Source organism: Melozone crissalis, unplaced genomic scaffold (assembly GCF_028551555.1).
Source record: "Melozone crissalis strain CALT ecotype California unplaced genomic scaffold, PUWL_Pcris_2 ptg000018l_1, whole genome shotgun sequence".
Classification (NCBI taxonomy): domain Eukaryota; kingdom Metazoa; phylum Chordata; class Aves; order Passeriformes; family Passerellidae; genus Melozone; species Melozone crissalis.
Genome location: NW_026535796.1, coordinates 4,991,521 through 5,536,463, shown reverse-complemented (window position 1 = coordinate 5,536,463; position 544,943 = coordinate 4,991,521). Strand labels below are relative to the sequence as shown.

Sequence of the window (544,943 nt, the reverse complement as noted above, 5' to 3'; positions counted from 1 at the left end):
AGAACTGTGTGAACCAGAACCAACAAAATGTTAACCCAAATTTTTGCTGTTTTGTCAGATAAATTCTCTGCATTCCAGGACAACTTGCAGGGTAGTCCCTCTCAAATCTGTACCTCCAGCAGATGAACCTGAAAAGTTCGAGCTTTTTCCTCCCATTTTGTCAATTATTCTCTTTTCCACTGTATCTTTTTCCTCCTCAATTATTTCATTTCTGAAATACTCTTGCCTAGTCAGCACACCAAAGAACATCTGTGACATCTACTTCAAAGGCCAGTAGCTTTAATCTGTCAGTCATCCTGACCAATGTTCCCATCATAGGAAACACCCAAAATATGGCAATTCTGTCAGCAGACTTTGCAAATGGCTTACGTGTCCTTGGGTAAAACAACAACACTCTAGACAACATTATGAATTCTTGAAAGGGACCTTTATGATGTTGAGAAAATCTGTGGAATTGTGAATTCTGTGGAAACTAGGATTCTTTAGCCAGAGAATCAGAAACACATATTAGTAAATAGGAAGATATTTAAAAGATTCATTGTCTTTGGCAAGACCATCAATGTTGATTCAGCTGAGGTTTTCTATGGCAAAGACTTGTATTTTCAAGCTCAGACCTTTAAAATAGTCTTTGAAATAGTGAAGAACAGAACTTGATACAAAGATATCTTGAGTATTCTTTATACTACCTAATTCAGATTTACTTTGCCAACAATCCCAGTCATGATTTTTGGAAGAGTTTATTTACTAAGCAATAGGAAAACACAACAGCAAATTACAGTTCCATTCAACATTGCTCAGAGAATTGAAGAAGTCTGCAATGGGGTATTTCTCTTTTTTCTGGGCAGCTGTTTCCCAAGATAAGCTAAGCTTTGAAAAGTAACAGAGCTCAGGGCACAAACAAATTGCTCCAGTTGTCAGGGTGCTGATTGTATGTGATGTCTTCTAATGACTCTGATTAAGACATTTACCCTGGATTCTTTAAGAAAACAAAAATCCAATCAGTGACTCTTATAATTAAAGCAATCCTCTCCAGTCTGCAAAACCAGACACTTGAATCTGGCTGCAACTCATTGACCATGTATCTGGTGTGACATCTTCATGGCAGACTTGTGGAATAGAGCCTGCACACGGGATCAGCTAACACACAGATCCTCACACATCAGGGCACAGCTCAGAGCAGAACTGGCACTTCAGGGGGTGGAACATTTCCTGAACTCCCATGCAGCACTGTCCCTCTTCTCCCCAGCTCCAGGAGCCCACACTATGGACTGAAGCTCAATTTACCAACATCTACAACCCCCAGCTCCCATTCCACGGTGCTGCTCTGCAGCATCTCATCGCCCAGTCTGTCCATACATCCAGGGTTGCTCCATACCCAAGGGCTGGAGCACTTGTTTTTACTAAACTTCATCTGGTTGGTGATTGCCCAGCCCTTGCCATGGTCTCTGCAGGGCCCTCCCTCCTTCCCTCGAGGGAGTCTGCAGCTCCTCCCAATGTAGTACAGTCAGTACAGCAGGCTTACTTGGTGCTGCTTCCAGTCCTTACCTAGCATTCCTTCCAGTCCTGTGTCCAGGTCATTAAAGAAGATATTGAAGAGAATATTGAAGCAGTGAAGTCCCACGGCTGCACAAGAGCAGAATGAAGATGTTGAGAATGGAGCTGAGGACAGAACCCTGCAGAACCCCATTAGTGACAGGGCCCACAGGGGATGTCACCCCATTCACTACAGCCCTGTGAGCCAGTCACTCACCTGTCACACAATGTGCTTACCCAGCAGAGTGCTGGGCATTTTCTCCAGAGGGATACTGTGAGAGATGGTATCAAAAGCTTTACTAACTCTTCTCCATGATTTTATTGGGCATGGAAGTGATATTGACAGGCCTGTTGTTTGCATGGTCATCCTTCTTGCCCTTCTTGAAAACTGGGGCAATATTTGCCAGCTTCCACTAGACTGGGACCTCTCCAGATTCCCAAGATGCCGAAAACATTGAGAGAGGTCTTGTGATGTCACCATCCAGGTCTCTGAGCACTCTTGGATGAATCCCATCAGGCCCCATAGACTTAGAGAGATCCAGCTGAAGAAGCAAATCCTGCACAAGTTCAGGGTTGACTGGGAGTTTATCTTTCTTACAGACATGAGGAATCAGTTTAACACAGAACAAAGAGTCAAACACAGAATGATTTAGTGATCTGCTCAAAATACTTCTCCATGACATGGAATTCTTCCAAGTACAGTTAACACTGCAAATTCCAGGTTTTACATACAACTCCTCAGGGCAAGGTTGTAAAAGAAAAATCAGGAGTTATGAGTGTAACATTAGATCTCAATTCTGAAGCAGAATTTTAAAAGCTATTTCCCACTGAAGCATTCCCAGCCCTCTTGAGAGTCTAGGAACCTCTAAATTCCCACAGCTGCACAGGAGCAGGATCCTCTGTGTTTGCAAGACCATCTACAGAAAGGAGCTTTTATGAGCTTCTCACATATACACCAGTCACTAACTGAGCTCTCATCATCCAGACCCAGATTCTTCCTTGTGCACTATAAAACAAGGAAATGGGAATTACCACACTAGGTGGAGCATTTTTAAGAACTGGAAGGGGAGTTATGGTATGTTAGTGAATGTATGATGCCATTATTTATATTAATTGCCAGTACTAAAAGGCTGTAACTTCTTTCAGTTTGGGTGACCTGGAGCTATAAAGCCACCAGCTGAGAGTTATAGATTCTGTCATTGAAAGACATCAATTGGTCATAAAATAGTCAAGAGTATTTACTGCTCTTTGTTGGAAATTTGAAAAAGTTGTTCTGGATCCTGCTTTCCCATCAAAACCCTTTTCCATTTCCCCCTTAGCACTGCCATACTCAACTACAGGGCTCCCAAACTCCACATGACAGAAATTCTCAGAAATACACAAAATCTTCAGCTGCCTAAAAACAAAAGATATCTTTTGACTTTGCATAACAGCATCAGTCACTAACAAAAGCTTCTAATTTTTGACTTTTACTTCTTTTGTCTTACCTTTCAGCAAGTTTACTATACAAAGAAGAAAAAGCATTCCATTAAGTGGCCTTGACAGAATATTAAGGGAAGGTGAATGAAGCTGCAGTAACTTTGGCACCAGGGTTTTCCACAAGGGATTAATGAAAAAAAAGGGCACTTTGTGAAAATAGATGTATTTGAAGAGACAGAAGTTAGACCCAGTTGCCTTCCAGTACAAATCAGAAAAACTTTTAAAAATTACTGCTGTATGTGAGAAATTAATTTCAGAAATAAAAGGAAGTCAAATTTACCTATTTATTTTGAAATAAAGGTAGAAACAGAATTAGTCTCATCTACAGAAGTAATCAGCTCAGTTTAATTTTTAATCAATCATTAAAAATCCCATTTAAGAAGAACTCAGCCCTTTAAAACAGGTTAATAAAAAATTCAGCTTAGTGGGAAGTTCAGAATGCTTCATTATAATAAAAAATACAGTGCTTCAGATTTTATATAACAGCTTTATTATCAAATGGCAAGAGACACTTAGTAATGATGTCATGCAGGTATCACAAAAAAGCTTCCAAAAGATAACCAGGTCACCTAACAGCTCAAAAATCCCTTGCAATTAAAAAACAAAGCTACATCTTTCTGATGTCCTGGTTTGTTTCATGGTAGCCACTGTTTTTGTGTCAAAATGTTATGGCTATCTCTTGGATCACTTGCTGGATTCCCTAAAGGAAAGAGTAGGCTAGAACAGTACCCACAGCACAGTGCTCTTTTTGCTTTCCACAAGGCCTGCCTTACTCTGCACAATGCTCACAAGTCCTCATGGGATAGGGAAGCACCTCAGGCTGCTGGCAGCTGAAGATAAACACAGAAGGGATGGGTTAAAAAAATCTTGAAGTTTTGCAAAAGTAAAGAACCCTATTTTGAACCTTTTTAAGGTCTTAAGGCTTTTAGTTATTGTGATGGGAGGCTGGTCTTGTGGCTGAAATACAGCAGTAACCAAGCCTGATCCCATCTCCATAGTGACACAGAACCCAGTGAAAATGTCAAGTGATAGCACAAGTCACATCAGATTGAAAGAGAGTTCAGCTCCTGCTTTAGCAACAAGGTTCCACCAAAACACTGGCATGGGAGGGATGTTACAGCAGCTTCTGTAACTGACCAGGAATTGAGACAGACTTTGAGAAAAGCCACTGTAAAATAAGTGGTAGGTAATTTATTCTGAGAGTTCATCTGCATGAGATGTTACCTCTGCAGAAAAGGAGCTGTAAATCCACAGCAGCTTCACACTCAGTAATCCAGGGGACACTTGCTCACATGGTTCAATTCACATCCAGGTTTACTATGGAGCAAATCTCCTGGGTGGAGGAGCTCTGGAGATTAGAATGGCAGCAATAAAAGTAATCATTGATCAGTTTTCAATGCCAAAGTACACTTTTAGAGTAAATTCTAAATAACAAAAGAATTGCTGGAGCTGAATGATCTTACAATAAACTTGCAAACAGAACTGATATAAATTCCTTTATATACTTATGTAAAAAATAGCATTTACTGTGCAGCCTGGATTTAAATAAAAGACAAATGGTGTATCAATAATATTTACTATATATTTACAAGTAATACTGTGATGAGACGAAGCAGTCAATGAACATTATGTTACAAAAATGAACCAGTCAGTACCTTTTACATTATCACATTCATGAACTGTTCTCTTACATGTCAAAGATCTATGATATGATCACGAGTTAACAGAGGACACAGACAAAAACCCTGGAACTGGAGACCATGCTGATGTGCTGAGTGCCTGCCAGCAAGGCACTGCAGGGGCATCAGCTCCAAGCACGTGAGCAGCACTGGTTTTATCCTGGTTTCAGCAGGATAAAACAGCCACGTGCTGCCCAGCTCCTCACTGCCCAGGGCCTTGGCTGGTGGGGCTCCACTGGCAACACAACCAACAAGCACAGCTGGAAGCACAGGGGGAGGTACCTGTACCTTACTGACAGCACACACACACTGCTACTGGAGGTGAGGCATGGCTGCTCACTGCCTTGGCAGACAGTGGAACCCCCATTTATATACACTGACACAAGAGCCTGCTGTTCCGTGGTGCTCTGAACATTATTTGGGATCAGCTGTCTGAATAGGAACTGCACCACTTTGTGTACCTGACATTTCTTGTAGCTAATCAAGCTGCAATGAGAAATTTTATACTCTTTACATATTGCTTGAGAAATGGTAACATTACACTGCTTAAGTGGTTTTAAATCACTTGAAAACTGCAAGTTTTATATAATCATACCATCACTTCCTTAAGTTGGCAGGATAAATCTATGCAAGTGAAATATTGGCAAAACAATCAATATTAAAAAATGAAAATTAGAGCTTAAAAATCATCAGCTAGCCAAGATATGAATTCTAAGCTGCTCCCTCCCTTCCTGTATCTGCTCCCAGAATAAAACTTTACAGGGACCAAGAGGGAATGAAGTGACACTTTGCCTTTGTTAATCCAGTAAGTAAAGCAGATGTAGGTTCAAGTATTTAATTGCATACAGCACTAATAAATAGAAGTAAACAACCAGGACGAGAATAACATTGTAGTTAAAGTACTGCAGAGAACCCTTGTTTCTGAGTGAGCACCGTTACATTATTTGGAAACTCCCCAAGGCTAAAAAGAAGGGGAATATTGTTAGTGAGAAATGCTCTCAGAGCAGATGACATGCAAGCCTACAGAGGATGTTACCAAGTTGGGCTGAATTGTTCAGGGGGTTTTCCTGCAAGTGTTAGAGAGCATCACCTGTAGTTTATGTCTACATCACAGTTTTTGCTCTGCATATAACCAGAGCAAAATGTTTCATCTATGTTCTCAGTTCCCTCACCCTGAGGGCCACACACACACCATCCCAAAGTAAAACACTGGTGTTTGGTTACAAAACTATATGCAGTACATTTCTGAACACATCTCCTTCACTCTAAGGCCATGTGTTCATTTAAAGACATTCTTATCAATCACAAGCCTCCCCTAGAATTGCTTAAGATCCAATAGAAAAGCAAATATACAAATATCAGAAGTGCTGATCCTGAGATGAAGTATGGGAAATTCTGGTCCAGTTTGATCCTTATTGAAACTTCTGTTTCAGCTTCTTCTGGAACAGAGCTGGTAGGATGGAGAGGATGGCTAGAATCATGAGGACAAAAACAGAGTTCCAGGAAACAGCTTCCCCTGCTGTTGTAAGCTGGTACAGCGTTGTTCCTGCCTTAATGGCTACAAAAGATGGTGGTGCTACACCTGGAGCAAGGAAAGGATGAAAAAATAGCTTGTTAGGGTAAAAAACACTTCCAAATTAGTCATCCCAATTTTAATACCAGAACGTTGAGATTTTGTTGTCTTGTACTTTTTTATTAAAAGGGGGCTGCAAATACAGAATTCAAAGACAAAAAACCTTTATCCAAAAAATTTGTTTTAAGCCATTCTTAGTATTTTTAATGCAAACTCAAATACAGGAGACTAAGGAAATAATCTCTGCTCTTTAGATTCTCCAGATTTCAAGCTGTCTCTTTACAAACTGACTTTTCATAAAGGAAAAATAATAAACTTTTTCATAAAGTTCATAAAGGAAAAATACTGGATTGTTTCCTAATCAGATTAAAAAGTATGTGCAAAAACATACCAAAAAGCACGATAAAATTAAAAATTAAAACAGCTATAGTGTATGCCTCTTCTTCTGGCCACCCCAAACTGTGGCTCACTAGCCACAATTCTTACCTAGGAAAGTGCCAATGAAAAACACTTTCAATGGCACGTTGATTACAGGAGATGTGATATTGATAAACCAGTTGGGGAGGAAAGGTGTTATTCTCAAAAATATTATGTAGTTAATCAGATGTTCTCTATGTCGTTCAACCTGCCAAAACAAAACCAAACAAACAAAACTTTGGTTAAAAAAATCTCTGCCTTGAAAATACACAACCATAGAGGTTTCAAGAGTTTTTTCCCCTATATTTGGTAGACATTTACATGTTGCAAACATAAAAATCAGTTAAAAATGTGTGATGTGGGGAAGAGAGCCCAGTGAGTCACCTGTTAAACACACTGAGATCAGCCTGTTAAATACATCAGATCATGGGAATAGCAGTGTGTGGCAGAGCAGCGATGTGTCTGACTGACTCAGCCAGCTCAGGCAGCAAAGCAGTCACAGGCAGGGCCACAGCCCAGCCAGCACTGCCAGCCTGCCACCCCACTCCTCAAGCAATGAAGTTTGTTCCTCAAGCCGTTCTGTCCTAACTTGCGATCGAGCCTGAAACACAGCGACATTCCTCAGCTGGAAACTCAGCCAGTCACAGCTCTGAACTCCATGAGGTGGCTGCTCCAGCACAGCTCCAAAGCCAGAGGTCACAGTGCCCAGCATGAATCCTCACCCAGGAGCAACAACAGCCCCAACTTCATTTACAGTCCTAACGATGTGCTCAGGTCTAGCCCAGCTCCTCACACCAATGCTACAACAAAGCAAGCCCCTCTCCTTCAGCCCATCTCAGCCCTTTCAGACAGCAAGTGCAACTGCAGCCAAGCTGCAAGGACAGCTGAGCATCCACAATTCTGGCCTAGCCTGGCACACCTGCACTCAGCTTAAGCCTCAGCCAGTTGAAAACAAACCTGGTCTGATTGCAATTCCACCTGAACTCTCACATGGCAGCTCATCCCAGTCACAACCCCGTTTTTCAGCTTTAGTCAAATTTAGATTTTACCGTAACATCAAAATCAGGAGCACCGTGGGTTTTTTAAACCTTAATAAAGGACAATATTTACATGTTGACTAATGCTGTATATAAAATGCCTTAACCTCAATATGCCAGCATGATAAGCATGACACAGTCCAATTAACCTGGAAACACTGAGATATGAGCTGCACATGCAATTTTAAATCACATATTCAGTTCCACTAACAGCAACAGTAACCATGTGCTACTCAGAATAGCCTCAAGATTATAGTGCAATGTTAAGATTTACTAGGGTCAAGAGTCAAAGTGCTGCTGTAAAATCTAACAAGGTCAATTGTGCCAGACACACCTCCATATCTTATTCAATGAGGAACAAGCTTGAAGCATTTTTATGTGATTAAAAAAAAATCTTGAACAGAGTACATGTGCTTCATACTTGCAATAAAAAAATTTGTTCAAATGTTTCAGAGTATCAATTAAAGACAGATAAGGTCAAGTACAGCTCACACTGTATTTCTGTACTGCAAGACCTTTAGGTTCACCTCAACTCACAATCAAGATCTGCTGAAACTAATGTAACCAGATACTCTAAGAAAAATTTCTAAATGCTCCAACTACAATAACATGTTCAAATTAAGGTTTTTCAAGCAGACATCCAGCTACAGGTTCCTCCAACACAAAAACACAAACCCAGCTTTCATTAGTGCTAATGCTTAGAGAGCAATTACTTGAAATGACCTGAAACTGGAGAGATTTCCTGTTGACACTAGATAAACCAGGGGGGTGATCAGCTGCAAACACTTTCTAGGTAAGAACAACTTTCTCATGGGAAATACCCTAAAATCAGGAATGCTCCAGAATCCCTTCTGTATAACTGCATACACGAGCACAAGACCTCCCAGTTTTCCACACTACTCCATGGCACATTTTGTACAATAAGTTCCAGCACCTCTAGAAACCTTACCTGTTCTGACCATTTGACTGCTTTTTCTGTTAAATATCTGTACACAACGGGACGCCCCACTAGGTATGACAGCATGTAGCAGAATGAAGCCCCAAGTCCTGAGCACTGGAAAAAAAAAAAAAAAAACAGACAAAAAATGAGCAGAAACTCTACTCAATGTCAGCCTTGTGTCTGTATTAACTACCCTGCCTGCCTAGAGCAGGTGCCCATGCAGCCCTCCATTAGGGCTCTCCAGCAGTATGGACTCACTCCCTAAGAATGCTGTTGACCCAAGACAGTTTATTTCCAAGGCATTTCAATCAATCTCAACACTCAAAGCAGACAACATTGATTACTTATCAGTTAATACTGAGTGCTTCTGCAGTTTTAAGACTTTGAACAGTGAAAGCTTTGCAAATAAGAAGCACAATGCCATTAAACACATTCAAACATGAAAACTGAACAGGGTCCTCCCTACCTTCTCAATACTTAAGGCTCGCTATCATTGCATCCTTTGCCCATGACATATTTTAAAGCTTGTTGATAACATACATTTCAAATCTTAAACTAAGCTTCTTGCATATTTAATCCAGTTAAAAAACAGATGTATTTTGCAGTGTGACAAGAAAACCACAGTAATTGTGTAGTGAAATTACAACTGGGTTTTGGCAGATGCTAAACAAATTTCGAGTATGGGAAACTCTGCGTGATTGACACTCCAATGTCTTCATTATAAAGCAAACCTGGAGGAACAGCTCAGTGGTGTGGATCACCACCCAGTGCTACAGTGAATTTTTGTGTAATGCCACCCCTGCAGCAGAGCTGAGTAAGAACTCAATAGTTATCAAAAACTGAAGTGTATGCCAGTCTCAGACTGATCATTTCCAGCAGCAAACTGCTCAGGTGCATGGCTGTATTCCAAACAGATAGAAATACATGCCCTCATGAACTACTTGCCATACTTACCAAACAAACAAGAAATAAGGCCAGTGGGAAGGGATAAAGAAACCCTGACAGGATACTGAGGAATATAGACCCAGGAATAGCAAATGTTTGCAAGCTGGATGTATCTTAGTTAAGGAAAAACACATTTCTAAAAAGCTACATGCTGCTTAGTTTTGTAAGCAGTCAGGATACATTCTACAATCAGAAAAAGCATAAACAGGCAGGGCCTCTCAAGATCCTTACTTCAACAAACCTCTTGTAGAGTAGCACAAGAACTCAAGCAAGAGCAGCAAGGTGCAGATCCATCACTACACATACAAAGAATAAGTGACCAAGTAACAAAAGCTGACTGCATTTTTCTTTGTCTGGGCTACAACTGCCCCAGAGGATTTACTGTGACCTCCAGGAAACACTTACTCTGATTTTACCCTGTTGACTGGAGATGTGCAGTTCCAGACACTCTCCCTGGGAAGCTCACAGGCCTGTCTGAGCCCATAGGCACAGGTTTCATGGAAGACTGAAATGGATGAAGGCAGCTATTCCTTCCTTACAAACAGGCTTGGGGGAGTCACCAACTACAATAGCTGATCACTAATTTCAGTCAGAAATGTTTTAAAAGGCAAAAATTAGGTTTCTGCAGCATAAGCAAGCAGGTTGTTGGACTTAAGGCTTGCTAGGCATACTTGAGACTGTGATGTATTGCCCACTTTGGATAGAAACGTTATAAAGCAAGAAAACCCTGTACGCTATTTTACGCAAGGTGAACTGACTGAAATATTAAAAAGCCCAATGATTTTCCTGAGTGCATTCCAGCCAGAACAGCTTTTGCTAAGCTGTGTCAAGGTTCAGTTACCCATGCCTGGAAACTGAGCACAGCCTGCTGCTGAGACAGTAAAGGTCACCACAGCTAGAACTGCTAGAGCAGCTCAATACAGAGCCACTGTATTCTACTCCTTGTTAATATATAAACTAACATTTTCATTTTCTTCCTAGATCTATAATTTGGGAAATATTAAATACTTTTTGTGGAATACTCTGAAAGAATGAGCTGAAGGATAATTACTAATGGCACATTCAGTGCTGACTCTCCTGAGTTACAAAAGGCTCCTGCATTAAAACTGTGACACAAACCTCTTGTACAGCTTTAAAGTTCTTAACCTTTAGTTAAGTGTTCCAGTTCAGAGTGTGCTTAATGATTAATTAATATATTCAGCACTCAGGAAAAAGAAGTCAACACAATTGTGTCTCCTTGGTCAGAAAGTACTTCAGAAATTTGCTTCTCTAAAAGAAAACAGATTTGGTTTTGTGAATTTGGGCAGTGGAGGGATGAAAGATGGCTCAAAATATTTTCCTTCAGAAATATTGCTAAATACTCTATACATTACCCTTTTGTGGAAATGCCTTTGAATGTCTTAAGGAAGAGTAAAGCAGTAGTCTCAGTTTTCTTTTAGAGCAAACAGTAATTTCTATCTCAAAATTTACTTTATTTTAAAGGTTATAGTAACATTAAAGTAAGACCAAGCCTAATGCACAGAGAAAAGTTTATAAATTTCCAAGAGTTTAAAATATTTTTGTCTCTTTGTAGACACACTCCTAGGTATGTTAAACTTCATCCATGACCAATAATTTATCAAGTTGTATTTTTCATTTTCAAAGCAGCATGACTCCATCAGAACTGCCCTTTACACCAGAAAAAGGATACAAAACATATGTGGCAAAATAAGCCACTAACACTTGAACATAAAATGTGTCCTTGTATTTGGACAAGACTTTTCCCAAGGCCTTTGCATCATCCATATCTCTGGGAACCTTTATACATTCTCTTTCTTCTCTGAGGAGGAAAAAAAAAAAGCAGGAATGATGGAAATATAATCAAACAGTGTATTACAATTACTTACTGAACACAGAGATAATTAGATACACTACAACACTGAATTACAGCTTCAGCAAACAAACCATGATTATTGTTGTAATAATGTTCTCAGATGAACACCTAATATTTACAGTGTGGTTTATATTAGAAAATCCCCAATTTTAGGTATTTGCAAGCTGGGTTTTTTATTCAGTACAGTAATGTGCTTCTTTTCTAGGTTTTTTTTTTCTTACCAGGTACTGATGAAGAAGAAAAAATTGCGCAAGGCAACCCTTGGCACGTGAAAGCAGCAAAACTTCAGCCAAAACCAACTGCAGCTGCCTCAGAACAGCTGAAGTGCAGCAGGAGTGGCAGAACTTCACCTCACAAACAAATAAACGTTCTAAGGGCAAAATCTCATGTCACACCTTAATCTGGTGCAACCTGGGCAGCACACTTGAGTGTCTTTGCTCCCTCTGTATCAGCCTTAGGGATGGGCCCTTGCAAACTGACCTTGCTGAGCAAGTTCATCAGACAGAAATTTAACTAGTGAAAGTGGAAAAGAAAGCTGTCAGACAAGCAGGCTGAACCTGCCATCCCAACACAAGCACTGGCTGCAACAAGGAGAAAAAGAGAAGGCAAAGTTCAGCTAGGAGGGAAGGATTTCCCCTTTTGGTGACAGCCTCCAGTTTCACCAAGGCACAAGGAAGTTTCAGGTGAACTCAGCCCGAACCAAACACACTCTGCTCTCAGCTGAAGGTGGCCAAGAAGAGTCAATCCCCACTGATAATGTACCAGGGGTAACACCTCAGAACATGGGATCTCCACTGTGCAACAGAAACCTCAGATCAAGAACAATTCTCTGAGTTTATGTCAATTCCCCATGCAGGCTCCTCTACAGTCTGACACTGAAAATCAAATAAACTGATGAATTAAACTTTCATAACATACTTACTCACTAAGTTGTGGGAAATTTTTATATACCAGGAACATAAGGAAAGCAGCTGATAAGAAGATGGACACTAAAATAAGAAGTGATGTCCGAGCTGAACCACCTTCTGCAAGGGCTTTCCCTGAAATTAAACATGAAACAAAGTTAGAAAAAACCCCAGCAACAGCAAAGCAATGTCTCACAACTTACAACAGATTTCAAACTTATCCTTTAAGGGAATATTACAGTAAACTCTCTGTAGACATCTCTCAACCAATGCTTTCATAACACACATTGCTCACATTCCCTGAAAGCTTTCAAACAACTTTGAAGTTTTTATGCTGGCAAACATTCCACAGAAGTCACCTTCTATGATCCATAATAATTTAACCCTCAATTAATAAATACATTTGTAAAGAGAAAAAACAGAGTTGAACAACGTAAGCCATACAAATGTTTTCCTTTTTGCCAGAAATCTTCTGCCAGTCTAATTAACTAGAGATTCAACTTGAAGTTAAATTTCCAGGATGTACAATGTAACTTTAAAACCTGCTCATTAACAAGTTTTGGGGTTTTTTTTTCCCCTGTAATGAAAGACTACCAGATACAGCCAGTTGGGTGAGACACACTCATTAGGAGGAAACCTACATAAACACACACATGCTAGCCTATGATATAAAGTGCTAGCTTGGGAATTACACATATTTTACACTCATGTGTATATATATACATAAGTGCTTATTAGCCTTTAAGTTCTAGTGTAGTGGAAGCAATGGGAGTACAGTAAGTGACACAATGACATTTTAGGCCTCTTCTGTATTTTAGATTTTTATCAAAATGACGTCATAAGTGCAAGACATTCATTAACACAAATGCAACTACACACACAAAGAATACGAACTGAAATGAACACCATGCTAAATACTCTCTGTATCCATACTGGGCTGTGTTCTGTACTAAACCACTCTCTCCTCAGGCACTTGGAGGCTCACCCAGCTTCACACCCAGGGTCACCTGGGGAACACTCCAAGAGCCGAGGCTGTGTTTTCCCTCGCAGATGCCGCTGGCACAACTACAATGCCAACACACAGCCCTCAAGTGGGTCACGCTGACTCCTCACTGTTGTGAAATGCAGCGACTGGATGACGAAACCCACGGAGCCCGCTGGGCGAGCTGGCAATTTTATCGGCTGGGAGGTTTTTTAAGCTTAAGGTCAGTGCGACCCCACAGGTGTGCGCCGGGTCAGCCGAGGCCAAAAGCAGCATCCACAAAGCAATTGCAAGCACGGAATCACAGGGCTGTCAGGCTGGAAGGGACCACAGTGGTCAGCGAGTGCAACCTCCCAGCTCAGGGTCATCCCAAGGAACAGGAGACTTCCACACAGAGGCAACCTGTTCCACTGCACTGTCACCGGGCTTATTCTCGCAACCCCTCCTCCAAGGAGCAAAATCAATTACAGATAAATAAACAAATAAGCAATTCATAGGGCAAGAAAGGAAAACTCAGCCCACTGCGCTTTCTGCCACTTCCACTCTCTGTACTCCAGGCGTGCCGGTAGTGGAATAACACCAACACACACACACAAATATATACATACAGACATGGAAGCACGCGTCTTCCCTCACGCAAGGAAAAGGGAAAGGGCTCGCTGCCCCGTTTCGGCCGCCGAGGGGCGGGAGCCGCCTCACCCCACACGCACCGTGAGGGCCCGGCCCGGCCCGGCCGCCCCAGTGCCCGCGCGGGACGGGGCCGGTGCCCGAGGCGCCGAGAGGCACCGACAGCCGCACCGGGCACCGGCCCGGGCACCGACACCCGTACCGGGCACCGTCCGATGCCAGGGCGAGGTCACCCCCGCTCCCGCCGCCCCGAGCCCCCGGCACCTTCCAGAAGCTGCCGCTGGTGCCTGGCGCTCTCCGCCGCCGCCGCCGCCTGGCAAGGCCCGCGCTCCGCCACCCTTCGCTGCGCCATGGCTCTGCGGCGCCCCGCGGCCCGGCGAGTCAGGGCCGGGGCAGGCCTCGGCGGCACCGGGAGCCGCGGGGAGCAGGAGGCGGGACCGACAGCACCGGGAGCCGCGGGCAGGAGGAGGAGAAGGAGGAGGCGGGACCGGCCGCTCCTCCTCTCCTCACCCCACCGGGTCGCGGCCGCGCGCCCGCCCCCGGCGCCTCACGGCGCATGCGCTTTTCTCGGGGCATTATGGCTTTGCTGTGGTGTGCGGGAGCACGTGTGGGGCTCCACGTCCTTGAAATGCGGCAGCGGGTTAGTGGCGGTAAATACGGTAACGCCGGGTTTTGGGCGTACCCGTGTGGGTATGTACGGTAACGGGAGTGCGCTCACTAGTGGTAAATACGGTGCGAGGCGGCGGGAGATTTCTCCCGGCTGCAGAGAAATCACATAAAGCCCAGGAATTTGGTTGGGAAAGGCCTCTGAGATCATCGTGTCCGCCCTGTGACCGAGCACCGCCGTGTTAACTAGACCATGGCACTGAGTGCCACGTCCAGTGGTTCCTTGAACACCTGCAGGGATGGTGACTCCACCACGTCCCTGGGCAGTTGTTCCAGTGTCTAATCACCTCTTCTGTGGAGAAATTCCTCCCGATGTCCAACCTGAACCTCCCCTGGCACACGAGGAGAAGTTCTACAGGCTGTGTTCTCTTGTCCTGTCGCTGGTTGCCGGGAAGAAGAACCCCACCCTCCTTTCCCGGGAATTGCAGAGCCATAGGTCCCGCCTGAGCCTCCTTTTTCCAGGCTCCCACCTCCCTCAGCCGCTCCCCACAGGACTTGCGCTCTAGACCCTTCCCCAGCTTCGTTTCCCTTCCCTGGACACACTGCAGCGCCGATCGTGCCACAGGGCAGCGGGAGACAGCCCGTCTGCGAGCCCCTTTTCCCTCGATAATGGCTTTACACCAGCCAAGGGAGCGGGATGTCCCCTCACGGAGCGGGATCTCTCCTCACGGAGCGGGATCTCTCCTCACGGAGCGGGATGTCCCCTCAGGGAGCGGGATGTCCCCTCACGGAGCGGGATGTCCCCTCAGGGAGCGGGATCTCTCCTCAGGGAGCGGGATCGCCCCTCACGGAGCGGGATCGCCCCTCAGGGAGCGGGATCTCCCCTCAGGGAGCGGGAGGCAGGAGCCCCTCGGCGCCTCTGGCGCTGGAGCAGTGCTGGGCTTCCAGGAAAAGGGGAGCCTTGTTGCGTTTGTTCTCTCGTTCGAAAAGAAAGCCTATTTGCCGGGAAGAAGGAAAATTCCTCTATCAGCCCCGGAATTTTCCTCACGTCCGTTCCTGTCAGTAAGAGCGCTTGAAATCCCGCAGAAAAGCCAGAGGGGCACGGCCCAGCGTTCCCAGATTCCGTGGCCTTCGAGCCCAATGGGACCTAGGAGCGCCTTTTCCTCTGAGACCTTCTGGCAGCGGCAGATCCCGGAGCCTTCCAAGCGCCCGGGCTGCACAGAGTGTTTGTTACAGGGACAGTTCTCCAGGGAGGACGCTGAGCCCTGCAGACAGCACATTGCACAACTTTCTGGGCTGATGGAGCTACTGTAGCTCCCCCTCGTCTCTTTCCCAGCTGTGTCTGCTTATAAATGTCCAACCTTTCTACAGGGTCTTCTGGAAAGGAAGCTCTCCTGGGAGAGCTGGACACTCGGATTTAACTTCAGCCCCGTTTCTCTGATTACTCCACCTTTACACCATGACTAAAGAGCTCTTAAATTGCTGACACAGGACCCAGCAGATCAGTTGTTTCACAGCAATGGTATTTACAGGTCGTGTTTCCCGAGATCACAGATGTTCCCAAAGCCACGAGGGAGATGCAGACCAGCACACAGCAGAGCTCTCCAAAGCGTGCCTTTATTGCTACGTGTACAAAACTCACTGATGTTACAGGAAGTTGATGATTCATTTAAGATGTAAATAGTCTAATATGCTATTACACAAGTGCAGTCCCTGCCAAATCTAGTGGCAGGAAATGATCCAAGCTATAAATTGTGGTCAGATTCCACATAAAGCTTCAAATCATGAGCAGATTCCATGGGAAGCTATAATTTACTCAGAATTTATTTCTTTTAGAATTAAATTAGTTAAAGTTATTTCATTAAATCATGTAATTAGCTCTTTTAATATTTGCAATTGATAATTCAGGAATTTAGTGCCCTGAGAAGCCAGTTAGGTCTGTGAACTTGCTGCTCTGGGCATTGATGCCAGATGAGGGAGTCCTTTGTTTTTTCAAACCCTTTCACTAGAAAATTGTACATACTAGCAAGATGGGAGTTGCTGACACTGTAGAAAATGGCACTTTCCCTCCTATTGTAAATGCACATCATGTTTGTAATCTCTTTTTGGTTGTTACTTCTGAAACTCCAGGTAAAATTATTCAAACACTGGGACTTCTTTCCTCTCTAACTAACTTCTGACAAATAGATACTAAACTGAAGAATGTTGGAAGCAAAATCAGAAACCAGATTATTATGCAGAGGAATCTTCACCAAGTCATCCTGAAACAGAAGAGGAAAGATTCAGACTGAAAGATATAAATAAAATAAGTACCACGGTTTAAAACTGTAGATGCTAAATGCTGCAAGGGCCATGTCTCATTTTGGTGAGGTGGATTGTTCATTCAGGGGGGTATCAATCCAGTTTGGTGTTGTTCAGGAGGCACTCAGAGCCAAGGAGCTGGGCAGAGCCTGCTCCAGGGGATGTCTGATTTCTAATTAACCTGCTCTGTGTTGTGTAGCCCTGTGTGTAACCCAGCTGCAGGGGAACTGACACACAGCCAAGCAACTTCTGATTCTTGCTGAACTCTCTGCAGTTCCCCTGCCCAAGACACCACTGTGAAATGCCCAACAAGCAATTTCAACAATATAGATTTGCTCTGTGTTTCCCCTTCCATTTAGTAGAAAGCACATGGCCTGCAGATGATTCCCAGGATGCTGATTCTGCAGGAAGCTCACAGTGTTAGGATATGTCTCATTAAAAATAGAGAAGATAACTCTAATAATCTCACTTTTAGGGAGCCCCAGCTCTCTGAATTGCTGCCAGAGTGAAATTTAAGGATTCATTAGCTAGATCACTTTGCAGTTGAGATGTACTGCACAAATTATATTTGTTAGACTGAACTAGCAGCAGACTTTTAAACTGTTCTTCCCTGTTCTTGGTTCCCCTTGCTGGGGGATACTGCTGTGTGAATGAGTTGTCTATTCCACCAAAGTTTGAAATTGCCAGCAGTGTTTAGTGTCTGCTGATAATTTGAACAGTCCCCTACAAAGATGTCCACACCTAACAAATGTCAGCAGAGCCTCTGCACTCACTCAGGAAAAAAGAAAGGACACGTCTGGGCAATGTTCTTTAGGGCTCACTCTGTAAATAAAATAATTCAGGAACTCTGTTTAGAAGATTAACTTCGATTTATTTACTGGAAAGAAGGCAAAGAATGAAAAATACTGCCATAGGTTATATCCTGTATGTGTTCAGAGGATAAAGAGTTTTGGTAGCTGGAACTCAATGAGTACCAAGGAAATTTTGGACACATGGTTGAGATCAGCACTGCCAGGAACAGCTTCACTCCACAGCACACCAGGAACCACAGCTAGGGACTGAAAACAGATTTACTCTCATTGTGTATAAAGCATCCCCTGTATATAATGTATAACTGAAGAAACAGCACAAAACCTGCCCTGTCTTTGGGGCATCCCCACCTGGCAGGGAACACACCCTGCAGAATGCTTTGTCCAGCACAGAAATGAGAGGAGGACCCCAGTCTCAGCTGGAGCTTGCTCAGTGACTTTACCAGTGGCAGCAGCACTCTCTGTACTTAGAGGCGAGAGACTGAATGGGCCAAAAGCTTTACATGAAATGGATTTTGGAATATACACCTTAGAGTATCTGTGAACCAAAAAGAAGAATGTTTTTCTGACCTGCTGGAAAGTAATGAAATAGATTGCCATCTGTCAGGGCAGCAGCTAAGTGGTCAGCTCCATGAAGTCCCTTCCTTCTGGTGGCTGGATGAAATGCTTTATTTCTGTCAGTCTGAAAGAGTTGTCTTCCCTCAGCACAGAAACTTGTGTTTGCCTCTTTTCTAAATCACTCCTAGATGCACTGACAGAGCCCATGGCACACAGCTGAGGCACTGACACTGCTGGTGCTTTGGGGACTGTCATGCTAATTGTCAGCAGGAGAAGGAGGATGAGACTGAGAGTGATCCTGCTCCTGAGAGCTTCTAGCTGGAAATGATACAAACCAGAAACATCAATCAACAATCAATCAAAACAACATCAATCAATCAAACATCAATCAAGCAAATCATATGTATAATTTCTTGAGAAGTGCAGATTCAGAACCCTTTTTCTCCTCTATTACTGCCTTATTTTTGACCACCACAAAGCAAACTGCATTGTTTTAACATTTTTATTTTGTATAAATATGGCAAGAAATTAAACCACAAACATTTATTGTCATTCTATCTAAATTCTCATTCAAACCAAATAAACCAGTGTGCTTGGAAGAGGGCTGGTGTGTTTTACTGAGCTCATACTTTGATCAGTTACAGTGAGGAGTCTGAGGATGGAACTGGAGAATAACCAGCTGCACAGGAGACAACTCGGGGTAGAATGCAAATGCACTGATCAAAATTAATAACAAATGTCACCAACAAGTGAGATAAACAGAAATGGGCACTTATTTGTAGCTGTTTGTGTGAATGAAGGATTAAAAATTTCTTGGAGACCGAAGGAGAGTTAATGAAAGCTTTTATTTATAAAAGTCAGTGCTCAAGGACAGAAGCTGAAAAAATTACTAAACAGCAAGTGAGAACAGATCTTGTATGCATTAAAGTGAGTTGAATCTGAGCTCAGGGATCATAAGTATTCAGATTTGTTTCTCTCCTGGTATTTTTTTATAGCAGGTATGTTTCTTAAGTCCTATTGTCCATTTTATGTACATTTTGGCTACCTACTGCACATATGTACAGACAATACACTGTACACAGATTAATGTACAAATGTACAAAGTGTAGATTTTTAACAGGGTGCACCTATTTTCACTCCTGCTTAATTACTTAGGAACACAGGAAACAGATAGCTATGATGTTTCTATTCCAAGTGGTAAAAATAAGAGCCAGATTCTTAATTCTGATGCACCTAATTAACAGTTAATAAATCCTCTTTAACAGCCAGCTTGTTTTTTTTTTTCCTATTGCATGTGTCAGTGGAGTACATGACATGGGGAAAGAAACTTTTCTGGTCAGTCTGCTCATATCCTCTATTTGAATGCAAAAACCAGGAATTAAAGGTTCTTTTGTCTTCCTGCAAATTAAGAGTGAAACATACCCTGTCATAATCTTATGCCACCCCAACTGAGGAACATGAAAGCTCTGTCAGGTTCCTTAAATGTAGTTCCAACTTTCAGAGACCTTACTTCTAATTTTATTATTTTTCCCAGCCTTAGAAAGCACTTTCTCTAAACAGTCAAATCTCTTACTAAAAACACCAATAAAAGAGGGAGTTTTCATCACAGCACAAGGAATCTCAGGTGTCCTCCTGGCAATAATAACCAACTTAGTCTTTGTAACCAATTTACAGCATCTGACTTCTGGGAATGCTTTCAAGCGGTAAATATGTTGAAGAACTCAGACAATGTCAACTCTTTAAGATAGGTAGGAAGGGAAGCAAAAATATTTGCAAAGCAACAAAATATTCCTGGCACCTTATTGTAGCTCAAAGTCTCCTTCAAAGCTCTTGGGGGTACCTGTGGAGCACAGCAGAGCCCACACAGAGCATAGCAGGGCAGAGCGTGGTCGGGGGAGGCCTAAAGGGAGGCAGCAGGAGAGGAGAGTGGGATGAGGAGCTGCAGGGAGAGTCCTTGCCTGACTCAAAAGCAGCTGCACAAGGCTTCAGCCACGCAGCTCTGCTCTGCAGCTGAGGTATTTATAAGCTGGTGTTTATTGCTTGTGATAACGATCACAGTTGTAAATTTCTGTGTAGGGAAGGCACAGGCCCTCATCCCATGATACACCCATTAGTCATGATTCATATTTAAGACTAGGGTAGGATTCAATGTAATGATCAGATTTATACCCTGTCTGAAGCTGAGTTTATACTAACATAGCTGAAAATTCAAATATTCCTGTTAAGAGGAGGATGTTCCTTCGAGGGCTCCTAATCTACAGCAGTGATGTAGCTGGACATGTCTGTCTGGAGGGCAGAAGTTATTCCATGCTGATAAAAACACCATCTTTAATATGAACAAAGACCCACTTTAACTTTTCTTTAGATGCCATTACAGATTCTGCTCCTACAAATGTGGAATTGAAGTCTCAGCTCAGTTTAACCAAAGACTGTTGGTCTGGAGAATCAGCTCCAGGCCACCTCCCAGAGTTGAACACATGCTGGGGGTGTGTAGCTCTGACCATGTCTGATCTGCTGGAGTAATGACAGAAATGAATGCTGCAGAGTGCAACCAAGTGGTTTCTAAGCTGCTTTTTCTACTGTCCTCAAAAGGCCCAAGTGGAACCTCCTGCTGGAGCTCATCAGGACCTGAATGATCTCCTCTTGCTCCTAGGGTCTTAAAAATATCATTGCAACTGTCTATTGACATTTCCTTTCTGCATTTTGTTTGTTGACTGTCAGTTGGCTGCACTGTGCTAAAGAAAGCTTCCTTTTATTTTAATTTGCCCTGATTTGAGGGCCTAATTCTGTCCCCTAATTTTAAGAAATAAGCTAGATGAGGAAACATCAGGGGCACTGGTTTAAACAACCTTCCTCCCACACTGACAGTCTGAAGTGTTGCTGCTTTTTGTGTTGCTTCTGAATCTCTCCTTATCACAAATAAACCCAAAATTATAGCAGTTGGCCAATCCAAGCTGTTCCCTGCTTGTGCTCACAAACACAATTGCTTTTGTTGCTGAAGAGGATCCTTGCTTTTGATAGAAAAATTCTTCTATCTTAAAGGAGTCAGAAAAGAAAAAATTTTGACCTTTGGAAGTGCAGACCAGCAAATATTTGGGAAAAAAAGTGATATGATAGACACTTGATTCAGGGAGAAAATGTGGAACAACGAGTCTGATGGGGAAGTGTGAAACAGGTTGTAGAAGAAACCAGAATAAAGAAAAAGGAAAGTAGGAAAATTCAGCATTACTTCTAAAAAAAAGCAAAACTTCCAGAGAAAAAGTTTAGAACTTCTAAATATTTCCCATATTGTAAGGATTTCTTGCAAGCTTCAGATAAATTGCAGGAATTGAATTTGAAACTAAAAGGGAAGAAGTTCTTTTTTCCTGTACCAATGCATTTCACAATTGACAATTTAAGAATGCATGGTCTAATCATAATATGTACAAATGTCACGCTGTATTTTCATCTAGGCTGCTTTTCCTGTGAGGTACAAAATGTCTGCAGTGAGAGTGCTCAGTGCTGTCCTGATCTGACCTCCAAGGTCTAAGTGCTTGCAGAAAACAGCCATAAAGAGTGGGCAATAACCAGTCCACAAGGAACAAACCCTTGCTGTATTGCAGCCACACCCAGAGCTAGTTTTTAAGAAATATATTCAGGTCATCGTTAAACCAGTAGTCTGCAATGGAAAATAATTAAAATTCAGAGCAATATCAGAAGGGAGAAAACGTGATTTAATTGAAATATTTTAGAAAAGCCGCCAACATTCACAGAAACTATTTGCTGTATGTGTATTCCTAAGGGAAATTATCAAATTAATTGAAAAAGCTATAATATGACTGATAGCACTTACTATCATACTAAATGAGCATCACAAAATCAGTTGTTAATCAGGATTAGAGATTAACTGGGGATGGTCTGATAAGAATTGACTCTTTTCACCTAAGGCAGTTCTGTGAGGGAAACCATTTCAATTTTGAACATTATGCACCCAGTCCTAGACAGGTTTCCTGTCAGATACCTTGGCTGAATGCAGAAATCCAGATCTACAAATATCAATAAAGAAATTTGCATGTTTTCTACTGCATGAAATAGGAGTTCCCTTTTGCCTATGGATAACCCACAGGATCAGCTTTTTGGCCTGTTCCCTGCAACAAAATTGGCTAAAACCAGTGACAGCAGAAAAGAAGTGTCAGGTGCTTCAGTGAGACATTATTAACTAATATGATGTAATCATTGCTGAATGAGCAAGATTAACATGGAGAATATAAAAGGAGCCCACAGAAAGACTGATAGTTGGGGTTATAATAACCACAAGAAGCTGGTGTGCCATTATTCTGCAGAAATCCTTACTGCAGCTGAACCAGCATCTTTGATTTTTGTGTGGAATTACTTGTACTGGCAATACAATAGCATCCAAATGCTTTAATAAACTCTAACCTTGATTTAGTATAGCAATGAATGATTTTACCTTGTCAACCCAACAGAAACATGAATGAAAATCCATTTCACATTCTGAAGTGAGGAATCCCTTCAGCTCAGGAAAGGCCAGGAGTGGGACAGAGGGACGCTGGCAAGCAGAGGCCAAAGATTACAAGGAGTGCCCAGAGAAGCTGACACAGCTCCCTGCTCTCCTGAGAACATGATGTTGTCCTGCATGCATCACTCATGTGCCTGCCAAAGGTGAAACCAGGGGCAAGCATTCTCCCCCTTGTCACTTCACAAAACACCTGGAAAAGACACAGAGGCTTGTTCACACAAAGACATGAGCACTGGCAATATGTATTTCATGTTTCCTGCCCTGCCTTGCTGCTGCAGATGCTGGAATTTCAATCCAGCTGTTGGATACCTGTGGCCTGGGAGGCACAGGAGTGGGGACTGTGAGCAGCTGCTCCTGCTGTTCCACCTGCTGCTCTACAGAAACAATGAGTGGTGCACCCACAGCCACCAGGAAACACACACCTGTGCACAGCTGGAGTAGCATCAATTTCATTGCTTGTTTCCACATCTGTATTTCTTTAGCAATTTACACAAAGCGCAGCATAAGTCCTATGTTTGCACATTCCAGCATTATGATTCCAGCCTTTTGATCACATTAAATACCAGTATTTAATGGTATTTAATGTGATACTGGTATTTAAAACAGTATAACCAAATTGAAAGCATATTAAACCCTTTTGGACAGCAATAATGAATTGTATAGCTTTGCAAGGAATAAAAGCTATGAGAGTCCCAGTAAAAGTGCTAATCTGGTAACCTCTTAAATACAAGTAAAAGAAAACTAAGATAATTTTGTTCTATAAAAATGTATTTTTATTACACTCAAATTCTGTTATTTGTCTTTGTTTTATGTAGGATATCTCCATGTTTGCCAATCCTAATTTTGTTATTTTTGACTCCTTTAACATAAGCAGCTATCCAAGACTTATGATTTGTAGAAATATTTCTAATAGCAAAGTAATTTCATAAAAAAGTACAGTAGTTTTATGAAATGTTATTTATTTAAAAATGTATCAAAAGCTATGATTCACTTAATGAATCAGGAATCAAACAGGAAAGCATAGTTATTTTAGTACTTTTACATAAACTTGCTGGCTTACTTGCTGCTCACAAACTCTGTATCTCATGTCAGTTTTGCTCCCAGTGAGCTGTGAGCACTTCCTTGTGTGCCCCTGGGTCTTTCTTTTATGTCTGCCTTTACTGAGCTTCCTCTGGAGCACACAGAGAATTCACCCTGCCTCAGTCAAGAAACACACTTGGCTCTGTAGCTCCAGTTCTCCATCTCTGCTGCTAACACAGCTGTGATTACCTCAGCTGTATATTCTGCAAAACCTTTTACACTTTTCCTCCATAAATTACTCCTTTTCTATCTCCCTGCTCCCCCTGTGCTATGCAGAAGTCCAGAAACTTTACTCTCTGAGTACTTTGTTTTGTCTCCTCAAGATCAGAAAGGACAGAGGGAAAGGCAGATGGGAAAAGATGAAAAAGTAAGAAAAAGGAGTAATGTACCATGCCAGCACAACCAAAATGTGCTTTCACTTTTATAACAAATCCCAAGGGTGCAGTTAAGGCTGTGGCCATCACCAGAGGTCAATCATTTTCACTGATCTGAAATGGCTCACAGGCTCCTGAGGAGCCAGGCTGGCACACTTCCCACACACAGGTGTGTCCTGAGGGCACTGCCTGCAGTTGTGTGGCTGGAAGAGTTCACACACTGAACGCTGTGCTGCTGGATTATTGAAATTCTTAATGTGTGTTTGTAGCTCCTTGCATGTGAAAAGCTCTCCCTAGGTGCTGGGAATTAATTCTGAGTGAATTTTTAATAGAATAAAATCCTGTTCTACTGTACTCGTTATTGAATCAATCTAAATTGAAAGAGGATAGGATTATAAATACTAAAATTATTCTAAACAGAACTCTCTGTCTTATTAAATTGAATGAAATATAGCTTGATAAATTACATATAGCTTGCATAAGCCTCGCACATACATTTAATTATACAATTAAAGTTATAGCTTAAATATTCTTTTTTACTCTTCAGAAGTTCTGGAAATTTTTGCCTGTTCCACAGCTTGATTATTTTCACAATTCTTTCTGAACAATTCCAGTTTATTGTTGCATCTTGGCTGTAAAAACTGCATTAGAAAACTTGTGTTTTAAAAATCAACATCTGCTTGAACCCTAATTCATAGATATACACCCCTTATACTTAAATTTTCTTTCCATTTGCTTCCTCAAAATGTAAAGTCAACATTATATTGGATTCACAGCTGTCCATCTGAGCAATCAGAAAAAAATAAATAAGCTTGCAGTCCTATTTAAGGAACAGTAAGGAAAGGACATACTTGTTTCCTTGCAAAAACAAAATAAACCAACTCCCATCATGCATTTAAAGAGACATTCTTGGAAAACACCATGATCACAGGCATTATTCTGAGGTCACACTGTAATTCTGTGATCCTCAGCACAGAGTTTTCATTGAGTTTCATTTCAATACAGTATAACCAATTCCACTGATGCCTTTGTAACTTCTGTGCCTGTGCAACTGTATCAAAAGTGTGAAAAAAGGCATGAAGTGTGAGTGTCATCTTAATGCCACCAATACCAGTTGCTGTCTGCTGCTTTTCTCCCCAGGGTGTCACCATGCTCCATTCTGCAGCTCTCAAGTGGCATTTTCCCTCAGGGCTGTGAAATAGAAACAAACAGGCTGGAAAACAGAGCAGGAGGGAGGAGGAGGAACTGCCGTAGGTTCAGACACTCCTGCTCCTCTGTCTGTCACCAGGGCCTGGAGCAGGCTGTGGGCTGGATCACCTGCACCTCCGCAAGTGCAAACCTTCAGGAGCAGACAGACCCAACCTGACAGCAAACAGCAAAACCCAAAATACTGTGCACCTCATCATCACATTATCTACTCCAACATCCTGATCAAGGTTTATGCACATGTTTTTTATTAAAGCCCTAATCCTGTTGGTTTGACTGAAGCACAGACTGTGTTTTCACAAAAACTTATCTTCCAGAACTGCACCCAGGCTCACTTGGAGAAAAGAAAGCACCAATTAGTGCCACTGGGAATTTTCTTCAGTGACCCTCTAGTTTCACCTGGTAGGCATTTGTTCCTCTTACAACTTTATTCACTGAAGAGATGTTCAGTACCCACTATTGTCCTCCTGATCTTTCCCTTTTCTCTCACCTTGCTGTCCAGTGTTAACTGATAAAAGTAAGAATTGATGAGGGACTCCTGCATCTTTGAGAGAGATTTATTAACAAGATGTCCAGTTTTTCTGATCTCAGAATCACACATCAGAGATTTTTGTATTTCCTGGTTTTGGTAGTTTGTTGGGGTGTTTTTATTTTATTATTTTTAAGTAAACTATTGATCTAAAGCTCTAAGACAGCTCTAACTCCTTGACATTTCCTCAGGACCTTAATAACCCTGGCTGAATTACAGCAACTGATTCTTTGCTGCTCCATCTCAGCCTCGCTGCTCCTGCTGTTCCACTTGCAGGCCCTTCCACCAGCTAATGGCTGAATCTTGTTTTCAGCATCTGTCCCCTGGGAAACCTGTTTGGATGCAGGGTTTAGCATCTGCTCCAGCCTTGCCATCTGGCTGGGGGGTGGGGATGGCTCCTGGGGGTTTTGGTGGGGTGAAGCAAGGAGACTAGTGCCTTCCTCACTAAAAAAATGCTGCAGAAATTTCAGCAAAGTTCTCCTTAGGGGTAAAGCCAACTCCCAGCTGACTAAAGGAGATTAAAGGGACTGTGAAACCATGAGCTGGGCATGCAATGGCATCCCATTTTGGTAAAGCTAGCCCCAGACCAGGGACTCTGCAAGGAACCACCCTTACTCCGCCTGCTAAATCTCTGTTTCACCTCAGCACAACTGTAGTGACAAACAGCAACCAAGACCCCTCAGATCTTTTGTCTCAAACCTAACTGAACATTTCAAGTAGGTCTCAGACAGATGAGGAGAATAAACTCTTCATCTCAAACAACTTTTGGGGGTATTTCATGCATTGCAATTTGTAAATATTTTTTAAAAACTTGGTGTTTTTCTCTGGCAATGAACATCCATCTCTCCCCACCGGAGGGAGGGACAAACCACTTCCCCACTCCCCCTCTTCAGACAGTTATTTTAAACTCAAAAATGGTGATTTTGCCACAACATCCTGCTGGGAGCTCATGCCAACCTGCTCATGCCAACCTGCATGCCCATGGTATCACTGATCCTTCCAATCTTTCATTTTCTGTTCTTCTATGTGTAACTTCACATTTGGTTGTGTTAAAGTGCATTTCTGTTTCTTTTCAAGTTACACCCCTGTCCCATGCACATAGGATTGTTTTGCTAATCTTACATCACTCTCACAATGATCTGCAGTGATTTTTGTATTTATTTCAAAACTGCCTAAAGTACCAAATAGTCTGCTAGTGTATCAGTAGAAATTGGCCCTTTAAATAATCACTCTTCACTTATCACCTTTGAACTGAAAATTGTAATTTAGCCAGTTCTCAATCCCTTCAGTGTGTGCTCAGGGTCACTTATTTTGTACTGTTTCCCTAGCCAAACTGAGAACTTCTCAAACAATCACCTTTGTTTGACAATTTTACACCAAAATATGTTGGCTAGCATGTTTCATTTTGTAGTTTCATATTTTAATCCCATTTCAGCTTTTAAAAAAAGATTAATAGAAATAGTTCTTTCCAAACTTTGCACATCAGCACAGTATTTCTGTGCATAACTTTTTCTTCCTGTTGCCATCTTTGATTTATCAAAAATAGTTTCACAATAACTTTGGTTGCTGGTGATTCATCCACTCATTGCTGTATAAACTCCCTTTGGATCTGTAGGATTGGTTAAGTACCTTCATGTACAAGTATTTTTTCTAAATCCTAGGTTGACATTTGGAATGCTGTTGATGCAGGAATATGCTCTGCATGGCTGGAGTTAATTTGGCTGCTGTCAAGTCTGTTCCAGCACAGAACAGCTGATAGCAGCATTTATCAGTTACTGTCTTTGGGGTTTGGTTTTATTTTTTTGAATAAGTAGAAGGCATAAAAAATGTATGCACAATTCTTTAGCAACATCTGGTAAATGCACCCAAAAGTGGTGATCTTGGGTAGCTGTGCTGTCTTTATATCTGATTTCTGGCTTTTCACTGTCAGTAGAGAGAATGGAACCCCAGAAAGGCACACAGGCCAAGCAGTGCTGCACAGCCAGCTCCAAGGAGCACATTACTTTATTAAAGCTGACAAACACTGTCTTTGTCATTGCTCCAGCTTTCCAGGGAAAGTACACATGGCTGCAAACCCCAAGACAGACAGGCTAGGAGAGCAGTTTATCTTCAGGAGTAATTGAGACTGATTTGCATCCAATATTTGAGGCCTGTGCAATACCACATTGCCCTTTCTGAGATAATTTGAGAGGCTCTGCTCTCCCACAGCAGCCTGAGGTTGTCTGTGAGCATTCCTACACAACAGAGAGCTGCTCTGGGCAGCTAATCCCTGCTGCAGCACGTACACTTCTTTTTGTTCTCTTCTGAGACCAAGAATTTGATGAGGCTTATCTGCCTAAAGGACATCTTTCTTTCCAATGTTAACTCTTGTGATTTGAAATTTGACTTCAAAATTAAATTTTTCTATCAACTCATCTTGTTGAATCTTGCAAGATATTGATTCATGTCCCCTTTGTTTGCTAAACAGGTTTGGCCAAAGTCCTCACCAATTGCTGCACTGTGATGGGTGGGCCTAAAGTCTCTTTTGTCCTGCTAATACTGCTCAAAGGAAGTGTCTGATGGAAGTGGGTATATTTATCTAATCAAAACTTCAGTGTTAAGGATGCCACAGCTCACCAGTCCCTTGAAGTCATTTGCCACCTCTTAGGCTGCTCCACTCAAACTGCTGCTGTGTCAGTTTTCTATTTCATCTCTCTCTAACACTAAAATGCCCACAGCAAATGTGATCTGCTGACAAATTTTTCAGATTTGTGAGAAATTCTATTTTAACCTCATAGATGTCTCCTCTTAAATTTGGCTTCCTGTGGACATGAAATGTCCATCTTGACTGAATCCTGCATTTATTTTTTTCTGAGAGTCATTTATGCAATTAATCCTGCTATGAAGTTAGCTAATGTTATTACTTCTGGGCAAGCAAAGTGCAAGTACAAACGCCCTGGACAATGCCAACATTCCTGCACATACAAGGTTTTCTTTTTCAGATTACTCAGGGTGGACAGCTGCTTACACATTCTTTTGCACAACTTTGTTTTGTCCTCCTCACTTTTGTATCCAAACAGGAGCAGCTCTGGCACAGCTTCCAGAGGCACAGCAGCTCTGCTGGTGATGGCTCCCACCCCATTGTGCTTGTCTTTGCAGCATTTCACATCTGTACCTCTGACACAGAGCGTTAGGCACAACCAGCACCTCAGGAGCCCTCTGCCCTTTGAAGCACTTACTTTTATTTTTAGAGAAGATACATTCTGTTTCATAAGTTGTTGGATCAGCTTAGCACCCTGGCTGGGGGCATGATTGCTTTGCTCCTTTGATACAAAGAGATTTGCTCTCGTTATCTGTGCTGTGACACAAAAGCAGGGAAAAGACTTTGTTGCAGCATTTTGTAATGGTATTGAACCCACAGTATTTCACTTTTTTTTTTTTTTATTTTTAAACATTTTGTGCAACATCTAGAATTGGAGTATGACTGCAGATCTGGGCAACTCATAAAAGAACAGCATATGACATCATGTCCCAAAATTATGCCACATTGCTACTTGGGTCATCTGGGCCCATATGTCTCCTGTGCTTAGAAAAGCAGACATTCACTGCTGCTTCACAGTTTAGTTTCATACATTAGTTGCTTATTTTTAGTTTCATAAATTAGTTGCTCATTTTTAGTTTCATACGTTAGTTGCTCATTTTCACACTTGTAAAAAGAAAAAGCTACATAGTGTAAATAATAATTTTTAGCATTATGTTAAAAAAAAAAACCCAAACAACAAACAGTAGCATGAGAAACTGACAAACCCAGATTTTAGTCCAGTGACAATCATAGAAAAATCACTAATTTGGGGAAATTATACACAAAAGCAAGTCTGATATGCTGTTCCATATATGCAAAGACAGTCTAGATAAGCCTGGATTTTCTGACACTGTTTAACTCAACTGTAAAGGGATAGTGTACTTTATCAACTTTCTAAATTGTATCACTTTTAAATTTTCTTACTTTCTGAATTTGCATTTCTGCTTTTCTCTTGGATATGTGCCTAAATTTCAGAGTCATTCCAGGATGACTCCCAAAATTTCAAGTACATCTCTGCATGCCATCCCCCGAATGAAGGCATGACAGTGAATGACTGTACAGTGCCAATTAAATTCTACAACTCACTGACTCAAATACAGCATTGCTCATTTTATCGTGACTACTCATGGAAGTGAAAATACTTCAGTGCTCAAATGCTCGTGGGATGAAGTGACTTACAGAAGTGACTTACAGAGGACGAAGTTAAGCAGCTCAGTTATGACTCTGTGACTGAGCCAAGGCCTCCAGAATCAGTGAATCATGGAATTGTCATGGTTGGAAGAGACCTTCAGGATCATCCAGTCCAACCACCAACCCAGCACTGCCTCTGTAACCTTCTAACCCAGTAACCTACATCACCCAGTACTAGTTTGATGGGTGCCTCTTGATGCTTCTTGAACCTGGGCAAGAACCCATTCCATTGACTGCCCACCCTGTCGGTGAAATTTTTTCTAACATCTAATCTGAATTTCCCCTGTCCCATCTTTCTTCGGCTCCTGTGCCGGCAGAGCAGCACAGAGGGGCCTGCCCTGGCTGGGCAGGGAGTCAGGCCCCGCCTGAGGCTCCATTTCTCCAGCCTGAACAGCCCCAACTCCCTCAGCCGCTCCTCACAACACATTTCCTGGACCTTTCACGAGCGGCAGCTCCGTTCATACTGATTTTTGGACACATCTTCAGGATTTTTGTTCTCCTCTTTCCCCCCACCACCCCAAAGCCAGCACGGCAGCACCCCATGTCCATGACAAAGCAAACCCAGTCCCCACGCACCCCTCCTTCCTCGCTGAGCCACACGAGCCTCTCCGAGAACGGGGCGCGGATGCGGGAGGGATTTTCGCTAAAACAACGGATCCCTCACAACGCTGGCGCGGCCGAAGAGTTCGGTTCGGTTCGGTTCGGTTCGGAGCGGCCGGTGTCGGACCGCAGCTCCCGGGACGGGGCCGTTCGAGCCGGGCCGCGGCTCCTGAGGCGGCTGCTGCGGGCCGAGACCGCCTGTCCCGCGTCTCCCCGGTGCCGGTGCCCAGCCAAGTCCCGGCGCTGGCGCGGCCGCCGGACTGCAGATCCCGGGGCGCCCCGCGGCGGAGCGGGGCGGGCCATGCGGCGGAAGGGCTGTCGCTCCCGTCGGCGGCGGAAGGGGCGTCGCTCCTGTCGGCGGCGGGGGCAGCTCTATCCGGGCTCTTGGCGCTCTCCCTTCCTTTCGCGCCGGCGGCCGCTGGAGGCGGCGGGTCCATGTGCGCTCGGCGCGGCCCCGGCCCCTGCCCTCCGCGCTGCTCCCGCCATGGACCCCAGCGGCATCATCGAGGCCCTGCGGGGCACCATGGACCCGGCGCTGCGCGAAGCCGCCGAGCGACAGCTCAACGAGGTGAGGGCGCCGCCGGGCCTGGGCCGGGGCCGCGGCGCTGGGGAGCGGGGTCGAGGCCGGCCCGTGGGAGGGTGAGCGGGGCGGGGGCGGAGAGGGTCCCCCCGGCCCCTCGGCCCGCCCGCCCGCCGCCGCGGCCCCTTCCCGCCGGCCGCGTCCCGCCGGCCGCAGGCCGGGCCCGGCGTGCATTGTCCCCGCACATGGCAGCGGGGCCGCGCCGGGCCGGGCGGGGCTGCTCGGGCGGGGGGCAGCGGCACAGAGCGGCCGAGGCCCCCGTGCCTCTCTCGGCGGGAACAAATTGCCTCCATTGTCTCCGTGCTCAGCCGGGAAAAGGGCGATCGCGGAGGGGGGTGTAAACCCGCCCTTGTGCAGGCCCTCGGTGGCTCCGCTGGACACAGCCCTGCCCGGGACCGTTTAAGCGACAGCGGTCTTTGGGTGCTGAAAGCACTGACCGGGCAGCGGGGAAGGAGGCAGCGAGAGCCCCAGCGCTTCGCCAGCAGTGCCGCCTGTACGAGTGGCCTGGACTGAGTGCAGAAGCAAATCTGATGGCCTGGGCTGAGCTGGGAATCAGATGTGGCAGCCTGGCGGTGTTCGGTGTGCCGTGGGCCCCGGGTTCAGCGGGGCTGCCGGGGTAGGTGTGCTGCTGGGTGGATGCGCACACGTGTCCCAGGGACGGGGGCAGACGGGGATCCCAGCCCAGGTGTGTCATCCTTGCACTGCGCTCACCTGCCTCACTCGCCTGTAACATCCCAGCAGCTCCCAGCTCCAGCGACTTCTCTTTTGGAAGATTATATCTTTGTTCTGCTTAACCTCACCTGGTAGATGAAAACTTTATTGATGAGACACAGCCACGGGGCTTGTAGACATTTGGAGAACAAAAGTGTTTTAGTGTTTGAAAAGAGGATGTCTTGGTGCAGGAGGTGAAGCATAAGCCTGCATGGCAGCTCTCGTGGTGCCTTTAGTTGCCTTTTTCACAAACATTTTTCCTTGTTGCTCTTAAGCAGACTTCAGGCCTGACAATACTCATATAATGCAACAGATGTTCAGCAGAGCTTAGATAAAGGTGGGCCAAATGTTCTGCTGGCAGCGGAGAAAATTTAAAAAACAAAAGGTGGAGCTTCTCAGAAAATTAAAAAGTGACTCTTGCATGTTATTAAATAAGTGATTGGCAAATAAATATTAGGTACCTTTGAAATAGATAGGTCTATAAAACTATTCAATGACTAATTGAGACTTGCATGAAGGTAATTGCCTGTCTTTTCCATGTACTCTGTTAAAGAGTGTGTTAGTGTTTGTTATTTAAATCAAAAATGCAAAAAATATGATGGCCTATAAAGGCAGTAATATCTATGAAATCTTAAACTGGCCCCAAAATGTGGGTTTTTTCATATTCAATGGATGTCAATATTTATACATAGTAACTTGCTTGAAATCTATTCTAGTTCTTTTCTGCAGGTATTGAGTTGCGGAAGGTGCAGGAAATTAACATTCACTGCCGGCTGGGGTCTTCAGTAAATGGCAAACTCCTGCAGGAAGGATCGTGCTTGCTGGCCACTGGCTTTTGTTCTCACTTTGCAATCAAAACCCCATGGCCCATCGTGTACTACACAAGTGCTAAATTGGCATAAAATCTGAATAGTTGTGCCCCTTTAAAACACCAAATATTACTGAACCAGTGTGCAAGAATTCTTTGTTGTGGGAAATGGAGCATCACTAATCTCTCACAGATATTTTGTGATAAAAGTATGTGCTAAACCAGAGTCTGCAAGCACTTACACACACATTCAGCTTTATTCACATGTGTGGTCTTGGTTTGGCTTAGGTTTATTGAAGTCAGCTATGCATTTTCTTGCAGGATGCTGGTCTGAATTTGTTGAATGTTAGAGCAATTCTGTTACCAGTTAATACCTAACTACAGGTATGGGGGTCTCTTTCTCTGTAAAGATGAGATCACAGCAGCAGTGAACACTGTTCTTGCATATGGCCAAGCTGCACAGGTGTTTTTATAGCTTAATGGTTGTCCTTGGCTGACCTTTCAGTTTACTTAATTTTGTCAGAAGTGCCTCTGTTGAGCTGATGAGACTGGCTTTCAGCAGAATGGTCATTTTACCTTAGCGGGAAAGACTGTGCATCAGTCAGTAATTGATATTCCTGATTAGTGCAAGAGATATCTGAGTAGGTAAGAGTTAATCAAGTATTTGTATCTGTCTTCACCATATCCTGTCAGTCAACAAAGTTCTTCTGACTGGAGGAGGGGACTGGAGAGAATGATTCTTGATTTGTCCAGGCTCTTGTTATTTTTCCTTTGACCTTGGCTAAGTGATGAATTATTCTATGCTTTATTTCTCCTTTCACTAAGTTTTATCAGTTTATGTTGCCTGCACATAAAAGGCTGTCAGAACTTTCAGAGTTGAGATAATGTTTAAAAGCAAGTATTTCAGTCTCCTTGTCTTTACTTTTCTCACTGTGAAAAGAAGTTCCAGGGAATGAGATCACTGGCTCTTGTGTCTCAGCATTTTCAGCTGATGGGGTACCCTGGGGTGTTCACCCATCTCTGTCCCTGTCTCCTGTGTTTTACCAGGACTTAGAACCAGACTCTTCAATTAAGCTACTGGAGAGCAGCAGGAAGACATTGCTGCCTTTTGAAATAGTCTTTGTGCTTCATGTATAAAGAGTTTCTCAGAACTTATGATGAAAATAGATATTTTTAACTATGCAGTTATGGAATGACACTCTGAAAACAATATAGAGTGTTGTTTCATCTTCTAATATCAACATATTTATAAAGGTGCAGTTGCTAGATAATACTTTCCTTGCAGGTTTTTAATTTGTAATTCCAAGGAATTTATAACTTCACTGTGAGATGTCTTGTAAGTCTCTGAGATTCACCTCAGTGTGTGAGCAAGTAAGACATCTTTTTAGATGTCATGAAAAAATTTTTAGAATTTTTGTGTATGATAATGTTTGGGGGGGAAAAGGGTAACCCCCTATAACTCATCAGTTTTTGTAAGTCAGAGCTCAACGGAGTTTGTTTAGGAAGAGATCCTGATGCCCTACTGGGAAGTGACTTTCAGAAGTTATATTTAAAGTTTTGTGTCCTAATGTGAGCGACAGGGAAAGGATAAAGAGGGGTTCCTGTTGGCTGGCCACCGTCACCAGTGATTTCACAGTGCAGCAGGGCCTGGTTCAGTGCCTTTCTCTGCCTCCTCAATAGCTGCAATTGTCACAAGGATGGAGTGGTTGCATGAAATGATTGGACTCTTAGCTGCTGAGGGTTTAGGAGTGGAAGGTTGTCTAAGGGAGAGGCAAGCTTCTTCTTACATGGAGTCTTTCAGACAGGATTTTTCAAATGCTGAATGCTGTGGATACTTTGAGGTTTTTATAGTGTTACATCCAGCTTGAATTTTTTTTAACCTTTTCTAACATGGTCTGCATGTGTAACATCTACAGCTCTGTATTGTAGTGTAAGAAAAAGAACAGAGCATGAGTTTCTTGGCTTCGGTTATCAGATCATGGGGTCTCTTTTGAAGTTGTTGGTGTGACATTTTACCCAAAGTACTTTGTTACTTTCACTTCCCCCATGTTCCATCTGTACATTCTGGTGCTGCTAGGTTGGGGTGCTTTGGGTGTTTGAAGCTGCATTTGCCGGGGCTGGTCCAACACCGGGAATCCCCCTGGGGGCAGTAAGGAACCGGGGGAGCCTTGGCTCCGCTGGGAAGCAGTTTCCCTCTGGGTGCGAGTTGCCCAGCCCGAGGCAGAACCCGAGCAGAAAGGGCCGCTTGTCACCTTCTCATGACTTAGCACATCGCTCCTGTGTGCCTGGGCAGCCTCTGCTGGGAGCGCAGCGCTCTTTCCTCAGCCGGGAGAGCAAATAGTGCTGCGAACTTGCAGACAGCGTGAAAGGAGCGGGCAGGGCTGTTTGCAGGAGTTGCTAAGTGTGTGTGTATCTTTTGTGGCTGTTCCACTCGGTTTGCATATACATTGTAGCTGCGGGAGAGGTGGCAAAACTGGCTTGCAAAAAAACCCGAGGTCAGAACGACTTCCACACCTGCCGAGTTCCTGAAAAAGAATGAAAAGAGTGCTACAGGGCAGTTTGCTGATTCAGCGTGGCCTTACAGCTCCTGACCTTACCTTTCTGTAAGAAAACAGTTTCATCTCAGTGTAATAGTTACATGCACCCTGTCCTGCCATGGCCCAGATCAAAAATTGCATGTAGGTTTCTTTCCCCAAAACATGAATGGAGGAGAAGCATTGAATTCTTTTCCTTTTTTTTTTTCATCTACTTTATTTTTAATATGTTAGTCTTTATTCACATGTGTGCTATATAAATAACCTGGGGTTCCAGTTCAGCAGCATTTAGTAAGTGTTGCTCATCTGTTCTGCTTTTTTTGGGCAGCAGTAAAGGAGGTGCCTATTGTAGTGTGTTTGTTATGGCATGGCAGCTTCCTGATGCCTGAAAAGAATGCATGGAGGTCTTTTTACCCAAGATGAAACTTGGTTTTAAGATTTTGTGTGAGAGATGAATATTCCAGCATTAAAGGTTAGTTTAAGTTACTGCAGCGAGTGTCATTAGTGGAGAGAAAGTGCTTTTCCACGTTGTAATTACCTGTTCATAGTTCACATGCCATGAACTGGTCTCTTCAGTGTTAACTTTGAACTTCTTTCCTCGTTTGGACTCTGCAGCTCTGGTGTGACACTTTTCTCAAAAGTCTTTTAGCACATGTCTAACAAAGCAAGCCTGCTAGGAGAAACTGCAGTGTGCAAAAGGATTGTGTGTTCTGGGGCAGTGATTGGTGTTAACAGACAGTGGTGCAAGGCTTGTGGTCTGATAGAACACATTCCTCAGCTGGCCAGGCTGCATAGCAAAGATTGCTCTTGGGAAAAGTCCCCGAATTCTTTGGCTCTTAGACAGCAAAGTCGTACCAGTGACATGGCATGTTGGACCTTTTGTAAGGGGGCAGGATTTGAGATGGGTTTTGGTTTTGTTTTTCTTGAAATGCTGAGTTAAGTGCTGGAAAACTGACTGGTGTGACAGAACTATTTTTGAAATAATACTGTAGTTCTCTAAATGTAATGTTTACTTCTAAATGGTACATGTTAACAAGGAGCAAGAGAATAAAAGTAAAAAAATTATCAATGTCAGAACTTTAAAGTCTTGAATTTTCTGTTCTTCATGCAGTTTAGCGTATGTGACAGTGACCATTGTGAAATCCTGATTTTAGTTCAAAACTGAACCTAAAATAGGTGTGGTTTTTAGTCTGGTTGTTTTTTTTAGCAGTGCAGTCAGTGAAGAGGAGCATGTTGTCCTGAGAGGCAGCCCTCTTGGGGCAATAAAATTATTAAGGATGGAAATAGCTGAAAGAGATGTGGGTTCAGTATTTTTTAATGCTGTGGATACAAAAGGCACCTATGGTGGTGTCTTTAGGTTCAGTTGTTTTTCTCCAAGTGCCAGTAAAACACCGGATGCTCTTTTGAAGAGTGAAGCAGAGCAATGAGAGGTGATTGTAGTACCTGGTGTTTTATTTGAGCACTCAGTACACCTTTGTCTTCATGGGACTGTCCCTGCTCATCCCTGCAGCTCAGTTCCTCTGCAATCACCTTCCTCTCAGTGCCTGGGGAAGGAGCTTGGGAGTCCTTTACATTCCACAGAGAATGCACTAACGGAGAGGATTAAGAGCAGGCTTTGATTGGCAAGTACAAGGTATTTTACTTGTATTAAAAGCACCGATTATATCTTGGCTGAATCTGCTTTGAGCCACTAAAGGTGATAAAGCAGCTCATCCTCCTGGTTGGTTGGAGTCTGATGCTTCACATGCTAATAAGGATGGTACTTGTAAGATTTTTAAAAAACCAAACAGATAATGGTGTAGATGTTTCAGTTTTGTCCCCTAAAGTTTCCTATGGTTCAAAGAACCCAGTGAAAATATATTAATCCCACATACTAATAGAATTGGTATTTCTGGGGAGCTTCTGTAGCCTGCTATGGGCACAGGCTCAGTGCTATCTTTGTAAATAAAAAAGCATTCTTTGGTATTTTATTAAATTTCAGTGTGTGGCATTTTTGTTCATTGCTGTCTATTTTTTCTTTTATGACATAAGATTTTTAAAATTTCATTTCTTTTGGTTTTCCCATTGGTTCCTTAGTAGCTCTTAAGCATTATTTCCATATTTGTTGCTGAAATGGATGGTTTTTACTCCAAGAATAGTGGTCATTTATCATGGCAAAGGGAAAGTAATCCCTCATTTTTTAAATTATAGGATTAAATGCTTCTGAGTTTGCAAACATTGCAAATTTTCATTATGGAAAAGGTATCTGTTAAGCTTATAGCCCTTGTGGAAAGACATTAGTTTGCACTTTTAAGTCCATTTTATGCAGACTAATATGACCTTATTGTAGGTGAGTTAAAGGTTATGGAAACTGAAAGCTTTCCTCAGGTTCAGGCCACGTTAAACACAGGAGCACTTCCGCTGCCATGAATGTTGAGCGTGTAATTGAGTGCTGTGCTGAATTAGGGGCTGATGTCATTGGGAATGTGCTGCAGGACTCTGCCTGTCTATTAATGTTCCTTAAGGAAAGCAGCAACCTAACGGGCCTGCAGCTGTGGGGAAATCAACCCAACTAGTACATTTTATTTTAAATTCATTTATTCAACCATTACTTGGCAGTTGAAGACAGTTGCTTTTCTTTTTTTTTCTTTTAGTTTGAAAATGGTTTTGCTTCTTGAGGACTTGAGGAATATCAGAGGGACATGGGTCAGCAGGACGTGTGCTCATATTGCAGTATCACTTACTCTCAGTTCATCAAACCACACTCTGTAAATAAACATTTCAGTGGGACCAGGTGCTTCTGGAGCCTGGAGAGTTTTAGTGCACAGGATCAATGTGTACAACAGTGTTTTAACATTGTGGGCAGATTCTTAAGTGAAGTTTGTCCTTCATTTAAAATCTGTTTTAAAGAACAGGGTGTAGACAACAAGCTGCACTAACCAAATCTGAGTACCAATGTCATGTCCCAGGCTGTCCCTTCCACACTTATTTATACTGGAACCTGTTGGAGATACTTGCTTGGGAAAATAAAGGTTGAAGAGAACATTCTAGTACTGTAGGAGTGAGCTGAGCAGCATGACACACTTAGGAGGCATCCTGTCATCATTTCGTTCTGTCGGAAGAGTTTTTGGTCATACTAAAGGATTGGAAGGATATGAAGTTGCTGCAGTGTCTGAGGCAGCCATTTGGTTTTCATAAATAGTGTGTGTAGTTTCAATGGGTTTGGAAGTAACAAGTGGGTAAGAAGTGTTTTCCTAAGAGTTCAGCAGGTTAAAATATATGTGTCTATGCAGTTGTCTTTGATTGGGGAACTGCAGAGAACATAGGAAACAACACTGACATGTCAGTGAAGGTAAAGCAGAAAAGCAAAGCTGTTTGGAAGTGGGATGAGGCAGATCAGGACTTGTCCAACAGAGTATCTCCAAGGATGAGGTCCCACAGCCTTTGTGGATAAGTGTCCCAGGCCTTGGCCTCCCTTGTGAGTTTTTTTTCCGTGCATAAAAGAGGGATTTCCCACTGTAACTCATGCCCATGGACTCTTGACCTCAAGGAAAATTACGTTGGGTTTCAGTTAAGAAAAGCAGAGGTGATTTTTAAGGATTCCAACTCACTTTCCCCAGCAAAATTAATTTATTGTCTGGAGTTCTGGATGCTTGGGAAAGATGGGTAAAGGGTGTTACAGTAATGCTAAAGTTTGTTTTCTCATTGAAAATACAATCCATCCCTAAGGTATCAGTGACAGTTCTCATTATAGTAAGAAAAAGCATTTTTTGTTTTCTTTCTAAGTGAAACTCCTGCACATCCTTGGGAAGTTGTTCCTGTGCAGATGTGTCTCCGTTTGGATCTCCCTGCTGCTCTTTGCTGTGGTGTGGCTCTCTGGACAGCTGCTGCAGTAGTGCATCAGTGGTCCCTTGAAACTGATTTTTCAGAAGGATGAAGTAGGACTTGGACTTAGTTTTAAAACATAGTTCCCATCTGTTTCTTAGCTTATTATCTCATTATCTCATACCTTGCTAAAGGTCACTGTGAACTTGCTGTGCTTGAGTTTTTTGGGCTGTTCAGGTGCTCTTGCTTCAAGTGTTTGTTCTGAATGGGGAACATATTTGGTGACTGTGGAAGGCTGATTCCTGTTCAGTGATTTCTTCAGCTGTTACCTTCAACAGTAGGGTTTTTCCTCACCCTTGCTGTCTTCAAAATACAGTGAGCACAAAACTTTGGAATGCTCTGGCTGATTAGCTGACTCCTGTGCAACTGGCTGAATTGCTGCTATTCTGTTGATTGCATTACATCATTTTAAAGATATTGTAAAACGTAATGGAAGTATTCTAAAACTTAACTCTTTTTTTCCCCTTCTCTATAGGCTCATAAGTCAGTGAACTTTGTTTCAACTCTGCTTCAGATCACTATGTCCGAGCAACTGGATTTACCAGTGAGACAGGCAGGCAAGTTTTCAAATATTTTTGTCATTGTATGTGAAATGGTGCATACACACAAGTACACATGCAGATAATATTAAAGAATTCTAATGGCTTTAAGGTCAAGCACTCAGAAGTTGGGAGTTGCTCACATTACAGTCATCACAAGCTTTTATCTGGCACCATTCACTGAATAAGGAAGACAGAAAGAAAAGGTGTGTCTGGCTCTTGAATGATTCTTCCCCTTTATCTCTAGTGAACATTGCTGGGAGAAGCAGAATGGTTTATGATGCTGGTGCACTTGGTCCAAGGAGGTCATTTAAACTTGTACTGGGAGCACTTATGTTTCTAAACATACTAGGTGGAAGAAAACAGATTATGTCTTTTGGAACCCTGCATATTTGCACATGAGCCATCAGTAAAATTGGATGTTGATTATTGACAGCTCCAAACATCACCTTAAAGCTGCTCTAAGTACTTGATAGAGGTTTTTAGTGCAATACTGCAGTGGGTTTTCTGACTGGTCAGGAGGGTGTGGTCTGGACTGCTTATATGGACCTTCTGCGTAGTAAACTGCTCTAAGCTGTAGCCTTAACTTAGCTTGCATTTTATTCTACTGCTTGGGGGTACCGTTCAAATGATGACTCAAAAACACTTACACTGCCCTACAAGTGTCACATGCAGAAAGAAGTTTGAAGGAAACCTGTGAAGTTTCACCCTCCTCCGTGTAAGCCAGTTAAACCCAAAGCATCCCATGGAGAGTGAGGATGGCTCATTCAAGGCCCAGCTCACAAACAGGGTGTGTTTGCAAAGCAATTGTTGATAAATCTCTCTGAGGGCTGGCTCAAGTCTCATTACTTCAGTCCTGTAATAATCTGCTGAGTGTTTCTTGACCTCTGCAGACACTTTCACCTCTGAATCTTCAAAAGGTGCATATGAAATTTAGGAAGAGAAGGTGCTTTATGGACTTTCATGTAGAATTAGATTAACAGTAACTTTGTAACCAGTTTGCCATTTTAGATTTCCTGTTGCATGTTGTAAGTACTTTTCCAAGAGCTGTGATTTATATTCTGCCACACAGCATCTTGGATTTGGTTGTCAAATGGTAAATGCAGTTTGTTCCAGGAGCCTGATTGCTACAAATTGCTGTAGCCCATAACCTGGGTATAAAGGAGCTCTGTTTCTCTAGCATTCATTCCTGGATCACTAACTTAGATTTCTTTTTTTTAGGTTGTCATTAGTATTGATCAGCTTTTTTTTTTTTTTTTCAGTTTTAATGAAAATATTGAGAAAATCATTATAATGGATTTTTCAGAAGGGTGTTGCTAAATAGTTCCACAACTACTTACGTGAATCACAGCTAAAAGCAATACCTGTAGTATTTTTATAGTAAGTGGGTGAAAGAGTATCAGTTTAGTAAATTATTGGGTTAATACCTTGCATGGTTTATGTATTTTGATTCTCCTACTTACGAAGGGACAATGATTTTGTAATTTTGATCAGTTTTGTTCTAAAAAATATTTGTTTGCAAGATGTGTTTGTTTTGTGCTTTGAATGGCTGCCAGCTGACTTGGCACTCTTGTTTCACAGGGGTTATCTACTTGAAAAATATGATAACCCAGTATTGGCCGGACCGTGAAAGTGCTCCTGGGGAGATCCCTCCGTACTCCATCCCAGAGGAGGACAGGCACTGCATCCGTGAGAACATTGTAGAAGCCATCATCCACTCTCCTGAGCTGATCAGGTGCACACTTGCAGCCTCTGTGTCAATTGCCTCTGGATTCTGACTCTTGGCTTGCTTTCTTTTTATATTTTTCCCCCTGCCAAGATCACCCACGTGCTAAGCATCATTGTCACACACTGTGTATCCTAAACATAGGATTGATCTGGATGGAAAAACAGTTTTCAGCTTGTGTAGCATGTAGAAATTTGTAGAATATTAAGCAGAAACTACAGAACCTAAACCTTCTAAACTAAAAGGAAGTCTAAGTATGGACAGTATCTGTTGCCTCAACACTACAAGAATATTATTAAAATAATAGTAGTGACTTTTTAAATTGTTGTGCTTTTGATTTCCAGAGTGCAACTTACAACTTGCATTCACCACATTATCAAGTATGATTATCCAAGTCGCTGGACTGCAGTTGTGGAGAAAATTGGATTTTATCTCCAGTCTGACAATAGTGCTTGTTGGCTTGGAATTCTTCTCTGTCTTTATCAACTTGTGAAAAACTATGAGTAAGTTCTTTCTCCATCTAAACCAACAACATTAATATATTGGTGTCTATTTTTTGTACTGTGTATGTTGTAACCATGTAGAATTGTTTATGGGACAAGGTGATGGAAATGTAATCTTATAAAGTATTCTTGGTTACTTGCTGTGCAGATGCTGGCTCATGTATCTTCTCAACTAAAAATGACAAAAACTGCCTTCATTAAAGGTTTGAATTCAGAAAAACGGGGTGTTTTAAAACCTTAGTGTGGTAGTTTTTTATGGATTGATAGCAGTAAGAAAGTCTGCTCAAAATCATGACTTTTGCAGGAATATATTATTTAAATCAGGTTTAAACTTTTAAACAATTGGTACTGTAGTACTTGGTGACAGTAACCATAGAAAGGTTTCAAAATGTGAAATCTGGAATGTTGGGAGCTCAGAATTAGTTGACTTGAGTTTGGTATGATCACTTGGGTGATGAGAGAAAAGGACAGTCCTAGAGTCAGGGAATTGTAGTAGGAGCTGATGGGATCCACAACTTACTCTCTCAAAGCATTGGAATGCATAACATTTCTGTTTCAGGTTCTTGATTTAAAATGTTGCTTGGAAAAAATTCCATCTAATTCAATGATTTTTACGTCAGTCAGTGTAAAACAGTGAATGTCAGTTTCTCAAAAATACTTTTACAGGAATGCCATAAAAATCTTTGTAATCCCAAGTGGGAGTTTTCTTAGTGGCTGAAAATTGTAAGTCCTGGTAGGAAAGGAAAACAAAAAATTTCTCACTTGATTTTCAGTTTAAAGATCTTTACCCAGATATGCTGCAGAGATCTGGGAGCTGTAAATGAAGAAGTGAATTCTGATGATAGAAATAAATGCATGTTTAGGGATCTGAGTGCACTGTGTGACAAGGCACCAGGTGTGTGTGTAGTCTCAGCTGATCAAACACTTCAGCTGAGGCCAGGAGCTGCTCCTGCTTGCTCAGCTTTCTGGTGGAGTCAGCAAGGGTGAGTTTCATGTCACCAGTCATGTAGGAATGTGCACATTTCAGTGTTGCAGTCAGTTTAGTAGGACACAAATCTGTGTGATGTTATGACTTTGATCAGTTTTTTACTGCCTGAGATGGAGGAATATTTAAGTTTTGAAATTTTTTTCCTTGACATGGGACATAAATACCTTGGAGCTTTTCACTTTTTTTTCCTTCCAATTCAAACAGCAAGATCAAATGGCTGCTCTTTGCATAGTAATTATTTTCTAGCATTTTTCCTGTGAAAATTAGAAACAAGATTTTCCTGAGCAGCATTTTATTTTAATGTTTGGGTTTCTGGTTCAGAAAATGCATGAAGTCTGTATTATTGAACAGGATTTTGGAGCTCAGTATTTTGTAGTTGTTCTTACAGAACATGCCATCTGGCAGCAGACTGAGTAGTCTTTTTTTGGTTATATTTTGAAAATTTCCACTGTTCAGGAAGCTGAGTATTGATATTTAATATTAGTGAAAAATACAAAAATGTGTTTGAAAAACAAACCAAACCAAAGCTGTAACCCAGAAATCTCCCACAGGAGTCCAGGAGTCTGACAAGTATTGATTGCTGAATCAAGAAACAAATGTACAATCACAAAATGGTATTTTACCTTGTTATTGTCATCACCAGTATAGAAAAGATCCTGCTCTGCTGTGATAACTCTTGAATCAGTTAGGAGTTTCTTGTGTATAAGTTAAAATCTGGGGCAAAAATTTCAAAATATGGCTTCATTTCCTTTCAGGAATTGACAAGTGTTGGAGAAGGGAAGTGGAGCCTTGTTTTCAGCATGGGCAAGCTGGTGGGCTGTCCCTAGCACAGAAGGTGTGAGGTTTTACTTCAGGGGTGGTTGCCTGCTCAGTCTGTCCCACCCTCCAGGGCAGGAGGGAATCCAGAGCCTGGAATGCCACCCTCTCCATCAGATCGGGTTCTTTGGGCAAATGAAGTGGGGAGATGTGAGAGCCATCAGTGCCAGGCTGTGAGAGGCTCCCCAGTTTGCTTTATCCAGTGTCAGTGAAGCAATGTAGCTTCTGCAAATGTTTTGAGAAACTGTGCACTCTGGTTAATGTATTTATTATCTGTAACACCATCTGGCCATGGCTTTCTTTCCCATTCTGTCCCAGGAACTGGCTGGGGGTTCTTTTTAAGTGACAGGTTGTTATGAGCTGTCATATAACCTACTTGTGCCTACACTGGGGCAAGGTGAGCTTTTTTTCAATTTAAAGGCACCTGCAACAACTACAAAACTGGTTTTGTTCTTCTCTAAAGATACAAGAAACCAGAGGAGCGGAGTCCCTTGATAGCAGCAATGCAACATTTTCTGCCAGTCCTGAAGGACAGCTTCATTCAGCTCCTGAATGATCCATCAGACCAGTCTGTCCTCATCCAGAAACAGATCTTCAAAATATTTTATGCCCTTGTCCAGGTAAAAAAAACATTGTATATATTTGAACAATAATTTAAAGCATTATGCTTTTCCTTAAAATAGTGAATGACAGAAATATTACAGTATTAGATTACAGCTGAATCATTTTCTCTACTACTCAGCTCCATGAATCACAAGTTTCTGATTGTCTTGTGCTTTTACTTTTGAGCAGTGCTATTCTTGTTTGCATTAGATAGAAGTTACACATGCCATCCTCTAAGGTGGGGTGTTTGCTGAAAACCAGTTAGAAAATGAGTTTTCTGAGGACAGATTGTGGAGGCCAGCCTACAGAGAATTACCAGTGTAAATATAGCAGTTTGGAATGGAACTGCTGCTAAATGCTTCAGAAAGTGGAGTAACATCCATTTAAGAAGCATTTTAGCACTGCACAAGCACAATGAATTGGAGCAAAGACCTTTAGCACCTTTGAGGATATTTAGGATATAGGTTAGATGGTGTTGAGTTCTTTAGCCTGGTTTTTGTGGTAAATTTCTGTCTTTTGTGGTATCAGGAAAGATTTGAAAGCTAAAATTTGAACTGTAAAAGTAACATAAATTTATTATAAAGCAGTTAAAAATAATTTCTTTTTTTGTTTTTGTTTTTTTTTAACCAGTACACATTACCTCTGGAGTTGATAAATCAGCAAAACCTGGCTGAGTGGATAGAAATCCTGAAGACTGTTGTTGATAGGGATGTACCAGCTGTAAGTGGCTTTTGGCTATTTATGTCTTTAAGTTTAAGTACTTTTCATTCACTAGAATGTAATTTCTGCATTCTTTTTTCTCAATAGATGCCAAGAAAATAATAAATAAAAAAGATTAGGCTATATGGGGAGTTTCAAACAGACTAAACAAATTTTAAAAATATGTAGCTTGTATGCAAGTTCTATTTTTAAATTATTGCAAAACTTATTTTGGCTTCTTGTTTTAAAAATTTAATTATCATTTAGGCATATTTCATGGGATTTATTTTTAGATATGCTCTGCTTCATACTTCTATTAAGCTAGAAGTTCAAATGGCAGGTTAAAAATAAGATATACTGTGTACTTGTTCTAAATACATATAATTTGAACTCTTTGTGAATAATTGGTAAATAATGTCTTTTTTTTTTCCTAAAGGAAACCCTTCAGGTTGATGAAGATGATAGACCTGAGTTGCCTTGGTGGAAATGCAAGAAGTGGGCTTTGCATATCTTAGCTAGGCTCTTTGAGAGGTATTTTCTCTACCATTATTATTTTAAAAAAACCTCCAAGCAAACATTCGAGTCAGTAATATTGCTGCAGCCTTGAGTTTACATACTTGCTTCTAATTGTAGGTATGGAAGCCCTGGGAATGTTTCCAAGGAGTACAATGAGTTTGCTGAAGTTTTCTTGAAGGCCTTCGCTGTTGGTGTTCAGCAAGTAAGAAACACTGAGTGTGGGGGGAGTGCTAGGATCAGTTTAGAGTTAGTACTGGTTGCTTATTTCATTATCTGCTGAAAAGGCTTCTTGCTCCTATTCACATTGGTATGGAAAGCAGTGCTGTCTGTGGGCTAAAAAAAAAGACTGATAAAGAAATTTTCCATTAGCCACATATCACAATCCACTTTCCACTTACAAGCCCTCAGATGAGCTTCAGACAAATGCTACCAATTTTTTTCCTTTCTGAAAGAGATGGGTGTATGTGGTGTAGTTGATCTTCAGAACTACCTTTTAAACTCTGATACAGGTTATTTTTACTTAAAGTCTGTAAATGCTAAATTTTCAGCCTTCTGCAAAAGCCTGATCAAGCAGAGGCTCTTACAGACAGGTAATTCTGATGTTCCCTTTCCACTCATCTCCCTGTTTTGGGGTTCCACTTGTGCTGTGTTTTACAGTCTGCTGTATGCAAATATTCTTTAGATTAATTAAAAACTTCAGGTATGTTTTTATAAAATTATCTCCTATTTGGTTTAGAAATACCTTTATTCTAAGGTGATTAAAATATAAATATATATAAAATATAGATAGACTATTGATTTATGAAAATCTCACAGTGCAGAATGTTTTCTTCAAAACCTTTGAGTCAGACAAACAGTTCTTGGTTCAGTTTCAGTTCTCTTAATTTCTAATGAAATTATAATGAATTACAGGACTTTTAAAGAGGAAATGTAGAGAAAGTGTCTCATAAATCCATGCATTTTGAAGGTTGGCCAAGGTATGGAAAGCACTTTTCACATGGAGTGTGAGGCAATATATCCCAACCTTCTGCTCAGGGAAGCGGTGTCAGCTTTGCTTGCTGAGGTGCTCACTTGTCACCTCTAGGTGACATTAGACAGACAATTATTGCATGTCCTTTAGGGCCTTACTGGTTGCTTTGCACTTCCAAGATAAAATCAAGTTCTGACAAAGGGCTATGGCCAGTAGTCTTTGAAAAGATAATTTAACAGTTTGACAAAATGCTTGTTTTTCTTTGCATTCTCTTTGAATCAATTTTGATCCTTATTGTTATTGCAGCTAGGAAGCTCCTAAGAATTCAGGTATTTAAAGAAAACTGCTAAAAAAATCAATATTTGGCAGGCTTAGTTTGTTCCTAAACAATAATGTAACTTGTTTAGGTAGACAGACTATGTTAAGGTCCTGCCCTCCATTCTTCTGCAGAAGATAGATCTTGGGCCTCTGCTCAGGACATGGAATCTGCCAAACAAATGTTGTGGAAGATTGTTGAGCAGGATAAGTTTCTTTACAGAAATTGTAAATCTTTGAATTACTGAACAATATAAATTAGGATAATGTTTCATGGAGTTCTCTCTACTCTGCAAAGTGTTTGCATCCTTTTAATAAAGGAGTAATAGATAAATATAAGGCATAAGACTACAGGTGGTTCAAGTATAAACTTGAAATATACTGCTAATATTATTGCCATAATTACTTCTCATTGATTAGCTCCCTCCAAAAAAAAATCCTGTACATTCAGCATTCACTTTAGCTGAACTTTCTTAGTTTGTCCAAACCAGGCTGAGCTGCCTAGCTGGAATACCCTGAATTTATCCCTTGTGTTAGCAGCTGTTTTGACCAAGACACTTCTCAGGAGCCAGAACTAAGGCCTGGTTGGACACTGCTGCCTTGTAGTTCCTTGGCACTGTTACAGAATTTTATTTTATTTGCCCCAGAGTGTCATGCTGTTTTTCCTCACTGCAGTTCTTAAAAATCTTCTTAATTTTTTAATATCTTTACCTACTACATCTGAATAATGAAAATACATGCATCTTCTTGGGTAGTCCTAAAAAACCCTGCAAGTTTGATCTTTTGCTCTCTTCTTTTCTATCCTAACTCAATGCCTAATGCCACAAAACCTTGTACTCAGGTGTTGGTACCAAGTAATTTCTCTCTAAATCCTGAAGGTTTTTAAACATGAGCAGTTCAAACTTTGATAAAGCGTCTAGAGCATACAACTGTTTGTAAAGCTGTGAATATTTTGATGAACAAGTGCATCCTCCTTAAACTGAAGTACAAGGCAATTCCTTTGGGAAAAACACTTCAGTCTTTGTGTAATCAATGGTATGAACAGCATTCATTTTCAAAATAATGAATCTTGTTCTCCCTAGATTTTTGTTTTGGTAGTATTACAGATTGATCAATATCTTTCCAGCTCCTTTGGGTTGGGATTTTTTAAAAAATACTTCTTTTGTGTGAAGACTGAAATGAAATCCTGGCAATGGAATTTGCCATTTCTCTCCAGTTAGTCATGCTGCTTCTGAAGGTGCAGTGTTTCCACTGACCTGGACTGGGCTCCAGGGAATTCCCTTTGCATTACCCGTGCAAAGCTCTCCTGTAAGCTGTAATTTAATTACTAGTCATGGTCCCATGTCCTTTTCATGACCTTATTTGTGGAGAGCCATGGACTTGAACACAGGTGGATCCCTGTGAAGGAGTTCTGGATGCCACTGCAGAAGAGTTGAGGCCAGGAAGCCAAAGGGAGGGGCTGGAGTGTGTGGATCACTCCACACACACATTGCTCACAGCTCTGTGAGGCAGCACAGGCACAGATCAGACTGTGAGTGTGGAATGTTCTGATCCAGTGGCTGGGTGGCAATTTCTGCCCCCAAAGAGTGAAGATGGAAAAACAAACCTCAGAGGCAGAGGGCAAAGCCCCCTGGGGTGTGTTGGTGGTGAATTAGCATGTATGGTTGATGTTATTAAAGGATGGTATTTTTAAAAGATGTGCAAGCACCCAGTATGAGCTGCAAATTGTCTTATAAAATTAACAATGACATTTGGTAGAAGGCTTAGTCAGTACCCATTTTAGCCTAATGAATAAATGGGGGTTTTGTTCAGTTTTGAGGGGTTCTTATGTAGGCTGGTGAGGGAGGGTAGAATTGTGGTGAAAATGGGCTGTGCTCAGTATAAGACACTGATGAGATCTGATTTCTCTAGGTGTTGCTGAAGGTGCTGTATCAATACAAGGAAAAGCAGTACATGGCTCCTAGAGTTCTGCAGCAAACACTAAATTACATCAATCAAGGAGTGTCTCATGCAGTCACCTGGAGGAATCTGAAACCTCATATTCAAGTAAGCCATTTTTGGGGTTTAATACTTACATGACTCAGGAGTACATTGGTCAGTCTACTGTAGAGTGTTTCCAGCCTTGCTACAATTCACATTTTAGGCCCTTTTCTTATAAATTGCTGGTGGAAAGAGTTTAAGCCAGTTTAATGAAAGTTACCTTGAAACATGAGCAAAGCCACTAATTTATTGCTGTCTCTCCTTTGTGCTTTAATTTATTAAAGATTACAGTCTAACACAGCATATTTGGAGATGGTGTTAGCTGCTGAATTTATGACATTAAATCATCTCCACATGCCATTATCCAAAGCCAGTCTAGTATCTTGTGTTGTATTGTAACTCTGCCTAAACACAAAAGATGTGCTTTTTTGTAAAGTGCCACATAAATCCACTCTAAATCCAAATAGCTTTAGAATTTTATCGACAGGATGGAGAAAATCTATAAAATACAGGTCAGAATACAGAGATTGATTTAGTAGTGCTAACCTGCTTTCAATCTCTTTTGTTACTCCAGGGAATCATCCAAGATGTTATTTTCCCATTGATGTGCTATACAGATGCTGATGAAGAGCTTTGGCAAGAAGATCCATATGAATATATCCGCATGAAATTTGGTGAGCCTTTGAAATCTACTCATGTTAAAAAATGGTTTCACACAAAGATGGGATTTTATGGAGTGTTTTTGTGAAAACAGGTGGATTTAGTCTTAAAAAAAAAAAGAGAGAAACACAGTGTATTAACCAAATAGAAGTTGGACATATTGGTGGAAAGGAGAGAGGATACAACAGTCAGCAGTGGCACAGGAATGAAAGTATTTCATTTACAGTTACAAAGTTTTTATTGCAAATCAAACAGTCCTGGTCTTGCTAGCAATAACCACATAAATTTAATGTCATTTAGAGGTTGTGCCATAAACAGCTAATGTTTCAGGCCCTGGATTTCTTAGGGAATTTCACCCATGGCACAGTTCAGAGCAGATTTACCCCAGTAGTAAATGACACATTATGGAGTAAGCCTGGCATTCCAGACTTGTCCCATTTCACCTCCTGTGCTCCGCTACTTCATGTTGGGGTTTACTCTTAGTCTGTGCAGTCCTCTGAGGCTGGGAGCAAACAAAAATACTTCAGACTCCCTGAACAAATTCTTCCCTTCACTAGCAATGTTTATGTTTAGAACAAGGAATCTTGAGGGGTTTGGGAGTTTTTATCCCTCAGGTCAGAGGCATACCTGTAAACACTACAGGTATTGCACAAGGCTCTGATAATCCTCTTCTGTAGAGAAATGAGAAACAGAACATTTTTTAACCCAATTAATTCTGTGTGCTGGCCTGTAGATCGAATAACATCCATGTCCAAACTTGACTGTTGTGTCTGCTTCTACTTTTGAAAAAGATTTATCTTAAAAATAAGAGACATAGAACTTCAAATTAGACATGTAGAGGCAGTCATCACGAAAAACATAACCCATATGTATCCAACCACATGTTACTCTTTGGTCTTGGAATATCTTGGAATATAACCACCTGAAGGGTGCTCTTTTTTCATATTAAATACATTGAGAGCATGAACTGTAGTCAAGGACTGGTATTTAAAACTGTTACAATGTTATTTAACAGATGTATTTGAAGACTTCATTTCTCCAACAACTGCTGCTCAGACATTATTGTTTACATCGTGTAGTAAAAGGAAAGAGGTAAGTTGTTCAAGGATTATACTGAAATACCACCAGCTAAATTCAGTTTATTTGCTGAAAGAGCTGTTAATAAAAGTTTTACTTTTCTGCTCTCATATCATAGTATGCTAAAATTTGAAATTTCAGATTTATTTTGTACTGGTCTATTTATGGTTTTTTGTGTTTGTAAATTCCCTTAGGACCCATTCTTGACAGAATATTGTGTGTTTATTACAAAGGCATAAAACATTGCCCACATTCCAGGCTTGGAGCAGGCTGTTAGATATTGTAGCATTTCAGAGCACAGAGAATGGTACCTGGGTGATTGACTGGAATTCTGTGACTGACCTTACATGTCATCTAGGTCCTGCAGAAGACAATGGGCTTTTGTTATCAAATCCTCACAGAGCCAAATGCTGATCCTCGCAAGAAGGATGGTGCTTTACATATGATTGGTTCTTTGGCTGAAATTCTCCTAAAAGTAAGCAGAACAAATCTAGTGGTTCTTTTCATGCTTTTTTTTTTGCCCCTCCTATGGTATTTCTAACATATAGTGCCTTAGAAGAAATGCAAATAGCTCAGAGTTCACAAGTTTATGAATTGCTGCCAGTTTTTTTTAAGCTGTTGAACTTCATTGTTTTGGGTTTAATGTCAGCTTAATTACTTAATTACCGAAGTTTTATAGGTCATGTTCAAGTTCAGTTATTAAGTTCCTTTAAGTTCTGTGCTTCTGGTGAGAATTACTACACCATTTCTGTGCTTCACTTAATTACATTCCCTTTTTTGTGGAAGAAAGGAAAAAAAGTGCATCCAGTGAGAGGCTGTTTATTTAATGACTGGTTTTTGTGTCTAGAAGAGAGGAAATTAAATGAAATTAAAGATGTTACTTGGTTAAAATGGTAGCAAAATACATGCATGGCATGGACTTGTATTTGGACCACAGCTCTAAGCATTTTCCCTGACCACTTTTACTTTTGGTGCCAATGTGCTGCCAACAAAAAGGTGCCATCAAAAAAATGGCTGGGGAGAAGTGTCACTATTATGACTGAAAATTTTAAAAATCCATGTAGGACCCAAGTTTAATTACTAATATAGGAGATCATTGTTGCATAATTGACTTAAAAAGGGATAAGTGAAAAGTCTGAGGGTTTGTTACATTCTTCACTCTTCATCATGTGTGACTTTTTTACTTGGATAGAAATACATGTTTATATGAAGTTTAAAACTGATGTGCTTCCTTTCATATTTTGACAGAAAAAGATCTATAAGGATCAGATGGAATATATGTTGCAGAATCATGTGTTCCCTCTCTTCAGCAGTGAGCTGGGTTACATGAGAGCTCGGGTAAGAAAGTGTGGCATTTACTGTGATACACTGTTCCAACTGAGGAATTCAGAAATCTGCAACTTCTTCTCTCTCACAGATGCTCTCCTTTCTGCACCTTTTCCATAATAAATTGTACACCTTTTCCAGGGATGGGTACTAGTTTTTGCATGTGTAGTTCTGGAATGGCTGCAGCGCTGTGTGCACAGTTTCCCATCTGTGGCTGGTGGTAGGGTCTGTGTGTGTTTTGCACACAGACTGTACTGCTCACACAAAACCTGTGGCCAAAGATGAACCTGAGATCATAGTACTGGTTTAGTGATGTCTGCAAGACAGCCTCCCACTGACCAGCCTCCACACTCTCAGACATCTTCATCACTGACAACTCTTGCAGTATCTTTATTCATCAGGAGCTGCACCTCAGATTCAATTTGTGTAGGTTATGGGTATACAAACAGTTGGTAATCCTCTTTGTAGCTTTTGCAGCTGTGAATTTCTTCAATGTCTTTTTTTCAGGCTTGCTGGGTTCTTCATTATTTCTGTGAAGTTAAATTTAAAAGTGACCAGAATCTCCAGACAGCCTTAGAACTCACGAGAAGGTGTCTGATAGATGATAGGGAAATGCCTGTGAAAGTGGAAGCTGCAATAGCTCTTCAAGTTCTCATCAGTAATCAAGAGAAAGGTAGGAGCCTTTCCTTACAGCCACAAGAAGCTTTAATGGAATAGGTGTTAACTTTGTGGTGTTCAGGTAGACTTGTTCTCTGCTTCCCTGATGTTAACTTCCCTCTTTCAATTGTAACTTGTAATCATTTACTCTAATTCAGCTAGAAAAGTTTAATTTTTTAAAATAAATTGCATTTTAATTATAAGACATGATTATTAAAACGTGGTAAACAAGAGCTTCATGGTACAGTAAATCCAGTTTTATAGCACCTAATAATTGAATCAGATACAGTGGCAATATCTGTCTCAGCAGATATTCATTCATGTTAAGATTTAAAGAAAAAAAACTATCCTGATCCAGGCAGGTTTTACTTGGCTTAGTGTTCCTGAAGCTGGCATAAAAGCCACAAAGCAAACATAAACTAAATATTTAATACTTCAGGTAATTTGACAAAAAATTTGTATATGTACCCATTCCCATTCAATTTGCATTGATCAGTGATCTTGCATTTTATTAATTCAGACCACAGTGCTCTGGTTTCCATACTTTAATTTCAATCCTCTTGTTATATATTATTAAAATTTGTTCTGAATGGTAGTATTGCTATAATGATTTATTCTACTCATGGTTTTGGTGTGTTAATGCTGAAGCAGTAAATAAAGTTATTTGAGATGTAGGTTCTTAAACTGATCTGTGGTTTTCTAAGAATGTTAATTCAAACATTCCACCTGTTTTACAGCTAAAGAATATATTACTCCATTCATTAGACCTGTAATGCAAGCTTTGCTTCATATTATAAGAGAGACTGAAAATGATGATCTTACTAATGTGATTCAGAAGATGATCTGTGAATATAGTGAAGAAGTTACCCCAATTGCAGTAGAAATGACACAGCATTTGGTGAGACTTTACAGTGGCTTGGGAAGATCTTTAATATGGGAAAGATTGATATTTAAAATTGATAGTTGAGTATGACCATCAATTAATGGCTGTTGTTACTCCAGTCTAAGTGCATTGATACAAGTAATTTTCTTTACATTTAGACAGTGTTTCATCAGAAGTGGCTTCATAACTTACACTGAGCAGACACTTCTCTAAGAACAATTCTAGAAATGTTTGTGAAATCTTTGCATATTTTCTCCTGATAGTGGTGATAATGAAATTGGTAGCACATTTTAGGTAGTCTCTAAAATGTCACTTAGGTTGTCTGCTTTAAAATATTAAATGAAAGAGTAAATTTTAAATTAAAAGTTTGGTGCGAAAATAAAGTTGAATCTGCAGGAGAAATTCAGAGCTTGAATGGCCATATCTAGCAAGTTATATTAATGTTTGCAAAAGCAGAGGTCAGCTCAGTGCTTCCCTATTAAAGGCCTTGGAGTTCAAATGGAATTGTTAGTGTGTCAGTGTGTCCTCTGGGAATGCCTGCCAAGTGTTCTGGTCTGGTTCAGCTACTGAGGAAACCTTGTGTCAGAAGAACTTACCAAGGGGAAATGTATTCTTTTGCATGGGACATAATGTCATTTACATATTTTTATTCAGGAGTAGATAAAGGGTAAAGACAGCTCCAATGGTTTAACATCCAAATTTTATTATCCTGAGAAGAAATTCTGGAGCAGAGCAGTCACCTCCAATTACTTGTACACATTTTCTCAGTAGAAGTCCTTCTGAAATTGTGTAGGGTGCCAGACTTTCACAAATCAATGACATATTTATGGGTTGTTCTGCTATTACTTGCAGGCAATGACATTTAACCAGGTAATCCAGACTGGTCCCGATGAAGAGGGCAGTGATGACAAAGCAGTGACAGCAATGGGAATCTTGAATACTATCGATACACTTCTTAGTGTAGTTGAAGATCACAAGGAAGTAAGTAAAAATGACTTTAAAGCTGATATGTATGGTGTAAGAACACTGTAAGTCTTTTATAGTCTCTAGCATTGTTACATGAAAGACTGTCCTTTTGGCCAAAAAGATATTAAAACAGAAAATAGTGAAGTACTTACCATGTAGCCAAGTTGTAGCAGAGTGGGTCACTTTTTTAATGCAATGCATGCAGTAATAGAACATAAATGTTGCCACAGCATTTCCCATAAGAATCCAGCTTCTTGTTCACACAGTAGAAGCAATGTGTCTGTGGCAGGTGGAGCTCTGTCAGCTCAGCTGGGAACACACGAAGGATTTGATGAGGTCTGCCCTTCAAACAAAGCACATAAAGCTTGACATAGCTGCAAACATTGACTCTGCTGACTGGGTTTGCTCTCTGGGACACAATCAATGTGGGTAAATACAGCTCTTGTGGCTGTGCTCGGAAATGGGGATTTCACCTGCCTCATCTGCCCTGGAGAATTTTCCTCTGGGATTAAAACTTCTGTCATTTGGTTTTGATGTACTGAATGGAGTCACTTCTGTCCAGAGTACAGCCAGTTCCAAAGATGCTATTTCTGATTAAAGTCTTTATTGACAAAGTCAGCTACAGGCTTTTAACAAATACATTATAGTTTTTTAGTGACTAAAAAGTTCAGTAATAAGCTGTAGAGCTCTGAAGGCTTCACTAAAGAAGCAGCATCAGATTCCCAAGGGAATTCCCAAGAATTCAGTGCTGCCACACTAAGGACCAGCTCAGTTGCTAGAGCTGCTTGTACTTGTTTCTGTCAGCAAATCTTTGCCTTCTGAATTAAAAGTCTGTGTAATGATATGCTAGTCCTGAGGAACTCAGTTTGAAAATGTTGACCAGTAAACATTAATATTTAGAGACATCTCCCACAGGATCACCAGTGTTCCAAGAGATATGGTATTTAGCAGGTTAGGTTCAAATCCTGTTCTGCATAGCTAAACCAGAAACTCAGCCTTTACTTGTCCCTGTGCAAGGTGAGTGCCCTCAACAGGTTAATGACTGTTTTGTTAGCTCTTCCACGGACTAATAGGTACTAATTGGGAACATTGACTGAATCTGTAGGACCAGCATTTACACTGGTGGTCTCCATACCATATGAACATCCTAAGCTAGGTTTGGGGAGTGGTTTGGTATTTAGGATTTTTTTTGGAGGTTTTTTTTTTGTGTGTTTAATTTCTTTTCTGAGATAGGAAATACCTCCTGTGATTTCAATTGTTTTTTCCATATATATATATATATATATATATATATTTGCTTACAGTGTTTAAATGGGACTGAGCTGGTGCAGAGGGCTAGTCAGGCTTTTCTTTTTAAAGGATTCCCTATAATGAGATTCTTGCAGTACTCAAAAACCACCTTGTATTGAAAGCTCTCTTGCAAGTCCTTAGCTGAGTGCTGAGCACAGCTGAGCTGTGCTCTTACACATTCAATGCTCTAAAATGTGAGGCATTTCTAATAGTTCTTTAAAACTATATTGTATATGTAGAAGCTGCTTTGGCAAATTTTAAAATCTGTTTCATTTCAGCTCCAAAGTATTGAAAATAGTCATTACCTGTTCTTTTTGATTTTATTTTATTTTTCAGATTACCCAGCAGCTGGAAGGGATCTGTTTGCAAGTGATTGGAACAGTTTTGCAGCAGCATGTATTAGGTATCTGTGCTTCTGCTGGCTTACTTTCAGAAGTGCAGGGCATTGGCATGCTATTTACCTAGATTCTGTTTGTTTTAGAGTTCTACGAGGAGATCTTTTCCTTGGCTCATAGTCTGACCTGCCAACAGGTTTCTGCACAAATGTGGCAGCTTCTTCCTCTTGTGTTTGAAGTCTTCCAGCAGGATGGTTTTGATTATTTTACTGGTAAGTAACGTAAATAAATCAGGGAGCCAGAGTGTTTCATGGATGCCATTTCAGCCATACAATGAATTGCATCATGACTGAAATCTTAGGAAAACACTCAAGTGAGGTTACACTTAAAATATTTTTATTTTGCTGTTGATGCTACCAAACTTGTTTTGCTAAGGCACCTATGACTTGCAGGCTTATCTTGGCAAGCATTAAGCAAGAACTGTCATTAATACACAATTTCAACCTGATTTCAATAGCACACAGATGATACCTAACTGTGATCATCCTTCTTTTTAACACAGATATGATGCCTCTCTTGCATAATTATGTGACTGTTGATACAGATACACTTCTGTCAGACACAAAATATCTTGAAATGATCTACAGTATGTGCAAGAAGGTGAGTAGATTGCTGTGTGGTAACAAAACCTGCCACCTCTGAAGAAATAACCATGTTAAACTGGATACTTTTTCCACAGCAGCTTTTGACTTCTGCTCTTTAAAGCATTTTGCTGTCTAACATCCTCTAAGATTTCTGAAATTAACTAAGTTATTGCAGAGAAATTTAAAGAGATTGCATCAAAATTTCAGATACATGCTTTTGGCAGAAGGGAAAAAGAAATCCTACACCACAAAAGCAGAATAAACAAAGCAGGTTTGGTGCAATACACTTAGTGCATATGGGCATGCAAGACAGATTGCAAAAGGTAGGTGGATTCTTCCATCTGGGATTTGTAGCCTCACCATGGCCAGGATACACGTGCTGCATGTGTGCTGAAGGTCTGACACCTGTGTGCTAAAGAAGTGTGCAGGGATGGAAGGTAAAGGCACAGAATGGGAAGTTGTTTTCCCAAGTTTGTGCCATGTCAGTGGTGAAAGCTGGGAGCAGAATGCAGTAGGTCTGATTCTGTCCAGGCACTTTTGGGCAGGGTTTCTGTCTTTTAATTTGTAATACTGGGCTTTCTTTGTCCAGTCAAATTCTAGAATATGCAGCTTTCCAGAGTGTTAGCACCATGTGAGGAAAGGAATACTTTTTTATAAGATATGTGTTAATGCTTTACCATCTCTAATAGTAATATGTGGGGATTTCAGATTTCCACTCCTGGATATGGGGTGTGGTGTCTATGTAAGAGCTTTGGTGAACTGTCAGCTGTGCTGCCCGTGGTATTTCCTGAGTAATTCTTTTGAAGATGTTTAAATATTACAGGGAATAACTATTTTAGTATTCTATAAGTACTAGTGAATAACTCTTGCCAGTCTTTGTTTGAAAATAAGTTGCAACCAGGCCAATTGGGGTATTTGTATTTTCTTGGAATCTTATATATAAAATTAGCCTGTCATGACTACTTAGTGATTGGTGTTAGCTGAGCAGAGTGGATTTTTAACACAGGTTTTAGGTATTCCATGGCCTTCCACTGGATAGCCCATTTTTGTAAATAAAACTTACACAAAATTCAGTACATTGATGGATAAGTAAAGTTTTTCTTTCGTTTCTGGAAATAATCCTTGGCAAAATGGCAGCTGATGCTTTTACAGTAACTGTGGTAGGCTCAGCATCCATAGAGCTCATGAATATTTGTACATTTGGTTTGTTTTGCCCAATTCCAGCAGTTTCCAGTCCCTGGTTGTCACACTGAGCCATTGCTGTAGATCTGGCTGCTTCACTGATGGCTGTTAATGCTGGCATTGTTAGTGGGGGTATTTCATAGCAGCTTTTCAAAGCAAAGCAGTGCATAGAGAATACTCCTTGAGGGGATACACCACCAGTAATGGCTGTGCTTCAGGTCCTTACAGGAGTTGCTGGAGAAGATGCAGAATGTCATGCAGCAAAGCTGTTAGAAGTAATTATTCTTCAGTGTAAAGGGCGTGGCATTGATCAGGTTGGTAATGACTTTGGTTGCTAAAACTAATACTTTTAAAATATTTATTGTGTAGTATGAATTGATTATGTATTAAGATGAGTTTTGTTACGAGCACTTCATGTGGTGCAACTGATAATCCTGTCAGTGTTACTGACAGCACTGCAGAGAGTTCCTGCATGCTTTGGCTCCAGAGTTTAGGACACTGCAAAACTGGTGTTTTTATGAGTCTGGAAGAGTGCCACCTCAGGAGCATCTTGGTTCTAAAAAGTCAATTAATTTCATTCTAAGTTAATTCTAGTGAATATTTAATGAAAATTACTCTGTCAACCTCATAGCTTTGAAATGATGGATGAAAATGAAGTTCCTAGAATCCAAATCAATATAATAGAGGGACCAGGGACTTCATTATGTACATATGGCAGTTGGAATGTGAGAGATAAATAAGTTGATTTTTCTGGACTTTGTAGTGTACACATTTTCTCTATTTTCCATTTTTAAGAAAAATGGAAAAAAAAATTTATACAATATTATAGAACCAGAAGTTACATTTGCTGTGCAGGATGTCACAAAATCCATGTGATTAAATATTTTCACATTTTCATTTCATCTTTGTATCTGACTTTTGCTGGCAATTCCAAATGACTCAGTTTTATGCCATCTGTGTTTATGTGCCACACTGCTGAAGTACAGAACGACAAGTTTTATTTTTGATCACTGAGTGTGAATGTTCTCACTGTCCAGTGCATCCCCTTGTTTGTGGAAGCTGCCTTGGAGAGACTGACCAGAGAAGTGAAAACCAGTGAGCTGCGAACCATGTGCCTCCAGGTTGCCATAGCTGCTTTGTACTACAATCCTCATTTGCTATTAAACACCTTGGAAAATCTTCGTTTCCCCAATAACGTGGAGCCTGTCACCAATCACTTCATAACTCAGTGGCTTAATGATGTGGACTGTTTCCTGGGGTAAGTGCTTGTACTTCTGGAGATGATTCTCTGTGGTACACCTGTGTATGACCTGCTTGGAAATCCTGACAAAACTTGAGACTGTTCTACTCTTCTGTTTTGTAGACTCCATGACAGAAAGATGTGTGTCCTTGGCTTGTGTGCTCTTATTAATCTGGAGCAAATACCACAGGTTTTAAATCAAGTTGCTGGGCAGATCCTGCCAGCTTTTATCCTTTTATTTAATGGATTGAAAAGAGCATATGCCTGTCATGCAGAGCATGAAAATGACAGTGATGATGATGATGAAGCTGAAGAAGATGAGGAAACAGGTATGGAGAGAGAACATTTGATGTTATTTTGTATGTTTCATTTTTTTCTGATGGAGATACTGAGTTCCTTTGTGAAATTATTCTGAGTACTCTAATTCCAAAAATGAAGGACTGCAGTAGAACACTGGACATCTTTTGACAACTTTTAGGTAAATCTGTACAGTATATATTGTGCAAAGTATATATTACTTTCCACTCCCTCTTCCACTGTATAGTAGAAAGTATATATTACTTTCTGCTCTCTCTTAAAATCTGACTTCATCCAGGGCAGAGTTAGAAGAGCTCCCCCCTTTCCAGTCTGCACAGTATTGTTACCACTTCCACTGCCTGTTTTACCTAATTAGCCACATTTCTAAAGAATTGTTCTTGACATTTTCAATATAAACTTTTGTTTGTTTCTAATTAACTCAGATGAGCTGGGGAGTGATGAAGATGACATTGATGAAGATGGTCAAGAATATCTTGAAATTCTAGCAAAACAGGCAGGTGAAGATGGAGATGATGAAGACTGGGAAGAAGATGATGCTGAAGAGACTGCTTTGGAAGGTTATTCCACAATTATTGATGATGAAGATAACCCTGTTGATGAATATCAAATATTTAAAACAATTTTTCAGAGTAAGTAACTGTATTTCTTTTCCCAGCCAACAAGTTACATTTCAGCTTTAGTGTACATACACTGTTGTTAACTAGAACCTGTTCAAAACTTCCAAACAGGCTTTCCAATATGGGCTTGAACCATTTCTTTCTTTGCAAAGGAGATGCCATTGTTAAACCTCTCTAGCAGAGGGAGTTGCTTAAATGCATTTATAGTGGTAGGGAAGAGGTCAGAAGCTGTACTAGTGTTTAAGTGTCTTGAATTATGTAACCATAACAGAATATGACTCTGATGAAAAGGGCAGTGAGTGAGTAAGGTTGGAGCTCTAGAACATTTAATCAGCACTTTCCTTTTGCTTGTGTTTTGTGTGTGCTGCAGCAATTCAGAACCGTAACCCTGCGTGGTACCAGGCTTTGACCCAGGGCCTGAGCGAGGAGCAGAGGAAGCAGCTGCAGGACATCGCCACCCTGGCGGACCAGCGGCGGGCAGCACACGGTACTCACACCTCACACACACTGACTGCCTCCTGGGCCTGCCCTGTACTCACACCTCACACACACTGACTGCCTCCTGGGCCTGCCCTGCCCTGGGGGGCTCAGGGAGCATGAAAGTGACACTGAGGATGATGATGATGGTGTGCTCAAGGAGCACAGCACAGAACAGGCCTTGCAGTCAAGCCTGACAATGGCTCCACCAGAACAGGGTTGTTAGGAAGCTCTTAGAATTGCCGGCCTCCATGCACAAACTGGGTGGCAAAACCACAGGTGAGAGGAGTGCTAGAAACACCTGGGAGGCAGCCAAGGAAATAAAAGCATATTTGTCCTAATTTCTTAGACTTGAAAACAATTTATTTCATTACCTGAAGACAGCTGAACTCCAGGTACGTTAATAAACACATCAAGTGGCTGATGAATGATTTCCTGAGATGTCACATAGTCCAGCTGGGATAGACAAGGATTCTGTGGGTCGGAGAATACTAAATTATCAAAGTAGTACCATCTGTAAAGCCAAGTCATTAAGCCTATTAAATATTACATAGAATAGAGATTTTTAAATCTTTATTCAGTTTATATTTTTTTTCTTTTTTCCTAGGTTTTCACTTTGGAGCATAAGCCAATATATATAACACTCTTAAGTCAAGACTGCATGTTGAGGGATCAGTCCAGCCTCATATCCTGTGTCTTAGTCAGCAGCAGTTGCTACAGCTGTTTCAAAACAGAAATTCATAATTTTTTAAATAAAAATATTGGTAGTAAGAAAATACCAGCCTCACATTATCTGTCTTAGGGAGCATTTGCTACAGATGTTTCAAAACAGAAATTCATAAGTTTTTCAGTGAAAATATTGGTAGTAAGAATACACATTTAATAAGTGCTTTTTATGAGAGAGCAGCCTAAATCACCTCACAAAGCTTGTTTGGGTCCAGAATGATCCAGTTTTAATGATTATAAATTAGTTTCACTGTGACTCCTGTCAAGCAGTAGACATTTTTGATGTAATTTTATACTACTGCATTTTATGGAGACAAAAGAGTTTTGAGGTGTGTGTTTGTTTGTTTGGACTTTTTGTACTGTTTTTTCAGAGAAGTTGTCAAGTTTCACTTAAGCAACCAGATCCCTATGGGAAATTCTTGCCTACTATGACAGCACACTGATACTACATTTAGGCTACTTAGCACACATGGGGACATCCTGCTAGAAGGATTTGAAATACAGTTCTCCCTTATTAATATACTTTAGAAGAATTTCCATATGCTGAGAGATTTGTCTTCTGTGGAGCTGTGAGGGATTCTCCCCCCATGCTCCATTAGCCATGGCAACATCTTTGTGGCTTGTTTCCAAAGAAACAGAGCCAAAATGCACATTTGCCAGATAATATAGCTGACCTGCATTCCCAGAGAGATTGCAACTGTTTTGATTTAGGAGAAAGCTCTAAGACCAGCATAAGGCATTAATAAGTTGTTGTTATCTTGGGGATAATACAAGCCACCTTCTGCATTATCTAGATTGTAGTAAAGGTACAACCTAAATTACCAACCTGATTTTCAGTTGTCCATGTATTAGAGCTTGTTAAAACCAGTTTACAGTAATCTCTGTCCTACAGCAGTGTTTGAAGGATGGTAAAACCAGACACCATAACAATCACTGGTAGTTACAGTGATGGATTTGTGCACCTCACATGTCTAAAGATCTTAAGTTCTGGTTGAAAATGAAAAGTGATCAACTTGGTAGTTTTCTCTCAGAATTATGTTTTGTGGTCTAGTAACCCAAAGTCCAAATTACCTGCTTGAGTAGCAGCATGTGTAAAAAGGCTTTTTCTAGTGCTTCAGTGGTGGTTTCTGCTTATATTGTTGAATTGAGATAGGAACACCAAAAATTTAGCAAATATCTGTGTACTGCTTTGTTGCATGTGTTCTGTTACTGATTAGACTGCAGAGTCTGTTGATGTTAACCAGAAAGAATTGTGTGCCTGTTAGGAAGTTTATAAGTGCAGTATTCTTTCTGGTCCTGTTTCTACAGTACAGTCATGTCCAGAAGCTAAAGTGTGGGCTTTTTAAGGTACAAATTCATGAAAGCATGGTGGTAACAATACTGAGAAGTTAAAATAAGTGAAGAGTCAGTCCATCTGTTCTGTGGTGCCTGGCACATGTCCACTTGTGGCTGCTGGTTCCTTGGTTGGGTATCCCCAGGTTAAACCTGTATCTCTGAGAGACTCAAAGGGGTCAGACACAGAATCTTGGTCTGTCTTCCCCCCTACACACACTAAAACTTCTTCTCTTTTTTTGTTTTGTTTTAGAATCCAAAATGATCGAAAAGCATGGAGGATACAAATTCAATGCTCCAGTTGTGCCAACTTCATTTAATTTTGGAGGCCCTGCCCCAGGAATGAATTGAATTATCACTTTTCCTGCTACTGTGTGATTGTAGTGAAGAGCTTGTGTTCCTCCCAATAGTGGTTCCAGAACTGGTTCATGTTATCTACAACTCACTCTAAACTAATTTATAAATAGATTGGACAAAGCCCCAGAAGTGGGACCTGATCATTCAACCTGATACTGGAAAGCAAACCAGAGGTTTTTTTGAAGATAGGAAGAATCTGAATTTAAAGCTTCAAATGACACACGTTGGAGATCAGAAATCAAGAGGGGATGTCGTGAAGGCAGCTTTTCTTTTTCTGAGGAAAAAAAACTAGACATGGGCTGCAGGACTATTTAAAATGTCTCATTTACAGTACAAGCTAGAAGGCAGACTTTAATTTTTACACCTGTGGCAGTATGAGTATTTGCCCAGTTTCTTTCCCTTTTATCCCTACTGGGTGTCTATTCTTTTAATGTAAATAAGATAAGGTAATCAGATAGCCTTACTTAATCTTCATCATTTCCATTTATCAAGATTGTTCATATGTAGAATATTGGACACTTAATGTAGCACTACATAACTGATAAATCTGTAAATGAATTAGCACTTTCATATTGAAACAAGCCTGCTAGCCTATGTACAAAAATAGCAAAATGTTTGCTGTTTATAAAAATAAAAAATAAGGGATGTATTGGGGAAAATAATTTCAAGTTATTAATTTAAAATGAACTAGCAGTTTTGTACCTGGTGACTTGGTGGTGCAGTCACCTCCGGTTGTGACTTGAATTCGGATATGTAAAAAGGGGTTAGTGATATTTCACTGCTGCTAAAGAAAAAATAGCAACACCCTCCATGTCCTTTGTTTTTTTTAAAGATCTCACTGTACGAGCTAGAAAATGGAACAAATATGTACTGTAAGCACAAAGAGAAGTTATCCTCTCTAAGGCAGGTAAACGAGACATGAAGTTCTTAAGGTCACTTGAAGTGTGTGGGTGAAACACCTCCATATGCAATCTATTAAAAACCAGTGTCATTGGCTGATCTGGGCTATGGTACAGAAATGCAGTTTTTTTCCCCAGGTGTGCAGAATATTCTTTTTCCAGATCATGGTAGTGCAGGTGCACTACTCCTGCATTTCATTCCCCCTCTTTTTGCACTTGCAGCATTAGTGTGTGCTGTTGTCTGCCTGATCCAGACAGTGTATTTGAAGTTTTGCCAATCTTTCAGTTTTGAAGCCACAATTTTCTTCCTTCAAAGTTGCTATAGTAACTAGTATTTTAGCTAGAGGCAAAATACAGTTCCCTCTGGGACCACTATGAAAACCACTGTATGAAGAAGCCAGCAGGGAGAGGCTGTGAATGGGTTGGCTTAAATGCCCCCTTTTTCTTTTCTAAAAGCAAATCCATTGGCGTTTGATCTTGCCTTGAGATCATTGGTGTCAGGTCTTTTAAATCAAATGTTTGGGTTGTTTTTTTTTTTTCTTTAGGCTGTTTTTATATAAAAATGTCACCTGCTGTTACAATTGATATTAAACAAGCTACCTTAATTTAATGTAAGCCTCCAAAATTTAAATACAGGTTAAAAATAAACTGAGTTTTTATCTGTAAAAAGGAAATGCACATATATATATATTATGATACTCAAAATGCAGTCTTCAGAAAATTGGTCTGTGTGGTGTGGTTTTTTGCATCAGCAGAGTAGCAGCATTTGGTGGTGCTTTGGGGTTTCCCTGCTGAGCTGCCCAGCCCCAGGCCCTGCCTGGCTGCAGCAAAGGGGGACAAGGTGGGACACGGAGCCCTGGCCCAAAGGGACATTTGGACAGCAAAGCAGCTGAGGTGGAAAAGCCTGACTGCAGCAGCCTTGGATGGGAACATCCATCCTCTGGTGGTGTGACACCTGGGGTGGTTGCTGTGCATCCTCAGGGGCTGCACAGAGCAGAACTCACCGGGGCTTTGTGACTGTAACTCATGGACACTCCCAGATGTGCCCCAGCCCCCAGGCAAGCTCTAGACAGGGTTTTATTTTTGTAGAAAAAGCTGACAGATGTGCTTCCAGCATGCCTTCTTGCATTGCTTGGGAACACCCAGTTTGACAAATCATTTCTGAACATCTGCTGGTTGGGTATCTGCTTACCTTCACATGCATCCTAAAAATGCTTGAGAGGCTTTGAGGGCAGAGGAGCCATTCTGGGCCTCATGGCAGAAGATGTGACAGCAGCAGTGAGAAGGCTTCATGTATAAAGCAGATGACAAAACAGGGGGAAATCACCAATTTTAGTGCAGTTGTCAGTTCTGGAACAGTTCTATTTTACAAGTCAAGGGAAGAATTTTACCTTGGTGTGAGGAATACAGTCTTACTTCAAGGGTGCTTTTATGTGTCACTAGACTGGCTAGCAAGGAGCATCTTTTTTAAGAATGGATCTAGAACTTTGCTTTCCTTTGCTCCAAGAAATGTATTTATATAAATTGCAAAACAATTTTGCATTGTTGTCGGTGGTGATAGCGCATTTTGTGATGCAATATATCAATTTCAGTGATACACATATGTCAAATTAAAAGCTGATCTTCCTCCTAGAACTTGCACTTATCCATTCCATTTTCAAGGATAATGCAACTCTAAAGGAAGAGCTGGGAAATTTGAAATGTTTTTTTTCTATTATGGAAGATCTCCTTGGATTAATAAACATCTAAAGCAAATCCTTATCTTCACTTATTTCAGTGTGGTGTTTTGAATGTAGCTGTATCCTTAGAGTCCAGCTCAAATTGCACAGCTCTCAGGTTTGTATTTCCCTCCAAAATATTCCTCCAAACAAATGTAAGGCATAACCAGAGTTCTCTTCAACTGTGTTAAATATAAAAAAAACAGGTAGTTTTTTAAAATACTGACATACTGGGTTAATATTTTTCCCTTAATCACTGTCTTCAAAGAATTATTAATATGTATCAGCCTAGCACCACAAAGCTCTATTCCAATCTCCTATAGCCTAGGACTGTTACTGTAAGATTTGTCAAGTCTGCAGTGGAATAATTACTGACTACCTGCCAATAAACATGCAGGTTTGCATGGATTCCTTATAATGGATTCCTTATAAGTTTTAATGGTTATTTTTTCTGTGGAACCTTCTACATAGCCAGAATGAGCCAGGTGGAAAAGCTTTGCTGCTGATTTTCAGTTACTTTTCAGTCAGTATGTAACTTTATTTTAAATGGTGTGTCACTGGTTTATGTATTTCTGCTTTGCATAGCAAACTGCTGATGGTGGAAAGACAGCACTTGAGAATGGGTAGCAGAGACTGCAGTATTTTGCAGAGATTATAATAATCTATTATTGGGAGTTGGCAAATCAGAAACAGGATTTTATCTTGGGTATTTCACTGCTGCTGTACCTCGAAACAATCTGATGCCTGCAGCTTAAATTTGGCTTAAAATTCACAATTAGGAAATGGTACATTAAAGAAGAAAAAATGTTGGCCATTAGGCCTGTTAAGGAATAAGTATTTTTTGGCTTTTTGTACAACTGCAACAATTTTGGACTGCAAGAATTTCAATCTATTATTCTGGAGCAAAACGTAAATTTTTTTTTACATCTCTCACGTTCAGGAAGATGCATTAAGTCTCAGAGCTGGGCTTACTGTCCCATCAATGGGAATAATTCACGTCAACTTCACAACAGGATTTTATGATAAATCACCTACGGAATTAACCGTGACACGCTTTGCTTGCCTTACACTGGGAGTTCTTGGGCTATTTATTACACGTTTCCATACCTAAAAATCTCCTAAGGACAACACTCCCAAGCACAGCTTTAAGCACAGTGTCCTTGTCCCTCAGAGCCGGCTGGGATGGCAGCCGGAGATACCGCGGCAGGAGGCCGGCAAGGGAAGGGCAGAGCGCTCGCTGGCCCCGGCCCGGCCGTGCGGCCCCGCGGGGCCCACGCACGGCTCAGGGAAGAGCGGATGGCCCCGGCGGTGCCGGCTCCGCTCTCCGGAGGCCCGGGGGCCGCTGTCGGTGCCCTCCCCGTGCCCTGCCCGTCCCCGCCGCCTCAGGCGCTGCCGGGGCGCGCCGGGGGAGGGCAGGAAATGGCGCCGCTCCCCGCTGGCGCGCGGGCGCCTCGCTGCCCGCTGCACAAAATGGCGGCGGCCCCGCGCCCGCCACAGCCGCGTCGCCATGAAGCCGCGGGGCGGGGCCGCGAGCGCGCGGCCAATGGGCACCGGCGCGCGGCCCGCAGGCGGCCAATGGCGGGCGGCGGCGGCGGCGGCGCGCGCGGTGCGGCCAATGGGAGCTGCGGAGCCCGGGCGGCCGGGCCCCGCCCGCGGGGCGCGGGGCGGTGCCGGGCGGGCGGGCGGTGCCGAGCGGCCGTTTCCTGTCCTGGTGCATGGTGGTCGGACGGAGGAATTGTTGGAAAATTTCTCGGCGAGGTTCGTATATAAATGTGCTTTTACCCAGTGTGCCTTATGTTCCCTCCGCCATCTCCGGACGGGGCCGCCGCGCCGCGCCCGCCGCGCCCGCCGGCGGTGCTCGGGGAGGCGGGCAGGGGCAGCGGGGCGCGGGCGGCACCGAGGCGAGCGGCAGAGCCGCGGCGATAAAGCCGCTCCGCTCCGCGGGGCCCGCCCGGCCCCTCCCCGCCCGCCGGGCCCGCGGGGGTCCCCCGGGCCGCCCCCCCGGGCCCGCTCGGCGCTGCGTCACGGGCTGGGGGCCAGGGGGCCGCGGGCCGGGGCGCTCCAGGCCCCCCGCCCGCCGTGCCTCAATCGGGGGGGGCTCATCAATTTTTGCATTTTCCCCGTTGTTTGGTTTTTTGGGGTTTTTTTCCCCGTATTTTTCCAATACACATTTTTTGTTGCTATTGTTTTCCGAAGGTGGTATTTCCCTGCCGTCGGCCGCCGAGCGGCCTTAGCAGCCCTGGCCGGGCCCGTGCAGGCTCCGGCCGCGAATCCGCTGTGCCCGCCCGAGCCGCGGGGCTGCGGCGCGGCCTGGCCGCGCTCTCACGGGAGGTCTCCTGGCGCCGCCGGCCTCCTCAAACCCTGCTGCTCTACTGCATCACCTCGCCACAATGCAAAAGCATCTCAGCCTTTTTCTTTCCTTTTTTTTTTTTTTTTTTTTTAATTGCTCTCGTTCCCGTCATGTTTTTTTTTTTCCCTCTAGAACTTCTAATAGAACGGGATAACGAGAAGCTGCTCCTCTATAATAATGGCCTGCAATAACGCGAAGATTTTTATTTTGTTTTCTGATAAGGCCTTATTTGTGGTGCTTTTTCACGAGGAAAAAATAACGTGTCTCCAGTGCAAGTTTAATTTTGCTGTTTAAACAAGGCTAGGTTGAGCAGCTCTGTTAAGGTTTTAAATTTTTTGAGGTTTCATTTTGAACTATTAGGGAATTGCATTTGCCATCATATGCAGAGTGATATCAGTATTTGTAAGGAATGTTATTTCTAGTCCAGTGACATAGAAACTGCAACCTTCCAGTCATTCAGACATTTCTTCTTGTTTTATCGACAATGTGCATCAAATATTGTCTATCAGCTGTCTTTGCCGACTACATACCAGATATTTCTGTTGTAACTTCTAGGTACCTGGAAAATGAAATTAGATTATCCTTAACTAGCAGGTTTTTAACATACACATGATAGATAGTTAGCTTTGTGCGTTTGCCATACGGCTTTAGAATGGCAGAGTACGGTGTAGCCGTGTTTCCATGGCTCGTTTCTTTGTATTTTGCATTCATGCCTTGAGCTTTCAAGCTGTGTTTGTGTCAAAAGCGATTTGTCCGTATCACTGTAGAAAAGGAACCTCAGGAATATGTGGTCAAATAATAGATGATTGCTTTGGTGATGGATTGCAGCTTAAATGAGATGTAAAAATAAACATTTTGGAAGAGTTTTGAGAAGTGTATTTCAAATTGATTTAATAATTTATTTAAACTATTCTCGTTGTAATTAATATTTCATTTGTACTACCCTATCTGAGGAAGAGTAATTTTGTTTTATATTAGTGTAAAAGAACTTGAGGTAGGAAGTCACACTGACTTCACTCTGTCTTCATTCTCGTGTAGCTTTTAATGCTTTTCTCAGGAGACAGGCACAGATAGTCAGTGATGAATAGTCCCTGGTAATAGGTGCCAAAATTAGGCTGTAAATTAGTTTTTTCTTTAGAGTATCTCCAGTCGTGTGCTGCTTCAGCTCGGTGGACGTTTTGCTGATCTGTGCCATCCAGGAGAAGGGACTTGCCAGGAGTTTGAGCAGTGCCAGCTCCAAGCGCTGGCTGTTCCCCTGCAGCTCTGTGGGATGGGCACAGGGATAATAAAAATGACGAGGGTTCCTCGGCTTTAGTTTGGTCAGGATGGCTTCATTTGCCCTACGGGATGTTGCTCTTCCCTTGCTATTGCTCACGATCTTCACCTGAAGAGTTTGGCGTTCACACATGCTCAGCGTAGGCGGAGTCCTTGAGAAGCGCTGTTGCGCTTGGGGAGTCGTTAGCAGGCACCTGTGAGGCCAATTGTCTTCCAAAGGGCTTGGATTGGTTTGGATGGGTTTCTACACACACAGATAATCAGGGCTATTCTTCCAGTTCCAGGCCTTACAATGGCCAGAATGCAAATATTCATGAGGAGGGTGGGACCCATCTCGGTGCTCTTGTAGTTACTCTTCCCGTCTGCGTTTTGGCTTGTGCCTGCTTCCCTGGCCATCCCGTGATGTGTCCTGTAACTCTTCTGCCGTGTGTGTGTTCATAGCCCAGCACCCGGGCCAGGCTTGCCTGGATGCTCACTGCCTTTTCCCCTGGGTTGCTGCCGCATCTCTGCAGCTCCCCAGCGGTGCTTTTTGCTCAGCATTAATTGAGGACAGCTTGGGGTTTTATCTCCTCTGTGCGGGAGATCAGCGCACCTGGTAACGGCAGTGAATTGGGCAGTCTGTTCCTGTGGCTTGTATCACAAACGATCCCAAGAGATGGGGGGAAGGTTTCTGCTTAGCTTATGAATCCCTAAGATACACAACGATCCGAACCTATGGATCCTCTTGAACCCAGGGGCTGAGCTCTGAAGTGCAAATTCCTGTAACCCGAGGTGTGCACAGCTCTCGTCCTGAGCCTGGAGAGAGCGTCGGAGCCACGTGTCTCCCCATGGACACCATTGCTAGGCAGGAGGAAAAGGAAGCCTGGGGACCCATCTCGGCACTCTGGGGTTTATGGGGTTTTGCTTGTACCTAAGTGTAGCTTCATCTTAGTTGTATTTACTGAAGGGATTGTGATTTTGCTTCTCCTCCTCTGTGCCCCAGGGATCATTGATCAGTTACTCCAAACCAAATTGGGCTAAATTAGTAGATGCTTCCAGTGACTTAAATGTTCTAGGCTACATGGCTGGTTTTTAATTGTATAGTGGGACTGTACTTTGCTCCACCAAGATAACACTTGTTAAATAAATGAAATTTTCAGTTTCAAAGGGAATTTACAGTTCCAGCAGGTTTTGCAATTTTCAAGGTTGACATCAGAGTTACACTTAAAACTACATAAGGCTTACCTCGATCTGTATTTAATGTCTGCAGAATGTTTCCCTCTGTACACACTTGAGCAGTAAATTGTGTTATTACCTGCTTAATACTCTTGGTCTTCATTTCTGATGACAGATTAGAATTGGAAGATGGGTCTGTATTTGCAAGTTAGTTGGTTTGATCATATTTTAAGTGTATTCGTACATAGTTAACGTGGTGCTGCACAGAGTTTTGTAGGATGTATTTCAATGTACTGTGTTCCAATTTCTGTTTGTAATCTGGCTTTGGCAATCCAGCAGGCTGTCCCTTTAGCTCCTGAAATACAAGCCTGTGCTAAAGCACTGCCATTAACTGTCATGGCTAATGCTGATACATCTGTAATGCACTTACCAGATTGCTAATTAACTCATAGCCACACAAAACAACCCACTCAAAATTCCTTTCTTTGTTGGTAGTCTCAGTGGATTTGCAGGATTTGAAAGGGCATGGCCGGTATTCATTTGTTTTGGTGATGTAATTAAGAGACTTTTGTGGTTGCTTGACAGTTAAAAAGTTAGGAGTCTGTTTGGCATGAAAGTAAAACAACAATAGAAATAGTAGGTCTCAGTTTCTTTCAGATTTTTAGCCCTTAACTGTACATCTAATCACCAGATGTTCCCAGTTTTATTTAAAACACCGATATAACTGGACGTTTTATGATTTAAGGGATAAGTAGCCCTATGAAGTGTTTCAGAAGTTAACTTTATATATTTTTTTGTGTAAATAGGCATCACTGCTCATTTCTAGGAGTGACTGAGATGCAGTTGTGACATGCATTAGCTGGATGCCTTCTGCATATGTATTTTAGCTATATATACACTTGATGGTAAAAACAAACCAAAAGCCTGTAGTTTTAGAAACACACCAATTCATCTATTAGGGGCATTAAATCTGTTTCCATTTATACTTTCAGGGTGAAAATCAATTTGGAATTAAACGCTTTATCTCACTAACATGTGCTGTAAAATTATTTAGGATTGGGGTTTTTTCATCTTTGTTAATCATGTTCTGAGTTTGTTCAGAAAACCAGCTCACCTACCATTCAGCTTTTTTTCTGAGTGTGCATATTATGATTAGTTACCCAAACCTTTTTTGCCTATTAAAACACACACAAGTAATTTATTACCAGTCAGTCTGCAATAAAGAAATGGGATTGAGGTCCTTTAGAAAGGAAGGTATGTCTGAGCACTGATAATACAAGTTTGGCCAGGAGAGAAGAAATGAACAAGAAATACCACCTGCATGGAGAGAAACTTGATGGGCAGTTTGGGTAGGTGAGTTCTGCAGTTGCATTTGCAGTAGGTCTGCAAGGCATTCCATGCACACAGCTCAGCATTCCTAATGATACAGGGGTGTTTTACAGGCATTTTGGAATCTGGTGTTTGGGACAGATTATATGGGTGGCTCTTCCTCAAGCCAAACTGCTGCTGCTGTGTACTACTACAGCTAATAATAATAATAATAACCGAGTCATTAGCATGTTGCTCATTGACCAGCTGCATTAATATGGTTTTTGATACTTAATTAATATAAAAGGTTGGGAACCCTGGTATCTGTACCTCTGCAAACAGTGCTGCCTGGCTCTCAATTGCTTGTCAGCTTCCATGCAGGATTTTTGGAATTGGCTCTGTTGGGAACTCCCAGATCTGTTTCAGACCTCTGGCTCAGGAAGCCATGCTGCTGGAATGGGGCACCAAGGGCAGATGTGGTCATGGAACTGGGGGTTTGCTGTGAGCTGCTTGTCCCAGAGCTGCAGAAGGAATTCAGCTTCTGTCAGCACTGCTGACAGCTCAGTGCTGATGGAACTACTCTGGCCTCCTTTCATTAACCAGTAATTTCTTCTCTGATATATTCAAGAAATGTGTGAAGTTCAAAGTCATATTTGGGATCAGCCTGAGTGTTCTCACATGTGTGGGACTTGTTGGTGGGTGACTTTCTAAATCTTCCTGTGTTTAAATGCCATACCTTCAAAAATAATAGCAACCTTCACATTCCCACCGAGTGAAAATACACACACATAATCTCATTAGTTAGAGTAAGGATTTGTAAATATTCTTTGTTTGCACTGGTTAATAAAATTTTCTTTTTATATCTATAAAATGCAAGCATTGATATCAGACCACACTTTTAACAGTCACAATTTGTAGGTAGCATTTGCTCTATAAACTGTATGGAAATGGCTTTTGGGGGAAAAAGACTGCTGGAACGTGAGGTAATTTTGTCAGGCTAAATGTGGTTTCCACTGCTCACACTTAAGTCAGACTGAGGTGTGGTTAAGGCGATGATAAATTTGGTCCTGCGTTTATTTTTTGTTTCTGAAGAAATACCAAACACTGTGGCAGTGAATTAGTCTTGAACTGCATTATTATTGGGATGTATCTCTTGTGGAACAGAAACATTGAAATACTGTAAAAGAATAAAAAGGAGCCTTGAGTTTGACTGCTTCAGGGTGTGTTGTGCTTGTGCAGTTGACGGTGCTCTCACTCTTGGTCAGGTTTTTCTGCAGGACCAGACTTAGGGACTGTTATTTATTATTCACAACACTTCTTTACCATTTAGGAAATTAGAAAGTGATTGTGTGATTTGCTATGAAATTATCTGAATCCAGCTGATGTTACCAGATTCTGTAGTAGAGGTTTATATTCTGTATTTCAGCCTTGTTTCCATTTTATACTGGGGATGATTAATGTGGTGGAAATTGCTATTTAATTATGTTTTGCCTTTACAAGAGACTGGAGAAAATACAGTAAAAGAAATTGAGATTATGTGAGAAAGCACATAGCAATTAAGAAGTTGTTGTGTTTACTGAAAGTCAGTCTGACTTACAACAGCACAAACCCCAATTTTTCAGTGCAGTAAAATCCTGGAAAAGGTAAGGGCTGTTGATGAAGAAGGAAATCCAAGTCTCCTGAAGTGTTTGCTCAAAGCACCCACAGGACCTAGATCAAATTTCTGACCCTGTTACAGATTTCTGCTTGGAAAAGATTATCATGCAGCTATATAGGGGAGGTAAGACTGTAAAAAGAGTCTTAGTTCTCCTGTGTCTATTTCTGAGCTTAAAGATGACAAGTGACTTTATGTAATTAGTGGAGGAAGAAATGCTAGAAGTCTTCTTGGGTTGCCTGAAAAAACTTTGTGTGGAATAGTCAGTTTTTCAGTCTGTCAGACTTTCTTTTGCACTGAGACTCAGGAGGCTGTAACACATATGAATTATCAATTGAATTGTATTTAACCAGATTGTTAATTATAGGTACTATTTTTCCATTTTCACACATTTGTTGCTCATACTAGTTTTGTGAAATTACTGCTATTTGCAATCATATCAGTTGACAAGGACCCTAAGGTAGGCAGTATTTAATTCAGAAAAATCTTCATAATGTTACACTGCGGACATACTTGAATTGATTTTGGGATCCAGTTTTGTCAAACATAGGAATACACTTTTCTTAAATTCCTTAATAAAAGTTTCACTATTATGAGGCTATGTACTATTTGCCATATTATCCTTCTTGATTGTTTTTTTTTTGCTGTTTTTATAAGTTTTATAAAATTACAATGGTTTTGTACATTATTTAGAAGTGTATTAAAATAAAAGTGATGTTTCCTTTCAAATGAAATAAATGCATATTATTTCAAACTTCTCAGTGCTGTCTGCATGAGGGGAGTGAACAATCACAAGGTTGGTGAATGTCTAGAGCAGCTTTTTTCCTGTCATTCTTTCTCAGTTTGCACATTCTAAGTTTCTATTTGTAACAGTAAATTTTCTTCCATGCCTGCTATTACAAACTTTATTCTATTTCCCATTAATCATCCTCTTCCCATTAAGCATCATCTTTGTCTCTCTAAGGAGTTTCTGCTACTGTCTCTGCAGGATTTTTCCTTTGTCCAGCAGTCCAGTGGTGCAGTTATTCTTTAAATTGCTGATTTTTGCTTTTTTCCAGCCACACTGGGCTCTTCTCTCACCTGCTGGAGCTCCCAAGTGCCCCAAACCCCCTTTCTGCTGCAGAGCAGCCATGCCCTCTGCCAGCTCTCTCCTTGTTTTTCAGTTGCCTGAATCCCACCTGCTGTTTTTTAGTTGCTGATTCCTAGTTTTTAGTGGAGATTCCTGTTTCCAACTGCTACATTGAGTTTACATAAAAACCTTTCTTCTAACACTGCATCTTTTCTCCAAAACAAGTGATAGCTCCCAGAAAATTCTATTTGTTTGAGTGTTGGTGGAGGAAAAATTACAGGAGGTGCTCTGGTAGATAGGCAACTTCTTGAAAAACATTATTTGTTTTTAACCATCCCCCCTCACATTCCTTTGATTTCCAAGTGTTGAGAATTTAATGTGTGCCTATTTTTTTTCTGTTCAGATAATTTGCAGGGAGTGGTGGCTTGTTTTTGGTTTGTTGTGGTTTTTTTATTATTTAATAAGAGCTTGCACCTCTGTGTTGTGCTGGATGCTGTTGAAGGGATGGATCAGTGCTAGAGAGGGGGTGGCTGCCTGTGCTTGGACACACTCTTCAGTTCAGAGATTTTCTGCCAGATTTTTTTGCCTCAGGCTGATTTTTTGAGAAGTGTTTGAACCATCTAAAAGAATGGTAAGGTTTTCTCTGCATGGATACCAGAGACATGTTTTGGTGACTAATCTTGTCAGGAATGCAGGATACGTTAGTGTCCTTGTGAAAGTGTGCCCAGATATCGTCATTGATGCGCCTTTGCAAATTGACAGTTGCAGCTTGCCTGGGATCTGTGAAGATTTGCAAGAGTTCACAAAGTCAGCTCACAAGTTTTCACTTCAGTGAGTGCTTGGTGACTGAGCCTGGACTTGTCTGTTCTGTAAGACAGCTCTCGAGATGGAGCAGACTCCACGTGCGTCAATCTTGCCAAGCTGCTGTGTAGGCTCCACCCCAGGGATCCTGGCTTTTCCTAAAAATGGTTACTTTAGCTGCCTTTGACTAATGAGCTGCAGTATTTGAAGTGGGTAAAGGAAATCTGTCTTAGATTTTTATTGACAGAACTCCTGGCAGACAGGAGATTGAAAGAAAAAAGCTAACTGATGTAAATGCAGAGGAATAAAAGCAATGATGAATTAGGGAAAGAAGCTGGTGAGATTCAGATTGAAAAAATGATGGAGACAAATTTGATGGAAACTGAAGAGAGTGACTGAAGTGGAGGCAAGAAAGAGATTTGAGTTTGGTGAAAACCGACTGGTTTTGAAAAAGCAAATTATAAAATTTTAAGAGAGTAGATTTTGCAGGATAGATGATACATGAACAGCAAGGTGATGCTGTTGTAGATGTATGCATTATTGAAATGATTACCAGAGAGCAGGTGAAGTTAGAAGGACTTTCAGAAATTTATTTGGCTCAGGCTTGATCAGAGCAGGTCTCATTTGCCCAGGTTGCTCAGGGCTGTGTCAAGGTGCTTTGAACCTCTACAAGGATGGAGAGTCCATACCTGGCTTGGCAATTTGTTCCTGTATTTGACTACCCTCAGCAAGTGATACTGTGACATCATTACTTCTGACAGATTGACCCTTTTCTCTGCAGCACAGGCAGCTCTGCATCTGTCCTTCCTTCCTGCATCTGTCCTTCCTTCCTGCATCTGTCTTTCCTTCCTGCATCTGTCCTTCCTGCCCTGTCTGGCTAGTCAGTGTTCTCCAGTGGGGAGGAAGAGGAGAGCCTGGAAGAGCAGCACATCTCAGCCACTTTGGCAGAGGGCTCTCCTCCCTGCCCAGCAGTGTCAGAGCACAGCTGCTGTGTCCCTGCAGAGGGAGTCACAGCTGGGGATGGTGTTTGGGGGGACCCCAGTGCTCCAGTCTCTTGTGGGGGATGCAGTTCCAAGGTGGGTCTGAGCATGAGCTGGTGACACAGAGAGGAAGGGAGGGGATAGACAGGGGTGTGAGGGGGTCATAGGGCAGACTAGCACCAAGAGAAGACTTGGAGACTGCTTGCAGAAGGAGCTGGTGTGGGCATGGAAGTATTTTATATTGTTCTGACGAGAAGGATGGGATTAGAGGCATGTCCTGGAAATTTGGTATCTAGGACGGAAGGAGAAAATTGGTACAAGGAGAAGGAATGGAGCAGGGGATAAGGAACTTAGTGGAAGGACAGAGGATTGAGGAAAGGGTATGTTGGAAGTGACCATTGAAAGGAGCTGGAATTGGGAGAAACAGGCTGCATTGCTGCTGAGTTCTTGTGTGAGGTTGTGTGATTGTCCAGATCCCCTGGAACAGAGGGAAGTTGTAGCCATGGTTCTGTGTGCAGCAGTTCCTTCAGCTGTTTTCAGTGCGGGTGAGTTGATAACCATGCTACAGTAACAAACACTGTGAAACAATTTAAACAAAAACTATTGCTCCTGCAGCCCTTGAATGTATCTGGCATTAGATTTATTTTCCTTCCAAAGCAGCTACTCACCCCTTAAGCCATTAGTTCTGCTCAGACTCAGAACTCTGCAGCTGTCTGCATGGACTGCCTCCCTCACTGCTGCACTGGATAAAAGTCCTTTTGCTGCTAGATTGTTGTTGAGGATTTGTTGTTTGTTTTTGTTTGTTTTTTTGTTTTTGTTTTGGGTTTTTTTGGGGGGAGTGGTTCTTTCTCTCTCTCTCTTTTTTTTTTTTTTTTAACTGCAACAGTTTTCTGATCTTATTTGCTGCATAGTCCATGAATGCTGGGCTGCTTTGCTTCTGTGCTGCTCAGGCTGACTCTGTAGCTACATCATGATTGATTTTTGGTTTTTGAGCTAACTGCTTCCTAGGTAAAAGTTTTCTGCCTATTTTGAGATGGGGGATGATAAATGAGTAGAAAGGAAAAGAAGTTACTTTTCCAAACTCAGTCATGGACAAGGAAAAGGTTGAACTCAGAATCTCCTATATCCTCATATATTTCCTTGCCATAGATTATAATATCCAAACAAATTTTCCTATTTCAATTTCTACAGAGACATCTCTATAAATGCAATTTAGTCTGGATGGCTTCTCCTTTTTATATGTATTACATCTCTTTTAGAGGCCTCATTTTCTGTAAAAGCTTCTTTTCCTGAAAAGGTTGTTGGGAGGAATTACCCATCTTCTCTTGGATCCCAAAAAATCACCTCACACCCATTTTGGATTATATTTTGGTATCTTTTTGATGCCAGTTGTTCAAGGTTCAAATTCCTTATTGCCAGCCAGTATTTTCATTTCCTTAATGTTCCAGGGAGAAGTTATGAGGACATGAATCTTGGAAGGCTTATTTCTTACAGAATTATGTAGTGATCATTAGTAATGTTATAGGGTTTTTTGTATGATTTTCAATGTAACATATGAAAAAGACAGGAGGGCTTAAAACTTTCCCAAAGGTACCCTTGCTTTCCACTTCCTTTGTTCACCTGTATCTGTTCCATTAACTGGAAATAAGAAAGTGAGCCTGTAGCTCGAGGAAGAAGTCTGGCTCACTTTATACACTTGGATGTATTTGGAAAATACTGCTTGGGTGTAGTTTTCAACTACTAAATTATTGTGGCAACCTTTTTAAATACTGTAGGCACACTAGAGTACCTGCATGGTCTAATCTTGTGCTCCTTATTTCTTAACTTTGAGAAAAGTACAATTTTCTCAGTGGTCTTTGAGACTGTTGATGAATTGCTCGTTCAAGAGCAGATATCTGGACTGTAGAGGTAACAATAGCTAAATATATTTGTAAAGGTAAAAATAAATAAATTTAACACCCTAGATTATTCTTCTCAGCCTTGAATTATAAACCAGCAGGTCATAGAACCACACTAGGATTAAAAGCTGTGGTGTGATCTCCCAAAGTAAAACATGCCTGGGTAAAAATGTGAGTATGCAAAGGGATGGCTCTGTCTGGTTCTGTGAGGTACAGCAGTCGCTCCCTGATCACTGGCCCTTTGTCTAATTAACAAATTTTATCATGGGATACTTCATTATGTTAAAGGACAGATTGTTTTGTTTTTGTTTAAACAGAAACCTTTCTGGAAAAATCTAGGGAAATAGTTGAATTGTTCAGTTAGACTTTTGCGGTGTGTCATTGTTTTTAAACCTCTTACTGGCATGGAGAGATCTTTGATTTATACAGATAAAGCCCTGCTGTTGTCATGGGTGACTATGGGTGAATTGTCAGCTTTATTTTAATTCTAGGGACAAATAGGTATCATTATCTGTACTGTCATTACCACCATTAGTCTTTGTACATTGGTTAAATCATTTATATTTAACTGAAATTTAAATGTGGTTGATGCACTTTATATAAATAAGTGCTACCTGAAGTCCTTAACATCTAAGTTAATTGTTAAATAAAGTAAAATACTTATCTATTTCAGATAACTCTTATTCTTTCAAAGTATTTTCCAGATAAATCAATAACTTTTTGCAGCTGTTCTATGCAAAACATAACATAAAATATTTGTAGCAGCTGTATGAAAATCACAATTAACTGAGATTATGGCTCTGTATTTCAGTGTTCTGATTTTTGAATCCTTTCTTTTAGGTAGACAATGTTATTAGCTCAGATCAATCGAGACTCTCAGGGAATGACGGAGTTTTCTGGAGGAGGAATGGAGGCCCAGCACGTGACTCTGTGTCTGACAGAAGCTGTAGCTGTGCAAGGTGACCCTTCAGGTTAAAATACCTCTACATTATTATGTCTTTTCTCTATGAAACTCAGATAAAACACTGACATTCATGTTGTTTATTCCAAATTAAAAATCCATCAGAAAACAGTTAACTGAGATTGATTAAAATCACTAATTTAATTCAGGATGGAAATTATCTTTTAATTAAGATAATAGAAGTGTAAATGTGCCAAAAATATATGAAATATAAAATCTGACTTTATTCTCTGTATAGTCTTATTGTTTTATACTTTGTAAATTCAGTTGATATGTAAGTATGTATTAAGCAAATTGAGTTTTAAAATAGATTAATGACTTGAAATTGGCTTAAACTTGATGTTTCGTGACAGCTTTGTTATGATTTTATGTGATTACAAACTCTCTCCTAAATCTGCATTTTAATCTAAATAGTTTTGTATTAATGACAAGTAGTTTGTACAAAACAAAATTATCGATACAGTATGTGTGTCATTATTTCACTGTTGGCTCTGATGATTTAATTCATAGTTGTCCTAAAACCTCAGCTTTGTAGTTATTTATTCAGTGACATTGTATTTTTTTTAGTTAAGGAAAATAACATTTAGCTGTCATGTTTACAGAGCAAAATCTAGAATCTATGACCCTAGTACATGTCTCAGGCTTAGAAATCAGAAAGCAAGTAAGAATTACAAATAAGAATTCTTCTTATTTGTCAAATCAATGTGCCTTGAGAAGATGTCATAATTTATGGAGGTCTCTCAGCTGAGATTTCTAGAGTTCCATGCTGGTTGTAGTGAAGGTGAACTTTTTTCCCTGCTAGATGGTGACAACTTGGAAAACATGGAAGGTGTAAGTTTGCAAGCAGTCACTCTGGCTGATGGCTCCACTGCTTACATCCAGCACAATTCTAAAGGTAGGCAGAGCACTGCCAGCTGATGGCTGCTGAAGTGGTATTCCCCTTTCTAACCCTCTCTTTGCATTGTAAAGTCAGGCAAAATCTCTACAATGTTTCTGAAGCTCCAATTCCAGTGGGGAATTATGGTAATGCTATAAAATAAATGTTTTTGTTTTGCCACTAATAAGATGCAAAAATGAAATTCAGAACATGAGTCAAACAAAAGTGAAGAGATCTTTATGGTTCAAACCCAGATATCAATATTCTGCCTAACAGATAGGACAGCAGACCTTTTCTGCTTTTTTAATCCCAGAATTTTAAAAGCTCTGTAGAGTCACGCTGTGCTTTCTATTTACCAAACATTATTTCTTGTTGATATTTTATTTATATGTTAATCTAGAAACTATCTACTGTGTATTAAAACTGTGATGTGTTACACAATTAGAATTCTTAACAATATTCTGTGTATTTCAGATGGCAAATTAATGGATGGCCAAGTGATTCAATTAGAAGATGGTTCTGCTGCTTATGTTCAACATGTACCTATGCCTAAAAGCAGTGAGTGCAATAATACAAGAAATATGTTCTAAAATAATGTATTACTGATAAATATTGCTGTTAAGTAATTAACATTCATGATAATAGCTTGATTTCTTATTTTAATGGAACTAATCATGAAGAGATCTTGGGTATTTTGTAGTCCTGGGTATTGAATGTTTCATCTTTCCATCTAAGGAATCTCTGAAGTCTTGCTGTAATTGTTCTTCTGAGCAGGGGAGAGCCTGCGCCTGGAGGATGGACAGGCAGTTCAGCTGGAGGATGGCACCACAGCATTTATCCATCACACCTCAAAAGGTAACTGCTCTGCCAAGTGCCATTTGTCACCTCAGTGTCCAACAGACCTTCAGCAGTGTTTAACTCAGTGTTTTACTCTCTAAAAACTATCATCTTAATGGGATTCCCAGTGTGAATTACTTGTTGCTTTAACTTTGACAGCCGAAAATTGTTGAAATGACTGTTTCAGTTCTTGACTTGGGCCTCATATAACAGTTATAAATGAAATCAAACCCAGTGTGTTTCACTGTTTATTTATCCCAGGATCACATTAAAGTGAGTTTATACCTTTAGGTAGTAGGGCAGAAAATGTGACAGCTGACAGTCAAGAATGCAAATGTAGTTATTCCAGATAACATGTGTTTCTGCAGAAGATGATTACACTAGTCTTGGAAATGGTACTGCTTCTCTAGAAAAAGTGATCAAGTATATATTTTAAGTCTGTTTAAACCAGAATGATAATTACATTTTACAACCAACAATAGTAAGAGGAAAGAATGTAATATAGAATTTTTTTTGTTAAAAGTTGTTTGATATTTTGTGCTTCTTTTTGCATGTTTGATTGATTCTCTTCTTAAAATGTGAGATCTGTGAGTTCTAAAATCTAAAGTAATGATATAAATAGATGTGGTATATTATTTTCATTTTATTATAGGTGGATTTGAAATGGAAAGTATATTTGTGTTCCTGATTTCCTTTATAAATAAAACTAGATCAATATCTTTTTTTTTTAACTTTTTGAAGTGTAGAAATAAAACTGTAGGAGGTGTTGTCTTGAAAACAAATTCCTGTGTTATTCACAGTATTATTTTAAGTGTTTATGTATCTCATGTACTAGTGGTTCTATTTCCCATATATTTGATATGTGTCTATGATTTCAGGAGACACCTCCTGGAGAGCAGTAGTTTCCCATGTAACACTCTGCTGCTCCTTTCAGAACCCTAACACTGTGCAATATCATTCCTCAGACAGTTATGACCAGAGTGCCCTGCAGGCTGTGCAGCTGGAGGATGGAACCACTGCCTACATCCACCACACAGTGCAGATGCCCCAGTCTGACACCATTCTGGCCATCCAGGCTGATGGCACAGTGGCAGGACTGCACACAGGAGATGCTGCCATCGACCCTGACACCATCAGTGCTTTGGAGCAGTATGCAGCCAAGGTACTCTGCAAGGCATTTTCTCTAGCCATCATGTCTTAAAAAATACACAGCACAACATACCTGGCAGCACAGCACAAGCCAACTATTGTTTAAGAAATGAAATTGTAACTGGGAGAGTTTCAGACTCCTAGAAAACACCAAATTGTCATGACAGTGCTTCACTGTCCTGAGCAGCTCTGGTGCATAGTGTTCCATAAAAAGGAGAAAAGATTGAACACTGAACTGGAGTAGGATTTAGAAAGCCATTTAGACATTTAAATGATAATCTTCTCTATTCTATAAGCATTGTAAAGGAGTCTCTTGGAAGGACACTGTTTGCAAAGAAGGACAAAGTTGAATTATTCTTGTTCAGGCACTGTTGCTGGATTAATTTTTTTTCCTGAATGGGAAGAGAATGGCCTGGTGTACTGAGCAAGGGCAACACATGGTATGAAGTGTAGAAAAGACAATCAGACAGTTCAGAAAAAAACTTCTTTGATCTATATTTTCAATAGTAAAAATGCAGTAGGGTGCACAAAATTCATGTTGTTCACTTTCCTGGGCTCTCTAAAGCATGATGTAAGTATGGTAATGGGTGATGCAACTTCCATGACTCTGTAGTTAAGCTGTGTCCCAGTTGCTGGGTAATTGCCATCAGTGCTTGTATTGCTCTGCAAAAAGAGCAGAATATATTTTAAAGTCTGTCCTCTTAATGTCACAGAGAGTTGTCAAAATTTGGGAGGCCAGTTAGGATAATTAAATAGCTTATTCACTATTCTTTTCATTATGCTTCTCTCTGCTAGAATTGAGAAATCTTAAGGCAGACAGTCAAATTGTGTTGTGATTTAACATTTAATGAAATTAAAGGTAATTCAATGTTAGTTGAGCTGTAATCACAAGCTTTTATACATTCCACAGGTACTATTTCATTTTGATTAAATCAATCACAACTTTGCCCTTCTTAACTGGTGGCTATATTAATCATAATTTCTGATATATATATATGTTTTGAGAAGGTGAAAAAGAAACAGAAGAAATGCAAATAAATTTGCATTTTCATCCTATTTAACTCAATATGGGTTTTTTTAATTCTGTAATGTGAATTTGTTTCCTGTAGTGCACTTCTGTGTTTGTTGAGGAAGAAATGTTTTCTTTAAGCTTTCATCTCAGAACCTTATTCTGAGTGGTACTGCTGGAACCTTTAGGGGACAGTCAGTAGAAGTGAGTTTCCAAGCACTACACCTACAAAACCAAATATCAGCTCAATGGTCAGAACCCTGGCTCTCTCTTAAAAGAGGAAGTGTGGTTTTGTGATTCTTCTCCATGTCCATGCACTCTTCATAGTGAGGCAAGGTACACTTTTCATAGCTGGTGTTTCAGACACTTTGAGAAGGATACAGGAAGAAATAAAATACACATGGTAAGTATATGATAGGTTTTTATAAAATTTTAGGTAGCCCAAAAAAGAGTAGTGCCTTGTCATTGGCTGCACCAGTTTCAGAACTGGGAAACATCAGGTGAAGCTCTCATGTGATGGGTTCAACGAGAATGAAGATGCTTTTTCAAACAGCTCCAAGTTAAGCACTGCTTGTAGGATATTGTGAACACTAATATGTCCTTGGATTCAAGGAGTAATTAGATAAAGTCATGGAAGAAAAATGTGTCCATGGCTATTAGGTAGAAACTCGTTCAGGAAGCTCATAAACCACAAATTGCTTGGAAGTTGGCAGAATATTATGGGGAATGCATCACTACATGCTTGGCCTGTTTGTTTAGTGTTCTCCAGCTTCTGCTGCTGGCTGCTGGTGGGAGTGAAATGGTGCAGTGGTATGGCCTTTACTTTGACTCAATGTAGGTGCCCTTGTGTTTTTATTTGAAGGCAGACTAAATCTTTCTTTAGCATAAAGGAGATTATTTTAGGAGGAGCTCAAAGATCTGCCCTGGAATCCCTCCAGAATTCTTACAGTACTGCAAAAGAGAAGTTTAAAGTTGGGTGTCTTTTTTTGTTTGGTTCTTTTAAGGCTTTCTTTTTGAAATTTAAAGGGCAAAGAAAAGAAAGGTGAATTTGGAGAGTGGTGGTTCTTTTTTGTTTCCCTGTCCTATGCAACAGGCAGAAACAGAAAGATCAGTGGGGTGCCCAAGATCAGTGTAGAATATAAGAGAGTTCATACCAAGAGGCCCAAGCAGACTCCGCAGAAGCTCACTGGAAGTGGTGGAACATGGACATTTTTCATTGTCCTCACTTCTCCTTGAGGCAGGAAAGTGCCACTTTCCACAACATGCAAAGCACATGCAGACTTAACTTGAGCCCTCTAATTTTGGGCTGAGTCAATGGCACCATCCTCCCAGAGCAAGCCAGGAGAAAAGGTCATTGCTCTCAGTGATGGAATGGTGAAGAGGTTACAGCACATCCTTGCCTCCCAAAATCTGCTCTCCTGTGCCATCCCAGCTGCTGGCAGAGTGCAGGAACTGGGATTTGTGCCTGCCTCAACACGTGCACACACGTTCTCTTGGCATCATTTGTTTCCAATAGTTGATCAAGTTCTAATGTCATGTCAGCAGTTCTTCTCTCTACCAACAGCAGGGAGTTCAGGATGAAGTAATTCAGGTCTCCTTTCTGTGCAGGTTCTCGCCTCTTCCTTTAAAAATTCTGAGGGAGAAGGTCCCAAAATAGATGTTGTTTCCCTCTGAAAAAAAGGCCCCAAAATCCCCTGCTTTCTGACACTCTTTTCAATCTTTTTGTAATGTAAATTTACCTCTGTTTAGGCACTTGCCTTATTACTGTTGTAGCTCAAAGTTCCCAAAAGTAAATGGTCTAATTTAGAGAGGGAGTGTGAAAACCTCTCCTGGGATGAGTTCTGCCAGCCTCCAGGCAAACTGCTGGGGCTGCTGCTGTGGGCAAGGTGCTGCACACAACCCCAGTGATCTCAGGGGCCTGCTGTGCTCTTGGGAGGGAGGGGTGCTGCCAAACTGCTCTAGAGAAGAATAAAATCACTCAGACTAGGCTTAGGTGCATCAGTCTTAGCCTTGAATATAATGGAGGCAGAGAGTATTGTGAATGCCTGTGGTTAGTACAGAGACAACTTAAGGATGGGAAACAATGCAAAGTATACTTTAATTTTTGTATAGTGACCAGTAACATGCTGTTCTTTGAGCTGCTGCTCAAAGAGTTTGGGGTGTTTTTTTAAACTGGGTAATTACATCTTTATTTAAATAAAAATTTCACATTAACATCCAACAGTCTTTCAAATATTTTTATGAGCTCCTTGGAAACAGCAATACCTTTCTCCTCCTGGAGACTGTCTTTAAAAACAAACCTATGTAGCAATACCCAAGTCTTTGCTTAGCTGTAATTTGACTTGTTCAAATTGAGATGTAACACATTGTCTTAGGTATTTTGATTCAAAAAGCAGTTGTGCTGTTTGAACAAGTACATTCTGCTTAATGGAGTGAGAGAGATATCTTCATTATAAAATAAGTAAATGTTTGGGGTTTTTTGTCAGTACTCAGTATTGTTAAATTTATTGATTTATTGTAATGGTTTTTGCAGTCTATTAATTTAACATCCTTAGTTCTTGCAGTCTTTCCTAGCCTGTTATAAAACAACTTTGCTGTTGTGTAATGCAGGTGCTGCAAGTGGTGATTTTTGTGTAAGTTGATGTACTATGGGATAACCATGTTCCAAGAGGGAGCTAGAGAGCTATGAAATAATAAACCCAGGAACTGTCTGTAACCCTCTGTTTCTCAGATGAATAAAAGTAACTGGTGTAAATGTTTTTCCTATTTCAACTTTGTTTTTCAGGTGTCTATTGATGGAAATGACAGTGTTAGTAGCACAGGAATTATAGGTGAAAATGAACAAGATAAAAAAATGCAGGTATGTTCTTAATACAAAATAATTAAATATATTTATTTCTTTTGTCTTTTCTGCCCAGCAAGGTGCATGACAGGGAGTCCTGTAGCCATGAACTATGGTTTGCTTCTACCCTTCAGAAGTTGTAGATTTCAAATAATACAGATGGATTATAATATCTCAAACTATACAGATAGATTATATTAGCTCACTCTGTACAAGATCCTGTCACAAGAGTTGTAAAAGATCTTCTAATACTTACTGTTGTCTAGGGGGTTTTCCTGTTAAAAGGTAATTAAAAATTAGGTTGGCTTTCTAAGATTTTTCAAGCTGACTTGAGTATTTCTTCAATAACAGTGTAAGTATTTCAGAAGTTCTTTCCAGAGAAGGAGCTGACTTTTGATAGTATTTAAAGCAGAACAATGCTGTCTCAGTTATTAGATTTGTGCTAGGAGAGACCATTCCAGGCACAGGTCTGGAGCTGTTCTCTCTTTAATGACTTATTTTGATTCCACTTGCCCTGTTAGGGTCCCTGACCTTTAGAGCAGGTTTTATAAGGAATCAGTAGTTAAGAGTGTTGCTCCTAGAGAATGCTTAAAGAACAGAAAAAGACTTCAACTTCTTCTTCTGGATCCATATTGTTTGTACACAGCAATGTAAAAACCTTTAAATGTTAAAAGATTAATGTAAAAGTTCAAAGGGTAATGGAAAATAGAGGTGCAGCTTACTAAGTCTCAAGTTTTTTTCCCTAGGATCCATAAAATTATGTAAGGAGAATGGTATTTGGCATTATAATGTATTTTATTAAAGGAAAACACAAAGAAAAATGTATCCTGGGCTTCAAATATAAAACTAAAACAATACTAAAAACTCTATATCCTCACATGTTCAGATGACAAAATCAAAAAGGGAAAAGTCATTGCATTGAGAATGGGGCTGCTCTGGGCAAACCTTTTCTCCTTTTTGCTTAATTTAAGAAATAATGAAGTAGTCAAGGAGGAAAAATGTCTTCTTCCAAGTTCAAAATACATAATCTGTGAAAGGAATAATTATAGACTCACCTCTCACAGCTCAGATTTTCTATTTTTATTTTCTACAAGTTAGATCCCACAATATTTAAAGCTGCAGACACTTCACTTTTGCCTGTGTGGCATGACTGTGGAAGGAGAGAATAACTAATACATTATTTACTGTATTGGACCACGTTTCAGAAAATGAAATCAAGAAATTTAGAGGGTTTGCACTTGTAGGTTGGAATAGAGGTACAACTCCAATGAAAGGCAAAATTCAAGGAGGAGTAAGATAAAAGCTTTGTTGGTTTTACCTGGAGTAAGAGCCAATTAAGCAGAATTACTTGTAATCAGTATCCACCTAAATATTGATTTTGGCTTCAGCCCCAAAGCAAACTGAATGTGGTTTTATCTTATACATATATGGCAACATATGAGCAATATGGAAATGTGCCAATCTGTGGAGCACTGCATGTTCCAAACAAAACAAGATCTGATATTTCCAAAAGGTAATGAGGCTTAGGCTCAAATTCTGACCCTTATAAGGTGACTACAGCTGGCCTTCAGTTGAAGGGGCCCACAGCTATCAGTTCTGTATAAAAATAGAAATCATTCTTATATCTTGATTTAAGTAGATACCTACTTGGAGCTCATTCTGTATTCGTATGTATTAATCTATAATTTATAAAATAGTCTCACACTTAGATGCAGAATTAAATAGGTGTATATTTATAAACTTTTTAATTCCACAGGGAACAGCATAGAACAGATGTCACACTGCTAAGCAGTCACTCAGACTTGCATGTGGTTAGTTAGGTGTTTCAGCAAAGAAAAAAAAGCATAAAACCTCTTTGTGATTTCTACATGGGAAAACAAAAGACTCTGTGTGCCCAAATGGATATCTCACTATTTCCTTTCAAACCTGTCATACCCATCTGCTCATAATACACATTTTGGTTATATGATTCTGCTTTTATGTGTGCAGTAGAAAAATCTGATCCAAGGAAAAATCTGATCCAAGATCTTTGTTTTTCTCCTGTGTTACCTTTCTGAGATCAGGATGCATTTGTGATCTCCTAAAAATACAGGGTGTTAAATTCTATTTATTTATTCATTCTATTTAAAAGTATTTGAAGCACACAGTTCCTCTCAGTAAGTTCCACATTATTAGAAAGGTGCTTCCTTCCCAGTTTTTGTATCCATCTTAATATTGGTAGGATTATGGCTGGTTATTTCCTTGCAGATATCAGCACATTGCAGAATTGTTTTCATTTTCTTTTCAACTTTGGCATATTTGAGCTTTATGACAGAACTTAGCAAGTATACACATATTTTTAGATAAATATTTTCATATTAATATTTTTATAAGCTGGAACAACAAAGAAATAGTAGTAAAGATATAGATAGGAAAAAAATTATTAGTGCCTCAGTGCAAATGTTCAACCAAGTGTGTTCTTTGTGATCCTTATGTATTGAAGTGATTTCTGTGATTCATGCTGTCATAGGTTAAACAATATTAGCAGTAATGGGTTCTGGATCCAGATTATTTTTCTCTGTGGTTTCCAGAGGAGACTTTCTGAAGTGATGGAGTTGAACATTTCAGCTGATTAAAAGTTTTGTATTAAACTTTGCTCCTTTAGTCTTACAAATATTCTGAAGATAACGGGTTATTCCATCCTCTCTGAAGGATCTGTAGGAAAGGTGTTAGCAGTGAAATCTGTGATTCTCTGGAAGACGAAATAAAGGTGTGTGCTGCTGCAGTCTCCCTGGTGCAGGGAGCTGTGCTGGGAGGGCTCAGGTGGCTGAAGTGCTGTGATGATGGATCCAGGCTCTTAAAAGGGCCAGCTGGGAAGGAGAGCAGCAGGAGCTGCCCTTCCACTGGGAACAGCACAGGGTTGTGGGATGGGAGGTGGCTCAGCCCAGAGTGGGTGCTGAGCTGGTGACTGTGCACAAGGTCATGGTCAGGAGGAAGATGAAGCCTTCTCCAGACAAGTGGAGCAAGCCTGGTGTGCGCAGGCCCTCATGGGGAATTTTAACCTCCTCGGTATCTGCAGAAGGGCATCACAGCCGGGCACAGGAGGAGCAGAATGGAGCTCAGGGATGGCAAGGGGCAGTCTGAGCAGGCTACTGAGCAAAGGGAGCCACTTTGCAGAGCCTCAGTTGCCAAAAGAATTAGTTGGGAATGTGAACGTTGGGAGCAGACTTCAGGAGTGTCCATCCTTAGGGATACTCAGAACCTGTTTGGATATGGCTGTGAGCAATCTGACACTGTTTTCTGCTGCGAGTATTGTCTCCTCATCCAGCCTGTGAAATCTTCTTTTGACAGTTTGGAATAGAATTGGATCTGTAACAGAAGGGAGGTGATTTGAAAGGACAGACTGTATAAAACAGTCTCAACTGCTTTGCACAGAGTTGTGTGCACGTGCTGATGTTTGGGCTGCTGCTTTTGTGTTCTGTCTGTATGAATGTTGGGTTTTTTCATGTTTCTTGGCATGTCAGTGTAGAAAGGAGCCTGTACAAAGGTTTCAGGTGCCTCCTGAAGCTGTGCTGTTTATTTTCTTCTTGACATGCCACAAGGGAGAGTAGAACCTGGCTCACAACGCTCCAGTTAGCTTGATCAAAGTGCATGCATGGCAGACCAAGTTCAAAATGCTTTACTTCATTTTCAAAAATGCTCATTCTAAGGATATTTAATTATTGTTTGCCCTTTCCATGAACTTATATTTGAAGGTAGTCTGATTTATAACTAATTTCCCTTAGGAACAAATCTAGCACCTATGACTTGTCTGTCTACTAATTTGGTCATTTTAGCACTGTGCTTATATTTAAAATAATTTGTCTTTGTTATTGGACTAATTAACACAAGCTTTTAAATTTGCTAGGTTCAAGTAAATGGTTTACAGTTTCCATCATGGTTTTCAGTTATTTATTTTTAGTTTATTGAGGGCTCAGAAATACATGGCATAGTAAAGCAAAGAGAAACAAAAGAAACCTGTCAAAATCAGCTCTGGCTTGATAGCAAAATAAAGTGTGTAACTTCTCTGATCCCTTTTGGTTGGTTTTTTTTTTTAAGGATGTGGTTGGGGTTTTTAAATTTTTTTTTTCCTTTCACTTCAGATTGTCTTGCAAGGACATGGAACAAGAGTGACTGCAAAATCTCAACAGACTGGAGAGAAAGCCTTTCGCTGTGATTATGATGGCTGTGGAAAGCTGTACACAACAGCTCACCATCTTAAGGTGAGGAGATGTAAAATGTGCATTGCTACTCTGTAAATATGATATTTTTGGAAAGGTTATGTGGTTAAAAGTAATAGAAATTGAGAGGGAGCCAGTTGCAATGAGGCTGTTTTGTCAGATGTTTATTGGATTGATTTTACAGTAATTGGTGGTGCTCAGCTGAGTTTACTTTGTGTTCTGGGATCATGTTCAGCTGCTCATTGCCAGCATGGTGAGGTTTTTCCTACCAGCAGTGTCACAGAAATCCTGGAATCCAGCATTTGTTTTATCAACTTTACATGTATGCATGATCATGAAAAAATTCCAGGTTTTGAAATATTTCACCATCGTAGTACAAAGTGACACTCTTCAAAATTAATATTCAGAGTGAAAAGATGGCACATCTTTTCACAGATGGTCACTTCTTAATTCTGTTCCTTATTTTAAATTAAGTAAAGGAGTTACTGAAATGGTGAATGGTCTAGGGCTGCTGACATTCCAGCTGAGGCTGGCACAGTCCCTTGCTGATGAGGTAACCTGCTCACAGTGCTGCTTTGTGTCTGACCACAGGAGCCGGTGAGTGGCTGGCTTTGGGAGTCATTGCTAAAATGATGTCCTTGCTGTAGAGGTTTCATGCAATATTACAGCATCACTGGAAGCATTCTGTGGAGTCAAAAATCAGATAGAGAGTGGGCTCTGAGGCATATTTACCTCCTGTCTTTAGTGTAGTGCATGATGGCAACTGTGCATGTATTTACAGAAGTGTTTTGTGCCAAACTGACTGGCAGGATCAGGTCAGACCTTGCAAAGAGACCTCTTTAGTTTTAGGGACAATGTTGTTTGCATATTTTGTTATTTTTTTCATCACTGACATAAACAGACACTTCAATGTGAATCTTAGTGAGATAAATAAAATATGTGGGCTTTGAGAATGAACTGTTTCTGTGCTGAAGTAACCAGATACAGCATTTCATTAAGTCACTGTATTGGATGTCCACAGGTGCATGAAAGGTCTCACACAGGAGACAGACCATACCAGTGTGAGCATCCTGGATGTGGCAAAGCCTTTGCAACAGGTAATCTTGTGCAGACTAGCTCCTCCTGCTTGTTAGTGTTTGTGAATAAAGTACATTTTTAATATTGTCTTTTTTAACTGCTGAGTTGGTTGGGACAACTGGAAAAAAAAAAGCTACATTTTTATCTAGTGTAGCAATAGAAAGGACAGAGGATTTAAGTCTTACTGAAGGGGGAAGGAGGTGAAGCACTCAACACTTCCCTCACTCTTCTCCTGTCATCTACAGTCAGATAATGTTAAAAATAGGCCTTTCTTACCATTAAACTAATAGCAAAAGTTAAATGAGGTGATAATAGAAAGATGAACCTGTAGGCTAGGGGCAGATTCCTGATCTTCTGGTCTAAATTTGAAAGGAACTGTGAGAGAAGATGCTGGTTTAAGTGTTCTTTATTGAATTTGTATCAGAGTGACATCTGTCATGAAGGGAACTCTCCATTTGTACAGATTACTCTGCTCATAAATGATGCTCTCCCTGAGATGGAATTTGATTGTACAAAATGCAGTTATGAGGAAAGAAACATGGAAGAAAGTAGAAGAGCAAAACTTGTTTCAAATTTTATTCTTTTACTTGGAATGTAAATTAGTATTATGCTTAGAGAAGTTAGGCTCTGGTTTTTTAATAAGGTAATTTTCAGATAACTTAATCTGATCTAATACATTTGCTACAATTGCTCTGAACAGAAACAAGCAAAATAAATACTGATGCAAAGAGTCAAAAGGGAAACAAGCACACTTTTAAAGGGCTGCACCTAAGTTTAATTGCATAGTGTTTGTAAAGGGATTTCAAAACTATGTCATTAAATACTCTCTTCCTTTGCAACACGCTGGTGTATGGCTATAAACAGTTGTTAGTTTATAAACACTGTATTTTTGATCAGAGCCATTGTACTGTTGTAGTTCTGCAATCCTTGCCTTGGACAAATTCACTTTAAGTACTGCGTAGTCTTTGGTTTAAATGTAAAGAACTCTCCTGGGTTGGGTCATGAAATTGAGTTTATTTTAGATATAAATGTGAATTAATGCTCAGCTTGGTTAAAATGCTTAATGCTTTTAAAAACATGAAGAACAGGAGTTTCAGCTGTTTTGGGGAGAACTCACTGAAATTAAAGCAGATATCATTTTCTTACAGATTTTATTTTGTACAAATTTATACATCACTTGTGGATACAAGTGACATTCAGGTTTATTTTCTAAAATGGCTATTTCAGGCTTCTTTGGTCATTATCTTTTCAGTGAAGTGCTGAAAGGAAAATTTTGCTTAAATGCTCATTGTAAAATAATTTATAGAGGGTCTGATCCAAAATTCACTTCAGACTGGTAGAGCTTTTGATGATGATGAGTTCCTAAAAGCAATCTTAAAGAGAATGAGTGTCTATGACTGCTCTTGGTTGGCACCAGTATATGTGATTTTACTGCTGACTTCTTTTGTGGCTATTGCTTTTCCTGTGAGCAAATAATTAGATGTCATTTGATGGCAGTAGTGGGAAGAGGTAAAAACTCGATGGAATGCACAGCACATGGCTTCTTCAGAAGGCAGACTAAATATTTGTCCACATAATTGCAGTTTATCCTTCTGAAAGGAAAGAGAAGAATCATGGAAATAAATAAAATAATAAAAAATAAAGAATTAAGAATTTCTAAACTGTTACCTAGAGATCTGCTGCTCTGTCGGGTAGAATGAAGAGCTTGCAAAGAATGAAAGAGTAAATTTTACTCATCAACATTGCTGAGTGGAATAGCAAGCCCAGCTTTTGCTGGTGATGTTTGATGAGTGCTGTGACTGTGTGTTGGTTTCTGAGTATCCTGGCTGTGTGCTGGTGCCCTGCTGGCACCCTTTGTGTCACCCTTTGATGAGTGCAGTGATTCTGTGTTGGTTGCTGAGTGCCTGGCTGTGTGCTGGTGCCCTGCTGACACCCTTGTGTCACCTTTGCTGACTGCTCTGATTCTGGTTGGTTGCTGAGTGCCTGGTTGTGTGCTGGTGCCCTGCTGACACCCTTTGTGTCACCCTTTGATGAGTGCAGTGATTCTGGTTGGTTGCTGAGTGCCTGTGTGCTGGTGTCCTGCTGTCACCCTTTGATGCTGTGCTGTGGTTGTGTGTTGGTTGCTGAGTGCCTGGCTGTGTGCTGGTGCCCTGCTGACACCCTTGAGTGTCCTGGCTGTGTGCTGTGCCCTGCTGACACCCTTGTGTCCCCAGGGTACGGGCTGAAGAGCCACGTGCGCACGCACACCGGGGAGAAGCCCTATCGCTGCACCGAGGAGAACTGCACCAAGTCCTTCAAGACTTCTGGAGACCTGCAGAAGCACATTAGGACACACACAGGTACCCTCAGCACACATCTTTGTTCATTCACCTCGGTGCATCTTTAGTTCTTTCTCTTTCCTCATTCTGTGACTTTATACTGACAAAATCAGCCTGTGTATATTCTCTTTCTGAAGCCCAGTGAGCTCAGCAGCATTTCAGCATGGTAAGCATTAAATCCAGCATGCTTTTCTTGGAAAAAGTGCTAAAGCATTCACACTGCTATGGCAAATGCACTAACTTCTAGCAGTGCCTCACTTACATTGTCACTGAGTCACTCATTGCTTTTACAGTTTCATCTGCAGCTGTAACAGAACAAGGAACTTTTCCTCATTAATCTGTCTTGCCTTTTAGAAATGGCTTCAGTGTTCCTCAGTTTTGGTGCTTTAATATAACTCGCATGCCAGCTCCATGAAAGTTGATATTCTGAGCTTGTTATCCTCATTTCCCATCTCTTCTTCCAGCAGAAAAACCAAAATGTCATAGAAAACCAACAGCTACTAACACTTGCAAAGGCACAAAAAAGAAAATCTTACATTTTGTCTAAAAACATTCAATTGAAAGCCAAACCACAAATTCTAGACAGCACACTACACTCTGCAAAACTGTGGCTGCACACACGTGTAAACAAGATTGCACAATGTCTCCTTTGTGCCTGTGATCTTCAAGAAAAACAACCCCTGAATGTAGGAAGGACAATCTATCACTTGCTAACCCATTCCATTAAATATATTGATGTCTGGGCTGGAGCACTGACAAGCTTTTCCACTGATCTGTCTGAATCTGTGAGTCAAGAAGAAACAATAAAAAAAGTAGGGGTTTAGATTTTTTTCAAGTTAAAAATACTTATAATATGGGGGATGGGATGTAAATATAGGCCATAAAAATTGTTAAAACTCAGGATTATATTAAGATATTTCTGCTTTTTTGGACTTCCATACACAAAAAGATGCTGTTGGGATTAGTTCTATTTTCATTTTTAAACATCAGTTTGAACACATATAATCTCAGCTCTAGAAGAGGACTGTTGATATGCACTGCATCAAGTATGGACTATGAACTGAAAGGTTTCCTATCTGTGGACTGTTTTCTTTCCTTTTTTATGGCCACAGAAGGCGTGAGGTAATTTAATCTGTTTAGCAGTTGAGATAAAAGATTTGAGCCAGCCCTATGTAACCTACCCACCTGAACAGTATGAGTAATAGAATCATACTCTCCCAGCAGAGCAGGGGGCAGAGGTGTCTCATTTTACATTTATGAGTTTCCAGGAAGCTAAAGAGTGAGAGGAAAAGTGCAGCACCAGCTCTGTGCAGGTGGATGGAGCAGCGTGTGCTCACGCCTTGTGCAAGCTGCAGCAGGGCAGGGGGCAGCCCTGGGCTCTCCCCCTCCCTCCCACGGCTCAGAAACCTTTCCCTTCTTTAGGAGGTACTTCAGGGTCAGCACTTGCTTCACTTTCTGCCTGTTTGAACCAGAAGTGACTTCTCCCCCTGTTTGAGTAGAGTCAAGTCCTGCTTTCAGTGCCATCAAACGCCTGCCTTGGCTTCCCCCATGAGCTCCCCAGACACGCGGCTCTGGCATCGGGAGAGCTGCTGTGGATGCTGCCCTGTGCTGCAGAGGGGTACAGCCTCAAGGCTTTGCATTTCTAGAGCTGGAATTCGCTGCCACCTGGAAACAGGTCGCTTAGCTAGGAAGTACATTAGAATTTGAAAAGGCCCCTCCAGGGACCGGTCTGGTGACATTCCTGCGGGCATTGTTTTGGAGGATCTGGCCTGGTTTCTGGCGCAGGGTCTGTTGCTGGGTGGGGCTGGCCTTGCTGCTTTGGGACTGTTTGGGGTCCCGGCTGCAGCGAGGATTAGGGGAGCCATGGAAACACAACACTGAGGTGTTCGGGGAATACACACTGCCTTGGCAGGAAGCTGCAAAACCTTCCCAAACAGCCACCCGAAGGAGTGAATTGTAGTTTCCTCTGCCAAGGAGCGATCTGCTTTGGAGTTTTGTGGTATTACTGTCTATCAGGACTTGTTCTTTTATTTCTAATTACCTACAATTCTATCTGTAGTGCTATTCTGCTCTTGCTCTCAGATTCTGCTCTTTGGTAAGCAGCTCAGTGTGTGGAATGTACTCAGCTCTAGAAATGGGAAATTACCCCAGGACATCCTGTCAGTGGCTCCAATGTCTCCAAATTTAACGCCCCTTGCTCTCCTTCTCTGTGTGCTTTGATAGATCTGAAAGGTCGGGGTTATTGCAGTATTATTGGTTGGCCTTGTCTGCTATTCATGCTGAAATGCTGTGGTGCAGCGATGTAAGTTACTGTGCTTAAAATTATATTGCACGAAGAGACTTTAAAAGAACCTGTATTTGTGATTTGCTTTGGTCTGGGGTTAGAAAGTTGAGTTTCATGACTGCTTCTCTTTAAAAGTTTGTTCTTTTTTAAGGTTAAGTGCTTTCTATAATAAGTTTTACTAATCCATGTTTATCCTGGTTATATGTTAAACCATGAAGATTTTTTTTTCATTTGAAGAATTAACAATTGTTAAATGTCAGTGGTATGATACACTTGGTTTGGAGAATATATGCATGAATTGGGGAGGTTCTTAAACAGTTGCTAGATTATGGGCAGTGTGCAAGCTAATCCAAGCAACTGATTCTATGCATGAATCAGTTCTGGTTTATGCTGTTAAAGTAGAAAACAGTCTGTTCTGTACATGTTAAAGTATTAATCTAAAGGCTTCATAATTTAGCTTACAGACTGTATGATTTTCCTGAATTTTGTCCATTTTGGCGAAACTAGAACACTCCACAGTGGCATGTTCATGGTATTTCTGACTGAGGATTTCACATTTAAAATTAGGTAGCTTTAGGTTCCTACATTCAAGTCTAAGTGTAACTTGGGATTTTCATTCTTTTGTAACCTTTGCTGTGCACCTTTTCTTGTCCTCTTTTTCAGGTGAAAGGCCTTTTAAGTGTCCCTTTGAAGGATGTGGCAGGTCATTCACAACATCTAATATTAGAAAGGTTCACATCAGGACACACACGGGCGAGAGGCCTTATTACTGTACAGAGCCAGGATGTGGGAGAGCTTTTGCCAGTGCAACTAATTATAAGAATCATGTGAGAATACACACAGGTACATGAGTGATTTATTGTACTTTGAAGTGGAATCTGCTTGGGAGAGGCTGTGTCATTCTCCTTGTGAACAATGTTTTGGTGTGCTGTAATTGGGTATAGTCATGTTTTATGACTTGGCTTGGTAATTCTGTTTGGGTGTCCTCTCCGCACAGCTCAGGATATTTAAGCAGTTAGATTTCCCACCTTGCTGTCAAGGCAGAATAATTTTGGTTTGGATACAAAGTTTTTTAAACTGGGCATTGGGCTGAATCCTTAATATGATTCTGGGGCTTGCCTCCCTTGTGAGCTGTTTCTTAAATAAATAGCAGTAAAGGACAAGTCTGAGCTCAACTTTGGCTCACTGTTATGAGTCACCCTTTCATCCCAGCTGTATTTTCCTTGCTGCTGGAACTGTGGTCAAAACTTCCTTTTTTATAGACTAGATGTGAAAATACTTATCTAGTGAGCAGAATACTTATTTGGTGAGCAAAAATAATAAGCACAAATTTGAAGATTCTAAAATGTAAAAGCCAGTGATAGCCAAATCAGCTTGGCAGCATCATGTATGTTATAGAAACACAGACAAGCTTCGTAGAGCAACATTTTATAGCTTAGTTTATATTTTTAGTTTACAATGTAATTGGGACACTCATTCCATTGATTTTTAAATGGAAGGGTTTTTTATATGAAACCATAATTGTTTATACACATGCTTCCTATGGATTTCGTCAGAGCTTTCAATACTCAAAAATGATACTAGTCAATCAGTATATCTGATCATTGAGGAAAACTATGGGCTTCCAGTAATAAAAGAACAAAATTCTCAGTACAATGACAAACAATAATTGCAGCTTTCAGCCTGTATCATTGAGCCTTCATCAGAAGGATGTTTTAGATGGAATGATATGGAGAAAAATGGGCCAAATTTACTGGCAGTAATTCTTAAAGACAGTAAGATGTTGTATTGATAAACTTTCTGTGGTTGAGCTTCTCTGTTGCCTTTGAAATTAAAGTATGGTTGGCAATGAAAGTTTATCCTCAAATATCATTTGCTGGCAATTTTTCCTGTGCATCCTTTAATAAAATTCTCTTTATCCCTTTTGTTTTCCTGTGCAGGGGAGAAGCCCTATGTGTGTACAGTTCCTGGCTGTGACAAACGTTTCACAGAGTATTCCAGTTTATACAAACATCATGTTGTACATACTCATTCCAAACCCTACAACTGCAATCACTGTGGGAAGACCTACAAGCAGATCTCTACCCTTGCTATGCACAAACGGACAGCACACAACGACACAGAGCCCATTGAGGAAGAACAAGAGGCTTTCTTTGAGCCACCTCCAGGTTAGAATTGCAGCCTTTGAATCTCTAGTTGGGGGATGGTATTTTGCTGGGGGATTTTGGTAGCCAAGGAAATGAAAACATAGATAAAAAGTTAAAGTACTTAATAAAGATATCTTAATTTCTCTGTAAGACTTTTTAGGGTGGTAGGTAACTTGTAAACAGAAATTGCATGGTAATTGGCCAGATAATAAACTAATTTATAGCACTCATGGGGTTAAGAGAGAAATTTGAGTTGAAATCTCAGCAAACCTGCTAAAAACATGAATGTGGCTAAGGGACCAGAGAGACTCTAAGCTGATTACAACTTATTGGACTTTTGTTAGGGATTTTTCAAAGAGTGTGTATATATGTAACACCATGGCTGGTGACAATCTTTTGTGTGGGAGTAAAGGCTCTGCCTTGAGAAAAAAAATCTGTTTTTGCAGTACAGTGATAGGGGCTGGCTTTGCTGTGGTTTAGAGCAGTTTCTGTAAACTGTCCTAGAGGCAGAGATGGAAAGGAGCTGCTGGGCTGCAGTACTCCTCAGAGTTTGCTGCTCATGGTATCATGAGTATTGAATCCTGTGAGTATAAAGGATCAGACTGAAGGAAATACTGTGAAAGGACAAACACCACTTGTCCAATTGTGATTTTTGGATGTGCCTGAAGATCAGAAATATCCCCACAAACTGTTTTGGTTAGCAAAGTTGTTTTGCTCCATGTTCGTGGGAAACTGCACTGAACACCTCAAGCAGACTTGCTATAGCTTAATTCCTTCCTTTAAAGGAATGATAACATTTATTTGCTGAGGTTAAACATTTATAAAGATAAGGAATTTACTTAAATCTTCACACAAAGGCATGTCACTAGATTCTTCTGTATGTTGGTTAATTAATAACTTAAAAAAAAAAAATCCAGTTGTGTTTGCATGGAGTCCCTTGCATGGAGACGTTAACGTTTAATGAATAAATTAGAAATGTTTATCACATTTTGATATTTGCTTACAAACTGAATGTATATGTAGTATTTATGTGTCTTTAAACTGATTGCTAGAAGATTACACCCCATGTTCCCAAAATAAGACTTTCTGACTTGCTTCTGGTATCTTTCCTTCTTTCATTTTTCTCATCTTTCCACTAATTTTTTATGTTGGAGTGTTTAAAACCTTCAGACAAGACGGGGACTTGTCATTGGCTTTCCTGGGAGCATTTAGAGTATGGAAAGTAACCTCTTGCCTCTTTGTGTCCAATAGGTCAAGGTGAAGATGTGCTCAAAGGCTCCCAGATCACCTATGTGACAGGTGTAGAGGGAGAAGATGTCATTTCTGCACAGGTTGCTACAGTCACTCAGTCAGGATTAGGCCAACAAGTAGCACTCATATCCCAGGATGGAACCCAACATGTAAGTGTCACCTGGAACCCAACCACTCAGTGTCACCTGCTGACAAAACCAGGCTGAGAACTGAGGCACAGGTTGTAGCTTCTCCATGGGCTCTCTGGAATCACACAGGATTCTGGATAAATGTTGGTGGAAAGAAGCTTCTTTGGAGCTGTGTCAGGATCTCTTTAGGGTTGTGCTCCTGTGGAGTACCTAAGTGAAACCACATATTTTGACACATTAAACTGTAAAGTTTTCCAGAGTTAGGGGATTGGTCTGTCCTTGTTATCTTTGTCACTCTGAAAAGAACTTTCTAAACAACTACTATATATACAGCCTGTTTCTGAGGCTTCTCACAATTCCCAGATTATGCTGTTAATGTCTGATGGGCATCTTCACTGTCTTGTCTGCACACACTTTGGGGGGTTGAGGGGTGGGGGAAGTCTTTGCAGTCCAGGTGCTTCCTTCACAAGCAGTTTGGTTGGTAGTGTGCAGTTTCTAACATAAACTAAAGGATAAGGAATCCTTTGATACTATTTTCCACTTGAATATTCCTATGGCTGTCTTTTTTTAAGGTTTTCCATGAATACATGTTTTTAGGGATTTCATATGAAATTTCTTTTGAAGGGGATTTCAACACAAATCTTTTGATTCACTGTGCAGTATATTGAAGGCTTTTGGGAAAAAAATTTCTGTATCAGCTGGCAGGGCAACTGAAGTACCAGTAATATATGAAAGATATATTCTGAATTCAGACTGAAATAAAATATCCAAGAGGCCTGTTACATTGCCAGGACATTGGAAATTCAGCAATACTAAGTAACTGGCATTTTTACCCTCTAAAATGAAGGCCTGCAGAAGCCTTGACACAGAATTCTTATATTTAAATTATCGTTCAGCTTGACTTCAGTTCTGGGATTTATTAACTTGTAAATCAGACATCAAATTATATATCTGATACCTTAATGCATTTATACTGGAGACATCAGTAATTTATATCATTAATTAGTTATGGATTGTTTATTTGTGGCTTCAATTCTAAGCCCTCATAGGGCTCTTTAGTATTTACATCAAGATCAAAGTATGTCAGGTGGTACAACCTTAAATCCCATTGACCCATAGATAATCTGTTATGCTGTTATTTGGGATAACATGGAGTCGTGGGCTCTGGGATTAGGCTTGCAGCCCCTCCTCCTCCTGAGGGCCATATTGCGTTCTGTGAGCAGGTCAGTGTGTCTGAAAGGTCAGAGCTGTTGGATCACAGCCAGTGGGGCAGAGGGAATGAGGCTGGAGCGGCTCTGAGCCCTTCCCTGCCTCAGGAGCTGCTGTGTGTTGCAGGTGAACATTTCCCAGGCAGACATGCAGGCCATCGGCAACACCATCACCATGGTGACACAAGATGGCACCACCATCACCGTCCCTGCCCACGACGCCGTCATCTCCTCGGCCGGCACGCACTCGGTGGCCATGGTCACTGCAGAGGGCACCGAGGGACAGCAGGTGAGGACACTGCCCTGCACTCCTGCTCCTGTCCCCTCAGGGCTGGTGGCAAAGGGGCCCTGAGCCACCACACTGCTGGCACTGATGCAGATTTAGCTCAGCAGTTCCCAGCACCTGGCCCACACATCCCCTCCTAAGTGCCTGATGTGTCCTACCCAGGGCTGTACATCTGCAGGTTTTAATGTTTTAAAATGTTTTAAAAACAAGGAGGCACCAAGAAAAAAAAAAATCTGAGGTACCAGTCCAATGATTCATTTAGGTGTCTGTAAAATAACACCTAGAAATGCCAAGCTTTTCCCCCAAAGTCACACAGTAAATGTGTGACAGAACTAAGTATAGAATCCAGTATGAACTATAATTTCATTGGTTAATATTATGAGACTGTAATTTATTTGGCAGATGGGAAACATTTGTGTAAGTCTATATCTTTGGGTTAGTTTTTAATGTACAGATAAAACAGCTAACTTTTTTTACAAATATGATGTTATCTTTAAGTTAAAATTCATTCTACTGTTCTAAAATTGCACCACATAAAAATAAAGATAGTTATTAATCTCTGTGTAGCTAATCACAGGTCTGTAGGTGCATTTATTGAATTGCTGCAGTCCTGAGGATATTTATATTTTAAGACCTAGTAATAATTTAGAGAACACAATTATGGCAACTTTTGTTTTGCACAATACAGTTATGCTGATGAGTGATCCCAGCTTTGAAGGCAGTGGTGGTAGGAGGTGAGGGGCAGAACAGATGTGCCAGGCAGGTGACTGTGTCCCTTTGTCCTGAAGGTTGCAATTGTGGCCCAGGACCTAGCAGCGTTTCACAGTGCCTCCTCAGAAATGGGACACCAGCAGCACGGACACCACCTAGTGACTACAGAAACCAGACCTGTCACATTGTTGGCCACATCCAATGGGACACAAATTGCAGTACAGGTAAGATGGGGAGAAATGTTTTTTTTTTGGAGTGTTTGTTACTTCTAGAGCTAGAAGCTACCTAGTCAGGTAACAAAATTATTTGAATAAGCTTGGCTTCCTGAAAAAAAAAATAGCCCACAACTAAATTATCACGTATTTAAAACAATATATAGGGTTAGGAAGAGGAATAAACAGCATCTGATTTTCCAAATCTACTTATAGAACTGTGCAATAAGGGGAAGGCTGGGGGAGGTCTAAACTTCAAGTCCACCAAGTAATTCATGGGCTCACAGGTTTTCAGTGAAAAAGTGCTTTTGTTCATCCTTCAGCTTTACATATAGGATTGACACATACAAATCCAAACCCTCAAGGATAAATTGCTATGAACTTATAAAATTAGCAGATTTGTTATTTGAACCTTGAAATGCTAATAGCAAAATAGGGCAAACAGTTATAAAGAAAGATTAATAATCAGAAATCTCTGGAAATAGTGACCTTCTGTAATGTGCCAAACCAGCACAGTACAAACAGTCTCTGTAAATAGTTCCTCACATTGTTCAAACACTGTCAGGAAAAGGTAATTTCTAGGTATGAAAGAGCTCTTAAGAGCTCAGATTGAAAGGAATAGTATTAATATCCTCAAGCAGAAACAAGAGATTGTTATTTTACCCTTTGTTAAATGGAAAGTAGCAAGTGAGATGCTGGTGAAAGTTGAGAAGCCCTGAATTCTGAACTCCTCTCTTTTGAGCTAAGTTGGCACTAATCAAAACTGCCTGTAAGAGAAACCATGTCAGAAGGCAATTTTTGCATGAGGGAAAGAAAAAAAGTAGCTAAAAGGGTCCTTTGAATGAAAGGAAGACAGGCACTCTCTGCACAAGCCCCTCTTCTGTTACCAGCAATGGGGCATTAACTTAAGTCTCTTTACATTAATTAAACTTAAAATACACAAATAGAAGAGAGAGATTTTAAAGTTAAAATACTGTTGATTATTCCTGAGGGTTTGATTGGCTTTTCTCTTGTACTTCAATACTAACAAATTAATCCATTTGGTTTCTAAGTCCTGGTAAAGCCAGTAGCCTGATAGTCCTATTGAAATCCTAACGAGGTGCAAACAGAGCTCTTGATTTGAGTAGATCCTGAATGTGATATGCAGTGACTGTAAAATAACAAGTGATATTTAAAATTGTCCCATTAGGTCAAGCAATTTGGTTTTACCTTTCACACTCTCATATGTGTTTTTTTCTGAGCCAATAGGTAGTGGCCAGCTTTACGTTTTTTTGTGAGGCTGAGGTTGTCCTCAGTGTTCCCATAAACACAGTATAAAACTCCATGGATTCCTTCCCAAAATTGTGTCAAGTTGTATTTATTCAGGGTTGCTTATCTTACTTCTGGTAGTACCAGATAGTTAAGAGAGGAAATTAACTGTAGAATCAAACAGTGTCATCACAACAGCTTTTTTATGCAGTTGGGATTCTGCAATAAATAATAATAAATAAAAACACTTTTTTAATAAATTAATGTCACATGGTGTTCCAAAGAGCTGACTTTCTGTTAAGAGAGTTAGGAAAAATGAAGATGTTTGCTTGCTTTACCAGTGATAAAATCAAATGCAACAGCCACTGGGACTTCTGTGCCTGGTCTGAACTTTGTAATATCTGCCAAGTAAAATATCACCTACTTTGTGGGTCATGAAGTGTGTTTATCATGCAGCAGTTCTTTGAAGCACATGTATTTGGTGGTTACACATAAACTCAGTGTAATCTCCTAGCAGCAGCTATCTTAATTGTCAAGCTGATTAGATAGCTGCTGGTATATATTATCATCCAGGAGAGGTGTGACAGTACTGATCACACTTATTTGGGCTGAAGTACTGTTTGGTATCTAGATCTTTGCTTTCAGAACTTTTTGGATGCATTTATTATCTAAGTGTAACGTTCTGGATTTTTTTCTGTTTGAATGTGTTTGTTTCAGCTTGGAGAACAACAGTCTCTGGAAGAAGCCATTAGAATAGCCTCCAGAATACAACAGGGGGAAACACCAGGGATTGATGATTAACTTGTAAAACTGCTACCAGAACAATAGAGTGAAAGGTATTTTATTTTCAACCAACAAAGGTCCATGCCAGCAACAGCCCGTAAAAACTTTGAAGTCCCCCACTCACTGATACTGTGTACACATTTTATGCAAGAGTGAAGAACATTTTCTAAGTTTTGTGTACATAACCCTTGGAATGGACTGACATCATCTACTTCCAACCGTTGCATTCAGGAATATGGAATTAGGATTATATAGTAAACTTCCTTGTTATCCTTTCATCAGATTTCAGACTGGTCTACAAGCAAGTAAAAAATAGAAGTATTGGAATTAATTTTTAATGTCATGTACAAATAATGAAGGCATTACTGAAGATTTCAGCTGTTTAAATAACCATTTCAGGAACCCTTACAAGTAATAAAGGCAACAAAGCCTTTTTAAATTGCATTCCATTAATGGAAAAGTCTTGGATTTTGAGCCTACTACTGTAAATCTTCGTATTTTGATTTGTTTCATACAGATTTGAATACTCTTTAGATTATCTACCCCATCTCATTCATTGTAAATACAGACTGTTAATGCTGGAAGTGCTAATTATATTATCTTTAAATTGGATTATGTACAAAGAACTGGTTGTTGAATATTAAAGAAAGTAAATCTAATGATTTTGTTTCTTTACATATTTTACTTAAGATGTTACTCTTGAATTATTATGCAATAAAATATAGCAAGATTGTATTGTTTAGATAGGATGATATTGTCATGTGACATACTGTTTTACTTCTTACTGAGACTGAAGTTCAAATTATTTATTTACGGCCTTGTATAAATTTTTCAAAGGTTTATTTATCATAAACTGAATTTTTTGGCATTAATTTTGATCGTAATCCACTATAGTGTATTAAGCAAATATTGGTAATAGTTATTTCAGACATTCTAAAACACTACAAGAGTGATTTTTCACTAAAAGGTGAAGTTCCCCATTTTCAAGTGAACTATTTTCAAATGGTGCATTTGCAGCAAAAGTCCAAGTACTAATAGTTGTTTTCAACAGTTCTGAGTGCCTGCTGCTACCATTCAGTACCTAGGATGTGCTTGATAATCAGTGCTTTTGAAAATCAGGACACAAGTTACTAGGAAAAAGGGATTAATGATGATGTAAGTACAATGCTCCTCTCCAACTGTCGTTCTGTAAAGGAAAAAATCCGTTGTAGATATGTCTAAAATATACAGCAAAATGTAACTTTCAATTTTTTTTATATGAAGAAGTGTTTTTACTCTTGTCTTGTTAGCAAGCTGGTTAAGCAAGTTAAACATTTCTGGCTTCCTGTAAGATTCAGTGCTTATTTTAGATTAGTGTCAAGAGCACTTCTGAAACTGAAGCCTCACCTTTAGCTTTCTCAAGGGAAGGATTGAACAGCCTCTGGACAAAGTCTTTATTAAGGAATCCCAAGTACTGTGAGGTGCACATCCTACATGAAAAAATAAAGTCCATAACTAAGTACCCTGAGGTGTTTGACCTCAGAAAGGCCAAGTTTGAATAGAATGAGCCAATTTATTGTGAATTACTGTATCAGTGTGGGCTGTAGCCTTTTATGTTTTCTACACAGAAGCAGCGAGAGAAAACAGTACTGTAGGATAGATGGGGACAAAGGAAAGGCCATTCTCTGCATAAATTACAAAGTGAAACTTGAAAACATATAGGTTGTCTGTAACTTTTGTATAGGATTGAGGTTGCTTGCTCACTTAGGTGCCAGTTTTCCTGAAATGTTGTAAATCTTGATATCCCATGGAGATAAATGTACTATGCAAGGAGGATTAATTGCCTGTCAACTAGATCAGTTTCTTAGTACTTATCACCTTTTAGAAATTAAAGTTGTATCATTTGATGTGAATGTTCAAGGTTTTTTTTTTCCTTAAATTTCCTTGCTAATAGTTTCTGAAAACGGTGGCTGGAATGGTGACTTTGACTTAGCAAAGAAATAACTTCAGTTCTTATTTCTTTTCATTTCCCAGGACATTTCCTGACCACTGTACAAATGTGAGTATTCCTTTTCTTTCATACAAGTTGGTTTGCTGCAAGGTGTTCATTCACAACCAGCTCAGTCAGGAAACCTGTAGTATTTTAAAAATTATTTCTGTGACTGTTACCTTATCAGTTACTCTTGCAAAACTCCCAAGTCAAAGGTGGTGCTCCCATGTTTTGCTAGCTCCCTCGACACAAATAAGGTAAAATGCTTAGTGTTTAAAGAGCTGAGGTGATTATGTGTGCCTTAGCTGCAAGGCCTGCCTTCATAACAGACCTTGGTGGTTCTCCCCTGCTGCTTCCATGCAGTGGAAGGAGCTGTTCTGGTAGCTGAGGCTGCACGTTGGCATTGGAAGGTCCTGTAGCAAAGTTTAGACAGGACAAGATTGGGTTAGATAGACAGAAAAATTTGGCAAAAAGGGTTTCAGGAGGAGGAAGCAGAGATTATGACAGCACTGGGTGTTTGGCAGTGGAAATCTCTGTACTTTACCCACAGATTCTACTCCTCTTTTGAAAACTGTCTCAGAGGGAATGCTGTGGCACACACAAAGAAGTAGCTTGTAGAAGATAAGCCCTGTAAAGCAAATGAGCTCGGTGTATCACCACTGCCTCTTGCAGACTGATTCCCACATTTCCCGTAGGATTTTTCTCTTGTGTGTCAATTCCGGGTCTATACCAATTCTCCCCATGAAGGAACGAGCCCCAAGTCTTTCCAGACCTCGCAGTCAACTTTTCCCTTTTAAGTATCTCTCCAGATTTTCCCTCTGGTGGCCTTTGCTTTACGGTCGTTTAGTGTCTCTCCTGATAGTGAAAGAGGTGATTATTTTCGGTGCTGCAGGCTGGTGACCTATTGTGCCAGACACACTCTGCATAACAACAGGACGGCTTTTACCCCGAAGGGCTAATGGTTTTCATAGGAGTAAATCCTGCTGTGAACAGCCCTCATCCTGCTGCTGCTGTGACTGAGGCCGGCTCAGCTGACCGATACCGCAGGGCCGGTGTGAGACGGGTACGTGTTTGCTCAGCACAGGGCAGGACGGGCTCAGCAGTGATAAACAAACACAGGCTGAGCTCTGCTCTGCTTCCCGACCCTCCTCAGCCCTCCAGTACCGCCCCAGTTTGTCCCGCTGCCCGCTCTGGGTTCTGCGAGGGTTCTGCTGCAGCAGGGAAATCCCTGTGCCTTGCTCGCGCAGTGCACTCAGGGAGCCTTCCCCAGGGAAGCATGGTGTGGAGTAAGGATCTCATCGAAAATGCTTCTGATTCTGGCAACTCCAGCTCTACAGCTGCTGAGATTTGTCACTCTGCACCTTAAGCTGACCAAGATGCAGAAGTGCCCCATAACAAACCTGTTCTGTTCACTCTGAGTTTGTCATTGAAAGAAAACAAAATTTCTGTGAAAAATTTTCAAACAACACTAATATCTGCGTGACATGCAAACTGATTTTCTTAAGCAGTAAGGTTTTGAGAGACTGGAAATGACAGGTAACTTGTGTCCTGTTCAGCTATTAACTTAGAGTTGTTTGAAGCTTTTAAAAATGTATTTATTCAGCATGCATCATTTTTGTCTTGAAAAAGTGGAAATTGCCTTGTCTTTGCAGGTGCATAAAATCAAACTCCAGCCCCTTGTTTATAAAAACGTACTCCTACTTTTTTATTTGCAAAGTATGTATTTGAACACCATTTTCCCAAAAGTATCCTGTGTTCTATGGATAAAACCCTTCTGAAGCATAGACACCTATGACGACAAAACAAAAAGCAAGAGCCATTTTCAGTTCCTTTGTTGGAGGTAGTAAACTGCACTCAAGCTGAGGCAGAGAAGCAAGCATTTTTCCTTGTTATGTGTATTGTAAAATGTCCCATCAGTTTGGCATTCCTTTGATTCTGTTTTTCATTCTGCTGGTGGAGTTCACTTGGCCAGAGGAAAATGTAACAATCTCATTAGGCCATCACCATTAGTACTAAGTTGTTGACACCTCAGCCTATCAGGAAGGGGTGACATCAGACTTTCTAACCGAGGGTTATATTCAAAGCAGACTTTAATTATCCCAGTAAACATAAAAGCTTATACAATTATCCTAATAAACATAGAAGCCTATATCAACAAGTGAGCACTTGGTCCTATGCAGTCTGTGTATTTATCTCTGCTGGAAATGTGAGCCCCTTAAATCCAATCCATCTCAGTTTCTGAAACAATAAGAGTTTTCTTTGGATTATTACTGTTCTGTTTAATTATTTGCAGCACTTTGCTCAAAGGAATGACAAACCATTTACACTTTCAGGGCACCAGTAACTGCCTGGAACTTTTCCTGTAAGTAAAAAGTATCTTATGTGGTAGTCAAAACCCCCGGTGTTTTACCCTTTCTTTTGTTTAAATCCATCATCAACCTTTAAGTTGATTTGCTGCTGCTTTTTGCTTATTTTTCAAGAGCTTTTGGACTCTCCATCGTGTTACTGCTTGGTTCTGTAGGATTTGCTGAGAGGTTCCTGAACAGGTATCTTAGTGAGGCAGGACAAGGGCAAGAGGCTGACTTTCCAACACCTGGCAGGTCTGCTGGCATAACAAAAACTATCCACAAGGATGTAAAAAGCTCCTGGGGACACAACAATGGTCCAAAGCTACATCTCCAGTGGGGTTTTTTCCCTGGTGTGCAATAACTCAGGGCTAATTCAGATTTGAATATCGGTTGTAATGACTGAAAAATCAGAAAGTGCAAGAATGGTTTGTGGGACAGATGGGATTAGCTGCTTTTTGTTTTTTAACAGATACATTCAAGAGACAGATTTTTAAAAAATCTTTTTATCTGCACACTAAAAATGTTTGTAGAATGTCTTACTTTAAATGATGTACTTAAGAGATTATTAGAAGAGTAGTAGATTTGGAAAAAGGCACAATACCTCTCTTATGGTTTTGCATGTTCCCTGAAGGGGAAAAAGGAAGCAGGCAGGTTAGTGATAGAGGTAAATTAGTAGTGTAGTGACTACTTAGTTTCTGTGCATTAGACATTGTGACTTTTCAATTGCTGGTACAAAATCTTTCCATTTTGATCATTTTTACTTGGCTTCAACAGAGGAATGGGACATTCTAATTGTACCTGTTCCAGTCATGGCAATCTTCCACTCTTCAGATGTTTTGGAGATTTCTTACCTGAATACAACTCTCAGGAACAGATTGTTTTGCCATTTTCTGGTTAAGCAGATTTCAAGTGTTAAGAGGTAAACTTAAAAGCAAAAAAGGGAGTCACTAAAAACTGTCATGAGTGTGTGCTCTCATAGTCATAGAGAATTACTGAATTGTATGTGACTGCTTGGCACAACCTATACTTTTTTTAATGCACTTTGTACATTTTAACTTCTGAGCACCTTTGGATTTTCCCTGAAATTCCTAGATTTTGGATCCAGAAGCTGTTCTTTACTTTGTGGAAACCTTGGTGCTGTCAAAATCACTGTTCTGTTCTCTACTTTGTTCTCTTGCTGTTATTATTTAGAGTTCCTGGGTGAATAAATCCCTGAGCAATGTTCTCTCTGCCTCAGACTATAGACTAAAAAGAGAACAAGGACTGGCAGCACCAGCTATTAGCATGTCTTTGGATATACAAAGTCCATTTTTGATGGGAAACACATTTAACTCTGGACCTTGTAATTGAAGAGAAAGAGGCTGCCAGCTAACAGCAGCTGTTAGCAGCACAACCCCAGATAAAATAATCTTTAAACTGCTCACCTTTAGGCTGTCAGTGGCCCAGACACAACATCTCCCAGTTGGCACACTCCCACTGGGACTGTTGTCCCTGAACATGCCAAGTCCTGTGTGAGCACTGGAATGCCATTGCTGGCACTGGTGATAAGCACACTGCTCCCTGGGTACCTGCTGAAAACCAAGATAAAAGCTGGGAAAACAGCAAAGATCTCTCTCTGCTCTCAGTTCTCCACCAACAGCCTTGGCACAGCTGCCTGTTGTGTTTCTGTTCTTCATAGAAGCAGCTTTACCTTCTTCCTCTTCTGCTCTCTCACTCCATTCGCACCTGCCCTGATGAGGTGAATTATGCTGGCTGATGTAAATGGGTTTCAGCCAGATTTTAGCAGAACTCTTCCTATTTGATGGAAGTGGTTTTGGAGAATTCCAGATGAGCTTGCAAGTGTAGGAACCCTGACAAGATGGCAATGCCACTTCTCTGGCCGTTCTGACAGCCAGACAAATTGGCCATTGTTCTATTTCTTCCTCATTTTTGACTTCCCCTGTTACCCACAAAAGCTGGAAACAATGGTTTCCTTGAGCTTGAAAACTCCTAGTTAAAAGCAGCTGTTTGTGAATGTGTGCAGCTCCAGATAAATATTTCTAGTAGCAAAATCTTCAGTGCACCTTAGGAACAAGTACTATAAAAAGAACAAATTTTGTAAATATATATCCTGAAAACTGTTAAACCACTGAAATTTGTAGGAGTATCAGCCAGGCACTGCCTAGCCATCAGTCTGTGTGCTGTTACATCTGTGGGGAGAATCAGGGCTTGAGTCTGCAAGGTCTGTAGCAGTTCAAAGGTGCAATTTAACCAGCTTCAGAGAATTTGGGATGATTTGGCACAGTGTGGAAAGCTGCAGAGCTCCTCCTCACTGAGCTGCTTCCTCCTCTGGTCACGTCCATTGCTCAGGTGCTCTCTGGGAGGGAGTTGGCTCTGTGGGGCTCCTCATGCTCATCACAGGTGTCTCAGAGGGAGCAGAATTTCCCTCAGTCTGGCAAAAGTCACCTCTTCAATACCACTGCTCATGGTCCTGTCAGACTACAGCAAAACAATGGGTGTGAGTTCAGAGCAGCACATACACAGAGCCTGTGAACTCTTACACAACAGCTGTGCATTTTGTTGGCTACATATTTATTCACTGCTTCCCTTTCTTAATTGCTTTCAGATTGCAAATAAACTTGCTTTTAAAATCACTGTGTTACTGCTGTCTCCTTATTTCTCTATTCCTTTTTTCATTTCCTCTCCTGTCTTCTCCTCAGAAATACTTTCTTCTCTGTACAATTCTGAATTGTAGCACTTGATTTTGTCCCACTAAACTGTTCCAGTGATTAGTAATTCATTCAATTACAACAGGGCTTCTGAACTTCAGTTTGTCACTTGCTGTCACCAAATACTGTGTCTGTAGGCTCCAGAAACCATGAGGTATATTAGGTTGAGTTTGGGAAGGAAACTGCAGGCTTTGACATTACAGGGGGAGGGATTTATTGAAAGCTTACAGTCTTTAAACTTTTTCAAAGAAAAGGAAACTTCATTTATGACTGAAGCAAGCCACAGATAGTGGCTGGAAAGTTTTGAGTCAGTTATAAGAATTGCTTTGCATCTCCCTCTGTGAGCTCTGATTGGAGAAAGAGGTGATGGAGATTCTATTTTTACATAACCTTCTCTTACATCATCTGTTCTAAAACTTGAATGCTTCAGTTAGTGCTTGCTGCACAGGGGACTTAATTTTTTAAAATGAATATTTTAAATGGAATGTTAGTGTGGTTCTACAACAAGTGGGTTTATGCTTGACTTGATGTAACCCTATCTCTGTCCCATTTTCATAGGTTATGCTGGCTACTTTCAGTTTTCTCCAAAATGCAAATCTCAAAACTTGTGTTCCTGTGGCTCATCACTGCTTGTCCTAAAACCAGGACAGGTCTCTGCAGAGAAATGGGTATTTTCAGGCAGAAGACGTTAAAGAATTTGGCATTGCCAGCAGTGGAATAGGGGACACTGCCATCCATCCCTGTGGGTGCGAGGTTCTGCTCTCCAGGCGTGTGCCAGGGGCAGCACATGAGGATTGTGTGCCGGGCGAGGAGGGGAGCTCTGGTGAGGCAGGAGAGGGGCTGTGCTGCAGCATCCGAGCATCCCAGCTTGGCTCCGAGCCATGAATGGATCCCGGCACTGCCTGCGTGCCCGGGGAGCAGCGCTACAGGTGTACCCAGCTGGGGTTTGGGTTCCCCGGGGCTCCCGTGGCTGGAAAAATTCCTATTTTTTCATGTGCCTTGTTACCCAGGGGGCTCGTTTTAAGTGATTTGCTTCAGAAGAGAGGGGCAGGTTTATCTGTTGGGTGTAACCAGACAGAAAACGGAGCCAAGAGGCAGAGTGATGGCACGCGTAGGGAGGCACGTCTGATGACAGCATCCAGCATCCGCGGCCTTGCTGTGCTGGGGCTGGGTCCGTCTGGAAGTGTCCCACGGGAGCGAGCGGCGCGGGCAGCGCCTGGCCCTTTAAACCACGTGCGTGCCGCTCCTGCAGATACAGCAATGGGAAAGGAAAAAGGCGCCTTTAACTGGCGCAGAAGGTGCTGTTGTTATATTTATTATTAATTTATTAAATACTGTATTATTATTATTATTATTGTTGTTGTCATTTTTGCGCGCTCAGTTCCAGCAACTCTACGGGAGGCAGACCACGTTGCAGAGGAGCGGGGAGCGGCAGTCCCGCAGGGCGGCGCGCTGTCTCCGCGGTGTCCCGGGAGTTGCCCGGCGGGGCGGGCGCTGTCCCCGCGGCGCTCCCGGCGCTCCCCGGACGCCGTCTCCAGGCGGTTCCCGCTGCCCGGGCGGGGCCGCCCCGGGGCTAAAATGGCGCCGGGCGCGCGCCTCACGGGCGGACACGTCCGCGCGGCCGCCTCGGGGCGGGGCCCCGGCCTCGCCCCGCCCCCCCGCTCGCGCCAAAGCGGCCCGTGACGCGGCCTCGCGCGGCCCCGCCCCCGCGCGCCGTGTTTTCAAACCCGGTGGGCGGGCGCGATTGGCCGGCGTGCGCGGCACGTGACCAACGGTCGCGGGAAAGCCGCGGAGTCCGAACGGCGCGCGGCGGGACCGTTCGTGGGCAGCGCGAGCCGAACCGGCACCGCACGCGGACGGAGCGCGGGCAGCGCAGCGGGAGCGGCACGGGCGGAGCGGCCGCCATGAGCTTCCTCAGCCTGCAGCGGGCGGCGCCGCCGCGGCGCGTCTCGGCCCGGCGGGCGGCGGCCCCGATCCGGCAGAAGCTGCTGTTCCTGAGCGGCCACAGCGACTGCGAGGAGGAGGAGGAAGAGGAGGAGGAGGAAGGCTGCGGCAGCAGCAGCGCCAACAGCACCGGCGAGGACTCGGCGTTCCAGGAGGCGGACTCGCCGCTCTCGGCCGCGCGCACCCCGGCGCGGAGCGACCCGCCCCTGCTGGAGGAGGAGGAGGAGGAGATGGAGCCGGCGGCGGCGCCGCTGCCGGACGAAGGGGACTCGTGGGAGGAGGAAGGCTTCGGCTCGTCGCCGGTCAAGTCGCCCGGAGCCTATTTCCTGCTCGACTCGCCCTCGCCGCTGGCCTCGCACAAGGGCCGGCGCTGCTGCGAGCGCTCCCCGCCGCACCCGGCGGCCGGCGGGTACCGGGGGGCGCGGGGCGAGGAGCCCGGCTCGCCGCTGCCCGACTACCCGGGCACGCCGCCGCACAAGACCCTGCGCAAGCTGCGCCTGTTCGACACGCCGCACACGCCCAAGGTGAGCCGGGCTAGTCCGTTAGGTAACGGCGGGGGCGCCGCTCGGGACCGCGCCGGGGGCTCCGGCCGGGACGGGGCGGGGCGGAGCCGGGCGGCGCCGCCTCCCGACGGGACACGGGGCGAGCCGCTTACTTCGGTGTTAGTCATATAGAAACACTAATGTTTCCCGAGTTTGGCAGTGTTTTGTGGAAGGCATGTTTTAAAAGTGCGAGCGTGGAGTGTTAAAGCTCCTGGAGTGCGTGCTGGAGCGGGCGTTGGTTGGTAGGGGTGTAGCCCGAAAGTTAAAGCGCGGCTTGGGGTGTGATCCTGAGCGTGTCTCGGTGAGCTGGCGTGTCCTAGGAGGAATTTCTTCACAGGAAGGGTGACTGGACATGGGAGTGGAATGCCCTGGGAGGTGGTGAGGTCACCGTCCCTGGAGGTGCTTAAGGAAGGATGGACCGATGGCTCTCGGTGCCGTGGGCTGGGTGACACGGCGGGGTTGGGTCATGGGCTGGGCCCGATGATCTCAGAGGCTGCTCCGTTCCGATGGGCGCTGCTGCCGTGTGCCAGCGCTGCTTCAGCCTCTGCGCTCCTCCTGCATCGAACGTGAAACACTTCGGTGCTCGGAAACTGGGGGAGTCCGAAGTTTAGAGGGGGATATGGGTAGCAGCTCTTAACTCTGTCAATAGCAGACTTTTGGAAGGCATTTCAACTTTTGAACTCGACGCTGTGTAAAATCCCGTATAGTGAATTTAAATCTAGTGATAATTGGCTTCCTTTCTTCATTACTTTTCATATAGCCCTTTAGAAGTAATCCTGGGATAATCCCCGGGGATAATCTCCCAGGGGTCTATAGGCTATAGATGGAAAACAACTGACTTAAGGTGTGAGGAAGGCTTCCTTCTTAATTGGTTTTCTACAGCTTCCATCTCCAGTGAGGGTTCACTGGTGAAAATCAGTGGTACCAGTTTGTAGAAGGTGAAATTGGTGGTGATTTTACACCTTGTCAGTGGCAGACGCTTCAGAGCTGCAAAAGTTTTGTGGAATATGATACTAGAAACAAGTTCTTAACGCAGCACTTCAGTGGGGTTCTTAAATTAGGTGGCCAAATTCTACATAGGTCATCTTTGGAAGAATCAGGTGGTTCAGGTATCCAGTGGAAGTACAGAAATGTGTCCTGAGAAGCACAGGTCTTCATCTAGGGCAGATCTCAGGATTGCAGTTGAGATTCCCATGTACTGAGTGTTCTTCCCTGTGGTGGTTTAGGCTTTAGTCCTGTCAAATCTTTATTTTGTTGTTAGGATAAGATGATGCTCCTGCTTGTGATCCAGTCATCCCTGCATCCTCACCAGGATGGAGGAGACTGGGGTGCAGGGGAGAGGTTTTGTTATGTGCCTGGAGGATGCCTGGTCTGGCAAGTTACCACCCAGAAGATGAGTTTTGGATATTTAACTGGCAGTGCAGCCATGCTGCCAATTCTTGAAACGATTTTTGTAGGCTCAGAATTTGCTATTTAAGATTGTCACTTAAATTTGTAGAAAGCAAAGATCATTTCATGTCTGATCTAGCTTCCACATTGTACACATGCAAATCACAGTGATACAGTACAGGATTGTCCTCGGGTTTCATCTGTGTTCATTTAATGGACAAGGATTTGTCCAAGAAGTTTAGGTGATGAAATTATTAAAGACAGAAAAAGGTTACTCTCATCATCAGCTTTGCTGTCTTTTAATTTTAATATTTATTTGCTTGAACTGTTTCTGTGTAGAGTAGAAAGCATTATGGTTTCTTAGAAAGGCTTTTTGATGGAAATGCAGATATTTAAACAACTGATGCTAACTTTAATTAGACAATACTGTAATGATGGCTTCAGGCATGACCCGACTGTTTAATGTCTAAGGCAATGTCAAGGTTATGAATGACTAAAAATATTTTGGTTTTGTTTCTTTTTTTTTAAATACAGAGTTTGCTTTCTAAAGCACAAGGTTTAGGCTCCAGCTCAGTCAAACTTCGAGGGGGCTCGCTGTTTATGAATGTTGGGAAATCAGAGAAGCAAGAAGAAGATTTTAGACAAACACCTCATGTGAACATCAATCCCTTCACTCCCGACTCCCTGTTCCTTCACAACTCTGATGGCAAATGTCGGAGGAGGAAGAGGATACACTGGAATGAGTGAGTGACTTGTAGCTTCCTTTGTTAAACTTGTATTTAGAGCTACTTTTGGCTGCAAAGATTTTGCTACAAATTGCTTCTAAGAATGTATTTTTGCTTGCAGGTTGTTAGTAATGTATAATACAGCTCTAAAAGTATGTGCTTCAAGAGGCATGATAGCATGAAATAATCATTTAGCATTAGATCTTTTGATTACTGTACAGAGAGGATAGACTAGGCTCTGTGCTGGTCTTTTTCCCCTCACACAATGGGCCATGCACAGTCTTTTATTCAGGAGGGAAAAAAATGCATTAAATACAAGTGTGAAACATGAAGAAAGAAATTAAAAAGATATTAGCATGGCGATTTTATGAGTTTGTGTTTATAATGTTTAGTGTTCAATTAGTTAACTAAAATTAGATAGAATAAGGGAACTAGATCTCAGAAAAATTCAACAGCTTCTGGGCTTCAGTTCTAAGTTTACTTAAACCATGTTATTTCTGGTGTGAATTTCAGCTCTTGTGGGGAGGACATGGAACCAAGTGATGGAGAGCCTGAAGAGGAAACCATGAGACCTGCTAAGGTATTTCATCTTTAAACCTTGATACTAATTTCAGCAGTTTGTGTATCTGCAGACCTAAATACTTTCCTTGGTAATCTTTGCAGAGGATAACAATAACAGAAAGTAACATGAAGTCACGGTATGCGACCGAATTCCATGAACTGGAGAAGATTGGGTCTGGTGAATTTGGCTCTGTGTTTAAGTGTGTGAAGAGGCTGGATGGCTGCATCTATGCAATCAAACGATCCAAGAAACCCCTGGCTGGCTCAGTGGATGAGTGAGTACTTCCTGCTCTTATAACTTAGAAGTCTTCTCTTGGTGTTTCTTCTTGGCTCTTTGTGTTGGTGTCTAGAGAAGGCATTTAAGAGGAAAGTATAAAACAAATATAAATTAAATGTAAATTAGATACAATTTTAAAGCCACTTGATTTTTTTTTTTTCTTCCCCACCCATTCCCCAGGTACTGTGCAGTACTGGGGAGAAAAGGCTGATTGGCCTCTCTCCTGCCAGATGTTTGTCCCAGTGTTCTGTGTGGAAACAGACTGCTCTCAAAGTGAGAATAACCCTTCCTTGCAAAGGTCATCTTTGAGAGACGGAAGGAGGGCACTATTTCCAACTGAGTCCTCATCCTTGTCAGCTTGAGTGGCATGTAGATGAGTTAAGTCAGTTTGAGGGTATTTTTTGGCATTTGTGAATGAGCCTGTGATTCAGGACTTTCCCCCACACTTCAGTGTGGGGAATAGTTGTTCGAATAGTTATAAGTATTTGAACACACAGTAGTGTGTTCAGATAGTTTTAATATAAACCTCCCAAGTCTGAGTTGCACAAAATTGCATACCAGACTTACAATCTGGGGAATGTTGAGTTCAGTCAAACCCTTGGCTTACGAGCACTTTTATTTTTTGCCTACAACTTCAGTCATGCATCTTAAAGTTTGCTATTGCTTCTGGTTGGCAAGTATGTAATGGAAGTGTGGCTCCCACACCAAACTCTTATTTTTTTGATGTTCCATAGATTAAGTCTTTTAATATAATGTAAATCATTTTAGCTGCTTGGACATAAGTACAAATCCAGCTTAGGGTGCCACAGAATTGAATAGGAAGATTTTAATTAGAAATACCTACTGTAATAAGAAATGGTACTAATTTCATCTCACAATACTCACATGTGCTGTTTTTTGTGACTAACAGGCAGAATGCTTTAAGAGAGGTCTATGCACATGCAGTTCTGGGACAGCATTCCCATGTAGTGAGGTACTACTCTGCATGGGCAGAAGATGATCACATGCTTATACAGAATGAATATTGCAATGGTAAGTAAAGAAGACATACAGGTATCTACAAGCTGTTAACAATAGTTAGGAACTGGTTACCCTACTCATAGCCCGTGCTGGCTTTCTCTAAAGTGACTGATATTCCTTTCTGGAAAAGGCTTAGCAGATGGATGAAGCAAAAACTGTACAAAGTTTCAGACCAAGTCATGCATGTTCAAGCATACTGGAAGTACTGTGAGGTGTTTGTGAGCAGAAGAACTGTTCTTTCTTCTGTACGGTAGTACAAGCTGGAATAGAGAAAATTGCTAGAGTTTCCATTAAAAAGGAGATTAAACGTGATTTGGAAGCATTTTGCTATTGTTGACAGAGATTTGGAATAGAGAGAGCCCTTTCCCTTGTGTTGATGTCCTGTTAGTCTGACAACTACAGGAGGAAAGAATTTTATTATATTGTTATATCGCTGAAAAGAGGATACAGCATCATATTTTACACTTACTGTATATTGCCAGCAAGTTCTCTGTGATATATTCACTTAGTTTTGGGAGCTAGTTGTTGTTGCATTGTCAGCTGTTTGATGCAAAAGTATAACTTGTTTTTTTTAATGGTTTTCCAGGTGGCAGTTTAGCAGATGCCATAAGTGAAAATTACAGGAATATGCGTTACTTTACTGAACCAGAACTGAAGGACTTGCTGCTTCAAGTGGCTCGAGGTTTAAAGTACATTCATTCAATGTCCCTGGTACACATGGACATCAAACCTAGTAAGTTTGTAACTGCCTTACTCTATGTTGACAACTTGCTCAGTTCATTTAATGTGCTGTAGAAAAATGAACAGTTAGCCACACCTTACTAACTGTAAATTCTTCCCTGAAGCTCTGAATAGGAGCACAAAGATGTCAGTTATAAAATTGGCCAGCAGACCTAAACTGTTGAGTTTATCTTGGGTCCTTTTTGTGTAATTGACTTTACTTGCATAACACTTGGCTGCCTTCCCAGCAGAGGGGCCACAGCGAATCAGTTATAGCTTCTCACTCTTTGAACAGGGTTTATAACAAATAAAACTTCTGCATGGCTAAAGGAAACTGTAGTGAAACTAGGTCAAGTACAAATGGTACAGGAATGTTTGTTTTAACAGTTCTGCTCTTTTTCAGGTAACATTTTCATATCTAGAACATCAGTCCCGAGTATAACTCTAGAGGAAGGCGATGATGATGACTGGTCATCTGACAGAGTAATTTTTAAAATAGGTGAGAAAAAACACGCTTGTGTGCAAAAGAATTGCATCATCTCGTTGTCTTCTGAAAATTAACTTTCTTTCCTCCTTGCAGGTGACCTGGGCCATGTAACTCGAGTCTCTAGTCCTCAAGTGGAAGAAGGTGACAGCCGTTTCCTTGCAAATGAAGTCCTACAAGAGGTAACTGTTCTGTTTGTCATTGGGAAGCAATGATGTGAGGCCTGCATGCTGTTTCCTTTAGGGAAAAAATGGTGAATTTATTTTTCCTTTTTTCTTTTGAAGAACTACACTCACTTGCCAAAGGCGGATATCTTTGCTCTCGCTCTGACTGTTGTCTGTGCTGCTGGTGCTGAGCCTCTTCCAACCAACGGGGACCAGTGGCATGAAATCCGGCAAGGAAAGCTGCCCAGGCTGCCACAAGTGCTTTCTCAAGAATTACTAGACTTACTAAAAGTAAGAACTCCTGTAGTAGTGGCTCGTTGATAAGTGTGATTTATTGTCTTGCTGGCCTTGACAAGGATGCCTTGTGTTGTTTTTCCCCAAGGTTATGATTAATCCTGATCCTGAGAAAAGGCCTTCGGCCGTGGCCCTGGTGAAGCATTCGGTGCTTCTCTCTGCCGCAAAAAAGAGCGCGGAGCAGCTGCGGATAGAGCTGAACGCTGAAAAATTCAAGAACTCCCTCTTGCAAAAGTAAGTAGGGCCTTGGGGTCCTTAACAGAACTTCATTTCTAACAGGTTCTCACCTGAGAGTGAAGTGATGTTAAAACAGGGGTGTCCTTGTTTGTGGGTGAGATCCACAAATCTGTATGCATGTGCGTACCTGAGAGTGCAAAGTGGGTCATGGAACTTTAAAAGGAACTTTCTCCACTGAAAGAACTCTTGAACACTCGAAGGGAATCTCAAAAGCACTGTTAGTATTCAAGGCATACAAAACATTATGGCTTTAAACAGATGTTTCAGGACAGTGCACGCTTCTGTGACAGGTATAGCCTAGCTTACATCTGTATGATTTGAGTCTGTGTTTTCCTAGGTCATTTGTACATTGAAATGTTGGAAAATGACTTAAATTGCCTGTTTTGAACCTAAATGGAATGGCACATCAGGAATGTCATTGGACTAATTGAATTGTACACAGCAGTGTTACTGGGTCACCAGAGAATCATTTGTATCTAGAGGTCATCTTGTCCTACCCCTTGCTCAAACACTCACTCTGAATTAAAGTTTGGAAAAAGAGATTCCCTTTAGGAAAGTCTGATTTCTGCTTGAATTTCAGGGAAAGAGTTAGTAAATCAATAAGCAGCCATCTGTCACTTTCACTTCAGTTATCTTTACATGTGTTATACATAATGGGCAGGCTTTTAAGAGGGAATATAGATCACTGATTTATTTTGGAGTGGTATGTCTTGAATGAAGATGTTGATTTCACATTCAGGTTCACTCCATTGTTACCTGCTTATCTTGCCATTGCTAGTCTGACCACAGGCAGATGTACTAGATTAGGTGGTTATCTTCATAATATTATGAATTACATTGAAAGAATAATCAGGCAATTTGTGCAGGTTGCTAAAGGGCAGATTTGCTGAGGTAAGTTGCTTGTGTAGATGAGGACAACATCTTTTTGCACCACTTGAAAAAGAAAAATGGCAAAGCTAGTGTTTTGTGAAGATTCCTTCTAGCCTGGCAACAAGGATGCATCCTTGCAAATCTAAGAACGATTTAAAAACAACACTTAGCTGCAGTAATTTTTACTTTTGTGTGGCATAGTGCTCCATAAAATACTTCAGGTAGTTTTGGGGGACAGGGTTTTTTCTGTTGAGTTTGTTTTTTCTTAAATTTCTGCATTTGAACCATTTAAAATACCACTTTAGTGTGTAAGTCATCTTCAGTGAAAAAAATCCTTTTAAGGCAACTCAGCTTTTCTACTGTGTTGTCCTCTTCGGAGGAAGGAAGAATTCAAGATTTCTAGGCAAGAACTCAAGACTTCTAGGGAAGAGTGGAAGCATATTGTAAAACAAAATTTCCTGGTAATGTGGTGTGGTGGTTGGGCAAGCACACAAGTGTGTATTTGTTCACAAGGAAGAGGACTGAAAATTGGTTGCATTCTCTTCCAGTGAACTGGCACAGTGATAAATGTGGGGGTGATTAGATGGGGCACGGGTGTTAATGAATAATACTCTGGCTTACAAGAATGGGAATTGCTTATTAAACTAAAACATGTAGCTTCAAACTGAATACACCTGCACCAATGTGCAGCAAGCTTGTAAAATTTGATTTTGCTTTGCAGCCAGGTGTGAAATGAGATTGCAAATACTCATAGTAGAGAAAGCTTTTTAATGGATAGTTGGAGATTGTTGGAAGGGAGAGAGTATGGGGGAAGGCTGAGCTTTAGCCATATGTCATAATTTGAAGAAAGGAGAAAAGCAGTGTATGGTGGAAATGTTTATAAAGATAGTTGTGCTCTTTCGTTGGACTACTTTATGATTTTATCCTGAGTTAGATTTAACTTTGTCCTCAGGCTGGGTATTGGTAATTCTCTGAAACAAAGCAGTTGGCAGAATATGCTGCCTTCAGTGACTCTGCCTTGCAGGCTCCCATTTTTGTTAGGCAAAAAATGTGGAGATGGTGATCAGCTTTTGATGTGGGTATGCAAAAGGAAAAGGATGCTTCCTGAGCTGTGTGTTGTCAGTTACACACATCTGTGTTCATCTAAGTGTCTGACTCCCACAGAAGTTCAGGTGTGGCTGAATTTGCTTCCTTTGGGCAAGCCTTGGTAATGAACTCTGACTTAACTCATGCCTTGTGCCAGGAGGTAAAAGTGTGACGGTGTTCACAGGGGTCTGAGGATGAGGGAAGAGACGAGGATCTGACTCCATATTTCAGAAGGCTTGATTTATTATTTTATGATATATACTATATTGAAACTATACTAAAAGATTAGAAGAAAGGATTTCATCAGAAGGCTAGCTAAGAATAGAAAAAGAAGATATGAATAACAAAGGATTGTGTCTCAGACAGAGTCTGAGCCAGCTGAGTGTGATTGGCCATTAATCAGAAACAATTCTGAGACCAATCACAGATCTACCTGTTGCATTCCACAGCAGCAGATAATCATTGTTTACATTTTGTTCCTGAAGCTTCTCAGGAGAAAAAAATCTTTAAAAAAAGATTTTTCATAAAAGATGTCTGTGACAAAAGCACCCTCCTGTGTCCTGGTAATTGAAGTGCTCAGCTGCTTGCAGCAGGCTAGATTTCAGAATCTGAGTTGTGTGAATTTTTCATTTCCTTCCCTTGCTTTTCAAAAGAAAGAACATCTGTACAAGTAATGAGCATGCCACCTCTGCCCTCTGGCTGTTAACAGGGGCATGTGAATCATAATGCTGTCAGTATGACCTAAACCTGACCCAGAGTTTGGATGGTGACTGCTGTATGTGTGTTGCTGTGTGTGGCTGTGCTGAGCCGTGTCCCTGTGTTGCAGGGAGCTGAAGAAGGCGCAGCTGGCCAAGGCGGCGGCCGAGGAGCGCGCGCTGTTCACGGACAGGATGGCCACGCGCTCGGCGACGCAGAGCCGCCCGTCGCGCCTCATCGGCAAGAAGATGAACCGCTCGCTGAGCCTCACCATCTACTGACCCACCTCAGCCAGGAACTGGGGGAGCCTTCAGCTCCTCTTCCTTGTCCTGTAGGCAGTATCACCAGTTCGACAGCTATTGCTTCTGGTTTTTACTCGTTACCCTATGGCTGGTTCTGCATTCACCATTGGGGCTGATGGACTCGGTTACTCTCCTGGATGTTACTCCAAAAGCCTTCGGTTACACTGTTAGATGTTATGTTGTCCCAGGGTTAACCACTATAGTGGTGTGCTGCTTTGTAGTGTTACAGCGTTGTAATAAGAAGCAATATCCCTAATCTTTTAAGAAGGAGGGAGGGGGCCTTACTTTGATAGTTAATTTTTTTTTTTTGGAGCAGAGGGGGAATAAATTTTAAAAGACAGGCTTTAAGGCCACCTACAGTCAATGTACCTGATGTCAGGTAGACTTCTTTTGTGAATTTTATTTGTATATTCAACTGGGAGCACTTTGTAGGCATTGCATAAACCACAGCTTAGGAACCTGTGGAATTAAGTGCCATGTGGAACTGCTGCTATTTTTAGTTCAATGTCCTTGCTGTAAACTGTAGCATTAAAACAATCATTCTTGTGTTAATAGGCTTCTTGTTAAAGCAATTACGTGAAACAAATGTAAGCTGCATTTTAGTGAAGGCAGCATTTTTCTCTCAAAGCTAGTGCATTGTGAAAAAATGCACCAATTTAATATTTGGACTCTGTATTAGTGTAGTGCAATTGTTAATGTCTTTGCCATTGATGTTTTGTTCTACTTTCTAATAAGGTTCTCTGAATGTTCATATTTTCTTCAGTTGCCCATTCCTGGGCTATTGTATGTTTGGTTTTTTTATGTTGGAATACTTGTAAATAGTTGTTTAGTGTGTTCAGGTTGTTTTTCATTGTTAATGTACATAAGTTTGATCATGCTTATAGTGTACTATACAGAAGCTGCAGTCTGGGATGCCAGCAGACACAGCTTAACAATTCAGTTTGAAGTTCCAATATGTGGAACAGAATGTGGCCATGGAACCAATGCTGATGTTGAACTTAGGCTGACAGAAGAACTGTTCTGATTACTGGCTTGTCTCTTCATTCATTTTACTTAAAACAATGTTTCCCTTTTGTGCTCTATTTGTTCTTACTAGTGTTGAATTTGAATATTAAAGTTTAAAGTTCTGTTCGTTTAATATTGTGTAACACTTATTTAACTTTGTAGTTACAGAAATACTGAGTTGGGAATATACTATGGCAAGTCCTGATGAGATCTGCTTCCCACTCATGCCTGATGCTTGTGACTCCCTCTCCTGAGAGTGAGACTGAGATAAGAGACTTGCTGATAATTAGGAGAGGGATCCTATTCCATGTGTTAGTGCCCATAGCAGTCTGTCTGTGCAGCCTCAGGACTGGTATCGCATTGGCAAAGATGAAACCCCTGGAAGAAGTGGAACCCATGACTGATGGTGGAGGAATAGAAACTATGTAAAGAAATAGCTGGGTCTGAGGTAAGGGAAAAATGCAGGAACTGATGAGAATAGGAAGATAGCTGCTGATTTAGAAGTTGGGGGAAGAAAACAGTGGGAGGAGTTGGACTATTTCAGGAACACAGTGATGGCATGTTCTGTGGCATGGAGGCAAGTGTAAAGAAGAGAGACACAGTAAACAAAGGCTTGACAGATCAGTCTGTTGTGGAAGTTTTTACCTTGTGTTAGAGCCACAGGTGACTCACAGAAGCTGTTCCTGGATTCTATGGACTCAGAAAATTCAGCTTTGCAGTTAGCAGAAAATAACTTCAGTTCTAGTCATACGACAGTGAAATTCAGAGTATTGGTTTAAGGTATTTGAATACTGATATTTTACTGATAACTAAAAAATTGATACATTTAAATACCTTTAGGTTTTTACTTTATAAGATAGCCCTGTCTTGTTTGTGAGAGAACTTAAAATATATGAGTTTGTTGCAGTGTTTTAATGTTCATCTACATTAAGTGAGACCTTTAAGCATACTTCTAAACAGTCAGAAATTCCAGTTGGTGGGTGATCAGTGAACTTAAGCCTTTCTGCCTCTACACTAAAAAATCTGTTATATCTAATATAGTTCTGTGCTCCTTATCACTAATTTTCATAGACCTGTAACATCAGTAGAGGCATTGCTGTGCAAACAAGCTGTGCTCGTGGCTGGGTGAAGAATGGCCTGGATTGCTGGGCCCAGGGAGGTGGTGGATGGAGCTCTGTCCTGCTGGAGGCCAGCCACCAGTGGTGCTCCTCAGGGTCACTGTGGGGCCCAGTCCTGTTTAATGTCCTTATCAATGATCTGGGTGAGAGGACTGAAAGCTCCCTCAGTTTGTAGATGACACCAAGTTGAGCAGGAGTGATGATGTGCTGGAGGGCAGGAAGGCTCAGCAGAGGGATCTGGACAGGCTGGATCAATGGGCTGAGGACAGCTGCAGGAGGTTCAGCAAGGCCAAGTGCTGGGTCCTGTCCTGGGGTCACAACAACCCCAGGCAGTGCTGCAGGTGGGGGAGGAGTGGCTGGAAAACTGCGCGGTGCAAAAGGACCTGGGGGTGCTCTTTAACAGCAATGAGCACTAGATCAGAGTGTGCCCAGGTGGCCAAGGCAGCCAGTGGCATCATGGCCTGGATCAGCAATGGTGTGCCCAGCAGGAGCAGGGCAGGGATTGTCCCCTGTGCTGGGCCCTGGTGAGGGCACACCTCGAGTGCTGTGTCCAATTCTGGGCCCCTCACTGCAAGACAGACATTGAGGGGCTGGAGAGAGTCCAGAGAAGGGAAACAGAGCTGGGGAAGGGTCTGGAGCACAAGTCCTGTGAGGAGCAGCTGAGGGAGCTGGGGGTGTTCAGCCTGGAGAAAAGGAGGATCAGGAGAGACCTTACCACTCTCTATAACTGCCTGAGAGAGATAATAGCCAGGTAGGGGTCGGCTTCTTTTCCCAAGTAACAAGAGATAGGACAAGAGGAAACAGTCTCAGGTTGTGCCAGGGAGGGCTTAGATGGGATGTTAGGAACCATTTCTTCACTGAAACAGTTGTCAAGCATTGGAACAGGCTGCCCAGGGAAGTGGTGGTGTCACCATCCCTGGGGTTATTTAAAGCTGTGTGGATGTGGCACTTAGGAATGTAGTTGAGTGGTGGGCTCAGCAGTGCTGGGTTAATGTTGGATTCCATGATCTTAAAGGTATTTTTCACCTAAAAAATTCTGTGGGTCTATTCTAGTGCTGGTCACAGGTTTTGTGTGCCATTGAAGGGGTGCCTTGCTTAAACCATAGGGCTGACATGACTTTAGACATTTAAACTTTTTCCTGTGTGCCAAGGACAGTATTTAAAAAGGCATTTCAGAGTTCTAAGGTAATTTAGGGGAGCAGTAAGAATCGTGAAATGTTATCTCAAGTTTTCATAAGCCTTTCTGATGCAGGTGGTGAGGCAGTGAATCCTGGCTGCAACAATGGCTGGTGGGAAGGAGCAGAGAATTTGGGAAGTGTGTATTAAAGCTTCCCATGAATATTCCCCAGCATGCAGTGATTCATGATTCAGATGTTTACTGAGGAAGAAGTGGTATCTGTTTTTACTGACATTGAAGGGGGTTTCTTTTTTAAATAAGAACAATCTTACAGTAAATTTGGCAGCTTACAAATTATTGCAGAAAGAAGACTTGGGCCAAACTTACCTGTAGTTGAGCAGAACTTATCTGTAGTTGTCTTTGCAGGTGGAAGAAGGAACTTCTCACCTCTCACAAAAATGTAGAGTTGGGTATTAGTTGAGATTCCACCAGGCATGGTGTAACAGGATGAGCTTCAGCACTTGGAGAGGAAAGCTTTAGCTGAATTTAAGAAGCAAGCATTAGAGCTGGGTGGCAAATGTGTTCTTCAAAATAGCAATATTTAATGTTTAACCAATTTCTCCTGAATTCATCTAGCTTAAATTTCCCAAGATTAACCTTTTTGATCAGATGACATGACTTCATGAAGAACTCAAAGTAAATGTAAAAATACTTGAAAGCAGGTATTTCATACCCCTACCTCCTCTAGACATTTGTCTGCTCTCTCTGTCTTCTCCATCTTCTAATGATGCACTACTGGACAACACCTCCTGCTTGGTCTTGCTCAGTCTTTCTACATCTTCTGACCAAAAAGTGGGTGGTGTGAAGGACTAAAGCTCCTACTGACCCAGTTTCCTGTAAAGACACAACACCATTTAACACAGAAGAATTAATTTCAAGTATCAAGGACTGATTCACTGTTTGGATAACTCATCTTGCAATTCAAACCTTTCCACTGTCTATAGAAACACTGATGGGTTTGCAGACAAAACCATTGAATTGAATCATAAATGTTATACTTAAAATATTGAATCACATCTGGTGTTCAAATACTACATGAAATTCTGTTTATGCCATTACTGTCAAAATACAATTGGAGGTCATTTTTGTATGTTGTTTTGTTTTGGTTTTGGTAAGGTATCCCCACACAGCAGTTGTCTAGGTTTTTTTATAGTTTTTGTTGGGTTCTTTTCAGTTTCCAAGTATCCTGTTGCCCTATTAGCTGGAATGGATCTGAATCACTAAAATGTAGAACCTGAAATCTTCCTGTCAAGTTGGCTTATTTTGGAAGTCACAGACACGTTTTACCTGCACTTAGAAATGGAGTTAGGCACTGCTTGTATATTGCAAAGTTCGATTTCAGTGTCACAGCTTGCATTACTTTATAACACTGAAAAGTTTCAAGAATAGAAGTGTACTTAGGCACCCTGTCCTTGGCACCATGTGTTTGACACCCTCCCAAAAGCTGCCCAGCTGGACCTTGCCTGAATGTCTTTCGTAGTCTCCAGCAACACCTGCTGGACAGAATTGTTAACTGAGCACTGAATTTTGTCTTTGAAGTGTTTGTGTGCTGGTGTGACACTCGACCCTGATTGTTAGAAGGCATTGTCTTGTTCTGCAGCAGTGACTGAGCATTGTTGCCAGCAGTAGCTCAGGTAAGAGCGTTTTCATTTGTCCATCCCAGTCACCCCTTTGGCCGTGTAGGCTTGGAAAGGGCACCCTCACCATGTCTGTATTTGTGGTTCGGTGTGTAATGTGTGCATGTGCTTAATAAACCCCTGTGTGTGCTACCTCCAAATATCCCTGCTGTAACTGGGCTTGGGGACCTGGCTCTAAACATGGCCAGCAGAGTGAAACCAGGCTGAGCCCTCCCGTCCTCCAGGGAAGCCTGGAACCCTCGGAGGGAGCTGCTGAGCACAGCGAAGGCTCTCAGCTCCAGAAACGCGGCACAGAGAAAGCAGGAGGAAACTGGGCAGGACAGCACTCAGGAAACGGCTCCTGGCTGAGAGCTGGAACTGGATGGAGATTCTGTCTTCCCAAAGTATAATGGGATTGGGCTGGGGAAAGGGAGGTGCCCCGAGGAGAGAATATTGCTGGGCCTAATTAAACAGGAAGCAATTTATTATTGTTTAACATGTTGCCCAGAGATCTGAGGTTGTGCACGCCTAAAAATGAACTTGAGATTCTGGACAGTCTTGAAAAAGCTGCAGCATTGGCTTCAAAGATCTTCCTTTTGCCTGTCATTTGACTCCCTTACAATACACAATAAGAGCATTTAGCATGACATCTGAATTATCATGCTGGTCTAAACTGATTTCTCTTTGAGTGAAGATGAAAGCAGACTAAGTGGCCTGACTGTGATTAATGATCTCCTGTGTATCCCTCAGATTGCTGCCAGACAAGGGAGCTGATGGACATAAAACCTGCTGCTGTTGCTGAATTTATACACAGGAAGATTCTACGTGTTCAGCCTGCATCCTGATGGAGGAGATCTTGTTCATCTCTTGATTTACAGACAGCAGAAGGCACCACTAATGGAAGTATTTTAGGCAAGGTGTTTCACAGGATAGGGATGGGGGGACAGGAGAAACACCTGCTATTCCCAACCTTTAGCAGTGTCACCAACCCTAGGTGATGTTTCTGCCTCTGCAGCTCTTTCCTCTGGCCTCTTTCCATTCTCATCTACTTAGATTCAGGGCAGAATCTCCTCATATATTTGATCCATGTCTTTGCACATGGGATTTTAAACTCCTTTTGATCCTGTAGATATTGGGTAAGGCTGGATTGATGGGCCAAGGCCATTGTATGAGGTTCAACAAGGTGAAGTGACAGTCCTGCCCTTGGGTCGCAACAACCCTGGGCAGTGCTGCAGGCTGTGGGCAGAGTGGATAGAGAGCTGCTCAGGGAACAGGATTGGGGTGCTGTCCACAGGGGCTGGACACGAGCCAGAGTGGGCCCAGGTGGCCAAGAAAGCCATAAATAGGTGGGCAGCAGAGCCAGGGCAGGTATTGTCCCCCTGTGCTGCATCCAGTCCTGTGAGGAGCAGCTGAGGGAGCTGGGGGTGTTTAGCCTGGAGAAAAAGAGGCTCAGAGGAGACCTGGTTGCTCTCTGCAACTGCTTAAAAGGAGGCTGTAACCAGGTGGGGATCAGGCTCTTCCTCCAGGTAACAGCAACAGGACAACAGGGAACGGCCTCAAGCCGCTCCAGGAGAGGTTTAGATGGGACATCAGGAAAAATTTCTTCACTGAAAAGGTTGTTAGGCATTGGAACAGGTTGCCTAGGGAAGTGGTGGAAGCACCATACCTGGAAGTCAAAAAATATGTGGATGTGGCAGTGAGGGAAATGGTTTAGTGGTGAACATGGCAGTGCTGGGTTAACAGGAGTGCCCAATGATCCTCTTTTCCAACACTGAAGATTCCTTGATTCTGACTGACTTTCTTCTACATTAACCCTGCTTAAATGGCTTTTTCCATTGGCCATTTCTCTTTCCAGTTTCCACTCCAAAAGATGGGATATTGCAGCACACATGGGACTGAATTTCCTCTTCCTCTCTGCAGGTAAGTGTCTGTGGTATTTTGTTCTCTATGGTGAATCCTGTAACTTGATGAGAAACAACTTATCAGCTGAAAGTGTAGAGTAAGAAGTGTGTTACCAGGGAGGAACTGAAAGGTAACCTGTGTTTTACCCCTACATTATGTTTGTTTTCTGAAGTTTAAATAAAAATGCATGTATTGTGCACATGTATAAATAGTAGAAAACCATAGTGAAATAGTTGTGCCTTGCTGTAATCCCTTTAAAGATGGCCCAGAAAGTCTTAGAAGTGAATGGAAAATTCACCTTTTTTTTTCTTCTTTTTTTTTCTTTTTTCTTTTTTTTTCCTAGGAGAGACTAAACTGCCATTCCGATTCAGCATCTAATGCTGCTTCTTGTTTCACCTAAAACTACTGAAGTATTTTAAAATAGCAGAAAAGACAAATTCCTCAGATGGCTTGAGGATTGGGTCATGCCATTATGTCAAATATACTTACTGCTTTTTATACTCTCCCCCACTGTTTCCTGGAGATGTTTTATGGCAGGAGAAGTCTATTCAGAAACTAACACTGATAATAAACCCCAGCATTTGCTTCAGTTTTATTTTCTCCTGAAACATTGCTGTGAAGTGGCAGATATTGGAAACACAGTTTGCTGCAAAGTTGCCTTAACAGTCTTCAATTTCTGTTTGCTTCCATTTAGTTTTCCTGTGGAGAATGAAAATGACTGTTCCAGCCAAGGCTGGGAAGATTTTCCCTGGGCTAACAATGAGCAGAGAACTGAAGTGCTGGAATTCTTTCCTTGATGTCAGTTTAACTGACTCAGTGGCATAAAACAAAATTAGTAACGGTTCAAGTGCATAATCTTTCCTCTGGTTAGAACTTCCCTGACAAATACTTATTATTTGGCTAACAAGGGGTAATTAAGCTTCTGCAAAGAGGACCAAGAGAAAAGTGATTGACCCCTCCAGGCTGAGCCTCAGCAGGGTCCAACTAAAGCTCCTTCCTGCGACTGTGAGTCACTCCATGAGACACAGCCAGTCTTCCCTCCCCTCAGTCATGTTTTTCACTCTGGTGAGGAAACAAAATTAGAATAAGCACAGATTTTAAATGAAGTTGCTGAGCTCTCAGACAACTTTCAGGAAAAGCAGAAGTTGCATCAGAACTTGCTTTTGAACCAGACAAGCAATTTAGAGTTTATGTAGTGCTATCAAGGGTTTCTTGGTTAAATGTGATTGCTGTTAATTACTGGTTAATGCATTACATGTCAATCTTATCTTCAAAGGTTCAGAATGTAAAGTCTTTGATAAGCAAAGATCCGGATTAGCATATGAAATAGAAGGGTTCCTTAAAATAACTCACACTTTGGGTGTGGATGCAGTTAGTCCTGTAACTTTGTTAAAGCTATTTTGGGTAAGCATAAAAAACAAAGGTTTCTTTCCACAGCAAGTTTGTCTGAATATGATCTTCACTTTAACTGGTTTTGCTCAGTTAGCTCAATCCTATAAAAACACTGAGGATTTAAATATGAGTATGGCTATATAAAATCATGTACTAGGTTTATGCACAACTTGTAAGCATCCTCTTGATTAACCTACCAAGTGCTGGAGCAACTGAGACTTATATAAACCACTCATTTTAATGAAACATTTAAGCATGGACTGCTAACTTAGTGACCTGAATGGGACTATTTATATTCTGAGTGGAAAACAAATCCTGTTCTGGCAAAGGATTTTAGCATGTCATTTAAATCAGGAGTAACAGAAGCCAGCAAAAAGAAGGAAGAGAAAATGAAAAGCAGCACACAGGGGTTTAGTGTGTTTATTATTTTCTGTTTGTGTTTATTTTTTCTGTATGTTTCTTGTTTGTTTGACTCATTGGTTGTTTGGGGTTTTTTTTGTTGGTGGTTGGTTTTTATATGTGTGGGTATGGTGGGGTTTAATTGTTTTTTACCATTTGTGGAGCATTTAGTTTGCATTTTGTTTTTCCACCCTATTGTTTTTACCAAAAATCCAAACTGCCAGAAAATCACTGAACTCTGTTCAAAGCAGAGATTAAGTCCCTGCCATTAGAAGATTGATGTGTGAACTACATTAATTGCTTTTCTTTAGTGACTTTGCACTGAATCTAGCTGTATTTTGATGCACTTTAGGAAAGGTCTCCTGTGTTTACTGGTGACCTTGTGGGTGCTCAGCTACCAACTTATCTGCATGTATAAAAGTTGTCTCTTCCCTTCTTAAGTGGAATAGCTGTCTTCTAATTGGGGAAATGCTAATGTATTTAAGATGGCAGATGTTTCTGGTAATAGTAACATCTGTAATGTTAGCAAATAGATCCATTAGGAAATTTTATCAAAATAATTTTTTATGCTACTCATGTAGTTCAGAGTATCCATCTTGAAGGAAAACCACAAATAATTATTTGTGGATTCCAAAGTCCTGAATAAATTATGGAGCAAAAGGTTGGGAAAAAGGAGGGGGAAAAGGCTGTTAGAGTATGCTCAGTGAATAAGGCAGATTGTGTTTGGCAACTGACTGTGCTACTGGGAGGCCATAACATCTCTAAAAGAGATCTCTAAAGAATAAAAATCTGTGGATGATTATAGTCTCCATCACATAGAGAAAACCAATCTTATGATTTATCACCTGTGAGAATTAGCAATACTTCCTACAGTGGGCTTTGCTGCCTGCTCACCTGCCCGGCTGTACCCGGAGGATCAGTGGTCCATGCAAGTTAGGTCTGAGACTGCCCAGCCTGTGCTGAGCTGTGCTGTCTGTCCAGCCTGGCCTCCAGGCCCACGGGGGACAATTTCCCTGGCTGATTGTCCCACGGGATTATTGGGGCAGGTCCTACGTGGTACCTGCAACGACAACCCCTGCATGCCCTGCACTTCATCTGAAAATGGCAGCAAAGGCTTCTGGTGTGAACATGTTTTATGTATGGCCATGAAACAATGTACAGAGTTGTCTCCTTGTACAAAACTCCTGTAATAGCATGAATGACCAAATTGGTGTAAATTTTCCATGGGCAGGATGTGTGTGACGTGCTGCACCTGGTTGATGCTGGACAGCCCAGGGTTCCTGAAGGAATGTAAGGTTATCTACACTGTTCTCTCCATTATAATGTTAGCTTCAATAAATGGTATTTTAAGTGACACTTTAGAATCTGAGTGCCTTTCTTACTGGAATCACAATAAACCAGCACCACCTGGTACAAAAGAGTTGTCAAACTGTACCTGCCAGAACAATTTCACTTGGAGTGCTTTTTTGTTCTGATGATGCAATTGGCCGAAGACTAAAATTGGGCAAAACCTAATTTTTTCTCCTGCTGTTTATTATGTGTCTTGAGTCAGGGATCTTAATGGTTCTGTGTGAAAGCCATGAAAATAAAACTCTCAAGTGATCATGGGCTGTGTTCTGTGAATGACAGTTTCAGTGCTCAGAGGAATGTACGTGGGTTACAGAGACAGAAAAGTGTGAAATTTTCTATCAATTGCAGGAAATAGTGCATGCAGGACTCCTATTTCTCAGCCTCTGTCAGTCAGTAAGTGTTAGAGAGTTCAGTACCATCTAAGACCATGCCCATCATCCCTCACTTGTTCCCCATTGTCCTTTTCTGCAGAGTGAGCTCACAAAGACGTTCTCAGTGCGTGGCTCCTCTTTGGGCCTAGGGCTCCAGTGCATTTGGGGTTTGGATTCTGGCTGTCCTGCTGACATGATTTATGGTATTTGATCCTCAGACTGAAATGCTGAAGACATCCATCAAGATGTACAAAAAGGCCATTCCATTTCTTTCCCCAAAGCCGGTCTGAAAAGGTATTTTTGGCCAAGCAGACCAACTAACACAGCACTTAGCCAAAACTATAGGGAGTCCTATGTTTTGACATGGAAAAAAGACCATTGAGATCACAGCACATACATCATAAATAATAATTTGCTTTTCCTACAACATGCAGAAGAAATTATGCATAAATTTATTTAATAATCTCTGTTGAAGTCCTTGCACAGCTGCTGCCCTCACCAGAGCTTATTCCCATCCCACAGCTTTAAAGAAGACTTAACACAATAAACCTACCCCAAACACCCAACAACTCTCAAAAAACCTTCCAACAACACAACTCCTTCCTCTTCGTCACGTTTTGCCTGGCTTCAGTTCTGGAGGCAGTGGAGCAGGAGGTGTTTTAGCTTTTCCCTGCACTGCGATTGCACTGCGCTCTCTCCAGCTGTGCACAGCTTTCCTTCCCAGCTGTTTGTGGGGCAGAAAAATTCCAAGAGGAAAGCTGCTCTCCTTACTGTGAGGTACACCCTGCTGGGAACACTGGACCTGAGGCTTTCATAAATTCCATTCACAGACTCAACTCTATTCCTGTTCTTCAAAAACCCAAAAATTTCTAGGGGGGGAATTATTTGGAAAGACAGAACAGTATCAGGCTCACTGATATATTCATGACAGCCTGCATTACCATTAATGCTTATTTTATCTTTCCAGTAGCATGTCACAATGACAATTTTTTAGTTTTATTTACTGTGACCAATGTTAATTTATCTGTCCAGTAGCATGTCACAATGACAATTTTTTATTGTTTTATTTACCATCTCATCTGAGGTGAAAACCCTGAACAGTGTTTCAACTGTGCTGAAGAACACGAAAGCGACCAATGTTAATTTATGCACCCATGTTACAGCGAGTCATCAGAAATAAACTGAAAGGGACAGGATGCAGCACTTGTCCATTTAACCGAGCGCATTTCCTAGTACGAATAAATGGCAGACCTGGGGCAGCAGAGGAAGCCTGGCGGGCCGGAGGCCGTGAGCCGCAGGGCCGGGCGGCGCTGAGGGGCGCGGGCCGCCCCCCGGGTTCCTCGGCCGCCGGGGCGGGACGCGGCTGCCGGGGCGGCGCCAGCGGGGCCGGGCCGGGCCGGGCCGCGCCCCCGGGGCCGGCGCAGGCCGGGGCGCAGCGGCGGCGGCGGGCGCGGGCCGGGAGCGGGCCGGCCATGGTGGGGCTCAAGGAGGAGCTGCTCAAGTCCATCTGGCACGCCTTCACCGCCCTCGACCTGGACCGCAGCGGGAAGGTCTCCAAGTCCCAGCTGAAGGCAAGCGGGGGGCGGCCGACCCGGTGGGGTGCGAGGGGTCGGTCCCCGCCGAGCGCTGGCGCCGCGGGCACGGGGCGCGGGCTGGGACCTGCCCACGGCCGCTCCGGGGGCACGCGGCGCTCGCTTTGGGGCTCTCTTTGGGGCTCTCTTTGGGGCGCCGTAAATCGCGGTCTCCCCGCCGTTCGTGCCACGGCATCGCTGCCCCTGCGGGCCCCGGCCACCTCCGTCCCGCGGGCGGCTGGCGCGGAGCCGTCCTGGAGCTCGAGCAGGCTGATTTTCATTCCGCTCCGTCCTCCCCGGGATGTCAGCGCACAAACCCTTGTTGTGCTTCTGGTCCGCTTTCAACCGCATGTCCTTGCTACCCTTTCTGGCCAAAATCTTTTGTGGGGTAGCCACAAGGTCCCATCTATAGGGGTTGGCTGCGTCCAAGTGAAATTCACAGCTTGCCAAGGGGAGAGAGAGGTTCCACAGTGCCCTCTTATTTGGATATAAACAGGAGAATTAGTCAAGAGGCTCCAACTGTGCCATTCTTTCCTTAGCTTATACGCTGAAGTAGTGTTTGTGCTCTTAAAAGAGCTCTCAGGCAGCTCGCTGAATCCAGTCCCGTCTTGGCCCTGCTTTATGGGACCGTCTTGGCCTGGGAATAATAGCAGGAATCTGGCTAAATAAATATTTTGAATAAGAACGCAACACCTGTTGACATTGGAGACTGTGGGTCTTTGTGCTCGGCGCTGGGGCTGCGTGGGCAGCAGCGATCAGCCGAGGTTTGTGCCTTTCGTGCGATTCGCTCCACCAGCCACAGTGCCCGTGCTCTGGGTGCTGTTCCCTAGCGTGGCTGTGGTCGCTCATGGACTTTATTTTTAGCATTATGTAATGAGGGTCCGGAGCGTGCTGCAAGCAGCCTGTTCCTCTTCTCCTTTTCTTCCGCCTGGGTGATGGGGCTGTGAGATAGAGCCGGACTGGGGCAGAAGTGACGGCGGGGCAGGAATCGGGCCAGACGCCAGACCTGGCTGTGAACTCCAGCTGAAAATGTGTGCAGGCCCTGGGTTCTTCACGGGGGCGTCAATGAAAGCGAGTGTTTGTGTTCAGCCTTGCAGGACAAACCAAAGCAGGTCGCAGAGAAGCTTTTTTGTGTTTTTATCGTCCTGCTTTTTATAGGAATCCTGTTTTCCTGTCATGCTGCCCACCACACCTGGTGTGCTCCATGCCCTAACCTGGGGGTGTCTGCAGATGTCGTGGTGCAGGCCAGTGCAAAACCTCAGGTGATAGAATGGTCTCTTCGAGCTAATGGTCTCTTATAAGCTCTTGGAGATCTATATCACACCCGAGATAGCTCACTATTTCATATGGTATAAAATCAGCAGGATGGCTTCTGTGGCAGTGTTGGAAACAGACAAGTTTTAATAAAAGGCAAAATAACAAAGCTCTTTACAGAAAAAAACCAAGCTAAGTGTAAGAGGCTCTTGCTCCTGGTAAAACACCTCACAAAAGTGATTAGTTCCTTTGTTGTGTTCTTTTTCTAGTAAATTGCTTATGCAGGACTTTTTGGCTTCTGTCTAATTGGCTATCCTTAAGTTTGAAGTCCCTAAGGTCTTATGAGGTGTCTTTTTACCTAATTGAGGAGAGAAACTTCTGAGCTTTTTTCCTTTTTAAGGAGACGAAAGATAATTTTGTCACTCCATCAGCAAAGGGCACATTTCTACACTCAGGTGCTGCCCTGAATGAAGTGGCTACAGAAGCTGCCAGTGTGCTGGTGGGCTGGTACAGCGTCATCAAAAAATGCAGGGCTTTGTATGTTTGTGCAGCTCTGTCTGTCAGCTCTGTCTCCACAATTAATTATGTCACAGACATAATTAATTAATTCCCACAGAATTATTAATTCCTGTGGAAATAATTAATATTCAATCAATATCCATAATTATTCCTGTGGGGAGTGTCAGCTGGAGGATCTGGGAGTGCAGAAACAAGTCTGAAATGAGGTTGCCACCTTCTTCTGTGGCCACCAAGAGTTAGTTTTCAGAGGGAGTAGAGGGAGTCTTGTGTAGACTTTTTGTGGCAAATGCTGAATGTGGTGTCAGACTGATGGTCCTGCTGGGGAAGAAAGGTGTGCAGGGTGGCAGTAGCTTCACATGGTCAAAAAGGGCAGGCAGGACAGCAAAAGAGAAGTTCCTGTGTGTTAGAGATAGGACTGTGTTGTCCTTAGAAGGTATTTCCCAATTAAGTGTTTCTCATCATCATGAGGAAGATACAGCACTCCTGTAAAATGGAGCACTGATGATGCTTGGAGACCAACAGGTTAGTAGAGATCTGTGACATTAGAAAAATATGCTTAATAATTGAGTGGAATGGCTGTTTAAAAAAAAAAATTATGGAAACCTTTTTGGTTTGTGAGAATGGCAGTGTTGTAACCTGCTGAACACTTCCCTTCTCAGTAAGAAAACCTACTGGCCATGGGTCTTTGGTTTCTGTAATGCAGTATAAGGTGGTGCCATCACATTTCAGGGAAATTCCTAAGGATAATATGTTTGCTTGTTAGAGGAAGTGATTTTTAGTTACTCTGCCTAGAAGTGACCTTTGATCCTTCCATAAAAATAAATAATTAACTTTAAATACTATGAGAAAAATAAATATATGTGTGTGTGTGTGTGTGTTCTGTAGTTGAGGCCCTACTGCAAAGGGTTTGCATCACACGTTTGTTTTCAGTAGATCTAGAGCAGATGGATGGAAGTGAGTCAGTTTGGTCTGTTTTGTAGTCTGGAGAAACAGCAAATGCTTGAGGGCAAAAATGAGACTTGCTTTGAATAGTAAGGATGTCATGAGATGTCTTTTATCCATTTGTATCTTCTGTATATGTTCTGAGCTGCTGAGAGAGGAGACAGTCAAATCAGTCCCCAGTGTAATTTTGAATATTGTCTGCTTCCAGTATGCACTGATTTTTTTGTTCGTTTGTTTGGGGTTTTTCTACCTTTTTTTTTCAACTGGTAGTCTTCAGAAGTTCTACTGTTCTGTTGGCTGCAGCTCTTAGTCTTTTTTTCTACATCAGCAGAAACATTTCTGTATTCTGTTCTTAAATTACAGCTTTAAAGCTGGACATAGTCATTGTTTTGCCAGTGTGTTTTTTGGCATGTTGAAACACTGATACAGCAAGGCTCAGGTGTAAGTTCTGTGTACACAGTTACAGCTGCTGCTGTGATTCCAGCACGAGCTACATCCAAATTGCTTCCTTTTCTACACTTAGATTCAATTTCATCTGTCTTACAACCTGCAATTTTAAAATTAACTTGTTAATTCACTTTTCATCTGGGTCTTGAAACTCTGTAGTTTTACATATGGTTCCACCTGACAGCCAGCAGAATTGCTAGTAGTGTGTGTCTGTATGATTGGATCTTGGAAAAATCCACCAATTAGTTTTTACACCCTCTCTGGAAGCTCTTCCACTTGTTGCTTTGTGATTTGTCTCTGCTTAGGCAGTGGATTTATTTTGGTGTTCTTGTCTTCCATGCTGCATTGGGGTTTGTTTTCTGAGTCTTGGGGTCTTGGACTCCTGGAAGCTATCTGCGGAATGTGGATGGTGAAAATTATGTCTCACTCAGGCCTGTATTATAACTTTGGGTGACCAAAACTACTTGTCAGGCTTAGAAAATCCATACCGGTCTGTTCTCATTTCTGGAGTGTTAGAGGCTTGTTGTACCTCTTGCCTTTGCTTTTCCCCTAGATGAGAAGTTGGTGGCCTGTGGGAAGAGGAAGAATGGTGTAATCAGGGGTGAGAGGGGTGGTCTGAGCACAGAGGAAGACCTTGAACAATGCAGTGAGGCAGGGGCAGGGTGGGAGCCTGGCCGAGTGGGCAGGACCCCGTGGGACAATCGGCTTTGTGCGGCAGTGCAGGGCAGTAGGAAATTACTCACTGTGACTCAGGGACAGGTCCTGCTCCGGGGCTGTCGGCAGGGCTCACAGTGTGTGAGTTAGGGTAGCAGTGCTGTCGGTGAGGCGTGAGGGAGGGATGCTGTTGTGCCAGGAAAGCCCAGGCAGCCTTTTAGCCTAGACTAAAACAGGGAGCCTGAGGAAGTGACAGGGCCATGAGGCTGTGCTTGAGAGGAGCAGCTCCCAGTGGATCAGCAGCCTGTGTAACCTTGAGCCAGCCTGTGCCCAGGTGGCCAAGGCAGCCAGTGGCATCCTGGCCTGGATCAGCAATGGTGTGGCCAGCAGGAGCAGGGCAGGGATTGTCCCCTGTGCTGGGCATGGGGAGGCCATACCTCGAGTGCTGTGTCCAGTTCTGGGCCCCTCAGTTTGGGAAGGACATTGAGGTGCTGGAGCAAGTCCAGAGAGGGGCAGCAAAGGTGGTGAAGTGTCTGGAGCACAAGTCCTGTGAGGAGCAGCTGAGGAAGCTGGAGGTGTTTAGCCTGGAGAAAATGAGGCTCAGCAGTGACCTTACCACTCCACAACTGCCTGAAGAGAGCTTGTAGCCAAGGGGGGATTGGTCTTTTCTTCCAGGCAACCAGCAAGAGGACAAAAACTTAAGCTGCAACCTTAAGGAGGTTCAGGTTGGACATTAGGAAGACTCTTTCCACAGAGGGGCTGATTAGATATTGGAATGGGCTGCCCAGGGAGGTGACAGAGTCCATGGAGGCGTCTAAAGAAAGACTGGACGTGGCAGTCAGTGCCATGGTCTGGTTGACGTGGTGCTGTTCTGTCATAGGGTGGACTTGATGATCTCAGAGGTCTTTTTCAGCCTAAGGGATTCTGTGATTCTCTTTTGTCAGGGAAGATGTAGAAGAAAGTTGCAGTACAGGGGAGTATGTTTACATGGAGCTCTTCCTAAGGACTAGGAGCCCCAGGACAGAAAGGCAGTTCCCTTGGCTCCTTGGGCAGGTGCAGGCTGGCACCAGGGTGTGACTGGAGGCCAAGGGGGATTGTGCAGATAATGAAGGCAAAAGAAAGGGTGAAGTTGTTGAAAATGGTGATGAGGGGTGTGCAAGTGCCCAGGGATGAAAGGAGCAAATGAAGGAACGGGAGCTGATGTGGATGAAGGACACAAGTGTCAGGAACCTGGGCTGGAATACACTCATCCATCTGGGAAAGAGGCTGCTGCAGAAACCCTGATGTTGAATAATGAGGCTCCAGGCGGGGTATGTGCTGCCTGAGTGGATAAGGAAGCTGGACCTTGGGGGTGTGATGATGCAGGATGTGGTGTGTGTACGGTGTACCCTGGATGAAATGACCTGGTGCTTGTGATGAGGAGCTTGTATTATGCTACTTTTAGCATTGGTCCTAAAAGAAAAAGGGAAAGTGCTTGTGAGTAGCCTTATTTTGGCTGGCTGGCTGGCTGCTGACATGGATGTTAGGGAGAGATGAGCCAAGAATGTCTTGGAATGAATTCACACAAAGCCACTGAATGGAGCTGTCGGGATCTGGTATGCCAACATCTTAAAATCTGAAAAAGAGACAGGGGAGTGGGAGGACCCCCCTGAAAGATGGAAAATAAAAAGAGAAAACTACCGAGAAGCTGACAATGGCTGCTGCAGGATTAAGTCTGCCCTGGTAAGGCTCCCATTGTTATCTGGGCCAAATTTTTGTCACTGAGCAGTAAGTAGTCTAGCATTTCTCCCTCTCCCTGTAGAAATGCAGATCACTTTTCTGGGACATGGTTAAATGAAACTACTCAGATGGTAACAATTCAACAGGTGCTGAAAGTTTTGGAAAAAGGGAACCCAAGAGAGGAGCAGGTCTAGCAGAGTAGACCTGAAGGTAAAGCAGCATGAAACAGGGCATAATAAAGTAAATCCAAAGTCTGTGATGACCTTTGGCATTCAGCTTGCTTGTGCTTGTATTTGTATTTGGAACAGAACATCTTCAGTGTTCCCAGGGAAAGATGGGATGCCACCAGGCATCTTCCTTAACAACTTTCCCTTGAAAGTGAAGGAGTTGTTGTACCTGGAGTGCACTGGTGTCATGAACCCCTGGGCTGCCTGCGCTGTCTCAGACCCCAATTTGGGGACCCCGCTGTGCCCATGTGCTGCAGCAGAGATGAGTCTGTGGGCTGGGGCAGAAACTGGCCTTGGCACGAAGGTAAATTGTTAAATCCAGAGCAGGATAAATGCGGAAGGAGAAAGCTGCCTAGCAGCCCTGTGGGCACTGGGGGAATAATCCTGACTGCTGCAAAACTTCCTCATGCTTGATGCAGCTTCTGCAAGGCAAGGAGATTCTTTTGTACCCCAATTAGTCTGGTGCTCAGCTACTTGTTGGGGTTTTTTAAAATTGTTAATTAACATAGAGTATCTTCAGGTCCAGATAATGTGATTTGAGAGAACAAAACCAAAGCAAAGGAGACCTCAGGGCAGAATTTTTCTGGCATACCCTGCACGTGAAGAATTCAGCTGGCGCTTGGCCGCGTTAGAGAGCGGCAGCTTTGGCAAGCGCCGAGGAATTTCCTGAGTTATGAAAAGAGCCCTGGGCACCAGAGAGATGGCAGATAAGGCACATCTTAGAAAATCATTGAAAGTGGAATTCTTTCCTGGTAAGTTGGTCACTTGATGTGGAAAGCACCTAGGTTTCTGTCAGCCCAAGCACAGCTGGAGCACCAAAAAAAGGAGAAGACAAATATGTAGAAAGCACATGATAAGAAAGTATTTTATCAAGACTTTTTAATTTATTTTGGTAGTAAGCTGAAATCAGTCATGCTTTCAGAATATTTTTGTTAGCTGATTTTTTTTTTTTAGTTGTAGTATTAGCAACTCCAGTGTGGTTGGAAAACAGTGATCATCTCTCTCTCTCTCAGAAATTCAAGAATCCCTCAGGCTTCTATAAATAACAGCAGGAGCCTTAAATGGAAGGGGAAGCACACGTGATAGTACAGTCCCCCAACCCCATATGTAAATCACATGGACTCAAATACTTGATCTGGTTAGAGAGAAGGATGGATTGAAGTGTTGATGGAGAGTGGTGTGAAGTGTGATAACTTCTAAATGCTCTTTTGCTGCTTTGGGAAGTGTAGCTTTTGTTGTGCTATGGCTGATGCTGTTGTTTAACTCTTTATAAAATTCTAGACCTTCTTAGCTCTAATGCCTTAGTGTTAGCATACATATGTATTTCTCATGGAAATGTCTCCTTTTCTGAAAGCAAGTTTAACTTTGGAGGTATATAGAGAGGAATGCTCCTCTGAACTGAAAATACATCTTGGGCCATCTTTGTAATATTTCCTGCTAACTAACACTTAGATTCTGCTGTCTCCTTATAATGCATCAGAATAGTAAATGTACATTTTCTTCTTTCTTGGGGGTAGGTGGGTGGGGGAAAGCCCAGACATTTTAAGTGTGTAGCTTTGGTTTGATTTCCTAGGCTTTGACAACTTCAGACTTTCACTTCTTCTTTTACAACTGCTTCATCTTTGATGATCTTTTATGTCTACTCATCTAAATAGACATGCTTATAAGTTTTCTGCACATTTGGTTTTTTTTACTGTTTTCCCTTTGCATCATTTTGGTCTGTTTTTTAAAATTGTATATAAAACCCACAAAAGTCAGTTGCACTTCATTCCATGTAGTTGTCGATTTAAAAAAAAAAATGGCACAAATAAAAGCATACCTTTTTGAAAAGATGTGATCTGTTTTACCTTTGTGTAATTTTTTTTAGCTGTATTTGTTGCCTTTTTAAAGTTTTTTTTCCATGCAAACCGTGGCAGTATGTGTAATACTAAATCCTTAACCCAGCTCATGTTGGTGGTACATGATCTCCAGAGGCTCAGCTCTGCATCATGCCAAGGGCTGATGTGGGCAGCCTGTCACAGGTGTGACCTGACCCCAGACAGTGTGAACAGCCAGGGGGAGGGATGATGGTGCTTTGCTGTTTTTTGGGAAGTGCTGGTGGCACACCAGTCCCTCCTGGCCAGGCTCTGCCTTCCTGTTGGTACTGAGGTGTTGGTCTGTGCTTGCAAACCTCAGCTAGGGCTGAAGAGCTTGAGGTGTGCTGGCTAGTTTGTTTTTAGTAATTCAGTACTTCCTTAAAATTAGTCAAGTGTGTAGTCTCTCCTTGAAGGTCATTTCTCAAGAACAGACATGAGTGTTAGTGGGTGTCAAGTTCGTGACATACTTCATGCAAATAGCTTTTTAAAATAAAAATTTGAGAAGCACACCTAAAGCCTTCCTCTTTCTGTAACATTACTTTCCTTTGCAGCTGAGCCATGGGGTCAGTGTTGAGAAGCAGCCCAAAAGCAAGCAGATGAGAGAAATCCATAGTTAATGCTTTAATCTGAATAGTCTTTTCTTTGTAAACTAAAGCTACATATTAAATTGTTTTCTTTGTCACTCATTTTCACTAGAAATAAACATTTATAGTTTCAAGGGCTAGGTGTTTGTGGTTGTTTTGATAGCTATCTGACTTCACTCTGCAAATATTATTTTGGTGTTCCTGCATACCTCTCCTGGTTTTCAGCTGCATGGGGATATATGTACAAAGGGGAGCTTGTGTAGCTGCATTTGTAGCTCTCTAGGGCTGGACCTCTCTGTGCTCACATTGCTTCTGTAACATCAGCTCTCTGAAACCATCAAGTGAGGATTTTTTAGTTATGTTTTGCAAAACTTTGTGGGGCAGAACTTGTGGTGACATCAAAGTGTCACTTTGCACATGGTTTTGGAGTCACAGGTCTGCTCTGGAGGGAACCCACCATGGTTAAAGCTGACAGCAGTGTCACTGGTTTCTCTTTTGTCCTCAGGTACTTTCTCACAACTTGTGCACAGTGTTAAACGTTCCCCATGATCCAGTGGCCTTGGAAGAGCACTTCAGGGACGATGATGAAGGACCAGTTTCCAATCAGGGTTACATGCCTTACCTAAACAAATTCATCCTGGAAAAGGTAAGTTCTGAATTCTCGTGCTTTCTTGTATCAGCTTTTGTTGCTAGAGTGTCTTTGTGGTAGCTGGTGCCTGCAGGAGGCTGCTGCTGGTGTGGAGACACTGGTTGGGAGTGTGTCTCTGGGGTCCCCATGGTGTGGCTACTCTGGGGAGCCTGTGCCTAAAAATGGAAGGGTGCACTGCTCTCCACATCTTGTATTTCCTGTTACATCTGGCCCTTGCCTAAGCTGTGTTCATGCAGAACTGTGCTCATATTAATAAGGAGTAGGCATCAGTTTGTGGGAATTGGGAGTGGTGCTGTGCCTGAGCCCCATCCCCAATGGGATACAGCTGTGAAAGGCAGGTGAGCAGTGTTGGAGGTGATGAGCCATGGAGTGCTGAGGGGTTACTGACCAATCACCAGAGGGAACAGAGGGCTCACAGGTGCAGTGCGTGAGCCTGAGGGGTGTGAAAGGTTGGGCTGAAGAACAAGAGCAGAGGCTTGCAGCCTTCTGAAATTGTGTAGTGATACTCTGTGTATTGTGGCTGTCTCAACTTTGACATGTGTTGTGACAATAAAGCACTTCAGCCTGAATTTATCTGAAAGTGTCTGGGAGCTGTAGTTTGTCCCACTTTATACTGCAGCTATAACAGATTATTGTCACAGACTCCTTTGCAAACAGAAAGGGTAAAAATATCTTCACTGTGTCACAAAGTGCTTTAATAAGTAGATCCCTTCAGAAGGTTACAGTGGGTGACATTAGGGCGTGTTGTGAAGTTCTGCCTTGCAAGTTCTTTCCTTTCATGTCTGAGCATTACTCAGTCTTCTGTTGTGCCTTGTTTCAGGAGAAACTCTGGAAAGCCAGCAGGGCTCTCCCTCTCCTCTCCATCATGTTGCAAAATAGGTGCTCACTGGGATGGAAAGTGAGGAAGCCCCAAACAATGATCTTCCTGCTTTTTTTTCTGTCTTCTGTTCACGTCCTGGGCTGGGTAGCGAAAGCAGCTCATGTGATGGTGGAAGCATCAGCTTCAACACCACTGATTTCTTGTACACTTGAGGGCCAGCCCCAGAAACCCTCAGACTTTGATGTTGTGGCTGCAGAGATACAGAGCTGTTTACTCTCTTTCATTATGTGAAGAAGTCCTGAACTGACATACTGCCGAGAAATCCAGTGCAGCAACTGCAGATGATGCAAACTCCTCAGCCCCATTTGCTGATTTCTGCTCCTCCATTTAATAGTGGTGGAAAATGTGATATATATAATGCAGTCTGGCAGCTTCTGTCTAGCTTATCAGCTTCTATCTAGTTTATCAGCTTCTCTGCCTCTCTAGTCTGTGTTTCTCTCCCACCTAAAGAGTATGAGAGACATGCCAAGTGTCCTGTTTGATGTGTGGGAGTTGTTGGCCTTTATTACGCGTAAAGGTAACTCTTTAATGTCTTGGTTGTTTGATGCTGAAGAATCCTGCTTTGTCCCAAAGAAGTTGTGATAGCCTTTCTGCTTCATCTTGGCTGTCTGAGATCCTGTGGAGACCAAGCAGTCTTTTTTTCCAAATTCTGGGATAAAAGAATAGGCCTTAATTTATTTTGACCACAGGATTACAGTGAGAGAGGCTGAACCACAGTGGGTTAATGCTCTTTGTAGACAGTAGCAAGCCATTAAATAAAGAAAACCCAAAAGAGATATGTATGGCTTTTTCAAATATAAAAATGCTTTATTGTTAAAGGATGTTTCTAGGGAGAATGGTTATGGAAATGAAGAGCAAAATGGCATTTAAGTAACACTTTTATATTAAAATGACAGACCTGCCTATGTAAGTAAGTAGGTATGAAAGGAAAGAGCATGACTGTATAATTTCTTGTTTTGTTTTATTCATATACTGATCTGGCTTCCAGTGATTGCCTGATATATCCATATCATCAGTTAATCTTAAAAGATGAAAGTGTTAAGGAACAAGATTAAATTATCTATAACTTGATGTTATTTGATCTTGACTAAATGCTTGTAAATAAGAAAATTAGTGAAGTTGTTTGGACAGAAGGCTGTCTTTTTGGACAGGAAAAACCTTGTCTGTGACTTCTCTTCTTTTAGAGATGAGTTTACATCAGTGCCAAAAGACAACATGCAGTGGGATGAAGTCACTGATTCGTTGCGTGTCTCTTTGTTTAAAACAAACAAACAAAAAAAGCAAACAAGAAACTCCTTCTTTATTTTTCCAAGGCGTAATCTGTTATTTTAGATGGGGTGATAGTAGAAAAATTGCTGTTAGTATATTCTAGTAAGCAAAGCTACTAAAAAAGGAGTCATGCTTTATACTCCAGATACACAGGAAGTTCTCAATTTCCATACAGTGAATTAATTAATTGATTCAAGCAAGAGCCACTGGCTCAAGAAAGGTTTTTTGATCTTAAGGTATTTGCTCTAAGACATTCATAAATATTTTATGGATGATTTCTTAAATTTCTTTTTAAATAGTTGTATAGCTGTGACTTAGAATTTTATTGAGAGGACTTTGTAACCTTTGGAAATAACTTATATTGTACTCTTAAATGCAGTTGTAATTTTTAATATTTTTTTTGGTGCTAACTTATCCTGCAATAAAGCTTCCTTATATAGAACCAAGGAATCATCAAGAAAGGGACAATTGTGAAGAAAGACAAGGTAGTTAAGTGAGGTACATTTGCTGCAACTAATTTTCTTTATTCACATACGTAATTTCAGTAAATTATTTAAGTAATTAGTACTGTCTGATTGATGATTTCCAGTGTTATCCATCTTGTTACTCAGCAGATACATCTGTCTAGAATTTTCTTGTGTCAGAAACAAAACCTGTAAATGTCTCTTTCAGGAGGGAGCTGTGATTTGCCAGTATAGTGTCTTCATAATTTGTTTTGCTTGGTTCCTTAACCATATTTTAGCATGTTATGTTATTTACAATGTCTGTAAATCCAATTGGAAATGTTTCCCTTTCAGTGATGGCAGTGGTGCCATTTTACAGCAGGCCTTATTCAGAGCAGGGAACAGTCCTGGTGAGAGGAGACATTGTTCAGACCTCAGGTTATCTCATCTTCCAGGCAACTTCATGAATGCAAGTTACACTACCAATGCTTGTTATATTTTTGGAACTGTTCTTTTGGAGAGCCAGGGCTTGTGTGCTGATGTTGTTATTGTCCTGAATAATTCCTAAACAGTGTCTCTGTTCTGTATGACACATGGGCCCCACAAAGTCCTTTTCAGAACCAAATCTGGATTCTGAAAAAAGGGCTTTCATGTCTAAAGTGGGGTTGCTGGCACTGTGGGACCTCTTCCCCTGTGGTGAGATGGTTCTGAAACCTCCTGCTCATCTGGTGCACAGTCCTGGTGGCAGGGACGTGCTGTGGGTGACCTGGGCTTTGACAGGAGTGTCTGAGGGGCTGCACTCCTGCTTTGCTGTGGTAGCAGAACCCATGCACCACCAGGGCATTTCCTGGGTGGAACTGCTCACTGTCAGGGTGGGAAAAGCACTTCTAGAAGAGAAGTCCTGGTTCATTGGGCAGGGTGGAGAGGACACAGAAAAAGCACAGGCAACAGTAGCCAAGGAGTGAAGCTGGTGAATAGAACAGAGGAATCCTGACTTCTAGCCCTTCATCCAGAGGGTGTTTGTCCATTCAGTTGGTGTTTCATTCAAGATCTGTGTTTCTTGTGCAAACAAGACAGATGCTGAGCTTGTGACTGGAGCAGCTCTGGCTCCTACAGCTGCCACCTCATTCAAAGGACAGCTGTAGCCTCTGCAAGCATGCAAAGTCTATGATTTTTGTTGATATCTCACTCTTATGCCTGGAGACTATTCTTGTCATCAGGTTGGTTTCTTGTTTACTTCTGTATTTATTTTTTTATCATTTTTCCCCTCCACTCATATCAGTTCATCGACTTCCCATGTCTGCCACTGACTGAGCCAGTGTGGTGTGGTCACTGTATTTGACTGCTTGCCAGACTGGGCAGGAAATCAGACAGTTTGCATTGGTGCTCTTGAGGCACCTGAGATCTGTGGTTTGGCTTATCTTTAAAAAAACCACTGACCATTACTGATCTCACTACCACAAGAGTACAAGAACCTGTTCCTTAGATGTGTCTTCCAGAATCTCAAAGGGGCTTCCATTACAGTGCCCAACATGCTTTAATCAGTAACACATTCATAAAGAAATAGCATTGCCAAGTTATGGGGAGATAATAAATAGGTTTAATGTATAACTTAAACAAGGGTTTGAAAATAAAACAGTAAATGAGAGCTCTTACCTGTATAAATAATTCTCAGATCTGTAGATGCAGCTGCTGGATATGATAAAGGATAATGAAAACAAGAGGGATTTTTGTATCAATGAGGTGAATGTTTGCAAGCTTGAGAAAAAGCAAAGATTTTAAGTGGATTAGCATTTGAGGAAAAAAATTATTCTGTGTTTATGAGTACTTTTGAAGAGTTAGTTTGAGTAATGTGAAGTAAAAAACATACTAAGGGTCCTTCCCAATTGTTGCCTCCAATATTGCTTTTAGCATATCCACATGTGGATTTGGCTATGCTGGTTTCCAAATTTGCTATATAAAATCTCAATAAGTCAGTGCAATAGGAGGGCAGCTGGAACTGAGTTCTGGAGGTGGTTTGGAAGCTAATGTGCCAGAGGAAACACAGAATGCACTGTAGCCTCCTTTCCATGGAGTCAGAGTGTGATTAACTCAACCAGAAATTGGAGGTTGGATGTCAGTTTTGCTAGGAGGAATTCCTTATTTTACCCCATGCAGGAAGTCAGACTAGGTTGTTACAGGGCTCTTTTTGGGCCTTGGTGTTTCATGCAAACTGCAATTTTCTGCTGCTTTTTGTATGATGAAACCTGACAAACATTGTCTGTCTGCTATTCTGTGCCATTTGTGCATATCAATTTGTTGTTCTTCAATTTCTTCTCTTTAGGTTCAAGGGAACTTTGACAAAGTTGAATTCAACAGGATGTGCTGGACTCTCTGTGCTAAAAAGAACCTCTCTAAAAGTCCTTTGCTGATTAGTGATGAAGATGCATTTAAAGTGTGGGTTATTTTTAACTTCTTGTCAGAGGACAAATACCCTTTAATCATTGTACCTGAGGAGGTAAGAAACAAAAATTTAAGCTCTTTAACTCCAGTTTGCCAAATGTCTCAGTTGAACTGGTTTAAATGTGATACTTTTTAGAGATTTAAGAGGAAATATTGTTTAATTTAAAATTTTTATTCCCCTCTTTTACTATTTATTGTAAGGCCAAGGATGCATTTCTCTGTCTTCTTCCAGGGTGGATATATGGGGATTTCCACAGGATACTTGAGATATTGGTAGCTGTGTGTGTCTGTCATTTAAGCAGCCCGGACTGAACAGGATAAACAGGATATGCATGGATGTGATCTTTAATCACTGCACTTGCTTATAGGTGGTTACAGTTTTACAAGGTCCATGTGATTCTGAAAAAAAATGCCCTCATGTTCTGTGTTATTGTGACTTGCAAGATGAGTCTTCAGTCTCATGTCACTCTCCTGACAGAAAGGACAATACAAAATTTTCTGGTGGTGTCTGTTTCTGATAAAACCAGCCAGCCCCTGAACACTCTTGCTTGAGATGTCAGAGGGAATAACACCAGAGAGATCTCTTTATATTTGCAGTTCATGAACAAGTATTGGCAGCACTCAAATAGGTATTTTAACCCTAGAGCAAGATTTTGGTATCTCCACTATTCTCCCCTTTGGGATGGGTGGGGAAAGAAGCAGAAAGATCAGAACTGTTGGCATAAATAACCCCTTGCAAAACTGTGTATGCAAATCTCAGGGGTTTGCAGTTCAGCACTGGAGGATGGAATAATAAATATTTGCAAGTGTTGAACAGCCAGGGATCAAAACAGTCTGATTAACATGCTACTCACGACATAACTGTTGGACTCCAAGGTGCTGTGCCAAACCCTCCAGTACAGATAGCTCTCCTATCAAAATAAACTCTTCAGTTTTGCTTTCTCACTCACTTTTTAGCAGGACACTTTCACTCTGCACATTTCTAGTTTTTGCCAGACTGGCCCGTGCCAAGGCCCTACCTGGCATGCTGTATTCCCATGAGAAATGAGACAGTCTTCTTGCTTGCTGTCCCATTTGTTTCTGTTGGTTCTGGGAAATGGAGATCATGGTTATAAAAGCTAAGACAGCTCCTTTCTTAGTGCTGCTATATTTGGCTCAGTAGGTCAGAGCCACTAAAAGATGCCAAAACTGGGATTGAAATCCACGTCTCTGGTTTGCCAGTGTGTTCCCTGCTGTGCAGCCTGGCTTACCTGTGGGCAGACATTTCACATCTCCTGCATTGCTGGCACAGTTAAAAGCTTCAGCCCTGCCAGCTCTGGGGTGTTGCTCCCCACTCCTTCTCCACCAAGGAAGCCCCAGATTGGTGCTGCCTTCTGTGGCTGCTGCCAGGTAATGGCAGCATGTCTGAGTGTTGGCAGATGTGCTGCAGAGTCAGCACTGAGCTGAGAATTTACTGATTTCCAGATTTTCTATGTGCTGTTGTTTGCTTTCCTTCCCATCCTCAATGTCCAGGTTAACCTGTACTGCTCTTCTACTTGGACTAGTTTAAAAAATCTGATTGTGGATCTATGTCTGCATCTCCTTGATTACATCAAGATTTAAATTGTGCAATTTGTTTAAAGAAAGCTTACAGAGCCTGACTGACAAAGAAAGGGTGCTCTGTTCTTATCATATACAATGCCTGTATTCACTCCACCTTCCCTCAGACCACACAGGTAATGTAATCACCACTGGAGGAATGCTGCCTGTTGAACTCACTCCTTTCTGCTTTGCACTGCTCCTGCATCAGGTTCTCTGTACTTCTGGAAAATTTCCCATTTACTCATCTGCTCTCTGCACAAAATTCCCAAAGTAAAAATGCAAAGTCTCAGTTTCAGCCAGTTTTGCTTTTTCTCAGATGTTTTGTATCTGCCTTTTTTACAAAATGCCTTGCAGGTCATGTGTACAGCGAGGGGATTTCTGTGAAGTGAAGGAGAGGAGGAGTGGGATGGAAGCCCAGCCGTTTGTGCTGTTGATGTTTTGCTGAGAGCAGTGTGAACCTCTCATGTGTGACTGCCCTTCCCACCCAGGGAGCAGGCTCTCCTGCCCTGCCCTGCTCCAGTCCTTGGCTGAGAGTATTGCAACACACCATCCACTGCAGTTCTGGCTCAGGGATCCAGCTGTTTGTGTGGGATCCAGCTGTTCCCCCTCCTGCCTCCCTTCCACTTGTTGGCTTTTGTTTTGGTTTTTTTTGTTTGTTTCTTTTCCACTTTATAAATAACTGAGAAACTTGCCACATGCTTTCAGTTTGGAAGGGTGATCCCTTGAAGATTTTTGCATACTATCTTGAAAATTACAAGACTTCTTTTTGTCTCCAGTGAATGTATTAACACAACTTCATGTGGCTGTAAGGATGCCTTTTCTTCCTCCTTGGAGCAGCTGCTCTTTGAAACATGCTTGGGAGTCTGAATTTCCTCCTTTTTTTTTTTTTCTTTCTTTCTTTTTGCAATTTTTAAAATGAGATAAGTGGTTTCTGCTGTCACTTCATAGATTTCATATCTCATATCTGAAAAAGCCTCCTGCTTGAGTGCAGTTTCACCTTATTTGCACTGTGATTGAAGCCACTGTCTTTCCTTCTTGTCCATGTCATGTACTTTTGCACTGGTTCTGTTGGGCCTTTCCTTTTGGACAGCTGAATGTGGCAGGGCTGTTACCCCCAGCTACAAAGTGTAGTACTACAAAGTGTAAATCTTGATTCCCTGCCCAAGGGTTCAATGGGCAGCAAGTGGGGAATGGCTGCAGCTCATCCAGAGAAGGGAGAAGAGGCTACTTTGGAAAGGATTCAGAGATGCAGGCTGAGAAGAGCTTTAGGCAGAGCAAGGTGAGGAAAGGAGCTGCCAGGAGAGAATCTGAAAGCAGTGGAGAGGTGATGCAATGGCCAGAAGCTGCTTGTTCAGTAGAGGCCAGGCTGAAAGCCAGAGGCAGGACTGGCCTGTGCTCCTCCCCTGCCCTGGAAGGAGGGATGCCAGCCCTGCACTTGAGGGGGATAAGGTTTGTAAATCCAGTGTGGGGAAGGGATTGGGGTGGGGTATGCAGTTTTGGAATGTGACTTCAAGCTTGAGAGGATCCCTCTGTGTTACAGGGAGAAGTCAGGTGACAGAGAGACAGGAGACACAGAGACAGATGGTTACAGGGGGCACTGGGCACAGCTGGGAATGGCCTTGCACTCCAGTGTTCCTTCTGCTGCCTACTGGTGGGCAGCTGAGAGCACTTGGAGGAGCTGGGAAGGAACAGAGATCCATGAATGTCTATTTTGCAAGGGTGCTCATGTGCCAAGGCAGAAAGCAGGGACTGGCTGGGAGCTCCTTCCCCTCCCCACAGCCAGATTTTCCATTAGATCATCTGAGATGCGGATATCCAAGCGTGTGTCTCCTTCAGCTCTTGCAGGCATTACCTCTTCCATGAGAAGGAAAAAAGGTGGAGAGAACTGAATCCATAAGAGGAGAAATATTTCTGTTTGTCATGAGCTTTCCTTACAAGTCACCTCTTAGTTGTTACAGACTCATTTGTGCGCCTCGGTAATTTTTAACCAGACATTTTCTGTTTTATACAAAGGTTTTCAGGCACTTCCCCTTTCTTATTTCTGGACATGTGACTGCAGCCTTGGGAATGCTTTATCGTTGAGAGCTGTGGTGTGTGGTTAGTTGTGTTTCTGGGCCATTCTTCGTGGTGAAACTCAGAGATACACACACTGCAAGCTGCATACTTAGTGTTGTAATCCAGTGTTCACAGTTTGTTTCAAGTAAGCCAAACATTTGCTGCTTTTGGCTTTGTGAGGAAAGATTTGTACAGTCATTTTTCACTTGTCCTGTATTCTACAAATTTATCAACAGATGGCATTTCTAATCCTCCTAAGATGAGTAACTCTTATGTGGCTTTTTGTGCATGTCAGAATGAGGTGATGTTTTCTTAGCTTGGGGAGGTGAGACTGATCCAGTGGTGATTCTTCTGGAACGTGTTTGTATGGCCATGTTCACTTCCTTGTTGTGCATTCTAGTACCAGAAACTGAAAGAATGAATGAAATACTGGGAATTGACCCTTGGCCCTTCAGAAACGACATTGAAACTGATATAAAGAGAATGAAAGCTGCTTGTGTGGGGTTTTAATTGACTCATGATCTCTAAAAGTTGATGACAGTGGTTAGGAAGATTTTTAGTCACTTGGTTAGGAGGACTTGCTATTCCCATTTCACTGCCTTCTTCCTTGGCTGCTGCATGAAGTAGTTTTCAGCTCACACAGCAGGTTGTTTCTTGAGTTCATCTTTACTTTACTTTACATCACTTAACACTGATTTAATATTAAAAAAAAAGAAACCAGGTAGTGGCTTACACTGGATAATGAACACAGTTTTGCTGGTGGAAAGGAAGAAACAAATATTGACTTGAAAGTAAGCGATGTTCTGATGGGATGAAGAAAATGAATTGATGATGACTGTGAGAGGGGCTATGACTGCTTGCAAGGTTGTGGCCCAGTAACATATACTCCCACAGAATTTTGTGCAATGTGAGTGGACTTTTAACATCTGCTCTGTTAATATCACAAACCTTATTTGAATAGTGTGAACCAGAATAGCCTTGTCTGCTGTGCTCTGCTGGGCATGAAGGCCTCCTTGGCATTATTTTTCTCATTCTAAGAGACCCACTCATATAATCAGAAATATTTGTGAAAAATCTATCATGCTTCAGTTCCCATGGAAGCAGGAGTACTTGGAAGAGGAAAGCAAATAGACACTGAAACATGGGGAAAATAAAGTGCCCTCTGAAACAAGCTCCCAAACAGATTCGTGTTAGAGCTCTGTCCTTTGTTACTATTTTTGATTTCTCTTGGCAAAATTCTGGCTGAAAAGTTTGAGACGGAAGCTAGTTTTGGTAGTGTGGGTCCCTACTGGTGTGTGTAGTGTTAACAACTCCCTGGTATTTTTGCACCTGTATTTTGCATACTTTTGACCTGAAAGCAAGGCCCTGTTAAAATAGCAGCAGATGTCGCTTCACTTTTGATTTTTAGCCACAAGAGTAGTTTATATTTGAGACAGGAGACTTAATTTGTCAGTTATTTGCTGGGTTGACATGTCTCTGTGGAGGAGGGGAAATGTCATTTGCTCTCAGGGGTTCCTCATTTGAGCACCTAATGGGTGATTGCTATTTGCTTTCACACTGCTGCAACTTATTTCTTTGTATTTACCTCATACTTCCATGTTCATACTGTGCAAAAGTCACTGTTGCTGTTGAGCAGATAGATCAGATAAACCTTTTCTGGCAACTTTGGTTAGCCATGTATGTGACTGAATTCAAGATAAACCTTTAATTTTTTTTAAATTTTAGAAATTGAATTGTAACATGCACAGGTAATTTTTCAGTTAGGAAGAGTTAATGTAGTTTAAAATAATGAGTATTTTATGTACTTTAGTACTTTATGGAGGTTGTAGGATATTTGTATTCATGTAAGTGACTTGTAGGTGAGGGTTGACAGACTTAAATGGTTAAATCTAATCTATGAACCAAAAAAAGATAAAATGTGTACAAATGACAGTAAAGGAAACAATGTGTTGACTTATTTTTAGTGTATTCTATGATAACATGTACTAGCCAAGAGTTTTGCATTGCATCATTTCCAGACCATTCGTTTGATCCACATTTTATTTATATGGCTTGAGCAAAGATGGGAAAAAAATGATTCTGGTGTGCTCTTTGTGTGTGTGTCTGCAAGTGAGACCTGATACTTTTAGATAATTAACCAAAGGAATTTGAGAGTTTGAGGCCTTAAGTTGCCATGCCTCAAGCAGTGTAAGAGGTTGTGAAATTCTGGAACAATTAATTTTATAGTTGGAGTTCTTTTTTTTTTTTTTTAATGACTATTACTTTGTAGCATTTTGGCAGATATGTTATCTACCTAATTAAATCTGAGTTATTTTAGCTTTCTTTCCAGTTAAAGTCCAGGGTCATAGATCAGGACTGATGCTGCTCAAAGGGAATGAGCAGACTGGCAGAATGTGTTTTGAACATGGGTAAAAAAATCAAAGTTTTAGGAGGTTTGAAACAGCTTTTCAGTGCTCCTGTTCTTGCACTCTGTGAAGGCTTTTTTTGGGTTGGGTTTTTTTTTTTCCTATAAAACATGTCTGGAGTAGGAAGTAAGCTGCTTCCTGCCAGTAACTGAATACTGAGGATTTATGGTAGTCAATCTTGAAAGCCTTGAATTGTCTTTTTAACGTAAGGATTTTGGAGAGTGGAAATCAGCAAAGATTATTTTAAAGAGTGAATTTGAATGCCACTTCTGCAGAGGCCTCTGTTAGACCGTATCTTTGCTGGTAAGAACTGCACAAGAAAACTTACTGAAGTGTCTTTCTTGGTGAAGCTGACATGAAAAACATTGCTCTCCACAATTTCTGGGGGCACATTCTGTGCCTGGCTGGGCTGTCTCCTCCTAAGAGAGACTTGAGGAGGATGTGCCAGGCACAACTTGGAGGTGTGTGCACTTCCAGCTCATTCAGAGGAGCAGAACTTTCCTCCTGGTGCTGCAGCAGCTTTGCAGCTTCTCCTTTTGCTGCAGCATTACCACATGCCCTGGAGCAGGGGCTGTGACACCAAGACCTGAAATAGTGGGAAAAGCACATCCCTCTGCAGGCTGGATTTGGGATTTACTGTGCTACTGCACACTTGTGTTTCCTGACCCATAGGCATGGGGGAAAGGAAGGGATTTGGCTGTTGGAGGAGAAACAGCAGCCACAATATATTGAGGCCTGGGAGTCCTTGTGGTGAAATGTGTGGGGAAATTCTTTATTTCTTTGTACTCCCAGATCTCTTGCATAGGGACTCAAAAGCCTATTAGACCAGCTATTAGATCTCTGAGCTGTAGCAGGAAGGGCCTCACCTATTATTTCATTTAGAGAGTCATTAAAAGCATTTTGCATGTCCTCAAAGCTGCAGGTAGGTTTACTTTAAAATAATGCAAATGAACATTGATGAGTTTAAAACCAACAGAAAAAAAACAGACTGAAGAGCCCCAGCCTTCTTTGCTTCTTTTTCATTCTTGTGTTTGTTTTGACTAGTGTTACTGGTGTCACTGTCCTGTGCATGGTAATGCTTACAGAGTGATGAAAGGACAAGGAGAATTTATTTGGGAAACAAAAGCAGATGTGAAAGATTTTTTCTTTCATTTCTTTTGATACAACTGTCAGTATTGTGTCCAGGGATGGAGTGCTTGAGAGCTAGAGAAGAGGGATCAGGTGTAGATCATAGCTTGGTCATTTTTCATTTCACTTCTAGTCCAAACAGCTTTCACTTCTAGTCCGAACAGCCTTTTTTTTTTTTTTTTTTTTTTTTTTTTTGTTATTTGTTTGCTTTTTTCTTACAAAATACTTTCTGAAGCTTCTTGCTTTCTCACCCTTCAGTCACTCACAGTTTGGAAGCCGTTGCAGGGAAGGTCCCATGTGTTCTGTAGGAATCTGAAATATCAAATGAGGCTGTCAGGTTCAATTCTTTGTTGTCATGTGAAGAGAGTAGCTGAGGGATGGGCTTGGCAGTGAAGAGTTCAGCTGGGACAGGAGCTTAAAACCTTTGTTAATTGAACCACCTACGTTTGGGGGCCTACATGTGAGCATGGGAAACTCGCTGTAATGGGAGTCTCTGGAGACGCTTCCTTTACAGCTCTCAAACACTTGCAAATGTGTTTTTCTGCAAACGATGGATTTCTGCTTGTGGTTCTGCACAGATTGAGTATTTACTGAAGAAGATCACGGAAGCCATGGGAGCAGGCTGGCAGCAGGAGCAGTTTGACCATTACAAGGTCGCTCTCAACACCAGTCAAGAGGGACTCTCGGCGTGGGAGCTGATCGAGCTCATCGGGAGTGGGCAGTTCAGTAAAGGAATGGACAGACAGACAGTGTCCATGGCAATCAATGAGGTCTTCAATGAGCTCATTCTAGATGTACTCAAGCAGGTAAGAACCATAGAGAACCAATGTTTTAAAGTAGACTTGTTTATTGCTTTAGTTAGAAAATGTTCAATTTATGCTCAAATTTCTTTATCCTATTGAATGATGAACAGGAGGAAATTAGGTAAATTATCTGTAAGGGTTCTTTAATATGACCTTATTTTTGTAAAAGAAATTGTGCTGCTATTCAGATTGTTGTAATTACAGCAGTATTATGAACGAGTTGCTTTTTGGGAGAGCTTGCTTTTAGAAAGTGAAAGAAGTGGGCTCTGACTTGAAATATTACCTTTTTTACACTAGTACCAGCTGCTTGTTAGTTCACAAAATAGCTGCATCATGCTCTCAGTTCTGTTTACAGCTCTTCAGTCTTTGGAAATGCTTTTCTATAGTTTCGGTTATGCTGTAGGAAATGCAGCTGTGCTGGACACAACTTCTATTTTTAAACAAGGGGGTCTGGACCAGGGTATTTTGGCTTCTCAAGTGCCCCACTTCAGCATTGCAGAAAGGTGTGCAAGAGCTCCAGAGGGCTGTCCCTTCTTGTTCTGCTTAGCAGGCTACATGACTGACAACTTATTTACCTGTACTCTGACTCCAGAAATCATGCTGGCCTTTGTATTCTTAGCAAACTTCTTTCTTCAGGTTTCCAGTGACTGGATTATCAGTTTAGGAATGCCTTTAAAAACTGCATTTCTTTCATGGGAATTTGAAGTACCACAGGGACCTGAGGGGTCACAGCAGAGTTTACCTAGACAGCTCTTTAAAATTGACTTTTACCTGACAAGAGAATTTTTTTCATCTTTGATTTCTTGGTGAGGAGAGAAACAAAGGATTTCTTGGCAGGCTTTCCTAAGCTGTTCTGAAGAAACCATCAGAAGGTCTTGGCACAGGAAATTCTTTCAGAATACCCACAGAACAATGCAAAAGTCTATTTTTGTTAACTGCTGGTTGCCTGTTGGAGGTGAGGGCTGGGGACACACACATGTAAAGTCAGTTGAGGGCAAAATGAAGTCATTCTGCTGTTTGGTACCATGAAAATAAATTAACCAGTGTCAGTTGAATCCTACTTGAAAGTTATGAGGAAATCTGATTTCTTTTCAGTTTTGATAGTGCATTGTGTGTCTTCCCCCACACCTTTATTTTTGTTGTTTGTTTTGTGTCTCCTTTCTTTCCTCTCCTGGTGCCTGGGCTTCTTTCTCAAGGATGTCTGAGTGCCTTTGAATGGTTCCTTGGCACTTAAAAATAGTTTGTGTCAAGATTTGGCCCTATGCCTCCTGAGCAGTTTGGACACTTACTGGCCTGGTGGAGGGCAGAGTTCTGTGTGATTTCAGTATCCTCACACCTTGTTGGTTCAGAGAATTGTCCTGTTTATTGCAGTAATCACATAATTGCTTCAAGGTATTAATTAATGACACATGGTCTCGTAACCAAGCATTGTGCTACCCTTCTAAACACATCCTGGATCTGTAAGGCTTACAGAGGGCAGCAGCAATAGTTAAATTTGTGGTATTTAATGTTCTGAAAGATGTGTCTTTTGTGTGATGGTTGGTGTGAAAAAGCTCCTGCTTTTCAAGAGCTCTCAATGGGTTCTTGGAAGGTGAGAGGCAGCTGATACTGAAATAATAGGTAAATATGTTGCAGAAATTTGAGGGGAAAGTATTAGTCTGACTTGGCTTTGAAAGCAAATTTGGTAATTCAGGAAAGGAAAAAAACCCCTGGCTCTGACTTAGACTGTGCAAAGCATGAAAGATTGAAGCTGCAGGAGTCCTTCACATGACCTTGCAACCAGCCAGAGCTCAGCCCCGAGTGTGGGGGGGGCAGACAAAGCTGTGCATTCCTGGTGTGGAGCAGGGGAGTGGGATGGCACCTGGGAATAGGCACGGCCTTGGCTCTGGACACGTTTCAGTGGCTAGAGAAGCTGAGCACAGATAAGCTCTATGTGTAGGGGTGGCTTGGGTTTTTGCTTGGTTTGGTTTGTTTTTTAAACAAGAAAGCTTCTTTAACTGTTTGAATGTTTTCTTACCCCTCAGACCTGTAGAGAAAGATATCTTTGGATTCAATATGCCACAGCACATTTCTTTAGTATATATATTTTTTATATATATATATATATATATATATATACACACACACACACCAGTTATAGATGAAAGCCATTACAGAAAAATGTTCCATGGTCTTCTTTCCAACTTCTTCATCCTCTTAATCTGGAATACTCTGGATACAGAGTATACTTTCTATAATACTTTCTATATGACTTGTTCATAGCTTATATTGATGTTGGTGTTTCAGTTTTATCTGTGATTTGACTTTTTTGGAAGTTAACTGTCAGACAAGAGTATGTAAGTATTTGGGGAATATGATTACAGAAATGGGAGGTACCACTGAGATACTGACTAACTTTGAAATTGTTTGGGGCTATGAGGTAACTTTTCTGTGGGCTTTGTTGGGTCTTTACATCTTTACATAACCAAAAAAGCAGATGGTTCAGCAGTGGACAGGCATTTCAGCTGCTCTCTTGCTTTTAACAGGGCTACATGCTGAAAAAAGGTCACAAACGGAAAAATTGGATGGAACGATGGTTTGTGCTAAAACCCAATATTATTTCCTACTATGTAAGTGAAGATTTAAAGGAAAAGAAGGGAGATATCATACTGGATGGCAACTGTTGTGTAGAGGTAAAAGCACTCCAAAAACAGTGTATGTTTCTAAAGATCAGAGTGACTCCTTTTTTGTGTGTGGGATTGACTCCTGGTGGTATCTTTTAACAGAGCTTTTTTTACTTCATATGACACCAGCTCATAAACACCCTTTTAATAAATGCTCTTAGTGCTGGTATTTCTATCTCTGTGACACATAGGTGCATAGATGCTGCTTGACTTTACAACTTAGATTTCAGTGTTTGCAAAGCTAATCTTTATTGTTACCTGTTCTAGGCCTTGCCTGACAAAGATGGAAAGAAATGCCTTTTTCTCATCAAATGTCTTGATAAAACCTTTGAGATCAGTGCCTCTGATAAAAAGAAGAAGCAGGAATGGATTCAAGGTGAGGTTTCAGAAAGGCTAGTTATGTGAAAGTCAAGGTCAGTGGAATTCTTACAGCAGTGCTTTGTTCAAATTTGAAATTCATAGTCTTGTGATTTTTTGATATCTCTGTTTTGGGCACATCTGTTTTGGGATCTTTAAGGGGTCTGAGACTCAGGGGGAACTAAGGATCCACATAAGGGAAAACAGTTTTTGTCATGTAGGTGCCTCCATTCAGGCAGCCATAACCAAAATGAAATGGTTGTTATTGTTGTTTTTTATATTGACTGTACTTCTAGGGATGGGGAAGGGAAGCAGTTTTGTAAATCATTGCTTTTGGGGAGAAAGGGAAAGCTTGTTCATTTTGGCACTGTAAAATACTGGCTTTGGTTGTACAGTTTACTTCAAATAGTATGGTTTGGTGAGCTGAGGATAAAGCTGGGAATTAGGGCTTGCTTTTCTATTCCCACAGTAAAGGTGTTCCTCCTGTGAGACCTTCCCAGATATGTGATGGGTACATCCATCTGCAGAGTGAGGTAGAAGCCCTTGCAAAGCTGTTGTTCCCAATGCCATTGAAGAATGTGCAGCAGTTAAATATTTGGAGCTGTGGGCTTTCATTTGCACTTCCCTCTTTACCTGCAGCATGTGCTTATTGCACCAAAGTATTATGAATTATTCAAAAGGAGACTTTTTTTTTTATTGTTGTGGTATGTGAATGACATACCAAAATCATGTGCCACTCCTCAGCTTTTCTGTCTTAAATATTTTGTCACTGCATGTAAGTGAATGAGAGCTACTGTCTTACTGGGAGAAGTTTTCCCTTGGAGTATCTGTAAGAATTCAGTGTTTAAGGTTGGCTCTAGGGAAGATGGTTAACACTTTACTCCTTGGTAAGTCACTGAGTCTAGCTAGGAAGAAATCCTCAAGTGTTGGGTTTTTTGTTGCAGCCGGGTGTATGAGTGACTCCTATATCCATAGCCTGTTACAAATCAATATTGGAATTGACATAGTGCAGTGGAATTGCATTATGTCAATTGCATTGGACTTATCCTTGTGGCACACAGCCAGCACTGAGAGCCAAGTGCCTTTCACTTCTGTCAACACACCTTTGTGCTGACAGCCAGCCTGATGAGAATTAGGACAATTGACAACAGTGCTGATTTAAAAACCCATTGAAAAATCCCCAACCCCAGAGCCAGCAGAGCACAGCACTGCAGAGTCTACCCCGAGAGTTGAGCACTGCCCTTCCCGGTTCCCTCTGTCCCTGCAGCCATCCAGAGCACGGTGAGCCTGCTGCGGGCGGGCAGCGCTCCCCCGCACAAGGAGGCGCGGCAGAAGCGCAAGGAGCTGCGCCAGAAGCTGCAGGCGGAGCAGGAGGAGCTGGAGCGGCAGATGAGGGAGCTGCAGGCGGCCAACGAGAACAAGCAGAAGGAGCTGGAGACCGTGCGCAAGGTGGGAGCGGAGTGCCGGGATTCCAGCCTGGAGCTCGGTGCCTGTGGCTGGACTGGGCTCAAAGCTCAGTGCCTGTGGCTGGACTGGGCATCTCTGTGCTCTTCAGGCACATGGAGCAGACTCCTCCAGGGCAGCTGTGCTTGTTTCAAACCCCTGTACTGAGCAGTCTGGTGAAAAAGAACCTGCCATCTCTGTGGATGGTGTCTGCAGACAGGAGAGACCAATATTTTCAGTTGCTTTTGGGCTTTTTGTTTTCCTTTTCTGACAGACACGTGTCAAACATGGGGCTTTGCATGAAGATTTTCTTCTGTAGTTTACCCAAGTTTTATTATGTTATTTGTATGTTTATGGGAACTCTTCCCACAGATTAGCTTCTATAATTTCTATCTTTAAAAACAAAATATGTGGCTTTTCTTACTTTTAGTGTGGGGTGTGTCTTGAGAACAGCTTAGAACTCAATATTCTAATTCAAGCCCTCCCCCCTTGCTGCCTTACATTTTGGCTGCTGAGTCCCTGCTGCTAGAGCAGTCCAGGTCTTCCTTTGTTTACTCTACATGTCTCCACTACCTCCCTAAATTAATGTGAGTCTTTTGCATTCCCATTTAGGACAAATCTGTATCAATGCTTGAGTTTTTCCTAAATAAAACCCACCAGTTTAAGCCCTTGGGAAACACTTCAGTGATCTTTGCAGCTATAAATATTGTGAGGGCATTTAGGGTTTTAAGTCTAGAAAGCTAACAAAATTTTTAAAACCCACAATTTTCAAGTCTTGTCATTGTCACAATTTGTTGCAAGGAGAAATTTGTCTTTTTTAAAATTAGTCTTGCACTGACAATCCTGATGTAGGTATTATTCTGTTTGTCTTAAATGGAGTCTGACAGTGGAAAACCATCTTTAAATTTAATTTTGGCACCTGTAGTCTGCCATGTGTTTAAGATTCAGAATGCAAAATAGTCAATAAAGGATAGCCTATGTTACCTTCTACTGCTAAGTAATGTACCCATTAACAGAAATAATAAGGTTGGATTTCTGCATTGTTTAGTGCATGGAAAATATTTAGGGAGGAAGACAACATGAGAGCAGCCCCAAAGGAGCAGGAGGATCTTGGCAGGCTCCAGGGAGTTTCATAAAAATCACAGTGGGTAAACTAAAGAGAGTTGTGGCCAGAAGCATCTTTTGAAGTGGGCTGGATTAAAATGATTTCTCAAGGAAGGTGTCTTAGGCTGTGACATGAACCACTGCACTTTGCCTAGGTGGAACTAGGGGGGAGGCACGTTGTTGGAGGAACTGAAAGGGTTTGATTAGTTAGAAAACTGTTCTTCAAGGAAAGGGCTTTGTAAATGCTTCAGGAAACTGGATTGTTCTGGGAAGCTCAGAAGTTGATTTGCTGCTGATGGCAGTGAGCCACCATTTATGCAGCATCTGCCAAAGTGCACTCTGGGACTGGTTTGTATTCTGGTAGCTCCTGCAATAGAGTATTCCAAAAGAATAAATGCTTTTGTCTAAAATAGATTTTTTTCATATTTTTTACTGGAATTTTGACGTGTGCACATTGAACAGACAGGAAGGTAAGTTTTTCCTTGTGTGAGAGCATGCACAAGACGTGTGCACCCTTTTTGTTTCAGTTTGGGGTCTTGCATGGGCGCTGGGGACTCTGTGCTGTCTGTGCCTGCTGGAATGGTGTGTTCCTGTTCTCTCCCCCCTCTAACACTTGTGGCTTTTCCCTGAAGTGCACAGTTCCCAGTAACCTGACCTGCTGGGAGTGGTTTTGTGGTTGAAGCATGGAATTGCTGATACTGAGCGGACAAAGATCATTTTCTTGTTGGCTCTCTGGCCGTGGCCTGGCACCCACCTGTGGTGGGTTGCAGGGGTCCCAGGATGAAGGAAGAGACGAGAATCTGACTCCATGTTTCAGAAGGCTGATTTATTATTTTATTATATATATATATTATATTAAAACTATACTAAAAGAAGAGAAGAAAGGATTTCATCAGAAGGCTGGCAAGGAATAGAAGAAGAAATGATAACAAAAGCTCGTGACTCTCAGAGAGTCTGAGCCAGCTGAGTGTGATTGGCCATTAGTTAGAAACAACTCTATGAGACCAATCACAGACCGATCTGTTGCATTCCACAGCAGCAGATAACCATTGTTTACATTTTGTTCTTGAGGCCTCGCAGCTTCTCAGGAGAAAAAATCCTAAGGAAAGGATTTTTCATAAAATCTGTGTGTCTGTGACGCCCACCCTTGCCTGTGACTCTGCACATTCACCCTCTCAGCTCAGTATTGGCAATGTTTGTTTAATTTCAGAGTGGGGAAGGAAATCTAGAGGAGATTTCACTTAAATAGGTATCTTGGATTTGACTACAATGGCATGCTTTTGAATGCCCTGGCAGAGGAAGAATGCTGCTTCTCAAACACTGGCATCATTTAATCCTTGTAAGGGAGAGAAGTTCTGTGCTGTGTTCTGCAACATAAACCCAGAAACCTGAACCTTCTCCTTCACTTCTTCTCATCTGAGACCAGAGTGGTACTACAAGCATGTAAAAGAGTGAAAGTTGTAGCTTGGCAGTTTTAATCATTGGAGCATCTCATTGGTTCATCTAGGTTGGTGAGGGAGTGTGGTTTCAAGGTGGTACCTTCAGGAGCATGACAGAATCACAGAAAGGTTTGGTTTGGAAGGGACCTTAAAGATCCTCCAGTTCCAGTCCCCCTGCTGTGGGCAGAGGCACCTTCCAGTACACCAGGGTGCTCCAAGGCCCATCCAGCCTGGCCTTGAACACTTCCAGAGATGAGGCATCCACAGCTTCTCTGTCCCTGTGTCAACTCCTCTGGGCTTGCTCCAACAGGTCCCTGTCATCTTTATGTTGTGCCCTGCTCTTACTAAAGGTCTGTGGAAGCAATTCCCATGGCCCAGCATATTAAAAACAGCATCAGATAAGTTTCTTAGGAAAATTTTGTGAAAGAATGATTTTGTTTTCACTACTGGTAAAGTTTAGGCTGGTACTTGAAGATTTCTAATCTTGTGAGGATTGAAATCTTGACGAAAGGAAAAACTGGGACCATATGTGAAATCAAGATGCAGCAAAAGTAAAATAAGATGCAAGAAGGTGGAAAGGTATCAGCAGCTCTTTCCCAGGCCTTACCTAAAGTTCCTCCTAATTTCAAGTGATGATTATGGACCAGGATTTTATTTACCTTACTTGGCAGTTTAGGGGATGTTAGAGGGATGATTCACAATCACTTATTCTAGTCAAAGTTCCTGACACTTCTGCTTTCCCATGGCAATTCAGTGCTTCTCATTTCTGTTTCTGTATGAACTCTGTGCTTGCTGGCATGTTTTCCCTATTGGAAGTCCTATGCACTCCTGCTTGAAATGTGGTTTTTCATGATAGTTTTCTATCCTATTGAGGTAGAGGAGGAAATACAGTGATTTCTATCACTTGAGCAAAGCAGGACTCAGGAAACTTGGAGATAGCCAGGTAATTGCCTTTTCATTGGTAAATTTAAATTGTCTTGTAAACAATCAAGACAGTAAATTATATTTATAGGCTGTGAATAATCTCAGACATTAAAAAATCCAAACTGGTGCCTTGATGCTTTTGAAGGCTTCCTCCATTTTTTTAAGAACCAAAAATTGTTAGCTAAAGTTCCATTCCCTTAAAATAATTTAGTTTTGACAATTTGTTTTCTTCCTTGTTTTCTTCCCCCTACCCCCCACCCTTCTCTTCCAGCAACTGGAAGCAGCAGCTGCTCGTGCTGCTGAGGAGGAGAAGAAAAGGCTTCAGACTCAAGTTGAGTTACAAGATCGCTTCAGTCTGGAGCTGGAGAGAGAAAAAATGGTGAGAAGTGCACGAGGGGTTTTGCTGCTATTCCACATAGGGAGCCGTGTGTTCAGCAAGGGCTTCCCTCACAGGCAGCCACTGAAAGGATTCCACAGGTTTTGCAGGAGCCTGGAGAATGGAATCTGTGTTGCATTTATTTGAGATGTAGGATTAAAATATTTTTAATGGTGAATTCAAATACTGGAACAGCTTGGTTACAGTTTGTACAGCATTCAAGGTTTAAATATGATTGGAAAATTGGGAAAGAAATAGACTGTTTGAAGGATAAATGCAAACTGAAGTTCCCCTTGCAGTTCTCAGAGATGGAGAACCTGAGGCCAGTACTTGCTGTATGGATAAGCAAAATGAATCAGGCAAAATCAAAATGCATTTTATGTGTTCCTAGAGCTATTGCTTTTTAATGCTGTGTGTTCTTTTACAATTATACACACACACAAATATAAAAAATAAAGAAATATTGCTGCTTTACAATACTGTTACTATTCAACTACACTGAGGATTCCCCAAAGAACTGATTTTCAGGCTTCAGGGGCTGTGTCAGGTTGTTCTTTTAGCTGGGGAAAAGAAGTAGACAAAGTGATGTGATGGGACATCTCAGGACATTAATGCACACAGTGCTGCTTTATGGGCTGAGCATGAATTCCTGAATACAATCCCTTTCTGGGTCACTGGGATTTGGGTCAGCTGAGGGGAGCAGCCTGCAGACCAATGGGGCAGGACATTCCAACCCCCTTTGTCCATCCTGTGCCATCATCCAGAGACAGAAGTGTGTGAGATACACTGCTGACAAGGGGGGAGTGAAAACAGTGCCTTTAAAGCAGCCTGACCTTCATGTCTGGCCTCTACAACCTTTCTCTTCCTTCACTTGTGTATCTGTAAACTAAGCAACAAGATCAAGCTGACTGAAATTATATTTGAACCCCTGTAGAAGTCCTGTGCTGCAGGAAGTAGGTCAATATAAGTGGCCTGTGTTATTATTTATTTTTTTGAATGCTCTTAGTTCCACATCTGCAGATCTAGCCTCAATTTTATCAGTTCTGCTCTGCAGTCAGCAGGAAGAGGTTTGTCTCTGAAAACATGGCCTGAGGGAGAGCTGGCAATTCCTTTAAAAATTGGAAAATTGAGTTGAATGGTAGCTTATGTGTCCCAAATTTGTGCTGCTAGGTAAGACAAAAAATGGAAGAGCAGGTTGCTCAGAAATCATCTGAACTGGAACAGTATTTACAAAGAGTACGTGAACTGGAAGAAATGTACAAGCAGCTCCAGGAGGCACTGGAGGATGAGAAACAGGCACGTCAGGATGAGGAGACTGTGAGGAAACTTCAGGCCAGGTATGGCTTTGACCAGGTGGAAAAGTGTTTGTTCCCCTGCCAGTAGTGGGTACCTGTGCCCTGCTACTAATGACTGCTTGCCTTTTGGAAGGGGAACTACATTCAAGTGCAAACACAGCACAGATTTTATTTTTCCTTAAATTGAAGGCTGAAGCTGCGGTTTATGATTTTTAAAATACGTCTGATTAGCCTTTAGCAGAGGGCAAGCTCAGCAGTTTTGGAAAAGCAGGTGCAGTCATTTTTCCAGGTGTTGTGCATGTCAGCATGTGAAAAACAGAGATCACTCTGTACAGGCTTTTCAGCTGTTTATTTTATAAAGCGGTATCTGTAAAAATGACTTTCTGCTGTATTTTATCACAGGTTTAAACTGTAAGGATAAAGGGTTGAATTTCCTCTTACAGGGGCTTTGTGGAGTGTGGGTTTTTTCCTTCATATACTCAGTCCTCCTAAGACAATGAAGATAACTTATGCATGCCTGTTTCTTCTGGGGCTCTGTGTTGTGTATTTGCATTATTGACTACATTTTCTGAATAGCCCTTTGTAACAGTCAGACTGCCTGCACTGCTGGCATGACACTGAAGGCAAGCCAACAAACAATCGCTTTTCCCCTGCTTCCCAAGCTTTTTTAAAAACTGTATTTTCTTTCCCTTTTCTAAAAAAAAGGATTAAATAAAAATTAATTAATTTGGCTTCTCTGCATGGATACAACTCATGTTAAAGTGCAGTTAACATCACAATCCCCGTTGCAGATTGCTGGAAGAGGAGACAGCAAAGAGAGCTGAACTGGAAAAATGGCATTTGCAGCAGCAACAGACCATTCAGATGACAGAAGCAGAGAAGCAAGAGCTGGAAAACCAGAGAATGATGAAGGAACAGGCTCTTCAAGTGGCCATGGAGCAACTGAAACAACTTGAGTTGGAAAGGAAGGAGGCCCTTGAGCAGTATGAGGTGAGCTGCTCTGGTCATCAACCTCTCATCCCTATCCATAGATTGAATTTGAAGTTCTTCAGTATTATACTTCTTTAAGGGTTAGTATGGCACAAAAGTTGTAAGAGGTAGGATAGTTGGGTTGGTTGTGTTTTTGTTTTTGTTTGTTTTGTTTCTAGTTTTTACTCTGTTTCTAGACCAGTAGATACATTTGAAGAAGAGGATCTGTTTCAGACACACCTCTGAACCTCTTTTATTTATTTTTGTCACAATTTGCATGCAGGCCAGCTCAGTCACATCCTGAAATACTCTGTGTACATTAGTTTTCTACTGCAGTCTCACTTCAGGTGCAGTCCCACTGCTGCCATAACTGGGTGCATTTTGCTTCTGAGGTAGTAATTCTTGCAGTGTTTGGATGATGTTATGGCACTGCATTATCTTCTACAGAGGAAAAGTCAATGTGTTACTGTAGGCACCTATTCCTCCAAAATGTATTTCAGCACTGGATGGAAGTTGAGGATAGGTAGGAATTAGCTCAGATTCCCAGTGTGCAGCAGAGCCTCGTGTCCCAAAAGTCAGGCCTGCTCTCTGCTCCACTGAGTGTTTCTGGGGAAGGCCAGTAGCTGTTCATGGGAGAAATAAGAGCCAGAATCCAGCAAGTACAGAGGCTGAAGTGCTGCACACTTCCCAGGGCTAGAGAGGTGTTGATCCTGCATTTATTTAGGTCAGGAAAGAAAGCCTGGCTGGGTTTGTGTTTAGCAGGGGAGGGTGTTTATGGGGTGAGCTCTGAAGGACAAGCCTGTCTCGCCTGGCACAGAACACAAGTGCTGCACTCACTGCAAGCAAGGGCCCAGCTGGGGTGGCTGTGGCCACTTTACAACTTCCCAGGGTGGTGTTACATCCCACAGCATTACAAGATTGCTTCTGGCCAGTACTTGGCTCTTTTTTAGGTGACATCTCAGGCTTTTTGTATGGGAAGCATCATTTACTACTCCAGAGGAATTGCTGAATACAGTAGACATATAAAACCACAAAAAACAAATCCAGAAAACAATTATTTTAGAAATAATTAAACATAAATTCTAGCCTTCCATTTGGAATTGCCCAAAAGACCAGTCTAGGCTGAAGAATGAAGACTAGCTTCATTACACAGCTACACAATATTGTAAAACCTTGTTATTTTAGGATTCTGGTTTGTCAACTTTTTTTTTTTGTGGAGTGTGGTAGTGACTAAGTTACTTAGGATGGTTCCACATTAAACAGAGGGCTGAGGGAATTAGCATGGTTCTGGCTTTTGGTTTGAAAGGTGTTGTATCTTCATATAAAAACAGAGTAAAGCTGTTGTTTTCAGGTGGGCTCTGTGTTATTTTAGGAGGTTAAGAAGAAGTTGGAAACAGCAGCTAACAACACCAAGAGTTGGAAAGATAAAGTAGCTCATCATGAGGGATTGATTCGACTAATAGAGCCAGGTGAGTTATCAACAGAAGAGTTACAAAAATATGTATTTATTCTGTCTCATGCACTGATATCACTTGGTGGCTTACTGAAGTGTGTCTTTTCCTGTAGTTTACTGGTTCACAGCAGCCTCTAAGTACCAGCCTTTGTGACAATTTCAGATGGGAGCTTCCAAGTCTTTCCCTCTATTGGCCCTACTATGATGATTTTATTATCATTATTGTTTGTTTCTTTCATGTTTAAAACAAAACAAGGATCAGCCTGAACACTGCATTGTGGGAGTGTGACATCCCTGTCAGAACTGCCTGTCTCAGGTCTTGCTCTCTCTCTTCCAGGCTCCAAGAATCCTCACTTAATCACAAACTGGGGCCCGGCCGCCTTCACTGAAGCTGAACTGGAGGAGAGACAAAGGAGCTGGAAAGGGAAGAAAGCCACTTCCACTTCAGAGTGACAGTGGCAGCTGACACGTGGCCCGGAACAGGAGCCCACCTCCCTCGTTCTGCTTTGCACAGAGCAGCCTCTTGCTTACAAAGTTTAGTTTGCTCAGCAGGTTGGGCCTCTCTGCTCATGAAATGCTGTTTGCCATGCTGGAGGGTCTGCTCAGAGCTCAGCCATTCCAGTGGGTGGAGTCTGACAGGAGTGCTGTTTTCCCTCGCTTTTCCAAGACTTTGCAACTGAAAGTTTGTATTGAAATGTAGCTTGTGACAGACAGAGTTGTTCCTATAGTAGCCTGTAACAATCTGACAGCAGCTAACCAGTCAGGCAGCATCACTTTCATTCCAGAAGGTCAGGGAAGCAGTTGTTCTGCTGGTTCAGTTTAGTGTCATTTCAACCAGGAGAAATCAGTCCTGGAGGCTGTGTCCAACTCTGAGATGGAGCATTACCTTTCTTTCCTCCTTTTACTTTTGCTGTCCCTCTGTTGCTCTCTGCACAGTGCTTGGTGCTCAGACACATTCCCTTGGCAAGGGGGGGCTGCCATCACTGGGTGCCTGCTGCCTGCTTGGATTTGGTGTCCTGTTTCCCTCTCTTTGCAGGAATCCAAACAAAAGAACTGGAGATAGGCATGTAGAGAACACTGCTGTAAGACATTTGGAAAAAGTAGTTATGCAAGACTGTTTTTGTACTGTCACATACCTGAGAAGAGCTAAATTAAGCCTTGAGAGTTCTCTTCATAGTATGAAAAATGAAGTTTTGGCTCAGATTTCTGAAGCAGATCAATGGAAGGTGGTAGCACACACAGGGCAGATAGCTTTTGTGTCAAGGCTGTGTTTGTGCAGGAAATCTGATTATAACATCCCACCATTTTTAGATGGAGCACTGTCTTACTTTTAATTGGAGGCCAGATGAAAAAATATAAGAAGAAATGTTTTTTTAAATAAAAGTGATAAATGTGTAGTGATACTGCTTTAGGAAAAAAAAAAACGAATTCCTGTCAATAAAGTAACTTCACTCTTTCTAGTACCAAGGCTTCCCAAAGAGGCTGCTGTTGTGCCTTGCTATTCTCTCCTGGGACAAAGCCAGTTATTTCTGTTTCTGTAGGGGAAAGGAACAAGGCTGTGACTTTGCTTTGCAGATCTCCCACACCAGCATTGCTCAGTAAAACAGGATTCCTCCCAACTTGTACAGACGTTTTGGGATGCCCCCTCAAGGAGCAGGTGCCCACTGGTGTGGCAGCTTTGACTGTACCCTGGCCATCCATCCCTCACCTGCTTGTTAGTTCAGCTACATGTTAAATTATTTGTAGTAAATAAGTGAATTTTTCAGGAGGATAAGCAGTGCCTTGCTGTGCAGCACTGTGATACTTGGGTCTTGGAAGAGCAGAAGCTGTACAGAAGTGGTGTCCAGATTTGGAAGTCATGAATAGCATTTTATTTGCCTATTAACTAAGACTCACTCAAATACTGAATCTTCTCAGACATTTATTCTCTGGTTGTATTTTTGTACTAATTGAAATCTTTAATGTTTCAGTAAATGGAGTGCTGATTAGAATGGCAGGAAAATCCAGGATCTTCCTATTTATACTCACTGTACAGGAAAACAGTAGTTCTTTAAACTTACAGTGCATTTTTTAAAATTGATCACATTTACAGAAGCAATGTGAATAAAAAACCCACCCACCTGTAATAGAATTACTAATGTACACAAGGTTAAACTTTGCTAAAGGAGCTGGAATAGTATTTGTAACTACCAAACATCTTATGTGGAGAGCAGAAGGGGTATTGGGGCTAAACTTGTTTAATTTTTCTAACAGTCTTTATTTTGGACAATGTTTTTTTAAGAACACCAAATGCTGCATGTATTCATATTTTTTACTGTTCTTTAGAAATGGCTGTTTAATAAAGTAATATAAAGTCATTTGCATTTTGGAATTAATGGATGTCTTATTGCCTGGGTTTCTTTTGGCCTGTTGGAATTCAAAATCCAGTGACTGTTGTGTGGAGGAAGTTTAATGGTCGGATCAATGGGATGTTAAAGGCATAATAAAGGCAGTGGTAACACAAACAGCCTTTGTTTTAGCAGCACTCCTGCTCTTACAAGTTCATACTCAGTACTCCTTGCTGCAGGATGGGGCAAGGGCAGAGCAGGTTCAGCAGGGAGCTGTAGGGGCAGACACCCAGCAGCCCCTCACAATGTGTCAGCCCTATCTGTCTGTCTGTCTGTCTGTCTGGCAGGAGAGGAAATGAGATAACGTTCCTTTTAGTTCCGTCGTTTCTGCTTGCTCTGGCAAATCAAAAAAGCTTTGTGTGAAGCCTTGCTCAGTAAAGCTGGGGGGTGTGGTTGGCTTAAAAATAGAAGCATTTGCATGCCGAGCAAAAATACCACTTGAGAATGAGCCCCTTAGAGGGGCACTGTGCAGCATCCTAAGGGAGCACAGAGCCGTGAGTCACTGCCGGGGCATGGAAATCTGCATCCCGCTGTGCCGGCATCTCCTGCTCCCACAAAGCAACGAGCCTGCTCCTGGTCAGGATATCCCGCTGAGCTCTGGGGTTAGGGATGCCACTGCTCTGCCCAAGAAGCCCAAACTACACCTCAGGCTCACACAGAGGCCAGGGGAAAGCTGTGCACTGGAGGGCTCAGCCCACTTGTTTTTCTCTGCCAGACTGAGGTTTCATTTGCCTGCTGCTGGTGGAGCACTCCTGCAAACCACAGCCCCAGTACCGTGCTGTTCCCTCTACAAACAGGATGGGGTTTGGTTTAGGGTTTTTGTTTGTTTTTGTTTTCTTTTCCCTGTGACCATTTTATGGGGCTGATTTATGAGCCGTGCTCACTGGATCACACATCCCCAAACTGTAACAGGCTGGCTTCCAGCAGCTCATGTTACTCCTGTCTCACTGTCCTGCATGAGCAGCCACAAAAGCAAAGCCTCTATGGGGAAAGGAACAGTGTCTTGGGACAGAATCTGTGCCCTGGGCAGGTGGGGAATTGGAAGCAGGTGACCATTAAGGTCCAAAAGAAGCCCTGTTATGGTAGAGAGATTGGAAGCAGGTGATCATTGAGGTCCCTTCCAACCCTAGCCATCCTGTGGTACTGTCTCAGTCATGCAAGACACCTGGAAAGGGAGCTGCACCATCCCTCTCAGTGAAAGCGAACACTGAGAATAACTGCTCTGATTTTTATCTCAAATATGTGAGGCAGTTTGTAAGCAATTTCTGAGCAAACCGGTGCAGGGCCAGGAAAGGGGATGTCCACAAGGCTTTTCAGATGCCTTGGGGTGAGAGGTTATGATTTGTTCCCAAAGGAAGCGGTGCTGAAGGGCGGCAGGTGTGCCGTACGCTTGTCCTCTAAGAATGGTAAATTCCTTTCACATTTAACAAGATTTTTAGGGGCTTTGCTAGTCTCGTGACTTGAGAATTTTGTCTCTGCCTTTGTTTTGTTTTTTTGTATTTTTGTTGTTTGGCGGTTTTTGTTTGGCTTTTTTGGGGTGTTTTTTTTTGCTTGTTTAACAAATCTTTTGGGGTCACTGTGGCAGCCCCCGCGCCCCCGCCCGGCTGCCCACGCCGGGACACCGAGCGGGGACAGCGGGAGCGCTCCGGGCCGGCCCCGGGGCTGCCTCATCGCTGGGCTCCGGCTGCCACCTCGTGGTGGAGCAGCCCGCCGTCCCTCGATGGCGATCCCGCCGTGTTCCCGGCCGTGGCCGTGTCCCGGGACAGCCACCCTGGGAAAAGCGCTGCGGCTGCGGCACCGCCACCGCCTCCCTGCCCTGGCCACCGCAGCTCCTGCTCCAGGAGCCCGGAGTTCCTCTGCTAGCTCAGCGTGCCCACAGACATCCCGTCAGCCTGGGAAAAATGGATTTTTGTTGTTGCTGTCGTTACCACGGGGCTGTGAGCTAATTCAGACATATTTTCCGAGCAAACCGCGGGCAATGTGCGCAGTGGGATACAGCATCCCGCAATCTCGCATCTGCAGGCGCAGCTCGGGCTGCCGTGCGGCTTCCCTGAAAGCAGAACAAGGGAAAACGTGCGAGGGAGGTTCCTTCCCTGCACACCGCCTCTGCCCAGGTGCTGTGTGCGCGCCCCGAGGCTGCAGGAGCGGGGCCGAGCCGAGGACGTGCTCAGCATCACGTACTCCCCTTTGGGAGCGGGACTCGGGCTCGCCCCTCCAGCCACGAACGGGGTGGGCGTGTGTGGGGAGAGGATATCAGCTCACTCATGTGACCGTGAGGGCCAAAATAAAATAAAATAAATATAAATAAATACAAAATAAATTTTAATACATAAAATAAATAAATAAATAAATAATTATATATATATATAAAAAAAAATAAAATGCAAATAGAAACTTTGTGGCTTCCACACTTACTCTCACTATGGACTCCAACTACCTGGAAATGGCAGGATTCAAATATAGCTGTGCTGTGAGGGCCCTCACGAAGGAGGGATGATGATGAGGACTCCATTGATATTAGAAGGCTAGTTAATTACTTTATTATACTATATTATTCTATACATCTAAAACTGAACCTGCCAAGCACTCAGCTCTGCACACCAACTGCACACACTGCACTGAATCTCGTGACTGTCACCCAACAGTTCAACACACAATCTTGGCACTGATAGGCCAAGGAAACAAAACACCATGACTTTGGGTAAACAATCTCCGTGTTGCATTCTACTTTTGCACAAACACAGGCACAGCAAATGATACGAATTGTGTTTTCTTTCTCTGATGTTCAGACAGTGTGAAACCCAGAAATATTCTTGGGAAGAACTGTGCCTTGCTTTTCTCTGTGAAAAGAAATGTGAGGCTACACTCAAAAGTGAAGAAAAGCTCTGTCCTATGGACTGGCTTCCTGGGTGTGCCAAAAGTACCATCCTTTAAAAAAAAAAGGAAAGGCCAGTGGTTGTTTTAACACATAAGATGAAATGATGTTTGGCAAATGTAGCTGCATCTCACCTCCAGAAGAAATTAAAATTGGAATGGTGCGATGCAAAACAGTTAAACATCCTGAAAGGCCTTGAGAGGGAGATTTAATGAGGCAGTTTTTAACACCTGTGTGCACAACCCTGGGAGAACCACTTTACAGGAGCCCTTTTCTTGCCTTTTTTCTCATACTTTAGCCTAATTGAGAGAGGAAATGTAAAATGATATGAGCAGCAGGGTCAGAGGAAAGCCCATGTATACTGGACAGAATATTGATAACAAGGAAAAAAGAAATCACAATCTCCAGCACAAATGCACTCACTCTCCCCCATAAGCCTTTACTGAGTAGGCTATCAATCCCTTAGTGAATAAAACCAAAAAAACCCTTTCTACCTTACTCAGTGTTCTCACAGCTTACATCACTCTTCCGCCCACCAAAGGGGCTTGATCTAGCACCAGTTTTGCACACACTTGTTAAAGTAATTGCTAATTAATAGAGCTGCTTGCTGTGCCTTTAACAGGATCCAGGCACAACAATGTCCTCCTGCAAACACTCCTCACCTGCTGTCACTCCTGTTGTTGCACTATTTCTGAGCACACCCCGATATCTCAGATGGGATTGAGAGATCAGGCACAGACATGAGACAGTTTCAAAAGCAGCCTGGACTTGGTGTCGACACAAATTAGCTGTTTCAATGCCTGCCCCAGCATGGAGATTTCTCAACCATGACTCAAGGTACAAGTGCTGGGGACATGCAGGTCCTCTGGGGTGCTGGTTCTTCAGTCCTGAGTGAAAAAAGAAAAAAACAAAACAAAACAAACCACACTTAAAAATTTTTATTTATGGTCACACTTTGCTTAGACATTTTCAGAAAGTGCCTCTCACACTGGGGCTGATTTTTTGCATTTGGAGCAGTGCAAGGTTGTGTTCTCGGAACCATTTCCTTTGCCAGTGATGCTTTGGGTTGTTTACTCTCCCCATACCATGAAGACAACCACCACATGTCTCTGAGGGTGGAACATGCCCCATTTCCAGCCAGGCTTTCCTCCCTGCCAGAAACATCCATGTGGCCATGCTTATTCCCAGACAGGAGGTGGGAAATGATGGGAGCAGGGATGGGAGCAGCCTGCTCACACCCCCAAAAGCTGAGTGTTGTGGCACTGCTCCCTGTGGGGATGGAGGTGGCACCTTCTGTGTTTGCTGGTTTGCTTTAGCGTGGCCATTGCCTGCCTGTGAGGGCTGCACAATATCTGGGGGGGTCTCTGCTGTCTAGTGGAGCTTCCTGGGGAGATGGCTTGCCCAAAATCACCAACAGCCCAAGCCTGGTCTCACAGGACAGCTGTGCATGGCCCCTGTGGTGAAGGAGAGCCGCCTGCCCGTGCTCCAGCACAGGCTCCTCGCTGTCACCATTACAGATGGCAAGTGCCCAGCCTGCAGTGGCCCTCAGCCACCTCCAGCCAGCAAATTCTTCCTGCCAGCAGCAGAAAACCCAGAGGGTGCATTCCTTGAAATCATACTTCAAGAAAGGGCGCAGGCATGGGGTACAAGAACAAGTCAGAGGGGAAGGGACCAGGAAACTCCACCGTGTGCTTGGCACCCATGCTGGGCCAGGCTGCTGTGTCCTGGCTGCAGACCAGGGGCCAGCTCTGCCCAGCTCCAGGGCAGCTCTGTCTCTGCCCCTCGGCCCCTTCTGACCAGTCCTTGTCCCCGGTGTCCCCGGGGCTGCCAGCAAGGCCCAGGCGCTGAGTGCTGCACTCGGGCTGGCACTGAAAGCTCCCGGCTGAGGCCGAGCCCCGGGCCCGGGCCTGCTGAGCCCACAGCTCCTCCAGGGGAGCGGAGCCGCACAGCCACTCGCTGCTCTTCCAGTTTTCCATTCTTTTCTCATTTTCATCGAGCCCCAAGTCCCTACGTGCCGAAGCAGGGTGAGAAGACTGACACGATTTTTCCAAAGCCCCCGGCGAGCCGTGGGACCCGCAGCCCAGGGCCCCGCCAGCTCCTGCCCCGGCAGGCCGGCCAGGCAGCGGCAGCTGCTCCCCCAGAGACGGGGAGAACAATAAGGAATACCAGATCTGCCGCAGGAATGCGGGAGATACCGTGGCGGGGGGCCCTTGGAGTCTGGGCAGAGCTTGCTCACGGCTTGGCCGCAGCCCAGGGGATGGCACTCGGGCCGCGCTGTCCCCGGCCGCGGTGGCGGGAGATTCTCTGGAGATGATCGGAGGAAGCGCGGGGGATTCTCGGGGGATGCGCGGGGATGCTCGGGGGATGCACGGGGAATGAGCGGGGAATGAGCGGGAGGTGCTCGAGGGGTGCTCGGGGGATTCTCGGGGGATGCGCGGCCCCCCCGGGCGCCGGACAGCAGATGGCAGCCGGACACCGCCGCACGGCCCCGCAGAGCCCGGGGAGCAGGGCCCTGCCCGGCAGGCTCCTAATGAATCACATGTGCGGATCCCGCCCGGGGAGGCAGAGCCGGGGATGCGGCACCGCCGGCCTTTCACCGCGGGCCGGCCCCACGCTCCGGGCCGCGTCACCCGTGTACGTGCAGCGCCACAGCGCTGCTGCCTCGCCGCAAACCCACACCCCACAGCGGCCGAAACCTCTGCCCAGGGCTGCGCTGGCCTCGGGGGAAGGAGGGAGAGGAGCGGGCAGATGCTGACCGGGCAGATGCTGCCCGTGCTGCTGGCACAGCTGGGCACCGCAGCCCCGGGATTCACCCCAAGTCGGGCGGCCGCGGTGCCCCCTCGCTCCTAGGGACACGCTGGGCACCCGAGCTGCTCGGGGCACCGACAGCAGGGTCTGCACCCACCGCTGGCAAGGCCTGACACGCCAATTAGGGAGTCATTACTCTGTTGAGTAACATTTTCCCTCAATGACTTAGGAACTTTAACCCAATTTTGAAATGTAGGGGAGGCTAAATTGGATTACCTTAGCTCAACTGCTCGTGGCATAAGCCCTTGAGAAGGGGGATTGGAGGTTTTTTCCCTCCAGAAAGCTTTTGTTGCCTCAAAAAATCCTTGTTTTTTTCTTAGCTCAGACACCAAGAGGGGGAGTTTTCAACTTCCAAAAATAAATCAAAGACACCACGATGCCTGCAGGGTATTTGTTTCTCCATAGGAACGTGAACCTGGTGGTTTAGTTTAAGGGAGGCTAAGCTAACTCTCGCATTTTCTACATTCCTCTTTTTCCTGATAGATCAAGATCGACAGGTTTGAACTGTTGTTTTAATGAAAACCTACTACTCCTGAGAGGGTTTCCTGTTTTAGAAAGATGATCTTTCAGAGCTACAAAATTCCAAACAATTTGACTTGCTATCACCTTGGTCAGGTCCCTTAACCTCCTTGTGCCTCTGCTGGGCACTGATGAAAGATGGGTGATCTTTACCCGTTAAAAAAGCACACAGACATCTGCAAAACAGCAAACTGTCCCTGAAAGGAGGGCTCTTTAAGTGATACTCTGAAGATGTGTTCACCAGGTGCAAATCAGAAGTTGCTGAGTGAGGCCTGCAAAGCCCAACTTACACCAAGGCACAATCAGAGCTCTGTGGCACCAGCCCCTTGCAGTGTCACCTCCAGCTCCTCCACCTTTATTCCTGACCCCCAGAAAATCTCCTTGGAGCTCTTGGGTAACAACCACAAATTGAAGCAGCCTTTAGCCTCTAATTAGCTGGATTTAAATCACCATTCAGCTACCCCCAAAGTTTCATGGAAATTAGGCCAGCACTCCAGCCAAGCCCTCTTTTGTCATCTCTCATTCAAGCTGCTGCATCAATTCCAGGTAGGTTTTCTCCTCCCCTGTGTATGTGGAGCCCTGACAACATGACCAACCTCAACAATGCATCTCGGGAGAGTTTTCAAAGCTTAAGCTCTGCATCTCAGAGCAAGTTTGGGGGTAGGTGCAAATTCCTTGTTGAAGGTTCAAGTATTTGTTTTAAAGTCACAAGTACAACAGGACTCCCTGAATAAATTTTTGGTCCAGGAAACTGAATTTCAGCTCCCAGTTTTGTTAATTCTGCAATTCAAAATGTTTTCTTTGCTGCTTTTTTTTCTTGACTTTTAAAGGCAATTAGGATTTTCCAACTGTTCTAACAATTTAGAAGCTCTAATATGTAAAAACACTTTCTTGTGTTACAAAAGTTTCTCCAAATTGTAAAATGCATTACAAAGGGGAGTGAGCCAGCCCCATGTACACTGTTTGGGCTGCTCTTCTGGCAGAAAATGACCACTGGCAGCATTCAAGGCATGGAAAAAGGACTTATCACCCAGATCCTTCAAAGAGTCAAGACCGCTTTAGCTGGGCAAACCGGCCCTGATTTCTCAGCACTAATCCCTGGAGGTGCAGGTCTGCTGACGTCAGGGCTGCTGTGGTTATTGCAGGGCTCACAGCCCTTCAAACATTCTAGTGCAAGCCCCAGTCCAGCCCACTGCACACAGAGGCTCTTCAGAAGCTTCTGACAGGGACACGGCCGGGACATGGGAACGTCGAGGGCTCTCCCCGCTCACCTGCTCCAACTGTGCAGCCAAGGGTTTTAGGGATCTTTGAAATTCACACCTCAAGTTGCTCTCCTGCTCTCCTGACTCAGAAATCCTCCTGGAAGATTGCTGCTTCCTGTCTGAGCTCCTCTTTTAAAGCCAGGTTTTCTGCCTGCTATCTGAAAGAAGCCTATAAAAAAGGAGACAGCAAAGCTCAGGAAAGCTCTTATCTGACATGTGGAAGCTCACAGGTGCAACAGGAAGGAATGCACATGCCCATCAGGAAAATGGGAGACATTAATGATTTTCAAAGCTAGACTCTCACTTGTTATTTCTCTCTGCCTATTATTTTTTAAAGACTTGAGGATTCCTTTTATCAGGGAATGATTCCTGAAAAGTTCTTGCAAAAAGAGTTTTTTTTAAAATCCCTTTGCATTTCAGGTACATGAAGCACTTCATAAGCTGTTCCCTGAGTACTGCTCAAGGGCAGGAGTAATTGGGATTTTGGGGGATGCTGAGACTTATCAGCTTGCTGGAGGAGCTGGAGCAGAGCCAGCAGCTGTGAGGAACCAGCCCTGCGCCCGTGGTGCGATGGCACATCCCTGCCCCACAGAGCTGCCAGGGAGCTGCTTCCTTCTGGATGCAGAGCTGCACGTGGGCTCATTTTCTGCTTCCCCCCTGCAGTGCAGACATCCCCTGGGGTCCGAAAACTGCAGGATGAAAAACTCATCCTTCCTCCTGGCCCGGATCCTGGGCAGACATGTGCACACGCTTAGTGCTGAGCATGTGAGTAGCAACACCAATCTCCACGGAGCAATCCACATGCTTGAGCCTCTGCACATTTGGGAGCGGGGGAGAGGAGGACACTGGGTTCTCTGCTTGCCTGTTTTACATACCACTCCTGGAGATCCCACCCAAACGAGAGCGGCGCAGCAGGACGGCACTGAGCTGTACAGCTATTTTTATTTCCATCTCTCGTGGCCTTGCTGAGACCTGCTACGAATTATCTGGGATATCACACCCCAGACGAGTCCAAACAACAGGTCTTGCTGCAGACTGTCTGTGTTCAGAAGGGTGATTTAGTTGCTGCTTTCCCCCCACCCCGTCTTCTTCTTTATTCCCATTAGTGACATGTTGGCTGCAGAGAAAACTTATTCATGCTCTAGAAATGTAATATTTACTCAAAACAATTTTTATTTGGCTTGGCTTCTTCCCAGTGCCATAAAGTGATAGCCAACCCCAAGTGCTTACATAGACAACATGTGCATCTGAGTCATATTTATGATCCCCGTTATAAAAAGCACACAACCTTGTTGTTTGGTGCAATAGGATGGGACTGAAGGCATCAGCACGTCTTGAGCATAGCCTGTCTCTGGAATCTGCAGAAATTTGCCATGCTCCAAATTTAGACCTTGTGGGTGGGAGCTCGGTCAGGAGCCAACTTTTTATACCATTACATCACAGGAATTGAGGGCTTCGTGCCAAGGATCCAAGGAAATTAATAAAGAGCAGAGGCTGTCCAGCTGCTTGAATTTAAAGTCATGGCAGAGAGGTAATTATTAATAAATACGGCCTTATTTGGAACATTGTAATCTCGCCGCTCAAATTGAACATATCCCCTCTCTTTACTGCAGCTTACCGTTCTGTTAGAGCTTGCAAAGACAATAGGAGGGAATTGACTCCTGTGAGAGGGAGGCCCAGGGAAGCTGGGATCCTTCTCCACAGAGGCCAGGCTGCAGCGGTGGCTCTCAGCTGAGCACACGCCTTTGCTGGGGCATCGCTGATTCCCCGCTGCAGGAGGGGGTGCCGTGCCTTCTTCTTTCCAGCTGAAACACACAAGGCCTCCAATGGATCAAAGCCACAGACAGCTAATTAGAAGAGAAATTCAATTTGTTTGACCTCCCCATGCTGGGGCAGCCAGTGCAAGCTCAAATGTCACAGCCTCCAGGGAGCTGATGGTAAAGCACAGGGCTGCTTACCAAGAGGCACAAGGTGATCTGAGCAACCTTCCATCCTGTTTGGGATGCACTGTGTGTGCCCACAGCTCAGGCAGGGCTGGGCCCTGGGTGCAGAGTGTGGCTGGGGCTTGGGGAAGGGCCATGCTGGTGCTGGGAGGGGATCACTGCCCCGTGCCCCCACAGATTGTGGAGCCCAGGTGTGCCTCACGCCGCTCTCAGGACCTCAAACGCACAGCACACACCACAGGCACCTTCCCAGCTCCAGCCCTCAGCCCCAGCAGGACAGGCTCTGCAGGAAAACACCTGGCTCTGCACACAGAAAGGGTCAGGGGCGCCAGTGCTTGGTCTGCATGCCAAGGGCTGAACACAGGCTCGCCATGAAGCACACAGCCAGGAGAATACAGCGGTGTCTGTGGAAAAGGGGCTCCCCTGATACTCAAACCACAGAAATGTTGGTATGCAGCTTCAGAGATTTACAGCTTATACTCGCCTCAAGGGTATGCAAAAGCTATGAATAATTAAAAATATGGCTCTGGGTTCTCTAGGAAGTTCCCCATTTCCATTTTACAGATAAACAAGCTGAGGTAGAGAGCAACTGAGAGCTGCTTCAGTGGAATGGTACTGTCAGCAAAGCAAACATTAGAGCTCCCAGGGAGATGCTCCTGCACCCAGATACCTCATCCTGCTTGCACATGTATTTCTTGCAGCAGCACATACCAAACAGCTTTATGCATCCATGCCTCACCAGGAGCCAGCACAGCAAAGACCTGCAGCTTCCAACAGCCCCTGCTTTTGTCTAAGCACACACACACATGAAATATGAAAAAATACTGTTTAAAACCCCTAGGTTTAAAAAAAAAATTAAAATAATCCCTTCAGCGGTGTGGTCACATAATTTCCACAACGGAAAGAAGATAGTCACTGATAGGGATAAAAAGCAGAAATCAAGTCAGTTCAACTCAGTGGTCTCAGAGTCATAGAATAGTTTATGTTGTGAAGACCTCTAAGTCATTCCTCTCTTCTTAAATGTGCCTGCAACACAGGCATGGACATGCAGGGGGTGTTACAAGAAGCCAGGCTGTTCTAGACTCAACAGGCTCTATTACTGGGTAAACCTCTTGTATTTTACCTAGAAAAATACAATGCCAACCACTCATTCCTGCCAGAGAACCCAGGGAGACATCCTGACCCCTGATCAAGTACAATGCTATGTATTTTTTCTCCCAGCGTGTTGCTCCTCATGCTGGACTGTGTATTTCATGTTTTTGTGAACAGCTGCCAACATCTAAAGATTAAAATCCTCAGGTTTATTAACATCCCACTTATGGTCAGGAGAAGCCCTCCTGTGATGTCTGACTCACGGGGAGAAGCTGGGACACTGCAGTGGGTGAGGAGAGCCTTTGGATGCTGCTTCCCTGTGGCATGGGAGACCTCTCTGGGCTCTTTCTGGAAACCTGGAGTTGCACTGTCTCCTGGAGCTGGGTTGTGCATGCTGAGAGCATCTCACATGCTTCTGAAGCACTTCCCCACCTCAACAGTAGCACGAGGAGACTCTGAGGAGGGACAATGCAGGGTTTTCCTCAGCTGCTAAAAATATCTGGAATACAGGACTGGAAAGGATGAATGTACTACGGTGATTGGATAACTTGCAGAGAAATTTAAAAAAAAATTTATCGAGGCAGAAAACACCCCAAAAAAGATACCTCACAGCAGATATTTGCCAGAGCAAAAAGGCAAAGGAGTTTTTATTTCCAACATGAGTGCCCCTGGTAGGTTCAGGTTGAGGAGTGAAGTAGCCACTACTGTAGTTACCTGCAGTCTTATGTTTGGTACCCCAAAGCTTTTTGGTGCGTGGTCCTCTTGCATGAGAGAGTCTACAATGGCAATGCCACTGTTCCTTCCACACATGGGTAAAGGTGGAAGAAATAAGTCAGCAGAATGAGCACTCTAAAGGATACCTCCAGAAGCTGGGAATGCCTACCTGTCAGAGTCAGGCAGGGATGCCCATTGTCCCCAGCCTTTCCTTTCAGATTCTGCAGGACAGTAACCTGAGCACTGCATTAGGCAAGCAATTGTAATTAGCAAGTGATTCCATGGAAATAGCAGAAGTGCTTCAAGCTATAGCCCAACAAATTTCTAGCCCATGTCCAATCTCCAACTCTCTTCCCACTGAAGTAAGAAGCAATCCTTCCTGCTCCATCTACAGTTCCTAGAAATGCAGTGAGCATTTAAAATTGTGGACACCTTGCCCATTCTTATAACAGGGCACGAGTCAGATTTCCAAAATGCTACTCATGCTGCATGGAAACTTCCTTCCCAGAAATCCCCTTGTTTCCAGCAGACAATCCCTTATTTCACTGCTAGCTCTAGATGCAGCCAAGCATCGTCCTATTTAAAAGTCATCTTCCAGCAGCAGCAGCAATGAACACATTTGGCCAGCAAATTCACCTTCTGCAGTCGCGGAGCTGGACTCACAACCTGCTTTATCTCCTGGCAGTGCAGCTGTAAAACCAACTCCAACTGGTAGCAGAGAAATATATAAAACATGGAGAAGGGTTTTATGAGGAGGTGGGTTTGTGGCTTCTTATTTTGATTCGTTTCCACAAGATTCTTAAAAGTCTCAAGACCTGGAATTAAGGAACCTTGCTTGAGTCTTATTTTCCAGCAGTTTCTTTAAAAGATGAGTCATTTGGAAAGCACGGGAAGCATCAGAGTAATTGCTTTGATGTCTTTTATGGAAATTTGGGATGGATTTGAAAGAAATGAGGGAAGTGCTGTTATTTCCTCTTGGAATGGCAGGCTGACATGACTGGTGCTGTTATACAACCGAGCGAGCAAACAGCAGCGCACATGCGAGCCCGGCAGCGGCCGAGGAGCTCGTCCTCCTGATCAAGCTTGGGTCTGCATGCTGATGGACTCAGCAAACAAACACTCATGTTTATTGTAGCAGAATGAACAGAATGTACCACAGAGATGATGACTCACTTTTCCATAGGATGCCTGTCTATTCTCCGGGTTTGGAGGAGGAAATGTTGCACCTCTCGCTTACAGTTTGTTTGACAAAGCTTTAATGAGCCTGTCCCAGCGAGCTGTGGCCCTGCCACATAAAGCCTGATTCATTTGCCTCTGTGAAAATAAGTGTGGCTTTTGACAGGACACCCTGCACTAGGCCCTACTAAATCAGCCAGCCAGACTCACTCACAGGTGGTTTGAGTCTGGAGTGCTTTCTGAAACAAAAGTATGCAGCCAGCCTCAGCAGCGTGTCGGCTGTTTTCCCTTGGGTGACAGGCTGTCCTGCTGCATCCAAAGTACCCCTCCTCCTCCTCCTCTTCCTCCTCCTCTTCCTCCTCTGGGGGACAGAGTCTGCCTATCAAACTGGGCCTGTAAAACGACAGCTTTCCGTAAGGAGAGGGTTTGTTGAAAGCATAGTTCGGGGAAGGGGCAATGAAGAAATGATCCCATTTTTATTTTAAAACATGTAAAACTCAAAAAAAAAAAAAAAAAAGCTGCCTATTAATTCACAGGAAATTCTGATTAAAGTAGGTGTCCTTACAAGACCCTCCTGCAAGAAATTCAAATGAAGGGAAGGGGAGGGAAAGAGATTTTAAAGTAAACAAGTGAGAAGAGCCAGGGAAAACAAGAGCAATGAGCAGAGTCTCAGGTGGCTGACTTGGCAGAGTGGGGCGTGAAGGAAGGAAGAGGCTGTGGGACAAGGAGCCGCTGGCGTTTACAGTAGTCAAGAAGTCTCCAGAGTTTGTGACTCTAACCACAAGTTGCTTAACAATACTGTATGATCCTTCTCCTTCACATCCAGCCCCAGCCATGCTGGTAAATCCCTCTCTGAGTCAAGAGGGGGGATGCAGGTGCAGGGTGGTGGCGTTGGACAAAGGAGCAGGAGGAGGACTGGCAGAAGGGGTGTTTCACTGCCCCCTGAAATTACAGGAGTCGTGATGAGGAAAGACAGCTCCTGGCTCAGGTCTCAGGCCCTGGATAGGAGAAGGCTGGTGAGTAACAAGTTTGGGATTGAGGGGCTGCCCTGTGGTGCAGACAGGGCCATGTATAGCTAGAAAGAATTTTTCCCCCCTGAAGTCAGTGAAGGCCTTCCAGTGCCAGAAGAGAGTCAGGAGAGAAGAGAAATGTTGTGTTTGTCCCTTCCCAGCGACGGATGCAGGAGAGCAGAGGATCCACTAGCCAGGAGGTGAATGTGAACTGGTGCTTCAGAGACCAACTTGTTGCTGTGGCTTTCTACCAGGCATTGAGATTTACTGTGAAAGGCACCCTTGATTCATGTTCATGATGGAGATTAACCTTAGCTGAGACTCTGCAAGTTAGAAAACCATTTCAGATTAAGAAATGAAATATTCCCCAGGCTAAAGACTGCTCAGGCTATATATCTCATCCCTATGGGAATTTGCAAGGATCTGCAAATACATTGTTTTAAAGCTACCAGCTGCAAGAATGGAGAAATTAAGTGAATGACAGAAAAGCAAACCCTAAAATAGTCACCATTAACCCCAGGAGGGCTGGGGGTGTGTTGAGCTGTGGTTTTCTGTGCTCGGTAGCGATGTGTCATCATAAAGAGCCTGCATTTAGCAGCGGAACAATGCTGTGCATGCTGTCACCTTCCCAGGGGCTCACTGTGCAACAGCTTCTCCAAACTGCTCCATTTTCACTGCTGAAGCAGCTCATTAAACAAAAATATCCTCATACAGCTGGGAATTATAAAACTCTGTAAGAGCCTGTGATGCCAAGGACCTTTATTTGGAGGCACACCTCTGTTCCCAGTGCTTTGGAAGCTGACCTTTTCCAAAAATCTTTCTATACATGCTCAAGAAAGGATGGATATGGCCACAGTCCATTCAGCATGAGTGATTATATCTTAAAGGGATATTCCCTCTCTTCAAAAATTCCAATTCTTCTTAAAAATTCTAACCCATCTTTGTGATGGGAGAAAAAAAACCCCATCACAAAAGAATCAGCCCTTGTGCCTATGTCAGTGTCTTAGCTGTATACATTTAAACATTCCATTGTAAGCTAAGATTATCTTGCCTCCTGCCCACTGAGACATGTGGGTTTGGCTTTATAAGACTCATAACTGGCCTGCTTGAACCCTGTCCAGCAAGTTTTCATCTAAATTGATTAGGACTTGGAACGTATTTTCTTGGACAAATTGTGTTCTAATGAATAGAACACTCCCTCACAGCTGTCCTGCCAGAAAGCCAAGATTTTTTCTGTCTAAAAATCATCCCAAAGTGACCCTTAGATAAAGTTCAGAATCCGTTTTCATTTTTTTAATTAAGAAAAGGTTTGCTTAATTCCATTCCATACATTTCAGCGCTAGGCAGCTGACACACGATTCCCCCTGAACATTTTATTTTAAAGAATTTGGTTGTGATGTCAGGTCTGCCACAGACAATACATTTCTAAACACACTGTTTACATTAAACACAAAGCATGAGGATGGTTTCAGCAGGAGGAGAAGCCTCTCTCACTCCCCTACCTGTAGATGGCACATAGAGCAAACTCAATGCCGGCTCCATTCCCCGCAAGACAAATTTAAACATTAATGAAGACAAACAGGGAATGTCACTGTAAAGCCTCACCCAAGCACCAGATATTTCCACAGTGTCCTTCTCCAGGGACAAGGCTCCCCAAGAGACCCCTCCTCACCCCCAGTAAGTACCTTCATGAGCTCACCTTCCAGTCCAATGGCTGGGAATTCCTGCCATTAATTATTGCTGGCCAAATGAAGACAGCACTTCCCCTGGCCACTCTGGGGTAAAAACTGTCCCAGTTAGGATAAACGCACCTTTTCTTTTTAGCATTTTGCTCCATAGCTGTTCTCCCAGATGTCCCAGCTTGAAACCTCAGTAAATGTTTGTGTTATGATTAGCCCATCTGGAATTTTTATTCTACGACCACTCTCATGGTAGAGGAGGAGGATTTCATTCAATCCAGAATACTCAGGGGACATCCATGGTTACATCATATTCCTTATCTCCCAGCAAGGGTATTTCTAGGAACCAGGAGTACAATTTGAGACAAGATCAGACCCTTTCTAGTCTTGCAAAAGATGGTTCTGACCCATGTGGAAATAATGTGTCTTCACCATGTTTTCAGGACTTAACTGACACGTGGCACTCAGAAATTAAATATGTATGCAGGAATTTAAAGGAACCAGTCTTTCAAGAAACACAACTTCCCAAGTCTTTAAACATTGGATATATCTTTAACAAGACAGGAAACTGAGGCAAAGTCACTTCTCCTCAATCTTGAATGGAATTTGGCTACTTCAGCTACCACCTATTCTCAGAGAAAAGCAAGTAAATCACAAGAAATTGCTCTGCTGCAATTGGAATGAGCATCATGGTACTGCTTGTGGAAAATGGGCCATAAAAAGCAAGGACATGTTGAGCTTCAGAAATTTACCTGGAATTCCCTGGAGAAGATGGTAGCTGCTGCAGTTATTCTCCAGTGCCTTTACTGAAGGCTGGTTCAGTCACATCAACATGATTAGTCAATATCCATCATTAGATACAAAGATCTTAATTAAACTTTTAAGCTGCTTTGAGAGACTGATTCAGAGAAATATGATGCACCTCTTCTGGAGTCCGTGTCATCTTTGGCTGTGTGTGAAGAAAACTGGGTACATCTGCAGCCATTAATCTGAACCCCATTTTTATAAAATTTCTGTGTGCTCTTGAACCATCAGAACCTAAATATAATGACAGGGAGTGAACACGAACAAGATTTGCTAACACTTTATCACACTGTATTCTGCAGCCTGCTATTGTCTGGAGATGTGGTTATAATGAGCAGATTATACAGCATTAAACCCTCCTGAAAGCACAGACAGAAAATATGATATAATCTTGCTTGGAGCAATTATCTTTAAACACAAGAGCAGCTTCAGCACTCACTGGAGAGTGGCAAGCAAAGTTATGGGCCCAAGGCAAAACCATGACCAGCTGCCAAGAAACATCCTCCTTATCCTTTGTTAGAGTTTGCCTTTTTAAAGTCATTGTGCAGCATAATTAAGTTGGTAACATGCAGATGAGAAAGTGGAAAAAAATGTGAAGACATAAGGAGATGAAATGCTAAAGCACTGAAAGATGTCACCTCCTCTGTGAAATGCTTATATTGTGAAATAAAAAGAGAAGAAAGAGCAAGTCATTTCAGGATAAGTCTGGAGTGAGAGATAAGAAGATTGGAATCTTCTGGTAGTCTCCCACAAACCTTTTTATTTGCATTCTACATCACAAGGGCTGAGTATGAGCACAAAGCAAGGGGGCAAAAGGGAGAGAAGAGGCAAGATGAACTGCAGCCTAAGAAATGGGATTTCAAGACATGGTGGCCCTTTCAAGGTCCTGAGAACTTGATCCACATGTTCCCTGAAATGGCAGCAACAAGAGCTGAAGGCTGGATTGAGCCCAAGTCATCAGAGAATTAATAACTTGGAGATCATGGATGCACAATGGGATAGGAAAGCAGAAGAGGGAGCAGAACTTGAGTCAACCCTTGTGATCACCCTCTGGTGGCTCCTGTGTGCTACCAAGCTGATCACAGGCTTTAAGTCTTTTTTGGTTGTGCTCCAGCTTGTTAAACATGCTCAGCTCCTCTCTGTTTATATATTTTGCAGTGTGGGATGTGTGAGTATTTTCGTGACATTATTTAAAGCTTTTAAGCAGAGATAGACAAAAACATTTAGACAGAGACAGCGAACTGTTTCTGGAGTTGAAGAGGACATTTCAGGCCAGATCTCACGTCCAGGTTAAGTTCCCCTTGCACCATTTCCAGTCTTGGGGAGCAGCTGGGAATTTCCTGATCCTGAGGTGACCCACAGGTGGCACAAGGCCAGGCAAAGCCAGACTTGTGCTGCCTGCTCCCCTCTGGGAAAGCAGGGTGTCCCCAGATCCCTGGTGACAGGAGGGGACAACAGGCACCCACTGCTGCTGTCCCTGGCTAGGAGCTCAGCAGGCTGAAGTTCCAAAGCTCACACGAGCATTTCTTGCCTTCAGCTCTGCTGAGAGCTGCTGCAGTGTGGTTTGAAGCACAGGAACTGAAAAGGAGAGAGCAGTGAGCTGCTCCCAGGTTTGTGCAGCAAACAGAGGGCTTTGCCCTGGCCTGTGCTCCTGGCATGACTCAAAGGCTGGCATGGCTGGCCCCCCTTTTACAGACAGACAGACAGGCAGGAGACTGGCAGCAAGACCAGGCATTGCATTCCCTTTAACCATTACAGCAATTAATCAGCACCCAGGAGTCGCATGAATTGCCAACATCCCCGAGCAGCCCTGGCTCAGGCTGCATTTCCACTATGATTAAATGACTTCTGCCCAGGGACTCAGTCTCCAATAAAAACCCCAAAAAACAGGTGCTGGACACCAGATACACCACATACACCACATACACCAGATAGAAGCTCGTGGTAGGTGGTGTTTTGCAGGACCCACCCCTGCTGAGGGACTGCACATTTGTACCTGTGTGCCTGGATGGAGGGACAGAAGGGTACAGGAAAGGCACAATACAGCATGATACTGAATAAGCCAAAATGTCAGTGCTAAGCAAGCACAACAGAGAACTAAAGAGAGATGGGAATGGAGTAGAAAGCTCAGAATTATGGACAAATTAATGAACCAGCAGTACTGGAAATGGCAAAAAGCTCTCAGACCTTCATCTCTTACAAAGAACAACGAAAATATCCTAATTTCTGGCAATTTTGATGGAAATAGAGTTATGCAACACTGATATTGTTCACAGTGATTTAATTAAGGGTCTGTCAACACGGTCAAGCCTAATTAACCTGGTATTTAGCCTTTTGTAGGAGACAGCTATAAAAATGTGCCCTTCTTTAAAGCCAAGCCTTCTAGAAATGGCCCCAGTCCTAGAAGGGTCACCTTTTTGGCACAGCGGGCTCTTGAGACCATCCCACTAAGGTGCTAAGATATCTTTGAAAAGTTTACAAGTTCATGCTGCATTCCTTGCCTAGACAGTCCTCTCCTTGCAGTTTGGGAATCTGGGGTGTCTGAGGAATGCAGAGTCAGGCGTCCTGGCAGCATCCCATCACCAAAATTATTTCACAGAGAATTAATCCCCAACCCTGACACTTCTTGTCATGTGAGATTCAAATCTCTGCCTTTCCATGCTCATTACAGCTCAGCAAATGCAAAGACTAGACAATGGACTTGCACCACTCTGAACATTTTGGTTTCTGGGCTGGATAGTGACAAAAGCAGTTCACTATGTGGAGGAACAGGCTCCTCTGGCTGTCAGAAAGAGCCTATGGGTAGAGCATGCCACAAAGCTCAGCTGCTGTCATGTACAGCCCTATTCACTGGGGCCACAGCACCTCTAGCACTGCCTCCTGCAGCTGTGGGACAGGCCTTTCTCCTTGCCTTGTGGCAGCAAGCACACAGCAGCCTGGAGGCACCTGTGACATCAGGCAGGTCTCTAGTGGGCTCTCTCAGAGGGTATTATAGATAAGATTCAAATAGAGGCTGAAAAATTAATATAAATGAGAGTAACAACCAATACTCCCAGAAAATCCCATGTTCTGCAACTGTTATTGCTTCATCAGTGACAGGAAAGAGCAGTGTTCTAAAATAGCAGTTCACTTAATTGAATTTCCCTTAAGGCACAGAAAATAAGCTTCCATGAAGTGGTATCAATTGTTCAACAATAACATGTTCTCCCAGCTGAAAACTGGGTTAGGAATTTGTATTGTATTTTCACAAAACATAATTCCTAGCCCAGTTTCTTCCTCCTCCTTGAGATAACCAGGCAGATTCCACCTCAGTGATCACTGAGTTGGACTATGTGGGTCAGATAATGTGTAACCAAGCTTCTCCACACTCCTCCTTAACAGAGCCTGCTGGATCCACCACGGGGCTTTGGCTGCACAAAGCCATTAAAGGAGCTCTTTGCTTAAACACCTTTGTATTTAAGTTTTTTTTTTTGTAAGTACCTCTGCATCTTTATCTTCTGTGATGGGGTGTGAGGTTCACGACTGTGTCAAGCCCAGGTGAGATCAGCTGCACACAGGACTCACATTCTTGTCCTTCCTGGGTTAGAGGGCAGGCAGAACTGTACACCTCAGGTAAATACAAAGGAACACTCAAAAGCTACAGAGCAATGAGGACTCACCTATTTCTGGTAATACAGAAAGTGTTAACAACCAACACTCGCGTATTCACGTGTGACATATTATCTTTCTGAAAGTTTGTCATAAATGTGGCTCAGAACGCAGGGATGGCCATGCTTTCCAAATCTGTGCATCAGGAATAATATTTCCTCGGGAATAAGGTCAAAATATTAGCATTCAAGTGAATCAGTATGGGCCAAATTAATGAAGTTACTGCTCCATCACAGACTTCCATGGGTGAAACCTGAGAAAGTGGTTGTATCAACAGCACATCAATCCATGGCACTGGTCAGCAGGACACAAAACCCAACCTCCAGTTTCAAAGTTTCATTCAGCTTTGGCACATAAAGGTTAACTGGTGTTTAAACAATGCTTCTGAACAGATAATGTTAATTAAATGTTTGCATTCAAATCTCATTACACAGTGCAATAAGTTTGCTTTCTCTACAAACACTGAGCATCTGGTGTGGAGCACAAAGCTGGGGGGGCAGATCCTAATGAGTAATAGTTCAATCCATGGATCCTTCCAAAAGTAAAGGCAAGGAGGGTAGAGTGTTTGCCATCTTCAGACTGTGTGTGTCTGCCTCTAAGTTTCCTCTTATTCTCTAGGGGTTTGCAAAATTATGTGTTTAAATATTCATTAACCTTCCACTCTAATTCTGCTTAAAACTCCTTTTTCAAGCCCAAGGATGACATAGCCAGTGGATGAAAATTATATTCCATAAAAACAGTCTTGCAGCAGAACTGGGTAAGTCAAACGCCCTGATGAGAAGGGAAGCAGCTAAATCATCCATCCAGCTGGGAAATGTTGACAGTCCCTTAACCAGAGCAGCTCTGCAATACAGAGAGGTGTGCAATTTGGCTTTGTGAAGCAGACATCATGGAGCTATTTATCCTGTCCTCAGGCTGAGCAGGAAGTTTATTAAGCTGGCCTGCTGCTGGACATTTCACCTGGCTGCTGTGTTTGCTGTCGGAATGCAGAGCTGGACGGGCCCTTCCTGCCCTGACGTCATGCACGGCCATGAGGAGGATTTCTCCACGAGCCTAGGACCTATTCCTCTGACCCCAGGAGCACATTGGATGCTGTGCATCCAATTCCTGACAGGAATGCTTCATTTTGCTCTTGAGCAACCATTTCTGAGCAAGCCAGGAGCAGAATCCAGCTTTTCTTGGCTGAAGGAATTGGGATGTCCCAAAATGGGGCTTTTTAAACAGATGAGTGAAAAAGCAGAGAGCCCAAAGGACCATTGCTCTCCAAAGAAAATCATACAAATCAACAAGGAAAAAATTCCTCTCTGTAGCTAGGCTTTCCACGATGGTCAAACAGCTGTGAGCTGTTGGGCTCTGCTCTGCTCCAGCAGAGCCCTGAGCCTCCACTGCCCTGTCTGAGCAAAACCCCAGGGGACACAGCCAGGTCCCTGGGCTGCCTGTGGCAGAGGCTGAACAAATCCACTCTGAGAGAGCCCTAGGCTTCCTGTGGGACATGCCTTGCTCAGACCACTGCTCCTTGCACATCCCTTCCCGCCAGCCCAGCACCCTCCTCCCCTGGGCTGGGCTTCCTCCAGCCAGGCTGGGCTGAGCTGTGGCTTCCTGTCCTGCCAAAGGGGTGTCACAGCTGCTGGGGACATTTGTGCTGCCCCTGGCTGCTCTGGCAGGCTGAAAGCTGCAAATGTGGCACTGCTTGCCATGCAGGGCAGCTCTTTCCCTCCCCCAGGCCCAGGATGGTCATGGGGGGCTGGGCAATGGTTGGGGGCACAGCATTGCACCCACCTGAGGGCCAGGGAAGAGAATGGGAGTGATGACCAAGCTTTTCAGACTTCATGTGGCCAGCCACCAAGTTCCCCTGCAAATGCATCAGAGAGAACAAGGGAGCCCATATTCTGTAGTTTTTCTGAGCACCACCATCCCCTACTCACCAGGATAGGCTGTGGGGCAGAATTGATTTTTCCCCACTTCATTTGCCCTCCAGAAATAACTAACTAGAGGTCAATATCAATCCCAAATAATTTCCCTTTACCCTGATGAAAGTTTTCTCTTCAGAGCAAACACTGTTGTTTTCAGGCTGCTCTTAACACCTCCCAACACACATGTAGAATTGGGCTGAATTTAGCCAGTGGACATCTTTTCAAAGATATAATTAAAAAGATGAGTTGTTTTCAGCTAAAACAGTTCAAAATACACTAGGTACTTTGTCCAAAGAATCCCTCCCAGATTTACAGCAGGCCAACTGGATTCATCAACTGCTCATAGGCAAGTAATCAAAGAGATTTAAAATAGGAAACATTTTCTCCTCTGTTTGTGCTGGTTTTTTTTTCAAAATCAGATGGCAGATACAACATCAACAATGTTGTATTTATATGTTTTTCTATTACATATATAAAACATGTAATTTATACAAATGTATAAAGGCCTTTCCCTGGCACTTTCTAGCAGCCTGCAGAAGGTCATTCAGGAGGTAGGCATTTTTGGAAATATGAATAGAAACACACTCATGCAAAGCACACCAATATTTTTGGCTTGTTCTGAACAGAGAAACTTTAACAGCTATAAATATTTCCAGGAGGCTGGATATCTCCTGAGATGGAGCATTGCATCTCTTCACTTCCAGCTCAGCATGGTGCAAGCAGGCAAACCCCAGCATCTGCACAGGCACGTGAGCCTGAGTCCACCCCTCAACACCCCTTTGTGGCCTGATGCTGCTGTAATTATTCCTTCTGTTTCTGCACCCTGCCTGCTTGGCTCTGCATCTTGCTGAGCCTCAGGGTGGCCCCCAGGGCTGCCACAAAGCTCAGCTCCAGTGGGGGTCACTGAGCCCAGCCTCCTGCTTGAAGCAGGGCTGTCACCAACACCAGAGCAGAGCCACAGGTTCTGCTGCTCTCCCTGTCACCACCAGGAGGTTTTGGCATAAAACCCACACCAATATTCAATCTTCAGCCCTGCTTGAACTGGTGAGAACTCCAAGGACCACTTGAGTCTTTGCAGTCCTGACAGAGGACAGGAATTCCCTCCTCTGAAGAAAACAGTGTGGAATGAAGGTCCTCAGCTACACAGAAGTGGGTATTGCTTCACCAAGCCTGACAACATTATGAATTTTTACAAACTGTAAAAACAACCATATTCCAAGCTTTGGAGTGAGAAGAAAAGCTAACTTTGTTATAATTACATTTTATTTAGACTTCTTTTTCATACATGAGAGCTGGGGTTGAAAGCACTTATTACAAAGTACAGAGGAACCTAAAGCATGCTCTTATTTAAACCAGCCTCCATCACTCTTGCTCAAAATAAATACACAACAGAGATAAGGTTTTAGTGTAACTGGACAATGCTTTCTAAATTGCTGTCCTGTCTGTTCCCTTTCCAGAGGATTAACATCCACCTGTTTAACCTGTGCTGGCAGGAGGGGACAGGGAGGGTAAGGCTGCCCAGGACACTGCTCCTGGTGTGTTCCTGCAGCCCCTGAGGGCAGAACCTGTTACATGAACGCTTCTCAGCAGGTTCCTCATGCAGCTGCAACCCGACGACAGCCCCTGAGCAGCCTTCTGGGCAGGCCAGGTGCTGAGGAACAGACTTGTGACTCCTGACTGTGTGATGCCCTCATTTTGCTCTGGAGTTTCTTGCCATTAGTCATAAGTCCCACGCATTCCATTCACTTGCATGGTGAAAAGGCTTTTAGAGCAAAAAAATGCTCTAATTCAGATACTTTCTGCAAGTTCATTGAAGTTCAGTAAGCTGTTTTATCTCAGTGGCAGGAACACGTCCACTTCAGCTGGAACGCTTCCTGGCAGAGTGCAGGTCTTTAGCAGAGGAGTCAGTGCTTGTCAGCCATGCTGGAAGCTCGAGAGCTCCCTTCCCAGCAAAGCTCACACCTTCCCCAACACTCTCTGTGCCTTTGCACATGCCTGCAACTACATGCCCCAGAACAATATCCTAGTTTAAAAAGTTTTTGGGGTGGTTTTTTTCCCAGAGTTTGAACTTTGGTTTTGTTTTGAAACCTTCCCGTTTTTCTCCTGACTAATGCAGCCCATAAAGGAACACCTCCCTCAGGCCAAAAGCAGGGAAGATGCTTGTGATGATCTGCCAAGGTTTTAACAAGGGTGTCCTCAGCACCTCAGAACTGCACATCCATGGAATGTGGCCTGTGTTAATAATACTTTAACTACTCTCAACACGCTCAGAGAGAGCCCTGATGCCAACCCACAGGTTCCCAGGGGCAGGATGACAGCATCCACACAGGCTATTAACCTGAAAGACAAACGTTTGCATTTTTCGCTAATCCCCTCAAGTATTCAGTATTTTGGAATCTCTTTCCTCATATTGGCCCTCACAGGACCATGGAATGACTTATTTTAGACTGAAGGAGTCCAGTCATGTGCTGGCATTAATTGTGAGAGCTGTCACTGCTTTATGACTGCAGCACTGCTGGTGCAAAGACCGCGTACCAGATTTACAGTGGAAGGGCTTTGCCCAGGAAATTGCTGAGACTCGGGCAAAACCTCGCCCAAAAAGAGCCTTGGAGGGATGGAGGTGTAAATCATTCACAGCATGCCTGGGGAGCACTCCTCTGCACACCCAGGAGCCAGCCTGGGAGGGATGGACCCTGCCTGTGCACCCTGAACTGCCCTGGAGCCAAGGAGAGGAGCAGCCCTTGCCCAGCCCTTCCCCAGGGTTACAAAGGCATCAGCTGCTCTCAGAACTCTGCATGGACATTCTGCAGGTGACCACTGCAGAAAGAGCCAAGGCTTGGTCTTTCCTACAGTAGATGCCACTACAGCACCAGCAGAGATCAAGAACATCCTGATTTGCCCATACACTTCTGAATTACTTCATCAGAAGGAATATTACAGGCAGCAGGGACCTGAGAGAGTCACGTAGCCAGGGTGATTTTATGCTGCTCTTATTGGAAGATGTTGCAACAAGATCCTCTGTGCATTGTTTACATTTCCAAAATTATGAAACCAGAGGACAGAACAAATGAAACTAAAACCCTGGGCTGCTTCATTTAGTTTCTACACCTTGGCAAATCAAGGGCAAAACAAAACCCCAAATTGTCTCCACATCATTTTCTCCCCTCTCTCAAGGGGGTAAAGAAGGATTTTTAAGTCCTGTCAAAGGATGAACTTTTGGCATCACTTCCTCATCTCCAGTTTATTAAGAGGACACAGTGGTGACCCCCCTGTGCCTGGAGAAGAGAGCTGTCATAGGAAGGTGAGGAAAATACCAGCAGTGCTGAGAGAAAGAGCAGCAAGAAAGCAAGTTTAGTGCTACAGGCTGTGTTGCCAAGTGGAGGCAGATCTTTTCTGGCTGACATGACACAGGCTTTGCTCTTGGGCTAGGTGTGCTGTGCAGGAAGGAGCTGGGATCCCCCCCAGCTGCTCCACTGCTCCTGCTCTGCTTAATCTCTACAAAAACACTCTTGCCAACCCTCTCCCTCTTCCAACCATCATAAGTATCAAGGTTAAAGATCAAAATCCAAAACCAAAACATGTTGAAAGACTTGTCTTCTCCGCAAGTGAGAAGAAAGTTTGTCTAGCTCTCCAGGCTGCATGCTTTTCAGTGTGGGCATGCTGCACTATCAGGGTTTACATGGCAGCTTTCATCAGGGCATCACAGCACACACTGCAAACCAGCCACCCTCAGCTCTCTCAGGCAGCAATAAATGAACCTTTGCTGTATTTCATCAAGCAGGAGAGTGAAGAACTAGAGGAATTTAGGGATTTGTGCAGGATCACATGGAAGCAACAGCACTGTGAAAGGAACATCTGACCCAAACAATGTGGATGCATAGGAAAAAATCCAAATTCCAAAATTTGTCTGATTCTCATGGGATCACAGGCCCTAACATTTCACCAGGTCAAATCATGGTCTGCTCAAGAATATACATTCCTTTTTTATCATGTAACCACTCTGTGACCCTGACAAGAAGTTCAGAGGGTTCTTTTCTCTAGTGTAGGCTCTTACTGCCTTTCTTAAGGGGAGGAAAAACAAAAAGGGAACAAGACCCAGGTAAGCATACAACAACAAAGCAATTCCTCCAGCATCACTTCATTTCACTTGCAAGCAGCACCAGTAATTTTCTGTTCAGGTATTTGTGTTTTTTATATACACTGTAGAGGTATATACTTCATACATCTCTGTTCTGGAATAATGATAATCTCTGTTCAGGGCACAGCTCAAGCAAGAATCTCACGTTAGAAGATAATTATGTTGCTACAGTTGTGCACCAAGAAGCAGCTACTCTAGCATGGACTGGGAGTATCCCATCAAGGAGAAGGAAACCAGGGCTTGGGATTGAGGATGCCATGGGGCAGACACCCAGTCCAGGAGGACTTTTAGTCCCCCTGCACCCCTGTTACCACAGAGCTGTGCTCCCCTGTCAGCAGCAGCACCACACTTCCCTTTCTAGGCCAAGAAGGAGATGCAAGGGCTGGTCTTGCTTTTGGTTCTAGGAGCATTGCAAAACCATTGCCTGCTGAGCAGTACCGAAGAAAAATAAACTAGGCATCCCACAAAGTCATCCAACATGTCTATTCACACTCTAGTAAGTGACAGCTTCTACCTTTTGCAGCCAGTGGCATCAGCAGATGTTATGAATTTAGCAATCCAACATTTCAGTGAAGCATAAACAAATGATGGTGAACAAATGGTCCTGAAATCTGAAATCAGAGATATTTTCTTAGAACTTGATAGGGTGTGCTTACAGATCTAGCAGGGAACTTCCAGCAGGTTTTGGTGGAGCTTATGGGAAGTGCAGTCCTCCCCTTTGCAACAGACATCCTTCTTGGGAGATTCATTCTTCTTAGGCAGAAAACATTTCAGCCATTTAAAAGCCCCTTAACCTTAAAGCCAGCAGGCATTCTGCCCCTGCCTGCACAAGGCTGGGCTCTCACTCATTTCCCAGGAGGTTTGAAGGCTGCAGCCAAGAACAGGAGGAGGCCAATAAGATGCCTCCCACAGACTTGCAGGAACCTTCTAGCTTTTTAAAACCTGAGAAGACCTTTGGTCCCAAGCTTTGCAGTGTGGAGTTCCCAGAAATGGCAACGTGCAAAGAAAAAAAACCACCAAGCCCTGGAGAGCTAACCTTATTAATAATCCTCTTCCCCCTGCTTAAAGCTGGTTGGGATAGAAACACTGGATCCCAAACCCAGGAAATTATGAGTGTGAAGCTGTCATGCCCAAATAAGCATGGCAGAGCTCCCAGTGACTTCACACAGGCAGCTCTCAAATTACAGAAGCTGGATTTACAAGTGGCATCAAGCAAACCTCCAAACCCAGGTCCTGAGGTGCCTTCAAAGCCTAGACACAAACCTTGCACCTCCTGCCAGTGGCATGGATAAACACAGAGGAGGGAATGCTGCTCTCAGCGCACTTGGGTGACAAAGTGCAACTCACTGGGCAGGTCAGGGACTGAGAGCCTGTGCTGCACTTTTATTGTGCTTGTGAGGAGACATGGGTGGATGGAGGACTGACTGCTGCCAATAGAAACATTGTTTCTTATTCACAGGGACATGCAGCAGCAAACCCAAAATTACTCAAAACAAATAGTACTGAAATTACTGGGGTCAAGGACAGTGGAGCCAAGAACACCCAAGAAGGGTGGGACACAGGTACCTTACATCATCCTGACATTTAAAAGGACTTTTTATGGTTTAACTCTCCTGGTCTCCTGAAGAGAGTCAGTGGTGTGAAAGAAACCTCTCCTTCCCTCTCCTGGAGCTCTGTGAGGGGCACAGCCAGTGTCTGGTGACACACAGACCCTTCCCGCACAGCACAGAGGGCTCCAGGAGAGCTGCAAGTGCAGCCACCACAGCCAAGGAGAGGGGCTTTCCTCCACCCTTCAAACCCTGCAGCAATTGGAGTTTTTGCCTTTGCAGTGGCTGTAACTGTGAGAGCCATAGCTGCTGACCCAAACCACAGCAGGACCCTGGCTTTGCCTGTGACAGTGACAGCACAGCTCCAGCCATGGCAGTGCAGTGGGTGCACAAATCCACCAGCAGCTTTCTAACTACAAGCAATACAAAACCAAGCCCATCCAGGTCCCAAAACTGCCCCATTTTGGGCTCTGAACCTCAGTGGGCCCAGCCTGGTGAGCACAGCTACCCCTCTGCTCCCATCTGCTGCAAAGCAAAGCAAAGCAAAGCAAAGCAAAGCTTACAGCCAGTTCAGAGTCCCAGATTAGAAAGTGTCACCAGTTAATGTCACCTGATGGCATTGTTTAGCTAGGGATATATATACTTTTTTTTTAACTGCATGTTTATAGCGCTGGTTTTGATAGAATAATCACAGCACTTAGTGCTGGCTTTCATCTCCCTCATGTGACTCACCCCTTCCATTTTCCAGGGCTCAGCTGTGATTGCTGGAGTGGCTCAGCTATCTGCCCTGCTGCTGCAGGCTGCCTGTGCCACCAGGCTCAGGTCTGCAGCAGGAGTGCTGGGACGGGAGTCCAGATCAGGAGGGTTTAATCACCCTGCCCCTTATCTCTGTAGCTGGTTCTGCTGCCTGTCTGCTGACTGCAGAGGGACAGGGCCAGGCTGGGGCTTAGAAGGTGGATTTGGCTTCAGACTCATCTCTAAATATGTATGGTCAGAGATATCTTTATATTGCTGTAAATATATCTATATATTAAGAGATACTTTTGATTTTATATCCACATAAATACTCACAAGGTTTTGAAAGCTTCCCCTCTCAAACAATGAGGGGAAAACAACTTGTTTTGGACATACAAAAATTCTCCCAGGAGTTTGGAAGAAATGTCCCTGCCTCCCAACTGAAAAGCATGCAGAGAGTCCTTGAGGAGCTATTCCCATGTGCCAGGGGCTGCAGGGCAGAGCAGAGGCAGCCAGAGCCCCCTGCCCAGCCCTGGCACACAGGAACCCAGGGGTGACAAAGTGACAGAGCGGCCGTGCCCCCTGGCCCCAGTGACGAGGTGGGTGGCACAGCAGCTGCATTGAGCAATGTAAAGGTGGTGGGGAAATAGTTTCAGTTTCCTGGAGGGTTTCATCATTTTACATATTTTTACATAAGCCAGTATAAAACCTCTTGGCTTTTTCCAACAGCATTAGGAGCATAGATAAACATGCAGATTTCCATCAACACTCCTTGAGCTCACTCTCTTGCCAGTTTTCAGGAAAAACTGCCCATACACGACTTGCCAATTTTTATGGAATTTTGGCTCAAATAATTTTTAACTACTTAGTACAGATCACATTTATTATCACCATCAGTGGAAAATATTATCTTCCCAGATTTCCTCGTATCATAAGCAGTGGGAATAAAATTAATTCACTCTGCAGTTATACAAATATGTAAATCCATTACAAATACAGCATTGAATGCATTTTCTCGAATTCCTATACTGTTTGCAGCTTTGTTTCTGGCAGCACCAATATCCTTCTGCTGTTGATTGGATTGCCCTTCAGCCTCAGAATAATTCCTGGAGTAAGTTTATTGATTAACGCTCCTGTGACATAGTAACTCATATGGCATTGGGGAACTATTTCTGCTGCTGGAGTCCATTTGTCCCCTGTACGTGCACACATTTTGAGCTCACATTTGATGCATCCCTCAAGCTGTCCTAGAGTTTGATGATATCCATCACCCCTCTGCAGCTCCAGCTCTCCTGGTAAATTCCATTAAGCACTAGGGGTCACTCAACTGTATCAGAAACACAAAGCAATTTAGCAGAGTGTACATTTAATGAGGCTTCAGGGAGGGAAAGGATGTACATGTTAGTACATGACATGTACAAGTTACAGTTTTAGGAGTCAGACCTAAACCTGTAGTGGATAAAGTCTAAACTATGATGAGTCTCTGACAAATCCTCAGCATGACCCCATGCCAGGATTCTATCAGCAGGCTGTGTGACTTACACTGTATCCTGTGTTAGGGCTTACTTGGAGCTGTAATTTACCATAGAAACAAACCCCAAAGAAGTATAACAAATAATACCTCAAACACCCAAAAGCTGTTTGTGAATTCAAATTCTGCTGCTGCTGCTGAGGAGCTTTCTCACAGTAGTGCACAAGGAGATGGGAGCTCAGTTTTCTTGCAGTGAAGCTGGAGGCTGGTTCCCACCCCAAAAACCTGTGTGATTTTTGCCAGACACCAACCACTGTGAGGAACAAATGCCCAAAAGCAGGCACCCTGATGCCAGTGCCAGCAGGATGAGCAGAGCCCAGGTGACCCCAGTGCTCACAGAAACGCTTCCTGCTTCCTGAACTGGGAAACACCTCCAGTAAATCCCTTTGTGGGCAGCCCTGTCCCTGCTGCAGGGGATTAGGGAGCCAACCAGGACCCATGCAGCAGTGAGAGCCTCAGCACGTTCAGCCAGAGCAGAGGTGCTGAGCACTGGAACAGGATGCACACAGAACTGGAAATGGAAACATTTCAGAGGTGTCAGGGCTCCTCTTGCCTTACCAGCTGTGTCACTAAAGCAGCTTTGCTGCAGGTGCTCATCTACACTGTCCCCCACCCTCTGCTTTAACTAAAGGTGGCATCTCTAACTTGCTCCAAGTGGAGGCCAGACTGGAAAAACTTCAGGCTCTGGATTCCTCCTAATGATGCGAATGACCACTTCACTTGCTCACATCCAGTGCAATCCAGCTGCTCACACCACCTTCCTTTAACCCTTCCTCTGCCCCACCCTCCACAGCCACCTGCCTGACTGAAGGCTGCGGCACTGCAGTAGCTGGGCAGGGGAACAAGCTCTCACTGCAGTGGCAAACCAGCAGCTGAGGGTTAGAAAAAACCAGCCAGAGACTGCAAAAATACAAATGATTCAAGGCACCAGTAGGGTTTCACATACCTCTCCCTGGGCTGTTGGGTCACTTAACTGTTGTGCAATTCGTGCTGACTGCAGTGGTTGGGAAAGGTAAGAGACCCAAACAATAAAAGCAACCTTAAGGAAATCTAATTTAGGGGAGAGAATTGCACAGCAGTGCAGTTCTCAAAGTGACTCATGACAGGCAGTACCATTCAGAGCCAGTGGTGTCCTTCCACTCCTGTGCAAAGCTCTGTTTGTCCCTTGCCTTTTGGAAAAGGGATACCTGCTGAAGTGAGCACAGCCAGTACCAAAGTGCAAACAAACACCACCATGCCTCTGCAGGCAAAACTGCTTCCCTTTGCCACAACAAACTCTGTAAGAACAGATGCAGACACCAGTCTGATTGGTGCTGGATTTTACTAAACTCCTCTCCTCAAGGTAGACTGATGCCCCTCATTCTTTAAAGGCAAAAAACATTTGGAAAATGTCTTGCTGTCTCCAAGACTGGGAAGAACCAGAAAGCTGAAACAAAGGGGGAAGGGGGAGCAACCCAAGCTCTTTGTTCCAGTTGGCATGAAAGAATCATTCTTACAATAGCTCATTTTCTCCTTCCCCCCAACAGCTGACAGCTCATGGCAGCTAAGGACAGGGCTGCTATTGTCGTTAAGCAAATTCCTGTCCAATCTACGTAGGGAAAGCAGAGCTCCAGAGATGACGACATGTTCAAAATGCTCAAAATGCTCTCAAGGGCATCCCAGGAGGCAAATAAAGAGACAGAGCAGTGGAGGAAAGGGTTCCTGAAGTGAAAACAGGGGACAGAGAAGTGGCCTTGCAGATGCAGCTGCTGCAGAGGTTGAAGGATCAGACTTCTTGACCCAGACAGGGACTCAGGCTCTAGGAGTCACCACAGATGCCAGGCTGTTGTCATGCCCCACCTTCTGCAACTGCACTTTTCTGGGGCACACTGCAGCCATCAGCATTCATTTCTGCATGAGGTGGTGGAAGGACAGTTCTGAGCACGGGGAGAGCCCCTTTTCCTGAATCCTGCCCACAGGACAGCTTATCTCAAGCATTCAATGACCAGTGTGCACTGAGGACGCGTACTGAGGATCTTTCACCAAAAATTGTTTTAAAAGCCTGTGAACAGTCCAGCAAACAAACAACTCACCACACTCCCACACAAAATGTGTTTATTGTTAGAAATCTCCTCTTTCCGTACAGAGCCTGAACTCTTCCCCCATCCAGAGCATTTCTGCATGTTCACCACTCCAGCCACACACAGGGGAGGATGGGGGCTATACATCACAACCTTAACATGCAGGGTGCCTTCCAAACAAAGCACAGCGCACATTTTTCCATCAGCAGTCTTAATCCTCAAAGCAGGGGCACGAATGACTACAGCCCAGATGTGGCAGCATTTGTTTAGTGGCTGGACTAAGGGCAAGTCAGCCTTCAAGGTTATCAGCCTCCTCCTCCCACGTGTCCCCCAGGGCTGCAGCCCTTCCTTTCCTGCCAAGCTGTGCAGAAGAGCCACCCCAGAGCTCGGAGGTGACGTGCCTGACACGGGCAGGCTCACAAATGACAGCAGGCACACCAATGACAGAGTCTCTCCCTGCAGTGGCACTGAGGGACATGGCCAGAGCCTGCAAGAGCCACAAGAGTGGCTGGGGCAAGTCTGGCACAAGGGGCTTTGCAGACCCTCATGCTTTAATACAGCTGACCTTTCAGCCGGGCAGGCTGTGTGGGCTCTCCTTTATGGACTGCTCCAGGGGCTGCAAGTGTAAGCTGCAGAATCATCTAAATCAAACAACCTGAGGGCTCCCAGATGCACAGGCTCACAAGTACCCATTGTGGCTCATTCAGCCCTGCACAGGACTCTGGTCACCAGGTTTTTTTACCCATTTCCAGTCCCAGATGCACAAAGCTAACCTGCTGCCAGGCATCACTTGCTGGGCAGACAGACAGACCCCACTGCACGGGGCAGGGCTGTCTGCTCGGGGCAGGGGCACATCCTCTGTGCCTGGTGCCAGACTCCTCCCAGCTGCCCCTGCTGCCCTGCTCCTGACAGCCTTGCATGTCTTCAGACATGCTTGCAACAGCCTGTTTATATTCATCCCCACGAACAGCTTGGGGCTTGCCAATGTTTTCAAACTGGTGCTGGCTCCGTTGCAAAAAAACCAAGATGGATGTGAGGACAAGAGGAATCATGGGAATTTAAATTTCACTCCAAGCCTCAAAATTCCATCTTCTTCCAGTTGGATGCCACCACACGGAGTATGTAAAGTCCCAGGACTTTACACAGCAGTGGCAATGTGTCTGGGGAAGCCTGGTTACACTGCAATGCTGCACAGTTGCAGTGATCTGCACTAAATCTGCTTTGGCTGCAGAGCAGCAGCATTCCCTGCACAAGGGCTGTGGATGTACAAGTCAATTCCACAAACCCACTGTATCTTGCTGCCAGCCTCATGCAAACCCTTCAGCAAAATGCTGGCTACACACAGCTGTGCTCTGGCGGCACTGAAGTGGGACATGCAGCCCCACAAGAGAGCACAGCCACAAAAAATGGCTTTTATTATGCTGGCCCTCAGAGATGCCTTCACAAAAGGAGGGAAAAAAACCCTCAGCTTTTTCAGTCTGATAGATTTTGTTTCTGAGAACATTGTGCTTCAGTTCTCTTATCAACTACTGAAGAGTTTGGAGGTTTTCAGATTGTGAAATACCTAAGAACCACAGCAGACAGGCGCTATGCAGATAAACAATCTCAGCACAACAGCAGCTGCACAAAGGCAGTAAACATGGCCTTCTGCAGCTAAACATTGTAAGGCAAAAACAAGACAGCATCCATGATCAGGGCAGTTTATAGCCTAAAATAAACCTGAAGACTGATGAGGAACACAAGACCAAGAGAAACCATTCCTTCCATTTTACCAGTTTTGTAATTGCTTTTGAACAGGAGAGAAGAATTTAAGAGATTAGGGGAAAGTCACTCTTCTTTCCTCATGAGTTTGATCCAAAGCTTATTGTAATCAACTAAATGAATCCTACTCCAAGTCCACTGGATTTTTTCAATCAGACCACATGAGATGATTCCTAAAGTGGCTGAGCATGAAGGATCAAATTAATTTCAGAAAAACATAATTAATCAGCATTTTCCTTTACAGAATCACAGAGCCCACGGGGCAGTTAAAACTCAATGCATCACAAAGCACGCAAAGGTGAATTGCTGTGAATAGCAGCAATTTAAGAAAACAACATTTGTTTTCAACATTTTTTCCACCCATTTACTGCTAGCATGCCTAGGATGACTAGATGTGATAAAAGAAAATAGTGTTGCTCTCTGCTCCTTCTCTCCAGCCCAGTGAACCTGCACATTTGAACCTGCACATTTGAACCTGCACATTTGAACTTGCACATTTGAACCTTCACTGTGTGCACTCAGGCTCCTTCTTTCCTTGAATTTTTGTGTTATTTCTTGTACAACAGTGAGGAAAACCTGCAAATGAGAAAAGCTGATAGCACATGACAAAAAAAGAGAGAATCCATGTGCAGATTTCACTTAAACTGCTCTTAATCCATCATTTACAGTTGTTTGGCTTGTGAGTCAATGATGACTCCTTAAGTTGGAGTTTCCCCTGAAATTCTGATTTTATAAGCAAGTTTTTATACAGGCCTCTGTCCAGAAGGGGGAAATTAATGGTTCTTGTAGTTGTAATCTTCTGGGTCACGTTTTTGGTTTGCTTTGTTGGTTTTTTTTTTCTGATAGGAACTTTCTGAAACAAAGGCCGAGTCAAGAAAAATACTGGATTCTCAGCTTCCATGATGGTAAAATGGAATGTTCTTCTTTAAGAAAACAAAGACACAAAATCCTAAGCAGAAGAATGCCCCAGAGCCACAGTGTGTGCAGTGAAGAGATGTTCAGCAGTTCGTGCAGGTGACTTCACTGGGTCAGGAGCTGCTGTGCTCTGAAGCTCCTTGACAAACATTCCTGGCTTTAACCTTTCCAGGACTGAACTAACTTCTTGTTGTCATTAAAACTAATTAAGATAATTTTGATGATTTTGTTATTTTGGAAAATAAACATTTCTCTTCTTTGGAGCAGCTGCTCTTCCAGATATAACCAGCCCTACAACAGAGATACTGTACAACTCCATCATTGCTGTACTAACAGATGTGTTCATTTCTGAATAACCTAAAATATTTATAATGAATGTGGAGCACAAACTACCTCCCATGTCTGCACAAAAAACAGGTCTTAGAAATAGTGATGTTTATAGAGGGAAATAATTTAATTAGGCCTATCTCAACAAGCTCTCTTTCAGCAATTATAAAAGGGAAAAAAAAAGAAAAAATTCCATGTTCTGTTCTAACTCTAAGGTTAGTACTGACTCCTGCTGCTAAGGTTGGTCTCAGGTTCCATCTCATCCAGAAAAACAATTAACAGAGCTGGTTTCTCGAGGCCTGTCATGTGTACACTTACTCTATCATCAGTGTGCCTCATCCTGCCCACCCTGCCCAAAATCTTCTAATCTTGCACATTCTAAACACACCTCTCCTGGTGCACTGACAGCACCCCACACTGTTGTTACACCACAGCAAAGGAGAGCAGCTCACAAATATCTAAAAGAGAAGTGATTCCTTGTGCCCACATGTCCTGTGCTCCAAAAGCTCAGCCGTGCCATGGAAGGGAGTGCTTGGATCCCAGGGGATCTGAGCTCCACCTGACCCTGCTGGGCTTGACCTGGGGGTGATGGAGCTGTGGGGTGATGCAGCCAGGAGCAGGGGGACACAGGGTGCTCCTGCCAAGGTGTCTCTTCCCTGTGTTTAAATCCAGGGTGCTCCTGATAAGGTGTCTCTCTCTTCCCTGTTTGTAAATCCAGGGTGCTGCTGCTCAGGTCTCTCTTCCCTGTTTGTAAATCCAGGGTGCTCCTGCCAAGGTGTCTCTTCCCTGTGTTTAAATCCAGGATGCTCCTGCTCAGGTGTCTCTTCCCTGTGTTTAAATCCAAGTGCTCTTATGGAAAGCCATGCAGTCGCAGCTCCTCCATGGACAGCAAGGGAGTCGGCTCTGCTTTTAGGGGAGGATGAACTTGCACAAGGACCAGAGCACTGTGCTTTGATGGGTTTTGCTGCTGCTTTAACACAGTGGGTTTCTTCCCCCCTGCCCCTTTCCAGCTCTTGCCCAGCCAGCCCTGACTGTGTCCTGTGAGGAGGAGGTGCTGAGCAATGCGTTTCTGCTCCTTCAGCTGGCATTATTTGTGCATTCATGACCCATTCTGCTTGGCCATTCTCACAGCAGTCACTGCACTATAAGTAATAGAAAAGTTTTGCTGTGTTTCCCCTCTTTCTTTAAGTGAGAGCTCCTGTTAAGACAGAAGTAGCTCCTCTCAAATAGCGCAGCTAAGGACAGGCAGCAGGGCTCTTAAGAACCCTGAGGAAGACAAGGAGACCAGAAACATTTTGAGTCAGAATCTTACTTGTTATTAATCCCTGGCTTTTCCATTCTGGAGAGTGCTGTGCATATGTAGCACTGGAGCAAACAGTATATTATCTTATTTTTGCTCAGTGCTACCAGGTCTGGCAATCACTCCACTGAATCAGAGGTTTACAATTTAGCTCTGCATTAATAGTGGGCTGACCTGCACATTAATTTTCAAACTAGGGCAGAAACCACAAATGATTAGGGCTGAAGTAGTTGTTAGCCATGAATGATGGGTCTTTGGAGCTTCCAAGTCCATTTTCAGTTGTTGTTCAAGATTTCTGGAAGACTTTTCACCGGTTGAACTAAGTCAAATGATGGTACATTTGTGTATTCCATGTGTCTGTTTTTTGTCAGGGTGTTTGCACACATTTTGTTTTCCAGGACACGCTGGTTCTGGAGAGACAGCAGACATTTGAGAAGGCTGAACTGAAGTGCAAACTGACCAATATATTAAAGCAGCAGAAGCTGCAGAGGAGCCAAGTTCTTACAGAACTGAAGACAGAGAAATAAAGAGAATAAAAAATGCAGTGATATAGCCAGTTAGTCTTACCTATTCTGGGCTGTTTTAGTTGCATCTCCTTAAGTACTTTTGCAAGAACCTTCTTGGGCAGGAGGAAGAGGAGGGTAAAAGCAAGGCTGGAAGTAGAGGCTCTGAGCAAGGATTATTGCCTAGACATGCCCTCCTAGAAGGAAACACACAAAGCTACAGAGCTGTGCCCTTGGGAAGATACAGCACTCTCAAAACAGGTGACCAAGAGTACTCCTGCCACAGCTTTTTATTTGCCATATTCCTGCCAGCACAGCCCCATTATTGAGCTTCCCTACTGTCCTGATCTGGTCTGTCTGCTCTGATATTTTTAATTTGGAAAGTGATTTCTAAATCAGAAACACAGTGAAGAAAGAGGGACATGCCATTGGTCTCCATGGCCTGTTTGAACTTCGTGCTACTCTGAGCAGCCCTGACTTGCCAACAGGATTCCAAGAACGCATGGAGGCTGCCTTATTTTTAAATTTGCTTGGGAATATACTTCTCAGCTGCTACACAGGAAACAGTCGGCCCATCCATTACAATTGCTTTCTTGAGACCAGATTTGAGGTATTTTATGAAGTCTATGAGGTATGCTTGATTAATTATGCAAGATTGGGGAACTGAGTTTCTTTGAGATCCCACAGATGGGCACGTAAAGGACAAACAAAGTAAGTGCTGCAAAAGACAAACATAAACATGCCTGCAAACACAATTGTTCACTCTGCCTTGAATTACAAAACAGCATTTTTTACATGGCTGGAGTCTTAGGTCATAGCAAGTGTCAGTGGAGAAGAATTCAGAGAGGCGAGGATGCAATATTCTAGAAATACGTCTGGTAGACCTGGCTTTGGGAGGAACTTTTCTCAGAGAAAAGGCTTTAATAACAAGCAAGTGTATCAGATTTCTGCAAACACACTGTTAAGGTCGGCAGAGCAGCTGGCAGCAAGGCGAGTTCTGTGACCTGCTCCTGAACCCTTCCAACTCATTTCCTGTCAAACATCAGACCCAAGAGGACAAGCAAAAAGCTGTTAAGCTCTTTTCTAGAAGAGTCTGAGATTAGAATTCCAGTAATGGCTCAAATTCCTTTCCAGTTGTCCTGAACTGGCCACTTGCAGCGATTGCTGTGCCGGATGGCAGCGCTGGCCTCCTCTGGGGGAGGGAGGAGGAGCCAGGCCATGGAAAATGGGATCCAGCTTTTCCAGCAGCAAACAGCACAGTCAGATGTGCCTCATCTACTGAAATTAGCGCTGCCTCCAGGCATGGGAGCAGGTGGTGGGGGTGGCCCAGCTCATCCTGGATGTCCTGGATCCAGGGGAAAGCCTGGATGCCTTGAGCCTCTTCCCAAAGGTGAGCATCCAACAGGTACTGTGCTCATTGCAGTGTGGGAAACACACAACTGCACCGATTCTGTGGAAACTGCTCTTTAGGTCTCGACTAATACCACTCTGAGATCTTCCTCTGTTCCAAAGTGGATCCAGCAGCTCAGAACACATAAATTAACAAAGCCTAGCAAGGAATACCTGTCCAGTTGCCTCTGCACAGAACCTTCCCAGTTTCCTGCACCAGCTCTGCAAGGGAGTCCAATTTCACGAGGAGTCACAGCAAACACCTCAAATGCCTTTTGGGTTTATTTGGCAAGACCATTCTGGAGCCAGGTTCTTCCATCCCGTACCATATCTGTGGACAGAAAGGTACTGTTCAACACCAGGACAGATCCCCTTTCCTTCCATTTAAGGAATCACCACTATTTCTCTCTTTCTCTTTTTTCTTTTTTTAAGTTTACTCAGCCATCATCAACCTTTCTGTCAGCACCTCCATCTCTACAGGAAAGAAACAAATATGATGATGAAATTTTGGTTTGCCACATTTCAGAGTTAAGAGACAGCAGAGATCTGAAAACAAGTCTGATAAACTCTAATTTATTGTACCTCAGTAGCTATCTTCAATTTCATCTTTCTTTCCATTATACTGTTATAAACTAAACAACATATCTAAATATATAGCAGACTATTTGTATTAAGATGTAAATCCAATAATAAAGAAAAATGTTAAGGAAAGCAAGACAAGTAAACTTTCAGCAAATTAATCAAAACATTTGCTTTCCATGTGGGTAAAAATGGGAATAAATCATTAGAGACAGACTTGCTTGTGATTTTGTTTGTGTTTCTGTATTATTCTGTCTATTATTGGCCAGAGGCTTATATTCATTTCTGGAAATGAGCCAGCTGCTGATAAAAAGCCCTTCTATAGCAGGTGTATAAACTGAACAAATTCTACCGTCAACAAAAAGTTAATATTTGGCAGAATTTTTGGATTTGGGTCTGTTTCCTCTAGTCAGTTCATTAATGCAAAGTTTAACTGCCTTCCTTCCCCAGCCCAGAAATAGCAAACAACCTCTCCTCTTTCCCCCCAAACCACACAGCCCCTAATCACTGGTTTGTGTCCCAGGGACTCCCTGCACTGCTGCTCGCAAACCACCACGGCCACCACACAATCCTTCATGTCAGGAAGGCTGGAGAACGCTCCAGCGGGATTAGATGTGTTTTCCAGATTTACTGCTGAAATTCCTGGGAAACCTGGGGATGAGCAGAGAAACTAACATTCCAGTTGAGCTTGGTGGCTCTGAGCTGGCCAGCGCAGCTGCTGGCTGGGCAGGGACTGACCTGCAGCCAGCACCTAAAAATGCAGGGAGAGACAAAGCACAAATAAACAGGGGAAATGCCACCCTGGGAGAACAAGGCCTGAGCCCCTCAGGACAAACCACAGCCTGACAAGATCAGCTCCCTCACCAGGGGCACAGCCAGGCTCTGCTTTCCCCCCACAGGATTGCTTTCCTAAAAGCCAAGGCTCTGTTTCATGGATCAGGGTGGGATTCCCACATGTTGGAGCAGCCTGGTGAGCAGCCACAGCCTTTACCAGTGAGCTCCACACGGCTCTGACTGGAATCTCTCTGTCCCCAGGGTTTATTGCAGTTTATTACTCTCTGTCCCCAGGGTTTATTGCAGGGCTCTCAGCTGCTGCCTGCTCTTCCCAAGCGTTTGGGTCTGAACCTGAGCTTCTCCAGCCCCAGATGTGTTCAGGAGTATCCTTGCACTTTGCAAAAGCTTTGATGCACCTGGGGCACATTTCTGGCATTCACTTGACTGCAGTGAATTAAGAGCAGGGGAGGTGTGCACAAGCAGTTTGTACCTATCAGGGTAGCCTGAGGAAGTGTGCAAGGACAGAGATTTATCACCAAATCCTGCAGAATGTTCTGGAAACCATGCTCCCAGGATACTAATCACAGAGCATCGGGAGGCCTCGCACTCCAGACAAAAACAAGTTTTTCTTTCACTTATATAAATCATTTTGTAGCAACCAAATCAAAAACTAAACTTGACAGTGCCAGGTCTCACTGACCTCAGTCCAGGACAGCAGTAAATACATGTCTACCCTAATTAAGTTCCACTTGAGTTAACAAGTTAAAAACATATTTACTGCTGTTTTGAATGAGAACATTTGCATTTTCATCTATTCTTACAATTAGGGCCCTGTGGAGAGCTAAAAACAATTCCAAATTCATTATCAAAGTATAAATAAATCAGAGGAGCACTTCCCTGTGATGATATGGCCAAGGCATTTATGCTCAATAAAGCACAAGATATGTGAAGTTTACCCTAGAAAAAAGGATACCAGAATAAAACTAGAAGCAAACTCTGTACTGCAGATGCATTTCAGATTGTAGCAGAAAATGTTCTTGGAAACCACCAGGCAATGTTGGGTAAGTTTTTTTGGGAGGTGTTCAGTTCCCTGGCACCAGCTCACAGGACCAGACACCAAGGCACAAGTGAGCCCCAAAGGAGGGCAGAGCTGAGGACAGGAGAACAGATCTGTGCACTGATCCAAACCACCCAAAACACCACCTGAAGGCTTTCCCCATGCCCAGGCAGTCCTGCACCAGTATGATTGATTTGGCATCCTTCTTTACTAATGTCATAGCTTGACATGGGAGGAATTTAGGGAAGTGATGCAAAACGATTTTTGTGTAATTGATAATTTGGTTTTTTGCTGTTTTTTTTCAAGCAGCTTTTTTCCTTGAAAGCTGTTTTCTTGCTTAGCAGCTTTCAAGGAAAAGTAACCCCTGGGGAGGCCCAGTTAAGGTTGGGTTTGATGGCAATCACCAGAGAAAGGTGCAGGAACAGCCTTGCAATACCCTGGATTGTTCTGGAGAACTCTGCTGGGAGACCTTGAGGGTTTGCTCGTTCTGGCTGACCACCACAGGAAGGAGCCATACAGAGCTAAATTAAAATAGGAATACGTGCACGGTGACTGAAATGTAAAGGCTGCCTCACTCAGAATAGGCTGAGTTGGAAGGGACCCACAAGAGTCATTGGGTCCCAAAACCAGGGGAAGGAAATGAGCATGGCTGGGCTCCTGTCCCTCCTGCTCTGGGACAGGGCGGGTGCCAGCTGCCCACGGAGCTGGGAGAGCAATCTGGGCTGCAGGTAGGGGCTTTGAAAGGAGATAGTTTCTGCCATGAACATGAAGGGAATTGGTGTGGATGATCACTGGAGAAGGAGGGAGCTACAGCTGATCACATATCCCAGCAAGAAACAGTTCATTAAATGAGGTAACTGAAAGAGGCCAAAAGAGGACAAGGTTAGAGCACTGCAAAAGCCAATGCCTATTTCTACATTGCAGAGCTCAGAATAACAGCTCCCAAGCAAACTGGAAACAAGAAACTGAATTAGGCTCAAATGGTCTGCTCCTGAATAAACTTTGCTGTGGAAGATACCACAAGGCACTGCTGACACATCAATATCCATACCCAGTGTAAAAATACATTTATTTGGGGGTGAGGCATGGAGTGGGGAGGAAAAAACCCCTCACAGGTCTAGACAAGTTAGATCAGCCTTTATATTATCAGTGAAAGCTAAACTCAATTTATTACCAAAGACCACGGGAGTGTGTGAAGTCCTTCAGAAACAAACTAGGTTCATGTAGACCCTCTTTCCCTCTTTCCCTCCTTCCCTCCTGCCCAAATTCAATGTATACACTACAATAGCACTGACATTTTGGAATCTTGTCTTACAGATACCTCAGGGTTTGGCATAAAAACTAGTAGTTGCCATCTGGAATAAGGCATCAAGTTAAATAGGAATTGGTTTGAGTCCTCAGAAAATCTATTTTTTTTTAGGAATTACAAAGGTAGAATTTAGGATTAGTTGTTTCTATTGAACAGCATGCAATGAATTTCCCTCACTAGTAGAAAGTTATTCTGTATCTGAATACTTTCTGAAGGACATTGTCTAACAATCTGAAATAATTTCTAGGAATTCTCATGAAAGCATTAAGAAACATACTCTGTAGTCCTAGGATTCATTTAGGAAGACATTCATAAAACCAACCTCTCAAACCTTTAGCTTTTAACTTCCCATCTAAACAGCATTTGTTACACCCAAGGACAGCGTAGTAAAACAAAACCTTCCAGCAGTATTTCAACAAAATGTTCATCTTCCAAAGAGCAGGAGTTGGGTTGCAAAGCAAACATTGCAGCACTGTCATAAATGCTCAATAGCAGAGATATTATTACAGCAGAGGTATTATTAACAGCAAGAGGAATTTTTAGGTCAAGAGTATCTCTCTAATAAGATTCCTAAAGACAAAAACCCCCACATCAATGAAAACAAGAAAAATTACTCCAAATCCTTCTCATCCAAGCACTCAGATCCTGTAAGGTCATATTTGCAGTCCATAAGTTGTTCTGCATTAAGAAGGGCAAAGAAGTCTCAAGAAGAAAAAGAATCACAACCCCAAAGTGGCAGCCACCTCCACTGTAAATTAGGTGACCTCTGTATTTTAAACCAGAGCAGGCAAAAAGATAACTGTGCACAGAGTGAAAAAATATCCTTCACTCTTTGTCTTACCACACCAAGGACCAGAAGATCTAGAACAAGGAGACATAAATAATTTTGAAATGCCCACCCAGAAAAACGACACAGAGTGTAAATTTTTGCTTTAGTCAAGCCAAGAACTTCCCCAGATAATGACAACAAGCTGAGAAACTCAGGATAATCAGAATAAGTAGAACATCTGGATAACTATGAAAAAAATGTAGGAGTAAACTATCACATTGCAAGAGTGGAAGCCTGACCCTGGTGCATAATTCTGTAGGACTTTAGGGACTGCAAATGCTCTCTGGTATTATGGACAAGAGTATTTTGTTATGGAACAAGCAGAAGGACAGAGTATTGTCCCTGTGGTGAGCACAGGCGTGGGATGCTCCCTGTCCTGAGGCTGCTCCATGTCCATGAGCAGTTGCAGCCCTCCATGTCCTGTTCCTCACGGAATCCCTCTCTGCTCCAGCTCCCTCACAGCTCATGGTGGGACACAGATGGGCTTGCTTCCTCAGATAATCGACTGATAAAAAGCAGATAAAGAGGACAGAAAAAAAGATGGAGTACAATTCTCTGCTGTTTCTGCCTCTCAGTTCACCAGATCTTCCATCTGTCCCGTTACAAAGCAGTGGTTTCAGTCAGCACTTCCAGAAATAACTTTTAACATGAGTTAAAAACACAAATAATTCATATTCACCTCAAGGCTCTGTAGGCTGTAGAGCAAATTCTTTACAGAATAACTCTGCAGAATAACAAAAGAAGATAACACTTTTATTTTGCTATGTGTCCATGCCTTGGTTTGGTTTTGTTTTAAATCATGAAGTTGACCTCATGATGTCTCTGAATTTGTGTCTTTGGAAAAATGAAAGAAATATCAAACCTGAGAGTTGGGGTTGTCCAGCCTTGGAGAAAAGAACTCTCTGGGGAGACCTCAGAGCACCTTCCAGTGCCCAAAGGGGCTCCAGGAGAGCTGGAAAGGGACTTTTCCAGGTGCAGGCAGTGACAGGACATGGGGGAATGGCTTCAAACTGAAGGAGGGCAGGGTTAAATCAGATATTGGGAGGAAATTCTGTTCTGTGAGGGTGGTGAGGCCCTGGCACAGGTTGCCACAGAAGCTGTGGCTGCCCCATCCCTGGAAGTGCTCAAAGCCAGCTCGGATGGGGCTCTGAGCAGCCTGGGACAGTGGAAGGTGTCCCTGTCTATGGTAGAGAGGGTGGAACTGGGTGATCTTTAATGTCCCTCCCAGCCCATTCTAGGACTCTTTCCAATGAACAGAGCCACAGACCCTTCAGGAGGAATGCTCATGACTTTACCAAAACCAGAGTTAAAAGGAAGATGTGCTACTGTTTCTACATTCTAAATAGTGGATAAAGGGGAAAAAGGAAAAAAATGTAAATTAAATAAACGGTTCCAGAATGCTGAGCGCAGATGCCAAAGACACAGAAGCATTTTTGTGGTGTTTTGACAAAGCAATTTTATCTGTGACACAGTGTAACAATAGTCCAGAAAACTTGACTGGAGCCCTGGCACCGACCAATACAAATCCATGTCTAAGTAGAGAGCAAAGCAGGATGTGCATTGCAAACCATACGAAATGCAATGCAAATAATTTTCCAGTGCAAACCCTATGAAAAGCGTCCATCTGAGGGCTCTGAGGCAGACAAACAGTGGCAGCGCTGAGTCTGGAAGTCTTGCATGTCCCTCTCCCACAGTGAAAACGTCGCGGCAAACCCATTGGAACAGGGCCTGGGTCACAGGGCAGAGCCCCTCCAGCTCCTGGGAACACCAACCAGCTCCACTGAGGGTCTGGAGTACTGATTTTCTGTGAGTTACATCCCATTGTGGGTTCTCTGCTTCCTTTTCCTGCCTCTGTCAAGGTCAGGATTGAAGGCACCTGAGGCGATAGTTCGCATTCAGCCTCAGGTGTTTATTGTTTATTTTCAATGTTCCAGCCTCACAGCTGTGAGTTCTGCAGTCTTCCCTTAGCAAGGCACAAAATGGCTATCTCTTGTTACAAGGTCTTTTAAGGCTAAACTATCCAATTAAGAAATGACCCCTAAATTATTTTCCCTTTTAACCCAATAACTGATCACTTGAAGTCCACAATGCAGACTTTTCTGTCCAATTACAAAATACCACCCAAACCCACAAAGAAGAAGAAAGAAGGAATAAGAAGGTAAAGAACAACCTGTCTCTGCCCTAAAACCTCCAGCTTGCTTCATATTTATTACTATTACTACTGTATTCTAAAACCCCAAACTCTAAGTTTTCCACCCTGTGATGTTGCACCCTTCGAACCAAGTCCACACCCATAATCCCACTGCTGTCAATCCATTTTGGAAGCCTCTCTACAGCCTCAGGTCAATTGCCATGTTTTCCTGTGGGTCTGTGCCTTTCAGCACAGAAAGTCTAAAATTCTCAGCATCCAGGGTTCCAACATCAAGTTGGATTGCAGTTTGGTTTGAACCAGAACAACAGATCTCCATTTCCTGCACTTTTAAAGAATTCCTTGGCCCTTAGCTCGGCAGAAGGGATCCATCAAGCTTGGCCTTGGATCGTGACACGAGGAAATGGCTCTGAGCTCCTTCTCCAGGCGGATCTCTCACAGCATGGAGAGCAAACAGCCCTGCTCAAGTTCCCCTTTGGCTGTGAGTAACTGTGCTCACTCCCAGAGGCTGCACAGGAGCAAAGAGCTGCCCTGCCCTTCCCTTCAGGAGCAGCTTCCCGTCCCACTCCCATTCCCAGGGCTGGAGCTGTCCATCCTAAAGTGGGCAGGGACACCGAGAGAGGCACCAACACACCCTGGGGCTTTTTGCAGGAAATCAGCACCACTGGGCATTCCTTTGTGTGCCTGTGCATGCAGCTTGGGAAGGAAAGAAAGAAGGAAAAGAGGAGAGGAGAGGAGAGGAGAGGAGAGGAGAGGAGAGGAGAGGAGAGGAAAGAGAAAGGAGAAGAGAAGAGAAGAGAAGAGAAGAGAAGAGAAGAGAAGAGAGAAGAGAGAAGAAAAGAAAAGAGAAGAAAAGAGAAGAAAAGAGAAGAGAAGAAAAGAAAAGAAAAGAAAAGAAAAGAAAAGAAAAGAAAAGAAAAGAAAAGAAAAGAAAAGAAAAGAAAAGAAAAGAAAAAAGAAAAGGAAGAATTAGAGGTTGGCAGGCGGTTTCAGGGCTCTGCTGACCCCAGGGGCAATTGCTCATTACACATAGCAATGAATCTCATACACCTCATACCACACCTGGCAGCTAGGAATATGTGCTTTACTTCTAAATAATCCCAGAGATAATTGGGGAAAATTCTGTAGCCAATGCTATAAATGATGGCTCTGCACCAGTTTATTCTGAGCTATGTCTTTAATGGTGAATGTTGAAGGACTGAGCCCATTTAACACAGCAAACACAACCAGCCCAAGGGAGATCTCTCCTTGGGCTGTGCTCTCAGGCTGCTGAATGCTGGGACATGAAAATTTTGCATTATTTTGCATTATTTTGCATTATTTTGATTATTTTGCAGGAAGCACTGACCAATTTCTGTAGCTGCTGCATTACTGAGGAGATACAGCCCAGCCAGCTGACTCTGCAATAAAATAATTCCTGCATCACACATTCATCTTGATTACTGCTTGTAACAAACACAATCTCATAATTTCTTTTGTGAAATCATAAATCCACTGAATTAAAGCAATTTATGGTGCCACTTCCAAACCCATGTGAAGTTTCCCAGCATCCCATGGTTATTAACATGTATTATTTTTGTTCTTTTTCCAGAACACAGCATTTTGGAAATGATGATGGTAAATCCAGAGAGGACAGAAACATGGTTCCAAAGTACTCTGCTGAAAGAAAAGCAGCTTTAATAATAACAGCAAATGCTGGTTTCCATGTGACCAGAGCTCAAACTCAATTTAGCAGATATGATAACCTCCATGAGGGATGGAGCCTCTGCTTTGCTGAACTCAGGGTGAGCTTTGCCAAATAGTTAGGCCATAATGGCCAAGCAGGCCATAATTTCAGCCCCTGAAAAAGACTTCAGGAATAACAGTAAAAAACAAAGGAACTAAGAATAGCCCTTTTCCTGGTCCCACATACAGGACAGCTGTTCAGCTGCACGTTTTCCTGAATTTTGCTACCTATGACAGCAGAGAAATGGGCCTGTCAAACAACGTGCCAAGACAATGGAGAGCTCCAAATATTTTTATCACTGATAATGCTATTCAGGAAGTTAGTTATAAGTCAAACTAAGTGCTGCAGTGTGCAATGTATGCTGTTTATATCCATGTAATCACAGAGAAATGCTCTGGCTGGCCATGGTATCACTCAAGAGCAGAGAATTGATCCCTTCTGAGAGCCAGCTAAATCCAGAAGTGCTGCAGCAGAGCAGGGAAGGATCCAGCTTGTGGAAGGTGCTTGGCTTGTCTGGAGTGGCTGCCGCAGCCATTAAACCACAGTAGCTGAGGGATCCTTAAAAAGTGCTTCAGGATGATGAATCCCTCCTATTGTACAGGGAAAGAGCTGACTGCAGGCTCCATCCTGTTCCACACCTCCCAAAATTCCATCCAAATGGAATTCACCTGCAGCTCACAGGTAAATTCTCCAGTTTGCCACACACAAATCATGGTTTTTAGCAGGAGCTGTTTAACACCATGTAAAAAAGATTCTGCCTCTATTGGCTTGTCACACACGTCACTGACATGTGTAATGCACAAAATGCAAAGTGTGCAAATACACCCTCCCTGGGTCAGAATAGGGGAATCTTATCTCTTCTTCTGAGCACAGGAGATTTCTTGTTGCTCATAATTGTAACAGAATTTAAAGAAATAAAATATTTTATGACATAGCAGAAGTATGATTTTTTTTTCAGATAAAATATAAAACATAGTTAAGAAGAAAACCTATCAATGCTTTCTAACACACTGTACTGCAAAATGAGTCAAGACTCCTTGGTTGGGAGATGGAAGTGTTTGCATCTGTGAAGAGTCAGTCTGACTTGAGTGCCTCATGCAGCAATTACTTACACATGCTTTTAGAGCAAATTACAACATCAAAATATTCTCCATCACATTAACAGAATGTCCAAACTGTCTTTTATTCCACACAACTTCAACACGTTCAGCATATGTGCAGATTCGGTATTTTATTTTAATGTGGAAGAATTCCACTGCCATGATTAGGCTCAGAGGTATTTCTGACCTACCCCAAATCCTTTGGGAGGCTGGGATTGGATACAGAGAGGCTCTGGTGTAATGTACAAATGAGATGCTGAAGGTGGGTTAGCTTCACTTATCTTCTCCAGTTTGTTTAATTTTTATTTGCTGATTCTGAAGCACTTCTTTTCCACAGAGGCACATATGGAACCAAACTGAGCAATAATGCTGTAAACAACAGCTGCAGCCACCTTTTGGCTTGTTCCTATTTCTATAGCATTTTAGCAGCTTTTGCTAGGACTTGGCAAAGCTCCAGGTGTTACCACTCAGAGGGAAGGGAAAGCACCTCTGAATTTACCTCAGAGCTGACAGGGATCAGCTCCAGCAGGATGCACTGTCCACAAACTCTGCCTAAAATGTGCTGAGAGACACCAATGCAGCACATCCCAACACTCCTCTGAGTCCTGCAGCTGCTCTTGGGACAATGATTTGAATAATCCATGGAAGCTTCTCCTCTGGGCAGAGCACCTGGATCATGGCATTCAGTCTTGCCCCACACACCTCAGAGCTCCCTGTGAATCTGGCTGAAGGTGACATTAAATGGCACACAAAACCCCACCAGGGAACCTCTCATTCCGGACACAGGAATCCTTTGGCACAAGGGACACCAGTGAACACCTTCCCAATGCAGGCTGCCTCAAACCACCCAGAGCAGAACACGGCCTCAAGCACAGCCATCTCAGATTCCCAAAATATCATGCTAAAACTGCTGCAAACTGAGCTGTTACTGTTCAAACCCTTCCATATTTTAGCAGTTCCTAGAGGACAACAATTCCTGGAATTGCACCATCAATCCAAAGTTCCAGCACTTCCCCCAAACTCCACAGTTACCTTTTGGAGAATCCCATTTGGAGCTCTGGTGGCTCTTGGTGGCTCCAGCCATTTCCCTCCTGCCGTTTCATCCATCCAGACTGTGCTTCTGGCAAAGGGCATTCATCACCTGTGGATCTCATGGCCATCCTCTTCTCCCTTTCAGAGTAACAAAATATCAACCTAAATAACAGACACTAAAATGATAACATTAATGCAAATTGCATCTTTTTCTCCCCCAATTTCATTCTCAGTCTTTCCCTTCAGAAGAAAATGCTGCCATGCTCCTGAAACATAACTCAAAGGCACTGACAACAGATAAAAACACAGTTTGTAGTTTCTGTCCTTCCTGGGTTTGAGATTTTTAGTCTTCCCTTCTCCCAGGGTCTCTGCCAACCTCTGCAATTCCAAGCAGAATGGGAAACTTTTTCAAGTTCTGTAATAAAGAACAATTTTCCCATTTTCTCCATTTGCCTGGCTGCTGCCCTGCCCACTCTCCTCATTCAATGCCACCTCATGTAACAGGCAAGGGCAAAGAGTTTTAGGATTTGCTTTAGACTTTTCTTATTTTGCACATGTTGTGTCTGTAAATGCCTTCTCATAAAGGCCTGGACTTTGCATTTTATTTGGCAAGAAATCCTGTGTATTAACTCTATATGTATATATGTATATATGTGTGTATATATATATGTATATATCGGTATATAGGTATATTGTCCTCTTTTTCAAGGGCTCTATGACTTTCTTGTTGAAGTGCACAATGTCACTGTTTTTGTCTTTAAAAGGAGCAGCTTTACCTCATGCAGCAGAAGATCAGATTTTTTTAAATCACATATTAGCAGTCCAAAAACTATTTGTGTTACCTACTAAGTTCTTTTAAGAGCAGCAAGGTAGGAGTTCTAAGTAGCATTTCTTTCCTCAAGTATTTATTAGCATATTTTATATATATATAAAAAAATATATAATTTATAAATAAATATACAAATAAATATAATATATAGACATATAATATAATATGAGATATATGATATGATATATGATATGATATGATATGATATGATATGATATGATATGATATGATATTTATAAAATATACTGCTATTTGAGCCCACTTTTACTACCATATAATGTATTTTTCTTTTCCTCTATGCAGATGAAATGGAGCAGGCATTTTTGCTACATGGCTTCTGGTTGAAAAAACATTCACTGGATGTACCAAGGGAGACTTTGTTTTAGGTGTGGTGTTGGTGTTTCAAACTGCCAGGAATTCTGTCCCACAGAAAATAACAATATTAATTACATAATATCTCAAAATAACATTAGCAATAATTAGTAATAGGATACAGCAATGCAGTAGCAATTTTTGGGCAGCTCAGCTACACTGAAGAAAGCCAAGAAAATTTATAATCAAATTGTTTTGGTTAAAGCAATAAACAGAAGGCAAAGGCACCCATATTTTACTGTATGACAAAATCCTGTATTTATTATAAGTTATTCCACATTTGAGAATACCCACACACAGCAGATAAGTATGTTACATCATGGAAAGAATTTGGAAATTCAAGAAGAGACTTGACAGTGCATCCTTTGTACCCATCTCCAGCAGCTGATAACAATTTGGCCCAGTGGGCTCTTGATAAACAAAGCTGTGATGTTCTCCTGGAGGGACACTGATAGCAGCATCAGCCATGGGATTTCCAAAGAGCAGAGTGCAGCACACTTGATGCTGCCTTCACGTTGACCTCTTTCCCCAGTGCTGTTAAATCTAATTCCAAAGAGTGATAATCACTTGTCAAATGCTGAGGGTGTTTGAAGTCCAGGCTCAGATCCAGTGTTATCCCTCATGGCAGCCCAGCAGACCACACTCAGCTCCCCAAAATTCCAAAATACAATGCACAGCTTGAGCTAGCCACTGGTTCAGAGCACTTAGAGAAACAAAGAACTTTTCCCTTTTGGCTCGCAGCATTTCAGAGCACCTGCAAGCATTCAGGGCACCCCTAGGCCACGAGCTAACAGGGATCGCCTTTGCTTCTCAAAAATTTCTCAGCTAAATTTAGACCTGGTCAGGCAAGTAAAGGTCAAAAACAAAGCAGAGAGTGAGACAAGTTTGGAGAGAGGTTTTGGGGAACAGATAAAGCAACTGCCCAGGGAGAAGCACAGGAGATGGGAAGGCCTCCTGTGCTGCTGAAGGGGTGGCTGCATGGATGCGCTTCCAGGGCTGCTGTTCCCATGGGCACTGGGAGCTTTGCCCACCCCTCTGTGTCCCAGGCTGTGCCTTTCCCTGTCCCTGCTCTGATCCTGTGTGTGCCAGCTTTCCCTGTCCCTGCTCTGATCCTGTGTGCCAGCTTTCCCTGTCCCTGCTCTGATCCTGTGTGCCAGCTGCACATGCTCTGAGCTGCTCCCATTGCTGTTTTCCTCTCTGCTGGACCCTGGCATCAACTCCTTCCTTTGTCAGGACCAGCAGCCAGCCAGGGTTTGCTTCTCCTGTGCCCCTCTCCACTCCTGACGTGCAGTTTTCATAATCTCTGCTCATCATGGCTTGGTGAGAAGGGTTTTATCTAAAATCCCAGCTTCTAGTACACCCCAGTGAGAGCAGTGATGCAGTAATTTGTAATTTGGAGTGTCACTGGAGGCCTCATCACACTCTCATGTAACTCAAACTGATAATGAAAATGAACAGAAATTGCTGGGCTGCAATCCCAATATAAACTGAAGGAACTCTGTCTGTCTGGGTTGCACATACATATTTTTCAAATAAAGTTATCAGTTTTCTTGAGATGCTATCATGAAATAAGGAAAGCTCTCTTTATCTCAAGTATTGAATGAATTTAATTTAAAAGACTTAAATATGCAGAATGTTTCACTGTGAAATGGGGAGCAGGTCTGAGGAAAGATAAAGTGGGAAAGTTGCACAGAACCCTTTTCCAGGAAATACCTGAGCACCAAAAGGCGACAGGCATGCAGTGACCTAGGCCAGGGGAGAAACATTTTTCAATTGAGGCCTTTCAGACAACAGCTCAAAGAATTTAGTGGCACTCCATAGCAGCTTGCTGGGGTATGCATGACCTTATTGACAGCAACATTTAGTTCTGATAGCAAAAATAGAAAATCTGCTTGCATGACAAAAACCTGTGTGCAGCAGTCTTTGAAGTAAAACACATTCAGCACCACAGGAAATATCTACGTGTTTGGGTTTTGTTCCCAGGCTGAGAAACTTGTCACACCTGCCCCTGTGTGGTCAGCTGTGTGCTGTTAATGACTGAAATAATAACTGATAAAACCAGTTTATCTGAAAAAATTATTTTGCTCTCCAGAAATTTGTGGCACTGAAGAAACAAAGCCTCAAAGCTCATGCATGAAGAAGGGCATGCAAAATGTAGATTCTGGTTAAAAGCAGATGTCTGATTGCTGTAGCAACACAATGCCACTTTCTGAGGCTGTCAGGAGACCCAGAGCCTGCCCTGACACTGCTGACACACATCACACACTCAGTGGTCACTGACACCATCCCACATTCCAAAAGCAGCTCCCCAGTTAATTCCTGGCTCTGGTTCATTAGCTCTTGATGGGATATTTTCCAGCTTTTCATATTCATACCAGATAAAGACTTTCTGCAAGCTTTCCTTTCAGTCAGGGGCCTGAAGCAGAAGAAATCAAGTTAATTTTGACTTAAGTTTTGACTGTTCTTTGGTTGGAAAACAGTTTTAAAGATGAAGAAAACTGGTTGTTTTAAGTACAAAAATAGAAGAGATTTTTAAACTTAATTTTGCTTTGAAGCAAATACATGATTTACCCTAATTCAGGAAGCACTGAAAATGAAATGAGAGCTCTTTGAAAATCAAAAAAGAATATAAAAAGAATCTTACCAGCATCCTGGAAAAACAGGCTGCCCAACTTCATCAAAATTCAATGGCAATTCCAGTACCAGCTCTTCAACAGTATTTTGTTTAAAGTTTCAATTCCAAATAATTTGACTGCATGAAATACTACAAAGATTTGAATGCTTTATACTAAACAGTCAAAGTATTTTTGATTGAAAATTTAGTGCAAGCACTTACTTCAACTACTGCATAAAAATATTTAATGTGAGGGATAATGTGAGCACAGCAGAAGCAAAATGAAGTTTTAACTGTTGGGATGGCACAAAAGCAATGCAACACAAGCAAAGCCTGTGCATGCAATTAATTAAACTTGAGAGCAGTCTACCTGCACTATTGCTCATTATATTGAGCTTCTCTGATAATTACACACAATTTTATGATATTATCAATTTGAACTTCCTGGAGGTCTCGACATGACCAGAGATGTTGCACCTTGCATAACTCTTGGACAGATAACAGAATTCAGATGGACACTACAAGTTTACAAGGTTTTGGAGTTCCTGTTTGGGGACAGGCTTGAATTCCAGGAATTCTGAGTGGAACAGTGAGAGAAGTTCATTGAACAACAAAGTATTCATTGATATTTGCTGAATATACACTGATAAACAAGGCATCCATAAATATAATAAATTAAGAATATGCCTCAGGTTTTTCTAGGTGAGTAAAGGGGCAAGAAGGAGCAGTATTCAATACCTGAAAGAAGCACTATTCAATACCTGAAAGGACTGCTGCCTTTGCATCTCCTTCCAGGATAGTACTGTGGTGCTTTTAGTTTAACTCTTAACATCTCCTACTATTGCCTGTTTTACAAATAAAATCTGAATCTGTAAAATCTGAACCTGTGAATCTCCCAAAAGACACTTAAACACATCTTCACCAAAGAGTAGGCAATGGAAAAACTGAAAATGTGCCAAAATTAAATAACATTTCCTATTCTAAGTGGGCAGGTTCTAAATTCCAAGCAAAATTTGAAGAGGAAGGAGGAATCCTGAACTATACAATGCAAGCTGAAACTGGACAAAATGTAATTTCCCACTGGATGCTGACTGGTAAGTGAAGAGAGGAAACAATACTGAACTTGCAGCATCCTTACTGGCAGTCAATTAATGAAAAGCTGGATGTGGAAAAACCCAAAGATGAAAATTCCCTGAACGAGAATGTGGATGCTACCACTGCCCTTGGCTTGCATAGTAGCCAAAATTGGGGAAGAAACTGATCAAATACAGACAAACCCCCAAAAGTAGGTGCAACAGTGATACTCAGCATGAACTTCAGCATAACTGGGGAATGGGTAGATTAATCCCAGTTTTCTGACTCTCCAAAGCAACCACAGGATAATCATGAACAGACAAAATATTTGGATGATCACAAATATGAAAAATGAGAAATGTGGTGCAGCCACTTCGATATTCTCCAAGAATATTACAGGATGAAAAGGCAAAATGACAGTATTTGGACAAGATCACTGCATTTTTGTTATGTCTGAAATTCACAAAATATCAGATACAAATAATGTGTGTGGGATGTGACACAAAATTTTGAACATTTGTTCTTGGGTCTGTTAGCTGTTTGTGTACCATTACATAACCAGTGACCCACACGTGTGGCATGCTAAGTATTTTATTTTTCAGCGTAGTAATTCTAAGGCTCCATCAAAAGAAAGGGGTTTTATAGAAAACACTTGTTAGATAGGGAAGAGAATCACTGATAAAATACCCCAGTAACAATTCTTCAAAGCCTAAACTCGCCTCATTCCTCCACCTACGCCATGGATGTTTTGTTACTGCACACAGAGAAGGACAAACAAAGCTCTCCCCTCCTGTAAGACCTGGGATGTTGTAATTCTCCTTTCTACAGCAGCAATGTTTTGGTGCACAGAGTGGAATAGTGATGGAGCAGCAGGGGGAGCACGTCCGCTCATCCCAAATCCTGTGTGGATTTTTCTAGAAAATGTTCCAATATGAAGTTGAATCCCTTTGTACACAGCATTTTTTCCAAACAAATTCTCAGTTCCTAATTCTCTGCTGCTGCTACTACAACTCAAGCACAGTGGCAAACCCTGTAGCTTAAGCTATGCTGACTTGTCCACGTTTTCTCCAAGTTGGAATCTTCATTTTGCAGAGGAGAGACCTCCAGGGTGACACTGCAAACCCTGTGTCCTCACACCAAGAGCCTTTTCCTACCATTCCCTTGTACATTCCCTACACAGACACCACAAACACCACGTCTCTCATTTCAGCTTTTATTTGGGTATTTTTAAGTTAAGTTGCTCAAGTCCATTTTCCATCAATACAGACACTAAAAACTGAGATCAACATTTAAGGCAACATTAGCATCCATGCCAAGCCCAATCTGCAAACCAGGTCCTCCAAGCACCACAGCACCCAGAACTGCCACGGGTCCCCACTCTGTCACACGTTCCCTTTCCCTTTGGACTCTGCTGTCCCACACCACTCAGGAATTCCTTTTACATGCACAGTCTCAAGTCAGACCTTGCCATTTTCTTTTTTTTTATAGTTTCTTGTTTAAGAACTAGATCATTTTTGCATAAGGTGATATGAGTGAGATACGTCTCAGGGTGAAATTATGCAGTTGACTCATGTTGGTGATATCATACAGAATCTTTTTCTTTAAAAAATATATTTAACATTGGTATTCAATGACTTTAGTATGAACATTACGTGTATTTAGCCTTTTGGTAAAGGCTATACATTGAGACTTGTTAGAATGATAATTTTGCTTTAAATTCTGATTTCTTTAGTGTAACTGTTGACAAGTGTTTGAGTTAGGGATGCCCAAGTGCAACTTTTAGGTCAGACTATTTACAAGTATACAAAAGACCATGTAGCTTTGAATACACCCACTATTCTTAATACAGAGTAAATAAGGATTTGTCTTGTGCCCTTGTGGAATATTTCAACAGGTGAGTCTTGCTTTTTTTTCTCTTTTACAGTAAAAGGAAAGTTTTTACTTTTCCTTAAGGAGTGTATTTATTACAAGATGGTTAGCATACATATATCACATAACATACAAGCGTTAAAACTGACCAGTTACAAAATAAGCAGTGGTATGTATATCTTCATATAACCTAAGAACAGGATCAGTATTTTACAAAGTACATATAAAAGTACTTCATATACAAAGAAAAATACAAATGTGCAAACACCATTGTCACAGGTGGAAATTTGTCAATTGAAAAATGCTAGAAAAATCCTTCATATTTTTGTTTTGAAATTGCAATTGCATTAAAAACAGCTGCATTTCCTATTGTGTGTGGTGAGAAATCTATGTTCCTTTCTGACAAAATACATTAGTTATAAAAAAACCCACAAAGTTTAATAACTGAAAAATCTTGTAAGTATAGTCAGTTTGGTTAGGCTGACATTAAATTACAAGCAGAACGTCTGGAAAAATGAGAAAATAGTGAATCATATTTACAGACCTTTTGTAATATTAGTGTGCTATTTAACATATTAACATTTCAAAGTAAAAACAATGGCTTAATTACCTACATATTCTACTCAAAGTCCTCATTGTTTGTAGACTGTAAAATTTCAACTAATTTGGGGCCATTAAAAATGTTTCGCCAGGATTTTAAGCAGAACAAACACAAGTTCATCAAAAGTAAAAATCTATAAACAGTCTTCCAATTAATGTGCAAAAAAATGTTTAAAAAGTATCAAATCACGACACCTCAAACTTCATTATGTACATATCTGTAAATGCTGTTAACTAGCTAGTTTTGTTTTGTTCTGCTACAAATAACTTACCTCTGTCCTGCAAAATGTCTGCATTGTAAAGATTTCAGTGCAAGTGCTTGCTTCATTGTTTAGTGCATTATCATGTTCGCTATTTTTTATTTTACAGTGAGCAGAACAGCATATAAATTAACACATACAACTCACACACAAGAGATCCTTCGTCTACTGAATTCCTAGATTGTTGTTTTCCATTGCTCCAGGGTAGTGTCAGCCAGTTTTCTTTCATTTATCCCATGGGAATTGCAAACAGAATAGAAAATAAAAGTGCTATCTATGGTCTTCAGGTAATCCCTAGATTCTGAAATTCCATAACAACATTGCAGAAGCACTCAGCAGAGCACAAGACAGAGAATGACCTGCACACTGAGAAGACACTTGAAAGTCTGGCATCAGGCAATTTCACTTTTTTGGTCTTTAAAAATATCTACTGTCTATAAACATTGGCAACCTGGTGTGTATGTCACTGGACTCACAGCTTCATTTATTTATCTGTTTTTAGGAATTGTAGACATGTTCCCTCTTATTCATGACTAGCTTGGAAATAAGAACATTCTGCTTAAAAATCTAAATAAAGTGGAAATACACTTCTGGTTGAAGGGAAAATTTCTACACTTTCCTTTGGACATATTTCCTAACAGAATAGCTCTGAAATCAGAAAACCGGGATCAGATGCTAGTGCAAATACAGCCCACTTTTCTAGCTAGGAATTGTACTGAAGAAAGATGAAATTCAGGATAAATGGATTATTATTTTTTCAAGTCCTCCCTGCAGAAAAAAAAAATAGCAGTTACAGTGGTTATAATTATTAAACTGAAAAGAACTTATTATGAACTTTAATGGCTGAAATGTAAGGAAGGCTGGTTGTGTGTCAGTAACATTCCAGAACTCAGTTTCTTCCAGGATGAGGTGCTTTAAATGGGACTTTATCATGGAATGTTTTTCTCCTTTCTATGCATCTGAAATGCAGCTCTGGATCCTGTCCATCCATTGCTGAGCACTCTGTGCATCTTGGGCACAAAAATTATACACACGTTTATTTGTCTTCAGCTGCAAGGAAAAACAAGGACACAAAGAAGTCAGCACATGGAAAAGAAAACCTGCAGACTTCAAACTGCAATACTCAATTGGGTCTGAATGTAACATTTTTGAACTATTGCTGTTGAGAGTGATGTCAGGTACATAACTTTTTATTGTCTTGAAATGGCACAACAGTTCTTTCCAAGCTCATACCTTCCAGCAGGACTGCAACAAGGAACTTAAACACATCGCAGGAAAGAAGTTTCACATAAAGATCAAATAAAGACCAGATATACTTACATCAAAAAAGGCCTTTTCACTGGCATGTTTTGGAGCTCCAATGGTTGGAGAAGCAGGAATCACAGTTTCCACTTCTGCAAGGTCTATGTGTCCCTTGCAGCTCGTATCCTCACCAGAGTCGTAGTATCGCAGCTGGAACGCGAGAGAAAAGAAAACCCAGATGTGCTTTTAGATGGACCTTTCAGATAAATTCCCTTCTCCTGGATACAGCCTGGGGGCATTGACTGCTAAGAGTGGGAAGCACAAAGATGACTAGGAGCTGAGGAGGTGGGGGAAGAGTATTTTGTCCCCAGAGCTCCAGAGCAGAGAAGGAAACAGTCACGGATTGCTCTGGGCAGAGGGCACGGGAGGCAGGAAAGCAGAACCTTTTCTTCACTGGTCATTACACAAAACCAACACAAAAGCTTTACTTCACTGAGGCATTGATAGAACAATTATCCTCTCTATTTCAAGAATTTAAAGTGATCAGCAGAAATTTAAGTGTAATTTTAGGTAATTATAAACCACACAGAAAGCTCACATTTTCCTATACTGCACACAGAAGTTGAACAAAGTCTGTGCTTTTTTTTTTTTTTGTCCTTGCAAAGATACTTTGATATGGATATTAATCACTCTGTAAAGTGAGTTCCAACATGCAAACAAGTTCCAAAAAAGCCCCCACAAAAAAACCCCACCGAATTCTCATAAGCCAATGCAAAATAGCAACAGAAACTTTCACAGCAAAAGTCAAACAACAGAATTCCAGCTAGGATTGACCTGTATTACTCCTACATCTATCATACTCAGAAGGCTATTTGATTATACAAAAAATGTAAAAGTTTATTTTTCTCCTGCAAAATGAACCTTTTCTCCTATATAGAAGATATATAGGATATATTAGGAAGAATAATTATAAACAGCACATTTGTTGGTATTTACCACACTGATCTCAAAGTATTCAGTTAGCATTTCAAGAGATGCCTGTCTTTATCTATATTACATATTTTAAAGTGTATGGACTACAATAAATTAAATTTTTTTAAACAAAAGCATACATGAGTCTGAGAAGTTATAACCCCCACTTTGTGGAATATTTGGCTCACAATATTTTACTGCCTGATGACTCAATGTTATTTGAAGTAACAAGACCATAAATTTCTACTGCAGAATTCTGGCATATATTGTAAATTGGATAAAAAGTTTAGACCAACAGATGTCTATTTTTGGTCCTCCTTTTTGTACAATGATTAGGTAAACCCTTATGAGTGATTTTGCTACTAAATTTACATGACTGACTAATCTAAAATACTCCTATATGTTTTTGTAAAATACTCTTATATGTTTCTTTCTAAAACAAAAAGGCAAAATACTAAAACTCCTCCATCCACACAGAATTCTGTATGAGCTAAAGATACACAAGACAAACATTGATAGGTCATGAATGATGTAGCACACATCACATCTGAAAATCATCATTACTAATATTCTTTGTAAGACCAATCTGTACAAACCCAGTCAATAAAAAAAGAGCAACATAATAATAAAAGAAATCCATTATCTAAAAGAATTTTACCTGGTGTTTTGTCACATCTAGCACAAACCAGCGAGGTTTCCAACCCTTTAGCAAAGCTCCTCTTTTGTACAGCGTACCTTCAAAAGATCTGAGAGGGACAGAAAACACAGTGGCATTGATCCCATAACATGGATACTGCTGACAAATAAAAGCCCCAAAATGATACATATTAAACACTTATTACATACATATCAAACACTTATTTTCCTGCAGGAAAACCAGCAAGATTTAAACCAATAGTTTAGCTGTTGGTAACTGTGATATGCAGATAAAATACCCTTTTAGTACTTTGGATGCATTAAATGTACAACTACAATTTGCTTGTGCATCCAATGAAAGGGAAGGGTGAAGGATGCTGGTAGGAGATAGAGGCCCATCCATTGAGACAAATAAAAGTAATCAAATCCAAAAAGAAGGAATAAGGTAGCCACAGAATATTCTGTGCACATGAAAGTTTAATTGCTTCCTAAGGCAGAGACTTTTACTAATGTAATAAAATATGACTAACTACTGTCTGATTATTCAGTGATATTCTATGTGATTATTATTGCTAACTACTGTCTGATTATTCAGTTTACCTATTTTCATCAGTCTTTGATGTGAAATGATTGTACAGCGTGGTTGTTCTTCTGTCTACTCCATTGGAGGGAGAGATGCCTGAGCTCTGCTCCTCACCCAGCCCACTGTCAGGTATTTCCAACAAAGACCTCTTCTGATAGGAATGCAGATTGGGTGACATCATCCCTGAGGAGCCAGAAGGATGTCTCCGGAGCTGAAAAGGAGGGAAATAAAAGAAAAAAGGTAATTCAATGTGTCTCTAATTGTGAGAGGGTCTCAGTGCTGTACTCATAATAAATACATGGTACAACATGTAAGGTGGGAACTATTGTCAGGCCAAAAAATCTTCCTAATACAAGTCAGTGCTGCCTCAGAGAAGAAGCCAGAGGGATGGCAATGCTCTTGCATTTCTTAGGCAGAAGGGTGCACAAGGTGGGAGAAATCAGTATTTCAGAAAAGTGACATACTGATATATTCCAGTGACATAATACTGAACAGTGTTTGCCTTGCTCTCTCAGAAGCATCTAAAACTGAACAGACATTTGGGTACAATCCATTTCCCTGATTTCAAAGGGAAGGAAGGGGGGAAAGGAAAAACTACGGCTTCCAAGAGCTACTTTATAGATCCATGTCATTTTAGTAGAATCTCAATAGCCTGGAACAAGAGGGACCCTGTATTTGGGCCTAATCTAAATGACAACACTCTACAGATACAGTCTTGAACTGGTAACTCAGTGTGCAGAATTCAGAGGCCAAGCTCCCAAAAAGCAGCATCTAGCATTATTCCTGGTGCACACAGAGACCAAACAGGCAGCCTTTGATTTAGAAAGTATCTATACTGTCAGCTCCTCTTGTTACCACAGTCAGGAATTGGAAACACAAACATGAATATTTCTTATCTCTACTTAAAAATTATAAATCCATTTAGCCATGGAAATGTTTTTATGTATCTCTGAGAATCTGCGATATCCTTTTGGCTACTTTCAGAAATTGAGCTTTTTTAGCACTTCAAGAATCTTTCAAATGTATAAAATCATACATTTCTGCACTAGTCAAATGCTCATTTTATCTGTGTTAAACTACTTTGGAAAATCAACTAGATAAACAGCACAAGTAAAAATACATTTTTCAACATGTAGAAGAAATTAAAGGCTGATATCATGGGTTAGAACAACATATTCAGTTTTTCAAAAGCAGTATTTCACTCCAAGAAACACAGTGGTTTTGTCAGTGCCTCAGGTAGCCTATATAGCAGGAATGGAATTATTCCATTGGACAAGCTCTTTTCTACTTACATTGTCTTGTCTGCTGTCATCCTTGAGATTCATTTTGACCCTTTCCCACAAAAGCTGCCACCTCTCTGGGCTCTGATTTAATTTACTTTCCAACCTCTCGATTTCCTGAAACGAATTACAAGGGTTTCCATAAGAATAAACATTTCTAACTGATCACTCCCTGGCAATCATTTTTATACAACCATTCTCCAGTCTGTGTTTTCACCCAGTGAAGTTCCAACCCCTCTGTCACACGAGCTATAAACTGAGAGCCATCAGAATCAGGACTCAAAGGCACCCCAGGGCAGCACCAGCCACATTTCGTTCCTCCTGCATGTCCCAGGTTGGAGGAGCCACCAGGCTTTCAATTCTCCCCTATTTCCCTTGAACACACAAAATTCAACACCCACAACAGAAAATTCTGCCATAACAGAAACACAACACTGATAAGGACAGGCTGTATTTTATGAAAATATTTACAAAGAACAAATTCTGTGCTGCGACACCAACACTGGACACTGCCAATATTAACATTTACCCTGGTTTATAAAATGTGATACAAAGCTGTAATAAAAGAAGGAAATGAAACAGAAAGATTTATTCAATCTGGATGCCAAACTGTAACAACATGTTCTTGTTGTGGAACTTGGGAATATGACCTATGTTGATAACCTCCAGTTAGGGTTATTTCCTGTTAATAAGACAGTGCAAAGTTAAGTAAGAAGAGGCAATTTTATGAGTTTATGTTTACTTGTGGACACTCATTGATACATTTGTCAAGACTTTGAAGTGTGGTCCATATTCCTTGCAATGCTTCTTTTCTTCATTTTTACTTTCAACAGCTATATTGAAGCTTCTTATTAATTAAATAAAATTAAACCCTCTATTTTGCAAATTCAATTAAGAATTGATAAAGAATTGAAGGGATAAAAAATTGCCACGGGACATAGGCTTCTCATGCTATATAGAAGCTAACTAAGCACCTAAGACATTTATTTTAGAAGTAGAGAAAGTTTCTACTTACTTCTACCATACTTAATAATTAAAGTAGATTACATAATATTGTCCAATTCCTATTGATCTTTTGATTGAATTTTTTTTCAGGAAATTGCTATTAATTGAAAGACAGAAAATTATTATACTTTTAAAGTAAGAAAACATTTTGATAAGGAAATGAACTTCTGAACTAAATTTTGAACTCTTAGGTGAAAATAAAAAGCCAGCATTTGACAATGTAACAGGAACAAAATATTTCTACAAACTTTTCCTTGCTGAAGATAAATTAGAAAACTCCAAAGAGAAACTAAATATAAGAAATGTGGCTTAACAGCAAGAATCAAACAAGAAGCTTTAAATACTGAAGGTAGCTGAAAGTCACATATACTTCTCCTTCTGCTAAGAAATAAAACCAGAATACTTTTGTTTGGAGTATCTTCAGGTAGATAAAAAAATAAGGAATGATGAACACAAGCCAGACTAAAGCCTTCTCTAGATGACTTGTTTGTCTTTGAAAGTGCTGAATGGAAAACACTTCTGGGGGCATAAAACTGAATCAATTTACCAGACACTTTTAAAAGTAAAATCCTTTCCAAATTTCTGCAAAAGGATACAAACTCTTTATTGCCCTAAGTTAGGCAGTTTAATCTGATCATTCTCTTTCTGCCCTGGTCTTGACTTCTGAGTACAAGTCCTTCTCTGCAGAATCTGGAAGTAACTGAAACTTGTTACTTAGCAACTGGGTCACATTCCTTCTTTTTTGGCTCCATGGTGAGTAGTGCTTCCAGAACTTAAAATGAAAAACTTTCACGAAAAACTTTCAACAATCTCCTGTATATAACTTGAAAAGTTAGGACTAAATTCTCCTTTAATAGACCCCATGTAAAAAAACATACATGGCAATAAATCACTAAGATTTACTCTTGCCTCTCCAGTTTTAAATTTTATGGAAAGCAGCAGATTTTTTTTTCCTTTCCATGTGTGGAATGGATTCTGAGTAGATGCATTTCCTTGAAAGAAAAAAAAAATCTTTAAATTGATCTCTCTAGTTGATCTGCTGTTGTCCAGGCTTACAGGAGCAGAAATATATACACATACATAAAGAAAGGATAAAGAAAGATATATAAAGAATATCTGTTTCCTACAATTAAAAACCAGCAATTAGCATTATTGTGCCTTCCAGAAGATCTGCTAAATAACCTGCTTTGGAATATTTGAATGGTAGAGACAGGAGTTAGATCTGCAGCAGCTCCAGAACTCTGGAGGCTGATCTCCTCTTTTGCACCCACAATAAGTCTGTGAATGCACACAGGTTCATTTCTCACTATTTTTACAAATACCAGAATCTGATCCACTCTTAAAAGAAGAACATCACATTCTACCCTGAAAATTCTGAATTAAGGCACTCAATAACTTCTCTGTTTCAGCTTTACATCCTGAAGTGCACTATCTAGTTTTCAATTGAAAAATGTCTTTAGAACAAACAAATTTGGGCTTATCATTATAAACTAAGCAAGACTCAATCTTCCCCAGTAATTTACGATGCTAAATATGGTCTCAATTGAAACATTTTTTGGATACCAACAAATTCTCAGTGGATTTATGATTAAAGGAGGTCTTTCTCCTATATCAGCAATAGCCCTAAATTAACAACTTGTTTTAAAAGAACGTTCACTTTGCTTTTTAAACTTAGAAGAGTATTTTTGTAACCTTTATACAACCTCTCCAAAGTTTTCCAAATGTTCTTTCCATTGCTATCTTTTATTACTATAATCTAATTCACAAATAACATTCAAACTCTATAAAAGCTGACCCACATTTCTTTAGCCTATAATGTGGCTAATTTCCCTGTTACATGGCAGTTTCTCACAGTTGTGGACATGGGTAGTCTGGCACCTACCCCGGGAAGAAATGCAGGAGAACATTGTTGTGTTCCTGATGTGCTCCTGGCCTCTGGTTACCTGATACAAACCTCCCTGTGCTTTGCTGAACAATCCCCACAATGTTCCCTGCTGAGAGGCTGCTCTTCCCTTGCCCCTGGGAAGTTGGAAGCTCTGAGAAGTTCTGACTCTCTTATTTTGAGTCAAGGTGGGGGGTTTTACATGAGATTCTCTTTATTTATTTATTTTTATAACTGAGCATTGTTCCTGCGTTCGATCAATCAGGATTGAAAGGAGCAGCCCAAAGGAATTTGAGGAATGTGCCAGAATAAAGCCAGAATAAAGCTAAATCTCTATCAAAATCTTCAAGGACTCACATCCATTCAGAAGCTTTCTGCTTTAAGACTTGCTAAAAATCATCTTTGAATCAGGAGAACTGGGGGCCTAGAGTATATCCTGATTTTCCAAGCATTGCAATAGTGGGCTCCATAATCCCAGACTGAATTTAAGGTAAAGTCTGCAAAGAGTTTTCAAAATGAAACACTGCACACAGGGATGTGTATCTGGACGTGCAAGTGGCTCAAAACAATGGAAGTGAAGACTGCCCTTGTCATTTTCCTGCACTATCAATTATGATGATAACCAAATGTTAGGCTGTTAATTAATTGCAATCAACAAGCATCTTCATCTTTAAGAGAAGACAGATGTTAAATCACTCTAAATAACTACTACTAACAATGATGATAAGGGATCATTTTTCATCTTCTAATGAGGACAGAAACTAAGCAGCCTAAGTGAGCCCAAACAAGAAAAAGCCAAAATCAAGCATCTATTTCAAGTACCAAAATATTTTGAAGAAATCTAAATTTATCAGTTTGCTTTTAGTAAACATGAATAAACTAAAAGCAATCACGGCAAGTTTTTTTGTGAAATGTGGGCCAAGATGTTCAGTTTATGTTTGTGTATCTGCTTCCCAGTTGTTACAATCAACAAGTGTCAGATGCTATTTTCTGATCTGTCCAAGAAACTGGGTCATTTTATTTTCACACACCTACTTCAAAATGAGGAGAAAGAAGTCAAGAAAGCAAGATTCACCATTTACCCAAATGAAAATAGCTGCTCCTGCATTTGCTATGAAAGGTAACCTACAATTTTATTTATTCTTTAAAACAGACAGTGAAGACATGAATCCATGAGTAGTGGCTGACTACAATTAAAGCATGCTCCCAGGGAAGTGTACATCCAGAACAACATCAGCTTTGCAGGAAATCTGATTGATTCCCAGAACCTCCACCACATCTCCAGATCAGTCTTATTAAAACCTGTCTTGACATCTATCATGATCCTTTATGAACAGTACATCTGTAAAGCAATAACTTCAGTAAAAAGTAAATATGAATTTCATGAGCATAAGAGAAGTCACTGTTCTGTGCAACCCAAGTACTCACACTTAAAAGGCTGGTGATGGCATCAGGCTGTATTTTTTTTACATCATCATAACACGGCCACACTATTTTCCTCTTAGTCTGAGAGGCTGAACCATCTGCTTGGTCATTTTCTTCTGAAACACTGCATTTTGCAGGTACCATGGTCCAATCATAGGAAGGACCTGTAGCCAAAATCTCTTCTACATAATAATCCCACTTTTTGAGGCTGGACATATTTACATTTGGCTTCAGTGCCTATTTGAAACAAAGTGTTAGTATAATGACATGTAGGAAGCCTTTGAATTTAAGATTTACAAAACAATACCTGCATTTACCAGATTATTCTAAATTGAGTTCTACAATGTTGAGTGTACTGTGAATTTTCTAGAATTATTCAAGACACAGCCCAGTCTAGGGCACAGACATTGTCATATAAGATAGAGATGTAGATAATGTGATTCAATCAGATTGTTATGAAATGTATCCCATTAGGACTCTAAACTCAGTTCCCCTTTAAAGACAATTTTAATAATAATTCATGTAATTTAATTAAATCAAACAGGGAACCTAATTTAGCTTACCAGGATGCATGAATACCTGTTCCAGAATTTGGTCCTTTAAATTACATTTCCATGCCTTTCAGATACTGCTCCAGTCAATCAGGTAAGGTTAATTTTGTCCACCAAATACATAACTCAGCTCAGAACAATTAAGATACCAAAAAGTACTCAAGGAATCACTCAGAATAACAAACCACCTGTATTTTAGCAAAAATCATACCTCAACTTCAGCAGGGGCATAGAGGTAATTGAAGAAAACAGGGCTCCTTTTGTGCATCTTTTCAATACATTCCCAAATACAAATTCCTTTCTTGGCATGTTTATCTCCTTTATCTTCAAATAATGTCCCTGGGGAAAAGAAGAGCAGCAAAAAGATGGCTTTGGGATAATGCTCAACAAATGCTAAAGCACAGCCCAAAGGAATTTCACAGATTGAAGGTATAGCAAACTCTACTATCAAATGCCACTGCAAGAGGAAGCCAATAAAGAAGATAAATAATAGATATTAACATTGTTTTGGAATAAAATGGTTGCTCAAGTCTAATCTGCTCTACAGCTACAATAGTTTTTAAGAAAACATTACAATTGATCATATGCCATGAGAAGCAGCCCTCAAAGCAGAGAAATTTGGAGCATGTTTGAGTGGACAAGTCCCAAGAACACCCTCAGCTGGGCTGCACATGACAGAGTAAAACAGAAAATATGAAAGGAGAAACACTGAAGATAATGCAGGAGGGAGAAGTGGGAGGAAATCGATGGAAAGGCTTTTCTTTCTTGAAACTTTGTGCACTCTCTGATGCACTCGCAGAGCCTTTGTTTCTGTTAAAGAAGGTATTTAGCAGGGAAAATGGAACTACCTGGAAAAACTGCTAAAACCTAAGCAATTTATGCCAATTAGGCATGGCACTAATTGCTTCTACTTTCTCTTAGGGCCCTCAGAGGCACGGCTCAGGAGTCACTGATGCAGGAAATGCTACATGTTCTTCACCTCCATTTTCCTTTCTACACCTGAAATGTAATTCCATGACATGGAATTCCTTATGTGGTCACCACACAGCTACTGGACCATCTTGACCCAGGCAAATTTTTGTACACCAAATATTGAGGAGAAAAATATCAACAACCACACAAGCAGTATGCAAGACACAAAGATCACACATACCATGTTCTAGTCTCTCATAATCTGAATCCAGAAGAAATGTTTTAAATCGATTTGATATGTGATGAAAAGCCAGAAACTTCAGATAATATTGATTGAACTCAAACTCTGTCGGGTATTGGTTATGAATCTAAAAAATAAAATTAAGAAAAAAAAAAGGAAAAAAGTGGATATTGAGGATAATACAAATAGATATGTAAGAAATAATAAAGTGAAATGACAGCAAAACAATTCCCCCATGAATGCTGAAAATAAATTGCAAGTGTCACAAAAATCTTTCTAACATTTTGTTCTAGAATATTTTTTTGGCTAAATAAATTAATGTATTTTCTATGTTGCAAGAACATTTCAGAGCATGAGTGTATAAGCAGTATCATACTCTGAACAATCCCCATGATTTTTCCAGGAAATCCAACTGGATAGAAATCTTCTATGATAATTCTTGAGTCACCACATAACTTCACAGATAAAGATGCTACTCCTGGATGTGGCTGGAATTCAAACTTTAACTGAAAGGTTTCACATTGGATTTCTGTCTATTGCTGAGAACCTCATGAGGCAGACAAGTACAGAGACAATGCTGCAAATGAGAATCCACCTACCACTCCTGAAACAGCCAATTTCTCAAGTACTTACTAGTCTATACATATTTCTTCCTTTTCAAAATATGACCAAAAATATTAGAGTATGGAAATAACCCCACACTGAGGAGGTGTCTTGTCATTATTCTTTTAAAACAGTAAAAACCATGTCATTCCTTAAATTGTTACCCTCATTAGGCTGAGGATCTGTCTGATTCAGTGAATGACTCCAACATGAGTCAGGAGACTTTATTTAAGAAAACTATACAAGATTATCAGAGTACAGCACTGTGAAATTGCTGGTTCTTCACAGGAGCTCCTCTTTAACATTATCATAAAAAACCTGATGTAGGATCTTAAGCACAAAGTTTAATATTCATGGCAAAAAATTTAGCATTAGTTACTGATATTTATACTTGATATCCATACAAAATGAAAGATTCTAAAAATCTTGATGAGATAGTGCTTGGAGAAATTTCGTGTGTTAATTTAAAATTTACTCTTCAAATAAGCTTATGACTAATGTTCTTTATTTTCAGAATAAACACAGCAATTAACTGAAAATTCCTAATTGCAGTGGAAATAAGTACAGCTTGCAATTGAAAAAGAAACTGCTGACTGAATTTCACATTTGAAGTAAGTCCCACTGCTCTTTGTCTAGCTCCACATCAAACCTGTAATATACCTTTAGTTCTGCAATCTACCCCTGCCTTGTCTTCTGCATTCCCACCACTCCTTTTTCTGTTCCATATTTTCTCTCTCATCTCTTATCAGTTTTCTCTCAACCTGTCAGTTACTCCATGAGGTTTTTTCAGTAATTATGGGAATTGTTACTAAGATTACTTGAAGCTCCATACATTTATATTTCCACACAGACCAGCTAAATAAAGGGGGAAATAAGTGTTTAGCAAGGAGAGGTTTTCTACTGAACATACAACAGTGACAGGAAAATCCCTTGAAAGGACCTACAAACACCCACACAGCATTTCAGTCAGAGAATTTGCTGTTATTTTATCTCAATATTATCTTGGGGCTGGGCATTTTAAATGCTCAGCTACTTTAAGACATGTCAGTTCAATATACCCACTCTTATTTAATCCCCATTTTTCCCCTGATACAAATACTACATTCCTGCACTGATTTGCAAGAATAAAAGATGTACGAATAAGCAATTTTTTTTCTATAATAAATTCAGGACTTCAATTTTATAGACAAATCAAATATTTAGCTCTATTTATAAAAAAAGAGGTTTTCTTCCATATCTTCTTTAGAGCATATTTTATCCTTGTGTTAGAAGTTTTTTTTAATATACTGTAAGAAGGAGAGGCAACATTCTGCTATTTGACATGAAATATACACAGGGTATTAACTTCTACTTACAGTCCAACAATTATTTTAATACATGTAAGAGTTACAAGAACAAGCTGCTGATAAAATTCTGTCATGGCTCTAAATGTTATGGGTGATTCCATTTCTGAGATTTCTGGATGCAGAAATATTGTAATAACGATAAGTTATTATAATTATAATTTACTTTTAAAGAGAAAACATCTATAAAACATTCCTCTGATTGAGGTAAGCAATGTAGTAATTATTGTTGTCTTAATCTCCATAATATATGGACATTTAAAACCTGATTAAACCTGTACAATGTTTCTAATATTATGATTATAAAAACTTAGCATTCTGGAGTTGTTTTTAAAATTACCATGTTCCTACTGAAGTAGCTCCTAAATGTATTTAATAATCTTACAGATCTATCAGTTTTCCTTAGTTTTCTAATACATTTTTGTTTTTTTAAATCAATTTTTCCTTAGCATGAATGAGGAATACAGCACTCCCAAGGTCCTCTGCTGGTGATGGCTACGAGGTTTTCCTGCAAACCCTGGAATGCCTGAGCACACCTCCCATGGGAACAGCACTCACCTCCTCTTACACAGGGTGCTGGGACACAGCTCCTCACTGGCCTTAAAAGATGTCAGCTCTAGAAAATCATCCTGTTTTAATTAAGGTTAATAAATTACCAAACAGATTCAGAAGAAAAATAAGAGAAGCTTCCTCACTGACATCACTTGCATAAACTCCGTCTCCTTAGAAGCAGGAAAAGCATCTGCCAGATGCTGCTATTGTGAAAGACTGGTTTTGCATTAATAATTCAGCTGACACCTGGAGATATTGGCATAAACAATGACTTTTTATAAGATGATGCAGTTCTAATTTAGGAATCACTGCTTCATTTGTTTTCTCTGGATCTTTAGTTTAACCCCTGATATTTAATGCATGTACTGGCTCTGTGGTAATTTTCTTACTGCACCTAGTATATGGATTGTAAAGGGTAAAAGTACTTTGAAAGGACCAAATGTTTGCTTCCAGTTAATGGGTAATTTTAAAAAACTGATCATAATATATTACACTTCTGGGTCAAGTTGCAGTCTAATTGGATTCTGTAGTTGTGTAACAATTTGCACAGAAACCAATGAAAATTCACAAAAATTTTCAGGTATGGATGTTAACATACATATATTAACTTATAACTTATTTTTTATTATGAATTCATATGAAATTTCAACCAATAATTTGACTTCAAAATCATTTTTCCTAGAAATTACAACCACACTGTTAGAATTTGGTAACTCATTACTATGAGTTAGAAGAGTTATCATTAGAAGGATAATCTAACTCTAGTTCTAGAAAAGTTACTCAGAATTTCCTTCTCCATGGGACTGTAGGTCATTTAGCTTACAGACAAGTCTGTATTATCAATATTGGACTGATTGTGCTTCCCATGCCCTGTCTTGGACGAAGATAACGCTGGGCAAAATAATTATAACCCCTTCACAGCCTTATCTTTCCTCAGAAGAAGTTACTGTCTCCTTCAGATGGACAAGCTGAACTGCTTCTGATGGTCTTCTCTACCAAATTTTCCCCAACCTTTTGGCTGGGAGCTGCCAAGAAGGCCTGGGCTGAGGGACTGGAGGTGCTCTCTCCAGGAGAGCAGCAGTGAACAGCTCCTGGTGGGCAGCAGGAGGCACCAGTCCTGCTGGAACACAGCTCAAACCCACAAACACAAAATGCTCTTCTCTCTGGAAAATGAATCTCCTAATAATACCTGTGTATTTCCTAAGACAGAGGCAGATACCTGCTGAGTGACTGTGATAATTCACTTGGAGGGAATTTTGGAAGGAATTTGAGATGGGACCTCTGAGTCATTTTTGATGATGGGATTTATTTTTCTTATCTTCTACGTAGTCAGGAAGGGTGAGTTCAGCTCACATCTTCACTGCATGGTTCAGAAGGTCACAAGACCCTTAGTTACAAGACCTTTTAAGGAGTTACTGACCAATAAAACACTGCCAACAAGGATACTTATGTTTTTGACCCAATCCTTAAATATTTCGTCTTATGTACCCATGCTACAGTGTAAGCTTTCTTAGCCAATCATGTTATGATGCACTAAACAAATTAAATATTTTATTTTTTTCTCTATCTTAAACTCTAAAACTCTAAACTTTCCTTTACTTAGCTTAATGTGTCTGTGCTTTAAACTATAAATCCACATCCTAGCACCTAAGTTTGGAAGCCCTTTCCAAGGTCTCAGACCAAATCCTGTGTTTAATTCTAGGTTTTGGCTTCCAGGCCCAAAGTTCTGAGAGTTCCTTGCATTTTGGATTCCAACAAGTGGCAGGCACTGAAGCTGCTCCCTGAGGTGAATTACAAAGGGCATGTTCCTGTATTTCCTTGACACATTCACATGTGTGCAGCCTGAGGCAAAACTGCACCTGACAGTTGTGAACAGCAGGGATTTGTCCCACTTTGCATTTCATTCCAACTTTTAAAGGTGGGATGACTATAATCCACTATTCCATGTCCTTAGAACTGTAGGTTTTGTTAAACATAACTTAAAGAAAAACCATGAAGAGAACATGGTCCATTCTATTTCATGACAATAAATCCAAATCCTTGAATTTAATTTTTAACTTTCTTCTGGATAACCCATTTGTTTACAAAACCTGTGTCACCTCTGAATCACTTGAGAAGGAAATACTGCATGGACATTTTAGGATAATTTCCTTGTAATGACAACTTTCTAAGATTTATTACAGTAAAACTGAAGCAAAGTGTTTCCAGGGGCAGAAACAGGATGTAGGCTATGTCTATATTAGCAAGAAATCAGAAGGAGCCCAGAGTAGACAAAGAGACTGAAGGAGCTGCTGCTGAGGTCCCTGCAGCCATACCACACATCTGTGGTTTTACCTGGACTGGATTTAGTCCAGTTGAGTGGATGACTCCACTTTACATTGATGACCCCAATGGTTTTAAGCTAAGTGAAAAATCATTGGTGCAACTTCAAATTCTTCCCAAAAAATTGTAGTGCACATGCACCAGAACAGCATCAAAACACGGTAAGGGAAGATGCTGGGAGGATTCCAGCTCCAAATTTACATTACTGCTTAAAATCAGAGGTAGGTTTGCTCCATTCTACCAATGGATGGTTTTATCCAATCTGCCAATATAAACTTAGAGAAAACACCTGACAGCAGAGAGAACACAGCACCATGACCAAGACAAATTATTAATTTACGTAATTAAGTGAACCACCAGGCAGATGGGTTTCAGTATTAGAGCACATGGCAATTTTGTCCTGCTGTAGCCACTGCAACCAAGAATATGGGTTTTTCCTACTGCAGAAAAGGAGCAATAACCCTAAACCTATTGTAAGAAAAAGTGTGACATGTGGGCAGCTTAAATTATTTGAACAAAAAATGCAGTACTGATTCTCTTTAGAGAAATCTCCCAATTTCAAATAAAAAACCAATCCTATGATTACAATCACTGGGAAATGGATGAAGCAGAAGATGTGACAAATATTTCTAAGGTTTTCATAAGGGCAGTGCTGTAGCAATCAATGCAAATTCCAAGAATATGATTTATTAACTCCTGAGACAGCAATAATGATGGCTGTTTGTGTTTACCACTGGGACACAAACAAAGCTGGGGATTTTTTCCATAACATGTTTTTCACTCCTCTTCTTCTAAGCTCATTCATTACCAATCTCACATAGATATATTTGAAGATTGCTTTGCATTGGTTTAGCAAATTATTTAATCTGTGGAGTTTTCTTCAGGTAGCAGAGCAGGATTACTCAAAGACTCTTCTTTCATGCAAGTATTCACTATGAATGTGTATTCCCAGTGAAAAGTCTGGTGCCTTAACAGTTAATTTTCTGTGATACACAGTCATCCATACATTTTAACACAGGTTAATAATGTCAAGTAAACTTTCAGCTTTTTCAATGAGAAAAAATAGAGGAGAGGGAAAAGAAGGACACATGTACAAGAGGAACTATGCAAGAACCTCTCTTATATTTGCACACACAATTTCTGAAAAAATTTACATTTAGTGGCTTGAGATGGAGAAAGGGACAGACTTCAGAATTAATCCAAAATGAATATAATCTTCTTAATCTAATTTCTTCCTACACAACACAATTGTTGGTGTTCATCTTCTTCTGAACATGTATTAGACATAAAAATCAGAACCTCCCAGAACCCCAGGTTTATAGCTGTCATTGTTCCCAGAACTGAGGCAGTACAAGGCCTCTTCAAGGCTCATCATCAGGCACAAAAAATTAAAAACTGTCTAGTCCAGGTCCTAGAAATCAGTCCTTTCTTCTTTCTGAATATAGGACTCTAAAAGCCACTCATAGCTTAAAAACCTTCTAATTGGAGCCTCTACATAAACAACCTTAATAGAGAAGTACTCCCAACCATCCCCCTGAGTCTGCTTTGGGTCAGTCTCCTCTATGTATGCCAAAAGAGAGTAACTCCAGTTTTATCTGCCCCCTGGACAACCATTCCAGCTCTTCTTGGTGTGAAATCCATCCACTTTATTAACACCTAGGGAATGATGTTACTAATCTTCTCCCAGACCTGTACCCGTAACATCTGAAATACTGGAATACACACACTTCTTCATGAAACCTTCTTGCAAATGGAAGTTAGAGATTGGCTCACCTGATGCACACAGTCCAAGAACTGTAAGAAAACAGGGGCAAATCCACTCCCCTGGCAGTTGAGGGTGAGATTGCTGCGCTGGCTGAATTTATGGCCAAAGGAGAGCCACTCCTTCTCCACCAGCATCCGGAATCCTTCCAGGGTCCTGTAGAAGGGGTCACTGAGCAACTGCACCAGAGACACCACCTGCACCACAGCACAGGATATTCTGTGTTACCACTGACAGAAATCAGGGGAAACCTTTAGCAAATGAATGCAAGCATTCAGTAAGCTGTCCATTGTTCAAGAAAACAAAAGCTTTTGCATAAACTCAATTACAAGTATTTTATCACACACATTTTTATGAAACAAACCAAATATTCCACATGAAAAAGCTTCAATTGCATTGAGACTTTATGGTATCTGTAGAAGTAAAACCTAAGCACCTACAGACTTGGGAGGTGGTTACAATGCTTACTACATTTAAATTATGTTTGAAATAAAAGCCCTTTTATAATAAACATTTAAAAGATAGTATCTACTACCTCAGCAGTAAAAGCATTAAAAAATTGGTCCTGAGGTTGACTTTAGAAGTTCTGCTCCAGCCAACTGCAGTCTGTTTTTATACACAGCATCTCAGGAGATTTTAAAATGCAGCACAGCCTTCTTGCACTTTCAGGCATGTATCTCCCCTCTCTACTCTTCATTGTTTGGCAATGATTTCAATAATTATGGTCACACTCTTGTGTGTGCTTGTTTACCTGGTATTATGATGCTGGGTGCACATGATGATTTTATTTACTAGAATGATGGATATCTGTGTTTCTCTTCTGAATGATGAAGCAGCAGCAAGGACAAAATGCATCTATTAAATCAGGCAGCAGATCTTGATTCACCTAATTTATAGTTTGGGATGATCTGCCCTTGCAGCAGGTGTTAGAGGCATTTTGGCACAAATTCAGTTTTCTCCCTGTGTGGTCTCCTAACATTACTTATGGAAATTGAATGGAAGAGAATAAATTTCTCCTGTGTTTAAAATGATAAATGAACAGTTGTGGTAACTTCCAGCATTCATTCTTACACATGGTCAGGTGCAGGAATGCAGATCTTACATCCAAGTCTTAGAACTGTGAAGACCATCAGGACCTTTGGAATGAACTCATTTTAAGGAACCATGTCATGAAATAAATTGCAAATGAATGCAAGGATTCATGCATTCTGGTTTCTTCTCTGCTGCCACAACACAAATTTATTCATGTCACACCAAATTATCTCTCACTTGTGTAAAAAAGTATTGCCTGGTGTTTTTCCTTAATATTGAACTATTTCAAGGTCTTTATAGCAGCTTACTTGAGCAGTAATATCCCAGCCATCTTCCAAACAAACCATAACAGAAGAACCATTTTCCAGGAGCTCAGAGATGATCACACCCAGCTGCATTATCCTGTGAAGCTATAAAATACCATGAATAAGTAACACATTCTAGACAAATCTTTAGATAATAAACAGAATATTTTCATATTTAAAAATGCATTCCTGGATGCACATATAGCACAGAGAAATACATTGATGCAGCTGATTAGGCAACAATAAAATGCAACAGTCTAAGGACTTCCATCTGAACTACAATAAAACTAAGGGAAGTTCTGAAGATAGGAACTTAAAGTATTAAAGCCAATGAGTACTGTAATAAACTAGCTGTCATAAAAAGGAGAATGGGAACAACACAGTTGACAGATTTACTGGAGAGAAATTCCATCCTGGGTTTAACACTAAAATAATTTCCTGTGAAATATTAAGATTCCATAAAGTCACTGAGTACTTTGATGGGAGAACCCATGCAGGATATTTACAAGATAATATTACTAATACTCAGTCCCATGGAAGTTGAAAACTAATGAACTGAACAATAATAACAACAACAGAAAAACAGTTTAATAGTTGGGCAGACAGGCTAAAATATATATAAAGTGGACACTTTAATGATTTGCACTTTCATATTCATGACACAGTGATGCATGAATATTAAAGTGCAGGTTAAGTTCATGTGAATCTGGGCAATTTTATCTCCCTATGAGACTTCATATCATTATTGCTAAAAATAAAAATCTATATGATGATTTTACCAGTTTTGTATACTATGACAGCACTCTTGGTAAACAACACAATAGGTAATACATAAAGAATTCAGTGTTTTACAGCAGAGTGAAACTGTTCTTTGTGCAGCACTGAATATAATCCAACCAAGAGAAGCAATGGGAAAGATGAAAGTCTGAAAGAAGGAAGAAAACAGTACAGGAAAACAAACAAAAGATGGTAAGAAACATCTAAGATCATTTATGCAAGGAAAAAAAGAAAGTTCAAGAAGTACACAAGGCACAGAAAGTGAGAAGAAAATTAAATTGAAGAAAACAAGAGCAAGAAAGAGAAACAGTTTAAACCTAGAAAATTCATCCTTATTCATGGCAGTCTGCTTCCTTCCTCTTAAAAATCTGATGAATATTGCTATGGAAATTGTGATAGAAAAACCTTGACTCCTCTGAGCATTCACATAGCCATTACTCAGAGAAAAACCCCAACCCAAACAGACTAATTTTCCTGCAATTTTCGTAAGAAAAGACTGAAAAGAGAACCACTTTTAAGACCAAGCTTGTTTATTCTTCTGTGTTTTCTTAGGCAGTAGAACAGAAGAGAGGCTGTTTCTTCTATCTTTAACGAGGAAACTGATATGCAATCTGGTTTTACAGATTCATTGTTAACAATGCAAACCACTATTTTTATAATTTGTGCTCATAAGACAGGGCAGTGTTCAATTCTCCCCTATGCATTCACATTCTTATATAGTCCATATAGTGTTAAAATCTGTAATTTTAAACTTCTATTGCCCAGAAGAGGAAAGCATAACACAATGAAAACATTTCTGAGATGACAGATCTATGTTCTTTCATGGGAATAGTAGAAAATGTGCCAAATCAGTCATAAATTAACTTTATCAGTCATAAATTAGCTTTATCACATAAGTCAGATATGACATGATTTAAACCACAGAAATGTGGTTTAAATATAACAAAGCTAGTGTGTGACAAGATGTCCTAGCCCTCAGCAGAGTGATGCAGCCAAAGCAAGGAATGATCCTCTGAAATATGCCAAAAGAGAGAACTGCAGTGTTATTTGCCCTCCATCCCTGGGCTGCTGCAGGGAACAAGTTTATTTCATTAATTCAATGATGAAATTACATTAGATTAATTTATCTACACTTACGAGCTTGCTCAACCACTCTGTGATGGAAAATGCTCACATGCTGAGGAAGTCAAGTCTTTTTCATGCTGTCCCAGCTTCTCCCCTTGCTGCAAACCTTGGTGGGCAGCCCCAGCCAGGAGCAGCTCCTGCTCTCAGCCCAGGGAAGAGGCTGAGCCCTCCTTGCAGCACATTCCAACCAGGAGAGCATTTCCTGATCTGTGATATCTGACAAGTTCCTCACAAGTATTTCCTCCTTAAGAAATCAGCATAATTCTATTCTGCTTTCTGTGATTAATTGCATTTGAGAAAAGTATATTCTGCAGGGGTTTCCAAACATAACAAGCAGCTGTTAAAAACCATTCACTGTAATTAAAGCGGTTTTAGATTTACAAAGAGCTGGCTTTCCCACATCCTTCTGAATTTGAATCTTGAAAAGTTTGCTCCAGTCTTGCCTTTGTTTGGCTAATGTTTATGTAAAGGAATATGAGATAGGGAAATAAAGGTACAGATTCAGAGAGAAGAGAGTAACACACAGAGAATCCTCTCTTCCCCATATCCCACAACAGATGTTTGCTTGTTTTTTAACTTGTGCATATCAAAATCCAGGGTGGGAACACATAGGAAGAGTCAAATATTGGTTTTAAAATCAAAAAGCTCATTTATTATCCCACACTTTCTTTTTCTAATTTTTAAAATATAGAAAATAAGAAAAATAATTTAAAACCAAGACCATGAATTTATATAGATAGAAAACCCAGTCACCTCCTTGTGTGTGTGTGTGTTCCATGTTATAAAACATAAATTTTGTTACAAAAATGCCATAATATTTGTAAATATTATGATGGCATTAAAATAACAGTAATGTGTAATGCCAGAATAGAGAGCATGCAAAGATCTTACAATGAGCAAAGAACAGCTGGTTAGAACACAATAGTCCTCTGTCACAACAGCCTGGAATTTATTTTGTGTGAGCAGCACTGCATATAGATTATCAGAAGTACCTGTCAGATGAATTACCTGTGGGAACCACTCTGACTCCCCAAGAGCTTTGAGGAATGTTGCCTCAGAGTCAGTAGGAATTGTGCTGGGAACACAAGCTCTCATCAGCTTTTTAAAGCTCGCCTTCGTCTGCCGGATGTCACTGAATTCAACAGGAACAAATTCACAATTCAAAGCAAAATCTAGTTTGAACCCCTGTATGAAAAGGACAACAGCAGATGTAATTTAAAAGGGAAGCATATTTTTCACTGACAGTCTCCTTAAATCCTAAAGTCTTGCCTGCTTTATTGCCAAGTAATTAATTCCTCATGAAAAATCGGTGTACTTAAACACCTGCCCAGGATAATAAAAAATATAATAAAAATCCTTGCAAAATGTACCACAATAAAGCACCCAACTATAACCATAGCAGCAGAATGTACTGCACAGCAGTCACTATTTTCAATAGTAATTAGAATTATTCTAGCAGTAATAGTGGTGAAAAACTGAAGTCCAGTGACAATCTGTTCAGTTCCTTATCCACAACATAGTGTACTGTAACATTTTTAAAGCTAATCAACAATAAGCAAAAAAAAAAAAAAAAAAAAAAAAAAAGAAGAAAATATCTGTATGGATGACATATGAAGAGTGCAGGATACATTTTGGGAGTTCAGTAAAGCAGAAAAAAGTAACCCTCACCCCCAAAAAGAAGCCCCATAAGTGCAAAGCAGCTGAGTCATCTAAACCATCGCTGGGCATTGAGGGAGTTGTTTGGCTCAGTACCTTGTTCAGCACAGAGCAGCAGCAGGATGGTTTTCCTAGCAGAATGCCTCATGTTTTATTTAACTTACTGCATTTAGCAATAAGAGAGGAGGACTGAATTAAGAGACCAAGTTAGCTGACTGAAAAAAAACCTCCACAAACGCCAATGGGTTATGATGAAAAGGATAATACGGAGAACATTACTAGGAAAAACAATTCTCATGTATGAAGCATCACTGAAGATGTGCATGCCAAACTTTTGGAATTTTCTTCAGAAATTGCTTTCATTGAATTAAACTTGGCCTGCAAATAATCTTCATTAAGCTCCTTCATAGAATGCCAATTGAAAATGCAGGAAAGTGAAAGCCTGGTTTTAATTCTGTTTATACTTTGCATGGTTCAAAAATAAATTCAATAACTCAACAATGGCAAGTGGTAATAATGCATGACAAAAGCAAATGAGGAATGTAGCACCATTTCTTTAAAATGTTGTCTATTTCTGTTTGCCTCATCAATTTATTTCATGTGATATTTAGCAGAATAAAGCAGTAGTTTCTGCTACACAGCTGTTGCTGCATGACTGAACCCTTCCCTTATCATTCATTAATAAATCAAACAAATAGAAACAGTCATTATTAGTGGAATACAGTAATTTAACTCTATGTAATTGATGCATTATTCTGGTACAGAATGTCACCTCCACCTCCTGAATGAACATAATTTCAGAAAAAAATGGATAGTGATGTGTTTTCCTACTACCAGTAATGAGTTTTGGACCTTTTGTATTTTAAAAAATACATTAATATTTTATGTATGTTCATATCTTGAATAAGAAAGTAGAAGAAACCAGGTTTTTAAATCTTCGAATGCAGAGATTAAAAAAAAAATCTGAAAACATTTTCAGAAAACAAGTAAAACTACTGAGAATTAGAGGATACCTGTTTTTCAAACAATACCATCTCAAACATTAAAATCTATCAAATAATATGTACAAAACTGTAGACATCATGGTCCTCGCCATGTAATCAAATCAGGACTTCTGTGTTGGCCAATTCTCATCAATTTGGCTTTGCGTGAGTTCAGTGCTGCCCACAATATGAAGGTTTCCTTCTCTTTTAATTGCTTCCCCAGCTAACAACATTTTGTTTCCTTCATAACAGATTTCCATCTTATCTTGAATACCATTTACTGTTTGTAACAACATGAGAATAATTAAACTCAACCAAATAAAAACTACATTAAACATGAAAAAAAATCAACTGTCATTACCCGTAACTGAGATTTTTCTCCAAATATGTAGAGGGCTGCTTGTCTTCTCAGCAGCTGACTTTGCAGAAAGGAGCTGCTGCTGTAGGGAGGGGGGTTGTCCTTCCCTGCAAGCCTTGCACCAACATCAATGAATGGAGTCTGAGTGTTGATAAATCGGTTGCTTGAACGAAGACTCGCCCATACACCTTCATAAGGATGAAGAATATTTAAAAAACATTTTGTGTGAAGCACTGGAGATCATATTTACTTAAAAGATGCTTAAATGTGTCACATGCATCCCTCACAGGACATAATTAAGAGCATGTACTGGAAAGAAATAGATTTGTAACAGAAATTGTCAAAACCATCCTACTGCATGGCTGAACCTCAGACCTCATCTACTTCTGCCTTCTACTGCAGAAAAAAGAGTTGCTGTGACCTCAGTGACACAGTGATAAATCACAATTTGCAGATAGCAATGTCCATGTAAGTGCATGGAACTGAAATTTCTGGAGGGACAGAAATCAGGAAAGTGCAGAAATCCCAAAGCTGGCAACAACATGAAGTGCAGTGGGATATACAAGCAGCAATCCTTGGATGGTGTGGCTTTCACATCCTCTGAACCGAGAGACAGAATTCTCTCTCTCAGGGTTTTTTCCTGGAGAAGCACGGAGAGAAGAAGAAAAAACAATTCTCATCTCTGCTGGTTGCTCCTGTTGTTTTTGCACATGCAGAATGTGTTAGGAAGATTGTTGACCTGAAGGGAGTTCCTAATTGGATTCTGGTGATGCTTGTTTATATTAATTGGGTCAAAGCTGTGTCCTGGCTGTCTCAAGACAGTCACAGATTTTCCTTTAGTGTGTAATTAAGTATAGTATAGTATAGTATAGTATAGTATAGTATAGTACAGTATGAGTCTCTTTAATATAGTATAATGTAAGATAATCTATTTTAATAAAGCAATTGTTCAGCATTCTGGATCAATGGAGTCAGGTGCCAATCATTGCATTTTACTACAGACTGGCATCACTCCATCACCCCAGCAGCACTCTGAGTCTGCACAGTGTACACCTGGCTGCTGCAGCTCCACTGGCACTGCCAGGACAGGAAATTCTACAGCACACAGCCATGCTCTCATCTCATCATGCTTGAGGAAGTTTTGGTGACTTTAAAGTAAGAAAGTAGTGATTTTTAATCTGATTTTGAAAATCAGATTGCCAAGGCCTGTTTAGTGCTAGAAGAAAAGGCAAGCAGTAAATATTTTTCTGTTTCTTGTACCTCAGTTAATAACCAGGATTTTGTGAGATTGTTTTTGTGTGTGCAATGTGAGGCATGTGAAAGGTATTGGATTCTCAGAGTATGAATAGCACTACTTGAAAATCAAATCCCTTAAAGTGCACTAAATTGGGCATCCAAATGGCAGTGTGAAATTCTTTAGCCTAATATGCAGTAAATCAGATTATCAGAAGAGACTCTTGTCCATAAATCTGTGAAGCAAGATATCCAAAAGAGGCACCAGAAATACCTCATAGTACTAGAAATTTAGATACTGTAGGACCAACACCCACCCCTCTTCAGGAAAATCCAACAATGTGCATAGTTAACATTTCTTGCACAGATGAAAAAAGATGCAGATAACATTAAATTCCATTGAGATAGCTAAACCAGCAAAATAATTCTATTTTTTTAGAAGCAGGATTGTGTTTCCATTAAAAAATAATTCTGTACAGTAACTCTCAACAGGGACTTGTCTGTACAGCTTAGCTTGTCTGCCTGTCTGGCTGCTAGTCTGAGATGTGAGGAGATGAACTGCAGCAACAGAGAGTGGCTGGCAGGGAGTTCTGGGCAGTAACACCTCTCAAAAGCTCCCACTTCACAGCCAGCCACTTTTATAAACACCTCAAGCAGTAAAGGAGGGTGTTTAGTACAAACTTTTATTCCATGTCTCAGCTACTACACGTGAAATAATAGACACTTTAGCAAGCAGAAATCACAGCAAACACTTAGTAAGAGAAAGAAGTTCTCATTCATTTGGTATGAAAAATTTCCAACACAAACTGCTGTCCCCAAAGATGAAGAGTACAAAAATACACAGTGACACTTTGGAGCATTTCACAAATGCACTCATCATCAGCACTTGTGGCACATCAAAAGCAACAAAACTGGCTACAAATACATGCAGATGAACATGTTTGCCAGCATGGACAGCAGTGATTAAAAGGCATAATTATGTTTCTACTGTGCTTTTGCCTAGTACTTTATTTTTGTTAGCAGTAGCTTATGCATTACTGTATTATTATGACTTTCTGATTTGACAGTAATCAATTTTCCCCTGTTCATTGATATTAATAATAACTATGGGAAGAAATTCATTGACTAGATAAGTGTTTCTTAGCTATTTTCCTAAAGCAGTAGGAATACTAAAGTCTTTTCCAGAACTTATTTTTAGCTGTTTAAAATTTTCACAGAGAAATTTTTCTGCATATCACTCTGTGTTCCATCACAGTCACTGTGCATACTTTAAATGGGCAAAAACCTCCAAAACATAACAAATCCACAACACTGAGCTAAAACCCTCAAAATTTTGTTAGTGCAGAAACAAAGCTTTCTGTCAGTATCACTTTAGAATGAATTAGGACATAGCAGCAGCAGATGGTAGAAAAGAATGGGCTCTCAGGACACAGAATACAGTACCTTGGTGGGCTCTTTCCTTAGTTGCTGATTTGGAATTGGAATGAGTGAAACATTTATCTCTGTGCCCAAGCACTGGCAGATAACAGTAAAGACAGAAGGAGGAGGAATGGAATGCACATTGCAGCGAAACACATTGCAGGAGAGAAGAAAAGGGTTACTTATTAATTTCCAAAGATCTAGGATATATTGCATTTCTTTATAGTACATGATTTATCAGACAGCACAAATCTCAGGCATCACAAGACAAAACATCAATCAAGCCACAAAACCAATATAAAATGGGAAGGAGGTATCCATTTATCAAACAGGAATCATTTCCATTGTCATTGCAATAGCTTCAGACACATCACAAAGCCACCATGTGTTTTTCCATAATTATAATACCAAAGGAAATGTAATGATTAAATCATTCTTTTGAATAATTTATTGAAAGTTTCTATCCATCTGAAAGCTAGTTTAATTAAAAATCCCAACATTAATGCCTGTTATAGAAAGCTGGTTTAGTCTAGGGACATTAAGTGTAGAATTTGATGGACTTCAAAATTAAAGCAGAATGCAAGATATTAGTTCTGTACACCTACAAACATTTTTAAAAGCTTGTGTACAAGTATAGAATTTAGAAAACATGTAATAACTACCACAGAAAGAGATCTTCTCTCCTCTTGCAAAAATCATCATTTTCTGTGGGAGCCTTATGTGTTTATCAGTGCATTTATCTTTGGCTCAAAACCCACATCAATACAATTGAGTCCTTTTAAAACAAATATTCTATTAAATCATACTCAAAATGTTAATGTTTCCTGCTTTGGAAATAATTCTCTAAAAAGCTTTTAATTATAAATATCCTACTATTTCTCCAATAGTGGCAAAACATAGTGAGGAAACTTTTTATTCTGCTAAATGACACACCAATGCCAGGTAAGAAGCGCTGCTCTGAAGAACCAATTTATACTTACAAAGGAAGGAAGAGGAAAAGCTCTAAGTTTTGAGTGAACTTACAGCTCTCATGAAAATATCAACCAAGAAAAGGTCAAAGAATGAAAATATATTATGAAAAATAAGTATTTGACCAAATATTTCAGATCAAAACCAACTTGACTGAGCTTTGGGCAGATGCTTCGTGACAATGTTCCAGATAAAGTAAAAAAATCATACTTGACACAGACACAAATATTCAGAACAACTGATGAGTGTTCAGAACAATAATGGTTTTAAAAAATTAGAAATACTGTTCACGCACTGGAACATATATTCTAACTTACGTTTCAAAATTATATGTATTACAAATACATTGTCTGGCACAAAAAAATAGAAAATGTAATTTTCTACTGGTGTAACATAGCTGAACCTGGCTTTTGAGCCTTGGTATGTGTGATAATAAACACAAGGAAAGAAAAGAGTGGTCCAGAATCCAAACCACAAAACCACTGCTATTGTATTTTGCACAGTGTATAATCCATAGCTGCTTGCTGCTTCACATGTGAAATATATCTAGCTGAGAAAAAGTATGAGGAACTTTGTGATAATGGATTTGAGAACAATTTTAGTGATTTTATATACTCTGTGTATTTTTTAATTTCTTTTAGAAGAATTGTGTCAGCTAATCTAAAACCCCCCAGTGTTTACGTCTCTGCAGGGAGACATTCCCTTTCCCTGTTCCCTCTTCCCCTGTCAACTTCTCACCTTCCCCAGGCTCCCACTGTACTTGTCAAACATTCTCATGGTTCTGCAAAGTCCTCCTGTGTCTGCTGAACTGTGAGCAGACACCTTTCAGACACACAGGGCAGGTGTGGCAGAGATCCAGCAAGACACCAGATAACTTCCCTGCCCTCCTCCTGATTACTGCAGAAATCCAGCCAAGGGACTCCACTGTCCAACAAAACACCATGGCTGTGACCTCATTGTGCCTTCAGGCTCCTTTTTTCTTCTTTGAGTAGCAACAAACTCATCCCATCACACTTAGCACGAGCTCTAATCCTAGAAACCAGCAGCAGTTATCTCAGTAACCCCTTTATCTTCAAAGGACAGCTTCCACCCAGCACCCAGAGAGCCTTCCCTGGCTTATCTGCAGCCCTTCCCTGCCCCTCAGCACCCTGGGCTGCACAAGGGGATGGGGCAGGAGCAAAGCTCTGCTGGCAGCACTGCCAGGGCTGCAGGGCTCAGCCAGGCTGGGCACAGCCCCATTCATTCACCCCACTGCCTCCTGCCCTGCTCACCCACATCACCTGCTTTATTCAGCTACAGCTCAGGAACAGCACAGAGAGCACAGAACATAAAACTCTCACATAAGAAATATGCCTTGACTGTGATTAATGAAAATGCACAGAATTCCTGTGATTCACGAAAATCCCCCAGTCTTTGGTGATTCCCATGTCCTCTCCTGCCCCTCCTCTCTTCCCTTCTGCTACAACTCTCACATCACTTCCCTACACATCCCTGAGCATTCTCCTTTCTCCCTCCCTCTCTGTTATTCCTTCCTTCATTTCCATAATCCATCCCACCTCTTCTGGATTTTTTTCCTCAACAAAATATTTTCATCCTTCCCCATATGAGCTGTAGGTCTTGCATCCCACAAGAAAATTTAGGTTGCAATGAACCTTAGCAGATCAATGTAAACCTAACTAATTTCAGATGCTAAAAGTATCAAAAGAGAAGAAAAACAGCATTTAGATTCTTAGAAATAGCTGTTGAAGGAGCCTTCATGGCTGAAAGGTAATAAATCAAATATAAAATGCTCTCTTTTATGGAATAGATTCATCCCTATTTTAACAAACCTACATTTAAGAAATTGTTGCACTAATTTATGTACATGTTGCACATAAAAAAAATCATAACTTCATTGGACTAAAGGTGTAGAAGTAGATGGAATCCCCTTAACAGAAAGAAATGTTCTTGTAGAAATGGCACTGATGAGCCCCTGTATCTAGGAATAACTATTTCCAAAAAATGCGCTGTATCTCCCTGCCTACAACACCTGGCCACATAAGTCCCTACTACTTAGAGTAAAACTGTTCACAGATTATTTGTAATGTTGGAAAGCATCAGCAAAGCTTCAGACACATATTGGAATGATTTGTAATTGCAGATTCTAAAGTCTATAGAATTCTTATATAAAAATATCCATTTTCAGGCCATACATAGACAAATTAAAAATATGGATGAATCCCAAATTATTTAGAAACATAATCCCTATCTGACTGCTTAATTTTTCACTAATTCCAACACGAAACCAACTTCATTTCAATGCATAAGTAAAAGATTTGAACAGAAATTAGACAATATTGTGGACTGAGGCCAATCTAATTTCTGTTTTGCTGTTTCATTTCACAGAGCAACGAATCAATAAAGAGTATAATTATTTTTATTTCATTAACAGTTTTCATCATTTATTACTTCAAATAATAGACTTTGAGCTAGTCTTACTAACCTCCTCGAGAAAAGCTATTGGATAGATTTACATCCAAATGTCCTGGCACTACCTGCTTTAACACAGTGGACATTCTTGAAGCCCTCGTTTCAGTGCCTAAAGTCAGCCAAAAAAAGAACAGAAGATTAAAAAAAGCTACAGTGTTAACCAGACTAATACTTAATATGACTGACTAAATGCCCTTTTTCACCCAATACAGCTGATTCTTGCCAATTTTGTACTTTAGATTTAGTTTTTAACACAAATGTGTACATTGGCAACAGTATGGAGGTGTTAGATACAGCTAAGCAATCAACATATTTTACAATAAATGAAGCAAAGCACGCACACTTTGGGATGGTGTTACTTTACAAGAAAAGCCACTGTTTGGCAGTATTAGGCCAATTACAACTGAGTAAGACAAGACAGACACAATTTCAAGTCACACAGTCCTTCCTGACACGTTGGGGTTACCCTCTCCTAAACCTCACCAGGTTTCATCATAAAATAACTGAAATAAAACATGGATTAATTTCTTCATGGCTCCACCTAAGCATAACTCAAATAGTGTCTTTTGAAAGAGTTTTCACTGCAAAAAGAGCTCTATTTGGGAATTACATTGGTAGAAACCTATTATGAGTAGGTAAAGCATAAAGAGGCCTCTATGCCTTCCATTGCTGCTGAAGCTAAACAGTGTCATCTGTTCTGATCTTGCAACCTCATACTTACTCATTATACAAAACAGAGCAGATTTTGCCTCATTAGATAAAATAAAGCAGATTTTGCATCCTTTTAAATTTGGTAGTCTTTTATTCAATATGCAGTTTATACTTCATTAGTTATAAAATAATTTACTGCCAGATTAATACTGAAAGTATTTCAGGAAAGATTATAAACATCCTTTACACAGAGAAAACATATTCACTGAAACTAAGAGCGAACAGGCTACCTGGAAAGCCTAACAACATAGAAACAACAGAATTCATACGAACTATCACTAAATCAGAGAAAAGCACTGTGCAGAGGAGTTTTACCTGGAGACAGAGCAATGGTGGGGCTGACAGTGAGGGTGTTACTGCCATTCCTTTTGCAGTGGACGGATATCACATTCAGCAAGGCTTGCAGGTATTTCTCCTGCTCTATACTGCTTGAAGATTCTAGAGAAGTGGGGGCTAGAGTCACAAGGAGAATGGAATGCATTAAAACAGAAAAATACAATTTGTAAATACACAGAATAAAAGGCTTACTGTGTAAAGCAGAGCATTGGAAATGTCCTGGTTTGTCTGTCAAAGGTTCAATAAGCCTCTCCTTTGATGACAAGCTGTTCATCACCTGCCTGCACAGCAGGATCCAGCAGTGCTCTCCTGCATTCCACACAAAGCTGAACTTCTGAAACTTTCACCTCATGGTCACTGCTTAAACCATTCATCACTAGCCATAACATCAGCACAAACTGAGCAAAGATCATGCAGCTTTTCCTTCACTCTCCAAACAAAAAGTAACATTTCTAAGGTTTGTGCTGCTTGTCAGCAAAATGTGCAGAGAACAGACAGAAATCTTTCTTTAACAAAAGTAAGTCAAAACCATACTCAATCAGTTCTTTCTCATTCTATAAAAGGTTACTTACCTGTACTTGGAGGTTCCTTGGGATACTGTGCCCATTAAAAAGTTAAGAAACCATTAACAAAACACAGAACCCTCAAAAATAAGGAAAACAAATAATGCCAACCATTGTGGGATCCCAAAAACCCGCAAAAAAGAGAAAAACAAATAATCCCAACCATTGTGGGATCCCAACTATAAACTCCACCCATTGTGCCCAGGTGCAAGGACCCAAGGAAAGGAGATGAAGCTCAGGTCCTGGGCCATAGCATGATGACAAAATAGTGTTCAGTGTCGATGAGTCAGTTTGTTTTGTTTTTTCAAATACCAAACAAAATTTTTGGAATTCCAGTTTATTGCAGCCATCTTTGGACTTACTGTAGGGCAAAAGTTTCACAGCTGCTTAAATCAGGACTTGGTGTCTTGCTCACAAGACCCAACATTTGGAATAAGAGACAGAGTCAAAGGATTTGATTGAGCACATTTTGACAAAACACAATGGTAATTTGTAAATAGTTTTCTCCAATGATCATCCAATCAGATTCTATGCTGGAGACTAATCGACAGTTAGGTAATTAGCTGGAGGTGGCAAAAGAAATTTCAAGATAGAAATTAGTATCTGAATTGAAAGTACAATTAGGAAGTGATGATGTTTCCTTCAGGATATATCATGCTGTTTCTTTCTGAGCAAGTGGAAAAAGCTGAGCAGGAACATTATTTTCTCTTCTACTCCTAAGCAGGATTTACACATCCTGAAATCTACTGGAATGATCTCTGGGTCCCCTAGCTCTTGAAATAATACAACAAAAAGTCAATTTAGGTCTTAACAATTTAGTTAAATTAAAAGAAATGAGCTGTCTAAATGAAAGGATAATGTCTATACCACTTGCACTTACAAAGGTTTATTTTGTGAAGAGTATTGTGTGTGTTTTAGAAAACAGCTTGACTTACATCAAAGTCTGTCATTGGACCAAGCAGATACCAGAATTAAAAACTGAGGGCAAAAATGTCCTTGTGATGGTTTAGAGATGGAAAATCTGTCCCTTCATCCTCAGCACAACTCATCCCATCACAGCAGCATACAGAGGTGACTCAAAGCATTGCCCCCTACCAGCAATGAACTGGGATTTCCATGAAATCACCACCTTTCATGTGTTGTATCCCATGGGAAGGTCACCACAGAAACATGGATTTAACAAAAGATGGGGGATGGAGATCCTGGTAGCAATTTTATCTCATTCAATTTTGGATTTGTCTCAGGAAAGAAATGCATTGCTTAGTCCTGCATTGCTAATATGTACTTTATATGCCTGGTCACAGGTTGCTCCATCTTTATCTTACAAGTCCTAATACAATCAATAATTGAGCCTGAACCAAGATAACTGCTCTCTTGGGTGGTGTTACTACATCTAAGATACATAGATGTTCTTTCCATAGGGTAGCTGACCAATAAATGCTAATTTAGGTGTAGAATGTCTTATTTAGAAGTACAGTACACTGGAACAGAATTCCCAGAGAGGTCAAAGTAATTCAGAAATCAACTTGAAGGTTTGAAAGGAACATTTCAAAAGACCTATATACTCTCCATCTCATATCTGAACATCTGTTAATAATCTTTTTTTTGGATAGACATTAGAAAATACAATTAAGTGCATAATTTCTCAAAAACTATGTTCTGTGCTTCTTATATAACACACTGACCTCCAACCATGCTCTGAAAACTTGCGTAACACACCACGTAACAGGAAATCACAAAAATGTTCACCAAGTTCCAGCAGGCCCCCCTTGTTTCTCTGTATCAACCCAGAACTGACCAATAAAAATCCACTCCTATTTAGGACAGAATGAATTTGTCAGCTTGAATTTAACTTCAGATTCTCTTTGTCCTCTTAGTTTGCTTCACAATGCATTTTCCATTATAGACTTCCCTTCACTGCACACAACTCGTGCTGAGGCAGCTCTGTACAGCCACTTTTGCTGATCACTTTTGTTTCAAGCTTCAACTCCATTAAAAGTAAGATAAACACCCTAGAAATATTCTCCATTTTCCTTCCTGAGGGAAATCTCCATCTTCTTCACACTTAAAAGGAGCAGTGAATCCAAAAGCAAGTATCTGTCAGACACAGATATTGTCAATCCATTTATCTACTCCATAATATTCTGGTGGACATATGGCAATGGCAATATGAAAGTCTATATGAAATATAGACTTATATAAAATTAAGTTAGAATTATATAGACTTTATATAAAATTGAGAAAAGAAGCCATCAGAAAACTACTACAGAAAACATCAAAGTGTTTGTCTTTACATAATTTTGAGACTATTCCTGCAATAGTCTCAAAAAAAGTATTTTTTTCAATTTATTCTCTATTTGTACCAAGTTAAAGATGCCTCATCTGTATTTCAGCCAGGACAATCAGAATTAAATCAGTTGAAGACTAACATTTGAATTGCCCTGCCTGGGATTCACACCATAAGGATGTGGAAAAACTGGTGTAGCCATTAGCTTTGGCAGCTGCTGTCAACTATTGGTGGTACTTCACTGGTTCATTTTATTAATCCTTTCAAAAAAACCACATTATATAAATTTCAGTTCATTCCCTTCATTGCTCATCACCACAACTAAAAAAATGTTCCCACAAAACACTGAAAAGATACATTCAATCAGTGTAATGGCAATGAATATTCAGCAGATGATTAATGATTCACAAATTAGCCTTAACAGTCAATCCAGATACTGTCTAACATTAAAAACATTTTTCTAATATCTTTGAAATACTGAGATTTTAAAGATGCATTTGACACACACAAAACCTCAATATAATCTGATAAAATTGCTCTTAAAAGTAAGAAAGACATGGTTTTCATAAAGGTATTCTGTGAAGGAAAAATTATGGAGGACTATGTAAAAAATATTTAAATCATAATCCTCAAATTACTTTTATGGCACTTGTACATAAGTGTACAGTATGCTTCTTACAGGTTTTGAAAAATTCTACAGAACACACTTGAATAGAGTGAAAACTTTTACTTGCCTTTTAGCCATTACTGGGGAGAAATGCAAACATAAACAGGACATAAGAATCTCTTTGATACTTTAATGAGTTTCTGGTACTCCAATCCGACCTCACATTTCCTTTTCCTCCAAAAAGAAAAATTATGGCCTAATTCTGGAATAATTTCTAAACAACTATCAATTTGATTAAAGAAAATACTGACTCATTCTTGGCATGAGTTTAACTCTAAAAAAGCTATTAGCATGAGATGGAAATCCAGGCAGTCAGAAGTATCCTAAACACTGCCTGTGAATGATGAAAGTCAACAAATGTTATTCCCAAAATTAATGTTACCTCCTTCTGAAAAACTACCTATTCTGATACATCTTGTGTTGGTCCAATCCCTAAATTATTCATTCAAAATTTTTAACTGCTTTCATACCATTCAGGATTTTGACACAGAGTAACTGATAACACCAGATAACCACTTACACCCTGGGACTTTTGGTTCAATCGAATCACTGATTTTCCACATGGAATTCCTTCTACAGAGAGCCTGGCTGCACCAACTCACCCGTGGGATGTGTGTTCTGGGATTTGAAGAGGCCCACCACACTTTTGCCATGGAAGCCCCCAGACCTGAGGAGCAGAGTGCTGTTCTTGGTGTTCTTCCAGCACACCACGGGCAGGCGGTTGTGGCGGTAGCAGCGAGCCACCCTCTGCAGGCTGCTGTCCTGCACGGACTGAGGCACCACCAGCAGCCCAGGGTAGCTGCACGGACAGCAAAGGGGAAAAAAAATAAAATAATTAAACAATTAAAATTGCTTGCAAAATGCTCAGCAATAAAAATAAAATTGCTAAAATTACAAGCTGAAAACACGTCTTAATGAAATTCACTTTAAGTGTCGTAATGAACTTAATGAATAACACTTTAAGTCTTAATGAAATACACTTTAACTGTTAGAATTACTTTTATTTTTAAAGTAGTTTTTAGTCCAAGCCTAGCAAATACATTAAGCAAACTGCATTTTAAATAGAAATTGAATTATGAAAAATTTGTAAGACTCTCATTACTAATCACTTTCCATTTAAGGTTACATTTTACTTGGAAGTATTTTTCTTCTTAGCACATCTCTTATCTATCACTATCATGAAGCCGTATTTTTAGGCATGACAAAAAACACAATTTTGAGGTACACAAATGAGGCAGTAGTTCCATTTTGACAATTGTATATGAAATATGAGAATTGAAAGGAAAGAATGTTAGACTGCCTAAAGTATCACAATGAAAACAATAGTCTTTCGTTTATGGAAAAATATATTTAAATTTTACAGTTGGAGTCCTTGGAACACAGTGCTTGACACTGCATTTTTGTGTTCTGTTAAAACACTGCAGTGCAGTGAGAGATTAGAAAATTCACTGATATAATACTTTAAAGATAGAAAACAAAGCAAGATGGTAGTTTTGCTCATGTTAGCGAAAGAAGAATTCAAACAATATGAAATATGATTTTCTATTGCCTCCAAAAAATAAAAAATCAACTTAATTTCCAATTTCATGTGTTATGAAGAAACTAAGATGAGGAACAAGAAACAGCTGTTACTAGATAACTGCTTAGTAGATAACTTTTATTCGCTCTACAGTGTACACTATTTCTGCAAATTCAATTCTTGGACATTTATTCAACTGCCCTCAGACAAAATAAATGTACATACTATTTACAGTCTACACAGCAACCACAGTAATACAGCAGTAGGTAAGCATTTATATACTGAGACTTGTAATTCTTTCAGATACTAGTTATATTTTCAAAAAAAGCCTAGAGAGTATTAAAAACTCATGGTTTTAGGGGAGGAAAGGGTTGTCTGCATGATGTTCAAAGCATAATGGAAATGGACAGATTTCATGCCTTCATCTGCCTTGTACTCCATGGTGACTTAACAAAACCAGTACTCCAGATAAGTCAGAAACAAGAAAGGATCTAATATTTTTCTTCTGTGTCCTTCCTCCTGGCAATTCCATTGTCCATAATGAAAGCAATGACCAGCCTAAACTGGCTCTAGAGAATGCAAATGTCTTCAGATATGACTCATGCAGATAGGCTTTTGTATTAAAAGGAATTTTTGTGGGCAGTGTCAGCAAACTACATCAGCTTTCCCAACAAAAAGAAAGGACTCGGTAACACTGATGCGCTAAAACACAGCATGTGACTTTCAGCACATGACAAACTTTGAAAGTAAATACTTTCATGAAGTGAACTCTAACACATATTATTTAATTTTAAGGAATTAGTTATTTAGAATTGCTTCTGATGCTTGCTTTTTTATTTAGGAACAGAAGAGATGCTAAATGCAAATACGGATATAATGCAGATACTAGTGCAGCTATACATACATGAGTCTCTAGTTTCAGCTACTTCAGTGAATTGACAAACTCACCTCCTGCAAAGGGAATACATCCTGTTCAGTGCAGTTATTCTCAAGTATTCTGTTTTGGAGCGAGAGGAGTTGGTGCTGATGGTGCCCAGCCCCAAACGCTGATAGTCCCTGAAGCAGGCTCTTTCCACTAACTGCTCCATGGTTGATTTTTCTGATGCTTTCAGGGTACCACTGGTGTGCAGCTCACTGTCATCTGAAACTAAAGGGAATAATCTTCCTGGGGAGGCCAGCAGTTAGACAGCAAACAATCCTACTTTATTGCAAACAAGTTTGTGCTGCTCTCAGTGATGAACGGCAAGGCACAGGACATGCAAACCACAGCTTACTGAATTTATAAACACTAAAACAGTATTTTAGTCAGCAAACCTGACTACAGCAGCAAGTTACCTACTGTGCTTGTGGCTGGCATGACTAACATCTCTCTGGCTAAAATCCTAGAGAAAGTTATTCACATATTCATTTGAACTAAAGACAGATAATCTTTCTTTACCAGTTTACAATTTCTTTACAGAATCATTACACATTCAAGATAAAAGTGAACTACACAATTTTTTTTTTTTTTTTAGCTATCTTCAGAAGAGGTAACAATCTTTTTACGGCTTTAAATGTTTCAGTGTTGTAATTTCACAAGAGATGACTGTTGGGTTCTGAATGTCTCAGTTTCAGTGTCAGGCAGCAGCTTTCTTCAGCCGTGCATATCAGCTGCCCTTTCCAAAGCAGAAAAAACTCCAACCACAAGAGATGAAAAACTATGTCACAAGTTCAAACTACTCTGAAATTCAAGTCAAGCAAGGTCTTTGTACAAAACCTGCCACCTGCCTATTAGTGACACTTTCAACCATTTCCAGATAGTTCTGAGAGCAGATTTACTGCTCACAGCATGTATCAGTTACTTGCTACCACCTCAAGCATTGAAATATGTGCATATGAGACCTATTTCTTCATGGATGAGGCCCTGAAAACTGTAAGAGGATTCAAACTTAAAACAGGACTTCATAAAACTGGAATTCAAAGTTATTTAGAAAATAAAAATTATGCTATAATTAACATTTTACTGGCAGTAGACAACAATCAGAATTTACAGAAGTTGCACCTCTATGATTTTTTTCTGTGCATCTTAAGCATAAAAGCTAAATGAAAAATTTTATTTGCCCTTTCAGCTAAAGAAAAAAAAAAATCTTTATTTGATCTAAATAATAAAGTTGAACACTGTGGATCTCCCCTCTTTTTCCTCTTTTTTCATATTTGTCATGGTAAGAAAAAGTCACACATCATCTGAAGTATGAAGTGCACTAACGAGAAACAATTTTAAATGAGCTTTAGAAATAATTCTTTTGGGTCATACAAAATCTTGGTATTTAACAGTTTTGAATGGAAAGCTATAAGTAACTCAAGATGAGGGTGCATTTTGTGAAGTATTTTTTCCTAAATGGATTTTTCTCCCATGAAAGCAGGTACATTGGTGATCAGACTTGGCAAAACATTCTCCTGTGCATAAAAAGCTAAACATAAGAGCTCCTATTCATGTCCTTAAGCTGAAGAGGGAGATTAAGACATTTTGCTGCCTCAAGTTTAACATGATTTATTTGATTTTGAAAAACTGAGGAATAATCCCTCTGTCTTACTGTTCTTGAGATATGACTGCTTTCAAGAGAAGGTTTCACAGTCTCTTGTTTTATTGAACACACCCATATGACCACTATAAGAAAAAGAATTTACTAATGATTGAGATATTCTAAACTCTGAAAACAAAGAGATGAGGAGGAGTTTGAGGGAAATCAGATGTTCATTGGCAACAACTCATAACTACAGTACTGTGCCCAGTTTTCAAAATCAAGTTAGATGTGGACTACCTAAAGAAGCCTGAGAAGAGAGCAATGAAGAGGATCAGAAGTCCGTCAAGACTAATAAACAAAGAACTGAAAGAAGTGCACAGATTTAACATTGAGAAGATAACAGAAAAATACTACAATAGATCATAAATACATCATGCATTGCAATCAGAATGAGTGGAATCATCTCTTCTATCTGTATACAGTGGCAGAGTAAGAAATGAAGGGTTTAAATTGAAGCAAGAGGATCTTTAGTCCTGCATTGCCTGTTTTCTCCAGCATTAACGATGGTTTCAGTATTGGTATAAGCTGCCTAGAGTTGTGGAACCTTCACCTTTGAAAGCTTTTACGAAGTCAGGCAAACACCTATGAGGAACAGATGAAGTATGTTGATCTTGCCTTGGGGCAGAGGGTTGGACTACTTGATCTCATGAAGTTCCTTCCAGCCCTATCTTTAACAATTCCTTTTTAAGTGCATCACTTGCTGTAGATAGTTCACTGTTGGCAGAGGTGCATAGTTTCCTATACTTCAGTTTCTGAGACTTGCAAACAAGTCAGAACCAAAGCCAAAGCCGCAGCAGTCAATACCAAAGGAATCACAGTGATTGCTGCCTGTGCTCTCTGTCTGGAGCAGAGCCACTGCTGCTGACAGCTCCCTGCCCTGATGTGCCAGTGCTGCATGGAGAGAGCAGCAAACTCAGCCTTTGGTCACCTTAACACCTTCCCAGCCTAGACACCTGGAGAGCAGCAGGCCTAGAGACTCACAAGTTGTAATTTTAGATTTTTTTTTAGGGAAGGAAAAAAGTGACTGTCACTTATCTTATATAGAACCTGTGTTCATGGAAGAATATTATTGTTTTGTGTATCAGCAATGCAAAAGCTCTCCAAAGTTCATCATCATCAAGAGATTGTGAATACACAGGTATGATTGTGCTTGGTGTCTCTGGGTGAAGGACACAAAACCACCCCAAAATCACCCAGGTCCAGCCTGCAGAATTGTTTCTGATCCAAAGAACATGCAACATCAGAGCACATTCTAACTCAGCACTTCAGGAAGATGATGGAAATTCAATTAAGAACATAATTTTTCAGCCCTCTAAAGACACTCTGTGTTTTCCAAAGCTTTCTTTTTGCCTATTTCTCATCACTTTATCTGGAATGAAAGAAGAGAAATAGTATTTTTAAGCTTGCCTGAAATGGCTTTCTTCCATTTCAGAGAGAACAGAGTCTTCATTCCTGCTTTAGACAGCTCTCATACATCTGTTCCTAAAGTCACATGAGTTGCCTTGCTCAGTGACCAAACATTCAACAGCAAAATTCAGCTTGTTTGATGTTTGGCAGAAATTATCAGTGTTTGAAGAACACTTCATTATCTGAGATGGCTATGTTTTTTTTAAAGAAAGAATGCTTTGACAAAACAACACCTGTTTATGTACAGGAGAATCTGGTTCCCTCTAGTGGTTTGTTATAAATTAGCAGTGGTCCAGATAAGGATCGCCAAACAGCATTTAGGAGAAGAGGCTTTTTGGGGAAAGTCAAACTCCACACCACCACACAAACTGCACCAAGTGCCCAAACCTCTTTCTACCTTCTACCCCAAAATAATTTCAACCAAAAATATGGGAAGTGGTATTTTCAGTAGTAACGAATTCTGCTGCTTTCAGAAATCATTTGTCAGTTCCACATCCACAAAAGTCTCGAATTTACTCACTCTTGCACCTCACCAGTTACTGCTTCCTCATCACAGACCTAGCTGCAGGTGTCAGATGTATAGAGATAAATGAAAGCTGCAGCATGCTTCTGTACTGTTTCATCTCCATTAGCATGATGTAAAATGATCTAAAAGATATCATATCTAAATAATTTGATAATTAAAAAACAATCTAGTATTTTTCTGTATCACTGAATTAAGTCAACTTCCTCTTCTCATTGCAAAAGAAAACACTCATTAAATGCAAAGATTTGAAACCCTTCTCTTTCCTGTCTAGGAAAACCCTTCAATTTCTTGTTGAAGGCATTTCTCATTCAGTATGAGAATGGAAGCATGACAGGACAGATTTATTAATCAACATGGACAGAGAAGTCTCACTCTTACCAGAGATATCATCCTCTTCATTCCAGCCAGACCGATTCCCTCTCTCCTCCACTATGGTTCCTGTTTTCTTCTTCAGCAAGTACTGGCGCCCAATTGTCATCTTCCCAGCACGTTTTGCTCCCTTCACAATGCTTTTGGAGAAGGTACTGTAAATCCAAAACAACAAAAGCATTTGGAAACACTCATCTGATTCTGCCTGATAGCATTTACAGATTTCTAGAAGGAACGCAAATAAAATGGATTTAATCGTCTTTCACTTAATACAACAACTATAAACCTCAGAAAAATTGCTTCCTATGTTAATTTTTAAACAAAAATTGTATTACTTTAAGATAGATTTGTGTCCTTTTTTCTACTGGTAATGAATATCATCATTAAAGAGGTCATCTTTCTTTAGGTTTTTTTATTTTGCTAGTAATGTGATAAATCTAGAAAGTTGCCAAAGTAAAGGCAGGAAAGATAGAAATTACCTTTAAGTTTTAGGATTTCATGACTAGCTTGGGATTCTATTTCCTGTGTCAACAATGCACTAATTAACAGAGAATCACAGGAGCCACCACTCTGGAATAGACCAATGATGCAGCTGGTCCAATAAAATTAACGTGGAACATAAAATTCGAAAGAGGACCCAAAGCTCAAACTCTAAATTAAAAACCAGTAGAGCAAATGCATAGGGTGAAATCAATCCTAATTCTCATCAAGCTTTAAGTGGCTAGGCTACTAATTATAAAGTAATACACAATTAATCTTCTTTCCATGTTGAGGTTGCAGAGCTCAAGATGCTACTTCTATTTTGTGTGTTTCAAAATGCAATAAGGTGCTCATCCAAATCTACTGCAGCCAGAAGTTTAGATCAAGAATATAATTCCTATGCCATATAAATATCTGTACCCTACCAATCTATTTGTTACTCAGGATATACAAAGAGATGCAAACTAGCAATCACTTATTTTGACATGATCTCCACTTGTGCATTGTTGTTCAGTGCATTTGGATAACACAAGACAAGAACATCAGTAGGAAAAGAAAGGAAAGGAAGAAAGGCTGTACCGGAATGAAGTGTTCTTTTCTTTCTGTTTGGGGAGAATTATCTGTGGTGCTGTTTGCCCAGCTGCAAAGGCAAAAGTGCTGAAGATGGACTGAGGGTAACGGAACTTCATCAGCTGTTTCTTAAATATTTCCACCACTTCAGGACTGACTTCTTCATCAAATGCTACTTTAATTAACTGTGTATTAAAGACATGACATGTTAGAAACTGGAAAACAATCTGAGAATTTCAGAAATTGAAAGATTCTAAAGTACAGTAGCAAAATTCCCATACTTTCACGGTATTATGCCTTCAGAAAATACAAATACATGTACATATGTCTCATTTATTTTGACAGCTATTACACATTTTAAGAATTTTTTATTTCCTTTTTTAAATTTATGTCCTAATACTAAGGTATCTTCACTAGGCAGCATCTGGAATTCTCATAAGATCAAATACAAAATATTTTGGTAAATCCAAGTTGTAGTGCTGGCACTAAGACATCTACAGCAGTTCAAATTCTGGTCACATGGGACAGCTTAGCTGGGAAATAGTCTGCCAGCTCTGCCCCTACACTGGGAACTGAGGCTGGTAATGGACTTCAAAGACTCAGCAAGCCAGCAATTTCAGCATTCATATGTCACAATCATTATATTTCTATTACTAAGATGTTCCAATTTTGGCCTCACCTTGCAAAGTATAGAAAATTGCTAGTAAAAAAAGGTGATAGTGAAATCTGCTCCTTAAAAAGGAAATAACCTTCTGCTATTCAACACTGATCCATCCACTTGACTAAAAATGCTTTTTTGAAAGGTTCTGGGGGGGGGGGGAAATCCCATCCAATCATCCTCTGCTGAAAGCAAGTCAACAATTCAGGGAAAACAAATAAGAGACAGAAAATACGGAATCCATAAAAAGGCCCAAAAGAACTCTAAGAATGCGGAGAAAACAAACAAAGAAATATCCTAGAGCTCTGTTTCTGAGCACATACCTAGACACCTTTTAAATTCCTTTGCTTGCCATCTAGTAGGTGGATTTCATCCTTGCTTTTCCAATTTCACTTGTTTTGTAAATACTTTCCAAATGACTAATGGCTCTGTTGTTCTAGGACCTCCTTGAAAGGAGCCCTTCAGTCTTTCGGGGTTACACAGATCTGAAGTTTTAAAGATACCAAAGAGCATAGCTGCACACAAACCCATCTGAAAATCATAATTAATAAACAAAGGGGAGGGGCTATTTCATCCCCTGTGTTGAACCCTGGCTGTTACATGGGGGACAGGGAATAAACTGTTTGTGGCTTGTTTTTGTTCACATAACCTAATACAAAACTATGCTAAACAAAAGCAAAGATGATGTTTGACCCGAGTCCAGCTCTGAAAACACTGAGCTGTGTCTGTATTTATCACATCATTGAAGCATGCTAAGTATTCTGGTAAAAAGATTTCTGGAAAATAAAAGTCCTCTCAAAAGTCCACAAGAACAACTTTTTTCTTGCTTGTTTTACTCATTGGCATTCCTAATTTTGTGTTTTTGAAGAGGATACTGAAGGATGATTAGCTAAATGATGCTCATTATTGTAAGGAATTAGTAAAATGCTGTTTTGTTATGGTTTCAAATGTTGGAGTTATTGATCTCAATGAAAATACGCTTCTGCAGTCACTCAACCCAGCAAAGCATTTCATATCTTCAGCACTGCAGTCTACTTTCAGTCCATGATACAGAATTCCTTGCTTGCAGCTTCTGATCTCTCAGTGTTTGACCACACTTAAGATCAAAACCAAGAAGGAAAAGTCAGGAAAGACTGCAGGATTCCTAATTTTTATCAGTTCATCTCTATCAATTCTTACCAGTTCATTTCTATCAATTGCAATACACACTTCTGCTGAACACACTGATGGGGATCCTACAGAAAATTCCAGGATCTGTGCCTGTCAGATAAAGGCTCATTGGTTCTACCCTAAAAATTCCTGGAAGTGCAGCTTCCCTGTGCAACATTCCAGGACTTTCTGCCATGGATCTTAATGAAAGCTGGTGAAGTGACAAACCTTGAGGAGAAAGCAACACTCAGAGCTTTGCCATATTGATTCCATGTAGCTGGAGGACAGAGGAAGCAGGTTTTCCCTAGGCCTCTACTTACATGCAGGGATTCTGGACCAAAACCAGCTCTTTTCTGGTTCCAAAATAGGTGAGGAAAGCAGTGAAAGAAATCCAATGTGAAAATAGCAACCCTCTCTAAATACCAAGAGGGCCAAGAAATGCCAGGGTTTCTATGAGTTCTGCCTTGTCTATTGACCTCACAAATACCAGGGCAAAGTGCTGCTCATAAATATTCTGAGCTGCCTGCAGCCACATAAATTTTCACAAAACTTCCTTTTACCTGAAAAGTGGCTGAACTGATCTGCAGCCCTTCCTGCATGCTCTGCTGCAGCTGGTTCTGGATGCTGATCTTCTTCTCCTTGGTCATGGAGGCGATGGGGAAGCTCCGGATCACGGTCTGCTCCCCAACTGAGGATACAACACAGACACTTGTCAGAGCACACAACCTCTGCTCACACTGTCACTGGAATAAACAAGGGTGAATGAGTACAAAGCAACATGAACATGATGGTACAGGATCAATTTCAGGCAAAATACCCGAAAAGTTGGCAAATTCCTAAAGCGCCATTTGTAATCTGAATTTCTACTCTATTTCAGCTGTGATGATTAGAAAAATATTCTCCTTCCTTCTGAGTTTTTCTACATAATGGAAATGCACCACCAAAACTGAGGTTGGCAGGGGGTAAAGAAACAATTTCAAGTTTGTTCAGATTTCATAATGCAATATATAACTTATAAACAGAAATTATATACTTGATATCTTTACATATGACCATGAATTTTCCACTTTAATACTTCTGACAATCTGCTTAGAAATAGCAATTGCTAAACTATGAAAAAATATCATTCAGAAGAGCTGACATATCAAGAAAATACTGTTATTTCCAAGCAATAATTTTAGGTAGAATACCAACTCATGAATATTTTTCCTTTCACTTGCTTCCAGTGTCTGAAAAAAACTGTTTAATGATGTTGATGCTTGAATAGGTGGACAGGCCAGCTCAAAATCCTGCCTATCTGAAGGACCACAATTACCACTGGATTTTCTTACCCAGCTGATCATGAGGAGTGCCTTTAAAAATAATTCTGTAAGTGGTAAGGAACAAAGCTCCTTCAGCAGGGAGGATATGAGGCCCTCCAAGCAGTCCTCCTGTGGCTTCCTCTCTGCCATCAGGATCCAGCAGCACACGGAGACCTTCACAAACAAATTCTTCTCCTGGCAGTAAAGTTGGCCGTAGAATTTTGGGCTGATGCAAATAAATGGAAGTGTAAGTATAAATCAGTGTTATACCTCAGGCTAGCAATAATATTTGGCTTTAAAAGCCTAAAAACAAAATTGTTATGACACTTAGTCCAAAGAAGGGAGATGGAGTTTGGACTCAGGGAAGAGAAATGGGTCACAAAAAGCAGTGGGCATGCAACAGCTTGTTTATGATCAGAAGTCTGGCTCTACTAGTTTCATATTTCATGAGACCAAAGCCAAGCACTTTATTTATCACTAGTGGAAATTTTCTTTTAATGTTTTGATATTTCCTCATAACATTATGTGAGGAAAAAAAAGATGACAAGATTTAATGATTCTACTACTTGTAAAGAATACAAATATGTTTCATAACACTTGCCTTCTGTATTGGTGGAAGCCTCCTACTCTCACGATGGACAGCCTCCAGAGTCTCTATGTGCATTGCTACAATGCCTGAAAAGCAAGATAACCACTAATGTAGTCTCACACAATGGGAAAGAGAAAGCTGCCCAGTAATTAAAACTCTGATAATTCTGAAATTCTCAGATTTTGATATCAAGGAAATAATTATCTGATATTCAACAGCAATTACAGTCTGGAAAAGAAATCTAACACTCTAACTTATCTGAAGGTAACTCAAATTAGAAAGTCCATTTGTTTAATCAGGAAAAGAAAAAAAGACTATAAAGCACCTCTTTGTGACAATTCCTACCTGGTATCATGCAGTGCAGACCCTTGATGTGATCCTGTGTGACCCCACTTTCTGTGCAGACCTTGTCAATAAATCTGGTGATGAAGCGCACGACAGCGTTTGCAACATCATTGTTCTCTGAGTCCTCAAACCCACTCTCAGTGTCATAACTCTCTGCAACGCTGCCTGCAATGCTAAGGGCACAAATAAAAGCAGTAACAAGTGTGAACAATTCAGCTGGGGATGCACACGTGACACTTGAACAGACACTGACAATCTGTGTGAGTTTTTCCTAATTACAATTCACAAACCTTGCAGAAAGCATATGGTGGTACCACAATTACATTGTACTTTCATTGCCAAAACTTCATGAATGATGACATTGGACAATTTTCTCTCCATGAGTTCAGCACAGATAGGCCCAGAAAAGAAAAAACAGCTTTTTGGAAGTGAGGTCTATGTTTTCCCTTCATAAAGTCAAGTAAAGTATTTGCAACCCGTGGTAAGCAAATATCCAGTTATATAGAGAAGATCATTAATTGTATATTTAGGTTACAGAGCAAAGCAATCAAAAGCTAAAAAGATCATAAGGAAAATTTTTTGTGCGTTAGATAAGCAAGCAAGTCAGTGGGAGATGTACTTTGAATAGCTAAAAATGCCTCCCATAATAATATTTGGGGCCAAATTCATAGATTGCAACATACACCACAAGCAGTCTACTGAGCACAGCCTAATGCCTGAGATTAGAGGTGTGTAGTCAGCAGAAATTAGTAACTCCATGGGGAGCTTCATCCTGATAGTCTTTTACTTGATGCCAATGTACTCACATAGTGTTCTATAATTTTATCAAGTGAGAATTTGTACAGAGAGGTGATAATGAAGACAATAAACAGAGAGGGAGGAAGACTTGTTATGAAATGTCCTGGATTTGCATGTTAGGGAATGAATGGAACTGGTGTTATACTCCTACTGCTTCCTTAGTAATTTAACCTTTGCCATTGTGGTTTAGTCCTCTTGCTTTTTGTGACCTCAGTGCCTTTCCTCCTTTGCAGCTGTTGCACAGAATGATGATTTTATAGATGCTATACAAATGCTGTCTTGATTTTAGGTTCACACAGTGGTTTTTCAAGTTATATAAAAACTAACAGAGTGGGTTTGGGGCTGCTGTTTTCTTTCTCACCAAACCCCATGTTTGTCTTCAACATCTGCATTACTAGATTAAAAATTCTTACTGGGACAATACAATGTTCCTTTAAATGGAATCACTCCAGACAAAATTCTGTTATTTGAGAGGAATCATCTTAGACTTCTACTCAACTACTGAACTTGAAAGGAAGTGAAGATGCTGAAACACTCTGGTATTTAGAATACAGCCATTGTGCAAGCTGTGGCCCATCCTGCTGGATGAGCCTGGCCTTGGGCACCCACCTGTTTGTGACAATGCTGTTGCTGCCACTCTCCCAGTCCCCAGTGGCTGATGTCCTCAGCAGCTTGTTTTTACTTGTATCCAGGGGTACCAGCAGGTAGACCATGAGGTTGGCAAAATGAATGGCCTGGCTGAAAACTGTGCTTTCCTCATTCTGGACCAGCTCCTGCTGTGTCTGTTTATTAAGGGTTGGCCATAACCTCAGCTGCTCAGCAGCCAGGTCCATTGCTGTCTTCTCCTGGTCTGCAGGAGGTTTCTCCTAGAAGACACAGAGAAAGAAATATAAATACATAGAAGAAAAGATAAAGCTACAACAAAAAAAAAACCCCAATGCTTCGCCAAAGCTTTACTTTTTACATTCCTAATTAAACTTTTTCAGTTATTTAAATTATATATTAATTTAAAAAAGAGCAAATAACTACCCTCAACAGATTTTAAGGAGAGTTATGGTTATGGGAACTGAGGTTTGAGAGCAGTTTACTGAAATGCACCAGTAGCACAAAGTGGGCAGATCTAAATAACATCATTGCTTTTAAGGTCTTTTTTATGCCATCCAATCTTCCATGTTTCTTCAGAGTGGTTTATTGATTTTAAGTGATTTTAACACAGCTGCTCTCCTCAGCTTATCCACTTAGCTCAAATAAGAACAAGCATAAATCAGATTGAGAAATAACATGCAGCTCATGCCTAGATGTTGGCAATATTCTCCAAATTCCTAGGATGTTCAGGTGAGGGAAGCTTTTATATAAATAGCTTCCAGACCAGCTGAAACTTTCATGTTTTTATATGTTGGAGTCCAATTCTAGCATTAGCTTGAAGCAAACTAGGTAGATGGCACACAGTTAAAGCAGAATAAAGGAATCTGGCAGCTGATATTAGTGACCTAAAGCCTGATGTTACATTAATGAATGACTAGGTATCTTGCAAATGCTTTTTCCACACTAAGCTGAGCTAACATCAAATTATAATGCTTTGCAGATAAATGTAAATTTCTTTTATTTCTCATGTTATTGTATACTGTGTAATGCAGGAGGAAATGAAAGAAAAACCATAACTTAACTCTCTGTAAACGAGGAGACAATTAATATGTGAATAAAAATATTACTTTGATATTTTAATAGTGTCTCCTACCTTTTGTTTCAACTGCACTGCATGGTTATCATCTTTGGCTGTAAGGTAGAGGGAGCGAACTTGATTCTGCACGTTGCTATAGAAGGTTGTTTCCCAGAACTGCTGGTTAGTCCAGATAGGATGATCTTGTACACAGGTGTAAGCAAACTGACTAACCCCAGGTGCTAATTTCTGAAAGCAAAAAATGTGCAAAGTTGACAAATCAGTCCTATTGTTCAATTTTTTTAAAGGCTATGACTTCAGAACTGACCCACACATATGTGTATATATATGATTAGTAGTACAGACTGAAATATGAAATATATCAACTTTTGTACTGCAATATGGCCTAGAGAAATTATCTCAACTTTAGTGCCATTCAAGAAATTATCACACAGGAAGGTTGTATACAAGTCTAATGCCAGTGCCAGGCATAGTCTTCTTGATTCAGAATAGAAAAATGAGAACTGAGGTAAGAACTTTGTGATAACAGTACAGAACACCTTTGTAATATAAAACATCTTCCTTGCCAAGAAACCCCAGTATTTTTAATAACCTAGTTGTACAACACAGAAATCAGTATTCAAACAGATGAAAATGATGTCTCATTTTGTTTAGAGCTGTAGCAATGAAATTTAAATTGAGTGTCAGCTGAGTCCTTCCGATAATTTGCATTTGTTGCAACAGCAGAAGATGAGATAAATCGTTATCTTCAGTGTTATTTACTGAACTGAATGACCCAAATCCAGTTCCTGAAAGAGTGCTAATTTGAGTATGTTCTTTGAAGTCACAAGGGTCTGGATCACTGTAAAGTCTCAAACAAACCCAGAATTGTTACAGCATTAGTCATTATGAATGAACCATTTTTTTCAAGTACATCTATTTATTCAGGTTGCACTAGTCTCCCAGAGAGTTGTTTAATATTCTTGATAACAACATACAAAGAAAGGAAATTTATTTCAATGACCCAAATAATGAAATCTTTCATCATATTCTTACTTTTTAAAAAACTAAGGCTACAAAACAATGTCTTGTATACTGCATGTAGCAAAGAAGCAGGTAATCTGAATTTGTGCTTACTATTATTTCTGCAGTAGACCTGAAGAATAAAGTAATAAAGTACATTACTGGGTGCCTCATTTAATGGTTTTTACCCACAATACTACCCATTACCTGAACCACACAACATCTAGAACTTAGATATAACTGTCGTGATTATGTTCTGAACTACTTTCCTGGAGAGCATGAATACGACTCCATTTAATATTTGTAATTGTAGAATTGCACAGAACAGACAGTACTTACAATATTTCCCTGGCTGGCACTTGGGCATTCAAATGGAAGGGCAGGAAATTACAACCAAAAATTTTGCAGTCTGGTTTACAGATTTCTGGTTTTGCAATTCTTCAAACTGTGTTTTCCTCACTAGGCTCCTCCAAGCACAGCATGAACTGAAAGTCCTGATCATGTGCCATGTACTTATTCCCTATCAAAGGTTCTGGAAAATTCTGTATCTGAGGAAAGGCTATGTGGCATGCTAATAGAATTTACCCCACTGAAGTGCCTTCTTGTGCTTAGCCATCTAAAAGTGAGCAGTATCATTTTAATTTGATCATAAACAATTTAATCAAAATTTCTTGGTAACCTGTTAAGAAATCTACACCTATTCAAATAATGTTCAATGTGACTTTGTTTATTCAATGCAGACAGAGAGAGCAGATATCTGGTTTGGTTACCACATGCCTAAGTTTCAGTTGCGGTGCAGCTTATGGCAGATCACAGGAAATGATAACTGATCTCCCAAGCCTGATCCAGCTGCTAAATCCCAGAACAGGTCAGCACAAACAGTGTCCTACTCCTCTTTGTAGGGACTGCTGGACATTCCCTTGAAAAAACCTAATCATACAAAAGACACATCACAGGGGCACAAACTGATCTGGCCCAATCACTGACCTACCTCAAAATCCAGATGCACAAAACTGTGTTACAGAGGAATAGGGATGATGGGTAAATCATGGAATAAAAACATGGACAGCATAGCTTAAAAGCAAAGGTGAGTGCTAAAGCCATATCATGACTTTTACTTTGATTTATTATTTGTTTTTTTCACTGGCACTTCCCAGTCACAACAGGTTTGCAAAAAGGGCATATGAATGTCAAGAAGAGGGGGAAGGTAAAAGGGGAAAAGAAAGAGAAGAAAAAGGGAAAAGAAAAACAAGAGGAGAAAGGAAATAAAAAGTCTGCTCAAGCCTAGCTAGTTGGTAGGGTTAACTCATGTCAATTTGTGCAGTAAATGCACACAAAGAGTGAGTTGGCTATCAACATCTTCAGTTGCCTTTGATGACTCAACCCACATCAGCTAATAGGGTAAACTGGGTAGAAAAGGGGAGATCTTTGACACAAACTCAAAAGGAAGTTTAAACTCCTAAAATAGGGTCTAAAGAAATAAAAATGAGATAAATTATTTTCACATGGGGACAAATATGACAGGAAAGCTGAGGAGCTTTTAGAAGCTCTTCCTGTGCTCATAATTTAAAACCATGAACAGTCATGTACAAAACATAATTTTTAAACAATGGAGATTTATGTTCACATATAATAACATAAATCAACACTGACAATAACTCCTAGACCAAATAAAAAAAGTTTATTTACAAAAGCATGAAAGAAAACACATCAAAAAAAGCTCAGTGATCATAAATATTATCCTTCTCATCACCTGCATGTGTTGAAACAAATGGCAAAACCTGATAGTGGCCAGAGCACAGAATCAAAATCAGGACTTGCAGTTCCTGGCTCTGCCAGTTATTTTGGGCAAAATCACTTTGGATTCTCTGCTTGTTTGGGTTAGTTTGTTTGTAAAAAAAGCAGTAACAATACCAACCTCAAGAAGCACAATGTTGTTCCTGTGCAGCCTAAACCCATGGACTAAAAATACTCTTGGTACAAACATAAGCATTCCATGAAGTTTGCAGTGTCTATATTTTCTATGCTGAGAGTGCTTAGTCAGCCCATTTCCCTAGAATGGAAACACCTAAAACATCAAAAGGGCCCCAATGTTTACTGCTGCACTCAAAAGAATTTGCTCAGAATTTCTCCAGTTGAAGTAGAACAGTAGTTTGGGGTTTTCCATCATGAAATACTACATATATAAAACATATCTTCACCTAGCTCTCCACAGGGCAGCTAAATAACACTGATATTTGTGCTCTCCCTCTGTCCCAGTAACTCACTCCTGCCAGACAGGATGAATGCAGGAGGCAGAAAAAGAATTTCCTACTTGTAAGGGAAGATTTAGAGACTGAGAGCTTAAAAGAGACTCCAGAAGAAAATAATAAAAATAGTTCTGAACTGATGAAGTCCTTATTCTAAAGCTGTCAGTACGACAGAAAGAGTATTGAGGTGTAAATTGTAACAACCAGCAGAAAATCAGTTAACTTCTGCAAAGGACACCGAGTCCTTTAAACAGATTAATGAAACTTAAAACCCCCAAATGCTCCCTTCCCAAATTCTGTATGAAACAGACCTTACCCCTATCAAAATAATGAATTACATACTACAGTTTGTGAGAACACAAAGTAGGTTTTGGACTTGCTATGTAAGACAACACAGGCAACTTCCTGAATTCAGTAATTATCTTGCCATTATTTCCACCTTACTGAGAGGTACTGGGTAACACCTGCCTAGAATTTTTTTCCTGTTTCCCTACACTGGATACTCCTGACTGTGAAAATGATATTTGCAACTCAGAAAGAAACATGCAACAGTTCCAAGACTCTCAAACTTGATGTGGGGTCCGGGCCCTCAAAGAATGTCTCTGTAACATTAAATTATCTAGATTGCTTGTTTCAGATAAAGAAAAGCATGTGTTGTGCTGGTCACTCAGCAGTTACTGCCCTTTACACCACAAAAGCTGAAAGAAGGAAGTTTATTATAGCAAAGCAGAGCATCCAGCTATTGATTGTGAAGTGGAAGAGTGGTTTTCAAATCAAAAAGAATAAAACCCCAAGTCCCTAACTGTTCTTTTGTCTCACTTATGGAAATGAAGGGGCAAACTCAACAGTGCACAGTTTTTTGAAGAAATCCAGTTTACTACAGAAATAAAGTGTCTTTCTGTCTCCAACTGACAGCCTGAATTATTGATTAGGATAATCAGCTGAGAAAATGCAGCAGAACAAGTGAGAAGGAGGGTGCTGCTGAAGGCAAAGAGGAGCTTCCTCCTCAGATCCTGGAGGAATCACTGGCTGTGGTCACCATCTGACCCCTCTGAGGAAGCCACTGCAGCACCTTTGCATGCCCAAGCTCCTTCTCTCCTCTACTGGGTGCACTTATGCCTGGAATCTGCAGGCTTAGAGGTCATCAGGACACAGTGCACTGCTAATTTAAAGAGCTGCTCCCTGTCCCTGTCCCTGCTTAGATAAACATGCAGTCAGCACCTATTGCACACCAGCAGCAGGTACCAGTTACTGCAGCCATCCCTGCCCAAGAGATGCAAACCAAATTCTGCATGTTAACATGTTCCACCAGCCAGCCCTGCAGGCACATCCATGCTGTGCCCACACACATCGTGCTAAGCCAAAAAACTTCAAAGTTTTCCCCAGGATCAGCCCTCACTGAGTGACCAGCAGGACAGAGCCTTATCTACATCCCACCTGCAGATCCCACTGCAGCACAGAGTGTGTGGCACAGAACCACAGGATGGCTTGCCTTGAAGATTATCCAGTTCCAACAGCCCTTCCATGGGCAGTGACACCTCCACTCTCCCAGGTAGCTCAGAGCCCCATCCATCCTGGCCTGGAACACTCCCAGGGATGGGGCAGCCACAGCTTCTCTGGGCAACCTTCCTTCACATCTCATCACCCTTGCAATTAACAATTTATTCTTATTATCTATTCTAATTCTACCCTCTCTCACTTTAAAGCCATTACACACACATACTCCAACAAGCATAATTGTTTATCAATATGTTTTTAACTCTGCGCTGCATGGATAACATCAGTCAAAAAATTCAATTCAATGGATGGCTTTCCTATTTGGTCTAAAGTATAAAATTATACCCACACATATCATGCACACAAATGTGAGGAAATGTCATAAAAGCATGAAGGAAGAGCTGCAAAGCTTCTGTTGATTTCTATTTTACTGCTTCAGAAAAAAACGGTGAAATACTAAAATGAGTTTTGTCTCCAACCTGAAAATCCCGGCAACAAAAAAGAAAACAATTTGCCCCCTCTCCTGCCACGAAGCCAGACCCAAGATTGACTTCTATTTTAAAATAAAATGAGTAGTAAAGTGGTCCATTACACTGTTTATATACTATTATTTCAGCATGAAAAATAAAAGGAAGGTCAATTCACTCATAATTCAGTGCTACCAAATCACAGCCAGGTACACTAAACCAGCAGAGGGCAATAGAATTCTAGAATTTTGCAAAAATGGGATGTAATTCTGGATGGAGCTTTATTTACTGTATACATTTTCTGGCAAAAGTCACTTAACCATCTAATTACTCATGATCTCTAATCCCAGATTCCTGAAGGTCATGTGTAATTTACTAGACATTACTTAAAGCCATGCAGAATACCTCAGATTTCTACATGGATTTCTCAAGATGGATATATGCTAATACAAAGTTCCCACTAACATTAAATAATACACATAATAACAAACTTCTTTTTCCAAAGAGATAAAAAGAGATTTAAATAGTTCTATTATACAAAGAAAGAAAGGAAACTAAAATCGTCCAGAATGATGTATGTTCAGATCCCACAAAAAAGAGAAGACATTTTCATACTAGAACTTCACAGTTCTAAATAAGGTTAAACTCCACAAAGTGGATGAGAAATAGTTTGATTTTTCTCTCTCTATACATCACAATGAAGTTTTGATGTGTTAAATCCATTAGTTAAGATACAGATTTCACAAAGTCTCAGTTGAAGTGTTGAATCTATCTGAAGAGTTCTTCAAATTATTTTGACACGGTTATTTTGAAAATCTCCTGAAAAGTCACTGAATCCCTTTGGATCAGGTGGTTCAGCAGTGAGTGTGCACCTGTGAGTGCACTGGAATGGTGGCATTGGCTCTATCCACAAAAACAACCCACAGCAACAAAGTTGTTATCCAGGTCTGTGCTCAGAAATAAATAAACCCTGTAAATCTCACAAGTTTATGGGTTTTATTCATATTCAAATAATGGTTATTAGAATTACTGATGAACTGATATGTAACTTAAAGCCCAGCTAAACAGAGCATCTAAGTAATGCCCAAGGGAGTAGTAAAGTAACTACTTTAAGTTCTTCTGCCACTTCATTCTAGTAGTTCTTTAATTACTATTTTCCTTCTTCTATGGGAGCTTTCTCTATCTTCACTGGTCAAATTATTTCTGAATTTCTCTCAATATGCAGCATTTCCTTATATGAAGAAACTATTAAAAGAATAGTCCTCAAGTAGCCCTCAAGAACAGGATGAGCAAATTTGAAAGATGTAAGGGTACAATACAGAATATAAATTGCAAATTCATAAAATTGTAACAGTAGTAGATCTCATCTTCGCACTATAAATGATACATATACTACATGATCAGGTGAAAGAAAGAGGATGAGAAAAATCAGGAACCACAACACTATGAAGAATTCTGAAAGTAAGAACAAGAAAACTGAACTTGCACTCTGAGCTAAGCCATTTGAAAGACCAAACAAAATCCAGTTTGACCAACAAAGAAAATGATTGTGGAGGAGCTGAATGGAAGTGCCTTACAGAGCAGGATATTATCTGTCAGTTCTGCCAGATGTTAGGTGAAGTTTGGGCACGTGCAGTGCATGAGGAAGAGCAGAGCCACACACCTGCCCTGTGAATTCTCACTGGCACAGAGTTATGAACTCATGACAATGAGCTGATGGGTATTCACAAGTTCAGAGGGCTGTGATTAATCAGAGGAAATCAAGAAGAGCATCCTACCAAGAACTCCAACTGCAGGTACCATCATGAAGGGTACAGAAGCAGCAAATGGAAAAAAAATGCAGGGATATGGATGAAAACAAGAGTAGGAGATAAAAACTCTGATTATGGGCTTAAATCACTTGGCTGTGTAAGGAAGAAAAGCATTTGTGACACTTCAATTCTTTGGTCACAGTCAGTTTAAATTGTTGATGAGCTATCTAGGATGGCAACTGAGACATTCACAGAGCAGCAGGCAATACACACAAATATACCAGCAATTTCTCTTCCTTACCATCTGTAAGCATTTGTCCTCTCATGGAAACATAAAATAGTGGTGCTCAAGTCGTGACAGATAATAATGCCACAATGAAATGGAACTCAGAGAAGGAAATTGTGTTTTCATGCAGAAAGTTCCGTTCTACTGGGATAAGGACGTGGTGATGAGGAGGCAAAGCTGAACTTACACATATGGAAAACGCAGGGGGAACTCTGTTACTTCATTTACATTCCTTCACATTAAGCTCAGAAGCTTTACTAGATTTTAATTAAACCACCAGAAATTCTTTCAGGGTGAAAATTCGAAGTGAATCAGAATTTCTGTAACACTGTAATCCCCCCAAGAAGTAACAACGTAAAGAGATGGGCAACAACGAACTCAAAATTCTTAAACCAGAGTTATGTAAATCAGTTACAAATTATGTGATTCAATATAGAGGAAATGCAACAGAAGGATTTCTCCTTATTCCAGGCAATAGTGGGTCAGTCCCTCAGTAACATGAAATTTACTACAAAATTCATCATTACGTCTCATTTTAACTGGGGGAAATTTCCTTTTTTTCTTCCTGACCAAGTACTTTCTCCCACAAATCACTAAGGAAAGGAACTACAGATTGCTAAATTAGGTTTTCCATTATGTTATCATTCTGGGAAAGCCAGCTTCTTGAACAGAGCAACGTTACCACAGTAATTGATTTCCTAAATTCCTTGTAAAGACACATGTTAAAAACATTTTCCAGTTAGTCTCTCCTATTAACATGCTAACCTGTTGTACTATTTCTTCTTGTTTAATTTCTTTTTCCCTATTAATATGCTAACCTGTTGTACTATACTTTCCTGTTTAATTTCTTTTTCCCTCACCTAAAAATAATTTTGGAAGTGAGATATTCTCTACTGCAAAGCCATAAAATGTATTCTACAGGCATGTATTATGTATCTATCAGAAGCAGAGTGCACAAGTTAAAATCTTAAGGACCAGAGATGGCATTTTGGTGCCTGTGTTAGTAAGGGGAAAGGCAAAAACACTCCATCATTTCTAACAAGAATCCTCAGATTCCTGTTTTAACATGAGAAGTATGTTTGCTTTTACAAAAATAATTTACTGAACTATAATATTTCTATGAAAAGAACTTTTAATGGATGTAATAAAAATTTGACTGGAGGAGTGTTTGGAAATATTAACAGAACTTTGACCATTGCCTTAAAAATGCTCTTCCATGACCCCACTCATATTCATAAGCACCTGCCAAGTAACCACATTATTCTCTCTCAAAAGTCAATAAAACCCTGCTTTTAGGTCATGTCTATTAAAACTCCAGCCCTAATTAGCCTACTGGTGCACAGAATCACCAAGAGTAATGATTATTATGAATAATGATGACTGTCATGAATCATGAGCAATAATGATAACTCCACAGCTTCCTTCCAATACTTCAAACTGGCTTCAAGTATTATCACTTATTTCAAATACTTGTTGTAAGCTCTTGAGGGTAAGTATCTTCATTTTTCTGTTCTTTTGTACAAAAGCAACACCAGCAGTTTTGGTCCACAATTAAGGCGCCTGGATTTTCCAGGAATGTAAATAATGCTCATATAGACACTCAATAATGTTGTAAATGTTCCTTTGTGGTTCAGCTTATTCTCTATTATCCATTACATGATACATCCATGTTCCTTTTAAGCAGGCAACTTAATGTATTTTTATATTACAAGGATTAGCATTCTGAGAATGGATAAATAAAATGATTTTAGTACTAAAAATAATGTTACTTAATACTATTTCAGTCACAAAAACATTTCCATAGACTAAGATAGTATCAGAACTGGCAGGATAGAGATACAAAAAGAAAATTAATGGAGGCAGACAAACTCCTTGCCAAGACAATAAAGGAAGTCTTTCACGATGGGAGTTTCCTAAATTAAAGCCAGCAATTCAAGAGTGAAGAATTTTAAAGTAGAAGTGATTTTAATCCAAGCACACCAGAAAGTTTTAGAAAGAAGCACAATAACTAGGTGCAAGAATGAAAATATTTCAGGGTAGACAGCTAACATATTACAGAAAGTCTTCCTAGCTTTCTAGGAGGCTAAAAGCATGCTGCTGATTATGAGAATTACTTGGGACAATCACAGTTGTGCAGAAATTAAAGTTAAAAATCAAAACTCATGTTAAATGTAAAAAACCCCACTAATTTTGCTTTTTAAATTACCTGCATCATCCAATAGCTTTATGCAATTCCCTGGTATTTACACAAATTCTAAAATAAACACTAATGTAATATTGTCGTTGAGTAACACAGATAATGTTAGTACCAAATTCTGCCACTGTTTCCCAATATTCCACAGATTCCAGCTGACACTAACTGTAAAATTTGCCTGACAAAGACACAAAAATGCAATCAACTCTTCACCCATCACCACAGATTTTCCCCATCAGCCTTTCATGGAGTGGAGTATCTTCCCTGTGACGTCACAGCTGCTGCTACACAACAAGGAGCACAATTCAAATTATGAAGCTTCTGTTACATAATTAACCTTGAATTGGGTCTCTCTTGGAAGGGGGGGGATTCATGATAATGATTAAAATATTATAAACTGTTCTGCATTTCACTAGTTCTGCCTCCAATCTTCAGAGAAAGCTCTCATCCATGAAATTGGGAATCCCTCCTACACCCAGCTCCAGGCTCTGGAATTGAGCACTCATCTACACAGGAGTCATTTCAAGGAGTAAAGGCTTTCTTCCATTGAGTATCTGCCATAACTGTTACTGAAACCTGGTAATCCATTTCAGCTAGGGAAGTACACACTCAAATTGCTTTCATTTGATTACTGTGCTATGCAAAAGACATATAATTCACTATGGAAAGCATTCAAATGATATCTATTGGTGCATTAACACAAAATACTTCCAGTTTCACATTTTTTTATTAATTCAGCTTCTTACTTAACTCGCAAATTTGTATTCTCCTTGAAGATTATAGAAAAAGCCCTTGGACTAAAATCCTTTTCTTCACAAAAATGCTGCCAGGATAATTCTTAAGATGACCTGAATAAATGTTCTGCACTATATTCAAAGATTTTAAGTTAAATTATTTACACCAAATGTTATGCTTTTAAAAACTCTGAAAAAGTCTCTGATTTTACGTAATTCTCTTTCCTTTTCAACAAAAGTACAGGAACATGGAGTACAAATGAAAAATGGGCAGCCATGCAGATGAACAGCCCAATGATGCCATTCCTAAGGAGTTCAGCCAGCCCCAGTCTGCAAAGCTGCAGACTCATTTCTCTCATTCCATTTCAAGCTCTACAAAAAAATTCACATCAGTATCCAACTGAAATTTTATTTGAAATTTTGTGGCTTAGAAGCATTAAAAAAAAAAATCAATTAAAACAAATCAGTTTTTCCCTCTCTCCCTCCCAAGAATTACATAATTTAGACACATAAAAATTCAAAAGCAGTCTCCAGTGCATCTTGCTAAAAGACAAATGTCAATTTGAATGTAATACATCCAAACTGAGAGAAATTTCGTTGCATTTGGGTTATTTTTTGCCTAACCTAGATCAGCACTCTCCAAGCATACAGCAAACCATTAAAAACAACTGATTCAGATTTTTAAATTAATTTCTCATTTTCTAATTAACCTATGATTCTGAAAAATAATCCTGCTCTGAATACTGCCATTTAAAGAAATGCTTGTCTATAAATGTGGAACCCCATTCATAACATCTACACAGAGAAAACTTTACTCTTAGACTAGTGTACTTTTATGATGATATTTCCTTTATTCAAACACTTCTGAATGCCAAACAACAGAAAATTTGCAAGTGTGTTACTGTGGACTGTGGCAATGTGGTAGAAAGGTATGGGAACACATGATCATACACAGTTTAACCACAACATTTTAGTCATAAAATTTTGGAAAAGATCCATGAGGGGTGGAAAATTTTACTATAATCTGTACAATCAGGCTGAGAGGGGAACACAACTGTGTCTAACATTTGTTTGTCTAACATTCAGTGGGTGAGGGATGCAAGAGGGACTGACCAGAGTGCCAGGGATCGGCTGAGCCGCAGGGAGGGCAGATGGAGAGGCAGCACTGGGGACGCTGGGGTGGCAGCTGTGCTGCTGTTCCATTGTCCCTGACATTGCCCAGGACAGGCTGGAACTGGAGCCTGCCCTGCTCCTGCCTGGCTGCCCTGGAGGCTGCAGAAAGGCAGCGTGGGGCTCACCACATCCTGCCCGCCTGGCAGGGAGCCAGGCACAAACAGCGAGCCCAAAGCCTGCGGATGGGACAGCGCTGGTTGTGCAAGCACCAAACTGCTCCTGGATGAGTTAATGCAAGGAAAACATGATTAAAACAGGTCCCTTTCCTCCTCTCCTCTCTTCCCCCACGCAGAACAAGACCTCTTTTCCACAGCACTAAGGAATACTGCATTTCCACTTTATACACAGCAGAAGTGAGCACGTACCAATTAAGCATGGGTCACTGGTACCATGAAAACATGGAAAAATTCTTTTATCTTCACGTATAAATACATTTTATTTATATTGTTTCAATTTTAAACAAAATTCCAACGGTATTACTAATGGTAAACTAAAACCTTTTTCTAACCCAGAAGCAAAAATTTGTTTGTTTTTGTGACATTAACAGTACACACCAAAGTCCACTGTCACTGATGATTCACATTTTGCTAACAGCTTGTGTCCAATATTTAAAATTTTTAAAAAGCATTGGGACTATTTTTTCTAGAAAAATTCAATTATTACTCCAGGCCACAAAAATGCAACCAGTGCTGACTTCCTGTCTATGACTTTAATCCCATCAGCTCTGACTTAGAGTGTGATCAAATCCTGCCTGATCAAGTTTCACAATAGATCACTCACCAGACTTCAGGGAGAATTCTGAAATTTCACCAGACATCCCAAGAGCTCCTAGCACGCTGTACACAGCGTGATGTTTCTTGTAATTTTAATTGGATATGTGTAGAAATACCCTAGACTAGTTTTTAAATAAGCAAAGGCATTAAGACAAGATGGGTTACATCATGCCAGCTTGCTCCCTCCTTTAAATTTTCTGCTGTTTTACCAAAAATATTTTAAAATCCCTCAAGGCTAATGCATGACACAACCATTCCAGAATCTTACCAACATCATCTCCAAGTTTTAAGTTGTGTTACTGCTCAGTTTCTTGGCTTATCTGCTGGACTCGACCATGTCCTTCTCATTATTTATACACCTCAAACCCTTGGTGACTTGCTCTGTGTTCAGTAAAACACAGTGAAGTTATTTAGGAAGAACAGGTAATTGTTCCATTTGTGCTCTGCTTTGTCTTGGATAAATAAAATGAAACCTAACATTTCATGAACACAACAGTAGTTCCATAAAGGAACTGTGAAGTCGTGCAACTTCTTTATACTACTTCATAGGAAGCAACAGGAATTACACTGACAATGAAATGCTGTGACATGAAATCCCATCACAATTTCCCATCAAAATGCTACAGCAAACATAGATGGTAAAATATCAGACTGGCCTGAACTCTATAGACTCTTACAACTCTACTTTTAGATTTACTACAGATTTTGTCATTGATAACTTGATTTGGAGCCCTGCCTGTCCAATGACACCAATGTGCACACAAAGGGAACCCTGTGCCACTGTCTGATGAACAACTCCTGTCTATTCCTGGCTGCTAAGAACATTGCCCAGTCTCAAAAGGGGTGGGTGAAATGAGATTTAACAGGCTGCTGGCCTTAAACACGGTATTCTGAGAACAGAAACACCAATAAAACATCTGCACCCTGCCAAGCACTGCTTCCTCCTTGGGAAGCATCAACACAATCATATGGCACAGGTACGATAATTCTTCATGTTGAAGCACAGCCTTATGCCAGGTAGAATATATTCACTCCAGTCTATGACACAGTTTTGAAAACCTCTAGAGAACCTGAAAGATCCTCCAAAAAGTATAATTTTTTTACTCAAAAATAATCAGTTTACTCAAAAGCATAAGTTCTACTCAAACTGAACCTTAAACTGTTAATCTGACTTTTAACTAATCACTGCAAAGTCAGTGCAATAATCTTATGTTCCGAACAGCATGTCAGTTTGTGTTTAGTATGAACAGTTGAATGCCAAAATAAGTGCTTTTGCCAAAGAATTGTATCTAATGGGACATACCAAAGGGGACCATCACTGAACCTGAGGATTAGATCTGGGAAAAACAAAATTCTTTTTCTATTATGCATTAACAGCTGGCTTTTGCAAGTTAATAGTCAGGTTATTTTAATTTTTAATTCAGGTCAGGCACATTAAAAAACTCATCATGCTTCTTCCATCAAGGGACTCACAGCTTCCTAAGTGTATATTTAGAGTTAAATAGTCCAGGCTATTAAAAAAAGATTTCAGAGAACTTTCTGCGAGAGAAATGGTGTGAGATCTTGGTACCTCTACCAAAAAATAAAAATGTGTAGATGAAATTACTTAAATATATTTTATATTCAATCCAGATTTTTGCCCTGCTTGATGGTGAAATCAAAACTTGTTTAAGCTTATTTCAAAACTCCTGATACTACATTAAAAAGTCTGGTTTTATTGTGTCTCTTTTTTTTTTTTTTTTGCCTACTTGATCAGACTTTACCAAGGTAGGAATTTAACCAAACTGCACCAACAGCCCAAAATAATCCCTGTACCTCTCAAGGTAAAGAGCTATGTGGACTCTCTTGGCTATTCTTATAAGAAAAACTAAAAACCAGAGAATAAAAGAAAGGAGAAGATTCTTAAAAATGCAGAATTTATGCAGTAAATAGGTAAGAGTAAAATAGGCAAGAGGGAAATTTCTATAGCTCAGTAGCTTTTCCCTCAAATTAAGTATTTGTGGCAGCAGCAAATGTGAAACAACAACTCTGCTACTGAAGGACTCAAACCAGAGGGAACAGAGAAAGATAAATTTTGATCTAAAGATGGGAGAAAGTCAATTTGCTGGGACTGAAAAATTTAGCATCACACCATGCTACTTTACTTTAGGGAAGAGTGTACAGAGTATTTTTTAAAATACTCTGCACACTCTTCCCTAAAAGCAGTTGTGGGGTATGTACAGCTATAAACTAAATCACATTTAAATAAAGATTTTTACAATTCAAATACTTAGAAGAGGAAAAAACCCTGCCACTTCATGCTCCATACACGTTGTTAAGTACTAATTTAAATAAGAAATGTCAGGAAATCTTCTACACACTTAAGTTTGTCAAAATTGCTCTTGCCTTCAACAGATGATTCTGGTTTCTGTGATTGGAAAAGTTTGACATTTTTTATTCTAAAAACAACATGACAGAATCTTTTTCTAGTTTAAAAAAATCCAGAAATTGATTGTAATATATAATTTAGACCAAAAATGACTGACTGAAGGTGGAAGGTTGCATTTTTCAATTGCTATATTATTAATGTGTAGATAAGCTGTCAAAGCAATTATTGTTTTGCAATATCACAGTGTACCAATTACCAATGACCAAGCACTTATTTCCCAAACTGGGTTGTATAACAACATTCACATTAAACAAAGTTATTTAATACTGCAAGCCAGTCCACATTCTAAACTTATCTCCTCAGGTATGTACATCCCAAAAAGCAGGATTGGAGCTACCCAGAATTGGTGAAAATGCTATTGTATTGGGACATTGAAATAAATACAGTCATACTACAAGAGTTTTGCTTCTGAAATAATTACTTACAAAATTGTTCACATTTTTGTATTTACTATCATACTGTATTTTGCCACTATCAAACATTATGTACTTTCCCCCCCAAAAAGAAACCAAAACAAGAAATTGAAAACAAATACACAGTTAAAACAACCCAGTCACAATATCCTCCAAAATTAACAACTACACAGCCTGAAAACTTCACTTGTACTTTTGGCCAAGTACTTTATTGGCCAACTGTACTACAGTGACCATTGTATTATATTGGCCAGTGCATGTTTAACATGCCAAATTAAACACATTAGTACTGCAATAAATAGTTTTTACATTGTAACATCAGAAATTATTCTTTACTATTATTTTAGTGACTAAAATAATTCAATATAATTCTCTAACCCATCATATAGCCTGCATTTAGTTCTGGTGGTATGGCTCACAATCTTAATGACCCAACATTAATAACTGTCCTTCTGGAGTAATGTCCATATCAGTCCATTTGATGATTTCCATTGACATTAATAAATTTTAGAATTAATCTTCCTGCCTGTCATGTATCTCCTGTCATCTCTTTCTCCATTTTAACAATGTATGTGATGTAAAAAAAAATACAAGATAGCAGTGGTTGCAATAGACACTCACCCTATAGAAGGCAGTTGTCAGGGGCAGCAGTGCTGCAGCAATGCTGTATTCTTCTGAAGAAGAACAATCCTGCAAGAAAAAAAACAAAGAAGAAAATAAGAAAAAAACCAGTTTATGCACTGCAAATTCATTTCTGCTTTATGGAGTCCCTCTGGCATCTTCCTGACACACAATGGAATCTTTAATCATTCTATATAATGTAAAAATAACACATATTTATGTGTATGTATACATATATATATACATATACATATACATCTTTCTCTCTATCTATCAATGTATTTTCTCATGATTTCTCCTAGACAGGTACTGCTGTGATTCTTCCCACTTTAGAAATTTATTACCCAATTTCTCATTCATATGTCTGAAATACAAATCCACTGGCACAGTTTATACATAACAAGGAAAGTTTTCCTCATTTAGGAAACAATAAAAAGGTAGTTTGCTTCCATTCGGGTCAAGAGCAAACCTGACTAAAATGGAAGTGATGTGATGACCAAAGAATGCCCTTTCAAAATGTCTACATGAAGGAAGTGACATTTATGCAATATGAAATAATCACCTCCACAACCTCCACAAAAGTTTGGCACAAGGTTAACTTTAAAAGAAGATGAAAACCCATTCTCTTCAAGTCTCTGAATGCCTCATTCAACAGTCAAGTGTGTCATTCATGTCTCTCTAGGCAGAGAAGGGTATGCCAAAATAAATCAACCAGTAATTGTGCTGATGAAAGTCGTGATTTTATTACGGAAGTCTTTTAAAAGAAAGCAGAATTGGAATGCAACTTGATATTTAAAAAACAAACTACTTGAATTTTTATGACCATAAAAAAAAACAAAACGCAAAAAAACCTCAACAAGAGTTAAAAATGACACTTTTAAAAAAGTGATCAGGTGTTTTCTCAGTAGCTCTTTTTGCCACTACTAAAGAACACAATAATGCACATACTCGTACAGTTGACAAATGCATCACCATTGTGCCCCTGGATGATCAACGGACAACCAACATTTCCAGCTGAACAATTAATTTAAAAATTGTTAACATCATTGTTACAGTGGGCACCCTGCAACTTAAACCACTCCTGTTAACTGTAACAACTGACCAAATGCCAAAAATGAAATATCTCAAAGTGTTCCTCTGCCAGACTTTACATTTATGACTTCAACATATCAGAGTTATCTAAAACTGAGCAACTAGCAGAAACCTGGCACCAGCCAATTGTGATAGCAGAAATATGAAATCTGCTTTACAAAACCAACAATGTTATGGATTATTAGGATGTTATTTGTATCCATCTCATTCTTTTTCTTAAATGGCTGCAGAGTAACTGTGGATTGCAGGTTTAAAACAACACACCAAAAAAACCCATCACAAGACTATTTTGCTTCTCTTAATTTTAAAGTCTATTTCAACCTTTGTGATTTCTCAATAACTAATCCTTCATCTTCTATTGCTTTAATCAAGCTCACCTAAATGGAATAGCAATGTCCATTATAGTTAAGTACAGCAGCATTTAGAAAACTGCTGACACATAAATTCTGAAAAGGGACACAACCAGTTCACAGTTGTGAAGGTTTATTCCTGCACAGAGTTACTGAGGGTTCCAATGTGTCTAACTCTGCACAAATGCCAGAATGCTCACTGTGCATGGACAACACGAGTTTGGCAAGTGCTCACACTCCATAACACACTTCCAACCTGGTAGAGGAAAACTAACAAAAATAGACACTGAAAAACTCAATAAATGTTTCAATGATGCCTCTTGGTATTGCAACACGTATGTAGCAAACCCAAATTAGTTTGTAAGATCTCAGAGCATAAGGCTAAAGGACACAGCCTCAGCTGCTTTCAATTTTCCATTTTTGCATTATTCCCTATTGTTATCCACAGCCTTAATCCCCATTTGGAAGTTAGCATACATATTTTTAGTTCAATATATGATAAATATTCTTAGAACTTTTTCACTTAACAAGAATGCTTCCCACTTAAAATTTGACTTTCCAATCTTTAGAAATGTGCAACAGCTTTCAAAGAAATACATATCTTATTTCTGTACATGATTATTTATAACCAGGTATAAAATAATCCATCCTCAATTTCAGGTTACCTACTTAATCCCTTAGCTCAAATTATTTGAAAGAGTTCGGGCTTTTATCCAAAATATACATAAAAATATCTTTATAAAAACTGAGCAATGTATCTTCACCTAGAGAGCATTCAATACTCCAAGAGCTAACATATGTCTCAAAGATATATATCATCACCATATAAACAACACATTGGATTATTTTTCCATTCCTTCCTTCAAGTATGAAATTCTCCACATATTCCATGTCAGCAGTACATGGACTTGTAGTGTGGAAGCATTATCTCTCTATATTTTTTTTTCTTCTCCTGTATATGACAAGGAATACAAAATTATCTCAGTTAGGAATAAATTGCAACACTGTTGTTTTAAGATGAGTGGAACTAATTAATTGTTTACTTGCATTGCAGCTGCAAGACAGAATGCCATAGTTAAAAGAGATGTTGCACTGAAATCTCAGCTTCTCAATTTTACAGACAAACCAAAGTACTGGAAATGTCATATATGTGTTGTAGGCAATTAATTTAGACCCCTGAAACAATGCAATCCAGCTGCCTTATATATAATGTCTTTACCAATTGTGAAAACTACTCTTACTGCTGCTACAAAAGTAGACAAAAATCAAATACCATAAAATAATCAAAGCTTTTCCACCTAATTTGCACAAAATGAAGCTGAAACACATCTGGGGAACAAAAATTATTTTCAGCAAATTAATCACCAAAAAACCAATGTCCTTTGACAGTGAAATACAGACTTCCACCATGACATATGCAGAGTACTGCTTTGAATGTATGCCTAATTGAGTGAAAATCTGGCACATTGCTCTGGCCATACTGATCCTATATCCAGACAGTTGCTGAACTCTGTAGCAGATTGGAAGGGTTACAGAAATTCATGTACACTTGAAATAGCTTTGCTACACTGAATTGACAAGTGAATAATAAAAGCAGAATGTTTTTCCTTACATCACTTACTTTGACAATGCACGTGAATTACTTTTATACTCCAGTCAGTTTAAATATGCAGCAAAACTTTGGTGGTTCCATATTGCCATTAGATTGCAGAGCTGAGAGCCTGGAAGTTACAGATTTTGACTGCTTGGCTGGACACATGGGACTGATATAGGGGAGCTTTTGGAATCTGGTAGGTGGCTTAGGCTTCTGGGGCTGGAGGAGAGAGTCAACTCTGCTCCTCTCTCTTGATTTCAGAACAAGTTGGAATGCTTGCTTGGAAAACAAGGTATTGCACACAATCAGGAACTATACACCATCATGAATTGTACATCATCATGAACCTGAGATGCCCTCTGCAGTGTGATCCTAGTGATGAACAGGAATTCATCAGGAACTGTACACCATCAGGAACTGTACATCATGAGGAATTGTACATCCTCGTGAATTGAACACCATCATGAACTGTACATCATCAGGAACTGTACATTATCATGAATTTTACACCATCAGGAATTGTACACAATCATGAACTGTACATCCTTATGAACTGTACATCATCATGAACTGTACATCATCATGAATTTTACACCATCAGGAATTGTACACCATCAGGAACTGTATACCATCATGAACTGTACACCATCAGGAACTGTACATCATCATGAATTGTACACCATCAGGAATTGTACACCATCACAAAGCTGAGATGCCCTCTGCAGTGTGGTCCTAGTGATGAACAGCTGGGGAAAGTCATCCCAGGAAAAGATCTTCCCTGATCTGCTCCTGGACATGCAGGCTCAAGAAGGCTGCTAAGCCCCCTCTGATATCCCACAAGAGCAAGCCCAAGCCAGTGAAGCACCACAACAGTGCAGAAAAATGACCTCTTTTCTTCCATTAAACAACAACTTACACTCAAGGATTTCTGCTTTCTCTTAGTCACATGATAAAAATCTAGAAGACATGTATGGAACATCTAGATAACATTTAAGGTGGAATTTTCGTCTTAAATTCATCTTGATAGTCTCCCTCATTAACTGCTACCTGATACAGCATCTTCCTGCATTAAAACCCATTCTGCTTTAGGCACTAAGCTTTTTAAACAGATCCCACATTTTTAATAATCTACAGAAATCTGAGTATGCCAAAAACTTGGGATCTAATTTTGCCTTACTTTCAGGAACACCACAATACATGGAATTACCCACAGGCCTGGCTATCACATGAAATCACTGTAGCATGCAGTGAATGCATCCAGACTGAAAAGCTGAACATGGCAGCACTTGATCCATACCTTTTTGGCAGCAAAGGATGCGTGCATGCTCTGTTAAAAATGCTGCTCAACACTTCACTGTACCTCCTGAGAATAACTGAAGTCAATTTTCAGGCATACAAAGAGCATTCATCACCCTGCAGGACTAAGCTCAAAATGAATCCAGAAAAAAAAAAGAGCCGGAAACTTTAGGGTCAGATGTGTTTTTAAAGCACTAAACCAAGAACTGTTAAGTCAGCACGTGTAACTATGTGCAGAACATCAGCTGCAAATTACAGGTGAAACATTAGTTACAAATTCAACAGATTACTTCACTGGCGTCAGGTTTGAATCCGAGTTCTAACAGATGCATTATGTGGGCAGGGTTTTACTAAATCACAGAATTTTTATTATTGATGCAGTTTATATTTTGGAAATATGAACTGTCAATCTCAGTGCACAAGCTACTACTTTTGTCTAAAGCAGTAAAGGAATTCAACAGCCCAGCTTAGAAAAATGTTTTGTTTGCTAAAAGGAATAGAGATTCATCAGGTAGAACTGCAGTGTTATTCATAATCATTCCTTAATATTAATGAGGTTATTTTTCATTTTTATTACGTAAACTGCATAGATCTGACACATTCACCTACAAATTCATCTTCTCATTCATCTTCTTAATTCAATTAATGTAATTGAACTATTACAAATGAGTTTTGATCAAAGAAATCCTCTTCTATGTAAACTGATGTTACCATCAATGTCTTTTATATTCAGTCAGTCTTTGCAGAATCAAAAATGCAAGTAAATAAACTGCCAATTTAACAATATCAGATTATAGCTAATATATTTATATGCTGCCTTGAAAAAACACAGTACTACTTGGAATTTCCAAAATAACTTTTAAAAGTATTTAACTTACAAGTTTTAACTTCACAGATAAAGCCACAGTTAAAATTACAGAGTTTGCTGAAATGAATGCCAATATGACAATAATCACTTATATCACCTTTACTAGCATCCCATAATTAACATGAAAGTTTAAATATTACTATTAGAATCATAAGCAAAATTGCTTTTTTTGGTGAAAATTCATGCACATTTGCTTTCTTGCTAATATTCATACAGAGCTTTGTCTAGTGAAGTCACCATCAATGCCAGCTGCTGCTCTGCTTTACAGTGGGATCAAACTTTTCCTTTTTTTTGTTGACAAAGGTGAAATCAAACCTTATTGAAGCAGCTACAATTTTATTAAGTAGAACTCTTCTAGGACCTGAGAAACAGGATGAAAAGTAGACACACTGAGAAAGTCCACAGAGCTGACTACCTGCTGCCTTATCTTTTGACAGAACTGTAGGAACAAACTCAAAATTTGGGAGATACTGCCCTACAAAATTCTCATTATTTTTAAAACTTCTTGTCTTGATAAGAGTGTAAAGAGCTTTTCATAAGTATTAATCTGTAACTCTTCCTTCATACATGACCCTAGTACATTTTATGTGTCGCTCATTAACACAAGCTTTTAATTTTATTTTGTGTTCTGCCTAAACACTGGTGCAGGGATTCACAGTTAATAAAACCAAGACAAGGACACTTATTGTCTGTGGTTTCCAGGTTTAACACTGATCAGATCTCTGGGCTTTTGATGAGCAGCTTCTCATATTGCTGCCTGGGCTGCTGACAGCAGTAACTGAACACTAAGTCCAGATCACAGACTTGACTCATGCTTTGAATTCTGCCACATGTAACAATTCCTTCACCCTCTGTGGCCATCTCAGAGTGATGCCAGGGCAGAAGACAAAGGACCAGCACACAATCCAGGAGAATCCTCACTGATTTGTTTTGACTTTTTGGTCTTTTTGCCTGATCAGAAGCCTTTGCAATGACCATTTAATTAAGGAACCTATCCTGGCAGCAACAGGATGCAAGTTATTGTAGAGCTGTCATTCCAGGCAGGAGATCCAGTTTTATTTTAGAGGTATTTTACTTCCTGAGGAACTTCATGTTTGTCTTCACCTGGCCCTGAATCATCATAAGTTTGCCTGCCCTTGAAGCACAGTGGTATAAGGAGCAGGATTCAATCAAGGCAGTTCATATGTAATTATACAAGCATGTGGTGTTCAATGATTTTTAAGTTTCCTTTTGCTTTCCTCTACACATTCACAAGCTAGCAAATGCAACAGATTTTCTCTGTGCAGTCCCATCCTACTCCTGATCTCACAGCAAGTGAAAACAAGGAACAACAGTTCACTCAAAGGAAAGCTGTCAAGCCCCCCCAACCCCCACGCTTTCTCAATAAACACATTTCCGTCTAGGCTTGAGGTTAGTCATTTCCTCCTCCTCTTTACAAATTACTTCTAGGAGATCAGGAACCTCAATTTTTATGTGCATAAATTACACATTTGTCACTGTATTTTTCTGTACCCTAGAAGCCTAAAAACATGTAACTTTTTTTGCAAGATACTGATAAAAACAAGAATGCCATCCCTCGCCTCTCAGCACATCTGAGTTTCTTTAACAGAAATGCCATGCATGTTTCTGAATACTGTCATGAGGCCCATGGCAATAAAGTTCAACATACTCAGGCTGTAATCTTCTCCCAAGGAAATGGTTGGGATGCCAAGATGCCTTTTGACTTTTATTTCACAGCAGGGCTTCATTCACAGTGACTCTGTCCAAACCTTAAACTACACCAGCTGTGATACAAGGTCCTGCACAGCAATTTGTAAAAAGTTTTGACAAACAACACTCAAATGATAGAATACATTGCAATTCACGATAAAAAAGTGATCAATATCCATTAACTGGTCAGTTGGAGGGGGTGATTAATTGGTAATATATCTAGGAACTGCAGGGTGCTCCCGGAGCCCTGGCGGACCAAAACACTTCTGCAGCCACTGCAAAACATTAACATAGGATACTCTGTAAACTGCTCTACAGACAGCCTGCTTAATTGAGTTAGGGAAAAGAGAAATGCTTAAGACACTAAAAGAACTAATAAAATAGATGCCTTATTACAGTATAGTCCAATTACATATTTCCAAATCAGTTCACAAGTACACAGGATACATCCTTACTCCCAGCAGCATCTCCTCTCTTAAATTTTAAAGCAAAAACTTGCAAATATATATACTTTCATAAACTTTCAAATATGTACTAATACATTCACCTTGCTTAACTTTAATTTGACTGTTCTTTTCTAAGTTTCATGTGATTTTCCAATTTCACATACTTTTAATAAAAATGCATCACATCATCAGAGCACATTCTATACAATTTTTACAACTTAACAGGAATGAACTCCTAAAAAAAAATTAACCAGATTTATATGGGTATATATGGTAAAGTGATTCACTGAAAAATCAGTTTTTCACTTTAGAAGAAAAACATTTGGATAGAAATGGAATTTTGCATCCATCTTCTGTCATGCAATGAGCCGATGCTCAGTTCAGAGCAGCTACCAAAAAATTTTGGGTCTAGTTCACCATGGAGAAACTGAACAGTGTCTGATGAAATGTAACTTGGAAGTAGAGCTCACTGAAAATTTTCCACTGAATAGCATGTGATAGCAAAATAATTTTTTATTTATGCTAAGAACCCTCAATGACATCATAGGAAAGAGAACTTCTAATCCTTAAGGTTCTCCCCTTGGGAGACTCAGTCTCTTGCCAATTGATTTTCTGGAGAACCAGAAATAAAACCTTTGACAAAAATTCAAAGAAGGCAAGGAACAGGTTTGGGGGAGCTACAGGCTGGACAGTAGGGAGCAAGTCCTCATAGAGAGCATTTCCAGACACAGGAAGAACACAAAAGTGATTTAGAACACAAAAAAACAACTGACCAAGGAAAACAGGATCATTTTCTTCAATGAAATACCGAGCTCTGTATCTCAGGAAAGAGCAGCCTGTCTTTTGCAGGCTCCTTTGGTACCTTGGGGACAAGCTGGGAGAGAAAGTCTGGAGGAAAGAGTGCAAAACTGACTGCACTGTCAGGGCTTAGCAGGCAGGTGGTTCTGAATCCTGTTTTCAGGGCCTGACACTGTGGTGAATGTTTTCATTAACAACATGGAAAATGGTATGAAATTCACCCTCATCACATTTCTGACTGACACCAAATCTGGGAGAGGGGTAAACATGCTGGAGGGCAGGACTGCTGCTGACTGGCATCACAGCCTGGCAGACACAGACTGAAAGAGCCTCCCGAGCCTCCCAAAGAGAAAGTTCTGTACAAGGGACAGGGTAACTCCATGTGGAAACATGGACTACAAAGGGAGAGCACTAGGAGCCATGTATAGCTGTGCTGTACATGTCAAACCAAGTCAAAAATCCTACATCATCAGTCTCACAAAGAGTTATAGCAGGGGCAAAAGAACAAAATAATTAGGAAGTTTATGGACCTGAACGAAGAGACTATCGGGAGAAAGCACAACTGAAAGAATCTCAAAAAACCTAAATAAAGATATAAAAAGAGCATGTTCAACCAACAGAGACAGAAATTATTGGCAAGAAGCTGATGCCAGTTTTATGTATCTTTATCTATGTCCAATGCATCCACAGGGTTCTGGCAGGTGAACCCTAGCCCATGTTTGCCTGGCTGTAGCACCGCCCCTGGCAGAGGCATTTTCCACCAACTGCCCACAGTGTGGTCTCTTCAGTACATACTTGACATCATGCTGCAGGACAGCTTTGGGCCTTTTAAACCAACCTTGACATTACTGAAAAGCTTTCCTCCACTTTTGGCAGGGGCACCAGATGTTCTGTGCACAGCTGCACCAAAGGACAACAGGACCGACACTGACCAGCTGCTCCTGGAAGAAGTTTTCTTGGATCAGCTCTGTTGGTGCAGCCCCGTTTCTGGATCCATGAAACAAGTGTCAGCTGCTGGAAGAGGATATTTCTGGGATGACCTGCAATGGCTGCAGAATTTCAAGGATGACAAGGGGTGTTTTGTGAGTTTTTCTGAGGAAATTGTGATTAAAAGGTTCTGAATCTCGAATCCAGCCAGCGAGGGCTTTTCCACGCTCAGGCACAGATGACGCACCGTGTTAGCTGTGCTGGTGAACTTGACAGAACCTAAAATCCCTCCTGCCAACTCCACTGCCAGACCTCTCTGCTCCTTAACAGGCTGGAATGTAAGTCTCCAGTTATGTTTCAAAGAGTAGTGCAGCTTTAACAATGTTAATGGAAGCTGCTGTAGAAATTGCTTAATCCAAAAACCAACCTTGAAGCAACAACCAGAGTTAGGCACACTGCACATCATGAAAAAATCATGTTACTAGAGCAGTCATCAGACATGTCCCATTTTTCTGGAGAAAAGAAATTCCAGCTATAAAGTCACTTCAAGGGTAAACAGTTCATAGAAAAGAATACTTGAAGCAAATTTGGGAACTGAAAGACATATGTTGTGCATGATTAAGTAACATGTTGTAGAGTGTCCACCTTGATTAACACATCAAATCTGTGTGATCAAGGAAGAATGTTGCTACAAAGCCTGAAAAGCCCAAGAGATTCTGAGATTTCAAGCCTGCTTGATTTAGTAAAGTGCTCCCTCCAAGACAGCATCCATCAACTGAATATATATTCTAATACAAATATTTAAACTATGAAAAAGGAAAACACAGAAAATAAAATATTTTCATTTAACTTAATGTTAAGTATTTTCAACTTTCTGATTGTACTTTTCAGTACATTGACAGCTGTCACCTCTTTCATACACACACAGGTTTTATTTGAAATCTTACACTTTTTGGTAGTTCAATGTACAGGAGATGTGGGGACTGTTTATTATGAAGCATTTATTAAAAGTTAATTTCTTTGCAATTAACGAAATGTTTGCTTTTCTAGGAATCCAAGTGAAAACAAGCATGAAGCATTTTTTGTAAGAGATAAAGGCAATGGAGAAACAGTAAACCAATTTTGAACTGGCAATTGTAGAACTAGCCTCAGAATCCTTCAGTCTTAAGTTTGCTGAACTGATACTTTTCTATGGGATTTTTAAATGGCTTCAGTAAATAAGAAGGTTAGAACTCCAGGAGGTAATTCCTCTAACTTTGGTTACAGAAGTGAAAAAGTAAACTCCCAAAACATACTAGTTGGTCATCTAGCTGAAGAGGCATGTTTGGATGTCCTTAAAAAAATTCCTGTTCTCTGTAAAAACTGTTTGGCAGGGCAAACACAACCAGAGGAAAGAAGACATCCTTGAGCTTGCTGTGGGACCAAAGAGGCAGAAGTGCACTAGCATTGCCTTCCAGCAAAATTATTTCTTTGGTACAAATTCTAGGAAATCTTGGTACAATCCCTTTCTGTTCCACAGCCTTCTAAACCACTGCTAGTAGCAACATCCAGCTAACTAGCCACAGAGAAAGCCTTCTTTGCCAGATTTTGGATTGCCAGCTAATCCATTTTAAAACCCTGACAAATCTTCTCCTAGGCTATCTGATCTTCCTTCCAGAAGGTTTTGTTCCAAACACCTGTTTTGTTCTTATTTCATTGACATTTCAAGAAAAAATGCAGAAAGGGTAGTTCTGCTATGTAATCACAGTACATGGCAAGGAGAAGTTTAATAAAAACTTCTGTACCTTGGGGTACAGTGCAATACTGGTGAAGTTCTAAGTCCAAACTATAATCATACTGTTTGAAATTCTTTCCTCACAATTCATATTTAGAGCTTTCAGAAGGGTGAGCCAGATTGCAATGGCTGGATAAAAAAGAATGGGTAGTGAAAACAAAAACTGAGAAGTTCAAGCATTAGCAATGGCTTTGGCATCCCAAAACCAGCATGACTCCAACTCCAGAGAACACACAAGCAAATCACCAATGAGTGCAGAACACAATTCTGAAGATCAACAGATAATTTCTGGACAGTGTAGCATTATTGAGTGCACACACTGAATGAAACACCCTGTATCAGCAAGAACAATCAGCCATGTACAATAAATGTGATAACTCCAATGATAAGTATTTCTTATCTGTGTCTCCTCCTAACAAGAAATATGAGTAGATATCCTGATGCATTTGACCATCTTCTTGTTCCTTTTATCTTACCTGCAGTTCTAAGTAGCAAAGAAACCCTCAAGCTTTCAGGAAGACCTTCACTATCACAGCTCACATAAATCCCACAGTACCTCTCACCTTCTCTTTCAGTACCACACTTGTGTTGATGACACTTTTTGTCCAAGTTCCTCATGCTGCTAAAATTTTACATCTTGCTTTTTCCTGATTTTCAAGGACATTTAGTAATGCAGCTTTCTGGTTCAGTCCTATGTGACATCCTGCCAGGTGCTGCTAGTCAACAACTTACTACAAATTTCAAATACTCTTACTTATCACCCTTCTTCCTTCTTCAAATCCTCTCTTAGGCACAGAAACTAAATTAATGCATTTTCTAAATGAATACACAGGGTGAGAGCTGGCTGCATCAGCATGATGCTGCTGTGTCATCTGCTGGAGCTCATTTCTGTAATGAGCCGTGACTGTGATGCAGCCAAAATCCACCACTGCTTTAACAACACCAGAGGTGCTACAGACCTGATTTTGATGAAAATCTCTACAAAATACCTTATCATTAAACTGGTTGGAATAATTAATTGATTAAATTTAATATGATTTGCTGGACTGATTTTAAATTAATCCTTTCCGTTGCCTACTGTTATCATGTGCAGGTTGCATCTTGAATTTGGAAATTAGAATATTACAAACACTGTATTATAATGCAGACAAGGAAAAATATTAAGTTTCTAAAGAAGAAGTGCTGAAAATCATGGCAACCTCATAATCCAAGTTGATTTAAAGTGTATTATTATTATTGATACAGTTATTAATTATTATTATTATTACTACAGTTAGAGTGAGATCTAGAAAGATATTTCATTTCATATACCTGAAAGAGACTATTAAAAGCCAATTGTATGGAATTTACTTACATATAATAAAGGATTTGTATTCTCTAAAGTGATGTTTAACCAATTAACATTCCAAGTAAAGATTTTACAAGGTGTTCAACTGACTAAAGGACTTAATTTAATCAAAAGAAGCTGGGTTTGTCCTCAAAAGTCAAATAATCTGTATAGAAAATCAAATCAATTTGTTTATTTACAAACATTGTGGGACTTTAGACTGTTAAACAAAATTCTTAGCAATTCTTAGCTCCCAAGTGGAGTTTTGGACTTCAAGAACTAGGGGAGAAGTGGGGAAAGGGGGTTGTGGGATTTATTTGTTTGTTTTATCTATAGACATTAGGTAAAGTAATTTTTAAATACTTTGTTGGATCACTAGATACCAAAGCCTGCCCCCGTGACTGAGTACAGGGAAGGAATTACTAAAAATAATCCTCATTAAAGCATGTTTACATGGCATTTTCCATGAATCCTAAAAGCCAATTAATTTAAGTCATAATTCTGGGCTGTAATATTGAAAAAGAATGTGAACAGCTGCAAGAATTTTTTAGAACATATGCAGATTGTCAAATGCTCATTTGTTTACACCTTTACTTTGTGGTCTTGCTCTAGAATGGCACACACTTTTAATGTAACAGCAGAGGTAAGTCTTTTACTGTAAAGAAATTGATCTTTATGCTTTTTGCCTTAGAAATCATTCTAAAATGTCACACAGTTCACTACTGTTTGTTTGTCATATTAATGTATTTGTCAAAGTTTACACAAGACACTGACAAACCCCAGAACTGGCCTGTGTTTTATGGTATTTATCTCAGCACCACACTTCAGTTTTTGAATGCAAGCTGCTGAGATCTCAATTGTTTAAACCAAAGGTTATGCAAACATGACAGCAGCCAAATGATTAGAGGGCTTTGGATATTCTATCTTCTGTCTGCTTCAGAAGTGGCTGCATGTGAAAAATAATGAGGCTCTTGCAGCCACCCATTAGGAATTTTTATGCAAATTCCTGTAAAATCAAACACTTAGAAACAGAAGCTTCATAAAATTCCTTATAGAAACAACAAAGCATTTGTCCACCTGGCATGTTTCTCCTGGTGGCCAGAGCAGCACACCTTGCAGAAATGTCTCTCTGCAGCTACTTGAAGGGTGAAGTGCAGGGGAAGGAAGAGCAGACACCACAACACACAGGAATTCCTTTTCCTAAAGACAGACTGTGCACATGTGGCGCAGTCACTGCGTGGGTACAGCAAATCTATACCATGCAATATTCTGCCATTTGTACACACTGAATGGCACTCAGAGCAGATGAAGTGCATGCACACATAATTAACAGTGTGTTATACACATTTCTATAAGGAATGATGGACCTATACTGAAATACACTTTATAAACATACCTAACATCTTAGATAAAACCAAAATTCCATGTGTTACTTCTTTTTAGAGATATAAAAACTATAAAAACAGAAGTCACTGATTTCACATAGCTTGTGTCTATTCTTTCCAACATGAAAGACTTTTTGTTTTGGTTTGTTTTTTACCACCTTTCATCAGTTCACCTCCTTCCCAGCCAGGCTGGAGAGCAACTGCACAGCAGCCCGACACAATTCCTAAGCCAGACTTGTTTTATTTACAGAGCACAAACACATGTCTGCTTTTCATCACGGCGACCAAAAATATTCAGAACATGGAGTTATTAGGGACACTTGGCAACCACAAGGCCACAATTAGCACAATGATCACTTCAGAGCAGTCAGAGCTTACCATGCCAACACTCCAAGGAGCTCCATGGCTTCAGTGAGGTACCTGTGTGTGAGCAAACACAGGGGAGCACATCCTGCACCAGCAGCAAATGGGAGAGGGTTGCTGAAGGCCAGCAACAAGGAGACATCCACGAAGAGTAAAGCCCGAGTAAAGCCTGCTCCAGCTGCCCAACAGCACAGAGACCCATCTGGGATGGATGGGTTTGTAGCACCCTCCTCCCCCTGCTCAGGGAAATTCCCCTGTGAGCCCCAAAGCTGCAACCAGCCAGAGGAGCTGCTGGGGCCACTGCTCATGTGCAGTTCTGCTTGTTCTTGTATCAAAACCAACACTCCCCTATTATTTGATATTTTATACAATATTAAGCAAAGACCCTTAAAACGAGGCTGGCCCTGCTCTGGCATGCCTGTACACATGATGTGCACACACTGAGGGCAGGAGGAAGTGTGTGGACACAACATGTTGTGGGCAGAAGCCAGGAGGGAAGGGAGGGAAGTTGAAGGCAGATGCAGGAATGGACAGCACGCCATGGGACTCTCATTTCTGCTAATCCCTTTCTTTTCCTTTCTTTAAGAGTCTTGTGCAATAGTCAGGCAGGGCAGGTCCGTGCAGAAGTCAAGATTAACAGAAGCAGGGGCTCGGAAATCTGCAGGAAAAGAGCAATTTAGGAATTTCCCTGCCACACACGAGCTCATTCCTGAACAGCACTGCTGGCACAGCCCCAGTGTGACAAGCAGCCATGATTTTCTGCTGCCTGGTCATCAAAAACCCATCCTTGCTAAAACCACAGAAGCAGTTTGACAGAGCTGGAGACACCCCCTGGGGCATGGGCACACAGGCAGAACCAGCCAGACGCCTCGCTGGGAACACCCCTGCACACACTGATGTCCCCAAGGATGCCACAGGGAATTACCTGGACACTGGCACTGACACAGGCAGAGTCCTGGCCCAAGGAATGGTTGCTGCCATGCCAAAGGGGTCACCTCTCTTTGCACCTGCAGTGTAGGGAATAATGACTGGCCTGCCAGCAGGGGTAGGGAAGCAGTGCCATGACAGCAGCACACACACACCCACTCCATGATGTAGCCTTGCCAAGAAATCAACTCTGTTCTCTGGGTTTGACAAAGAGACACCCTTGACTGCAATCTCCCAGGACTCTGCAGCCATCCTATGATGAGTATAACAAACACAATGTTCCTCAGAACAAAGGAAAGAAAAATGAAAACTGATCAACAATACAATCTTTTAGAGTGTATTTCCATTTGTTTTTTTCAGAGAAATTATGTGAGCACTATCAGTTCAATGTCAGTACAATGATATTCTGGTACTGTGCAACCTCCTGGGAAAAAGACATTATCAGAAATATTCAAGAATAGCAACTTATTTTACTAAGTCCAAAATTTTACAGGTAGCTCTCTAAAAAGTCAGCAGGATGATAATGCTGTTATTTCAACTTTTTGGATAGCATGTATCCTCTGATACATGGTTTTGTCTAAATCATATGATGTGACTAAAAAACCATACCAAAACCATGTTCAGCACAACACAGAATTAAATATGGAAGCTTGAAGCCCAAGCCTTCAAACTGGAATCTCCTTTTCCCCCCACTTAAATAATACCGTTACTACATCTAACATGATGAGAAAGTTCAAACTGGTAATAACTGATGAATTAGTAGAATTAAGTGTGGACCTGTTGAACTCTCAGGATTTCTCTTCATGTCTGACCTTCTATGCTTTAAAATACCTCTAAATATTTTTAAATAGTGCTGTTTTTCCAAACATGAATTCTGAGACTCTGCTTCCAGGAATGCAAGTCAAACTGAGTAACAAAAGACAGGTCACGAAATAAAAATCCAAAAGGGGAGAAATCTACTGTAACCCTCCAAAATAAAGATGTTTAGCAACATAGTTTTCAACATAAAATATGAGAAATGCTATCTCATGTAACCTTCATATTGCCAAGAATTTGAATCATATGACACACACCGAGCTGATTTTCTCTCAGGAATAATAAAATCTTTCTTGTTATTGGACAGTATTTGCAAACCTCTGAATTCTGAGAACTGACTGATAGGTTTTTAAACTTTATCTGGTGGCAAAATACAATACAAAAGTCACTTGCCTTAGAAAAATAAATTTAGTATTAGTTATAGAATGCCACTGTTTTTAATTTTGCTTATCAAAGTTTCTTTCACAACAGACTGCATAGCAAGTGCTACAAAGAGGCCCTTCTTACACTGTGGCACAGAAGTGACAGAAGTCACTGAAGTGACCCAGAAGAATCACAAGCAAAGTTCTAGAGGCAAAATAAATCAGTATTATCTTCCATCTGCTTCTGGCCAATGTTGGAGAACAGATGATGGCCCAGATGGGCCTTTGTTGTAACCTAATACAGGTTACATTTTTAATTTTGTCCTGGTGGCTATTAAGTTGTGTTTCATACTGTACACTACAAGTATACTTCTAAAACATTCAGTATAATCTATTTGAAAGATAAACACCTGGTTGTTGCCACTATGGAAAGCCACAGTGATCTACCTAAAGCACTGAAACAATGACTAATTAGTTGACTATTAAAGATATTCTCTCAGTTACAGAGGTACAACATGTGTTTACTGACACAGATGTGACACTGGAGCAGGTCCCAGAGCAGCACTGGTGACTGTGTAATTGTCAGATTCAATCACATCACAAGAAGACCTCACTCCTTCCCTGCAGCTTAAGACCAGAATTTTGAGTATTTACATATTTATCAGTTTTATGCACAATTTTTCCACTTGAACCACATTTAGATTGAGAATCCAGATGTCTGGGGCAGATGTGTTTTCCAATTTGACTCACATTTGCCAAACAAAAGCATTAATATGCAGTTAGGCAATATTACTGACCAACATCTTAGAGGCAGTGTTGTACTGCTGCATCCTGGAGCTCTTCCTTTCAAACAAAAAGTTTCATCTGTTCCAACTACCCAACAAAGGTGTCCTGCATTATCTGAAGAGAATCTTTCCCCAGAAATAAATTTTCTTAGGAAGACTAATTGTTACTGTTAAACATTTTATGCAAATTGCTTTGAATATCTTTTTAATATCAAAATCATTTCAGGTCATCAAATACTATCCCCACAAAGTATTCAGGCCCCTTCTTGCTTTTACTACCATTTAATTCACCAAATTAAGTGCAACTACATTTCAAAATACAGTGTTCACTTTTGCTGCCAGAGGAAAGCTAGAGAGACAAATGAAATTCTGGACAAGTTACGACTGCAATAGATGAATACAGAAATATGCAAATTGAACCTTGAAATGGTTTCTGCCACAAATTCTGAACAAGTATTAAAAGTAAAATGTGTTGTTGAAAACATAATTACATACAAGTGTTTCCCTGCTAAAAAAAAAGGGCTTTTTAGTTGCAAAAACTTAAGTATTTTTTTCTGAGATTTCTGCAGATGTTATTATAGAAAATTAAAACATAAAGAAAAATGTTTGAAATAGCAATTTATGTGGAACTGCAAATTTTTCTGAGGTAACCACAGCAGAGGAGAGCAAGTCTGACTGAAATAGTGTTTAGAGCTATAATTTCACATTTTTATCTGCAGTAGTATCTGTTTGAATAAACTGAATTGCCAATCAATGTTAAGCTGTCACAACACTGCAGGTTTTTTAGCAGTAGTTTAGTCATACAACATATGGAACAGAACATAATGCTCCTGCTCCTCTAGCAAAGGTAATAATCACTCTGGTAAGACAGGCTGATTTAAATGTTTGCCACAGGACATGATTTTTCAGGGGAAAAAGTCTTAATCAGAACATGACAACAAAGCTTTCAGCAAGTGGTCAGTGACAACTCCTAGCAGAGATAAAATAAAGTGACTGGGGATTTACCTGTCCTCATCAGAAGGTATCTGCTTTCATCCATGACCATTACAATCCCCAGGTAATTTTGATCTTCCTACTACTAAAATCTATCAGAAATACTTCTCTCATTTCTATTTCAGCAGCAGTAATTGCCAATACTTCCCAGACACAGAAGAGCATGTTTAACACTTGAATACTGACTTGCTGCATCATACCTCACTTCATGTATAAGGCCTCCTATAGTCTACCACAGCTGCTAAAGAAGGCAGATTAACATAAAACTCTGAAGTACTATTCCACAAATCATAAGCCTAATAAAATCTGCAGGTTCTACCTGTTATCAGTTGAAAGATAGTTTTAAACAATTTAAGACAATTTAAAACAATGCCCCTCTTGGACTGAGAGAACTCAAGCTGACAACCACCAGAGATGTGGCAAATCCAAGTTTTGCCATTTCTAGAGAAATTGGTAAAATACCACCCTCACTTCTTCCCAGCTGCAAAATGGCTAGATCAGATCCTTGGGGAAATACAGCCTATGGAATTGCTCATTAAAATCAAATAGCTATTCACTTGAAGCAATAGTAGGAGGAATTTATTCCATTTCCTTAATCTCTTCTCAAGCCAGACAGACATGAGACCAGCAAAAATATACATGGTGGGATTATCACAAGCATTTTGCTAACATACTGCTCCTCATGCACAAAATGAGTATACAGGGGCTCTGAAAAAGCATCTGACCTTTATTTTTGTGGTCTCCACTAAAAAAGAGATTAAATTCTACTAAATGAAAACACCTGCCACTAGACAATCAGAAAAATCTTGACTAGCAATGGAGGGCTCTGCGTTAGACTTGCAGAGTGCAATCTTCCTGATTTTGTAACACCTAGCACTTCACAGTAAGAAAAAGAATTCCTAGAAATGGCCAACCTGCATCTCTTCTAATTCTTAGGTTTTTGTGTCTTTTAAGACACTGCTTAAATTACTTGGTCCTATGACCTGCAGCTAACAGAATTCATGTGTCTACAGCAAAATGCTGACTTCCTGCATCCTATTGCAACAAGGGCAAACTTATTTAAATTCTTTTTTCTTTTTTCTTGAATTGATACAGGGAAGCTCCAAAATGTCACAATTTACACATTGTTTCGAATAACACACTTGAGCAAAGTGCACAGACAAATTATAAATCATGGTTTTATCTTAGTAAATAACTTCATATGTCATAAAAGTAGATGCTAAAAATACTTGCTTCCAACCCACTGCCCAGTGTCAGGAGTTCAGATGTTTTCATGTTGGCCATACTTACTTCTGAGAAGTGAAAACTTTCATTTCATATTTTCAAAGATATGAAAATACTCTTGGTGGGGGGAGGGAGACATAAAAACTGTGCCTCCTTATTTCATCTACAATTCCAGTAATTCCCCTGCATAATTTGAGTTATATTTGCTAGTTTTATTGAAGGAAAATAAGCCTAATTTTTATTGAAGGAAAATAAGCCTAATTTTTATTGAAGAAAAACAAGCCTATTTTAATTTCAGTAACTCTTTAGTCACATTCATTTCCTTGAACTTGAGCTCCTTCTTGGGCCTTGAAATCACTGAGATGGGAAGAAAAGCTTTTCTTCCAGAGCAAAATTGGCTTTAATTATTTTATTAAAAGGTGATGTCAGTATTTCTTTCCTCAGAAAAGTAAATTTCATTTTCTTCTGCTATCATTTTTCTAAGATAAGAAATAAAGGGGATTTGTATTTTGTTCCTATTGTCTAAAAACATCTGGATGTTTTTTTAACCAAGGAATGATTGAAAAAGTAGAAGCAAAATCTGTGACGTGTCTAGACAATCCTGCCTTCTGGTTTGAAAGAAAATTTCTAGCTCTGGAATACACAGCAGGTGCAATATTCCATTAGTCATGATTTTGGACAGAGAAATAGAGTTTCACAGATAAACTCAATTTTTCTTCCAACTCTAAGGCTAAATTTAGGACTTGGAAAAGGTGAAAACTGTGTCAAAAAGCAGATTCTAGGTGCTGTGTAATTTTAGCCAGTCAACTTTAGTTTTCATCTGCTGACTGCAGTAGTTTTGCTTTTAAGAACCCTGCTCAGACAAAGATGGACTTCTTTCACAACAGCAGAAAAATACCTTACTGTGAACAAACAAGAAAGGCAACAGACAGCAAAACTTGCATTTGATGGTGACCTGAGGTAGCATTTGCTCAGTTAATGTTAATTTATTTCTACACTTCAGTGAAAGTGGCATTTAGCACTCACCTTTTAAAAAATGTGGGTCAACTTCTTATAAATTGTTGCAGAATAATTTCAGTGGGTTTTAGGTTTGAGGAGAGTGGGATTAAAATACTAAGGCCTCCATCAAGTCTCTAATTCGATACAATAACTTAGACAGGGTCAACAAAAGAAAAATTATAACCAAATGTGATCACATTACAAACTAATAAAAATACCTCTACATTCTCAGACAAGAGGCATGTAAGAAAACATTTAAGACTATAAAATATTTCAGACGATGAATTGAGAACAAGTGAAGGTAAAAAGGACCAAATATTGAAATGAAAGTCAAAAGAAGTCACCCACATATTTTGCTTTCATAGGTAGCTGCCCCATATGTTGATGCTTATTCAGCACATAATAATTTGTCAGTAGAATTAAATTTGGAGATGAACTGCAAACACTTGCAGTGAGTTTCTGACAAACTGTGACAAGCAGAACTGCCACCATGAGCCACAGAAGCAGAAACTATGCTTTCTTAAATTCTGTTTAAACGAGGAAGACAAACTTCTGAGAATTTTAAGTGACCAGTGGTTGATACACATTTTAGGAGCTCTGGGTTGAAAGTGACCTGGAAAAAGCCAAGACCCACTCATTTAAAATAAAGCACTTCAAGCCATTAAGTTAAATAATTTGACTACGTATCAAAACTAAATTGTATCTAAGTTATTAATAGTAGGAACAGTTTTCTGTCTGCTTGTCAGATCAAGCAGATCTGTACAGACCTGAATGTTTTATTCTTTCAACAACAAAATATCCTCAAGCCACCATCAAGCAGTATCTCCCACATCACTGTAGGATGCGGTTGAGTAATTTAATTATTTTGCTTCTCCACAAGAAGCAAATTTGCTCCTCTAAGCAATTTTGCTTATCCTATTCCCAAAGAAGAGAAAGACAACCAAGACCAAAGCCCTGCCATGCTGTACCTGCAAAGCACAGTTCATCATTCTGACGATGTAGTCGAACTGCTGGTGGTCCAGGATGGCTCGGTTCTCCTTGACGTGCTGGCCCAGCTCCTGGGTCAGGCAGTGCCGAGCTGCTTTGCCCTTCAGGGCTCTCAGGGCTGCAGGCAGGGTCTGCAGAGAGCAACATCTCACTGACGGAAATGGAATTCAATGGCTCTACTCATACTGAACAGCATTCATTTTTTATTAAAAAACTGCAAGCGACAGTAAAGAACAACTCTGGAAATTATCCAATAGCTTGACTATCAAACTTTCACATAATGGGTGATTTAGCCTGAGTTACCAAGTACTAAATTTGCATTAAACAGCATTTCTCACCTACATCTGTAAATAGAAATCCAGGCATTCAATGGATGCGAAATCAGAAATGGATTACTGTGAAGGAAAGCAAGTGCTCTGCTCTGTACAGCCAGGCCAGGACTGGAGTTTGCCTGTCAAGGCTGAGCAGCAGATTTTGGGATAAGCAATGAATGACAAATGGGTTTAGGAGTGGCATAGCTCTCATAGCAGTGAGGCCACTAGATTGTCATGCAGTTTATCCTAAACCAGGCCCACCAGAGTATTTACATCAAAGTTTTAAAGATGCAGCAAATGCTACAACAGTGATTATCAGCTGTGGCCCTTTAGGCTGGAGGTAAGAAAAGGCAGTCTATTTGCTAAGGAAAAATTTACCATATAGAGGGACAAAAAACCCACTGAACTTGCCCATGTGTCTGAAAGTTGAATGAGGTTAAAAGCTACTGTGCTCTTCTTGGGTAAAAAATCTTTAAAAGTGTTACACACTTGATTAGGACTTTTCCCATGTGCATTTTGACACCATAACTCATAAATTAAGCTCATTTTTTACCTTGATCTGCACAGTGTCACAGATATACAGGTGATACTTCCCTGAGAAGTCAAAAAATTCTTAAAATAATTTTACAGCCATTTTCAAATGTAGAATTAAATTTGATTGTAAGTTTGAGTGATTGTTCTACAATCAATAACAGAAAACTCTATGGACAGCATGTACAAAACCTGGCAACTTCTCAGTGAAGAGAAAATAAGAATCTCAGGGATAAGAGTACACTAGCACATTTCAGTGAAGGCAGACATGCCAAATATTTATATTCATCTCTGAGTTCTATCATATTACTGGGTTTTAAAACCAGCAAAATTGACTGTACTGAAAATTTCCAAGGAGCATTGGCTGTTAAACACCAAAGCACATTTATATGCCTTTTGTTTGCATTCCTTCTAATTAATGCTGCTAGACCAATCCACCTCTTAAAAAAAGTTATGCGGACAATGCTACTTACAACAGTAATGAATTTTGCAAAAAGGGTTTTCAACTCACCCATGTAGGATTAGAAACAGGTTTTCAAATCCATTAGCCTCATATTACACACAATATTGTATTTAGATGATGATTTTAATTGCTTGGTTCGTTCATTTAAATGGCCAAAATAATCCTCAGCATTTGTAGCAAGACTTCAAAACATACTTTGTGATTAGGTCAGTCTCCATTTGCTCATTAACAGAATAGAGAGTAATTTGGGAGAGTTAAAATTTCCTTTTATTACCTTTTCAGTCTCCAGAAATTTGTTTTCAAAAATGAATGCGATGCAGTTTCTAACAACTTCCAGCCTTTGAGCACTGTTGAAAACTGTGCTTCCTTTTTCCATTATGGAAACTAACAAAGAAAAAGAAGAATATACATCTGTGAAATGCCTGCAAGAACCACAAAGAATACCACAAATTTCTTGAAAAAAATAATTACTGTGTCCTCCCTTTTATTCTGTTAGGCAAATACCATTTGCAGGCAGATGGGAACACAAGATCCCAAATCTCTGGTTTTCCTATTCCATCTGAAAAGGGGAGTGCTCTGAATTGTAACTGCATTAGTTGATTCTCTTATCTGTTTGTTCTTGTTGTTTCATACAGGCACAAAGAGATTATAACCTCTAACACACTGATGAAATACATAAAAAAACACAAATTAATTATAAATGTGTGTGATCTGCAGTGAGTTACATAGCCTTGCATATTTTGTAGCAGTGTGTAACTATTTTTAGATGGCCATGACAAGAATTCTGCAACATGGAATTAAACCTGACAAACCTGTTCTCTTATCTTGATTCCAAACTGTTGAGATCTTATTTTCTTAATCAACTGTTTTGCCCTGATTTTACAACAAAATTCAGAAAGCGAGAACTAACACTCTCTTTTTCTCTATAATATCAAATAAATAGTAACCTAATTCAGGCTATGCCTTTCTAGTAGATAATAATGAGCTACTTGTATCCAAGGATTCTGAGACAGTGTTCAGTAGGGAATGTAATAGTGAAAGCTGTTCCTCAGGAAAAAAAACCAGCAAACCCCCTGCTTTGACACAGAAATTAATTAATTAAAAAAAAGCCCCTTCTCTTGCAACTAGCCTTTTAAAGAAAGACAACAGAACACAACCACACATCCTTTAAATTTTCTGTAAGTATCAGATTCAATGATACAGTCAACAGCAAAGCAGGTGAAGAGTTCATCCTCTTCTTGCATAAACCCAAAGAGAAACAGGCCTGGGCAGGGCCTCAAGAGGCCATCTAGTTCACCCTGCTGTCCCTAGGCAGGATCAACTCTATTTATGTTATTTCTCATGTTTGTCTAATATGTTCCCAATGTTCTGTGATAAGAGAGACTCCATGGCTGCACAAGAAATCCACTCAACTGCCTCACCATCCTCATTTTACCATGCCTTGCTGACAAATAACTCTATTTTTGTGCTGCAATTAAACCCATTATTTCTTATCATCACAGATTATTCCCCTTCTTTTTCTCTCTGTCTCTTGTATAATTGAAGCCTGCTATTCTGTGTCCCCTCAGTCTCCTAGTTTTCAGTCTAAACAACTCCCCATCTTTCCTTGTAGGTCACATTCTCTGGACCACTGGTCATTCCTGTTGCTTTCTTATGGACTCCCTCCAACAGAGCCAAAAATGGAGACAGCCTTCCAGTGTCCAAACATGGACACAAACATCCAGCTGAGGTCTTACTGGGCACAATGAAAAGATTCCTCCATGGGGTTCACTGACTGCACTCCTGTTTATAGATCCCACTAAGATGTTTGGCTTTTTGCAGTAGCTTGATATAGTTGGGTCATGTTTGCCCTACAGTCATTAAAGTTCCCAAATTAATTTCTTAAGAGCTGCTGCCTAGTCAGGCGAGCCTGCCTATGCAAGTGCCATACCTTATTTGAAGAAAAGCAGTAGAGAAGGAAAGAATTCATTGGAGTCTTGTGGTTAGATACGTAATTTTCAAAGATGGATTTGAATTCTTAGCCCATCCTTCAAAAGTTTTGCAAGCTCTTCACGTGCAAGGTGACTAACCATACTGGTTTATGCCACCATTCACATTGATGAGTATGACTATGAGTAATAGAACTTTCTGGCATTAAAATTAAAATGACAGGCCTACAATGTCCTCATCTGCTCTTTATGCTTAAATATAGGCATGTTTCTTTTGAGACAGATGCTAGCTTTGCTCTTTGCCTTTTCCCAGTAATTTACATGTCTTTCACTGGGTATCAGAGAGGAACTCAAACGGTTCAAAGCTTGGTTCAGCCAGCGCTATGAGTGACCTATGGTGATATTAAACAGGCCTGGCTGAGTACAATATCTGGTTTAATTCTTCAACTCAGTATCTAGTTTAATTGTTCAACTCAAACTCTAATTCAGATCAAATCCACTTTTGTTGTTAGCAGTTACACCCATCACTCTCTGGATGCTTGACTTCTCAGTAAAGAAGAAGGCAGATAATATAATACCTGCCTTAGTAAAGGCAGATAAAAAAGGGCTTTCAGAATGGCAAAGGCAAACACTGGAGTCTACACACCAGTTTGCCACGACCACTAAGAACACAATATGAACACGAAATAGGGAGCACCACACACTAGCAGAAATGCTAATCACCAGCACCAGGCACAAGTGAACATACCCACGGGGGGACCCGCTGGAACCACGCACTTCTTGTCGCCGCGGGCGGCAGGGGGAGCGCCCTGGCTCCGGGCCAGCCCCTCCTGCAGCAGCTCCTGCACGCGGCCCTCGTTGATGCGCGGGAAGGGCAGGACGTGCACGCGCAGGTGCGAGCCCTCCGTGGGCCGCGGCACCTTCTGGAACGCCATGTGCGGGTTGGGGTTCTCCTGCAGGGCGAGAGCAAAGCGTCACGCACCAAAGCAATCCTGCAGTGCTACCGTCTGCCTCACCGAGTTTTGCTGCTGTCTGGACAATCTCCCATACCTGAAAGACTAAGAAGTCAAATATCTAATGCAGATGGATCAATAAAATGTTTCATATTCATATCACCATCGACTCATTAATATTCTCAACTTTCTTAAAGGCTTTTATCAAATTATTTTTGTCAATGTGCAAAACTCAAAACAAGTGCAAAACAAAATCCCTGCTTAAATCATGCTGATTTTATGCAAATTAATGAATATTAAGGGCTTGCATATAAACTGGTGTGACAGTAAAGCTCTTCATTACAGTGGCTATCTACCACCATGCATAGGATCACAGCTCACATTTCCAGGGTGCAGTAATCAAACAAAATGGGGTATTATCATCTCTTCATTCAGTTATTCTGGGGTTACCATTAATCACATCTGAATTTGCTGCTGTCCAATTTGACTCTATGCTGTTACTGGCTACATACCACTGCCAAAGAGTGCTATCCATCAATGAGGGCTCTCTTGTAAATGCACAATAAGTTTGGAAGAAAACTTGTAAACAGGACCTTAATACTGTTGTTTACAGGAGCAAAAGGCAACAAGGAGATCAAGTGCATCAACTTGAGAAACAGCAGACAAAACAGAGAAGTTACTTAGTCACATGCATTCTTTGCAAAGGAAAATTTCATGGAACAAGCCAAAAATCCAGGGCCATGAGAGGAGCAGATGCCAGGGGAAACAAGAGAGAGAAAGGGAACACAGACTCAGGAGGGAGTAACAGAAGACAGAGGGCAGAAAACTCCAGAAAAGGAGAGTAATTGCTCAAAAATCCATTTCAGTGAGAGGAGAGATTCAGAGGAAATTGACAGGCAAAGTTGCTTTTATCTTGGACATCACAAATGTTGAGTCAGATGTACATGCTGTTGGGCTAACTAAAGGTCCAATGCCTTGGATTGTCTACCTGTGCCAGCAAGACTCATGCAAACATTATCCCTCCCCAACAGATCTTGTCTCTCCCTTGTATCTAAACTGTCACAGCTACAATATTGTGATTATTACAACTGTGAAACAAGATGTCAAAACACATCAAGCAATCTGTTTAAAATCAGGCAGCTCCAGGCACAGCTTCAGCAGTGTTACTCATCACCTATGTTTACTCAAAGACAGGTGCATGCACAAACTACCACAAATCTGAATTCTCAATGCACAGTCATGGAGTTAGCGAATACCAGTGTGTGCTCCTGTGAAGTCACTGACTTAATGGTAGTGAAGGAGCAGGTCAGTCACAATGATATAAATAAATCTCATCATCAGAAAAGACACACAGAACACAAAAGAAACGCCAGAACTTAGCAGCATTTGGTAGTTCTTGTGGGATTTTTTCAGAATTTTAGATGTAAAGCACAGTTTTGGAGAAGTGGGATGTAGAAAAGAAAGGGTGACAAAGGTGTCAGCTGACGGTGTAACAGATAATGCTCTGTGGAGTCTGAATAACCACAGAAGCGTGAGGGGGAGGGAGATCAGTCTATGCCAAAAAAGCCCACAAACCTCAAAACAAACAAAAAAATCTAAAACCCGCAAACAAAAGAACCCATCCCAGAACCAGCTAATGGAATGGCAAGAGACTTTATAAAAGCATTATGTAAAATAAACATGATATGAAGGCAAAAATTAAAACTGGAAATGGAGTTGTTCAAGAAACAGGCTGTAAAAAATGAAATAATGCCTGCTGAGCATGCAAACCAGGGTGACTGGGTCAGGAAAGAACTGCTGAAAGCACACATTATGCCACATTGTATCATATACATGTATTATATATATTATATTACACACATTACAAATGTATCATTTTCATATGGAAAACTGTTAAGAGGCAAGAAAAGAGATGTATTTGGCATAGGTTGCAGCAGAGAAAAACAGCAGTTTACAGACCTTATGTGATACCCACTAGAAAGACATTGGTAGTTGTAGCTATATCTAAATCAATATTAGCATTAATAAATCAATAGTATCATACTGAATTTCCTTTGCATGTACACATTTAACGATCTTTAAAGTCCCAAAGTCTTTTCCCATAATGTAGATTATGACTACACAAGCAGTGACTTCCATTTTCAGAACACTGGATCAATCTGAGAAATCAGATTTTCAATGCTACCATCTCAACTCTCCAGATGCAGCAGGTACAACTTACATTTTTGAAGAGCTGTTCTGCAAGTTCTCTGACATGCTTTATCATTTTTGGTGGATTGCCCTCTTCAGCTTTAATTCTTTCGACTTCAAAGGCCACCAACTTTTTTTAAAAGAAGAAAGAATAAAAATGTTGATCATTCAACTAAAAAAAAATTATTTCCTATTTAAGTTATGAAAGGTTAATCCTAAATTGAAACCAAGGAAAGAAAGCTGAGCACAGAAAAATGTGTGAGGCCACATTGCTCTGGAACATGAGACATTTTCAGTTCCATGTGCAGCATTTGTTACCAGACAGAAAGTCCTATGTACCTAAACCAATCCTTTCCCATTTCTATACCTCAATCCAAATTTCTCATAGGTACTACTACTACAACACAGAATTTATATCACACTCTATTTTTACTGTACCTTTAACTCAAAACCAACACAGTAAAAACTACAGCATTGCTTTTTAAAATGATTTTTTTTTGTCTCAGTTTACATTCTTGGATATGTATTTAATGTAAAATGTCTTCCTGAGGTTGTTAACATTTCAGAGAATATAATTAAATTATTGAAAATAATTCTGTACTAGCACATGCAATGTACTGTGAAGCTACAGATCTGACAACACGAACAGCATTACCAAAGTTTATACAACTATTTAACTTCATACATATGAGGAGGCATAATTTTATGGAAGTAAGCTAGAAATATCTCCTTAGCAGAAAATAAGAGTTGAGATGATTTGTATAAACTTGATACAATAAACGTTGGGGGTTCAGAAGCATTCCAGTAGCTTTTCCCATGCTGAAATATGACAGTAAATTGTAATTTACTTGGGAGTACAGAAACAGTTTTCACCTCATCAAAAAGATCACAGGTTCTGAAGGGAGGACCCCTCTCTGACACAAAGCCAGCAAATGCCATTCCATTGAGCACTTTGGTCAGAAAGTCATTCTCAATTAAGCCTCGCTGGCCCAAGAAGGCTGCCTGCAACAAAAACAGAAAAAAATTCACCTTTTTAAATCAGCATCAAACTTGCAATTACAAACAACTGTTACATATTAGTTAAACATTTTCACCAGCCTATCAGCTTATACTAGTAAGTGGTACTTTCTAATTAAATTTTCTACTGTACATAGTACCTTTCTATACCTAAAAATTTGAAATTTGATGCACACATTTCTTAAATCTCACAGGTAATAAAAGAGAAAAGTAGTACCGTCAAGCAATGTGTTATTACACACAGAGGTTTTCAAAATTCCACAGTGATTCCTCAAATGTTTATTTGTATTAAATTTCAGTGCTAACTTTGTTGTACATTTCTGTCCTGTCCCTGCAATTAGTCCCACTAAAATAGACTGATATTGTGCTATGCCAAAATGATGCGCTTATCACACGGAGATAACTTTATTTACATTTTTAAACTTCACCACTTGAACAAAAGGCAGGCTTGTGGGAATAACATGGCACAAAGGAACACCATAAATACACAGAACTGCTCCTCCTTTACCTTGTGGAAGTGAATGACAGGTTCAGCATGAATCCTGATCAGCTGAAGACACGACCTGTATCCTTGGAAGAGCTGTGCAAACAGCCTGAGGAAGATTGCTCGCACTTCTTTGTCCTGCAAGCAGAAACTGAATTGTCAAAGCATCCTCACATCCTAAATTTCCCCAGACTTTGTAGGAATCTGTATGAGAAATGCCTACAGCTCCGTGAGCGCAGCAGTGCAGCACATGAAGCAGAGATATTTGCACAGTGATGAGGATGTGTCACAGAATGGTTGGGGCTGGAAGGGACCTTAAAGGCCACCAGGATGCCCTGCCCTGTCCCCAGATGGCCATGGCAGATTCTGCACCCTCCACCCCTGCTGGTGTTTGCTGTGCCTGCAGCACAGGCTCTGGGCAAAGCCAGGGGGGCTGAGGGGTGCCCATGTCCTGAACCACTCAAATGAGCTGCCACGAGAGAAACCTGATGTGAAATAAAGGAAAAATGGCTATTTTAGCCTGGATTCATTCCCTAAAATAACTGTGGCTTTGAAGCACTACACAAGCAGTGTCTTCAGAGTGGGCAGGGGCAGCAGGGAATAGCAGGAGCCTGAGGTGGCACTGCTGCTGCCACCACCACTTACTGTAAAAAGTTTAAAATAGTAGGGCTTTAAAGTTCTGGATTATTTATTTAAGAGTGTGTTAAAATACACACCACCAGATTAATAGAAATTATGTGAACAGTTGGGGCAGTGACATCTCCACCTGGCCCAGATGCCACTAAAGACTGACATCAAATCCTGGGCCACCCTGTTATTTCATCTCAGCAGCCATCTCAAAAAACCTGAGGTCCCAAAAATTCCTTTATTACCTCAGGTTTTGTGGTGTTATGTTACAAAGTCTAATTTTAAATACTACACACAATATTTACTATCAGATAACCAGCTCATCAGTTAAGTAACAACCAAATTAAGTAAATTACAGCCTGGAATTTATTTTTAGAGATAAAAGGAATATATAAAATGATATAAAGCTGGAATATATTATTGGAGTATTTTACTAGATGGTTGTTTATTCTGCACTGGAACATGATCCATGTTGTTCTATTTTTAACTCAAATTCTGTATGGCTCACTTTACTGACAGATATGCTCATTTTCTGCTGCTCTCTAGGATTTTAACAGGTACATTTGTACCCTGACTTCTTTGACTACTTGAAAACATGGTAATTTCTTTCAAATTTCACAAAATTCTTATTTTGATACAAAATTACATTAATTTGAAACTTTCTTACTCAAACTGAGATCTTAGCTGAATTCTTCCATTAGTTTAGATGATGTCTGAATGACATTCCCTGTCTTCAGCAATGAAAAACCTCAATCTTAAAGCCAGAAATAAGTACAACAAATACATTGTACCACCTAAGAGTTTCACCTATTCACATAATTCACACATCTACCCAAAAAGCTCCAATGTGTGTTCCTAAATTGAACTGGCTTTTGGATTCTATGAAACTTCTAACCTAACTTCTAATGATATTAGAGGGAAAAATGCATTTCTTAGCTCCGTCAGTAATACTATAAATATATGGAAAAGTAAACACAAATTCATAAAAGGAAGCTACTAGTCTAAAATTTCAACAGTTTTTCACTTATTTAAGTCAGACACAGAAAATAAGACCGAAATCTTACCAGCATTTTTGAGTGTGATAAAGCTGTTCGTGGGGGAGGGAATGCATAATCTGCTGTTTCCAAATCAGGATGCAAAACCTAGAGAGTTTTGAAAACATAATATTTTTTCAATCTTTCTCCCTTCATTTTGCTGAGAAAAAGACTTTTTTCCCCCCTTTCTCAAATTCACTGACATTGAGTACCTCAAATAATAAATTGAGTTAAATTGTGAAGACTATATGGAAATAAAGATGGAATTAACTTCTCAGCTTCAGGTTTCTATATGGGAGTTAGTTATCAAAAACTCCTACCACAGTCCATGAAACTGATCAATACCATGAGGGATTTTAGAGTCAATTCAGCTGAAACACATTAACTGACTAAAAATTCTTCTGTTAAAGACAAGATTTGCTCAGAAGCCTCCAAATAAGGTGATTTCTATGTTATTACAATGATAGCAAAAAGAAAAACTGATGTACTTTTTAGGGCAATTCCCTAATGTAGAATTCATCATTCCTAAATTCTGAAACAGGGGCATCACACAGAAAAAATGTAAAGGGTTATTAATTTGCTAAATTTCAAGAAAATGTACAGTTTAAATGAATATATAAACACAGAAAGGCAGCAGAACTGAGTAGTAATAATGCTGCTCAAATACTCTTATTAAAAATCATTATAAAAGAAAAATCTCTACCTCTTGAACATGAAAAGACATTTTAGATTTCCATTACTGATGATATTAACTTGAACTACAGAGAATTAACTCTTCTAAAACCAGGAATGATGCATGAATTGTTCTATTAAATCTCATTTCCAGTGTGCTTGAAAGCTTAATATTGAAATTTGTCATTCTTTACAAATAGATGAGAGGGTGAAAGTGGGGATTTTATCTAAACATACCAGAGAAAGTGCCATTTGAGTCTGGTGTAGCAGTGGCTCTGGCAGCTGGGACAGATGAATACATTCAGGAATTTTAATTGTTCCTCCATCCAGGTCTGCTATGATTACATCTAACTGTAAGGGATAAATAGTAAAAGTGCATAGAGTAAGCATAGCTTAAAAAAGCACAACAGTTCAAATTTCTGCGCAATGATCTGCACATAAGTTTCCTAAAACAAATTAAAACAGTACCAACTTCTAATGTACAGAACCTTTTTGATACAGGAAATACTCCAAATACTTTCTATTACTGAATCTAGCCCTGAAAAATGAAATTAAATCAAAGAAAATGAAATTAGGCTAAACTTTCAAAAGTGACTTTGACTTTTGTTTCTGGATGTTCCAGGTCTGTGTTCAGAGACATGAGATATCAAATAAGCTGCTTGCAAAGAAAGACAGTGAGGGCAACTAGAAGTATAATTGCATGTTTCTAAGCACCTTTTGCAACTCTGGTTCAGTTTCTCCAAACACATACTTAAAAAGAGTAAAATAAAACAATTGAAAATACACTTGAAAATCCTAAGTGAATTGTTCAAACTCAGGACAAATAGAGGACAAAGCCAGAAATGGATCCACTCCTCCTCCTCGTGCACTAGAATCAAATAATTTCCCTCCACTTTACAGAATCAATGTATTTACAAAAAAAAAAAATCAAAAAAAAACCCCCCAAAAAAAAACCAAAACAAAACAAAAAAGAGATGTGAATTATTTGTGAATTATTCCCACAAGCAGCTCCAAAGCCCCCAGCAGGGCTCAGAGCTGAGCCCAGGGCAGCAGCACTCACCAGCTCGTGGATGTCATTGCGAAACACAGAGTGCACCCCAATGATGAAAGGGGTGGGGGAGCTGAGAACCTCCAGCAGCTGGGCAGGGAGAATTGGGATGTAGGGATAACTGTGAAAAGAATAAATTAAATAGAATAAAATCTTCTGGGTATCCTTTCACATAAGGCAACTTTTTTCTTAAAAAAAACCAAAATCTTTCTGTTAATCAGGAACACTAAAGTCATAAACAATACACTCATTTTAAAAACATGATTTGTTTGTGGCCATATATCTACACTTCAGCCTTTTGTAAGATATCATTTTATAATTAGTCTTTAAAGGAAAAATTTTGTTTTCATCTTGAAATGACAACTGAACAACACCATTTCAGGCACTGTTTACTTGGTTTGACAATTTTAAAAACTCTGTGTGTTCATCAAAACAACATCAAGAGCTGGATCTAAATTGATCAATGAATTTCTACACCTAATTTATAGTTATTAAAAGTTTACATTTATTATTAGTTAAACATTAAGAAACATATTCCAAAACTCAATTTGCAGTTCTTCCTTTTTATTGTATATTATAATGAAATCAATAACTGAAATATTTTAAATAAAACAAGCTATTAAAATACAAGCATAGTTTGAAACAGGTGAGTCAATTAAATGTTTTCTTCCTAAAAAATACCAAATTGATTGACATTAAGTTTTCCATTTCAAAATTCTGGATCCACCTGTGGATCAGTTGAGGATCAGTTGACTTCAGAGAGGATTTGTTGACTTAAATTCATTCTCTGGCGGACATTTGTCAGTAACTTAAAACTGATACACCCTAATGTAGCTGCTATCTCTGAGCCACAGAATCTTCTGGGTTGTGAGTAGTGTTTCTACCCTACATTTGCAGGTGGAATTTCTCCCTTAATTGTTTCCACTGCCACAATGCAACCAGATTTTTGTTAATGATGTGCACACACCAGGATTTGCATCATTAATAGCTCTGCTTATTTTACCAACGATAGCACAACTCCTTTTGTTTGAGACAAACAAAAAAATAAAAGTAATTTGTTTTTGTAATAAATTGTATTTGTGTTTGTACTAAAAGTTACAAAATTAGTCATAAAATTATTTAACAAGTTCAAAGAAACCAAACTTAACTCACCTGTATTTGAGAGGAAACATCAAAGACTCCAGAGCCCTGCAGGCATCACTGAGCCTTTGAAAACTTGCTGAGTGAAAGAGAACCTTATTTTCTGTAAGCACGGCACAGAATAAGCTGAGCACATTTTGGATTCCTTAAAAAAAATAAAATAATAGGAAAGAACTGTAACAACATGCCAAAAATTCAAAATTACATTAAAATGTAGCATTTTCTGGAGGGATTTTCAAAAATCATATGATAAACACATGAATTGCCAAGTTCCAAGTTTTTCTACCTTTTATTTGACTAGTGCAGCTTCTGTTTTCCAGCTTGCTGTAACACCATCTGAATGTATTTCTACATTTCAGATACACTGTATTACATCTCTCTTTCAATACCACTTGCAAGGATTTCCACTTCTCAGCACAAATCCCAGCAATGCTTCATAATGGCTTCAAACAGCATTATGTGCATCTTCTGCACAGCCTTCTGTGTATGCAGCACTCAATTCTGGTCACTGATCCAGGCTTAACTTCTAAACCTCTTTGTAACTCCAAGCAGGGGGAAAAAAATAACATCATACTGCCAAGTTCCAAAGAAAATGAAAAGATTCCTGGTGAATACATTCATGTCTTATCCATTCTAGGAGTCAAGAGGTGAAAAGAGGGCAGTAAGGGAGTATTCATCCTTAGAGATACTTAAAGGAAGATCTGAATGTTTTAAAAAATCCCATTAGATTTAGGGTAAGACTCATGAATCAGATGATGGGATGCTTTTGGGGATTTTTTAAGACAGGGTAATTTACCTAGGAGACAAAGCCATGTGCTTTCAGGGAAAACCAAAAATATATTTCCTTTAGAAAAAAAAGTCCCATCCTGAGAAGCAGACATGCCTGACACATGTGAGATATGCTGAAATTTATGAAATTTCCTGAAATATGCTGGAATGTATGATGTTTCCCTGAGGACATGGCTTGTGTTATCAGTGAGACAGCCTGTATTACCTTCCCAAAGCTACTGCTTATCTAGCAATAATGTCCCCAAAAAGAAGTGTGACTGTGGAGAGCCACTATATCCACATGATAATTAACACTTTGTTTTTTTAAATAATTTTTTTATTACATGTTTTGACAAATCCTTTTTCTTCCATAATGTATGCAGATTTTCTTGGCTGGAGTAAAGCTCAGCTCATAAACACAGTGGGACAAAGATTTGGAGAGGGTTGTTTAGGAAAAGAAGAACTCATTCTAAGGACAAAAAAGTCAAACCACAAAATAACAGCTTGTGCTTCCAATTCCATTCTCCAAGAGTCCCACAGAACTCACACAACCAAAGGCTGGAGAGGACTGAGGACAGAGGGCTTTGCTACAGGGCTCAGTGAATTACTGCTGCAAATGTTTGATATTACTGTCAGTGGCATAATTAATATTGTGCTAGTAGAAAACAAACTGCTGTGGAAGGATGATGATAAAAAGTCCAATTTGTTTCCTCAGGTGAACGAAACAGCACCCAGCAGTGAATGGTTAGAAGGGAACTGGAAAGTGTTCTTTGAACACAAGGTTAGAAACTGCTGCCTGCAGTTGGAAAAAATCTCAGTAAAAATTTTAAAAGTCAAATTGCCCCTTTTATGCAAAACTGCCCTTGTTTCTTTCCCAGAAAATTTTTAAAAAATATTTTGGAGTATACTTTCTGTTTTAAACTAAGTTTTTGTTTTCAACTGGGTTTCTCACTCCCTTTCATTCCACACCAAATGTCTTAAGACACCTAGGAATAGCTGTTTTTTAAACAACTGACAATTTTTTCCTACAATCAGATAGAAAGATTTTAAAACAGTGCTCTAAAAACCTGTAACATTTTGGCAGGTATTACTGAGGAAAATAATTCCAAAAACCCTCACAAATATTCAAAATATTCAGTACAATAAAATGCTCTAAAAAAGCCCTTCCTGTCACCAAAATGCTTCCAATATAATTGAAAATTCTTGAAAGAGATGGTTTTCAGTCTGCACATCTTAAAACCCAAACCTGATTCTGAAAGGTAAGAGTTCTAAAACACTTTCTGGATGTCACTGACTTCCAACTTTGTTTTGGAAAGAATTGGAATATTCATTTACTGATGTAGAACACTAAATTGAAACCAAGCTGTGAAAAAACCCCAGCCTTTTTAGCTATATGATATTATTTTGCTGTGAATTATGATGATTCAAGAGTCTAGAAGGAGTATTTTAATTCTAACACCTTTGAAAGTCATAAAACTTATCCAGTATCAGCATTTTTAATTTCAAATTAAAATACAGGCTTCCTCATCAGACACAAAACAACACTCAATTCTGCAGAGTACATCATAACTGAACACTTCTGCAAAACTTTTACTAACAAAAAGCAAAAAAGAAGAGGAAATCAGAATTTTTCTTATGTATAAAGAGGACACCTGCAAGTACTTCACAGTATTTGAACACAGTGGTTGTAGATGACAGTGTCTCTCCTAGGGACTAGTAAAATGATACACTTTGTATAAATAATAAAGGTAATCTTCATGTTCCTGCATGGTGTTAAAGTGTATATCTATCTGATTATTATCTGCTTTTACCACTGTAAGAAATGGATTCTGTCAGCATTTTTTACAGAAAGCTCTGGATGTCAGTCAATGGAACACAAATTTATTTAAATTACTCAGCAGTGATGGTATGGTTTGTGAGGCTTTTATAGTTTCACTAGGGAAATTAAATCTGGTTTTGCTGCATTTTAGTGGCCACAGATAAAGCTTCAGTTTGTACTCCACAAAGGCATTTGTCAGTGCATCTTAACCAGCACCACTCCAAGCTGATATTTAAATGACTGCTTTCAGCAAGTGCTTCCCACAGCTTAACTTGATGTCCCAGAGCAGAGCACAAATTGCAAACATGTTTTCACTGCTTTCTGGGAATTGGTCTCCCAGATGTTCACTACACTCCAACTGGCCATGGAAGGTGAATTTGAAATGTTTACTGGGATGTGAATGCACCTGATGCAGCCCCAGCTGTGCTGAGCTACAGAAAAACACTGCTTGACTTGCACAACCTATGGAAGACACCAAACTTTAGAGCATCCAACACACAATAAAACCCAGGCTAACCACTTCCACTGACTGAAAAGCTTGTGGAGCCCACACAGCTTCTCTGTACCAGTATTTTCCCTCTCTTTCCCTCTTTCTTTCTCTAAATGCTCTGTATACAATACAGAAGAATATAAAATACATAATATAAATAAAACTAAGTGTGGAATACAGACAGCTAATGTGTGATTTTCTTATTTTCAAGATGACAGCCACTACCTCAATACAAAATTATTGCTCCACACGTACTTTGAAATGCATCTTTTCAGGAATATCAGGGAAATTTTTGTCTGATAGAATCAAACAAATTTGAAACAGTAGGACTTTTGATTACTTTCCTTTTCTAAACCATTGATGAATCTGTTTGAGGAAGCCACCAAGGTGTTGTTCCAAGCCCTCCAAGTTGTTTACTGAAACCAAACCATTCCAAATGACAGCCTGAGCCCAGTTTCCTCGTGCTGCAGGACACAATCGTGGCTGGCTGTAACCTTGAACCCTCTGCTGCTCTGCAGAGTCCACACTACATCCGATGCTCATTTGTCAGGGCATAAATAGACAACATGAAAAACAACAAACAAGTTGATTTTTACAGATTACTCTTTTGCAGCCCACAGACAGACATCCTGTAAAATATTATACATACGCTGGAAAATTTTGAATGGAGGCTTCCTGACCTTCACTGTTTTCAAGTATTTAAAGAATCTGTAATTTGTACTAAATTATCTGACATCCTACATCAACAAATGTATCATTCTGCCTGCTTCCTGTTGTTCTAGAATTTAAGTACTTATTTAAGCATGATTAAAAAAAACCCACCAAACACAAAGTCTACTTGACAGGCTACTGTCTTCTACATTGCATGAAATCAAATTATTACCACTTACTTCTTGAGACTTTTGTAAAGAGTTATAAACATGGATTCAGAAACTCAACTAATTGAATACATTATTATGCCAATATGCCATTCTTAAATTACTGGACACAAGAAAAAGCTTAATAGACAAAATAATCCATAACTTAGCCAGACTAATCCAGGAAATGGGTCAACAAAGCCTGAAAAGCCTTTCTGAAAGGCCACTGGAGACTGCATAGTACAAGTTCTGTGCCAGGCAGCGTCAAGCTCTAAAGATAACTAGGAAAAGAGTAGGGAAAAACAAAACTCTTTTCATATTTATTTTTAGATGTGGCTGCATAACTCTGCTAATGACCAAAATACAAGCTTAACTAGTAAATAAGAGGCAACAACTGTACTCAACACTCAAACAGGTAATCTGTGCCAAATTGCATTGATTTGTCCACCCAAAAATCACACAGTATCTCCAATCAACTACATAGAGTGAAACCCAAATGACTGAGTGATTGCTATGTCACTCAGCTGAGGATCAATCTGCATTTAGGAAAGCATGCAGGTCTGCTACTAGAGCAGGAGTGCACACTCATGGCTGAATCCCAGCCAAGCCTGCTCACAAGTGGGGAGCAGCCTGCCTGTGCCAGCAGAGAGCTTTGGGAGGGGGAATTTATCCTGCTTTTGGCTGGGAAACAGAGGACATGAGTCAGATGAGAACCCCAAGGGATTAACTTATTTGGGCTTTGTCAGACTCAAGAGGAAGAGAAGCAATCCCTAGAGCATGGAGCCTTCAGCTGAGACTCACTCAAAGAATCCAGCATTTCATGAATACATCCCCAATTCTGAGCCCACAGAAGGAAACATGGCTGTGACATGCACTACTGAAGTCAACCTCCATTTTTAGAGATGCATTTCTGATTTGAGAACTGAACTGAAGGCAATTCAGAATCTGAACCATGAATTCTGCATGTTCTTTGTAAGAAGGGTGGAATCAAGGCTTCCCTACAAACCAGCAGCTGGGGAGGGTGGGAAGAGGAAACTGAGGGACCATATAAAGAGATTCTGGTATAAACACCAGAAAAGCCAACTGATCATTAAAAGCTATCAAAAAGACTGTGAAAATGAGGAGATATATACAAAAAATATGTCTTCAGCTGATGGATAAATATTCCTCCAGCTATCGCTCCCCCAAAGTTCAACAGTATCCACTCTGTGCTGTCTACACCGAGCCAAGCAGATGGTTGTTCTCCAAACCCTAAATCACACAGGCACAAAGAAGCAGGGATTAAGCACAGCATATGATCTGCTCAGAGAACAGTCAGTCTGTCTGTCATTTGCATGTTGATATCACCCCATTATTGCCAATTTCCTTAAATCCCTCTGCAGACCTGCTTAAAGAAGCAGCAAAAGCCCTTTGGCTTTCTTGAGCCTCCAAATACAACTGTGCCAATACACTGAGTGAACATGATCACTAATTTTTTATTTTCCAGAGACAATGATAAAGCTAAATACAATTTTTAGTAGAAGATTTAGATAAGGTTTTCATTCCTGAAAAAGATAAGAGCAATACTATTTCTTATATGTATTTCAAAGCTTTACATACCCAAAGGGAGATTGATAAGCTCAAGATGAATATGACTGTGTTAAGTGAATTTTCTTGACAAAGCAGAAAAGACATAGGAAGGTAAACCAGACAAATAACCCTTTCACATACAGAAAGTATTCACGTGGCAGGGAGGTAAATGCCAATTTTGTGTGAAGGTGGTAAGCTGAATTACACAAATTTACAAACATAACCTGCATTACCTGTTAAAAGTTTGCTACTGATTGTATGTCTGGACCATATAAACAGGTTATATTTGAGAGATGCTACAAAAAATAGAGTTATTTAAGGGGAAGAATCTTCACAGAAATCAGATATGAGACTAAAATTTTTTTCCTAGAGGGAGGGCAGCAAGCACTATTTCTAAATATTGAACTGTTAAATATCAAATTAAACCAGAAGGTTCTGTTCTCCTACAGTGTGTTATGCACACAGGTGTTAAGATTTGAGTAATAGTCTATTCTGCTGAAATATGGTTTCATTTCTTGTCTGATTTCCCATCTCATCTTCTGCTTAGTTATTTAGTTATCTAGGAAGGCAATTAAAATATGATGCTATTTGTTTTGGATATTAATCCCATAAATATCTATTATCCCAAAATCATAAAGAAAGGTAAACAGTAATCCTGTATAATTACTGGTAATCTGTGTACTAATTGCTAATTACTTGGATAATTACTGATATCAGGATATAGAATTTCTGTGTAACCCTCACAGGTTCACACTAGCAGAAACTCAAAGAAATTCAGTAAAATAATTTTGAGTGGACTGGGATAATGGATACCCACTAATGAATTGAAATGCTGCCCAATTTCCATGAGTAGAAGTGGGAGAGTGCTACTGAAGAATTCCCATGTTTCTAGAAATTTTTACAGGTGAATTTCTTTCATTCATTCTTTAGAATTGCCCTTTCAAGAATGAAGATTTTATTGTTTGAACCAAATGTTTTGTGAAACCTTTTTTCCCATTTACATCAAGAGATACATCATAAAAATAAGCACACATTACAAAAATTATTTATAGCAGTTTGATTAGCCAAAATTATCTCTTTGTATCCTGACAGCAAATCTAAAATTGAGATTTGAGAAATTATTTGCAACTGCTGATGTATTTAAGTAATCAAAACTAGAGCAGTTTACCATACCTCCAAATTGATTCACAGATGGTAGAAGGTAAAGGAGGATTCTGTTCAGCCACCAACACACATTTTAAAATTCAAAAGGAGCATTAAAACTTTTTAAGAAACCTGATTTGTCTCTAAGATCTTATAATTTGTCTGGATTCACTTAAAGCAGAAAAAGTGTTCTTCAACAAAGCAATTCAGAGTGAGGGCAATACCAGAAGGATCCTTAGAAAGTAAATATCTAAGAATGAGAAGAGTATTGTCTGTCTTGAAGTGTACACAGGAAAAATGGTCAAGGATACACAAGGAACTGCAAACATACCTGTTTCCTGTCTGAGGACTACAAAGCCATTCTCAAGGAAATTTACTGCAGAACCATTATGTGAACATAACCAAATAAATGCAAAGCCAACATGAACAGATGTGGCTGATCAGGATATTCTGTAAGGAAACTATGAAATGGTGTGACCATGAAAAATTTTAAAAATCTCTTTATTTTCTCTAAAGATCATGCTTGCATTCTCTTCAAAACATTTATGAAATTTTAAAAATTCTATATCAAATGCTCTGAGATTTTCCTGGCCTCCTGATACAGTGATACTTCAGCCCAAAATGCAACTAAAGAGCAGAACTTTAAATGTGAATTTACAAGACGGAATATATGGCAGTAAAGGTCTATAGAAATGTGGTTTTTTTCCTCTCACCACAAGTATTAACACCAAAGTTTGGAAATTGCAGTTTTGCAAGTTCTTATGATTTGACAGCTACCAAGCCAGCTTTGGAATAGTGAGAAAAGTTCTGCCTGTACTCATACCAGCAAAAATAGAAAGAAAAGCCATCTGTTCCCAGGAGGATCCCTTTCAGTATTTTCTATAAGCAGAGACAAGCTTCTTTTGTGTATTTTTTAATTTTGTCTATTTATTAGACATTTGCTTTTTGGAGCTTACATTTTGCTCATCTCTGAAAAACAATAATTTCTTTGCACTCTTTGGAGACATGTTTTCTGAAGTCGTGCTGTGAATAGAAAATAACTCTCCTCTCAAATATCTCAAAACAAATTTTCACCTAGTAGTTTAAATAAATTTCACTGAATTGTTATAGAGCAAACTGCTCTGTAAATTTTTTTCTCTTATTTGAAATGTTTTCTTTTAAAAAAAGCTCATTAACTTCAGCACTTTATCAAATACACAGCTTTGAGCTGATTTACTTATGCCAGATAACTTTTCTTTCTCAGATTTATAATTTGCTTAAAATAAACTACTGCATGATTTGTCTCAGTAAAAGAGTAATACAAGTTCAGAGTGGATATAAGTGAGCATCTTACGTGCTTTGCTGGGCTGAAAAACATGCAACACTGCAAGAAATATTGGGTATAAGAACTCCAGTGCCTCCAACTCATTTCAGACTCCTGCCAGCACAGCAGCAGCATCTCAGGGGGGGCTGACCAAGCTCCCAGGGTGTCAAACAAGCAGAACCAGAGCAGGGTGCACTGAAGGAATGGTCTGGCATTACCTGGCTGGAATCTCTGGCTCTGCCTGGCAAGGATGCTGCTGCTGCTGCTTCCCTTGCACCTGGAGCACAGCTCAGAGCAGTGAGTGAGCTCAGGCCAGCACAGGGATGGGTCTGCTCCCACTGCAGCCCTTGGCCATCAGGATTTAACCACAGCATCAAACCAAACCTGAGATTGCTGACACAAAACAGATGGGATCCTCCCTCCTTCCACCCTCCAAATATTTTCTGTTAACTTGGTGAGCTAAAACTGCTCGGCATGGCTGAGTCAAGCACCACTTCTGCAAAGGAGATGGGGCAGCACTGCGCAACTGGAAATGGACATTCCAGACAGGATCATCTGCTTGGCTGCTGGGGAAATGAAGCCTCAGTGACTGTCCACAAAGTGCCTTTACTGGGAAAGGCAGAAGAGTCCCTGTACAAAACTCACTATGACAATGTCCCTTTATTTCCAACAGCATCTAAAAGAACACTTTCCTTTTGTTCTGCTCTTGCAGCAGTAAGGCCCCATTAGCAGTAAATGCCACATCAAATCCCTTCATAATCTACTTGTTCTTTGATGGACTACACAAATCTACTTGGAAAGCCTGAATGGTAAATTCTCTCTGCCTGGGTTATGGAGCTAATTGCAGCTCACCAGCCAGTGGGATTTAAACTGAAAGTGGAACATAAGCCAACAGCATCCACTCATGTGATGCCAGGTCCCATAGGCTGGAGAGTATACAATTTATTAAGATCAAACACTGATTAGAAGTGAATACACTTAAATAGAACAGTCCTCATTTAACATGCTTTAGCATGTTAAACATTTAACATGTTTTTAGCAATTTACACATGCTGCTAAAAACCAACAAAAGTTATATATGCTCCCATCACAGGATACATGATGTTTCATGGAGAGGAAAAAAACTGAGTTGGGTGAGAAGTTTGTAAACAACCTGACAGTAAAAAAAGTTCTGGTTCATATCACTGAAATCTCATAAAGATAAGATGTGGAAAGGGCACCACATAGACCCTTAGTGCATTTCCCTGTTATAGGTATTGATGTATGAAAATGCCTGCACTTGGACTCTTCACATGCTCTGCAGATTACATCTCTCATTGCTTTGCTGCCCTACACAATGAAATATTAAAATATTCTTGCTGTATGTCAAAGACACCAGGATTTTCTTAGTCAACAAGTATAAGCCAGCTCACGTGCTGACTGTGCAGTGACCCTTACATAATGTCTCCCAGCCATACAAATACACATATATATTCATCAGGAATGTCTTTTCCCATTTATACAGTAATTTGGTATTGTCATCTGTTGGCATAAAATACATTACATGAGAGGCTGAACATTTTATCTCCCTAAACCAGAATTAAAGTAATGAGAAGTTATTTTATTACATAAAACATTACTCAAAGTGTCAACAAACAAAGCCAAAAGCAAAAATTCTGGGTATTTTAATATATCCTGGATTTAGAATATATGGGACTGAAGGGCCTATAAACAGTCAAAGATTCCAGCCTTTTCCTATCATGGCTATATCAGACAACCCCAAACTGATCAAGCTTCATCTTAAATGCACTGATAGTGCTTTGCATTACTATTCCCAACAGGAGGTGTTTCAGGATGTTTCTTATCTTACAGTCAGAAATTACCTTTTAATTTCCAACCTTAAATAACTCATGATCTTTTAGTATCAGCCTGTTCTTGGTGCTCACCTGTTTCTCTAGCTTGTGACTTCTCCTTGAAAAATACTGATGTAAAAATCAGCAAATGGTGAATACGTATGGGCTATGGTACAGAGTAAACTACAAAGACAGAGTACAGCAGAAAACCCTAACACTGCTCAAACAGCAGGCCCTAGAATCCAGTATGAGCTGTAACATGACCAACAATTTAAATATTAATTTCAGACTCTACCTTATTTGGGTATTTATGTTTTCTAAAGGAAGCTACACTTTTTAAGCAGTAGGGCTACTTTTACTGTCATTCAAAATAAAAATGTAAAGCATTGCATGTCCTGCAAATACTGTGAGCTTAAAAATTAGCTACCACAAAAATAAACTCATTTGAGGCACACCACAATTCAGTTTTTCTCCTTTTGATTTGATAGGTTATTTTCAAATTATCACAGTAAGGTGACACTGTTTATGTAACTCTATAGGCTGGACGCTTTCACTGTTTATAGCCCCAGTAGATCACATCATAATTTCTGAGGCATGGGGTTGGGAAGCAATAAAACATTGGAAAGACAGTTAACAGATGAAGCCATTTTTAGTGCAGAATGCAGAAACTGATCAGTGTTCATGTTTTAAGAACAAGAAAATAATACAATTTTAAAATCTTGTTCTCTTCCCCAGAATCAATTACACCAGAAGCTGTGGTGCCCTCCCTGGGGCTGCCCAGTGCCACAGCAGCTTCCAAAGGAAACAGGACCTGTAAGAACCAAGGACAGAGCCTGCTCAGCTCCAGCCTGTGCACAGATTTCTTCTGAGAGCAGAACATCTGCTGTGTGATACTGGCACAACTACAGAACCATCCTAAAAATGTGGTTTTCATGAGTTAGCCAAAGCTGTAAAGTGCAGCGTGTCAGCCTCAAATCCCTTGGAACATACAAATATCTACTTCCAAACAGAGCTGGAGCAGCACATCTCAATTAAAAAATAATTAAAATAATGCTGCTGCAATTAAGATCTTGTCCAAACAAATTTTTGAACATAAAATAATTACAGTATGCATTATGTTAAAAAAAACACCTACACCTCCACCATTCTTCATTAAATTTTGGCAAATCTGAAAAATTAGAAAACACAGCATTTCTTTTACTTCTGTACACTTGAATACACAACTCCAAAAAATTCTAAACAGGTATGACAACTAATATACAATCTCATGTTTTGACTGGGTTTATCACCATGTAACAGTAACTGGGTTTGGCTCCATGACTGTTTAAACCAACAAAAGTCATCTGTGTCAGGGTCACTCCATGGACACATGAAAAATAATTCACTTCTTTCTGCTTGCTTCGTGTTGTTTAATTATTTAATTTTAAGCAGCTCTCTGTGGTGTCAGAGAAGTGTCTGCTCTGATGCAAAAGAAGGGCAAGAACATGCAAGCAGGGCAAAAGGACAGAGAACACTCTGAACTTCTGAGTCCCAAGTCACAGTGTTGAAATTTGGAATTGAACAGTCACATTAAGAAAATACATCAATGCTGGAGTGGAGCATTTAAAGTGCTTGTACTGAAGTACTTCCCTGCTTAGCAACTCCGCCATCACCACAAACATCTGCCCTAGTATTTATATTTTGTGCAACTGTAACAATCTTTAGAAGTTTAATCAATCAATCACTTTTGAGATCTGGAATTACAGATATTTCATGACGCTGCAGTCTTCACCCATACTATATTATTTTTGAGTACCCTTTTTAGAGGCTCCATATACTGTCTAATGGTACACACACCATTTCTAGTTAAAAATACTTTAGGACACATAAAAAGGCTGAAGGAAAATGGTGTTTAACACTTCCAGTTACATCATAGTTTGGACAAATCAAAGACAAACTTGCCAAGCAACCAACCTGGCTCCATCTACCATGACCATTCACGTTTGTGTCATTCCATGTTTTAATCTATTCTACACAGCCCTGGATTCCAAAGCACCCTTACCTTGTGTCCTCATCCAGAAGATTCAAAGCAGAATTTACTTCAATGTGTCATTTTCACCACTTAAAAAAATTACTTTCTTTTTAAAACAAAGTCCATATGATTTTACTGAAAATAACCTCAGTGGTGAATTTAAGATAGGAGGAAAACAAGCACAAGCAAACAAAGCAGTACAGGGGAAATAAGGACATAGGAAAGCAGACCTGATATGAGTCTAAACAAGAAGCAAAGGAAGGAAAACTCTTTTGTCTTTGATTAAGCACTTGGAAAGGAGAGAGAAATTCTTCAGGAAAATAAATTTTTGTAATTTCTTCTCAGCTTAGCAGCGTGATTCATGCTACCAGGCCTTGAAATGTGCAAAAATGAAACATGCTGGCTAAACCATAGGCTTTTTTTTGCTCCTTAGGTCACTAATTTTTTTGTCCTGGCTTCTTTTGGGTAAAAAGCTGTCTCTTGGGAAGATGGAGGTGTACGTCTCAGACTCAAAGGACTGAACACATCCCTGCTGAATACCCACATGGAGAAGGCAAGTAGGGTTGGAGTCTGGAGAAAAGAGCTTAAGGCAGAAACTTAGGAATGTACACTTAATGCAGTGAGACAGGAGAGAAATATAACCTCAATATAACCTAAATCTCCTTTGAGCCTGAAGAAAGCTACTGCATTTTGAAGCTTCTATAGATACTTACCATCTTACCAACAGACAACAACAAATAGAAGAGCACTGAAAGTCTTCTTGCTGCCACACATTATTTTTAAAAGTAACAGTATGATTCCTGTTTTTCTACCTAATCCTTTATTGATTAAATAATTTCTAGTGATCCAGCTACAGGCCTGGTTTTTGTCACACTATTCCTATATATTAGGCTTTTTTAAATAAAAAAAAAAAGGAAGGTATGATTTAAAATGTCAAAGACTGCTGTTCCTTATTACTAAGCTTAAAACCTTTGGGGATATTTTTCCCAACTGCAGTTTAACGCCTAAGCACAAATAAGGTCTGTTTCCAGATATGCTGTGCACTTGGTAATGCAGGGAGGGTCATCTGCTGACATGGTGTTATCCTGCCAAGCAGAAAAAGCATGATGAGGCTACTATTGCACAATATTTCTCAAAATAAATGGTGAAATTACTTTTGTATCTATTCATAGTGATACATGTTGTCTTGCTGCCCACCTTTCTCCGAGAAAGAGCTATTTTTAAAAAGGTGATTTATGCAGTTCACAAATATTTTTCTAGCTACTCTTCAATTTTCTATTAATCTCTGAGATAGGATGAAGTGCCTTGTGCCAGCAGAGAAATCACTGAACGTGTTGTTATTGGACAAATGCTCTGGTCAATATTTGTGTCCTGAACACCAGACTGGATGGGACAACAGCTGCCACTGAAGTACTGAACAAAAAAAGTACTAGAAAGCTTTAGCCCAGGTTGTAGAGACAAATACACATTAAGCTCCTGTTCCAACCAGGCAAGGGAAATAAAGCCAGTGTGAATATTGTTCCAAAAAGCACAAAAACTTCTGACAAGTTCAGCTGTGATCTCCAGCAGAAAGAATTAGGCCTTATCTTAGGAAAATAAACTTTCTCAAAGGGATGAGCCAGTGGGTTCTACCACACTCTTCTGGATCCACTGCCTTTAACTCTTCATAAGACTACATGAAAGGTGAGAATAAATGAGAATTTATTTATAAAACAGTCGGTTCATATTTCCTGGTCCTCCTTTTAGTGTTAACAACCATTGCAAACAGGCACGTGTAGCTGTATTAACAACTCTTTTTTTAGTAGATCCAGACAGAAACTTGGAATTAACCAGCCTTGGCACTAAGAACATGATGACAGCCCACCACCTACATGGGAATGGAATTTTGGGCTGTTCTGGAAAAGTGAGGTTCACTATGAAAACACAAACATTTTCTAATCTGTGTCCTTTGAGACACAAGACAATTTTATCATTGTGCTGTATCCTCAGATACTTAAATACATCAACTGGCAACTGAGGCACATATGGGAAGAAAACCCAAACAACCCCCCCAAAACATAAAGAAACAAAAAAAAATATCAGTGGTCAATACTAGGAGGGGGGAAAATCAGCCTTTTACAAAGAGTTCAAGTACTTGCTTTAAAAAAATCTACCTGCCAACTTATTTGCACATTCCTTAACTAATACCAGGCCCATTCCCAGGCAGTTCTTCCACTCTTGCCACACCAAAAAATAGAGAGACACACCAAGAGGGTCCCCACAAGGCCATTAGATAAACTATTCCTGATTGCTCTTATAGTCTTGAAAAAGACAAAGTTGCAACAGAAAAGAAGGGAGACAACTTTTCTTTTTGTCCAGGAGCTTACATGATCCCCTTCAGGGAAACAGGATGTGAGCCTATAAACTTCCCGTGACAAGATTTGCCAAGTTTTATAACCATGCACTTTCCTCAGTCTCTCCCTTCTTCAGGCCAGTTGAGGCATCACTAACTAGAAAACTGAGCACTGAGTTTTCCTTCCTTATCTCCCTTTCTCTCCCCCTCCTTCTGCTGATCTTCATATCCTCATGTGCCCTGGAAAGGACATCTGGTGAACACGGGCTTACTGACTCATGCTTCTTACAAGGCACCAAAAAGCCAGAAAGACAAAACCTCCAAACATTTACTGGAAGTCAGAAGGACAAAATAAGGCAGAAGAGCAGCAAAACCACAGACAGCAAAAAGGCTAATGGACTATGGGAAAAGAAGAATGAGATGGTAGACAAGCTGTAAATTGGGGGTATAGCTATTGAAAAGTATATGGGAGCTAATTAGAAATGACACAAATTCAAAATATAAAGGATTTTTGACTGCTAGCACAACAATCTAGTCCTGGTTAAACTCCAAACTCTTCACTACTCTGCTACAGTGGATTTAGGAATTTACATGACATCCATCTGTATACATTAACCCTCTAATAACATGTGGTTAACAACATTAAATTAAACCGTATGTGTTGGAAAGAATGCTAAATTCTCATATGTTATTCCTTTATTATTCCTTTCTATACACAACAAGAGGAATTTTAAAAACTTGCCCTGCAAAATAAGCTCTCAGTAAGACAAGAGAAAAAGATTGGCTTTAGTTTTCTCTTCCATATTTTTACATTTCCGCTCCACCTTCATGGCTTCCCTCTATAAATCTGATGCATACAATGACTTTTCAGATTTGTCCTCACTGGCTTCCTCAGCCTGATCCTGTGACAAAACACTCAAATCCCAATTTGCCACACAAAAGCCAAGTGCCAGAAGACAGGATAATTACCTAAGAACTAACTGAAAGCCTCAATTTCTTTGACATTTTCTGAATTGTGCATTTATAGCAGCCTTCACTAGAACTGATTAAAAAGCTGCCTCAAATCAGTTATCACACACATTATACTTCCAGAAAAACATACCACACCACATGGTGTAACCTGCTGCACTTATGGTACCTTACACCACATTTTATGTCTTCAGAAAAGGAGAAAAATTAGGGGAAAAATTACTTAGGTCTGTCCACATTCAAAACATTGCCTGCAATCTGATCAGAGCAATCCTTGACATAATAAGGCAAGTAAAACCTCAGTGAGCAGTTAAGTAGCACCTATATGCCATTTTAGCCACAATTTTGCTTTTATTTAAACTACTATTTAAAAAATGAAAATCTTCCTTTTGGAATAATATTCTTTTTGGAAGGATACAATTAAATCATCCTAGTAGGAGATGGCATTGAGCTCATCAGATCTGGTACTGCTTTCTGTGACATAAGCTTAGTGTTGTTCACCAATGTTTTTGTGGTTCCATCCATTCTTACTGCCTGTTTGAGAGAAGAATGGATGACAACACATATCCTGAGGCCATTTGGTTGCTTGAGAGTAAATGAGAGTAAAACTGAGGTTCACAGGATCAGAAAAGATTATTAATTGTGCCTTTATCCAGTGCTGCTACAACTTTATGATTCCAAGTCCCTTCACAAACCAATGGAATGAAGACTAAAATTGTCAGGATTTAATGGCAGACAAGACCAGTACTGAGGTATCCAGGTAAGTGATGCACTGTTGGAATTGTAATGAGCAAGAAAACCTTTGGTGAGGATTGTGTTAGAGCATCTTCTTGAAAGACTGGGAGTAACAGATAACAACAGCACTATAGCAACTTTTTGGTCACATCAGCTTTTTTACAAACTTTCCTGGTGTTCTCTGGAGTTTGTACAGTATCCAAGGGGAGTGGAGCAGGGAATCTTTTTACAGGAATGTTCTTGTGATTACACAGGGGACACATTCACTTCTGCCCCCTGTAACTTACAGATACTACATGGTGGGATTGGACTAGATGACCTTTAAAGGTTCCTTCCAACCCAAACAATTCCATGATTCTCTAATACTGGAGATAACTTACCACAAGCAGGCTGCACAAAAAGGTTCTCTGAATGTCTTTTAGGGGGTAAAAGCACAGTCAGTCATTCTTTCATTCGAAAGAAATTAATATTTACCATGCAGCTTTCTTGGCACATGATTAGAATTGAATTAGAACAGAAAACATCTCGTTTTATAATTTAGAAAAATAGGGTTTTTTCAAAGCAGGCCTAGACATACCCAGTTGCTGAAAGAGAAGAGCCACACTGGTGCCTGTGACAGGAAGGCTATCATGTAGAGGAGTCTGTATCAGCTGTCGGTCTCCAGCTCCCAAAGAAAACAATTTCTGTAGAAAGAATTTTTTAAAATTTAATTTATATAGAATTAACAAGCTGTCATCATACAGACAAGTGATTTATACTGCAAAAATTATTTATTTTGGGTACAGAAATTTAAAGTCAAATAGAGATCTGAAATATAATTTGGACACAGTGATATGTCCCCCTTGAATGTAGAGCATGACAGTGTCTCCCTTGCATTTACACTGACTTAGTTAAATAGTTATGGCTTTGAAGGCAGTTAAAAGTACATTTCTATTAATACAATAAAAAAATCTCCCAGGGAATAAAAAGGTTTAAAATCCATTTAAATCAGAAAAATGCACAGTACTACTAACTGAATTTCTTTGCTCTCTACCATCCTCAGGTGTGCATTGAGTATGAACATACTTGTGACATGTGGGTACTGAAGAGGGCACTTCTGCTACTCCTGTGCCCCTGCTCTGCACATTGAAGCACAATTACAGCTTCAGTTACCTTTCCAGCACAAGAACACTCCCAGGAGGGAGGCAGGAAATGGGAGGGAAAGGAGTGCACTTGAGTATCACATCCCAAACAGCTCTGCAATTGCAAAACACCCTCACTCTGCTGTGAGCAAACGCACATGGCACTCAGGCAGTGAGAGATGCCAAGCAGCTCCCTCTCACCAGACTCCCATGGGCTGGGGGCATTTCTGTGTGTAAATCTTCACTCTGTATGGCAGCAAAGGTGGGGAATGTAGGAAGGCAGCAAGCTCTGCCTGCTGCACAGCAGGTATTTAAAAATCTCCCCAGTAAACCCAAACAAGTCCCTGAGCTGTAGCAGAGATACTCTACCCAGCACTGCAGCAGCAGGCCTGGATGCAGGTCAGTAACCCATTCCACAGCTGATTGTTTCTGGAAATAAATGCTGCAAGAGTGTTCCCACCCTAAAAGATATAATTCACTATAATTCACCTTCAGTCCTGCAAGCATAAAGCTTAAAAAAAGCAGAAACACTTAATTTCTGATTTAAATGACAGTTTGACAGTAGCAAATTTAAGTTGGAAATGAGTGAGCATTTTATTAGAAGAGAGAAAGCAGAAGGAAGAACAACCACAGCAGCAAGACTTTTCCTTCCTCTTCTAACAGAGCAAAGCCACAGAGAAAAGCTGCATTCATGGACAGGGAGAAAAAAGACAGGACAGAAGCACAGCCAGAAGTTTAGCGGATCACCAAAACCAAAAATAAGAGGCTCGAATACCACTGGAAAAGAGGGTTTCCGATGAGGAGATAAAATCTGATTACTCCCCTTCAAAACCAAAAATAAGGACAGAAAAAGCAGAGGTGGCAGCCTGGAGAGCAGCAAGGCAGAGCCTGACTAAGCTGACAGGACACCCTGACTCTTCCTGTAGTAAGAGCAGTCTCACAGCAGCCAGGGACAGGCCAAAACCAGAACAGAATTGGGAAGCTGTAGGATTTCAGGAGGGTTGAAAACCGCATAGGTTGAGTGGGAAGCTGTGTATGTAATTGACTTTAAAATGCTGCCATCTGCACATGTAGCTTTCTGGTATGTTTCATAGTAAGGACCATAATTTCCCATCAGGGTCACAGCATAAAGCAAAAACCAAACACAGAAGACTCAACTGGCTTACCAAAACCCCACAAATGTATAGGAATATTTTATAAAAAATAAATCAAGAAACAAACCTGACTTTCTGCTCACAGAAAACACAACTGAAAAGCAGAAAGAAGTCTGCTTGCTAGAAAACTTTAGTTTTTGAAAGCATGGACAATTTGCAATATTTAATTCCTCTGAGGAAACCCCATTTGAGTTACTTCTTACCATTTAAAAAAACAAATAATGAAAATAGAAATTTAAATGAGTTATCAAAGAAATGACAGTGGAATCCTAAATTCCATCAAGGAACAAACATGCATAAATAGACAGATATGAAGCTTATGTTAGAAAATGGTAAAAAAAAAAAGCCTTTAAAAAATTTCTGTAGCAAGCAAAAATATTCTTGAACACTTTATTATTTAAAAACCAAACTTATACAAACTGCTTAATTTGTTAACGTGCCCTGTAAAAGCCAACTCAGTGACAAAATTAACCCTTTGACCTTATCCTGGAATGGAATTTTTGCTGTCTTTAGAAGACAGGCCACAGGGAAAGCACTCACAGGCCACAGGGAAAGAACTCAGCTGAACTATGATCTTTTTTTCTTCAAAAATATCTCAAGAATTTATTTTTTGTTTTCTTCATAAATTAAATTAACTGGAAAAATACCCTTTCCCCCCCTAGCCCCCCTCCCCACTTACCTGAGACCCTCCAGAAGCAGGGACAAGGCATGAACAGAGATTTGCAATGAGAGTCTCCAGTGACACATTCAGGCTGTCCACGTACACGGTGTAGATCAAACCAAGACAAGCCTAGAAAGGTTGACAAAATATATCAGACTGCAATATAGGTCAAATTATTCAAAGATCTATGTATATCATCTTTAAAGAAATAAGTTCTTAATAGTTACTAGTGCAGTGAAGTACCCTCCAACAAAAGTAATTTGCCACAGAGGTAATAATTCATTTAAAAAAATAAGCGTGGCTACTTGCAAGGGATGTATGGTTTTTTAAAAGAAATTCTAGGTATAATGTTTTTGCTTTTTTGTTTATAAGTTTATTATAAGTTACTGTTAAAAATGATAAAAATCAACACAGCTTCATCTGTGCTTTGAACTCTAACGGACTAAAACCTGACTGGTTTCCAGGGTAGAACCATGATTAATCAATGAGCTTCTGAGGCCCATTTTAAGACCAGTATAAACCACTAATAATTCCATATGTTATCTAACTTACATCCCTAATTTTGTTATATCAATGTACATACATTTATATTAATATTACATTAATATTTCAGCATACTTTATTAGTGGATCAAATTTTGATTGAGAAATCACAGATACAGCTTTAGCATTTTTACTAATAATTCAATCCAGATCAACGTGACATTCTAAGAAGCCTTTGGACAAAAGGAAATAACTCCTCCACAGCATCTTTTGCCTTTTCACTGTTGTAACTTTGATAATCAGCAAATATTTTAGTAGTTCTCAGAAATAATTCCAACAGTAACTTTTCATATCACACATACTTAAACAGTGAAACTCTGTGCCATGGGTTATTGTAAAATATGAATGTTAAGAAAGTGAACTAATTACAGAAAAATCCACAGGAACAACACCTCTGGTTCAGGATGTCATTTAACTACTATTCACATTGAATGAGGAAAGCATTTTGTGGAATTATCTCTACAGCCTGCTCTATTCTTACCCCCTTTGCTTTGCACTTGCCATGGGCCACTATGAGAGACAAAATCCTGGGCTCCAAGGACTTTTAATCTCCCATGGTGCAGTCATCCTCAATGTCTATAGACAACTGCTGAATGATTTCCTCCCCTCATCTGTAAAGTGAACTTTATTTGTTTCTGTTCATATGTATTAGCTTAGGAGAAATTTAAGCTTTTCATTTATCTCAGATAAGTCATATTTCACCAGCTGAAAGTAATCCAAGGTCCTAAATCTTGGTCATGCATCTTAATTTGGTCTGGAAGAGGCTTGGACATTTTGCTTTACATATGGAGGAGAACTAGATTTTCACTGTTAATTTACCATTATATAGTTAGTCAAATATTGTCTGCTTTTGTCCTAATAACTCCTTTCATTAGAGAGTACACTGCGCCCAAAAAAATCTCTACCACTCCTTCTGTGCAGTTTTAAAATTGTTTGGAGGGTAAAAAGGCACTACTTGAACCTACAGGGGCTATTTACTGTCACAGATGTTGAATTTTATCTAGTTCAATCTAAAGCTACTTTTGTTTTTAAATTCCCAGATCAATCCTGAGTGAGATCTTTTTCATCAAAAGTGCTGTCATTGTTACTCATTTAAAACCAGATTTTTTTGCTGATATATTGTAAATAGCAATTGCAAGTTCATTACCCTGAAAATTTCTGGATAATCCAATCTGGACACCAGCACCAGACTTTTAGGAGCAAATACTTCTGCAGGCTGAATTAAACCAGACTCCTCTTCACCTTCAATTTCCTTTGTTCCCTTGAAAACAGAAACACTTCAATTAATAAGGAGGAAGAAAACTCAAACCAAAATGTTAGCATTTTTACCAGAAGTTAACATTTCTCAGAGATTCAGAAAAGTACTGCATTATTGGGAACTGGTAACAAAATCAGGTAACAGGAGCACACTCCAATGGTTGCCCCAACTCCCTGAAGGTTCTCGATGTAATTCAGCTTATTAAAACTCAATTTACCTAAAAAACACCATGTACCTAAAATAAAGCTCTCTTAAACAACAGTTTAACAGGACACAGTTCCACATTAAATACTCCCTGTGGCACATTTTAGATGGTGAAGTGGATGATAGAACAGGATCCTTCCACATCAAAGTGTGGCTGATCTGCAATCTCTCCAAATATAGAGATCATGCATTTCACAAAAGAATGGCTGTCCTCCTCATATTAATATAATTCAAGTTCTTACAGCATTCCCATTAACATTACAGCTGAAATTATCTGTAATGTCATCTCCAGCTTGACCTAGAGAATTTGGAATTTAAAGATATTTCTTCACCAGAAAACTGGCTCAGATTTCTCAAAGAAATCGCTCACACTTTGGAACCATTAAGGTTACAAAAAAAAAAAAAAAGAGAGAACAGCACAGTGCAGATAAACTTGCAGTTGCTCATGATATTGTGCAAGTGGCTATAACCTTCTTGCCAGAACTTATTCAATCACAAACAGTTTATTATTATTCATAGCCAAAACTGAAGATGTCACTAAATATTTTCATTTCTAAAATTCCATACATTCTTTGACAATTCAAGTTTTCAGATGACAGAATGTCCTTGCTTTCCAACTTCTGGATGTAATTCTCTCCAACCCCGCACCACCCACCAAATTTCTTTTATTTGTTCCTCTGACCAAGCATTCTTCCAAGCAAAAATCACTCCATTATCTTAATTAGGAACACGAGCAAAATTTTGTCCATTTTCATATGACAACATGAAGAATCTGCCTTCTATTTCTGTCACATTACTACTCATCATTTCAGTTCCTTAAAAAAAATATTCCAACATTTCTCCTAAATGGACGAAATCTGATAAAAATGCTCTTAAATGCCAGGAATGCTACAAACTCATGAGCTTTATTTCACAACCTCAATTCAGAATGTACAGAAATGCTAACCCACAATTCAGAATTCAAGTTAAAATTATATAAAAAGTGAGTACTTGGGTTTTAATCAGAATACCTTGGTTAATACAGTATAACACTTTCATACCAAAATAAAACCAGTTGGTTCAACAGTACACATACACATATGGGCAAACACTTGGCTTTGTACATTGAATTTTACCTAAATATCAAGCAATGCATTTGCATTGTATGTTCTTGGTTGAGTCTGCACTTCATTTCTAAGATAAAATTGTGATTCACAAATTTCACAAATAAAAAAGAAACACAATAACTCAACAGTCACACATCCCACTCAGGTTCATTTATTTTCACCCATTTTAATGCTGACAGGGAGAGCTTTTACAGGAATTACAGTTCCCTCCCTCTGCCCCCCAAAATCCCCAGATTTTTTAATTATCAGCAGAAGTTTACTGTATCAACCATTCTAAAGAGCAAGTATGAGTTCCAGGCATAAAGACAACGGTTTCTGGATATCTGACAAATTGTGGGCTCTTACATTAGGAAAAATGAAATTAAAACACACATTCCACATTCCTCAAGGCAAGGGAACATGGAAGCTCCTCCATATTCCATGGTACTGAGATAATGAAACCTTAGGGTGCTCAGGTAGGGAGGAGCTTTCCCTATGCAAGACCTTTCTAATAAAATCCACACAACTTCAGACCAAGTCTTGATTTAATTCAAAATTAAGATGTAAAGCTTTTGGGACACATCAGCAGCACAATATTGGTTGATAAAGCATTTATACTCTTCAACCACTCTCTCCTACTTCCCAAAAGATTTACAGAAAAATGCAATGTGACTGTTGTGTTTCTTGCCCAGCTCAACATTCTGACAGGCACACAGGCACATTATTAGGAGTCACTAGACTAAGTAGATAATCATTTCAAACACATGACTTTTAACCTACTTTTCAAGCAAAGTATTAACAGCATAAGCATTCTGTACCAAAAGCAATTACAGAGCACTAAAGCCACAAATGTGATTGTATTTACACTTCTGGTCAGACACACACACACATTTCATCTTTCTTTATCCCTTTTTCCATCTAAGGAAAAAATACTGTCCAATAAAAAATAACAAAATGAAAGAGTTTGTTATGCTGGGGGCTTTTTACAATAAATTTTTATTTTATATGTGCAGCATTCCATTTGCAACTTACCTAAGAATAAATGGATGGTATGGTAAGTTTGCTAAGGATACACAGATTGAAAGATGAATTTAAATTTCAGAATCACAGAGCCACAGAATCATTTGGGTTGGAAAAGATCTCTGGGACCAGCGAGTTCAGCCTCTGAGTGAACACCACCCTGCCAATTACACAGCACTGAGTGCCATGCACAGCTTATTCTGGAGCATCTCCAGGGATGGTGAGAGCAGCACCTCCCTGGGCAGCCCATTCCAGAGTCTGATCACCTTTTCTGTGAAGGAATTCCTCCTGGTGTCCAACCTGCACCTCCCCTCGAGGCTGGGTCCTCTCATCCTGGCACTGAGTGCCTGAGAAGAGACTGGTCCCCAGCTGGCTACAAGCACCTTCCATGGAGCTGTAGAGGGGTGAAGTCCCCTCTGAGCCTCCTTTTCCCCAGGCTGAACACCCCCAGCTCCCCCTGCAGCTCCTCAGCAGACCTGGGCTCCAGACCCTTCCCCAGCTCTGTTGCCCTTCCATGAATTTGCCTTGGTTAATTCATACTGAAAAAGATTCCTTTTTTTTTGTCCTTCCATTTTTCTCTTTATATTTATTTGAAATAAGCAAACTTTGAGAACAGCTGAATTTAGAAAATAGTAACACTAGAGAGCAAACCAATGTTCCAGATCCTTAACAATCCATTTAGTTTAACAGGTGATAAACATCTAAAATCTAATCCACAAATACCTGTGCCTTGAGAAGGCAAATGAATCATTTGTCTTATTAAACACTCAATTAATAAAGTCCTGAAAAAGATTTTTCCATGGGCTATAGAATAGGTAACTAAGGCAGATCTAACTGAATCAAAGAACTGCACGAGCTGTGGTTATAAACAATTTCACCATGTTTAAAATATTCAGTCCTTTGTACTTAGACATGACCAAAGCCCATCAGGGTCCTGTTCCCTGCCTGTCACACCCAGAATCCTCTTTTCTTCTGCACCCTGACTTGGTTTCTAAAATTATAAGAAGAATATAATGCAGAGATCTGTAAACTATGCCTGATTTATGTCCTTAGAGCAGTTTTCCCAAAAAATTTCCTGAATGTTACAAACTATCACAAAAACTTATAGGCAACATGACAGTATTGGATGTTAACATTTATGTCACATGAGATCAAAAAAATGTATAGGAAAAATTAAGATAGCCAATTTTGAAACTAAAACCAATATTAAATCCTTGAAAAAAATAAAATACAATTAAACAAGCAATTATTTCTTATATAGGTAGAATATGGTTGAAGATATGTCATAAGTTTGAACAGAAAAATCTTACCTGGTTTTACAACAAAATGTTTGATTTATTTACATGCTGGGTTTTTTCTTCCCATCTCCTTTTCTGCATTAATAATATTTGATAAACAAACTCAGAAAATGGTGAAACCTCTTTTAAAAGTCACAGGATGCAATTTCATTTTGCTTACCTTGGCTGCTATAGCCATAAAGTGGTCTCTTAAAAGACTGGCCAAAATATGTGTGTGTGTGTGTGTGTGTTCAGTACACTTAAAGCACACCAATACATATATTTAAACTCAAATGTTTTCATCTATTTTAAAAATGTTCACACCCACCTCTACAGTAAAATATATGCATGTATATAAATAAATAAATAAATAAATATATATATATACACACACATACATACAACTCCAAGAATGACACAACAATCAGTTTCACAGATTCTTACAAAAATGAGATTACAGAACTAGAGGGTGTATGTATTGCAACTGTTGGCCTTTCTTCTTTTACAGGAGAAGCAGCCACTGAACGTGGCTCAAGTGAAGGGGTGAATTAAAATATGCAATAACCAAACAGTTGAACTTACAGCATCACTCCACAGTTTATGAACTTCTATAAAAAGCAGCTGAATTGATAAATGCATTAAAGCAGCTTTGATCCCTGACTGATAACCAACAGTTTAGAAAACTTAACTGTGATAACCACTGTTCATCATCACTCTGCTATTTGTTTGTTTCCTTGTTTTCTGAAAACAATTTGTTCCTCAGGTTAGCCAAGGGATGTACATGGCATCAAGCCCAAACTAGACAAATTCAGTTTTATTATTCAAGCATTTTTTTAATGAGGAAGTTAACTGATAACTGCAGTCACCAGCAGATCAGGCATGATGTCCCAGATCCTAGAAAAAGCTTTAATACCACCTCAATCATTGTAGTTAAAATGGAATACTTGTGGGGTTTATAAACCTTATATTAAGTAAGGTATTGCTTTGTTTAATCAGTGTCCTTTTGCTCTAAAAATCCCTCTACATCTATCAAAAAAAAAAGCTGAGCAGTGTAAAGTGTAAAGTGAAAAAGTGCAAAGTTTGCAGCATTTTGTCAAGTAACAAGAGAAGAGTTTGAAAGCTTGGTATTAGATAAAAAAGTATTAAGCAAAAGGTAATTATGATAAAAAATATTGCATATTTCCCTCAAATAAATGGGAGTTGATGAAAAGCAAAATACTTTCTTAACAGTGAAATGTATGTTAAATAAATTAAATATAATAAATATTAATAAATAACTGCATCCTGCATTATAACAAGAAAATAGGTACTCACAGCCATGAATTATTTTTATTTCATGTACATTTATGTGTATGTTAACACATTTGTGGGTTACCTGACCAAGGCTGACCTTACACTCCAAGTTTTCCATTGAGTGGCAATGGAGTATGAAGCATCCCTCTGCTTCCCACTCAATACCATGAAATTGCATTTCCTGTGAGCCACATCTGGCTGACACTGGATGGGTTTCAATGTTGCATGGGGTAAATCAGGACAAAACCAGACATTCTCATGCAAGTCTCAATTTCTGCTTAAAAAACTATGTTAAAACTTCCAGAAGAAAAAGGTGACTGATTTTGTACTACTTCAGTGAAAAACTGCAACTCATTTAAAGGCAACAGATGCGGCAGCCAAAAAACAAATGAAGCTTTAAAACCAACTTTACTCATATTAACCTTATGTTCTTTTATTAAACAGAGATAGTAATTGCCATGATCTAGCCTTCAAACTTTAAGGTTTCCTCTTGAACTTTTATAAACCTGATTTTGCCACAACAATCACATTATTTTAAGATGTCGTTTCTGTTTCTAAATATTGACATTTAACTTAAAGATAGCTATCTAGCCAAAATCAACATTAGGAACAAAAGTCAATTATGAAAGATGAAAAGGACCTACCAATATGGTAAAAAAAAATTCTCCCTGCTACTGAGTGCAGCATTATCATTTGCTCCATCAACATGCAGCTGAATTACAGCATACATGAACCACAGCCACCCTTCTCCTATGTTGTCACCCTAGTCTTCAGAATCTGGAATGCTAGTTCTGATCCATGTTGAGCAGAGAAAAATTAGGCTTATCTTCATGTCAGAGGGAGGAAAAGCAATTTAAACTGAGGTACTAATAGAAAAGTTAGCAGAAACATGAGGCCTTAGATGAAGCTGTGCTATTCTGAGGGTGGAAGCTGGCAGACATTATTTGAAACTCAAAGGAAATCAAATGTGAGCAGAAACTGATGTTAGAGTTGTGCTTTAAAAATTTGTTCACCCTTCGAAAGAGAACAAATTTCTCTCATTCCAAAACTTGCTCTCTAGTACTTCACTATGTCAAAACCAGTTTGCCCTATGCAAAGTTCTACATTGAAATTATGCCAAGTTCACCAAGCCTGTTGTTTTTCTACTAACTGCCCAGCAAAGATTTAGAGACCATGTTCAATTTCTTATTTTAAGAAAAATTATTTGGAGTTTACTTTAGTAATCTTATGCCAATTACTCATTTGGGACAGATCCCTTTCTCCTTATGTGACTTGGTCTCTGTTTGTCTTATTTGCAGCCAAACACAGCCTTAGCTGCTTTATTAACAATCAAAGGCCAAAAAACATTCAGCATCAATTAATTTTATTTACTTGTCAGAGTATATAAATGCATGTATCCAATAAATTCTAACACATGTAGGAAAGTTAAAATAAACTAAGCTGCCTGCTGCCAGAAGTCAAATCTGCAGCCTGCCTGCAATGTGCTGTACTGAGCTAAAACCACAGGTGAACAGATCTGCTTTGAGGTTTGCTGTGTGCACAGAACCATACCACTGCAGCTAAACCTGTCCTGGAAAAAATTAAACCAGCATAAAAGCCATTATCTTGATTTAATTATTTCAAAATGGGGATAATACAATGTAGTAATGCACAGTAAGGAGCCTATCAACTAAAAAAAAGATAAGGATCAAAGACAGAAAATGACCTGAAGATCATAAACTTATCAAATAGAGTAATCTCAAGGTTTTATGACAGGTCAGCTGGCTCACTCCTTGTGTACTACTGACACTTCAGAGTACAAATGTGACAGGAAAGAGTCTGCAATGCACCTTCCAGCATTACACAAAATTGACACCACCACCATCTATTAGATGTTTGCCATTTAATACCCTCACTTGGAAAACCTCCAGAAGGTGTTGATATGGATTATCACACAAAACCACTGAAAGCACACTGGAACCAAAGTAACCTCACACCCACACTTTGCACATCTCAGTGCAGCTTTCCAGCCAAAGTGTCTCTCTGGAACAGGATGTGCAAGCTCCAGAGGATCTGGGAAGTCCAAGATGATGCCACTCAGTTGCCCTGCTGGAATGTCAATAACCAATAGCATTAATAACTGCTTTTACTGTGTTAACCTTACCCCTGAGGAGTGGCAAACAACTGCAGCACCAGGTCCTCAGCAAGAACTATGCAGAAGCAAACATCATTCCAAAGCTCCAAATTTACTAAAACTTTCTGAATTTTCCCAAAGGCAGCTAACCTGATTCATGAATTCACACACCCCTAAACTAAGGTGAGAAAACTGCAGACACCTATGATACACATGCAGAACAAAAGGCAAAACTCAAATCTAAGAATGCTATAATTCATGCCTTATTTTAATTCACAGTAATGTTTTTAATAAATAATATAGAACAGCATATATAGACACACACCAAGGCAAAATTTTACACACACAGATTGTTTTGGTTAATTAAAACAGTTAATCCCTTTGAACTGCATATGGGGGAATGCATCGAAAGACTTCCAGTGAACTGCTGAATTAGTATTATACTACTGTTTGAAAGTCAGCTGAATCTGATCTCTACTGACAAAGAAATGCCTCTGCTGAAAAGATAGCATCTCCTTGTCCTGTGAGCTGAACTTGGGGCCTCTGTTCAACAACACAGGAGTTAAGAGGACAAGGTGACCTTTACCCAACACAAGTTTTTGTACCCTGCAAAAGCACGAGTTCAGCTTGGGGATGTGTGTGCAAATGCACGAGCCAGGGGATGAACAGGGCAGGAGAAATTATTGCCAGAGTTATTAGGATGGAAATATGATTTCCTCTGTACAACTATTCTCATCTTAACTTTAAATTCTGATGGTTATCTTAAATGTATAAAAGGACATTAAAATACAAGTCTGTTTCTTATATAGAAAATTATCTGCAATCTGGCCTTTACACCAGGCCAGAAAGGAAATAAGGCACTACTTAAATCTCCATACAATGTCACAACAGCCATTTTTCAGTAGATTCAGAAAGATGATGATGCAACATACTAAACATTGCTCTTAAAAACTTTTTACCCAAAATGTGCTTTGGGGCATTGACTATATGAAGAAACTTTCAGAATAAATTCAGCATTTGGAATACTAACAAAAAATTATTAAACTTCATTTTAGGAAGAACATACTCATTTAATATCCAAAGGGGGGGTGAGATTTCCCACACAAAACAGGTACAACTGAACTGAGTGTTCTCAGCCTCGCTAAAACATCAGTGACTCATTGAGCAGCTCCTGCCTGAGCACAGCAGGATCCCCAAAGCTCCAGTCCAAGCTGAAAAATCACAACTTTTTGAAGCACAATCATTTTGTTGGCAGTTTTTCCCTTGACTCAGGAAATATCTATGAATGTTGTGAATCTGCCATTTTATGGTTTGGGATTTTTACAAGTTCTTTTTCCTCCTTTTGCAGGGGAAGGCAGAGAGAGGAAGAGAATGTGAATGGCAGGAAACAGGAGAGCTGTGAATTATTACTTATGTCCATTTTCCAGAGCAATAGATTTAATCCTATATTTGTGATTGCAATATTTTAACACACACACACACTTGAGAGAACACACAAGCACAAGCCAATCTTGTAATAAGATTTTATAAACAAATGTTTGGGGTGTTGTGCTGATCTCACTGAGCAGATTTTCTGCAATGCAAGAAATGCAGTTGCACAGGCTCAATTGCTGGCATAAATCATTCTCTAATTTGTTGATGGTGGGGTTGGGAAGAGAGGGCAAATTTCTTTCCAAGTGCAAAGCAGTGTACAAATTGACCATTATGTTCCTAAATTGTCTGAGTCAACATTTTTAAAGAAAGATTCTATCTGTGGTGCTCTTCCAAACATTGTTAATATAAATTCTAACTGTGCAACTGGTAAGAAGCACAACTGAGGTCACTGCAAGTATCTGCTGAGTCAAAAGTATTAAATCAAGCCCTTGTCTCCTCAAGTAGTAACATGCAGAAATTGCTGTTAGAAATGAGAACTTCATTTTAGCAAACTGTATACACCACACAGAACTAAACATGTTAATGTATGCACATATATGTATACAAATATATACTTTTAAAAATAATTAATAAAGCTACAAACATAGAGAAACTGAGTTTTATGGGTGAATTCTGTAGATGTAAGTTATGATTCTTCTGAACACCCTTTGGCTGCTCAACAGCTTCTGGCTTTAGCTGCCAGAAAAATAAACTAATAGACTTTTTTTTTGGTTGATAGAACAAGGTTTTTCCAAATCAATGACATTTCAAGTGGATTTCAAACCTAGGAGGTTTAAAGTCCACAAAAGCTATCAAAATGCAGCAATGGGACATCACACACCTACACATCCTCCCAGCCCCTCTAAAAAAACCAGCCAACTTTGAAGGCGCTGTGAGAGGAAGGGAAAGAGAGAAATTTTGACTCACTCTCCTCCTCCTAATTGCTGCAGGCACATGGCAGTGAATGAGGCCCCTAGCTCTGTTTGCTGGAGTCTCTAAACAGCACCTTAAGCCAGACAGAAACGTGGACACAGCCAAGCACGTGCTGGAAACACAAGAAGCTGGAAGGACCAAGAAGCAGAGCAGTAGCTCAGATTTGTTTACACTCATGTAGGAACTTGAGGTGGGAGGGGAACCTTGCACATAGAACTGCTCTGCAAGATGCTCAGGATGCCTCTGAATGACAGCAGCTCTATCACTGCTAATTGAACTGCCTCTGCAAGTGTCTACACACAACCCAACCTTTTCTGCTCTTAAGGTCAAACTTTCTACTGCTTCATTTTAAACCCAGATGAAGAACATATCCTTATTTAGCTTTAGCAAATGTTACTGGGACAAATAAGTGAGACTAGCACCCCAAACCAGAACAACTCATGAAGGACTCCATGGCAAAGCTCAAATCACACAGCACCAAGTGAGCTCCATTCCCCTGTTCAGTGGACTGTGTTCATCTCACCTGTGCCTACAGATATGGAGAATCAATCAGACTGAAGTTAACAGTAATCTTTTTTTATATTATCACACTTTTTTGAGAGCTGATTGCTAAGCAATCTGACCAGCACCCATGCAGGTAATAAATTCTGGGTCAGTCAGAACGGCAACAATGCAAAGGATGATTCAGAGATGCCACCAAAGAAAACAGCATTCTATTTTCTGGCTAGGGGTAAGAAGTTGAAAATAGGCCATCAGCTGATTGATTACTGGAGCCTGTGCTTTCCTCTGGAAACCTTGTTATGGCATGCAACTGCCAAGAGACCACACTGAATCCAGGACTTCCAGAGATAGCAGGGAGGATACTTTTTCCTGCAGACTGTGTAGTTTGTACAGCTGCTATATTAATCTTGCATCCTAGGTTATCATGGTATCACTTATGTATTCCATCTGAGTACAAACTCCTTACACTTCTGGTAGCATTTATTTACAAATTATCCTGCAACAAACAACAGAGGCAGGGATGAAGGGAACCAAAACAACAGAAGTCTTCTTGACTTGAGTCCTCCCTTGAGTCTTCTCAGACTCAACTGTGTCTAAAGGGTTTGTATTATTATGCAGAAGGTTCCAAAAACGTTTGATGGTTCTCTTGGAGCATTCACAGGCTGAGAAATGAGTTTGTTTTCAATTCCCAGTTTAATTAACCACAGAAACTTCCAAGTGGTTGATTCCTTTTTTTAATTCTTTTTTGTGAAGATGATTCTGCCAAGCCAAACATCTCATCTGCTGCTCTGGCTGAATTCTGACCAGCCTCATGTATCAGCAGGGCCTACCTGGTGAAGGCTACTGGGAAAGAAGTGGTTTTGTGGGTTTTTTACTGAAATTTAATCTTCCTTTTGCCTCAGTAAGTTATATCAGTCAGTTAAAGAAAAACTGATCTGTATTTATCTGTGCAAAGCACTGTCTAGATTTCATTTCAAGTTCCTGGCCACGATGTTTCATAGATAATTTAATTAAGCATGCATCTGAATGGTTAAATCAATAGTAGTGCCCTAGCCCAATGCTGTGTGAGCTCAGGTTACAGATTGTACACGTGCTGGATTCTTGTCTAATGACCATGGAACAGGGCACGTTCAATTATTCTCTTTGGATTTCAGAAAGAAACAGGAAGTTTTGCTATAAACAATGCAGTCATAGAATAAATTTCACCACAGCAAGTTCATCTGAAAAATATGCATTCTTTACAACACAGCCAGGAATGGCATTATGAGAACCAACATCCTGCTGCACTCAGTTTTTTATTGTTTTTTACTTTGGGTTATTTTGTATTAATACTTAGGCAATGTAAGGGGAAAAAAAAAACGTTTTAGTTAATACTGGATGTTTTGTGATGAGCATTACTTCAAAGATGTGGATAGGGAATCAAAAGCAGCTGCTGGGAACCACAGGATAAATAACAAGTTTGCTAAATTTAGTTTATGTTATGAAATACATAGAGTGAAGGAAGAGTCAGCCATTGTAAATTTTTATCAGCTGGGAAAGAATTGCTACAGAATATTTCACTCTCTACTTATAAAATAAAGGAAATATGACAGACATGAAATTTTTAAGAGGAATGCGTCAGCTAATCTACACTAAAGCTTAAGACTAAAGTACATCTAATATTGGGGTACATTTCTGCTTTCAAATCCTTCTAAAATTCCACAAAAACATCCAACTGAACTGCAGCACTAATGAAATGAGAATAACTATTATTCTCTGGCTCCCAACTCTGCCCAGAAAAAAACACACCATTATTATTATTACTACAACACATCTTTCAATTATTCTACAAACAGGGTAATCTTTCAACTCTGGTATTAAATGAACATAGTGCTCTTAGATTATTAAAAACATTTTCTTAAAATAATCAATAATGATACAGTCCTTCACTAAAAGAACAAGAAATTACTTTACTCAGCTATTTATTTAATCTCAGCTAATTCCATTATGCTTAGTGCCAAGGTTTTACTTATTTTTTTAATTTTCACGTAGGAAAGAAGATATTTCAAAACATAACAATGGCAGTCTGCAATTACATATTGGATTAGGTTTTCCCTAGGTTCTAGATTCTAAAGATTTCAAGTATTAAGTCACAGCAGATATTCTGGGAAGTACTTTACATCAAATGGGAAACAAAATGTCTATTTTTGAAAGACTGAGGTTGCCAAATAAAAATGAAATACATGTTTAAAAACAAACAGTGCCAAGTAGCTGACACCTCCAATCTGACCCAACTGAAAACTGAATAATTATTCCATCAGTTTTTAAAATCTTGCCAATAAATGCACTGACAGAAATATGGATGCACACTCCAGCAGCCTTTTGGAGTGCACATCTGTTCTGACAGAGCAGGCCAGCAGAGGGAGCAGAAGTTAATAAACCTTCTCTAGAACAAGGCTGAGACTCATCCATGCAATGTCAAACACGAAAGGAAATGAAACCAACACCATATTGCTTATCCCATTTGAAAAGAAAAACGTGATGGAGAAAAAGAAATTCTATGATGTAGTTTTGGCTGGGTTTTTTTTTGTTTCATAGCAGATGAAAATTCCAAACACGCAAAAAACTGCGTTAAGCTCACCTTTTGCAAGAACACATGGAATTCTATAGGACAGAGAAATGCACCCTTAGCAGGAACACCAAAATATTTTCTCAAGTTGCTCTCTATGACACGGATCCATAGTTTATAGGCACTTCTTCCTGCATTTCTGTTCCTTGCTGTAAATGTCTTACCTGCAGGTTGATCTCTGCTTCATAGAAAGTCAGGCAGGAGCAGTAGTGCCTCTCCGAGTCGATGTCCGTCAGAACCACCACGAAGAACGTTGGCTGCTTCCTCTCCTTGGAGAGCTGCCATCCTCCAGGCTGGCAAAACTAAGGCAGCAAACAGACACACACAGGTGAGCAGGAACACCAGCTGTTGTCAGAAATATGAAAAATATTTCTGCATCATCAAGGATCATTTTGTTTAAAGTGAACATACGCAGGGTCGCAAAATTTGAAGAAAATGGGGAAAACCCAATATGTCTTGAACTTGGTAAGACTGAGAAAAATTTAGCTCTATAAACATTAGGAAGAGAATAAACACTATTAAAAGAAAATGTATTCCTTTAAATACAGTCAGCATTTAAGAGCATCTTTGTGGTGTTGAACAGGAAATAACAGGAATAAATTGACACATTAAGCAGATTTCATTTGGATAAAAGGTTAGAATCTGAAGCTAAAATTCTTGTGTCTCAAAACATCTCTACATTTTTAATTTCTTCACTTATTTCACTGATAATTTATCTAATCAAACATTTATATCACTTGCACCTACTTGCAAAAGGGGAAGTGAGTTCAATACTCATTCCTAAAAAGAATATTATAGAATAATGTTTTTCATCTATTTATTGATTACTTCTGTAAACTTCATTGTAAACATTTGAAATTTTACACACACAAGCAGCATGAACAAACAGAACTACAGCTCAACAGCAAAGTGGAAATTGTTACGGTTTTTTTTTTTCCTTTTTAAAGGAATGCTCTCTAATGCAAGAGTGTGCTGAAATTCAGGGATCAGTCTGCTGAAGATACCTGGGATGGCCTTTATCCCTCCTTTCTTTTACTGAAGGCTAGTGTCACATCCACACAAAAAAATCACAAATACGTTTCTAATAGCAAAATTATAAACCTAGAATTTAGACAAAAAAGCAATAACCCCTGTATGTATTAGGAGTAGTAACAATAATAAAAACCCACAATAAATTCCTAGAATTGTTAAACAATGCAGATACCAAAGGAACCAAACAGATAGGACAAAATCTCAAGTTTCCAGAATTGCTTCATTCCTCTAGACAGATGTTAAAAGACTGAAAGAGCACGAAGAGTAAGCTGTAAACAAACATTTTCTACAGATTCATCTTTAGAACCTCTACCATAAAACCTGGGTAGTCTTAGGTGAACACCAGTTAAAACTCTGCCTCTGATATGCAGTTTCTTTTATGATCCTGGGAAAATCTTCAAAACCAAAGTTTTCTCATGTTACATTCTTCAAATTCTAGATAGTCAGCTTAACACTTGTGAGTCTGCATCCTTAGAAGTGCTAAGCACTCCCTTCTACATCTGAGAATAACTGCTCTGGACATCAAAAAGTACCCTGTGAAAGACATCCTAGTCATTTCAAGTTAAGCATCCAGTATTAGTCCGTGAATTTGATAATACTGGCCTAATCTCCTTTTGTTTTTCATCCCACGTCAGTTAAAAATAAGAAGATACTGCTATTAATCTTGCAGGACTGCTATAAAGATAATGTAATATGGCCAATATATACAGACATTATAACAAAAACATCATTAAAAGGTTTGACAATAAAAAATCATTAAGAGTTCTCCATGAATTGCAGAGTTTGAGGGGTGTCTGTGTAATAAATGAAGCCTGGAATCCACAGTTCAACAAGATAACCCCCAAAACTGTGAATTGCTCTTTGCTCAACAAATATGAGCCAAAATGCAAAGAATGCAGCAAGAGCCTAATAATAAATAAAACCTTTCCATGACATGCCATTAAAACCAAATTATTCCTACAAGGTAGGTCATGAAGCTCAGGCTTCCTAAGATCCAAACATTCCTCCAGATCTGCCCAATTTCCCAGTTCTGACAGGAGCTCCTTGCTGGTGCCACTGCCTTTCAGCTTTACAGGTGATGCCCTTCTCACACCTGGAAACAACAATCTCAGATTTTTGAGAGTCTGGAATTCCTGGACAAAGCCCCACTCTGCCCATTCCAAGCCCTGCCCTACTAAAGGCACGGAAGCAATTGGGTATTGTTTGAAAACAATTCTTTTTTGGGAAAATGCATTATTAGCAGGTCTGCTGCATAAAATCTATTCCAACATCTGCCCTGTAAACTGGGAAATGCAAAGGGAAACCCTACAGCTACACTTTGAACTACCAGAGGAGACTTTGGATATGGGCAGGCTGCTGTCAATAGCAACCTCTCAACCTATGCATGTCTAAAACCTACTCATATCACAGGTGAGAGTTCTCCCCTATTTCAAAGTGATCTTGTGCACAAAATGATGCCTCAGGCTTTAGCTTTATGTTTTTCAGGTTCTGTACTACTTTGGTGTGTAGTTCATATTAGGGGATGGTGAGCTCTCTTCACAGAGTAGGGAGACAAAACAATTCCTCCTCTAGCTGGGGACCAAGGACAAATGGTCCAAATTTCAGACCCAAGGGCATAAACCACAGTGGACTGAAGAGAGAAAAACAAGAAGGAAGGGACTGCATGGGCTGAAGCTGTAATTGGACAATTAACTCCAATTTGTAAATGGACCAGAACTTACAAACGTGAGCGACCTCATGCCCAGTCGTGCATTTTGTGACCATTTTGATTCATCTTGGGTGTAGCCCTGGCTGGGCTCTTGTGCTGCCCAAGGTGGATCCATTGAGGCCTCCTAGTAAATCCCTGCTTTTTTCTTTAACTCCATCTAGCCTCTGTCCTAGGTCAGCCTATATCAGGCATCAAAACATGCATTCTACATTTAACCATTTTACTAGAAAACAACAATTAGTGATTGCTGAGGAAAACAGCTGAAGTTGAGTACAGCCACTGGCTACACAGAGAGTCTGTGTTTTCAAATAAACTAGAAGGAATTTATAAATAAAGAGATTGAGGATAAAGACAACAGGCTCCCCCGTGAGATTAAACAATGACTGTTTCTCAGTTTCCTTAAAATAAGGTAATAAATATTAGCGCAATATTTGAAATGCAAGCAACATTGAGAAGAACTTTCCAAACCAGTATAAATACAAGTTACCCTCCAGGATGATTACCAGCACTCTCTGGCTACTAAGAAGAAGAAAATGTTTCCATACCAAACCAGATGCTTCACCAAAACAGACAAAAGCATCATTGTGAATACAAGCCAAAGGTCATGTGGCTTCTCCAGTAAACAAGAAAAACCCCAACAGTTTAAGAACCAACACCCTTCCATATTGTTTCACTTATTTGCCAGAACTCTTGGAAACAGACAACAACTCCTATCAAAGGCAGTGAAAATAAGAATGAAGCAGAATGTCCAACTCACAATTTGTAAGAATGAGGCCCTAATGCTGGGGGAGTGCTTCCAACAGACTCCATGTTAGAACTGATTGCCTTCTAAAATTTGCTGCAGATATGCAGAAATTGCACTGAACAATATGCAACACATCTTACTTACACTGCAGGTGCTGAAATTACACTTTACACATTGTCTGAAACTGCAGGTGCCCACTGAAGCAAAGAACTTTCTCTCAATTCTTCCCACAAATGCCTTCAGACTAAACAAGAAACCAGACAGATTTTAAAATGACGCATGGCGTTTTAAACCAGTGTAACTGGGTTTGTTACCTTCAAAAAATTTGTATGTCATCACCACAAGCCTTCTTGCTAAAGTCTAGACATGATTAATCAGTTTAAAAGTGACATTTCTTACTTCTGATTTTTATAAGCTAAACACATCATCCTTGCTTGATTCATAGATTCGTTCCCTCTCTCTAACCTAGAGCCACAGCTGTACTGCTACTGGTTGCCTTGTCCCTCTCTATTGAAATAAATAATTGGCATAAATCAGCATATCTCCAAGATATACTGTACACAGCTTTGGGGTCCAGAATCCTGGGACATCCTGATTGGGAAGGGACAGGTCATGGAGTAGATCCTCCTGAGTGCCCTCACTTGAAAAAGGACATTGAGATACTGGACTTTATCCAAAGATAGGCTTAAACACCCAGTGGTTTGAGGCCATGACAACTTCCCCAAGGAGCACTTTAAAGTCTGTTGAAAAATTGAAGAAAATGTTGAAATTGTCACAATTTCTATTAAAGCACTGGAGGAAGAAGGCTTGTTGGTTACTGTGAATATGAAGATTAAACATCATGATAATGAACAGTAATTCTAAAGTGTTCAAGTTTCATTAAAGAAAAATTTCAGTCCTTTGTATCCTTACCATGGTAAAACTATAATATCCATATCTCAAAAACTTGATCAGAAATGGCCCTGCTGCACATTAGAAATTCATCATTTTCTTCCGGTCTTGCAGCCTGAGCACAACCAGTCCACAACAAAAACTCAAACCAATATTCTAGCTGGGTCTGTGCAGCCACAGACTGCTCCCTCTGCACTTTACATTGTCTGCTGTATCAATGAGCTGCTCAGCTTTCCATCACAAATCCACCACCTCTGATGGCAGGACCGAGGGAGAAAGGGAAAAAAGCTTGTTCAGAAAGTTTACAGCATGAAATATTCTTTGCATGTCATCCTTGGAAAGCATTTTGGGAAGGGTTTACACAGAGCAGTAGACAGATTCTGTGACAGAATCCTGCACTTAAATAATTATATTTAAGATATCTTCTCACAATGTATTTTTTTCTTCGAAATATATTTGTGCACTTGCTCCTCATCAAATAAAATCCAAAGCTATCTATGATGCACATAAAATAGAAAACACTTGAGCTCCATTGACAGAACTTGAATTAAAAGATCCCAAAATTATTTTAAAACTTAAAACATCTGACAGAGATATCCACTTTCCTTTCTAATTCAACTCTTTCACCAAACATTGAATTCTCCCTTGAATCACTCTGGGCACAAAGATTCATTTCATTAAGCCTGCTTATGTAGGCTCTTATTATTCAAGTAACTGTGCTTTGTTTTTAACATGTATCATCATCCTTCCTGCAAACCTCCCTAAAAATAAAGAACCATGTTCTGGACATTATGTGAAGGAAGTTTGTTCCATCTGGACTTGCATGACCTAGCACCAGCTGCTGAGTATTTCACCATTTCTCCGTTCACTTATGTATGGAATTTTGGCAAAGGGAATTTTCTTTCTCAGATGCATACCTCTACTTAAAACAAAACAATTACAATGCTCACTGGCATGATGAAAAAAGCAATGTTATGAAGCTGTAAATATGAAGAAACGCCTGGAGCTTTTGGATATCTTTGGATGTAAACAGAACACAAAATATAGACTGAATTTTGTAACAGCTTCCTGCCTTCCAGTATCTTGTATCCAAGAAACCATGTATTTGTCCTTATCCTGGTCTAAAATAAAACCAGGGCACTTAAGATACAATCCAAATTATGTCCAGGTAAAAGCCCCTTTGCAGTGTTGCATAATATTCTGGTGATCAACTGTAAACAATTAAACTCACAAACAAAGCAACAGCTTTTAATCCTAAAACTCTAAAGAAATAAAAAATAAAGGCTTTTTTTAAATTTCTACCTTGGAAGGAACTGAAATGCAGCATTCTCCAAGAGAAACCTTTACATAATCACCTGGAATCACCTGTGAGCTGTGCTGCCTGTGAATTATATATATTACAGGTGAATAATCCTTCCCTCTCTGCCCAGGTGCTGAGGACATTTCCACCTCAGCTCCTCACTCAAACCATTAAAGCCACATAAAAACAGACACTAAAAAACCATTTCCCTTCAGAGGGAAGATCCACAACCACATCCTTGATCTTCCTAAGGCTGAAAGTTGCTGGAAGATCTCTCAGTGGCACTAATCCTGCATAAAGGGGCAGACCAGGAATTCTCTCATTGGAGCTGAACATTAAAGTGATGCTCAATAACCAGCCCTAGCTTGTCACAGAAACTCTGCAGCAAAGTTCCACAAAGCAAGAAAACCTAAAACATGCAGGAACATCTCGATTCAAACCATCCTTCTAAGTCAGAGAAGACTTTTTCTGAAATTCATCAAAGTTAACCTCCCCCATACACCAGTAAATATATAATTCTGGGTGCACATCTACACATGCACTTGGAAAAAAATCAGTTTCAAGTTCATTGCTTTGCCTTTTTAAAACCTAATTAAACTGTGTAATTTTAAACACCTTTCCTCAGTGAGCTGCTATAATGAAAACTCAAATTGGTGAAAAGCATTTGTGCAGCAACTGCACTCCTAGTTTATCTTCTGAAAAAATAAAACAAACTGAACTGGCTTTTAGAAAGAAAACTACACCCACTGGGTAAACAGTTCCTTCTTGTGTTTTCAGAACACTTAGTATTGCCATTCCAGTGGCTTATTTAAAACAACAACAACAAAAAGCTGTCAAATACTCTTCTGACCATTTCTGAACAAAACCAGGCTAGTCTACAGAAATGGTGATTGATGAGTAAGTACTGCCAGCCAATGCCTTTATTTCAGAAATAGTACAGGATTAATAATGGCATTGAATGGGGTTTTCTTCACAAAACAAACTTCCAACATCTCCGTTCTAATGAAATTTAGTAAGAATGTGGAATTGGCAGGCTTGTGCAATTTTTTTTCCTTTTTTTAACCTATTTAAACAGTGGTCCATCCTGTTGCTTTCAGCCAGGTGTTACCAAGATAATATTATGGAAATTTAAAAACTCTGAGACCCCGGGACCCAGAATCTTTTCTTACCTCACCCACCCAGAGTAAAACCCAACACTGCTCTGGGCTGCCTCAGATAGCTGTGGACAACCACCAGGAATTCTCAGACGTACATCAGTATGGAAACCCAAATATCCATACATTTGGTGTCTGAAGCACACACTTTACACCAGAGAATTTTAGGTACTTTAAATAAAAAAACATTTTAAACTTCATCAAACAGGTAAGAAGTCATAAATTTAAACTTGGGTCTTGCACCTGCAATTCAGGAACACAGGGCCTGCCTTCAGAATTCCTTTTACAAAGCAATCCTTGTTGGTCAGCAATAACTGCTGCCCATGGTACCATAGGTCAAAGGAATAAGAGAAGTCTGGAAATTAATTGTTCAACATGAAACCAGAAAAGACAACTACAACACAGCAATAAATCCGAGTAAGACATGACTTTAACAATTTATACTTCAGTCACAGTTTAGTGAATACAGAATATTACCGTTCTAGCGTGCACTGTGTTTGTTATAGACAAAAACGACAGTACGGAAGGAGAATTTCTGATATTAAGAATACTTAAAGAAGGACTATAAAAGGATAACACTATCAAAGAAACTGATTCCTTGTATTCAATGCCTGTGTTTTAATTTTCATCACAAAGTACATAAAGAAGCATCTGTGTCCCTCTTAACCTTTTCAACAACCATTTTTCAGGAGTGGTTCTGAAAATACATTGTGACATGATACTAATAGTTAACTAATAGTTAATTCATTTGGGAAGGGGTTTTTGCTTGCTTTTTTGTTTTGAGGTTTGGTTTTATTCCTGTTGTAATGACCCCTGACCTTTTAAAAGATCAGTAATCATCTGAAGTAGACAAGCCTAGAAATACAGTTTCTATTTAAAAACATAATTGAGCATTTTATGCACAATTATCAGCGAAGCATGAAATATTAACCTTGCCTATTGCACTCCTTTTGCTCCTCTTCTCTCTCTCCTTTCCTCTTTCTTTTTCTCTTTTGGCAGCAGTAGCCCTGTCATAGCTGCAGCCATAAACATTTCCCAGTCTTCAGTGACTTCCCAACTCATTTACTAAATAAACCATAAACCAGCTTTGAAACACATACAGCATGTGCAATTACTGCATTGGTTGAATGTCCAAAAAAGAAAAAATAGCAATAAAGCAGGGTAATTAGCATACATCACTCAACAATTACAACTGGCACCCAGTAAGCAATTTACAGGAACATAAAGTTTTATTTATGTTAATGATTAATACCACTCCAGGTCAATGTTCTATAAAATACTACCATAATACACAAAGTCCTCATTATCTCATTTTTACCAGTCACACCTGCACAATCAGACATTAAACCACACTGATAATATCATGCTACAGTTTGGAGATAATCTGCTGCTCTCTAGCAATTGTAAAAAAGCAGCTTTGTGCTAATAGATGTTAGGATTTTTGTATCCATCATTTTAAAACTCCTCAGAATAATGTGCCAGAGATGGGTTCAAGTCTCCACACTCAGAAAAAAGCACGTGGGAGTTGGGGGCAGTGTGTGTAAGCACATGGCACTGCAGTGTGCACTGGAAAGAACATTGATGTGACCTGACAGAGACCCAACCACCGAAATATCTGGGACTGCTGCAGCAAAATAGACTTAAGAGATTCAAAAGAGATACCAACAGCCTCAAGATGACAGAATACAGAACAGGAAGTCTTGAAACAGGCAAATTCATTTGATGTCAGAATTTGCTCTTAAAATAGCAGAAATTCAACTACAACATACACTCGTGGAGCAAACCACAAAAAGGGTAACACATACCTAAAACTCCCTAAAAAAAAGTGCTCAGTGCAAAGTGATAACCAATTTCTTTTGGAAATATATCCCTGCATGATGCAGCTGGGGAAGCTGAAAAGGTTCAGCATTGGCCTAGGCCAGCAGGAGCCCTGTAGCCGTGTCAGGGTGGAAAGTCTGAAGGGAGGGCACTCCTAAAACCTCCCCCTTGTCACACACAGCCATTCCAGCAGCAGCACACCTGACACTGCTCCATCAGCCTCACATCCACAGACATGCAAAGGATACACAGAGCTACAGCAGCTCCCTGCACCAAAAGCTTGACTCAGCCAGGAAAAGTTAAATTAAAAATAAACAAAGGAAACTATAGAAAGGGCAGTACATTGCTGGTCTGGTAATTTTGGGAATTTAACAATACTTCTTACATGACTCATATTATTGTTTCCCACTTAAGGTCACAATTGATTTCCCCTTTTGCAGGTGTGAGTTTCTACAAGGAAACAGAAAAATACATAAACACAGAAAAATTAAATGTGACTAAAAATCTCACCAAGAAACATCTTAAATAAGTGAAAGACTGGGCTGGGAGCTAAAATAAAAAATACCAAACAACTGGATTGCAATATGAACATATTCTACCAAGCAAGTTCTGTACACTGGTTGCTACTACTGAATTCTGCATTTCCACAGTTTCCAATTAAGAAAAATATGGAATGTATTTCCTGTCAGCATTCTCACCAGGAACACAGTCAAATACATAGCATGAAAAGACAGCTGAGAAGTTTGGTGCTTTCCACTGAGTTTCAGTTTCCTGTGCAGAGAACTGGGATCAACAACATGAGACATACTTGTCCTCTCTTCCCACAACACTGGGGCCTGAATTATTATTGTCACACAAGAGTGGGCATTAGAGCTGGCCTGACTACAGGATATCTCTCAGGGCTGTGGTAGGAGAGCGTGTCTGCCAAAAGCCCCAGTGTAAACAAGAAGTCTTTGTGCCACTGCAGATGCTTCCATGTGCACAGCTGGCATGGCAGGAAACAGCTACTTGGAGCAAGAGACTATTTCCTCCAGGTAGGCTTGCTGAATTTAGCAGTTTCTGCAGCACAAGATTCCAAAACTCATCAGAATGAAGCTTGAGAGAGGTTTGGCACTGAGGAAGTTTGTGCTTCTAAGTCCCTATCTATTCATGGCAGCCACTTTTCCTCCCTTCTGGCAGCTCTCCAGCGCACTCCACATTTGGACAACATGTAAAACTGGAGCTTTGCACAATCACCACAGGACTGCAGCTCGCATGTGTGGAAAGCCAGGGCACTGGGAATATTTCCCTGTCTGCTCTGGGGTGCCCTGGCCCCTAGGGGAGCACTGACTTTGACCCTCATTCATGGAGAAAGTTTCCCAGACTTCAAGATAGACTAGAATCCACAAAAGTGTGAAATAGATTATAGAGAGCAGTGTAGGTGTATCACTTGGTGAGAAATTCAGCTTTTGGGATTTTTAGCATGTTGTGGATGGAAGCAAGTTGGAGGGCACAGGATGCCATCCTGGGTTTCTTCTTCATGCTTCTTCTTCCTTCTTCTTCATGGGTTTGGGTGGCATTTTATAATTGGGCAGAAAAGTCCCCATTGCAGCTCTTTGGGATCAGTTATTGGGTTAAAAGGGAAAATAATCTAGGTGTCAGCTCTTAATTTCATAGTTTGGTCTTAAAAGACCTTGTAACAAGAGATTGTTGGCCATTTTGTGCCTTCTAATGAAAAGCTGCTGAACTCATGGTTGTGAGACTGTTTTACTGATCAGAAATAATCAACACCGGAGTCCAAACATGAACTACTGTCTCAAGTGCCCTCAGTGCAGACCCAGAGAAACCAACAACTGGTACCCCAAACACACATGTGCTCTGATCTCCACTATATGGCAATTAAAACAGAGCATCACAACTTTTTATGGGGAGCAGACTTCTGATGTAAGACGTTACTGGAACAACAAAAAAAGAAATAGAGAATGCGAGCACTTCTGATAAAAGTCAGTATTTTCAAGCAAACTGGCTCAAGCAACTTGCATGCAGCAGAAAAGAACTAAGGTGCTCTTCACCACTAAACTCAGTATTCTAAAAGCAGGAATTCCCAGAGGCCAAACACCAAAAGCATAATTTTTAAGTTTTAAGAGGGTAAAAAAGAATGTGTATAGGAAATTACTGACTAGTTCAGCACAACAGTCAACTCAGGTAAATGAGCAGAAGGTAATTTAAAGCTGCATCAGAGCCAAAATCAAGATACAAACAAAATGATGACTGATATGTTTCTGTAAAAAACAAGGCATTAAAATGGTTTTTCAGGGTAGGGTAATAGCAATACAATGCAGCTAATAAATACAATCATAATCACATAAGTATACCTGATTTTTTTTCTTTTTTAAGTTATTTGATTTGATATTATTGCTTTGTGGCAATTATTGTTTTAAAAACACATTCCACAGATTAAAGACAAGCCTGCTGAGGGACTGGAAAAGATAACCCATCTTTGTTACCAGTGACACACATCAGTGAAGGCACCTCTACTGAAGAAGCATTATCTAATACCCAGCCCTGCTCCCAGCCAAAAAGTCTCATCCTGTCCCATGTGTCCTAATTGGGCAGGCACAGACCTGCCAAAAAAATCACTTTGGAACATGGTGTAGAGAATACAAAGAGAGTTTTCCAAGTAAGACAAAAAAAAGCCCCAACACTTGTGCTGGAAAACAAGTGTCATAGCATGAGTTTAAAAGAGCTCAGCTTTTGGAGTTCACTGCAGAGAGTTGAGAAACACATTATAGAGTGGGTATTTGCAGATAAGGTGTTTGCTAGTAAGAGGATTTCAGATTAGTGTTCAGAATTCATTATCATAAAAATTCAAATCTCTAAATACTCATACTCTAGAGTCAGTGAAGGGGATGGAAAATAAAGTCAGGTTATCACAGTAAGCATTGTGCTCTCCTCAGCTGGAGCTGGAGTCCTTCAAGTAAAACTGAACAGCTTTTGGAAGAAATTCTTTTGTCCACGTGTGTCAGCACAAGACAGCTCAGACCCGTGAGGGACCTGGAAATGTGTACATGAAACCTCTGAAACCTCAGGGGCTGGACACAGTGCTCGTAACACTTGCAGCTTTCCATGATTACACAGCTATAATCACATCTCATACTTCAGAGCTTCAGCCACTCAAGCAGAGAGAATCAGACAGCACTTCCACCTGGATACCTAATTGGACATTGGAGTTTTTGCAGGAGAGCCAGTGGCAGCCATCCAGCACTTCATGGGGCTGGCAGGTACTCACAGAGAGCTCTGGCTGGCCTGTCTCGCTTATGTGACTACAAACTGCATGCCAAATCAAGGGCTGAGATGGACTTTTCTACCAAATCAAGCTGAGAGGGATTCAGGGATTTATTTAACTTGTTTGTTTTCCTTTGTAGCATATGGCATGTTAGCATCATCAGTATAATCAATTCCCCTAAGCTCAGGAGATGCTCTGGTTTCCTCCTAATCTCAAGAACACTATCAAATTGGACAGGACTGAAACTAGCTGGAATAACTAGAATTGTTGGACATTGTATCACAAATCAGTGGTGCTAATTAATAGACCCTGGTCAGACTAAATAAGCTGATGTATCACATATGGTCTCCTCCATGAAGCCAAAAAGAGGGGGGGTGGAAGTTTTTTAAAATAAACTGAAATGTTTTAAAAGGACAGCAAACTTCATTGCTTGTGTGCAACATATCCAAAACATTATATCATTTCATACCATAAAATTTAGCTCTTGGAAAGATTTGAGTAGGATTGTATATGAAGGAATAAATATTTTTCAATTGGATTGGTAGGGATTAGATAATTCTATCTTGTCTTCATAATTTAATGCAAAATAATTGGTCAAATTATACTTGCAAATTATACTTGCAAATGGGTCTACTGCTTATAAATGCCACTCATTGGTAATTAATTAAAACAATGCCATGTGAAGAGAATTGAAAAATGTAAGCTGGTAACTTCACTGCTCAGAAAAACCATGCATTTCCCCCTCTGTTCCAAGTGGGTTAACAAGTGCAGACAAAATATAAGCACTGCACTTCAGCTGCATCAAAGTGCCCTCTGCAGGGACAGGATGCCCAGAAAAGGCCTTCTCTTTACCTCTTTACTGGTGGGAGAATTCCAGCCCCTTATATCCAAAGGGACCTGGGCTGCCCTTATTGTTCTTTGAAAGTAAACATTACTGAACATCAACACTTAGAGATCCTCTCATAAAACATAGGGAGCAAAAATAGAAACCACATCTTTATCATCTAAATTGCACAAGAGGTGGGGAAAATACTTTATTGTTATTATTCTGCATGTCAAATTATTACCAAATAATTACTACACAATAGAAGAGGCTATTGAAGAGTAGGAATTAATACATGGAAAATTACATTGTAAATATGACAATCTCATTGAAAAAAATTAAATAACTAACATGTTTCCTTCCCCAAATTAATCAAATGTTAGTGGTACTCTTATATATAAAAATAGAAACACCAGTCGACCATGGGGGGTTCCCTTCTATTGTCCCACAAGCATACACAGGAAATAGAAATATTTCAAGGCATCTGTAATGTCTTACATACTTTGAATAAAATAAAGAGCCAAAACACTTAACAGTACTGAATTTTATTCCAAATTATACCCAAGAGGAAGCCATCTGCAGGAAAAATAAAAAGTAAAACAAGAAAAAAACCCCACTCTTTTGCCTTGGACATCACTTGTGCAATACAGCTATCCAAAAGGACAGCATGTTCTTTTAAAAGAATGACTACTTATTCCTTCACGATACAGGCAACATAAAAATCACCTGAAAAAGTTTGGGATTTTTCTGAACTACTAAAAATAAATTCTACACCGGTTCAGTGAAACACTGAACTACTTTTGGCTCTTCTATTGTTCTCCTCATCTAAAATAAAATATTAATATATTGGCAAAAGCCATCTTTAAAAGACTCTGAAACTGTCTGAAGTTACCCAGAGCCAAGCAAATCACTGCTGCTATGGTCTGGATTGAAAGGAGACTCAAACCTGAGGTCTAGAATGCATCAAGGAGTTCAACATGGACACCTACAATGCCACAAAAAGTCTGAAGCCTTTGCTTTAAGCACCAGAAAATGGCTGGTAACACTTCAATAGAGAAATCATAACATACAGCTTAGCAATACACTCACAGTAACACTAAAATTCAAGCTAGTAAAACTAAAATTTGGTTTATGGAAGGCTGGAAGTCTGAACACAGACAGTAGGACGGCGAGCACGGCGTAAGCGCCGACGATGACAACATCTCAGACATGATGGTCCTGTCTGAGCAGCAAGGATGCAGAGCTGCCTACAAATATTAGCACAGTCATTCATTTGTCTCAGGAGAAATGATACAAGATGAGCAGAAATACCCCAGTGCAAGCAGCACTTCCTGGTGCATCAATGTTTCCTACATTCCTGAGTCTCCCAAATATGAAACAGATCGTACGAAAGAAAAATAATACGAAAAGTATTCGCTGCAAACTCCAAACAAATTAAGTGAAAATTTGAAAATAACTGTGTAGTACTGGACAAACATTAAAAGAATAATAGATGAGTTTTGACAATGTGTGTATGGGTTACATTAGAAAAAAAAAATAACCAAAAAACAAGCAAACACCCCCCTTTTCAACAGTTGCATACCAGGAAACATGTGTTGACCTACGACACTTGAACAGCAAACAACAGTGTCCTACGCACAACCCAACCTCTAGCAGCACAGAAAAGAAGGAATCTTTCAGAGTAATTAGGAATTCAAGGAACCTGTAAAACATCACAAAAATTTCCTGCTATTTCTATTTTTCCTAGTCAACACCATGCGACTTAAGAAACTCCTTCATTTTCTTACAAGAAGGTGCAGCGGGCAATAGATACTTTATCAAATGGTTTTGGCCCACACAGATGAACTCAGAGTAGATTGCCAGAATGGTTTTTTGATTATGCACAGATTTGCACCAAAATAGAAACCAACAGACTGTTCTTCACAAAAGAGTATTTCCTACCCTCCAGGTACTCAGGATATTATGTCCTTAAAAATCTCAGCTGCTACAGCTTGAAAACACTGGTGTAGAGCTCAAGTCATAAATACAGGCCTACACATTTCTGCAATGGTCAGAAAGCCACTGCACTTCATTTTGCAAACTACATTTCACCCAGAATGAAAAGAATTCTTCATGTAAAGCCAAAACTACATGTTAATTTATTTTTAATTGAGCTCAATTCTCAAATACGTCACTGAATCATAGAATATTCTGAGGTGGAAGGGTCATCAAGTCCAGCTCCACAAGGAGCCTCCACAAGGAGACTCCACCACAAGGATCATGGAGCTGGCCCTGCACAGGACCATCCCCAGGAATCCCACCATGTCCTGAGGGCATTGTCCAAACACTCTTGAGCTCTGTCAGGCTGGTGCTGTGAGCACTGCCCTCGGGAGCTGTTCCAGTGCCCAACCACCCTCTTTTCCTGATATCCAACCTAAGCCTCTCCTGAATCAACTTCAGGCCATTCCTCGGGTCCTTTCACAGGTCACCAAAGAGCAGAGATCAGTGCCTGCCCCTCTTCTTCCCTTAAGGAGGAATTTTGAGGTCTCCCCTCCGTCTCCTCCAGGCTGAACAGCCCAAGTGACCTCAGCCACTCCTCATGTAGCTTCCCCTTCAGAGCCTTCATCATCCTCCCCTGGTCCATCATCCTGGTGAAGACAAAGGCAAAGAATGCATTGAACACTTTTGCCTTGTCCCTGGCCCTGTTTGCAGTGATCATCCTCATCCTGTAATGGGCCTGTTATTTTGCCTATTACTGTTAATGTATTTAAAAAACTCTTCTAATTGTCCCCCACAGCTCTGGCCAGCTTCAACTCCAGCTGAGCTTTGGCCACAAGAATTTCCTCCCTACAGTGGCAAGCAGCATCACTGTATTCTTCCCAGGTCACCTGGCCTTGCTTCCACTCTGCACACATCTCCCTTTTTCTGCCTTATTTCCAAGAGAAGATCCTGCTCAGCCAAGTCAGTTTTCTGCCTCATCTGCTTGACTTGTGACATTTGGGAATTGCTGCTTCATTGCCCTTTAGGAGGTGATGTTTAAAAAGTGACCAGAATCAATTTACATATAAAGAAGTTCTCATCAAGTTCAACAAAGCAAATGCAAAGTCCTTCACCTGGGAAGGGATTTTTCACAAGAAAACCACACAAGTACATTGACTTACTTGTTACTGTGCAGTGATTTTTAATGACCTAGTTTTACTTTCTGTTCCCTGCAGATATGGAAAGGAATCCATTACAGCAAACAAAGATTGGCTGACACAAGAGCCTACTCAAAATGTTTGTGGCCTTCCCCAAGAAATTACTGCAACCTACTACATTATTAAAATTCTGAATTCTCATCACTTCATAATGAAAACAGAAAATATGTCATTGCTATTACCATGGAACAACTGACAGATTTTAAAAACATTCCTATATCTGTTTTTCTAAAGAAAATTAAAATCAAACAGTGAAGCACAAGAAAAGTGACTTAAGCGGATGAGCACCGGATACAGGAAAGAAAAACATACCACAATACCAGAACAAAATGAGGCAGAGGGAACAGAGAGATCAGTTCTCCCAGGATCCAGACAACATTTTATGGAACTGCAGGTTATGGGAGAGCTCACAGACTGGCGCTGTTCATTTGTAAACCACAGCTAAGCAGCATCTCCGAGTCACAGAAGTTGCCATCAAGTGTCACATGGAATAGCAGGGCTGTGAAAGAAGCCTCCTCCAGGCTGCCAGGCACAGAACTGACATCCCCTGCTCTCCATGCACCAACTGATTCTGATAACTTACCCTTCAAAACCAGGGAGATAAAAAGCAAAACCAAGGACAAAGGGAAAGGTCAAAGACATGTCATCTATTTCATTACCTTCAATCCAAAAAAACAAAAACCACAAAAGCAATGTACAAAGATCTATCAACACTTCAGAGTAAGAGCTGGATATACAAACATGTACAGAGTGAGTGGCAGACCAAAACCTGAGTCACTATCCACAGTCTGTCAGTTGGTATTCCCACCCGCATCCAAGAAAATGTAATTTTCTGCCATAGCTGACCACCTACTCTTCCTGTCACCGCTGACTCACATCTTTTTGACCCATTCTTCACTTACCTCTGACACTAAAATTTCTTTATCTTGTACCACTTCCTTTATAACCTCTAATAAATATCTTTCTTTTATAGTCTATTTATAATTACATAAGTTCTACAGTATACTGAGGAACTGAAGCCCTATAATTTGAACTGATTCTCTTAAAAATCCTGTTCAGCAACTTTCTTTGCTTCAATTACATCAGTTCCTTTGCAGAATCCTTTCTTGTGTTATCTTTTGGACAGCCATGCTAAGATTTTAAAACCTAGACCAAGAATTTACTTACCCTTTCCACAAACCCTTACACTTGTTCACACTTAAGAATAAACCATTTTTTGATGCAGGTATTCATTTTCTTAATTTTCTTCTTTTGTAGCCATCTGGAAAGCTCAAGAACTCTCTTCAAAACCCTTTCCAATTCAATTCAGCTTGAGTTTCAACAGTGCTCACTTTGATCAGAGACTTTGGAGGCATCCCATTTATGAAGAGCAACTAATATGCCCTTGTTGAAACCTTTTCCTCAGTTCAGGAATTTCAAAACTGTTTTCAAGCTGGACACAACACATTTCACAGAAAAGCTGCTGGAAAAATATAGGGAGAACACCATTACTCAAGAAAGAAATATAAGTAAACCAAATTGGATAACATTCCTACTTTTGCATGGACAGGTCTTGAGTGCCTAAAATGGGCATATCTCAATTTTTTAACTCACTGAAAGCTGTCATTCCAAAAAAATTCCCCCAAAAGCACAAAGAGACAGTAATGCTGTAGCCATAACTCAGTTCTGAGGGAAATGTCATCTTTTCCCTCCTTTTTACTATTGTAAATTTTATTTTATGTTTCCTTGCCTATATTGAGTACCCTGCCCCAAGGAGTCTCAGAGATGAGCAATTCCTTAACAGAATTCTCATCTTGTAAAAGTGAAATTGGTATGCTGCAGAAGGAAAACCAGAAAATCTCCTAAACACAAAATCTTAACAAGCAACAAACGCCATCACATTTTGTACTTCTTTAGTTGTAGATTACAAGACACAGATCTTCCAACACACATTAATAACAAAATTAGGGACAATTTAAACTGCCTGATGCTGGCCACATCTGCAAACTCATCTCCACCAAACTGGCAGAGCAGAGTGTGACTCGTGACTTTGTGCCTGGAGCACTGACCGCACCCTGGAGCCGGAACAGCAGTGATTCCAACCTCTGGAATGACAGGAGGGGATTCACAATCCGGCGTTCTTCCCCTGCCCTGTGACTCTGCTTTCAGTGAGGTGCACTTGGGCTCAGCTAAATGCTTCAAGGCTTTTCTAGTTTAGGAAGACTTGCTTAATATTCTTGGGTGAAAAAAGTCAGATCTTCACTAACATCTTGAATTTCTATTGTTAAAGGTTTTTCCTTAATTATTTGATTTTCTTGGTGGTAAAAATGTAGCAAAACACTCCAGCACTGAGAATGTGGCATATTCTATAGTGTATTCACAGCTACCAGTGCAATGGCAGCACCTAAAAAAGAACCACCCAGTCTTCTTTCTCTAAACTCAAATGAATCTATTTCTACATGATTTAATTGAAATCCCCAGACACAGTGATGTTTAAAGCATGACAGCCAATAAATGTGGTTACAATTAAAACCAGAGTTGCTCTTCTGATCACAATATTCTTTAAGCCCACTTTTCCCTCAAAACTACCATTCTATTGCCCTTTTTCTCCTTTTGCTTCCAACTGCTCAGCTCCAGCCACCAAGACAGCTTATGCAGCAAATCAAGCTGTGCTTGAAGGGTAAAGTAAAAAGTACAGCAGAAAACAAAGATCAAGAACAATGTCTTGTTTATAACAGTATAGAAAAGGAGAAAATTGCAAAAGTAGCTACTCAGGTCTACAAAGGATTTAAATTAGGAATGAAACAAAAAAAAAAAGGGAATATTACACTGAGTGGTACTCTTCCAAGTGAAGTAGAAACTTTATAGCTGAGGGAGAAAATTATGTATAGAATGATAGATCTTTTGATACTGTGAGTTACATACACGCCTTAAAAAAGTGTCCAGTATTAATGGCAGCTTGCAACTCAACATTTTGCAAAAAAAAGTTACTAGAAGGAAAAAAAATGCTAAACAAAAAGCCTGGATCATATCCTTGTTTCTATAAACCCCATGACTTGCTAACAGCTGTGTAATTACCAGACACATTTCATGAGCGAAATGCATATTTAATGATGCACTTTGTGATTTGATGCCAATATTCTCAGGATTAAAAAGCTATGAATCTTCAAGTAACATTGAATGTATCTTCAGTATATATTTAAAAATCACACCATAATACTTCCCCTTTACTTAACATTTTCAATAATCAACTTTGCATGCAAAGTGTCATCAACCTACTGCACTACTTAAATGCAACAAGAACTGTTCTCAATTGCTCTAATGGTTTGCACTACTCTAAAACCATTACAGAATTATAAAATGTCTTCCCCCCCTTTTCTTTTCTCTTTTGGTTTTTTTTTTTATATTTCGCAACTATAGTTCTAAACAAGTTTAAGGAGACAAGATGATGTTCAGCTACATACTTTGCATCTTTCAGCCTATCAGAAAGCCATACAAAACCAGGGAACTATTTCAAATCCAGTATTTCCACACTGATTTGGAAACGTTTCCAAACTCCAGAAAGCAGGGTATGAACCGATACTGCTGCTACTTCCCGGTAATAGAAAGCTGGGAGTGGAAAATTACTCAACTCCCTGAACAAATGACTACATCCACTTGCTAATGATTTTACTAGAAACATTTTATAGAAAAGAGGGAATTCAGATGGAGTATAAAATGACTTCACAATTCCTTGTTGCCCAGCACACCAATTTTACTTGCAAATTGAGCCCCTGTAAATGTGCTACTTGTAAGTGAGCAAAAGAAGCTTCAGAGAAGTGAAGGGGCAGGGAAAAGCACATCATCTGATAAAAGAAGAGGTGAAGTGATTTGGATAGAAAACACTGACAATTAATAGAGATTGAGCTTCCTCTGCATCACTGAAGCTCCTGCTGAGAGTTGACACTGCTGAAACTTAAAGGCGGTTTCTTAATTCCAGTGCTAAGCATGCAAGCACTCCAAAGAAGATTCACTGCTGCCAAGAAAGGAGGAAAACAGGTATGGGTGGGCAATCATAAGCAGAAAACAAACCAAGGGAAGTGTTTGTATGGTAAAACAGTGCTTGTGTTTGATCAGCCACACAGGTGACCAGCTCCTACTTTGGAAGCCAGCACACAACCCTGTGCCCCTGCCACCCATTTTCTGTGTGATGCTGTGAAGACACTTCTTACAAGCATTCCCCAATTGCTACAGCTGGACACTACAGTCACAGGGCCAGATTCTCAGAAATGCTGAGCAGACATTCGTTCTAGAATGCTTTCATTTGCAGTATTAGTAGTATTGAAAAATTGGGTCATAGATATTTGAGATTTGGCAAAGTTGTTGCAGACTTAAAATTATCAAATCTCAGCAGAAAATGTTATGGTCTGAGCCTTGAGTACAGGAACCCCAGGGAACTGCTCCTGCATCAGGAACAGCAATTTATAGGAAAGAAAGTAACTTCAGACCCTTCCACAATGGCCTTCAACACATCAGAGGCTGTGGTAGGAAATTATGATCTAGATTTATCGAGACTTTGAGTGATTTTACCCATTCCTGATCATCTCTAGGGGATTCACTATTTCAGCATGACTATTGAAGTAAAATTTATTCTAATCAATAGAAAGTTAAGACTTTCTAGTTCTTATCTTCAGGGGGAAAATCCACACACAATAAAAAAGAGTGAACTGTAGGACAAAGTGGTGAAACCCATTTCTAGAACAAGGTTACAGCCCTAGTCACAACTCAATACCCTCTTTGTGTTGTAATATGAACCAAAGCAATTCTCTACCTCTATTGGAACAAAAACTTCACATCCCCACAGAATTGTGAGGAATACATGGAAGCATGACCAAAATGAATTCATTCTGTTGATGTCTGCTTGAGTTTCTGAGCAGAATGAAAATAAAAATTTTAAAATATTATATTTTAGGTTAATTTCGTCAACTATGATACCTTGATGGTGACAACATTTTAGGGACACCAGATCAACACCAGAGAATTTGTGCAACGTGGACTTGGTCATCAATCCAGCACAGCATCATTCTGTTGGTATCCTCCTACTTGAATTACGTCAAGGTCTAAACAAGTCTGGAAATGTTCTTTCAAGAGAGGGTGGAAATTAAAATGAAATTAGAAAGCACACTGGGTTACTGTTTGGGGTAGCTCTGTCTCTAGATTGTAGAGAATTGTAACAAAAGTCTCCTGAGGGTTCTTCTCTTCAGACAAGGTTAACCAAGGAGTTTTAGAGAAATTAATACAATGGCTTTATGATGTGTATGGAGGACTTGGGAGAAAAGCCCCAGAAATATTACAGTAATTAAACCTCCTCAAGTCTTCTGCACAAAAACAGTTGGCACTGGCAAAAAAGTCAGACTTTTAAACTGCAGTTAAGTCTTTAGATTTCAGGTGTACAGATGTTTTGCAACAAGCTGTTGACAATAATCAAGTTCCTGCTGAAACTAAATAAAATATAGTTTGAAAAAAGCCAGAAAATTGTCAAGGCTCTTTAGGAACTGAACTCCCAAAGGGGTACCCTCTTTAACAGGACAAGAGGCAATGGGCACAAACTGATCCACGAGGAAGTTCCACCTGGACATGAGGAAGAACTTCTTTACTGTGCAGTGACCAAGCATTTAATGGGTTGCTCAGAGAGGAGAATCTCCCAGAGAGGAGACTCTCCCTCCTGGAGATATTCCAGAACCATCTGGATGCAATCCTGTGCCATGTGCTCTGGAATGACCCTGCTTGAGCAGGGAGGTTGCACCAGATGACCCCTGTGGTCCTTTCCAACCTGCCCCATCCTGTGATTCTGTGATTCTTTAGCCAGAATAAAGAAAATGTCTTCAACCAACCAATTAAAATCTCAAATAAGACCACATAATCATTTTACATGGCTGCCATTTGTACAATTATTAAAATGAGTAATTAAGTACATTAGTAATACCTGCATTCCATTCTTGTGTATCCTGAACACACAGCTGTTTTGTTTTATAAAGATACTTATGTTTTTTTTCTCAGTCTGATGGCTCAAATGGTTGGTTTTTGAAATGAAATAATGTAGTCTAACTGGTCTGCCTGCATACACAATTTTTGGCTACTGTATAAGCAGAGAGATGCATGGGCCAGACAACAACTTCCACACAGTCTTACACTTTAAAACAACAAATATCTAAAACACAAAGCACAAGAATCTAAGTGAGGTGGTATTTTGAAATAATTATAATCAAAGAAAAATTTCAGTTTTCAGACAGAGAAGATCAAGAAGAGTTTATAAGGAGATTCCAGAATCTGAATTTCTTGGAAAACAGAACACTTATAGGAAATAAATATGAATAAAAATGTAGAGATATGCCAGAAACTAGTCAATAACATTCACCCGAGACTACAAAAAACTCTGAAGTTTTGCAATGCTGGACATTTAAAATTCCAGAGGAATTTGCACAAAAAACCCCCAAACCTATATAATTTACAATTTATGAATTTAAATGCAGAAGAGGGGATTGATAAAGCTTGAGAGAAAAGACATTTTTAGCTGCCAAGCACTTTTCACAGGCTAACCAATTTTTCTTTATCTTGCTCACGAGACCTCTTTGAGATACATTTGTTAACCATTATTATAAAGAAAATAAGGCAATGGTACAAGAGCGTGTTTGTACTCTTTTAAAGCAAATCTTCCATATTAACACACTCATCAATTTTTATGATTTGTAAATTCCACTCTCATTAACAAGCAGCTTATTTTTAATAAATATGTTGATTCCAACTAACTTGGCAACGATTTTTAGATGAGGAACTTTTTGTCATGAGGAACTTCAATGAATTTGTGTGCATTTTTGCAAAAAGAGCAAGCACATTATGAAATCCCAAGACACAACACGAAGCATAAAACAATTTTTAGAATTAGAAAATAGACAAAGAAATGCCAAAATTAGAACATGAACAAATACCTATGAGAAAACTGATTTGTCCACTGCTTGAAAACACAATACTTCAAATTCCATTCAAAATCCTGAAAACCCATAAACGCTTACTCTAATCTTCACAATGAATTTGGAGTTTTTCCACTAAGAAAATCAGCCAACCAGATGTGAATTCAATCGACTGCGTTCCTTCCTAAGCCCAGAAAAAAAAAGAGAAAAAAACAAACCAACAAAACAACAACCCTCCTTCAGCTTCACTCAGGGACTCAAGTTTTCTGTTTTTCACCCCATTAGGTTACAAACTGATGACAAAATTTCTTACAGATCAATAAGCCTCATAACACCATTGCCATTTGGGGAGAGCTTTCACATGGCCCCCAGGGTGGAACTTACTAATTTCACTCAAGAGCGACCCCAATTCTGAACAGCTTGCCTGAGTCTGAGCATTGCAAAGTGAATGTTGTGGGAATATTCTCCCAGGGATTGAGCTCATATCTGAACCTGACAACCCCAGAGAGGCTGCAGCTGACAATGCAGAAACCGCTGCAATCCTTTCCACGCTGCACGTGCTGCTGCTCCAGATTTAGAAACACAACACGCAGACTTCCCAACAGGCTGGAGGCAGAACCAGCCCCAGGCCAGCGCCACTTCCCCTTCACACAGGCACAAAGGGCTGGGACTGCTTCCCAGAGCAGGCCAACATGGAAGCTGGACAGTGACCACTTCATAGGAACAGCAAGGACACAGGCGATGAGTAACTCAAATGCTCAAAGCCTGGACAGCTCTGGGTAAGGATATGAGTGTCCAGTGTCAGAGCACCTGTGCAGCTCAGGAAAGCATTCTTACTCTGCTTTCCCAGGAAGCACATCCAAGGTCCTGCCATCATAAGAAACTGGCGTGCAAATAGAGAGATATTTATCTTTTTGATAAATCTGAGGTAGCGTTATCAAGTTTCATTGAATATAAATCTGCTTTTAACAGCTGTATTTTTAATTACTGATTTCCCTTTTTCAAAAAGCTTATAATATGGAATCTTCCACATTATTTGCATTGAATCCTTTTGCACTTGTCCTAAATTGCATTTCTCTGGCAGATGGAACAATTTTGTTCCTACAGAAAATGTACCACAAATCACCAAAGCTCTGCGAAGCAGTAAAGCTGTGGCATAAAACTCTAAGAAATAAAACATGGATGTAAAAGCACAAACAAAAAGAATCTCAGCTTCTCAGCAAGGCGGTTTAACTTCACTCACTGTACAGGAATTAGAATCTCTTCTATTGTAAATAAAGTTTAAAACAGGACAACATCTCTGGAGATGCAAATCAGGCCACTTTACCAAATTTTTTTCCATTTTTATGGAATGCAGTATAAAACTGTCATGCCTTATTTTTCAGTTCCCCAGCACAGTTGAAATCTACCATTTCACTGCCTGCCTCCTGTTGATTATTCAAATTGCAGTTTTGGAAAGCCATCTATCTTTGGCAATGCAAACAGCCCCATGCAGCTCCAAAGCTGACAACAGGGCTCCTGGTGGCCCAGCAGGCACACAGGTAACTCCCCAAGCCCCCACACCAGCAGGAAGAGCAGGAATACCCTAATATCTGGAGCCCTGAACAGAAGTGACCTCAGGAACAAACACTCTCCCTGTCACAACCCCAATCTCTGCTGGACAACAGGGGACAGCAAGCCAGTCTGAGAGAAGAACCATTCCAACACGGTTCAATTTCCCAAAATCATCCAGCTCTGCCACCTCCCATCTTCCCAAGTGATCCTCGACAGCAAAGTCCTCTGGGCACAAGTTCTGAAAACAACAGCCTTTCCCAAGAATATGCTTTTCTTTTAAATCTGAGAAAATGCCCATGGAAAAATAATCTCCCGAACCACACAAAGTTCAGAGTCTGCCAGAGAGGCTAAAGCCCTATTCCCCAGTAAAAAGCCTTTGGTCCTCTGCAAGGGGCAGCCCACAGATAAATCCTGGAAAACTGGAAGCAATGGGGAAGTTTCCTGTGAAAATTTAGAAAACACCAAACAGCCAGAAGAGCTGAAGAGCTCTTGGAACACAAGCCCTATGAGGAACCACTGAGGGAGCGGGGAAAAAGGAGACTCAGGGGTGACCTTATCACTCTCTACAGCTCCATGAAGGGTGGTTGTGGTCAGGTGGAGACTGGTCTCTTTCTCCAAGCAGCAACTGGCAGAACCAGAGGACAAAATCTTAAGCTCCATCAAGGGAAATATAGGTTGGATCTTAGGAAAATTTTTTCACAGAAAGGGTAATAAAGTTCTGGAATGGCCTGCCAGGGGAGGTGATGGATTCACCACCCCTTGATGTGTTTAAAAAAAGACTGGATGTGGCACTCAGTGCCATGGTTTGGTTGAGGTGTTGGGGCATGGGTTGGACTCGATGATCTCTTCCAGCCTAGTCAGTCTGTGAAGAGACAACAGAGAGACAATCCAGTTTGCTCTGGAAATTTCCCCTGAGCTGGAAAAATATGCATCCTTACAACTGGCTCCACACTCAGTGCAGTGCTGGGCTCGCAGGTCTCTGAAACACACACCTACCCTGTGAGGAGTGGTGAAGAAGGTTATTTTTATTGAGCCCAGTACCAGAAAACACAGAGACCAGCAGTGAAAAGGACAGCAATCTTTCCACATAAAGAGCTATTTTTTTCCCAAGCACTTATCTTGATCAGCTAAATCTGAAGCATTATTCATCTAAATAAACCCCGAGATGGAGTATGCTTGCTAAGATTAATAAAATTGTTTGGATAAGTGTATGAAAATTCACTCTGGATGGTTGTCAATGCTCTGCTGAAGGTTTAGCAGACTTTACAAAAGCATAAAACCATCATGGTGCATATTTATCCTGACTAAGAATGTCATAATCTTGCTGTAATCTTTACTACATTCCGCAATTTTGGGGTCAGTATATCTAGATGAAAAATTAACTTCCTTTTTTCAGTACCAACAGAAATGCATTATAAATTCAAAAATTACACCATGACTATAAATTCTGCTTATCAGACAGTTATTTTTAGTCAGTCAAACCCAACAGATAGAAAAGTCCTTCTGTTTAATAGGAACCATTCATAGCTACAGAAATCTCTACTTTTTAGCATTACCAGTGCCTTCTGTCAGTGATGAAGCATGCAATACCAGGCATTGCTGGTCACTGCTTCTCCAGCTGCTGAAGTGAAAGAATAAACTCAGACCCAAGAGAGGAAAGGGTGAAACTGGTTCTCTATGAATAATTACACAGGGATACAGCACACCTAGCAGCCAACAGTTTCTAAAATTGTATAGGAAAATAGAATAGTTTTGGTTGGAAAGGACCCTAAAGATCATCTAGGTCCAAACCCCTGCCATGGGTAGGGACACCTTCCTCTAGACCAGGTGGCTCAGAGCCCCATCCAACCTGGCCTTGAACACTCCCAGAAAATCCAAAGGGTTTGGCACCTTCAGCTGTTTGCCCACACTCTGGGAGCTGCTGATCAGTGAACTGGGACTGTTCTCAAAAAGGACAGCAACTCAGCAGGACTCTTTCACAGGTTTCTATAACCCAAAATAAAGAAACCGAGATAAGCTGCCCCAAAAACTTTATCATGGAATAAGTAACTGAACCAGGTGTCAGAGTCTAACATTAAGAGGGTTTGGACATGAATGGTGGCTTCATTTAGCTCTATAAACTTAGAGAGATGACCGACCCATACAAAAATGTTTGCTGAATTTCCTGGGGTGGTTCCTGTCAGTACATTCCTTCAGCCTGTCCAGGCTGATCTGAATGACATCTCTGCATTCAACTGCACCCCTCAGTTTTGCATCATCTAAAAATCTGACTGTGCTACAGTTTGCCTTCTCCAGACGCTGCTTTTCAGTTTTTGATGATGGACACAACATGTATCTTTTTCTAGGCAACAGGGACAAGTTTCAGCATGAAAACCAAAGACGTGGAATAATTCAGTAAATTACAATTTTTAGTAGGTTCTGCCATGTACATTAATGTACAGTACATTAAAAGCATAGTTCTAATTTTTGTAGATGTATCTTTAGTTTCTCCTCTTTCAAAAGGACAAATAATTGGGTTAGACTTATAAAACAAATAAATTGAAAACAAAAGTTGAAATTAACCACCATACATTCCTCTGACTAAAAAAAGCACAATGCATAAGCAGTTGCATAAGCAGTACAGAGACAAATAGGCAATGTGATACTAGAGACTGCATTCCAAACCTTGAAGTTTATTTGTTTGTTTTATGAAGAGCTTCGTGATATAAGGAACACTTAATCCTCCAAGCAATGTAGGTGTTTAAAAGTATTTCACTGGCATGAAAATGTTGGTATGACCACTTCAGTGCAAATCACCGGTCTGTACAAGATAAAGCACTGTAAGCATTTAAACAGAGAAGTTATTTTTAATTAGCAGAGCGCTTTTAGTAGCAGTCACTCTTGCCTGAAACTGATACAAGACTGAAAGGAGGACTGGATTTTTAAAAATGCAATTATAATGCTTAAAAATATTAGCATTAATAAAGGTTGATAACAGTGTGGATTAGAGAGACATACGTGAAATTACACATACAGATGTATTCTCATACCCTGAATTTGTCAATGCTAGAATGCGATACCCTCATTTGAACATGATTCACAAATAAATGTTCTAGATGACAGAACTGAAATTCAGACATCCACAAGAGCATAAAGACATTATCCAGCTCTGCAGAGAAAAGTATTTAGTCTTCTAGAAAAGACTGAAAAGTTTTGCTATGTAGTCAAACACAGCATATACAAGAATTTAAGAAAATGCCTAAATGTAACCAGCCAGTATTCTTACAACAGAACATGCATCTCCTGCCTGCCTTTCTGCCAAAGAAAATGAGGCCTGAAATATGTGCCTTCAGACAACCTTAGATTTTCTCTAACTCAAAACAGGTGGCAAGTCACTAAAGCTGATCATTTCTGCATGACTTAAACACACACAAGCATATATAGATTGAATTCAGCTTTATAAGCCAAAGAATTTCTTTATCACACAAACAAACACAGCTCCTTGTACACTCTTAGCCAAATGCATTTAACCAACACCAAAATCCTGAGCTAACCTGCCACCCATTGCTTACCAATGCTTTTGTGCTGCCCAGCTGAGATGTTAAATATTCCACATGTTTCTGTGTGTATGAGTTCCTGTTCTGGCACAGGCACTGCATCCACACCCTTAAGTTCTCCTACTGATGCCATGCCTAATGAGGCTTGGAAAAGCCTTGAGGACTCTCAAGGGTTTTCTAGCTACTGGTGGCAGGCTTTTCTGGTTTGTTGCATTTTTAATTTGTAGCCTCTGAGACAGTAACCTGCTGACATAACCCCTCCCTGCAGAAAAACCTCCCTTACAACAGTTATTACCAACATTAAAAGGGATTGATGTTTTAGGGCCATCCAGCTTTAAGGCACAGAGACAGAGCCAGTACCTTCTTCAGGAAACTGCTGACAACCTAAGCAGGGCAGCTCTCTAATGAGGAGCACAGGAGGCTGCTCAGAGGAGTTGCTTTGAAGAGAGAAGTGTCAGAGCTCAGCTGCAGAGTGAAGAGCTGAGCTGAGTGACGGGGCATTCACAGAGCTCCCAATCCCCAGCCCTTGGAGAGGGAAGGTGACACCCTGCACCTGCTGAGCACTGGGAACATTATTACTAACTGCAAATCTCTGCCTTGCTACTGCTTTTGTGGTTTTTATCCAGGATAAGCAGGCTTTGCTTTTCACAAAAACACGTTCCAGACATGTCAGTACTCCATACATTAAACTCATGCTGTGAAATGCAGAAAAGACACTTTGAAAAGTAGCCTGACTTTGGGGATATCAAAAGCAGTTTTACAGCACCAAATAGAAGGATTCATTGAGCTTGAGAACTCAAACAGTCTTATTCATTACCCCGTGGATGGCCAGGGTATCAGACCCAGCCAGCAGGGCTTTAGGAGGGGTAGGTTGTGTTTAACCAGTCTGGTCTCCTTTCATGACCAGGTGACCCGCAGGAAAGGCTGTGGATGTTGTGTACCTTCAGCAAGGCCTTTGGCACTGTCTCCCACAGCTCAGTCCTGGAAAAGCTGCAGCCCAGGGCTGGGACAGGAGCACTCTGTGCTGGGTTAGGAACTGGCTGGGCCCAGAGGGAGGTGGTGAATGGTGCTGCACCCAGCTGAGGGCAGTCACCAGTGGTGTCCCTCAGGGCTCTGTGCTGGGGTCTGTTCTGTTTGACATCTTTATTGATGACATGGATGAGGGTATGCAGTCTCTCATTAGTAAATCTGCAGATGACACTAAGCTGGGAACATGCGTCAATCTGGTGGAAGGTAGGAGGGCTCTGCAGAGAGACTTGGAATGGTTGCATGGATGGGCAGAAGCCAAGAGGAGGAAGTTTAGTAAGTCCAAGTGCCAAGTCCTGCCTTTTGGCCACAATAACCCCCTACAATGTGACAGGCTGGGGCCAGTGTGGCTGGACAGTGCCCAGGAGGAAAGGGACCTGGGGGTACTGGTGACAGCAGGCTGAACATGAGCCAGCAGAGTGTCCTGGTGGCCAAGAAGTGCAATGGACCTGGCCTGGATCAGGAATGGTGGGGGCAGCAGGAGCAGGGAGGTCATTCTGCCCCTCTGCTCGGCCTTGAGTACCACACCTGGAGTGCTGTGTCCAGTTCTGGCCCCTCAGGTTGGGAAGGACCTTGAGACACCAGAGCAACCCAGAGGAGGCAACGAGGCTGGAGAGGGGCTGGGAACACAAACCCTGAGAGGAACCACTGAGGGAGCTGGGGGTGCTCAGCCTGGAGAAAAGGGGGCTCAGGAGTGACCTTATCACTCTCTACAAATGCCTGAAGGGTGCTTGTGGTCAGGTGGGGTTGGTCTCTTTAATCAGGCAGCACTGACAGAACTGATGCCAAGTGAGAGCCTTGAATCAGAAGGACAAGCAACAGCCATGGCACTCAGTGTATTTTTTAATAACAACCATTCTCAACATTGAGAAGGCAACCAGAAAATACCTGTTGGCAGAAATTCACTTGAGCCAGAGAAAGCTTTTTAAAACTGGTTCTTCTGCTGCTCAGAAATGAATTTAATGTATTTGCTACATCTTGCTGTTTCCTAAAATTCACTTTGAACCCCAAATTTAATTGCATGCATCTACCAAGATTGATTAGTAAAAAGGATTTACTTATAGGCATTATTTAAATCAAAAGCACCCATTCTCAGTGATTAGCAGTGTAATTTTTAAAAGGATTTCTGCTTTACTTGTTCCAAGCAGGAAAAACATTTATTAATGTTTGTCTGAGATGCTTAGATATAATTTTTTTAATGTATAAGTTGTAGTTTATTAGCAGTCCATCACCAGTCTAAAGCACAAGGATGGGCACTAAATGAGACATTGAGGAGGCAGTGTACGAACAATGAGCACAAAGTTCAGCTGTAGCCTGAGTGACAATCAGGTACCTCACTGCAAATACACAATCTCACAGGCTGTTACAAAAGTACAGCAAAAGAAAAAAAAAAAGTCATTCCCCTGCACGTGGAATTTATCTCCAGAAATAAATTTATCAGAGTTTAGGGATTTGGAAAAATTTACTACTGCCGAACTAAAAAGGCTTTATGCGTTAACCTGCAAATCTTAAACTACTGTGAATGCTTTGTATATGAAAATGAAAATGCAAGAATCTACTGGTGAAAAGAAGGAACTTATTCTTCTCCTACAAACATCTTGTCCAAAAAAGTTTTTCTGAGCATTTAACATTGCTTCCCATTTTTGTGTTCTATAAGAGAGAAAAATATACCAGGTTCCAGAAGATGAAGAAAGACATATCCAACATATTTGTTATACATCTCCACAAGCTTTTCATCTACCTTGTCATTCAAGTAATCATTCCCAAATTTCTTGTTTGTGCGGTTCCAGACAACACAGGAACTATTTATTTATGCATTTTATTTCCACAATTCTACCCTTAACAAATCTTAGCTTTTGCTTTTTTTCACAAACTGTTGCTTACTGAGCCAGAGATCTCCAACTCTGCTGTCCAAAACATTGCTGAGATGTATTCTGAATTTGTCAAATTAATTCCTAACACAGCAAAGCTTATGCACAGTTCATATTACTTCCTTCACTATGCATGGGTCTGCATTCATCAGCACTGAATTTCATCTGCCATCTTGCCACTCATCCAACTGATTTGCACTCACAAAATTCTCCCAAGGGTTTCCTCTGATCCCAACTAGATAAAAAGTTTAATGTCTGCGATTTTGTTAATCCTGTAACTGATATTTATTGTATATAAACATTCTCCTCTCTAGCAAGGAGCACTTCTGCTGTGATGAACACTTTTGGTTTGCACCTTTCAATTTCTTTCAGCCCTCCTGGTCAGCACCTGATTCCTGACTGTCCCTTGCCTCGTAATTTCCTTGACCTATTTTGAAGGGGTTTGGCAAAGGACTTGGAATCTTCAAATAAACTATGTCAGTGATTCAGCTGGATCCACTGTTTGCTTTATGCACTCAGAGAATATTAATAGATTAGCATAGTTTTCTTTGTGAAACCGAGAGAATTTTGTCCAGCTACAGTTTTCTGAAATTGCATATTTTAATTAGCAGCCTGATTGCAAAATGGAACAACTCCTGAGACTGGAACTGAAGTTCTCCTCCAAATTCCCAAATACTGCAGTCCCCCCTCCCCCTTTTGATTTTATTTCACATGATTATTAAAAACTCAACGTGTGTCACTCAACGTGAGGAGCACGTCAGTTCCTGGAAAAGGAAGAAGATGTCAGCAGGATGCATCCTCCTCAGTCCTACGTTGTTTCTGCGCTTTCCCTAAATAACTTCAAACCGACAAAAAGAAAAAAAAAAAGAGAGAGGAAAAAAAAAGTGCTTTGGATGAGGTGCTGGGTATGGAAGGATTTACTGCCATGGAATGCAGGACAGAGGAATGAATCCCTTATCCGCTGTGTCACACTCCAGGTCACAAGATAAAGGGATCAGCTGCAGGGACTGAGCAGCCTCTCCATCCACAGTGCAGCTGGATCTACTTCTGAATGTGCACTCAAACAGGAACAGATTCACAGGGAGTTTTCCTTTCTGAAACAATTAACTTCTTCTTTGATATCTTCTTTATCTTTAATTAAAAAAAAAAATCTGCTGTTTGATCAGTTTCATTAGTTGTTCTGGTTAAGTTCTACCATCTTTTCAGTGCACACACTTCAAAGATTTGAAGCTTTTATTAACACAAAAGGAATGCACTAAATGGTCTCTAAGGAAAAGTACCCATTTCACTCTCCATCCAGAGCTCTAATCACCTGTGCAATTAAGGCCTGACATGTACAGTACTTATTAAATCATTCAGTGTATTTTATGTAGTAATGATGCCCTTCCTGCATGATTCTGTGTTCTTAATTACTAGAAATATGTAAGCAGTGAGTGTATTACTAGGAGAAAGTAAGCAGCTAGTACACATAACCATAAATTCTTTTGTGTCATGAAAGCATTACTACTCACATAAATAAAAGACTTAATTCACCATCTGCAAGATACATCTATCAACTGAAATGAATTCCAACTCCAATGAATCATCAGTAACAACAGCACCAAAATAACCCCTTTCAAGGTGCAAAGAAAAAAAATCAAAGGTACCATTTTTCACATGAAGGATCCTGAAGTAGTGGAAAAATCAAAATGAACTTTCACAAGTTTACTACAATGTGACCGAATATTACAACTATAAGTAGTACATAGTGCAGTAACTAGAACAACATGTAAAATACTGAATTTTACAACAGTACATAAACAAACCAGCTCTTCTGATTATAACCATCACACCAACCTCTTACACTAAGATGTAAAACCACAGTTTCAGAAATGCTGGGCTGTCGTGTTCCGAGATGAGCTTTCTAAGCAGTAACACGATGCTTCTGGTCTAAAGTTTTTTCTGGAATATGCTATAAATGAAAGGAATCTTGGCAGGTCAGTGTCTCCCTAGAACGTGCGAGTCTGCATGTCATTGCCCCGTGCTTATTCCCTGCAACAACAGATTTCATTACCAAACAAGAAAGAGAAACAAACACAGCCTCCCACAGTTCCTGCTCCAGGAGCTGCTTCACCTTTCCTTTCCTTTATCACCACAGCCATTGCCAAGAGCACAGGAAGCCAGCAGAACTGAGGAATTGCTAAGCTGAGCTCAGCTGCCCTTGGTCACCAGCGCTGCTCTGCCTCCCATGGAGGCCGGGCTGGAGCAGAATTCCAGCACTTCCCGGAAGCTCCGGCTGCATTCCACATTACAGCTGGGACCGAGCTGCAACAATGAGCTGAGTTTAAAAAGTCAAGCAGTCTCTGTCAGATAAATGCCTCCATGCACAGCTATCTGCTGAGCCCCCAGCCAGGTTTGCCCTGCAAACCTCACATGGAATAAAACACAGAAACACGGCGGGTTTAAAAAAAATATTTACATGAACTGCAGATTACCCGTGAAGTTGCCTTTATCTAAATCACAGTCTTGTTTGAGGCAATGGGGTGCAAGTCTGAGTTTCATTTTCATTTCCCTCATGGAACTTCTAATTCCCTGAAAATCTTGAAACACAAATTAAGCCTGGAATAGAGTCTTGCCTGAAGCTGAGCACTTCCTTTCTGGAGTAAAAGAAATCTTTTAGTACTAACAAATGGAATATGGAGATATTTTCATGTAAATGCTTTCACTTTTAATAACACTTTTTCAAGATAGCATATTAAAAAACTACTTATTTTAAACTAGAAGAAAACATCAGTTTGATTAGATTTCCACTCTAGGATGTAAGAACACATTTTCACAATTTACATCTCTAAGGTATTTAGATCTCTTTCAAAGCAATTCCCACAGAACTTTACATAGACATTTTCTGAAAGCCAAACATACTGCTGTGAAGGATGAACAGAGCAATCATTTAATATTTTTATAGAGAAAAATACTGTCAATAAAGGGGTAAAGAAAACAAGCAAGTTGACACGCTGACAACAAAACAAATTTCTGCTTAGGATTTCTTTTCCTGAAAAATAAAATGACTGTGTGATAAAGCAGACAAATTTATTTCTCCATTCTTTGCAGCTGCTGTTTCTCACATTCCAAATGCCATAACTAAAAGCAATACATGTGTGATGCACAGAAAGGCCGCACTGTACACTACCACCTCCCTCACCTCTTCCATGGAAAACATGCAACTCCTTCTAGAGCAAAACGTGAAAACATATTCAGACCAATTGTTCATTAACTTTTCCCACCTTTTTTCACCTTTGCCTTTTCAGCAGACAACCATGCTCACCCAACAAACACCACCCTACCAACTAATCAGAATGATTTATCATAAGAACAGCTACCTTGAGTTAATGAAGCATATTTACTGTTTCTAGATAGAGCTGATAGCCAGTCTACTGGGAAGAACTTCCAGACCTTTAATAACTTTTGATCAAGAGATTTGGCAAGTCAGAAGGGGCTTTTCTGCTTCTACAGGTTCCTAGGAACATGCACATTGCTATAAAACAGATGCTGTTGACGAATACCACAGAACCAAGGCACTAAATTACAACAAAAACATCTTGCATATCTGGCTCTACACATGAGAAAGTGACAGAAATCAAGTGACTGGATGGAGTAATGAAAACCATACCACAGCCTATCACTAATTTAAATAAAATGAAAAAATGTATTTTAAAATTAGTCATTTTCTTCCCCATCTTTTTTCAAATGCAGAGCTGTCAGTTAAGCAACCAGTTAGATCAAAACATTGGAGATCTTGCAATAAACAGGTCCATCTCCTACATTTTTAAAAAGTAATTATTTCCAACAAGGTCTTCTAAAAGGTGCAATGCGCACTTTGGTTTTGTTAGCAGTGAATGCAGCAGCTGAAGAACATCTCCTGGTGCCAGACTGATGGACAACATCCAGAACCAGTTCCCAGATTGATCAGCCTCAGGATGTTGGGCAGAGAGGTGGAAAACCACTCTTCAGAGTTACCTGTGAGAAATCAACTGCAAAGTTCACCCAGCATGTGTGACCTGGCTGAATGGAGCTGTGTGCTGGGATGCAGCTCTGCCCCTCTTGCTCAGCAGCAGGAGCTGCTTGAACGGAGATGTAATCCCACTGAGATCTTCCTTCTCCTCATCAGCCTCTGCACACTGTGATATGTAAGGCTGCTGACAACTGGAGGTCCTGGGGAAAGCACTTCAGGAGCTGGACAGTCCAACCTCCTGCTCTAAGTGTGATAAACACCAAATTCAAACCAGATTGCTCATGGATTTATAAAGTCAGTCTTTAAAACCTCCAAGGATGGAGACCATGAAGTCTCCTGGACAACTTATCCCAATGCTTGACTCTCCTTATGATGCAAGCTTTCCCACTGCTTGGCTAATAATCCCTCTTTATAATTTTAATTTATACCCATTGTCTCTTGTTCTGCCATCTCGTGGCACTGAGCAGAACCTGGCTCCATCTCAGCAGCCTCCATGCAGGCACTGGGAAGCTGCTGTTCAGTCATCCCAAAGATGTCCCTTCTCCAGTTTGCAGACTCTCCCAGCTCCTGCAACCTCTCCTCATGGGACAAGTCTCCTGGGCCCTGACCAGACCGTCTTGGCTGGCCTCCTGCAGAACAGCTCCATTTCATGGACATCTGTCTTGTACTGGGGAGCCCAAAACCAGATGCAGCTTTTCAGATCGTAAATAAAGTGCTGAGTTCAGGACTTCAGCTCCCTCAGGCTGCTGGCTGTGATCCTGTGAATGCCATTTGGGATGCTGCTGGGGATCCTGGCTGCCAGGGCACACTCTGGCTCACGTTTAGCTTGCTGTCCAGCAGGACCTCGAGGTCATTTTCAGCAGAGAGCCTTCCCAGCCAGCCAGTCTCCAGCATGAAACACGACACGTGGTTCTTCCCTCCCAAACACGGGTTTTGCATTTTTCCCTGATTCATTTCAGAGTGCTTTCCCTGGCTCACTCCTGCAGCCTGCACAAGCTCTCTGTATGGGATCCCTGCCCCTGAGTGTATCCACTCCAACATCCTCTAGCACCAGATTCCAGTATCTGCTGGAAGCCAGAGCCTCGTGGTTTCTTCCTGTAACCAGTGCTAACCAACTTCTACTGGCTGCTGCAGCAGGGACCTTCTTAAATGTCAATTCACTTCAATCTAGACAGCCTGGAGCACCAACTGGTCAGATATTTGAAATGAGACAGTGAAAACAGCGAAATTTAGATGGTAAATACCTGACTAAATGCATGCCTTTAATGCCAACAGCAGAAACAGCACAAGAGAAAATTTTATAGTCATGAATGCACTACATGCTATAAAAAAAATGTCCCTCCAGGACTCATGACTGACTCCCATAATACCTGTTAGCCTATTTGCAAAACTCATGCTAATAATGATGTTTTAAAGAGCAAATTATAATATCAAGAGTAATGAGTAAACTTACTTTTCAAAATACATAAGGAGTAAATTATCAAGTGTTCATAGTTGAGAAAAAAATTGAAGTGTCCATATTCATCTATAATTCTAAAGCCTCATCTGAAATAATTGCTTCCAGAGCCAGCAGGTTTGTGGGTTTGTAATAGAAATAGTATCCTCGGTAAAGGAAAATCTTTAAAAAAAGTTAGAAGGAAATACTGCCAACTGAAAGGAAAAAAAAAATCTAAGAAAAATACTCTGCCTGGTCATTTCCAAAGAATCCACATGAAAGTGTTCACAAAGCCCTGTGGAAATGTACATCAACACAGAACAACCTTTAACAAGCTTCCCCCCCCCCGCTCCATAGTACTACACAAACTTTTGTCTTAAACTCTGTTAAAGACCAAGATTGATTTGCTACAAAATAAAATCAAATTAAACATAAAATATTTGCTACTGTTCTGAAGAGTGAATAAATTACTGTGTTCATTGAATACAACATATTGAGAAAGTGTATGTAAGACAAAAATAGTAAAGAGCACTCTGTGCATTGATGTTGCTTCCATGTAAAGCATGATATTACTTATTTATATGCATTTTAAAAGCCATGGTAAAAACACAATAAAACTTTCAAAGTCACTGCCTCTTTCCCAACACAGAAATTCTAAAAAGGGATAAAAACTGTCATATTTTTATATTACATCTATTCATACACATATTAATTCAGTCACACTGACTAAAGTCAACTCTAACTGCGACCCTTGGCGTTCCAAGGAATTAGGTTCATGACCTCAGAGCATTTTAATTCTTTCCTAGATGAGGTTATTAATAATGTTTACTGTAGTTGAAAACATTGCACATAAATTGCAGTCTTGTGCAAAATTTATGGCATGTGGCAGTGAAACTAGAGCCTGCAATCTTAAAAGAAGAAACAAACCCCCCCTAAAGCCCCAAAGCCCCCCAAAACCAGTACTTTTGTGCCCCAATATTGCCACAGCTTTTAAGTAAGACCTCTGTGTTTTCCCACAAGTGTGGCACAGCTTTGCATCCCAAAGAGGATGTATAAACAAGTACAGACAAGCACTCAAGTTTAACAGCACCATGTACAGTCTTCCCACTCCGCTATGAAAATATGTGTGATATTCCTTTACTAAAATACCTGAAATACCTACCAGAGCAAAAAAAATTAACATCCTTTACATCACCTCAGGTATTTTCAGGAACAGTACATTATCTTCAAGTAAAACCTGAAGAAAATGTAAACACAGTACAAATATACAATATGCAGTGAAAACATGCACAAACTAATTTCAAAGAGGAAGGGTAACCACGGGAGGTTCAGTATGGGAATTTCAATACTGCTCCTACTTATGAACATTCAGGCAGTGGCCAGCAGCCCCAGCTCCTGAGTTCTGTTCCAAATGAACACAAGTGAGCTGGCCACAGGCCTTTAAAGCACACTCTTGCCAGCCTGATTGAAAAGTTTAGAGACAAAACCCCTGCTTGGAAAACTTCATTAAAACACTTGGGTTTTTTCAACATTTCCACACTTTTTAATCACATGTTCCTGTATCAGACAGAAATTGAAAAGTCAAGAAAAAAACTGACAGCAGGTACACAAAAACTGAAAGATCAGCATCCACAATAACCACTCCCTCCTCCTCCTGCCACATCCCAGTGGTGGCCCACATAGTTCCCCTGGGGAGCTGTGCCCAGGCAGTGCTCCTTGGGATGTGCTGTTGCCAGGAAAGCAGCAGGTCAGAGCGTGCTGGGCCAGCCAGGCCAGCCAGCACAGTCCCACTGCAAGCCCTGGCTCTCCCTCAGCACAGAGAAGTCTCACATTAAGAGAGCATTACTCCAAGATAGAACCCCACCAGCAGCCTTGACCCTCTTTGCACAGAGGACACTCTCACAGTAGCAATGAACCTAGCTTGGAAGGAAAAGCAAGTTCTAAAGGCAGGGGAGTAGGACTGTAACTCATACCAGCAAGAACCTGTAGCAATTTGTCTGTTGGAAAATGTGATAAACCTCATGTAGACTTGACTGGTTTCAGTCTAGGAAGTGGTGATGAGTATGAAGCCTGTTCCTGTCACAGTGCATCACTCAGCAGTCATAAGTATCTCTTGAAAACAATAAATTAACTGTTTTAGGGAGAGAGAAAAGTTCTGTCCAAGATAAGGAAAATGGAGTACACAAAAACTCCAGCAAGTTACATATAAAACTACATTTGAAAATTACTGAGAAACATGGCAGAGAAATCTGCTAAGGAATGAGGATTAGAATCATCAAATCACAGAATATTCTGAGTTAGAAGAGACCCATCAGGATAATCAAAATCCAACTCCTGGCCCTGCACAGGACCATCCCCAGGAATCCCACATGTGCCTGAGGGCATTTCCAAACACTTGAGCTCTGCCAGGCTGGTTCTGAGAGCACTGCCCTGGGGAGCTGTTCTAGTGCCCAGGCACCCTCTGGGTGAAAAACCTTTTCCTGATATCCAGCCCAAATATTCCTGGCACAACTTCAGGCCAGGACCTTGACGTCTGTCACTGTCACCACAGAGGAGAGACCAGTGCCTGCCCCTCCTCATGCCCTCCTGAGGAGATTTTAACAGCACTGAGGTCTCTCCTCAGACCCTTTTCTCCAGGCTGAAGAGACCAAGTGACCTCAGCCACTCCTCAAAGAGCCTCCCCTCCCACCTCCCAGCCCCTCACCTTCACACTCTCCTTTGGTCACTCTCTAATAACTTTATAATTTTCCTATATTGTGGATCCCAAAAGTGCACACAGGACTCGAGGCGAGGTCACCCCAGTGCAGAGCAGAATGGGACAATCCCCTCAATTACTACTAAGATTTGTTTCATCATGCATCAGAAGGAGAAAGCTTCTGAAAACTGATGATGACAATGGCTAAAATAAGAGCAAAGGTAAAATCCCTCAAGGAGGAATGAAAAAACCCCTCTATGAAGTCTTTCTATGTTATAGTTCCTCAGAGGGGTTCCTGGGGAAGTTCCCAGAGCAAAACTGTATTTTGGATGGGAAGACAGAAAATATTTTGGAAAATTAAAATGAAAGTATCAGAGAGCATGATTCCAAGTGTTCTGTGTAATCAAAATATAAAATTAGGTAACTCTAAATTGTGGATTTCTGAAGACAAGACAACATAGGGTTATTGGAAGTAGGCAAATGTCTAATCTGTTTATAAAAGCATTATCCAGAATCTTTGCTTTCAAGCAGCAAATGTGCAGGAGACCTCAAATTACAGAACTCATAACCCTACAGAAAAGCAAATTACACTGGAAAAGAATCAGAAAGGCTTCTCTACAGCTAGATCATAAATCATCCATCTATTAACAGCTCTTCAACAAAAGTAAATTGATGCACTCCACACAATAGAGTCACTCAGTAAAAAGTCCTTTAGAAGGAACATGCAAAAGAACTCTCAATCCAATTAAACTGTCATGGTATGGGAGAACAGCTCTCTTTTGAAGTAATAAGCTATTTTTAAAAGTAAGAATAAATGGGTGGTTTTCCCCAAGAGATGCAAATTAGATCTCTGCTGGGCTCTGTGCATGGGTCATAGGGGCTGACTGACTTAGGGGGTTTATTGTTTGTTTCCTACAGATAATTTCTTAACATATCACAAACATTCAACAGTAAATTCATCAAGTCTGGGGACAGTAAAAGAATCTGGAACAGTCAATACTGAAGTCTTTATGTTTGTACATAGAGGGTCTTACAATACCAAGCAATTGGGTAAGCACTCAGTTCTCCCTAAGTGAGAAGAAGAAACTAAAGCACATGAAAAAAGAATCCTGAAGATGCATATGCAATACCAGACCTCTTGTTGCCACTCAGGAAATGGAACCTGAAACAGGGTTCACTTTAACCACATTAGCTCAACTATCAACAGTGTAATGTTTCCTAAAGATCTTCTAAATCTAACTGCACAGGAACACCTTTTACTATCCCACATGGCTCAGAGCCCCATCCAACCCTGCCTTGAACACCTCAGGGATGGAGCATCCACAGTGCTCTGGGCAACCTGTTCCAGTGCCTCACCACTCCCACAGTGACCCTTCCTATCACCTCATCTAAACCCATTTTCCTTCAGTTTGAAGCCACTCCCCCTTGTCCTATCTCTACCTGCCCTTGTAAAGAGTCTCTCTCCAGCTCTCCTTCAGGCACTGGAAGGCTGCCAGAAGGTTTCCCTTGGCTTTCTCTTCTCCAGGCTGCACAACCCCAGTTCTCTCAGCCCTTCCTCACAGGAGAGGGGCTCCAGCCCTGTGATCACCTTTCTCCTCTCCCTCTGGATCAGTGCAGCCTCTCAAAGAGGAAGACCCAAAGAAAGGGAAATGATAGACAACTCCTGGGCACCCCATTCTTGCCTCACTCAGTGCAACACATCCCATACTGTGAAACTGAAACAGCACATTCTTTTCTGCCACACTTAAAGCCAGTCATCTGAAGAGACAGGAGTCATTACATTTCCTTCTTTGAACTTCAGAAACCACCACTAAATTCAATCCCTCATTTAAATACTGCTGCCACTCTAGTGAGGCTCTTGCAACAGACACGTAAGGTATTACCCATAATAGGTGAAATAGTGCACATAAAAATGCTGTTACCTAATTCACAGTAGTAAATTCATACTTTAAAAGGAAAGCTTATAAGCACTATCATATTTAAGCAATAAGACATAGGAGGGTGTGCATATGCTGTAATAATGACACACCTTAATAATATAAGAAGTATGTCAACTATTATCCCATACTACACACCCTAAAATGCTTCAGCATAGATTCCATCTATGTATTTAACAAATGAAATTAGGATACTCCGAAAAGATGTTTATTTAGTGGCTGATAAGCTCAAAATGTTTCATTAAAAAAAACCCCAGCCAATACATAAAACATGCCACCAAATATTCCTTTTCAGGTAATGCTTTCCAGCCATTTCTTTTCATAATCAAACTACAAATACAGACTGTTAAAAAATACTTGCATCATTAAACATGTTCAGATCCTGCAAGAAGAAAAGAAGAAGTTAAAAAAGGAAGGAGAGCCAATGAAAATTTCATTTTCTGTAATTTTGAAGTGTTCTTGAAAGCTTAATGAGGAATTTTGAAAGAAAGTTAATTAAGTTCTTCCCTTTTTTTTTTTTTTTGTTAAATTGCTTCTGTCTTTCCATTTCAGCAACCAAAGAAATAGTTCAGTAAAAACATCCCACTTAGGTTATCTCTGTTAATTCTCAGTCTGAACTCAGGGGCTGGAGTTAGGTGGCTTTAGCTGAACTCTCATACACAATACTTCTTGCAGTCTAAAGCCAAAGTCAGCACAAAAATCTGACATTTGACTACATTTTCCTTAATTATGTCATTGTTCACCTTGGAACAAACTGAAACCTTTTGGAAAATATATTACTGAACACTTCACTGAATACTATCTACTTTGCCACACAAAATACAAATATAGCTATGTTTGTGGCAGCCAAAATAAACCAAATTTAACACTGGTGTGCCTTCATCTTAAACCAAGCTAAAATATATTTTAATATTTATTAATTGCATAAGATTCCACAGAAATTATTACTGCAAAACATCTTTCTCAGACATAGGAACACAAATAGTTACTTGCTCCAGCTAAGGCACACTTAGTACAAAAAACTGATATCAACAATCTTTCAGGCCGCATCAAACTTCACAACGTTATTGTTATTTAACGTATTTCCATTCACTCCATCATTCTTTGGTTATTAAGTTTCCCAAATCATGTAAATTTTTCATAATTGTATTACCCAAACCCAGAGAAAACTGTAGATATATATAATTATTACAATAGTCAGTTTTCCAGCTACACAGCTGGAAATGCTGCTAATCTTTTGGATGAAAGACATTCAGACATTAAATGACCAAAACACATCAACATTGTTACTTAAAAGGATGTAAGTGTAACAAGAATCAAATCTTGAATTTCAAACTAGAAGGCTTCAGCCATGCTTTTATAAATGATTCAGCCATAACCCAGAGCAGCAAGCGACTTTTCAGAGTCATTTTTGCTCCTCAGTGCCAATTCAATAACTCGCTGTGGATGCTGAAAATCTGCTTAAGCAGAAGTGGCTGCTGTGAACACACATTGGTCATAGGAGCAAAATATTTAAATTGGGGGGAGGGGGAGAATGCACTCTCCACCCACTTTTTGAGAGGTCTTGCCAGTTCCTCTGCTTTTTGGGAGAAGCAGCTCAAATCCAATATACGAGACATGAACCAGATATGAAAATGGTCCAACAACAAATCTTCAAAATTGCAAATGCCAACAAGTCTCTACAAGTATATTACCAGGCCAGAATGCAGGAAAATCCTTGTGAAATAAGGTTTTCTGGTATGCAGTTATAGCAAATAATCATGAGGTGATGCAGAGAACTGGACAAATCTGGTATTCCAGGAATGTTAAAAACATCGAGGTCACGAATGCACACTGTAACTTTAGTACTCATTTCTTATCCCACTATTTTGACATTAAATCTAATTCATTCTTCATTCTAAGCTTATAAGCTGTGATTTTAATGAACATCTCTCTTGTCCACTGCTATAACACATGTCAAAAAGGAAACAATATAGTTAAAAAATGAAGTGAGGTTGATTCTGCATATGCCATGTACATAACAGGAGTATTGCTTGTTTTTAAAATACTACATCACACCATAGATCTGTCAGTAAACTAAAAAACAGATCATCTCTCTTGGATCAAAATTTTGAATTTATTTACATTTTTTTAGAATAATGCTCCCTGCACTCCTAGCTCACAGGTAAGCCTAAGAAAAAGCACCAAAACCACAACTGCAGTGGGCATTTTATTACTTAAAGAATATTTTGGTTGCTTATAATCCAGTGTAATGTACTGCATGAATCCACACAAAGTAGTTACATAATCCAGCCTTGTCCTACCAGTCTTTCACACACACTAGAATGGATTTGTGTTCAACTGACTTTACTTCGATAAACAGCTAAATTAAGCTCTGAAGACAGACCAGGGGAGAAGAGGGAAAAGGGCACAAGCAGAAAGTTAAAGCCACTTCTTATATTAAATTCCCCACAACTTATGGCAGACTGACAGCAGAAATACTAGCAGCTCAGTAAAACAGCAAATCATTTTATTGAGAGGTGTGACTACTATTATGTATTATATTAAAATTACTTTAGTCCTAATTTTATATATATGTACTAGCTGCTTTTGTCCAAGTAACTTGGCAGAGATTCAAATCAGAAATATACTTTCAACAAAAAAGAAAAAAAAGACATTTTTGACTTGAGTATAACCAATACTGGTGAGTAACACAGCATGATCTGTTTTTCTAATCTCCTTTTGTTGACATAAATAAAAGATCCTTTCACATCCAAGTGAAGGAATCAGCCAATGTAAAGGAAAGATGTGCAAGCAGTTTGGGGACAGCTTTATGACAAAATCTGGACAGAAAAGTTTCTTCAAAAGCATCAGCATACCTTAGAGCAGCAGTAATCTTTATGTTAGAAATATAAATCCAACATGGGCAGGGAGCAGGGGGAATTTGCTCTTTTCTAGGGAAACATGCTGAGAGCAGGTGATATTTTAAAGGATACAAACCTGCAAGATTTGTGATATCCAGCCAGGGAAACTCAAGTTCCAAACACCATCCAAGAGAAGACTTGGGTGTCAGAGTTCTCCCTCCTTGCCCAGGTTCACTGCACAGCTCAGATTTAATTAACTGCAGGCTGAGCAATAGCTACAGACTCTGCAAGGATCACCACACAAGCAGCCTTAGCCACAAGTAAAGCTTCAAGTGCCTCCTGTCCAAATCTGCAAGCTGGACCTTCATTGATTCACATTAGCAGCCAGTTGAAATGCCTCATTTATTACTCTATTTTTGATTTTTTTTTTTCCTTTTTAGTTTGTGCTGGTATCCATGACAGCTAAATAAAAGCACCTGCTCAAGAGATGCTTTGACAGTGTGTCCTTGAAAAACAGACACTGCAATCCCAGAGAGCCCAGAGAGGTCTCTCTTAGCAACATTTAATAAAGTTCTAACACTCCATGGATCAGCTGCACCATGAGCACTCATTTGAAAAATTTGTCACTTCTGAGGGTTTTGGCCTGCTCTGGTTCAATTCTGATATTCACAGAGCAATGAGGAGTGAGAAAAGGAAAGGCTTTGCTAGGAGCAGTCCAGGTAAACTGCTGGCAAAACTACTGGTTCCACACTTGGAATTCATTACAAGAAGCCCTGCTTGTGGCAGATCCCCACTCAGGAGAAGTTCAAAGACAAAAACTCTTCTTGGTGACTAGCCCTAAAATCAGCACTTACAAACCACATCTGAATATAGTTATATTTCTCTTCTTCCTCTTAACAGAAGCTGTATTTTTCATATCAAAGTACATTATTTCTTACTCTTTTACCTTATTATGACCATGTCCAAACTCTTCTTATAACAAATATATAGAAAATTATCATTTATTGACTTCTACTTAAAATAAGATTTCTTCAGTAAAATTCTCATAGTTATTTACCAACTCCATACTGAAATCACGATCAGAACCATACCAGAAAGTATAAAATACCACTTGATTACTAAAGAATAACACAGGAGGAAGAAAGCCATCTAAACAGCCTGGCCACCTTTTGTATCTTCTAACCTTGAAGTTCATTCATAAACTACTTTTTTTCCCATCTCCAAGTGCCAGGTTTTGTATAAAAGAAAACAATTTGTTACACGTTACTGGGATATCTACAAAGAGTTCAAAAAGGTTGGACAACAAAACCTGCAAATTTCAAAGTGGTTCTGCCAGTACCATGCAATCACCTAAAAGCCAGCACCACCACCATGCTGTACTAAAACAATATTTAGTGTTTGCTTTATAAAAAAACAAACAAAACATCCCAACCTCAGGATTCATAAACTAAGCTCTGTTTGAGACTTCAGTTAGTGGTGGTGCTGGAGGCTGATGGACTACTTTTTGGGGGAAAAATTTAAAATATTGGTAATAAGGCTCCAAGTCCTTTCCCAGGAATTCTGCATGGCACAGCCCCAGCCAGGCACTGGAACAGTGGAATCAGCTGCTGCTTTCTGCATTGGTGCTGTCAGGTGTATGCCTGGAGCCACTCTGACCTTCATGGAGTCTGGAAATCAGGAATTACACCAACTGGGAAGTGCAGAAAGCCTCTGCACTGATCTTTCTGCTTGCCTTCAAACTGGATAATGCAATGACAAAATGAGCTGTGGCCCATGGAATGTACAAAATTGTGAAGTATCATCACAAGATGTGTTAATGTTCTTTTCTGTTCTTTGGTGAGCACAACTAGGACACCTCTTTTATCATTTATTATTAAAAAGCATTTACACTGTATAAAGGCTTCAAAAAAGTTTTCATGGTTTAAGAAGCCAAACTTTAAAACCACTAAGATGATTCAAGCCAGCAGAAGAAACCTGCATCAAAACACACCAAAATTTATGTAGAGTACAAACTAAAAGGTCGGTCAAACTGGGGAGCTGGGGGAACATACTGATTTATAAGTACTACAGATGAGAAATTCTTAGCATGAAAAGTATCAGTTTTAACAAACCACTAACAAATTTGTTCAGAAAAAAAATAAAACACCCTATTTTCCATTAATCTGTTTTCTTGAACTATTAGAAAACATTCCAAAGTGATTTACAGTCATAGGAACCAACTTCATGGATAAATTATTTCTGGATTCCCAGAACACATTCACCGACCCAGTTCAGGTTTCACAATCTTGTCTCCAGCCCAATAGGCTGTGTTTGATTAGCTGCACATCATCTGCCTTTCTGCACAACCCCAGAGAGGATCCCTTTGTGACAACTGGATATATAGCTGTAAATTCAACACACAAGGCTCTTGCTGGCTGGCTTTCTCCAAAACCACACCAATTCTCAGCTCCCTGCACAAACACACAAAAAAACCAAACCAACCAAACAAAAAAACCCCAGAAACGTCAGCCCAACAATTGTCTCAATTACAGAACTTCAAGAGTAAAAGAAGTTCCAACTTCTTACAGAAAGCTGACAGATAGCTGTAATAAGGAGCTGAAACAAAACATAGGATTTCAAGCAACAAACTGCAAAGTGGTTCTGAGGTAATTCAGTGGTTTTCAGGATTGTTACATTTGTCCAATTTCTCTCTTCCTCTCTGGCACTTACAGGAAGATGATCCAGTGGTGTCAGAGTTTGCTGTACTTAACAGAGAGAGAAACACCTGATAATCCCCCCCGAGACCAGGTCTCATCTCCCACGGTGTTTCTCATTTTCCACAATATTTCTTCACTCATCTCCATTCTGATGCCCCAGCCTGGTCCCTTGGAAGGCACACAAGAGAGCCAGGGCCTTTGCTTTTCAGATTAACAGATCTAAGAAGAACCTCAGGAGATTATCCAAGCAATTCCCCTTTCCATGTCACACTGTAAGCCTCACACACGTCATTCTCCATCAGAAACAAATAAGACTGCTCAAAATTTTCATTCTAAATAGCATGTACTCCCTCTATTTAAATATTTATTACTGGTTACACCAAATCTCCTTTGCTAGAGAATCCATTCACTCACCATATTCTCAAAGGACAAGGAGAACAGCTTATCCTCTTCATTTTATTTATCTCAAGTCTTCTGAAGTCCAACCTCTGGCCATTTCAGAAAAATGCTTACCTTTATTCAAAAGTTAAACTTCTTTGATTCATGCTGAGCTCCACTTTTTAATTTGTGGAGACAACAGATGGGGAAATGTAGACACTACACAAATAATTTAGAGAGGTACAGTCATCTGCACACGGCACGAGGCAAAACTGGAAACAGGAACTTTGTACAGCAACACAACTGGATGTTATAGTGTACACAAATTCATTTCAATTCATTTCTGTGTGCTTGGGTCAACATAAAAACAGTAAATCCAGAGGGTGCAGCACTCACAGGAGTTTTAACTGCTTTAGAAATGGACATTGGTTTGTGGCTCTCCAGATAAATTGCTCTTTTGCTGCTTGCATTCCAAACTTCCATGGATTTATGATCATACAGAATTAATCTGAAATAATCAGTGTTGATAAAAGTGGAACAGGTCACTTAGGCTAAAGAACCTCTTCTGATGTTAAGGACATTCTCAGCTTTTCAAGAACATGTGTCACTCCACAGTCATGTGCTGCATTCATCCAAGTGAACTTTCAAGGATAAACTAATGTTTTTTAAAAACACAAAGCACATCTGTAACCAGGCTAATCATAAAGTTGAAAATAATTAAAACCATTATTTTTCCCCATAATTTTTGCTCTCACATACAAAACAATAGGATTTCTGCTCTTCAGTTTTGGTTTCTGGAGATACAGCCCATTTTCACATCATGTGTTTGAGATGCATGCTGCTCTCCCTTTTTAGTCAAGATTTTTTCAAAAGCTTAAAAAAATCCAAGAAACAACAAAATTTAAATATTATCTTAATATAATTTTATATAAAAATGACTATAATTATAATGAATTTTAATAGTGACCATTTATTTATAAATCTTTAAAATTCAGAACCTTCAGGAAAAGCAGGGTCTCCCAGAAGACTTACCACAGACAAGTCTGTGAGTTATAAGGTGGAAATATCAAGGCATAGAATTTTTGAATGTTACAACACCTCATGGCTTAACTGGGGGTCTCAGAATCTCCTCTGCAGACTGTTACACAAAAACCCCAAAGCAGAGACTCAGAGAGAAGCCCACATTGCAGTCTTGCCTCTAATTTTTAAACAAGATGAGAAAAACTTATGGAGAGGTAAGAAAGATGCTGAATCACACCCAAAGCTTGGGTGGACAAAACCATCTCACGCAGTCAAGTACTATCTGTGGAGATGACAGAACTGAACAAGGAAGAAAACCAACCCAAATCACTCTGAGTCTAAAAATATCTGCATTTCTTTAAAAAGCTTGTAAAAATGGCTTTCTCCTCCAGAGATCTGAAAATAATTTAACTGAAAATGCAAGTATGTGGTTCTAAAACACTGTGATAGATGCAAAAAAGGTTACACTTCAATATACTCCATTGAAAGATTAGAGAGTTGGAAAAGTTGAAATTCCAAACACGTGTCACTTCAATATTTTATCATTCCTACCAAAACTGCTGACTGTATGCTCTGATGTGATTATTTTTCCAACTCAAAACAAAACTAAGAGTGGATAAAGCAGATTAATTGAACTCTTTGACAGCATTTAGTCAAGTGAGACAAAGTTATTCTACACAAGAACTACTTCCAAGTGCTTAGGTACAAAATCAAATTACTTTATCACATTAGTTTACAAAATCCAGAAGCTAACATCCATTCAGTAAGACCAGATTCTAAAACCACAATGTAGTTGTTCTACAGCACAGCAGAAATGCAACTGTAAAATACACCACATTAAGGGCACTCTAAGTTGTCTAGTAGAGGCTAATATGTCCAAAGAATATAAGCTGAGTTCAAAAACACTCTGACCAAAAAAAAAAAAAAAAAAAATCTCTGTAGTTTGGCTATCATCTGTTTCCTACTAAGTGCTGAAAGCACCTGCTCTGTAATATGGGAGTAAAAACAACACAAGGCATTTCCAAGTGCTTCACTGAGCTCTGCTGTGCAGTTGTCCATTGAAGAATTACATATGTAATGAGTTCTGAGAGGTAAAAAGTGTTTGAGGGGAAAGAGGAGCAAAAAATCCCCCACCAAACAAAAATCTCTGCAGCTGAGCAGGTGCACTGAAGGTTAAATGGATGTTGTAGACAACTCTTTATTCAGGTCCTTAAAAGCATTAATGTTTGAGAAAAATTGGCTTACAGATCAGCTAGCTAAGACTGAAGCATTTAAAGATTAACTCCTTTAAAACTTTAATCACTTCAGGCCTTAACTGTCTAATCTGCAACCCCAGTTGTCTCTTATGTCTTATTTAAAATAAGTAGTGGAATGTTCAAGCAGCAGATTTTTTTCTCAGAAAAGATGCCTTATACCAAGGTGGCAAAACAAAACTAAGAGATCAGCACTTGAATTTTAAAAGTATTGCTTCTGACTGAATGTGTAATGACTTCCAGAGACTCTGCAGTGGAAATTTTCAGAAGTTCAGGAGTTCTGAAAAACTTTTCCACTTTAAAATTTGGCCTTCTTTTAAATGTCTTCAGTAGAGTGCAACTTTGAAGACAAATGAGCTGGTTTTGGTGGGGTTTTTGTGATAGATTTTTTTCTCCCCATTCCAAGTGTAAAGCTCCAAGAGAAGTAAATATCAGTTAAGATCTCAGAGGTAGAGCTGTAACTCATTAATCATGTATGTAAAAATGAAGTGGAAATTTGTAAAGACCAACTAGATCAGTCAGAATACAAATACACTTTGAAAACACCATTCCTTGCTCTCATTTTACAAAACTCATGGGGTTTTCTTGTATCTCAGGTTAGTTGGAATTTAAAAGTTGAATCCAGTTTCTCATAAATGACATATTCCACATCCATTTAAGAGTTTATGTCTGAAGCAAAACAAGGGTGCAGAAATGCTGAGCTCCACAGCAAGGGCTGTATACAAAGGAGGAATAAACTGATTCCAACAATTCCAACTCCTTCTTTAGAAGGAAGCAGGCAAACTTACACATCCCAAAGGGATACCTGCAGCCTTTCTCTCTTAGTCTCATAACTTGTGTAAGTGGTCTTCAAATGGTTGTATTAAACAGCACTTTTCACCAATTAAAAATAAATTTTATAACTGAAGTCATTATTTGAATGGGTGATTATCTTGTCTAGAAATACACGTTAATATCTATACTTGACCACACTTGAAATTCAAATTACTGAATCATGACGCTACTGCTAACACCAGCAGCAGTTATAGTGGGAAATTTCCTTCCCTGCTACTCAGAGGCTGCAGAAACTCATCATACCCAGTTCCAACTCCAGACAATGTAACTGTTCCTAGGTATGACTTCCCTTGGCCTCATTAAGAGCAGCCTCCCAACACTGAGTAATGCAGGTGAATTAGTTTAGCTAATTTAGCCCTGGGACAAAAATGACTTTACAATATAGCATTACATACCAAAGCTTCCTCTGATGCATAACTAATTATGATGTCTAGAAAGTTACACAGTGAAATTAAAACTGCATTAGAAATAAGAAAAATATGCAGAAATGTAAAGCTAACTCATTCAACCAACACACACTCTCCAGCATTCTTTCTACAAGCAAGATCAAGAAGTTTGATTGTCCTAACCTGACACTGCTCTGTATGCCTCAGCTGACTTGACAGGGTTATTTCTACACTTAAGCTGCATCTGAAAAAACTTCTCAGAAAGAGACAGACTATGGAGGATACCCAAACATGTTAATTTAAAATATCATGGGGGACACCTATCAGATTGGGGTGTTGTAACTGCATTCTTTCAAAAACCAGTGACTGAAATGCTTTTCTGAGCCAAATATTTTATTACCCTTAAGAACAAGCATAAATCTCTTTACCCCTCAAAGTCAGCTCACTTCCATGGAATGGAAAGAAACTCACTCTGACTGGCATTTGTCAATAAATTGCAGAGGGACTGCTCTTGGTCAGTAAAATGAAGATGCTCAGATTCTAAATTAATTGTTCCTTACATTTCTCTTGAATAGCCCAAGAAATGTTCTAACAAATGGAAGAAGTGGATTTTATTGCTTCTGAAGTAACACTCAATATAAATGATAGATAACATTAAGAAATATCGTATCTTATTCACTGTTACATCACACAATTTAACAAATGGTAAAAAAGTTTTCAGCCCCTTAACAGCTACTATAATTATCAATAATCCATTACAAAATACTTCAGGCATGTTTCACAGCAATTTGCAGGTGTCTGATCAAAGTTTCTGCATTCAGTTACAAAACAGAACAAAGTTTAAAGCTGTAAAGTCCTTAGTGAAGTAGCAAATGCAAAAAGACTTCAAAAAAATTCTTTAGGTAATTTCAGGGGATGCAGACAAAGAAGAGGAGTAAGAAAACACTGACCAACACCTCCTGACAGCATCATCCCCTCAGCAGACACTCATGATTTTGCTCACCACTGACAACCACAAGACACACAATTTATTGAACAAGATAAATTAAAGTACCTGACTTGAATAAAATGGAATAGAGTTTCTTTCTGTTGAATTCTGGACAATGTGCTTACTCCCAGCTCATGTGTTTGTGACCAGAACACAGCTATCATGCTGCTCACATAAAAACAGACACATTTGAATAACTCTTAATCCTTTAATCCAGAACACACATACACCAAACACAACACCCTTCAGTGAAATTCAGACTGCAATCACGTTTTATAATGACCCAATTCTCTGTATTTTTGTCAAACTACCTAAACTACAGAATACAGTCAAAGTGAAAGGTGAAATTGAGTCATCAATACTAGAGAAGATGTTCTCAAAATGATCCCTCTTCACTCAGTCAAGGGCAAGTCCAGTAGACCCAGTTTGTCCCACGGGTGCCTGTTTAGCAAAACTGGGCTCAAAACAAAACAACACTCCCTTCAATCCTATCATTAAGCATGAAAAGCTTTGGCTTTTTTCCTTCATGAGAACACAGTGAAGAGAGCTTGACATGATTTCAAATACAAACCATGGCTTTTTTTCCATTTAACAGAAATCATACAGGTCTTTCAAAGAAGAGGAGGTACATTTACGAGGATATTAACTCAAACTTATCATAGAACTAAGTGCTATTAATAAATAGGTCTCTCTTCAATCTCATATACATTTGTCAACTAATCTATTCTTACCCTTTTCCCCATTTCTTTTTCTTTAAGGTTTGCCTATTACCCCCTTATTGATATTAAATCTTGAGGTGACAGAACATGGTAACACCGCTTTTCTTCTTTCCTGTCCATGAATTAATGTTGATTCTTGTTAGATTCATCCACAACCTTGAAAAAAATTCCTGCCAACATCTGACTTCCATAAGTGATTTACTTCAGTACTTGATCTTTGCACCATCTCTAACTCCTCAATCTTCATTAACTAAAATTTCATTTACCACACTTGGAAAGCAGATCAAAACTTGACTGATTTTGCCAACTGGCTGAATTGATGTCGTTAAATCGTCAGATTTTGTTTTATTTGGAAAGTTTAAAGTTTTAATGGCTTTGCCTAATGAGTCATTTGAGAATCAATACAGAAATAATGTTTTGTCCCATTAAAAAAAAATAAAATCTTTTAGAAAGGTGTTTCTTGTAGTGCTAAAATCCTACAATTGTACTTAAATGGGAGACAACATCTGGGCACAGATTAAGATTCACTGCTTCAAGAGAAGGTGTGCCTATTTATTTTATTTATTTATTTTTCACATCTTCCCAGCTAGTCAGACCCACTGCTCTCTCTGAACGAGGTCAGGAAGATCTGAGATTTAGATTTGTGGCACAGAGTAAATCTCCCCATGACTCAGCCTCTGGGGGTGTTTGAGGCAAGATGAACCCTCCTGGCTGAACCTTGGAGCTTCCCCATTTCAGCAGAGCTCGGCATTGCCAAACCTGGGGTTATGCAAGTGCACCAAGAGGCTGCAATTCCCCACCACAGGGGGAGAAATCCTGCTCACCCCAAAGAGCAGGGCAGGGCAAGCCCTGGAAGGCCAGGCTGGGGCTGAAATGCAAGCCCAGAGGAGGAGAGAAGGAGCGCGTGGCCGTGAGCTCAGGGAGGGAGCAGCCAAGCCCAGTCCCCTTCCTGTCCCTCATGAGAGCACAGCACCTGGCAGTGGCACAGGGCAGGGAGCTGAACACTCCTGGAAGGTGCCAGACTGGGAAAAGCCTGCTCTGTTGGCTGTGCAATAAATTCAGTGAAGACTTGGTGTCCTTGTCCTCTGCAGCGGATTGTGCCCCACAGCACAGAGACTCCTATTGCAACATTTCCTAGAGCCCATCTCCTCCCATAGCTCATCCTGCCCCAGAAGTTACTCAGTTCACACCAGTAAAAGTTTGACTTCTCAGAAACCTCATTTCAGAATATGACCACGGTCCTTCCTTTCTCTTCAGAATTTTTGAAGACAAGGTATTGAGTGAATCCCTGATCCACCTTTTCACTGCATCCCACAAGATGAGACCAAGGAAGGGTAAAAAGCAGCACCTTGGGAATTCCCTGTTTAAAATAGATCCCTTGCACACCAGCCTTGCTGACCATTTTAATAAATCCAGTTTATTGGGATATTATGTTAATTTATTTTTAAATCTACATTACGCAAATATGCATAATTTTGTAATTATTTGAATGTGACAATGAGAAGTCATCTGCCATCTGAAGGCTGCTCACAAAACACAGGAGCACAAATAAGCATTTCTTTTAAACACAGTTTATAAATCTGCAGCAGACATTTTCTATACTCAAGGAATATTTACTTAGCTGTGCATACCAGAATAAATTATCTTCTGTTAGCCAAAATTGTTATTCTTAAACCTATAATCTATCCTCTGTACTCACTAATTTCTACCCATGCCCTGCTGGGTTAAACAATACAGATCATTACTTCAAGGTATATTTATCTTCCAAATGCACGTGAAAGAAATTCTAAAACTTGCAAACTGTAATGCAAACTTACCAACTCTATTCCCTGTGGAAAAGGAGTGTCTTCCCAGTCCTTCTGGGGAAACCTTTGTATTATTTTCCCCAAACCTTCTGTTGGTCCTGCTGAAAGATAAAATTCAATTACTTAAATGCAAACTGGTGGAATTCAAATCACCACACATTTGAGAATATTTTCCAATATTATTAATATTATTAATCTTTTCACCAAGAGAGGCAGAACACACTCCTCAAACGTGTCCTGCAACTCATATAATAAACACAATTCTAACATTTTCCAGCAGTAACACCAGGAATCACTACATGAAATGAAGATACAAGCTGCATCCAGCCTCTACCTCTCATGTTTTTAAAATGACAGGTGATTATTGGTAATTTTGGTCTCTCTCTACAAAGAGCACTGAGTTTAATATAATGGATAATGTGATATTTAAAAGAGAAAGCAATAATTTCTCAAGAAGCAGTCTTCCAAAAGAAGCCTATAGATTGACCTAAATCTGCAGATTAGAATCCCACATGATTGATGCAGGGTGCACTTGCTCTTTGTCAGTATTTCACACTGATTTCCTTGGACAAGTCAGCAGTGGTTTTCCACACAGAAAGATGTGAAGAAAAGCTGGTAATTTCTGGTAACTTTTCTGATGCAACTGCATTCTTTTTTTACATGTTCCTTTTTTTGGAAGCAACAGTGTTATAGATCAATTTTGGAAACACCACAAATACCCCAAAATTGCAGCAGTGTGTCACCCTGAACAGTCCAGGAATGCACGTACAAACAGCAATTTTGTTCTGCACCTTCTGAAATCCTGGAGAAACTTTTCCCTGCTATCCAACCTAACCTCCCCTGACTCAGCTTGAGGCCATTCCATCAGGTCCTGCTGCTGGCCACCAGAGAGGAGATCATGAAGAAGCTGTAACTTCAATGGCCCCAGGTCCCTTTCCACAGGGCTGCTCTGCAGGGTGTTCATTCTTCAGTCTGTCCATACATCAATGGCAAAATTGACATTTGCAACCATTTAAAACACCTTTTAATAGCTGACCTGTCCTATCTAATCAAATCCTCTTTTCTGTAAAGTTGTATCACAAAATGTTGAGATTAAGCATTAAAAGTTGTAAACATTTTCTTGTCGAAGACAATCTTCTCAAAGATCTTCTTCTCAAAGCTGTACTCTGCTATTATGAAGCAGTCCAATTGATGTATTAGTAGTAGCAGTCCATATGTGCTGCCTCCTCTGCAGACACCCAAGCAGCAGCAGTGAATACATTATTCTCCTGGCTTTACCATAAAAAACCATTTTCAGTCTGACACAACTCAAGTCTGCTAGCATAAATCAGTGTTACAGTGAGAATAAAAAAATAGGCTTCCTCTAAGCTTCCTGCTAATTTACAGTTTGAGTTTGCTGCTATCTTAAAACCCACAAAACATCCTACAAGACATTTGGGCAGAACAATCTGATGGGTCAGTAGGAAGAATTTTCTCCAGTTTGTGCATATTTACACTTAACATTCTGTGACTGTGCCTTGGGAATAATCTCAGAGCAGATGTTCTTGGTACAACGGCCATACAAACTACAAGGAGTGAGAGTCCCAAAAGCAATCTCAGCCCCAAGGTAGCACACAGTGTGACTGCCAAGGGCAGCCTGCTGGTGGGCTGCAGTCACACAGGGTTAGCTGGGAGTTCTGTGCAGGAGGTCAGAAAGTAAAGCCAAAGGAAGTATCACATTCTAGAGGAGCTGCAGAGATGCTCAGAAGGCAGAGCCAGGACGTGGCAGAGCCTGAGGAACAAATTCAGAGATGGTTCCAGCTGCAGTTTGTGTAAGGGAAAGGAGCTCCCTGTTAGACTGAATAACTGAACAGGGTCACCTGCCACTGATCCACAGTTAAGTGTTCCCCTCATGTTCTCTACCAAAGCATTTCCATTCCTTTATGCAGACAGTAGCAGTGACTGTGGAGTAGGTGACTGCACAAAGGGGCTGCTCCTTCACTGACTCAGTGTCAGAAATTCTCCCCTTGCTGAGTTCAAGCCTCAAATTACCACTTTACCTGCTCATCCTAAGCCATATCTTGTCACAGACATCTTTTTGTGAAAATCCTTAGGATTTTTTCCCTTCTGAGAAGCTGAGGCCTCAGAAACAAAATGTAAACAATGATTATCTGCTGCTGTGGGATGCAATAAGTAGATCTGTGATTGGTCTTGTGTGGATGTTTGGATTTAGTGACCAGACATGGCAGAGCTGGCTCTCGCTCTCTGTCCGAGCCAGCTGCCTTTGTTTTCATTCTTTTCTATTCTATTCTTAGCTTACCTAGCCTTCTGAGATTAAACCTTTCCTTCTATTTCTTTTAGTATAGTTAAAATGTAATATATATATATATCATGAATAATAAATCAAGCCTTCTGAAACATGGAGTCAACATTCTCATCTCTTCCCTCATCCAAGAACCCCTGTGAACACTGTCACAATATCTCTGTCAAATCTCTTCTTCCTGCACTTGCTCTAGGGCTGGCAGGTGGCACAAAGACAGCAAAAAAATGCACCCAAGGCAGGGTGAGCACAAACACCCTCCAGGCACAGCTCAGCCTGCAGAAAGGGCAGGACTGAGCTGAACAGAGGTGTCCAGACTTCTGGAAAAGGAAATATCAGAGAGTTACAGCAGCAAACAGTCCCTGCTATGCAAATTTCTCTGTGGGAACACAGGAGACTTTTTTTAACTCTGAATTCAGTTTACAAGACACTGAGACTTCTGACACTACCAACTACAATTATATATAATGACATCCAGGAAAGTAGCTCAAAATTTCTTCTACTTCCTCACGTTCTGAAGCTATCAACCCTTCTAGTTCTCCTTTTACTTGACCGCTACAAAGACTCTCTCTACTTACAGAATAGAAAGTTCTTAATTCAGCATTAAGAGATGCACATTTTTAAAAGTTTTTAATATTCTCTCCTTTATGTCAAAAGCTTATCAGCTTATCAAAAACTTTTTTTAAAGTTGCATTCCTTAGAAAGCCACTGATGCTGCCCACCGGTGTTAGAGTTTGCTGCCTGTAATTCCATTTTGCTTTCAAGAAGGATTCTAAACCTCCATAGGGATTTCCCTGAAGAAAATGATGTGCTGCTGAGCATTTTCTGAAAGCCCACAAACTTCTCATGCTGCCTGGGACACCTCTGGGACCAAAGAGAAGCCACTCCAGGGAGCAGCTCCCTCCAAGAGGTGCAGAACCACGTTCCTCCTTGTGTCCCCAGCCTGTCCCCACTGCTGGGAAAACACCTGAAAACCAAAAATACTTTCTGTCTCACTCTAGTTCAGGCCCAACTGATTTGGTATCTGAGTTCTCAAATAATTTAGAAAAGGATCCTGTTCAGAATAGCTCACAGTAGCCTCACAAACATTCCAGGTGTTAAACAGACAAACTTCAGGCCCACAGCAGTAAAGCTGAATCTTCAGAAAACCATTGACTTCAATACAGAGAAAGACTAAAATTCTCAAAAAGTTCATGGAACAGTAATTGAAGGATGCATCATAGAAATGCAATATTTTAAAGGGGAAAAAAGGGAATCACTTCCCTATAGTTCTGTGTTCAAGATACGAGGATTAGAAAAGTATTCACATCCATCAGGTATGAGTAAAAAAATAAAAAAACACCAACAGAAGGAGCACTGTTAATCCTTCAACAGAAAGGTCCTGTGATACAGATTTACAAATCTACTTATAATGCATAAAATCTAACTATTTCACATGATTTCATAAGTTGAATACAATACAGATAGGTAGGAAACCCTCTTTCATCCACTAAAATTTTGTTTGGCTTGGGGGGAATTGCTGAGTTTGCTTTTTTAAATGAATCTGCACTCCTTCAAAATTAGGGTAATTCTTCATTATCTCAGAGTTTTCTTTGTTTGCAATCACAAGGTAGAACTCATTGTAATTTTATAAATTTGAAAAATAAATAAAATTATTCTTTTCAATTACAAAAGTTACTGAACTGCAAGTTGCCTTCTTTGGGAAAAGCTGAGACCCAGAGCACTTGAAAGAATCTCCTGCACAAGAGAAGACCCAGCAGCTGCACTTCCTTTAATAACAAACCCAGTCCAGTACCATATGCTCACCACATTTCCCCAATACTTTATACTGCAATTACTGCTGATTCTCTGTTGACATTTTTCAATCCAATCAGCAGAATTTTTCAAAATAACAGCAGAATCACAGTAAGTCCCTAAAGCCCATGGTTTGGGGTGAGGGGGTGTGGACACTATCTGCCTTCAGCTGACTTTTATTAAATCATCCAACTTTCAGCAGAGCAGTTGTCTCTGAAGATAACAGATTATTCAAGAGGTAGCTGCAACTCAACACCCAAGTGAATTTGCATTCTTGACTGCTTTAGCACAACAGGAAGAAACAGAAAATATCAGGTCATGAGATTTCAACAACTATCATTTGTTTCAATATATGCTACTGATAACTACTGACAACTCTGCAAAAATATTAAAACCACATGAGGAAAAAAATTATAAAGGTGATTCAGATTTTCCCATTAATAATTTCACATTTTGACCACATTCCCTTGACTCTGCATCTAGTCTTCTTTCAAGCCCCTTTTATTAATTCTTAACACTCAGAGGACATTCCCTCAGCATTCTGGTGAAATTCCTGTTAACTAAAGCTAATTAAACAAATGTGACACCACATTAAAAACATGCACACAGTGAATACCAGTAGCAACTTCCTCAGTTTGTGCCTGATAGTATCTGCTCTACAGACCTACCAAGATTTCAGAGGTTTTGAGAACATCAGGAAGAATTTCATCATGAAAGGGGTGGTTAGACACCAGAATGGGCTGCCCAGGGAGGTGGTGGGGTCACCATCCCTGGATGTGGCACTCAGTGCCATGGTCTGCTTGGCATTGTGGTCACAGGTTGGACTTGATGATCTCAAAGGTCTTGTCCAACCTAAATGATTCTGTGAACTGATTAACTCATTACCACTCATTAACACTGACACCTTGTTTCTGACCTGGAAAACTTGTTCATTGCAGTGTCAATGGCTTCAGAGAGCCACAGCCACCAGGAAAAGCCCCTGTATCAGCAATGAAAGAACGTTTGTCTTTTGTGTCCTTTTGAATAACCTGCAAGCTGCCCAAAACCATGGGTGGAAAAACCATCATCACCACATAGTGGAAAGCCCATGTCTAGCACTGCTCACTGAATTCAGAGCAGTCAGACAGAAGCTTCTGGAGGTTTTTAAACCACTTCAACTCAGATTCACTCCAGACATCACTCAGACAACAATCTACTAAATGCAGTATTTGTGTGTATGAGCACAGCATGGGCAATCACTGCACATTAAAAGCGTGCTCCATGTAAAACAGGAATTGCTCTCATTATTAATTACATCTACAAAATGTGCCTGGTAGTAACAGGAGACATATTTCTAACAAAACTACTGCCATTATATTATTATTGTTATTAAACACTCATATTGTTACCTTAATAGTCATTCCTACAAAAGCAAAACTATTCCTGTATTTCAACTGAATTGCAATTTTTTTCTTTCATTTTGTGGTAAAGTTTTGTTGCATAAAGTGAAGTACAAAAGTTGTAAAAACATTGCTGCCATTTTTCAATACTGTAATTTGGCACCTACAGCAATGAACTGCATTTTCTTTTTCACTAAAGGTGCCAGGTTAAAATAATCATTATCATCCTCATCCAATAGTTATGCTGCCTTTAAGAGAGCTTAACTCCTTAATCCATTAAGAATCACAGTTGACCACAAAATAAGTTAGGCTTCATATTTTCAGACATTACATTCTTGGCCATGTATAGTACACACACCAAGTGAACTGCCAAGACCAAACCCCAAATTTCAGCCTGTGTGAATTCTGAATGCCAGTTTATACCTTAAGCTACTAAGGGACAAGCAACTTTTCTTCCCAGCTAACTTCCTCTCATCTGCCCTCTTTCTCCTTCTCCTTTTCCCATCTTTTTCTTTAAACAGTACAAACATGCAACACATTAAAATTCTGGCATAATTTGCTGGTTCCTGAACCCTAGTCCCCTAAACTCCCTTCTTATATAAATCTTTCCCCATGAAAGGTCACATGCCATCTCTTGCTCGCCCTTGAAATTCCAGAAGCAAGCTGTTCATGTAACTTACATTCCAAATTAATGAGGACTGTGATACACTCTGTCTTTTCACTCACAAACCCCTGATAAAAATGCATCTGAGCACCAAGTATTGTTAACATGCAAAGCTTTGAGTGGAAGCACTTCAGTGATCTGTCACAAGAGGTATCATTTCCAGGCCTGAAGAAAAAAACAACAGATCACAAAAAACATCAGTAGCTCATGGCATGGAAAATTGTTTAAAATGACCACTGTAAGTATAAAGGTGATGTAAAGGTAAGAAATAATTTCAATTATTCAGAAGTACAACTTTACATGTTCAGAGTTGGGAACACACTGTCAGTGTGAAAGATGCACAGGCAGGTGGCAGAGCACAGAACCTCTGAACCTTTTCAAAACAGCACCCAGTGCTAAAGACATCCCTAAAATCTGCTCCGAAGACAAATTCTCTTTATAGCAAGGTTCTTAACTTGAACCTTGCAGGAGTTTTAAACTATTCAGGATTCTTGTCACTTTTAGGTGTTTTGGAAATGCTTTTCATGGAAGCATGAAGACAACTCATGTTACATCTTGGGAACAGAAATGTACCTGAGATCTGTACCTTTACAAACATCACAACAGAAATCTTGATGCCAGAAGACAGAGAACAGTACAGAAGATATCCCCATTTTAACTCAGTCCCTACACAGAAGTCAGCGCTGAAACTAAAGGGAAGAAGAAGCCAAAGGAGAGCTAAAATTAAACACCTAGAAAGAAAAATGTTTCTTTGATAGGCCTAAAATACATGAAATTCTGAAAAAAAATCTGTCCAACCCCCACCAGCACATCACAGGCCATGTGCATCTTAAAGTCTGGATACGGAAGTTTACATTAAGAGCATTTAATTCTGATTTATTCGAGAGAATAAAGACTTTATTGCAGCCCATGGTCACTACAGGTTAGACAAAATGCTGGCACATTTAGGAATGAAAACAGGCTTCCACTATGACCAAGGACACTCTTTGTACAACTGGCACAGCTCAGAGTCAGTTCATCTGAACCAGGTCAAAGAGATGCACACGACAATCCTGGGAATCTGAACAACAGCCATTCTGGAGGCTGCCAGTATCATCAAGGATGCAGCAAATAATGGGATAAGGCAACCCTCAGGCTCTTTTCTTTGTAAACAGGAAAAATTTGTTGAACTTAGCAGGAAAAAAAAAAAACCCCAGCATTTCAATGTTCCCCCAAATGTACTGGCACTGCAGTCAGGACTACCTGAAATACTTGGGATGGTCCAAAGTCCTGGATGTCTTGGTATTTGCTTTTTGTACTTTTGTAATTTGCAGAGCACAAAGAAAGGGATGTACAAGAAACAGGCTCAATCATTACCACCCAAACCATAGATTGGCATCTTACTTGCAGGATCATCCTTCCCACTACTGCAATAGATACTCTTCTAGGCAGGCCAACATCTTCCTTGCTCCTGGGTATCAGAAATCACTTCTGTGCTTCGTAAATAAAGGAGGGAAAATATTCTAGCTTGTATTTTAATTAAGGTAAAGTGGGAACATGGCAAAACATGCCATATCTCATTCCACTAAATCCACTGAAGTTGGTGTTTTTTCTGAAGGGAGGTTTGCCACTGGTACTCTAAAACAGATCTTGTAGGGGAAATTCACATTTAGGGATGAACTTCATCCACTGAAACTGCACCAGTGCCAAGTGAAATGAAAACAGATAAATACCATAAAGAGCAGAAGAGGAAGGAAATGGAGCAAAGGGAAGCAGAATGAGAAATGAATAGGGATGTTACAATCAGCACCACAGGTTAGAGGCCCATTCGGCTGCAGCAGCGTCCCCCTAATCCTCTAACCAGGGATTTGGTCAGCCAAGCCCTCCCCAGCTTCTAACCCTTGTGGAGAAACATGCCAAATGCCACAAACTCAGTACTATCCTTGGAAAACTGTCTGCAAAGTGCTGCCTCATGCTGAAGGCCACTTCTGAGAACAAAACCTCAGTGACCAGTGGCAATGAACTCACTGGCCCTTGGCAGAGCTCTGTAAAAGTTACGATGTGACTTTGCTGCCGTTGCGTCTCTCATCCCAAAGAGCCTGAGTGGAACTCCTGCCCAGGCACGAGCTGTCCTTGGAAGAGCTTTTCTGGCCTTCACCTATGCAAGTGCCAGCTGCTCCTGAAGAACCATTTTCAGACCATCATCCCCCACCTTTCAGCAGGATTCCAACTCCCACAGTATTTTATCTAGGTAAGTTACTGATACAATGAATGCAGCCTGGCTGGGACAGCTGCACCTCAGGACTCTTCCTTCCAGACAGGAGTTTGGGACATAACACACTCCTGGACAAACACTGTATTTTTGCTGGGTGGACAGTGCTTTTGCAAAAGCCTTAAAAAATAACAGACAAGAAAACAACAGTGAATGTTAAATTTTCAAGTAACTCCCTACTCAACAGTTGGCATAATAGTCAAGAAATTTGAAAAAGGCTTGGGCAGCTGGCAGGGAGAAAGTTTCCTGCTCATCAACAACTCCCCTTCTTGTTTGCAAACAAATCACTTTTGCCAGCTTCTGCATAGGAAGAGAAGCTCAGACTTCAAATAAATACTCTGTATTAAACAAACAGTCTTTCGAACACACCAAACTGACAAAGATCCCCAGCTGTCTTGGAGAAGATATTTTATATTTATTTTCAAGGAAGGTAAAAAAAATCAGGATGCCAAAACCATACTCAGCTTTGTACCCTGAATCAATGTCTTAAATGTTAAAAAAAAAAAAAATAGGCAGCTTCTCAGTTCTAACAAATTACATTTACTTGCCCAACATTAAAAATAATCCTGTCCTATTTACTAAATGATTACTCTTTTCAATAACTTATCTTCCTTCTACAACCATCCTCTGGAATCATCTATAACTGATAATACCAATAAAAAAAAGCTCCACTTTGAAATTTCCTGAACATAACTGTAAGATTCTAATTTTACCAAAACAATTTTACATTTTCAATACTGTTCTTTCAACATTTTAATCAGCACCCATTTCAGCATACAAAAATTTGAATGCATTAAAAAAAAGCCTGTACAAATACTTCTTATACCTTTTTTTTTTACTTTTTGTACCTTTTTTTTTAACCAAACACAGATGGCAAGGTTAGAATCAAATTTCAGATATTTACACTCCAGAGATGTAAGTAGCTGTTACTGTAATCTGATTTTGTGGAGTATAAAGGAAAGTTATTCATACTCTAACATTTAGCAAAGAAACAACTTCATGAAAAGGCTTTCTACATTTTCTCTTTAAAAAGTCTGTTCATGTACTAAAACTTACTTTTCTAAATCACTTTATAGGACTATAATAGGCAAAGAAGTCTATGTATTACAGTTCTTCTGTATCAGTATTCATGTACAGGATTCCTGAACGTGAGGATTCAGGTCTAAATGCAACACTTAACACATGAGTTTGCAATGTAAGTTTGTAATGTTTGCAATGTAATTTATGTAAAGCATAAGTTTGCAATGCAATACTTAAAACAAAGATGTTGAAACACTTGATTTACTATTTAAGTACAGTCATGTTTTATCTTCTACTATGGTTTGGGTTTTTTTCCTATTATGTAATTTTTTTTCCAAGGAGCAGAGCATACAGAGATAATCTGGGGCCATGGGGTAGGAATCCCACATTTATCATTTTACTGACTCAACACTATTTGTTCAGATACACAAAATAACTTCTGGAAGTGTCTAATCATGGTTGGTTCTAGCCAGAAAAAAGTCATAATTAGATCTATGTGAGGCACAATACAGATAAAAATACTAAACAACATTCTGGCACATTCAACTGAATATGGAAATATGCTACTGTGCTCTATTAAAAATGTTAATAATATGGTTTAGGGGTTTTTGGAAATCCTCCTCACTCACACTTGTGTGAACACTGATAAACAAGAGATTCCTTCTTATGACATCCTGGGGGAAAATGAGAATGACATGACAAAGTAAAAAATGAAATGATGCTCAAAGTAATTTCATTTTAAGTGCCATAATAAATTATTTATTTGGAAAACCTATATATCTGATCAGGAAATTAAAAAGTTAATAAGCCTTTTCAGGCTTATTAACATTTTAATAAGATGAAGAATATAGGAAAGTTGCAGACTAAATCCTCGACAAAAAGCCTAAAGAACCCCACTCCCTGTGGGTTCTATTTGCATTTTAAAAAGTGCTCAATAAGAATTTAAAGTAAGGGGGGGGCGGGTAAAAAAGTCAAAACTCAAAGTAATAATAACTACCAAAAAAAAAAAAAAAAAAACAACACTGGATGAGGGGAGGAAGATAAAGTCACACTGTGAGCACGAAGCTACTGATGCCTGAATTCCTAAAGGTCTTGATCCCTCCCAGAACCTCAGTCCATGGCTCTGATCAATTTTTCCTGTCCCTGCAGCACCTGCTCCACAGCAGCATTGGTGTTATTGCACTGTAGGCTTTGAACGCTTGCACAATCCTGCTGCTGGGTCTTCCTTCTTCCCAAAAACCCCATCAGAGCTCGGTGCTCTCAGCACCTCCTGCCCCTGAGCTTTCTGCTCCAACAGGATCTCTCCACCCTCCCCAGCTGCTTTCCTAAGGAAAGGAGGTTTCTGTGGGGCACACTGGGTCAGCCCACAGCTTCTCCCCACTCCCTTCAGCTCTCAGCCATCAGCACACTCACAATAAAGCAGGAATACAAACCATTACAATACAAACCTGTTGCTATTCAGTTCAACCCATCATCACACTTATTCTAAGATTAGAGTAGGGAAAAATTATTTTACAGAGACAGGGTCTCGAGTTCAACAAGTTCTTCCAAAAGTGATGCATATGCTGACAGAAAAATATTAGATCTGGTCTCTTTGGAAAAGTAAATTAGGAGTAGCTGGGTACACAGGGTGGAATAAGCTCCAACCCCAACCACACCAAGTTTGAGGTTGGATCTTGTGTTGTAAGAGGTGTAAACTCCTGGACAAAGACAGTTTTCTAAGGCAAACAATGAGACTTCCCCTGAAGCTCACATTTGTATGCCATGGTCTGAACAAGTGGTTGTCTTTGAGGGAGAGAGTCAGAGTTCAAATTCAGGCAAAAAAGTAAAGAGCTCTGAAATGAAATCTCTCAAAAATTATTGGAAAGATCATTCCAAAAGGAAAGACAGGTCTCATGCCAATTGTATCTCAAAATAAAAAGTGGAGGGAATGACAAGCAATTGCGTTCTCAAAAGCTGTGTGAAATTACACACTTTCCCTGTTAACAGGCACTAAGTAGAACACAAATATTTTTTGCTTGAAAAATTAGAAGTTTGTATAACATCATTTAGACCCTGTCAGGACTCCAAGTAAACACTCAGATTGCAAGAACAATCTTATCCCTACCACACTCTACTTCTGAAAAAAGATAAAATTAGACTACCAGTGTGAACTATCACCTGAAAATTCTGCTGATGAGGAAAACTGTCACTGCACAAGACCAAATGTGCCTTCTCAAGCGTTGACTTGTTTCAAAGGCACCAGAGAGTCGGATCTATCTAATTAACAGGGAATGCAATGTTGCAAAAGAGTAAGCAAAGCACTTCCCAGAGCTGGCTGATAACTGTATTTCAACCTAGGGCTCACCAACACACAGACCCATGACAAGTGAGCAGAGAGGACAGTTCTGAGAGACAAAAGGACAATTCTGGAAAGATTTTTCCATCCCATGAGGAAAAGCAAGCACAGCACCAGAAGACAGCTCCAGCTATGCCAAGTTCACATATTTGCAACAGAAGATCTGGACTCTATTTTTAAGGACTAATCTTTGCTACAAAGTAGAAATCTTTTATCCTGTTTTAAACTGAACATACACAACTCCAAGCACAAAGCACAAACAGAGAACGGATTGAGAGCAGCCCTGAGGAGAAAGGACTTGGGAGTGTTGAGTGATGGGAAGCTCAGCATCACCCAGCAATGTGCACCTGCAGCCCAGAGAGCCAAATGTGTCCCAGGCTGCATTAAAGGGAGAGTGGACAGCAGGTGACAGGGGGTGAATCTGCTCTGAATCTCTTCTGCTCTCTGAGATCCCAGCTGGAACACAGCATCCAGCTCTGGGGCTCTCAGCATGAGGGCATGGACCTGTTGGGGTGAGTCCAGAGGCCACAAAGCCCTTGGAGCACCTCTCCTACAGAGACAGAGTTGGGGCTGGTCAGCCTGGAGAAGAGAAGGCTCCAGGGAGACCTTACTGCACCTTCCAGTACCCAAAGGGACAACAAGAGAGCTGGAGAGGGACCTTTAACAAGGGCATGTAGTGACAGGACCTGGGGGAATGGCATTAAACTGAAAGAGCATGAGTTTCAATTAGGTATAAGGAAGAAATTCTTTACTGTGAGGATGCTTCTCTGGAAGAGAACCCTCTGTGGAGGGTACAGCCTGGATAGGTTCAAGGCCAGGCTGGATGGGACTTTGAGAAACCTGGTCTAGTGGAAGGTGTCCCTATCTATGGCAGTGGTATTGGAAACAGACAACCTTTAAGGTCTCTTCCAACTCAAACCATCCTAGGATTCTATGATTTTTAAGGAGAGTCAAGGGGAAGGAATGCAAGAATGCTCTGTTTTAAATCTAGAAAGTAACAGAAGCAAAAATTTAAGGCTCAGATTTAACATCCAGTGCTTAGGTACTCATAGGTAGGAAGGAACTATAAGATAACATCCATCAGCTCTCGTTTTCACCAGATGAGCTTGACCTTACAAACTTTAATGGGCAGAATCCTTTTAGTTAAATTGTATCAGCACATGCACACACAGATCTAACACTGGTTATTGAATTTGGTTCTTGTTACAGGAACAGAATCATATCAGCTTCAGGTCTGAAACATTTTACTTCTGGTAACTTTTATATAAAGAAGCAGTATCTGTATGATCTACTACAGCTCCTATAAAACAAAGCTTTATTTCCAAATCTCACAATGATAGCTCCCATGATGACTGGGGTGCTTCATTAGTGTGATGTAAAATACCTATCCCACACCAAGTGCAGATGCAGCCCTGAACCTCAGGGCAGAAAACTGGGTGTGATCCAGCAGTGGCCACATCATGAGGTGTAAGAGAAAGTGTCCATGAGGCTCTTCTGTCACAGGTGACTCACAGAGACAGAAGGTAATAGCTCATCACTTCCACTTTTTTTTTTGGCCTGCTAAATACATCATTATCTTGGAATATCATATTTAAAGAGAAACTTTAATTTTCAAGTTATTGACTACTCATTTTTCTTCAGCCCAACAGCTGCTCTCAAATGACATTTTCCTTGTGCCAGATGTCAGAACACAAAATTAATGTTTCAACTTGTAAAATACTTTCCATCATAGTATCACAACACTTCTAGCCAAAGACAAATGACCTGTCAGAACAGGGACACCCCCATTTTGTACTCAGTGAAAGATTAATTACTGAACACCAAAAATGACAGCACTACAGCTACTTACATCCAACTGCAATATTTCCACTAAGGGTTTAAGTGTCTGTGTCCCCACTGAGATAAACTCTTACAAAACCCATTTTTATTAATTAGTACTATACAGAAAACCATTCTTGTCATAAGCTGTTCTCAACTGTGGCCTAAAAACAAAGCTTTAACATATAATTCTTTTAAGTTGTGTGCTTTTCTTATCTAGGCCCCATATAGAGGATGCAGAAGAATTCAGTGTTATGACAGGCACTACATGGTGATTCTCCAATAACATTCCTGGTTATGCAGTAGTTTTGAAGAAAACATCAGCCAGGAACACTCTTAAATGTCTCTGAATTCCTACCAGGATATGAATTAAATGAATCCTAATATGAATCCTGACTCATAGAAAGGCTCACAATTCAGTTACTTGGCACAGAATAAGGCAAACTACTGGGACTGTTTCAGTCTTCTACACTCCACACATAACATCAGGGAACAACAGAGATGGAATAACTCTACAGGAAGTTTACAGATCAAGAATCAGAACCTAAGCAATGTTCATGCAGTGCTGAATACCCTGTCATCTGAGTCTGGAGAACATTCTAACATACAATAAGAAATGCATTCAACCAGCCTTGAAAAATAACGCACATAAATACACGTGAAGGACCACAAGGGTAAGTAAGGCCTTGAGTTTTCTCTACTCTTTCACACAAAACAAAAATAGCAGAGGGTCTAAATATCAACATTTTTTCACCTATATAAAAAGAAATGGATAACCAGTGCTATACACAGTCTTTCCTTGGGCTAGAAAGATTCGCAACAGTGGAACCAGAACAAATATGGCCAGACAGCCTGATGTCATTGGGAGCACATCCAAGAATGTTTGGCTGGGAACTCATTAAGGAGCAGAAGAGCCTCCAGTTGCTGTAGGAAGAAAAGCAGATTGACACCTCACTTTCTACATTTTAATTACAATCTGCAGCTCATGGCCAAGGAACCAGACACCTCAAATTTACATATGAGAGTTTGAAGTTGAGAGTTTGAAGCTTCACTTGGGTGCACTGCTGGCAAGCAAATTTGCAGGTACCTATCCCAAATCCCAATTTTCTTATTAAAAGAGAAATGACTGCATTTTGTTACCTGTCAGTCTGGTATTAGGCAGTGAGGTTGCCCACCCATTTCCAAGACTGCATGGCTCCACAGCATTTTTGATGCAAAATGTCTCTTCCAACCACGACTACAGACCTTGCACAACATCGCTGAAAATGAGCTTCCCAACTGTCACAAAACAATCTGATGTCACTTCTTTGGAGGATTCAGGGAAGTTCAAGTGCTGAACAGTATTACTACAACAAATCTCAACAATGTTGATCCATTCACCAAAGGAATACTTGCCAGAAATACTCAGAACAATTCCAGATACTTCAAGTCATCCGAGGTAACATTTGGTGCAATGAGTCACGTAGGACAAATGGGTCATTATTTTAGAAGGAGGACATTCTGATTTACCAGAGTGGTTAGCTGAGTATGCAATCATACAACCACACTCACAGACTGCTATCAGTTTTATAGGAAACAGACCTCTCCTCTCCAGGAATCAAGAATACATCCAGTTGCTCCACAACTTGCACTGGTACAGTGTCTAAGCTTTTGCACAACAGCTAACTCCACAGAGCAGCACCATCTAGGTCTCTTAACAGCTCCTGAAGAAATGCCCTGGAGACAACTTGGAAGAAGTAGTAATTCTGTCTGGTTTCAGTGGGCAGGAAGTCAAAGAGGAACAGCTTGGTCACTTCAGGAAAGCAGTGTGAAATAATCTGACAGCCCAACTGCACTGAGGCAAAGGAACAAATGCCTTTGCTGAAATCAGCCTCGTGCTGCAAATGCTTCTGAACCTGGGGGGTTTAGCTAAGAATGATTAAAGCAAGTGCTCACTTGCTTAAAAACAGGTATTCCCCACTTACTCTGTGAGCAGTGAAGTAACAGAATTTGGAGACTTTCAGGGACAGAATGTACAAGGTATAGTTACAGTGAAGTGAATTGCCTTCAAAGTCCCTGAATGGTGCTGTCTTTCAGAGAGAGTGACTGCAGCAGCGCTGATAATAAACCAAACTCTGAGCTGTCACTCAGCCCTGCTTGCACAGCACCAAGGCTTTCTTTGTTTCTCACAAAGCTTTTCCTCACTTCTGCCCTTCTCTCCCCAGTATTGCTGTAGAGGAGTGAGCCAACACCTGGATGGGGGCTCAGCCTGGCCAGGGCCAACCCACCACAGAAGGTTCAGGAGGTTGATCAGATTTCCTTTGCAGGCAATGACATCCAGGCTGCAGGCAGATAACAAAACTACACCACAAAGCATGGCTCTACTTCCACACAGAGGGACTCCTCCTCAGTAGGATCCTCTGTTTATTTAAGCAAGTTTCATCACTGCAGCACACCTTTCCCAAGAATAACATAATGGTTCTGACAGACACTGACCACTGGAAAGGTTCTGAGATACTCATTCCATGAAGGTGGGGAATTCTCATTGCAAAAGTAAAGATAAACCCGCTTCAAGTAAATTTTTACTACATTTCTTTGTGAAAGTGTATTATACAAACATGCACTGGCAGAATGCCTGGTCTGTAGCCACAGAAAAGGAACACAAGTCTTGTGGAGGCATATCTAGAGCTCACAGGGAATGAGGACAACTGCTACTGCCACAATTGTGGCTTCTCAGTTCCATGTCCCTGCCACAAGCAGCCATGCCCTCCAAGACATGAGAACAGAGCACTGTGAGCATACATTAACTTCTGTCTTTTGGATTTTACTGAATAACCCAGTGCTGAACAGTTGTCAAATTTATCATGTAGACAGAGAGGAACTACTCCCAACAAATGGAGTTGTTAGGATGGCAGCACCCAAGGAGCTGGCTGACAAGAACTTGCCTGCCTCTAAAGACATTGCTAAAGGCTCTGACTTTAGGCAATGCCACCTTGAGACATCCATGGGCCCTTCAATGCCCTTTCAAGGAGAAAATCTTCCAAGGCAAAGGTCTTACCCACTTTTGTTTTGATGAAAGATGAATGGTGGAGTACCTTGACCTTTTCATCTCTGTGGAAATAAGGATACAACACATGTTGAGTACAAGATGGAATCAGTTCTCAAGCCGCAAAAGAAGAATTTGGGAAGCCAGAACATCTTGGAAAAAGAACAAATATGGAACAACTTTCTGCCACTCTGAAAAGAAAACAACTCACAGCTATGGAACACTCCATCTCCCCAAGGAAGAGCCGTGCCAGATGCATTCCAGCTAACGTGTCCATGTGTTTTCTCATTCTCCATGCATGGAGCATGAATGTTCCATCTCCAGAGCCTGCACAGGGAAAACATTCTCCTGTCTCAAGTCTGAAAGTGCCAGTGGCGTGTTCAGATTCATGTGAGCCACATTGAGATACAGAACTACAAATTCTGTGACACTTAAAATGAAAAGTATATTATTAAAAAAAATATATTATTATTGAAAGTCTGAGGAAGCCCTCCTTCTACACTAACTCTATAAAAAAACTTTATCAATTCTACCCAAGAGGATTTTTACCCCCTGGAACAAAGGACAAAGAGTTACAACCAGGGACAACTGTTCTTGTACTGGTGTTCTCTGTTACCTTTTGTTCTTATTTTTCAACCCTACAAGAATTTCAATACTGAAACAGAACCAGATGTATCAGAGCAAGTCCTTTCCTTCTGGCACGCTCCAGCAGTATCTGCTTTACATGACTAAACATGACTAAAGTTTAAATATTTAATTTGGGAGAGCTGCCTATCTATCAGTGACAAGCCACAGTCACTAGAGAGAACACTTTAAAAAATTTTTAGAAAAAAGAAAACTGAGGGGAAAAAAAAGCTAGTCTAGGAAAGAAACCAAAGCCAAGACTCCACTCTTATGTCCCTAAATGAAAATTGCAACTGTTTCAAAGGAAAATCACTGGACAGGAGTTCAGCTGCAGAAAAACTTATCATAAAACTCTTCCAGAAACAGGAATCACCTGTATATAAAGAGCATCAACTTAGGCTAGAATCATCTTAAACTCTAAGCTGTTAATCCAAACACACTGAAAAAAACCACAGAAGTGCTATAAATGATTAATGACTAGGAAAAGCAAGGATTGCTTCACTTTTGTATCTAACCCATATGCACATATTGCAAAATGGTGAAGAACTGTGGCACACCAGATTTGTTACTATTAAAGTTATGCTATCTATAAACAAAAAAAAAAAAAAAATAGCATTCATGTCTGCAGACAAACTACCATATCCAATCCCACTACTGGCTGTGGCTCTACCACATCTTCTAGCTCATCTTTAGGCCATTCATGAGTGTCTACATGTACAAGCCAACAATAATTGCAATTAACTGTATTCAGCACATATAACAACCATAACACTTCACAGAAATGTTAAGTCATTGCCCAGAACCACATACATTTGAGGGCATTCAACTGCTTTTATTCAGAGCTCTGTCACTAAACTGAAACTCCACTAGAAATCCTCAATCAGAAGTAGCTCTCCTGGTTTTACAACACTAAAATCAAAGCAAACTAGTAGGGCATTGCTTCACAGATTCCTGCTCTAGAAGGTTACCACTGAAGACCTCCAGGGGCTACAGGCACCACTGGTTTTAATATGTAACCTCCAAAGTCAAGTGCTGTGCTATTATCCAGCCCTGCCATCACATGCAAAAGGATATTCAAGTGCAAAATCCCTACAAACTCTGAAATCCTGTGGGATTTGCATGTGTAGCACAGTCTGAGCATCAAGTTGCCAAATTATTTCCAACTGCTCTTAAATGAGTCCTTCCAGATCAACACAACTATAAAGAGGCAAGAATTCCTGTGCATGCTACAAGTGCCACATTGAACTGTTCCAAGATATCCTTCCTCACACATTGTAACCTTAATTCAGTGGGGATTTTTTTTCAGTTTCAGGGCTATCCTAAACCTACCAAACCCTGTCACAGAATCACAGGATGGGGCACAGCTGATCACCTGGTCCAACCTGCCTGCTTGAGCAGGGGAATCCCAGAGCACATGGGGCAGGATTGAGTCCAGATGGTTCTGGAACATCTCCAGTGAGGGAAACTCTAAAACCTCTCTGGGCGATCTGTCCCAGTGCTTGGTCACTGTACAGTGAAGTTCCTCCTCATGTCCACATGGACCTTCCTGTGCATCAGTTTCTGCCCTTTCCTCTTGTCCCATTGCCCAGCACCACCGAGCAGAGCCTGGTGCATGCTCTGCCCTCCCTGCAGGCACAGACAGACACTGATGGGTGCCCTCTCAGTGCCTCCTCCAAGCTGAACAGGCCCAGCTCCCTCTGCCTCTCCTCACTGGAGAGCTGCTCCAGCCCCTTCATAAGCTCTGTCACCCTTCCCTTTTCCTGCTCCAGGAGCTCTGTGCCTCTTGTCCTGAGGAGCCCAGAACTGGGCACAGCACACCAACAGGCACAGCCAAACTGTTCAGCAAAGCACCTTGAGTTAAACATGACTTTACCCAGCTTTACCTTTAAAACATCGAGACTCTTTTCTTCTAGAATGAGTTCTGACCCAAATTAGACTCAGAAAATGAGTGTCAATCAGCGTGCACTAGACACCCAGCTAATGACTCAACACCTACTGCAGAATGTACAATTTCCCAAATCCTTTGGAGGAGTCCTCATCACCTGCGGCGCAGAGGAAAACAAACTTGTCTGGCTGTGGGAAGAACATGATCCTGTGATCTCAGGCAAGCACCTGCCAACAGCCACTGATAACATCATAAATGCACCTCCAATGTTCCCCAGAGGAGAGATAACAACTTACAAGGTATTTTTATTTTCAGGATTGTCAGACCCATTTCCACATAGGACACATGCCTTCTGAATTAGCACAGTGTGCGGCAGCCTCTTGTACCAGAACTTGAAAGCCAAAAGTATGCTGGAAAAATAAAACATTTTGTAATACAGCTGGCTAGGACAAATGGATAAAAAGGAGCAAACAGATACTCACCATCTCAGATTCAGATGTGTTTCACTACACAGTTAGATGCCAGTAATACCTTCACATAAGGAGAATTCTATAACAGCAATTACAGTAGTTAAACTTTATTTATCAAACTGGCAGCCCATCCTTTCTGAAGTAAACACTACTTCTAACACAGAGCTCTGGACTTTAAGTATTCTTTGTCCTGTGCAATGTCATCCAAGTCCCAGTTGTTTTCAGTCCATATATTATTATATACAATGCTCAGTTAAATGAGTTTTCAAGCACTCTCTCCAAACTGTACTTCTATGTTATCCAAAACAGGAGCCCTTAAAATACTGTCAAAACATTTAATGGCATCCATACAAAATCCCACATGGCTCTTATTCCATGACACTTTTAATCCCTTCCTTAGTGCTCCCACCAACTATCCTCAGCAAAATTAATACCTAGAAAGGAATTACCAGAGAGGTTTTCATATCTTATATATTTTTACATAGAATTTTCATTTTCAAACCTTTCAATAAATAAAATTTTTCTTATTCCCTTATTAGTGCATATCCAGCTATGCAAACATTTTAAAAATGCCATAATGTCATTTCATAAAAGGAAAGTAAAGTGTTAATCTAGCCTGCATCTGGTCAAACACTGCCTAGATCAACCAAATTATGAACTTATATACTCAGTATCTTTTTCTCTTGTACCACTAATATATTTAAGGAGGTTTTTTACTACCTGTGACCCATGAGTACGAAAAAATATATTACAAGTCACTGAACATACAAGATTAGTCTACTTGAAGTGTCAGAAACTACATCCCCATGACAACTACCCTGAGAATTTTACATGGATTTTATTCACCTCCATGATAATTTAAGTAATGTGTTTGAGGAGACTTTCTCCCCAGCCCATAATGAACACTGAGGAAGAGACTGGGTAACCTGTATTAAGCTATAAATATTTCTGTTTCATAGAAGAGCATCAGGGTGCATGGAACTCTGTACCCTATCAGTTTCCAGAGCTGAAAGCCCATTTTGTCCTGGCTCCACCCTGGGAGTCACTGCCTGTTCCAAGCACACAAGCCAGAAAGCACAGCAGGAGAGGGCAGCAGAGGCTGCTGCTGTACTCAGTCTCAAACCTCACACCTGCTAAGAAACAGCTCCACATCTTCAGGGCTGCATCCTGGACATCCTGACAAGTGCATGGAGAAACAAAAGGGAGGGTATGAACATGGGGAAAAGGTGACAAAGCCTGATTGCACATTGTACAGCTCACAGGTTTTCAGGGAAAAAAACTCCAGTTCGAACACAAACTCAAATATTGCCACACAGTAAACCAAAACTGAATGCCTATTAACTAAATATCTATACACTTGGCTTTTTGTTCATCCATAAATTCTATATTGTGCCAAATCTTTGCTGTTATTTTGACTTTTAAAGTTTCTCCTTTTCTGAAAAGTAAAAACCACCAAACAATCACACAAAATCTAGAACAAACTCAACCAAATACCAAGGCAAATAAAGATTGTGCAGCTCTTCTGAATGTGTCCTTAGCACTAAATCCCCGCTACTCACCAAGAACATCCACCAGCCAACTGCCCAGGGCATTATGAACCACACAAAATGAAGCACCACAAATGAGGAACTCAACACATTATTAACTTCCAGGTCACCCCTCCAATCACTACTCCACTTAGCCAATTTTCTGCATTCAATAATCAAGTGCATCCAGAAACAGCCAGAGATGCTGAACTGACTGGACAGATATTTTGGGGGTTTCCTGACTGGCCAACATGTTCAGAATGTTATTTCTCACAGATGAGATGTGTTGTTAGCACCACCCATGACACTGTTCTAACAGGGACACTACTGCAAGTCTGAAGAACAGAAGAAAGCTCCTGAAGATAACACAGAATTTACTGAAAGTCAAAACACACCTGTAACTCAAACCTGAGACACAGGAAAACTGACTTATGATACAAAAAAACCCAAAAAGGCAGTATTAGAAACTACCCTGAATAATAACTGAACTTCAATAATAGACTTCCACAAACTACACAGAAGTGTAGACTGGTTTCAGGCACCTCATATTTTCTTTAATATGACTCAGAAAATAATATCTACATTCTTGGCTAATTTCAGGCTGTAAAATTCTGCATTTTACAGATTTCTGAACATTTACGCAGGTAATTTCAGTGTAATCATTCCTGCCTCTAACCTTACTTGTAAGAAACACTGTTAGTAAATGATGCACTTCATAGCCAAGACAGATTCTAATCTACAGAAGTGATGGGCTGAAAAATTATCACATAAAATCAATAGAAAAGAAAAAGAAACTGCTATAAAAGGCAATAAGTTTGAATTTCAGCTGTCCTTTCAGAGAATGAGATAAAATGAGGCAGGGTGGGGGAAAAGGAGCAGCAGAGAAAAACAGGATCAGGAAGTCAATGAGCAGAAATGAAATACGTGCTGCAGCATTTGTGATGCAAATTTGATAATAATACACTCCTCAAAAGCTTCATTCAAACCTGCTTTGTGATTCATTGTCAAACAAATAATTCTAGTGATTCATTAATGAAAGAATGAATGACCTAATGCTGCTTTGAAGTAGACAATGCACACTCTAGAGGAAGGTTGCCATAGGTTTAAAAGTAAATATTACCTTAAGAAATGAAACTTTCCATTTCTTTTCAGTTCACAAAAAAAGGAATTTTAACTCCTAAAAATTAAGCTTTGATTTCTTTTTTATTCTCACCTATATCATGCTACTCTTTGTTTTAGAGGTGATGCAACTACTCATTAGCTTAAATACAATAATTTTTTTAGCAACTTCATGGATTCTGATGGACTACCTCAAGGATTTCTCTACTGGCTCAATTCCAATTTGCACAGTAACTGCAACAGATTCAACTTCAGCAGCCCTTCTGGAGTTCTTCTGCATGAGTAAAAGCATCAGAATATTTTACATCACACAGCATTTCACAAAAGCAAGAAAACAAACCCATAAAAGCTGGGTTATTACATAAATATGCTATACATTTAAACCAACGCATACCGACACAGAGTTTTATTGTTTTCAGTAACAGTAAAAAAAAACCTTCAAACCTAAGTCAGGTCTGAAGATAAAAACACAGAAATATCTGTAAATATCTCCATACATACCAACAAGTTTCACGATTAAAGCTTAGGCATTTGACCTAGACATTTTAAGAATAGCCTGGGGCTATTTATCCTATTTGGCTTGAATTGTTATAATGTTTTATTTCTGGGTGAACGGTAGATGTTTTCTTTCCCTGAGTAGCAATAACTTCCAATCATTTAATTACATTCTGGAGAACAGCTAATGCTGTAGCTGAGCATGCCAAAGACAGGACACACTTAAAAACTGGCTACAAAGTACACAAATTAATAGAGTGAATAAAGGCAAAATTAGGTCTTGATACACTGAAAATAATCCTCCACTGGTAACCATCTCAGTCTTGCACATCAGATGTACAGAACCACCAAAATGACATAACCCAAGTAAACCACAAACCATCCTAAAATATTATTTTATTCCTCAGTCAAGCTTAAACATTTCAGCAGTGGAGGTAAACACTTCCTCTGAGCACAAAAGAATTTACTTTGAGAAATACCTTCCACATTCTTTAGAATGCACAATGCCTTTGGGATTTACAAGGGAGCTACTATTTTCTAGTAAGGGGGAAAGACAGGCAAGACTTCAGCTCCTGATGAATGAAGAGTCTGTCACATGAGACTAACGCGTCTGGAAGCACTTGGACTATTTTGTTAAAGGCTACTGAGATGCAAACTGCCCATTATTACAAAATACTGACACAGTTAAACAAGTCTGTAACATAACTTTGTTTCTAAGCTACATATTAAATGCAACTTCCTCCACAATCTGTACAAATTGTTGCAAATTGCAGATTGCATACATTCTCTATCTTCAAATGATGTGGTTTACTAGCACGTCTTCCACATGATGTATGCTTGGCCCAGAGCCCCAGAGCAGCAGCACAGGACCAGAGGGCAAGTGGAAGTTGGTTATGAGCCACTTTCCACTTCCTTTACCCTTTGCCTGGTAGGAATAAGACCAATCCTCAGAGTTGTGCTCAGAGCCCAAGGGCAGTTCCTAGACCTTTCCTAGACTTGCCCTTCAAGGGGCTCTCTCAGAGCTGAGAACAGCCAGGACAGCACTGCAGCACAAGAGCTGCTTTCAGCAGTGATCCATCAGCTATAAAATTACTGTGCATCAACACAATTCCAGCCCTCTGCCCTCCTTAACCTAAGTACAAAACCCTTCTACCACTGAACTAGAACTACACACATCAGCAGGAGCAGCCAGTGTAAAATCTCTCCTTTTTAAGTTAATGAATCCACTGACAACCAGGGTATTCATGTCACATTTACTTCTGATGTAATGTGAAAGCTTCCAGCTTTATAATTCCATAGTAATACTGTCAGGATCATCAAGCCTGAATTTCTCTTCACTGGACCTGCAAGATCTTGTTTAACTGCTTTATTCATTAAGGAAATTCTTTTTACAATGTGAGGAAAATGCCCTACATTTTCAGGTTTATCCTTTCCTTCTCCACATAACCAGTGGCTACTGGAAGGATTGGGGGAGGAGAAAAAATCCCTTTACAACACAGATAAATTTCACAAACTACATCTCTTTTACTGGGACACCTGATACAGGCACAATGAAAGGAAAATAAAAAAAACTTACTACAGTCTATTAGTTTGTTCAGGATGACAATGTTTTCAGGTGTTATCCAAAAAATACATCCATACACAGCATATAGATATATACATTATACACAGAAATATGCATTTTAGTATCTTATTTTTGAAATAAGTAATGACTGTAAACTTAGAATTCAGGAAATACAGCCTATAATACACTGGAAATTGCTTCTGCTGGCCCTTGTATAAACAACATTTTAGCATGTAAGCCTGGGCCACAACAAGAAAGAATTAGCAGGTAATGTACAGGATCAATATCGTCAGCAAAAGCAAAAACTCCATCTTGCAAACAATCTGTTTGCCAAAGTAAAAAGTTTTATCACTGTTACTAGCCAAAGTACCAGCACGTTGAGATTTCTTTATCTGATTTTCTGGCTTGGTAAGCCAAATAATTGAGATATGTATGAGAGCTGCTCTCTGAATTTATAAACTGCAAGGTTTTTTACTGATCCAGCCAGCATTTGGCATTATTCAGAAGGCTGACACCACAAAATGAGCATGGCAGGAAAGCACTGTCCAAGACAAACATCCTTCTCCACCCCAGCATGTCTTTCCTTACGTACAGGGCTGCAGTGGAGCCATCACACACTTCAGTGCTTGGGATTAGTTTAGAGAACTGAGAAGTTATGGATGACAAGACAACGCTGTGTGTACATAACCTCTCCTAACTTCAAATCCAAAAGTCTCCATGGAGACCTGAGGGGAAAACAGAACCTCTCTGTCAGAATGAAAGAAGAGTCTGAAGAGCATCGTTACTAACAAAACAGAAGGAGCTACCTGAAAGCACAAAATCAACTTAATTTCAGTGGTTATTAAGGTAACAGCACAGCTCCTACCCACCCAGCTCCCCCAGGCACACAACCTGCATATCTCTATTTTCCACTTAAACCCAGTGTCAACTTCACCCAAGGAAATCTTCCGCAACCCATCTCATTACTCACCCTCTTACCTTTGTGCAGTCCCCATGACAGAGTCACTATTATTGCCCTGCCACAGCACAGTCTGAGTTACCATTTCAAACCTGTTCTTCAGTTCTGAATCTCTAACTGGTATGGCACTGAATAATTAGTTTTATTGACTCCTGATTAATAAATTAATCAGGAAAAAAAACTTGCTAGATTAGCTTCATCATTTGTTACTTTCTCATACACTGTGGAAGAATGTAAGAGACAGAAAAAAAAAATCCACCAATGACTTTGAATTTTTTCTTGAAATCCTAAAAGTGCTGTGGATAGCAGGTAAGGTGGCCCTTGACAGACTTACTGGGCCACACCAAGTCTATTACTAAGACAAAACCACAATTAATATGGCAGCACAAATATTCAAAGGTGCAACTTACAAAGCAATCATTTGTCTTTAAACTGGAGTAAATTTCCATGTACTCCAGCCAGGTTTTGGGCTGTGCCCTACTTACGCACAATACAATCAAAAAACACATTAACTTGAAATTAACACAAGATTTCAATTCAGAGGTGCAATGAAATAAAACAGGAAAATATCCAAAGCACTCCCTAAAAAGCAGTTCATACACACACGCAAAAAATTTATGTTTATATATTTAGAATATATATACACTATGTATATGTGTGTATATATATATATGTATATCTATTGTTTTTCTCCTTCCCCCATCCTGGAAACACAGAACTATTTCAATTTACACGCAGAGTACAGATCACCAAGTGAGGCACAAACTTTTCTTATGCAGCTTGCAGAAGGGAAGTTGAACATAAGACAATGCATGTCACTGCCCAAACACTGAACAATACTTAACACAAAATTCTTCCTGGCACAGAGGTAAAAACCCTCTTGTGCGGCAGAAGCAGGTGGTACCTTTTTATCCTTCCCATGCAATACCCCCTCAGGTGGCTGGACACAAACATTATCAAACCTATTGCTACCCAATTACTTCAGCAAATGAAATGACAGAACCCACTTGTGAGTCTGACAGCCTCAAACTTCTCTAGAAAACATGCAGGAAATGAAACAAGTAATTTCCTGGGGTTTGGGGGTTTTTGCTTGGGGAGTTTTCTGGGTTTGTTTTGAGCAGTTTTTTTCTGGGGTGGTGGCTTGTGGGTTGTGGTTTGGTACATTTTCTGAGATGGTATTTGTGTACTTGTCTGCCTCCCTTGGTTTCATGTAGCTCAGCAGGGCTGGCTTTTGGGGTTGACTTCTGTTCAACTGGCAGCATAGGAAAGTTACTTAAAGCTTTCTAAAGAATAAAAGTATTTTGACAATTATTGAGAACACCTGAAGATAGAGAAGATACAGACCTGCTACTGAACATTCATAATTTGTTGCCATTTTTGTTTTAGCAACACAGTCATACAGAAATCATTTATTAATCGCTGATAAAAAGCTGCTTTTCAGAAGTCTCAAATGATAATACATGGAAAACCCAGCAATCATGAAACTGTATCCCTGGCTTTACAGTACATTTTGTGCCCTATTATACAGTAAATGGTGTTAATTTTTATAGAACTTCCTATGTTCTTTGGCATCACCATGACTTTCAAGTGCTAAATACACATTTCACACAGAGGAGGCCTCTGAGGACTTGTATTACTCAAGAACTTATTTTAACAGAAATGTGCAAAAAAGAGCTACAAGGTTTGCACATATCATCCTATTACCCTTACCCTGGATTTGTACCTGCTGTTATTTATTTAGCCTCAACCTCATGGACTTTCTTGTTAAGTTGATTGTCAATGGAAAAGCAGAGGAGAAAAGAACTTGCTGGAGACTGAGTACTCAAGCTTCAGTACTTTCAAAGTTTAAAACTGACATTCAAAATCTGAAGAAAAAAATCCCATGTTTGCACTAAGAGAAACTTTAGACTGCTTAGCCATTGCTTTGGAACTAAAATGGCAAACTCCCAATTTTTCTGATGCAGGTACATGAAGTAGGATAAGTACCCTCAATTTTAAAGAGGAAAAATAAAACTTGTGCAAAATGTCTGGATCCTGATTTATTTTTAAGAGCATCTTTCTCCTCCAGGGGAATAAAAAGAAAAAAATTCCCATTTCTGGATATATCTCCAACAAGAATTTTTCTTGTCTTACTAATCCTACCAGACCCCAACTCTATTGTGTCCATCAGAATAAATAAAAAAGGCAACTCAGCAACTCCTTCATGACTCAAACCAGAACATAACTAAACAGAACAACTATTGAAAAAGTTTAATTATGACCTTCAGTTTAAACTGAAGAGCCCAAAGCCACTCCTCTAATGTTCCCCACTAAGGACAAAACATCAGTTCAGTGCTGCAAAACCTAACAAGGCAGCCCAACAGAAATAAAAGAAAGGACCTAGAATGTATTCTGTATTTCAGCAGCCTGAATGCCCAAGTTCAACCCATGTTACTTGCAGGATGAGGAGAGATGTAGAGCAAATCTACCAGAGCAATGCTCAACAGCCCCAGCAACCTCCCCCTGCAGCAGCAGAGCCTCACCTACAGCAATGCACACCTGGGATTCCTACACCCTCTCTTGAGCATTGCCCAGGAATTCCACGTACATCTGCTACCTCAGAGCTGCATCTTTATAGGCAGAAAGGAACTGATCAGAGTTTTAAACCAGATTTTCCAGGTATTTCTGCAGAGCCTTCCACATGCAAACTGTATCCCACCCATGGCAACACCCACAGTGGAGACCTTCTGCAGGCATATCCTCCAGGACATTCCTTCAGCTGTCCCTCTGCACCATCCCACTGACAGGGCAGGATTTGCCCTGGACTATGCTCACAAGCTCCACAGACCCCTTCATACCAGAAGGACAAGTTTTGTTGTGACAGAGTGCCACAGCACAGGTCACACTTGAGAGGGCCATGATACACAGAGAATCACCAAACAATTTCAGAAAGCCCCAACCCACTCACAGTAACACCTTACCACATCAAAAAGCTTCAGGTGTCTGCCCATACAGAGTAACATCACCTCACCTCAGAAGGCTGCAAGCATCTGCCCTTCTCCTTCTTTGGCCCAACCTTTTATCCCCTCCTGCTGATGCACTGCACCTGTGAGCCCTCTGTTCCCTTTGGTGATTGGTCAGTAACCCCTCAGCACTCCATGGCTCATCACCTCCAACACTGCTCACCTGCCTTTCACAGCTGTATCCCATTGGGGATGGGGCTCAGGCACAGCACCACTCCCAATTCCCACAAACTGTGTGCCCACACCAGAGCACTATTCTTCCCTCAGCTTGAGCATTTGGGCTTCATGTCTGCTTAACGACTGAAAAGGAAAAGGCTTTTTTCTGGTTTTTAATCAATTTTACCCTTGAGATAATTTGGACTATTTTGTGATGTTTCTTCAGAAGCTCTTTATGCCTCCTTACCAAATAATACAAAGTGTAATCATAAACACTGGAGTAAAGCAGAACATCCAGCATTATGACAGTGTTTACATCAAATAAAAAATGCTTTGCACCTTCTCACACATAGTAATCACATATTTCATGTTCAAAAAGACTGTCTTTGCACAGAGCAGCTAAAAATGCAGAACGTTTATTCTCAAGCTCAACCCTGACACGTTTGGAACTCAGCTCTTTCATTACAGTAATTTTTTCAGAGTTCAAAGTGATGCTTTTGTACACAGTAAAGTATCCAAACGCTTTGCAAAGGAGGATCTGTTACTTCTTTGTCATCAAAAGTGTACATGAAGGATTAGAGTAAAATTAAGCAAAACACACATCTGTGTAAAAGATACAGCAGCAAAAAAGCAGCTCCTCCTTGAAGCCAAGAAACCAGAAAACAAAGTAAGCGTGCGTTACAGCACGCATCTTGCTCTCAAATACGTGGAAAAATCCTTTGTAAATAACATTCTTTATACAGAAGGCAATGAACTTTCTGAAATTTTCAAGGTGAAGGTTTCCAAAGCTCTCAGTCTACTCTAAGATTAGACAGGGTGTGGGTTGATGTTTTCAATACCAGAAAGACGCTACACATAAACAGCAGAGTGTAACTCGTTAAAGTTGGTGTGACACACTTTGAAGCAAAGCAATCATCACTTCTGAAAGCATTTCAAGGTTGGGTAGTTGATCAATAAAAAAGTATTTCCACAATATCAAATAAAACCTCGTTGATTTTAGTAAGAAGCACTTGCTTGGAATCAAAGGAAAGACCTTACGTGAGAGATGCACGTTTCCTGCTAAATTGCAACATAAATGTAACTTAATGATGTTTTACACTGGACACACTGTCACCCTAGAGCTAGGGAATTATCATGTCCTCCAAAAATTTAAAATCACTTTTCGATACTATTTGCCAACTGTGTTAAAAGTTAACATCTTGATAAGTTCAAGATATTCTTGCAATACATGATTAAGCCAGTTCATCTGAAATTTTCAACCCAGGGCCTGTGAACAACACAATTCAGGCAGCAGAGACAGATAAATTCCCTCTGTCCTCACTTCTTTCTTTCAAAAGCTGTATATTCACACACATCTCTCTTTCATCTGCCTCAGATCAAAACAATCCTCCTCAAATCTGAAATGTGTAAAGGAGAATCCTCCTCATAAGAGCCCTTCTGACATCCCACGCAGCGACAGAGCTGCAGAGATAAAATGCAACTCATTTCTCCAACTCCCTCTCTTTAGCCTTAAATGCAGTCTTTATTTATAGTCCCATACTTCACACCATTGCAAATTCCTGTTCTGGAGCTTGCACAAGCTACCCACATCTCAACCCAACCTGTAAATATTACTTAGCAAACCCCAACATGCAAGATGTTAGCTCTGCAACTCACTTCCTCCTGATCTACTTTCCAGTCCTCTGCAATAAGAAGCTGCCTCAACTTCCAAGTCCCTGTTCCCTCTCCACCACCTTCACAGGATTGTTCCTCTGCACACTGCACTCTTGATCTCTAATAGACAATGTTTGTCATCTCACAGTTCCTCTTCCACTGTCCTTTTCCATTCCTTAGTTATTTAAAATACTGTTTTTCCATAATGCTTCCTGCCTCTAAGCACTTGCAGAGCCACAGCCCTTTAATGAGAGGAACTGGAACATGGATCCATACAACTCCCACCCAGCAGGTATCATTCACATGTATCACATGTCAGCAAACTTCCCTGCATCTACTCGATACGAAATCTGTTCAAACAGCATTCTGTGACTGGAAGGCCATCTCAACTGTCTACTACAACATTATTTTTCCCTCAACTTCACAGCAGCTGCCACAGATCTGTGGGTACTGAGATGCTCACTGAAAGTCCCCACAGAATTTTAGACAGTACCCTCCTCACGTGCATTGGTTTCTTCCAAAACCTGGCTTAGTTTAATTTAAAACAAGACTAAAAGGACAAAAAAATCAACACAAGTTGATTTCAACCTGTTCACTCAATCCTTAACAACAGATTTGTACTGTACATATATTTTTGCATTGATTAGGTAAGTTTCAAAGCTTTTCTTTTACTCAACACATAAGTATAAGCAATGATAAAGGATGAGGAAGCAAGTTTTCTCTTTTTTCCCAGAACTAACCAGCTGCTAAGATTTGTTTATTTAAGTCTGCGTGCCACTGCTCACCTACAGATGATGGAGAGTGACAAGTCATTTGGGAGTTTCCCACCCTGTATATTTCCTGTGATCCCAATAGGCTAAAACAATTAAATAATATTTTGATCTCAACAAAGCAAGATTTTTATACAACAGCTGTAAAAACGCACGTTGACAATAAAAATTTCTGAGTGTATTCAATGTTTTCCTCATACAAAACCCTTTCAGAACACAGATGATAAATGATGCTTTACAAAGAAGAATGATTCACATATCCTGGTAGGCCAAATATTTTGTCTGGACTGACTATAGACTAAAAAGAGAAAAAAAACAAAGAGCTTCCAGTAAGCTGAGCATATCTTATGGCCCATATGTATTTAGCAAAAATCAGCTCCTTACCCACCTGCCTGAATGGCACCAGTGCCAACTCTCAGGCTGCTCAGCCCAGGTACCAGCTGAGCCCACGCTGCCCTGTGCAAGCCAGGACTCTAAAGTAGCATTCTCCCTCAAGAGAACTGGGCCCTGAGGGTTTAGGCGCGTTTTGCTCCACATTCTGCAGCACTCCATAAGTGGGGATGTGCAGGGGATGTGAGCAGGCTCCACAATTATGGCTGAATTGCAAAGGGCTGGAGTGTCACCATGCAAACAGCCTGAGCTGCCCCTACAGGAGCACTGCCCTGGGGAACACCCTGCAACAGCGCCCCAAAACAACAGCAGCCCCCATTAACAAGGGGTCCAAAAATACCCAGAGAATGCAATCCCACCCCTGCCTGCCTGCCTGACCCCAAAGGAAAGGAATCCATGGCAGTGGTCACGCTCCCACAGCAGGGGCAAACAGCAGCACGCTGCCACAGCAGCCACCATCATCCCCTGATGTCATCCTGCTCAGCTCCTGCATGACAAACTTTGTTCTTCACAGCTGCACACCAGTTCCAAACAACGTGTTTGGCTTCCTAAATGAGAACAAAAAGCACGGGGCTACTTCAAACAGGCAATCAAAATTAACACCATTGTCTGGAACACCCTCAGCTGTCCCCAAGTTAAACACTGTTTGTTTGTGCTCTGGCTCACAGAGGTTAACAGTATTTCATTCCCTATTCCCTCCTTGCCCACAGAACCAGCTGCCAGAGTGACTTAAATTAAAAATCAACACAAAGAATGTGAATTGTTAAAAATAATGCTGTATGCAAATTTCTTTGAAATCCACAGACACAAACTTTGAAACATCACAAGTGCTACTGTGTATTTGTATTACTTCTAACTCCAGCAGTCTTCCCTAAAGCTGAACTGTGCATAATGTGAATTGCATTTTGCTCAGGTAGCACATAGTATCTCACCTGATCTCCACACATAGCTAAACAAGCACTGCAAACACTGGTAAGTACTTATCTGATTGGAAAAAGACCCCCAAAAAAAATCAAACAGGAAGGCACAAAATAAACATAAATGTGTAAATTTGAATGATTATTATGGTATTTCAGGGGTTTTGAGAGTTCTCTTAAAACCATAATGTAAGAATAAAGTATGGTTCTGTGCTTGTGCTAAATCACCTATTTCCTTACTGCCATCTCCTGCCCCATAAATAAGCTACACTGCCAAGATTTTGCACATCCAAATGCACTTTCAGTGCATGCCTCATTAGCAGTAAAAATAGTAATTTTTTAACTTCTCAATGCATATTTTGCAATTGCAAGAAACCAAAGGAACTGGTTGCCTGAAACGAAAGCACAAAGAAAGAAAACAGTCACATCCATGTCCTAGCAAACAATTAAATGCCACTTGACTATGGGCCTGTAATTAATTAATAGAACACAACCTCTCCCTTCTGAGGCTGTGGCAGGCCCAGAGTCTTAACTGGAGCATATTATAATGTGTCTGCCACAAAGGCAGGCAAACATTCTCCTAAATGGTGTTCTCACAAGTAAAGCTGCTCCTTGCAGAGAGGTTTCCTACAGAAACGACGTCTGTGTGACCAATGGCCTTTAACCCAAATAAATAAACACAGAGTGACCCTGAGCTGAAGAAAAGTTAGTGTTCAAGACACCCTGTTCCTTGTCTGGAGCAGCACTACCAGGGCCATTCCAGACAAAAGACAAAAAATGTGCAGAAACACGTCACTAGTTCTGCTGTTCAGGAAATAATTGGCCAACTTGTTTCTTGAAGTCTCTGACTCTTGAAATATCACCCTACTTAAATGATCCCCAAACAACCCAAAATTTAGTGTGCCTAGGGACATCAACTGAATGTGCTTCCTGCAAATTCATCCACTACACACACTCAATCATATTTACAGCAGCACTAATTCTATCTCTCAGACATGATATGTGAGCCATTGTGGGGTCCAATGCTTGGTTTTTGGTTTGAAGTGGGTTTTGGTTTAGTTTTGATTGAAGTTGCTGCAGGCTGAAACACAGAATATAACTGCACCTGTTCTTTTAATATATAAACAGATATATTTACAAAATATTTATATATACAGAAATTATTTATTTTCTGAAAATGAAGATAATAGAATAGAGGACAAGATAAGAATTCAAAGTGATCCTGAAAGACTGGGGGAAAAAGTTATGAAAAAATGTTAAGAGTGTGACTAAGGAGAACTGCAAAGCTGCAGAGTTAGGCCAGAACACCTGACTCCACATTTAGGGGATGGCCCAAATGTGGTTTAGGTAAAAGGGATGTAGAGGTTAAAGCAGACCACAAAGTGATCCTCAGTGTTGTGATGCTGAGAGCTAAAAAAAAAAACAAACTAATAAAAAGCTCAGAATGATGTCACAGAATTGCCCACAAAACCAGCAAGTACCAGTCTCACTCTGTATTTTGGTAAGATTTCATGTAAATTACCACATCCAGTGGGGTCCCCACACTTCAAGGAGAAGAGCAGTAACAGGCTGACAACTGTACCCAAACCCCCAGGACTCAAACACTGAAAAGTCTCCTGAAAGTCAGGCAGAGGAGCTGGAATAGGCTGCCAGAGGAGGTGTGAAGGGCTGGTGTGGAGGGCTCCAAGAATGAGTCAGGGTCTGCCCAGGCAGAGCAGCAAAGGCTGCAGCCATTTGTGCTGGGAGAGGAGAAGGGACCAGGCAATTCCCACTGGTCCTGTGCAGTCTTTAGGGGTCTGGATCACAGAGATCGGGGCTGAGCAGGACCTCTGGGGTTCACCTAACCCACTCCTGGCCCCTGAGCTGCACGTCCCAACACCACAGGGGTTTTGGGCGGGTTTTTTCACAATTCCACACTGTTTATTTCTGAGTTTACTGATGCCATACCAGACTTTAGGCTGAAGTTTTACAGAGAACTGTCCCAACAAATTCCAAGAACTTTTCCACTTAGTGACAACATCTAAATTAGAGACCATTGCTATGAATTCTTTCTCACCACTAAATGTACTTTGGCTTGTATTTATAAAAATGCATTTCATGCAAAATTTGAACATTCTAGGCACTCAGTATCATGAGCTCTGTCTGAGGCCCTTCACCACAAGCTTTAGATTCAGCTATTCAGAATTACTTTAATTACTTTCTTTTAATCATCTAAAAGTCTCAAGCATTAAGCATTCCACTTCCTGTTTTACTTGATATTTACAGGTTGAAAAAAAAAAGGTCTGCAAAATTAATTTTGGGGGTCCATGCTCCCAATTTTGCCCAAGAACAGTGACCACCTGCACCCATCCTTTACCAGCAGGTCAAGAGAGGTGATTCCCTCCTCCTATCCTGCTCTCCTGAGAGTTCACCTGGAGTGCTCCACCACCTCTGGGGGTCCCAACAGAGGAAGGACAACCCAATACAGTGGAAAGTTGGGAACCCTGCCCATGGAACCAGAGGATCTTTAAGGTCCCTTCCAACCGAAACCATTCTATGATCCTTTAATCTGTACATAACTCTTGAGACTCTTACCACTAAATCAGGAATAGCTTAGATTCAGACATGAAAATTTGCTGCTAATTAAGTTTGGCAAGACCATGTGGACAAAACCTTGGTCCATCTGCTGTGAAAACTGCAGAAAGCATATGGTGCTGTATACAACTACATGAAGATCACTGAAGTCCAAAGCTCCTCTCAGGAACCATCAAATGCAAAAGAATAAAAAAATCCAGAGTTTTCATAAGACCATAAATCAAATCTAATAAAACATACAATTTATTTTTTGGTCTCTGCAAATCTATTTTCAAAGCTTTAAGAGAACAGTTAAGACTAGGTAGGGAGTACATACCAGACAGACAATAAGTAATGAGGGTTTTCTACTGCTCATTTCTAGACTTTATATGGGGATTTTTAAACAGAACTATATTCTGAGTCTTCTGCTTCAGAATTTTATTAGTAGCCATGACTCTTCTAGTTTTCACATGAAACTTAAAACAGGAAGAATTACTGATTTTTGGGGAGCCAGGAAGGAGAAGAAGAAGTTAGGGATAGGAAACAACTCAACCCACAGACTTTATTATAACTTTGAGAACAGTGGCTGAGAATAAGCAGAGCACACATCTCAGTTACAAAGGAAGATAGGAGAACCACAGGTTTTACTTTTCAGCATCCTATCCTTAACCATCACAGCTTTGGGAATTGAAACATCTCCAAGGTCTCTTCCACAAGACAGAAACAATGAGCTGCAGACCAGTTAAGGCCTTTCTTAAAAAAAATATTGTTATTATTACTTGTATCTGAATCTTACCTCTGGGTTTTCTAATATCAAATAATGCTAAGCATATTCACAAGAAAACAAAAGATTATGAAAACAACAGTCTTCTGAGCTAGGCCTCTCAAATCCTACCTCACTGTAAAGAGCAACAATCCTCATTTTCATCAGAATTAAGTATGGATGTAAACTGCTACCTTCTGTCTTCTACTAGGCTATCAGCAAGAAGAGCAGCTCTGATTACCAATAACTATGGATAGAGACCAGGGAACCCCCATGTTCTTGAACTGTAGTTTTCCAAAAAAGGCTATTTACTAAAACTGCCCACATTTTTGTAAATTAAAAACAAAAATAATAAAGAAACCCATAAACTAGCATGTAAATAATTTTGTAAGAATGCAAAAACATCTTACAAAGTCAGAAAGGCACAAAGCATGTTTTCTGAGGTCTTTTCTCTCTCACAAAAAATGAGTGACAGTCCTGCCTCATCCAAAAAGATGCCATGTGGCAAAAGAGAACAAAATGATAAAAAACAGCCTCCAGGAGATTATTTTGTTAAACATGCATGATCTCATCTCTTTTAATAATAAACACTATAAACAAAATATTTGGAAAACACGGTGCTGAAACAACAACCTTACAGGAGCGCCACAACTTGAGCGGACGCCGTTTACTCAGGGGCAAACCTGGTATCATTATTTATGCACGTTGATCAAACAGGAAAGAGAATCTTTTGAAATAAGAGTTTTGAATTCCAACTCACAAACATGTGGCTCTCTATGGCTTTGTTTTCTTTTCAGTTGCCTGTGGCTGAAACAACAGGGCCACTTGCTTTGGCTGTGCTGCTGAAGCGCAGTGCAGCCACAGCTGCAGGCTGAGCACACCCTGCTCAGTGAGGGGCTCTGGGATGTTCTCCTTCCCTGCTGCAAAGAACCAACCCTCAGAGCTGGAAAAGGGAACACACACTGTCACTACTCCAAAACCACATGCCTCAGCTTCAAACATGCTTACAGGTAGCTTGAGTCCAAACCTCAGCACAGAACTGGCACCAGGGTCTAAAATCGCTGCCTCCAGCTAAAGGGCAAACCTGAGACCTCCACATGTGTTCTCTGAACTCACTGCAGCAAAGTGGACCAGAATTTATCACTGAAAATCAGCATTTCAGTTTTAGTCACTTTAAATTGCCATGGGGAGAAACATTCCTCTGCAACACTTTGAACACTTGCATGGATTTCTGAACACAAACTGAATATTTATTACCACAGAAAACATCCTTTAGTTCTGTGTGTATGTCTCATTATCTTATTTGTTTTGGAAATATCACTAAAAGCATCCATTCAAACCTTGGGCTTTCTACCACTGCTGAAACTTACTGAACATGAGAAATACATGTTAATTAGCTTCCTATTTGGCAAAAGCAAGCAGCTCTCGAAAGGCATTAAAGGAATTATTCTAAAATAAGAATATTCAATAATTGCACTTGTAAGAAATGTAGGGTGAATCCCAAAGGCAGCAGCTCTTCCCTCCCTTTACAGGAAATTCCAACTTGTTCCTCAGCTGCAGCTGGGCACAACCTATGGCTCAGGCGGAGGCCCCAGGCTAAGACACTTCACAAAAAGCAAATTCTGCCTGGCAGCCCACTGAACAAAATACACTGAAGGAAAAAAACTCTCACAGGATGAAGATTCTAAGAACTTGCAGCCTAAAGGAGGAAGACTCTAAATAGATTAAATTACCCCCCAAAAAGTATGGGGAGAAAGGTGGGTTTAAATCCGTGTTTTAGGAAGGTTTTTTAAAATTGGTTTTATCACCAATTTTTCTTTGAAATCTTCTTTAAAAAATTATACATTCTTAAAAATTATCAAACCTACTAATTCTCTCTTCACAAACTATAAAACAAGAAGAAAGAAAATGGAAATCCTCTTCTAAGTTCTACTGGAATGTTTTGTACTAAACATTGTTTAAAAATAGCACACCAACAATATAGACCAGTAACAGCCCAGTCATCACACAAGATTCATAAAACTACTATGTGTTTTTCTGGGAAAACACATTAATTATGAAGAAAGAGCTCCAAAGGAACAAAGCACGTGGCCTTCTTCTATTTTCATGCAATTGCAATTTGCATGTTTATGAAAAGCAGTGTGTGTAATAGAATTCAAAAACACAGCTTCTTTTATTTTTTTAAAAAGTACAGTATGCCAATTCAACAATATTTCAAGAATTAAAATTCCATTACAGTTGAATTTATGACAAGGTCACAACTTTGTCTTTTGAGTCTGGAGTATTTTGTTAGTCACACATACAGCTTATTCTTACTGCCATTTAGGAATTACATTTACAGCCCAGAGAACAATAGTCACAAAAAAAGGACAAGCGTCTGCATTTCTTTGTCCAAAACAAAAATACACATGTTAAATGTACAAATCTAAACTGTGGAAGACTTCAACAACACAGTGGTCAAACTAAAAGTTTTACTGGGCTTTAACTGGTGCAGTTATAACAAACTAAGAAACAAGAGTGTGATGTTTTTAGATACACAAATAACTAACAGCTATAGGCATTTCTAATGGGGCTCTATCTTGTTCTGTAACTATTTTCAATTATTTTTTACTTAAAGTAAATGCACCATACAAAGTCTCAATGGTTGGCATCTGTTTCCAGCTCAATTATTTCAGTAAAATTTCACACCAAATACTTTTTCTGCTTCCAAGAAATAAGACTGGAGAGAAAAGGATTTTTTTTGGCCTAAACTAAAGTTCTGCTAAACATGCTTTTAGGCCCAAAATTTACAGAAGGGACAAAACCTGGCCCTGGTGTTTGTGTGATGAATTGGAATTTGTTTATTTAAAGATGAAAACCATAAGAAATCAGACTGAGTGGCCAAGAAGACTTCATCTCAGAAAACCACAGAGTAGATAAAGAGAGTTAAATGGATACGGAGAGTGAGAGAAGGAAGGAGAAAGTGAGAGAGATGATAAGACAGAGATTCTTCTGGAATAAACCTAGAAGACAGAAAGCATTCTGAAATACCAGAATGTATCAAATAGAGTAAGGAGGAGGAGTGGCCAATGTCTTGTGAAGGGTTCCTGAGCCACAAGGAAGGGACATGCAGCCACTACAGAGTCTGACAACACTCCTGGCATCACTGTCCACAGCAGCTGGCAAAAGGAGCCCAACAAAACCCACAACCTTCCACAGCTGAAGTCAAGGTTCCAGAAAGAAGAGCTGTCATCCCTTTTCCCCCACAAGCATCTGAGAAATCCTCTGCCAGAATGTCTCATCTTCCTTCCAGCTGCTATTCCAGCGACCCAACCCGACACTCTAACATTTAAAAAAGACATTTTCTATCTTGCTGAAGATCAATCCAAGTGTCAGATAATGGATTTTCTGGGGTTTTAAATCCTAGAAAACAACACATGAACCACAGTAAAAGGATATGATAAGGACATTTTTCCTATCTTCTATTTTCTTCCCCCTTGAATTTCTTTCTGAGTGATTGATTTTATAAGCCCAGTAACATTCCTTTGTCTCTTTTATCCACTGAGGTCTCCCATGATCCAATGGGGTATTGCATGCAACTATCCTGAATTTGTAGCCAGAATTATGATGAGTTTGTTTTTTCTGTCTCTCAGCTTTCCTCCACAACAGCTCCACACAATCCCAGACCGTACAGTCACCAAGTGCTGGTTCTGGCTGCAGCACTGACAGCCCCTCACCCACGTCCAGCTCAGTGCAGATGTTGTGGTTACTCTGACACCTAGAACACAACACTCACAGAAAGGAAACAAAGAATTCAAGCTCTGTTCAATGATTGCATTTTTTCATAGTATTCAATCTGCAGAAGATTGAAAACTGAGAACTGTAAACATGAGAGACATGAAATCAGGATCTATCTAGTCACTAGCAGATAAGCAATAACCAGCATGTTCTTGGCTCAATGAGCAGGGATTTAGCTGCCAAATCCCAATCAACACTAATTGGATTGTCCTTGACTTCAGAACGTACCACTGACACCACAGGAGTGATTTATTTCAACAAACACATATAAATGGAACACAATTCCCAAAACGCCGAGCAGAAGAAAATTAATCTCATCAATACTGATAATGCTACTGTTAGAAATCATTTTTTTCACTAGAGAAGCAAGGAGCCTGAAAGTCTCATGCTACTGCAAAGAGGAGTAAGAGGAGAGATGAACCAAAGGAAAACCTCCCACTCACCAGTGGATATTTGCAGGCTACAACTTTCACTGGCGCAGTTATCAAGGCTGGAGTGTGAATCTGCTTTTACACATTTTACAAATGATTCCACAGTGACTGTGGCTTTCCTTTGTGAGCAGCAGTAACTGGGGAGGTAGCTGGTTCTTTAAATTGATGTAAGAGAGCTACCACAGCAGTGTAATTCTCTTCCTTGCTGTTACAAGACAAGGCTGTTATGTTTGGGGCATTGGAGAAGTTAAATGTCAGTCTCGTTGTCCCTCCACTGAAAAATATGATTGTGGTTATAGAAGGCCAGGGCTTACACAGTATTCAGGCTTGCATAACAAACTGTTTGCCATGAACAGGCTGCAGGAAAAGTGTCTTTTTGTCAGATAATCCACAAAGTTAATCCAGGACAGAACAGGGAAGAAAGAGTTCCTTGACTGCAGTTTAGTCACAAAGATAGGAAATGCTACTTCCCTCAATATAATCTGTGTTCTATTTCAGACCAAATGCAGATAGTTTGCAGAGAAAAAAGGCTCCAGGAGTATTTTAGTTTAAAATGAAAGGCTGAAAAAGAAGTACTTTTAGTGTTGTTGTTATTATGATGGCAAGACTGAGTGAGTAAAGAGTCTGAAATTCAAGTTCTTTAGAAATTTCATTACAGACATGTGAGGAAAAGAAGATCTCCATGATCTGTGTTGATTTTAAGATTTCTCCAAAATGATAAATCTGTAAACCAAAATCAATTTTTTTTTTAAGACCACATTATGTAATAGAAGAAACTGCTTGGATATCAAAACTGCTTGCTATCAAAAAGAAACTGCTTGTTATCAAAAAATACTGGGGGTCTTCCAAGCAGACTTTCAAGAGAGCTTTATCTCACAAAAAAAAAAAAAAAACAAAAAACAAACAAACAAAAAAACCCCACCTCCACCAAACAAACAAAGAAATAAACAAAGAAATAAACATGACCACAATCGAAACGAACAAAACCACGTGCAATGGAAATATTTCTTTCTCATTCTGTTTCAGCACAGTATTGTGGAATCTGTTTTATTTGAAAAGTAAAGCAAAAGGTTTAGAGGAAGAGATTTCATTGAAAGGAGCAATTAATTTGTTTACAAGTCTTTGGGGTGCCCTGCCCTACCCAGTCACAGCCACCCAGAACCATCTCCCAGGCTCACTCCTGCATCCTGCTCCACTTCCAGCACTGCACTTGATGCTTCATTCCACTGCAGCTACAAGAATTCCCCTGCCACAATAAGAAGGATTTAGTTTTTGTTGCTTTTTTAATCCCTTTGAGATTTCCCTGGATTGCATTTGAATCAAATTAAGCTGCAGCACAGATAAGAAAGCCACTGAAGTAACAGCTTTATTCCCTTATTTTTCTACATTTTGTTTTACAGAGATTGTATGCCATGGCATCAAGCAGTCATTCACTCCTTATACACACACCAGCTCAGTGAAATGCCTAACTGTGAATATACAGCAAATACACCAGAAAATCCTAATGATACTATATTCTTCACAGGCCAAATCTGCTCACAGGAAAAAAAATAAAAGAATCAGACAACTCCATTTAGAAATTTCTCCCACTCCATCAACAATCACTTGTCTTGTTTCAAAATCCTCTGAGATACAAAGCTATGTTACACAATAAAGGCTTCCCTGAAGAGTTGATAAAAATCAGAACAGAAACAACCACAACAGAGCCTACACATGTTATACCAGCATTTATCAGTTGTGACAACAGCCAAATAAAACTGCTATACTGTTGGAAGCCTTCTGTCCTACATATTGCAACTGCACACAGAATCAAGAACAAACCATTCCTCTGTCCTCTCAGAGCAACCAAACCTCACAGAAAACATCCTGCTCCACCTCACAGGTTTTCTCCTTTAACTTCTGGGTTCAAAACAGCATCCTACAGGAAAGCTGCCACGGGTGTATGGGAAAATTAATCAAATCCAGTCTTTGGATCCTCTCTTCTTTATCCTCTCACCTTTCAGCTGCTGAGCTAAGGAAGACACAGAATGTTCTCTCTTTTACCTTTTCCAAGAAGCACTGTATGTAAATTCTAAGGATGGATTTATGATTAGGGCTTATACCAACAAAACCAAAAACAAACAAAACAAAAAAGGCATTTTCTCATGCCCTTCTGTGATCCTTACAAACATCTGTGTTCTTCCTAAATCCCATCCACATTCCATTATTCAGACATATTAAATGAGAATTTTTTGGTGAAGCACATCAGACACACCTCAAAATCCATGAAAAATTAAAATGCATGAACAGTAAGGGCTCCTGGGACTTCTCCTAGCTGTTAACCCAGAATGCCTACATTTGGTAGCACCTTTGCTTCTTTCAGAGACTTCTGTAAGTGCCTTTTGTAGCCAGTTATGTAACAGCTTTATATTGTGCTGATATGCTGGGGAAAGTGTGGTTATCTACCTCAGCCAAGGTTCAGTTGAAGACAAAATACACCAAGGTTGATTGCTTTACTCTGAAAAAGTATCACTGTTAGAGCAAAAAAAAAAAAAAAAAAGGGTTTAGTAAAGCTGGGGGATTTATAAATCTGGTTTCTATAACTCTGTCAGGACACTCAACATGAACTTTTGACAGCAGCTACTGCTGCTGCAGTTCTGAGCAGTGGCTCAGAATGAGTGCTTAAAATACACAACAGCCATCAAAACTATGATCCACTGAAGCTTAGTTTCATGATGAGACACAGACTGAGCAACCTAAGTGGGAACACAGACCAGGGCACCTGAAAGACAGAAAAAGCTGGGTGATTCAGGTCATCCTCCACAGCACAAAGACTTCTCAGCTCCTAAGTGCCTGCAACTCTTCTGACACTTGTCAACAGCAAAGCTCATTCTCCACTCAGGCAGAGCCTCTGCAACTTGCCAAGCATGAATTAACTGCCTGTGAGGCAAATTATCCAAGGGCTCCCATCAGTTTCCTTGGAGCATGTAGGACACTAAGGCACCTCACTAACATCTTTGTGCCCAAGGCTCTAGGAACACTTCAGCTGATAGAAATTCAGGGTGCATTGATCTGTCTTTCAGCATGCTCCTGACCCTCCTTTATGCCAGTACTGGCATTCATCTGACATCCTGTGAGCCAACACTGCTTGAAAAATGAGCAGGAAAGTAATCCAAGGACAACACAGCAGCACAGGTAACACACCCAGCAAGAAAGGTCTTTTGGATGGGTCAGCATCCTGAAGTGAGCTGGATCCAAAGGAAGGTTCAGCACAACAGGAATGGCAGCACCAGGACTGCTGTAACATCAATTTACACAGGCCTAGGCCAGAACAGGAATGGACTTTTACATGCTTGATTCCCAAAGGACACACTCTGGTTTATCTGAGGACAATAAAACCCTTCACTTCCCCTGAAGACAATGCTGGATAAAAACTTGTAGCATCACTTACAAAGCTGTTCCAAAACAAGAAAAATCTATAGATCTGCTCCTAAACTGCATAAACACTGCATTTTAGATAGTTACAGCTGATGTTTTTTGAGTAAAGCCAGAAAATCATCACCTTTATCACATTTTCAGGGGTAAGATATTGGCCCATGTAAATAAATCCATATAAGCAGTGAGGAGAGAGCCAGCAGACCCAGTGGGGCTTTCCTGGGAGAGCAGTCACTACTATAAACACCCTTCCCTACAAACCACAAGTGTTTATCATCCAAATGCTGCTGACACACAGGTTGGGGGGAAGGGCACAGCATTTTTGTTTGCTTGTTTACACAAAGCTATTCCACAGATTATGCCTGGGAAAAAAAAAGGAAAAAAACCCACTACAAAACATAATTACACTCAACATTAAAATCAAGCACATTAAAAGCAGGCCAGAAGGTAGCTGCTGATGAAAAACAAATAGGATAGAAAGAAAAGGAACATACTTAAAAATATAAAAGCTTCAAGGGTAGCCAGTCTATAATCGTAGAAATGCTTGTCCCTGCTTTTCATATAGAAGGAAGCATAATAAATGCATCAAAAACCTACAGTTTTATAAGAAAAATAAAGGTCAGTACTCCATGTATTATGGGATTGCATGTGGGGGTAAAGGAATTTGGAAAACAATGCATGCCTAGTCTTCAACAGAATGTTGTTCCTTCAAGCATTTTTCTTATGAAGCATTAAAGTAGCAACAAGTCATTTAAATAATAAAGTCTAAACAATTACTTTCTGGGCATGACCTTTTTAAATTAAGGTTCAGAAGTTATTTCTGAATCTGCTCAATTTCTGAATCTGCTCAATTTCACCCAGGCAAGCAATTCTACCAAACTTCATGGAAGAGTTTATGTATGGGAAGTTGAACACATACTTAAATGCTACAGATGAAGACATTTTACAGACATAAAGCTTTCCAATGCAATCTGTAATTTCACTTCAATGAAGTAAGCAGCCTATTTGATTCGTCTTCTTAAAAGCACATCTGGGTTTTTTAGTTGCTTCTTTGTTTTGATTTGGGTTTTCTCTACTTTGTCAGGGAAAATGTTCCAAACAGGAGAGGCAAAAGGAAAGGTCTTTATTTTTAAAATAAAATCCTTCCCATTTCACACGGCTTGATTTTGACAGTACAATTAGGACAAACCTATGATCAAATGGGATGGAAGGGGTAACCAGGATGTAATCAATGTAATAAAAATTGCAGAATAGTAAAATCCAAGAGACCCTTAGCAGAACTTTGTAAGACACTGCATCTTTAAACACGCCAATGTAACGGTTTCTCTAAAAATTATATTTATTTTAAAAAAATCTCACAGTCCGAGTTTATTAGCTGCACTTTTTGAATGAACAGATACAGACTACACGCAATTGCTACTTCAAAGAATTACTCTGAGTAACAAACTTGAGTGTTGTTTGGTTTATGCATAATCAAATGAATTAGGGAACATTCGACTGTTTAAAATATTGTTTATTAACAGCATACATTCAAAGGAGCGCTCTGAAATACGCAGCACAAACACATTCCAATTGACAATCACTTCGTTTTCCAGTCAGCTTAAACACTGATTTGAGATCTCTGCAGCAACAAAGCTGGTACCATAACGGAGAGTTACGTAACACAAACCACTCTCTCTTTGCCCACAAACGACAGCAGATAACAGCACTTCCCTTTCCCCCAGCAGACAGAACTCGGTATCCCGAGGCTTTACGAGGCACCGTTCCATCCCCGTTCGCTGCCACGGCGCTGCCCGGGGGACTCGCGGCGCCGCTCAACAGGCGATGGATGAGGGGCGAGCCGGGCAAGCCCCGCCGGCCGAACGCAGCCTTTGTTCTCCCGGGAGGCGCGGCTGGCGCGCCCCAGCCGGCGGGACACAGGTGGGGACCGGCGGCACCGGCCCTGCCCCGCGGCTCCGGCGGCCGGGCCCGGCACGGCCGCGGGCCCCGTTTGAACCTGCCCGCGCTTCGGGGAAGGAGCCGCAGCCGCTCCCGGCGGGCGGGGCGGGCCGGGGCTGCCCCGGCCGGGCGGTGCGGGAGTCCCTCCGCTTCCCCCCTCGGGAAAGGGGGATTAACCCTTGGCTCGCCCCGCTGCCCTCACCCCCTCCTCCCCCGGCCGGACGCGCGCCCCGTGCGCGCCCCAGTCTCCTCCTCCCGCGGCCCGGCCGGAGGCGGGCGGGGGCCGGGGCCGGGCAGGAGCGCGGGGAGCGGCCAGGCACGGCGGGGCAGCGCTGCGCGCAGCCACACCTACCTGTCTTCTCGTGGTCATAGCCCACCACGATGAAGTAGTCGGCCAGCCTGGCCATGGCTGCGCGGGGCGCGCCTCGGCCTCACCACCCCAGCGGCTGCGGCGGCGGCTCGGGGCAGGCTCAGCATCCTCCGCTCCGCGCCCGCCGCAGGAGGAACGGCACCACCTCAGCCATGTTGGAGGCGCGGGCACGCCGTGCGCCTGCGCGCCGCCCGGACCGCTCGCCGTGACCCCGGGGCTGGGCGGGGGCTGGGGCGGCCCGGCCCGGCTGTCCCGCAGTGTCGCTGCCCCGGGCCGGCCGCTGTGCCGGGACGCCGCTGCCAGCGCCGCGGCCTCCCTTCGCAGCCCCCCGCGGGCGGGGAGGGTCCGGCGGGGGAGGTCCGCGCCCCGCCCGAGCGGGGCTTTGTCTCCCGGCAGCCTCCCCCAGTGCGGCGGCCGCCCGGGGAGCAGCGGGTCCGGACCCCGTTCCCCTCACAAAAGACACTCGCGGCGGGTCGGAGCGCTCTCCGTGCCCGGGGAGACCCAAGTGTTGAGCGGGGCTGCACCTCGCCGCTCGCGCCTGGAGCTGCCGGGGCCGGGCATCGCCCTCACCGAGGCTCCGCGGAAATGGAAGCCGGCGGCGAGATAACGGCGGCCCCGCCAGCCCGGCCCGGGCCATCGGGGATTGCGCGTCCCGAATGTGTCCCGGTCACGTTTTGTCCGGGGTGTTCGGGACGTGCCGCCGCGGGGGCAGCCGTGCCGCCGCCCCGCTGGGCTCTGTGGCGGTGCCGAGGGTCGGCGCGGGGGTCTCGGCCCCGGCCCCCTCACAGCAGCACCCCCGGCCGGGAGCGGGCTGTGCTGCCCTGCCCTGCCCTGCCCGGCCCGGCCCGGCCCGGCCCTGCTGCTCCCTGCTGCTGGCAGGGCACTGGCCGGCGGTGCCTCGGCGTGACCCGCGTGGCCCCGGACGTGCTGGCCGGGCACGGGCGGTGGCCGCTGGGGCGCTCAGCGAGCCGCGCCGGGAGCTGCTGTGGTGCTGTTTGTAACGTGCAGAGGAGGCAGGCACCTTCTGGACCCTGGCCCTCTAAAGCTCGGTGGACTTTGCCAGCAGTCGCGGAGATGCTGAGGATAAAGGAGCGGACAGTACAGCGCTTGGATAGCTGGCTGTATATATGCAGTGGATAGCTGCAAAAACCACTCTGATAAGCTTCCATGGACGTCCCGTTTGATAGCACAGAGAGAACCAGCGCGGAGGACGTGGGTGGCATTCCAGCGAGCTGGGTGTGGAAGTGCAGCAAACTGGATTCGCTTCTGACGATCCACCCTGACGAGGGACCCAGCAGACAGTCAGAAGTGGTCTCAGAGGCATTTCTGTTTCAAACACGCCGTTCTCACACCTCTTAGCTGGAACATAGTGATGCAGTGTCTTGCTGATAAGCCAGATGCAAATTGGTCAGGAAGCTTCAAGCAGTGCTCCCGCTTGTGCCTTCTCAGTGGAGGGCAGAGGTTGACATCTCCTCGGAGTCATCAGCTTCGTGATTTAGCTGTTTTGAAGCAAATGACATGTGTAAGGATCCAATCCTAATATATTTCCTTGTTTAGGAGTACAGAAAAAATGTGTCATATGTACATCAAAAAGATTGACCATACTTTTTGAGAAAGAGATGCACTCTTCTCACTTCTACAGTCACTTCTACATAGGAGTTAGGTTAAGTCACTTCTACAGTCACTTCTACATAGGAGTTAGGTTAAGTCATGCAGGATTTGGTTAAGTTATGCATAGGCATTTTGGTTGCAGGACACAGTTCACAGAAGCAAAGGATAATGTTCTGTACAGCTAAACCTGGAGGCAAAGTTTAAAGACACTGAGAAATTACCTAATTTTGAGCTGAAATGGGTCCTTAGAGTTATCATATCTACACTCATAAAAAGATTCAATATGCAATTACAAATCTCAATAGTGAAATCTCACTGCTCTTTTAACACAGCATCTCTAGTAGGAGAGAATCACTCACACCTTTCCCAGAGCATTAATAAATGCTCAAGAGCAATAAATAAATGTTCGAGAGCAAGATGTTTATTTAGTGATTTCCCAGTACTGCTAGTGTTCACTTTACAGCCTTGCTCCTTCTGCCATCTAGATCAGTACCGCCGAATTTTTTAAAGTTTATAAGAAATGGCACATCTTAAATAAGAAATAGGAGGTGTAGCTGAGCTTATTTATTTTACAGAATCACAGAAGGTTTTGGGTCAGGAGGGATCTTAAAGATCATCCTGTTCCAACCCCCTTGCTACAGGCAGGGACATATGCCACTAGACCAGGTTGCTCAGACCCATCCAACCACACCATGAACACTTTCAGGGATGTGGCATCCACAATTTCTCTGGGCAACTTACCTTAAGAACAGAGCAATCTTATGTTCTTATAGGACAAATGAAGAAGTGGAGCAGGCAGAGTGTTTGCTCACCTAAATTCTACTGAAAAGTGAACTTGAATGCTCATCCAGACCACCAAGCCTTAATTCCCTCACTTGCAGCCTAGCTCCTCACAGGAGAAGCAGGGGCTCACAGAGGACACCAAGGGACCTGTCTCCACAAGCCCCTGGTCATGTACTTCCCCCAGGGGAAGAATTGCAAGGCTGCAGCCTCTCCAAGAGCCTGAAAGCACTCAAGGGACAATGCTGCCACACTCACATTGTGCCCTTGCCAACAACAAGGTGTGAATGTTCACAACACCTTCTACACTTCACTCCTCCTTCAGGAAACAGGGAATTCACACTCTGCCAACCCATGCCAGAACAGGGGCGCAGCCATGACCCTGACCAGATTTCCCCTACCAAGAGACATCCCTCACTCACTTGGGAGGAGTTGTTTGGTGTATACCAGAGCACCTCCAGCAGGACTATTGAAATGGAATCACCCCTTTTCACTGTGCTCTTGGCACAGAGAGCTCTGGCTCAGTGCAGGCGCTAACAGTGAGGTTTTTCTGTGTGCAGCTTGATTGAGGTTTTAGATCCTTCAGGGGGTGCCATTCTTCTATTAGTATTATCTTTCTGCTGATTTCACGCAGCCTGAAATACAATCAGGTCTATTCATACTCATGGCATATGAATTCAGAACAATTTGTTTAAACAAAGTGAAACATGCAAAGGCACTTCCACTGGCTTCAAACAACAGTTTTCTTCCATCATCAGCACAGAATATTTGCCTCACATTGATTCCCCATTTCTACCCACAGATTTTAGACCTTTTCTTTTTGAATAAATCTCAGCCTGAACAAAATGCTCTATAAACAGCAACTCATCTTCACTATGTCTCTGCCAGAGCAGATACTTGCTGTAAGGTCTTCTGAACACCAAGAGGTTGAATGGTACACCCGAGATAAGCAGGAAACAGGAGCTGGCTGCTTCCCATCATGGATGAGGCAGCATCTGGGAGACCCTGCACTTCACATCACACACTGCTCTTGCTGAACTGCTTGGCATTGCCTCAGACTCACAGCTTGTGGAGCTGGGGTGGTTTTTTTTTGGTTTTTGTTTTTTTTTTTAAGGAAATAACTATTTGTGGCATAATTTTTTTTTTAATTGGTCACTGTTACATCACAGTACCAATTCAGTGACTATTGCTCATTTCCAAACTGCATGAGAATGCAAGTTCATAGAAAGAACAAAATGAGCCTCTGAACAAAGAACATGATGTTTCGTGGTAGATTTGAACCAGCTTTACCTGCTGACGCCCTTTCACAAATCACATCATCAACAAACTGATCATTTATGTGTCAGAGTTTGCCTCCTCATAAATTTACATCAAGTAATTTTTTATCACTGAGATGATAGTTACAGTCAGTATGGAAGAAACGTGAGAGTTGTGTTACTACTGTTATTAACATTCCTAAATCAACATAGAATTTTTTTTCTGCATTGTTTGTCTCAGAGTATACAAAACACACTTCCCGTTTAAGCCAAAGATTTTAATGAGGGATTTTCCAGCATTTGAGGAAACGTGTGATTTTTAATTTTTTTTTTACTGGAATGGGAGACTTAATCTGAGTCAAAGCAATGCTTATCACTTAAAATCCTGCCTTCTCATTCCGAAAAAGTTAGATTCAGTTTCAACTTCTGCTAATCAAGGAAATGCTTGAACTCGCACGAGCTTGAGCTGCCTCATGAGGTCTCTAAAATCCAGCCAGTCGTGCAGCTCCGGGGATGATACGGTCCCGTTCTAGAGCACTTATTTTCCCATCTCTTCCTCCCTGTGTTTCCCCCCAAGCCTCCCGCTCTGCGCTCCGGGGCACGGTGCGAGGCGCGGGCAGCGGGGCTGCGGCTCGGCGGAGCTGCGGGCGGCAGGGACGGGGCTGGGCCGGGGCAGCCCCGCCGGCGCTCGGCCGGGCAGGTGCGGCGGGCAGCGGAACCGGGCCGGGGAACGGCCTCGCCCCGCGGAGCCGCGCCGGGGCTCGGGGCAGAGGGGCGGCGGGGCTGATGCGATGGGGAGCAGCCACAGGCAGCGCTGGCCCTCCCGCCGGCCGGGCGGTGGCAGCTCCCCGGCCAGCCTGTCCCGCACAGGTAGATGCCGAAGACAGAAGGCTCCAGATGTCTGGACGCTGCTGGAGAGCCGGGGGAGGGAGGGAGGGAGCACCGAGTGAGCCATGCACAGGAAAGTTTCCGTCACCCCCTGCACATACCTCTCCGGGGTGTTGTTATACACCGCGGTTATCCAGAAAGGCAGAGTCACGAGCACACGCTCACTCACCTGACTTTTGAAACACTTTGCTTGGGGCAAGATGCGAGAGAAGCATCTCACCACTCATTCCTTCCTGCCGAGCGTCTCTCGCTGGCCGGGGGACCCTGTTTCCCCAGGGCGCAGATCTCCCGGGGCATTTCCCTCGGTGCCGCCGAATTTGCACCGCGACAAGTCAGCGGAGACACGGTGCATCCGCTGCTGGCTGCCAGCACCCCCTGCGAAGCCGGACCGCTGCATTTCTGAAGCGTCACGGAGCAAAGACGCTAAAGACTGTAAAAAACCCAATAACAAGGTGGTCAGACTAAGGTTTTGCTGCTGGCCAGCCGAGAGACTGCTGTTAGAGATCCCGATCCTGCACCGGTTCAGCTTTCTGACCGGGAAGTAACTGCACTCACATCCGTGAGGTTTGCGGATTGGGAATGGCACAAGGCACGGAGGATCTTCCAGCCCCGTAACCCCAGGCGTTTCAGTGACCCCGTGTTCGCCCCAAAGCAACGCCACTTGCTCTGTTCCAAGGCACAGAACTGGGCTCTGACCTTCATCTGCCAAAACCATTTGAATCGTGATCTACTTGAATCGATCAAGTAAATAAAATTCATTTTGTTAGATAAAAAATGCACCCAAGTTTAGTCATAAATATTAATGATGCCCGATTTGCCACCTCATTACTTATGTAAAGAAGGCTGTCATTCCAGTTACTCATTATAAATTCACGTTGTCCAAATATGGGTTTATTTTTGGAACTTTGATATTTGATGGATTTTAATGGATTTTGGAATGGATTGAATCTGGTTTCCACTCCCCTGCTTTCACCCACCTGAGGCTAAGATGTCTAGAATGAGAAATTATTCTACAGACAGCATAAATACAATTATATTTTGGCGGTTAAAACCTCTGTCCCCAGTAAAACAGGCTGAGGGGCTCATCGGATTTTGCAAGTTGTGCCATGACTCAGAATCCTAAAAGCTGCCGTTATAATTAACAAAATACCAAGGGGGTTGTTTAAGATAATTTTCAATAATCCTCTTATCCCCCCCCCCCCCCTCAGTGTTGCCCCCAGTCCAGGTCAGAATGCTTAAGGAGTGCTTGAAATGTGGGGGTGGGGGGTGCCAAGAGAGAGCTCGCCCAGCCACGCCAAGGTCCACCCACTTCTCAGCGCTCTCTATAAAAGCGAGCAGAGGAGCGCAGAGCTCGGCAGTGATTACTTCACACACACACACACAAAGGAGGAGTTCTCGCTCCTCAGGAAACCCTGCAAGCTCGGATCGCTACTACAAAAACATTTGCCTCAGTGGATTATCCTCACTGTCAGGTAAGAACTATTTTTTTTCCCCGCCCTTGGCAGCAACAAAAGATTCAGGGGAGGTGAAACGCAAGTAAAACTCTACTAAATTTGGACTGTTTTGAAGAGTTTGGAGTTATGCTGTGGAGTCTTGCACTGGCTCTTGGCATCAGCTGCAGTTTACAACATAAGATCCAGACCTAGCTGGTTCTGCGTGTGAAGTGGGAAGAGGAGCTATCAGGGAATAAACTTCCCGGCAGTAAAACACTTGCTGGAGTTTGGAAACGATGCGTCCGATAGCCAGCTCTCTCTGATCTTATGGGTTTGCTAAATCCTAGTGCAAGCCGCTGGGGGTATTCTGGAAATCCTGCTGGTTTTCAGCCGCCTCTGCAACTAAACTCTCGACAAACGTAAACTTTGGAGGCTCTGTTATTTACTCTGTGATAAGTTGTTGAGCAAATATTAGCTTCTGGTTCATATCAGACACAAAGTCCCCGGTAGCCTGGGGGCTCTGCGAGGGAAGGAGCTCTCTGGAATCACCAGCAATAAAGGACAGTCCTTACTTGACTTTTATTAGCAAGCATGCTTATAGTTCTTCTCTTTTCCTTCCAGCAGGACCCAGCCAGAATGAAACTAGTTCACGTAGCCCTGCTCTATCTCGGCTCCGTGACCTTCTTCGGGGTGGATGCTGCAAGGGTGGACGTAGCGACAGAGTTCAAAAGAAAGTGAGTATCGGAGCGCGCCCTCCTGCCAGCGCCCCGCGCCTGGCTCCGGCAGCCAGCCGTCAGAGGCACTGGATTCCCTGATTCCCTGCAGGGATTGCTCAGCTCCTTAAAGGCCTCGTGCCCTTTCAGAAAGCATTGGGGGGTGGAGAAGAAAAAAAAAAAAAAAAAAAGGGAAAAAATCTCGGTGCTGGCAAAGATTTTCGCCCCTCGAATCTATTTGGTTTGGCTCCCGCCCTGCAGACTTGCGATAACAGGCTCTCCTCTTCCCTTGTGCTCTTTCAGATGGACGAAATGGGCACTAAGCCGAGCCAAGAGGGACGTGAAGCCTGCGGGCTTGCTCCGAGGGCTGGGGGCAGCCGCCGACATGCTGCCTCTCATCCGCACCCAGGACGTGAAGGAGGATTCCCGAGTCTCGCCTCCCAGGTAAATTCCAGCCCTTCCTGGGCTCGGGCACTTGCTCGAGGCAGTAGAAAGTTTCGGGGTTCCCTGGTTTCCGGGTGTTCAGGGTTATTCTTGCTGTCGATCCTCCCCTCCCCAGAGGCAGGTCCTGCCCGGGCTGCCCATCGCGCTGAAAGCAGCCTCCCGCCTTCCTTTCCCCGCGCTCTTTAGCTGGCGGGAGATAGTAGCGCCTTTGCTGCGAAAGTCAGATATAAATAGTAACTCGAGCCCTGGATGCTTAGGAAAAAGTAACAGCCGTAAACCGGCGGGGCCTCTCCTTGCATGGGCAGCCGGCTCTGCTCGGCGCTCCCGCGGAGGGCACAGCCGGGACTGCTGGGGGGCAGCCGGGCACCGTCGGGACGAGCCCATCTCCAGCCCTTCCCTTCCTCCCCTTCCCTCGCCCACCGGGTCCCCTCCTCCGGGCCCCCACGGCGCTCTTCTCATGCCCGCTCTCTCTCTTCTTGCAGCAACCGGGAAGATGCTCACATCCGCGTCAAGCGCTACCGCCAGAGCATTAACAGATTCCCCCACTTCCAAACAAAGGCGTGCCGCTTCGGGACGTGCACGGTGCATTGGCTGGTCGACGAGCTCCACAGGGCGGCCGTCAACGACAGGAACGATGCCGCCCCCCCAAACAAGATCAGCCCCCAGGGCTACGGCCGCCGGCGGCGTTCCCTGCCCGAGCCCCGCAGCCCAGCGCGCTCCCCCAGCTCCGGGCGGCGCCCACGGACGCGCCGGGCGCTGCCCCTCGCCGCCTTCCTCGGAGTCTGAAGCGCCGCAGGAGCCGGCCGAGGCCGCCTCGACGGATGGACTGAGGCACGGGCTGAGATCCGCCAGGATCGCGGAGAGCGCCTGCCCGGGCGGGACCCCGGCGCGCCCTCCGCGGGGAGCTGAGAAGGGCAGCGGACGCTGCGCCCCCTGCCCGCCACGGACTCTCTCTGGGCCGGGCACCGCCGGCTCCCGCAGCCGCCGCCGCCCGCGACGCGAAGGCGCCGCCGCTGCTCCCGGGGGACCGCCGCTCCCGCGCCCCGCCGCCCCGAGGAGGGGATGCTCAGGGGGGGACCCGCCGGTGGGCGACGGGCCCCGGCCTCGCCCTCCGCCCCCGAGGGTCGGAGGGTGCGCGTCAGCCGTGGGCACGGACGGGCCGCCCACATCTGCTCTACCCTCTGCGTTATGTGCACCCGGCAGGGAATCGGACACTCATTAGTCCCTGCGGGGACTGCGATATACTTGAACGTCACAGAGAGGAAAAGTGCAATTGTACGTGGTTTTTGTTAATTATAAGTGCGGTGTGTGTGGATCACGAGATATGCATTGGTATTTAAGATTGTTCTGTGCCATGTCTTTTTTTTTTTTTTGGAAAAAATATATTTTATTTTTATACGGTTTATATATATATAAATATATATATATTGCATAAGGGCATTTTAAAACATTGTATCCCCTCTATTTTTCATATCGTGAATGTCAAACGTTAAACTCTTTATCCATACCTTTTTTATCTTGCATTCCAGACTGGTGAAAGATATAGAGAATGTATCAGCTGTTCTCCATGGGTAATATGTGAAATAAAATAAACACAATTACATAAAACACTTCAGTTATGTTGTCTTTAGTGGGGGCAGTGGTCAAGATGAATCATTTCTCACTGTGTTCAGTCCTACTCATGCTAAGCTAGAATGACAGTCCTGGGACAGACCAAAACTCTTCTCTTGCAGACTTTGTTAGCAGCCACCTTATCTCATCAAATGGAGTAAACTCCGAGCTAGCAATGCATCCTAAAATTCCAGGGCAGGTCTGTGGAAAAGGCTCTAAGGTTCTTTTCTGCCCACACGTTCAAGCCAGGGCTGAAACGTGTCACAGCTTGGATTGATCGTGCAAGTTTATTTTTTGCCCTAATTAATCAGAGAAACAACTGCACACTTCAACATTGCACAACAAAGTAACAGATTTATTGAGGCAGCATGTTCCAAAAATGGTCATGGCAGCTTCCAAGGTTATTTATGTTGAAGGATTTCCTGGGCCACAGTTCAGGTTAAAGTTAAACGGTGACCGGTTCAGTGCAGGGAGAACATTTTGGATAAAAGCTTAGCATGAGGGATTTTGTTGTTTTGTTCTTTTTTGTTGTTTTGTTTTGTTCTCTCTCTTTTTTTTTTTTTTAGCAAATTCCAAGCACAGACCAGAAAACAAATGTGAAATTGAACCTTATTAATGCACCACCAGCACCATCTATTGGTGCCTATTCCTTGCACTCCAAGAAAACAAACCTAAAACCTAAACAAATATTTGTATGTGTATTTGAATAACTTCTTGGGTGAAATGAAGCATTTCCTCTATTTTACCATATCTCTGAACATAGTTAACATATACAGGAGAGGACTAGGGAACAGCAGAACTCCGTGCCTTTAGAATAAATGAAGTGGGGATTTAATTGTTTTTTAACCTAATATTAAATTCCTCAAGAACATATGTTTATGAGAAAAATTGAAAAGAACTGGCAATGACACCTTTCCAGGAAACTGCTGCAAAAACCTTGGGTAGAAATCTATTGATGAGATAGCTGGCTAGTATTCATGATTTTTCATTCCAAACTTTGAAGTTCTGCTCAGAATTGCCTATTTTTAGTTACTTTCTAAGCACTTTCAACTAAGATTTTTGAAATCCTGAGAAGTAGGTTTTCCACTTGAAACATTATTTAAAAAAGAAAGACAATCAAAGATAATGACACTTTGCCAGTTTTAATTACCTATTTGTTAACAGCTGGAAGAGAACTTACCCGTCTCCTGCCCTTGGCCTTTCTGATCCAGATTTTGCAAGATGTAAGGGATGACACAAATACATGGACAAGGTATAGCTGCCAGCTGAGAAACAAACAAGTGGAAATTAGAATTGTTGCTGTTACAAGTTCTGTGGTGCTTGCAGTGAGAAGTTACAATGTGTAGGTGAAAGCATGATCCTACTCAATGTACACAGCACAAGAAAACAACGGCAGCAGAACCATCCCATTTAATAGCTACAACGTTTTCCTTGTAAGTTCCACAGTTAATATTTTTACCATCTAAATTTGGGACAGAAGGCTGGATTGGGCTACAGTGTGGTTAAGTATGTACTTGCCAACTAGTTCCTTTTGTTTGTACTGATCTTTTCTTCATTTCCTGCCAAAACCCCACACAGAGTACCTTTTCTTCCCTCCTTTCCTCTTCACTGGTGGAAAACACTTCACTCAAAGCTGAAAGACCCTGCCCAGAACCAGACAGGGCTCAAACCAGCCAGCTGGTGCAGGATGGCACAATTCTGATCTGACTGGAGTTTAGGAAGTGCAGCTTGTGTTTGGAAGGACCAAGAGCACCACCTGCCGCGCCTGTAAGGAGAAGCAAAACTCTCTGCAATAAACAGCAACCAAAGAAAAGAAAGATTGGGTGTTTTTTTTTAGTTCCCTCCATTCCCCCACCAATCTTTGAAACCATGTGTTTTAAAGCACTGCTGAAGGAGAGATGTCAGAAAGTAGTGAGCAGCCCAAAGATGGCACACTCTTTGAGTGGAAAGAGCAGACAAGGAAACCCTGGAAACACAATGTCAGTGGATTTTGCTAACCTAGGCTAGATAAGCTGGAGGAGAAGGGCAGAGCAGGAGAATGACAGGCAGGGACTCTTTCCCATACCCCAGCCTCAGTTCTAGGTTTCAGGGAATAGGTTTATAAGGGGCAGAATATATCAGGACAGCATGCTCTCTTTTCATCCATTCCTGCACCAGCCCCAGGTGTAACCTGCCCAGGTGAAAGCTCTTCCTCCTGCCCAAGCAGAGGATGATACTGAAAAACCCTGGTGCAGCAGCTTTTCACTTCATCCCATAAAGCAAAATGTTGGGCATGAATGCTTAAATAGTGGCTGAAATTCATCCATGATCTAGATTAAAATCTCTGACAAGTGTAAGGATTTGGGGTTTCAGGGAGAGCAGGACTGTGAAACAGCACATGAAAGAGAGCATCCTCCTATAATAGTAGAAGTTCAAGAACTCTGTACTTAGCTCAAAGCCAGCTTATGCTGTAATGTGTCAGATGAGAAGTGGAAGATGTCATCAAATGCCTCCCAAATCAGGAGTCTCTGTTTACACACCACCTTAGTTAAAATATTCGTTTCTAAGAACAGTCTGGTGTCCCACAGGACAGTATTTCAAAGGCTGCTAAAAACAAGACTTGAAGTTCAAACAAGGTTCTAAATTAAAATTAAGTTTTGCAATGGTAAATATGTATTGGAGCAGGAATTCATCCTTGTCCACCAGTCTGTTCAAGAGCAGATGCCAAAGGAGTGGTCACCATTCTCAGCACAGAAGAGTTCATGGAGTATTCTTTAGGAGTGATTAGTGTGCTTTGTACCTACCCTAGGGACACCCTACGGCAGACAAAAAATCTATTCCATTTAATTCTATTCTATTTAATCAATCTATTCTATTCTATCCAAAATTCTTCACTATAGACAATTTTTCATTACCAAAATGGACTCCAAAGGCTATTTTTATTTCAGGAAGTTTCTTGGGCTTCATTATTAGTTCTACATGGAATGATGGCAAAGTGCCTAAAATGCTGATATATACAAGGACTTCCCCATGAAGCCGTAGTACAGGTCCCCTAACCTGGAAGAGGAAAACAAGGAATTATTTTTCTTTCTCCAGCTGGTACCACAAAATTTTCTTTAAGCAGCCATGTCACGTGACCAACCGCAAAAATTGTTTGTTCTCCAGTTACATCAGAAAGTGGTCTGAGTTCTTCCACTGTTACCTAGGAACAATTTCTACTGCATCCAGAAAGTAGAGACACTGGTGTACTTTCAGATGATTATCAGAATCTGCAAAGCATCTCAGTCCTTGCTAGGAAGAACTGCAGTCAGGTGCCAGATAGAAACTCTTTCTGCAAGCACAATGACAGAAGGGGGAATACTAATGAATACTTTGGCACATATGAAGCCTTTTCTGGCTCATTGAGTACCCAAAGGACAGCAAGTCATAATTAAAGCCAATAATGGCAACTCCAGACAGCCATCCAAATAGTTTCCTTGTGCCGTCAATTCACCGTTTCATATTATGTCACATCATACTTAAGCAGTGTGGAGCACACAGGCATCAGGAGAAAGAATTCCAGCATGACTGACTACAACCAATAAGCAAATCCAATTATGCCTAATTAAAATCTATTTATTGCATTCACATGGGTTTGCTTTTATTATCCAAATATTTTTTAAGGAATGGGGCTTTTATTCACTAAATAATTTGTGTCAGCTTTGAAATTGTTTTAATCTTTAAATACTTAATTCTCTGGAGTGAGGCCATGTATCCTTCATGAGAAGAAGGAGCATAATTTGTTCATGAGGTAAAAAACTTTGCTATGTAAAAGCCTTTTTACTACAAGCCATGTACACTAGTCAAAATGCTTGGTAATGTCTCCAAATGAAAAACAAATGGTCCCATTAAGACTGGAATCAATGTTAATGATTTGATAAGATTGGGGTGTTTTGCATGCAACATTCCCAGCAAACACAACAGCAATGAGGATGCCAAATGAATTTTTAAACTTTTTTTGATTCTGTGATAACTTTTACAAAATATTTAACTAGATCTCCTTGAGTCTCTCATCAACTTACAAAATCCTGGGGTTTTCCAAAGTCAAGAAAGATCTGTTCTCCCCACTGAAGGCACATATTTTGTAATAAATTCTGACCCTGAGAAGAGGTTTGCAAAATAAGTATTCTTCCAATACTTTCAGTAAGTTGACACTTCTTTGAAAATTACATGCAGCTTTTCCATCAGTTATAAAAAGGTTTTATTTTCTTCATACTTTTCTAACAGGGTGTAAAAAACAAACAAACAGATGTCTGGGTCTTAATCTCTGATGTCCAGCAGTATGGGCAGAAATGGGAGAACAAACAAACCGGATCTTATCTGTTAGTTCAGGAGCACACTGAGCAGTTCATCAAACAAACATGCTTATTGTCCTTTTAAGAGGTGCTTACTGTGACAGGAGTTCCATGACGCTGAATCACTCCAAGACTGAAAGGCACCGTGTAACTCATCCCCCTGCTGTTCCAGCCCAGCACAGGAGGGTGTGTGCTCTCCTCCTTTCCCCTGATGTGACCCAGCTCTGGTGTCTCTCTGCTGGAAAGCACCAGAGGCCACCACGCTTCCCTGCCTGCCATGAGGGCTCAGGAGCAGGTCTGAGCTGCACACTGGAAGAGGACAGCTGCACCTTGTAAAATATGTCTGTTCTCTTTAGAGACAAGGAAAAAGTGAGTGATTTTAAGTCCCTTTTCCTAAGTATTTTTTTTTCCTGAGGCTGTGCAGCCTTGCATCTCATTCTGCATAAGGAACACATTCATAGTCTGGCCTTTATTGATAAACAACATGAAAAATATGTAACTGGCATATATCATTAGTCCCCTTACTGCCTAGAGACATCAGACATGCTGGTGTGATGAACTGGTGAGCCAGATAGGAATCTTAGCAACAAATCCCAGGCCTGAGACTGATCCCATCTAATTGAAACAAAACTTCTACTGACTTCAGCAGGAAGAAAATCTAAGCTCCAGCTTTCTTTCAAAAACATATCTATTTTTATACCCAAAGACTGTATTGTAAATTTTGCTTTATACTTCATTTATTCCCAATTTCTGGTTTTGAACACTGAAGAAACTACTAAAAGATACAAGTAAGGAATGGGATCCCTGTCAAAAAGAAGCAACACAAATGCAGACTCTCCATTTAATATGAAATGAGTTCAGCAAGGTATGCTTATTGCTGCTGCTCTGAGTGGATGTGGTGCTGCTGGCAGTGACAACTTCAGCAAACATACATGTGTCAAGTGCGTCACTAAATGTGTTCATGAGCAGACATGGAATCCCAGAAACTTCCAGTGCTCTTGTCCAAAACCCAGACTTCATTATTTATTTAATGCAGTAGGACTTTGGACTGTTTTAAACAGTAAGACTTTATACAGTAGCATTTCCTTCCTCCTCTTTCTTCTCTTTATGTTTGAAAAAAAAAATCTTGCTACCTATTTTGAAGTGTTGGAAAAGGATGTATCTGGACAGCCCAAGTGAGAGAGGAATTCCATAGCTCACAGCAGAGACTGGCAGTCAATCAAAGTGCACACACCAGCACTTTGTTATAATATTTGCACAAGGCCATCAGTATCTGTTTAATGAAGGATATAAAGAGATTTGCACAAAGAAGTGAGTCCTACAGAGATGAAGATGATTTACTGGGAAATAGTTCATGTCCTGTCACCCCAACCTGATTTAATTAACTCCTGGTAATGGGGGAAAAACAACCCCTTATGTTACAAGTGCACGAGGGCCAATAAACCTGATTTATTGTCTTAACCACACTGCAAGACAGACAGAAACAAATGATACGTTTTTTCCATGGAATGTTGTTAGAGTGTGTGCACGAAGCTATTTTCCTTCTCCTGGTGCATCTGTACAACTTTGCTGCCATCTGCTGCCTCCTGAAGACAAACAAATCACTCTGAAATGAGAGCTGGATGCCAGTGGCACGGAGCTGCTGCCAGTGGGGAGGGAGGCCTGGCTTTAAAAGTGTTCTATAGCTGCCCTGGGCTGGTTACTCAATATGCTGAGTAAGGCAGAGACTCAGATTTTTCATTCCTCCTGAGCTTTGCTCAGAAAAAGCAGGAACAGCACAACACCTTTACATACTCTGAGGAGATGGAGAAAGGAACTGTCCTGATACCACTTTTGCCACTCTGGGCTACCAAGAGAACAGTGGCAGTATTTTTTGAGAAAATACTGCTTTCAAGGTGTGACATGAAGAGGTAAAAGGAGAACACATGCTCCTGTGCTGCAGGAAGGACCTATTTACTGAAGAGTAAAGAAGGCTGAAGTTAGAAAAGACCAGAAGTGCCTTTTCAGGAGAACTCATGGTCAGAGAGATGTGCACATGTGCTTCATTTCTACACACAGAGCTCTTTCAAAGGCAGGAGTCAGGACAGTGTGCTGAGTCAGACTGACCTGTTTCCCTGCCTCAGGCATAAACAACATCATCTCAGCAGTAGTCAGGTATGAGCTGTCAGCTTCCACAAAGAATTGAAGTTGTACATCTAACTGTTATAAACAGAAGGGATTAATTTCAGAAAAAAATTATGCTGGATTGAAATCACAGTTGTATTTACTCTACATAATTATGTAACTTATACACACTTAATCTAATACAAGTACTCTTATTTTAATGAATGGCATGTTGCAAAGTGTTTTCATTATAACATATAATCCAAAAACACGCAAGAAGGAAATATCATATCTGGTAAGAAAGGCTGCTTTGAATTCTACCTGAGGGAGCTAGAGACAGCAGAAATGGCTTTTAAAAGATTGTAAAGATCTCTTGGCTGATATGAGGAATTTTTAAATTTTATTTTTAATCCTGCCTAGTAACTCAACCAGGCATTGGAAAATGGACCTTCCATCAACATAATTCTTTTAATCTCTATGACTGTAGAGTTCAATCAAAAATTGTATTCTGCATAGTGCTGATATAGAAGATTCAACTCTTTATTCATAATGGGTTTAAAATAGTAGCTGAAATGGTTTGGAATCAGTGCTGGTTACCTTTGCTCTCTCCTGGATGCACAGGCATTCACTAGTTAGGGCACACCATGGACCTTCAGCCAGGACATTACTTCATGGACCTCATATAGATCATGGGAGCACACAAACACAGACAAGTAAACACACCTGCCCAGGCTTGAGAAACAGACCTGCTGTCACCTCCAGGGTCTGGCATCAGTAATAGCCAAGCAACCCACACATATGTCAGCCCTCTTCCATCAAAGCCTGGAGGTCACTGGAGGAGGCCCCCAAGTGAGAACCCAAAGCCCACTGAGAGCCTCAAGAGCAGCACTCAGCAGCCAGGGCACCCTTCCTTCAGTCCCGAAACAAAGGCCAGTGCAAAACCCAGTCTAAACAGTCCTTCTACTGCAAAAATAGTTGCTAGGGGACTCCACATTTCAGTCAAATTAGTATTTTGAAATAGTAGCTTTTATATATAAGTATGGCTGGAAAGGGTTTCAAAATGCTATTTCAAATTCTGTTCTAGGTCTTGTTTTGTTTTCCAGTTAAGATTCCATTTTATTTTCTGACTAAAACCACAGCACTTTGAAGCCACCAGTTGCTAAACTAGACTAGATTTTAACTCTGACAGCTCTCATATATTCAGTATAAATGGGAATGGAGACAAAAAAAATCTATGATGGAGAAAGGGACCAGAGTTGTGTGATAAGCCACATCAGAGATGCTGAGGGAGAAAAGTGACCTTCCAGCTCAGTGTCCAGCAGCAGCAAGAAGTCAGTATATTGGACATCATCAGGACAGGCACTGAGAATCACTAAGGTGGTAGATGAGGGGAATGAATGTGAAGTGTCACTCATCAAATCCTGCAATATTACAATGGAGCTGGGGGGTGGAGAAGGCACTGAAACTAGCAGGGGAATGGTATCAGAGATAACAGTACCAAAGCAAATGCTACAGGCAATAGGCAGAGGAGTGCCTCCTAATCCAGTGATGTTGGGAGAGGATGAGAACAGACCACAGGAAGTGGCCAGGTTCACACAATGTCCCTGAACAGCACCTCCTTCCACTGCAGGAGACTGGCCCAGCACATTGGCCCAGCCAGGCTGGGGCTCCAATCCAGTCAGAAGTGTCTAACAACAATTCTGTGCTGTTGTGAATAAAGTCCCTGTGTTCAGCATCCCCTCCATGCAGGAAAAGCATCCTTCCCTCCACTCTGCTGTGCTCTACTGAGAATGTGATTGCTGGCTGGGCTGTAGCAGATGACTGGAAACTGGCTAATGAGGGTGTGTGGGGTTAGAAACACACACACACCATAACAGACACCAACAGGGCTGCTCCATCTGTGTGCCCACACACCCTCCAGCAGCAGCCTGAAACTCTCTAGGGCTGAAAGGTTAGAAGAAAGTTACCTGTTCTCAGTGAGGCCTTGCAGTACAGATAAAAAGAGAGACTTAAAATCTCTGGAGGCAGAACAACTGGCATTGAAGAGTCAGTAATTGTTACTACTGTCACAAGTACTTGGGAGGATTATAGAAACAACTGTTTAACTACTTCAAACGTGCTGCAGAGTGGAAAAAAACATATTAATAGGAACTATTCTAGCCATGTTCTGCTATCTCTTAATTGCTGCTTGTTTATGACCAGTGTGTCAGTGCTTCTTGTCAACCACTGTAGCAAGAGAGAAACCACTTCTTTTGGCTTCAGTTGAGAACAGAAGAGATCTGTGATGTGCTCTGTAGCTTAACTGAATGATTCAATAAAAGAAAAAAATGCACAGGTGAGAAGCTTCTTCTTTGCTTTCATGTGCCTTGCATATTTTTGAAGGCATAAGTTTTTGTTGATTAAGGGTTTTACTTTTACCCTGCTTTCTTACCAGCCTCTCAGCTTGATGAAGGATGAATAGGGAAAGTGTTGACCTTTCTCTCTATGTTCCAGTTAATAAACACAAATAACACTTTCTTGTATCTGTGCCCAGTTTGGATAAAACACAGTCTGATAGATACTGTATCCCAGATGTAACATCTGATAATTAGGCAGCTTTAAAATGTAACATAGATGAATGTTATTAAAACCGCTAAAACAAAATTAAATCTTCATCCCTGTCATATATTTTTTTTTCTGCAGGAAAACACAGGTTTTGCCTTGAAAAGGTCAGAGCAAAGAAGCAGCATGGTGATGTAGAGGAAGGTAACTTTCAATTCTAGCTTGTCTGTATTAAATACTTTGCAATAAATTGCTCATTAGTTGCCTATCATAGGCAAAACAGCCAGTTGGTGAGCTCTGTTGCTTTTGTGCATTCTAGCACACTTCTAGCATGATCCAGAAAATCCAGGCAAGGGGTAATATATGTGATTACATGACTTGTTATCTTAAATGGTTTCATATGTGGTATTTGCTCCAGTTATTTGACATGACTCAAGTTGACCTCATTGTTTGTATGCTTGAAAGGGAACAATTATGCAACTGCTAAATGGTATGGAAGACAGCAGTGCCACATGAGACAGGAAAGAAAATCGGAATGCAATATCTACTAAGCTGTCAAAATGTCTGACACCAACATAATAAGTTTATTTTCTTTGTATGGTCCTCTACTACAAAGTAATGAAAAGCTAACATTCATGCTGTAAATCTGGATTAATCATGACAACTTGTAGCTTTTATTGTCATTTGGAACCTACAATTTTTGTGGCTCTTTGTATATTTTCTGACAAGTTTTGCATTTGCCAGAATAACAAAAAATAAAATTACTAAAGGAGACAACAGTGGCACTAAAAATAGCATTTTATGACAACGCTGTCAAATGATAACATACATAAAATGATGCACATGTATCTTTAGTTACAAAATCTTTGTATATACTTAATGTAAGTTTGGCAACATCTTATGGAGGATGATAAAGCAAGTACATCTTTAGTTTTATCAGTGGTTTACAAAAAACACTGATGAAATAATAGCATTAGCTAAAACTGGACAAAATGCAAACACTATAACTTTCTTGTTAGTGCTGACCTACTTGCAATGCATTTGTATTAACGAGTTAGAAAAAGAAGGATGGAAGAATCCTGGAAAATTCACTGGTATCTATTTAATCTGGTTTTCAAGTTCTTTATTTCAGTTTTCCTGGCAGCTATTTCACATTTTTGTAAGGGAAAGCACGTAACATCTTATGAAACTGCAAGGCATCCTCTGAAAACTATGCTGCCTGATTTCAAACCACCTTGAAGCCTTTACAGAGGCTAGAGAACAAGGACATGCTGTTGCTGTGCACCTCTGAGTGCAGTCTCCTCTGACCCAGCGTGAGTGGCCAGTGAGTGATGGCTGGCCAGCACCAGCTGAACCAGCACAGCCAGCCACGGGCTGGGCTCCAAGGTGAGCACTTCCTGCTGACTCCGTAACAAACCAGCTCAGCTAGCATTGCCACACACTGCTGAGGGTACCTCAAGGCAGTGCTAAACCATGCCATAATTAAAGAGTTTATTGGGCATTTGGTACTGATCCCAGTGTCCTGACTAAGGCTCACACCTGAGGAATTGCACACTGTATTCCCTAGCTCTTCCGCCTCTGTGTTTTCTATTCCCTATTCTGCATGTCTCTGGGGATGGTCAAGAAATGCTCCCATGAAGAACTGGAGAAAAGAAACTTCAGGAAAAAAGTGAACATCTTTGGCTTTCACATGGCCATCAATATGTGCTGGTTTGCTATGCAGCATAATCAGCTTTCCTGGTCCTAGTGGTAGAATCACTGCTGCACATGGAGAAGACAAGAGCCTAGATAAGATGTGTGCTGCTTTGGGGCTGAGGTAATTGTCTGCACAGTGGCTGGAATGGAGCTGTGCTTTGGATTTGTGCTGATTATCAACACAAAGTTGATAATACAGAGATGTTTTTGTTATTGCTGAGCAGGGCTTGCACAGAGCTGAGGCCTTCTCTGCTCTACATAGGCCCTGCTGGTGAGGGAGCTGCAGGTGCACAAGAAGCTGGCAGGGGACACAGCCCAGGACTGTGTGACCCCAAGTGACTAAAGGATGTTCCATGTTGTGTGGCATCATGCTCAGTATGGAAAGAGGGGGAAGAAGAAGGAAGCAGGAGGACATTTGGAGTGATGGCCTTTGCCTCCCCAACTCACTGGTACTGTGAGGGGACCCTGCTCTCCTGGAGATGGCTGAACACCTGCCTGCCCACAGGAAGAAGGGGATTCACTCCTCCTTTCACTTTGCTTGTGTTTTGTACAGCTTTTGCATTTCCATTAAAATGTCTTTATTTCAACCCCATGAGTTTTGCAGCCTTTCCCCTTCTGATTCTCTCCCTGACCCCACGGGACAGCGAGGAGCAGCTGCCTGGGGCTTGGTGGTGGCTGGGGTGAAACCACAGCACCATGACAAAGTGTCCCTTGGGAACAGGAACACCACTGCTGCCAGCTCTGAGGGAGGCACACTCTGGTGCCTGAGGATTTATTAACATTTTCCCCAGATGATCTTGCCTCCAGATACTGGTTTCTTTCAATATGTGAGTAGGATGATCGGTTTTAATTAGCATGACTTTAAAGATGACCAAAGCAAATACCAATTACTGTCAGTCAACAGGGTGATTAAAGCTACCTCAGAGACATTGCAACAGAGGAGTGGTTGCTTTATTTATGTGTTAGAAGTGGATAGCAAAGGAAAGCAAATATCCTGATTTAGCTCACAGCCTTGGAATCAAGAGGAGGAGAAAAATATTTTTGCTTGCCATGATATATTTAGTGTTTTGTTCTGGATTTCCTGGGACTTCTCTCAAATATTTAGTGCCACAGAAACAAGAGAAAAAAGTAAATATATCAGAAACTCTCAGAGCAGAGGGCTTTTGTCTCTTTTGTAGCATTCATTAGCCCAGTTGTTCCTTTCTAAGCTCACTGCCATGGCATTCCTTGTTGGAGGTTTCAAAATGATTATCCCAAGCAAAATGCCTTGGGAAGGTAATGGTTTCTCTGCATGTGTCTAGGTCATTCTGACCTAACCCCTTCCTAACATTAGCAGACAGCTGGCTCACTGCCAGAGTGCTCAACAAATTTAACATGCCATTAGAAGGATTATGGTCTGTGTTCAGTACAGATTTTCTGCAACTCCAACTGTTGTGAAAATGCCTGGAATATTCAAATATTGCTTGTCCTGGGCAGAGATAGAGCAGGATTTTTTGTTTAGTTGACTCCTGTCTGAAAAACTCCTCCAATCTTCGATTTATTTTTATCCACGTCTAGCTTGGAAGAGTTTTGAAACAGCATTTAGCTAAAAAGGGAAGCTGATATAAAAGCATGTGCCAACTTCCCAAATGCTAAATCACAATTGCTTTCCTGCCTCACTGCTACCTATAAAGAATGTGGCTACAGAGATGACCTAGGGATTGAGGAATCAATCTTCAACACAGCTACATTTGATGAAAATTTCACAAACCACAGAATCAGAAAGATGAGCTGGTATGGGGCCCTCCTGTCTGTGAGCTTGTGGGAGCATCTCTGCCCCTGAATTAAGTTACTACTTTTACCAAAACCTTACTTTTATTGGGCTTGGTGACATTGTTTCCTGTTTCTTGTACTCCTGTACAACAACAACAATTCAGGTTCCTTGTGCAGTAAAAGTTGTCAAAAAAAAAAGTGCAAGTAACAGCACACACTATGGACAACAATGCCTAACCCAGATCTGAGTAGTTGGGAAATGACATATCTGACTAAGGACACCTTTTATTGATAACAAGAATTAAATAAATGTATCTAAGAAGTGATAAAATATATAGAATCCCAGAATACCACGATATGTAGTATCAGATATATTTAGGTGTGGACTTTGTAAGTTTGTGGAATGTTCAGCTAGAGGCATAGGAGTCCATCTTCATTTGTTTACTATCTAAGAACAGTATCTGTGCCCCTAAATGGATTTCCAAAGTACATAGTTGCTCTGCGCTGACCTTTGAAAATTCCAAATGAAATCTACTTGCGTATGGCAGTGCCAAGATGTTTCTCTTTTACTTTGGAAAAAGCTGGTTGGAAATGTAAGAAAATGGGAAATGCATAAATTTTGAATCTACTGTGTTAGGTTTTCAGGACTATCTGTTTTTATTATTTTGGTTAGTTCCCCTCTGTATCATTCTTTAAAAAGTTGCATATATGCATGGTTAAACAGGTTAGGTAGTGCATGTGGACATGCTCTTGCTTGGGCTGAACACTTTAAAATTCAAAATGCCTTGAAACACAAAATGGTAAGAGAGTTCATAAAGACTATTTTATATTACAATAGAGAGAACTATATTTAAAAGTTACAGGTTTGTGGTTTATGTTGCTGAACTCAACACAATAACAAAATCAAGGTCAGTTTATCTCCCCCAGTCCCCAGTTTTTCTCCAGAAAAGTGTTTAATTCTGCCCCACATTTCTCTTTCTCTCTATCACATGCCACTGGATGGATCTCTTGCCTGTCTTTTTGGTTACTACAAGGCACTGAAAAGAACATAGACAATAAAGAGAAAGACATCCTGGTCTCACAGCAGTATCAAGGCACACTTCAGCCTGGATCAGCTGTCAAGCAAGATGCAGACACTTTACCTTGAGAGCTGTAATTTCTGCTCCCCTTGTCACTGACCACAGAACAAAGCCATGGGTGGCACTCCTCCTTCAGGCAGCACCACAGCTTGTCTCAGTGCACTTTGCCAGGATGGACATTTTTACTGAAGCAGTAAGGAGAAATGTCCATTGCCTGCAAGCACCTTTCAGTGACATGTTTTCAACCACTTAGGCCAAAAAGCACCAGGGAAGATGTGGCTTTGCAGGGGCTGCCAGGCAGGACAAACCACACACTTCCTGCGGCTCCGGTGACACGCTTATGTTCTGCCTCTGAACGCTCTGCAGGAAACCAGGAGACAGAAACCAGCTTCTCCTGCCAGAGAGCAGTTAACCTTTGGAGTTCTGACTTGGACAGTACAGCAGAGCTGTGGCTAATATGGCACTTTGAGGGAATCTCTGTGCACAGAGACACAGGGCAGTTGGCTACCTGTCTTTAGCACCAACACTTACAGTTCTTGGCTTTGTCCTGGATGTCCCCTCTGGGCTCCTGAAGCAGCAGCTGAGCTCTCTCTGACCTTACTCTAGAGTTCCAGATACATAGCTTTCCCCATGTTGGTGTTTCTGGCATGGAAATTGTTACTCTTGCAACAGTGGAAATGGGAAAACCTGCATTTCTCCAAAATCTGTATACCCAGGAGTCAGGAGGATTCTTCTAACACACTGCCAGCTGGATGAAGAATAATGAAGTTCCAAGGCTTAAACAGTGGTCTGGCTATTCTTAATGTAAAAAGATACTTTTACTCTCCTCCCCTCCAGTTCAGTCCTCCCACTCTGTAATTTTTTGGTTCCCTTTCTTGGACTTCTGCAGATTAAAATCAGAAAACAAACAGCATCCCTTCCCCCACTACAGAAGAACACTTTTTCTTGCTTTTCTTGGCTGATTGCTCCTTTCATACTCCATGGGTATCCTTGGGATATCTCCCAGGGCAGGCTCTGCAGAATGGCCCAGCACCAAGCAGCCTTCTAGTAGGCTTCTAGTGCCTACCAACACTGACATGGCTGAATTTTGTAGTGGCTGTCTCTCAGATAGTATGGGAACTCAAACCAATCTCCAGGTCTCATCACCACATCACAACCTCCTGAAAGGAGGAGGCACCACCACTGGCCTCAGTCCCCTTTCTGAAGGTTTCAATGTACACAGCCCCTGTTCTTTGTCTTCCATTCACGCAAGTACAGGAAATCCCAGAGACCAGAACAAGAGGTTTCATTATTTCACAAAACAGGTAACACCTTGATAGCTAGTTTGGCTTAGGGCAAAAATAACTTAAGAAACCCCCAAAGAAACACCCCCTTCACCCATTTCACCACTGTGCTAGAGATCTGTGACCCCTGTTCTCAAATCCTTTCTTAGGAGTCTCAAATCAGAGACCACTTGCCACAAATATTTTCTCAGTAACATCAATGAGGGGCCTCAGTATTCTAAGGCAGTTGATTTCCTTCTGGAACTGATTAGATTCACAATGAGTTAATTTCTGGATTATACCAGAGATTTAGAGACCTTAGCACTATTTCAAATCCTAGCAACAAGATGCCTGAAATCATATTGTTCATAACTATTAGAGGAGCATGTTCTGGTAGCTCCTCCAACTTTTGACCAACAACTGAATAGTTGGGCAAATGTCATTCAGTCCTTCAAACACAGAGGATAAACACAGAATTTGGACAAGAATGCACTTCCATTTCTTGGCCTTATCACAATCTTTACAGGTATAAAAATGCATCCAACCAAAATAAAATCCATCACAACATTTGCAAAAAATCTATCAGATAGTGCAGGAGGTTGACCTTGTCTGGCAGCCAGGTGCCCACCAAGTTGCTCTACTACTGCCTTCCTCATCAGGACAGAGGAGGAGAAAGTAAAGAGTGGACAGAACTTGTGGATCAAGGTAAATGCAACTTAATAAAGCAAAACTAAAGGCTGTGTGCAAAGGAAAAACCAAAGATTAATTCTCTACTTCCCAACAGCAGGCTATGCCCAGCCACCTTCTGGAAAGCAGGGATTCAGTACATGTAGCAGTTGGCAGATTTAACTGATGGTGGCCTTCAGTTAAAGGTGCCTGTCTCTATGATTGTCCTTTGCTCTTTCACACAACAGGGAAATGGAATAATCCATCCCACAGCAGGGAAATGGAAATTGAATAATCCATCCATCCCTGCAAGTGTTCAAGGCCAAGCTGGGTGGAGTTCTGAGCAACCTGGTCTAGTGAAAAGTGTCCCTGCCCATGGTGAGGTGTTGGAACCAGATGATCTTTAAGGTACCTTCTCAACTCAAGTCATTCTATGATTCTATGGTTTCTAAGCTGTTTGACTCTAAAAACACTGATTCTGTGCTATAGAATGTGGTGATTTGGGACCAGATTTTCATGCAGTTCATCTGTCCTTACAGCAGAGGTGTAGAATCTTTGGAAGAAGCAAGCCATAGGCATTGGGAAGGCCTTTCCTTGCTGCTGAATCCCACTGTGTCAATTAGGTGTTCACAACTGTCTTAATTTCCATGCAAAAAATTAACAACTTATTGTTCATGAATCTGAGCAGAGAATTTAATTCCTCCAAGGACTCAGGACATGAATAATACCTCCCTGTGACAGACCAATGATGACAGTCATTCTTAAGCTATTTACACCAGGCACTGGCATTTAAAAAGCAGTGGAAAAATCAACTTGTGCTGTTCAATTGTTAATTAAAAGTGAAATACATTGCCAGATCATTCTTATCCAAAACATAAGAGATATACAACTGGATTATTGCCATTCAGCTTACATCAGAAGGGCCATGATAGTAGATCATAAAGGACAGCTAATTGACTGACAGACAAACCATCAAGACATCAAATAAATGTTGGTTCTTAACAGCTTTTTTATGATTAACAGTCAGGTTGTAAATTAGAATCCATGTCTCCCACTGCCCATCCTCAAGTCCTAAGAAAAAGAGTTAAATTACTATTCATTTACATAATAAACAAGGTTCTGGGTCAAATCTTACTCTAAATTTTGAATCACATAACTTATTTGAAAATATGAAGAGAACTAGGGGTCTGATTAGCGCCACATGCATACTGGGAAGAAGCTAACACATTGCAAAGTAAGAGAATTTTGAATAATTTAAATTTTAAATGTTAGTTTAAATTGCAAAGCTCATAGAATATTGAGACCAGGGTAAAGGAATGTTGGAAGGAAGACCTTCCCTTTCTCAAGGAGGATTGGGTTAGAGAACATCTAGACAAACCTGACATCCACAAATCCATGGGCGCTGATGGGATGCATCCACAAGTGCTGAGAGCTGGCAGACCTCACAGTGAGGCTGCCCATGATAATCTTTGAGAAGTGCCAGTGATCAGGACAGGTGTCTGAGGGCTGGAAGAAATGTCATCCCTCTCTTCAAGAAGGAGAAGCCAGGGAACTACCAGCCAGTCATCCTCACCTCAACCCTGGGAAGAAGACAGAGCCTCATTCTGGAGGCCATCTCTCCACAGGGAACACAAGAAGGTGGAATCAGATGGATTCACTATGGGTTAATCATGCTTGGCCAACCTGACTGCCTTTTATGATAAAATAACTGCCTGGAGAGGCGAGGGGAGAGCAGTGGATTTTGTCTGCCCCCATTTCAGCAAGGCTTTGGACACTGTCTCTCACAACATCCTCATAGGCAAACTCAGGAAGTGGGGACTGGATGAGTGAACAGGGAGGAGGGTTGAGAACCGGTGTGCTCTCCACAAGTTATGGAGGAAGAGTTTTAAAGTATTTCATGAAATAAATTATTTACCAGTAAAGAAACTGGGACAATTCTAAATACTTTCATGAGATAAACAGCTAAAATATTTTATCATAGGGACCACATAACTTGTATCTAATATTCAGAAATTCATAATTATTTCCTCAGTAAAACATGTAATTCCTAATGATTCTGTATTAAATAAATGTATTATTAATTTTCATAAAAATAAAGTACATACTTGGAAGTAAATGATAATTACATTGTGTTCTCCAGCATTTTGTTGAAGGTGGATATTTCACAAGCTTTCATTTTTCAGAGGTTATTTTAACTGATTTTTCCTGACAACTATAAATGATAGGCACACCTATAAATTACTGTCAATGTTTGCAGCAGCAGATAAGCTCCAGTAAACTCAATTTAGAGCCTTATCTCAAGCCTGTTCATTTTTTTGTTTATTCACCCACTTCTCTGAATTCCTGTCAGCATGAACTTGGGAATGCTTCCCTTTAAGTGATACATTCTGGGTGATCCTTGCTGCTGTCCTGGCAGCCTTGTCATTTCCCTCTGTTCCAGAATCACTATCCAGGTCAACCCTTTTCTTGCTGAATGGAGCTTGCAAGCTCCCTGCACCACACTGTGACAACTAAATCCAGTCAGGATTTAGTCATGAGCCAGATCCATCCCACAGCACGCAGCTTCGTTATTGCTTCATGAATCAGACATGTCCCTCTTGAACTGTAAGAGCAGGAGAATTAATTGAATAAATTTTAACTTGGAATTTTCTCTCTAATCTAATTTCAAAAGGTTGTATTAAAAAAAGATATGACTGGTGTTTTGTAATGCTGTAAGCTTGTTCCCCCCCCATAATAGCCTTTTAATTTCATTGGAATTAGTTGCATAAAGCAAACTGGATTTAACTCATGCTCCTCATGTTGTTTCTGTGGATGTTTAGCTTTAGATATCTTGTGATTTTTTTTTCAGTGAGTATGAATATGAAAGATGTCAAGTACATGCTATTGAAGGTACTTCAGCAACATCAGTGAGATGGCAGGAAAGTGCTGAGTTGAACAGGAAGAACTTACTGTGAGGCTGAGGAATTGATTCCTGGAAGATGGAGCAGAGCTCTGCTCCTGGGATTTCTAAAAGTAACTCCAGTGCAGGAGCATGAGAGTGAGTGGGTCTCAGTAGTCAGGGGAACACATTACACACTGGAGCAAAGTTCTAACATATTCTATTCTTTATATCAAATGCTATTTGCTGCCTTAGTGTCACACTAATAAATTTCATTTAATGGCAAATAAAATTATCTGTGTTGCTTTATTTGTTTTGCCATAGTTCTGTAATTGATCTCTTTGCTAAAATAGTTCTGTGTTCAGGTATCAGAGAGATGTGAACTCACCCTCTCATGATGACCCTGCTTATTCTATTTTTACAGGCCTACTCTATTTTTTGTTACTTGGGGTTTTTTCTGTTTGTTTTGGTTTGGTTTTTTGGTAATTTGTTCTCTTCTACAAATGGATACATAACTGGATTTGGACCTACATTCAGTACTCATGGACCTTATTCCCTTTATATTTTCTGTTGAGATCAATATTCTGATGTGACTTGTGGAGCTACAGGGTTATGAAAGCAGTTTGAGAGAGGTGTCTCACAGGAGCTGAAGGAAGGAAAAAGCCCAAATCTAATCAAAATCCCATGAAAGCTAAGCCTCAGCCTTTGGTCCTGCTGTTCTTCATTTTTTGGATTTTATTCCTTCTGAAAGGGATTTGTGGCCCCTTGGGGAATGGGAAGCAGACAGATTCAGAGATGACCTCTGCCTCAGAAAGTGGTGATTACTGGAATTTGGGAAGATATCCAAAAAAAGGGGGACTCAATACCTGCCTTCTCCTTGTTCACTTTATGTAAACACTCATTAGTTTTGCTTTAATCACTGTGACTTTATAACATTGTTCAATGCTTATGAGATCTGTTCACCTGTTTTTATGCTAAAATACTTTGATATTAATCTAAACCCAGAGCATAAATCCATAAACAAAGTAAAATTCAATCACTTTCATTTGCAGAGATATTCACCAGAGAACAGAAACCAAGGCAGCACCTTGGCAAATGAAATCCTTAGGCAGCACCTTCCCAAAGAGATTTTGCAGGACGAAGGCAGAAAAAATCCCAAACCCAAGCACACAGAACAGTTAAAACCTTGCAAACACAACACCCAGATCCACACAGACCTTGGGAAAATATTTTTTGTGCAGAATCTCTATACCTTTGCACAGCACAGGGCCCTGTGACCTGATTTTTGGAAGCCTGTATCTGAGGCATGTGATTTGCTCAGCAAATAATAATTGAGCTGCTATTTTAAAGGAAGATTTTCCCTATCCTGAGGATGCCTCAGGAGAATCTCAGCACTGGCCTCATCAGCATTTTTGCAGGGCTGGTGGAGGCTGCACTGCTCTCCTGCACAACTGGGGTGATTAGTGAAAGGAATCACTGCTTCTGTTGGGCAAAAGAGACACCAGATATCTAAGTATTGTGTTCTACCCCCTCTGAGACCATCTTTTTCCTTCACCATTCCTTCCAAATCGTTATTTTTCTCTTCAAGGACTGAATCATGGCGCCCTGCCTGTGTCCTTGTTAAATCTCAGCTAGAAAAATGCTTTTGCTTAAGAAAATAACATCATGGGAAAGGCCATGGCAACACAAACACTTGTTTTGCCAGAACACATTTATACTGGATGGGTGGATAGTTCAGATGGCCATGAACACTTAATAAAGATCATTTTTCTAGTAATTCCCCAAGGCACTTCCTTCAAAAAAACTATTATAGAGAGACAGGCATTTCAGTGGAAACTGCCAGACTTAAAACAAATATGATTATCGTCTTTTAATAATTTTTCCTGTCACCTTAGCAATCTAGGGAGGGCAATTCCTAGTCTAAATAAATTGGATTGTATTATGCCTTTTCAAATCTTTAGTCTTTTCTAAGTTTTATTTTGCATCCAAAATCCTAATAACAGCCTGTAACACATTTACATTCCTGCATTCTTGCATTCCTGCCTCTATTTTGTTGGGTACACAGTATTCCTTTTCTTTTTTTTTCCCTCCTCTCTCTCCCTTTGGTAATATGACCATTTTGCATTTTTCCAGATTTGGAAAAACAGGAATGTTTTCAGCCTTCAAGTTAGTGTTAAGGAACAAGAACAAAAAAGGCACCTCTGGCCTTCAGGCACAAATTTAGAACATTAAACTACATGCAGAAAGAAGCAATATGAATTCTTGGGTGAGGAAGTCAAAACTGTCTAAGAAATTTCACAGACTGAGAGAATTTAAGGGCAGGATGAAACGACAGCTCTCTGAGTTTGACTCTTGTTTGTGAAGGCAATTCCATTTTACCCATTCATTACCATGCTGAGATCCACAGCACTGTTCAGCTGAAGCCCTGTTTCAGGAAAGGCACACTGCTGCTTTGGAGTGACAGCATCAAGAGGTGAACAATCAGCACCTTCCTCAACACCTATTAATCACACACACTGATAAATAGCACACAAGCTTCTCATACTTTGAATTTGCTGCTTTTCCCCTACTGCCTTTGGCTTTCATTTTTACCCCTTTCCACATTATTAGAGAGTCCTTATGTTGTGATAACTTCACACAAAGGAATTTGTGGAGCAATCTCCTCACCCTTGGTGCACAGATCTGTCCAAACTGCACCAAGGTGTGCCCCCCAAACTGCTGTGCTGGATTTCGTGTCACTTGGAGCACTTTGCTGCTCTTCATGTGGATAACCCAAGAAATACACTGTGCATTTTCCGGACGCCTCCTAAGTCACTTGTTACAAGTAGATACATTTATCATTTCACATTGTCTGGAGTTATCTAGAACCTGGCTCTGAAAGCTCCAGGCAGAGTCTCTCCTGTCCAGTCCACTTGCTCTGGTCTCACTTCCTACAGCTAATTCAGACTTCCTGTCCCATGTTTCCAGTTTTTTGAAGTTTTGTTCTCCTGAAGAAACATTTGGAGTAAAACACTCATCTAACTTCCTTGTCTTACTTGGTCAAACTAAGATTTAAAACAAAGTACTCCCTTTCATTCCTAATCTCAGACAGAAAGGCTTTCCTAGCACATGTGGATACACATTCATGCACAGGTATTAAAAACACACCTGAACATTAAAAACAAGGAGAAAATTTTCTATTACATAGATAACATTCCCTCAAATATCACAAAAAATTATATTTTTTTGATCAGGGTAACTTTTATCTGCTCCTGAATTATGACAATAAAAGAAGCAACATTTCTGTAAAATCATTTTAGTTCCTGGTCTTTCAAGGACTGAAAATCCTGTCTGTGGACTGTGTGGGAGACTGACAGACTGGTGCACACCAGCTCAGACAGCCTCTCAGGGCAGGTCTGAGAGAGGAGGCTCTGCTGCCCTGTTCTGTCCTTGTTGGCTCCTGTTGCACAGCTCAGGTTCTTGTCATTTCCCCTGCTCCACAGCTCCTGCCACACATCTGGAAATAACTTACTTTTCCTTTAATCTGTCACAGTATTTAAGTCTGCTTAGAGGACAGGAGTGTCTGCCACAGGGAGGGAAGCAACCAGCAGGTTGCTCTGTCCTGTTCAAACCAGATCCAAAACCCAGTTCTTTTAAAAGATCCTCAGAGTGAAATGTCAGAGTTGGGCTCTGACAGATTGGGAATAAGTGAAGCAAGCAGTGAAAAGGCTGGCAGAACAAACATGGCCATGATGTGGGGAAAATATTGCCCTGGCACTGGGGATATGAAAAGTCATTCTGCAGAGAAGGCCAGATTCCATGTTTAATGACTGCTTGCCTGAACTGAGGGCTCTGTGATGCACTTAAACCAGCAAGGTGCACACTGATATCAGTGGGGAACAGGCATTAAGATCTACAGGATATCCTATCCTTTTGTGCTGCTGTAGCTCGCTCAGGCTTACAACCACCATCTTATCTCAGCTGAGGAAACATTCCCATTTTGACTGTTAATTCTGGCTTTGATTTTCTCCTTTAGAGTTTTCCTTTTGTTGCTATTCATTCCCTGTCCTTTGGAGCTTTCCTCCCTTTGATAATTCCTCTTTCTTCTCATTCTTAATTCTAATTGCCTCCAATCAAAGTTTTGCTAAGCATTCCAAGTCATGTAATTGGATTTTGGAGTTAACTGTTCAAAGATAACTAATGTCATTCAGAATGTTATTTTAAGTTGCCTATTTGTAGAGCTCTGAAGAAAATGCTGCAAAAGTGTCCAATGAGTTCATGTTTAGAATATTGAAATGGATTTTCTTCTCTCCTGGGAAGGTGATGGGTGTAACCACTGTAGCATAAGCTATTCCACAATAGTTGCCCTTAAATATCTAGTTACAGCTTTTAGAAAAGCTCAGTTTATGCCATGAGAGCTCTATCAGTTGATTTCCTTGTGTAGAGAGAAGCTTTGTAAACAGGACAGCTTGGCACAGGACCTGCTTTAATGTAAACTAAAAGTCTGGAGAAACTGGATATATCATGGGTTTGTGCACTACATCAGCTGGGGAGAATGGAAACACTCCACTGACTCAGACAGGTCTTTTCTGGTCTCCTTTCTCTAAACCACACTGTTGGCTCTCCTCTGTCCCTAACTGTGATATTATGAACTTTCTGGCCTCCAGCTCTTTGTTCTAATGATTAAACAAGACTAACATTTTTTTGAGGTCACAGTGATAATATGATAGTCCCTTTGAAGGGATTCAGTAAATACAATACAGCAGCAGTGCACTGTGGTATTATCAGGGCCTTAATTTTGACTTTTTTGGTAAAATTATCAGTGAAGTAACTCTGTTTTAAAAAACTTAAAATGTATAGTGGGCAGAAGAACCACCAATAATAACCAAAACAGGTTTATAAAGCACAAGACTCAGTTTTCTTTCCTGACCACACTGGGCAACCACTGAAAGGAATTAATCTGTTGAGTGATTCTTAGAATCATGCCTCTCCTGCCTAAGATGGCCATCCAGAAGTAGCTTCCAAACGAAGTACAATAACTCTGACTCACTCTGAGATTCCTGGTAAGCAGCTGATTTTCAGTAGTTACTGCTGGCCATGTGGGATTGGCTCCAGAATTCTTAGGCACCTATGTGGAGATCTGAATAAACCCTTCTGTTGCTTCCTCTTATGGACTATAAAGAATCTTAGAACACCAGATTAAATTTAGCCACTATCTTTCAAACACCCAAAGCTAGGTCAGGCCAGCTCCCATGCCCAAAGTTTGCCCTACCTTTGAATTATACATATTTTAGATTGCTAAATGCACATTAGGATTTAAATTAATCACTGCATTATGTCTACCAAATCTGCATGATTAGACTAGACTTGGACAGGAATAAAAAATAAAAAAGAAAAAGAAAGAAAGGAAGAAAAAGAAAAATTATTACGGGACACTGACTTCTGTCAGGGACCCAGGAAGAGGTGGTTTGTCTGAAAACATCAGTGGCTCTCCCTGGTGTGACCCCCTGTCCTCTGTCCTACATCTGCCACACCAGCAGAAGCTGACAGGTTGGTCCAGTCTCTGCTTTGACGTCAATTTTTTCTCCATAGAGCAGCAAAATTCTCTTTAGTCTTTTTGTTGAGTAGTTGATCTGTAATCGCCTTCCTGGGTTACATTAGGAGATTAAAGCCAGCCCAATTATTTAAACATATAACAATCGTCTTTCTTTGTCTCTAGAAGTTATCCACAAATGCAGAAAATGACCATGTGAATATGTAATGGGGAAAGGACTGTGGATGACAAATGCTGAGCAATTATATCTCAGCTTAGCATGAGAAATTATGAGGAAAAAAACCCCAATGTAAATTGTGAGCTGTGTGAATGTGTCTTGTGTGCATGCCCTGAAACAGCAGGCAAGGGAGCAGCACAGGTATTGGAAGGTACTAAATGCCAAGCAGAAATGAAAACATACAACTGAAAATGATGATATATGAAAGTGGCTGAGCATAAGTATAAGAAAACTAGACTTGAGTGTCTCTAGTGAAGTAATGGAAATCACCACATGCAATTTAACACTCTCAATTCTGACACCCATAACTGTACATTTTGTAAGAATCAAGGGCTGTCAGGGATTAATATGAAATATTGTGAGTTGTTTTCTCTCTCTGACCATGAAGACTGTACCTGTTGTCTTGCACACACAAGTCCAAACACCATGGAATTGTAATTTTTAAACGCTAGGTGGCTCCATTGGCTTTTTAAATACAGCTTTTCCCAAGCTTGCCCAGAGTTTTGAAAAGTAAATAACCTTCAGAGTGTGTTCCATTGACAGTCACAGATACCACTAAAAAAAAGAAAAGAAAAAAGAAAAAAACAATTGTCTTCATCCTTTGAGCAATGTGGAACTGATAGCCAGTACAAGGGACGAAAAGGCTTTCAGTTCCTCCCCTGTATTATACAGAATTTTCACAGTTAGTTTTGTCCACAAAATACCTGCAGGTGCCTAAGGATGGAAAACAAAGCGTTCTGGCCCCTTGCATAGAGAGAGTTGGCAAAAGTGGTTTTAAGCTGTTGATAGCTCTTCCAACCTTTTGCACCTATCTGTGTCACACTGGCACAAGGAAAAGTCATAGCAGCAGCCATTCCTTCCTGCTGCACTGCAAAATGCTGGCAGGTTATCTTGAGGGATGGTGAAGTTTACTCTTGTTCTTTTAGCAAATATCCAGTTTCAGTACCAAATGAATGTTTGCATACAGCAAATTTACCTTTTCCCATTGTTTTGAGGTAGCACATATAACTAAAATTTATACTTCATTCATATGAGTTTTGAAGAAAAACTAAATTGATCTGAAAAAAGCAAAGTTGAAGAAATGCCAACATGATGGTTTATTTTTTGATCATGTACTCATTTAAGTTCTGAATTCCTCTGATATTTCTTTTTTTTTAAACAAAAGGTTGTTGAAACTGAGAAATTAAATATTAGGGAAGGCAGGCATTGAGTTCAACACCTTTTCTTGTCTTCCCCTTTAGTCTAGATTTGAGGAGCCTGGCTGTTTCCCTATCCTCAGCTAATTGTACAGGAGATGATAGGAATAAGCCACTCAAACACTGACTAATCCTGCGGGTCACCTTCCATTCCACACCTTCTGCAATCTGCTCCAGCCTCTATTGCTACACTCCAAGAGATATGTCCATGCTGGAGCTGCTCCCTGTGGAAATCTCTTCTTTTCTGGGCCTTAGGAACACATGAAAAAGGGAAGGGGTATGAAAGTGTATGGTCAAAAATGTCCAAGTAGAACAAAGCCCTCAGCAGAGCACTCCTTTACACCAATCCTTCAAGGTGTCCATGAAATTCAAGGCCTTTCCATGGAGAAACAAGGGCAAGGAAAAGGGGGAAAACCCCTAAAACTAATATAAACCCAACCAACCAAAAAAACCCTGAGCAAACCACTCACCCCAACTTATCAGGGTGACTAAATCTGAAAGGGAAGTTGTGCAAAGCTGCAGGATCAGAAATCAGTATAGAGGGAGCTGAGTAAAGCGTCAAGCACAGAAGCCCTGACTGCTCCATGAAAGCATCCCAAGTGATGATCACACCTGATGATGCTCTGCTCGCACATGAGGGGACAAGCAAACAGCAACAGGCCCCAGCATCTCCGCAATCTTCCCTCATATCTGCTAAAGACAGAGTTCTGAGCTATGGGGCTCTTTGTCTAGCCCTGCTGGCACTGAAGTGACTTGGAAATCTGTCTTTGGACACAGGCATTGGAATCAGGTCCTTCAGTTGTGGCTGCAGCTGAAACGTAGAGCTCGAGGTACACAGAACTTTGTAACTTCCCTTTGTCCACACTGGCTTAACTTCACTCCGTGCAGTAACTGGAAATTAACAAAGTCTTTCTTAGAATAGGGGACAAATACGACTTAGGTATGTGTGCTGTTTATTTTAATGGAAGGAAATGTCCTGCAGGTTAAGGAGGAGGCGGGACTTTCACGAAACGCGAGTGGAAAGAGCCAGCGCAGCGAAGAGCCAGTGCGGATGGAGCCAGAGATGCTCCAAGCCCGCCAGCACCGCCTTCCCCTCCCTTAATGTATATCCGCGCCGGCATCAACAGGGACGGCTCCGCCAGGGGCGGGCGGTTACGTAAGGGAAAATCTGCATTCCTTGCGTAACTCGGCTCTTTACGTAACCCCGGCCCCGGCCCCCGAGCGGGGAGAGCGGCACCGGCGGAGCGGAGCGCCCGGCACTGCCCGCCCCACCGCCAAGGAAACGCGCTGGTTCTGCCCAAAGGAAAGGAAAGAAAAAAGATGGGAGATGTCACAGACTGCAGATTCCCATAGCTGATAGGTTAGATGGGCTTTATGGAAAGAAGACAGGAGGTTTTGAAGTAATTTTTCATATAGAATCATGAAAGCATCAAGTTTGGAAGAGACCTTCAGGATCATCCAGTCCCCCATAATGCCAGCACTGCCCTGTAACCCCTAAGCCACATCACCCAGACCCACCTGGAACACCTCCAGGTGATTCCACCACCTCCCTGGACAGCCCATTCCAACATCTGACCATCCATTCCAACATCTAACCACCCAAACATGAAAACATAAATACAACACAGGCCTGACCACAGCGATTTTACACAGGCAGATTGGACAAAAATAATAAAAGAATTTCCACTCCCAGTGAAAGTTTAAGTTTCTACAGGAGAATGAGAAAATTTTCTGTTAGACTTCTTGCCAACTCTGCTTGCTTAGCACTAGGCAAGGAACACAGAGAAAGTTTATTTGGGCTGTAAGTGGTCACTAGGAATCCCCACGTACAAATGAACTCAGGTTGGAGGTTGCAGAGTTTCACTGACACTTGGGAAAGGAGAGCCTTGGAAAATACACTTGTAAAACAAAGAGAAGATGGGGGATAATTTGGGGACAGGGAAAGCTACAGTTCAGCAGCACCTTGCCTGGAGTTTATGTAAGGACAAAAGTTCAGCAACACTTAGCCCAGGGTTTATTTAAGGATATGTGACCTTTGTGTAAAGTCATGTTTAAACCCTATCTTGCATTTCCCAGTTCCTGGGCAGTTACGTGCTCCATCTGCATCCCATAGATACCTGTTCTTTGGGAAGGAAACTTCCAATGTGAGGGCCAAAGAACCCAGATGCAAACCCTTATCACAAATGATTACAGAAAACTTAATGGCCAATAATAATACAAATGCAGAACTGAGTAGCACTTAACTATTTGTATTTCCCTACAAACATAATATGTAAACTAATTCTAAACATACAGGTTAGATTTCTGTACTGATTTTTGCAGAAATCACCTAATTCAGAATATTTTTATTTTAGGGGTCCCCAAAATAGACCACGGAGTTCTCCTCTGTGAGCTGTAATTATACTGTTTTATTATTTATCATGCACTGGCAGTGTCTAACTTATTAGTGTTGCTTGCTGAATATTTTATTTTATGTGCATTCCGAGCAAATAAAATTCCTCTTAAAACAAAGTTGAGTAAAAGGGCATTGTACATCAGAGTTGTGCTTAAAAACTATTTCCACTACATTGAAATGTAGTAGAAATAGATTTGAAATGTAACTTTCAGAAAATTCTAGTTTATAAATCAGATTTAAGGTCACTCAGCTACACATACAGGTTTATCTCCTGCATTCAGATCTCTCCTTCTTTGAACAGCTCCAGAATTTCAGATAAATTATGTATAAAGTCAGAAAAAGGCAGACTTCCATCTGGGGTAACTACTTGCAAAGTCCAAGCTAAGCAGGTTTGAGACAAACTGGTTTTAAACCAGCATTTTACATGGCTGTTGTGCCAAAGGCAGTTAGCAGATGCCAGCAAAGAATTTGCCAAGTGGCTGGAAAGAAATCTTTCCAAACATCCACATGATGACTTACAATTCCAAACATATCAGAGTCCCATCTTGCTTGTAAACCTTTCTTGTGCAACAAAGTACTACAGTGTATTCTATTTATAAACTGACAGAAAACTTCTTTTATGTTGCTTCAGACTCTAATTATTAGGACTGCACTAATTATTAGGTACTTTCCCAGTTTATTTTTAAAGCAGTGGCTGAACAGTCACATCCTTTTGCAATTTCTGTGGTTCTCACTTCCATTTCTGTTTTAAACAAACTGGTTTATGTTTGCATACTCTGTGTGTTTTACCTTATAATAATTATACTACAGGACAATTATACTCACAGGGATCCTTTCAGAAGGGAGAATGTCACTTGGCTGAAAACCTCCCAGGAAGTGGATTCCACACCTAGAAATCTCAGTTCTAATGTCACTACAAATACTTTAAAAAACATTTTGCATTTTATATAAGCCTAGTAGTATCTTGTATGTACATATTCCAACTACTGAAGATGGAGTTTATAGAAAAGCTTGGTCTAATCAAAATTTCTCCTCTTAGTCCTCATCTCACATCCCACTTTCGGGGATGGCCTTGAACAATCTCCAACACACAAGAAATTTGTTGTTTTTATTTAGAGTAGGAGACAAACTTCTAGATTTACAAATTCTTCCTTAACTCAATACTGAGAAAGACCAAAACATCTGTACCAAGAGTTCTTAGCTGCTCTAATTCAATTACAGGACTGAATACTCATATGCCCAATTCATTTCTGCAAGCTTTTTGAAAAGCAGTGGATAAGAAATATGATGCTTTTTGATTTACTGACTTCATGAAACTGACAGACATGATTGGCTTTGTATCATTCAATCATTCAGTGGAGCAATTTTCTCAGTTTATGAATTAGTAAAATTTCCTATATTATTTGGTTCAAAAAAGGAATAATTCTTTCTTTACAGTGAAGAATATTTGATAACACAATTCAACTGCATTCCACATTTGGCAAAAACCTCCTCTGTAGCTTTTGGAGATAACTTCATTTAACTGTGAAGGTTTTTTTCTGTTGGAATATCAGTAAGTCTTCAGTAAGTAAATGCATGTATGCCAAGCATATCATTAACTGAACTGACTGAAGATCAGAAAAACAAGTACTAGATCTAATATCACTTGGGTGCCACTAATGGGTACTTTATAGAGTGAAATATTTCATTTGATCCATTAGTGTTTTATTGTTATCAATACCTCAGGCAGTTGTATGAATCTATTTACAAAATGAATTCAAACTCCTTTAGCTTTTAAGACACTGCTCAAATGAAAGCAGTCTCCTACAACAGCTGAAACAATTACAAGTGAAAATGAGAGACCATTTTGATGAATATGCATTCCAGCAGTAATCATCTCCCAGACAAGACTTGTCTGCTTCTAAAAATAAATGTTAATAATACAGATGTAAATTTAGGAGAAGTTTATTATTTTGTTCCATTCCTCTGTAAATGTTGACATTTAAAACTTTTACTGCATTTCCTCTTGTTAAAATAGACAGACTGCAGAAAATACTATGTGCACTGAAATAATCATGAATGTATTACTGTCACCAAAATAGTCTGTAAAGTAGGACTAAAAGTAAGTTGAAGGCATACTAGAAATACATATTTTAAAAAATAATAAAAATAAATGTGATCAGCTGTAACTTGGTAAAAAGTCGTGGATAACTTTTTCTTGTATAGCAAGATTTAAAAGACCAAAATAAGCACATTTTTACAAAGTGCAAAATTTACCTGAGAGAACCAGTGCTTGCTGCACAACAGAAGTGAACCAACACCCAGGTGACTTCAGAAAATACTGACATTTTACAGTGGGAATCCCAACATTTAAAATAACTCCGGAGACACTTGAACTACTTTCAGCATGTGGTGTGTAAAAGTACAGCCTACCTACAAACAGGGCTGGCAGACAGGCTCCTCATGGGGCAGACAAGGTGCTGAGTGGCATCACTGAGGCGTTCTCAGGTTTAGTGGTTGAGGTTTTGTAGGTGCCAATGGAAGAGTACAAACAACAACATCTGTGTCTATTTCACCGTCAGTGTTACTGCCATTCCCTAAGCATGCATGTGAACTGTTCATTAGGAGAGCAGAGACTGGACAGGAAACTGGACCCACCAGTCAAATGTTTGCTCTTAGGTAATTGACCATAGTAATTGTTTCTGCAAAATATGAGAGGACTTGAAGTATTTTCTTGTTAATTTGCTGCCATTGCCCTACCCTTACAATCCACCCTGCTCTTATTAGAGATCTTGCAATAGTATTTTCTTAATGCCTCAATTACTGTAGATGCATTTACTCAGCTATGATCTCAGTTTGCTTTTGAAGTTTTCCAATTTGTTACAAAAGGAAAGCTCATTTAAATACTCATGGTCACCTACAACAAGTGCCCTGTATCCTATACCCTTAGGGATTTGTACTTCAGCGCTCAGAGAAGCCTTTTCTTTGCTAATGCATTTTAAGTTCTCCTTTCTAGCTTTGCCAACATGTGAGCTCACACTGCAACGTTCTCTCTCTTCACTGGGGGCACGTGGAGCTGCCCATTTGTGTGTAAGAAAGCTGAGAAACTGTTATCTCCCAAACCGTTACTTTTTCATTGCGGTTGGCACAAAGTCAGCACCAGACGGAACTCTGCCAAACTCTTGCATCCCACAGAAGAGATTAAATCAAGTGCAGAGGCAAGGCTGATGTGCCAAGCTGAGGACAGAAAACCAAAAGGCTGTGGGACACCTGAATCCAGCAGGCAGGGCAGAATAATGATATGATGGACACCAAGCTTAACCTTCCAGACAAACTGCCCTGATAGCAGTTTGAGCAAGTTTGAGCAAGTTCAGACAGCTGGCTGGGAGAAAGGAAGGAAGCAGAACTAACAGATCAGGAATTAAGGGGTGTATTAAATGGCCAGCAGCAACAGGTGTGCTTTACTCACATCTCAAATGGGCAGGGCAGCTGTGAGTCACAGGTACAGACACTTAGAGTATGTGGTTTCCTGGGTGGCAGATATTTTGTCAGGGTGTTGCCAGCAGCAGCTGATGAAGACATCCAGACTTACTGTGGGAAAAGCACGTACATGCAGCATAAGTCCTTTTTCCATGCTGAGAAACAATGCCTATTTTTATAGTATTAATATTGTTTTTAAATATTTCTTTTATTATTATGGCTGACTCATTTTTGAATGCTTTGGATTGCTACGTGTCTCATACAACAGCTGTGGCCATAATTCTTAGCCTTTTTTATGACCACACCAGGGTGAAGGCGCTGCCACTTGTCTAAGAATCAAAATATCCACTCTTCTTTGCAACTCAGATTTTTTGGATGGAAAATTCCTTTCTTTTCACTTCATTTCTTCACTAGCTGTGTGAAGTAAAGGAGTTTCCAAAGCCAAAATCCCCTGAGGTTTACACATGGAGCATTTCTATGCCTACCAAGCTGGGGGGACACAAAACTACCTGATCCCTCAGTTTTGGGACATTTACCTTTAACTCTGATCACCTTTTTACACCAACTACCTTCACTCACTGCATTCCCAGTGCTTTCCTGCATGGTAAAGATACTTTTATATCTAAATGTTTTCAGGTTAGTCCCCAAGAATTGTAACCCAAAGTCACAAAAAATGTCCCTAGAACTTACAGCTTCAGGGCCCAGAATCTCTCAAAATAAGGTCAAATTATTTTACACGTTAATATCCTCATTCCTGCTGAGTCACGCTGGGTTTGAGCTTCAATTATTTACTTTGGCCTATGCACCCGGAAAATTTCTTGGGGTTTTGTTTGTTTATTTTTTAATATAGATGAGCACCTGGACCGCGTTGCTACACTGAAGGGCAGACGCTGTTGAAAACACTTGTGATTGGGACACATCGCCAGCACACTTACCGGCTGTCATTCTGCACTGGCCTCACGACTTTCTGGTCTCGAACCCAAGTTCTCTACATTAAAGCGCTTTTGGAGGAGTTTTGAAACAGGCGCTCGGGAAGGCGGCACCGCTGAGGCGAATCCAGGTGGGGCTGAGCTCCTGCCCCTCCTTCCCTGCCTGCCTGCCTGTCGCGCCGGCCGGGGGCCATGTGACAGCGCGACTTCTGCCTTCAAGCCGCCGAAGGGGAAGGGGAAGGGGCCACACTTTCCCCGCTGCTCCGGCTGCCGCTGAGGCCGCGGCCCCGCGGGAGAGGGGCCGCCCGTGCCCCGCCACAGGTGCAGCCGGCGCCCGGAGCGACAGCGGCGGCGCTCACAGAGGTACGGACAAGGCGCCCCGCCCGCCGCTCGCCCCCCGCGCCGGGGCGGGGCCGGCCGGGGCAGGACAGGCCGGGGCAGGACAGGCCGGGGCAGCCCCCCAGCCCCGCGGGCTGCGCCCCCCCGCCCGCCGCGGAGCCGCCCCGGCCGCGATGCAGCCGCCCCGGGGGCAGCCGGGCGGCCCGGCGGGGCCGGGGGCGCGGCGAGCGGGCTCCTCCGCCCGCGGGCCATAAGGGGCCGGGCACGGGCGGCGCGGCACTGCGGTACCGGGCGGCCCGCGGGTGGATGCGGCAGCGGGGAGCGGCGGCAGCTGGCGGGAGCGGCTCCTCCCCCGCCGCCGCCTCCTCCGCCGGTGGCTCCGGGCAGCGTCTCTCCGGCCGGCGGCGGCCCGGCCCTGCCCAGCATGGCTCTCCCCGGGGCGCTCGGTAAGTGCCGCGCCGGGCTGGCCCGGGGCGCTGGCGGTGACCTTGGGCCGGAGCCGTGCGGGGCTCCTGCGGCGGCAGCGCCCGCGGGCCCGGCCGCACCTGCTCGCGGCGCTGGGATGCGGCGCTGCCCGCGGGGCTCGGAGGCGGCTCTGGCATGTGCTTCGTATAGGTTCTAGGCCGTTAAATGCCTGATCGATAATTGCTTTTAAAGTAATCATGCCATCTATTAATATTTTTTTTACTGCAGCATGTTTCAAGCTTTCTTTTCTTCTGTATAGGTGCAGACCTAATGAGCAACCAACCTTTCTATTAGATCGAGATATTTAGGAAAAGAGCATTTACTGGGTGGCATTTATATCATTTCCCATCCCATTAAAATGTCTAGTTGTTGCTCACCTTGGGCAAAGGACAGCAGTTCAATAGAAGGATACTGGATACAAAAGCCTCTTCCAATTCAGGATGGCACAGCTCGCACAAGTATTCCTTGAGGTGCCTCATGACTGTTTTAGGTTTATTTGGCTCATTTCAGTGCCATGAGCTAGCAGTGATGTGAGTAAATGTACATTTCAAACTATTCTGTGTCTTAGCATCTTATGCTCGACTGGAGAGCATGAGCTTGGGTTCTGTAAGAAAGAAAAAAAACTTTGGTATCAGTAAAGGATTGTACTTACATCTATACTCTCTGTCTCTTCACTACCTTATTGTAAGGATTTAAAACACAGTGTGGCTTCTCAGGCAGCGTGTTTCTTATTGCATTTCTGTTTGTGATCACAATTCTCTGGGAAAAAGTTCATTTAAACTAGGAAAATGCTCAGCATTTTCTGCTCAGTCAAAAACACATTATTATTTCACATTGTACTAGTATTGTTAGCACTCTTACTGTAGTTGAGTAAGCATAAAGGGAGTTTTTCCCTGGCTGAAGCAGCCCAAAAGGCTCTTGCTGCTGGCAGCTGCATGTGTGGCAGGCTCTGCTGCTGACAACTGTGTTCAGTGAGGTCAGGAGACAGACTCCCATGACTTCCTTGGCGGTTGATGTTGAGAAACCGAACCTAAGTTTGGATGCTACTAAGATATGGTAGTGCATTGTCACTGAATTATTCAGCTAAAAATATATGTATCTTTAAATTTCCTATGTAGTTATACTTGATTTTACAAAGACTTTACAAAGACAAATACTAATTGCAAAACAAATACTCTCCTGTGCAGAAAACAACACAGTCAGATCCACAGCTCTTTAAAAACAGAGATGCTTTTCTTTGGGGATGTGAATGGGTTTTTATAAAATAAGAATGCAAAGTAATGTAGGGGAACACTAAATTGCTGTGTTATGGTCCAATTTAATTCTTGTCACCTTTTCATACTACATTTGCTTTTAGAATAAAAGCAAAAATGTTGTCAAAGCATCTGTGAAAACAGGTGGACATTAATTAGAGTCTTTTAGGCTGAAACCGACAGGATCACATATCAAAAGGATCACATATCAACATGTGAAACCTGCAGCATGCCTACAGAAAAATTGTAATGGGGCCCTGATAAGTTGTGCCTGGAGAGATAAAAAACTGCCACACTCCATGCTTCCAGGGTATGTCGTTATTTAAATGAATGCTATCTCACAAAACACATTTGCATTTTTCTAACCAAAAAATGGTTAGAAATTCTGAAATGCCAATTTTGGACCCAGACTTCACATTCTGGCAGTGCTTGGATCCATTTGCTGTGACATGTTCGCAGCTATTTTCAACTTATGTAATAAGAATTTAATCTTATTTGTTATAAACTCCATCATACTGAAGGCATTCAGAAAGCTTTATAGTACACAACAAATAATGCTGGTCTGTAGCTTATCAGCACTGTGTTTTTTCCTCTCTGGAATGCTTCCATTTGTGCTAAATGCACATTCTGGATTGCATGAAAATGGAATAAAAGTAAAGCCAGGAAACTACAGAAGAAACAATAAAGATGGCATTTTAGTAGTGATGCTAGCACAAAACGGAAATATTTTATGATGAAAGCTTAGCTACTTAAAATTTTAAAACATAAAACATATTCTTTTTCAAAAGTAGTATTTAAATGCCAAGTAGAAATGGAAGTCCATGATCTATCTGCCTCCCACATGCATTCAAAAATGTGATATGAACTACAACAAATGGAAAAAAGAGTCACCGAGTTAACTATAGTACCTTTGTTCTTGTTGTGCAACTATTCCACTTCCCAGCAGTTCTGTGACTTTCTGATTTGTGCAAGGGATGGGGTGAGGTGGAAATGTACAACCTTCTTTTCTAACTTGCCTGTTGGCTTGAAGTCACTGAGCGAGGAAGAAGGCAAGCAACTGAGTGAATGTGATTTCCAGGTTCGGTGCAAGGACACACAGCTGAGTATCCATTGTATCACAAATAATTGTCTGTCTGACTGTGCAAGTAAGTGGAATCTCCTGGTAAATCTCTACATAAATTGCTTAGGAATTTTTGTGGGTATACCACAAGGTTCCTGATGCACAAATTAGCATGGCTTCAAAAGTAGAGCTGCTTTGTGGTTCTTGTGTACTGCATGCTAGTTTAAATTCTGCAGAGCTGTTCTACTTTCTTCTGATTTTGCTCCAAGCTCGGAATTTTGATAGGCATACCATGGAAGAACCCCCAGTCTCTTGCACATCTTCCTCATCCCTCATGCTGTAGCTCTAACTTTCTCACCTGTGCTCCTCTCAGGCGAGATGCCCCGGCAGTTTCCCAAGCTGAACATTTCCGAGGTGGACGAGCAGGTGCGGCTCCTGGCAGAGAAGGTGTTTGCCAAAGTCCTGCGAGAAGAAGACAGCAAGGATGCCTTGTCACTCTTCACCGTGCCTGAAGACTGCCCTATTGGGCAGAAGGAGGCCAAGGAGAGGGAGCTGCAGAAGGAGCTGGCAGAACAGCAGTCTGTGGAAACAGCTAAAAGGTTTGTTCTGTAGTTGCTTTCTTCATGGAAAAGAGTTTTTGAAATGAGTTTGAGTTAGTATTGAAATACCTGGCAAACAGCACTCTGCCTCTTACTGCTCCAGGAGAAAGGTCAGCAGCAGGCACCAGGGCCCCCCCTGGGATGTCCTTCTGTCCTGTGAAGGAGGTATCAGATGGGCCCCAGGGAGCTTGGAGTGGTCAGGTTGTCTCAGCTCTGTTCCCAGCAATAGCACAGATATTGCTCATGCAAATTTAATAAACAGCATAGCTGGGTAGAAATAACAAAACCCTAAGAGTCTTTAATATAAGAAGAGTCAGAAAAAGAAACACTGCCTCCTCTTTTTCTGCTTTCATTAAGAGAAACAGAAAATTTTAACACAGAGAAAATGACAGTGGCATGATACTTCCTTTAGTCTCTGCAAAAATAGATGAAAGCAAAGAATTTAAGATCAAGGGGTAAGGTGAAAAGTGGTATTGGCATAATGAGGTTATTTGTAGGTTTCCTTTACTCACAGAGATAAAATCTAACCACTGTCAGCCACAAAAGTGCACATGAAACAAACAAAAAAAAAATTGCATTCTACCTTTGGTTTACCCATGGCTTTAATGAAGGCAACCTTGCTTTTGTTTGTGAGTTTGGGTTTTTTTGTTATTCTGTAAGAGAGGCTGCCTTCCCTTGATGTCAGCCTGTTCCAGTGTCTTGCTTCACAGGACTGCTGGGCTGTTCCTGGAGTCACATGAGCTCAGCAGCAGCCTGACACCAAATGGGCTGGACGTGTACAGACTCTTCAAAAAGCAGGCAGGCAAGAAAGCATTTGAAAGTGATAGCTAAACACATGTACCTGGTTAGCTGCAGAAAGACAGTTGGGCAACACTTGGAATCATGTTTCTGGAACAGAAGGGAGAAGAGTCAATTTAGTTAAATTAAGGTATGACTCACTGATGATACAAGCTGAGACTTTGGGTTTGGAATTGTGCAAGTGGATTTCCCAGTTGGCATGTTCATAGACATAAACAGGCACAGAAGGGAAAACCAGATGTTTCCAGTCAAACAAATGTTTGGTATATATTTCCTCCTGAAGTAGTGTGTTTCATTTTTAATTTGGAAAATTTGTCTCACGGAAACAAACTCAGGTTTTGTACAGGTTTAACTGTAGGAAGGGGTATTATAGGTATTTTGTTTACATGTAGGAACAGAACAAGTGTTCATCCCTGTCCTGCAGAACTGAAGGGACAGTGACACAAGTACAGCTTGTGCTGTTTCCAGTTTCAGTTGATCAAACACTGCCTTTCAAAACTGATGCTGATTTCCAAGGTGGCTGCAAGTGGATGAAATTTGGGTGTTAATTCTACCAGCACTGCATGTTCTTATTCTTAGGAATACCACAGAAGTAATATGAAGCTTTAGAGAATGTTCCAGTGTTCCTTTTTCTTTGTTAGTGATTCTTACTAACATTTTAAGGTTTTGGTATCTAACTTGGAAAAGTAGGGACCATTTCAGTGCAAAAGAAATGGTTATCACAGGTAGTTTATAACATACTATTTATATATTATATGAACATTTAAAATACACATGAGCACATTTAAACTGAGTAAGGAAAATGAATTCCATCTTCAGAGATATTCCAAAGCTCCACTTGAGGTATTACAATTACTTCATTGGAAAACACAGCATTCTTTTTTAGCTGGTTTATCTGAGGTGCACATCTATCACAGTTTTCATGAGAAAAGGCAGCATTTTTAAATTATGTGAGTTCCACCTGAAGGGAGGAATGGACTTGTGTATCAAAGCCATGCTGTGATATCACTCTGATAAGCACATCAGCCTTCTGCTCAAGTCTCATCAAAGGAATAACGAGGAATAACTAAGGAATAACTAGGTACTCCTCATTTTCCTTACAAGTTGAACTGAATGACTATGTGAAATTTTGTTGCCTAGTCTTGTCTGACAACTAGATGAGCTTTAGGTCTTGCAAGTTTTGGGAAGAATGGGAAGTGTGTGTAACAGCATGATAACTTACAACGATTTCCATTTGTAACATTGACTTGTTTCTGTCTGATCCTTCATGAGTTCTGATGCTGTCAGTGTGTAAGAATTGACCCTTACTAAAGAGAGCACAGTGATCACCTTTTCCTTCTGCACAGTGACTTCTGCTGAAACTGAAGTTGTGAGAAGTGAAACAAAAACCTTAGGGCATCTTAGAATGATTGTAAATAAATTGTGGCACATTGAACTCATCTAGAGGGTAAATGCAATTGTGTCTGGTGTAGATCATGTGAAATGTCAATACAGAGAAGCTAAAAGCACAAGTACTTTCTGAGCAGTGTTTTTTCTGTGGTATGAAAAAATCAGCATTTTTCTGTTGTATTTTTCATTAGTAAGATTTCCTAGGGGGTGATTTCTTTGCTGTAATCAGTTTTCCAGTGTATTCAGTGTTTTATACCATGGCTTATTTTATGTTTTATACCATGAATTCTTAGGAAGAAAAGTTTCAAGATGATTAGATCCCAGTCTTTGTCATTACAAATTCCACCTCAGGAATGGAAAGCACCACCGGCCAAACCTGTGCTGTCTCCTGCAACGCCAGTTCTTCCAAGTGCTTTTGTGCCAGTCCAAGTGCCATATGATGTACCAGAATTCCAGAGAGTTTCAATTAGTGGGGACTACTGTGCAGGGGTAAGAAACTATTGTTTTCCCACTTTCTGTATCTAGAGGGTGTAAAAAAGGTCCCATATATGTACATCAAGTGTAAAATGCCAATATGATGGCAGTCTGCAATAAAATCTAAATGGCTTTATGAATACAGGGATTTGTTAGACAGTGAAGGTCAGGTTGTTTTATACTCTTTTTAATAATAAATTGGATCAAAATAATCGTAATCATCATAATCAGATGTTCAGTAAATAGGTAATATATGGTAGGATAAAAATATTTTTCTGTGTTTTGTATATTGTCTTTGGATTCTGCTTCTGTCACTGGCTTACTGACACCTTGGGCAAGATCCTTATGGTCAAGCCCCACACACTTCCATGCTAGAACTGCTATTTTTTCCAGTGTTTATCCTGGTTTTCCTTCCAGGTTACAGTGGATGACTATGAACAAGCTGCCAAGAGCCTGGTAAAAGCTCTGCTCATCCGAGAGAAGTACTCACGCCTTGCCTACCATCGCTTCCCGAGAACAACATCTCAGTACCTGTGCAGCATGAGGGATCAAAAATGGAAGGTTGAAGATGAGGTGTATCCAGGTGAATACCCTTTTAAAAATATTCAATTATGTTCTAAAAAATTCAAACATTATTTTAAAATACAGAATTAAATCCATGCAATACTGTAGTAAAGGAAAGTTGTATTTTTGTGATGATATCTTCTCACTGTCTTTGTAATTTATTCTGTTATTGAGTGGAGAATCACTAACAGGCCTAAGTTATAAATCCTGTATCTAATTTGGAACTTTGAAACTGTCAAAACCTAAAAACCAAGACTAGACTCTCATTGATTACTTTATTTCCTAAGCAAATGGGATGTTAAGTAGCATGCTTATGCTCCCTCAGGAAAAAGCTGTATGGCTGTGGTTTAAAGTGAAGTCATTCCTCCTCATCTTGGCATATGGAACTAAAAGGGGTGATGAGCTCATCTACATCATAAATTGAAGCATGATACAGACATGGCAGTTAGCAAGCCCTGAGTCAGGAATTTCACAGGCAGGCTACACTTGCCAGGTCAAGACTGGAAGCTGTAGAGTCATATTTGTTGGGCATTCTGCCTGAGTAAATAAACTGATCTCTCAACGAGGCTTATTAGGTTGAACATATTCCCCCACTATGTGTGTCACAAATTATTTTTGTCTCTTAGGTGGGTTGTGTCTTGAAAGCTTTGGTTGTGCATTAAACTGTTTGCACTGCCCATTTCTGGATTAGGCTGTGAGGAGCAACCTTTGGTGTGTACAGATGGGCCACTGTAGATGTGTCCATGGTGCTGACAACTGATTTTCAGTGTTGAAGTGACATTTTAAATCAATTACTGGCTTAGTGGTTGAAAGAGGATGACTAAATATGTTTTCAAGTGTTTGTTTTCCAGGAAGAGTGTAAAGAGGACAGTATACTGAATATTCAAGACAGGGAAGATATTTTGGAACAGCTGCCAGGGAGATATTTCCAAGTTATTATTAGGTTAATAACCTTCTTACAGTTATGATTTTAAACTTGCAACACAAAAAATGAAATCTTGTTACACAATGTCTTAATTAGCAGAAGTTTGAGTTAGATAGTAATGAATATTAGAGATAAGGATGGTATCAGTTTATAACATACATTCAGGTGATCTAGATGAATAAAAGGACTGGTAATTACTTTTCTGTGGTGGCTTAACTGAACAGGTAAAAGAAGAAACTCCTTAAGACTGAGCCAAAGAATATAGTTCAGTTGATATAAATGCAGTCAGGACACTTTGTGCTGGTTGCTTTAATAGGATGTTGTAAAAGAAGTGATTGTCACTCCTGTTATGAACAATGTTTGAGTGTTCACACTAGCTAAATCTCCTAGAAGTGTGTGTGAACTTTTTAAAGGCTTTACAAAGCTGTACTGAACAAATCCCAATTGTGCTTCTGGTACTTTGTGATTTTTATTTATGATCAGAAGGCCAAGAGATAAACTGGGTTTGTGTTGTACAATTTTTGGCTTCTATGCTTCTTGATTCTATTAAAAAATGATTAAAAAAACCTCAAACAAAACACTCACCCGAGAAAACCACATATAAACAAACCAACCCCCACAAACTAAAAACTCCAATCAAAACACAACAAACCCAAATGATTCTATGCTTAAATACGAACTTCCAAAATTGCTACAGTGAGTCAGAATGTGAAAAGAAAATAATGAATGTGGGTCTGAAGGCATCATCTACTTTATTGTTCAAAAATCTCAACTGTACTTCAACCATCCTAATTTAAATATTTCTGCCAACTCATTTTCAAACTCATTCCAACACACGTTAATAAAGAATAGCATTAAATCTGCATGCATTGGTTCAGAGAACTCTAATAACATGTAACATTTGAATTAAGGTAGGCCCCTTTAGAGAGGGGCTGCAACTAAAGCCTGTCAGAAAAAAGCTTTGTTGTAACAGCAGATTTTTATAGTAACTGAATGTGATTTTAATGAAAATACTGAGATCTGTTAGAAATTAAGCTTTACAGAAAGAGGAAGTTCTTTTTGTAGTTATTTTGCCTTTTGTGTAAGTTAGTTCTTCTAACTGGAATGTAAATTTGTTTTCAGATTTCCATTCACCGCCAGAAGAAAATGAAGATCCTTATAATCTGGATGATGCTCCAGACAATTTGGATTATGTTATCAAGCTGAAAGGTGGCATTCCCTTTGTTTATGACAGCAAAGAGATGATGGAGCTCAATGAGCCTCGGAGTTTGCCATATCCTGACCTGCAGACCTACACCCTTGACCTGAGCCACGTTCTTGCTCTAATTGCAGATGGCCCCACGTATGTTCCTCTTTTGTTACTCTGCCCCTTCAGGCTGCTGCTTACCCGTGGCTTAGTGCTTCTCACTTCTGTGACATTTAATTCCTCAGCATACCCATTCTATAGTAATGTTTTGTTTTGCCTTTCTCAAGCATTAATGCACAATGAAAAATCTTAAAAAGGAAAAAATACAATGCCACCTATAGCTGCCTTTCATTTCTTTGGTTTCTTAGCATCAACCATGGCAAAAAAGGGGTTAACAGAAAAACATCAAGAAATTGGTCAAGAGTTTCCATTCAAGTGAAATCTGACCCAAACTTCTTGAAGCACGGGAACTGAAACTTGAATTATTTTTTTTTTTATTTAATTTTGTTTTGGCCTATGCTGAACCTGAGGTATTTAAACAGTTGTCCTAAATTCCTTCCTGTCTGTTTTGCTCTGGCTGCTTGAAGAGAAACCCTGCATATGTAGAGCTTACACATCAGCAACATAAATATTGTCTGATTTGTTCCAGATGTTAATTAACTGCTCATATGCTGCAAAACTGACCTATGTATGCACAATCAAAATAACTCCAAAATTTCCCAGAAGCGCCAAATTCCTGTGAAGTCTGTAAAAACTAGAAATGCAACAACTATAGTAGAGTTTTAGTCAGTGACACTCATGACAAAGCAATGTCCTTGCCTAGTGCATGATGAAAGCACGTGCATCCAGTTTTAAGTTTACTTCCTGGCTGAGCATTGGAAACAGCATCACCTCTCATGGCCTCAACACCAGGAAAGGAAAAGAATCCACTCTAGGATGGAACTAAGCAGGAACCTGAACTGTTCTGAGCTATTTGCCCTGTGTGCCAGCACTGCATTGCTGATCCTTTGCCTGGGAGAGATCATCACTGACACTGTGGCCAGTTAGCCCCCACCTGGTGCATTCTTTCCCCTGTCTGTCAGTCTGTCTGCCTCGTGCAGTGACAGCGGCAGAACAAGGCTGGCCCATTCCCTAAGCCTTTCCTCAGGAGCCAGCTCCTGTGCTTCTGCCAGCCTTATCAGCCCCAAATCAGTGCCGGGCTTTGGTTACAGAGCAATGGGCAAATACATTCCACTTACAGGGTGTTACATTCCCAGACAGACAATGAAGATAAGAGGATGAGGGGAAAAACCAGAAACAAGAGTCATGCTGAAGGCCCTTCTGCAGTTTGCACTGAAGCCTTAGACCTCACAGTTGTAACAGCAAGCCCTAAGTAAGAGGGGCTGTAGTAGGACAAGTCAGAACACTCAGCATTGTGGTGAATGTAGGTCAGTCACCTGCTCCTTTCACTAATTCAGAGTAAGCTTTTGCAGACTTGTCCACACTCTCTGATAAATGTGCACAACCCAAAAGTAAAAGGTCTTTCCCATAATCCTGTTGCAGAAGCTCTTCTTTTGGTATTGTTTAGCTGTTTGCAGCAAGTGCTTTCCTGTCATTTATGCCCATCACGTGTGGGGCTGCTCAGAGATCAGGAACCATTGTTCTTTAATCTTTGCTGCTGGTAAAGGGATGAAATCTGACCCCTACTCCTCAGGCTTGTGCTCTTTTGACAACAGTATGATTTAACAGACTTTCTGCATGGACAAACAGGTCTTGATTAGTATTGGGTTCTGTGACACTGGGTTTGAAACAGGCTTCCAAAACCATAATGGGATTTGTGTTCTATTGAGGAGAGATTGGCAACAATAATGCAGGAATAAGAAGGCTATTACATTAACAGTGCTACCAAAATATTGTGGAGTCAATAAGAATTGACAGATGGTGAAGAGAAAAACCATGTCATTGGTTAAAAATAGAAGGAGAAACATGACAGAAGATGAAAGTGAAGATGGAGCTCTGAGTAGGCAAGCAGGAACAAAAAAGCATATTTTCTATAAAGGGCACAAGAAATTATTTTGGAAAAAAGTATTTCTACACAACATATATGTTCTCAAGGCATGAAAGATGAAAGCATATTGGATCTTATCTTGGCTTCTCACATTAAATTGAAAAAGCAAATAAATTTGGAGGATTAAAAAAAATTCATTATGAGTAAGGCTGGATGACAAGTTGTTTCTGTTATATATAAGAAGATTGTTCTGTTGGAGGTACCATTTTAGAGAAGTTGCAATTGCCATCCATTTGATTATAGGTTTCATGCTTTGGTCATTATTACTAAAAGGACTGCAGCTTATGCACAGTTATAGTGATGAATACTTGGACAAGTTGAAGGACATAACGTGGTTATGTAGAGTTCTGTTTGAGATTTCACTAATAACTTTGGTCTGAAATTGGCTTACATATTTGTTAACCAGTAGGATAAAAAGAATGGATCTGTTTTGGACCTCCTAAAACACCCCAACTTTGTTTTTACTGTGGAAACTCTGATGTTCTTTTTGAATGTGAAATACAACCAGTTTTAAGTTACAGTTCATTTTTGTGTTTTCTTTTTCAGAAAAACATATTGTCATCGGAGGCTTAACTTTTTAGAATCCAAATTTAGCTTACACGAGATGTTAAATGAGATGTCGGAATTTAAAGAACTGAAGAGTAATCCCCATCGAGACTTTTATAATGTGAGAAAGGTAAGTGTGACAAGGATTGAAGGCATGACACTGGTTTTAGTAGGAGTTCCAGCAGTTTTGCTTTTCTTATGGGAGGTGTAGATGACATGCACAAAGTAGTGTGTGCATACCACTCAACTGAATTAAGTTATTTTAAGAATGTTAATGTTTTTCTACATGGGAGCTCTCCAGGAAAATGAACTTGAATGTGCGTGGGTTAATTGGATTATGCTAAACTAATTTGTTTATTTACTCAGAATCAAAGGGGCTTAATTGTGTGTAGATTGCTTTAAAAGAGTGAAACAGAGTTAAGCAAATGAAGCTCACTTGGATTATGAATAAAAATATCCTTATGGAGGTTTAATTAATTGTAATGAACTCAAAGACATTCAAGTGCATTTTTCTGCTTTCATGTAGGTACATCCTACTAGACTGTAGTAGGAACAGCTGTATAGATTTTAGATGATAATTTCATTTCATATTGAAAATAGATGTTTAAATACATGTCAAAAGACCTCCCACAGAAACTAAACTGCGGGTTCATGCTGCCATCAGTATCTGGTAAAAAAAGTCTCTGATATATTAAGTAAAAAGATTATCTGAGTTGTATTCTTGGCTCCCTCTGAGATACACTGGGCTATAATGAGGAGACAGGTAGGGGAATCAAGGAGCTGATTTAATTTCCTGACATATTTCCTGACACCCAAGGGGGCTGCATTCCCTTCAAAGCATGGAAGCAACAGTGTTAGGCTGCTTCCCTTTCCTGAAGTGGAGAGGAAGTTACTGGAGTTACTGCTTCATTTTGATAGGTGAAATTCCTTCACAGTTGTTGCTGGTGGTTTTAACCACTTTGGGTCCATTTTGCATTGTTTCTCTACACAACTGGAAGAGGTAATTCCCTATTTTGCAACTTCAGGGTTTACTAATCCTTCTTGTTACGTTTTGGTTAGCACTAGTTCATCAAAAAGTCCTCTTGGCTTTTCCCTATAATGCCCAGTGTGTTTGCTGGCTAGTGTTGTGGTAATAAACTGTCCCAGAGTCCATCACAAGCGTGGAAGCAGATGAGTTGTCAGGTAAGTTCTAATGGATTTCACCCTTCTGACTGTTAAATGTATGAATGGGAGATCTGTCAGCTAATGCACTCAGGTGGCAGAGACTCAGCTCCCAGCCTGACAGTTTTCTTGCATAACCCTGGAAAGACATTTGCTACGTGCCACATTGAGAGAAAACACTTCAGTAGCTGACAGAAACTTTAATAATAAAACACATGGTGACTGAGACATGCAGAGGTGTGGATTAGGTGACTACCACAATCAGTTTGATTAGTGCGAAGTTGTAATTAACAGGATTGTACTTGCTAAGTTCAGCTTTTGATCTAGAAGCAAATGTTCAATGTCTCTGGGCATATCTTAATTATTTTTTAATTACCTGCTGTTGAATAAGCCACTCTAGAAAAGGATTAATATTGCTCAAAAGCCCAGAATGCATGTTGCTTCCCCTCTGGCAATGAGCACGTTCCAGAGAGCAGGAACCAGCCTGCTCTGCTGTGCCAGAGACCATTACTACTGCCAGGTACTGCTTGAGAAATTCCTGCACACAGTTCATCTTGCCTAAAGTATTTTTGTGAAGCAAGCTCACAAGTAGTATTTTTCTGGAAAGGAAACTGCATTGTAGACACCTTGTTAGCCCCCAGATGATCTTCTTTTTTCCCTGTGTCTTGCTAACCCCAGTAATGTTTGGAACTGTACCTTCCTTGGAGTGCTTCCTTGTTAATAACAGTATCAGTAGTGAAACATTTGAAAGCCACACTTCTCAGCATATGTTTTCAAGATGTCTCTCTGTTAAGTCAATCCTAAGTGCTTACTGCTCACAAGGAAAGGAAGGAACAGGATTCACCTTCCCAAAGGCTGTTGGTGAAGTTGTGTATCACATCCCTCAGACACAAGTGTGGAAGTCCTGGTACAATCCGCTTATATGAAAGAGCCAAAATAATGGCTGGAAAATGCCAAAATTAGAACAGATATGAATGGAGTGGCAAGGTCAGTCAGTGAACATGTACTGCTGCATTTAGAAAGGTGCAGTAGAAGGCTGGCCAGGAACAATTGCTAGCATGACAACCAACCATTACTGGCTTTCCCCTGCCTCCTGCCCCCTTCCCCACTTTTTTCCTGATTTAATAGGAGTTTTCCTCCAGTGAGATCATCTATTCTTAAAACCCAAGACAAGGCTCATCTTAAATAAGGGACATGCATGTTTATATCTTGCATATTGAACTTAACTGGAATGCAGCCCAAGATACGTTTTGCATAGTTTTGCAAGCTGGACCTGGAAAATTGCCCTTTACTAAGGACACAGGTATTTCTGTAGACAGACAAGAACCCACAGGTGGTGAGACAGTGTGGCTGGCTGCCCTTGGCTCTCCACAGAAGGTGAACAGCTGTCTGTGAAGAAAACACTAACTTTAGAGGAGACTCTTGAGTCTGTCATCAGCAGGATTCCTCACGTCCTCCAGCTGATGCACAGCAAAGTGCAGGCAACACACATTTTCCACGTAGCACTGCCTGCATGAAGAATGAAATGAAGGAACAAGAGTTTAGCTCTATGGTACAGAAACTCAGAACTGAGGTTGTGTTTGTGTACCCCAGAGTGTCTTGTCCTATATGTGAGGTTTGTTTGAGATGGGCTTCCTGTAGACCTCTGTGCCAAACAGCTCAGATAATTCAAAGCAGGCACTTTTTTTTTTTTTTTTTTTTTTTTTTTGTGATGCCAAGAGATTTTTTTACCTAACATTATTTGCTACTTTTGTAATGGATATCCATGTACTGAATTGCAGGTGTCCTTCACTGCAAATAGCTTTGATACAGTTTCTAAAGATGACAAAAATCCCATCCTAAGCCTCTTTGGATATTCTTTCTTTCTATAGCCACTGTTTCAGTGTGTCAGCAAACTAGACCTGAGGATATGTCCTAGCAGTGACTTTTACACGTCACCTTCCTGCCTGCAGGCTCACTAGTGCAGGTGCCCAACCTTGTGTGGGAAGCTGTGCGTGGGAGAATGCAGTTTCTGCATTTGCAGCCCTACTGAATGCTCACTGAATGTCATTGCAACAGCTGCTGTGACATCCACTGGATGAGGGTGTTGCAACTGAATTTTTATTTTTTTAATTATTGGTTAGACAAAGAGGAAGTAAATTCTAGCTGCTTTTTATGACCACAGAGTTGAAATACCGCTAGTTGTACTTGTAAGAAGGAAAGTTTGAGTGGCCTTAAATGCTACTAAATCCTATAGATCTCAAAAAATACTGAATGAAATTAGCAGATGTCTGCTTTTTAAACATTTGATTACAAGCCTTGTGAGTGAACAGTGAACCTATACCTCATCTTCTCTGAGCTTTGATTGATTCTAAGTTTGCTTTTTTTTTTGGTTTCTTTTGTTTCCCCCAGTAGCTACTTAACTGACTTAGGTGATGAAATAGTTTCATCATATAAATGACAGTGAATGTGAAGACTTAGGGGTTAGCATCAGATCCAAAGGGAATGTCCCTTCAGCATGACATGAAAAGGTGCCTTGCCACTGTTAGCTGGCAGCAAAGCTGTTATGCTGTTGTGCTTTCAGAGCTCTGAGTGCTGCTTCTCCCCTCCTGCCTTGCAGAGATGCTGAGGCAAATTCTTGTCTCTACCCTCAGTCTTGCAAGTGAGCACAAAATACAATCAATTGTAAAGGCACCAATGATTATGATGCAAAAATTTTGTTGAGACTATAAAGAAAGCTTTTCCTCTCTCTTTCAGTAATTAAAAGAACAGGAGATTTTCTCTTCACAGCAGTGTATTTCTGTATTTGTGTGAATACAAACACTCAGATTGGATTCTGCAGCCAGATGATAGAAGAAGAAGCTGGATATGCAGGGATCCTCTTCTCATCTCTCCTGGTTTCTAGGTTGCTCTGCATGGCATAAATACGAATTAGACAAGCTCCCAAGGAGCGCTGCACAGCTCTAGGGACTATTTCTGCTGCCAGGAGCATTCCTGCACTACCTGAGGACAGAGTTTTTATTTTGTGCCTCTGTCTCTCCTGCCTGTTAAAGAACTGCAAGGAGAAAATCAATCCCACTGTATAAAGCTTTGCATCCTATCAGAAAAGCTGATGCAGTATGAATGTATTGACGAGCAGGGAACCTAGCAGTGGGATGAGGAATGATTCCCCTTCACATCAGCACTGAAGCCTGCAGAGGATTCAGTGTCCAATTCATGCAGCCCAGAGCTATTGGGTTAGAAGTATTTACAAATGAAAGTGTATGTTTTTAGAAAATGTGGCAGTTTACAGCTGTGGATGCTACTAATCCATGCCCTGGAGAAGTTCAGTGTTATTAAAAGGGCTGGCCTTGGCATTTCTTTTTGCTGTATTTATCACTCTGAATCTAGCTCATATGCTCAATTCAGTGCAGCACTGTCTGTGATATGCACAGACAAGCATCCATAAAACAGATCTGAGATGGAGCTTTTGTGGAGATCTGAGTGACAGTGGAAGTAAAGAGGAGAGGAATGCAGGAAGAAAAGGGAGGAGGCAGAGTGGCTGAGGGAGGCTAGTGCTGCTTAGATGAGGAGGGCAAGGAGAACTCCTTCAAGCTGTAAGTTGTACACAGTAGGAATCTGCAGAGAAAGAAAGCCTGGCTTCATTACATGGAGAATTGCTGAGTGAAGGGAATTCTACCATCGTTTAAGTGCAAGGAAGCTGATGAGCTGATGTCCACCATCACTTGAATGATGGAATTACAAGAATTTAACCTTTATGTAAACAACTGTTTCCTTTTGTTACAAGGGTGAGTTCACTGAGGGTATAATACTGTGTTCAATGACAGGCTTCTGTCAGTCATTCTGTTTTTCTTTCCATGGAAGATTAATGTGACCTTGAGAGAAAGGTTTTCTGCTGGGGGAGGGGACAATAAGCAGTGCAACAGGAAGTCTGGTTAAGGGAATGCAGCCGGGGTTTTTTTCCACTAAGGAGAAACTGGGCTGGAATGGCACTAAAGTGAATTTGAAAATGGAAGGAGAATGTTTGCAAATAGAAACAAATAAACCTTTTGGTGGGGCTGTGTTACTCATGGTCCAGAAAAGCATCAGCTTATTTTATGTATTGTATGAGGAACAAAATAGTAACATCTTAAACTGGGAGTGGCTTTGTCTTTTTTGGGGGGGAGGAAGGAGGCAGAGGGGGTATTTGTCAGACTTGTATGAATTCAGTCTGTTCAAATTGTTTTAGTAGAAGCCTTTCATAATAAATAGCAATAAAATTAGCAACAATATTTTAGCATTATAACATTTCACATAATAATAACGATAATGACAATAACCTGCCTAACCAAATCAGCCCACTTAAGCTCTGCCTGAGGATTCTGTGTTCAGATACTTCACTTAGGTAGGATTGCACCCTGCATAGTAAAAATGTACAAGAGCATGCACACTAAATATGTGCTAGGGTAGTTCAAAGCTCAAGTCCTTAAAACCTTCCAAAAAGTTGCATTTATGCTAAAAATACAATAGGGAAGAAAAGCTGTGTGGCACTCTTATGACTTTAGACTTGAGTCTTCTATGACTTTTTATAACCGAAGTTGCTGCTTTCTTAAAGGTCAAATTATACTGGGTAGTAAAAAAAGGTAGCTAAAGTAGTGAATATTCTCTGGAAAAAGCATGAAGGAGATTCCAGAAAGGTCTCAACTTTTGGCGGATATGCATGTTTAGGTTGAAGGAGGAGGAAGAGGTAAAAAAACCCCAAAGCTATATATATTAAGGCAGATCCTTGTTCTCAGAATAAACCTACTGTGGTTAGCTCAGCTCTAGGGCTGTGTGTGATGTGTTTGTGGGGACTGGAGAAGATGTCACAGGAGCTTACTGAACAGCAAAGGCACACTCTAGAGAATTATTTCTCAACAGGAAGCAGGATTTTAAAAGCAATGTGATCTTTGCACACAAGCAAACAAAAGAAACAAAAAGCCTCCTTGCTTTCCATCCTTGTCCTCCTAACAGTAATGAATTCATGCTGATTTACATAAGGAGGAAGTGCTGTGTCTTGTTTGTTCTGACTTTTTTCAGGACTCATTAATTCCAGTAGCTGAGCCACTACTGGAACTACTGCATTCTGAAATTCAGTAAACTACACTTTTTCAGGGTCCCTGCACCTGTATTCTCTGTTTATGACTTCCTTTTCATTAGCATTTAAAGCTGGTAACTGCTGTTCACTGAACAAGTTGACCAAGCCCAGTAGTATTTCACTGCTCCAGGAAGAGTTTACAGTAAACAACATTAGTGCCTAACCCAGAGAATATTTATTAACCTGAGTAAGCACATGTATAAAATGCACTTGGGCTCAAATGTCTATACAAGTACTCTGAGGAGAGTGAGAATACATTGTGTGGAGGTGTGTTTACTGTTTATACACATCATTGTTTCCTGTGCATTAATAATGTACATTTTGCTCTGTACTTTGAGACAGCAATATGTTTCTTGCTTTTTCATTTAGCTTTAATGTGCCTGGTATATTTGAATTAGACAGTGATTAACAATTAAATGTTTAGGATTCAGTTTTATGTCCTGGTCTTTATTTATGCTACTGACATTCACAGGGTGAACCTGCAACAATTTGTGTATATATAACATGCAAATAAAATGACTCCAGGTGTCAAGTGAAGCAGTGGCATTCCTGTGGCCTGGATATCATGGCATAAACTCAGGTTTACACTGCAGGAGGGTGGCTTATTCATGTGCTCTGTGATGTGTTTCCTGCTGATCCTTAAAAGCAGATAAGGATGTTGATTAGTTCTGTTGGCAGAATGTGAAACTGCAGAGTCACTGCACAAAGGGGAATGTGTTGGGCTCACTTTATTCCTGTCCATGTTTGCAGTTTCCTGGACAGAGGAATCCTGCATGAGAGTCCCTTCAGACATTTAGGTTCAGTGGCTCCTTATAGCTGGCTTATCAGAGTGTTTGCTTTATTTGAGAAGTTCTTTTAGTGTTAACTAAGGACTTACACAGGGAAAAATTACATGACAACCCACCCTCATATCTTGTGAGTTGTTTCTTTGGTTTGTGTTCCAATAGAGGCTGCTCAGGTAGCAGTGCAAGCTTCTGAGCAAAAGCAAAGAAGACCTGTGGAAATAATTTGTTTCTTGTCAATACTTTATTTGTCAACAAAACCTGAAGGAGTACTCTCAGCCCTTCTGTGAATTTGCACTCCCCTTAGAGTGTGAAGAGATGTCTAAGAAAAAAGATCTGAACAGTCTGTCAGTGTTATGAGTTGCTGTATTATAATTAAACTTGGAAAAAATGGTGACAAAAATCTCAGATGAATATTCTTCAGTACTAGTGACCTAAGATGTCTCATATGGTTGAAATATCATTGAAAAAATGAATTCTGCTTTTGGAAACGGCTGAGAATTCCAAGTCCCTTCAGTCAATGAGGATAGTTATAACCACAGTGTACAATTAGAGAGGCATTGTTGATTCATTAATGAAATAAAAGGATACTAAGGGGTCAGAGTGTCCTTTAAGGAATATCAAGTTTAATCTGAACCCAGGGTCAGTGATTAGCACTTAGAATGTATCTTGTTGAAAATGTTCCTATTTAAATAGGAAACTACTAATTGAGGGCTACTTTACTTACAGTTCTCCTTACTGACTAATTCAACCAAAATCAAAATCTCAGGGTTCTGAAACATTTTGATTTGCTTAGGCACTAAACCATTTGTTTCTTAAGGAATATTTTATAAGGCTTTACTGTTGTCAGTGACATAGATACTTTGCTAATTAAGTCTATGTAGATGGATGATAAGCATAAATAACCTTTTGATTTCAGGTTGACACTCATATCCATGCTGCTGCCTGCATGAACCAGAAGCACTTACTGAGGTTTATTAAGCACACGTATCAAACGGAGCCCCACAGGACTGTTGCAGAGAAAAAAGGCAAGAAGATGACTTTAAAGCAAGTCTTCGAAAGCCTTCACATGGACCCCTATGACCTCACTGTAGACTCTTTAGATGTCCATGCAGTAAGTCTAGTGAAATGACAAAACAAATGGGAAAAAGCTACGTTTTCCAAGTGTAAAATTCTAGTTCCTACAATGTTTGCATGATAACTTACTAAATCAGAATTTGACTTCATGTATTACAGTGCATGTTTGAAAGAAGTTATCACAGGATTTTTCTTTTCTGTGCCTTTTAAAGCTGGGCAATTTGATTTATGAACTATTGTGTGTTCTTAAAACTATGGTTATTTGGGTTTTTTTCGTCCTCCAGGGACGTCAAACATTCCATCGATTTGACAAATTCAATTCCAAGTACAATCCAGTTGGTGCCAGTGAGCTGAGGGATTTGTATTTGAAGACTGAGAATTATATTGGTGGTGAATATTTTGCTCGGATGGTCAAGGTAAATAAGTTTCAAGCTTTTCCAGCTGTAGAGAAATGAAGGTTTGTAATAGATTTGTCATAATTGCATACGGACCTAACAGTATGGTTAAGTGATTCCAAGTATTGGGCTTGCTCCAGCAATTCCTCAGAGGAAGACCTCTGCTAAGCCAACTCCTGCTGCTTTCTGAACAGTTTTATGAGGTAGAAACGTACACATAAACTGTGTATGAGTTCAAAGCTGAGTTGTGGGTAGTTTTAAACTAATGGAGAGAAGCTGAGGGTCAATTCACTGGTTTAGTATTTTGTTAGGATTTATTTGGTTACTGATAGTTGCTAGGGAAGGAGCTGCTAGGGAAGTGCCTCTGCATAAATCTGCATCTGCACATGCATACAACAGGCTTCAAATTAATTTCTTATAACAAAAAAATTAGTAGTTTTTGTAATGTAGTAAATGTCAACTCTTCTTGAATATACAGAAGTATTGTCTAAAATTAATTGCTGTAAAACTACTTGCTACCATAGATTGTGGGTCAGATTCTCCATTGTTCTCCATTGTATTTTATGTAGATGTTTGCTATAGTTTAAATAGTCTAATTCTGATTTTTCTCTCTTAAAAGTAGGTTTGACAGAGGTTTTAGTAAGGACTGCAGAAGAACATTGTCCTTTAAAAGGAGGTGTTAGAGTTATTCCCAGTTATATGTACAGTTAAGTTATATTCACGTGATATTTGAGCTAGCTTGCCAGTAGAGTATTTAGATGCCTAAAATAAAAGAACAGATTGAAAGACAAGAGATTCCCTTTATCTTTAAAGGATGCCAATACAGTTATGTCTGCTCTGAGGAAAATGCAATGATACATATATTTCTAGCTGTAAATGATCTCAGTGTCCATATTAAAGCAAATATATTTATTACTTACTAGGAAGTAGCCCGTGAACTAGAAGAAAGTAAGTACCAGTACACAGAACCTCGCTTATCCATTTATGGACGGTCTCCAGATGAATGGCTGAACTTGGCAAAATGGTTCATTAAGCATAAAGTTTATTCCCCTAATATGCGCTGGATAATTCAGGTTCCCAGAATCTAGTAAGTAATCAGGAGCTCTTGGTAATCTTAATAGTTTGAAATCATACCACTGACTTAATTTCTGATAATATTTAGATGGCTTATTAGCTGTCCTGTAGTTCTATTTATAAGCAATAGCTTGGGAGATTTATTTTTGACCATTGGTGCAGTTTTCCTGACAGTCTGGGGGTGGAAGACAGGAGATGGGGATTGAATCTACTCTTTATGAAGCAATTCAAAACTACTGTGAATTATTTGTAGGTCTGAAGACTTTGAAACCAAAAATTACAACTGGGTGAAATCAAGCTGCATTCAAAGGCTAATTAAAATACAGTTTAGTAATAAGAATAAATCAACTCTTGAATTCCGTGAAGGAGTAGAAAATGCTCTGTCAAATTGTTATCATCAAGTTTAGTGACTAAATGACAGTGAACTTGGAAACAACCCAGACTGATGATTTCCAAACTTAAATCCCTGTCAGATCTTTTCAGTTTTTAAGCTTCCTTTGGGACTTTATTTCTTTGTTTCCAATACTGTGTGTTGTAATACAGTCTCCCCTGATAATTTTGTCAGACTTAATAGCTGAGCTTCATGTTTTGAAAAGTCTCAGTTGGGGTATGAGTAGAGAAGGAGCTGTCACAGTCACATATATCCCCCAGAGTGTGCTTTTCACTGGGGAGAAAGTTTCTCTCCTTCAGTTTCTTACATGGCAATTTCTGACATGCGTGGCACAGTCAGCACTTGGAATAAGCCCTGCACCTAGTGGTACATGGAAGTACTATCCCTTATTTCTGAGGCTCACCAGAGCACAGTGTTCTGCTTTCATTTGGAGTAGTTACAGCTTTAGGAAACAGAATCCTTCATGAGAGGTGGCTCATTATCTTCCCTGGTAGTAACTGGATGTCTGTGAAGGACAGGGTCACTGCTCTGAGGCAGCATCTGCCCCTGCATGCTGTCTCTATTTTTGGAGCACTTGAGAGCTTCAGTAGAGCCTGGATGAAACAGAGCACAGAGACAATCTACCCTGACATAAACTTTGAATTTCTGAATCCTGGTGGAACTGAAGCTCTAGAATGTACACAAATAACAGAAAATACAAAAGTGAAGGACAATACAAGCTTATTAAAGAATGTGTCTATTTTTTCCCCTTCAGTGACATATTTAGGTCCAAAAATATTCTGCCTAGTTTTGGGAAGATGTTGGAGAACATCTTTGTACCTTTATTTGAAGCAACAATCAATCCCAAAGACCACAAAGAATTGCACCTATTCCTCAAATATGTAAGTATGTTTGGGTTTTCCTTCTCATATGAAATGGATCCTCTACTGCTCTTTTTCTGTTTCCATACACTAAAAAAGTTTCCTTCTCCACAGATTGCTTGTGTTATTATTGATTCAAAGCCCTGACACATAATTTAGCACAAATCTGTGTGAGGTCCTATTGTCACATAACCTGTTTATTTCCTCAGAAACAGCTCAGCAGCTGCTTATTTGTCCTTTCATTAATGACCAAAAATGTTTACATGCTCTTGTGCATCATCATCCAGGATGGGCACTTTGAGCTGATTCTGAACTGGCCTCCAAGAAGGAGGCAGCTGTAAGGAAGCTTTGTGTGGACTGTGATGGATCTCAGGAGAGAAGTGGGATGTTGCTGCTGGGACAAGGTTAACACAGACATTTCTGAGTGTGCCTCAGATCACAGCTCTGAGGTTTGCTGGGAACCTCTTGCTTCCAGCTGCTTATCAAAGACAGCAGATGAGTTCAAAGGATTCTAGTCTGGATCTTAGGGAGTTATGCAGCTCTGCAAACCCCCACAGGAGCCTGAAGGCTTTTGTGCACCCAGGCTTCCTGTTTGTCTCAGGAGAAAAAAAATGGGTAAAACTTTGACAAAACATGTTATTCCTGCTGTGTGCATGGTATGGTAGGATGCAGAGCAGCAGGACTGCTAGGATAGGGATGGAAATGAAGGAGGAGGGACTGGATGCTTGTTCAAACAAGTCCTGAAGCAAGAGTAAGTGGCACTGAAGTTTGCTTCTTGAAGCCTCTTATTTCTGGGAATTTCTTCTCCCACCAGGTGACTGGCTTTGACAGTGTTGATGATGAATCCAAACACAGTGGCCATATGTTCTCTGACAAGAGCCTTAACCCTGACCTCTGGACCAGTGAGAAGAATCCCCCATATAGCTATTATTTATATTATATGTATGTCAACATCATGTTGCTAAACAACCTTAGAAGGTAAGTAGACACTTTTGTACTTTACAAGCTCCCAGAAAATCAGTATCTTTCTCTCAGAATTTCAGTGTCTAGATTACAGATCTTCTGAAGCAAGGGTTATTTTGAATTACAGAGTTGAGTACTTGAGATATTTTGAAAATACTAATGATAGAATTAATTCAAACAAAGAATTCAGAAGGTGTAGAGGCATCAGATTAAGGTCTTGGTTTGATATTTTTGTGTGTTTTGGGGGTTTTTAACTCCTTAAAACTGCATATACCAAATTAAACAAAAGAAACCCCACAAAACCCACTCACTGCCCTTTGCTTGGCTTTGCAGCAGATTCCCAAATGCAGTGCACCTGCCTCTTGGTGCCTGGCTATCTCCTGGTAACTTGAGACACAAAGTAATATTGTGGCACACTGGCTTAGGGGCTGCTGAATTAAGACAGACCAAGTAGGACACAATTACAAACTGCACATCCAGCTAACTTCCTTTAGCAGGCTTCTTGACTCAACTCAGTTTTACAACTTTAGGACAAATGTCTACGCAAGTAATGCAGAGTTACGTGACATCAGCCTGTCAGAGCAGATTTTGGCATCAGGCTCAGGAATGCCTGAAATTCAATGTGAGGTTATATTGCTAAATTTGCAGCTGACTCATTGACCTGCACAGCTCCAGCCAAGGCAGTGAGGTTATCCACTAGTGTGAGAGTGTCATCACTTACCCTGAAAGGATTTGGTTCACTTCATTTCGTTATTTAGATTATTTTAGTTATTCAGAAAACATTTTTGGATTTTCTTATAGAAGGTGCACAGATTTGTCATTTTACAGTTTTATCCAAGTTAGCATTCAAAATGTTATTTCTTCTCTCCCACTGCTACTTCAAGCATTTTTAATCATCCTATTTGATCAAAACTCATAATGCAAACACCCACCTCAAATTACCTCATATGTGCAACAATCAGGTGTAGCTGTTTTAATTCTATAATGAAAAGGACACACAGCAGGTAGCTGCAGGAAAGTCATCCCTTTCTCCTGACTTCCTTTACATTCTCTGTAGTCTACATGCTTTTTCTGTTCCAAAGACAGATTCTGCCAGAACTAATGCATTTCTTTTTTACCTCAAGATCATTTTGACTACTGTATTAAAATGCCCCCAGATAATCATTAAATATTCCTTACAGCTGAGATACTGACAGAACTCACCAATGAGTCACTAACTGTTCACCCTGTTAATCTAAGTGCTTGAGTCAACACAGCCCTGACAAGACTGTTTTATATCTTTGGTAATATCAGCAAGGATGGATTACATCCTCACATCAGGAGCAATGTTACTGACTTCCACCCTAGAATTGCCTTATATTCTAACACTCCTTGTTGAAATTCTGTTTTGAATATCTCCAAATATTTGTGGGACATTTGTCTGCACTGAGTAACAGGGTCCATTGTGATCTCAAACCCAGCATCACTTTTAATGCAGGTAATAATTCAGTAATTCTAGAAATTACAGTGGGAGTCTGGTGTAATAACTAACATTCCTAGATCACCTGTTTCTGAAGGTGTGGTTTTATGCTACACTAAACCTGGTGAGATGGCAGGCTCTGATCACACTAGGTACTGTTAGCTAACTCTTGGCAATGTGCTTCCCCTTCTTCCCTCATTTTGAAGCAGGAATTCTGCAGCCACGGGTTGCATGGGTTTACTGAATTTTCCATCTGTCAGTTCACTCCACTGAAATCCATTCAGTAGCTGTTCAGCCAGTGGGTAGACAGTTGCTAAATGAGATGTAACTGGGGAAGGCAAGAAGACACAAATATGTCTGGTGGCAGAAGGAACTGCCCTTTTGAGCAGCCCACTACAGGCAGAACCGGGTAGATGTCACATCAAACTGTATGAGAATATATAACTTAATTTTCTTCTTTTTAAATCTACCTATTACTGGCAGTTATATGCCAAATAGATAAAGAACAGTGCTTTCTTTTAAGTGAAACTTGCTTTTAATCTCTTCAGGGAAAGAGGCATGTGCACCTTCCTGTTTCGACCTCACTGTGGAGAAGCTGGGTCTATCACACACCTTGTTTCTGCCTTTCTGACAGCAGACAACATCTCTCATGGATTGCTCCTGAAAAAGGTATTGCTCCTAAACTAATCACTGTGTGCTCAGACATCCATCACTGGTTCAAACAGAAAGCACCAAATGGGCATTTTTCATTAGTTCACTTTCTTAGCAAGGCACAAGTAACTCTTCAGTTTGGTCAGAAACTCGACCCAGACCCCCTCAACACCAGAACACGTGGACCTGCTGGAGGGAGTGCAGAGGAGGCCATGAAGATGTTCAGAGGGCTGGAGCACCTCTCCTGTGAGGAAAGGCTGAGAGCATTGGGGTTGTGCAGCCTGGAAAAGTGAAGGCTCCAGGGAGACCTTCCAGTAGCTAAATGGGGGTTACAAGAGAGCTGGAGAGGGATTTTTTGCAAGGGCAGGTAGTGACAGGACAAGGGGGAGTTGAAAGAGAGTAGGTTTAGATGAGATTTTAGGAAGAAATTCTTTACTGTGAGGATGATGAGGCCCTGGCACAGGTTGCCCAGAAGCTGTCACTGCCCCATCCCTGGGAGTGTTCAAAGCCAGGTTGGATGAGGCTTTGAGCCACCTGGTCCAGTGGGAGGTGTCTCTTCACACTGCTGGGGATTGGAACCAGATGATCTCTAAGGTCCCTTACAAATTAAACTATTTCAAGATTCAGTGAAATAAATAAGCTCATTTGAACTTCCTTATAAACCAAACTATTTCATGATTCAATGAAATAAATAAGCTTTACTGAACTTCCTGTTCCTTAGGTACAAAAAGACAGCTTTGTCTTCACAGGGAAGGAAGAACAACTGTTCAGATATCTCAAAGACTTGGCAGCACCCATTTTTGGATACTCCAAGCAGAGTTAAAATTATGTGAACAAAATTTAAAACTTTAGACTTGCTACTGCTCCCTGGTTTAGTCCCAGAAGAAGTTAAGGAAAGCTCTCATTTTTTCTCTATGGGGACAAAGGTCATTTTCTCTGATTGGCATTTCTGTACTTCAGGGTTCTTTCAGAAGTTCTTTAAGGATTTGATTATTTTGATCAAGAAATGCAACATAGCTGTTTGACACAATAATATTCTAGATAGAACAAATGTTTTATGACAGAGCAAATGCTGTTCCTGGCACATTAGTTAATGAAAACCATCACTCATCCTATCCTCAGGGCACTGTTTCATAATTAAAATAATTGGTCAGTGGGTGGCAGACTTGTACTGAGTTTACTGTAATTTTTCAGGAGTTCCTTTATAAGTGAGTTTTTTCTGGTTAATGCTGGAAAATTCTCTGTATTCTTCAACGTAACCAAGAACAAAGAAAAAATACACCTAAAATCATGTCTGATACTATGCTCAAGAATAATAATTCATAAAATTAGACCCAGACAGAATAGCACTAAAGCAGTGTGTGACCAAAGCATTCTCCTCTTCCCTCTCTCTTGCATGGCCTGGTGTGATAAGATGGCATAGCAGGTTGTAATAATAGTAACATTAATAAAGGCACTTGTGAGGTTCATAGGTTGGCTAAGGCAAAACAGTCATAAAGATGATGTGATCACAGATTATTTATATTGTGTACAACAGCAACACATGACTTGTCATAACTTAAAACTTCTTTTGCTCCTAAAATTTATCTATTGGACTAGAGCTTTGGAAATAAAAAATTGCTTAGCAGTTCTTCCCCATTTATCTTCTGTGCCTTTCAGGTTTTGGGGCTGATAAGCAGCTGATATCAAATGCAATGCCCATAATGGTCATATATACACTTACTAATCTACAGTAATAGTAGTCATTGTATTTTTAAACAGACTATATTTAAGAACATAAATTATTTTTATAAAGATCAGTAAGATATAAAATTCAGACTTTTAAATATTTCCTGGAGAAGTCATGGTCAACCTAATTTTTTTGATCTTAAGTTTTCCCCCTGTATTGCTGTTTCCATTTTATCCAAGGGAAGTCCTTCTCTTTTCCATTATCTCATAGTACCATTAAATGCTGACTCTGTTTTGTTTTTCAGAGTCCTGTCCTCCAGTATCTGTATTATCTTGCACAAATACCCATTGCTATGTCCCCACTTAGTAACAACAGCCTATTCCTGGAGTACTCCAAAAATCCGCTACGGGAATTTCTCCATAAGGGCCTGCACGTCTCCCTCTCCACAGATGATCCTATGCAGTTTCATTACACAAAGGTAGGAATTGCAAAAAGCACCAGCTTTGAATTTGGCAACAGCACCACAAGGGTCCAGAATGACCTGAAAGTTGTTTTATTTCATTGCTTAGGACATAATGTCATGCCTTTCAGTCACTTCATTCATTCTCCCTCCTCATTCTCTGTCTACTACTCACTGCTAGGCTTCAGAAGGAAATGTCTGATTTCCTAATTATGTTTCTTTTGTACTCTTGCCTCTTCAGTGTTGGCTGTTGAAGTATAAAATGAAGGATGAGGCTGAAGGAAGGTTTGAGCCTTCATAAACAATCCTCTAGAGTGCCAGGAAAGTCCAGTTTCCTTACTCTAATAAGTCTGGGGAAGTACATAACAAAAACACGATGTGGAATCTCATGATGACACACGAGCTGCTTGCTCAGTAAGCTGGAACAGATTCCTGCCCTTGGGTGGCCTGGCAGGACAGGAGTGCCTGGTCACTGGCTGCAATGCCCTGGTTTGTGGCTGGCACCGATCTGAGCTGTGCCCTTCGCTCAGCTCCGTGTCCCAGGACAAGCCGAGCCCCGCTAGCCTTGGCCCGGGGCACGGAGCCGCTGCCGGCCGGGACATGGCTGCAGTCACACGGAGCATGCACCGTCCTGGGCTGGGCCAGCCCGCCAGGGCCACACCCGCCCGCCCCGCGGGGCAGGGCCGGAGCGAGAAATTGCCCTGCTACCTGTCCGTGTGCAAAATCACTCAGGCTTTACAACTGGGTGCTCCAGGGGGTTTGTGCACCCTGGGGGCTCCTTTGGAACTGCCTAAGAAATGCCTCCAAGGATCTGGACTGCAGGCTGCAATTTCTTAGACTAAGCTAACTGGATACCCAATGCCTATTAATTATTAACCAGTAGTCCTTGGGAAATTTGAAATGAACAATTCTTTTCATAGTAGTTGTGATTTTAAAGTTTCAAACTTCTAATTTTTCACAGCTGTCTAAATACATGTATAAAATCCTTACTAGTAATGAGTTCGTATCCCCATTTAGATCTTATTTACATATAATTTAATCTCAAATGTATTTTGGTGCTGCAGGAAGCTCTCATGGAAGAATATGCTATTGCAGCTCAGGTGTGGAAACTAAGCACGTGTGACTTGTGTGAAATAGCAAGAAACAGTGTTCTACAGAGTGGATTGTCAGATAAGGTAAGTATGGCTGGAAAACCTCTCCTGTGAATATTAAGGCAAGCAGGAACCCAGAAGTCAATAGTCTGAGCACTGAATAGCAGGTGCTGAGTGATGTATTTGGGCTCATTTCTGTCCTCTTTTCCATAAATAGTCACAAACTATCTGCTGTGCAGTCTTACATTACAAGTAAAGTATTAATATTACTTTTCCCCATTAGCTTTGTTTTGGAATTCTTAAAATACGTAGAGAGACCAGATGTCTGTTTATACTCAGTTGTCCTTCCAGTCACAAACTTTTAATTATTTGGGTGATATCCTTCTGCCAGTGATTTTCTGCACCATGTCTTAGCATTAAGTAAAAACAAACTGCCTGTCATAAGTAAGACATGGTTTTTTACTTAAAAGGGAGTACTACAGAAAATATTCTGGTTTAGATAGGCTATCAGATTAGATTAAATTCCCTTTTGGCTTTAAAATTCTATAGAGCCAAGGCTTTCTTTAGGACTTACTTTAGACCGTTCTTTCTTCTGTGTCACTTTTGAACATTTCTCTGAAGGAACTGGTATTTGAAAGGGCTTCATGAGTATATTCTGTTGCTTCCAGTATTCCCTGCTGACAACTACTCATTTTCCTCTTGTGTGACATTTAACCAACAGAAGAGACCTAAGCCTCTTTTCGCCCTCTCACATGCAAGATGTGGCAGTGAAGGCTGAACGCTAACACAGAGGGTTTTAGCAAGCCAGACTGAGTGTACTTTTCAGTGATTATATGGATAAACTTTGGCCTTAAAATCTCCTAAACTGGTTAAGACTCTGAGGAAGAGTTCAACGGCCAGCTGGTTGAAACTGCTCTTTTCACTTGTGCTGGACTCATTCAGCTAACACTTATTTCTGCAATAAGTCAAAGCAGTTGAACTGACTTCTTCCTTTTGACTTTTAATCCCGTTCACAGGAAAAGCAGAAATTCTTAGGGGTGAATTATTGCAAGGAAGGGCCTGAGGGAAATGACATTCGAAAGACAAATGTCGCCCAGATCCGGATGGCCTTCAGGTACGAGACTCTGTGCAATGAACTCAGCTTCCTGGCTGATGCCATGAGAACAGAAGATATTTCTAGTCTGTCCAAGTAGTTACAAACCCAGAGAAACCAGAATGTGTTCCTCTTAAGCAGGATAAGATGCTAATTAACCTCAAATCGCCTGTCTTTGATGCTACAGAGACATAACTGAACAGTACAGAGACAAAGGGAGTATCTGTGGAAGGTAAACAGCGTTTGCCACCACCTGTTACTGCGTTATTCTCGTTGCAAAGATTTCGGTTTCTACGAACATTAGGCTTTTTAAGATTGCTGTAAATATTAAATGCAAACTCTAGAATTATGTACTATTTGTTTCATACTGTCTTAACTGTGCCCTGCTGCGTAGCCTGGGAAACCAGAAAGAGTATCTGTAGAGCAGCTGTGCTGTGCACCTGAGGATCCCACAGATGCTGACAGCACGCGCCCACCTGAGTTGGTTCTGCAAGTCTCAGTACCAGTCATGGCTTTTAACACTTTTAAGTTTAACCTTTTTTTTCATTACCAGTTTTTATGGGGTGCAGAATTTTGAGGCTGCCCTTTCATTCTGGAAGGTGTTCTGATACAGTTTTTAATTCAATGTTTCAGCAGTTACATTGGAAAACAAGAAAAAGCAACATTGGGTAATCTTGTTCAATGACTAATTAATTGCTGTTGTTATGTATGATGTCAGTGAAGAACAGCAGATGAATGCTTTTTAATCTAGCAAATGGAAAACATCGTGTCAAAATTACTATTATAGATTGTAATGAATTCAATTACATCAAGAAAATTTTGCCTTGAAAGTTGAGAACACTTTTTTATTGCTTTGTAATGGGAATATGTGGATATGCCCATTCAAATTACTTAGAAATTTATGCAGATAATTCTGGTTGCATGTAAAGAGAAATTTTTTACTTGAAAAAGGGAAGTGTTCTTATGAATCAGTGGTAGAAACGCCAGACCTGGTTCTGGTCCTACTTCTGACATATTTTTACACATTTGTTTTAGTCTGTATTTTAGTCAACTACAGCTGAATGGGAAGTCAAGCTGTCTATTTATACAGAAGCCAGCCCACTTGAAATCTGTCATTTCAAATCATGGTATGTTATGTTAAACTATCTGTTTATGAGGAAGTGGTTAGTAAAATACAGCTACTGGAGTATTTATCACTTTCAGTCTTTTTTCTGTTTCATCATCTTTATGACACAGTACTTCAGAAAGGATTAAAGGTGATAACATGATGGCAGCTATGTATTGTGGAAGCTGCACACAGTTTCACACCAAAAAAGACTCGAGGCTGGGGAAGCAGAGGGTGTGGATGCCTGTGGGTCCAGCAGAGCAACTCAGCTCAAAGGCCTCCAGTCCCTGAGGCAGGATCTGAGCCCAGGGTTATGGCTGTCTAATATCCTGCATTGGGACACTGGGCTTCTTCAAATAGGCATTCAGCATTAATGCATAAAAAGCCAGTAACTGATACTGGCCCATCAAGGTTCACCTGCCTTTGAACCCTGCATGTTGTGCTCAGCCAGATGTCTTGTGCCACTTGTATTTCCTAGGCCAGGCCCCTCTCCTGTGCAAGGAAATGGCACTAAAGCAGGGGGAGGATGAATTCCTTATCACCTCCTATAGCTGTGCAGCCTTGCAAGAACACCCCAAGAGACAGATAAACCTAAAGATGTCAGGAAGCAGCCTGGAATTAAGGCTGCTCTGAGGGAGTCCAAGGCACAAGAGGGAGAGCTCTGGCCATCCACTGACCATCACAGTTAGCCAATGACATGCAGAGGGAGCTGCAGTGATTGCAGAGGCTTTTCATCCAAAACCAGGGCTGCAGACAAGTGGTGGGAATTTGACTTCTGCTCTTCAGTGCCCCATCCTGTCTGCAATGTGCCACATTTTGTATTTCTTGTACCCCTAAAAATCATGTGAAACCACACTGTGCTGTCCAGCTGTATGAGAGTAAAATTGTCCCAAGTTCTCAGTCAGCAGCCCCTGTTGGCCTCACTGTTGGGAACTTCAGCAGCTCACAGAATGCAGTCTCAGGATTGGTGTCATTTGTTTAGGATGAAGTCTGAGAAAGTGGTTTAAGCTGTTCAGCTGCATCAAATGCAAATGTCTTGTTTTCATCAATACAACTTCTTAATAAACTGTTATCAACATAACATTATTTGGAAAAAACATCTGCATCCAGGCTAAATAAGCAACATGCTTGGTATGAAGAATTTCAATTTTAAGTATTGCCATCAGATAAACATTGCTTTACTTGGGTAGTTTCACCTATTAGTCCTGCTTTTGTTGTCACTTACATGTTTTTTTAGTTTCCTTAAAATTACACCAAATTTGTGTATATATTGAATACCTTTTCAGCTTCCCTTACCTCAGGTTCTAATAGGTCTGTAGCTGTTATTGAAAAAAAAAACCAGCTGGATTTGCATATCCAGTGAATGAACAGTAACTGTGATTCTGACAATAACCACAGTAACACATAAGTGATCATGACCACAAGTTCTGCTTTCTGTGCTTTCTTGTGTGCTGCTTTTAAGGGGAAATTGGGCTTATAGCATTATATTTGGGAAATATAAACAGACATCCTTTCAAGCTTCCACTACTACATTTCTCCTGGTCATCCTTTAATTGGGCAAATGTTACTGATTGCCAAGTTCAGTTCTTAAGCTTTGCCTTGTTTTTTGAAAGTTTCACTTTTGTACTAATGTGAGGCTGTTCAGAGTAACCTTGAGGGCTCAGGCTGTGGCTGGAATGGAAAGACAGATGCAGCACAAGTCACTGCTGTACACACAGACACCAGTGCAGGACAGGGCAGTGACTGATCCCCCCAGCTGTGCTGAGGTCAAACCCGGTTAGAACACAGCTGGTTTGACTCAGGGGCTGGAAGAACATCACTGCAGGTGGCAGCTGGGTAAGTACTGCTGTAGGATGGAAGAACATCCTACTTACTCTTTGCTTCATTAGGAGAGAGGCTCAAACATTATTCAAGGCTTCCTTAAATCTGTTGGTTCAAAAGCATTTTATACTTTCAACCTGAAATGGTTAATTACGGTTATTTGATGTTTACAACCTGAACAATTCTTTCTGTTCTGTTACTTTAGCAAACTTAAAACATTTTCTCTGCTACTGGAGAATACTTTTCTTTTTTTTTTCACAGCCCAGAGCCACCTTATTGTCTCATATCATTGTTCTTTATGCGTGGCTAAACATTTCTGTTCTCTTTGCCTAGTTAAAATCTAAGTCTGAAAAGGTGTCTGTAAAAACTGCTTTTTCTTTCTGTGCCTGAGTTACATGATGTTTATCTTTTGCATCTTGTGGAAGCATTAAACATTACACTAATGAATGACTTGTAAAAGAATATGATTATGGATTTTGTGTGTATATCTCTCAAAAAAAATGTAGCTCCTCCCAATCCCCACATTTAAGGAGAACTAAAACCATCACAATTAAATTGACTAAACCTAAATAAAGCATGAAAACGGAAAAAAAAAAAAAAAAACAAACAGTGGAGATAGGGAAGACAGTGAGCACTATTTAGGAGAAGAGCCTAAAGGCTTATCTGGCTTAAAGCAATTCAGTATTAATGCAAAACAACCACTGAGACCTGGCATAAAGTTCTGAAAGTGAAATTGCATTGCAGCCCCCACCATGTCTTGGTGCCCCCCCTGCTTCCCTGCTCATCCAAGCTGGGCCCCAGGGCAGGGCATGCAGCAGCTCCTGCTGATCCTGGAGCCTCATGTGGATTTGAACTGAGAGTCAAGGCACCCAGCCTGGGAGCAGGAAAGCAGCCCTGACCCTCAGGGCAGAGCAGTTCAAGGTTCTGTGATTGTGTGAGCATGCACAACAGATTTATCTGACAAAACCCAACTATGAAGCCAACAAGTGACACACTTAAATAAATAGTATCAACACAGATATCCTGCTACAGTCAGCATGACTTTTGAGGAAAAGCATAACACAAACAATTTCAATAAGAAAGGGAGTCAAGATTTTTAGATTAAGATTGAACATCATCCCTTTCTGTACACAAACTTTAGTTCTGTACACGAGCAGCACTGGTGAAGCACAGGAGCACAGGTTCATCTGTAACTGAGAAATGTGCATGCAGGGGGATAGAACATAAGTAAATAAAGGTAGTATAGAAAGTAATCTTACCCCCCTAAAGAGTTGCAGCTGAGCCAGTTATTAAGGATTAGGAGCAGGCCTGATTTTAACAGGCCACACCTGTAGCCAATCAGAAGAGTTATAAAAGAGTGGATTGGTTGGTTGAGGGGACTGGAGTCAGTTGGCTGCTGTGAGGACAAGGGAGAGTCAGTGTCTAGAGGAGCTGCCTACAAGAAACATCAACGAGGTACGAAACTCTGGCAATACGGACCCCTTGCACTATATGACAACATGTGCATTTCTCCCCCACACCTGTCAAAGCACTGAACACCACTGTTAAACAGCACAGTCTGTATGAAACTGAGACACCAACACCACTGCTTCATTAGTCATTCACCATGACTGCCAGGTCTCACATGAAACGTTTTTGAAGGGCTGTTAAAATGGGTCAGAACCACATCAGCATGGAAGCACAGATTGTTGTATCAAACTCCTACCTTCTTACACTTAAAAATTTCAGAGGTGCAGGTTTCCAAATATTTTAGATTTACTTTGTGAAAACACCCAGCATTTTTAAATAGCATTGAACTAAAGAAGAGTGCTCATTTAATCACCTATTGGATTGTATTCTTCATTCCAGCAGACACACAGTGCAAAGTTCTATCCAAGTTCACAAAACTGATAATTCCTTCTAATGTTAAACCTACAAATCCCATGCCCAGTGTTTACTATTTGGATTTTGATGGGTTAGTGAGGTAAGTACAGATCTGCTAATGAACATCTTGGCAGCCCAGACACAAAAGCAGAATGTGCTGTCCTATCCCTCACAGCTGTAACAGTGGCTGGCTCAGAGTGAAACATTACCTGGTGGTCACACACTGTGGTCACTGGAAAGCACACAGCCCCATCCAGGCTAATTCCAGTGACACATCCAGCAGGAGAAGTTTTCAGTCCTTAAAGAATATTGCTATATGATGAATTCTATGCCTTGGAATCAAGCATTGGAAGCAATGACAGTGAACAAAAATTGAAATGACTGATGTTTAAGACACACTCATAAAGCAAAATTCTGTTCACCCACTTAAAACAGTGAGAATAAAACCTCTGGCAAGTTATCTTCAGGGATGATTCAACAACAGAAGCCCAAAGAAAATACTTAATTACTGTCATGTTACTTCCACTACAGTGTGTGTGAATACAAAATCAAGGCATTGTGTATATGCAGTGTAAGGATTAAGGCCAGGCAGGTTAACATACAGCTCCTACTTACATCAAACATCCTTAGGGCTCCCTGACAGGCTGTTCTTCCAGGATCTAGCTGGATGCAAAGCGCAAAGAACCATGGCCAGTATGTTCCTTCCAAAAATAAACCATTTGGCACACACAGCTCTACAGGGGTGGGACTGAACAGCTCAGTTCAAACCTGTAACACAGAGATCTCAGTGGCTGGCCTGGTTTCCAGAACTGGAAAGAGTATGGATTAAAAAACCTTTCTAGTTATGTATAGAATTTTCTTTAAAGGAAAGAGAAGGAAGGTAAATACACCATTTCCCACAAAATGGTGGGAAACGGTGTATTTCCAAAAAAAAAAAAACGAAAACCCAAAAAACCAGCCCATCATCACACTGATAGGGTGCCTAAAGTTGAAACCTAGTAAATAGAAAGCTTTGCTAATTGCTCTGGTACACCTACCTCCTGCTGTGCCTGTCATTTTATCCATTCTAATTTCCTGATCTGTTAATGAATTCTGCTCCCATTTCTGCCTTGGCTTCGAAAGATCCAAACAGATAAGCCAAGTAACTAGACAGAGGAAAGAGTTACATTAATTACATATTTTAATTCTTACATAAAACAAGGAAAAATTAAGAAAAAACTACTCCAAACCTTAGCATTCTTAAACTTCAAAATACCATCAGAAACATGATGAAATTACTTGGGGTAAAAGTGTATCACACTTCTCTGAAAATAAAAATCCTTTCCCCAAACAAACATGTTCCTCAATATTGTCCTGTAAGAATTAGAGTTGTTTAATTTTTCCCATAATCTCAGAATGTTCCAATTTATTTGTGTCCCTAGAAGAGGTCAAATCAGAGCCAGTTTCTTTTTTTGCAGAGCTGCATTGAGGTACCTTGTTGATACAACCCTTCAAAGTTTGACAGCTCTGACTCACTCACAGTGCCACACTTTTAACCACACCACCTGTACAATGCAATTGTATTTGGATCAAAACTCAGTTTTCACAATTCTCTGGTACCAAAGCCAAGAGATTCCTTAAGCTTAAAAGAACTCTAACATTTCTTCCAAAGTAACTTTATTGCACAATTCATACACAAAGTTTAATATAGTGGAATGTTCTTAGCTATTAATACCATCTCTAATGTTTAAGTTACAATTTCACATTAAACCTGTAAGAAATGTTCACTTAACACAAGAAAGTTAATTTATTCCACTGCCCCCCACCAACAGCTATTTGCAGTAATTCACATTTTCAAGGTCTAACTTCTGGAACTCGTTGCCATGTCCATCCCAATGGATTCCTTTTCCAAAATTGTTTGCTAAATGTTGCACTTCAGACTAAGTAATACCAACCAGTACCAAATTACTAGGTTTTCAGTGTTAAAGTATCTATTTCTCCATATAACATACAGTACATTTATTTTACAAGGCACACATTACAGTATCTACATCACAGCAGTGTGAATTACAGCAACTTAATTTAAAAAAGCTGTACAGAATACAAAGTTTACTTTTGCACTATTTAAATAATTTTTGCATTAGTTTATATTGTAATTGTCATTATGCTGCAATTAACTTGTTTGCATCATTATAAAATTACATTTTAAGAAGTTCATGTAAGTTCTCAGCAGAAAGTCAACTTATAAAATTTCAGTTCAGAAGTATAATTCTTGAAGTACTTGAAAAATAAAGTTAGCTTGAGTCTTTCATTTAGATGCTCTTTCTGTTCCAGTGATATAAAAAGTTTAAAAAATTCAAAGATTATCTGAAAGTTCTGAACATGGACTAATGCAACCTCAAAAAGCAAAAAGAAACCAAACTGCTGCATTATTAGGAACACCTGCACACGTTTTAGTGGGAAATCCTGGGCCAGTAACGATTTCCAGCCCAAACAACAACTGCCTTTATGCAACCAAACACTCCATACATTTACAGAAGAATATCTCATTGCTATCAATGGCTTAAGAAAGGGAAAAAAAAAAAAAAAGAGTTCTCAGCTATATACACTCCTAAAAGGATTTTTCCATAGCTAAATACAGATTTACACACTAAGCCAGACTGGCTGTCAGGTGACAGAAACATGAAGGGTACGTTGCTTCTCTGTCTTAAAACCTATGATAAATCTGACAATGGTGTCACAAGCCAAGCTCAAACAGGTGCCCTACTCTGTGCACATTCTTTAACAAATTGATGTAATTAAGTTATTTTGTAGCCAATTAAGAAAAATAACCTAAATGTGCATATCTACATGCACATTTAGTTCAGAACCTGTCTGTGACAAAAGGACTTAAGCCTTAGAGCATCATGGAATTTTAACAGGTATGGTAAGGAAAATTCAGTCTCACAGTAAGCAAGATCTAGGCTGTTATTCCTTCAAATGCTACACTTGAATATTTTAACTTGAGGTTACTGAGTGAGAAAAAGTAGTACTTGTTAATATACATATATATATATATAAAAAATTAATTCTCTACAGTAGCCACTCATTTCCATAACACTATTTATGCAAAAGAGGCCTAAGATGGGTTTCCTGAATACTAACAATTTTAGACTGTCTAAACTCAGCTCTTAAAGGCTTTATTCTGCTAGACACAAAATACTGTTGCACTCCAGTTGAGATATCCCTTTTCCAAGCTGTCACATGTGCATCTCAGTCCAAGCCACATTATTGTCAAAGAAGTTTCCCTCTGCTACATAAAAGCATATTGCACTTGTAGATAGAAAGTAGAGCACCCTTACTTAGATTATCACTTGTAACTCTTCATATACCTTTTAACTCTGATCTCATCACTTCAAAAACTCAAGAGGAGCAGATAAAGCCACAGCATCACACTAAACTACACCTTAAGTGCTAATTCAAATAAAGGCATTCTCTTCAGATATGCCCAATGTTTAGAAATAATTATAGCTGTTCTTTATCAAAAACTACTGAAGCTGATTTACTGCTTTTAGGATTGTGTACGAAACTGTTTAATGTTTCCAAGCTAATAAGACTATGCTAAATATCATATTTAAAAAAATATTCTAAGAGATAAGTCTTGTTAGAAGAATAAGGGGAAGTGCACAAGTACATTTACAGACCTGCCTACACTCTCAAAAACAGATTTAAAATAATTAATACTAAAAGTCATAACAGATCAGATTCAGTATCTGTAAACACTAAGAGCAGCAATAACTTCCTACTGAAGAACAGGCAGTGGGACATCTTCAAGTTTCAACAGTAAAATTTCAAATTAATAACCACTAGTGCTAACTCATCATCTTTATTCACATTAGTTGTGAATAAGGGACTGCTTTGAAGGGTAGGAACTGTGAGGTCAAGCCATCTGCTACGGTTCATCTCTGTAGCAGGACACTGTGATGCTCAAACAGCAGTCTGCAGTTGTAGTTGTTGCTTCATCGAGTAGTTGAACTGTTGATTAATATCAAACATTGTTGTTAAAGTAAACTGTGTTAATGATCCAAGAGTTTGCTGAAAGAACAGTTCAACAACGAGGACTGCACACACAGAGACTTGCTCAGATCCCCTGTGCTTTAGGAGAGCAGCGCAGACTCACAGCAGCCAAGAGGAGAGGGGAAGGACAGACTCTGAAGAACGGCAAGGAGGGGGAAAACCAGACGCTGGGGAAAAGGAAAGCTTCAAGTGGTTGTGCCACGATCAGCCTGTGGGCAGGGTCAGGGTCTGTGGGGCTGCCCAGCCTCATCCACCATGTTAAGGATGTAAGTGGCAATGTCATCTTCTGTGGGGGCCTCTGACACCACCCAGGAGTCTCCTGCCCCAGTCACCTGCCGGCGGCACACGGGACAGTTTCTGTGGCGGTCACTCCTGTGAGGAAGGCACAGAAATGAGTGCTTTTCACTGGCCAGAAAAAGCCAAAAGAGCCCCCAAAAGGACAAACAAAACCCAAACAAAACCCAGCCCAGTGAGAACTTCAAGAATGATCACATTAACTGGATTAAGCCACCTATCTATTTTGTTTGTTTAAAAACTTTCTTTGTGAGGAAGATTTCTGAATGCAGCTCCATTCTTTGAGTGAAAATTTGGAATCATGTTCCTCCTAATCCTTTGCTCAGGTCAGACAGGATGCATCTGGCTACATGGCCAGAAAGTTTAAATGGAAATTCACTGTCTAAATTAATTCTTCCTATCTTCAGGAATTCAAGTGAGGTCCTTAGAAACCAATCTCCACAGGCTTCCAAGATAAAGAGAAGAAGGAGCCTTTTCCTGGGTCATGCAGCCCACAGAGGTGTAGAACTGGTCCCGTGGAGTCCCAACTCCCTCCACCATCTCAGGAGTCTCCAACAGTTATGTTTGAGCTGGGAGCCTCCATTATGCCTTAATTAAGAGGAGATCAACCTTAACAATTGCAGACCAAAAAAAAGCATGGTGCAGCTGGAACTCAGTGAGGAGTTCAGCTGACTCATCAGCCAAAGCAGGGTATAATCCACTCTCCAGCACAGTCACTGAACTAAGCCCTGTCCTGCTGATAGATGTTAGGACATTTTCCCAGAGGAGAGAAATTACTTGCTGTATTCTGAGATCCAGTGATTTTTACAATGTTTTTTCCTTGTGGAAGCCTGGTGTTTGTTACAAGAGTAACTTCCCTGGTAAGTCTTTCAAAAAGCCACAAAACAAATTCTTATGCACAAATTATGTGTTAATCCATTTGCATTAACTAGCCAAAAAAAAAAACCTTTTTGAACAGAGCAGGTCTGTGTCTCCTAATGCCAGACTGCCTGGACACTTCCCTAATCCCTGAAGGCCTGTATGGTCAGACAAGAGGTGTATTCCTCCACAAAGAAGTTCTTCTCTCCCACTTTTCCAAGAACTGGTGTATCAGAGATGCAGAAGCTGAAAAGGTGTTCAATCTACTGTGAAGCTGAACACTGTAAGGTACACATTATATACATTGTTATAAATTTGAAGGTGCTGTCATGGAGAAGAAATATCTTCCTGGAAGAGTCTGATATAGTTAAATGAGTAAATTGGATGCTATTTATCTGAAGTGAAAGCATAACATATGGAAAAAAACCTCCCTGATAGTTATTTCCCAAGTAAGTGACAGACAGTCCAACTTGCCTTCATATTTGCACAGTCTTAACAGGCCTTAAATGAAATTTGTGAAGCATAACATGCCAGCATTGCATATACCATCTTCTCAATTTTCTGAGCAAGACTGTAACAATTCAATTTTAGAAGAATAAAAAGATGTAAGAAATTACAAAAACAAATGCTGAACAGCATTTTCACCTCTCTTTTTTACAAAATTTCCTGCCTTCCTTCTGCTTCAGTCTGCTTTTACTCAATTTTAAATTATTTGGCAACCACAGAATCTGTCAAATCAAACTGAAACATGCATACTATAAAATAATGAATGTTCTTTTGTGTATATTACCATTTATCAATGCATTTCTGGCAGAAACTGTGAGCACATGGCAGGATTAGATCAGCACGCCCATCCATGCAGATGCAACATTCCTCTTCATCTGTCAGCTGTTTAACCCTGCAGAAGAGAAGAAACTGTTTGCTTCCAGATGTTTGATATTTATGCCCCAGTAACTACACCAGTTATTACATTTTTCATAATAATTACTGATGGCCAAAAAGAAACACCTGTGCTTTTAATTTGTGAATGAGCTACTTATGTCATCCCAGCCTATGTCAGCAGTGAACTAAACTAAGCCAGAATGTGCATTTATTTTTTGTGTTCGTATTTGTGTCAGGTGCTTTTGGTGTTGCCAAGGCTTCTGTTAATTCCTTTTCATATCAACAAGGAAGTGTGAGGAGTTGTAGCTGTTTCATATCACATGACTGGGAAAAGAACAGAAACACTGTTTACATTAAAGGCAGAAGAAGAACCTGCCTTCCTGTCACTGCACCTCAGGCTGAACTAATTCATAATGAACTTTCCAAATTTCTGTGTGCTGGTTTATATCCTAGACAAAAACATGCATGTCAAGAGGATCACTACCAGAATGCAGCTTCACTCATTTCAGATGGCATCAAAATGCCAGGGGCTGAACTACTCACTAGATTGAAAAGGCTGATTTTAGCTTGCAATATGCTCCATATGAGTGCTCCTCAAATTAGGACTCTCAAGATGATTGTTACCACAGCTTTTCCAGTTAAACTTCCTGGTGTTTCTGTTGGTGGGGAAGCTTAAAAATTATCTCACTACCCAAGACAGATGTTGACATTTTATATCTTTTCCCCAAATATGAGGTATCTTTATCTAATGTTCTTAGCAGGAGTATCTCAAATACTGGGACCATCAAGACTTCTCAAGGGCAAAAAGATGCAGAGCATCCTCAGCTTTCACTGGCCTAACCAGACATGTAAAGTTTGGAATTTTATAGTCACAGCTCACTTCCAAAACAACCAAGGAACTGTTCCAAATGGCCTGGGTTTTCCAAAAACCCTAATTTGGGAATCCCTGTTCTGACCTGAGGGACAGAGATCGCATTCTAGAAAAAAATGGCATTTCAGGAGTTAGTCCACCTTAATGACTATTGACCAGACAATTTTTGCTTAGGGGATCTAAGGGAGCTTGTCAAATACAGATTCATCTTTGACCTGTACAGAATAGCCAGCTACTAAACAGCAGCCAACATGACTTTATCTTTCAGTAAGTCCTTGGGGTTCCCTTTTCAATTTGCTTTTGGAGAAATACTTTAAAGTGACAGATTTTTTTTTTACAGATGGCAGTTTGCATACAATGAGGAAAACATTTTCCACAAAACCTAATTACTGTGTTCTTTAGACCTGTTCCCTTCTCATTTTCAACCCCCATGCAATTCTCAGTAGCAACCTTCAATAGCACTTGAATTTTTGAGATTTGCTGGTGTCTACACAAGCAATTATACAAGGCCTATTTATAAAGCTTCTGCAAAGTCAGCTTTAGTCACAGTACTAAGTTCCTGAAGAAACAGTAAAATAAAGGAGTGACAGACAAAGGAAATGCTTATCTCTTTGTTATCAGAATGTATAAACCACTTAGGCAGATTTTGAATGCTCTGAATAGGACGTGGATGTTGTAGAGATATGGGGTATTATTCTAGGGGAAAAAGTTAAGAATTGAACAGATAACACTTGCTATTTTTAGATAGTGAGGGCTAACTTTGCAGAGCTGAAAAATGTCTGAAGGTGAGAAGAACTTAGGCAAATGGGTGGTTTTCACAGAAAAATATACAGAAGATTTCATTGGTGCAGAATACTTGAAGGTGCTTCAGCTTATATTTTCCTTAGTAACTTGCAAAACTTGGGTAAGACACAAGCTCACCAAACTTCATCATATTAGCAAAGTATATTCTGTTTTTATTTGTGACTGATACTGCCTCAAGTAATGAAGTTTACAAACAAGAAGGATCTCCTCTGTCTCCAAGTCTGAAAAACTGAAAAAGAAACTCATATAGGAAATCTTGTATTCTCCTCATTGACTTTAGCAATATATAAAGTTGTTTTGCCAAAGTAACTGAGGTCTAAGTTATTTGATTTGTTGTTTGAAGCAAAAGACCATTTCCAGAAAAATGTGTGAGAAAGAAATTTTCCTGTTCTGTCTCAAACACGTTCACAATTTACAGGAAATTAAATGAAAATAAAATAATACCTTCTGCAATCCACTGACAGAAAAACCAAAGGGCTCTGTGGAGTGACAACACAGGTGACCCCTTTTTCCTTTCAACAGCTGAAGAGTGACACTCAAGCTGTTTCATGAAAATACCTGGCTGCCAGCTCTTCACTGGTGAACACAGAGAACTCTACCATTTACTACCTTTTCCTGTAAAACCTAGCTCTACCTCACTTTAAACTGAGTTAGGACCATGAACTTATTCAGGAAAGGTAAGGAATTACTGGTAGCAGCAACACTTCCACACAGGGAAAGGGTGACAGGCTTCTTGCTTTTACATTCAGTTTGACCTCAAGTTATTGCAGGTGTTGACCTCAGTCTTTTGTTTTTCCTCTGGTTAACAAAGCAGAAGGTCGACATGAGTGAGACAATTCACATTTTTCCAGTCTTGCAAGTTAAATTATTACCATTATAATGGATGGGTTTCTAGTGGCAACAGATGGGAACTTCCACATGCCAAATGTAAGAGGAAGAGAAAGTTTAAGTGGAACAATAACAAAATGTGTTTAAACAAACACTGTCAAAGCCCCTGGATTTGTAGCTGCAGCTGATTCCGTTTCCTCCTGTTCCCTTATTCAGGACACTCAGCTTTTACTATGTTCCTACTAGAACTGATCTCTAAAAGGGCTCTTCTGAAGCTAAGGTGTGGTAGCCCCAGATTTCAGGATTTAACCCAAGTGCACTGCAGCTCCCTGGGTGCAAGGGAAGGTGTCTGTGCCTGTTTGTGATGGTACAAAGCTCTGCAGCTATCAAGAACAAGCAGGTATTTGCAGTTCAGGTTTGAAGCACAACTCCCAAAATGCTTATGCTGTAACTGTGTATCCAAATACCTTCCCATCCACAAGCTGGCCTGACACGAAGACAGAGACCTCCAGCTCTCAGCAGCTTCTTCAGAAGTATCACTCTGTGCAAGAACTCCTGCTGCTTGATTGGTGATGTCTTTATAAAGTTGAGTGAACTGATATAAGTTCAAGATTCTGGAAGCTTCCACGATGCCACTTGTTTTATTTATCTTAAGACATGAGAATTGTTTACAATTACTTATCAGGTTTTAACTTGGCATTGCTCAGAATGTTTGTACAGCCCTGCAGTTCTCATGTAAGGCAGCAGTTTCCTTCCTCCGTGCCCTTCACCACATTAACAAGCTGCAATCTGCCTCAGCAAGAGTCAGGACTGCCCACTGCTGCAGAGTGAGGAACACCACAGGCAGCACCACAATTTCAGGGCAAGGCAATTGCCATCACTACTCCAATGGATTCAGGTGTGAGAAGGGTCCTAACACCCAAAGAAATGGGCTGAACTTAGAACCAAGCACAGGAGAATCAGTCATTTAATATCTGAACTCAAAACTGCCTACAGTGATGGCTGCCTTAACGAAAACTAGGAGTAAACAGAAAAGTACCAACTGCTGGTTTCAAACAGAGTTTGGGGGTTGCCTTGTTTAACCACATAGTAAGATTGCTCAGGGGACTCAGGATCATTAAAGGACTTTACCTTTAAGGATAGGATAGAGAGGGGAAAATCTCCTCATTAGACAGACAAACTTCATAAGCTTTTGTCATAAATTAAAACATTTAATCTTTAGGTTGGTTTTCTAAGGGATCAGACTATGTACAGGCACACTAGCTCAACTGATAATGCCTGAAAACCTGATTAATTTCTACTACTAATTTTAAAATCTACAGTTGGCAGTTTGTTGTACCACTCAATTACCTGACCTCACAAATCACCTGAATTTTAACTAAAGGCTGTAAGAGCTCCACTGGAAGGCATCACTCCTTTAAACTTAGTTATAAGTATGTTTTTGTTGCCGTGCTTTTTGCAGAAACTTAGCATTTAGACTTAATTTATCTCCAACAGCATCTTTGAATGCATCATCTGTATCAAAACACATGTAGCAGGTGTTGGATTTTACAAGTAAAACTGACAGTCCTCAAATCTGTGCATACAACCTGCCATCAAATTAAAAAATTCACACTTACTTTGGTACATATTATCCTAACGATCACCTTCCAGAAAGCAGAAGAATCAGACCCAGGCTGCACTTCAAACAACAGATGTTTGTCTTGTCCAGAAGCCAATTTTGCAGTACTAAAACAAAGCAACATCAGTTTAAAGCCATGTGCTGGACCTGCAAAGATCAGCAGCCTCAGCCAAGTGTGATTATTTATGGTTCACCTGTCCCCTCTCTATGCCTAAAAGAGATTTTAGCAGTACTGCCCAGGGGCATCAAATTATAGAGTATGACTTTCTTAGGATGTCATTGAATACACAATCCATTTCACTTTAAACTGCACAGCAAACTTCAGAAAATGTTGAGCAAGTCTTCTGATCCAGCACCAGCAAGCAGCTGTACTTCATAGACATTTAAATTCACATATACTCTCACTGTTTATTACACTAATCACACAATCTCTTCTCCAATCTGAAAAGCTATTTCCTCAACAGGTATATATATAAAAAAAAAGCCTGTGAGTACCAGCATATGCTGATGAGGTGACTTTTTGTTAGTATATATTAATAATGAGGTAGTCAGGTGAAGGTGTCAGGTGACCTAAGACTTGTTTCTTTAATGGAACACAGACACAACATTCTATTCCACAAGAATCAGAGTATTTTCAGGTCTAAGTAAACACTGGAAAGAAAGAAACTACTTGAATAACAGTAATTTAGAGTGAATAATACTAATATATGCCTGGAGTCTCAGGCAAAACATCAGGTTATGTTCTTCAAAATCTATTTATGTGTCTATCCAGAAGACGTGTGTTTTTCAAGGTCATTCAGGAAAGTATGACCCTCTCCAAGATAATTTCTAAACTGAATACAAATTCACATTTTAGCTAAACAGCAAACATTACAAAGCCCTTATTCAGTGTGTGTGTGTTTCCACTTCATTTTATCACTCTCACAGTATACCATAAACACAGGCTAAACATGACAACACTGTTTTTTTGCTCGTTTCCTTTTACTGTCATTGTGCTGCTCTAGCAAAAGGCAGGCTATGAAAAATCAGACAAAAAAGCAGCAGCCTGTTCTTTGGGATTATCTAGGTCACTGGTTTGGGACAGTAAGACACAGCTCATCCTTAATGAGGAGCAGCCTGGCAAGTCTGCAGAGGTGCCAGGGATGGTCACCAACAGCTCTGTCCCAGGTGCCACCCTCCCCACATGGATCTGCTGTCCCTGGCAGGCTCCTGCTCCTCCTTCCTACCCAAACTGACAGGCACAGAGGAAGCAGCACTGCCTCTTCAGGTGGAAGGGAGAACAATAAGGGACACAGGTGACACTAATAAAAAGATTACTCTAAACCACCTCTTGTGAACTGTTAAGAACTGTGGTGTTCTTCCAACACTTGCTGGAAGAAGAATACTGCAGAGAAGGGAATTTAAGGAGGAGAAAAGGCTTTGGTTTTGAAGTGTAATTGCAACCATTATAAAAACATAAAGAAATGAAGGATAATTTCAAAACCATTGGGCCAGTTCTGGCTTACCAGCACACAATAATATATTGCACACAAGGTCTTTGTAAAACACAAAAAAGAAAAAAAAAAAAAAAGAAGCAAAGTAAGGCTTACATATCATTGAGTTCAGCTACTCTTCCCAGAAACTCTTCATAGGTTAGGAAACCACTTTCTTGAACCAAAGAGGCATGCTTTGCTACTTTTTCTGGCAACTTGTTAATTACAGTTTGTGTGTGGTTTGAAATCTGTTGACCCATGGTGAAGCTCTTCACCTCAGTTTTGCAGAGAGAAGTTCTCATTCACTTGTGGAGTCTCTGCCAAAAATATTTGAGAGTTACATTTGTGTGTTTGTGATGGCTACTCCCTCACTTTCTTTTAGCCTACAATAATTATTCCACAAGTAACACAAGTAACTGAACAGTTACATCAGAAACAATGCAGAACACTTCAAAGAGTCTGGAATGTGGCATTATAATCTTACTAAAAATGTACTATTTTGCTTACAGCAATACTTATATTAAATTGAGATAACTTTCCACACAGATTCAGCTCCAACACACACATATATAAATACATTCAATGGAATGGGAAAAAAAAATCTTAAGATGAAAATGGTAATTTATGACAATCTTTGTTTATTTTAAATATTTGTGAGTGTGAATATCAGAATGTTTGCAAGTAAGCACATCAATGTCTCTTTATACATAGACATCACATTAGGAATCAGCTTTCTTACATCAAATTTACATTGGCAGATCAAAAGAACTCCCACAGCATTCTGAAACTGGTAAGCCAAGGAATCTACGTCAATATAAACGAATTTAGAGACCTCCCTACCCACACAAAACACTCAACTTCAGGCTGTATTACAGAACTGACTTGCTCAAATGTCTCCAACTCCGAATTACTTCATCTTTCCTTCACACCCAAATCTTTTTCCCCAAAAGTCTGCCGAAGGATTAATGCCATGCCCTCTGAGTATTTATCAACTTACTCCCCTTCATCCCCCTGCATCTGACTTCCCCCAAAATGCCTCTTTGCAGAGTTCATTGTTGGTCAAGCAAACCAGTTGTGTCAGGCCCTTTTAAGACTTCTACAGACGGAGGTGTGTGAGGGCAAGGGAACTGCAGAACATCCACCTAAACTCACAAACGGAGCAGTCTGACATGAGCTGCGTTACAAGCTCCTGAAGGGAGGCACCACAGAGAAAGCAGCACTTTGTCCTACAGGCAGCTGCAGCAGCACTTGGGCTTAACCCCGCCCAGAACAAAATTCACAGCTGTTGAGATCTCACCACGGTGCGAGAAAAACACAGCACACCAAGCGAGCATACTGAAGTACTATGCAATTTCACCACAGTAAGCTTCCAATTAATGGCCGGAATTGTGACTTAATTCTGTTCCCACACATGCTCCCCCTCCAGCCACATTTCTCCTTCCCGATGAGGCTCCAGCGCCTCCTGCCCCGCTCTCCGGGGTTCGGTGAGCACACGGCCAGGCCCGCACGTCAGCAGCACAACCAGGCACCTGCGGACACCTCCTCCCGGACCCGCCGGGCTCTGCTCCCCCGAGCTCCTGAGGGAGCGCCGTGCCTCCTGCGGGCTGCCCAGCTCAGCACCTACATCCCAGCACTGGAAAGTTCGGGGAGAAACACCTGCGAGGGCGTTTGCAGAACTGGATATCGGGAAAGTTTCACCCGAGGGTGGTCGAGCACTGAACAGGCTCTCCATGGAAGTGGTCACCACAGCAGCGACTCTGAGAGAGTTCAAGAAGCGTTTGAAGAACACTCTCAGGCACACGGGGGTGACTCTTGGGGTGTCCTGTGCAGGGCCAGGAGCTGGACTTTGATCCCTGTGAGTCCCTTCCGACAAGGCACTCCATGAAATGCTCCCTATTGTTCACCCTTCAAGACCTCACACACCTCGCGCCACCCGCAGCCCCACGAGGCGCCCCCAGCGGCGCGGACGGCCCCGGGCACGGCCCCTCAAGGCCCAGGCGCGCCCCGGTGCCGGCCCTCAGCGCGGGACGGGCCGCGCTCAGCCCGGCTGCGTCACGGCCGCCCCGCCCGCTCCCCCCGCCCGGCCCTGCCCGCACCCGCCGGCTTCCCCCGGGCCGGGCCCTGCGCTCGGCGCCGAGGGGCGGCGGGGGGCGGGTCCCCGCTCACCGCATCCCCGGCACGTCCCGCGGAGGAGCCGCCGCCGCCCCACGGGCACCGCAGCGCCGCGGCCGCTCCCCCGCGCCGCGCAGGCGCGCGCTCGGCGGCGGCGCGCGGGGGTGACGCAAGCGCGCGGCTCGCGCTGTTGTTGCCGGGACACGGCGGACGCGAGGCCCGGGCAGCTCTGCCCTGGCCGCCGCTCTCACGGCGGGGCCCAGGCGGCTCTGCCCTCGCCGCCGCTCTCACGGCCCTCGGCCTCCTTCCCTCTGTCCCGGTCCCGGCACCCAGGGCAGCCGGCGGTGGCGTTGTCGCCTAGAAGAGCGGGCCCCGCCTGAACA

General features: G+C 40.8%; 9 protein-coding genes and 1 non-coding gene across 21 annotated transcripts; 7 read left to right on the top strand and 3 right to left on the bottom strand.

The window, feature by feature from the left end:
• Nucleotides 1–4,923: 4,923 nt before the first annotated feature.
• TMEM41B (transmembrane protein 41B) lies at nt 4,924–14,513 on the bottom strand. Its single transcript, XM_054275874.1, has 7 exons — nt 14,255–14,513; nt 12,399–12,516; nt 11,294–11,422; nt 9,613–9,706; nt 8,668–8,772; nt 6,751–6,889; nt 4,924–6,273 (listed from the first exon to the last, which is right to left on the bottom strand). Exons 1-7 carry the CDS (start codon nt 14,340–14,342, stop codon nt 6,104–6,106), a joined length of 843 nt encoding a protein of 280 aa, XP_054131849.1. The 5' UTR covers nt 14,343–14,513; the 3' UTR covers nt 4,924–6,103.
• Nucleotides 14,514–31,205: 16,692 nt separating this feature from the next.
• Nucleotides 31,206–65,733, top strand: IPO7 (importin 7). The gene is made up of 25 exons (XM_054275607.1): nt 31,206–31,392; nt 39,797–39,878; nt 41,442–41,595; nt 41,931–42,089; nt 44,357–44,513; nt 45,127–45,216; nt 45,632–45,726; nt 45,829–45,913; nt 48,908–49,042; nt 49,551–49,650; nt 50,652–50,728; nt 51,072–51,188; nt 51,962–52,051; nt 52,547–52,712; nt 53,434–53,594; nt 54,432–54,560; nt 56,172–56,238; nt 56,317–56,442; nt 56,733–56,830; nt 58,215–58,310; nt 59,034–59,254; nt 59,360–59,565; nt 59,977–60,183; nt 60,542–60,658; nt 62,960–65,733. Exons 1-25 carry the CDS (start codon nt 31,309–31,311, stop codon nt 63,055–63,057), a joined length of 3,117 nt encoding a protein of 1,038 aa, XP_054131582.1. The 5' UTR covers nt 31,206–31,308; the 3' UTR covers nt 63,058–65,733.
• LOC128937137 (small nucleolar RNA SNORA23) lies at nt 52,222–52,402 on the top strand. Its single transcript, XR_008483033.1, has one exon. It is a non-coding gene; the product is annotated as a small nucleolar RNA SNORA23 (small nucleolar RNA).
• Nucleotides 65,734–67,354: 1,621 nt separating the features above from the next.
• Nucleotides 67,355–105,582, top strand: ZNF143 (zinc finger protein 143). Of its 3 annotated transcripts, none has more exons than XM_054275873.1 (16): nt 67,355–67,438; nt 79,011–79,129; nt 79,934–80,026; nt 80,483–80,566; nt 80,783–80,863; nt 81,811–82,007; nt 85,789–85,863; nt 89,967–90,086; nt 91,066–91,141; nt 93,335–93,460; nt 96,387–96,566; nt 97,664–97,891; nt 99,122–99,270; nt 100,585–100,746; nt 101,532–101,678; nt 103,632–105,582. In XM_054275873.1, exons 2-16 carry the CDS (start codon nt 79,018–79,020, stop codon nt 103,713–103,715), a joined length of 1,914 nt encoding a protein of 637 aa, XP_054131848.1. In that variant the 5' UTR covers nt 67,355–67,438; nt 79,011–79,017; the 3' UTR covers nt 103,716–105,582. The 3 variants fall into 3 exon arrangements, with proteins under 3 accessions (XP_054131848.1, XP_054131845.1, XP_054131846.1); XM_054275870.1 differs by having other exon boundaries at nt 79,011–79,141; XM_054275871.1 differs by lacking the exon at nt 67,355–67,438 and adding an exon at nt 75,149–75,322 and having other exon boundaries at nt 79,011–79,141.
• A 7,044-nt stretch (nt 105,583–112,626) lies between these two features.
• Nucleotides 112,627–123,149, top strand: WEE1 (WEE1 G2 checkpoint kinase). The gene is made up of 11 exons (XM_054275705.1): nt 112,627–113,190; nt 115,132–115,340; nt 115,836–115,902; nt 115,986–116,158; nt 117,071–117,192; nt 117,767–117,913; nt 118,304–118,399; nt 118,481–118,566; nt 118,669–118,839; nt 118,931–119,076; nt 121,862–123,149. Exons 1-11 carry the CDS (start codon nt 112,627–112,629, stop codon nt 122,010–122,012), a joined length of 1,932 nt encoding a protein of 643 aa, XP_054131680.1. The 3' UTR covers nt 122,013–123,149.
• Nucleotides 123,150–133,793: 10,644 nt separating this feature from the next.
• On the top strand, nt 133,794–168,749 carry SWAP70 (switching B cell complex subunit SWAP70). The gene is made up of 12 exons (XM_054275445.1): nt 133,794–133,934; nt 142,642–142,782; nt 147,701–147,874; nt 155,567–155,794; nt 158,317–158,463; nt 158,722–158,830; nt 160,079–160,260; nt 163,993–164,100; nt 165,268–165,434; nt 166,184–166,382; nt 167,734–167,830; nt 168,152–168,749. Exons 1-12 carry the CDS (start codon nt 133,836–133,838, stop codon nt 168,265–168,267), a joined length of 1,767 nt encoding a protein of 588 aa, XP_054131420.1. The 5' UTR covers nt 133,794–133,835; the 3' UTR covers nt 168,268–168,749.
• Nucleotides 168,750–224,500: 55,751 nt separating this feature from the next.
• On the bottom strand, nt 224,501–455,508 carry SBF2 (SET binding factor 2). 7 transcript variants are annotated; one of them, XM_054275684.1, is made up of 42 exons: nt 455,357–455,508; nt 410,024–410,112; nt 356,368–356,505; nt 343,646–343,759; nt 341,975–342,085; nt 339,598–339,703; nt 323,205–323,337; nt 322,065–322,173; nt 321,242–321,355; nt 320,363–320,440; nt 318,696–318,809; nt 318,044–318,172; nt 317,202–317,300; nt 314,776–314,980; nt 312,374–312,483; nt 310,773–310,922; nt 289,769–289,837; nt 274,238–274,408; nt 273,109–273,365; nt 271,702–271,874; nt 271,369–271,442; nt 270,798–270,993; nt 270,027–270,154; nt 267,669–267,844; nt 266,619–266,764; nt 262,692–262,890; nt 260,827–261,023; nt 256,687–256,824; nt 255,674–255,769; nt 252,247–252,318; nt 249,574–249,758; nt 247,582–247,758; nt 244,675–244,776; nt 243,346–243,531; nt 236,753–236,879; nt 235,811–235,938; nt 235,052–235,285; nt 230,749–230,853; nt 229,474–229,667; nt 228,896–228,983; nt 227,344–227,475; nt 224,501–227,073 (listed from the first exon to the last, which is right to left on the bottom strand). In XM_054275684.1, exons 1-42 carry the CDS (start codon nt 455,409–455,411, stop codon nt 226,975–226,977), a joined length of 5,703 nt encoding a protein of 1,900 aa, XP_054131659.1. In that variant the 5' UTR covers nt 455,412–455,508; the 3' UTR covers nt 224,501–226,974. The 7 variants fall into 7 exon arrangements, with proteins under 7 accessions (XP_054131659.1, XP_054131660.1, XP_054131662.1 ...); XM_054275685.1 differs by having other exon boundaries at nt 410,024–410,109; XM_054275687.1 differs by lacking the exon at nt 252,247–252,318.
• Nucleotides 455,509–461,978: 6,470 nt separating this feature from the next.
• ADM (adrenomedullin) lies at nt 461,979–463,285 on the top strand. Its single transcript, XM_054276240.1, has 3 exons — nt 461,979–462,076; nt 462,359–462,499; nt 462,982–463,285. The coding sequence occupies exons 1-3, from the start codon at nt 461,979–461,981 to the stop codon at nt 463,283–463,285; spliced, it is 543 nt and encodes a 180-aa protein (XP_054132215.1).
• Nucleotides 463,286–496,339: 33,054 nt separating this feature from the next.
• AMPD3 (adenosine monophosphate deaminase 3) lies at nt 496,340–529,382 on the top strand. 2 transcript variants are annotated; one of them, XM_054275934.1, is made up of 15 exons: nt 496,340–496,491; nt 499,619–499,844; nt 502,325–502,520; nt 502,923–503,088; nt 505,117–505,336; nt 507,774–507,903; nt 515,731–515,925; nt 516,173–516,304; nt 517,207–517,370; nt 518,503–518,629; nt 519,423–519,586; nt 521,579–521,699; nt 523,655–523,828; nt 524,875–524,985; nt 525,918–529,382. In XM_054275934.1, exons 2-15 carry the CDS (start codon nt 499,624–499,626, stop codon nt 526,092–526,094), a joined length of 2,298 nt encoding a protein of 765 aa, XP_054131909.1. In that variant the 5' UTR covers nt 496,340–496,491; nt 499,619–499,623; the 3' UTR covers nt 526,095–529,382. The 2 variants fall into 2 exon arrangements, with proteins under 2 accessions (XP_054131909.1, XP_054131908.1); XM_054275933.1 differs by lacking the exon at nt 496,340–496,491 and adding an exon at nt 496,833–496,913.
• Nucleotides 529,383–534,760: 5,378 nt separating this feature from the next.
• RNF141 (ring finger protein 141) lies at nt 534,761–544,698 on the bottom strand. Of its 3 annotated transcripts, none has more exons than XM_054275635.1 (6): nt 544,615–544,698; nt 542,566–542,765; nt 540,975–541,083; nt 539,823–540,004; nt 536,761–536,868; nt 534,761–535,190 (listed from the first exon to the last, which is right to left on the bottom strand). In XM_054275635.1, the coding sequence occupies exons 2-6, from the start codon at nt 542,748–542,750 to the stop codon at nt 535,040–535,042; spliced, it is 735 nt and encodes a 244-aa protein (XP_054131610.1). In that variant the 5' UTR covers nt 542,751–542,765; nt 544,615–544,698; the 3' UTR covers nt 534,761–535,039. The 3 variants fall into 3 exon arrangements, with proteins under 3 accessions (XP_054131610.1, XP_054131612.1, XP_054131611.1); XM_054275637.1 differs by lacking the exon at nt 544,615–544,698 and adding an exon at nt 544,105–544,194; XM_054275636.1 differs by lacking the exon at nt 544,615–544,698 and adding an exon at nt 543,199–543,268.
• Nucleotides 544,699–544,943: the final 245 nt, after the last annotated feature.

What these genes read in the sequence shown, in the direction of transcription:
- TMEM41B (XM_054275874.1), bottom strand. Translation starts at nt 14,342, where the DNA reads ATGGCGCAGCGAAGGGTGGCGGAGCGCGGGCCTTGCCAGGCGGCGGCG. An exon ending in AATTTCCCACAACTTAGTGA is followed by an intron (nt 11,423 to 12,398) that starts GTAAGTATGTTA and finishes TTTCCTCCTCAG; the next exon opens with AGAAGAAAGAGAATGTATAA. An exon ending in CAGTCAAATGGTCAGAACAG is followed by an intron (nt 6,890 to 8,667) that starts GTAAGGTTTCTA and finishes TTGTTTTGGCAG; the next exon opens with GTTGAACGACATAGAGAACA.
- IPO7 (XM_054275607.1), top strand. Translation starts at nt 31,309, where the DNA reads ATGGACCCCAGCGGCATCATCGAGGCCCTGCGGGGCACCATGGACCCG. An exon ending in TTTGCAGCAGCATGTATTAG is followed by an intron (nt 56,239 to 56,316) that starts GTATCTGTGCTT and finishes TGTTTGTTTTAG; the next exon opens with AGTTCTACGAGGAGATCTTT. An exon ending in TGGTTTTGATTATTTTACTG is followed by an intron (nt 56,443 to 56,732) that starts GTAAGTAACGTA and finishes TTTTTAACACAG; the next exon opens with ATATGATGCCTCTCTTGCAT.
- ZNF143 (XM_054275870.1), top strand. Translation starts at nt 79,018, where the DNA reads ATGTTATTAGCTCAGATCAATCGAGACTCTCAGGGAATGACGGAGTTT. An exon ending in TGTGCAAGGTGACCCTTCAG is followed by an intron (nt 79,142 to 79,933) that starts GTTAAAATACCT and finishes TTTCCCTGCTAG; the next exon opens with ATGGTGACAACTTGGAAAAC. An exon ending in TTTCTTTGAGCCACCTCCAG is followed by an intron (nt 97,892 to 99,121) that starts GTTAGAATTGCA and finishes TGTGTCCAATAG; the next exon opens with GTCAAGGTGAAGATGTGCTC.
- SBF2 (XM_054275684.1), bottom strand. Translation starts at nt 455,411, where the DNA reads ATGGCCAGGCTGGCCGACTACTTCATCGTGGTGGGCTATGACCACGAG. An exon ending in ATTATCCAGAAATTTTCAGG is followed by an intron (nt 342,086 to 343,645) that starts GTAATGAACTTG and finishes CAACCTTTCTAG; the next exon opens with GCTTGTCTTGGTTTGATCTA. An exon ending in CAGAACAGCTCTTCAAAAAT is followed by an intron (nt 314,981 to 317,201) that starts GTAAGTTGTACC and finishes CTCGCCCTGCAG; the next exon opens with GAGAACCCCAACCCGCACAT.
- AMPD3 (XM_054275933.1), top strand. Translation starts at nt 496,892, where the DNA reads ATGGCTCTCCCCGGGGCGCTCG. An exon ending in GTGGGGACTACTGTGCAGGG is followed by an intron (nt 502,521 to 502,922) that starts GTAAGAAACTAT and finishes TTTTCCTTCCAG; the next exon opens with GTTACAGTGGATGACTATGA. An exon ending in TGCACCTATTCCTCAAATAT is followed by an intron (nt 518,630 to 519,422) that starts GTAAGTATGTTT and finishes TTCTCCCACCAG; the next exon opens with GTGACTGGCTTTGACAGTGT.
- WEE1 (XM_054275705.1), top strand. Translation starts at nt 112,627, where the DNA reads ATGAGCTTCCTCAGCCTGCAGCGGGCGGCGCCGCCGCGGCGCGTCTCG. An exon ending in CTGGCTGGCTCAGTGGATGA is followed by an intron (nt 116,159 to 117,070) that starts GTGAGTACTTCC and finishes TGTGACTAACAG; the next exon opens with GCAGAATGCTTTAAGAGAGG. An exon ending in ACAGAATGAATATTGCAATG is followed by an intron (nt 117,193 to 117,766) that starts GTAAGTAAAGAA and finishes ATGGTTTTCCAG; the next exon opens with GTGGCAGTTTAGCAGATGCC.
- ADM (XM_054276240.1), top strand. Translation starts at nt 461,979, where the DNA reads ATGAAACTAGTTCACGTAGCCCTGCTCTATCTCGGCTCCGTGACCTTC. An exon ending in GCGACAGAGTTCAAAAGAAA is followed by an intron (nt 462,077 to 462,358) that starts GTGAGTATCGGA and finishes GTGCTCTTTCAG; the next exon opens with ATGGACGAAATGGGCACTAA. An exon ending in TCCCGAGTCTCGCCTCCCAG is followed by an intron (nt 462,500 to 462,981) that starts GTAAATTCCAGC and finishes CTCTTCTTGCAG; the next exon opens with CAACCGGGAAGATGCTCACA.
- SWAP70 (XM_054275445.1), top strand. Translation starts at nt 133,836, where the DNA reads ATGGTGGGGCTCAAGGAGGAGCTGCTCAAGTCCATCTGGCACGCCTTC. An exon ending in ATGGCAACTGTTGTGTAGAG is followed by an intron (nt 158,464 to 158,721) that starts GTAAAAGCACTC and finishes TACCTGTTCTAG; the next exon opens with GCCTTGCCTGACAAAGATGG. An exon ending in GTGAGGAAACTTCAGGCCAG is followed by an intron (nt 165,435 to 166,183) that starts GTATGGCTTTGA and finishes TCCCCGTTGCAG; the next exon opens with ATTGCTGGAAGAGGAGACAG.
- RNF141 (XM_054275635.1), bottom strand. Translation starts at nt 542,750, where the DNA reads ATGAGAACTTCTCTCTGCAAAACTGAGGTGAAGAGCTTCACCATGGGT. An exon ending in TTAGGATAATATGTACCAAA is followed by an intron (nt 540,005 to 540,974) that starts GTAAGTGTGAAT and finishes TCATGTCTTAAG; the next exon opens with ATAAATAAAACAAGTGGCAT. An exon ending in GCCAGCTTGTGGATGGGAAG is followed by an intron (nt 536,869 to 539,822) that starts GTATTTGGATAC and finishes TCTCTTCTGCAG; the next exon opens with GGTTAAACAGCTGACAGATG.